Here is a 496,208-nt window from a genome sequence, read left to right on the forward strand (position 1 = left end):
ATCCCTAAGAGTCGCAAGTTGCTAGCACATGGGCCATAGCTGTGTGTGTGTGTGTGGGGGGGGGTTCTTTGACCTCCATGGTGTGTGAGAATGTGAATGGCCTTTGGTGGGGCCCTCAAGCAGGAGGCCACTGTCCCGGCTGCTGCTTCTGCTTCCTACTTAAAGAAAACAACTTAAAAAAATCAGTGCCAGGCATGGTGGCACATATTTGTAATCCCAGCATTCAGGAGGCTGAGACAGGAGGATCATGGTTCACAGACAGCCTCAGCTACTTAGTGAATCATGGTTCACTCAGCTACTTAGTGAAGTCCTTTGCAATTCAGTGAGACCCTGTTTCAAGATAAAAGAATAAATATAGGGCTGGGGATGTAGCTCAGAGATAGAATGCCCCTGGGTTACATCCCCAGTACCAGAAAAAAAAAAAGTCAAGCTGTGCTGCACATTTCTAATACCAGCCTGGAAGCAGAAGTTATCAGGATCCTCACATTTGTGATGTGAGGCCATATCTTGCTTTGAGGAGAAAGAATAGAACTTGAAGTCACAATGACCAGCTGGGTGCAGTGGCATGCACTTGTAATCCCAGATATTCAGGAGGCTGAGGCAGGAAGGTTACAAGTTCTAGTCCACACTGGGCAAGTTAGTGAGACCCTGTCTCAGTAAAATAAAAAGGCCTGGGGATGGGGCTCAGTAGTAGAGTGCTTGCCTCGCATGTGTGAAGCCTTGGGTTCTATCCCCCAATACCACAAAAACCAAACCAAAACTCCCACAATGACTTTAAATCAAATAATTGACTCACCAACAATTGCTATTCTGTGATTTATTTTTTATTATTTATATATTTTTTGCAGTACTGGAGATGAAACCCAGGGGCGTTCTACCTCTGAGCTATTCCTCCAGCTCTATTTTTTATTCTTTATTTTGAAACAGGGTCTCACTGAGTTGCAAAGGGCCTCGCTAAGTAGTAGCTCAAGGTGTCCGCCACCCGCAACCCTCCCGTCTCAGCCTCCCAAATGCTGGTGGGATTAAAAGCATGCACTACCATGCCCGGCTATGTGACTTTTTAAAATTAAACACTCACCATCTATTGGGCTATTTCACACGTATTTTCTCATTTACTATTTCTAGCAATTTTATAAAATAGAGATCCCAAACCTTATTCACCAAGAGGAAACTGAGGCCTCAAGAAATTAACTGCCCAAGGTATACAGCTATACAGGTGGTCAGAAAGGACTCAGCTCAGCTGGGCGTAGTGGCGCATGCTGGTAATCCCCAAGCTTGAGAGGCAGAGACGGGAGGATCACGCAGGTTTGAAGCCAGCCTCAGCTACTTAGTGAGGCTCTCAGCAACTTAGTGAGATCCTGTTTCCAAATAAAGTATAAAATAGGTCTGGGAGTGTAGCTTGGAGGTAGAAAGCCTCTGGGTTCCACCCTCAGTCCCACCAAAAAAAAAAAAAAAGACTCAGCTCCCCCTTCATTTCTCTCTGTACTTGGTCATCTGTAAAATAGGAATAATCATCCCTCCTCTGCCCAAAGGAAGACTGGACGAGATGGTGCATCCACTTGTGCCCAGTGCTTATGATACTCGCTATCATGATACTCGCTATCAACATCCATCAGAAGGGCACAGTGCATGTCAGAACAAGAGCGTATTTCGAGCCTAGTGTGGTGGTGCACGCCTGTAATCCCAGGACTTGGGAGGCTGAGACAGGAGCTGCACAGGTTCACAGTCAGCTTCAGCAACTAAGCAAAGACCCTGCTTCAAAAAGCTGGGGTGTAGTTCAGACGCAGAACATCCTGGGTTCAGTTCCCAGTACCACACACACACAAACACACACACACACACACACACACACACACACACACACACACACACAGGAGTGTATTTAGAAGGGCTCCATGTAGCTTCCTTGTGAGTCTTTACCGCAATCTTTGGTCTTTTTTATATTATATTCACCATAGAACTCTTCCTGCTCTTCTGCATTTTCTTTATTCCTGAGCCATCCCCTTTTCTTTTACACACTATAGATAGTTGGTCCTCCAGGTTTACCAAGAACCTGCATCCCATCAGTAATGTGTTCCCTCAGCCCCGCTGCTGTCTCTCCTCCCACCACATTAGAGGGAGGCACGGCCCTGCTGACCACACCCAAGGTCAGAGGGGTGACCCTGCCCTGGTAGAAGTTCATATTAGTCTCCTCAAAACCTGGGGTTTCAGCTTGAATGTAGCCCCTAAAATAATGCTCAAATGTGTATGTTGGTGGCATTGGAGGTGGGGCCTCTGGGATTAGATGAAGTCATGAGGGTAGAGCCCCTGTGATCATATTTATAAGAACAAGGCCTATTATGTTGGGGAATTTCAAAAGGAAAGCCTAAAATTTCTAGTGGTGTGTGTGTGTGTGTGTGTGTGTGTGTGTGTGTGTATGCGCGCGCGTGCACGCGCATGTGTGTGTGCATACACGCACATGCACAGGAATTGAACTTAGAGGCTCACTACCACTGAGCTGTATCCCCAGCCCTTTTTATTTTGAAACAAGGTCTCACTAAATTACCCCAGTTACCTTTGAACTTGCAATCCTTCTGCCTTAGCTTCCCAAGTCCTAGGATTATAGCCACATGCTACTGTACCTGTCAGGAATTTTTATTCTTTATTAATGCCAAAGTAAATAAGTAACAAACAAAATAGAAATCAGGAGAACAGGGGCTATGCAGGGCTCTGGGTTTAATTCCCAACACACACACTCATACCCAAAGGAGGAAGAAAAGGAGAAAGAGGAGAGAGAGAGAGAGAGAGAGAGAGAGAGAGAGAGAGAGAGAGAGAGGGAGAGAGAGGAGAGAGAGAGAAGGAGAAAGAGGAGAGAGAGAGAGAGAGAGAGAGAGAGAGAGAGAGAGAGAGAGAGAGAGAGAGAGAGAGAAGAGAGAGAAGGAGAAAGAGGAGAGAGAGAGAGAGAGATATGGAGAGATATTAAATTAGAAGACTACCCAACTCAAATGAATTACTTGAAAGAATCAAATAGAAGTTCTGGAGTTGAAAAGTATAAAAATAAAAATAAAAATTTCACTAGAGGCTGAGCATGGTGGCACATGCTTGTAATCCCCGTGCTTGGGAGGCTGAGACAGGAGGATCACACAGGTTCTCGTAGTCAGCCTCAGCTACTTAGTGAGGCTCTCAACAACTTAGTGAGACCCAGTTTTCAAATAAAATATAAAAAATAGGTCTGGGAGTATAGCCTGGAGGTAGAAAGCCTCTGGGTTCCACCCCTAGTACCACCAAAAAAAAAAAAGTTTTTTTTTTTTTTTTCACTAGAGGAGTTCCATAGCAGATTTTAATGGGCAGAATAAAGAATGAGTTAGCCAATTGAGATTATCTACATGGAGACAAAAAATAAAAAATAAAAAATAAAAAGAATGAAGAAAAATGAACAGGGCCTAAGAGACTTGTCAGACACCATCAAGCAAACCAACATATGTGATTGGATTGGCGAGGGCTCTGACCTCATTGATAGGTTCATATGTGATTGGATGGCGAGGGCTCTGACCTCATTGATAGGTTCATCATCCATCCACGGCTGAATGGACTACCCCAATTCAATAGGTGCCCACTGTCTTGGCTGATACCGATTCCCCCTGCCTTTAGCCAGCTTCTCTTTGTTCACCTCTGAGAAAATCCCATTCATATTTCAAAATTTTGCTCAAAGGCTATCATGACTCTCAGTTCCCACAGCAACTGTTGTGGTTCTTTAAAATGTTTATAGTCTGGGACCTAGTTGTAGGCAGTAGGTCACTGGGGGTGTGTCTTGGAAGGGCTTCTCTCTTTTCCGGCCCCCTCCTCTCTCTCTGCTTCCCAGCTGCCATGAGCTCTCCCCCACCATGTCCTGCCTAGCCTCACCCCCAGAGCAATGGAGTCTGCTGACCACAGTCTGGGAGGTCAGAAACTGTGGCCAAAATAAACTTCTCCTCTTCCTAAAGCACTTGTTCTTGTCAAGTACTTTAGTCACGGCCATGCAAAGTTGACTAGCACAATATTCACAATGAGAGTTCCTGAAAGAGATGAAGAACGGGATTATGGCACTCACATAGATTGGTGATTGCCCTTTTTGAAGGTGTACGGGCAGAGGTGCCATCTGGAGTGATAAAAATGTTCTGGAATTAGTAGTGATGTTTATACAACATTGTGAATATGAACTAAAATCCACTTAATTATACACTTTAAGATGGCTAAAATAGTGATTTTTTTGTTATGGGAATTTCACCTCAATAAAAAATAATAATCATCTAAGTTCCTTCTTTTCTCTCTCATTATACCTTCTCATCCCATGCCACACTGGATGCAATTCACGAGCACCCCAACCCATGAGGCGCCCACTGTCTTTGCTGATACCAGTTCCCCTGCCTTTAGCCTCAGCTTCTCTGAGTTCACCTCTATCTGAGAAAATTCCATTCATATTTCAAACTTTTGCTCAAAGGCTATCATGATTCTCAGTTCCCATAGCAACTGTTATGGTTCTTAAATTTTTTTGTAGTCTGGAAAATATAGTCACATTATTGTGAAATAACCAAACATCATTGAAACCTTGCTTAGTGAAGACTTCCCTGGCCTCTAAATTGAAATCAATTACTTCTTCCGCTCTCGTCCTGTAGCATTTTGGGGACACGCTCATGCTAGCGTTGACCACATTTCCTTCTGCTAAGCTCGGGCATCTGTCCTGTCGCTAATGTGTGGGTTCCCTGAGGACAGGGACTAGTTCACCTCTGAATGGCCAATGGCCAATGAAATGTGACACTAAATGCTCAGGAAGAAAGAATGATGGGGTAGAATAACAGGCAGAGCCCCCCAGCATTGTAGAACGGGAGACACGGAGGGAGGGAGGCAGAGGGCGACTCGTCACCATTCCAGGGTCCCCTAGTTCTTGCAAATGGGCCAACACCTTGCCTCAGTTCTGGAGAACAGCAGAGCTGAGGGGTTACTCCGTGAATCCTGGGTTCTTAGCTCTTGGCCTCAAGGAAAATCCTGTTTCTAGAACAGTGTCATCCATGTCTAAGTCTTATGGCAGCCCAAATTGCCATCGTCCAAAGGTACTATCTGTGTATAAAGACTCAGTCTCTTTCTAGATCCCAACTTCCCTAGAATTTAGGACCATACAAGATGCCCTGAACAGCTCCCGACCCTGCACGGCCAACACATGAGAAGGAGCCACGTGGCTGAGTCACTTCTTGGTTGCCAAGACAGTACTTCTCCAGGGAGGGGGTTAAAAAGCACTTTGCTTATTTCCCCAGCCCCTCTCCTGTTGCCCTCCTTGGTGTCTCCAGAGTTCCAGCGCTGTATGGCTTTGGAACCAGAGGCTGCATATAGCAAAGAGGTATCTGGGAGGATTTTTGGCTTTTGCTAAAAGCTCAGAGAAATGGCCAAAAAAAAAAAGGGAACAAAAATGAAACTTTATTATTATCCACGTTTTCAATTAATCCTGCTTCCCATTAAAGGCTCATGAGTTGGCTGCTTGACTCTTTCCCTGTGAGATGAATCTCCAGTTGCCAGATGGCTGGGCACGAACCACATGGCCTGGCATTTAATTTCTTCCTGTCCAATAAAACAGGGAAATTTAAACCAGACACAAAAATGCCCTTTCCTTTTATTAAAAATCCTTCTTAATTGCGTAGCTGGGTAACCTGGGAGTGGACTTTAATATTTCTGAGCTTTTGAATGCTAAAAACAAGGATAAAAATGTCAATTACGTGATGTGACCTAAACTAATGGTTCTCCACCCTGGCTGCCCATTAGGTACAACTGGGAGCTGTAAACCAGAGAGTGCCTGCCCACTGACCCCTTCCTGCCTGAATGAGACTCTAGCATCAGCTTTAAAACCAAAGCAAAGGCCAGGCGTGGTGGCACACACCTGAAATCCCAGCCACTCGGGAGGCTGAAGCAGGAGGATCAAAAATTTGAGGCCAGCCAGGTTAACTTAGTAAGGCCCTATCTCAAAATAAAATAAAAAGGGCTGGTGGTAGAGGTCTCGCTTAGCGTGTGTGACACTCCGTTCTACCTCCAGCACTGAAAAAAAAAAAAAAAAAAAGCAAAGCAAAACAAAAACCCTTCTGCCTGATGAAAGTATGCACTCTGGGCTGGGAAATCACCATTCTGAGTAAAAGAGGCCATTGGTCTTTGGAATAAGCACCTTATTCTGGAAGATATTATTTTGTGTTGTCCTTGGGACGAAGGCACAAATTCAGGTAACTGGAGTCATGTAGAGTTATTTCTAAACTGATCCTATAGCTGTCTGTTGCCTGTAATTAATCACCACAGACTCAACTCGATGGCTTCCAGCAATGCCTAGGCATTACCCCACTGCTGCTCTGGGTCAGGATGTAGGCATGGTTCAGTGGGGTCCTCTGCTCCTCCATCACCTGCTGCAGACGGGACCCACCTAAAGGCCCAACTGGAAGGCTCCATTACGAAGCTCACACAGTCGCTGGTAGGATCTGTTTCTTGCAGGCTGTTGACCTGAAGCCCTGGGTTCCTGGCTTGCTGCTGGATGCCCTCAGATTCTTGCCAGGTGGGCCTGTCCAACATAGCTGCTTAATCCATCAACTTGCAAGCCAAGAGGGCAAGAAAGTCTCCGAGCAAGATGGAAGTTAGGGTCTTATGTAACCTCAGCAAGGAAGTGACCTTCTCAGCCATGCATCATGCTGTTGGTTAGGAGCAAGTCATGAATCCTGCAGCCCCCTAAAGGGAAGCTCATGCACAGAACACAGACACCAGCAGTTGGGAGCCCAGGGAACCTTAGAGTTAGCCTGGCGCTGCTGGGCTTTACTAGCTCAATATAATACTACAAAAGTATGCCCTGGGGGATGATGTCACAACCCCATTCCCATATCACCACTGCTATGACCTTGCTGTCTTAATGAGGGACCCTGGAGGGAGGTAAAAATCACAGGAACCAGTAAGTCACCCATTGTCTCCTTGATATTGTTCAATATTGAATGAAAAGCTGTAACTCTCAACTGAAAACACAGAGAAAGCTAGGAAAAAAGGAGCTCTAAAGCTTTCCATTGGTCAACTTCAATCCATACTCAAATCCCCTCCTCCTCCTCCTCCTGCTCCTCCTCTTCCGCCTCTTCCCCTTCCTCCTCCTCCTCCTCCTCCTCCTCCTCTTCTTCTTCTTCTTCTTCTTATTATTATTATCATCATCATCATCATCATCATCATCATCATCATCACTAGCATCATTACTCTTTTGGTACTGAGAATTGAACCCAGGGACATTCTATCTCTGAGCTATAGCTCCTGTCCTTTTTTCTTTTATTATTTTTTGTGTGTGTGTATGGTACGGAGGATGGAACCTAGGGGCATTCTAGTTCTGAGCTACACCCTCAGCCCTATTTTTTATTCTTTATTTTGAAACAGGGTCTCACTGATTTGCAAATGGCCTAAGTAGCTGAGGCTATCTGCAAACTATGATCCTTCTGTCTCAGCTTCCAAATACTGGGATTACAAACATGCACAACCATGCCCAGCAGCCCTTGCCCTTTTAAAATTTTATTTTGTTTTTATTTTGAAACAAGATCTTACTAAGTTCTTGAGACTGACCTGGAACCTGAGATCCTCCTGTCTCAGCCTCCCAAGTACTGGAATTATAAGCATGCGCCCCTTCACCTGGCTTCAAATCCCTTCTTTAAAGAGCTCTTTGTCTTCGACTGAACTGTTGTAACAGGTGCCATAGACTAGGCAGCACCAACAACATTTATTTCTGACAGTCCTGAGGGCTAGAGGTCTAGCTCAAGGCGCTGGCAGTTTTGGAGGCTGGTGAGAGATGCCTTGTGGTTCACAGACACCATCTTTTCATTGTACCCTCACATGATGCAGAGCAGAGAGACAAGCAACAGTCGCTCCTGTGTTTCTTCTTATAAAGGCACTAACCCAAAGTGGGGGCTCCACCCTCATGGCCTAATTATCTCCCAAAGGCCCCCTCCAGGTACCATCACACCTGGGATTAGGGCTTCAATATAGGCATATGGAGGGGTAGGACATGACCACATGCCCCACAGCCCCTTCTCTCTACCGGCTGTCCAAACTCCAGGAAGAAATTTCCAGTGACTGAAAGAATCCCACACAGGCAGAAGGCCATCCCATGAGAGCTCCAACACAGTGCTGAGTTTTTTTCCCGTTCGCAGGGTGTTCTTTTCTCTATAATGCCTCGGACACAATTTAGTTTCTCTGTCCTGGCTTTTCCATCAGTAAATTTAAAATCAATCATCTAGCCAATCATTCTTCTATCTATACTATATTCAACATGACCCTTGAAAATACATCAGATGGACTGATTCTCCGTGCTTGCACCGATCTTTTCCAAAGAGAAGCTTTCCCTAACACCCTCGTTGACCTTCACAAACTGCATTTAAAGTTGGTGTTCTTTGCAAGCTTGACTCTGTATTGGATTCCTCCAGGCAGTTGCTTTACTTGAAGTTAATAACTCAGGCCCAAGTGTGTAGTTTGGCAGAGGAGGGCGGCTGCGATCTTTGGGCTACCCAGTTGAAGGTCTAGGGGAAAGTTTCTCTAAGCATGGGCTGGAGGGAGGGGCCAGGCCGGTCCTTCCCTGGCTCTCACCCAGGTAACCCCATCAGTGTCCCAGAGGCGCAAGCTCTCAGATCCACCCAGCCAGCCTGCTTGCCAAGAACCATACACCTCATGGAACTTCACAGAGGGAACAACACATCGACTTGAGGCAATTCTTAAAATTGTTTTCATCTTTTTCTTTTCTTGTTTTCATCATAAGCATCAGTCACAATGAGTAGAAAGTTCATCCTGCCATCTACACATAATCTTCTGCCCATCCATCCTCCACCCCAGCCATGACTCTGGGGCTCAGCACCCCTCCCTCCAGTCTACACTGGCACTCACAGCACCCCATGGCATGCGGCAGGGTCCCTGGTGGTGGATCAGGAAACCACCCCTGGCTTTCAGCTCAGGAAGACTATAAAAGAACAGAGGATACGGTTACTTCTGTAGCTTTAACACCCCAGGGCATTCTACCACCAAGCTCCTCCCCAGCCCTTTTACTTTTATTTATTCTTTTGTTTTTGAAATGGGGTCTCACTAGGTTGCTGCAAGCATTGCTAAGTTGCTGAGACTGGTCTTGAACCTGTGATCCTCCTGTCTCAGCCTCTCTAGTACTAGGAGTACAGGCAGGCACTACCAGCCCAACTAACAAGAGAATTTTTTTCTGCTTTAAAAATCCGGTGTCAGCCAGGCATGGTGGTACACGCTTGTAATCCCTGCCCTTGGGAGGCTGAGACAGGAGGATTGTGCAGGTTCAAAGTGAGCCTCAGCTACATAGTGAGGCTCTCAGCAACTAAACGAGACCCTGTTTCCAAATAAAATATAAAATAGGTCTGGGAGTGTAACCCGGAGGTAGAAGGCCTCTGGATTCCATCCCCAGTACCACCAAAAAAAAAAAAAAGCCGGTGTCAGCTGTGGCTGGCTCTACAATTTCAGACTTTCACTTTAAAGATGGTATTATTTGCTGGGCGTGGTGGCGCACGCTTGTAATCCCCGCGCTTGGGAGGCAGAGACAGGAGGATCGAGCAGGTTCGAAGCCAGATACACGCGCTGGCTTAGGAGACCCTGTTTCCAAATAAAAATGTAAAAATAGGTCTGGGAGTGTAGCCCGGAGGTAGAAGGGCTTCCAGGAACCCCAGTACCACCAAAATAAATAAATAAATAAATAAATAAATAAATAAATAAACAAATATAAAATAAAGATGGTATTATTGTCTTTTATTTTGGAGGTGGTGGTGATGGTGGTTAAAAGGAGCATGATAACCCCCAGAGTACACAAAGAGCACTTCCTAAATCTCCAAGGAATTCTCAATTCTTCTCTCTTCTCTCCTTTCTTCTCTCTCTCTCTCTCTCTCTCTCTCTCTCTCTCTCTCTCTCTCGTGCTGGAGATTGAACCCAGGGACATTTTACCTCTGGGCTACACTCCCAGTCCTCTTTTATTTTTTACTTTTAAACAGGGTTTTGCAAAGTTGAGGAGGGCCTTGCTAAGTTGCTGAGGTTGGACCTCCCAAGTCCTGGGGGTTACAAGCACCACCGTGCTTGGCTAGCAACTCATTTTGAAGATTTTGCTGCCAGTGGTCTGTACATATCATTTTATGGCTCTCAAATAATCAAATACTGGTGAGGTTTGGGGCGATAGGTATCACCAACCCCTTTTTCCTGGAAACTTGGTCTAGAAACAACCCCTCTCCTTTCTGCTCCTTTGTCCCAAAAAAAAAACCCCAAACTATAATTGATACACCCAGATGTTTCTGGCACTTCATCACACTGGCTGTATAGTGACAGAGTGAGAGATTTTTAATCTCATCAAGAAGAGGCATAAACAGTATTTCAAATGAGAAAAAAATTCTAGTATCTCCTGTTTACCTCATGATTTCCCTCAACCCAGGAACCCTGACCTCTGCTGGCGTGATGGAAAGGTTTCCTCTTTGCCTTCCTGCCTCCCTGGTGATTAATTCACACACATAATCGATTCTCAGAAAAGGAGGCTTTTACTTCAAGTTAACAAACAGCACCATTGCATCTTCCCCTTGGAATCTTTCTATCACCTTATTGTTCAATTTCTCAGCCAGACCCGCTGGATCCCTTCTCTCTCTTGATAGATTTGCAGGATAGATGACTTTCTCTCTCTTGATAGCTTTGCAGGATAGACTTTTCTGAGAGCGAGCCCTGTGTGATATTTTTGGCTTCCTCCTTAGCAGGAGAGCGAGCGCCCGGCTTCTCATTCCAGCCTCTCTGATGGAAGTTGGAAACGGCTGCCCATTCCCAGAACTCTCCAGTGGAACATAAAAATAGCCTTCTCCCCTGCAGGGGACGGATTCTGATTAGAATTCTTAAGTTCTTTCTCAATTTCATTTTCCGCAGAAGGGACCGGATTTCAAACCAGGCAGTTGGCAAATAGCCACATGAGTTTTTTTGGCTTGCTGGCCATGACATCTCATGAGAGCGACTCGAACTGCTTACAAAATTCTCCCGTTTCAGGAGCTTAGCAGGAGGTTGGAGTGGATCCATCGCCTCTGACCCATGATCCCGTTAACAAGGCTGCATATGTTATGCGCTCAGCCACTCATGCCAATGGCACCCAGCGTCCAGCAGGGCTTGCAAACTTGCCATGTCGTTTGCCTGATAGATGTCCCCATGTTATCTTCATCTTCTATTTCTTTATTTCTTGGCAGGGCTGGGGGTTGAACCCCGGGGTCTCCCGCAGTCTAGGCAAGAGCTCTACCATTAAGACACTTCCAGAGCCCCCACTATGACATCTTTACTTCTTTTTTCTTCTTAATCTTACCTATTTACCTACTTTAAAATGACAATTGTGTATATTTAGGGTACAGCAGGACTTTTTTGTTTTTACGGTGCTGGGGATTGAATCTGGGGTCTTGTACGTGCTAGGCAAGAACTGGATCTCTGAGCTGCACCCCTAGCCCACAATGTGACATTTTCATCTGTGTGTACCTTGTAGAGCTACTAATTAACCTAGCTTACTAACGGCCACCACCTCATCAACTTAGAATTAGACTTGACAAATCAAGTTCTTCATGTGTTCTTTTTCTTGTGCGTATGGTACTGGGGGTGGAACCCGGGGGGTGCTCTACCACTAAGTATACTCCTAACTAGCCTTTTTAATTGTTCATTTTAAAACAGGATCTCCTTAAGTTGTAGAGGCTGGCCTTGAACCTGCAATCATCCTGTATCAGATTACAAGCCTGTGCCACCACGCCTGGCCATTATCTGCATTTTATAGATTAAAAAAAACTAGAGTCTGAGAGACCCAGAAAGGAAATATTTTAATCAAAATCACACAATTAATATACAGTGGGGTGGGATTCAGACCCAAATAGTCTTCCTCTAGGTCCTGTCCTTTTTTTTTTCTTTTTTAATAGAAAGTTTTAAATTTTCTTAAAATAGCTTTTATTTTGAGATGGGCAAAACTGAATTCTAGTACTTAGGAAGTTGAGACAGGAAAATCAGAGGTTCAAGGCCAGCCTCAGCAATTTAGCAAGGCTCCCAGCAACTTAATGAGACCCCATTTTAAAAATAAACAATAAAATAGGGCTGGGCTTGCAGCTCAGGGGTAGAATGCCCCAGGGCTCAATCCCTAGCACCACAAATAGCATTTAAAATTTTGGGTTATATAGTACATGTGGCAAAAATATGTTCATTAAAAGTACATAGTTCAGTGTGTTTTGGAAAATGTATACCCATGTAACTACCATTGAGTTATAAAACAAGACACAGAATATTTCCATCACCCTAAGAGGCGTCCTCTGCCCCTCTGTGTCCATGCCTGTCACCGTGACTCCAGGAAACCACTGGTTATTTTTTCACTAATGCTTGTCCTTCCCCCGCCTCCAGATGCCATAACAAAATACTACATACTATGTGGCTCTTTTGGGTGATCAAGCCCAGGTCCTTATGCTAGGCAAGTGTCCTGCCAGCGAGCCGCATCCTTGAGCAACAGAAATTCGTTTTTAGGAGGTTGGCAGTCCCAAACTGTGGTGCTGGCAGAGTCTTTGTTGGCGAGGGTGCTCTCTCCGGCTGTAGATGGCCAGGTGTTCACCATGTCTTCACCTGGTGTTTCTTCTGTGCATGTTCAGAGTGAGAGATCTCTGTTGTCTCCTCTTCTTTTTATAAAAGCACTCATTTGTAAACCTCGTTTAATCCTAATTACCTGCTAAAGCACCCATTGCAGAATACCGCTGCATTATGGGGGTAGAGCTGCAACTTATACATTTTAGGGAAGGGACACAGCTCAGTCCATAAGCTACTATGAGCACAAGAGCACACACGAGTACATTTCAAATTAAGATTCACCCTCAGGTCTTGCTCATTTCTTTTCTTTTCTTTCTTTCTTTTTTTTTTTTTTTTGGTGGTACTGGGGTTCCTGGAAGCCCTTCTACCTCCGGGCTACACTCCCAGACCTATTTTATGTTTTTATTTGGAAACAGGGTCTCTTAAGCCAGTGTGCGGCTGGCTTCGAACCTGCGTGATCCTCCTGTCTCCGCCTCCCAAGCGCAGGGATTACAAGCGTGCGCCACCACGCCCGGCAAGTCTTGCTCATTTCATTGCCCTAGTTTTCCTTGATGTTTACAAAGCCATCAGAATGATATAAACAGAGATGATGGGAAGATGTGTATTCTTTCTTTGCAGAAGTGATGACTTTCCTCATAGCCCCACCTTGTGTTTTCTCATCTCATTTCTAGAGGAGAGGAGAGGTCGACTAGAGCAATAGCAAGACTGAGACTTTGGGGTCCAATAGCCCTTGTATTAGTCAGCTTTCCAATACTATAACATAATCCCTGAGATCATGAACTTAAAAAGATGAAAGGTCTATTTTGGCTGATGGACTTGGAGTCTTGATCTTGGAGTTCATGAGCAATAGTTTTCGGCCTCCGGCAAGGCAGCGCAGTATGGCAGAAGTGGGTGGCAGAGCAAACCACTTATCATCCAGGAAGCAAAGAAAGGAGCAGGAAGGGACTGAGATCTCATGATGCCCTTTGAGGGCCTGCCACTGATGACCTGAGGAACTCCCACTTGACCAACCTCCAAATAGCACTACCGTGGGGACAAATCCTTTAATATGTGGACCTTTGGGGGACACCAATCCAAACCATAGCAACCCCGGGATGGAATTTATGAGATGGGAATAATGACAGCTGCCTGTGGTATTGCTTCAGGGCCTTGGGGTCCTGCAAGGAAAGGGCGCCCAGGAGCCCCCTCTTTAGTAGGCATGTGGCCCATGGTGCCTGCCATCACTCGACATGGGGACCCTCCCAGTGAGGATCAGATCACTCAGCTCTCATCCGCTGACTCCAGAGCCACCCAGGATTGTTCTTTTTCTCCTCTCATGCCTCTTCATTGGTCTTCATGTGTAACTATTTCTACAAGGTAATTCCAAGGAATCAGGATGAACAGAAGCTTCTGAATCAGAGAACATCCCCTAAGAACCACAACCCAATGTCCTTTATGGGTTTGATTATCCTTGAAGGAAAGACCATATAGCAGAAGTGGAAAGAGCGCACCCTTGAGATCCCATTTCCTCTTTCTCAGGAGATGTGGTCCCCTCGAGAGAACTGAGCTCTACATCCCAGGGAGGAATGTTATCATGAAGAGAAAATATAAGCTGGGCGTGGTGGCAGATGCTTGTAATCCCAGTACTTGGGGGCTAAGACAGGAGGATCACAGGTCTGTGGCCAGCCTCAGCTACTTAGTGAGGCCCTCTACAACTTAGTGAAACACTCTTTCAAACTAAAGACTAAAAAATGGGGCTGGGGATGTAGCTCAGAGGTAGAATGCCCCCTGGGTTCAATCCCTAGTACCACAAAGAGAGAGAGAGAGAAAGAGAGATAGCGACAGAGATAGAGAAATAGAGATAGATAGAGATAGTAACTCTATTTTCTAGGAAGCCCCTTTGTACACTTAAGACAGTGCCTCGATTTCAATAATGAAAAAATCATGCAACGCATGAGTGCTCTTGGGAGACATTTGGTCCTTTTTAAACTAGAACTAAATTAAAAGTTTAGAATCTTAATTTAGGGCAGCTGGCCTGTTTGATACTGCCAAGTAGATCTTTCCTTAAAAGGTACTGTGAATGGAGCAAGTGCAAGCTAGAATAAGAAAAGCATGGTTATAATCGCCAGATTTTTAAAAAGATGTTCAGCCTGGGCTCAGTGGTACATGCCTTAACCCCAGCTTCTCAGGAGGACGGCAAGTTTGAAGCCACTCTGGGCAATTTAGCGAGACCCTGTCTTCAAAAAAAATTTAAAAAGGGGATGGGGACACAGCTCAGTGGTAGAGTGTTTGCCTAGTATGTGCAAGGCCCTCAGTTCAACTCTCCAAATATCTACCATGATACAGAACCCCAGAATCTGTCCTTCTACTCCAGTCTGAGCGGTGAAGATTTCTGCCTGAACCTTTGGTTTGGCCATCGATGTTCACTCCCACTCCATGGTACATTGAGGCCGGATCATACTGGCTTGTGATAGCTGACTGCACACGTCAGCTCCCAACTCCATGCCCGGTGACTTCATGCTGGCTGCTTGAAATCAGCCACAGAGGAAATATCTACACCACAGAAGTCAGCAAACGCATCAAATCATGCTTATTTTTCTTGTGGGGAGCTGGCCTGACAGTGCACAATGGTTTCTGATACATTACTCACTGTGGTGGTGAGTTTTCTATGTCAATTGGACTGGCTCAGAGGGTTCCCAGAGACTTGGTTAAATGTTATTTCCTGGGTGTGTCTGTAAGAGTATTTCTAGAAGAGACTAGGACTTGAATTGATGAATTGGGTAAAGCAGATGGCGTTTCCAACATGGGTAGGAATCGTCTAATCCATTGAGGGTTTCAACAAAACAAAAAGCAGAGGAAGGAGGAATTTGCTCTCTGCCTGAATGCTTTTGCTGCTTCTTTGATTTTCTGCCCGCTGTGCTCCTGGTTCTCAGACCTTCAGACTTGGTCTAGGATCAGGTCTTAGGATTTCAAACGATATCACTGACTTCCTGGGCTTCCAGCTCATGACAGCAGATCATGGAACTCCTCAGCTTCCATCACTGCATGAGTCAATACTTTATACTAAATCTCTGCGTAGGATACTGTGTGTGTGTGTGTGTGTGTGTGTGTGTGTGTGTGTGTGTGTATGTACATGCCTCCTATTTGTTCTATTTCTTTGGTGAACCCTGACTAATACATTCATAAAACCTACAATGCCCACTTGCGAGTCATCCTCACCTCCCAGGGGGAACCATAATGCTAAGTTAATAAAAACAAGAATTTGGTTTAAGTAAAATCTAAAAGAAAAATTTGAGAGACAGAGAGAAAGAAAAGAAAGCCAAACTCTTAGGTTCATGACCTAAGTCTGAGTCACTCCTCAACTCTACAAAAGTCTGGCCACAGACTGCCTTCCCCTGGAATCACTTCTTTATAAATTAAACAGGGTTTCTCCCCAGACACAGACTTCTGCCTCAGCTTCCCCAGTGCCTCACCAGCCTGATTCCGTGGGCTCAGCTTTGGGGCTCCCTTTAATTGCACCATTTACACTGAGCAGCATGGCTGTGTTCCACTGCAAAGCTGATCAGATGCTTAGTTCCTCTGAGTAAACAGAGTTCCAGCTGGGGCTGCCAAGAGCACCAAGCACAAGCCAAGTTTGGCAGACATTCAGGGTTTGGGGTTCTTCTCCACATTGTCAGCTCCAAGCTGGCTGTGAACTCTCTCTTCTCCTCATAGCACACCAGGCTCTCAACCATTTCTGCCATGCGCCACCTTCCCCATGGCCTCCTTGCACTGGGATACCCTGTTTGGAGCCAGGGCATTTGGACCAGGCTTCCAGGTGGGACCTGCTTCCTTCTTATTGCTCCAATAGAAAGGCCACGATTCCCCAGTTCAGTTAGTGGAACCAGTGGCAGATTTTGAGGGAAAGGACCAACGTCAAGAAACACCGATGGATGCTTTTTATGTCCCAGAATTCTCCAGTGAAAAGTCAAATCCGAAAAAAAGAAAACCTCTGCTAAGTGTGCCTCATATTACAGATAGAAACCCATGGTTAGGTGCCATGAATCGGGATAAGCACTCTTCCATAGTCACCCAGGAAGAGCTTCTCTCTGGCCCAGCAGTTGTCCATGTAGAAGCCCAGCTGGAAAATAGAAATGCTAGTCTTTCTTTCTTACTGCTCCCCAGGGCCAGGATGCAGCTCGGTGGCAAAGAACTTGCCTTGCGTGAGCAACGCCCTGGGTTTGAGCCCAGTACCGAAAAGACCCCCCGCCCAAATCAAGCTTACTGCACTCCAGTCTTTACCACTGACAGAGGGAAGGCCCCTCTCTTCACCCCTATAGACAGTCATCCACCAAGGACATTCCATTTCCCATAAAGTTGACCATAACCATAATCTGTTCTCTAGACGGGTCTCTTTCGATGGGGATAAGGTTAGGGTGAAGGGTATAATGGCCTCAAAGCCTCAGCGTGGAGGGCTTTCTGTGCTAATGCCCTATAGAAGGTGAGGACACTTACGCAGAGCCTCTTGCTTGAACTTTGGGCCTTGGCTAAAAAATAGAAACATCCTACCAGGCATTACATACATCCAGTGACCGCAGAACAGCAAGGGGCTAAGTTATAGTTAAGATAGTGGCTCTTCACCTTCTCTCCCTGGTCCCAAAGGCCTTCTCCTACACCAGTCCTGCCCCTCTGCATGAGGGGCCTGTTGCCCTGTTCTTTTACTTATATCTCTCCCAAACTGTCCTTTTTCCCACTGTCCTATGTCTCATCCTCCCAGTGCATTTTAAAATATCTGGCACTGAGGTGTTGCTAGGGTTTCACTATCTAAATTAAGGTATATGTATTTTAACAGAAAGGATAACCTTGAAAGAAAGAATTTTAGCTGTATTAACAGGTTAAAGGACAGATATATCTGTAGATAAATGGGTCTTTGGGTGCCTTCCTGATGAGACAGGGTGCAGGATATTCACAGCCCAGGGCAAACCCATTTCTCACTTTCACCAGCCAACCAGGAGGGAAACATAAAGCTTCATACATTATCATTGGCTTCTATCCTGCAGCATCTAATTCTCATGGAGTCCCTCTGTAGATGGCCGCTTGTGGAGCAAGGCTCTCTCCTACCACTGGAAGAATTTTTCAGTGATGATTCGTATATAACTCAATTTCTGTGTTTGACTCCTGTCATGGATCAGGCTTTGAATAGTATCAAAGGCATATGCAGTAGGTTTGAGGATTCTTATGAAAATGAGAGCCAAAGTCTCTTCTTTTTTTTTTTTTTTTTTTGCAGGAGTAGAACTTGAACTCCATTCTCAGATTGATGTCCATGCGCTCCTGTCCCCTGGGGGGGGGGCAAGAGGCTCTGGTTGGAGGCTTCTCTGGAGCATGTGGGCTGGGGGCACCCCCCACCCCGTCTCTGTTTGTTCTTGGGGGTTGGTGGGTGTGTTCTTTTCTGAGAGCTGCCATACAAATAAATGATCACGAACTGGGTGGCTTAAAACATAAAACATTATTCTTTCACAATTCTGATGACTGGAAGTGTAAAATCCAAGCACCGGCAGGGCCAGGTTCCCTTGGAGGGCTCTGGGGAGGAAGCTGCATTGCCTCTTCCTGGCTTCTGGGACTCTGGCAATTCCCAGCATTCCCTGGTTTATAGCCTCCAGGCTGCCTCTGTCTTCTCATGGTGTGTGTGTGTGTGTGTGTGCGTGCGCGTGTGTGTGTGTGCGTGCGCGCGTGTGCACGCGCACGTGTGCGAGAGTTTATTTATTTATTTATTTTTTTCATATTTATTTTTAATTGATGCACTGTATTCATACATCATAGTGGGATACATACTTTTGTAGACATACATGCACACATTGCCCAGTCAGCCCCCACCCGATCCCCACCCCGTTCTCTCCCTATCCCCCCCTCCTATGCTTGGCTTAGTAGTTGACATCTAGTATTATAGCAATTTATCCAAAATTAAAAATGATAATCTCACATAACAGTTTCATTTGTCTGATACCAAGCTTTTGATGACTTAAAGATAACATTTCAATATTTCTTTCTGCTTTCTTTCTTACCAGAGAATCTATTTTTTCTATTTTTTAGGTGAAACTATCATATATTTATATATTTATTTTTCAGAAAAAAAAATCTATCCTAATATGGAATATGGACTCTAGGTACCCACAACGATCTTGAAAAAGAACAAAGCTAGAAGATATATATTTTCTGATTTCAAACCATATAAAGCTACAATAATTGAAACAGTGTAGTACTATTCTAAAGGCAGATATATAAACTATTGGAGTTAAATAAAAGCCTAGAGCTAAATTCTTCCCTATATTGTCAAGTTATTTTTGACAAGGTTTCCACGAACATTTGGTGGTAGAAATAATAATCTTTTAACTAAATATTGTTGAAAAATAATAATTACATGGAAAAGAATAAAATTGGACCCTTACCTAATCCCATATACAAATATTAACTCAAAATAGATAAAAGACCTAAATATAAATCTTAAGACTATGAACTTTTAGGAGAAAATCTGGGTCATAAAACCTCACAACATTGAAATTGGCAGTGATTTCTTGGTTATGATTTCAATGGCACAGGCAACAGAAGAGTATACAAACTCCCTAAAAAATAAAAAACATATTGTATATCCAAAGACAATGTAAACAGAGTTAACAGTTACTAATAGAATGGGATAAAATATTTCCAAATGCTATATCTGAAGGTATATTAATATTCCAACTAGAAATCCTAAAAATTAACAACAATAAAGGCAAACAATACCCTTTAGAGATAGGTAACAGACTAACATAAATAATGAATCTCCACAGATAACCAACCTTAGTTGTCTGTTGGATGGAAAATCTTGTTTCTCTAGTTCTGATGTGTGTTACCTATTTCTTCTTTGTAGTTAATCTCTTTGAGTATTTTCTCTAGTGCTGGTTTTGAAGACATAAATTCCTTCAGTTTCTGTTTGTCATGGAAGCTTATTTCTCCATCTAATTTGATAGAAAGTTTTGCTGGGTAGGAAATTTTTGGCTGGAAGTTGTTTTCTTTCAGAATTGGGAATATGTTACTCCAAGCCCTTCTGGCTCTCATAACTTGGTTTGGGAAGTCTGGAGTGATTCTAATTGGTTTGCCTCTGAATGTCACTTGGCCCTTTGCTTTTGTTGCCTTTAAGATTCTCTGCTTGGCTTCCACATTGGTCATTTTGACAATGATGTGGCGTGGGGATCCTCTTCTCCGATCCTGTCTAAAGGGAGTTCTATAAGTTTCCTGGACCTGCGTATCGACCTCTTGCTCTATGTCTGGAAAATTTTCTGCTATTACTTCCTTGAAGAGATTGTTGATCCCTTTGGTTTCACTTTCTTTTCCCTCCTCTATTCCAATTATTCTTAGGTTAGCTCTCTTAAAATGGGCCCATATTTCTTCAATATCAGATTCCTGCTGTCGGATATTTTTTCCTAGATTAGAAACTATGCATTCATTTTTGGAATGATCATCTTCTAAGAGCGAGATTCTGTTCTCCATGTGTTCCAATCAGTTGTTTGTGCTTTGAATTGAGGCCCTTACTTCATTAATTGCATCCTTTATCTCTTTTTGGCTCTCTCTGAGTTCTTTTCGAAGCACCTCTATTATTTCTACAGTTATTTTCCTGATTTGATCTTCTAGAAATCTCTGATTTTCTGTTTTATCGGGTTCTGATATTGTGGGGTTGTGAGCATTCATTGCTCCAGTATTATTCCTCTTTCCCATGATTTCGGAAGTTTGTGCCTTCTCTGGGTTCTTCCCTTAGGTCACTATGACTTCACTTAAGGTGTTCTGGATCTCGAGTCAGTAGTATCTCAGACCCCACTACTCCTTTACTGGGTTTTATCACAGAGTCTCCGACCCAGAGAGTCGATAGAGGCTGCTTTAAACTATGGGGGGGTGCCAGGTTGCACATTCTCCTATGGTGTGATATCACTGCCACCGCCCCTCTCCCACTGGGTCAAGTCCCAGTGAGTACAGTACTGGGATTTCTCCGCTGTGGCCCGCAATTTGACTCACTGTTCTTGAGTACGCAGATGTAGCTGTAGTGAATTCGGTGCTGCTGCCGCCGGTGGCAATATGGCGCCGCTGCTACGCCCTCGGCTGTTGGGCTGGCGTTTTTTTTTTCTTGTTTTTGATTTCCACTTTGAATCCCTGCAGCGTGTGCTGAGCTCAGACACTGGGAGCTTTAGATGTCCTCTGCGCCGAGATATACTGCCTGGCTGTTCCGCAGCGGCTCCCCTCGGCTTGCTGTGGCCGTCCCGTGAATTCGCCGGTGCCGCCGGCAGTATGGCGCTGCTGCCGCGTCTGCCGCGTCCTCAGGCATGAGGATCTCCTCTGTGGCTCTGTTCTCAGTCCGCTTTCTCTCTGTAGCCTGGTGATTTTTTTTGTTTCTCTGGTGATGTTGTTTTCTGGCTTTGAAAGGCGCTGATTTTGTGGTAATGGATATTTGTTGTTAGCGGGGCTCTTAAGCCCCGCTTTTCTCGGTCGCCATCTTCCCGGAAGTCCCCAAAGTCTCTTCTTAATTGGGGTTATAACTGGGAGAAGAGACGTGGGGAAGAGTTGAGCCCTGACCTTTTGGGAGTCAAGTGGCTATAAGGAGTATGCTTTCAGGATGACAGAGGAAAAAGTAAGAAGGAACAAAGTCGTAGAGGCCAAAGGTGAGATGATTTTTTGGCGTTAGCATCAGTGAAATGGGATAGGCAGATGGCATGGAAGTGACCAATGAAAACACTCAAACTATCAAGGAGACAAAAGCTGTTGGTGGACGTGGGCTCCACAGATGATTCCTCTTCCCATTTGCTAATTGCTACACCAAAGACGGCTGTCTTGTGTATGATTTTTTACTTTATAAAATTGTTTCCTTTAAAATTGGTGTCTGTCTCAGCCCCGTGTGGTGGTACATGCCTGTAATCCTAGTACTTGGGAGGCTGAGATGGGAGGATTGCAGATTTGTGGCCGGCCCCAGCAACTTAGTGAGACCCTATTTAGAAATAAAAATGGGGCTGAGGATGTGGTTTGGAGGTAGAATGCCCCTACGTTCAATCACCACACACACACACACACACACACACACACACACACACACACACACTTGGTGTCTGCAGCTAAGCAATTTTTTGAATGTGGTTTTTATTCTTCTGATGCACAAATTTGTAATTTGGATGTCTCTAAGTCCTCTGTAGATAGTCTTTCATGAAATAATATTATAAATTTCCCTCTTTCAGGAACCTCCCAGAAGGAAAAATTCTGTTGATATTCATGAGTTGATCCCCATTTTCCTGCGAACTCTAGGAGAAGATTGTGTCCTCTGGTGGCCCTCGCCTTCTGCACCCTTGGAGGTGTTGAGGAAGCTCCGTGACGTTCCTGCAGATGGCTCAGGCTCTCTGCTTCATATCATTCCGTACTGCCAACCCAAGGCCCTCTCCTTTGTCACACAGGTCAGAGGTGAGGCGGGATGGTGATCTATGTCTCCTTTACTACTCTCTCTTCCATGTGCCCTGGCCCCAGCCCTTTCCACCATGGGGAAGTGTCTTTCAGCACAATAGTGCCTGAAAATGTGCTTCATTAAAGAAGCCATCGTACAGGTAAGAGGTCTGGGTCTTGCGGGTGCTCCTGATGGAGCCAGTCATGGCTCTTCTAAGATAAAGCCAGGGATACACGGTCCAGACTTGGACCCAAGAGCAAAGGCAAATTAGGTGTAAGATCAGTTACAAGGATGTAGAGTAAGAAGAGAGAAGCTGAGGAAGAAGTGGTTCCCTGGAGTGCCTCCAAGTGGACACAACACGTCTCTGTGTGTCCTCTGAACTCCCTGACAACCCACTTTCTCCTCCTCCTCCTCCTCATTTTCCTCTTCCTGTCATTTTTTTAATTGGTCACTGTAGTCACACGTCATGATTAGTGATAGAGACAGAGGAATAGAGACATCATGCACGCAGGACTCGGTGAGCCCCCCAGCTCCCACCCCTTTATCTTCCCTGCACCCAATATTAAAAATGACATTGATAATTTTGTGTATATATATGTGCATCGTGTCAATTAAAGTGCTTCATTCACCAAATATTCCTCCTCCCCCTGCCTCCCTCTCCTGGACCCCCTCCATCAAGCCACAGGGGTTTCTCCTCTTTTGTCTGGAGTCCCCTTTGTAGCCTAATTTATTCCATATAGGAGGAAAAATATATGATCCTTCATTTTTGTGACTAGATGGTTTCACTTAGCATAATAATCTTTAGTTCATCCATTTTCCTGTAAATGTCATAATTTGCTCTTCTTTATAGCAAAGTAGGATTCCATTTTGTGTATATCCCAAAATCTTATAATCTAATCATCCACTAAAGGACTCCTCGGCTGGTTCCATAACTTGGCTGTTGTGAACTGTGCTGCTATAAATATAGAAATGGGTGTATTACAATAATATTCAGGTTTCAATTCCTTTGGAAAAATACCCAGAAGGGGTGTAGTCGGATTATGTAGTAGTTCTACAGCCAGTCTTTTTAGGAAATTCCACACTGATCTCCAAAGTGGCTGCACCAATTTGCAATCCTACCAGCAATGCATTAGAGTTGCTATTTGTTATTGTTTATATTTTTGGTGATTGCCTTTCTAATTAGGTGTAACCTCAGTGCAGTTTTGATTTGCACTCTGGTTGCTAACAATGTTAAACATTTCTGATAGGACTTTAGCTGCTGGGTCTCAGCTATTAGCTCAAACCAGAGAGCTCTAGAGTAGCAACTTTCTGCCCTTCACAACAACACGAGCATGTAGGAGAGGTGACTTAGAAATAGGCACTGCTCCAGACCACTCCCAGATCCCCCAGAGTGCCAGCCCCTGTTCTCCTTATGCCCTCCCTTCCTTCCCTTCCTGTTGGCAACAGTACTAGGCTATGAGATATGGCCCTGGGGACATGGGAGCCACACCAAAAGAGGAAGCCAGGACAGATGTAGCAAATGAAATAGGAATCACATTTACTGCTGTACTTTTATTTTAATTTCCCAGGCTGACTGATTTCACAGGATTCTGGTTTCTCATATCCTAAATGATCTTCAGTGGGTATAAACACTGAGATAAGCCCCCTAGGGCTAGGCAACACAGGTTGAGCTGCCAGGGTTGAGGTACAGTCGCTGATGGGGTATAATGGCCCTTGTCAGCTGATAACATGTACAATTGGGTTTGTAAAATGTAGGTATGTTTCCCCTACAAGTTCCACCTTGAAGCTCCTTGGGTGGTTCTAATGCAGAGAACCAATGTCTATGCCTTCTCTAGCAGTTGAGCCAACGCTGTTCTCCCCTCTCTCTTTATTTTCCTAGTCCAAAACACAAATGTCAAGAAAATGAAAACACTCAGCTTACGGCTAAGGACTGAGGTCACAATGATGGGCCAGAATCTGCCTCAAGAGGATGCTCTGGTCTCCGTGGTTCCTCCACAAGGCAAATGCTAGTAGACCTGGGAGGAGTGGGAAGAACCAACTCCAGCTGTCTTCTTCCTTATCCTCTCCCCCTCCTTCCCTTCATTATTTTGCCTTATCTGTTAAAGTATAGTTAAAAATAAAAATTCTGAAGGCCTTCGGGGTAGCTGAACCTGAGGAGGTAAGAGAGCTTCAAAGAAGGGGAGAAGAAACCTTAGGGGAAGCGAGACCAGAGAGAGGCAGGTGAAGTCTTAGCCCACTTCCCTGGTGACGTCTGAATGCTGTCACCAGGCAGCTTGGATGATGATTCAGGGAAGACTATTAGTTTGAGTTTTAGCCACCCTCCAACCATGTAAAGACTACAATTCCCAGCCTTCCTTGTAACTAGGGGTGGCCACATGTCAATGGTCTGTCCAATGGGGTGAGTGCAGGTGTTTCCTGCAGTTCTGGTTGGGCACTTACATGGGTGCTCCTTGTCCATCACTTCTTTTCCCTCCTCACTAGCTAGAAGTGATGGTGATGGCATCCAGCTCTTCCTGCCCAAGCAGGAAGAGTAAGCATTAGTAGGATGCAAAACTTTATGAAATGGAGCTGATTTATCATTTTGGACTCCTTAGCAGCTTAGATTTTCACATGAGAGAGGAATAAATTTCCATCTAATTTAAACCACTACTGTTTTCATTTCTAAGAAGAAAAGAACAGCCAAATTAAAGCCCCAACAAATACAGGATCAGAACACAATATTTGTTCTCAAAGAAAAAAAATCCTGCCAGGCGTGGTGGTGCACGATTGTAATCCCCGCACTTGGGAGGCAGAGACAGGAGGATCGAGCTGATTTGGAGCCAGCCTCCCTGGCTTAAGAGACCCTGTTTCCAAATAAAAAAATATAAAATAGGTCTGGGAGGGTAGCCCGGAGGTAGAAGGACTTCCAGGAACCCCAGTACCACCAAAAAAAAAAAAAAAAAAAAAAAAAGAGAAGAAAAAGAAAAAAATCCTGAGAAATATAAAAAAAAAACCATGATAACAGAAACAGTGTCTTGTCCTTGTTTCTGCAAGAATTTGCTATGCTTAGAGTTCGACTAAGAGAAGTTTGGAGCCTGACATGGTGGCACATACCTATAATCCCAGTGCTTGGAAGATCACAGATTATAGGGAAGCCCCAGCAACATAGCGAGACTCTCAAAAGCCGAGCAAAACACTGTTTCAGAACAAAATATAAAATCAGGCTGGAGGTGTAGTGTGCGTGTGAGCACACACGTGTGCGCGCGCGCATACACACACAGAGTCTGGAGCCAGCAACTTGTTAGGCTGATTGTGGGACAGACCAGAGTAAGTAGTTAGCTGACCTAGCTGGAGTAGCAAAATCATTCTGGCAACAGGGACACTACCCTCTGCTGAGAGTTCTGCATGGGAGAGAAACTGGTGAGGAGGGGCTTCCATGCCTGGACCCCAGATGTCCCCTCTCTCCTCTTTTCCTTTTTTCCAGGAGACTAGACAGGCTCCTCTTCACTCCTGACTTACTGCTCAGGAAATAATAAAATGTAATATGGTCCTCTGTACCCTTTATTTACTATAAGTTGGTATTTGGAGTTAAAGGCTTGATCAGACTCATCCTTTCAGACAATTTCTTTCTAGGCATTTGTGTTTCCATAAAGAGAGATGTAATAGCTGGCTATCTCCTTTTCTGTGATTAGCAGCCATTGATAACAATTTCTCAGATCTGTAACTTAATTAGGGTTTCAAATATTGACATGCTAATTCTGGAATACTCCCATGAAAAACCACCCTCTTCCTCTTCAATTATTTAGTTATCCTGGGGTAATTTGACTCTGTGTGTCCTTTGATACAACCCGAGCAGTCCTTGATAACATCTATGCCTTCTGCTACAAGATGTTCCAGGAACTTTTTGAATAATTCTTGCTACATACCTGGAATCAACAGTTTTTCTAAGATACTCTGAATTTTTATATCCAGAAATGCATTTATATCCCATTGTCTGCATTCTGGAAATATTAACTACTACAAATGAGTTCACTGTTTACACGCTTGTTCAGTGGAAAGAGTAGAAAATACACAAATACTTTTTAAAAAACTAAAATTCCTTATAAATTCATATTGATACTGTTGCCCAGTTTCAGACTACGTTGTACTTAACCTCTTTGATTCTTTTCCTACTGGAAATCTTAGTCCCAGAGACAGCAACCTAAATATTTATTTGCTTTTTCTCAATACATATGCAACCCTCTCCGACTAACAATTTCAGTACCATCATCAACAGTGTAATCATTGAACATGGTCAAGATTCACGTTGCAATATTTTGGTTCTTTATATTCTGCGGTTGTATCGCAATTGATTCAACCAATCCTCTGTGCATGGCTATTTGGGTTATTTCCAGTTCTTTGCTTTAACAAGCAGTGCCGCCAGGTCAAGATTACAAGTCATCTTACTAGTGGTTGCTAAATTCCCCTTCATAAAGTTGGACGGTTTTGCACTCCTGCTCACAATAAATAAGGGTGTCTTTTTCTCTCATAGCTTTGTCAAGAGAGTGTGTAGTCAAAGTGAATTTTTTGTCTAGCCTGGTAAATGAAAAATAGTACCTCAGTGTGTGTGTGTGTGTGTGTGTGTGTGTGTGTGTGTGTGTGTGTGTTTTATCTTTTTATGTCTGCTGAGAAAACACACTGTGCCCCGGAGGTACTGAAACACCAGGGCAATGTGTGGTGTGGACAGAGCAAAACCTTTTTCATCTCCCTGGTCTAAAAATCCACTTACTGTACTGTCCTCAAGTAGACGATGCATCAGATATCAAACTGATAAGAACAGTTACTACTCTTGATCTGAGCCAAAAGGCTAAGTGGTTTAGAGTAGTTTTGTTTTTCTGTTATGATTATCAAGGTTGATTAGTTCTTTAAAGACATCCTAAGCCAGGCATCATGGCTCACACTTATAATCCTAGTACTTGGGAGATTGAGACAGGAGGATCGCAGGTTTGTGGCTGGCCTCAGGTACTGAGTAAGGCCCTCCACAACTTAGTGAGACCCTGTTTCAATTTAATAAAGAATAAAAAATAGGGCTGGGGGTGTATCTCAGATCTAGAATGCCTCTGGGTTTAATCCCCAGTACCGCTAAAAAAAAAAATTCTAAAATTTCTGGTATTTACTTTTTTCATAATACTTTTGGGATTCTTCAGTATTTGCTGTGTGTTTTCCTTTTATCTAAAAGTTACCTAAAAAAGGATTAAAAATTTGGGGGTAGAAAGGCATTGTGAGTGAAGAATTTTGTTTGTAGTATCTTTTCTGCTTCACGAGTGTTTTATTTTGGGATCGGGATCTTCAGCTAAAAACTTTGGCTTTTTTTATTTTTTTTTACAGTTTTGTGTGGATCTTACCAAGCTCTTTTGTTCCTTTTACAAGTGTTTTACGGAGGAGGATAAAATGATCAAGTATCATAGATGAAAAGCATCCTCTTCTACAGACACAGTGAAGTGCGGTTTCATTATTAATAAGTGGAACCTTTAAGGAAGAGGTGAGTCTTTTGATTGGATGATAATGTTTTACTTCCTTCTTTCCCTTTACCATGAACCTTTAATGAGACTTCAGCACATGTAGAAAGTTGCTGAGGATTGTGTCTACTGGAGCATTGTGTTGAGTTGTAGAAAGATTCTAGAATCTACAAGAATGTACTATATCAGACAGTAGACACTTGAACGGTTACTACACTTGATCTGACCAAAAGGCTAAGTGGTTCAGAGTAGTTTTCTTTTTCTGTTATGATTATCAAGATTGATTAGTTCTTTAAAGACATTCTAAGCTGGGCATGGATAGAGTGAGATCAAGACATTTAAAGGTGTGTGTGTGTGTGTGTGTGTGTGTGTGTGTGTGTGTAGGAGAGAGAGAGAGAGAGAGAGAGAGAGAGAGAGAGAGAGAGAGAGAGAGAGAATGAGAATGAATAAAGGATCACATATATAACCCAAGAGAATTTTCTTTCTTTTCTCCCTGGCTCTTTGCATCTAGAGAAATGGAAAGAATCTCTATACTTCATCTTTAAATTACAGCCCAGGAAAAGAGAAATGAAGTAAGAGGGTTAAAAGGAGGGTCAGACAAAATTCATGCATGTACAAATGTACCCACGTTGACTTTTTGTTACGAGCATAGCAGTTATACTGCCATACTTCAGAGAAGAGATAAGAAAGAAACAGAAATTTATAGCATTAGATGCTTATATTAGAATATCCAGAACATAGTAGGGCGTGGTGTTGCACATTTGTAATCCCAGTACTTGGGAGGCTGAGACAGGAGGATTGCAGGTTCGTGGCCATCATCAGCAAGTTAGTGAGGCCATCTGCAACTTAGTGAAACAGTGCAACCTGTTTCAAAAAGAAAAAAAAAAAAAAAAGAATAAAACAGGGCTAAGGGTATACTTTGGAAGTAGAATGCCCTGGGTTCCATCCCCAGTACTGCACACATACACAAAGGACATCCAGAATAAAGGACCTTGAAAAATATGTGAGAAAAAGCTAGTTTAAAAATAAGCAAACTATGCCAGGCGCGGTGGCGCACACTTGTAATCCCCGCGCTTGGGAGGCGGAGACAGGAGATCCACACAGGTTTGAAGCCAGCCTCTCTGGCTTAAGAGATCCTGTTTCCAAATTAAAAACAAAAGTATAAAATACGTAGCCCAGAGGTAGAAGGGCTTCCAGGAACCCCAGTACTACAACAACAAAAAAAAAAAATCAGCAAACTTTTTATACAAGAAAAATTCAAATGGACCAAACAACAAAAGGAAAAGTGCTCTACCGCTTTGGCAATTAGGAAAATGTAACTTAGAGACATAGCATATAAGTACCTACTAGTCTGGCAAAAGTTTAGAAGTCTGACAATATCAAGGAGTGTAATAGGAATAATCAGAATAATAGGGATTCTCAAAGCTGTGAGGGGGCTATAAAATTGAGAAAATTATTTGACACTCTCAGCTAAAATGGGATAAATGCATATTAATTCATGCGATCCAGCATTTTTACTCCTGAACTATATACTCTGTCTCTTAGAAATGGAAGCACGTTCTAACAGTACACTTGGAAGAGAATTTTCATTGGCAAAAATCTGTAAATAAACCAAATGTCCGTGACCACAGAATGAATGAATGCATGATAGTCTACTCATTGGCATGCTGGCCGGTGTTGAACAACAGGAAGGAAAAGCTCTGATGATCTCTAGCATTTGGCAACTTTCACATTGCAAATCTTCCCATCCTGCCCAATTTTAAGCTTCTACTATGACATCAACTAGCTTATACAATCCGTGAATGTTCGACAGTCACAAGCCCGGACCAGCTGGCTCCAGTACAACACTGAGTGTATTCCCGCATTGTAATACTATACAGCAATAAAAATCAATGAACTATAGTTACAAGCAACAGCATGGATGAATCTCACAAACATAATGTGGAGAAAATACAAAAGAATGTACAGAACATGATTCCATTCTTATGAGTTCAGGAGGCTGGATGAAACCCTAATGTTTAGGGATACATATTCATGTAGTCAAAGTCTAAAAAATGGTAGGAAAGAGTTCATTCTGAATGTGAAAATCATGGTGAACTCTAATGAAGAAGAAGGAGAGTATAAGTGGAAATGGGAAATGCAATGGACTTCTGGGGTACAGATAATGTTCTATTTCTTGACTATTTCATGAGATTATATGGATGTTCTCTTTGTATGTATTTGTTAAACTATACGTATAGTGGTGTACATCTTTTTGCACATAGGTTAAAATCAGTGGTGTGCTGGATTCTGCTGGAACAGGCTCAAACCATCTCATGAGAACCAGCTGTGTCTATCTCTTCCAAACTCTGCATTCAGTGATGGTATGTTGGTAGCTTTGTTTGTAGCCATTACATCATAGAAATTGGCAAACACACAAAAAAATCAGGACTTTTTCATTTTTTATGGAGCATAGGTTTAGCAATCCATTTGACAATATATTTAAAACATACATATATTGATAGTTTCCTTTGCTTTACAAAAAACCCATGATTTTTCAAGGTTGAAGGACCTCAGCAGTTGCAAAGCAAAACTAAATTTTTAAAAATCTAAGTGTCAAGATCCATGAAATGAGAAAAACTTGACATTTGTGAAAGAGAATTGGTTGTTAGAAGTGTGAAGACTTGGGAATTGTCCATTGTTTGATGAATAAAAATTATTACTTTGATGGTAAAACTAAGGACTCTATCTAGTCATCTACCCTTAAAGAAAATGTTCTTGGTGAATATTTTGCAAGACGGTACAAGATTGAGTGAATCAGAAGCCTTTGGGTCTGTCTTTCAACCTACTGACTCAGTCCCACCATAAAGTGACTCCAAATGTCATACTACACAAATTCACTGGCAGTCTTCTGAGCAGCTCTCCTCAGTAATTACCTATTGTAACTTGCGTGTCAGTCAAAAGACACTGTTGTTTTATGTATACACTAACATAAATCTATGTTGTCAAAATTTAGAGACCCTAACATCGAGTTATATGATTTTTTTTCATTTAGGCTTTCCTGATGGCAAGTGCTTCAAAATGTTATTTTGTATTAAAATAATCCTGGATCTATTAAAATATTGAAGTTTTAATATTGCATCCTTTTTCGAGGGAAACACAAGCCCATAGAGCAACTTGGGGCTGTGCGTGGCTTCTTTAGATGCTGCTTCAGGTCTCCAGGAGGGGGGGCCATTACCACTTCCTACATCTTTAGGGCTGTTTGTGTAGAAAGGCTTCCACCGTTGGAAAAGGAATCTGGTATTAAAAATGTAATCGTAAAGTATTATCATTTCAGTTGAAACATGAAAATAGCAGATTTAGGGACCAGAAGTTCATATCCTCCTATAAAATCCTGTCATGTGGAAACTTGTCTTATAAATACTGTTTGTGGCCAGGAGTGGTGACACATGCCTGTAAACCCAATGCTTGGAAGGCTGAGATGGGAGTTATCACAAGTTCGAGGCCAGCCTCTTACATTGTTTCCAGATAAATAGAAAATACAAGATAGAGTTGGGAGTAGAGCTCAAAGGTAGAATAGGCCTGGCTTCAATTTCTAGTACTATTTGTATAATAAAAGATAGAGCTGGGAGTGTAGCTCGTGTGTGTGTGTGTGTGTGTGTGTGTGTGTGTGTGTGTGTGTGTGTGATAGAGCTAGGAGTGGAGCTCAAAGATATATATATATATATATATATATATATATATATATATATATATATATATGTTTTCAATATATGCATTTATATTTTCCATTTGGGCAGAGAATGAAGAGTAGGGATGGGGATGGAAGAGATCTCTTTTTGAATAATTTCAACCCCTTTGTTTTAAGAACTAAGATTTGGGACATCAGAGTCTAAACATGATAGACTTAGAGCTTTGTTATTTTCCCACAGGTTTTTGAAATGAGAGTTTGAGTTCACAGGAAGATGGGAGGGATGAGGAGACAAGAAAGTTATAGTTGCTGATAATCAGAACGCTGAAACACATTCAGAGTTGGCAGGTGAGATTCCCCCTACAGGGGAGTGAGAGCTCCGGGTTTGGTCCTCTGCCGTCTCTAAGTTCTTGCCCTTACTTTCTACCAATGTGGCAAACCCAGGAGTTCATCTCATTGCTTTTTCTTCCTTTTGCTTCCCAGATCCCAATTCTTTTTGACATTGTGGGGCAGGATTTGATTTATTAGTTTTAACATGACATAAACAGAACATTCATCCATCACCATATTTAATACCCATGTCGCCACTGGCAGTTCCACCCAAGATATCATGGGGATGAATGTCACAGAATGTCGAAAAAGAACCGTGAGTTCCTCAAGCTGTCGGAACCAAACCTAAGTCATCCTAAGAGGGGGTCATCTCCCTTAATTAAGGAATCTCCTTTTCTGAAAGTCTCCTCTTGTGCTTGCCCCAAAGTACTTGTAAATATGAAACTAAAACTGGTTAGTGGCATGCATCTTTTGGTTGGCTGATATTCCTACTAAATTATTTTTCACACAGTTGTGGTACACCACGGTATGAGGATGTGCTGAAATCAAACCACAAGCATCGTTGCTGCACACTAAGATGCGGCATTCCAGCAATTGGAGGGAATTCTTTTAGAACAATTTTCAATTGAAGGTTTGTGGAAAGCAGAGACCAGTTGTGGAGAGCAGGTTGTGTCCCCCTCTGAGTTACTCCACAATGTATATAATACCAGTTTTCAGGTTGTGCCCAATCCTGAGACAATAATTTGCCACGAAGCTAGTCGTGGCGGTGCACACCTGAAATCCCAGTAGGTAGGAGGCTGAAACAGGAGGATTGCGGGTTCACGGACAGCATCAGCAACTTAGCAAAACTCTCAGCAATACAGCAAGACCCTATTTTGAACTAAAAAAATAATTTAAGAAAAAGACTGAGAATATAGCTCAAAGGTAGAGTGACCCTGGGTTCAATCCCCAGTACCAAAACAAAAGAAATAGTTTGCCGTGAGTTACTTCATGTTGAGTTCAAGTGCTAAGGTAGAAAGACTCTACACGTTGTACTAGTAAACAGCTACCACTGGCACAAGCCTAAGGCACAGATTAATAAACAACTTATTAGTGCCAACTTTATTAAACTATAATTGGAACACCTGGACATGTGGACGTCTCAAATCACATGCACACCAGACGTGGGAGCCCATCAACCTTATCAGACATAACCCCACTTGAGACCTATGGGAGGAGGTGTACCCCAAGAATGGGCACAGTGAAACACCAACCTCATCATCTGGTCACTCGTCACAGGCCTTGCCCTGGAAAACCGCCACACTGATGAGCCTCTGATTTTCTATCCCTGGGCTCAGAGACTGCTCAGTGAGGTCTCTCCTGCCCACGATGACCAGAAAGACCCACTCCAAGCGGCACTACCATCTGACACTGAGCTGATACACTGAAACTGCCTGTGGACCCTTGACAACTCTGCTAGACTGGTTTCCTAAAACTCTTATCTGACCACCCGCAGTGACTTTGCATCTGCTTCTGCTCTCTGCCTTGGCTCCAGTTTAGCCTCCTGGACCCCTGTACCATGTTAACCCTTTCTGTAACTTACATATGTCGTGTGTAAAGTGTGAGGTGTGATATGAGCATTTTAGGCATTAGAAATTAAAATTGAAATAGAAGACTGGGCATGGTGGTGCACGCCTATAATCTTTGTACTTGGGAGGCTGAGACAGGAGGATTGCCGTTTAAAGCCAGACCTGGCAACTTAGTGAGTTCCTCTTTCCAAATTAAAAAAAAAAAAAAAAAGAAGTGTGGTGTGTAACTCAGAGGTAGAACGTCCCTGGGTTCAATCCCAGTATCATAATAAAAAATTATAATAAAAGGGTTTTCAATTGCCTAGGTCATGATAGCAAGCAAACCAGGAGTATTTTCAGTGAATTGCCAATGGTGAAAGTGGTGTAGCTTGTGAATTTACTGTTAGTAAATTCTGACATTGTGGACGGATATAAACGTGTGTGGTCTATGTTAATTGCACAGCTCACCCATGGCAGCAGTTTATCAGAATTATTTGTGAAGTTCTTAAAAAACAAAAATATAAACCATAGCAGCTTAGCAAGACCCCTAGCAAGATCCTATTAGAATAAAAAATAAATAAAAAGAGCTGGGGGTGTAGCTCAGAGGTAGAATGCCCCCAGGGGTTCAATCCTCAGTACCACGAACCAAACAACAAAACAAAAACAACAAAATATACATCCAATTCCATTCCTTCATCTCAACAATTTCTTTCTCCTCCTCCTTATCCTTCTCCTGTTTGAAGCCAGCAGCATCCTGCCTCCAAGCTACACTCCACTCCCAGCCCTTTTGCTTTTTATTTTGAAACATGGTCTCATTAGGTTGCTTCATAGCTGAGGCTGGTCTTGAACTTGCAATCCTCCTGTCTCAGCCTCACAAAATACTGAGATTCCAGGAGTTCACCATCATGCCCGGCCATCTCAATCTTCTTAATCAGGATGTCTTGAAGCACAGAATAAGCAATCTTGTTAAGGAAAACTTGAATCTGATCCACACGCCCTGATTTAAAGGTATGTAAAATACAGATGGTGACTTATAGTAACCAGGGATGAGAGGATAATGGAGATTTCTTCCTTATCTCTCCAGGACCCTAAAACATTCAACAAAGCCCTATGGGCGCCCTGCAGAGCAGAAGACAGAATCCCTGCCTTAAAGAGACTTGTGCTTTCGTGGAACAATCTAAGACTCATACATGAGACACATGAACAGAAATTTCCCAGCACAAAGTAGATGTAGAAAGTGCTGTGGATCAGGCCTTTGACCCTCAGGAGCACAACTGGCCTTCCATCCACAGGGCAGGAGAACACAAGGTGTCATCTTGGTGAGGCCACCAGGGCTCAGTGGGGCCAAGAGTACTGTGCATGAGCCACTCAGGCCTTAGGGACTGGTGTCCTTACCCCATAGTGGACCAAGAGTTTTCCCAACTAGAGGGTTGCACAGAGCTGGAGGAAAGATGTGTCCTCTAAGGACAGCACAGGACTGCAGCCCCCAAACGACACACAGAAGACCCCCATCTCTCCTGCATGCAGAAGACCTTGCTGGCAGGCAGAGGCCCAGGCAAGCAGCTCTGCTGCTGGAAGTAGGACAGGGCAACCAAGCAGGTCCTTGAAGAGTCGCCCTGATCGCACATCTCTAACTTAGATTCCCCTGCCTCAGGCAGCATCTTTGGGATGAGCAAGAAGGACATTTCCTCCTCCTCTGTAGGATGCAGTAGATGTGTTTGCTTAAAAGCCTTTCCCTAGAAGATCAGCCTGGTCTGTTATGATGTTGGTCAGTCCACATGATTTGTGTGTGAAGGTCATACCCTTGGGCGTGTGATGTAACCCGACCCAGAGAACAGTCAGGCACAGTGTCAGTAGGTTCTGAATCCCTGGATGCAACCCACTTAGCAATAGAAACACACACACATTCTCATTCTCTCTCTCTCTCTCTCTCTCTCTCTCTCTCTCTGTCACGCACGCACGCATGCACACACACACACACACACACACACACACACACACACTGATAATAGCTAGGTTCTTTAAATAAAAATACAGGCTACCTGGTTACATTTGAATAAGTTCTTAGTATAAGTATATCCCAAATATTGCAGGGTATATACAAATGCTAATAAAATTTATTGATTACCTGAAATTCAAATTTAACTGGGGAAATATTTAACTAAATATTAAATGTATTTTATTTGGCAACATTACCTGGGATATATAATTTGTGTCACCAGTGTTTTTCAATTCTATGCTCAGAAAGAAAGAGAACTGGCCGGGCGTGGTGGCACATGCTTGTAATCCCCGCGCTTGGGAGGCAGAGACAGGAGGATCGCGCTGGTTCGGAGCCGGCCTTGCTGGCTAAAGAGACCCTGTTTCTACATAAAAAAGTTAAAAAATAGGTCTGGGAGTGTAGCCCGTGAGAGTATATCCCGGAGGTAGAAGGGCTTCCAGGAACCCCAGTACCACCAAAGAAAGAAAGAAAGAAAGAAAGAAAGAAAGAAAGAAAGAAAGAAAGAAAGAAAGAGGGAGGGAGGAAGGAAGGAAGAGAACTGTCCACTGGTGGATTTGTCCTTAAAAACCATGAAGAAGCAGTCTCACTAACATGATGGGGATGGACAAAGGAGAAGGGGGCTCGCATATACACAAGGAAATATACCAATGTTGTGTGCATATATGTTTGTGTCACTTTGAATCTCATTGTGATGTATAATTACATTGAGCTAATAAAAGTATAAAATGGAGGAAAAACAAGTTTCTACTGAGTAGAGGCATCCCAATCAAATCTTTCCAAGCCAGCCCTGCTTTGTGTAAATCAGGCGAGGGAGGTAAGGCGCTCAGGAGTCAGGCTATTCAATCCTCATCAGATACATCGATCTGGCCAGGGGTTCCCAATTTTGCTGCACTTTGGAAATCACCTGCGGGAGCCTTCAAGCATTCCAATGCCCAGGGCACACCCCAGTCCGATTCAGCCAGAACTAGTTAAGACTTGCATTAGAGATTTTAATATTTAGCCACGGAATCCCTTAAGATTCAGCCAAGTTGTTAAAGTTAAAATAAGAATGAGAAGTGTCCCTCGCTATCAGGAACCAGCAAACCATCCCCAGAAGGGCATTAGGCAATGGGCGCCTGCCAGCCTGGTGGACCACCTTGCTGGCTCCCCCACATTTGGCTGGCAGGTGCTTGGGCCATGGATGGGAAGCCGGCACAGGGCCTTCCTGGCTCACCAGGGCAGGTGCCAGAATAAGAAAAAAGCATCTGGCATGAGAGAATGCTGGATTCCCGCCTGCAGCGCAGCTTGGCTCGCGTACCAGAGCAAAGATGAATTCTCCTTGGGAAGCTTGGGGCGGGAGAGGGGCTGGGCAAGGCAGGGAAGCAGTGTGCACCAGATGGGTTTCCAGGATAACCAGGAACAGCCTCTTTACTGCTCTCACCTCAGGCCTCAGGGGCCTGCCAGAGCATAAACCTACTGGATCCAGGTTCGGATTCATGGCTTTGCATTCCAGTACCTCATTCTGAGAATCAGAAGGGAAGACCTTTCTCCAAGACTCCAGATCATAATCAAGGCCCAGGGGTAGAGCTGGGGGAGTGGTTCCCCAACCCCAGTGTTCTGACCCCCCTACACACACAACCTCTGCCCCAGTGTACCCTCCTCTGAAGGAGAAACCCTACCTATTCTTGATTAGGTCCCCAAAGCTTCTGGCACTCTGCAAGCCAGCCAAGATGTATCAGACACACACAGCTGCTGGCTGAAAGGAAACATCTGGAATGGTCTCTGATTAAACCACTTTGGCTGGCTGCCCCATAAAGCTATCATGAAGGCTGCTAGTGGTCCAGGCATGTCTAAAGCCAAATCCTGGGGGAACATTCTTCCTGGAGATCAGTGGGTCTCACCGACGCTCAGGCAAGGCCCAGGACGGGCTGGCAGACTCCCATTCTAAGTGGGTTCTAGCCATTCATCAGAAACCCTTGCAACTCTTAAATGCTAGCCTGGGATGCTCAGCTCTACACCAACACTTTTTGTTGTTGTTGTGGTGGTGGTACTGGGGATGGAACCCAGGGCATTCTACCTCCAAGCTACACCCCAGCCCTATTTTTATTCTTTATTTTGAAACAGGTCTCACTGAGTTGCAAAGGGCCTCACTAAGTAGCTGAGTCTGGCCGCGAACCACAATCCTCCTGTCTCAGCCTCCAAAGTACTGGGATGGCAAGTGTGCACAACCACGCCCGGTTTTGCACCAATACTTTTACAAGTATAAACACCTTGGATGATTGGCCAGAGGGAGAGCAAAGGTTGAACAAAGAGGGGCTTGAGCAGAGACAGCCTGTGCCCAAATGCACTCAGTAATTCATTGATCCGTTTGCCAGTAATTTCATGCTCACCAGGGCCCTGGGAACATGGCAGAGTCATGGTCTTCTACGCAGGCTCCTTCTAGCGCTCTCCACTCTTTAGATTTGTAACAGAAGAGCTGGGGAGTAGGAGGAAGCGAGGGAGCCCTGCTGCTCATCCTGAACAGGGAAATTAACCCAGAAGCCTCCTAAAGTGATTCCCCAGCAAGTCTGCTCCTAGTGTGAGTCGTGGGCGGACGCTTGGAAGCACAATAAGCAAACCCAGACACTTTAGGGAAATTTTCAAAGTCATTTCTTTTCCCTTGGGGGAAAAAAAGGGAATGTGCCCATTTATCTCAGGGGTGTAGGGGCACCTTGTTCTTTTTTGCCTGATTTTATCACCCATAATTTTTCTCACTGCTATAGAGGGGAACATGCCAAATGGGGACTCTGCTAGAGAACAACTTTTTAAAAATCTCTTGTCTAGTGCTGGGCGTGGTGGCGCACGCTTGTAATCCCAGCGCCTGGGAGGCTGAGACAGGAGGATCGTGCAGGTTCGAAGCCAGCCTCAGCTGGCTGAAGAGACCCTGTTTCCAAATAAAATATAAAATAGGTCTGGGAGTGTAGCCCAGAGGTAGAAGGCCCCTGGGTTCCATCCCCAGTACCACCAAAAAAAAAAAAAAAAAAAAAAAAAAAAAAATCTCTCTTGTCTAATTGCCAGTTACTTTCACCTACTTTACAGGGGTCATGAGATCAAACAACAGCTGTCCCCCGTGGCTCTAAATTCTTACCTTCTGAGTCTTGCTAAGCACTCCTGAGCCACTCCTTCCTGGTAGAGGTAGAACAGGCCACAGAGGCCGTATGTCCTGTCCGCAAAGAGCCACAGTAGAAAGCTGTTGGTCAACAGCCCAAGCTAAGGGGCTGCTTCCCTTCACATCTTGGGCCAAAGAGACTCAGCTGCCCCTCTTCCCTCAAGAGCGCAGGTCTGTCCTGTAGCTTCCTCCTGCCAGCGGGGGGCGCTGTGGCAGCCATGAGCACTGCTCCTCCCCTGGACTGCTTTACCGGCTGGCGGGCACAGGAATTGAAAGAGTCAAAGATGCTATCCTATTAGGTTGAAAGCAACACAGAGGAGTTGGCAGTTGCTGGGGCAGCCAGCCTCTGGGATAATTAGCTACTCCCCATAATTCCTGTGCTTTATACCTAGCTCGCCAATACCAGCCACTCCCTGAATTCTACATCTGTTGACTGTTGTCAGCAAACAGACCCAAGAAAGAATGGAATCCTTGTTGAGGACGCACATATGTTAGGGCTCGTTACTCGGGGTATAGTAACAGCCCCTGGCGCTCCTGGGGATCTGCTGAAGTACAGAACTCGGATTGCCTGTAACAATCTGCGTTTTTAACAAGATGTCTCCGTGGTTCGTATGCATGTTCAAGTTCCAGAAGCACTGTACAAGGAGATGCCGGTGCGCCTCGGTTATACCGCAGATGATTCTCTTTCTGGCCAAGCATTTTATCTGCATCTCTCTCCGTTACCTCTCTTCATTTTATTTTCTGTCCCACAGGTCACAATTATCAATTCGTACACAAAATGGAACTGGAAAAGGACTCTTAACTTCACAATGCCTGCTTTACATGAAGCCCATTGGTTAGGATAACACTCATCACCATCTTAGAGGCTTGGGTTTCCAACTATTGGTTATGGTCTTGGGCTACAGACTGGTTGTAAGGGTGGCCCATTTCCTCAGTATTCCACGCCTTGATGAAATATGTCTCATACATGTGCAACCACAACTCAGTTATTACAGTGACAGGGATGCCACTTTGAATGATACGAATTCATTTTTAGAGAGTTTTTTCTCTGTCTTTTCTTAGTTGATTCTGCCCACGTGTAGGCTGAGCCTTATGAAAAAGGCCACACTTTCCAAGAGTTTTTCTAGTTGTCTGAAGTTCCAACCTCCCAGAAGTGCCTTAACCAAAAGAATGATACTGGCCTATATTTTCCATTCAGTTGTGAGTTTTCAGAAGATTTGTCTTAGGCCAGGCATGGTGGAGCATGCTTGTGATCCCAGCATTTGGGAGGCTGAGACCAGAGAATTGCGGTTCGTGGACAGCCTCAGCTACTTAGCGAGACCCTTTGCAAACTCAGTAAGGCCCTGTTTCAAAAATGAAAAGACTAAAAAAATAGGGCTGGGGGTGTAGCTCAAAGATACAATGCCCCTGGGTTCCATCCCCAGAACATACACACAAAAAAGATTTATCTTTATTGAGTTAAATATAAACCTTTTATTAACCTTAACATTAAACTATTGTTTTTCATAGAAATAAGGTCCTTAGAAGAACAGTTTGTACCTGGATTATAATTGTGTGTTCATGTGGCATGATTTAGAGGGATACAAAAAGTCCTTGGTAGAAAGGAGATGGGAAAGACCTATGTTTCTGCCCTCATTCTTAGAAATTTCTAGTTTGCATTTGGCCATGTCCCTAATTACAAGCACCTCCAACAATATACTTCTTCCATTTAGACCTATGTCCCTTTTTGTTGGTTGGTTGGCTTGGGAACTAAGGATTGAACCCAGAGGCATTTTACCTTTGAACTAGAACCCTAGCCCTATTTTTTTGAAACAGGATCTCTCTAATTTTTTTTTTTTTTTTTTTTTTTTTTTTTTTTTGGTGGTACTGGGGTTCCTGGAAGCCCTTCTACCTCCGGGCTACACTCCCAGACCTATTTTTTTTTTTTTTTACATTTTTATTTTTGGAAACAGGGTCTCCTAAGCCAGCACGTGCGGCTGGCTTCGAAACTGCATGATCCTCCTGTCTCTGCCTCCCAAGCGCGGGGATTACAAGCGTGCGCCACCACACCCGGCGATCTCTCTAAATTTTGAGGCTGGCTTTTGAACCTGCCATTCTCCTGTCTCAGCCTCCCAAATATTGGAATAACGGGCAAGTATCACCATGCTGGGATATATCCATCCCTGGTAGAGCAATATATGGAACCCAGGGCCATTCTACCTCCGATCTACACCCCCAGCCCTATTTTTTGGCTTTTTATTTTTGTTTTTTTTTGTTTGTTTGTTTTTGTTTTTTTATTAATTTATTTTTTAAATTGGTGCATTGTAGTCATATATCAATCACATTGGAGTACAAGACTTGAGAGGATATACAAGCACACATCATCCTATTAGCCCTCCTCCAGCCCCCATCCTATTCCCTCCCCCTCCCTCCATCCCAGCTTCTTTGGTGATTTACTTTGATACATTTGTTTATGTACCTCCTGAATTTTAAAGAGGCTCCGTCCTCCAGTATTGCATACCCTCTGATTGGTCACATTAGTTGCTTCACTATAGAACCCTTTCTATAGCTCAACCTCTTCCTGTTGCCCTTTTCCTCCTAGTTATTGCTGATTAAGAGAAGCGTCTGATTTATATTTTCTGCAATCTTTCTCTGTGCATGCTGCGTTGCAAGTACCGATCCCACTCTTGATGGTCCCAGTAGTGGCCTGGCTACTCAGTGGACTGATCCAGACCTCGCTGGCTCAAGCAGCGGCCTTGCCTCATGGGAGGCCCCAGTTCTGGTCTCGCTGGCCCCTGCACCGGTCTAACCCCTAAGCTGGCTTTGGTCCCGGCCTTGGAGGCCGCAGGGGTGAACTTGCCTCACGCCAGGCTCCGATGCTGGCCATTGGCCCCTGCAATGGCCTAACCCCTTGGCAGGATTCCAATCCCGGCCTCGGAGGCCCCAGCACCGGCCAAGCCTCACGGCAGGCTCCAATGCCGGCCTCGTTGGCCCCAGCACCGGCCTAACCCCTTGGCAGGTTCCGTTCCCGGCCTAGGAGGCCCCAGCACTGGCCATGTCTCACGGCAGGCTCCGATGCTGGCCTCGCCTCACGGCAGGCTCCGATGCCGGCCTCGCTGGCCCCAGCACCGGTCTAGCCCTTCGGCAGGTTGTTATCCCGGCCTCGGAGGCCCCAGTACCGGCCTTGCCTCACGGCAGGCTCCGATGCCGGCCTCACTGGCCCCAGCACCGGCCTAACCCCTCAGCAGGCTCTTATCCCGGCCTCAGAGGTCCCAGTACCGGCCTTGCCTCATGGCAGGCTCCGATGCCGGCCTTGCTGGCCCCAGTACCGGCCTAACCCCTCGGCAGGCTCTTATCCTGGCCTCGGAGGCCCCAGTACCGGCCTTGCCTCAAGGCAGGCTCCAATCCCGGCCTCGGAGGCCTCAGCACCGGCCTTGACTCATGGCAGGCTCCAATGCCGGCCTCGCTGGCCCCAGCATCACCCTCACACCTCGGCAGGCTCCAATCCCGGCCCTGGAGGCCCCAGTACCGGCCTTGCCTCATGGCAGGCTCTGATGCCGGCCTCGCTGGCCCCAGAACTGGCCTAACCCCTCAGCAGGCTCTTATCCTGGCCTCGGAGGCCCCAGTACCGGCCTTGCCTCAAGGCGGACTCCAATCCCGGCCTCGGAGGCCCCAGTACCGGCCTTGCCTCATGGCAGGCTCCGATCCTGGCCTCGGAGGCCCCAGCACCGGCCTTGCCTCATGACAGGCTCCAATGCCGGCCTCACTGGCCCCAGCACCGGCCTAACCCTTCGGCAGGCTCTTATCCTGGCCTCGGAGGCCCCAGTACCGGCCTTGCCTCAGGGCAGGCTCCGATCCTGGCCTAGGAGGCCCCAGTACCGGCCTTGCCTCAAGGCAGGCTCCAATGCCGGCCTCACTGGCCCCAGCACCGGCCTAACCCTTCGGCAGGCTCTTATCCCGGCCTCGGAGGCCCCAGTACCGGCCTTGCCTCAAGGCAGGCTCCGATCCTGGCCTAGGAGGCCCCAGTACCGGCCTTGCCTCAAGGCAGGCTCCGATGCCGGCCTTGCTGGCCCCAGCACCGGCCTAACCCCTCGGCAGGCTCTTATCCCGGCCTCGGAGGCCCCAGTACCGGCCTTGCCTCATGGCAGGCTCCGATGCCGGCCTCGCTGGCCCCAGCACCGGCCTAACACCTCGGCAGGCTCTTATCCCGGCCTCGGAGGCCCCAGCACCGACCTTGCCTCACAGCAGGCTCCGATGCCGGCCTCGCTGGCCTCACCACCGGCCTATCCCTCGGCAGGCTCTTATCCCAGCCTCGGAAGCCCCAGTACCGGCCTTGCCTCATGGCAGGCTCCGATGCTGGCCTCACTGGCCCCAGCACTGGCCTAACCCCTTGGCAGGCTCTTATCCTGACCTCGGAGGCCCCAGTACCGGCCTTGCCTCATGGCAGGCTCTGATGCCGGCCTCGCTGGCCCCAGCACCAGCCTAACCCCTCAGCAGGCTCCGGTCCCATCCTCGAAGGCCCCAGCCCCGGCCTTGCCTCACGGCAGGCTCCGATGCCGGCCTCGCTGACCCCAGCACCGGCCTAACCCCTCGGCAGGCTCTTATCCTGGCCTCGGAGGCCCCAATACCGGCCTTGCCTCAAGGCAGGCTCCAATGCCAACCTCGCTGGCCCCAGCACCGGCCTAACCCCTCAGCAGGTTCCGGACCCGACCTCGGAGGCCCCAGCACAAGCCTTGCCTCATGGCAGGCTCCAATGCCAGCCTCGCTGGCCCCAGCATCGCTCAAACCCCTCGGCAGGTTCCAATCCCGGCCACGGAGGCCTTAGTAGTGGCCTTGCCTCACAGCAGCTCCGATGTCGGCCACTGGCCCCGGTGCCCGCCTAACCCCTCAGCAGGTTCCAATCACTGTCTCTGTGGTTATTATTTCAAAGTTTCAGGTGTAATGTATCAGATCTCTGCCTCCCCTGAGTATTGGCCACTGGCATTGCCACTGCCTCCACTGTTTCAAATCCTTCCCAGGCTCTTTTTCCACTCTGAATGTTGTCCAGTGTTCCTAAGCATGCGTGATGGTAGCATTCGACATTTGGTGTAATTTCTCCAAAAAAATAAGGTTGGTAGGATCCGGTTTCTGCTTCTCCTGAATACAAGTCTCCACCACCATTGCGGAGAACTCTTTCAACACTGCCTTTCTCCTTGGTCTCCGCTAAACTCTCCTTACAGGTGATGTCCGAGAGATTCTTAACAATATAGAGAAATAGCAGTCCTCTTTCATGGGAAATTTTTCCATAAGTTTCAGTGCATTTAGATAAGTTTTGTCTGCATCTCCAGTGTCCTGGCATCCATAACGGCTTTCTTACCTCCTCTCCGATATTTTTCTTTATCTTTTTCTGTTCTGGGCCCGGTTTCTCCAGGGGTCTGGCATGCTATTCGCAGTTCGGCCCGGGGCCCAGAGTCCAGCGACCCGGGCCCAGGCTGGTGTGCGCCGCGCGCGACCCCCGCCCAGAACCCAGCGTCTTACTGGGCCCAGTTTCTCCAGGGGTCTGGCGTGCTACTCGCAGTTCGGCCCGGGGCCCACGGCTTTTTATTTTTGAAACAGGGTCTCACTGAGTTGCAAAAGGCCTCGCTAATTAGCTGAGGCTGTCTGAGAACAGTGATCCTCAGTTCTCTGCCTCTCAAATGCTGGGATTACAAGTGTGAGCCACCACGCCTGGCCTAGATCTATATAATTTGCATTATAACTTTGTCAGTTTCAACAAGACTTAAAAAACAAACAATTTAGATACACTAGACTTGAAAGCAGGTTTTCAAATTGCTGTGTTACACACTCTTAAATCACCAGAGCACATTAATGTAACAAAAATAAAAACTTGTTCCCTGGAAGAGAGTTTCTTTTATCTTGATCTTATCTCTTTAATTTTGCTTCATTGGGTATGTTTTACATGTTCATAAGCAGGCACAGTGCTACAAGTTTATAATTTTCAAATATATAAATACGTTAGGAACATGCTCAAGAACTTTCTTTCATCAGGATGCACAATTGAAATTGTTTAGAGCTCACTGGACTAGATTAACGATCTCTTGCTGTCTTTTGTCAACAAATGGACCAGAAAAGTCCTCTTACTGCCATTATTTACCCCTGTGTCATGCTCCCCACGCTCTCTGAGGGTGAGTCATCCTTGGGAAGGTTCACAGTGGAGCTCGTTAATTTAGCAGACTTGGGAAGAAGTAGCGGGCAATGTGCATTTCATGACTTCTAGCACAATCTTACCTCCTCTTCCCCACTCTGGGCTGGGATCCAAGTCTGAAAAAAACCCTAAAATTCTCAGGTTCACCTAAGATGTTTTTCCCGTGTGGTCACCTGACTTGGCACACCCTTTTGTAGGCAGAGCGCAAGATCCCAGAGGCTGCTGGACCCCAATGCTATTGTAACATGGCGCGTGGGCTACGGCTGAGTGCCAGAGAGTTTAAAAGAGTTAAAAGATACCTAGAGGTCTTCTTGTCAGACCCGTCATTGTATAAATAGGAAACAGAAAGGGAAAGACTCGAAAGAACCACTCAAGATCACATTGCTCATTAGAGGTACGTCCAGGCCCAGGACTAAGTTTCTGGATTCCCCCTGGGCTAAAGACCCTTCCTCAGTGGTTGACGTGCAGGAGGATGCTATAGAAGAAATATGGAGAGCTTTGGCTGAGGATGAGACAGGACTAGATAATGTCTGGCTTTCAATGATCCAGACAGTGTTTTAATAGAAATCTCCCGCGCACGCTGACCTGGAGCGTCTGTGTGGGGTCTGTTGTGAGAGATTCCTGGAGTCACTCATCTGGGGAAAATCATTTCGTGCAACCCTGAGTGAAGGGGGGATGGGAACAGGCTGTGTTATTCTCTGCTCTCTCCTCAGGGCCTGGCATGTAGGAGGTGCTCAGGACATTTTTGTTGAATGAAAAGTCTCTCACCTGAGGAAGGGGAGGAGGGACAAGTGGGGAGGACCAAGGCTGTGTGTGTGTGTGTGTGTGTGTGTGTGTGTGTGTTACTGGGGATTGAACCCAGGGTATTCTACCTGTGAGCTACACCCCGAGCCCTTTTTATTATTCGTTTTTATTTTAAAATAGGGTCCCTCTAGGTTGCCAAGAGTCTCACTAAGTTGTTGAGGCTGGCCCTGAACCTATGATCCTCTTGTCTCAGCCCTCCAAGGACTAGGATAACACGTGTGCGGCTGTTTGAGGTCAGTTTGTGTTTGGCGTTTTGCCGCACGACTGATAGACAACTAAAACAGATGGAAAGAAAAGGGAAGTAGAAATGGTATAGATGAAGAAAGGAAAGGGAGAGAGAAAGAGAAAAGGGAGTGAACGAGGAGAGACAAAGAGAAGGCAAGTCTGAGGAAGGCGGACGTAGCCAGCAATAGCCATGGCACAGTAGGGGCTCGTGCTGTGGCATGTTGGCTGGGTCTGGACCCCCGGGCCCGCCGATGTGTCAGTCGGCCAGGGCTGCCGCACCCAGGCGCCACAGCCGGTGAGGATTAAATGACCACCTGGCGGCGAGTAGCTCACACTCTGGACGAGGCGACCCACGTCCAGGTGTCTGCGGACCTAGCTGCTTCTGATTCAACGAGAATCCATTGCACACCGTGTGCGTGTGCTTTTGGGCGACATTGTGTGTCTCTTGCCTCGTTGGCCTCTGTCTTCAACTTCATATCCAGCACCTTCTATGCATATGTCTGTGTTCAAGTCCTTTTACAAACAAAGACAGCTCACATATTGAATTAAAGGCACCCGAAAGACCCTATTTCCAAATAAGGTCAGTTCTGAGGGATTAGGTGTTAGCACTGGTGAGTGGAGGGGAACACTTTAACCCACGATCGCCCCTTGCTGGTGGTGTGGCTGGGGCAGGTCATTTAATCTCACAGTGCCTCAGTTCCCTTTTCTATAAAACTGAATATAACAGAACTAATAATAGTCTATAACAGAATAGAATATACTAGACTCTGTTCTATTACGTCATGGTAGAGCCTTAATAGGGTTGTTTGAAGAAAGGGGCTAGTTTTGGGAGAGCATTTGAAACTGTGGCTGGGACATAGCTACATAGCGCTGTGCTTGTTGAATTAATTGTTGCTCTGATGCACCTGCCCCCAGGAATCTAACACACCACAGTGGACGTCAGCCGGGGCTGGGGGCTGATGAGTCTACAGCTACAGGGAGCTCCTCAGTGGCCGGGTCTCTGGGTCCCCTCTGCTTTTGGGGAAAATCTCTCTGTCTCTCCGTCTTCAAGGAGCTTCTGCTGATGAGGGTCCGCTAACTGCAGAAGCAGAGTGGGAGGGCTCAGGAAATTTAGAATGGGCAGGAGATTCATTCAGACCATCTGCTGGTTGAAGCGAGTCCCGAGGCTTGGGCTCGAATCCACCCTGGACCCTCGTGGAGGAAGGCTGCTTATCATTTACAGCTATGGTCCAGATATGCTTAGTTGGGAGCTCTGTAGTTTTCTGGCAGCTGCTCAATCTCTCTGCTCAAGGTGGCAAGAGGACGCGCCTACCTTGGCTCCACCCACACCTGCCCGCACTTGGGAATCACCAGAGGGCCCCATTCTATTGGCTTGGGTCTCAGTAGTTTTTGTTGTTGTGGTGGTACTGGGGGATGGAACCCAGGGACATTTTACCTCTGAGCTACACCCCTAGTCCTATTTTTTATTCTTTATTTTGAAATAGGGTCTCACTGAGTTGCAAAGGGCCTCACTAAGTAGCTGAGGCTGTCAGAGAACCATGAACCTCCTGTCCCAGCCTCCCCAATGCTGGGATTACAAGCGTGCGCCACCATGCCCAGCTGGGTCTCAGTAGTTTCTGACTGCTCCCAGGGTGATCTGAATATCAGGTGCGGAGTGAGAACCCACAGAATAGACTCCCTGAGGAGTCCCTTGCCGCTACTCAAAGCAGCAAGTCTAGGGACCAAAGCAGAGGCTTCCCTTGGGAGCATGGCAGACACGCAGAAGTCCTGGCCCCATTCGAGCTGCTGAGTTGGAATCTAAAGTGCAGACCGATCCCAGGAGGTGAGCATGGGCTGTCGTTCTGGGGAGCACCACGAGGAGGAAGGGAGCTCTCCCACTTGCCTGACCCTTTGAGCCTCTCTCCCCCCAGGAGTGCCACATGCGAACACCTTGTGCCGGGGAAGTCAAAGCTCAGCTGTCTTCCCATGTCCATGCTGGGAACAGCTGGGACTCATTACAGGGGCCATCACTGCGTTCATTCACATAATTAAAGCCAGGCCAGCCTGGCGTGCAGTGTCGTGTGCCTCTGCTCGTGTGCTGCTAAGAATGGGCTGACTCTGCAAGGGACAGAAGGGTCTCGATGCCACAGCTCAAGAAAGCACGTGCAATACTGCGGCGACAGGATTGGTATAGGGAGGGGAGGAAGCAGGTGGGCAGAGCCAAAGGGTTGAACTGTTGACCACGCGCTGCCGCTTCCTGGCCACGGTCCTTCTGGAGACGGTCAGGGCTGTCGGCTCGTGCTCAGCCCAGCTCCTCTCGGGGGAGGCTGGAAGAACACAAGAGATTTTAGACACTTCCTTAAAATAAATCAGGAGCTTTGAGGGCAACATGTGGGATAAAAGCAGGTGCCAGGGCAGCCTAGATTCCATGCAGCCTGTATTGGTGGCACACGCCTATAATCTTGGTAATGAGAGGCTGAGACAGGAGGATTACAGGTTCGAGGACAGCCTTGGAAACTTAGTGAGACCCTCATCATCTTAGTGAAACCCCATTTCATATGAATAAATGACAAATAATAAATAAATAAATAACAAATAAAATAATAGGGCTGGGGGTGTAGTTCAGTGATAAAACACTCCTGGGTTCAACCTCCAGTACCACAAAAACAAGCCAAAATCTTCATGTACATGGACAGAACTTTCTGGAGTTATTAATCAGAGCAAGAAAATAGATTGGAAAAATCGATTTAAAAACCTTCAGCAGTGTGATCATTATTGTCTGCATCTCTGATTCTAGATCAAATCCAGCACCTATGACATTACTCTTGAGAAATAGATCTGAAGAGCGAAAACATATGGGCTGAATACACAGTAATGATTATGCTCTCTCCGCAGGCCCTCATTTATTAGACTACACGTAAGGCCAGACTGAGCTCTTAGAGAAGATAAATTTCTCTTGGCGGTAGAGAATGGACTCTAATAGTGGTGATGTTTCAAAACATTAACTGATTTGATCATGCCTATCCCTCTTCAACTCAATAATTCTCAATGGCTCCCAGGTGCCTGCTAAATGAAGTCCAAATGTCATAGTTTGGAATTCAATGACTGCCCCAAATCATGAGTGGCAAGACAGCAGCATGGCTTTTGGTGTTACTGTGAGCTGAGTTTGAAACTCTGCCCATGGGCGCAGCTGACCCTGGCTTGACTCGCTGAACTGCCCTGAGCTCATTCAGATGATCAGATAGAGGGCAACGCAACACAGAATGCCATGCTCTTGGCGCAGTGAAAGTTCAGCAGGTGACATGAGTCACAGTGCCGTCGCGGAGGACGGCGAGGCTCCTCTGGTCCACCCGACTCCTTAATGTTTGCGAATCTCTGCTACGTCCACAACTGTCATCAGCCTTCACTGGATCACTCTGCTCTTGCTGAATTCTCCCCGCCCACACTCTGCCCTTCCGTTCAGGCTTGAGTGCCCCCCATTTTGTGTAGACTTTAAGGGTAGGATTCATTACTTTGATTTTCTCAGAGTGAAATAAAAGCCTGAAAATAGCAGTAGATGCTTGAAAGCTGTTGAATGCATGAATGCACACGGCTTGTATCTGGGTTTGCCCACAAGGCAGTGAGGGGACTCTGTAGGGCAGATACGCCAGGGATGACCGTGGCTTTTGAGGGCCCCTGGGTCTAATCTCACCGCTGCCAGTGGACCTCAGTGACAGGCAAGTCCCTGGGTTTGTTTCCAGTGAAGCGAGACAAGGGCAGCCAACCCATTTTCCAAGTGTGAAGCCTCGTGAGGTCTGTGAAGTGCTTTTCTGTGTACCAAGCCCTTGGTGACAGACCCTTGAGGGCTAGTGCACTCCTCAACTCTCAAGTCCTTGCACAGTGGAGGCCAGAGGAGCCCCGTCTGCAGCCTGGGCCTTGCCTGAGCTCCTGCCTGCAGCTCTCTCCAGCCTTGCAAACCTGACCAAAGTGCCTACTGGCTCACAGCCCACAGCCTAATGCTCCAAGATCCGTTGAGCCCACCCGGGCCAGCAGGTACCCCAAAAGTACCGCTGTATGGAATGAATGGAAAAACAATCAGCTGTGCCCTGAGCCAGAGTGCAGTGCTTGGCAGGTTGGAAATGAGCCCCATCACTTCCCTTAGCTGGAAGCCCTTGCATGGCACATGTGCGTGCACACACAAGCACGTGCACGCACACACACACGTGCACGCACACACACACGCACACACACACACACACACACACACACTGGTATGGAGTATGTAATTGGGGTGCTCTTTGGAGGCTGCATAATCTTGGGGCTCAACATAGGTTTTGCCACTGAGAAAAACAGGTCTGGGCACAGTTCCTCTGGCTGGATCTTTTTTGCGCTGGACAGCCCCAGGCCAGACCAAGTACATATATACCCGAAGGCCACCGCAGCCCAGTGAAATGATTCGATGTGGGAATTTAAGGCCTTTTGTTTTGGAGCCTTTCTCTGTGGAACCAAGCATTTATGTTATAGGCACACTCCTTGGGGACAGAGAAAACCAAGAGGATTTGGGAACACTCAATTCATACCCCTTCTGCGAAGTGCTTTTCTGTGTACCAAGCCCTCGGTGACAGACCCTTGAGGGCTAGTGCACTCTTCAACTCTCGTGGCCTTGCCCAGCGGAGGCCACAGGAAGACCGGCGTGGCTTTTTCCTGGGTGGATAAAGTGTTAGAAGGCATTTACTTGCTGCTTATGCTCATTTGAAAAATCTTGTCCTAATCATGTTCTGGTTAACAGAAAAGCAAAGTTCAACTGAAAAAAAATATAGGAAACTTGGCATAAAGTCCAGTGAAGCTAAATAGTTTGGGGGTTACCAGGAGCTTGCACCTGAAGGACAGATGTGCTGGTCCATGTGACTGAAGCCACCCCCCCACCGAAGAAAAAGTTTGACCTTAAAACATTTCAACTCCAGCCAGGCAAGGTGGTGCACACCTGTAATCTCAGTACTTAGGAGGCTGAGACAGGAGGATCGCAAATTCAAGGCCGGTCTCAGCAATTCAGTGAGACCCTCAGCCAACTTAGGGAGGCCTCTGTAGCTTAGTAAAACCCTGTTTCAAAATAAAAAATACAATAGGGCTGGGGTATAGCTCAGAAGTAGAATACCTATGGGTTCAATCCTCAGGACCCTAAAAATTAAAAATTAAAAATAGGGCTGGTATGGTATCTAACTCACAAGCCATCCCTACTCACAGAATGCCCCCGAGTTCAATTCCCAGTACAAACAACAACAACAACAACAACAACAACAACAACAACAAAAACATTTTAATCCCAAGGCCCTAATAAATACCAGTTGTCTATGAAGGTCAATTTTATACTTCTGTGCATTTTTAGTCAGTGTTGGCTGGCCAGCTCTATCTTTCATAGTTCTCATTTTCACTAAAGCTATCAAAATTCTTTAGTCCCATAAAATTTTCATTAACGATATGACCTATTCACGCACTGTATTGATACACCTCTTCATGAGGGCCTGGGGCAAGGGAAAAAAGACTCCATTTGAGAAGGAATAGCTATCAGAGAGCGTGCCCTCTACTTCTGGGCTCTCAGCCTTGTCTTCACTAAGACCGGTGCTGTTTCATGTGACGCTGGCTATATGGGGCAATTTTAATTCTACGCTTCTCAAATGCTTGCTCAATTCATTTTTCCCTCCCTATGCCACTGCTTATTATTCAGATTTGAGAAATTATCTGGCCACCCAATCCTATCACCACAATGTATCTGATGAGTTAGAACTATAATTCCTCTCCCTCAACTCCCCTTAGGAAAACAAAGAAGATGAAAAGACAGAAGCCAGCCTTCTGTTTGGAAAAGAATCTTCCTTTGAGGACTGGTCACTGCAGGCTGTGCTGAGACACGGAGGGATGGGAGTATGGGGTGTGCCCGCCTGGGGCCATCGAGCCATCCCTACTCACAGGTGCTGACCAGAGAATAGGCACTGGCTTTTCCTCCAAACACCTTATGAGTATCTAGTTAGTGTGATCTAGTTTTAAGGCTCATTCTCCACCATCTTCTGCAGCTGCAAGAAAAACAGAAGCTTTCCTGCCCGGTGGACACTGAACCCGGGCACCCGCACATCCCTGAAGCCAAGACAGGCCCCCTCCCGATCACTTCCTGTTCATTGCTCATTGGGCAGATGATAGGAAATTTGCAGGGGGACCTCAGGAGTTTCCAGAGTTTCAAGCCAGACTCCTTCCTTCAACCCCAAACTTCGGACAGGGGAGGAAACATGGAGATGTTGAGACACCACATCCTGCTCATTGTGGAAGAAACAGATCACGTACATTTGAAGGTGATTAATTGTCTTTATTGGAGGAAAACAAGAAGTCATCAATCCCATTATCATTATGATAGAAATCTTGATATGTATACATGATTGTCAAGGCAGAGAATCATTTGCTACATAGACCCATGGACAGTTTTTGCAGTGCCGCAAACCTATGGGGTTAAACTTCTTGCAGTTTATTACATGCATGGAATAAATGCACAGCTTCCCTTCTTTTGGACAAGCATGTTTTGATGGAAAAATTGAAACCAATTGCAAGCCTGGTAGTAGTAGACCTGGGGGCGTTCCTGGGTTCGACATTGTAAGCTTTTGGAGAACATGCTCACTGCTGGGAGGAGCCGAAAGGGCGATTACATCATGTGTAGCCACAAAAGCCAATTTGGACAGAGCTCCAATGTTTATTCTGGGCAAGAATGGACCTTGGATGTGTTCTCACCAGAACATGGGACTACGATCAATGTTCTCTGAAACATGCCGCCCTATCTTTCAAAATGAGGACCCCGTGGTCGTGCTATAGCTTGCCAGTTGACATTTGGACAGCAGCTCACGTCACCCTGAAGTGGCCAAGTGTCCTGGGAGGAGGAGGGCGGGCTTCAGAGGCGGAGGGCACACCTCTGAGCTGATGTTTTCCTTCCTCTGTGGCCCCTTTGCGGGCCGGCTGCCCAGCCTGTCACAGAGCCCTGTGCTCCGCCAAGCAGGGCTTCCAGGAGGAGTAGGAATCCTCCCTAGTCTGTCCAAACTCAGATTTGCCTTTGAGAAGCACGTTCACTAGGGTTTGGGGCCCCCAGTAATGTCTCCTCTGTATGACTAAAGCCTCATAAAGCCTCAAACACTCCTCTTGCCCTTTTCTTCTCCTGTCCATAAGAAAAGGAAATCATCTGTAAGTAAAATAATACAGCAAATCAGAAGACATAATGATCATATGAGAAGTTCCCCAAAGACCAAGAAAAAACAAAAGGGTTAAAAAACGGGGACGGCGAATGCAGAAGCGGCCTCAGTACAGAGGTGAACATGATGGTGTGTCCATTTGGTGTAGAAAGATATAGATGCCAGAAGCCATTCCACAGTTGGCTTGGTTCTTAGAACCAGACTCGGCAGCCGCATGCTGGACGAATGCACAGCTTTTGGGTTTGCAAAAGTGGAGCCCTCAGAGCCACCAGCTGAGCTGTGCCTGCTGGAGGCGGCATGGAAGTCCAGAGGGGTTAACCCCTCCAGCTGACCTCTGGGGGGGGCAGGAGGCAGGCCAGGCCCTGGGCCAGCATGCAGGGCCGACTCATGGCGGGGAGGGCTGCTGTGTGCACGCTCACCCAGGCTGTGGCCCACAGATGCACTGGGACCACCGGGGAGGGATCTGGTGCACCTGGAGGTGTGGGCTCTTATCTCCTCGTTCTCCTCTTCCTTAGACCTGCCTGCTACCCAGAGCTGAAGTTTTCAGCAAACTCATCTGCACACATATTTTCTTGGAGTCATCTGGAAATAGCCCCAGTTTCAAAAAGAAGCTGTCCTTCTAACCTCAACATTTTCAATTCTGTGAATCGAAAGGAGTATCTTTTGCAAAGACCTAGCACACTTGCAGCCCCAGCTTAGGACTGGGTACCCCGCAAAGGGGCAGTGAATTACATACAAGTATATACATGTTTTTTTCTTTTGGAAATAAACTGAACAGTGTGTTGGTCTGGAATGTGTTTAAGGAAAAGGCCAACTCTGCAAAGTGTGAGGACATGAACTGGAAAAAACCGTTTCCGTGGGTCCTGCCACAGCGCTGCGCGTGGACGAATGGGAGGGTTTCGCTCAGGGACAGGGAGGGTGATGCAGACCTGGGAAGGGGCACATCTTATTTCTGCTTATGAAAAACAGGAGGAGCTGTCTTTGCTGGTCCTCACCGTCCCTTCTCATTTCCAAAGGGAACCCAGCAGCATGCTGGTGGGAATCGCAGGGCGGAGAGAGCACTGTGGGCTGGAGCACTGTGGGCTGGAGCACTGTGGGCTGAAGTGACAGTTTACACGTGATTTCCACAGTGCAAAGACTCTCAGTGTCCATGCTCGGGGTGAGGGCACGGTGCCTGGAGCTCTAAAACACTGAGTCCGTCTCCACTAGGGTATTGCTTTTCTGTTTAAATCTGCTCATAAGGTGTCAAAAGCCAGGAGAATAAAAAGGACGTCATTCCAGGAGAGAGTCAACCCTCTTTCAAGAGAGGACCCGGGGCTCCCTTCCCTGTGTTTAGGATGCTTTTGGCTTTGCTCTAAAACAAAGTACCCTCTCACATTCACAATTCATCTGTACTGGGAAGGTCAAGTGAGTCCAGGGACCCCTGTACCTTTATCAGATGGCTAATGTTTTCTAAGAGCCAAAACCCTTTGCCTGGTCAGCTGGGGTGTGTCTGGAGGCTGGACTGCCAAATTCCCTGGGCACTACTTTGGGAGTTAAGTGAGTGTGTGTGTGTGTGTGTGTGTGTGTGTGTGTCCTCTCTAAATTCCTGCAACCAGAGAGGCTACTCCCTGTCCTTGAGATTTTAGAAGTGACTAGAAGCAGGCATACCTGCTTTTTTTTTTTTTTTTCGGCATGCTTTGAGCAGTTTTTTCTTTCAAAAGGAAATATGAAGGGGGAGATTGTATTTTCTATTCTCACACGGAGCCAAAAGCAGCAGGAAGAGGTGAAAACCAGCCCCTGCCTATTGCAAAGGCCATGAGCAGCTCCGGCCACAGGCTGTTTCTAACATGGCAACCTCACCTTTCCCCAAGGGTTTTGTGGTCAGTACCTTTCACCCAGAAGTGCTCCGCCCCTCTCAGCTCTAACTGCCTCTGCCCACCCCAATCTGGGGCTCTAGACTCCAGTGTTCCCATGGAAAGCAGAGCTGCAGGGAGTAGAGGGCAGCTCAGAAACCAGGGGTGCCCTGGTTCAGAGCAACAAGGGTCTACATCCTGACTCACCGTGGCTCCAGATAAATGCAGCTGCTCTACTGCCTCGCCTATGAGATGAAGATGGGATGGATGGGGAGAGTGGACAGGCAGCAGAGGGAGATATTAGTCTAGGGTCCTCTTCCAAAATGTAATATCCAAGTGAGAAATACAAAATCCATTTGCTTTGAGAAGGTAGAGAGATCAAATGAAGGGCTTGGGCTTGGAAAGGGTGTGTGTGTATGTATAACATAGCTAATAGTGGAATTTACCCCACTTTTCAGGTCTTAAGGCCCATCTGCATTCTTTTCTCATTTTGGAAAAAAAACTTAAATGAAGCCAAATGCAGTTGGAAGAGAAACTTTATCCTCTTACCTTGAAGGCACTCTCAAAAGGACAAGCTCTCTCACATGGTACTCCTTTTCCCCTCGTCCTAAAACAGTGGGTTAATAACCTAAGTCTGGTGGCATCAGGATAGTATAGACTGGCTCGTGCCACATTCAGCAGAGTCTACCACTGGGGTGAAGCCGGTCACCACTTCCCCAGTGTGTCCTTGAGAACTGATGTGCCCTGGGGAAGCGTGGCCGAGAGCTGCCCCGGCAGGGAGGAGGGCACCGCACCAGGGCTCACCTGCTGCCTCTTCTCTACCTCTCAGGAACCAGATTCCTTGAAATAAATCATGCATAACATGAACCTCATATATCAGCTGCAGAAAAAATTTTGCATTATCAATAATAGAATCTGGCTTCTAATCTGCTTCAAAATGCAAATGACTGGGGCATCCAGCACAAAGAGCCAGCCCCTACTCAGGTGCACAACACAGGTGCCAAGCTCGGGTAGCTGACTGCTCCGTGACCTCTTAACTTTCTTCTATACTGCATGAACTTCAGTGTGTCTAGGACATTTATTGTAAGCATCCTAGAGAAACTCCTTAGTTCTCTCAACAGTGATTTATAACTCCTATGTCACTGTCTTTCTGAGGGGGTAGAGGCTGATGTGTCTCCAAATCAGGTGATGCTTGCTCCTCAGTGGGGCCTGATGTCATCTCATGGACTTGTGGAGGACCTGCGGAGTGGTGACATGCATTTTCATCCTGGCTGCCTGTGTGCAGGACTCCCGCCTTGCAGTGGCGCATCTGTGATGCACACGCGGACGGGTAGACCAGCTGTCTGTCTGGTTACTCTTATACATCCTGCACGGGTGTCCTTGGGAAGGTAGACAGTGGCTGCTGGGCAATAACACTGTGTGTATGTGTGTGCTGGGGAGGGTCAGGGGACAGCGCTAAACATAGTCAAAGGTGTGGAAGTGACAGAGATGGCCTGGCCAACAGGACCTTCCATGACTGGCCTTCTGTAGGAGAGGGAATGGACACAACAGCCAGGATGGTCACTGGACCACCAGGCGGACCGGCCAGGACACCGGGAGGGGTAGAGGCAGACTGCAGAACTGAGCCGCGGGACTCTGGACAGGCGCAAGTGCTGAGGGAGGGTTTCTGCCAAGCTGGCGCTGGCAGCCGCCTGCCTGGTCTACCAGAGTGTCTCCTTGGAGAGTGCTTGCCTGAGGCTTTGTCCTGCACTCTCTCCTGCACACCCATCCACCGCAGCTTGAAACACATGGCCTAGTTTGCCTGGGATATTCCAGGTTTTAGCACTAGAAGTTCCCCATTCTGGGAAGTGCTTCAGTTCCAGGCAAACTGGGGCACTCATGACCTTCCCATCACAGTCTTTGATTTCAGACTTCTCTGATGGCTGGGGTGGATTCCCGTGGCCCGGCAGGGGCGTCTCTAGCCATTTCTATGGTCACTGGACTCCTGCTTACTCGGTGGGTCTTTACCACCTTTTACCACCCTGGATAAATGGCTTCTTCAAGACCCATTTTCTTCCCCTCTCCTGGGTCACATTCATAAAAAACAGGGTAAAAAAGGTAGAGAAACAGCTTGTGTGTGTTGGAGGCCATTTAAGTGTAAGATTAGAAATGCATTAAAAAAACAGAAAGAGATTAATTTTAAAACTGCATAGCTGAGATCAGAGTTCCATCCGTCATCCCTCATGAGAAATGAGGGTTGTGTGTGGGTTTGCTTTTAACAACACAGCAGCTCATCCTTTTTGAAAGGAGGCTCCTAAATCTTGGTATCCTGAGCCATCTCATTCACTGCAAGGTCAGCCTGCCAAGTTGAGCCTTGGTCTCGGGGAGCAGGCATCTTCATTCTGCTGTGGGAGGTGGGGCATTTGCTGGAGGAGCTGCTTGCAAAGTTTTCTGCAGGTTCCTCTCCAACGCCCCTGGGAAGAAGACAGCCCTGCCGAGCTACTGCGGCTTTTGTGGAGAGCTGCCCCTCCCCAGGAAGTGGAGAGGAAAAGAATTGAAGTCAAGTACACTCTTAATCTTGGAGACAGATTCTCCATCCTCTTTTCAGAAGTTTAAAAAATACCTTTAAATTCCCCCTTGGAGGAAAAAAAGAATCTCTTAAAGGTTAACGTAAGATTACTATTGAAGAGCTAACAATATAGGTCATGTAACTGAGGGGTACAGGTCAAGAAGACATATTTCTGAAAAGAAAAAAAAAGCCCTAATGCACAATATTTACTAATATTTAAATAATCCAGTTGAAACCAATTTTTTTTCCATGAAAAAATACACCTTAGACAGTTGCCTACGCTGAGAAGAGTGGAGACCATGGGCTGGGGGAGAGGACTGAGAAGGTCCGTTCAGTTAGAGCCTTGCGAGATTCCTATGTACAGCACCAGGTCCTATGAATTCAGCTCCCCTCCAGTCAGTAGAGTTTGTGAGAAATGAACACTTCAGAATTGCAGTATAAAATATGGCCATAAAAAACTTTGTCTTCCAGTCCTAAGTAGAAAGGTGTACCATGCAGGGTGGGTCTCGCGGGGCGGCTCCGCCCGCTGCGGGCTCCCCTCCCCATCCCACCACCAGGGCAGTCACTTGCTGCCTGTGTGGCCTGTTGTCACAGTGGTGGGCCTGGGTCTCCGCTCCGTTCCAACTCCTGAGACCCCCGACGAAGACGAAACGAAGCTACACAGCGTGGAAGGCTCCAGACCTGCGGGCGAAGAGGGGACGCCGGGTTCAGAGCTTCAGAAGCAAATCTGTGTCCCCCCTTCTCACCACGAGAGTCACATGGGCTGGGGTCACGGGGACTGAAAATTTACCTCCTGGACTCTGTTTTTTATTTTAAAAATTTCCAGTGCTGGGGATCAAACCCACGGCCTTACTCATGCTAGCCATGGGCTCTACCACTGGGCTTCATTCCCAGCCCAGACTCTGTCCATAGGAAAACCTTTGCCAAGTGTTCAAAAGGCTGTATTTGTAGACCCAGTTCTCCTCTCCTTCTAAATTTTAATTAACTGCCTTGCATTTGGAAGTGCCATGGGTTAGCCCCCATGGTACACGAGGGTCCATTTGTTAAGCACTTATATACTGTCATCCTAGAATAGTTCTTTTTTTTTTTTTTTTTTTTTTTTTTACAACAGCTCCATAGAGTAGGTATTTTAAGGATGGAAAGAAAGCCTGAAACTCTTTTCTGGCTTCTAGTTGGTGTGTTGTACTCTTGGCTCAGGACAATTTTGTGATACAAGGCCAGAAATGGGGATGCTCACCTGTTCCTTGTGAACTTGGAAGCCCCTGGACCTTAAAAAATAAACTCCTGGTTACACCAAGACCCTCCCCAGACAGCTGTGCTGGCCTTGAGGCCCCTGGTGTGGGATGTATCAGCCTGAGCAAGGCATGTGCTCAGAGAGCTCTGTGCACTCAGACGCAGGCACAGCCATTAAATTACTTATTAGGCCCAGAGAGCTCTGTACATGTAGACACGGGGACAGCCATAACATGACTTATCAAGATGAGTCACTGTGCAACTCTCAAAAAATGACTGGTGGTGGGGTTCCCTTTGGGCAGGGTGGAAAGGACCTTTGTTAACATGTGACTGGGGTCCACAGATTCACGTAGCCATGCCAGGGAAGCTCCTGGGTGTGTCTTGGGAAAACTTAAGGGCTGGATGAGAGGAGATGACTCTTTAGAGTGGGAGGGAACTGTCTGCTGAGCCGAATGGGAAGGAGCATGATGCCTGAGGTGGGGGCCCAGCTGAAGGGCTGCTCGGTGGTTAGGGGGAGGAGAGCCGGGGGAGATGACCAGGGCGATGGCTCTGAAGTGGAGAGGAGGCACTGGATAGCCTCGTATGAGATTGCTCATGCAGTGGGAGGAGTGGAGAAGAGAAATATGAAAAACACAAGTATGCCCAAAGGATGCCACATTCCATGCAATGAACAGGAATAATGAGACACTATCTCTGTTACTTTTACTACATAGCCAGTGTGCTTCACATTCATGAGCTCAAATTAGCATCATCCTCACCAAAGATTATGCTTAGAAGTCAGCAAGATTAGCTGTCAGGCGTCTCTGTTAGGTGAGAGACAGATGTCCTCAGATCTGATGTAATTATGTCATGAGCGCTGTAATTTTACCAATGGATAAATCCATTATAGAGGATTTATCAGGTGGTAACCTAGGCTAGTGGGGTGTGGCCAGAGAAAGTGGGTCCCTGAGGGTGTCCCAGGGACACAGTCCCCCAGGGACTGTGCCTCTGTCTTTCAATCCCCTTGCTTGTCTGCTCTCTCTTGCTTCCAGCCTTCTTGATGTGAGAGCAGAGCCCCTGCACTCTCCCTCTCTCGGCTTCCTGCTGCCAAGCTCTGAGCTCCACAGACCCAGCCTGACGTGGACTGGACCTCCAAATCTCCAAAGAATGTGAGCGAATACGTCTTCCTTCCTCTAAGTCATGTGGTCAGTTGTTTTGTATTAGAGAAGTGGGAATGTTGACCGAGACACTCTACATCTCAAGGCAAGACGGCCAGCTCTTTACCCAAGATAATTAAAACACAAAATTTAGGAAATCAATAGACAATCACAAAACCCCTATTATTTGAATAAATCATAGAAAAAATTGTGGCTGCACAGCGTGAGAAGCAGCCTGGAAGGGAGGAAGGGAGACCAAGGAGTGTCTGCGCCTGGATGTGTGGGCCTCGAGCCACGGCTTTCTCAGGGATAAATGAAAATAATAATACAATATTACCCAGTGTCTGAGTATAAAATGATTATTTAAATGATGTCCTCTAGTGGTTGTGAGCATGACAAGGGATGAAGGAGCAAAGGGGCCTGGCAGACAGCAGGTGCTCAGCGAGGACGGCCCCTCGCTCGGCCCCAGACTCAGCTCCTTGGCCCGCTGAAGAATTCTAGCTTCGCTACATACGCACAATCTTTTCGGCTGGCCAGACTGAGGCTGCTCGAGACACTTGCATTTGAACTGTCCAGGCTGCTGCCGAGATGGAGCCTTCTCATGTGCCTCACGACGGCTGTGGCATTGAAAGCTTGCTGAAATGTTAAGAAAAGACAAAATATTCCTGTTAGTTAGAAAAGTCTCCAGCTGCTTTCTTTGATTTATCTGGTTATTCTAAGTACTTCTTAAAGTATAAAGAATGTAAATATAAAGATATATAAAGATATAAAATATAAAGAAAATTTATATTGCCCCTTTTACTGACATTATACAAATTTATTATTTCCCCATCAAATATATTTTTGAGTTGAAAAAATAGCTTTCTTCTTTTATCATACACATACACAACAACTACAAAACAATTTTCTCCACAATTTAAGAGAAGTGACTTTTGGAATTAAAGACATAATAGTAAACTATCTTAAAATATGATTTTAAAATGGTACTTATTGTCCTATAATTGGTACTTTTATCCCAAGTAATGACATTTCTTCTGAATAAAACAAGTCAGTGGAATTAATTATCTTCTTTCCTTTATGTGTGGGTGGGGTACTCTACCACTGAGTTATATTCCCAATCCTTTTAAAATTTTTTTATTTATTATTCTTATTATTCTTATTATTATTATTTTTGGTGGTACTAGGGGTGGAACCCAGGGGCTTTATACCTCCAGGCTATACTCCCAGACCTATTTTTATATTTTATTTGGAAACAGGGTCTAACTAAGTTGCCGAGAGCCTCACTAAGTAGTTGAGCCTGGCTTTAAACCTGTGGGATCCTTGTAACCCCCAAACGTGGGGATTACAAGTGTGCGCCACTACTCCTGGCATTTTTAAAAATTATTTTGAGACAGCATCTCACTGTGTTGCCCAGGCTGGACTTGAACTTTCAATCTTCCTGTCTCAGCCTTGTGAATAACTGGGATTACAAGTATTGTGCCACTGTGCCTAACTTAATTTTCTTTCTGTACAGTATCTTACTGTTGGCTCTCAAGCCAGCTCTCTACCCAAGCTTATTAAAACACAAAATTTAGGGAATCAGTAGATGATTACAAAACTTCTATGATTTGAATAAAAAAATTTTTTTACCAGACAATGAAGTCAACTTAGATTTTCTGCTTTTTATCCCCCTTTATATCTCTCTAATAGAAGGTGATTATTCAAAATTCTAGCAAAGTGAAGAGAGATGAAAAGGGTTACCTTGCTTAAACAGCAAATGAGTAAGACTTGGCATGATCAGTGTCTGAATCACAGAGGGAAAGTGTTTAATCACACATTTCTTTTTTTGAGTGTGGTAGTGGGTATTGAACCTAAAGACATTTTACCTCTGAGCTACCTCCCAAGCTCTATTTTAGTTTTTGGAAATAGAATCTCTCTAAGTTGCAGAGGGCCTCACAAAATTTCTGGGGCTGTCCTCGAACCGTTAATCTTCCCTTCTCAGCCTAAGTACTGCGATTACAAGGGTGCACCACCACACGCAGGTTAAAGGCACATTTCATCCCTCCTGTTCTATGATACGCCTACCATGTCTTCAACATTGCCAGTTAAAATTAACAAATTTAGTTGGGTGAGGTTCTGGGAATGTCCATCCAAACTCGGGTGTCAGCAGGCTTTGGAAGCCAGACATGTTCACAAGCTAGAGCAAGGTTCACGAGAACAGCTGGAGTCTCGGGGTGTCAGGAATGCCAGACTTACTCTCCATTTGCTTTTTGCAAAGTTCTTCCGGATCTGGGCGCTGACGGACTCATGGATGTTTTTGTTGAGGGCTGTGTCGCCAGCGATCCTAAAATAGAGGCAAAGATGCTTCTTCAAAAGGGCTTCCCTGGGCCCCAGGTGTCTCCTCCTGGCTCTTGAGAGGGTAACTGTGTTCCCGAACCCACATCCATGACCGCTGTCACCCCAAATCCCCTTCTGTGCCCTCGCACCCTTAGGATCCACCGACAGGCTCCTGGTCAGCCCACTCTTGGCCTCTCGCTTTTCCTTCTCTCTTTTTAAACTGTAATTATACATCATCATGGGGTTCAGTGCCTTAGAAACATCCATGTACACCACACTTGTTATGTGTGTCCCTTCGGGTCCCACCTGCTCCCTCCCCTCGGTACTGATAACTTCATATATGAACACTGGATTGTTTGAACTGTTTCTTAAATCACATTTCCCTTTTCACCTCCATTCCTGCACCATAAAAATGCACAATGACAGGGGATCTGAATTTGCTTCCTCCCGCCCCCTCTCTAATCCTCTCTCCTGCACTCCAGCTTTCAACCCAAACACTTGATCTCTGAGCTCACATAACTGTTCCCCGCTGGCCTGACCACCAGAACCCTCCCCTGGGCCCAGCTTCCAGCTTCCCTGGAGCCAAGCCCTCCCACTCCCCGTCCTCCCGGGACCTGCTCCTCTCCCAGTGCTCACACCTCCCTTCAGGCTCCAATCCTAGCTGAGCCAGGCTCTGCAATGACATTCTAGGCGGAGATACCTACCCTGCCCCGGCCCTGCGCCCCTCGGCTTCTCCACACTCTGTGAGAGGGTGGGGAGCATCGGCTCAGCCCTGCTCTGTGCATCCAATAGCCTGGCTTTTCCCAGGAAGTCCTCAGAACTGCAAGGGCCATATCCACTCTACATTCAGCTGGGCCTGGGTGATCTTGGGACTTCTCATTTGTAGTTATTGACAGTTCCTGAGCCTTTTTCCATCAGCAGGAAAGAACTCAGGTGTGCCCATTACCTCCTATAGGAGTCTCCCTCATCCTACTTGGTCCTCCCTCTGCTATGCATGCTCTCTCCCTCTCTCCCTCTACTCTTCCTCCTTTTTCCTCTCTCTTCCTCCCTCCCTCCTTCCCTTCTTATAATCAGCCTACAGTATCCAGTCTTAGGAATTACCTGGAGGTCATTCAAACCCTCTTCTTCTCTCCTGCACCTGTACGCCCTTCTTGACCACAGCATCGTAGTCTTCTCTACCCCCAGCCACTTAGCCTGCCCCCTGCAGCCAAAGGAGGTTATGTTGCTCACCGTCTTTCCTGGGCACAGCCCCCTCGGACTGCAGGGACAAGCTAAGTGGCTGAGGTAGGGGGAAGGTGACAGGTCTTCCCATCTTCCTTTTCCACTTTAATACAAAACTATGAAATTTTAGGTTGGTATCTGGTGCCTAGAATTTATTGGATCTTGGAGGCGAAGGGGCTGGTGCTGGAGCCGGTGACTGCCCTTGCTGGCTGGAAGGCCGTGAGTACCGGAGGAAAGCGCTCCTCACCTCCCACCCTTCCTGGCCACAGATCAGCCCAGAGACCTCTGACTATCGCTCCTGCTGCTTTGGGAAAGGGCAGAACAAGCTCAGGGCTTCTTTGGTCGGGAAGTCGCCGCCAGCTTGCCCTTCACTTGAGAGCTGCAAACATGGTCCAGGGACTAGACATGGAGTGTGCGCCGGCTGGCCCACGCTTAGAATCCAGGGTGAGATCCCAGCTCACAGCATCTCCCCACACACATGCTCCTCTCTGCCCAGCAGGACTAAAACCACACGGCCAAGAGGACTCTCCGAAAGTAACCCAAGCGAATCAAGTTTCCATTTCCGACAACTGCCAATTGCCCCCTTTCCCCAGACACAGTTCAGCGAGACAGAAATAGCTTATCTAAATGGAATCCAAGCCCAGAGGAACCAGCAGGGTTGGGGAGCTGCAGACATCTTTATCTAGCCTCCTCTTCTACAGCCCATGGGCATGCTCCCTCGGACCATTTTTTTTTTTTTAACTTGCACCTTCAGAACAGGATGCCAGTTTCCAATGTGCTGAAAGCCAGCTCTCTCTTGGAAATAGCTGGGCCAAAGTGATATTCCGCAGGCCGAGCATTGCTGCAGGCCAGGACCCCGCTCCAGACTCAAAACCCTGGGGTGGGAGGATGTCAGGGAGACTCGGGCCCACAGGTTCCACCTGCTTGGCAGTGGAGTGGCTGCCGCGCTTCAGGCCGGGCCTGCTGCTGTGCCCTGCTCGCCCTCCTCGGGGTGGGATCACTGTGAACCCAGATGCAAATTCAGTGGAGCATCATCCAGGAACGGTCCTTGCCCAGGCCTAGGCGCTGCTGTCCCTGGTGAGAGTCGTGTCAGGCTGCAGGTGGCACGGAGGCTGTGAGGAGCTGAGGATGGGTCAGCGTGGGCCACACCCGCACCACACAGCCCTCGAACGGCCTGGGATGGAAACGGTCGCTGCCGTTCATGCTCAGTGAGGAGGCTCAGGGTCACAGCGCAGGCCTCTTGGATGCTCAGCGATACTAATACAGCATTGTCCCTCGGAAGACGGGAAGCATGGGGTTTTTCTTCAGACTGAAGGGATCTTAGTGGCCCCCAGACTGTCTAGGGATTGACGGATGCTGCCTCCCCGCCTTCTTTTTTATGGAACTGGGTATTGAACCTAGGGGCAGCCTACCTCCAAGCTACACCTGAACCATTTTTACTTTTTGTCTTTGAAACAGGATCTCGCCATGAGTCCAGCCAAGTTGCTGCGATTGGCCTCAATCCTGTGATCCTCCTGTCTCAGCCTCCCAAGTACTGAGTTTATAGGCATGTGTCACCATACCTGGCTGTCCAAAGCTTCTGATTCAGAAGGATTTCTTTATCAATCTGCAAGCACACACAGATTTGCAAAGCTAGGGTTGCACAAACACGCGCATGTCTCGCTTGCTCCCTGGTTTTAGCCCCTACATGCACCACGTAGACAGCATGTATGTAATCACACCTGCTGCGGCCTGTCTGCTACAATGCTCTCCACTCACAGGGCATCAGGCCCCTTTCCCCACCTTGGGTGTCTTGAGTTTCCAGTCCCCCTCCATGGCTTGGATCTGAATCTTTCTAGCCACTCGCTCAAGTTGGGCCTGGCGGCACCTGTCATCTACCCAAACAGCTCTGCCAGACACGTGGGCTGCTCTGTGGTTCCTGTGACCAGTCAGAGTGGGCGTGGACAATTTTCTGTGTCGACTTGACTAGGACACAGTGTCTGGATATCTGGCCTAAATGCTGCTGTGAAAGTACTTTGCAGATGAGCTGAACATTTCAACCGGTAGACTTTTCATAGAGTAGGTTTCTGTAGGTGGTCCTCATCCAATCAGTTGAACACTTTGAGGGAAAAGAAGAGGATGAAGAAATTCTGCCTTTCGACTGTCCTCAGAGTCGGGCTGCAACATTGCCTCTGGCCTGGGTTGGACGCGCCCTGCCTATTTCGAATTTATCCAAACCCACAATCATATGAGCCAACGCCTTGATCCCTTAACATGAATTAATCTTTCTCGAATCCATTACTTTAGTTTGCTTGTCAGTGACACTGGAGACGGATGCTCAGAGCAGTCTTCGGGATCAATGAGCTCCAGCATGTGGCGGGGGCGCTCCCATCCTGCTGCCTGCCCCGCCCAGCTCTTTGGTCACCAGTTACCAGGCACCGCCAAGAGAAAGGCCAAGCTCAGGTATCAGGGGCTTGGAAACTTCTGGCAAGAAGTACTGGTTGACTCCTGCAAGCAGTGCCTTGTGCAGAGCCCTCTTCTGTCTGGAATGGTCTGTTCTGAGGCTAAGGGAAGGCCCTGAGTAGCTTGGATGGAGCGGGAGGGCAAGTGCGGAACGACACAGGATGCTCTGGTGCAAGGATGTGCCGGGGCCACAGCTGCCAGAGCTGCTGCACAAAGTCATCACTCCACTAAACCCACGGTCTCCTTTTCCAGGGCACCTTGACATCACTGAGACAAGCATGTCCTGGTGCAGGCAGGAGAGGTCTCTGGGACACGTGCTCCAAATGCACGTGCTGGTTCCCTTTCCAGTGCCTAGAGTTTTGAAATGCACAGTAAAATGCCAAGCGCATTCCCCTTGAATCAGGAGGCCCCGGTGAGCCGGCTCTTGGGCTAATGCAGCTCGGGCTGTGGGCTGGCAACTCTGAGGTCTTCGTCCCTCACTGGACTTCTCCCCTGAGCTCCACGCTCCTTCAGTGCTTGCCATGGCTCCCAGCTCCTCCTCCAGACACGATCATCTTCCCAGGCCCTTAACCTGAGTTTCAGGAGTGATATCAGGTCCCACAGTGCTCTGCCTACTGCCTGGCACTTCCCCGCCTTCTGTCTCTCACAGCCCCCATCCCTGTCAAGCTGTGTGGGCAGGTCACTTCTCCTCCGGGGCTGCACACTTCTGCCCTGTCCCATACCCCATCTCCTACTACCCATCTCCTACCCCACAGCCAGATGGGGCTGCCTGAAACCAAAACTGATCATCCTGCTCACACCCATCAAGACCCCACTGCCCAAAGGAAAAAGTACACATTCCCCAGGAAAAGATTAAAATAACGGCAACTCGTGTATATCAGAGAGGTACAGGTGCCAGGTATTCTTCTTGGTGGCATATATTCTATTGTTAAACCCCTTCAAATGCCCTCCAGGACACGCATTATGATTTGCGACCTGGATTCTACAGGGGAAGCCCAAAGAGTTCAGGATTTCACCCCCGCTTTCTAGCCTCCTCTCCAACCGCCGCCTCTGTCCCCTCTCAGGCTAACCAAGTGCTCATGCACAGTGAACGCATGCGCAAGGCTCCACCCTGTCCACGGTCCAGGGTGCTCACTGTGCTTGAACTGGCTCCCCTCTTGCAGCTGGGGTGGTGGAGGGCTTCTCCTGGGCAGATTCTGCTGACCCACCTGGTCTCCCCCAGCCCCCTCAGAGAAACTTCAGTTTTCAAAAATACTGGTGAGAGCCGGGCGTGGTGGCGCATGCTTGTCATCCCAGCATTCGGGAGGCTGAGACAGGACAATTGCGGTTCGGGGACAGCCTCAGCTACTTAGTGAGGCCCTTTGCAACACAGTGAGACCCTGTCTCACAATAAAGAATAAAAAATAGGGCTGAGAGCCAGGCATGGTGGCGCACACTTGTAATCCCCGTGCTTGGGAGGCAGAGACAGGAGGATCACACAAGTTCAAAGCCAGCCTCGCTGTTTAAGAGACCCTGTTTCCAAATTAAAAAAATATACATACAATAGGTTTGGGAGTGTAGCCTGGAGGTAGAAGGGTTCCATCCCCAGTACCACCAAAAAAAAAGGGGGGGGGAGCTAGGGGTGTAGCTCAGAGGTAGAATGCCCCTGGGTTCTATCCCCAGTATAAATAAATAAATAAATAAATAATAAATAAATAAATAAATAAATAAATAAATAAATAAATAAATAAAGTTGGTGAAAGAGGGAGCAGTTTGAGCCGGCCTTCCTCCCGGCCTTCTGCGGAGCAGGCTGGATTAGTGAACAAGCTCTCAGAGGCAAATCGTTTCCCTTTCTTCTGAGGCCCCTTTCCTCCTCTATCCTCTCAAAAGTCTCACAGCTTTAGAGGCCTATTAACTATCGTCCAAAGCGACTTAGTAAAAAAAAATCGAGACAGACACTGAAACTATCCATTTTCAGAAAATTATTTTCTTCCCTCTTTACTTTCCTTCCTTTCCCCCCTTTCTTCTCCTTTAAGCCTGACAATAAAGAGCATTCATTTTGAAGTCAGACAGTTCTGGCTGGACTCCTGACTTTGCTATTAGCTAGCTGTGTTGCCTTGGCTCAGTTACTTTATCTTCAGTTCACCTGATCTTAGCCAGTTTCCATGTCCTTATCTCTGAAATGAAGATAAAACCTGCCTCATGGGGTTAGTATTAAAAAAAAAGGGGGACAGCCCTTTAAAGCAACCAGCACAGTGCCTGGAACATAGTAGAAACACAAGCATCGGGTGTTAAAGTACTGTGGACCTGGGCCATGACGTCCCCTCTGCACAGGCCTCTGGCTGCTGGCTGACAGCTTGGGCGACCCTGGAGGAAATGCTACAGGAGATGGTGGGCTAAACCTGGGACACTTTTCTATATTGCTCCATGTGGGGGTCTCCTCAACCCAAAGTCTTCTCCATTTATTTCCATTTTCTCCCTCTCTCTTTACAGCTCTTTGGATGGAACCCAGGACCTTGCACAAGCTAGGCAAGGCTCCTGCCACTGTGCTACACATTCAGCCCCATGTTCATTATATGTTTGGGCCTTAAATGCTGCCCGAAGGCCCCGGCTTAGAGAAGTCGGGAGGTGGGAGAAGCCTCTAGGAGGCGGGGCCTCTGGGAGGTCATAGGTGACTAAGGCTGTGTCCCAAGGGGATTGTTGAACACCTGCTTCTTTCTCTTTCTCTCCCTTTTGGCCACCATGCTTTAATACCACATGCTCTCATAACAGTGTGAATGTCTCACCTCAGGCTCAGAAGCAACCAAGAGGCCAGCTGACCATGGGCTGAAACCTCTAAAACCATGAAGCAAAATAAACCTTTCCTCTTTTTAAGTTGATTATCTCAGGTCTTTTGTTACCTAAAAGAGAAAGCTAAGAAAATTGGGTATTTTACTGCTCTTGGTGGTTTGTTTAAAAATGGATGCTTGTGGGCTTTAATAAAAAAAGTTACAATTAACTAAGTGTTTGCTCTGCACTGGATATTGTATTAACCCCTCTGCACGCATTATCTTCATTATTTCTTAAGACAACTCCATAAATTAGGAAATACTACTCTCATTTAACCATGAGAAAATGGAAGCTCAGAAAAGCCAAGCATAAACCCAAAGCCACAGCTCGTTGACAGCAGAGCTGGCTTCCAACTTAATGAGTGTCATGAACACAACGTAGCCCCAAGCACGCTGCAGAAAATGTGTAGCACCCCACGAAGCATCAACTAGTCCTTCCAGAGTGCAAGAAACAGTAATTGGAAAAGCACCTGAAAAGGGAAAATAGATATAACTTCACGTTGTTTAACTACCGAGTAATAAGCTCAAGGAATAAAACTCCAATCTTAATGCCCTCATTGGGCATTATCTTTAATAAAAATGATCCTTCACAACTTTTCGTAAACTGAAAAGCTACAGCTATCTCTTGCACACTTAACTTCTCACGAGCACATTCAGAAGATGGTGTCCCGAGGGCACCAAATGGCTCCAGCACCGGCTTGGGGCAAGGAGGAAAGCCCCTGGCCAGACTGAGATGAAATTAACACCCACGTGGACAGCATAAATGAGAATGGCCGACGGGAAGTTTGCGGGTGGGTGGGGGGCACTCCAAGACGTGGTTCTCAGAGTGGGGGTTTTCTTACCATGGGTGCCGAGCTGCCTGCTCACAGGTGTATCTTTTGGTTGGATCTTTCTCCATCAGATTCCGAATAAAGTCTTTTGCTGTTCAAAGAGAAGGCACAGTGAAAGAATCCTTCTGTGGTTCCGGGTGTCATCAGCGGGCACCACCACACTTCCAGGAGTGCCCTGCACAGCATGAACTATGTAGGACCAGCGCTCCATGGACCCCACATGGACACAGAAGGTGCCAGAACCTGCACCACAGCAGAGCCACAGCTTGGGCTCCAAGGGTGACCCTGGGAGCCAGGAGGTGGCAGAGCCAAGCCGGGACCCTGACTTCAGCGCCAAGTCCCCCGTCCCTATGGACGTCTGGTTCAGAGAGGAGAGGCGATGACTTTGTAATCAAGTGCCTCTCTTCAGTCCACTCTTCCTCCTAGGACTTTTGGTGGTACCCTCGCCACATGTTAGCCATGGCTGGTTCAACTAAACCGCTAAGGGCCCCCAGAACTGCCAGGTCCTAGGCCAGGCAGGGAGGAATCCATTCCCTAGGCACTCCATTCACAGCCTGCTCAGTCCATTAGGAACCAGTGAGCAGGAAGCTATGGTGCAGGGAGTGCTCCCTAGAGAAGTGGAGTGTGCTCAGCAGCCTGGGAGGTCGAGGACAAGACAGACAGGGTGACAGAACCAGAAGATGACAGTGTCCTGGCCTGGAGCCTGTTGCTTTGCAGAGTGAGGCAGCACTGCCACAGGACTGAGCTTCCAGAGGACGTTGTGCCCTCTGAGCTCAGAGCAGAGCACTCCCCATGGGGCCCTTTTCTGGAAGCCTTGCACAACTATATTCTGGGTTTCTGAAGACTGAGGGAGAAGGGAAGGTGTTTCTGCTTATGAGTATATAATGTAATGATAAAACTCAGTTCAGCAGGATGGCACAGTGCCGTCCCTGTCGCCCCTCGTTTCCCCTCTGTTCTCTCTCTGGGAGCTGAGTGTTATTCCTCCCTGAGGAAACTGAGGCCCGGAGACATTTTGTCACTTTACTTAGGCATGGTTTTACTCTTTATCCCTCGGATAAAGATGGTAGACTTTTCTGGGGACATTTTCGTGTGGCACTGTGGCTAAAAAGTGGGCTGTAGAGTGAGAGCGGCTTATTGGCTGTGAGATTCTGGTCGTGGTACCTCACCGTGGGGGCTTCCATTTGATGGGGATGGTCAGAAAGCCCATCTGAAGGATCATCTCGAGGACTGAGCGAGTCAGCACGCATGCAGGGCTTCCAGCGTTCTGCACGGTCAGCGCTCGGTAAACCACTAGCGAATCAACCATGCTGCGTGCTCAGTAAACACTAGCTAATCATGCTGCATGCCCGGAGCACCCAGGCCAGGGCACCGGTTGTGGAGGTGGACCAGTGGGCCCTGGCCCTTGGCTGCACTCAGGTAGGATGCCCCAGGCCTGTACTCCAAGGTGAGCCCTAATACGTGGCTCATAAAGCTTCCTGGGGAGCAGTCATGGGCTGAATGTTTGTGGCACCCCATAATTCATGTGTGGAACCCTAGTCCCCAAGATGATGGTGTTAGGATGGCACTTCTGAGAGGTGATTAGGCCATGAGGGTGAAGGTCTTAGGAAAGAGATTAGGGACCTTATAAAAGAGGCCCCAGAGCGCTCTCTCCCTCTTCTGCCATGTGGGGATACAGCAAGAAGACAGCCATCCATGAGCCAGCAAGCAGGCCCTTGCCAGGCGCCGGACGTGCAGAGTTTTGAGCCTGCCCCAGAACCCTAGCTGTGGTTTAGGCCACCCGGGCTGTGGTATTTTTGTTACAGCAGCCCCAGTGGATGAAGACACGGGCTGCAGGGCCATTCTGGGTCCCCAGGGGGCCGGCAGCTCGGGTATAAGCATTGTGGGGGCAGAGCAGCGCGTGGGTGACCTACCAGAGTCGGAGATGTCGTCCCAGTAGGGTGAGTCGAACTCATATTCTGCCTTGAGGATCTGTTCGAAGAGCTTGGAGTCATTTTCGTCATAAAAAGGAGGGTAGCCGCAGAGCCTGGGAGACAAGAGGGAGTGAGGTCTGAGTGTCTGCACTCAGGGTGGAGGGCTTGCGCTTTGCTCGGGAGGAAGAGACTTTAGCAGTCAGGTCAAGAAAGCCTGCCCTGTGTGCGCTGCGAATGTCATCTAAGCAGAGGGTCCACACATCCTGTTGGTGTAGGTGACATAGAAGTAAACATCAGGATTCAATAAGGAGCAAAAAGTGTTGACTCTGTTAATGACCAGAGGGGAATACCAACAATTCAAACCCACTTTAACTCCTTAATATTATTAACCTGAGACTCACACACCCTGGAATCCCAGCCGAGGGCCTTCTGTCCACGACCATTATGGGTCTTAGTGCCTGTAATACTGTCCCTAATAGACGATGGGATGGTGGAAGGAATGAACAAAGCATTTTATGTTTAATATGCATTTGGGGCCCCTCTAGGTTCATTTTATTTAAGAAATAGGAAGGAAAAGAAACTTTACAACCTGGGTACCAGTTTGCCATGGGTCACCTCATGTGCCCATCACTCTGCTGCCTGCATTGGGTCTGTGGGAGGTCACAATTCTGCCTAGTAACAGGCAGTGAGCTCAGCAGGAGGTGTTGCGACACGGCCAGCGCCTTCTCAGGGGACCATTTCCAGGTTTTGATATTGAAGAGGTCTGTTAGAATGCTGGTGCAAGGAACTTAGAGCTCCGGAGGGACCGAGGGCTATCTATCTTAGAAATGTAACAGGAATTAAAATTCTAATTAAACTATACCAACTACATTTCCTCCCCATAAAGTTAGCAGTGCAGGCTTGCATGTGTGAAGTCCTGGGTTTCATCCTCAGCATCCCCCCCAAATTAATTAATTAATCTTAAAAACAATGGCTTCTCCTAGCTCTGCTCTCTGCATTCAGTTCTGATGCTACCTTTACCACCAGGAGGCCACTGACACATCGCTGGGACTACAATTTCCTCATCTCAGAATGCAGGTGGTGAGACTAAAAAAATTCCTAATATTCTTTCTGGATTTAAGCCACTTTATGACTCCCCTCTCCCAGTTTGTCTGATTGGCTTTTTAGGAAAAGACCAGAACTTGCCCTGGCTGGCTCTGCATGGCCGGGAAGAGGTGGGAGGGATGGAGGGTGCGGCTGTAAGTGACCACAAGGCAGCGGATGGCAGGGCTGGTGCAGGAGAGCTAGGTGCAGGCTGGATGGGGAGAGTCGGCTCCTGGGGCCAGGAAATGGCCGTTATGGTGCAAACCCTGAATCTTCCCCATAACTCAAGACTGTTCCAAACTCAGCTACAGCCTAGAGACCACCAGTTTAAAGAGAATAAATTAAAAGGAAACAGCAGACTGCCGGCCTCTGAGGAATTAGGCTGTCAGCACATAAGAAATGTAGTTAAGATGAAAACAGCCTTGTACCGCCATCCTTCAGCCCCTCCTGCTATGAGAGCCTCAGTGCCCGCAGGCTGCCCAGGGGACGGGTGACGACATTTTCCAAGGCTGGAGACATTCCGCAGGCCGATAAGACCCACAGTCATCTGTCCCCAATAGGCTGCGATAGGAGCTGAATGCCTGGAAAATTTCATTTTAAGGATTTACTGCTTTTGGCAAAATGAGCCACAGCCAGGGCTTCCGAAACCACCGGGCACATACTTCACTGTGCAAGGAAACCCTGGGGCCCGGGAGCTGGCTATGTAAATTTTCCCCATAATGCGGATTTGGGCTCAGTGAAATGTGCATATTAGAAAAAGCAGACAGAGCAAAATATTAGCTTGTCTTGGAAAAACCCCTAAATTTTAGATATGTGAGGCTTTTATTAACAACTGATTATGTTTCCTTTATGGTTTGGTTTTATTTTCAAGGAAAAAAGTCTCTTAAAAATGCCAATAAAGATTTATTATCCTAGTACTAATTTCCTGAAGGTATACTCCAATTTCTTTTCATCTTGTTTTTGTTGTTGTTGTTGTTGTTGTTTGGTATAGAATAGGGTGCTCATGTGGGTACAGTGAAGGCAGAAGGAAGGGAAATGCATCTAGCTGGAGCCTGAGTGAGTTCAAATTAAGAAAAGGGATGTTGAAATAAGGACTGTGAAAAACAAAACAAACTAGCATGCAGAAGGGCAAAAGTAGTTTGTGAAATGTTCCCGAGATCTAGAAATGTAGAAATGTAGAGCGCCCCCTAGGGGCTGCTTCAACAGCAGGTTCCTCTAGAGGTGGCAGGAAGAAAAGGCGACTACTCTGGGCCCTTCACCTTCAAACACAGAACGGCTGAGGTCTTGGGGCTGCCTGTTGGTGCTGTCATCCTGTGCTCTAAGCTAGTATTTCTTCTTTATGCATTGAACCTTTTAAGTAACCTGCAAGTTATGCATCAACATGGGTACTCAAGAATGATAACACTTTTCTTGATTTTCCAGGCCTAGAAGTTTATGGTTGAGCATAACATTGAAATTTCCCACTGAAATTTCTGTATGATGACTACTTCATAAGGGGAATCTGTCTTTTCAGGCTGCCTCCCTCCCGCCTTGGAACTGTCCTCCAGGAGAGGCAGCATCCCATCACAGGGCTCTTTTAGCAGATGAAGCGGTGGGGATGAAGCAAGAGACCTGCACCGAGAATCCCAAGCCAGGCCGCAGCAGCAGGTTCGATTCTCAGGTCTCCTCTTCAGTGAGTAAGTGCAACGGTGAACACAGACCTGGAACCGGATGGAATGGGCTGGAGCCCAGGATCTGCTGTGTTGCTAGTTTCTCGACTTTAAAACGTGAATGGTAGCTGGGCGTGGTGGCACATACTTGTAATACCTGCGCTTGGGAGGTGGAGACAGGAGGATTACGCAGGTTCGAAGCCAGCCTCGCTGGCTTAAGAGAAACTGTTTCCAAATAAAATATACAATAAGTCTGGGAGTGTAACCTGGAGGTAGAAGGGTTCCATCCCCAGTGCCACCACAAAACAAAACAAAACAAAAACCAACCAACCAAACAAAAAACCGAGGATGGTAGGCCCAGAGAGTGGTAGAGTGCTTGCACCTAGCATGTGTGAAGCCTCGGGTTCAATCTCCAGCAATATAAAAATATAAAAATGAAAATAAAATGAGGACAGCACTGGAGCTGCACCCAAAGGTGTGGTGTGAGGGAATCACAGGAGCCTTATAGTCACCTGGATCCAAGGGAATGGGGGCTCCAACCCATCACACACTCCCTGGGTTGTTTACCAGGAGGTTTAGCACTAGCTCCCTGCACGCAGGATGCTTGATTCTGCCCCCAGGTAAAGGGTGTTACCTGGGCTGCCCTTTGCCTCCCATTTACCCCATTCTGCACACCCACGACAGCTAGCTGGAGTGCTACAGGGAAGATGTGGCCTCTCTGCCAGCTGGGACAGATGTCCCACACCGTGTCCCCACTGTAGTGAGCAGGGCCCCTAGGCGCCCGCCTCTTCTTACACTGCTCGCAGCCCGGCCTGTCCACGAGCTCCCCAGCAGGACCACGTCTTACCTCCACCTTTGGGATCTTAGTGCCTATGGTTGAATAAATAGACACGCTCTTAGAGAAGAGACTGCATTGCTGGCCACTGAGCCCGGCTAGGAGGGTAAGATTTGGATGCAGCCCAGGGAGATCTCAAAGCTCCCACTCAACCAGATGCCCCCTTTGCCCGTTCCCCCTATGGGAGGAGGTGGCAACGCCAACACTCCATGCGCTCAGGCATTGCAGACGAACCTGGTGTGCGGCCCGGCTCTGCGGGCAAACTGGCCTGCCTTTGTGGAGAGAGTACAGCGTGGTTTGGGTTACCCCAAACAGCAGTCCTGGACAGAGACCCACAGCACAGAGGAGAAGGCTTTCCACAGAGGAAGCTCTTAACGCCATATGAACGTGGAACTCAGCAACGGCCGACTGTGGATGAACGTGGAACTCAGCAACGGCCGACTGTGGATGAACGTGGAACTCAGCAACGGCCGACTGTGGATGAACGTGGAACTCAGCAACGGCCGACTGTAGCTGACTGGGCAGAAAGCAGTTTTTCTTGGAAACCGCAATGCTAGTAGCAGAAGAGCTCCTGTGGAGAGGCCACGGGCATTCGCCATGGTCGTCATCAGCCTTCTTTAGGAGATATTCTTCTGCTTTTTGCCTTTGGCCTTGGACTGCATTCCCCAAAAAAGGGATGTGCTGAGGGATGCCCAGATAATGACCAGCTGCTGCCCCTCTGTCCTTCCTGGCCCTCGGTCTCCACAGTCCACTCAGCCCCCCGTGCTCTTGCATATCTCCTGTCCCCTCGAGTTACATACTTAAGGTTCTGTTTCCCCACAGCTTTCGATACCAGAGATGGTAAAGAAAGCGCCATCATGCCTGACAGCAGGCATTGACTTTCTTTTAATTATAAAATCAAATTAGTCTTATTGTACTTGACTTTTTTGTGATAAGACCACTTAAGATGAGATCGGCCCTCTTAGCAAATACTGGAGTGTGTGAATTGTTGTTGGCCTTAGCAACAATGCTGCACAGCAGATCCCTGGGGCCGCTTCATCTGCTTAACTGAAATTTTATGCCCTCTTCCCTCACAGTCCTTTCCCTCTCCCTGGGCCCTGGCAACTTGTTATGGTAGATACAGGATGCCCCCTGAAGAGCTCATGTATTAATGCTCATGGCTGATGCAGTCATGGGGGCTGTAATCCCATGACAATGGGATTATCTGGGTGGCGACTTGGGTCAGCAGGGTGTGGAGGGAGAAGGGGGTCTTTGGGGTGAGGCCTTGGGGCCTGCGTGTGTCCCGAGTCCCCTCACTTGCTGGCTCACGCTTCCTTCTGTCCTCTGTGAAACGAGGAGCAGAGCCTTCCCTCTCTGTCTGCTTCCTGCTGCCATGCCTGAGCTTCAGACCCTGGCCTCACACAGACTGAACCCAGAATCTCCAGAAAACTGCGAGCAAATAAATCTTCCTTCCTCTGAGATGTGTGGTAAGGTTTTTATTTTTTTTTTTTTTTGAGGCACTGAGGATGGAACCCAGGGGCATTCTACCTCCAAGCTACACCCCCAGCCCTATTTTTTATTCTTTATTTTGAAACCAGGTCTCAATAAGTTGTGAAGGGCCTCATTAAATAGCTGAGGCTGGCTGCGAACCCAGACTCTCCTGTTACTCCCAAGTACTGGGATTACAAGCGTCGTGGTCAGTCCTTTGAATTAGAGAAGTGTGAATGCTGACTGAGACATGAGCCCTCTTTGATGTTTTCAGTCTGACTTTTAGATACCTTATAGAAGTAGAATTATGAAGTATTTGTCTTTCTGTAGATGATTTATTTCACTTAGCATAATGTCCTGTAAAGTTGGCCCCTGTGGTAGCTGAATTTCCTTCTTTTTTGAGGTTGAATATCATTCCATGATACCTACATACTATTTTTTTTTTTTTTTTTGCGGGTCTGGGGATGGAACCCAGGGGCATTTGACCTCCGAGCTACACCCCCTGCCCTATTTTTTATTCTTTATTTTGAAACCGGGTCTCACTGAGTTGCAGAAGGCCTCACTAAGTAGCTGAGGCTGTCCGCGAACCGTGATCCTCCAGGTCTCAGCCTCCCGAATGCTGGGATTACAAGCGTGCGCCACCACGCCCAGCTCCTACATACTATTTTTTATTCATTCATCCATTCATCTGCTGATAGACCTTTAGCTAGTTTCCACCTGTTGGCTGTTGTGAATAATGCTCCTCTGAGCATAGACGCTCTCATTTGTCCAGTCCCAACACCCCTCTTTGAGCATCAGCTTCCATCTCTGCAGCTCACCTACCAACAGCTGCCTGTGTGCAGCCTGGGGCCTCATACCAGAGGCAGAGAGTATCCCTGAAAACTACTTTGTACAGGAGGGGCATTTTCAGTGTCATGGAGTTTTTTCTGGAGCCTTTAAATCATCACCTGGTCCAATCTCTCATTTAGTAAGGACACTGGGAAAGAGAAAAAAAGAGATGGTGTCAGGGCCAAGTCTATGGATGGGCATCTGTGTGGTTTTCTGTCCTAGGAGAACAAAGACCACTCCAGCCCAATTCTACAGCTATTTATAGAGCCCCGGTGAGGTATGAAATGCTGACCACACAGCAGTGGATGAGGCCAACATGGGTCTTACCCCTTAGAGTTCCGGAGTCCAGTCTTATTTAAGTGAGATGGGTACAACGTCTTCTGGAGCAAAGTAACTAATTATGCTGAGTGAGTTCCATAGAAGTTGATACCAACAGTCACCATTTACTGAGCTCTTATTTTATGCCGGGCACTGGACTACATGATACATGTGGTCTCATTTCATGCATACTTAGGACATAAGCTTTTCAAAACCTGAAGTTTCGCCGGGCGTAGTGGCACATGCTTGGGAGGTGGAGACAGGAGGATCACGCAGGTTCAAAGCCAGCCACTCTGGCTTAAGAGACCCTGTTTCCAAATGAAAAAGTATAAAATAGGTCTGGGAGAGTAGCCCGGAGGTAGAAGGGCTTCCATGAACCCCAATACCACCAAAAAAAATTTAAAATCTTCAGTTTCTAGATAAGGAAACAAATGAATGAGAGGTCAGGAAATTTGTTCCTATTTAAAGGGTAGGATAGAATTGTTAGCTTTCTTTGTGCAACTCCTGATCCAAGACATATTAACCTTTAGATTTCCAGCCAGATGTGTCACCGCACTGATGGGATCACACCACACATGTTCTCTTCCCAAACCTGCCTCTGAAGTCCCTGTCATGATTTTTGTCTATTATATGTTTGAAAACAAAGCCGGAGACAAGGCCAGACGACCTGCAAAGAACAGCTCAGACTGTCTGCAGTTATAAAATCAATGCCTCGTGCTCTATCCAGTCTGTCTTCCTGAATGACAGATAGGAGGGAAATGGCAGGGGCCATTATGGTCTTGTCTATGGGAGCGAGGGATCAGAGAAAAATGAGCCTGCATCTATATTGAACCAAATTCCAATATGATTGTGTCCAGTTGTCTGTGCTCAGTGCCACGCTGTCACGCAGAGCCACGAGGGGAAAGAATGGAGAAAAAGTCCCCTTTCAATAAAACCTGTAGAATTCTACGGAGTGGAGCAGCAGTTTGGGCCTGTCTTACTGCCCTGGGCAACAGAGAAATAAAGTTAGATATATTAGCAAAAATTCCAAGTACGTGTGAAATGTGCTTCTGAAGTACAGGAACTTATTTTATATTTTTTTCATAAAAATATTTAAATGCCAGAGTCCACACTGACAAGGGAGCGGCATCCTAGAATCCTCTGCTTTCGTCTAACGGGGTGGAGGGTTCTCAAGGAGAACAAGCAATTTTCAAGGGCAGGTTTCTGCTGCTTGCTGAGGGCTGACTCCAGCTTTGTCTCTGAGTGTTCTGGTGCTAGAGCTTGGATGTTGAGTGTTCCTAGTGGTCTCTGTGTTAAAAGACTTGGAGGTGCCATCGGGAGGTGGTGGGATTTTTAGGGATGGGACCTGCTGGGAGGTCTTGAGGTCATTAGAGGTGGGAGCTTGAGAGGCATGGTGGGAGCCCATCTCTTCTTCTTCCCTTTGTACCTGGCTGGAGGTGAGCAATTGGTTCTGCGATGTGTTCCCCACTGTTGTCAACCCCACAAGGCACCCAAAACAATGGCTCTGTCCAATCTTGGGAATTTCCAAAACTGTAAGCCAAAATAAACCTTTTCTATATTTATTATTTATTTATTTATTTATTTATTTATTATTTCTTTTTATGGTACTGGGGATGGAACGGAGGGGCATTCTACCTCCAAGCTACACCTCCAGCCCTATTTTTATTCTTTATTTTGAAACAGGGTCTCATTGAGTTGCAGAGGGCCTCACTAAGTACCTGAGGCTGTCTGCAAAATGCCATCCTCTGGTCTCAGCCTCCCAAATGCTGGGATTACAAGCATGCGCCACTATACCCGGCTACCTTTTCTCTTTTAGTTAATTATCTCAGTTATTTTGTGATAGTGGCAGAAAGCTGACCAAAGCACAAGGTTTAGAGGAGAGGAGGCACTGACTCTCCCAAGTACTGGTTGTGTGACATCGGGGAGATCATGCATCCTCTCCAAGTTTTAGTTTATTTTGTGATTTGAGACAAAATGCTGACTACAAATAGTATATACAATTCCTACTGTATATAGTGTTATATATGCTATATCCAATGCCTACTATATATGTAGTATAGAATACTATATACAGTATGTGCACTATATCCAATGCCTGGTGGATATCCTATACATAATGTAGAATACTATATATAGTATATATATTACACACAATGACTACTATATCTAAGTATATATAAAATGCCTACTATATATCTATAGTATAGAATACACTAATATATATAATAATGGCATATATTCACTATATACTAATACATAGGTCGTATAAAATACACAGATAGGCAGACAGGTGTGTGTATATATATATGGACGTATAGACAGGTGGGTAGACGCATGGATAGAGAGTAGAGATATAACACATGAAAGCGCCAGTCACGCAGCCGTCCTTAAATACCAGTTTCCACCCTCTTATCTCTCTCTTCTCTCTCCCTTTCCACCAATTCCATCTCATCCCTTTCAAGTTCCTTCAGCTAAAATATTCTGAAGTGTGTGTCGGGGGGAGGGGCTGGTCTTCAGGAAGAACATGGTGAGAGGGAGAGGAGCAGATGAGTCCCAAGAGACACAACCCAGGGCCCCACACTCTGATCATGAACAAGAAGCAACATGGGTTTAAATTTTGTACAAAGCCTCAGAACTATCCACCACCAACTGACCACTCTGACCCAAGAGTCTCCACTGCTGTAGAAGAGAGGTTGAGAGACACTGCCTGGCCCTGATTGCCGTGCCCTGTGCTATGGCTGATGGTAGAATACACCTGACCTGCTCTTGAACTTTGATCCCTGTGTGCCCATACTTCTGGGCATTCAGCCAAGGAGCTCACAGTCTCAAGGGTGGCTGAAGTCTCCCTGAGAACACGCGCTCAAAGGCCCGTGTGCGAAGGAGGAGAGCTTGTGTGTGATTAGACCGAGGTGCCCAGAAATGACTGAAACAGAACAGCCCACGTACGCTGCAAACTAGAGAAGCTGCACGAGTCAACCCAGGCCTCATGGGGCTCTGAAAGGCACTAGCAAAACCCACCAGATCTAGGCATCCTTCCTTTGGACACTGAGTCCAGTGGATGCGCAGGGGCCACCGGGAGGCCATTGTTTGTTCCTCTGTCTTGGCACTTGGTAGGAATTCTTGGTACTTGCTTACTGAATGAATGTCTAAGACTTGTGAGTTCTATCCATCTTACTCTGGATAATATGATAATTTTTTTAAAATCATAAAGCCAAGCTTTTAGAGCTGATAAATCTGCTGTACTTATGCACAAGGCCCAGTTAGTAGCTAAACAAGTTTCAGCACATTATTCATGGACTAGAATAACCAATGAGACCTGAATCGTTACAAAAAAGCTATGCAATTATTTTGGCAGTTGTCTAATTGATTATGTGTGTTTCCAGAACTTTCTTAGTGCCAACTTGGGAGAGAGCAGGCTGGAGAAGGCAGGGGCTCCGCAGACCGTGCAGGGTGAGACCAGCAATGTGCTGCTGCTGAAAACACAAAGGATAAAGGCCTGCACCATTCTCTGATCTCTGGATAACACCCTGGACACCAAGGACAGGTGCACGGGTTAGGCAAAGGTTAGAGGAGAGAGGGAGGGACTACTGCTATAAGGAAGTATATTCCTATAGCTTATGTACAACTGGAATTGAAGACTGGGACCTTGATGATAAGGAGGGAAGAAAGAGAAATGGCTTCCTGCTATGAGAGGTGAGCAGCTGGCTCCACCTGGAGGCAAGGTTTTGATTCTTGCATTAGCCAAACAGACACCACCTCCAGGAAGTCCAGGGCACTAGAAGAGGGTCCTGGAGCCTCCTGCAGGGCCCCCACACCATTCAGCCCATGCTCACCTTGAAACTGGGGGCACAAGGCAGACCAGGAGGAGTGAGACCTTCCCGCAGGCAGGAACTACACCTGAGGCTTTCAGTAGTGACAGTTAGTTCTCATGGCATTGAACTTCAGGCCAGAGCACAGAGGGGTCAACCAGAGGTGATCACCCCCAAGCACACCGGCCATGATTCAGTGGGAGGACTTCCAAATGAGACTTCTGCACCTGGACTTTGCCTTCTCTGTGATTAGGTGTTTTCTCCCTCCCTGGCTTCCTTCTTCCTTCATGTCTTCCTTCTTCTCACTCTCTTTCCTACCTTCCTTTGAGTCCTGATAGAGAGGCAGTCAGGCATCTGTTCTAGCAATTCCATCAGGAGGTGCTGGGGCCCGCATCCCACTGCCTGCTTCCCACCACCTGCATCCCACCGCCTGCTTCCCACCGCCTGCATCTCACCGCCTGCTTCCCACCACCTGCATCCCACTGCCTGCTTCCCCCCACCTGCATCCCACCGCCTGCTTCCCACCACCTGCATCCCACTGCTCCGGCATCTTGCTGCCTCCCCACTGTCCTCCACCTCCTTCACGACTGCACTCAGTACTTCAGAGGCCACTGGGTCACGGGCCCTAGAATGTTCCAGGAGGAGAGGAGAAGCCAGAAAGGACGCCCTGGGCACTGTGTGTGTTATTTGGAATCGCACCATGGGCTCCCTCCTCCAGAGTTTCCCCAAGGGCTGCAGTGAGCTGGGCTCTGCCCCTTCCCACCTCCACCTCCACTACCCTGAATCACAAACCTTGCTCAGCCTGCGCTCGTTACCGTGCCCCTCACAGCTAGTGGCCCTTTTCCTTTCTGTGTGCTTGTTTTGCTATTTTCTGTCTGTGCACTGTCTCCTGCCGTTGCTGTTCATTCCCAATAGAAAACATTTAAAAAACTATGAAAATCTCTTTTGATTCTCCATGTGCTCAGTGCGGTGCTAAGGAAATTAGAAATCCTGGTAAATTGAGATTAAATTTTTCCCATCCTCAAGTTTTAGATATCACTGCTTTGAAGCAACATCAACTCCTTGAAGCCATATTTTAAAAATTATGCTTCCATTTGAACAGCACATCTTTTCTCATACACAGGAAGCACATTATATCCTCAGGTAATTGGGTCTAGAGGGAAAAGCCATCAATCTGTGTAATGGTCTTGTAGGGACTATTTGGGGACTGAGGTTTCCTTGGCTTCGACTGGCGCCCTCCTGGCAGATGCCTACCTGTCCTTCTAACCCAGACGCCTGCCACCTGTCTTGGGAAGGCTTCCTCAGGCCTCGGGCAGTGCCTGGCGCTGTCCCAGTTGCTGCCACAGTGCTTCCCTCCCCTCTCATGACAGCTGGCAGGACTAGATGGCAATTTCTGTGTTTGCTGCCTGTCGCCTCCAGCCGACAGTAAGCACCTCCAAGGCCGGGCGGTGATGGATCCATCTCTGCACCGCCGTCATGTTGCCTGACACATATTAGGCTTGATAAATGTTAGTTAAGTGCATGCGTGTCAATCCCTTAGCCTTCCCTTCTCCGGGCACAATATCCTGAAGCATTTAGCTGCTCCGTAAATGACAGTTTCCAGGAGATGATGCTGAGATGAAAACAAGAAAGCAGAGGAAGTAAAACGCTTTTCCGCCTGCCTGAAGCTACGCTATTTAAGGTGCGAAAGTGATGTATGCAAGCCGCTCCTCCATCCCCCCGTGGCCCTCTCTCTTCCACCATGGAAAAATGAGAGAAATAACATCTCTGGGCTTCTGCAGAACACCACCACCACACTGGTGGCTACGCCCTGCTTGACGTCACCACAGGATGCTGGTCCCACCACCGTCTGAGATGCACACTCCCAGCGGCACCACTGCAGTGCCCCTCACCCTTCGGACCATGTCCTGCACTGCTCTCTGAAACGAGAGGATTCTGAGGGGATGGCGGTGACCCAGCTGGCACAGAGAGCAGCTCAAGCCCTTCCCTGAAGCAGTGAAGAGCTCATGGGCCCACAAACAAAGCAGATATATGAGCGAGCAGAAGGTGCATCTGAGACTAAAGCTATAGCAACTCTGCCCACAGATGTCATTTAGTACACAGGGTCTACTTCGCACAGAACACAGAGGGAGCTGGGGAGCCTTTCTGAAAATTCTTGTGATGAACTCCAGCCAGGAAACCTGGAAACTAGAGTAAAGAACCTATGCCTGCTGAGCTCAAAAGGCTGCTGCTAGAATGACAACAGAGAAAGGAAGGTTGGTGGCTGGTCTTCAAAGCAGGAGAAAGGAGTCGGGAGTGGTGGTGCATGCCTGTATCTCAGTACTTGGAGGCAAAAACAGGAGGATTGCAAGTTCATGGCCAGTGTCAGCAACTTAGCAAGGTCCTCAGCAACTTAGTGAGACCCTGTTTTAAAATAAAGAATAAAATATGGCTGGGGGTGTAGCTCAGACAGAATGCCCCTGGGTTCCATCCTCAGTAACACACACACATGCATGCACACACACACGCATGCACACGCACATGGTAGGAGAAGGAAACCGTGGGGAAGAACTGGTTGGCACTGGCTGTTTGGACCAGATAAGAGGAAGGCCTGTGCTGCTAACAAATTTCTTTTGGCCAAGAAGGGCACCCTGGAAATGAATCCAGGCCTTATGCGCACCTCCAAGGCCATGGCTCACTGCCCCCATTACTGTGTCTGAAGAAAACTGGCTTTACTTTACTTTGCCTCTCCTGGGGCATCCCCGGGGGACTGGAGAGCACGCTGCTTGTTGACATGCATATCCAGGTCCACGTGCGACGCCCATCTCGTTGTGATTTGGTAAATGGACATTCCAGTCATTATGTTTTAAATCTTTTGAGTCTGTTTGATGTGACCCCTTAGACAGAGGTCACCTGGGCAAGATGAAGAAACAGATCTAATTTAGCTTCTCAATATCTAATGCCAAAAATGAGATCAGGGGCTCAGGGTGTCCTGAACAAGGTGACGTGCTTTACCTTGGGTGCTGGCTGCTGGCAGTGCCAGTGACCCATTGTCACAAATGTTCACGCTTCTGGTACTCACAGGAGGGACGGCCACTGCGATGCTCCAGGCTCAGGGAAGGCCCGGCACTGGCAATGCATTCTCTTCCATGAATGCTCGGTTTCATATTCCCTCCCTGGAACTTGTATGTTCCATTACGAGCCAGCTGCGGAGTGTTCAAAGGGATGTGGACTGCCTTGGAAGGGATCGTCCTCTGTCTCAGAAAAGGGACCCAGCACGTGGGTTAGGCATCCCTAGCTCCACTTACAGAGCTAACTAAACGATCTCCATGGGTAAATCAACACCCATAGGATTAAAGTTGAACTGAGCAATGTAAGAGGCCCTTGAGAGTCAGGTGGTCACCATGACGATTTGGCCTGGAGCTTCTTCTAGGTTGGAGATCACAGTCATGTCCACCAGAGCCCGCCCAGCTCTCCTGCCTGCTGCAGTCGGGAGTGGGAACCTACTTAGAATCTTTCTCAGTTTTTTCACATCAGCAAAAGGTCACTGCTCATCTCTGAGGCATGTGGCAGCCCTGAGCATAGTTTAGAGAAATGGTCATTAAATCATCTCCCTGGATTTGTGAGAAGAAAGGCTCGTTATCACAAAACCGAATCTGGTACATGAGAGACGGATTTGCTTTTTGAGAGGGGCTATTATTTCTTTGGAACTTGTGGTGTCTTAGCTGAGCCAAGACCATCACACTGGACACCAACATGTTCCGTCCATCCTCTAGCTTTCCTTAGCTTAAGCTATGTGGGAAAGGACAGATTTTGCAATTCCCAATTCACAGAGGAAGATTCCTGGCAGGATAAGTACCCATCAACTACATTTTTTTAAAAAATGTGTATCTCTGATAGGAAAAATGATTTTTCCTTCCAAATGATGGATAACAGAGAGGTGTTTGGACACCAAGAGAGAGCTGATTTAGCCAGTGTCTGTGTTGGCAAAATGAGAAATGTTTGCATGGTGTGTAAAAGGGAGAAAATTTGGTGCCGTGGCCTATCCCAGCACCTCGACTGCAGTCTGTTATCTTAGGATAATAGCCTAGGAAATAAAAATAATAGTGCTGCATGCCAAAAATTTGTAGAGGTCAACCTCTTTTCCATTCCAGTTGATAGGAAGGAGGAGGAGCTCGGTGCAAGGCCTTGGGATGGATGGCTTATCTGTTGCTGTTGCTCTGCTCAGTGGTGCGGCTTGCGTAGCCTTCAGACAACAGATGAGAGTGTGAAACCAGGCAAAGGGATGGAGGGAAAGAAGCAAGAGCCTGAGACCCCCAACTTCTGCATTTTGACACTGGTTCAACCTGGTGCCAACTCTGTGCAGAGTCAACCAACTCCAGCCTTGGGACTTTCACAGAGAGTTTCCTTTCTTTCTTTCTTTCTTTCTTTCTTTCTTTCTTTCTTTCTTTCTTTCTTTCTCTTTCTTTCTTTCTTTCTTTCTTTCTTTCTTTCTTTCTTTCTTTCTTTCTTTCTTTCTTTCTTTCTTTTTTACGGGTCTGGGGATGGAACCCGGGGACATTTGACCTCTAAGCTACACCTCCTGCCCTACTTTTTATTCTTTATTTTGAAATAGGGTCTCACTAAGTTACAGAGGGCCTAAGTAGTTGAGGCTGTCCACAAACCACGATCTTCTGGTCTCAGCCTCCCAAATGCTGGGATTACAAGCGTGTGCTAGGATCACGCCGGCTTTTACAGAGAATCTTTATGGGCCCTGTGAATGCCACAGGACCCCGCCGCTGTGCCTGCAGGACCCCGCCACTGGGCCTGCACCTCTCTCCTGCTTGGAAGCTCTGTCTCTCCTCTCTGCTGATCTTATGTCTTGGCCAACATGTAGACAAAACTTGAGTGGTGCCCGCCCTTCCTGAATACCACATCCTCAATGACCTCGTCATTCGAGGAGTCCCTGGGCATGTCAGCTTTTCTAGAGTACTTTCTTTACTTCAGACACTGTGCTAGGTGCTAATGATAGAAAGATGGCCAAGACTCGGGGCTGTTCGTCAGAGTAGCAACAATATATATGTATAGTCAGACAAATTAGACCCTACGTGAGATAATTTACTAATAATGTTGAATTCAAGGTTGTTTGTTCTTCACGTATAACCATGTTATGTAGTGGATTATGTCAAGAACTTGGCCTGTCACTCACAGGGGTCTGAGCATCTGGTAGGATATAGCTAAGATGCCCAAAGCTTACTCCTTCTCAGTTTGGGGCTCTCAGAGCTCTGGAAAGTATGTCTTTGCTTAATATTATACTTGAACCCTGGGAAATACTGCACTGTGTGCTATAAGTATAAGTGTCTGAAAGGACCACTGTTCAAGTCATACCCATATCTCTACAGCAGACCTCTGTTAACACCGCAGGCGCATGCGCTAGCCAACGGATGCTCCAACCACGCTGGCCTTCCTTCCAACATTTTACTACTTATGGGCCATGGCAGACACAGCTAAGTGCCTACTACCAATCCATTCCCATTCTCAAAAGAATCTGTAACCCACTTCCCCCACAATGGATGAAACTAATGAAGAAGATGGCCAGCATATTTTGAAAGAGAAGTGCCGTGTTAGTGTAATATCTTAATTTTAGAACTCAAAGGAGTCTCCCCTTTGCCCATTTCCATAAAGAAGCCCTATGGACCAAGTATATCATAATGGATCAAATTCTTCTGCGCTAATGGCAAGAATCTGCAGGAGCTGTCACCCAAATCCACACGAAACTACAAAAGCTGCCAGCTGAATGTTGCTGTAGAAAGACTGTTTGCTTTCCAGATAATGAGGCAAGGCCAACTCATGGGGGTTGTTTCTATCACTCCAAGAGAACAAGATGCCACATGCTGTCAGAACGTAGTCCAATCATGATCTCCTATCATCTTTCTCTGTATGAAGGGGCTCTGTTTGCTAGAAAACCTTGGGGATGAGGAAGAGAACTAGTTTCCTAGCAATTATAGGAACTAGTCGGCCTAAGCCCATCCTAAAAGTGTCACATAATGAGCACTTGAAAGTACAACTGCAAAAAGAAATTGTAATTAAAAATAGCTTTAGAGTAGATTTAAGCAAAACAACCCAATTAGAAATAAAGCTGGAGATCCTTAAATAATTGCAGCCAGCCTATGACCTCAAACTCCATTTCCTGGGCATGGAGATGAGCCTCTGAGAAGAGATGAGGAGTCCAAAGGCAAAGCTCTGACTTTCATCATGTTTTCCCCCAATTGTGATTTCTTTGGGGGATGTTTTAATATTTTCATAGTGGCTTATATCCCCTTAAAACTAGCATGGCACAGGAGAAGATTCTAAAAATTATTAGCTATTAGAGAAATAAAAAACACAAATGAAATACCAGTGCCCACCCACCAGGATGGCTAGTATCAGAAAAACAAAGAAAAATACAAATATTGGCATGGATATAAAAAAACAGGGACCCTGTACATTTCTGCTGGGAATGCAAAATGAGGCCGTGATTATAGAAACTGTTAGTGGTTTCATTAAAAGACAGAATTATCACATGACCCAGCAATTCTATTTCTAAATTTATATTTACCCTACAGAACTGAAAGCAGGGATTCAAACAGATATTTGTACATCCATGTTCACAGCTGTGTTATTTCCCAATACCCAAAAGGTGGAAGCAACTCGCATGTCATTGATGGATGAGCGCTTCACCCAAGTGTGGGATAGTGTACAATGGGTTCTGATGCGCTAGATCATGGGTGAACCTGGAGGGCGTGTGCTAAGTGACGTCAGCCAGTCACAAAAGAACAGAGACTGCCCGAGCCCACTTGTATGAGATCCCTAGAATAATCAGACTCATTGAGACCCCCTGTTGCCAGGGGCTGTGGAAAGGAGAGACACTTGCTGTTTGACAGGTAACAGAGTTGAAGTTTGAGATCATGAAAAGGGTTTGAAAATGAATAATAGTGATGATTATGCAACATAGAAAATATACTTTATGCCACTGAATAGCGCCCTTCAACATAGCTGGAACGCTAACTTTTATTATCTATCCATTGTTATATACATGATAACAAGCCAAGGTGGCAAGTGATACTTACAAGATATAGGCAATCACCCCGATGGACCAGCAGTCAACGGCTTTGCTGTACGGTTTCTGGGCAAGAACTTCAGGAGCTGTGGGATGACAAAGAAGAGACACAGCCTGACATTTTAGATGCCTGAGACTGAAGACATTTACCAGGGCTTTTCTCTTGGTTTCCCCCTGGAGGCCATTTGGATTGAACAGTGTGTGAGTCTACCCGCTGAGTGGAAGGTGGGGGTGTGGCTCAGTGGTAGGGCAGGTACCTAGCATATGCAGCGTCTTAGGTTCGATGCCCATCAGAAGCAGCAACAACAGAAGATAATAAAAATAAAAATGAGTAGAAAGATATTACCCGTTTATTTGTTGGCTTTTTTCCTAGAAAAAAAATGAAGGTGTGTGTGTGTGTGTGTGTGTGTGTGTGTGTGTGTGTGTATTCCTAGAGATTATCATTAATACATGGCTATTTTATGGCCACACCATGCTAAGTACTGTATGTAGCTCAGCATAGACTGAGATAAAAAGTTCGCCCTCAGTTTGGGGGCTGGAGGGTGTGACAAGACCTCACATGGAGCCCAGGCAGCTTTCTGGCCCCGGTGTGAGGTCTGGGGACACAGGGCAAAGCTTCCTCTCCCTGGTCTGTGGCGCTTACGCTGCGGCGGAGCAGCGCTCAACCCCACCCCAGGAATCCTGTTTCTGCTGATCTTGGTTGCCTCTGAGGCTTGGGGTGAGCTACTCATCAGCACTCTAGTTTCATCTGAGAAGCAGGAAAGTTGACATGAATGCCATTTTCCTGGTCCTAAGCCACCATCCATCAAGAGTCATCTTTCCCGGGGTTTTGGTTCATCTTGCCCTCCTCCCGTCTGGCCGGTTCTTGGCCTTGTGCGACAGCCGCCACCTGTGTGTGTCTGTGAGCAGCCAAGTCACGGCTCTTAATGCACAGTTGTCCCAAGTGAGCACACATGAGACAGTCAGTCATTGACAAGTAGAAACCTCCTTCTCTCCAAACACATCTCTTTGAGGTATGCGCTTCCCAGAACAACTCAAAGGCAGAGAAAATCAAAACAGAACAGCTGCTAAGGCCCTTGGCACACGCTGAGCTGTGTGTTCTCTGGGTCTTGGACGCATTAACTCACCTACCCCAGGATCTTTATTCCCAGTTTGCAGGCGAGGCACAGAGGCACTGAGAGGTCTGATAACGTGGCCCAGTGAGCTGGCTGGGAAGTGGCCCGTACCTGCTTCCTCTCAGAAGGGACCTTGGCGCCCACCATCAGCCAAGGCGTGTATTTCCCATTCATAAACATTATCTCCTCTAATCTAACAACTATCATGGTCTGTACCCAAGAGACAAGGCAAATGAGCCTCAGAGAGGTTAAGTAACTTGTCCCACATTGCACAGCTAGAAGCCAGGTTGTCCGAGCCACATCCTGGTTCTTTCTACTAGAACCCAGTTTGCTAAGGGGAGAGCTTCTTCAGTCTGCAAGATAAATCCTCTTGACCAAAACAAAAGAGAAGCAAACAACAACAAACCCCCCAAAGACAAGAAAACTAACACGCAAATCTTCTCTTTCATCCTGTTAAAGGTCAGTATCTTCCCAAGCAAGATAGAAAAGCAGAGAAAAACTGTTCACTGTCTCTACTCAGGAGAGTGACAAATACCATCCCCAGATCATACCCAAATCAAATTTTAGATTTCAGCCCTAAATTCCTTCAGACCTCTTATAAGAACTTTTTATTTTTCTTTTTTTCTGGCACTGGGGATTGAACTCATGGGCACTCTGCCTCTGGGCTATACCCCCATCCCTATTTTATTGTGAAACAGGGTCTCACTAAGTTGTGGAGGGCCTCACTAAGTAGCTGAGCCTGGCAGTGAACCGATGGTCCTCCTGTCTCAGCCTCCCAAGTATTAGATTTACAAGTATGAGTCACCACGCCTGGCTTATCAGAACTTAAAAAAAAAAAAAAGGAAACAAGAAATATAGTTGTGTATCCTTTCTTTGCTACACTCTCCCCAAAAGTAGTATATATATTAAAAAAAAAAACTCTAAAGCAAGACAGCCATTGATAGAGAAGCTAGAAGTGGATACACTGATACATTCCAACTGCTAGGAACATAGTTTTTCAAACTCTTCTATTATAAAAACTGACAAAGGGGAGCCATTTACTGAAGGGAATGTCTGCCTGATTTAGAAGGTTTGCTTTCTCCCTGGGCTAGCACTCTGGTCCAAGCGGCCATACCGGCACAGATGGTACAGGAAGTGACTGCATCCACATAGACTCTCCAGGGCCATCCGTGTGGCCTGATGGAATGCTGCTAACAGGCAGAGAAGGTGCTCAGGGCGCCGGTTGGCCAGCTTCACCTCCCACAGAGCTGATGCAGGCGTCAGGAGTACAGAGCCATGCTGCTGGAGTAGCGGCCCCGAGCGCCTTGCGGTATCTATGGGGCTCTTTTGCAAGATGGCCAACCAGCCTGGGCTGGCTGCTCCACTGGACCAGGTGTCAATGGCACAGAGCACTGGGAGCCAGCACAAGATGGAGGGCACAAACATTGACACATGCCAGGGGCACACAGAAAGGTGAGCAAAGAAGCAAGCTGTGGCCCTTCTGACAGGTGCTGTCACATTGGATGAGCAGAGGTCACCTGAGAGGAGTATGAAGAGAGAATACAAGACTGCAGGCCCAGAACACGCTCATGCTGTTCTTGGTTTTCCAGCACCATAGCCAGTGGGAGAAAGGAGTTCTTGAAAGAACATCTTCCTCCTCTGTCACACCCAACACACACACTTCACTTCCCCTTCTATCTGGCAAATGCACCAACTTGTTGGGCGGCTGTACACGGCCCTACAGAGACCCAAAAAGCACGGGGCTCACTTTTAGCAGCTCAGAGACTGGAGGGTCCTTGAAATGTTTAGGTTCTTGAACCCACAGACTGCCTACACTTTAAATAAGTTTTAAATTGTGAGATTTGGCTCGTATGATGCAGTTTATACATCAAATATATAGTTAAGAGCAGATTCCTTCTTGGGGCAGTAACATGGATATTAGGGGAAAAGTTCCAAATTATTACTAAGTAAATATCAGGGTAACACTATCTTGGGTAGAAATTTATGTATTTTTGCCAAACTTTTCTTGTTCTGGGTTTGTGTCTGGGTTACGCAGAGAACAAGACACAAATATTTTTTTAACCAACTGGCAGTGGGCACAACTGATGAGGTTCTTAACTGCACTTGTAAACAAATTCTAGAATAAAGATAGAAGTATAATGTAATGGTAAAAGACAATGCAAACTGCTTTGGAAATAACATTTCCATCAATTTCAAATATCCTAAGAAATTATATAATGGCCCATATACCAGAAGCCTAAATTCTAATTTCACTTGAAATGTGATTGCTGGAACCAGGGTCCTTGGAATATTGCTTGGGGAAGCCTACTTAGATTACTTCAAATAGCTTCTTTTCACCTCACAGAAATTCTTGAAAAAAAATCTTTTGACAATATTAAAAATCCTGGCAATTGAACTTGGCAGCCAAATCCAGGTGAACTGCTAACTCTCAGAAGGGTATTTCCTCCCCTGCTTTACTCCCGATCTGTTGTGCTCTCCTGGCCTTCGGGGGCCTGCTTCTCCCATTTTTAAAATTCCCTTCCCCTGTGTTGTAGCGTATGGTCCTGGAGAATCCACTTCTCATCCTGATCTTTTTAGAGGTCAGTTTTCATGCTGAGAACCAAACTCCTTAGTATTGTGTGGTGAGTCTCATGCCACTCAGTAAGAATTCTGCTCTAATTCTAAAAACTTACAGTAAGCATCCCATTTACAGACTTTCAGAAGACAAATGCATTCTGGACTGAGGAGCTGCAGAGCAGGTCCAGCCAGGACCCGGGAGCATGGCGAGGCTCTGAGCCACACCACCAGTCCCATGGTCTCCACAGTGCAGCCTGAAGATGCTGAAGAACTTCTTCATCGAGGATAAGCACTGTTCTCTCTGTGTGCAGTAGAGTCCCGGTGTACGGGGAGGTGCTGAGGCTCAGTGGCACCTTCAAAAAGGGGAGGCTTTCAGTCCAAGAGTTCAACTTAATTGGAGCTCTTGTGTAGATAACAAGACCAAGTCCTTGGGGGCTGTTAGCAGCTGTAGAGAGACCTGCCCATTTAGAGTTGTTGAAAAGTAGACAGTGGGTCTAACGTTCTAAGCATCCCTTAGGCTTGGCCAAAGTCAGCCTTTTAGATTTAGAGAGTGGGGCTGGGGTAAAGAACATGACAACTGGGTCCCAGGTCCACTCGCCCAAATCCTGCAACACACTAGCCACCTGTGAGTCCTGCCTGCCTTGCACACCCCTTTACAGCCGTGTGGGTCACAATGACGAGCAGCAGAGTACAGAGCTATGAGTCTACTCTCCGAATGCTCAGGCCAGGCAAGTTCTTGTGGTCAACCCATGATTACTGAGTCGAGCCCAATCCTGACATCATACATACCATTATTTTCATGGGAAGGTGTTTTTCAAATTTCATACAACTGAGCTACCAACAAGCTTAGCTGTGTCAAATATTTTTGATGAGTAGGTACAAGGAAAAAAGAGATAGGTAATTGATTTTGAAATGTCAGCAGCTGTTTATTGGAAAGTACTGTGTTAGGTAAAATAAGGTCAATCACTAAATATTTTCCATAAACAAACTATTTCTAATAGGAATTCTGAGGATGAAACAGACAGAATTGGTACTAATTCTCTGCATCCAAGTAACTTAACTGGAGCTCTTCACAAAGACAGCCATCATTAAAAAGGCCTGATTTGTCACTTGGACTACTCTTTTGAAAGCCTCAAAGGCATTTCAGAATGAGTAGGTTTAAGACTAACAGGCAGAAAGATACTCTGTTACATGACTGCTCAGAAACTTCTTGCTGGCCAGATCTTGGGTGCTATTGATCCAGCTGTTCTTGTTCTTCCTGTTGGAAACTTAGTTTACATCAGTAAATTAAAGTTCATCTCCTTGCGAATCACACAGCCTCAGCAGAGCATTTCACACGCCATCAGAGATCTCTGTGGACAGAGACCATCTCCCTCGGTGCCCAGGCCTAACTCGGGCTCTTTAAAGAACCAGTAGGTTTAGAATTTAAAATAAATGGATTTACTAATGTCAGGCTCACTACCAACCCACATATGGAAAATTCCACTTTGTGGGCAATGTCTGCTATAAACCAAGCTATGTTGTATTGATTTACAGCAAGTATTCCTGGTAAAGGGAAGGACTCCAGAAATTTGGGGAAAGAAAAAAAGAATTTTAGGAATCTTTCATCTTGTTTTAAAAACAATTTAATTGCCAATTTTCCTTACTGAAAGAAGAAAGAGGGAGAGAAGGAAAAGGCTTATCCTAGTGGAACTGAAGACTAAGGGAGAAGCTGTCTTGAAGGGGTAGGGCACTGTAATAAATCTTTATGCCTTTATAAAGTAGAAAAAGAATTTTCCTTTTACCCCAGTGCTCAATGATGTGCCAAAGAGCAGTGGTGCAGTGGGCATGGAAAATCTCAAGTGTCGGCAATTCAGGATTCTTCGTAGGTGAAGTAAATGAGTCAGGGCTCCAACCTTATCAGTGGATGAACCCCTGTGGGTTAATCAAGTGCATGGACTTGTTGGGCTCTGAGCATGGACTGTAGGAAGGTAGGTTTTGGCAGGAGGAGGGAGGTCACTGGAGGCGCGGCCTTGGTGCCTCCATCTGTCCTGGTCCTTTGTCCCTGCCCTTCTGCTTTATGGCGCCATGATGCTTCTGCCTTGGAGTTGGCTGACTGTGGACTGAGCCTCAGAAACCATGAGCCAAATAAACCTTTCCTCCTCTCAGTTGTTGCTGTCAGGAATTTTGGTCAGGACAACATAAAGCTAACTAAAACAAGCAAGTCCTCGTGGGAGGGTGGAGGGAACTGAGAAGACCTCCTCCGGTTACTAAGTTCACGTTGGAGGAGATCTGTTCTGTTTATTCTCTCCTTCACGCTAGCATTTCAAGGATGGCCTCCTGCAGTGGGTGAAGGACAGCGGCACCCTCAGGAGGGAGCAGCATCCCACCAGGGGGAGGAAGCCGGTGGTCCAGAACCAGGACCTGGGCAGCATCTCTCCCTTCATCCAGGCAGTTAGTGGATAGTTACTGAAGTGCTTCCCCTAGGCTGGGCCTCATGGCAGGCCCTGAACAGATGCTGGGCTCTGTGACAGGACAGCTTAGAGAATCTGTTATCTGTCCAGGCCTCAGTTTTCTGTTTCTAAGGGCATCACCATTTTGCCCTAGAGTGAGTGATGCCTTTGTGGGAAAGAATCTGAGCCCAGTTAAAGTGCTGCACACGATTCCTCATTGTAAGGAATACCACAGGCATGCGTTGACAGCGAGGTGAGCAGACCGCAGGCAGTCTTCCAGAACTTTAGGAAGAAGTGAGAAAAAACAACAACAAAACAAAACAAAAAAACAGCTCCAAGACGGGTGTGTTGGTGCATGCCTGTAACCCTCGCTACGCTACTCGGGAGGCCGAGGCAGGAGGATTGCAAGTGCTAGATCAGCCTGGGAAGCATAGTGAGATCCTGGCTCAAAATTTAAAAAAAGAAAGAAAAGGAATGCTACAAAGAAAAGAAGTCTCTGACTGGTAAGTGAGAGAAAATGGTTCAAATCAAACTGCAGGAGGGCTTCAAAGAGTTGGTGCACTGTGTATCAGAGAGGCAAAAAATGAGATTTCTTCAAACAGTGGGAGAGAAAGAGGCCTGCGGTGGCCTGCTTGGGGCGGTAAATAAAAATTCCCGAGACCAAGGAGAACAGAATTCCGCATTTGTCTTGTCAGAACCTCAGGCATGCGGTTCAGGGGAGCACTTGGCCTCTACAAGCTTCGTCACCCCAGAAGGTGACGTTGGCTGTGCCCTGTCAGGTCCGTTTCCTGGCAGTGGAATTTTCAGCAGCAAAGATTTTAGAAAAGAAAAAAAAAGTCACATAACGAGGAGCTTTCCTGTTGACACCTTAATACCCAGTTATGATTTCATCTGCACTCAAAGTATCACAGTCTGGATCGTGGGCAGATTAGAAAGAGCTGGAGCACAGACTCACGCTTCCCTGGTCTGTCTTCTACCCAGAGCCTCAGAGGAGGAGTGGAAGGTTCTCGGGACAGCGCTGGTCTCTTTCCACCCCTGCAGATCCTGCTACTGTTTGTTATTCTCCACTCAGGGCTGTGGTTGACTAAAATGTATGGCCGAGGAGCAGCCAGCTCGGATTTTCCTAGGAGCCTCTTGAGTTTTACCACAGGCATGAAAAGTCCCCATTAAAGGCCTATCTGGGGTTATAATTACCATTCTGAGCTGAGCTGGGATCACTGTTCAAATGCTACTGGGTGGAAGAGTGAGCTAAGGAGCAGGAGGGGGTGGGATGCTGGGGAGAGCGGGGGCTCTGGAATGTGGGAGAGACTTGGAATCCAGACGGGTGAGGAAGTGAGATGCCCGAGTAAGGCATTTCAGAGCTATGTGGTAACGGATAACCGCTACCCAATCCTCATGGCTCCTCGGGTATTTAGCCTATCTGGTTTGTGAGCATGACTTGATGGCTTCTCTGGACTTAAACCAATCCTTTCTTCTGAATTCTAATAAGAAGTGACATTTCAGAATTAAGATTTCTATAGCCAAGTGTGGTGGCACGTGCCTATAATCCCAGTACTTGGGAGGCTGAGACATGAGGATCACAGGTTCGAGGGCAGACTCACCAACTTAGTAAGATTCTGTTTCAAAATAAAAATAAAAAGTAAGGTAGGGCTGGGGTAGAATGCCCCTGGGTTCAATCCCCAGCATTCTCCTCTTCTCACTCCCCCCAAAAAAGAAAAAAGAAAGGAAACAAGAGGGTTGCTATAGTTGAGCATGAGGGCGCATGCCTGTGATCACAGTGCTCGGGACGCTGAGGCAGGATCGCAGGTTCAGGGCCAGCCCGAGCAACTTAGCAAGACCCTGCTTCAAAATAAAAAATAAAATAGGGCTGGGGGTCTACTTTAGAGGTAGAATGCTCCTGGGTTTACTCCCTAGTACCACATGAAGAAGAAGAAGAAGAAGAAGAAGAAGAAGAAGAAGAAGAAGAAGAAGAAGAAGAAGAAGAGAGGAGGAGAGAGAGGAGGAGGAGGAGGAGGAGGAGGAGGAGGCTACAAAATGCTCTGTCATCCACCACCACCACAACAACAAAAAAATATGGTAACAATTCACAAACTATAAACTCCATCCCCACATCAAGTATTTGGAGAAGAGTTACTAAGAAATTCCAGAAGGATGTAAAGCTCTTTAAAATCACTGAATTCAGAGTGATGTAGGGGGCAAACAAGAAAGAGTGATTCAGTGCTAGAGTGCTGGACTATCTCCACCCCCAAAAAAAGAGTATTTAGTGTGATTGTCCATGTGGAGTGGGGGCTCCTCAAAGGCAAGGTTCATTCTAATAGTAAACCTTTTGTCCCTGTCCATCCACATTCACTCATGTCAAAAATAATAAAAGGAAGAGACCCTACGAGTTGTGTCCTCCCTAACAAGCAGGGCCTGGGAGTAGCGGGTGGTGTGGGAGGTGCCGTGGAAAGCCCGTGAGCTGTCCTGGAGTGACTGCTGAGAAAGAAGGCAAGAGAAAATTGTTATCTGGATCCTCTGCCTACTCCTCTGCCCTGTATGACAATTTATCAGTTACATAAAACCCTATTCAACACTAACGGTCTGGGAGGATGGAACAGTGATGTAATGCTTCCAGTCAGGCACTAAAATATGGTACTTCAGTGAGAAACAAATATAAAGCAAGCTCTGGCCAGGGCAGGGGCACCGCCACGTAGAAGAGCGAGGTTTAAAGAATTGGGAACAGAACAGCGATGAGGAACAACGAAAAGAATTCTGGTTACTCAGAATGTTGAAATGGACCGAGTTCCTGACATCAACATAATTCAGTTTCATCTCGTCTGTTCTGAGTGAAGAGAAAAAAAATGGCAGCCCATTCTCTTGACATACGGATATTTACATAGTTAGAAGTTGCGTATCTAGAGCAACACACAATGTTAGAAAAAAAAATCATGGGGATATTTAGTCTAGAATGTACATTTTACATACGGGGACTTAGAAACTCAGGGGGTTAAGGGCTTCGGCCTCTCTCATACTGAACCGATGGCAGCTAAATGCAGGATATTTGCATTCTGGTCCCTTTGTTACTATCAATAATTCTAGGCTGGGTGGCCTTCGGGACAGAGGCCCCATCCCAGTGCTGTGCTGGTTGGAAACTTTGGTTTATAATGAGCTCATCCTAATCTCAAGTCTCATATCATGTTCTAAAAATGCGGTGATCCATGAATTAAGGGCATTTCTCTAACTGGGCGAAAAAACATTCTGAGAATATTGGCTAACTGTTCATCTCCACTTAGAAAAGAGCAAGACCAAGAGGGTTTATTTTAGGTAAATCAAGTCAAAGCAAACTGAAGCTGTCTGCCACGGCTGTGAAGGTAACCGTGCACCTAATTCTTGTAAGGAGACCAGAATGACTCCTTCCCCAAGCTCCAGTAACTTAACAATCAGACGCCATCTAAACAACGGAGGTTTAGTTCTCTTATAACCAGAACAATGAAGCAGATACCACTGCTCCTTCCTATTTTGGAGCAATGGCCAGTTTTGAGATAGCTGCTGCATGCTCCAAATGAAATCCTGCATAGTGATCAATCATTTCTCAGCAAGACTTGATGAAAACAATTTTACTTTCCTCAGAACATCACAGAGCGGTTGAAGCCTCCACCACCAGCCCCCTTTCCCTCTGGCAATATGGCGTCCTTCTTATATATATATATATATTTTGTGATGGTACTAGGGTCCTGGAAACCCTCATACCTCCGTGCTACACTCCCAGACCTATTTTTATATATTTATTATTTTGAAACAGAGTCTCTTAAGCCAGCAAGGCTGGCTTCAAACTTGCACGATCCTCCTGTCTCCGCCTCCCAAGCGCGGGGATTACAAGCGTGCGCCACCATGCCCGGCCATGGCGTCCTTCTAATGGGTCACTCAGCCCCCGGATCTAGAGACACAGGCTTGAAGTTCTTCTTAAAATAATCTAGTTTTCTCTCTGAAATGAGGAGAACTAATTGTGGTCATAAAGTCTGAGCAATCACATCTATGTGCGAAATGGCAACATTAAGAAAAAACCCAATAGGCTCTTCTTTACCAAATAGAAATGTGTGCCGCCTTTGGTCTTATCAATTACATGATTGAAATGGGTGCTTTATGCCACTTACTGTTGAGGTTCAGTGACTCAAGAGAATCCATTTGGATAGTTTAATTAATGCAAGTGAGCAGGTGATATAAATAATCTACTACATTTCTTAGCTCTGACTTTCGCCTCTTATTGGTGTCAAGAGGCAAATGTTATTCTTGACTCAATTAAATGGATTCCAAATCCCGGTCAGGATCGTACTGACAGTCACCGTGTTGCCCTGGGGAGCTAATTTCCACCAGATGGCCCATCACTTCTCCTAAGGTATCCGTGATACTTATTCGCGCCGGCCTTCTCTCTAAGTGAGTCTGTTCATTTCTCCCAAATCCTACGAGTAGCAGATTGTGACTCGGGGCCCCTGTTCCTGGCCTGTGTCCCATCTCTATCTAACTCTCCTGTCACTGCCTGAGCTCTGCCCTCCTTTCAAATTCTACTTTCTTCATGAATGTTCCTCTGGTCATTCCAACCTTTGGAATACGTGCATTGTCAAGTTGCTTTTGAAATACATTAGTTATGTTCTACTCAGAGCACGGTGCTGCAGATGCCTCCCACCTGCCACCTCCTACTGGGAACCTCTTGGCGTTGAAAGAGCCAGCCCCAGACACTCAGTGACATGGATGGAGAGGCGTCTGTAATCCTCTCAGTCACAGGGCACTCTCCGCACGCCGTGGCTCCTTAGAGGCAGTGTTTAAAATCTGGGCAGCGGCCACAGGTAAAAGGGTGAAGTTCAAAGTGCTTAGATTCCTGTCACCTTCTCCTAAGACATCGGAGCCTGGGAAAACTTGGGAGAAGCAGCTTCTTTCCGCTGTTTCTTCATTATTGGAGAGCTCATTTAAATAGAAGTCGTAGCTTGACGTTGGTAGAATTAACTCTTCAGCAGAACTGTCATTTAGATAATAACACTAAAACAACTGTTCACAAATTGAAACGAACACTTCTAACCATAAAGAATCTGAAGAAAAGCTGGGAAGTTGTAGACTGTCATGGGGGAAAGGAAGGCTTTCCTCATTCCACGTCCACACATTTATTTCTAAATCTGAAGACAGCCTGGGAGGTTGTCTTCAAAAAGCAGAGCAGAGCGCTGCCTGGCATTTCTAAGCACAAGAAGGCTGCAGCTGCCCTGTGGAGAAAATGTACTACTCGATAAACTTAGTTCAGGCTTGAGTTGCAGAGCCTTTGCCTGTGTGTTCAGTGTTCATGCATCAACACTAAGTATTTTTAAAATGCACATAAAACAAGGTTCTGCACTAAGATGGTGAAAATGTGGCCAGAATGTTGCGCCCCAGCAGCTTTAAGAATCAAAACCAAATTCCCTGTCTGCACACTTCTGCCCCCTGCCCATTTCACAGGCTCCCCACCTCAATGAAAGACCAGAAACCCTTGCAGTTATCCTGGACTTGTCTCTTTCTTCCCAGCCCTACTTTCAATCTCTCAAGAAATCTTTTTAAAAATTTTTTTGGGGGTGCTGGGATTAAACCCAAGGGCATTCTATGTCCAAACTACACCCTCAATCTTTTTAGAACTATTTATTTATTCATTTATTTTGGCAATACTGGGGACTGAACCCAGGAGCATTCTACCTTCGAGGTACACCCCCCCAGCCCTATTTTTTATTCTCTATTTTGAAACAGGGTCTCACTAAGTTGCAGAGGGCCTCACTAAGTAGCTGAGGCTGGCTGCAAACCCTGATCCTCCTGCCTCAGCCTCCCAAGTACTGGGATTATAAGTGTGTGCCATCATGCCCAGCTAAAATTTTAAACTTTTTATTTTAAAACCAGTCTCACAGCTGGGCGTGGTGGCACATGCTTGTAATCCCTGCACTTGGGAGGCGGAGACAGGAGGATCGCGCTGGTTTGGAGCCAGCCTCACTGGCTTAAGAAACCCTGTTTCTAAATAAAAATATAAAAATAGGTCTGGGAGTGTAGCCCGGAGGTAGAAGGGCTTCCAGAAACCCCAGTACCACCAACCAACTAACCAACCAACCAAACAACAAACAAACAAAAAACAAACAAAACCAGTCTCACTAAGTTGCTCAAGGCCTTGCTAAGTTGCTGAGGCTGGCTTTGAACCTGTGATTCTCCTATCTCAGCCTCCCAAATACTGGAAATACAGGAGTGTGCTACCATGCCCAGCTCAATTTCTCCGAAAGTGTTGATGATGACGTTGCCTCAAAATGTACTTGGGATCTGAAGGCATCTCGCCGCTTCGATGCCACCAGCCGGTGCAGTCCACGCTGGTTCAGTCTGATTGATGCTGGGCTCCTCCAGCTCATCTCGCTTCTCCCACCCTGACCGCTGCCTACTACCACCCATCTGATCCAGTCTGAAAGGAGGCCAGGTCCTCCCTTAAGTCAGAAGCCTGAGTAAAGGCTAAAATATTGGCAACAATTTCTAAGTCCTGGTCTGCACACTCCAAGCACACCACTTATCTGGCTTTATCTTCTGTTCCTCACCTTTCGTCCATGCTATTTCTTGCTGTTTGTCACATACTCCTGCCTTAGGACCTCTGTGCTGTACGTGGCCTGTGCTCGGTCCAAATGACAGCAAGGCCAGCGCCTTGCCTTCTGTCAATCGCCACCTGGTGCTGCCCTCTTGGTAAGGGTGCGCGCTCTCTCTCTCTCTCTCTCTCTCTCTCTCTCTCTCTCTCTCTCTCTCTCACACACACACACACACACACACACACACACACACACACACACACCTTCCTTCTCTTTACTGCTTCAGTTCTCTCCATAGTCCCTCCTGCCATCTAGCACACAAACCAGTTTCCCTAGCGATCTGCTTGTAGTCTGTCTCTCAACTCAACTCAAATGTAGGGTCATGAAGGTAAAGATTTTTGTCATTATTTAAATCTCTACCAATGCATATGCAATGTCTCAGACAGAAGGTAGGCGCTAAATGAATAATTCTTGCGCTGATGAATAATATAACATGCACTGTACATTATTAAATGTGCCTTTTGCCTCTCCCGACACTGGGCATTTTGAGGGCAACGAGTGCCATATTCATATCTGCACCTGAACACCAGACGCTGTGCACAGCGTCCACCAGGAATTTAGCAGATGAATATGGAACGAATGAAGGAGGAAGAGAAAAATAAAATAATTGCTGATATTTATGAAGCTTGTACTTTTATTTGACTCACCAGCATACGAACAAAGAAAAGTAAGATACAGTCCCTGCTTGAGAAGAAGCCCGAGTACAGTGGGGAGAGACGCAGGTAACCGTGGCCCTGAGGGTCGTGAGTGGAGCCATCCCACTGGACAAAGGGCCACGGGGAAGGAGAAGAAGGAGAAGACGTGGTGTGAGGAGAGAGGCTGAAAGAAGTAGCGTCTACGCTGGGCTTGGATGGCTGGAGAGGAACGTGCCACAAAGACTGCAGCTGGAAAAGGCCACAGCTCAGCCGTAACTGTCCGGGACGTCCATGAGGACATGGGCTCTTTCCTGTGGTCTCTTCTCTGCTCTGAAGCTGTGTCCCCCTCCACAGGCTCTCTCCAGGGGCAGACTCTGTGAGAATTCTCACTGCTCAGCAAATACAAATAGAGTAGCCATATTCCTGTAGCCCTCCTCTCTTCCACCTCCTCAAAGAACACTTGATATCTGACCGCAGAATTACCCAGTGGCTCAACCAGCTGCCCTCTGGAGCAGGAGCCACTTCTGAACGCAGTTCCCGGATGTACCAGCCCTGGTCACAGCCGCAAACAGAGCTGGACTCTTGGAAGACGGCCACTTAGAAACCCATGGAAACTGCCATTCTGTGGGATCTGCCGACATGCAGAGGAGCAAAAACCAATCTAGAAAGCGCCAGAGCTTTTCACCACCAGGGCCCAAACTGTCAATGAGATGCATATGTAAATATGGGCATTCAGTGTCCAGGCATTTAAGTCACAGCTGAAGAGTCGATTTCCTGTCTAGAAAAGTTGGTTTGGATCCCAGAGACTTGGCTGAACAGAACAAAACCTTCCTGACCAGGAGATAAGGCCCCAGAGCAGGACCCAGCAGGCCTTTTCTAATGTCTGTGATTCATTGTAATGGGAACAGGGCCCCTGCTCCTGTCTTTTAAAGACACCTGAGGATAAGCTTGTCTCATCCACCATTCACTGGGCTTGCCTTTTGCATTCAGACTGCCATGGAGAAACTCCCCATGAACCCCATGCACCCCTGCATTTCTGCCCCTGTCCCCAGCCCCCACATACATGTTCACAAGTATGCTTCACAGCCCAAACTCCAGGTCCTGCAGATGGGGGCCAGGCCATCCCTGCAGCTCTCAGGATTACTTGGAACAGAACACCGCGGTAATTCCTGTCCCTCAAGCCTGCACCTGCCCGTTAAAAACTGAGCTGCCCTGGGCTCCGAGGTGCACACCTTTGATCCTCCCTGTTCAGGAGGTTGAAGTAAGCAAGTTCAAGGTCAGTGTGGACAACTTATCAGAACTGTGACTCAGAATTAAAAGATCTGGGGATGCACCCCTGGGTTCAATCTTCACCACTGCAACAACAACAGCAACAATAAAACAGAAAACAGAGCGCCTCTTCCTCTCCATCCTGTGCACAATCACCACCCAGGGATGTCAACCCACCTGCAACAGCCAGGCCATGGCGTCTCTTTCCTGCCGTGCCTCCACCATGAGTACCCGCCCTCTAAACCTGTTACTCCCTCCCTCTTCCCTCAGCTTACTCCCCTCAGCTGTCTCTTTTCTTCCTTCCCTTGAATTATTTTGAAAATGAAACAATTGTGACATGCCCCTTCACCATGACATCACAACTCTACAAGAACCTGAAGGGCCATGAAGCTCTCTAAGGTCACTGGGAATTTCCCACAGTGCTCCAGTGCCTCTGGACCTTTGAGTTTGAGGCTGGCTCTCCTCACCCTGCCCGGGGAAGGTTACAGGGTTGTGCCCAAGATATTGGGGAGGGATGCTAGCCACGGAAGGCAACTTCCTGTCCTCCTGGGTGGGCTCCCACACAGTTCTCATGGCTTGCATGACAGTAATTTAGCCTTGGTCTTTATTTTCCAACCTCACTTCCCATGCTCCCAGACATCTCCAGCTCCACTGTCTCCCTGCTTCACACAGCGGGTCCTCTGCCTGGACGCTGCCCTCCTCTGACTCACCTGTGGCCAGTCTTTCCCATCACCCAGATGAGTATCCGAGTCTCCTCTTGGTCCTTTAGGCCCTGTCCTCGTTTTCCATCCCCCTTGTTACTCTTTCTCATGTCCTTGTTTTTATTTTCCTCATAGTACTCATGAGCTGAAATGGCCCTGTTCACTGATTTATTAGTAGTCTGTTGTTCTAACTAAAATTCCACAAGGGCAGGCACTGTACCCATCTCATTCACTACTTTGCCCCTGGGGTCCAGAGCAGTGTTGGGTGCATAGCGGGCCCTGGGCCACGTGAATGGACACACCGGTGTGAGCAGAGGTCTCAAGTATTTGCCAACAGTTCCTCCTATGCTTTCATTCAGTGTTACCCAAAGGCCCACGTGCCAAAGGCTTGGTCCCCACCCCGAGGAGCTAATGGGAGATGAGCTACTATCTACTCACTCAAGAACATCCTTGACTGTTACACACGGGAGGTGCACTAATTAAAGCAGCTTATAGTAAACACTGTAGAGGGGCCTGTGCAGAAGGGTGGAGCGCTAGCAGCTCAGTGGTAGAACACTTACGAGCTGGGCCTCCTAGGAGGTCTTCTGGTCTCTGAGGTGTGCTCCTGAAGGGCCAGTAGGATTCCAGCCCCTTTCTCTTTCTCATTCTAGTCCTGAAGTGAATGGTCTGCCACACACTCCCACCGTGATGTCCTGCCTTGCTACGGGCTCTAAAGCAAAAATCATGACCAACCATGACAGAAACCTCCAAAATTCTGACCAATCATGGACAGAAACCTCCAAAACTGAGCCAAAATAAACCTTTTTTTAAGAAGTTGATTATCTTAGGTATTTATTTGCAGTAGTAATGAGAAGCTGAGCAACACAGTCCCGTGGTCTTTCTCCAGGCCCCCAGAAGACAGAAGATGACCCTCAGGTATCCAAGCAGTCAGATCTGCCAGCGCCGTCTCTGCATTTGGTGTGCAGCACGAAGAGCCTGGGGTTCTGAGTTGAGGAATAACTAATAATTCTTGGCTTTGCCAGTGAGGAGCAGGACTGGCTGACTCAAGAGAACGACTTTATCACTGTTGGACCCAATTCCCTACATCTATGTTTCTCCCTGCCTGCATTTATCCCAGCATTTTAAATGTTTTATTGTGTCTGCGCCTTATTGGAATCTGAATGTCTTACTGTAAATCACTCAAAAACAGAAATAGGCAATATTTCTCGTATTTGAACCTGGGGATTCATTCAAATTAACTCCAGCTCTCCAAATCAAACAGAGTTTCTACCTGGCTGTTAAAATGTTTCAGGGGAAATCACTTCTCTGCTAACTTGTTCCAGAGTCCCTCCGCATTCTTAAATCTTGCCTCTAGAGAAATGAAGGCAGCTGTGATCAGGGCCAGGCTCACATGCGTAAGAAGCCGGTGAAGTTGGCCAGGGGACACATGATAGGCGCACACGCACGGGCTGTCCTTACCGACGTAGCCTGGGGTCCCACAGGCCGTGGACATCACGTCTCCTTTGCCCTCCATTTTTGACAATCCAAAGTCACTGATCATTATTTTGGACTCTTCGTCTTGACTGTAGTACAAAAGATTTTCAGGCTTAAAGAAAAGACAAAATATTTACAAGTTGTGCTTAAAGCTGGGTTAATTATGACAGACAAACCAAACTGCAAAAAAGATTTACTTTTAAGAGCATCCTTGACCATTAGACACAATAGGTGCATCATTAAAGCAGTGTTTGAGCAACACGGTGCAGAGGACCCTGTACAGAACCTGGAGCAGATAGGTCTTCAATCAATGGTAGTCCCTTTCCTTTTTTTTTTTTTTATATTTTGACCACTTAAAAAGATTAACCAGGTTTTGAGGCTATCTAAAAAGCTAAAGCCTCTAGGACTGACTGATAACAGTTCTTGGTAATGGAAGGGGACTCCCAGGAAATAAGAGCACTTTTTCAGGTGTTTATCTGTTTCTTTTTTATTAGCAACCCCTGCCAGCTACTTTTCTCTAGTGCCAGGTCTCTGTCCCTACTCTCTGAAACACTCCTGGCGATTTGGAGTTTTGGCAGATGGTTGCGCCTGGCGCCTTGCTGAGACCATCAGACACCTGCTCGCCCGCTCCCACTCTGGGAAGCAGAAGGATGGGATCTCAGAATGAATCGGGAGTTGGAAGCTGCGGCTCTTCCTAGCCACGTGTCCATAAGAACTGAGAGGTTCTGTGTGTCTTCCTGTAAAGCGCAGCCGCGATGGCTTCGTGTGTGCTCCTCTCAACAGAGTGAGACAGAGCTCAGACAGCAGGAGCACACGGCCAAGGTCTTTCCATAGTCCTTAGACTTCCTATGTCTTTTCTTCACTGCAGTTCCGTGATGTCAGTGGTGCCTGCAGCGTGTGTATAGGAGGGACCAAAATGAGGCAGGCTGGGCGACAGGGAGACTATGAGGTACCATTTGTGCGATGTTTTCTGTAAATCAGGGAACCTCTCTGTTACCAAGGGATGGTGTGGGGCTCATGAGACTGAGCTGCACCACACTCCACGCTTTCCTTGCCCCGCTGAACTGAGAACATGAATGCAGAAGAGACATCTGCAGCATTATTATTATTATTATTATTATTATTATTATTATTATTTTGGAAAGAGGGACTTCAGCTGATGATACTGTCCCTGAGAAAGATAACACCAAGGACCGTCAGCTCTGCTGCTGTCCAGGAACATCCACTGACCAGGACAATTCTGAAGACCGGCAGAGAAAATAAGTAATCGTGCTTTTTGTTTATCAAATCTTAAAGGAAATGCAGCACAAAGGTTCTGACGTGGAGACTCATTTTCCCAGACCACTTCCCATCCAGCTTTCTTCCCCTTCCTTGGGTTAGAGGGGGGCAATGATTTTTCTTGCCAGGGGTTTGTAGTGAATCTTTGGTTCTCATGGATTGAATCTTAGGAGCTACCCTATTGCTTAGAAGAGCGGTTCTTGGCAGTGTCGTGAGGCAGAACACCTGCATGGGTGTTCAGTGGCAGGAGACATGGTCCTTTGGTACATCTGAGCTGGGGCCAGGCATCTGGATTTCAGAGCTCTGTGTGGTAGTTGGAGGGATTCTTGTGATGTGAACAATTTTTGTAAACTGGTCCAGTTTCTGTCCTTGACCAAACTTGAACTCTCTTATCAACAAGGCCTTGATCTTGGACTCTCAGGTGCCTCCTGCCCCTGCCAGACCTGCAGGGCCCAGGCTCAGCAAGAATCTGACACTAAGTAAGTTTAGGGAGAATCCCCCATCTCTGAAATTGGATCTAGTTTTTTGTCATATATATATATATATATATATATACACATACATTGGTGGTACTGGGGTTCCTGGAAACCCTTCTACCTCCGGGCTACACTCCCAGACAACTATTTTTTATATTTTTATTTGGAAACAGGGTCTCTTAAACCAGCGAGGCTGGCTTCGAACCTGCACCATCCTCCTGTCTCCACCTCCCAAGCGCGGGGATTACAAGTGTGCGTAACCACGCCCGGCTTTTTCCTTTATTTTTTATGTTAAAGAGAGAAACTATTCAGATACTTGTTAAGGGCAGTAAGCACTGGTGTGTGTGGGGGGGGGTACTGGGGACTGAACCTAGGAACATTCTACATTTGAGCTACACTCCCAGTTCTATTTAATTTTTTATTTTGAAACAGAGTCTAAGTTGCGGAGGGCCTTACTAGGTGGCTGAGCCTGGCTTTGAACCTACACTCTTTCTGTCTCAGCCTCCCAAGTACTGGGATTACAAGCATGTGCCACCATGCCCAACTCACAAGAAGCACTTTTTATCACTATATTGGGGTTTTGAAGTAGAGGAAGAGATTAGATTTAACTCCAAATAATACAAGGATAGTGGAGAGTGATAGCCAAGGAGCTGAGAGGGGTCAATGGATGGAAAATTGCCATGAAGAAACACGAGGAGTAAGGGGGGTTCTGGCTAAACTAAGTCAACAGGGTTCTGCAAAAGGCAGGTGACATGCTGTGGGTGGGGGCTGAGGACACAGTCAGATATCAAGGGGGGGGGGGTTGCTAAATGGACTCAGGAGAGTTCTTGCTAGAACTGAGGTGAAGAGAGCCACGATGCTCAGGCCAGCGCCCAGGGCCAGGACCTGCTCAGAAAGAGGACCCAGAGGAACCTGGATCACATTGGGTCAAAGTAGAGTTTGGTCAAGAAGAATCTCTTTAAATTCTCATATTTTATTTACAGAAATGGTTGGACATCAGAATACTGAGGAGATAGAAAGGAAATAGGCAGGTAGGGAAAAGGCCTTGGTAGAAAAAAAGTTAATTTCCTCAGTTTCCTGAGGGGCAACAAATATCTGAAATTCCAAAGGCTCAGAGATACGAAGGATCAGAACTTCACAAAAGCCGTCTGATTTACTAATCAATAAACCCACCGAACAAGTCTGACACTTCACTGAAAGGAGACCCTTCAAAGGACTTGCAAATACCCTATGCAAATTCTGAGAGCTACTTTGCAGAATTCTCCTTGAAATCCCAAAGTCACCACAACCAAAAGAGGATCCGCAGGCACTGACAAAGCCTTAGTCCCCCCAGCAGGATGGTTACCCACTCTGGAAACCCCTCCCCTTTTGGGGAGCTGTTCTCTCTCGCAGGTCAGGTCATGTTGGCCCTGAGAGAAGGCAGAGTGCATCTGAGGGCACGTGGCTTGGGCGACTCTCGAGTAGTGACCTGAAGGTCTCTGCTGGACATCAAGGCTGGCCAGGCCCCTAGGGGTGACCTGCACCTCTTTTCTGGCAGATCGCGTGGACTCTGGGAGAAAGTAGTTTGCAACTGACTCGGGTGACACTCGAGTAGTGACCCTGAAGGCATCTACTGGACCCCAGAGTTCCGACTGCCCCTTTGGGGTGTTCGGCCACTTTTCTCTATTCCCTTCTGGCAGATCCTGTGGACTCTGGAAGAAAGCAGCCTGCACCTGAAGGCAATTCGGCTTGGGCTACTCTCAAGTATTGTCCTGAAGGCAGCTGCTGGACCCAGAGTTCCAGCCTCTTTGGGGGTGTTCAGCCACCCTTCCCCCCATTCCCCGCTGCTTCCAATAAACCTTTTACTCCCCTTCCTGAGGTCTGTGGGTGTCATTCTTCGCTCACCATAGACAAGAACCCAGTAAGGAAATGTCGAGTTCCTTCTTAGGAAACTCCGTTTCATCTCAAGGAAGTGCCGGGTTTCCTCTCAAGAAACCCCCGTTTCAATACCATTCACTCACTACCTGGGAGCTCGAAAATCCAGATGCATGGGTCTATCTCAGATCTAAAATCCAGATGCCTGAACCCATCTCAGACCTAAACTCTGGATGTCTGGGCCCATTTCAGATCTAAAATGTGTATGCATGGGCCCACCTTAGATCTAAAATCTGGATGTCTTGGCCCATCTCAGATTTAAAATATAGATGCCTGGGCCCATCTCAGACCTAAAATACAGGTGCCTGGGCCCATCTCTGAGCCTCTGCCCATGTCTGAGTCTTCAGCTTGCCTTTAACAAAAATCTTGTTTCTTTCGTCCTTTCTGCAAGAACTGAACCTACCTCTGATGTCTTCTGTTAGTAAATTTTTCATCCATCGACTATCCCTCTCCTACTGCTCCTTGACTTAAATCTCCTTGTCATTCAGGGTTGAGCTCAATCTCTTTACACTACAGAAATAGTCTCAGGTAAATGCTGCCTTACCATTCTAACAAGTGTCAACATACTTTGGTTCCAAAGAAAAAATACTCTCCGCCACCCACAGTAATTACGATGCACATAAAAGAATGGGATTTGATAGTCACAGTGACCACTGTGTGAATGACACATGAGATTAGATCAAGTGCGCACTGAAGGATGATTTGAAATGAGTTTTAAAAGAAAATGGGTCTAATCAAGAGTTGAAACAGGAACAATACTTGAGAAATAGAGGGAAATACTGTCATCATAAAAGTGCCTGTGGTTCGTGTTTTTCTCAACACAGAATCGGGGATTATCCTTTGATAAAGCACAAGGCTCCAATCCCAGGTGCACAGGGAGGACCTTTTCTCTCTCTGATTTTTCATCGTCTTTGCCCCAGGACTTCTGCAGCTGTAGAGGCAAGTGAGGAGGTGTGGAAGCTAAAGATCTCATGATCTAACAAGGCGTACAGCAGGCAAAGGGCTGCCAAAGGGCCCCAAGACTCTCCCCTATAGAAGATGCACCTGGGTCATGAAGAACAATCACCACTCAGGAGGGTTCATTAAATCAGCCGTTTGGCTTAGGTTGGCTCAAGTCTTTTCCTGCAGGTTGGGGTAGGACAGCAGGGACAGAGGTGGATGCAGAACAGGCTGCCCCACAGTAGGACGAGAGGCACCAGGGGGGCTGGGGCCACGGGAAGAGGAGCTTGCCAAGCTGCTGTACTGCAGTTCTACCCAGGAAGAGCCTGGACTCACTTGAAAATTATTTTCTTGCATGTTATGGCAACATTACAAGACGACTGGAGGCAAATGCCTGAGTTAGAATATCAGTTGTTGTCATCGTTATACTAATTTCCATAGCAATCTTTAAAAAGACCTGAATTAGTCAGGTATGGTGGCACGCCCTTGTCATCCCAGTACTTGGGAGGCTGAGACTAGAGGACTGCAGGTTGCTGGCCAGCCTCAGCAACTTAGTGAGGCCCAGTTTCAAAATAAAGGATAAAAACTAGGGCTGGGAATGTAGCTTAGAGGTAGAATTGCCCTGGGTTCCATCCCTAGTACCAACACACACACACACACACACACACACACACACACCTGAATTAATACACTTTGGTAAAGTTAGTTGTTCTACATAATCATGTTCCTAATCCACTGATTCTCAACTGGGGGCAATTTTGCTTTCCAGGGGACATTTTTAGGCAATGCCTGGAGACATTTTTAGTTATCAGGACTCCAGGAGTGGTATCTATCTAGTAGAAGTCAGGAATGCTGCTAAAGATCCCACGGGCCCCAGGACACAGAAGATGGCCCAGCTCCAAAAGCCAACAACGCAGAAAACCAATCCTGATCCAAGGTGCAGCACCAGGCACTGCCTGGCGCAGTCTCTTCATTTTGATAAAGAACAGTTGACTGGTAGCTTCTGGGGGCAAAAAGATGTAAGAAGGAGAAGGAAGTGCCCTAGTGTGTAGGGTGATGTCCCAGGCTGTGCACTGGGGCACTGATGAACACTATCACGCTCTTTACTGCTCTGGCCTGGACTATTCTGTGCTTATAATTTCCTTAGATGTTTATGAAAATTTAATATTGCAGTCTCAACTTCCTCCACATAGATCAAAGTCACTTGTGCCTCTGAAAGGAGATCACAAAAGAGTCCTAAAAGGCCTGTGTTCTTTCCACAACGACACGCCAGGTGTTTCTGAAGCTCCACAGGCTGGGAGCGTAAGGACTTCTCCAAAAGCATTACGTGGGAGTGAAACAGCGATTCCCAGACGGCCAATCTGCTACTCTCAGGGGGAAATAAACATGGCTCCTCCTAGTTATGGCTGATCTGTTTAGAAATTATTTTTCTAGCAAGTACAGAAAACCAGCCCCTCATGCCACATCTCTGCCTCAGCGGCTCACTGTGTTACCGGAGCCCAGAGTTGGCCCTTGGTGGGGGTGCAAGAGAGCAGAAAGGCCACACTGCCAAGGCATGGAGGCACTGGACCAGCTACCTCGCCCTTCTCTGGTTCTCTGCAGAGCCCCTGAGCCCTGAAGATGAGTTCTTTATGCTCATAGCCCATTGCACCTGCCAAGAAGTCTGCAGAGGGCTATGGCTTGAAGGACTCAACTGGCACCCCAGATCCCTGGTACAGAGATTCTTTAAAAGGGGCTCATAGACTGGCAGAACTGGGTTGTCAGGGCTCCAGCAGCGGTACTTGCATGAACATATTAGAAATGCAAGTTCTTGGGCCCCCCAAAGACTTACAGAATTAGAACCTCTGGGCAAGGCCAGAGAGTAATTCTGTAAGTCCTGTAGCCAGGCATGGTGGGGCACACTTATAATCCCAGTGTTACGGTTTTAACTGTTATGGTTTGGGGGAGACTGTTCCTGGGGGACCCTTTTAGGCTCCGAGAAACTGTTTCCATAGGAGCAGGTTCTTGTTCAGAAGTAGGAGTATATATACCACTAGTCTGAACTCTTGCTGAAAACTTAAATGAGTGTATTATTACAAAGATAGAAATATAGGAGATAGTTTACAGCCCTACACTATCCCGGGATTGTATAGGGGGTGGTTTGAAAATAGGTCACCGACAATTTCTGGATACAGAGTATTTTATAACCTATCTTCTGACCCAACTAGATCCGCCCCTCTGGGGCCAGTCTTTTGATGTGGGAATTCCTTCCTGTAGGTCTGTCCTGTCTCTGGTACATACCCCAAGCCTTTTGTTATACCCCAAAATGTGTTAATTGATCATCGAATTCTGGTGTCTCTTGAAGGCTTATGGCATCCTCCCATAATTATCGAAGTCTGGAATCTCTTGAAGATTTATGGCTTCCTCCCACATCCTTGGAAAATCTTATCTTTACAATGAAAAAGACCCTGGGACTTTCTCTGTTGTCTGCTAATCACCCTTGGTGCCTGGAATTCTGTAGCTATTTAGCCCTGAAGCTCCTGGCTTTTTTCTTTTTTCTTTTTCTTTCTTTCTTTTTTTTTTTTTTTACTACCGAAGATATATTTTGAAAATTGAAAATATTTCCCAATATTAGTACATTAATACATTTTGACACCTCTTTCCAACATTGGTTCACCAATACTTGGGAGGCTGAGACAGGAAGACTGCAGGTTTGAGAACAGCCTCATCAGGTAGTAAGATTCTCATCAACCTAGCAAGAACCTGTTTCAAAAATAAAGGCATACACTTATAATCCCAGTACTTGGGAGGCTGAGACAAGAGGATTGTGGCTCTGGATAGCCTCAGCTACTTAGTGAGGCCCTCTGCAACTTAGTGAGACCTTGTTGCAAAATGAATCAAAAATAGGGCTGGGGGTGTAGCTTGGAGGTAGAATGCCCCTGGGTTTCATCCCCAGTATTGCAAATAAATAAATAAATAAATAAATAAATAAATAAATTTTACACAAAGGGCTGGGGATAGAATGCCCCTTGGTTTAATCCCCAGTCGAGAGAGAGAGAGAGAGAGAGAGAGAGAGAGAGAAGAAGAAGAGGAGAGGAGAGGAGAGGAGAGGAGAGGAGAGAGAGGCCCTCTAGACAATTCTGATGCATGCTACCATCTGAGAATCTGAGAAGAGATGACAAAAAGATCATTTTAGATCACTAATATGACCTATGACCTTTGGAAAGAAAAAAATAGAGAAAAAATGATACTTGGAAAGAAGAGAAGAAAACTTGACGGTGAGTCTTATTTTTTATTTTTTTTAGTGCCGGGTTTGCATATGCTAGGCGAGCCCTACAACACTGAGCTTCACGGAAAAGCTATACCAATTTATCTCTTCACACCCATTAACTGATAATGGACAGGTGCTGAAGTTTTATTTCAACGAATGTTCTGATTGATTCTTTAGATGGATTTTGGTTTCCCGCAGCGCGAGCGTGGCTTTGGCACAGCACAACCCTGTGCTTTTGTCTGAGCAGTGAGGATGGCGCTGGGCGGGCCTCTCTCTGCACTGGTGCCATCCGCTCCGGGCTGCCGGCCCTGACGGTAGTAGCAGGAAGCCACACCACAAAGCCTGGGGTCGGCAGCGCCGATTTTCACTGTTTCTAAGTTCGCATGCCTGACATCCATCCTTCATTATCCACATAGACTGGGGTGGGGAATGGGAGGCAAAGGTGCCTACAATAAGGCCCAGATACTTCAATGGATGAAGGTTGATATGCCAAAACCTCATCGAGAAAAGATAAGGAAACCTTCTTGGAAGAGGGCTGCAAATGACATGCGGCTCATTTGATGGAACTTTCTGTTTCCTTCCGTCTCCTTTCTCTCCTCTCATGCTGCTGACTGCTGTCTCCTTTCCTTCTTGGTGTATGTTGTGCTGAAAAGGGGCTAGGACAAAGGGGTTTTCTGGCCTTTATGTCTTTAACAGAATGGGCTTAATAAAGCCACACACAACCTACCTCTGTGCCGTTTGGCTGCATAATGGTTATAAGTTCTCCCAAACAATGGCTGCCATGTCGATCTTTATGTTTTCCTAAGCTATGTTTGGGGCTCAAAGGCACTAACAACTAAAAGTACAAAATGGCCCGTAGCCTCCTCGACCTATCTCTACTTAAAGCAGCTTCACCCCTCCCTCTCAGACAGGTGCATTGTGGGTGGCAGAGTGGCCAGAGGGTGTTGCTAAGCAACGGACTCACCTTGAGGTCCCTGTGGACGATGCCCATTCTGTGGAGATAGTACACGGCATCTAAGACCTGGCGGATCAGAGTGCTGGCGTCTTTCTCGGTGTAAAATCCCTTCTCCACTATCCGATCAAACAGCTCCCCACCAGATACGCTATTGCAGAAAAGGAAAAATCACAAGTTTGAGAAATCTGTTGGATTATGCAGGGAAAATCATCAGTAAGAGCTTTCAAAGTGATATATATATTTTTTGTGTGTGTGTGGTACTGGGGTTCCAGGAAACTCTTCTACCTCCAGGCTACACTCGCAGACACTTATTTTTTATATTTTTATTTGGAAACAGGGTCACTTAAGCCAGCGCGGCTGGCTTCAAACCTGTGCGATCCTCCTGTCTCTGCCTCCCATGTGCGGGAATTACAAGCGTGCGCCACCATGCCTGGCAACCCAAATTTTATTTTTTATAAAATGAATCAATTTCCAAGTTTGGATTTGGCCCCACCTCTTCCCCAGACTCTGTCCCCAGGAAGTATCCCTATGTCAAGGCAGTGGAAATAAATGTTCAGAATGCGATGGAGCCCACCCAGCACCCATGCGCTGGCCGGGCCTACGTAGTCCCCCTCAACCGCAGCCTCTGCTCTGCGGCGACAATGTGAAGTGAACATGCCCTTCCGGAGAATCAGCATCATCAGATACAGGGAGGAGACCAACCTGACCAGATGTGCTTCCTGTTACGGTTTTAAGAGATGTTACGGTTTTGGAAACTGTCCCTGGGACCCCTGTTAGGCTCCCGGACACAATTTCCCACCAGACACAAAAAAAGCACAAAAACACAAAAAACAAAAAGTGCGGGTTCTTTGTCCTGAGCTAAGGATAGATATGCAATAGCCCGGACTCTTGCTGAAGATTTAAAGAAATTTATTAAAAAGGTAGAAATACAGAAGACAGTTACAGCCTCATGGGGGGGGGGTGCTTTGAATGAAATCGCCAAAGTACAAAACACAGAACAGCCTTCTTATAGACATGACACCCTCTTGTTTCACGTAATTCTGACGTAGTAAAAACTCCCTGTAAAGCTCCTCCTCTTACTTGCCAAGGTGTCTCCTTTCCGACGCCCTCCTCCCATCCTAGCTAGATTATCAATTATTATGTAAACCTGTCTTTAGAACATGGATGAGGAAGTCCTAGCTCCCCTCTCCTATGGACTTGCTAATTACTTTTAGCCAAGTCAATCTAAGTTTCAGTGGCTGTTTGCTTCCTGACTGAAACCAAAACCAAGTCTTTCCCCAGGTCTGCCATTTTTACACAATTATCTTTGAAATATATCTATTAATAATCAGAGCTTGTGCCAGGCGTGGTGGCGCACGCTTGTAATCCCCGCGCTTGAGAGGCAGAGACAGGAGGATTGTGCAGGTTCGAAGTCAGCCGCGCGCTGGCTTAGGAGACCCTGTTTCCAAATAAAAATATAAAAACATAGGCCGGAGGTAGAAGGGCTTCCAGGAACCCCAGTATCACCAAAATAAATGAATAAATAAATGAATAAATAAATGAATAAATAAATAAATAAATAAAATAATCAGAGCTTTCTCAAATCTTCCTAGGCCATTCCCAATACTGGTACACTTCCCATGAGACCAGGGCTCACACGAAGGAGAAATGCCATGGACACAGCCCTGGCCTCCCAGCAGCACCTCTGGATTCTTGACCATTGTTCCCAATAGATGAGGTACATGAGCTCTCCTTGAATCCTTGTTCCTCGATATTTTCATCTCTAAAGTGAGGAATTAAGCTGGGCATGGTGGCGCATGCTTGTAATCCCAGTACTTGGGAGGCTGAAATGGGAGGATCTCAGTTCATGCCAGCCTCAACTGCTTAGTGAGGGCATCTGCAACTTAGTGAGACTCTGTTTCAAAATAAAAAGAATAAAAAATAGGGCCGGGGTGTGGCTTGTAGAATGTCCCTGGGTTCAACCTTTGATCCGCAAAAAAAAAAAATAAATAAATAAAAAATAAGAGAGAGCGAGAGCGCGCACATTAATGTAGTTAGCCATTTTTAACGATGAGAAGACTCAGGCCCTTGGTAGTATCAGAACCGCAAAGTCGTCTGTAATTAGCAAAAAATAAAAATAAATACATCATCATGTTGTTTTCTTTTGTCTCAGCGAGGGGCAAGACGTGGTAGGAAAGCTTCGCAGCACCTTTCACCTCTGATATTTTATGTTGCTCTGAGTCCAACAAAATAATGGAACTATACAGTTCAGAACAGAAACCCTAACTACCTTCAAATGTTTTGAGTATATGCTTCTACAAGAAAAATGGTGGCTCATTCAAATAACCACGCCATCTTGGAAATAAACTTCAGGGGCATATTAACACTATTAAAAAAATAAAATTTTCAAAAATGACGTGAAATAGATTTATTTGAAATATTAAAATCACGAGCCAGTTTTAAAACAGCATTTTCAGCTTTAATAAATTTCCTAGCAGTGATACGCATACACACATACAAAGATATTCATTTTCTGCAACTCACGGCAGTTAATGTGCAATAACTGATCCACCGAAACCCTCGCTGTAAAAAACTAATAAAGAGAAAACCCAGCTGCAGCTATAAAAGGCCTGTGTGTCCTTTTTTCCCATCACCTAGTCCTATTCCCAGCAACATTGTGCTTGGATAATGTTTTATTTCCAAAGCAAACTGACAACCTAGATAAGAAATGAAAGGCGCTCGGGAGAAACAAAAAGCAGTTCAAAGAATGAAGAGGAATGGGAGCAACAGAAAAGATGTCACTTTTTGACAGTCACGTTGTCTACGTGATCCACCCTTAGGTAAGCCCCAAACCCCAAGACGTCGCCTCGTGACAGCTAGTATCAAGTTCTCTTCGTTCGTTGCGTTTCTAGAACCTTTCCTTGAAGGGTTTCAGAGATTCAACTTTGCAGAATCTGAGCATATCTACAGGAGTCAGTATGTACTTACTGCTGGGGAAAGGTGAGCCGCATGCCTGGAGGCGTTCGCTTAATTATTTATTCTTTAATACTGGGTGCCATTACCTGCCAGCACTATTTGGTGGCAATTATGGCATCATTGGGGAAATTAACTGCAAAGGAGAAAAAGTCTATTTTGTTTGTGACCTTCCATGTTGTCTTCCATTTGTTCACCCTCCAATGGTGACATCCCTGATGGGTATTCCAGGACTTTCTCTCCACTGGCCTCTCTGCTACCACCTCCTGTGCAGTTACTGGTGGCCCCCAGGCAAGAATGCTCACCCTTCTCAGAAACCTCATCTCCTCCCCTGAGAATTACACAAGCCAAACCTTGCTCAGTCTGCCCACCTCCCTCAAAGCTCACCTGCCGGCTTCCGCTCTCTCAGGAGCCTTTTCTGCTACAGGATAGATAAGGTATTGGTGATTTTTTTTTTTTCGGGTCTGGGGATAGAACCCAGGGGCATTCAACCTCCAAGCTACACCCCCTGCCCTAGTTTTTATTCTTTATTTTAAAACAGGGGCTCACTGAGTTGCAGAGGACCTCACTAAGTAGCTGAGGCTGGCCACTAACCGTGATCCTCCTGTCTCAGCCTCCCAAATGCTGGGATTGCAGGCGTGCGCCACCAGCCCAGCGGTACTGGTGAATTCTGTTAAATAAAACTATGAGCACTGCCAGGGGGCAGTGATTCAGTGAAAGCTGAAGTGTCAGTATCACAGGGTGGTAGGAGCTGTCACAGGGCCTCAGTGGTCTCTGCATTTAGTATTCTGCTTCTTAAATTGCAAACTGTGCCCCACTCTCTTTTTCTGAACATTATTCGGGAATAATTTGGTTGCCTTAGAAACCAAGGCACAAGAGAAATGTTTAGGGCCTTGACAATAAAAATAACAATATTAATAAAAGTACTATATTTGAAAATCATTTTATACTTTTCAACAATCTCATTAAGCATGCATTTTATTTTATTTTATTTTATTATTATTTTTTTTTTGGTGTTACTGGAGTTCCTGGAAACCCTTCTATCTCTGGGCTACACTCCCAGACCTATTTTATATATATATTTTTTTATTTGGAAACAGGGTCTCTTAAGCCAGTGCGGCTGGCTTCGAACCTGCGCGAACCTCCTGTCTCCGCCTCCCAAGTGCGGGGATTACAAGCGTACGCCACCATGCCGGGCTAAGCATGCATTTTAAAAGTCTGCTGTTAGGAAATGAATGTCCCCCATCAAGTTCCTAGTTGAAACCCTAAGTATGATATCATGACACCTGGAGGAGCAGCTTTGGGACGTCATGAGGGTGGGGCCCCCATGCTGAAATTAGGGCCCTGTTCAGAAGAGGAAAGGAGACAGGAACTCTTCCCTCTGCCATCTGAGGTCATGGTGAGAAGGTAGCCATCAATACCCTGATCAAAACATCTGATCCTCTGGCACCCTGAGGTCACACTTCCAACCTCCAGAAGCAGAAGAAAAAGAATCTCCCAGTCTGTGCCTTGTCCTGCAGCCTGAGCTGACTACAGTCCCATTGGTTCCCACAGCCACTGCGAGGCCGAGGCCGGCGGGGCTGGCATACTGTGGAGAATGGCCCGAGGAACAGTGCTAGGGCGCGGGCCTCATCCTCAGGCCGGCTGGCCAGGCCGCGCGGGTGACAGTTGATAGCCAGGTTGTTCTCTTGATTAACGGCCATTGATCAGAAGTATCCCATGCTCGTGGTCTAAAGTTCCACATTAAAAAAGGAACTCTGCAAGCACGGCATGGAATGCACAATACGAAGGACTAGGAGAGTTTTTCGGAATAGAGGATCCTTTTGGTTTATGCCCCTGGTCCAAGGTGGAGGGGCTGTATCGGCGATGGCCTCCTCGCTGGCTGAGTCACGAATATGCAGGTCGCCATGTGAGCCAGGCAGGCTGGCCCTTAGCGCAGACCCCCTCTCCAGAGCCGTGGACCCACTGGTTGGCTCATCAGCCCCATGAATGGGTCAGCCCCTAATGAGGGCAGAGCCCAGATCACCTCTTAACAGTCCCACCGGGCCCAGCTCTTATTATCTCATACTGAGCATAAAATTGCAACATGAGTTACAGGAAGAAATAAACGTTTCCAAACCCTAGCAGGGACTGGCTTGAGGGATCAGATGCCCAGATGAACTGGCTACCAAAGTTATGGAAGCAGCTGACAGAAGATACAGTTGAAAGTTCTCTGCTCTTCTGAATTCTGACTTTGAGGTTTATTTAGAACAACCTGTCTCAGCCTGGCTTTGTTCAGTCTCTGAAGGTCCTTTCCTATTACCATACACTGCTATTATATTGTGCATGAATTTTAAATATGCCAATGTGAAATAGTGTGACCTAATAATCGCAGTTTATTTGCAAATTTTTAATTAATGCAAATCCCTTCAAATGGAAATAAACAACTGTCAGGAAACATAACATCACTTCAAACTTTCCGGATTGAGTGCAGCCTGAGGTCTGATTGCAAGATGAGGTACCCTGTGACACAGGCGAACTTGTCAGTCCACTGTGTATCCTTTGATTGTGCTGGACACACCAAGCTTTGGTTCACATGCCCGTGAACTTCACCTGATTTTAGGAGATATTGCCCTTTTATCTTAAAATTTACCGATAATTACATGTCTTATAATGTGTCTTACAACAGTTTGAACTACACATTTATTAGGAGGTACTGGGGTTAATACTGGGAAGTGGGTGCCATCAATTCCTCCAGGATGGAAGTTAGAGACAATAAAATAACGCAAGGAAGGCTGAGCAGGAGAGGGGTAAGCAGCGTGCTGGGGCGGTCAAGGGCGGGCACAGCACGTGCACCTCTGCGTTCACAGGCCGTCCTCCGAGTAGGCCGGGACAGTGGGAGGCTCAGGTGCCAAGAGGCCACAGCGCCGTGGTCTTAACGTGCCCCACAGCTAGGCTGGTGCTAGTGTGTGTTTTTGAGAAACATCTGCCTTCTTCACATTTAGTCCTAAGGGGAATTTAGGGGAAGGAATTCTTGAAATATGCAGGTTGTGATTAAGAGAAACTACAAACAGAGCATTTTTTTTGGGGGGGGGTGTACTGGGGTTCCTGGAAACCATTCTACCTCCAGGCTACACTCGCAGACCTACTATATATATATATATATATATATATATATATATATATATATATATATATATATATTTTTTTTTTAAACAGGGTCTCCTGCATGATCCTCCTGTCTCCGCCTCCCTCCTGTCTCCGCCTCCCAGGCGTGAGCCACCACACCTGGCTGAACAAAGCATTTTTCAGCTGAGAAATTCTAAGGCCCAGAAGGCAGGTAGATACAATTTTTAAGGAGATTTCCCCGCCAGGAGTAGTGTAATCTTGTAATCCCCGTGCTTAGGAGGCAGAGACAGGAGGATCGTGCTGGTTTGAAGCCAGACTTGCTGGCTTAAGAGACCCTGTTTCCAAATAAAAAATATATAAAATAGGTCTGAGAGTGTAGTCCGGAGGTAGAAGGGTTTCCAGGAACCCCAGTACCACAAAAAAAAAAAAAAAAAAAAAAAAAAAAAAAAAAGATTTCCCTTCTCTCTCTTTCCCTCAATCAAGTCCCCACCTGGCAGGCTGGGATTTCCCTCCTCCAGGCAGGGCAGCCCCATCATCCAGGCTTTGGCTCCTGCATGCCCTGCTCCCGGGGACTCCTCGCCCTCTCCAGGGACCCCGAGTTCATCCCACTCAACCTCTGCCCTCAATATTGTCCCCTTTCAACAAATCCTACCTTAGTGATTTTAAAAAACACCTTATTCTTAAAAATCCATTTCACAGCATCTGCCAGGCCTCTCAATCTGCTCAGAAATTAAAAAGTACAAACACATGCCTCTCCATCTAATAGATCAAGTGGATTTAACCCCTTGTGTTTCATTGCACTCTGATTCTGGCCATTTTGCCTTCACAGGATGTGGGTTTAATGGACTTAATTTTGACCTCCTAAAATCCATACATTGAGCCGGGTGTGGTGGCACATGCTTGTAATCCCAGAACTTGAGAGACTGAGACAGGAGGATCACAGGTTTGCCGTCAGCCTCAACTACTTTAGTGAGGCATCTTCAACTTAGTGAGACCCTGTTTCAAAATAAAAAGAATTAAAAAATCAGGCTGGGGCTGTAGCTCAGAGATAGAACGCCCCTGGGTTCAATCCCCAGCATCTCACACACACACACACACAAAATCCATATATTGAAATCTTAATTTTCAGTAGACCCACCTCCATATGTGGTTATAACTGGAGATATGGTCTTTGCGGAGATAATTAAGGTTAAATGAAGTCACACAGGTGAGCTCCAATTCAACTGGTCAGAAGAGGGGATAGGAGTATAGCTTAGTGGTAGAGCTGGTGCTTAGCACTGCTATCCCCAGAACCCCAACAAGAAAAAGAACAGACACCAGATTTGCTGTGCACACAGGAAAGGCCTCATGAGGATGTGCAAAGGTGGCCATCCATAAGACAAGGGGAGAGGCCCCAGGCAACACCAAACCCGCTGGCATGCTGACGTTAGACTTCCAGCTTCTAGAAAAAAGAGAAGGTAAAGCCGGGCTTGGTGGTACACACTTGTAATCCCAACATTTGGAAGGCTGAGACAGGAGGATCACAGGTTCAAGGCTACTCAGTGAGGCCCCTGCAACTTAGTGAGACCCTGTTTCAAAATAAAGAGTAAAAAATAAGGCTGGGGCTGGAGCTTGGAGGTAGAATGCCCTGGGTTCACTCTCCAGTATTGCCAAAAAAAAAAAAAAAGAAGAAGAAGAAGAAGAAGGTAAAATCCTGCCATTTAAGCTGCTGTTAGAGCAGCCTTGGTAATCAAGCACCACAGAGAAGGGGCCATATTCACGCAGTATATCTTTAAGAATCATCTGCATATTTCTCCAACACGTGTATTATATCTTTGAATGTAGTGTGTGTGTGTGCGTGTGTGTGTGTGTGTGTGCGTGTGTGTGTGTGTTCTTAGTGGGAAAGCTTCACTAGTTTTGCTACCTTATTTGGATTGTATGTTTTGTTTTATTCACCAAATCACCAATCTTTTGCCAATGGGGGAGACTGTCACGCACAGTCAAATGAAACACAGCATCTTGAATATGTGTGTATGTGTGTGTGTGTGTGTGTGTGTGTGTGTGTGTGTGTGTGTGTTACTGGGAATAGAACCCAGGGGTATTCTACCTCCAAGCTACACCCCCCATTTTATTTTTATTTTGAAACAGGGTCTCGTTGATGGGGGGTCTCACTACTCATTGAGGCTGTCCTCAAACCTATGATCCTCCTGTCTCAGCTTTCCAAGTACTAGGATCACAGGTGAGCACCGCCATGCCTGACTCCCACATCAATGATTTTGATGAAAGGGGGAGGGGAGAACTGAAAGGCAGCAAAGAGCCCATAAAAATCAGGTAGAAGAGTGAGCCTGTCTTAAGAACCAAGAAGGGCACGGGTCTGGAGGTATCTGAGGACCCCCAAACAGAGATCAGGTGGCTGGAGCAGGGTGGAGAACGAGGAGATGTTTCCAAAAGAAAGGAAGAGAGGAAGGCCCAGACCACACAGGCCACATAAACTGGGGCTCAAGCAGGTGAGCTTATTCTACATTTGATGAGACGTCACTAGGCATTTTCAGCCAAGGAGCAGGCAAAGTGGCGCATACTCTGTAAGGCTCACTCGGACGGTCCTGGAGACAGGTCATAGAGGTCACCTAGGCAGGTCAGCTGGGCAGCAGGTGGAGCAGGTGGTGGCACACGGGAGTCAGTCAGAGAGCACTGGACAGAGAGTGGGACATGTAGATGAGAATCATGGCTGAAGTTGTTATGGGGCACTCTCGAAGGAGAGGATTCCAGATTTCTGACTGGAATGGGTAGATGGTGATGCCATTATTTGATATGGGGGCCTTGATGGTTAATTTTATGTGTTAACTTGACTGGGTCACGGGGTGCCCAGATTACTTGGCTATCCATAGTTCTGGGGGTGTCTGTAAGGGTGTTTGGGATGAGATTTCCATTTGAATCAGTGGGCTCAGTAGAGTAGGCAAGTCCCCAGGGTGAGTGGGCATCACCCACTCTGTTGGGGGCCCCACTAGGACAAGAGGAGAGGAGGGAGAACCTTGCTCCTTTTTTCCTGGAGCCTGACTCTTCCAGCAGAGACATCAGTCTTTTCCTAACCTTTGAACTGGGATTTATACCACTGGCTCCTTTGGGTCTTGGGTCTCTGGACACAGACTGAGCTATACCACTGGCTCTTGGGGGCCTTCAGGTTGTAGAGGGACAACGGTGGGACTTCTCAGCCTCTACAGACACCAGAACCCATTTCAATCACTCAGTCCAGTATCTCTTATTGGGTTTGTTTTTCTAGTTATCACTAATACTGAGGTCCTACTGAAAGAACATATTTATTTATTTATTTATTTATTTATTTATTTATGTTTGCAGGTCTGGTGATGGAACCCAGGGGCATTCTACCTCCGAGCTACACCCCTCCCTATTTTTGTGAAAGAACATATTTAGAAGAATAGAAATATCTAGGGCGGCCTTGACCAACAGAATTTCCTATGATGCTGGAAACGTTTTGTCAGCGGGGTCCAATTTGGTAGCCACTGGGCACACGTGACTTTTGTGTATCTGAAATGTGGCTAGTACAGCTGAGAAATTGAGTTCCAGGTTTTATTAAGCTGTAACTAATGTAAACAGTCATATGGCACTAGCAGCTACCATAGAGGACAATACAAATCTAGGCAGGGTATTTGGGGTTGGAGATGCCTGTGGATGGAGATGCCTTTGGATGGAGAGGTCAAACAGTATCTACTTGAAGTTGAGAGGAGCAGTCAGAGTTAGAGGCTCAGCGAGTTGCTGCCAGGGCAGGATGGCCATCCAGGGGCTGCTGGTTCTCCAGGTCAGGGGAGCCCCGCTTTGCTTCCTGTTTCCCAAAGACAAGACGGGTTTGTCTTTTTTTAAACATATCCAAGCACTTGATTAGGATAAAAGTTGTAAAAATTTCTGCTTGCTATAAAATCTCACAATTGGGTTCTGTGAATTCTACACCGATTCCATATCTTTCTTCAACTTTATAAAATGAGGGTTTGCAGGGAAGGGTAAGAAGGCTTGGACCCAGTGTGCCCTGTTCCCTGAGATGTCCTCGGCTAATGAAGTGCTCATTAACCCCAGATGGCAACCTTCTGGCGGAGCTCAGGCAGTATGAGCTTTGTGTCAACAGCTGTTGCTGAATGTATTAAATGTAAGATGGGGAAAATATTCATAATTAGCTCTTTGACTATTGCATGCTGGCCTTTCTGCAATTAGTTCCAATTAGGAAGATTTTACTTGGCAGCAAAATTATCTTTCTATTATGCTTTTTCTAGCATGAAAGCCATTCTGCATTCCTCGAGTAGATAACAACAGAAAGAGACTGGAGATGGGTCTGGAATGACTAGGGATACAACTTGATTACAGATCGTCCACAGAACTGACCATTCCCACGTGGGGAACTGTCAGTTGGTTGCAAGCACTTCTTGGCCTGTCTTGGGTATGTGACGTTATTCAAAACTGGAGGACACAATTATGCAACTTCACATCTACTCAGAGATTCAGAATCTGAAGACAACTGATAGGACCCAATTTTGTACTAAGCCTAAACAGTGCATTTCAGTTTCATTAGTCAGCCTCAGTGGGGGCTTACTGTATGTTCCTATATTTGTTTGTTTCTTAGCCAACATAGATCTTCACTGAAAATCTTCTAGCATCTGTGTGGGAGAGCCACACCTTTAGGTAATCCAAGCAGGATTTAGGATGGCCTTTGAAAGAACAAGGCCAAGAGCCCAGCTCCCTGTCTGCGGCTAGCCTTGCAGGTTGCCCAGGATGCTGGCTGAGTCTCGGTGGGTCTCGAGTCCACTTTCTAGCAATAGCACTGACAGCAATGCAAGTTCCCAGGTACCCGCCATGCTGTCACTGCTGGGTCCCAGAGCCCTTCTGCCTGGGGAACCTTCACACATTTCCACCTTTCTACTCTTGCCCAGTGTTTAAAATCCTGCCCCGAATGCCGCTACTTCAGAAGAGCCTTTCCTGACGCCCCCCCCCCAAGCCAAATCAGGTCCCTATTCCATTTTCTCTTAGCACCCTGTATTTCTGCACAGTCCATACCAGTTATCATCAATTAGTAGCATATTTCTGTACAGAAGGCGTGTCCTCCAGGCCACCCCAGCCCATCCCAGGCTGTGAACTCCATGAAGGCAGGGCCATGTTTCTCTCATTCACTGGTACAGAGAAAAAGCAGACTAAATGTCCACCAAATAAAGACATTTGTAGCAGAGAACTGCAAAATGAGAGGGGCCTGGGTCCAGCAGGCATGCACCTTATACAGCCTGCAGATCCTCCGAGGATGTGCGTGGGGCCTGTGACGCAGCCTACCTCCCCTAGCTGGCCGGAGGCTAGCCTCTCTCTGCATTCATTCGTTGGTTCATCCATTCATTCTTGACTTTCAAGCCACCCAAACTTGCTACTGGTTTGCATATTATAATTTGTCCCACTAACCATCTCTTCCCTTTGCCTATTCTGCTCTGGATTTTGCCTTTTTGCTTGGAGTAGGCACCTCACACTCTGAAGAATGCTCCAGAGCCCCTGGACCACTCACTAAGTGGCTGTCCCACCTGGTCTAGTCCTGAATTTGCAAAGGAAACTGGTGCATAAATGTCTTTGTGACTTTCCCCTGCAACAGAAGATCACTTCTTAAAGCACTCAAACAGTAGAACACTTCAGCTTATTTTGGTAATCATCGCATTTGAAAATCATGCAAATAAACCATTTGAAATGCTCTGCTAAAGGGTGGGTTAGTAATAGAGAGCAGCATGTGTAGACAGGGTGACCCCTGAGGTGTGGGAGACTGGCTGGAGACATCACGGTCCAGTCCACGCCCCATGAACAGGATGGGCGATAAAACAGACGAGATCAGGGCGCAGAGCAAACGCAGCCGAGCCAGGGCCATTTCTCATCGTTTGAGTATTTTGACAGGTAACTGTTGAAAGCCTTCCCTTTAGTTGCAGAAATATGCATTATGCACTGAATGTCTTTAATTAATGTGCTCTTTTAGAATTAGCCCAGAAAACAGACCAGGTGCCAGGTAAGCTGCCCTCGGTTACTCCTCACTGAGCTCAAATGGCTGCAGGCTGAGAACAGAAAACATACATTCTCTCTCTCTCTCTCTCTCTCTCTCTCTCTCTCTCTCTCTCTCTCTCTCTCTCTCCTCCCAGCTGAGGTGCAGGCGGCTTGGAAAATGTGACCTATGTGCGCTAGTACTTGTACTGAGCAAAAGGAGTTCTTGGTGATGGATTCCACTTATTTTCTTTTCAGCACCCACATGTTCATCCTTCACACTTAGTGTAGAGGGAAGAAACAACATGATTTCATTTTGTTTTGTTTTGTTTTCAGTACAGGGGCACTAGGAGAACCTAGGGGCGTTTTACCTCCAAGCTACACCACTAGCCCTAGTTTTTTTTTTTTTTAATTCTTTATTTTGAAATAGGGTCTCACTGATTTGCAAGGGGCTTCACTAAGTAGCTGGGGCTGTCTTGTGAACCGCGATCCTCCTGGCTCAGTCTCTTGAATGCTGGGATTACAAGCGTGCGGCCACCACGCCTGGCTGAGACAACATGATTTTGAATGAGACTACTACATGTTCAAAAACAACCCACAACTGCTCAGCTACTTAGTGAGGCCCTCTGCAACTCAGTGAGACCTGGTTTCAAAATAAAGAATAAAAAAATAGGGCAGGGGGTGTATCTCAGAGGTCAAATGCCCCTGGGTTCTATCACCAACCCCCCCACACACACACACACACAAACCCACAAGACCATATTATCTTTCCACCTTAATGTTACAAAAATGACAAGGATTGCTTCTCAGTATGTCTAAGGTCTACTAAAGATAGATGCCACTGATCTCAAAGCATGAACAACAACTGTGCAAAAATCCTTGCCTTGAGATTTGGGTAATAATTTGGAATTAATAGCTCCCATACATCATGCCTGAAATTTAGGCGCTGCCTTCTGGGAAGGACTGCCAGTCAAGGTACAAAGCACTGGTCAGAACTCTTCATGCTCTTCCACTTGGAATTATCTCTCTATAAGGACAGATTGTTTATTAAAATAACTGCGAGCTGGGTATGGTGGCATGCACCTACAAGTCCAATTCACCTGAGACAGGTGAATTGCAGGTTGGAGGCCAGCCTCAGAAACTTAGACTATCAGTAATTTAGCAAGGCCATGTTTTCAAAATAAAAAATAAATAAACAGGCCTGGGGGAGTGGCTTGTAGATAGAATGCCCTTTGGTTAGTACAATACATACATACATACATACATACATACATACATACATACGAGAGAGAAGGAAAGAAGAAATTGCAGAAATGCTCTCAGTTACAATAAAAATTAACGGAGAAACAGAAATCACAGAAAATATTAGTAGTCTCTTTGACCCATCTTTTGCTCTATTATGGATCACTACTGATTGATCAATTACCACTGACTGATAAACATTTCAGGCCATCCACGGCCAGTAGGCATTTACCAGGCATGGAACAGTAAAACATATCTTCTGGTGGGCTGTGGACTAGCCAATGGAGGAGTCACCCTGGTCACCAAGACTCCCAAACCCAGAGCTTGCAGCAATTGTAGGATGCTCAGGGGTCTGCCTGTGAGAGACGGTGGGACTTCCTCTCTGTTTCGCCTGCCTGCCCTGTACGTGGGCTTGGATTGGACTACGATGTTGCCAGCGAGCCTTCCACACCCTGGGGCCATCTTCCCCACACGTTGCTATCACTAACTCACCCTTTAGCAGAACATTCCAAATAGTTTAGCTGCATGATTTTTAAATGTGACGGTTATCAAAATATGCTGAAAGGGTCTGTTGTTTGAATGCTTTAAAAAGTGACCACGTTGCAGGAGAAAGTCACAAAGACTTTTATGCTCAGGTCTCTGGTGCGATATGTAGTTGCTATACGCTCTGAGTTGACAATAATTGAGAAGGGCAGTGGTTAGTTCCACAAGCTTACAGCAGTCTGGGTTTTCAGATTCCAAAAGGGATCCTCTTTCCAGGAATCCTTTACTTCTTCGGGTTTTAAAAGTGTCCTAAAGGAAAACTCTTAGTCACATACAAGTCCTCCTACCCTAAATCTCAGACTCCTCCAGACTCTCAACACCCCCTAGTCAGAACCTCAGTGGGCTCAAGGGTGCAACCACAGGGGCTTCCGGCATTCTTCCCCTCTTTGGTTTTCAATTTCTTAGTACATAATGGCTTCTCGCCATTGCAGTTTTATGAGACCACTGACAAAATTACTTCTTACAAAACACAGCAACAACAATCAAAAAGAAAGAAGGAAGGAAGGAAGGAAGGAAGGAAGGAAGGAAGGAAGGAAGGAAGGAAGGAAAAGTTTGCAATGAATAAGACCTGAAAATTGAAAACTCATCCATTGATCATGGAAATAAATAGAATCCACTCTGGAAAACACCTTAGCAGTTTCTTAAAAGTTAAAATACAGAGTTATAAGAAGGTCTAACAATTTCAGTTCTTAGTATATGATAAGTAGAATTAAAAACATGTTCATATGAACACATGTATCAATGTTCAGAGCAGAATTATTCTTTAGAGCAAAAACAAACAAAAAATGGAGACTACCTATTATCAACTAATAGATAAATAAAATGTGGCCTAGCTACAGAATCTATATATAGAATATTATTTATCCATAAAAAGGAATTCAGTATTAATACATGCCACATTATAAGTACATGAAAGATGTTGCTAAGGGAAGGAACCAGACACAGAAGGCCACATACTGTAGGACTCCGTTCACATGAGATGCCCGGACAGGCCAGCTCCACACACAGGAAGTAGGTTAGAGCTGGCGCAGGCCTGGAGGAAGGGGAACGGAATGCGACTGCTGACAGGTAGAGTTTAATTTCTGAGTCCTGTAAATATTCTGGAATTAGTGGCGATGGCTGTACAACTGGTGAACACACTAAAACTCACTGAATTGTACTTCAATCATCTTTGTTAAAAAGTACTTTTTCTAGCCGGGCGTGGTGGCGCACGCTTGTAATCCCCACGCTTGGGAGGCGGAGACAGGAGGATCACGCAGGTTCAAAGCCAGCCGCTCTGGCGTAAGAGACCCTGTTTCCCAAAAATAAAATAGGTCTGGGAGTGTAGCCCGGAGGTAGAAGGGCTTCCAGGAACCCCACTACCACGCACACACACAAAGTACTTTCTCTAGACACATCATTTCATCAAGAGGATAACAAATAGGCCTCCTGAGGGCATATTCTTCTGCTCACATTTTTTGTTTTTGTGTTTTTAAATGTTGGCTGTTTCATAGTTTCCCCCATCCTGTTTCTCAATCCACCCTCTGGATCTGTTCTTTTTCTCCTTTCTGGAGCTCCTTTCTCCTTCCTCTGCTACTGCCTGCCGCCTGCGCCCACCTGCATGTACTTAGCTAGCTCCCCTCCCTGCCTCTGACGCGTGGGCTCTTATCTTGAGGAATAAAATAGGAGCAGTGTACAGCAGAGCCTCTGCCAGATGTGGTGTTCTTGGACGGCCTCTGGGGATAGAGCGCAGCAAAGGGAGTGGGGGCATTTCTGTGGAAATGTCGCTACTTACCTCTCCTGACCTCAGGTGACTGCCAGGGCGCGCTTCGCTCAGTGGCATTGTTCCTATCTATAGATCTTTCAGCTCAGAGCTTAATTGCACTAAAATCTCGCTAATGTAATTTACTTTAAAATATACAAGGCAAAGTTTTTGAGAAAGAATATGCTATTGATGTTATAAAAAAACGTTCTAAAACTGGATTAGGGCGATGGCCTCACAACTTGGTAAGCTTAGTAAAAACCTCGGAATTCTGCGCTCCAAGTGAGTGGATTTTAGCCAGGTATGGTGGTGCATGCCTGGCATCCCAGTACCTGGGAGGCTGAGAGAAGAGGATCACATTCGTGGCCAGCCTCAGCAACTGAGCGAGGTCCCCCCAACTTAGCTAGGCCTGGTGGTACATGCATGCAATTCCAGTAACTGGGAGGCTGAGACAGGAGGATTGCAGATTTGAGGACAGCCTTAGCAATGTAGTGAGACTCTCAGTAACCTAGGTGTACTGGTATTGGGAAGAGGGTTCAAAATGTATTAATGTACCAGTATTGGGAAAGATTGCCAATTTTGAAAATATATCGTTTGTACTAAAGAAAGCCAGGATTGTCAGGAAGAAGGGCCTTTTTTACATTTCTAAAGAGAAGTAAAGAAAGCCAGGAGCCAGGGAAAAGGGCTCTTTACATTTCTAAAGAGAGACCAACTGCCTCAAGGATGGGAGGAAATCCCAGATCCTGGAGAAGCAACTTAACACATCTTGGGAGGGTAACAAGGTGTGGAGGTCTGTGCCCAAGGTCAGGGCCCCCCCCCCCAGGGGCAGATCCAGCTGGGATGGAGACAGCAGAAAGCTGGTCTAGAGGTAGGGCAACATATCTACATATCAAAGAACCTGCCAGACTTGGTCAGGATAAGAACACTCAGCATGGGGGGGGGGTGGGGGGGGTGGGGGTGGGGGGCTGTTTCTTGGTGTATTCACAGGAGTCGCCCCCCCCATGCCAGAATAGGACTTAACTGTCTTCTGTATTTCTATCTTTTTAAAAAACTTCTTTAAATCTTCAGCAACGTCCGAGCTATGTATATTTATCCTTAGCTCAGGACCAGAACCCGCGGTTTTTCTGTTTGTGCGGTTGTGTTGAGGGAATTATTTCTCCCCTCACACACCGAATATATTTCACCGTAACACTAGGGAGACCCTGTTTCAGAAAGAAAACATGAAGAAGGGCTGGGGGTGTAGCTCAAAAGTAGATGCCCCTGGGTTCAATCCTCAGGAAGAAGAAAAAGAAGGAGAAGAAGAAGGAGGAGGAGGAGGAGAAGGAGGAGAAGAAGAAGGAGAAGGAGAGGAAGAAGAAGAAGAAGGAAAAGAAAAAGAGGAGTGTTACGGTTTGGGCTGTTATAGTTTGGGAGAGCTGTCCCTAGGGACCTTTGTTAGACCCCCCCGGAAACAATCCCCCTCAAATAAAAACAAAAAAACAAAAAAACGCAGGTTTTTGTCCTGAGCTAAGGATAGATATGCAATAGCCTGGACTCTTGCTGAAGATTTAAAGGATTTTATTAAAAAGACGGAAATACAGAAGACATTCAGGAGTGGCACGGGGCGGGGGAGGGTTAGAATGAATTCACTGAAGATTCCTGGCACAGAGTATTCTTATAGCCAGTCTCCTGACCCAACCAGATCCGCCCCCTCTAGGGCCAGTCTTTTGATGTGGGGGATTCCCTCCTGCCGGTCTGTCCTGTTTCTGGTACAGACCCCAAGCCTCTTGTTACACCTCAAAATGTGTTATTTGATCATCAGATTCTGATACTCTTGAAGGCTCAGGGCATCCTCCCATGATTATCGAAGTCTGGGATCTCCTGATGGTTCATGGCATCCTTCCACTTCCTTGGGAAATCTTATCTTTACACTGAAAAAGGCCCTGAAGCTATCTCTGTTGTCCTGCTAATCGCCCTTGGTGCCTGGAATCCTGCAGCCCCTTTCTCTGAAGCTCCTGGTTTCTTTACTACCAAAGATAGATTTGAAAAATTGAAAATCTTTCCCAATACCGGTACATTAATATATTTTGAAGCCTCTTCCTAATACTGGTACAAGAAGGAAATAAATTGGATGGCATATAAATTTTATATCTTGATAAAATTGTTAAGAAACAAAAATAAGATAGAAACCAGGAGCTGGGCGTGGTGGCGCTCTCTTGTAATCCCTGGACCTGAGAGGCTGAGACAGGAGGATCACACTTTCGCCACCAGCCTCAGCTGCTTAGTGAGGCCCTGAGCAAATTAGTGAGACCCTGTTTTGAAATAAAGACTAAATAATAGGACTGGGGGTGTAGCGCAGAGATAGAATGCCCCTGGGTTCAATAACCAGTTCTGAAAAAGAAAAAAAAAAGAATAAATAAACTAGTGGGTTTTGAGGGGGAGAAGCGGGTGGTGTGAGCAGAGAGAAAGTGAGCTGGGCGACCGTCAAAAAAGGAGGAGCTGGTCAGCATCGTGCTATGTGTGCTGCTGAGCTCACCCCTTCAGAACATTCTAGATGGGAGGAGGACTGGTTCATGATGGTTCTTAGCTGGGCCCCTCTGAAGGCATTTCCTCAAGGTGTGGCCCTTTTGGGGCAGTCCACATGTGGATAACAGAGGATGCATTTGTATGTCTGCCCCTGCCCTGCCACTGTGCCAAGGCAGGAGGAATGCCAGCTGAGGCCTGTGTTGAGAGTCCAGCAGCCCAGCTCCTCCGCAACTCCATCCTGCTCGCTGATCCCGCCAACGCTGCAGAAAATCACCTGCATCCGACCCCTGCTGCAGAGGGTGTTCCTGGGGAAACAGACCTCAGACACAGGGGCGTGGCAGAATCTCTCTACATTTGCAAACGTTGAACATTTTCACCATCAGAAGAAAAGGAAAAAGTTCCCTAAACAGCACTGCCACAAACTCTAGGGGAAAAATGGGTCCGATGTTTCACAGACTATAGAAAATAAGTTTGTTGTTCTAAGGCAGAAAGACAGAATAAGGTAGGCCACGGGGAAACCCTGTCTTTTCCCTAACCTAGGTGTCCGTATCCGGCCTTAGCACTATGACCAGTGCTTGCGAGGCCTTGTTCTAAGGACTGTGAGATGTATTTACCTAGCGATCTGCACTAGTTCCAAGAGCTCACGGTCTCTGCTGAGCACAAAGAAAGGAATTCAAGGAAAACAGAGTCTACTGAGATTCTCAGAAAGGCAATGAGAGGCCGGCAGGTCGATACCCACTCCTGCATTTAGAGTGCCTTGGTGTCCATGCTTAATACAACTGCACCGTCTACCAGAAAGCCTGCAGGCTGGAGGATGCTTAGGTTTCGGTGACGCTGCTGTTTAAAATCAACCGGGTGGGAGTACTGTAGAAGCCACTCCGCATGTTTGAAGGGAGGAGCTGGAGAAACTTCTTCTTTGGGGAGTCCAGGCGCCACTAATACCTGGAACTCTCTTGCTTTAAGAAATCTCCAATCTTATTAGACGTCTCCAGTTCCCTGACCACCGCAAACTCCCAGAGCCCACTAGTTGAGCGCTGGTGCTCTTCCTCGAAGGCCCCAGCCCTGACTGATTTTTGTTACGCCAGGTCCAACTCAGTGCCCAAGAGTATGGAATGTGTTGCCTTATGCAAACAAAACAAAACAAAAACAAAGAAACAAACCAAAAAATGGATCATTCCAAAAGAGATGCTGCCTTCTGACTGCCTGGAATTTGCTCCAGAACTGCCTTGGGTCCCCGGCTTGCCCCTTGGTCAGCCCCTCAGCTTCTCCCGCTTCAAGCTTGCTTGGCGTCATCAGTCCACGCTGTCTGCCCTTCAGGCTCTATCTCCTGGCCTCTGACTCCGTCTCTCCCCTTCACGGGACCTTCAGGCAGCAACTCAGTAGAGTCGGCACCTGCACCTGATGGGGCGCCGTCCTCTGATTCAACCACCTTGGGCTGAAAATATTGGAAAACAAAAGCCGCCTCTGTACTGAACCTGTACAGACGTTGTGGGTCATTATTCCCTAAATAATACAGCACAACAGCTACTTACATAGCATTCACACAGCGTTAGGCATCATAAATAATGCAGAGATGATTCGAAGCACACACATGCACAGGTTATATGCAAATACTATAACATTTTACATAAGGGACTTGAGCATCTGCACACTGGGGTCTTGGAACCCATCCCCCACCAATACCAAAGAGCGACTGTACTAAAAACACGAGGTCCACTTCTACCTGCAAATTTTCCTCGTAGGATAGCCTCTTTGTGTCTTCCCCTACCACCCAAAACAGGGTGTCAGGGAGTGTTGCCCAAATGTAGGGCAGAGGAGGGCATGGGGTGTTGTTGGATACATACAGAAAACTGTACAGAAGGGAGTGGGAAAATTATACCCCCAATGATGGGATGAAATGGCACGAAGGGCTGCTGTTACCACCCCAGTTATCATATAATGTTTTTACAAATTAGGAAACACATTTGTCATAAATAATAGCACCTTTCAGCCCATCACTCTTGTAAATCTTTCACTTTTCAAAGACATGTGTGCAACTGTATGGATTTCATTGGCCGTGTTGTAAGGATAAGGTAACCAGGCTCCAGAAAGGATGACTGGTCTGGTTGGTGAGAGACTGAGATGAAATGAACAGTCTGAGAAACGAGTACCTCATATGAGAGGCCTTTTATGTTTCCTAATTTCAAATAGTAAATTCTCAGTATGGACAATATAGAATGTACATAAAGCACACAAATACAGAAATCACCCCAAACTCCACTACCCAAGGGGACCCACCTTTCTTCTCTCAATCTTTTTTCTTTATATAGAGATCAAATAATTGAGCTTTTCAGGCAATGTTGTATTACAAAGATTCCCAACATTCATAAAGACACCTCATAAAGTACTTTCGAAGTTTGTATAATAGTGATCATAATTTATTCTAACTTATTCATAGTAGATGTTTTTGTTTTAAATAACAACGAATGAAACAACCTGGTGTGAATATCATTGTTTACATTTGAATTACACTCCTGGGTTCCATTCCTAGAGAAAGAATTATAACACTGAACAAAATCTTTACAGGTAGAAAATATTCACTTTCATTCCCACCAAAAGTGTAATAGAGAATGTCTGCTCCCTCCACCTTTAGCAGGATTGGTTTTATTTTATTTTATTCATTTTGCAGGTTGCACTCATAATCCTTAATTTGTATTTAATAATGACTTTGAACATTTTAAGTCTTTGTTACCACTTCTAATTCATTTATACCACTCCTTATGTGAAATTGATTTTCCTTTGCATTTTCTATGCATTTATTGCTGGGTTCTGTATTGAAATATTTGTCAAAGTTGTAAAATACAGATTCTTATTTAGAAAGTACCAGAAAACTTATAATGATAGAAGTTGCTTTGTGTCTCTGAAAATACATTGCTTCAGAACCAGTAAATTGCCAGTGTTACCTTTAAAACAACGTGATAGTTATATGAATAAGAAAATGCACCCAGCTTAACACAACCAGGGCATTCATCTCTTCGGAGGCTAGAGGCCTGCGTCTCTTGGTCAGGGACACTTGCAAGTCTTGCTCTCCTGACTCCCCCTCATCAGGGACTCAGAGGACCAAGAGCAGCAGAAGGGGCAGGAGACACGGCCTGGCCTCTAACGAAGGGAGGAGAAGGGGCCGGAAGAAAGAGGGCGCATGGTCTTCCTCACAGGGGAACAGCTCATGGGCTGCTGGAGCAAGAGGCTCCATGGAAGCCCTGGCATTTGGCACCATGCTGGGACTCTCTAGATAAAAAGAGGGGCTGTCCTTCACATCAGCTCCCAACCAGTGCCAGTCTCAGCAAGAGAACCCATAGATTCACTGCTCAGCGCTGCTGTACCGTAAGAGTCCTCCAGGTGCCTACAGTGGAATTTTAATCAAAACCAGCTTATCCTTGTCTTTCCCTTGGATTCTGAGCATTCTGCCAGCTATCTCTAAACCCCACAGCAAGTGGGGATCTAGAGGGTGGGAAGGTGATATTGAGGGGTGCAGCTTTTAATTTTTTAAAAAAAGAATGCTGACTGTGCTGCTCCATAACCAGCCTCACGGCTGTTTTCTGTTTCCTGTTCCGGTCATAGCAGGCCATTGGAGTTCGGCAACAGGGACCAAATGGTATAGGGAGAGGGCTGGTGGCACCAGAGGGCTGAGGACAGCTGGGTCTGGCCACGGAGGCAGGCCTCTGCCAGCGCTGTCAGTGGATGGCCCAATGCAGGGTAAGGGTGAAGATTCCTCTACTTCCTGCTCCCTGAATCTGAAGAACATACTTTCTTTTCTGCAACTCATATTCATAAAACTGGTATATTAATTGCCCATATCTCCCAGGGTCATTAAGAGGAGTAAATATATGAAAAACAATTAGACACAGAGCAAGCACATGGCAGATGCTACCCATTATTACTAGCGTTATTAGTATAATGTTATTCTAAGGCACCTCAAGCTAGGCAAATGCTTGTGATCTTATCTCCATTTCACAGCTGGGACTGAGCAAACGTTTACTCAGTTGACAAATGTTCTGAATGCTTGTTTTGTGGCAGGCACCCTGCTAGGTGTGCGGAGAGACCTACCCAAAAGCCCAAATCCACCCATTAAAAACGTTTTATGCTGAACCCTGTTCTAAACAGACAGCTTGAAGGGATGCAGACGACACGGAAAGATGAAGCATAGTAAGAATAGTAAGAAAACTCAGGTAAGGACAGGAATGGGGTCTAAGATGGGGAGGGACACGCGTATCTAGGCCATGAAGTTCTCTGTGCTTGGCGGAAGCAGGTAACAAGTGTGGCTCTAAGATGTTTCCCGGATGTTTCCAGGAGCTAAATGACTCAAGGAAACACAACACACATGGTCTCTAGGAACAAGCAAGTTGAGTTGGGGCAGGGAGTCTAGCATAAATGATACTTATAAGCAAAGAGCCCCTGGTTGGCGCTTTAATTCTGATGTTTCTAGAACACTAGCTGGTGTCATAATTCTTCTGTGTCTGAAGACATTATGGGATGGTTGGTTAGCTCCGAATGTCACTGAGATTCATGATTTGGGCTCATGACTTGATTATTAACAAGACTGATGGAAATCCAATCAAGGAGGCAGCTCTCTGCCATGATGTGTTAGCAGAGTCCTGTGCTTCTGACTCCTCTGCTGGCCACCAGAGCCAGAATCACCTATGGGTCCCACCCAACATTAATTTAGCTTTCACATTTTGCTAATTTTTGCTCATAAATATTTCCACTCTCTTCTCTCATCTTCATCTCCATCACTCCCCAGTAGAATGGCCTCGCCTCTCGGCAAATGGAATGGCTTTCTAGCTGTGCTCCTGATGGACCAGCCCCTATCAACCCACTCTCCACGCTACTGTGGGGAAAAAGCTCAAATGAACCTTCCTACGCAACAGCTGCTGCCTTATAAGAGTAGAAAGGAAGGAAGACTGCCACCCTGTTCCAAACTGGAGGCACAGGGTCCTGCAGGAAGACCTGGAGCAAGGGGGTGACATCGTGGTTACTATACGCTGGCAACTATGCTTGACATTTCATGTGCATTATCTTACTGAGCCCTCTGAACTGCCCAGGTATGTAGGATCATCAGCTCATTTGACAGGTGAGGACACTGAGAACGCAAGGGGTTAGACTCATCAGAGCTAGGTGATAGAGCTCGGGTCTGAAATGGGGTCCATTTTGGTGCCACCCCCTGTGCTGTCAATTACAAGATCTAGAGGACCCTGCCAGATGCTAGCACCACTCTTCCTCATTGGTGCTGTCCCAGCTCCTCACTCATGCCTACTTGGCAACACATTCCTGTCTTAACACCTAGTGATTTCAACATGCCTGGAGATGTTCCTGCCCACCTCAGGTCTATGAATGGAGGTCTCCTCAGATGCTCTAGTGGCTCTGCCCTCCATCCCTGATGCTCCAGTGGCTCTGCCCTCCATCCCTGATGCTCCAGTGGCTCTGCCCTCCATCCCTCAGATGCTCCAGTGGCTCTGCCCTCCATCCCTCAGATGCTCCAGTGGCTCTGCCCTCCATCCCTCAGATGCTCCAGTGGCTCTGCCATCCATCCCTGATGCTCCAGTGGCTCTGCCCTCCATCCCTGATGCTCCAGTGGCTCTGCCCTCCATCCCTGATGCTCCAGTGGCTCTGCCCTCCATTCCTGATGCTCCAGTGGCTCTGCCCTCCATCCTCCCTTATCATCCATGCTGCAGCATGAAAAAGGTGGGGCGGGGGAGTGGGAAGAGCTTAGAGGGCAGAGAGAGAAACCAATTGTGCTCATGTGATGCTGCTGCCCAAAGCACAGAGACAAGAAGCGAAGTCTCTGACTTGGTCTTATGATCACACCAATAATGCAGTATTGGAACACTTCTTCCAATATGCCGTAACTCATAGCTACCATTGGATCATGTCAGACCACTTAAAACACTGCCCTCTGAGGCCAATTCAGTTGCAGGCTATATCAGCCCTGTATGGCTAATCAACCTCTGACTAGGGCTCTGCTAATGGATTAAAATTATCAAGAAATTCAAAAGCTTGTACAGGCTGGACTAGTCTTGCCTGAGGATCTACACATGCAACCAACTGGCGTTCCCAAGCAGCCAGGGCTGTCCCTCCAAGTTTTAGCACCACATCGTAGCTCAGAAGACAAGGAGTGTTTCCTTAAATCTTTACACAAAAATGCAAGTGTGCCATATTTCTGGAGAAACCTAGTGCTGTGTCTGACTGCCTCCATTGCACGTGGCAAGCCCAAAATTGCAGCTCAGTGGGCTGGAGAAGCATCTCTGTCTCACTCTCAGGGAGGTCCCTGCCACAGCTTTCAGGTTAAGTGGCTGGGAGCCATTTCAAAATACACTACATTTGAAAACCCTCTGGTTCTCTGCTGCAGCCTGTGATACATAATTAGACCCCACATCCTGACTTCATCCCTCACCAAGTAAGAAAAGGCCTTGCTGTCCTGACATCAGTAGCTGTGCTTAGGGCTGTGAGGGATGTCTGTGGACCACGGTGATATGGAGGATGGTGCCCCAAAGACACTCATATCAGTCAGGAGATAACATGACCCTGAATGTCTTACCATCCAGACAATTAGGTTTGTGCTATACAACGTAATATCTAGGGGTGTTGGTGCAGACCTATAATCCCAGTACTTGGGAGGCTGAGATTGAAGGATCACAGGTTCTCAGCAGCTTAGAGAGACATTGTTTACAAGCAATAAATAGGACTGAAGAATTTAGCTCAGAAGTAGAATGCCCCTGGGTTCAATTCCCAATATCACAAAAAAAAAAAAAAACATAACAAGGACACATTGCACACACTCCCAGGACAAATGTCAACGCAAAGCATTGAGGTACGCATGAACTTGCTGGCAAATGTGCTCCTGTAAGCCAGCTCTTAGGAAGTACTGTCTGCGGGCACAGGCCAGGGCTGCCTGCCGTGCCCTCCCCAGGCTTCCCCTCAGAGCACAACGACATTTGATGGTTTGAATCAGAACCTTTCTTGCATTTCTGTGCTTGATAGGGATTGTTTAAAAAAACAAAACAAAACAAAACAAAAACAACAACAACAACAACCCACCAAGTCTTCAGAGAGCATTTAAGTGGTAGCCTAGCGTCATCCAATGAGCCTTGTTCGAGTAATGAGCTTTTATAAACCCCAGGGGCTGGCCATTTGGCCCCACAACCCACACACTCCGTCAGCATGATCTGTGCCTACAGGGCACTGGGCAGAGAACCCGATGTCGAAGTGAGCCTGGAAGGTCGTCACAGGCACAGCTTGTCACAGACATGGACTCACTACAAGTACTCACCACCCTGGTGCTGGATGGCTGTGAGCCCTGTGCAGAAGGAAGTGGGTTCAAGTGAACTCTTACTGGGCTCACAAACAAGAACAGATCAGTATGGAGGCTCCTCAGGAGACGAGACGGAACCACCAGATGACCCAGCCACCCTGCTCCTCCACTCCTTATCTTTGCAAAGGGACAGAAGTCAGAATACCACAGTGAGGCGTGTGAACCCACACTTATAGCAGCACAATTCACAGTAGTCAAATTATGGAGCCGACCTAGGTATCCATCAACAGATGAACAGACAAAGGAAATGCAGTCTATTTACACAATGGAATTTCACTCAGCCTTAAAGAAGAACAAAATTATGTCATTTCCAGGAGAATGGATGGAACTGGAGAACATCACGCTGAGTGAGATCGGCCAGTCTCAGAAATTCAAAGTTATGTTTTATCTCCTGGGTAAAAGAACAAAAACAGGAAGCAAAAGAGAAGGACAAAAATACAAAGTCAAATGAGGAGAGGAAACGATAGGTCGGTGAAGGGGGGAGATGGGGAGAAGCCTGAGGGAGGGGACGGTGCAAACACTGCTCTGTCCAGAGTGAACCATCACTGCCCTGCTCACTAGCACGTGGAGGGAGGGAGAGGGGAGCGGCAGCGGGGAGGCCTGTGGAGGGAAATTCACCAAATGCTGTGTGTGCAAACTTGTACCGCTTTGAATCTCACTATGATGGGTAATTACATTGCACCAATGAAAATATAAAAAATAAAAATAGGTTTTCAGAAATAATAGTATTTTTTGAATGAGTTATTCTGGCAGAAATGAAAGCCTGCCTGTGTTTGAAGACCACCATCACAGCAGGTGGGGTCCTGAGCTTGGGAATCTGGGCGATCTGAGGGCTAATCCGAGCTCTCTAGCCTAGGAATCTTGCTTAAGTTTCTTCAACCATCACAGAACTGGTGTGGAAATTCAGTGAATAATACAGATTGCTCAGCATAGCTCTGCACCATATGCATACGTCATAAAAACAATAACATGGAGAACATTATATTAAGTGAGATTAGCCAATCAGAGTGAGTAAAGGGCCTTATGTTTTCTCTAAGATGTGCAGGATAGGGAGTAACTGGGATACAAGAGAGACTTCAGATAATGGAGGAGAAAATCTCTGTGGAGCCAGGGAGGAGCCCGAAGTATAGAGAAGGAGGAAGACTGAGGTTCATTAGTGGAAATACTATCACTGACTATGTGAACACATGGGAATATACCAATGTCAATCTGGGCACTCTGTACTGGGAGGGAGTCAGGAAAGGGGGCACCAAGTGCTGTGTGCATGTATGTCACTATCAACATGATTTACATTATGATGTAAGATGATAATGCACCAAAAAGGACACACACACACACATACACACACACAATGACCAATAACAACGATAACGGGTCCTGGTGGTGGCTTCTGTAGAATTATTTCCAGAGATACATCTTAATTCTGCTGCAGAAATGGATCTAATTAAAGTCGAAACTGTGAAAGTTTGTTTTCTTCATGACCACCATATTCCCTTTATATCATTAAAATATCATCAATTCTACTTTATAGGCAAAGTAAAAGCCCTGACGAACTATTTATTAGTTAGCAAAAAGCACAAGGGACGTGCATAAGAATGAAACATCAAGATGTTCCTGCAGAAGGGTCCCTTTGCAGTGGGTTCATAATGTGTGGGCAGGTAGATAAATTAGTGTTTATTCTTTGTTTTGAAATTTTTAAGTTCTGCTTATAAGAAATTCATTATGTAAACAACAGATTTAATGAAATACATTCTCAGTCAGGGGAGCACCAATTTTAAATATATGCACATCTAACACCCAAATTTGATTTAGTTATTGCCCAAAATATGGAACAAAATTGGAAATCCTCATAGCTTTGGGGGAGTGCATCTTTAGTACTAAAAGTAAGCAAAATGTGTTAAACATTTTTGACCTTGGGTATATGAGAATTAAAAAGAGAAATAGTCCATACGATTAAAACACATGTCATTCAGTAGTGTGAACTCCTTTGCCTTCCTTCTCTTTAGAAACAGGTGCAGATATGACTCCTGGTCTTACTCCTACCTGCTGGATTCCAGGATGAGAAGTGTATGTTGAGAAAACCAACATATTCATTGACGTGTACTTAGGAGTGTGCGTGGGGGGGGGGTGCTGGGGATTGAACATTCTACCACCGAGCAAACCCTAGCCCTATCTTATTTTTTATTTGGTCTTGCTAAGTTGACAGCCCCACTAAGTTGCAGAGGCTGGCTTTGAACCTATGATCCTCCGGTCTCAGCCCCTCAAGTACTAGGATTACAGGCACACACCACCATGCCTGGCTGGACTTACAACTTTTTAATGAGCTGTTAAAGGTTATCTGATTATTAATTGCTCTGGCTAAATATTTCTTTAAGAATATTTAAAAAAACATGCTTGCATTAATGTATCTAAGATGAGGTTACATTTTACTCTATCTTTAAAATTATTACTTGCTCAGCCGGGCGTGGTGGCCCACGCTTGTAATCCCCGCGCTTGGGAGGCTGAGACAGGAGGATCATGCAGGTTCGAAGCCAGCCACGCTGGCATAAGAGACCCTGTTTCAAAAATATATATATATAAAAAAATAGGTCTGGGAGTGTAGCCCGGAGGTAGAAGGGCTTCCAGGAACCCCAGTACCACCAAAAAAAAAAAAAAATTATTACTTGCTGATTCTATTTGCTTAGAGACAAAGCCCCCTATTTTTGAGTCCAATGTAAACGGGCTACAAACACATTTGCACATAGCAAACATATGAATGCCTTCTATCAGTGAGGTTTTCCATAGACAGTGTACTTTTGCTGGCATTTTGTAGTTGAATCCTATAGCTCTCCGGCAGAGAGCCAGAATGGGGATCTGCAAGGTAATTTCACAGACAGAGGGCACAGACACAAGGGCCTTTGCAACCGCCCAGGCCGTGAGGCTACAGAGAAAATGATGAACCTGGCTTCTACTGCCAAACACTGGACACATGTGCCTCGCTACTATTTATAAAACTTTAGTTGTTCAAAAAGTGGTGGTGGAAAGAAATGCACCATGATTTCTCCCATGAGTACATCAAATATCTGAGGGGGACAGAAGCTGGGAGGCAGACCCAATGTGTTAGACCTTACGGAGACTGAGGACGCGGGTCAGAGCCCGGGGCAGGTTTAGAGTCAGCACAGACCAAACCCTTCCCCACCCCTCAGGCTCAGGCAGCAGGCTGCCTGGCTCAAGCTCTTTCATGGATTAATACTTCCCCAAATAGCCTTTTAAATGCGAGGACTTCTTGGAGTCTGCCGCGCAGGAATGCATTCACTCGCTTTCTTTCAAGTGGATTTTCAAGGGTTTATTTTTGTCCAGCAATCACATTCCATTCTTACTCTAAAAGATGCTGAGTTATAGCTGTAATAAATCTAAAGCAGATGAGCATGTCCTGGAAGCAAAAACTACTCTCAGTGAAGCAACTGCTGGTCTGAGCTAGTCCAGAACCCGCGGGCTCACTGACAGCCCAGGACACGGAGCCTCGACTCCAGCTCCCGGCTCCAGACGCCGATGCTGCTTAGAATTTTACAGTGTAAAGAAGCAAAGGTAAAAGATACAAACTCAGAACTGCGTTTAAAAAAATAACGTGGTGGCGCATGCCTATTATTCCAGTGCTTGGGAGTTACTTTGAGATAGAAGGATCACAGGTTCGAGGCCAGCTTCAGAAACTTAGCTAGACCTGCAGCTCAGACCCAGTTTCAAGATAAAAAATAAAATAGAGCTGAGAGTGTAGTTGGGAGGTAAGATGCCCCTGGTTTCAATCCCCAGACAGACAGACAGAAACACACACACACACACACACACACACACGCGCGCGCGGATGGAAGGACACTTACTTAGTATGTGCAAAGCCCTGTACTACCAAAACGTTTTTGTTAACAAAAACAAAACCTGCTAATGGAGTTTAAAACTATTGTGAGGACATGAATATGGTAATTCATGGTACATTTTAACAGGGAAAAGTTCCTTCTGATTTGCATAGTTAACTCTTCTGTCGCAGGAGGTCTTGCTTTCATTAATAAACATGCTGATTAATGAAGAGCCCGAAACAGCAGCGAGCCGTGCATGCTCGGCTGAGCCCTGCTCCTCGCTGCGGGCTTCTGTGGGTTTTTAACAGTTTGTTCCCTTAACCTTCTCCTACTTTCTGAGAAAAGATGAGATGCCCTGAAGTAGATCCGGGGAAATGAAGTCTGTGCCATTGGAGTCCGTCATTAACCAGCTTGTGACAGCAGGGAAGATTCCCAGCCCCTATGGGCCAAGCACCTTCTCTGCATAGCCAGGTGGGATGCCTTTCCCTTCCAGAGCAACAGTGCTAAATTCTCTTGTTTAGAAACGATCGGATCACAGGTGTGAGGACAGCCTCAGCAATTTAGTTCGTGTCCTCTCTCTGACTCTGTCTCTGTCTCTGTCTTCCCCTCTCCCTCCCTCCTTCCCTCCCTCTTTTTTTTTTTTTTCTCTTTCTCTCTTGTGGCACTGGGAATTGAACCCAGTGGCATTCTACCTCGGAGCTACACCCCCAGCCCAATTTTTTTTTTTTTTTTTTTTTTTTTTTGTGGTACTGGAGATGGAACCCTTCTACCTCCGGACTATACTCCCAGACCTATTTTTTATATTATATTTGGAAACAGGGTCTCTTAAGCCAGCGAGGCTGGCTTCGAGCCTGTGCGATCCTCCTGTCTCCACCTCCCAAGTGTGGGGATTACAAGCGTGTGTAACCACGCCCGGCCCCAGCCCTACTATTTTTTATCTTTTATTTTGTAACAGGGTCTCACTGAGTTGCGAAGGCCTTACTAAGTAGCTGAGGCTGGCCACAAACCTGCGATCCTCCTGGTGGACTCTGTTTTAAAAGAGAATATAAAATAGGGCTGGGAGGTATAGCTCAGAGGTAACATGCCCCTGGGTTCAATTCTCAGTATTCTGCCCCAAAAAAGATAAAACAAAAGCTAAATAAAGCCCTGGACTCCGGTCTTCATCTCCGCCCTTGCTGCGCTCAGCAGCTGCCCCAAGTCCTCCTTCCTACCTTCCTCCCATCCCCACTCAAGTCTCAGCTCCTGCAGGCTCCCACCTGCTCGAGAGCACTACCGCACTGCCATTCTCTGACACTCTGATACTCTGCCATTCCTTATCAAATAATTCTAACATCTGCCTGCTCTTTTTCTACTTTCCCACTCGCATTCTAAGTAGCCCTTAACAGGGCGAGCTTGAGCTTTTCAATGACGAGGGCCACGTGTGACATTTCTTTTGCGTCTGCCGTGACACTGGCGACTCAGGAAGGTGGAAGTCTTACAGTTCAATCAGGTTAAAGCGGCAGAGCCCTTTGGGCTCACCGGGTCCATGCCCCTCTGCAGGCTGTGAGGAGGAGGCTGGCTGTGGACAAGTGATTCTCATGTGCCAAGTGCTTGACTAAGTACTGCCCACAGTGCCTCTGTGAAGTATCATTTTCTCCATCCCCCCGGCGAGGATACTGAAAGGCATACTGTTACTTCTAGGAGAGGATTGTACAATTAATTTGTGCTTATTCGAACCTCTTTGGATAGTTTTTTGTCCCAGTACTGGGGTTAAATTCAGGGGCATTTTACCTCCGAGCTACACCCCCAGTCCTATGTTTTAGTCTTTATTTCGAACCAGGGGCCAGGATCTCACTAAGTTGCAGGGGGCCTCATTAAGTAGCTGAGGCTGGTCTCAAACCTGCGATCCTCTGGTCTCAGCCTCCTGAATGCTGGGATTACAAGTGTGCGCCACCATGCCCGGCTCAGTGCACTTATTTTATTTTATTTATTTATTTACTTATTTTGCAGTACTGGGGGTGGAACCCAGGGGCATTCTACCTCCAAGCTACACATCCGGCCCTATTTTTTATTCTTTATTTTGAAACAGAATCTCGCTGAGTTGCAAAGGACCTCACTAAGTAATAGCTGAGGCTGTCCGCGAACCAAGAGCCTCCTGTCTCAGCCTCCCGAATGCTGGGATTGCAGGTGTGCGCCACCATGCCCGGCTCAGTGTCCTTATTTTAAAAAGAGGCCCCAGAACTACCTCCCATCCCTTCATCTGCAGCCAGTGAGAAGATGGCCACCTACAAATCAGAAAGCGGGCCTCACCTGAGAGACTGTCTCCGCCAGAGCTGGATGTCGGAGTCCAGCCGGGAGAACTGTGAGCAGTGGATCCTGTTGTTCTGGGCTGCACCGCCTGTCAGCGCAGCCTGAGTGGACCAGGACACAGAACAATCCAGAAGTCAGCTGTTCCTGCGGATCTCAGCTCCAGGGAGCCCTGCCTCGGACTTGGCTGTGCCTAACCCAGACTGGACACTGAACTCAGACCTTCTTTAAGCTCACCAGAAAGAATCCGGCCACAGAAAGGCATGATTGGGCACTGCAAATGCGGTTGTTAAGGAAACACGAGGAGGGTGCTCACCCCTCGCTCTGTCCAGAAAACCACATAGAAGCAGATGTTGGCAAGTGGCTCTGCTGGCCCTCTGAAGCCCTTCCCCTCTGCAGGGGTCACCAGAGGCCTCTGCTCTCAGCCCCTCCCGGGCTCCCATCTTCTCTCCAGCACCTCTCCCATTCCTCACCATCTTCTGAAGGGAACCAGCCAGACTACCCTGCAGCTCCAGCCATTCAAATTCCCTAAAGCATCCCTGAGATCAGGACGCCAGGGGCCTTCTGGTTACAGAGCTCACTGTAATCCCAGCCACTTAGAGGCTGAGGCAGGAGACTCACAAGTCAGAGGCCAGCCTGGGCAACTTAGATGCTGCTTCAAAATTAAAAAAAAATTAAAATGGCTGGGGTGTAGCTGAGTGATAAAGCAGCCCTGGGTTCAATTCTCAGTAACACACACACACACACACACACACACACACACACACACACACACACGGGTGGGGGTGGGTAGGAGAGAGAAGGGAAGCAGCTCTTGAAACCTGCTATAAATGTAAATTAATGCCCCTTTTCCTACCCAGAATATGGATCTCAGATTTCAATCTGCCATCAACAGTGCAAACTTGAGTGCTCAAAGTGTTCGATGAATTAAGTTCTTATTTCAGAACCCCCCCACCCCTTGAGCTAAGTTTTCTGAGAGGCCCTGGTCTGACCAGTTAAGCTACCATCCCCCTCTACCGCACCTGGTCACTTACTGGGAGACCTGCCCCCTCCTGGTGCCCTTGGCCAATCAGTGAAAGGGACATTCCCCACTGACCCCGAGCCAATTACCTGGCTGCACGACCCCCTTCCATGGGACTCTAGCCAATTAGTTCAAAGGGCATTTCTCCTAGCCTATTGGCCCCCAATCTGTTACCCACTGATCCCAGCACATGCTCCCTCTCTTCCTGGATTCTTCTTTCTCTCTCTCCCCCTCTGTCTCCCCCCCCCCCCCATCTCTTCCTTTCATACTGGCCCTCCAATAAATCTCTTGGCTACAAGGTGGTCTCTGGTGTGGTCAGACTTTGTCCTTTCACAAAGACCTCCCAATGTTTAAATCCCATTCTCCCCAGTATTACAAGGGTTCCAGAAAGGTGTTTCCACAGGCTGGATGTGGAAGGAATGAGAAGCAGATAAACTGCCAGCTCTTGTCAAGGACATTCATTCTATGAGAAACTGCATCAAGAACAGTGTCAGATTACAGACTGGTTACAATGTGCTGGAAACCAGGGCAAGCGATGGGGTCTGTTCCCGTTGAGTTTCCAAAGGCCACGCTATCCCACATGCCCGAGCTTGTCCAGACACCAGTGCTCTGGCCTCGCAGATCCTGGTTACACCGGCAAGTTCACCCTCTTTCTTCCAGGGGTGCTCAACAGCGTCTTGCCCACCGCACCAGCCCCTGTATCACTGACGCCTTGCAGGCCTGTGGGGATGGCTGGGTCTGTCATCGTGGCCTGACTTGACCAGCCTGTAATCGTGGGTGTACCTACATCTAAATCCCGTTAGCATCTCAGAGCCTCATCAAAGGTCTCTGCTGAGTGAAGGAATCGGTTCCCGGAGACAGGAGCCCTGGTAGCTTTTCGGAACTACTCACAGGGTCCTGTTCCTGCCTGTCTGGGCCTGCAGTTAATTCTAAGGCTGGAAAAACTAAAAAGACGATAGCACACACAATAGGCTTCTCAGTGTAGCCTGTCAAGAGCAAGCACCTTTCTGAGGAGCTGAAAAGCCATGGGTAGGAATCCTTGTTGATTCCTGAAGGCCATTATATATAAAAAAAAAAACTTAACTGTAGCAGCTTCATCCTCAAAAAAGCCTTGAAAGGCTCCTGTTTCCCTGTCAAACTTCTGTCAAGACAAGCAGAGCTTTGTGCCAGCCACTAGCTTGGGAGAAGGGAACCGGTGTTTGAGTTGAGATTGGAGAATCTGTCAACAGTCTTATCTGAGATGTCACCTCTGGGTCTCATTAGCCTTCAGCAATGGTTGGGTTGAAAGAAAGATTAGTGAGAATGCCTGGAAAGGACTTGTTGGGCGGACGGGGTTCAGGCTCCCCAGCTCTCAGTCCCTCCACTCGGGGTTCAGCCTCCCCAGCTCTCAGTCCCTCCACTCGGGGTTCAGGCTCCCCAGCTCTCAGCTACTCCACTCGGGGTTCAGGCTCCCCAGCTCTCAGCCACTCCACTCGGGGTTCAGGCTCCCCAGCTCTCAGCCACTCCACTCGGGGTTCAGGCTCCCCAGCTCTCAGTCCCTCCACTCGGGGTTCAGGCTCCCCAGCTCTCAGCCACTCCACTCGCGGTTCAGGCTCCCCAGTTCTCAGCCACTCCACTCGTCCCTCCTGTGCGCTACCCCTACCCCAGGCGTCAGTTCTTCTGGGTCGTAAATGGTCCAGGTCATGATGCTTCTCTCAACTGTCACCCTCTAGACAGACATGGAGACAAAGAACCTGGAGGGCAAGCTCTGCGTGGTGCTGACGTCCACTCCCGTTCTCCCACGGGTGCTGTAAGAGTTATGTCTTGCTAGGATTCTACAGGTAACCCAGGCTGAGTTCTTCATCCTGACTGAAGCCTTGGGTCACAAGTCACATAAAATCGTGTGCAGTTCGGATGGCAAATGGGCTGACATGCCATCACTGTTGCTCACCTACAAAGGCGTTCCTCCTCAGAGGAGACAGCAGGGGAGCATCAGAAGCATGTTCTCGAAGGGCTGCACTGCCTCACCGATATGCCCTGGATCTGCAGCACCAACATCATCTGGGAGCCGGTAAAAATGCAAATTCATGGTTCCTCTCTTGCCTAGAACTATCGATCAAAGTCTAGGCAGGTGGGCCTGGTGTCTGCTTCAGCAAGATCGTCCAGGTGCTAAAATGTGATATCTGCTCTAAAGCCCGCCCCTCTTCCCAGAGGACCAGAATCTAACAGCTGGAACAAGCAATTATTGCCTGGCCCCTACAACTGTTAGGTTTTGCCCTAGGATAACTGCAGAACAGACCTGTGAGATAAGAAGTGTTCACAGCAGCAGGAGGAGTAAGATGGGCAGGTGCACAGTTTGGGGAAAGGTCAGTACAACGTGGCTCTAACCCTAAAAAGCAACAAGGATTATTGATGCAGGCGCACACGCGGCTGCGCACCTGGGTGACCAGAGGGAAACCGGGTGAATTCCTCCTTGAAGATGTCTACGCCCCATGACTCTGTGCAGGAGACCCAGCATTACAGTTTTGAGGTGAGGGGATTCTCAACAGTGCCAACCTTCAGTGAGAAAATGAAGTGTGAGCTCCCGACACGGTCTTAGCGGGGAGAGGCCCAGTCCTGAGACTCCTCAGCTAACAGAGTATTCAGTAGAGGAATGCCAGAAGGAAGGAAAGGAAATCAAGAGGGAAGGCATCTCAGATTTGAAAAAACAAATAAAAATAAAGGCTAACAAAGCCCTGATGTGCGCAATAAAACCATCTTGAGGCCCTTTTATCTTCGAACAAAGAGGCAAACCTTCCAACTGACAGCTCTCAACCTATTAGTCCAGCCTGAAACAGGAAGACTTGTTCACATCACGACTTTAGGGCATCCTTCCAAATCACTCAAGGAATTTTTTTTAGGGAAAGACAATTTATTTCCCCCAAGTACAGATTTAAAAACCTAAGAGAGCCATCTGGTGGTTTAAGTGTCTACTAATTAAAACCCTTCTCTGGGGCACAAGAGTCACGCCCTGTGAGCATCACTGCAGCAAGTGGCAAAAGACAAAACGGTGCTGGAGACAGCAATATGCCGTATCAAAATCAAATCCTAAAAAGTCAAGTCATCAGAACACAATTAAATCAAAATGAAGAGTGAGTCCACAGAAGAGTAATTCTATTATTTTTCCTACTTCTCTGAAACAAAAAAATAACCAAACCATGCCTATGCGTAATAAAAGGTTGTATTTTGAACTCGATTTTAAGACCATGTTTCACATACAATAGGAAACAATTAATTCAATACTTACAAAACTAGAAATCAAACCAAAAGACTGGAACCTGTGGCCCACTGAAATGATTCAGAGGTTTGGTTAACTGTGAATCCTGCTTTGCAGGAGCGTTGGTAGAGCAGCGTGGGAAGGTAAGCTCCTACTCTGAAAAAGAAAATTTCAACCCCTGAACGTTGTTCTTAAAAATAATTTGGTTAAATTCACCTTTTCTTTCAGTTCTACAATCTTGCACTGTAATTGTTAATGGTTTCCTATGGATAGTGCCTATGTCTTCAAATGTTGACATTTCGTTCTCTGTAATAGATCTTTTCTTATCTCATGGAAAAAAAATGTACACATCCTTCTCTCACCAGGGAAAAAGAGGAAAGATTACCCCAGGCCTTCAGCTGGTTGCCTTGAGTAAGGAGCTGTTTTTCTGCTAACAATAAATTCCATAAACTTTGCTTCTAATGTCTCTATTACCCCAATCTGCCCGGCACCAACTGTATTCCTGGGAATGGCAATATATATATATTTTTTTTTATGGGGAAAACCCAGTTCCTTTCATGAAAGCCTAATTATACCAATTTCACTGGCAACCACAAAGAACAAGCAGTTAAGAGCTCCTCATTATCTCCTTTATAGTTCACTGTTAAAGTGTGACTTGGCTGTAAAAATGTGTCAGAAAGTTGGCAAAAGTGTTGAAAATCAAAATGTAATTTTTTCAAATTACTTATAAAACCAATACAAAGACTACTTTTTCAAAATGACATTATATCCCCTAGAGTTTAGACCAAATCTAACAGAACGAGACTCTGAAAGGTACGTCGTCACGGGGCTATTTCTAAATTAGCGGCACTCTGTTCGTAACGTCAGCCAATACTGTTATAGTGGGAGAAGACGGCCCTGTGTCCTCAGTTGATCCCCACCCTGCCTCGCATCTGGCTCCTTCCTTTGTCCTTGCCCCCCTCCTTGCTCTGGCGAGAGTCCCCAGAGCTGGTGTGGCTGCTGGTGGCGGCCGGTCTCTGACCTCAGGACATGGTAGTGCACTGAGTGTGCACCGCGCAGAGATACCAGTTCAGATCTCAAAATTTAGTTAAAAAACCCCACTAGGCAACTCCCCAGGCCCAGTGCCTGCACGAGCCACTGCTGGTTTATTGAACTGTTCTGCTGGATGGTATAGCCACAGCCTTCGTCTAGTGAGACGGCCACAGGCAGAGGGGACAGAGGGTGCCTAGAGTGCTACATGTGTGTGTGTGACGACTTCTGGAGAAATAAAGTGCATTTGTTTTGCCTTTTTTAAAATTTTGGTAGTGGAGGCTGAACTCGGGGACATTCTACCTGAGCCGCACCCCCAGCTCCTTTCTATTTTTTGTTTTGGGCACAGGGTCTCGCTAGGTCTCTGAGAGTCTTTCTGTGTTGCTCAGGCTGTGTTTGAACCCGTGACCCTCCCAAGTGACATGCATTTATTGGCTGTGAACTGAGAGTAGCTCTTGTATTTCCCTGCACAGCTTGAAGGCTCTGGGAACAAACTGGCTCAAAATAAAACACTCAGCTGACGTAAGCAGGACCACTGCTCGTTCATCTAGCAAATTCAAGAAATTTGACGGGTCTAGTGCAATGGTTTTCAACTAGGGGTGATCTCGCCTGTTTCCCAGGGGATATGTGGCCACGTCTGGGGACATTTTTTAAAAAAAATAATTGTAAGTCTATTGGGCTCTTTTGGCATCTATGGGTAGAAACTATGGATGTGCAGAACATCCTGTAATTTGAAGGACAGCCCTCTACAGCAAAAAATCAGCCAGCCCAGTTGTCAACAGTACAAAGGCTAAAAGTCCCTACTCTACAGGGACTTGAAAATTACTTCAGAAGGATGATTTGTAAGTGCACATGAGGGCAAGAAAGAGGTATTCTTCTCCTCTGTCTGATCTCCACTTAGAACTTGGAAATAGATGCTCAGTGCAGTGCCTGACACATAAACAGGCATTCAACAACTATTACTGAATTTATTTAAATAAGGTCAATGTCATCCCAGCCCAGGTCCAAGAATAATCTTATTGAGGCATAAACACCTTGACCTTTGTACCTCTGAGTTTTAAAAACCCAGCATACTATGGAAGATCACATGACCATGTACCTTTCATATGCTGAAATAAGATTTTCACATGCGTGATTTGAGCTCAGTATTGTGGTGATGTCTTCTCAGCCACAAATTTGTGTAGAGTTACTGTATTTGTCTGCAGAGTGGTGTTTTCTCAATTGTTTGACATAGGGGGCATTTTCCTGGTATCGTTTAAGAAGCAAATGAGGATCTCGGGATAACAACACAACTAAGGTGAGGCACAGACAGAATTCACCAGACTCGATCTAGGCAACTGTTAGGATTTAGATGTAAAAAGAACAAAAATCAAAGAACTATACGGTATGCTGGGAATGTACCATTAACAACTGCAACAAGCTGGGTGTGGTGGCGCACACCTGTAATTCTAGTACTTGGGAGGCTGAGACAGGAAGATCACAGGTTTGAGGACAATCTCAGCAACTTTGTAAGACTCTCAACAATCCATAGAGACCCTGTTTCAAAGAAAAAAAATAAAAAAGGGCTGGGGGTATAGCTCGGAGGTAGAATGGCCCTAGGTTCAAAACCCAATTCCAGAAAACAAAAACTAATTAGGGGCTTTATAACTATTTTATATGATTATTAATGGGTCTCACAGACATCAGCAATTACAGGACCAGCCGAGGATGGTCTAACCGTCCTTTATTCCTTTCTCCTTACTCAGATTTCTGCAAACACTAATCAGAATCTGCATTTCCTTCCTGGTTTTGCTGTGTGTGTGTGTGTGTGTGTGTGTGTGTGTGTGTGTGTGTGTGTGTGTGTTGCCAGGTATGGAACACAGGGGCATTCTACCTCCAAGCTACACTCCCAGCCCTATTTTATTTTTATTCTGAAACAGGGTCTTGCTAGATTGATGAAAGTGTCACTATTTGCTAAGGCTGTCTTCTAACTGGGATTACAGCGATGAGCCACCACGCCTGGCTTTCTGGTTTTGCATTTTACCCATCCAGTAGCAGGTCCAGCACAAGCATTCAGGCCTCCACTGTCCTTGCTGTAGCAAGACAGCAATGGCACTCCTGGAATTCTCAGGAGCCAATATCCAGACAAGACTCACGGTCGGTGTAAGTGTCCTCCACAAGCCTCCTGCCCGTTCATTTCTTAAAAGAGCCGCCACTTGCAGAAGCCCTGGGGAGATCTGAAATAGGCACAATGCCTCCAGGAGCAGCTGAAGCAGCCTTTCCCAAAGGAAAGTGCACCTGCCCACACTATTAGGTTTTTCTCTTTTCAAATGGTCCCTGAGACTCCCCGGGTTTCAGAATGACAGCAAGGCCTGCCACAGCTGTGTTAGTCTGCTCATCAGTAAGTGTGTGTGTGTGTGTGTGTGTGTGTGTGTGTGTATGTGTGTGTATAAGAGAATATTAGTTCCTAATTCTCGCACCCAATATGAGATATCAGACCCTACTTCTCCCATCCTGCAGCTGGACCTTCCCTCTCTTATGGACTGAATGCCTTCATCCTCCAGCATAACATTGGGAGACAGGTCCTTTGGGAGATGCTCAGGGTTAGATGACCCTGAGCATCTCCCAAAGGACCTACGAGGGGACTAGTGCCCTTATAAGAGAGACACCAGAGCCCTCTTCCTGCCTGCCATGTGAGGACGCAGCAAGAAGTCAGTCTGCAAACCAGCTTATCATCTGTAAAGCCGCTACACTGACCCTGGTGGCCGGATGCATCTAGAAATGACAGTTTCTCGCGGCTCTGAGGAGCTCTGGCTGAAAGAGAGAGGGGTTGTCCTTAGGCGGACTCTTGAGGTTCTTAGTAAAAATTCTGAAAAGCATCTTCAGCGTCTGCCGTGTTCTTTGTACCTGCACAGTAGCGGATGCTTCACAAACAGGAACTAATGAAGTCTGAAAATCAGCAAGGAAACTTGTCTTCGACCCCTCAAAAGCAGCAATAAACAAAGCTAAAGACGAACACACAACATTTGCAAAAACACACATTCCACACAAAAACTTGGGGGGCACACTGAGTACTTGAAGATAGGTCTGCCCAAGAGAAAGTGTCACCTTCACGGGAAACATACAAACAGAATTGTGGTGGAAATTATTTTGGACCAAGTTATTTTTCATGGTATATTGAAAAACTAACATTTCCTCATCTTTCTGCTAATGTTTCCTTAATTCCAGACTGGCCCTGGCTTTTCTGCAGGAGTAGGTGGGTTCATGGAGGACAGCTACTTAGATCTAGAGAGGACAGAGACCAGAGCAGCATGGGGACTCCAGCTCTGGCCGCGTCCTGCCCTCTTCACACGAACACGAGCACAGCAGCCTCTGCTTCCTCCTGAGGAAGAAAAAAATACTGTGCCCAGCACTGCTTTCTGTACAAACCTCATCTGGCAGTACCAACGACCACCGACTACCCTGGGACGATCTCCACACTAAAAACAAGAAAGCTATAAATGAAATGCGGTGTAAAATATCCTGAACACTCCAAAAGACAGGCAGGAAGGGAATTTGCCAGCGCTCTTGCAATGATGTGTTCTCATGCATATTTTAGAAGGGAGCTTGCCGAGTTCTTTGCTTCCCTATCACGTAGGAACTGAGTTTCTCTTCTCTTTAAACGCCTGTCCTGTGAGGCAAGGTTTTAGTCTCAGAGTGCGTCTCTCCCTCCTCCCTGCAGGTGGCGCCCCTGTCCCAGTCCTCGAAGACCACCCGCAGTAAATAGCTAGATTTGGATTCCCCAGAATTCCTATCACCTTCTGTGACCAAATCAGGCAGTTTCTGTTGTGCTCTTAGCCAGAGAACAACTGTTCCTGGAATCCCAGGGCTGGAAGACTTTATTAAGCTGAAACTAGTACAAGGGGGAGGGGTCTTTAATGATTAGAGTCCCATCCAACTGAATTACATGGGAGATGGATTCTGTCATGATAAGACAGACCAACAGTGAGAATAAAAGTGTAGTCTACCAAATAATATCCATTTTACAATCCGAACAAGGTGGTAAGGTATTGTGACTGACCAAAAGCCAGACACAACAGCAATCTTGAGGGCCTTGGTGTGGCACGAGATGTCCTTCCAAGGCGGGGCTGTGTTGCCACAGGTGTCTTTGTATACTGGACACATCGCGGTGAGGTTATCTCCTCCTCTCAGTGAACTGCAGTGTCGTTCTTGACAAGCTCTTCCTCTGCCTGGGTCCTGGCTTCCAGAGCCCTGCACTTCACTGGGGAAGGCTGGGCACGCCTGGGCAGTGCAGGTGAGTTAGTCCAAGCACTGCTGGCCACAGATCATTCCAGCCCACCCCACAGCTTGCAGGACCTGGGCCCTGGAGAAGCCTGTGCCCCTTGTCTCCTTCCAAGTTGCTGTCTAGAGAGCTGACAACTTTCCAGAGTTAAGAGCTGTCACATTGCATCAAAATATTTTTTGCCTTCGTCTCCCCCAAATCTGTGAGCTCTTTATTTTTTGATTTTTGGTCTGTCTTACACAGCTGCTATAGTTTCTGGCACATAAGAGATGTCCCATAAGCATGAGTGAGGTGAATGATAGGTTACAGCTCAACTACAGAAAGTGGTCAGCAGACTGTCCTAAATATTCCTGTGGAGGCGGCATAACTTGGTTATTTACAGCATAAACCACTGCCATTCCATCTGGTGCCAGCTATTGTTCTTATCTGCAGAAATATACCTTGGGTTCTGAGCAGGGAAACTGAAGAAGAATGAGCTTCTTTGAATCGGCTAGTTATAAATGATAATAGCTAGATTTCTTTTGAAAAATTGTGTGATATATCATATATATGTGATATGTGTGTATATGCACACACACACACATATATAGTTTAATCCTCACAACAATCTGTGAGTGTAAGTACTATTATCTCACTCTAGGGAGAGGAAACTGAGGCACAGAGAAGTCCAGGGATTGCTCAGAGCCCCACAGTGAGTCGCAGAGGAAGGATGTAGCCCTGTGCGGTGTGATTCCGGCGCTGCCATGCTGGTTCGCAGGACTGCTCCCCCTCCCTGTGGGTGTCTCTGTTCTCTTACCTGCGAGCTTTAAGCAGCACCCACACTAACACCTCTTGTGAGAGGTAGGGGCAGGAAGGTCTGTGCAAATCTGCCCTTGCTCAAACTTATCAACAGCTGATCACCAATGATGGTCCAGCCCATGAATAACTGCCCACCAAGGGAAACTCTGAGCCCTTTGGTTGAGGGTTGAGAATTTATATTGCTTATGAAATTTTAAGGTCTTTTTTTGTGTGTGGTACTGGGGATCAATCCAAAGGGTGATCTACCTCCAAGATGCACACCTAGCCGTATTTTTTATTCTTTATTTTGGAACAGGGTCTCATAAAGTTATGGAGGGCCTCAAAAAGTAGCTGAGGAGCCGGGCGTGGTGGTGCACGCTTGTAATCCCAGCATTCAGGAGGCTGAGATCGGGAGGATCACAGTTCGCAGACAGCCTCAGCTACTTAGTGAGGCCCTTGCAACTCAGTGAAACCCTGTTTCAAAAATCAAAAGACTGAAAAGTAGGGCTGGGGTGTAACTCGGAGGTACAATGACCCTGGGTTCAATCCTAGTACCAAAAAAAAAAAAAAAAAAAAAAAAAAAAAGGTATCTGGCCACAAATCTGTGATTCTCCTGTCTCAGCCTCCCAAGTACTGGGATTCTAAGCATGTGCCACCAAGTCCGGCTAAGGTGCTTCTTAAACTCCCTGTCCTGTAATTATAATGCAATTACTTCTAACAGACTTTTAATGGAGTCCATCGCAGTGGTGACGTACACGCACACAGTACTTGCTGGGCTTTCCTCTGGTTCCTCCCCACTGCCCACCTTCCCCATACATGGAATTGGGATGGGCACCGGTGTCTCACACATGTGCATAGCATCGCTGGAAGTGTTTCCCTCATTAATTCTGCCTCTGCCCCTCCTCTCCCCTAGACTAGCTCCTCACGCCACTGGGGGTTCTCTTCCTTCAGCTAAAGTCTCTCCTGTATCTCAGTTACTCCCCAACCTCCCCGTATGACAGCAAACATCTGAGCCTTCACTGTGTGTGACCAGCTGATCTCACTTGACATAATGTTCTTCAGCCCATCCATTTTCCTGCAAATGACATCATTTTTTTTTATTGCTGAGTAAAATTTCATTGAATATATAGTCCATAATTTAGTAATCCATTCTTCTGTTGATGGATACCTACGTTGCTTCTATAATTTGGCTATTGTGAAGGATGCTGCTATAGACATGTGTGTGTATGTATCACTGTGATGTTCTGATTTCAGTCCCTTTGGAAAGATACCCAGAAGTGGTATAGCTGAATTACATGGTGGATCCACTTATGATACAATTATGATGACAATCTAATTTCAGTTTCTCCCCTTTCGGGTTATCAGAAGGCCCAGAAGGCCTACAATGCCGCTGCATGAACAGGTTTTTATCTCTAGCTCCGCCCATGGTGGCTGGCAGAGGTGGAAGAAAGGGAAAGCAGAGGGAGCGGAGGGGAGAGGCTGCCATTCTGCAGCACCATCTGAATACGCTTATAGCCATGCTGGGTTTCCCCAAGATAGTGCAGGCAGATGCAGGGCTACCCATGGGCAAAGCGAACCTGAGCCCAAGCCCTACCAAAGAAGGTGGCCTCACTCAGGAACTTGAGACCTGGGGTGGGACACTTGTCTTTGCTAAACAGCCAAAGAGGGGGTGGCTCTGAATAATTTATATTTCTTCTGGGGCTGATTTTCAGGGTTTAAAAGTGATAATAGTACTTCCTGGCTATCTCATGAGGAGGGAGGCAGAGGGGCAGGAGAGGGGGGGAAGCTGGGGATCATTAGATGAGGGTCACACGGGATAAGCAGCTTGGGACCCTAAAAGGACTCTTCAAATGCAAAATGCTCACATACATTCAACATGTAGAAGACGTTGTGCTGCCTATTACATTTTCATTTCCAAAATGCACTGTCTTGTGTTTTCCAAGTTTTGTTACACTAAGCAGCAACAATATCTGCTTTTGCATTCGGGATGAGATTGCAGGGACAGCCTCCACCACAGCCCTAGGGGACGGGTCCCCAGAGTGGGGGCAAGGACCAATCCAGAAAATAAAAAATCCCAGCCACCACCCATGTATCCATCATGTGTGTATTCAAAATGATCAATGAATGAGTGGCCTCAAAAAACCACGGTGTCCACTGATTCACATTGAGGTGTTTCCTTAACACCTTTCATTTTTTTTTTTTGAAGTGCCCTAAGTTGTTCCTATGTAAGCATGGTGAGCTTATAAACAGATTTGAATACAAATACAACAGAAGCTGGGCTCAGCGGTGCGCGCCTGTTGATACCAGCAACTTGAGAGGCTGAGGCAGAAGGCTCCCAAGTCCAAAGTCAGCCTGGGCAACTTAGCAAGACCCTGTCTAAAACTAATAAAGTATAAAGGGCCCTGGATGGAGTTCATTGGTAGAGCACTTCTGGGTTCAAACCACAGTACCATAAAACAAAACAAAACAACAAACAAATAAATGCAAAAAAAGGGGAAAAAACCCACCACTACAAACAACAACACAACCAGCGAAGTTGGGACCAGACCTCGAGCTAGAAGTAATACGCATCCTGTGTGCTTTTCTTATTTCCTTCCTGCTAGCTCAAGTAACCTTTTCTTAGCGATCTTTCCTGCTAAATATGCCTACAGGCCGCCAGCCACCAAACAACAGGACAATTTATATGATGCGACACAGCTCTGCAGAAATATTTTGAAGCTGATTAAATCCTAAATTCTAATGTCTTCCCAAAGCATTAGGCACAGAGCTATGACCATGGGTACTGCTATACAGCAGAAACGGAATCACCCAGCCTTCCTCCCAACTGTCTCCTGGTAGATTAAGCCACAAGGCCCCTCCTGGGCCCCTCTTTGCACATCTCAAGAGCTGTTCTTTCTATTCTTATGCAAATGCTCCTTGCTATTTCTGAGTTAGCAGACTCTTAGCTTTGGGCTATGCATCTCCATTCTAGATATTTTTGTTCCTCTAAGATTTAAGAATGCAGTCAATTCTTTATATTCCTCTTATTTTTGTTTCCTTCCCCCAAACTCTTTATTGCATCGCAGAGTCTTCTATTTGTACCTTTGTTTCAACAATGTGAAGGGGGTGGGGACAACTGGTCCCTTCTGCAGCCAGGGCCTCTTGGTATCCTCCCTTTTCCAAGAAAAAAAATATCCTCCACCAACTGCCTTAGCACTCCCCACATTTCCTCAGCCAAGAATTTTCTCAGCTACAATGTATTCCATCTCTACAAACCCTCAGCATCTTTTTGTTGTTGTTTTTGTAACTTTCCATTTATATAATTGTGGAGGCTCCAGGGTTGGGGTGGGCTTTCCCAGAGCCTCCACAATCTGGTTCTCACCGCCTCCAGATAGCGTGACTCAGCCGGGCAAGGTCTGTGGATCAGCAGAGGAGAGATGCCTGGGGCTGGGGCTGGGGCTGCCACCTTCTCCCAGCAGATCCACGCCTCCCTTCTCCATGACAGTTCAGGCCCAGAGCATCTGAGCCTGCTCTCCTGGCGAGCACTCTAACCTGGATGATGCCAGGAGATGCCCCCCTCGCCCCATGTTTATCCCACCAAATAGGTCAGCTTCTGCACCATCCCTCCGCAGTGCCTCTTTAGACCCGGCATAAAGTCCTCTGTGGCTCCTTCGGGCTCTCACAACTTGTGCGTGTGTGTACACGTGTGTGTGTGAATATGTGCATGTGATGCTGAGGACTGAACCCAAGGGTGCTGTACCTCTGAGCTACACCTCCAGCCCTTTTCTAAATTTTAAAACAGAATCTCCCTAAGTTACCATGCACTGACCTGGAACCTGCGATCCTCCCGTCTCAGCCTCCTAGGTACTGAGATTACAGGTGCCTGCCACCATGCCTGGCCTGGCTCTTAGAGCTTTTGATGATACACTGATGATTAAAACTGGATTTGAAGCCTGCTTCAGTTCAAAGCTCTGGGGTGAGTAGGCAGTAAATATTGCCCCTTGCATGGTACACTGAATTAGGCACCGTGACGACACAGTACACCTCAGTCCCGGCTGCATGTCAGCTCCACAGCCTCTGCCACCTCCTCTTCATACTGTTTTATTGCTTGTCCACAGGAGGCTGTCAGCATCTGAGGATGTGAGGTGCCAGGGGTGCAGTTTGACACGCGAAGCGCATTCAGTTCACTTCTATTACTTAACTCTGGTTCCTCTGACGTATGAGCAGGCCAGGCAGGTGCTAACCTCTCCTGTAGAGGTGGAAACTTACACTGTAGGCCCAGAAACTGACTCAAGGGGCCAGTGCTGGTAAAAACAGAAGAGTTATTGCACTTCTAAAGTTCAGTCTTCTACTGCCTAGGGTTTAGGGCCATTGCTACAAAATTGTAGGATTCCAAATTATTCATGGAACAGGGTTTCTCATTTTTTACCATATTTGTAAATGGCAACAAAGGGAATGCCCCGCATTAGCCCAGGAGGTGACTTGGGGCCCAGGGCTTTGGTTTGTGAAGCTGGGCCCTGGAGAGGCTCTGTCCAGGGTGGGCCTTCTAAGGTTTTTATGTTGTTGTTGTTGTTGTGGGCAGTCTATCCCTGAGCTATACCCCCAGCCCTATTTCTTATTCTTTATTTTGAAACAGGGTCTCACTGAGTTGCAGAGGGCCTCACTAAGTAACTGAGGCTGTCTGCAAATCGTGATCGTCCCGTCTCAGCCTCCCGAATGCTGGGATCACAAGCGCGCTCCACCACACCCGGCTCTTCGTAAGGGTTTTGCTGTAATGTTTTGGACTGACTATGTGATAGAAGTTGTTCCTCACCATCTGCCTGTGAGGAGTGCTCAGTTTGCCCCAGGATGTAAGGTGTGGGGAGGAACTTGCTCCAAGAATTTTATAAAATTTGACCAGGAGAGCGTGGCCCGGGACTTATCCCGATGCCACTGAATCAACCTGTCTCACGGCCGGCATCCTCACTGGACAGTAAGTCTCCAGACACTTCAGTTTATAATATAAACCGTTGAAAGAATTTGTATCTGTAGATGGAGTGTAGATACCTGTGCAATGCAACATATTTCCAAGTAAATGTAAGGAGGATTAATACTGCATAAGAAATTTCCACAGGGTTGAAAGGGGACAGGAGAAGAGTAACTTTGAAGAGTGGAGTGTCCATTCCAGCTCAGCTTTTTACTGTATGACCTGAGAACTTCAAGACCTTAACATACAGTTGGGGTCACTTCAAACAAGCTCCGCTATATCCCAAAAGTCATCCATACTTAAAATCCAATAGCCGGGCGCTTGGGAGGCGGAGGCAGGAGGATCGCACAGATTCCAAGCCAGCCTCAGCTACTTAGTGAGGCTCTCAGCAACTTAGTGAGACCCTGTTTGCAAATAAAATATAAAATAGGTCTGTCTGGGAGTATAGCCCGGAGGTAGAAAAGCCCCTGGGTTCCACCCCCAGTGCCAGAAAAAATAAATAAATAAAAAATAAAACCTGATAGCATCCTAGATTAGGGGCTTCACACTTCCCTTAAAGTCACTGTTCAGCCATCTCAATATGAAAAGCAGTAAACAGCCCAGGCAGCTACAGGGCTGAGATGCTCACACTGTCTTGGATGTTAATATTTGCAAAATGATTCTAGGAAATTGGTGCTATTAGAGAGAACAGGGACACACACATTACATCAAATTATAGGCAAAGAAAAAAAATCAACTCTTGCTAAGATTATTTACTCAGGAGGCTGAGGCAAGAGGATGACAAGTCTGAGGCTGGCCTCAACAACTTAAGGGACAGTGTTTCAAAAATAAAATCAAAGGGCTGGGGGTGTAGCTCAGACTTGCCCAGCATGTAAAAGGTCCTGGGTTCAACCAAATTTAAATAAATAAATAAACAAACAAACGAACAAATGAATATTACAGAGTTGAAAAAACAAATTGCATTTATGCTCTTTGAGTATACTTTCCTTATTTGGAATTGAGATCCAACGAGGATCAGCTGCTAGGTAGGAGGAAGGGAAGTAGGTCCACAGCACACACTTGTTACCCTTTCTCTGCTTCTCGGACCATCAGACTGTGTTAGGTTGCTTTGCCCCTACTTCTTATCTCTCTATCCCCATTACCACTCAGAGTCTACCTCCTTCACAGAAGATGTAAACATATTTAATTGCTACTAGGACTCTAAGACCCTCTGAGTATAGGCCAGGAACTCACCCCCAGCCTGGGGTGTTAGTCCTATATTGCAGTGGCAGAATCCAAGTTGCACAGACACCAGGCTGAAACGGCTGCACTATTTGTGTGGCACTGAGATTTACTGCATTGCAGGAATGTATTCTGACTTTTAGAGAGAGGGTCCAACTAAATACAACATGCAGCCGCTGCAACAAGAACACAGCCCCAGTGGCCACTAGTCAGAGAGCAACGCAGGAGTAGATATGGGTCAAGTAGATCCCACTTACTGAGTATTTCCTTTGGACCAGACTCTGTGCTAAGCACATGCAAATCTTTAGGAATCCCAACCAAAAATGAAAAGGAGGAGGAGGAGGAGGAGAAGGAAGGAAGAGGAAAAGGAGGGAGAGAAGGAAGAGGAGGGAGAGGAGGAAGAGGAGGAGGAAGAGGACGGAGAGGAGAAAGAGGAGGGAGAGGAGGAGAGGAGGAAGAGGAGGGAGAAGAGGAGGGAGAGGAGGGAGAGGAGGGAGAAGAGGAGGGAGAGGATGGAGAGGAGGGAGAGGAGGGAGAAGGGGAGGAGGCAGCCGCCTGAAGGCAGCATGTGCAGGGCTGATTTTATAGCTAAAGGTGAGGCTTGAAGATGCTCTTGCCCGATATTCACACAGCCATGAAAGCCTGGCCTCAGTTTGGGTCTATACGGCCCAGGTTCTTGCTGCGCCAAGCTTCCTCAAAACCAGTCCTCATCATCCTCAAAGCATGGCAAATCTAAGAGAGGCAAGAGACAGAAAACTGTGCAGAAAAAAACCATCCTGACTTCTGCCTGGCCTTTGTTCTGGAATTCTCCAAGGTGGGCCAGGCCATCCCTCCAGTTTGTTTCAACTTCCAGGAGGCGTGCCCACCCTCCCTCCGCAGCTCTGGCCACCTGCCCTGCCACAGATGCTTCTTGTGACTCTCTCTTCTCCTTTTAAATAAGCACTTCAAGTTCTCGTGGGAAAGAGGATATGGGATGCCAAATTGAATTAGTAATTGGAACTCAAAACTAAAATTACACAGATCAAGTTCTACCCTAGCCCAAACAAACAAAAAACCTCTCAATATTGAGACAATGCCACATTATTATAATGCTGCTTTCTGATATACACAAGTTATAGAGAAACCTTGATTAGCCAGGCCTCCTTAATTGGTTAACTGGATAACTAATTATTTTTTTCTATTTTATATTTAAGCAAAAGAAGCAATTGACACTTCAAGAACATTAAAAGCTGAATGAATAAAGCAAATTCCAGACTATGTTCTGGAGCTGGGGTAGGTATCTACCCCTCTCTAACCCTTCTCCTTCTCCAGCTAGAAAACTCTTATTTGCCTGTCAAGCTTTATTTCAAATGTCTTTATGATGGATAATCAAACTTCCACTAAAATCCAGGTAAGCTGGGCGTGGTAGTGCATGCCCGGAGTTCCCAGTACTTGGGAGGCTGAGACCAGAAGGATCACAGGTTTGTGGCCAGCCTCAGCAACTTAGTGAGGCCCTCTGGAATTTAGTGAGACCCTGTTTCAAAAATTAAAAAATAAAATAGGGCTGGGGGTATAGCTCAGAAGTAGAATGAGCCCTGGGTTCAATCTCCAGTACCACTGATGGAGGACATGGAAGAAACCTGAGGAACGAAAGGTTCCGAAAGAGTTAAGGCAGTTTGGCGAAAGGTCAAGCTTTCCGAGACTCTGGGTGACTTCTGAATTTCTCACCCGCAACCCACCAGTGAGAGCGGGAACTGGCTGCAATCATGCTCTTAATAATCTTTAACCAGGCCTCTTTGTTTCTTCTTGTTTTTTAATTTTCCCTCCATGATTGTATTCTGCAAGCATATGACGTATGTTCTACATCAATCATTCTGCATTGTGTTTGAGATTGTACTTTGATGTTTTTCTTTCTGTTGAAGTTGTGGTTTTGGTGCAGGGGAAAAAAGTATAAAAACTTAGTTCTAGAGAATAAAGTTGTCAGTGGTCCAAGAGACTACTGTCCATGTCTTCATTTCAGGTCTCTCCCTCCCAAGTCCCGGGGAGGAATCCCCACACATGGCGCCCGCAATCAGGGACTTGAAGGAGCCCCAAAGAGAAGAGGGAGGAGGCCGCTGCAGAAAGAGGTAAGCAGCTATGAAAAATCAAGTAAGTAAGAATTCTTTTATAAAAATAGTATATCATTTTTAAAGCAATATAAGAGAAAGATAACATATAAGAAGCTACCAGCTTTTTATAATCTAGCAGCAAAATATAATCTTTGATTTCCCGATGAAGGAACTTTAGATAAAGAAATATGGAATAAAGTTCAAAAAATATGACAGCCTATTGGCAAGAGGAGAAAAACCTCCCTCAGTGGTGGGTCACTTAGTCTTTAATTAAAATGATCATTCAACCAATTGACAGCAAGGCTTTTAGATTTAGAAAGTAAAACCAAAAAAGTCATCCCAGGTATATAAATTGTCAGAAAGATTTAGTACATGTAAAACAAAACAAAACAAAACAAAACAGAAGAAAATAATGTTTGCCTCAAAAAGCCCAGGTAAAGAAGTGGGAGTGAGCGCCCTGGTACCAGCACTCACTACCCCTTCAGCCCCTGTGGCAAAAATTATATATCCTTTAGAACACAGGACGGATTCAGTTCTGCCCACACCTATGCTTTTACTATCATGCGTATTTAGCTTTTACCTTCCCTGTTACTTTTAATGCTGGTTCATTGCGACAACTGTTTGGAGAGGGCTTAAATTTGATAATACATACATATGTATATATATATATATATATATATATATATATATATATATATATATCTTCTTTTTAAAAAGCATGCATGCTACATGGGCTTGTTTCTAATTTATTATATTAAATTCTTGCACTCTTGGGCTGAGAACTGAATCCCTTATGATTTCTATACAGTAACAAAAATGATCCTTACCAAACAACAATATTTACTATGACAAACGTGGCTTAGTGAAAAGGCAAAACAAATTACATAATCAAACAGTTCAAAAAAATTAACCCAGTTGTAATACAATTCCTTCGTCGGGAAACTACAGGATTCTATTTTTAAAAAAACTATAAAAAATGCAAAATTGTAAAAAATGCTGATCAAGCAACTAGCTTTTGATAATGCTAATAAAGACTGTCAGGCCGCTATCCAGCCCATTAGAGAGGTTGGGAATGTTTTAGAGTATATGAAGACATGTCAAAATATAGGAACAGTGAAACATAAGGCACCAATAGCAGCAATTGAAACTAAGAGAATACAGGATATAGATAAGCGAAAGTGTTTTAATTGTGAAAGACCCGGACATATAAAGAAAGAATGTAGAATCCCCTTACAAACAAATAACAATAGACAAAAGGGGGAGAAATCAACACTCCCCGGAATATGTCCTAGATGCAAGAAGGGGAGACATTGAAAAAGTAAATGTAAATCTAAATTTGATAAGGATGGAAATGAGTTACAGAAAAATCAGGAAAACTAATAAGGGGGTGTTCTCTCAGCCCCAAACAAAATGAGGGACAATTTTCTGAACAAAAACTCAAAAAATTAAAAGGACTTTTGAAAAATATGACAATTAAGGACAAGACCGTTCCTATAACTTTACAAAATGCAATGACTCTTGCTACAGTCACTCAAGGAAGTGCTGCTATGTATTTACCAGCCCCTCATTCTCAATGATTCTTGGTTGTTAATAATCCTCATAAAATAGATTTTGAATATGTGGGCCCTATTCCAAAGAATACTGTGGGGTTACTTCTTGGTCTCAGTGATAATATTTTGAAGGGCCTTCTGGTACATACTGATGTAATTAATAAGAATTATACGGGGGTAATTTCCATCTTGATCCATGTCTCGGATAATGTGTAGATAAGGAAAGGAGAATATCTTGCTCAATTGTTAATCCTTCCCTATTTTAAGTGTAACACTAAAAATAAGGGACAGGCGGAAGGGTAAAAAAATATTGATATCATAGGGTTAACTGCTTTTTTACAAAAAAAATAATAAACCTATTCTTACTATTACTATTAAGGGGCAGCCTTTCACAGGCATGCTAGATACTGGAGCAGACATATCTATTATAAAAACAGTTGAATGGCCAAAAGGATGGCCTAAACAAAAACCCCCTACTACTTTAGTAGGTTTGGGGGCACAAGATAGTGTATATCAAAGTAAGAAAATTTTATCTATTGAGACTGCTGACGGAACTAACATTTTGCTCCAGCCTTGTATTGTGGATTTAAATTCAAACAATGCCTCCTGATGACTATTTAGGTTATGTGGTGCAAAAACAAACAGTAAAACCCAAAGTTGCCCGCAGAAACAATCCGGCCAATTGTACTTTAAATAATATGCAAAAACTGTTAGGAGACATTAATTGGGTTCTACCCACTCTTGGAATTCCAAATTATGCCTTGCAACATCTTTTTGCCACCTTAGAAGGGGATCCTTCCTTAAATAGTCCACGGGTGCTTACTGCCCAGGCAAAACAAGAGCTAAAATTAATAAAACAAAAAATTTCCAAGGCATTTGTTCAACGATATCAACCTGGCAAAAAATAGGATTATTAATCATGAAAACTCCTAATACACCTATGGGAATTGTAGTCCAAAAAGACAAACCATTAGAATGGATGTATACCCACCATAAGAGGTCAAAAAAAATCACCCCTTATATTGAACATGTGTCTATGTTGTTTTAGGTAAAAAAAAAAAAAAGGATTATTTCTCTTTCTGAATATGATGCTAAATTTATTACTGTGCCGTTTAACAAAGAAACCTTTCATAGTCTTCTTAATCTTTATACTTCATTACAAATTGCTTTGGCTGATTTTGTTGGTGATATTACTTTTCATTATCCTCAAGGAAAGTTATGGAATGTCCTCACTAGATGTGATTGGGTTATTAATTCTGTTGTTGTCTCACAACACATTTCTAAAGTTCCAACTTATTATATCAATGCTACTAAACAACATAAGGCTGCCATTTATGGTCCTAATTTAAAATTACAACTCCCAAACCCTTATCAATCTACACAAAAAAATGAATTGTTTGCTCTGATTGCATTGTTAGAAAGATGTTCTTGTGCTTTAAATGTGGTATCTGATTCAGCTTATGTAGTTAATTTATTTCCTGGTATTAAAACCGCATATATCCCTGATGGCCCTGCACCTATTACACAACTTTTTCTCAGGCTCCAATGTTTAATCAGACGCCGATCTGAGCCTTTTTATGTTACCCATATTAGATCACACTCCAATCTCCCTGGCCCGTTAACACAAAGAAATACTGGTGCTAATGCTCTTTTGGCAGCAGTTTTCTCCTCACCTCAGGAGGAACATACGTTTTTTCATTCAAATGCCAACACGTTACATGTAACATATAAAATTCCTTTTTATCAAACAAAACAAATTACACGAAATTGCCCTATATGCCGACCTTTTCATTTAACTGAACAATCTACAGATGTTAACCCTAGGGGCCTAAAACCTAATGATAGCTGACAGGTAAACTTTACTCATATTTCTTTACCTCTTTATTCCTTAGCCTTGATAATTATAGATACTTATTCTTCTTTTATATGGGCAGTACCTACTAAAAGTAAAACTTCCAAGGCAACAAGACTGGCATTAGTAAACACTTTTGTGGTTATGGGAATGCCTCTACAAATAAAAACAGATAATGGACCTGCTTTTACCTCTAAAGCATTTAAACAGTTTCTTACTAAATGGAATATTTCCCATGTTCCTGGCGTCCCCTACACCCCCAAGGTCAAGCCTTGGTTGAATGTGCTAAGCTTCTTCTTTCTAAACAAAAGAGGGGGAGTATGGACCCCAGAGAAGTTTTATATACAACTCTTTATACTTTAAACTATTTAAATTTTAAAAATTCTTCTGATATTACCAGAGCAGAGAAGCATTTCCATACAAAGAAGAAGCCATTATTACATCAGGCAGTTTGGGTTAAGGACCATAATAATAAATGGAAGCCAGGAAAATTATATTTCCTAGGAAGAGGTTATGCTCTTGTCTCCACAGAAAATGGCGAGCAATTCTGGATCCCCGAACAAAAACTCCGGTGGAGAAAAAAAAAAAATGAAAAGCTTATGGTTCCACCTTCACCAGACGCAGATATTGAAAAAGAAACCCTACCTGACATGGGTACAAATAAAGAATCTAAGTAAGAAGGCAAAGACTATAGTTTAAAAAGCTGGAGGACCGGTAACACCAGACAAGATGTTTTTTTTTAGCAATAATTGCCATATTGTCCTGTGCTTCAGGGGTGAGTGATGACAGCTACACATATTGGACTTAAAGCCTGTTGACTGGACAGATAATGCACCACTAGTGCTCACCAGCCATTCAGGAATAATGCCACCCCTTGGCCCTGGAAGAAAATGCCAGTAAGCCATCCAAATGAAGAAGAAGAATTGATAAACTTCACATTGGAATATGAGATTTACCTATTTGTTTTGGGGGAATTGACCTATGTCTTCCAATATTTCCCCAATGGTGGGGATACAATGTTAACAATGGGACTGGATTACACCTTAAATTTTTGCTGCTTTTTCTTTTTACTTAATGCTACTGATTTGATGGCTCCTCATCATATGAGTAATTACACCATTACTTTCTTAGCCCCCTTAGATTTGCCATGTAAAACAGTTTCTTAAAAAAAATCAATTAAAATTATGCTCTGTTATATTAAAATACATGTAAAGCAAAATTGGCCCAGATTGCTACTCATAAAAATTTCACTTTTGTAAATTGGGGGCCATACGGGTATTTTACTGATTGTGATGAAGAACATAATGATAATGTTTATTAGAATAAGAATATTGTATACTAAAATATTACTAAATCTAAATATCAAAATAATGTTTCTTTCTGACAACAAACTAAAGTAGAACAGCAGTTGTTAGACAAGGTGAATGAGTTTGGAGAAGCTCTACAATGGATAGGGAATCAATTAGTAGAGACACAGTCGATTATCCTTGAGATGTCATTGAAACATTAATCAGTTTTGTGTCACTAATCTAGAATACAACCATACAAAATATAAATGGGACTCTATTCGTCAGCATTTAGCCAGCATCTCTAGTAACAGCTCTTTGGATATTGATGCCTTAAAAAGAGAAATTAAGGAGACATTTGCTCATACACTTTTCTCTGAATATGATGATAATTTTTTTAATGCTTTGGACAATATTATAAATAATAATCCTTTGTCAAACTTGATAAAAAAAACACCAGCTGGAATATTGCAATTGTTGCTTATAGGATTATGTTTCATGCTTGTAATTTTAGGATTCGGATGGGTCTGGAGAGCCTTGTCTGAATCATAGGCCTCTAACCTTGCTCTCACTGCAGCTGCCGTTCAACTTAATAAAAAGGGGGGAAATGATGGAGGACATGGAAGAAACCTGAGGAACGAAAGGTTCCGAAAGAGTTAAGGCAGTTTGGCGAAAGGTCAAGCTTTCCGAGACTCTGGGTGACTTCTGGTCTTCCCAGAATTTCTCACCCCCAACCCACCGGTGAGAGCGGGAACTGGCTGCAATCATGCTCTTAATAATCTTTAACCAGGCCTCTTTGTTTCTTCTTGTTTTTTAATTTTCCCTCCATGATTGTATTCTGCAAGCATATGATGTATGTTCTACATCAATCATTCTGCATTGTGTTTGAGATTGTACTTTGATGTTTTTCTTTCTGTTGAAGTTGTGGTTTTGGTGCAGGGGAAAAAAGTATAAAAACTTAGTTCTAGAGAATAAAGTTGTCAGTGGTCCAAGAGACTACTGTCCATGTCTTCATTTCAGGTCTCTCCCTCCCAAGTCCCGGGGAGGAATCCCCACATACCACTAAATAAATAAATAAATAAATAAATAAATAAATAAATAAATAAATAAATAAATAAATCTCAGGTAACTATCCCTATGTCTGTCTGTCTGTCTGTCTGTCTATCTATCTATCTATCTATCTATCTATCTATCTATCTATCTATCATCTAACTATCTGTTCTCACCCTAGTTTGGAAAGGTGAATGCCTGGATTGTCTGGATGCTAAACACCTCCTAAAGGCCCACGTGTTAAAGGCTGGGTCCCCAGGATGGAGCCTTTCGGGTGGGGCCTATTTGGAGGTCCTTAGGTCGTTGAGGTGTGCTCCCAAAGGGGACTGTGTGCGACGCCAGCCCCTTCCTCTTCTGCTTCATGGCCCAGAGGTGAGAAGTCTGTTGTACCACCTGCTTTCTGCCATTGCCCACTGGCACTCCCACCAGACACCTGAGAGCAATGGATCCATCCAATCACGGAGCACTCTCTAATACTGGGATCCAAAATGAACCTTTTATCTTTATAATTATCTCAAGTATTCAGTAATGGTGATGGGAAGCTGGCCAACACAGACTCCAAATAGCCATCAGGTAGGTATCTACAGGTCTGTTTCTGCCTTTGGACCAAGGGCCCAGCCATCATCTTTGTGTTTCAAGAGACACCATGGAGGAGTGCTCAAAAATGGCTTATCTTAAACAGCAATGAAATAATTAATGGAAACCATCTTTTCTATGTTCTACATCTGCACTGCTGTGCCATCATTCTTAATTTCAGAACAATACCACAATTTCTTAAATTGATGAAGATGAAATGCTTGTAAGTATAATGAGGTGCTAAATAAGGATGCTATAGTATTATAATGCATTTCACAAAGATGTTCAACTACTGCTAAATCATGAAGCCACAAGTTTCTACTTAGCAATACTTTTAGCTAATTTGTATATGTAATTAATAAAAGCATTACTATCCCCTAGCATGCCAGCTAAGTGAGATACTGCCTATTTTTAGAGTAGCACAGATCAAACATTCTATTTTTGATGAGACTGAAAGAATGACTGTATCTTTGCAAGGATGCTGAAGGACTAAGCTCTGGTCTGAATCCTGGCTGCACACAATGTATGTTATTCTTGGTTCCATTTATCTTGAACAGAAGTAGCTGTCAGCACAGACAAACATACAGTATACACACACATATGTTCATGTAACAAATATTGTGTAAGATGGTATTTTTTTATCTTTACTATGTGTGGTACATTATTTTCTATTCTTCTATATTTTTTCTTATTTTTAAAAGCAGTCATTGCCCATCGAACTGATTTTAAGTGTTCAAAAATAGGTCAAGACCTGGGTATGAGGAACCCTAGCAAATAGTTCAAATCTCACTAAAATACTGGCCCAGGAAAGACGGCACACCTCCTGTCTCTGCAGTTTGCTTCTGCCCAACAACTTCTGCTAGAATTTAGTCATGTTCCTAGAACCAATCTTCCTACCAACACTACCACTGCCAGAGAATAATTGATTAGAGAAGAAAAATGAGTTATATTTAGCTCACATTACATAACAGAAAACAGACTTCATGGAAAAGCCTATGAGTGTTCCCAAACACGAGGAACGCTGTGAGCAACGATGTTCACCATGCGAAGAGCTCAGCGCACCTCCCCACCCTTCACTCCGTGGGCTTTTTTAGAACTCCTTTTATCTCCAGTTGTCATGTTATCAAATTGTCAATCATCCAGGCTACACCCTTCACTTGAGTTTCAGTACTTGATGAATCATTCCTGGAAAATCTCTCTTCCTTCTGAGGGTTATCATTTCAATACAGAAAATACGGGGCTCTTGGAAATGTGGCATCTTCTGGGAGGGGTGGCTATGGTGGATGTCGCTGGCCATTTTCACACAATGTCTCATAAAAATTAAGGCAATGACCACAGTGGTTACGATGAGCTCGTACTTACAGTTCAGCAATGCTGGGGGCTGCTGACTGCTACAAGCTCCACGTACATTGAATGCTGAAAACAGTAAAGGGCTTTACATAAATAATGCACTTTTAACCCTAACCCAATGAGGATTCTTCTTAAAATTATATTTAAAAGGGTGAAGAGGAGAGGATGATGTAGCAAGTCTGAGGAAATACCTGCCCTGAGTTAATAATTCCACTAGCTGGAGGGCGAGTGGAATAACTCATCCCTGCACATCTGCATGCACATCTGTCAGAGATGAGCACTCAGAAACCTGGGACAATATTTGAGGTGAGTAGGACAGAAGAAATAAAAATGCAGAGAGAAAGGAGACATACAAGAAGGGCAAGGAAATATAATTTTAATTAAGTTCCACACACTTTTCCAGGCCTGTCACTCCCGAAGCTGGTCTGTCTCCCAAATTTCTGGGAAATCTGTAGATCTGCCCGATGCAGTTAATTAGCATGCCAATAAATAGTTATGCAAGAAAAGATATGTTATTTTGAGAAAGGTATAATCTAGGGGACTTTCCAGAACTATCTACTGATCAGATAATGGAGAACTTTTCAATCTGAGAGTCCTGAGATCTCCTTAAACCATCTTGAGATCACAGGACTGATCTCATCCCTACAAGTCTTCCTGTATCTAGCCCTTGCGAGTTTCCTTTAACAGAGGGGCAAGGAGCCCCCCCAAACCCGTCTGTCTCTCCCGCTTGAAATGGCCCCCATTCTCCCTCGAATGCACATCCCTTGCTTTACTAAGTAAATCTCCCGTGCCTCTAAGGACATGTGCTGGAATTCTTCCCATCACGATGCCAAGGGGCCCCAAGGACCCTGCTGGTCTTGAGCCGAGCTCCGTCTTCTCTCTGGGAACTCCTTGGACCCTATTCTGGAGATATCTCTTCTCCCATGAGAAAAAGAACAACACTGGCTTATTTCTGGCTCACCACTAAGAGTGAATCAAGTATCATGCCCTGGATGATTCATCTATGAGATTTAGGCCTCTGAATAAACAGGAGAGTTTACTTTGTGACGGTGTACGCTTCACTCTCAGGGAACTCAGATTTGTCTCTCAAAGTATGTGGGCAGCACATGGGAGCTGCTGTTGGACAAAGCCATGACCTGTGTATCACTTCCAGGTGGACTGTGTGGAAGGGCTTTTCGTACAATGCTATGGTTGTCTTAACCCACCCGTAGCCAAGACAACTCTAGAAAGAGACTCCCTCAGTCTGTCATCTGGGGGCTTCCAGAACATTCTGGACTCTGCCAACAGAGCCCCCTTGGCTCTTGTGAAACATCAGATCTCATAGTCAAATCTTACAGTTGATTTGATTCTGGGGCTGAGACTGTAGTTCCAACAAGGCCTATACCATATTTGTGTTAAGTTTTGAAGAGACTGTTGTACTGAGAGTGACTAAAATTGTGTGTGTACAGCTACTTGAAAAATGACAGATTTATTTTTATAAATTCTAAGTTTCAGGAAAATCTCAGGTTTACTTGACAAGTATTTATCTTCTTCATGGTGCTGGTGACTGATCAGAAGGGATCCATGAAGTCAGGTAAGCTTTTTCAGAAACAACTCTGACCCACTATGCAACCTCAGGAAGGCCACTTACTTACTGAACCTCACATTCTCTCTCTTCTCTGTCTCTCTCTGTCTCTCTCTGTAAAATGGGTGTATAAGTTGTCCACTGGCCCCTGTTTCTGGCATCACGGTCTGAAAGGAGCACTGCTCTCTGGCAATTGTCTAAGGTAACCACAGTCCTGATGCCCTCCAGCCACTGCAAGGAGGCACACAGGAAGTGCCAAATGGGACAGTATGTCACCCTGGACCCAGTGCTACCCTCTTGGTCCTAGCTCTGCTGCTCAGGAGCACTGAGATGAGAGCAAGGGACGTGCTACTGTGCCCAGTTCCCTTACCTATAAAGCGGGGATAATGATAATAGAACCTACCTGGAAACGGGGGTTTCAAGTGAGGTAACATATAAAGTGGTCACCGGGGTCCAGTCCCGCCACCTCCTGAGACCCCCCCCCTGCTGTCTAGGACACTGGCATTGTGGCACTGCTGTTTGTTCAAGTCACACTTTCAGGGTGTCTGTGCTGTGCAAGGCACAGATGGAGCCTGTCTTCATGTAGTGTTTACGAGTGTCAGGAACAGATGCCCAAAGGGCTGGGGGTGTATTTCCCTGGTAGAGCACTTGCCTGGCATGTGTGAGGCCCTGGGCTCGATCTCCAGCATCGCATACAAAAAAAGAAGCTGACACCCATGCTTTGCGCTCTAGGTACTGGTCCCTCCAAAGCTCCTATGCCTCTGAGATGTGGATTGTTTAGTAAACAGCACCAATAATTTGGGGAAAACATATATCTGTAAGACATTTTGATAGAGAACAAATTCTAGATGTACCTAAAATATTGCTGTAAAATAACAGGATATAAAAATACAAAAGATTATGCTTAGAGTTCTTAAGCTCAGGAAGACTGTGATGTGCCTTATGGAAAAAATATGATTGCTACCCAACTGTTCAGGTATAAATTATAATGCTGTTAGCAGTGAGTTAAATGTTAACAAATCAATAATATGTATTAGATGGAGTCTACATAAAACAAGGCAATGCATTGACATACATAAAAACAAAGTTATGATAATCTTGTGACAACAGGTTGAAGAAGCCTGCCCCTGCATTCACCCCAGAACAACAGTTCAGTATTTGCTAAAAAATAGTGTATATGGTGACTTTCTACACCTAATAATTTCAGTGGAATAGGCGGGTCATATGGTGATTCTCTTCCTGGTCTTTTGAGAAATCTCCATACTAATTTTCATAGTGGCTGTACTAATTTATAGGCCCACCAACACGAGTGTAAGAGTTCCTGTTTTCCCCTTATCTTTTCCAGAGTTTGTTATTGTTTGTATTCTTGGTGACTGCCATTCTAACTAGGGTTAGAACAATCTCAGTGTAGTTTTGATTTGTACTTTCCTGATTGCTAATGATGATGAACATTTTTTCATATATTTGTTGGCCATTTGTAATGGATGTATCACTTTGAATCTCACTATGGTATGCAAGCATATTGCACAAATAAAATTCTAGAAAAAAATTTCAGTGGCTAAGACTTAAATTTTTTTTATGTTTTATTTGGAAACAGGGTCTCTTAAGCCAGCTAACACTGGCTTTGAACCTGCGCGATCCTCCTGTCTCTGCCTCCCAAGCATGGGGAGGCACGCCTGGCTTAAATAGTATTTTTGTTTGTTTGTTTGTTGTTGTTTTTTTGATGTCATGTTTTTTGGGGAGGAGGTAACTGGGAATTGCACCCAAGGGCATTTTTTTTCTCTAAGATACACCCCCAGTCCTTTTCTCTTATCCCAAGCACTGGGTAGGCTTACTCCCAGACCTATTTTATACTTTATTTGGAAACAGGGTCTCACTACATTGCTGAGGTTGGCTTCGAACCTGTGCGATCCTCCTGTCTCAGCCTCTCAAGTGCTGGGATTACAAGCGTGTGCCACCATGCCCGGCTTTAAGACCTAAAATTTTACAAGTAACTATTATATACTAAACATTGAGCTAAACTCTAACACAAGCATTTACATTTCTGCAATTTAGAAAGACTTAAAAGCTACCAAGTCTGACAATAGTATTCATAAAGTCACAATTTTAGAAAACTTGGCTCGACTTGTATCACTAGCCACTCCAAGGCCAAACAAGCTTCCCTGTCAAAGAAATAATTCTTTGACAGTAATTTCTGCCAAGTAAATTGAATGAACTTTGTGAGATTAGCAGCCCACTACTGCAAACTGAGGAAGCCATTCCTGTAGAAGGCACCCTTCATAAAAAGGCCCACTGACCTTTCATGCCACTGGCCACAAAAATGGGCAGAGCTCATGACCTCTGCTCCATGCCCTGTGTCATGCTTGGCCAAATTCCAGACCAGAGGCAGAGGTCACACACATTAGTAGAAACAAGAAGAGCACAGTGCCCCGGGGCTTCCGGTCCGGTCACTGGTTTCACAAAACATCTTTGCATTCTCAGAACACTTAGTGACACTGTTGATGTTCAACCCAGTTTCCTATTCTTATTCTTGGTTGTTTTATATTTAACTAACCCCTATATTTTCTAACCCCAGTGTATATGGTGACTTTATACATTAGTAATTTCAGTGTAACAGCCGGGTCACATGGTGGTTCTCTTCCTGGTCTTTTGAGGATCCTTCATACTGATTTTCATAGTGGCTGTATTATTTATAGGCCCACAAAATAATAAACCATGGATTAAAAGTAGACAATGAAATGTGGGTGAGGATGTGGGGAAATAGGAACTCTCATACACTGTTGGTGGAGTTGTAAATTAGTACAACCACTACGGAGATCAGTTTGGAGGTTCCTCAAAAAACTAAGAACGGAATCACCATAGAACCTAGTATCAACTCCTTGGTATCTTTCCCAAAGAGTTAAAGTCAAAATACTATAGAATACATGTATCCTCATGTTTATGGCAGCACAATTCACAAAAATCAAATTATGGAACCAACCCAGGTATCCATCAACAGATGAATGGATACAGAACATGTGGTATATCACTCAATGGAATGCTACTCAGCTATAAAGAAGGACAAAATCATGGCATTCGTAGGAAAATGGATGGAACTGAAAAATATTACGCTGGGATTATCAGTCTCAGAAAGTCAAGGGTGGTGTGCTTTTTCTCATATGTGGAAGCTAGAGACGGAATTGTAAACATAAGGGACTTGAAATAACACAGAGAGAGAACTCAGAGTAGCTGGAGTATATTAGGGGAGGGAATTAATTAGGGAGGATTGAAGAATAAAGTAGTTAAAATAATACCACGGCAATATATGCAGGCGTTGCTACCATCTCAGTAGCTCATGTGGGGAGGGGAAGGTAGGATGAGAAGGGAAATAATAAAGAGCTGTGTGTCCACATGCTCCCATCACACCGCACCTCACTGGGAGGCACAACTGCAATGCACTGATACCACGTTTTTTAAGTAGAAAAACAATTTCTGTTCTTAGAGAATCCCTAGACAAAGACTAGACTGGTTCGGGAACATGTGGAAGGTAGGATCATTTTAAGAAATTTGAGGTCAAGCATTCCTAATTTGAAAACCAAAAAGCTATAATCCAGCCTTTTTGAGTACTGACATGAAGCCACAGGTGGGGAATTCAATGCCAGCTTCATGTGACAGGTTGTGTGACCAAAACCCAGACACACTAAAAACAGTGTGTAGATGACTGTCAGGCTATGCGTACAGGGGGTACACAAACATGTGTATAGGGTGTACACCAAATATAAATGAACTTTGTGTTTATACTTGGGTCCCATCCCCAAGATCTCTCATGAAATGCATAAGCAAATATTTCAAAATCTGAAAAAAATTCAAACTCAGGAACACTTCTAGATCCAAGTATTTTGGATACGGTATTTAACTCAGCTTTGATTCCACAATTTCTTCTAAATTCTGGATGAACCCTCGTATTATAAATATACCCTTTTTCCCCCTGTATACTACACTGCTCCTAAAGTAGACTGGATATTTGATATAAACTATATTGAATTCTGTATCATTTTTCTACATTCAGGGAAAAGTAACAGAAATATAGTAGCAAACAAAGTGCTTAGCTATGAACTCTCTGATCCACTTTGAAAGGATCCAGGCATGTGTGTATATATACGCCCTAACCCCAACTGATTTGTAGAAATGTATGCATGTACATATATGTATTTTATGTATATGTATACTATTAAACAGGACTGCCAAGATGGAGAGCTAACCCTAAACTACACTATATGTATCTCTAGAAAATTTCATAAGCTATTTTCTTTGAAGGTTCCACTTTCCTGTCAAAGGGAAAACTTACTAGAACTACTTGTTCTACTGAGCAGAAGATTCTTAGGTTTCCAAATACATGTAGAACATCAAGAATTACAAGTAGAATTCAGGCGGCAAACGATAAGCTTTTAGAGAGTGACATTTTCATCCATTAAGACATTTACTGTTGAGCATGAACATGAATATATAACTCAAGTAGACGGATGTATCTTCTGGCCTTTGGATTCCTAGGACAAACTCAGAGCAGCAAATTAACACTCAAGCCCTACATGACGCTTTTATAAGTCAATTCCAAAAGGATAAAATAGTCCATTGTTTTTAGTTGACTATTTTTGAATTGATTAGTGTTGAGCCATTTTGATGGGGTTGATCACAGAACTGTGGAATTCTGGAATCGGGCATGACTTTGGTTAGGAGTAATCTGAACGCAGCTCTAAGTGACAGAAAGGAACAGTACAAGCCAGGCACTGAGATGCACACCTGCAATCCTAGTACTTTGGAGGTTGTGATAGGAAGATCACAGGTTTGAGGACAGCCTCAGCAACTTAGAGGGATTCTGGGCAACCTCATGAGACCCTACTTCAAGACAGAAAAGGGGGGCTATGGATATAAGCGGGAGGTAGACATGCCTCTAGGTCCAATCCTCAGTACCACAAAAAGAGGGGAACTGTACACAGAACCCCTCAGGTGGGCAATAGCCCTTTTACATAACATGTCCCATCGTAGCTAAAGTGGTGCACCCCATACTTATGTAGAGTATCACTTAAAATAATTAAGACTGTTGGGCACTATCTCATGTTATAATTTGGTAGCCACAGGGCCAACGAGGACAGGGAAGGAGGCTGGGCCTGGTGTGGCTGAAGCCCAAGGAGCCAGGTTGGGAAGAGCAGGCCCTGAGCACAGAAGCTGAGCCGGACAGAACAGCAGCTTCCCAAAGATGTCCCGGGCACTGCCCTGAAACCTGTGGCTCGGTCAGGACCCGAGGCCAAAGGGACTTTGCAGATGGCTAAAGTTCAGGACCTTGAGATGAAGATATGAGTCTGGGTCACCCAGGTGTTCCCAGGTAACCGCAAAGGCCCCTAAAAGTGCCAAGAAGGAGACGAGGTGACCACAGCAGAAAGGGGTGGAGGACAGAGGGAGAGGGTCGAAGACATCCCACCGCTGGGCCCAGGAAAGTGGGCTGCCTCTAGAAGGCAGAACCGGCAAGGATCTCTCCAGAGCCTCCAGGAGGCGCACTGCGCTGAGGACACCTGGATGCAAAACGTCTTACCTCTGCAACTGTAAGATAGTGTGTGTTGTCTCAAGCCACTGATTTTATGATAATCTAGTACATCAAGGTAATATACGGGCCAACAGTCTTGGGGTTGGATGAGGCTGTAGTCCGCACCGATGGGTCCAGTCTAGTTAGCTGGGAGCCCATCCCTCTGGGAAGAGAACCCTGGGTGGAGCCTGGGGGAGGATCTGTGGCAGAGCCTTCGGGAAGAGGGTTCGGGAAGGTGGGGCAGCTGGAGCCACAGTCCTGGACCCATCAAGGACACCACAGAACCATGTCTAAAACATACCTTCACAGCGCCCCAAACACGTGTGTGGATGCATCTAACACGTGTGCGTGCAACTGGATGGACAGGGGCTATTTCTGAACTCTCTTCTCTGTCCCTTACTTGTCTTGCATCTATAACACATGTTACATAATATTCTGAATACCCGTAGTGACAGCCTCTCTCCTTCTCATCAGAAGAAACTGGTGACATCCTATTGCCAAATTATTTAAGAGGCTGGTTTTGCTGCTGAACTGAATAGCTGTATCAAAATAGAGAGATTGCTTTGAAGGCAAAATAAAGTGGCCGGTTATGTGAAAGCAAACAGGTGCTTTGCTGATAAGAGCCCTTTGTGATAGAGGAAAACAGCTTGACCATTTCGTTTAAAGAACTTTATATTATTTATTTATTTATTTATTTATTTATTTATTTATTTATTTGTGGTACTGGGGTTCCTGGAAGCCCTTCTACCTCCGGGCTACACTCCCAGACCTATTTTATACTTTTTATTTGGAAACAGGGTCTCTTAAGCCAGCGTGGCTGGCTTCAAACCAGCGTGATCCTCCTGTCTCCGCCTCCCAAGTGTGGGGATTACAAGCGTGTGCCACCACGCCTGGTGAACTTTATATTTTAAAAAACTAAACTCAAAGTAGAGGCTGCCAGGTTTGGATTCTGTCCCCTCTTTCTCTCTCCCTTCTTCCTAGCCACCTCAAGGTGAGCAGCGTCCTCTACTGGAAGCTCCTGCCATGGGATGTTCTACCTTTCCGCAGGTCCAGGGCAACGGAGCCGGCATGGCGCCTTTGAAACTGTGTGCTGAAATAACCTTCCCCCTCTCTGTGACTTTCTCAAGGGCTTTGTCACAATGGCAGGAAGCTGACCGACAGAGGGTCACCTGTATGTTAATATCTTGTTTACTTTGTATAGACTTTTGGATCAGATGGTGAACCCTGAGTCAGAATGAACCATAAAAAATAAACTCACCAAAGGCAAACCATGTTTTCTTTTCTATTTAATAATAAATGGAATATGAAGCCATTTTAAATTACCAATTACAGCCTCAATCAAATCAATTCTTAATATCTATTCTTCTGTGGGGAGAAATCCAGTCTATGCTTTAAGAGGAGTTATCTGTTCAAACGTAATTTCGATTTTGGTGAGGGATTTTGGAGAAGCACAAACACCTTACGAAGCAGGATGTCCAATTGCCACGAGGAGAAACAGGGCATTAGAGTACACCTTGTTTAGTGAATGAGTACACTTGACCGATTAATAGAGAATAAGCTTTGCTTGAAAGGGGAAGGGGTGGGTAGGTGGAGAGAATTAAGGCTGGTTGCTGGGAAACCGCCAGCGTCAACAAATACAGTCGCCCCCAGGTGACTATAATGGTCCTAATCTGTCTCTCAGTTTAGTCCAAACTGCAGGAACACAGTGGGGGTGGAATGTGCCCCTCTTCCAAGCTATGGAGAAGGGCATTTGATGCGTCCTTTCTCCAAAGCGTAAACAGCCTTCTGAAGAATCTCACAGAACTCTGTATCACAGAGACATCTGAGGGTAGGTGAAACCGTAGAACACTGGAAATTCAAGGGATGCGTACTCCCGCGGGTCTGTGCAAGCGCTCCGCCACCTCTGTGGAGCTGAGACCTCAAGAGGAGTCTCTCCCCAGATCAGGCAGGGAAAGGCTGCTAACATTAAGGCCCCCGATTCTATTGAGCTGTTGGTTATTTTTAATCCTTTTATTTACGCATCTTCTTTCAGAAGGTAGTTAGAGGCTGGTTTGTATTTGCTCTTATTTCAATGAACAACTTTTTAATTTTGAATATTTTTAGGATGAAAGCAGAAATGTGTTCCAGAGCTAGGTGCTCAGAGCAAGTGTGGCTTTGCGACAGGCCTAACCACAGCCACACGTTCACCTGGTGGCCAGGAGAGATGCAGGTCAAGGAAGAGCTGAACAGTCCCTTAAAGGCTAGTCTGCAAAATGCAATGACACATGTCAAGATAATATTCCCTCAACTTACCAGACAAAATGAAAGCACAAAAACACTTTGTAAGCAGAGCCTGAAATGAACCGATGTTTCACTCACTTTTGATTCCCTATTGTCTCGTCCATCTCTCGAGAGCAGGGATTATTTGTTCCCAACCAATTGTAATACTTAGATCAGAGACCTGCACATATAGTCCTTAATCAGTTCTATTTATGGCTGTTCTCAAAGTCTGTCAATCACAGACACCAAAACACACTGTTCTAGGGCTTATGAGCTGAGCAGTTCCTGGGAAGCTGAGAAGGAAGAACCTGCGTCTACTACAAAGAAGGTACGATATGTGAAAGCTGCAAAGTTCACCTGGGGGTGGGGGAACCTTCTGATAGGGCAGCCCTTCACGGACACTAACCTCAGTATTCTCTCATTTTTATTTATCTTCAGAGTTGAGAGAAAGAGCCTTTTACTCCAGTCACTAGCTCCCTGGTTTGCAGAATGCCAAATGATGCTTCCTGACTTAACACAATGCCTGTGCCCTTCTGTTTGGGCACTCCTGAGCTGGCATGCACATATGCCTCGTACTTCATTTAGTGACCAGATTTTGATGAGATAAGAAAATTGAGCCAAGATTTAGGAATCTATCTACAACCACCCATCAACCACTTCACGTTACAACAAAATTAGGAGCTAAAGAACTCACAAAGATTCTATGATCCTATGTTAAAGTCACAAAGAGAATTAAACAGCATATTTTTTGTGGTAGTAGGGATTGAACTCAGGGGCATTCTACCTGAACTACACCCTCAACCCTATTTTTTTTTTTATTTTGAAACAGGGCCTCACTAAGTTTCTAAGGCTGGTTACCAACCTGTGCTCCTCCTGTCTCCGCCTCCCAAGTACTAGGAATGACAGGCGTGTGCCACCATGCCCGGCTCCCAAGCATCTTTAATCTACTGCAAAAGTAAAACCCAACAGAGAAAGATGTAAACATTTCTGGCACAAGACTTTTGGGGCAAAACCCAGTTAGCACTGTGTTAAAAGGCAATTTGTCAAAACATACTGTGTAATTTTTTTTTTCTGAGCAGAGAATCAATAAATCCACGAGAATGGCTCATCTTCAATCAACATAAATTGCTCAGAGAGATAATTGAAGACCCAAGTCATTAAGGGCTCAGTACGAAGGCTGATATTAAAGATGATTCTGTTCTGAAAATGTTCTACATCAGGTCTCTTTCTATTTAGAGTATGATATCACACATCAACACAACCACCTCCCCTCTCAATGGCATCCTTACAGAAGAAGACCCAGTGAGGTTCTGATTATGCCAGCAAAATGGATTTTTTTGGTCACAATAATAATTGATTCTCACTGCCCTAAAAACTATTGGTGGTAGTGAAATAATTACTATTGGAGGTTGGTAGTGACAGATCCTGACTGCTGGAGAGAAGCAAAGGTCCTTATAGATTTGGGAAATGGTTTTTACCCTGCAGACCAAAAACCTTATGAATATGCACAAATGGGGCCTCTTTAAAAATTAATATAGCAAAAAGGAGAGATATACAAGTAGCAAAATTTAAATATAGTAAATATATATATAAATATATATGTTTTTTCCCATTCTAAATGCCCAATCTTTCCTCCAAGAATCACCGCTTAGCAGTTTTGTATATGCACTTCCCGCACATTTTAACTTATGTGTGTACATGTAACTTTGCTTAAAAACATAAATGAGAGCACGCAGTACAATGTCATGCTGGGTGTTTATTCGTTACCATTGTATCTTTGCAATCAGCCCCTCATAGTATATGCGAAGGAACCTCACTCAGTTATATTTCCAAGTATGTGCATTAGAATGACTTTCAACATGTAGATGATATTAACTTTGAGATGGGGCAGTGAGCATCAAGAAGCCTTAGAGACAAGCGGTGCCCGTGGGAGCCACCGCTCCAATCTGCAGCTGCGCACGCCAAGGTTCCGGCTGTTGTCACTGGGACCCAAACCCAGAAAACTCAAGTCCTTTAGGTGAATAGAGAAGGCATCTGCACCCTGGCCGTAAACAGAAGGGCAGCTATCGTTTGGAGGTGATGGAACAAAATAAAAGGTGCACTTGAAGGGCAGAAGCAGGCCAGGCCGAGCCCCCTAATCCTCCTCATCTCCTGCAAAAGCTCCTGAAGAGTTTAAATTTCCCATTACTGTCCACTCATCTGTTCCGGAAAGTGAGAGTCAATCTGTCTCGGAGTGGCCGCCAGGTCCTTCATCTCCTATGACTTGGTTTCCACTCGAAAATGCCATCTACTCTCTCCATCAAGCCCAGATGATTGAGAACAGGGAAGAGAGTGAATCACCCACTGAGGAGGCCTGGGGTGACTTTTCTGAATAAAAATATGCATAATTCAGTGGCTGGAGAACTATTCTTGGAAACAGTGACGAGACTCTTTGTAAGGGCCGCGCTCAACTTACTTTCACTCAAACAAGCTGTACTTCCTGGGGAAGCAGATATTTGACAAAACTTAATAGAGCAACTTTATTGGGTTCTTGGTGGCTCTTCCCAAGGTGAGAAAGACAGTCACTTAGCACTGAGTCCTTCTATAAGATGCTAGCTGGGCATGGTGGCACACATCTGTAACCTTAGTACTCAGGAAGCTAAGAACAGGAGGATCACAGGTTTGAGGCCAGCCTCAGCAACTCAGCAAGATCCTGTTTCAAATTAAAAAATAAAATAAAATAGGGCTGGGGTTATAGCTCCTTTATAGGTAGAATGCCCCTGAATCAACCCTCAGTATCCCTCAATCCCAACCCCAACCCCACCAAAGATGCGAAAACTCAGGCATGCCTGGTATTTCCCAAATAATCCTAGCACGTAGTCATGTAGAGGTTACACTCCTAGCACAGTGGAGTTGGTAGTGGCTTCTGTTATATCCCATTCAGGAAGCAAGGCTGAACTCCTAAGGAGCCTTTAGAGAAACATTATTCGGTTACAGATCTTACTGAATCTCAGGAGGAGGCTATTGGCTCCCATTTCGATCTGGAGTATTCCATAATAACTACCAGAGAGAAATGCCTGCCTGCTTTACATAGCAAAAGGTGCCTATTCCCGGTAAACTGTATTTCCAGAATTTAGAGATCTTAACATTAAGTAAGTAAATAAATTAGTGTAATGATTAAAAAAATTGACTCAACCCTGAATGTCTTCTAAATATATTCTCTGAGGTTTTTTTATTATAAGGATTATAAATGGAGATGTATAATATCTATTTACATGAGAACCTGACAAATCATATCATATATACACTGTGGCTAGAGTAATTTGCTTAATGAACACAGGTATATAATTTTAAAACAATGAGTACTTTCTTAAAACTCATTTCAGAACCATCTCATTACTTGCATGCTTTGCAGTGTTTAGAACACATAAACCAACACTTTTCTACTCCAACTAGGAATATCATTTAAAAACTTAGCTACCCCCTTTGGTGACCCTCATGGTATAAAAGAACAAGAGCTCTTTCTTCCAAAAAAAGTGACACAAATAAGCAGGAAGCATCTTAGTTTGGATAATTTCTGGGATGCTCTCTAATGTCTGACCAGACACATCTGGCTACAGATGCTATCAGATGTCACCGGTCCACCAAACACCTCTGCCAGCTCAATGTGCACCACTCTTCCAGGAAAAATGATGGCTTCTTGTACTAAGACGTTGGGCAATACGCCCGTTGGCACCAAGGCCTCGCGCACAGGCCTCCCTGACTTGTCCCAGGCAGCACAAAGTGGTCCATGGGCTCAGTCTGCACATCACTGCCGCAAAGGCAAAATTACCCATCCTTAATCATTTCTGTATCTTGTGGCTTAATTTGTTTGTTGCAAAAGCATTAAATATCACATCTATATTCAATGCAATCTCATCACTTTTAGAGTGCACTTATGCATCCATTAAGAGTGAAAATACCATGTCTGGTTGTCCTTAAATGTTTTCAGTATAATTTTCTTAGTCACTAGGGGCCCGAATAGATGTTTATTGAAAGGGAGGATGGAAGGGAAGGTATAGTGGAGTGAGCATGGTGATACACACCCATGATCTCAGTTAATGGGGAGGCTGAGGCAGGAGGACTGCAAATCAGGTCAGCCTGGTTAATTTAGCCAGACGCTATCTCAAAATAAAATAGAAAGGGCTGTTGACGCATTTCCTGCTTGACCAGTTGTGTATGACCTGGGTGCAATCCCTAGTATGAAGGGAGGAAGGGAGGGAAAAGAAAGGAGAAATTCTAAATGGTAAAGTTTAAATCAAAATCTTAGTTCAAATGAACTATTCTATAGGTACTGTTATTTTGCTACTTTTCTTTGACAAGTCCTTCCTTTTTTTGATAAGCACTTCAAAAAGATAAACCTTGTAAAATAAATTGTCCCTAATAATGATTTTTAATGCTTCCCCCACATTGGATCGTGCAATAAAATCAGACTTCTCAATTTCTTTCCCTCGCCATACAGATATAAAATTGCCCAATTAAAAATAGGAGCACCATCCACCAAGACACTTTCCACAGACTGAATTATTTCAAAGCACAATTAAGGATTCTTAAAAACTCTTAGACACTATTTGAGCTTTCATCACTTAATTTGCTCAGTTTCTTTTGTAGGGATTTGTTTCAAGATTTATTTTCAATGACTGCAACTGCCTGCAAACTTCAAACACTATTGTTTGGGATACTTAGTATGTTGAGACATTGATTACAGATCTCAAATTGTCTTAATTATCCAATGCAGCCAGAACAAAAGAAAGGTTTACAAAAAAAGTCTGATACCAGTTTAGTCTATTTGATTTCCAAAGTACTCCCTTCGAAGGCTGTGGAGCAGGTAGCTTAGGAATAACAAGAAATGTCTAGAATAAATGGAATACAGGAGGACAGAAGGCTCCAACGAGAATCACAGAAAGTTCAGAGTGGAGCTGAGGACTGGGCTGAGACTGGAAACCATCTCATTCTCAGCAGTCCTTACTCTCTCAACTACATGCTGTCCTGCAGGGGACCCAGCAACCCGGACACAGATGCAGACAATGCAGGCGGCCAGCTGCATTGATGTGTTCTGTATCTGCAAGGCGTGCTCGGGCAAAGCAGGAAGGGTGCTGCCAGCAGAGGGGCCCTGGAGACATCTGAAGGCGGGAGTCTGAATAGGGACGCGCAGGGGAGTCACTGGAGGATCCTCAGCAAGGCCAGAGAGAGCTGTGGCCGCTCTGGGGAGCGGGCTTCTAGAACGTGGCCATGGGGCCCTGTGGCCTCGCTCAGAGCTGTAAGACAGGAGCTGGTCAAGGAGCACAGGGGCTCATGTTGGGGGTTGTCCACAGAGACACTGGAGGTGCCACGCTGCTCATCCTGGGCACAGAAGTTGAGGGAGGGGTAGAAACCTACAGGTCAGTCCCCAGAGCCATCCCTGCGTGAAAGAGCGTGGCCAGGATCAGGTGCTGGCACAAACACGGAGTCTCAAGCCTCTGGCTGGGCAGGAGCTTAAAAACCCCAACCACAGAGAAGCAAGGATTTTTTTTTTTAAATTTCAAGATGTAAAATTAATCACTCTAGTACAGCAGAGGGGATCTAATGGAATTTTAAACACCTGCTTCCATGCTGGAACCAGAGATTCACAATAACCACCGTGTACATTCCCTGCCCCGAGGAGAAACTCCCCTTCCCCGACAGTCCCTACGGCCTGTGGGGCTGCCACACCTGCAGCGTCACCAACGTGTGCTATTCATAACACTCTGCAAACTCAAGACGAGAATCAGGTTTAGAAATACCACCTCAGGCCAGGCGTGGTGGCGCATGCTTGTAATCCCAGCATTTGGGAGGCAGAGACTGGAGGATCGCGGTTTCCAGACAGTCTCAACTACTTAGTGAGGCCCTTTGCAACTTGCGAGACCCTGTTTCAAAAAATAAAAATACTTAAAAAATAGGGCTGTGCCCTGGGTTCTACTGGTTTTGCCAGTACAACGACAAAAAAAAAAAAAAAGAGAGAGAGAGAAAGAAATAAAGAAAGGGAAAGGAAGGGAAGGGAAGGGAAGGGAAGGGAAGGGAAGGGAAGGGAAGGGAAGGGAAGGAAGGAAGGAAAAAGAAATACCACCTCAGGAGCTGGAAAGGCTTCACTAGAAAATGCAGAAAATCTGACGATTGGATTTCTAACATCCGAAGGATTGATGCTGAGAATATGGGGACTGCAAAAGACACGTGAGACCATGGCATTTTAAACCTGAGATCCAACAATGACGACGATGACGAAAGCAGGCCAGGTCCAAGCTATCAGCAAACTCATCAAAGGGGAAGGGAGCCCGGAGTCTGTGGCACCCGCCCTACCTCTGCTCAGCACTCCTTCCACACGGGGCATTCCAAAATTAATACCTTAAATAAACCTTGTGAGGCATCCCCCAAATCTCATTCTGGAGAAAAGTTCCCAAATGAGAACACGTGGATGCTAACACCTCCACTTTCCCCAGGAAATAATCGCTGAAAAAACCACTCAAGTTTCCTTGATTCCTACAAAGGGGCAGTGGCTTCCTCAAAAAGACGCTAATGCTTCAAGCTCACCCCAGGCAACTGTCCTGCTTCAACCGTCCCGGCCCTGTAGGAACTCAAACCCAAATGGGCAAGGCAGCACACAGCCTCTGGAAACACTGCACATGGCAAGCATGCTTTGGAGAGTTCTGGGGCCCCTTCCTCACCCCCTGCTGCCCCTGTGGCTCTTGGACAGTCAGAAGCCTGGGCCCTGTGGCCCCCTGGGGACCCTCAGCTGCACCCTCCAACCTGCTCACTGGCTCCTTCCAGCCAAACAGATTCTTTTTTTCATAAATAAACAGCACATCTTTTCTCAGGACCCTGTGCCTAAGGGTCCTCTGCAGGATGCTCTGGGACTCACAGCTGCAAGCAGGGAAGGCCACATGATTTGAAGGGTCCAGTGCAAAATAAAAAAATAAATACCTAGGTGCCCACTGACGGATGAATGGGTGAAGAAAACGCAGTGTATACACACGATGGAGCACCATTTAGTCATTAAAAAGAATAAAGTCCTGTCATTTGTGCTAAGGGGATGAACCTGGAGGACATTATGTCAAGGAAGGTTAGGCATGTCCTCACTTACATGCAGAGGCTGAAGAGGTTGGTCTTACAGAAGTAGAGAGCAGAATAGCGCTTGCCAGAGTCTGGGAAGAGGGGGACAGAGGGGCAAGGTGGAGAGGGGATGGCTAGTGGGTACAGGGAAACAGCTTCTTACATTAAACCGCACAGGCAGGTAGCTATGATTGACGACAATTAATTGCATATTTCAAAATAACTAGCAAGTAGGATTTTTGAGTGTTCACATCACAAAGAAGTAACAAATGTTTGAGCTGATGGATATGCCAGTTACCTGAACTGTGATCATTACATATATTGAAATGTCACACCAGACCCCATATGCATGCATAATTATTGCCAATTAAAATGTAAAATAAGTAAATATGTTTTTTGCAGCACTGGGGATGGAACGCAGGGGTATTCTACCTCTGAGCTACACCCTCAGCCTTATTGTTTTTATTCTTTATTTTGAAACTGGGTCTCACTAAGTTGCAAAGAGCCTCATTAAGTAGTAGCTGAGGCTGTACATGAACCCATGATTCTCCTGTCTCAGCCTCCCAAATGCTGGGATTACAAGCATGTGCCACCATGCCCGGCTCTAAAATAAATAAATATATTAAGATAGTCTTTTTTAAAATAAAAATACAAGCTGGATGTGGTGGCGCTTGCTTGTAATCCCAGCACTTGGGAGGTGGAGACAGGAGGATTGCGCTGGTTCGAAGCCAGCCACGCTGGCTTAAGAGACCCTGTTTCCAAATAAAAATATAAAATAGGTCTGGGAGTATAGCTGGGAGGTAGAAGGGTTTCCAGGAATCCCAGTACCACCAAATATATATATATATTTCTTGTTCACAGAGCATGTTTACCATGGTTCTTAGGTGATGTGGTACTCTTCCGTGCAGCAAGCACAGACCCCCGCATAGATCTGGCGCCAGCCCCCACTGGCATCCTGGGCGCCATCTGACCCACGCCCTCCTCACACCTGGGCCCAAGGCCACCTTTGGCACAAGCCCTGCTGTCCCTACCAACTTTACTTATAAAACACGCATTCAAAGACAAGATGATTGTCATTAGAAATTTCCAGACGGCAAGCACAAAGCCTTACAACCCAGGTGCGGGGCAGGTGATCCTGGGCCCAGGAGGCCAGGCCTGGCCAGGTGGCTTTCCACCTCACCTCTGCCCGGTCTTTGCTCAGAGGTCGCCTTGCCAGTCAGCACTGAAAAGCCAACACCCACCGCCTTCCAGCTCTCCCAGTCTCCTCACCTTCTCTTATTTTTTCCCCAACCTGCCTTGCAGACACCAGATCTCTCGGCATCTGCATGAAAACCACTCATGCAGCCATAGGCAAGATCTCAACGCGAGAAATAAGCCCCGAGAGAAGGTGTGGTCTCTGGCCAAAAGTACTCTCCACTTTTAGATATTCTTTCATAACTATTATTCTTTTGGTAATGATTCTTTTAACTCTCCACACGAATTGCTCCGGTGGTGTAAGATCAGGACTGTGAGAGAAACTGAGTCCGTGGAAAATAAAGTTTCTGGTAATTTGTCCAAACCTCTAAATGTCCTCGGCTTTGTTCAAATGGTAATAAAATCTAGTTAGAATTTAGATGCAGTGGCAGCATTCCAGTCAGTAATTACAAACGCAGATTTCCCCTCAATCTCTGACCTTCAACCTAATCACTAACTTACAACAAAAAAGGCCCTAGAGGGGGAGGCGACTCTATGCCTCTATTTACCCCTCTCTTTGTGATCCTGCCCAGATACGGGAAGACAAACGTTGGGTGTAACATCAAAGCAACCTAGTTTATGAGCAACTAATACTGCCCAATACAATGGAGCTGAAGGCTAGGAAGATTCTTGACCTTTACACCCAGTATGAGCCCTGCCCGAGATGGGAGGGGCGCCACGTGGCCCAGGAAAGGATATTGCAAAGGGTCTGGGACAGGAATATGGATTATTTATAAGGTGAATAGGTTTCTAATAGGCCTATCGTTTGAGGAAAAGTGTTTCACAGCTAAGGAAGTATATCTGACAACTAAATCTAAAAACTACATGGTATTTTTGGTGTTTGTCTGCCAAACTGTGTTGTGAGTTTGCTTAAGCTTTCAGATTTTAGAAGGCAAGGCGAGCGAGACCTGAGAAAACTCTATCACATCCACCTGGATCACCACATCTCCCCATGCCTGCCATACGGACTGAGCCCTAAGGATGGAAAGTTCCAAAAAAGTTAAAGAAGATTCCCTGAGTGCCCTCCAAGCCTTGGGCGTGCCCGTTTCTTCTGGAAGATTGCCTTTTGGAACTGCCTGTCTGGGAGAAGATCCGGAGTTAATCTCTTGAAAGCCGAAAGCCGGACTAATTTTTTTTACCTTTGTTTACATATTATTCACTATTGTTTTGCAGTGATTGCATTCACCTCTTTTTCTCTTATTATTAACATTACTGGTGAAGGGTATAAATTTTTCGGGGTTCTTGTAATAAAGTGTCATTAGCTCAAGAAGCTCTTGTCCATATCAGATTCTTTCCAGAAGCACCGCGAGTAGGAACTTAAAGAAATTTATTTCCTAGAAGGGAAAGAATCACTGCAGATAAGAGGCTGCAGTACGTCACCCTATCCTCCCCCATCTTTTCTGAGATTTTCGATCGTGAGTGGGATCACCCCAGTCCCAACTGAGCCGGTTTGCGGCACTGCCTGGCATATTCGCTTGTTTATTGAGTTAGCTGTCTGCCTGATGTCTGTCTCCTATGGTCACATAAGCTTTACTGCTTTGAGAGCTCAATGAATTCACTGCTATTCGGGCCCCTGGCTAGTGACGCCAGACACATGGCGGGGTCTCCATGCTCCATAGATGACTTGTTGAGTGGACGAATGACCGATCAGGATGATACTAATGAGCAGTACAGATAAGAAACATCACAGAATTTCAGGAAAGAGAAAATCCCCATGACCCAGCCTCCGGGAGCAGAGAGGATGCGCAGCTCATGGGGGAGGAGAGGGGCAGCTGGTGGTTGCAGTGATGGTTTTCCTTGAGGATGGTGTGGCATGCTCTGGGGCCCAGGGAGAGCCCTGTGGGGGACACACCTTGAGTGAAGGAGAGTGAAGAGATGGCCAGGTGGAGATGCCGGGGTGCAGGGTGGCCTGAGCTCCCTGCAGAAGGCCATTAGGAGTCCAGGTGGACTATGGAGGATTTGGCCTGGTGCAATGCTCTAACATGAAACAGAGGCTCTGGATGCCTAAGAGGAGTCAGGGCATTACAGAAATTTGGAAGATATGAGAAATGTAAATATCACATACAGAGGGAATATATGAGGTAACTGATTTGATTGGAGTAGAGTGCTTTTTTATGAAGTCAACAAATAGAATTTCAGTTTGGAAACATATCAAGCTATAATGTCTAATGTGATATATTTTGAAATTTATTACTTTGTGGTTGCTCTTTTCATAAGCTCCCAGTTTTTTAATCTACTAGGGAAAAGGAAGCAACAAAATCTGTGGGGAAACTAAATTTTTTTATTTAAAAAGTCTGAGCTTGCCAACTCTCAAGTATTGGATTAATCCTTAAATCAAGTAAATATCTATGCGCTTCATAGTGAAGAAAGAGAGAATTTCTGAAATTGATGCTTTATATTCTAAGCCTGAGTCTTCTCCTATGTACTTTCATGGATTCTCAAAATCAAGTATTAATGACCAGATGCTATTTTTAAAAACATATGCAATTGTTTCTATAATGCATGTGATTTGGGCCTGAAGTATAACATGGAGGTAGACTGTTTGCCTAGCATTGTGAGTCATGGGTTCAATCCCCAGCATTATATATATAATTATTATGTGCAATTTAAGAACTCACTAGATGTTTAATGAAAGGAGGACAACATATACCCATGAAAGGGTTAATTCACCCTGAAGATATCACAATAATAATAATAATAATAATAATAATAATAATAATATAAAACATATAAGCAACAACCATGAGAGTTCCAAAATATGAAACAAACATATAAAGAGATAAAGAGTTCTATGATAATAGTAGGAGACATCAATATACCACTTTTAATAATAGAAGAACATAATAAAAGTTCAAAAAGAAACAGAGGACACGGACAAGGCTACGGACCAAGTGGACCTACTAGATATGGACAGAACACTCCAGCCAGCAACAGCAGAAACATATTTTCCTCAAGTTCACATGGGACACACTCCAGGAGATACCATATGTTATGCCACAAAATAAGTCTTAATGAATTTTAAAAGACTGAATTATACAAATATCTTTTCTAATCACAATGGAAGAAAACCAGAATCAACAGCAGAGGGAAAACTAGAAAATTCACAAATATGCGAAAATGAGAGAAAATGCTCACACAACCAATTGACCAAGGAAGAAATCACAAGGAAAACTGGTGAGTATCTTAAGACCAATGAAAATAAAAACACAACATACCAGAACTATGGGTGCAGCAAAAGCGGTATCAAGAGGAAATTTATAGCTGTGAATGCTTGCATTAAAAAGATGAAAGATCTCAAAAAGTATGACTACCTACTAGTAATTTCAAATAGTCGATCCTAGCAAGATCAGTTCATGATTATATTGGGCCTTGTTTTTTCTTGCTTTTTTTTTTCTTTAGCATTAGCTTTGGACCTTGGTTTTTCTTTTTCTTTTTTAATTTTAATTAAGCTTCTTGCGCTCTTTATATCTCTGTAGGATTTCCAGTGGCAGAAAATAAATAAGTAAATAATAAAGTGTATTTGCTATTTAGCCTGAAGGGTGACAAAGCAATAACATATACCAAGGTACTGAGCTGGCCTCTGCCAGTGCCTGCAGATGTACCTCCTACCAAGATGCCAGGCAGCTCTGCCAGCCCAGGCAAACTGAAGCCTGAAAGGATGAAAGCCCTCCTCATGGATAAAACCCCTCACAGACTGAGCCCTACACAGACCGAGCCCTCACAAACAGAGCCCTTCAGAGGCAGAGCACCTCATGGATGGAACCCCTCAGGCTGAGCCCCGCACAGATGGAGCATCAGATGGCGCGTCTTACAGGCGAGGCTCCTCACAGACTGGCCTCCGTCCCACCCAGGCTCCTTAACGCCTCTTTCTGCACCGGCCCCTGTGCCAGGAGCACAGCCCCCACTGTACTCCCGTACATCCATCTGGCTAACTCTTAATCAGCCTCGCTTTAGGACGTCTCTTCTCAGAGCAGCCTTCACAACGCTCAAAGAAAGCAGTGTTGTGGGTTAGTCTCTCCTCCACGAAGAGCTACAAAGGATGTGCTGTGCTGTGCCCCAAACTCCTCCCCAGCCGCCCACTACCGACCAGAAGCCACAGGCCTGCTAGGCTCCCAGTTAGTGTCTGTGGTGGTCAAAGATAAGATTTTGGTAATTTATATGTAAATAAGTTAAGGTATTATATTCACAAACACTTTTTCTTCATTATCATGCATGGCTACTTACAGAAGGCTTTCTATTGAGAGTAATAATTTGTGTTCTAATTAAAAATGTTTCTGGGAACACAGTGTGTAAATTATGAATACAATATCCCCATGGAAGCTAACACTGCTGACCCCCCAAATGGGGGACTATTCAAACAGCTTCATGCACAAGCCAACACAGGACATAAACCATATTTTCTCTTGGAAGCTGCATGAATTTTCATGTCCTGGGCTACTCAGGAACCAATTAATATTCTTTAAAGAATGGGTGTTTGGCCTGTAGTTTTTCAAGCTCAGCATGTAGCTGGTTGTATATATTTGAATGTAAAAGAAATATTAGAAATATTTGTACCTCACGTGGAATGAGCGCGATCCAGTAAAGCATTAATACTGGTCAAATGTTCGCATCCATTGAAAAACCATTTAAGGAAAAACATGGTGAGTTTTATGAATGGAATGAGAGTCCTAGGAAACCTCTGCACTATTATTACAAAAACATATTTTTCCCTCACAAACCACCATAAGCTACAGGATATTTTTTTAGCTAGCTCTACTTTTAGAATACATACTGAATTGCAACTAATAAAATTTTCCAGGTAAATTGAATTATTCATATTAAGAATATCTAAAAGATTTTTTCTTAGAAGAATTTATCTACATCTTATATTATACTGGTCAAACGTACACACTGAGTACACAGACGTGGTGGTGCACGCCTGCAGTCCCAGTACTCAGGAGGCTAAAACAGGAGTGTCACAGGTTCACAGCAAGCCTCAGCAACTTGGCAACTCCCTTTGCAACTTAGTGAGACCCTGTTTCAAAATTAAAAATATAAAATGGGCTGAGGGATGTAGCTCAGAGGTAGACACCCCTGGGTTCAATCCCCAGTAAGGTGCACATATACAAACACACACACACACACACACACACACACACACACACAGGGTGGGGGAGGGAGAAAGGGAGGGAGGGAGGGAGGGAGAGAGAGAGAGAGAGAGAGAGAGAGAGAGAGAGAGAGAGAGAGAGAGAGAAAGAATATATGAGAATGATGCCACTGGGTGGCTAATTTGTTTTTGTTTTTTGTTTTGTGGTACTGGGGTTCCTGGAAACCCTTCTACCTCCATGCTACACTCCCAGACCTATTTTATATTTTTATTTGGAAACAGGGTCTCTTAAGCCAGAGAGGCTGGCTTCAACCTACGTGATCCTCCCGTCTCCGCTTGTGTGCACCACCACGCCCGGCTTGTGGGTGGCTAATTTGGCTTAAGCAGATGATCCAACCACACTCTGGTCAACTTCTTCATGTACAATTGGTATATTCCTAAGTTTATTGTCAAGATTCCATGAGAAAATGAATGTGTGTCAGCCATTACTGTTTTCTATGTGATGTGAACTGAGCCAGTAGTTACTGAGTGCCTCTCATGAGGTGCAGGCAGTGTTCCAGCAGCCCACAAAGCAGGAGTAACTTTTCTGATGGCGATCGGTGCTACAGAGAGAAATCCAACTGGGGAGGGGCACAGGGAACGAACGTATTTGTGGCAGGAGTTAGTGGAGAGAATTGCTATTTTATCTGCAGGAGACTCAGGGAAGTAGCTCAGTGAAGGGTGACATGGGAAAAACATCTGAGTATTTTCCTTCAGTGTGCATTCTAGGCAGGGGGAAGGTGGGAACAAAGGTGCGGTGGCGGCTGCCGCTGAGTGAAAGAGGGAACTGAGACAGGAGGTCAGGTGTTTCTGGGGCCAGATGCAGCCCTGGAGGCCACTGTAAGGTCTTTGTCTTGACTCTGAGACAGAAAGCCCAATAGGTTCAACAAAGGCATAACAAGGTCTGGCTGACACGTTGAGCGTCGGTGGGGGAGCAAGGCTGGGGCAAGGGCCAGGTTTTCTATAGAATGATGCTTGGCCAGGACGGTGCTGTGGAAATGATAAGCAATGGATTTGCTGTATATGGCCATGACCAATGGATTTGCCAGTGGGCGGGTTTATTGGGCTAAGAGAAAAGGATGAGTCAGGAATTGACTCTAGGTTTTTGGCCCAGGCAACTGGAGGAACAGAATTGTCATTTGCTAAGATGAGACAGACATCAGGAGGAGCAGATTTTGTAAAAAATTGGGATTTATTTTGGATCTGGTAAGTGAGCGATGATAATCACACAGCCAAGTGGTACTGTTGAGAAGACAGTTGGATATACCAGCCTGGAGTTCCGGGGAGGGGTCCAGGCTAGAGATAGAGATTCAGGAGTTACCCACATATGCAAGTTTAAAAACATTTTTAAAAGTTGAGAACATGATATGATTCAAGGATAATATCTATTTCTCTTTCTTAAAGTATTTCTGATGTTTCCTTTTGAATTGTTTCAGCCTGAAGTCTATGGCAGTAAGGTACCTTATCGTCTCCAAATGCATGGGCTGCTATTCCACAAGCAAAGTTGAAAATGAAATAAACTCAAAACAAACTGTTTATAGTGTATCTCTCAATGCCATACTAACATCCCGCTTTATAAAGGAGAACATTCCAAAAATTAATATTTTAAAGAAAGGTTTTTGTCCAAAAACCCCAAAATTTAAATATAGAGCTCTCTAAACAGTCAAGTCTCTTTTCTGCAGAAGCATGGCAACAAATACACTATAATAGCCAGAATCAAAATAGTGATCTGAAAAGTAATAAAATCAGGTGCCATGCATCCTTTAATTTATTTGCTCTTCCATGCTCAACATGAGGTTTCCTAGGAAACTGGAAACCTACCAGGCAGGACTCCTATGAAATAACAGCCCCCTATAAAGTGTTGATTTCTAAGTATTTAGAAATCAAGGACTTTCTAAGTTTTTCTAAAACAAAAGCAAACACAAACAAACCAAAAAAAAAAGAACAAAATAAAACCACTTTTCACTGACTCAGACAAAAATAAATATGAGTTCTTAAGAACAAAAACTATGGAGCTTTGTTAAACAAAAACCAAAATACAATCACAAAAATACAGCCCACCTACAAAATCCTCAAACCAAACCAAAGGCTTTCCTAATCTTATTTTTAAAAAGGTTCAGTTATTGCTTCTTTTTACTTTTCTTCTTCTTCTTTGGTTATTACTTTCTTTAAAACTCTGTAATTTAGTAATTAATGGATGAAAAAGGTGTTAATTGGACTTCTAAACCATCTGACAAAATATTTTAAAGTTATAATTATGAAATTAAGATATACTTAATACTTAAAACTAAACTCAACGTTTTACCAAAAAATTTTTGTGGACCAAGTAATATTAATGCCAATTGCAGATGATATGATTGTTTTGATAAAAATACTAAGAAATACACAAAACAACTACTAGAGTGAGTGAATTTAGCATAAAAGTCAATTTTTTATATAACAGCAGTAAACAACTAGAAAAATGAAATGAAATCCATTCACAGTTGGGTCCATAAAACAAAATACTTCAGAATAAACTGAACAAACATGTGGAAGGCCTACATGCTGAAAACTATAAAACATGATTGAGGGTGACAAAAGACCTAAACAAATGGAAAGATTGATCCTGCTTATGAATTGAAAAGCTCAATTTTTTTCAGTTGTCAATGATCTAAAATTGATATACAGATTCGATGCAATCCTAAGCTAAATTCCTGCAAGCATTTTCAAAAGCTGATTGTAAAGTTTTATGAATGTGAACAGTCTATTTTAAGAATCCCAGAGATATTTTAAGAAAGAGCAATGAAATTAGAAAACTGTGATGCCTAATTTCAAGACTTACTGTAGAGCTACACCAGATCTTAGTCAAAAGACTGAGAAGTGGTAATACAAAGCCACAATAAACAAGACAGTATGGTATTACAAAAGGGACTGATATATAGAGTAATGGACCAGAAAAATGAACACAGAAATTAACCCAGCCACATAGAATCAACTGATTTTTGACAACCAGACAATTAACTGGGAAAAATAAAAGTCTTTGCAACAAATGGCTCTGAAATAACCCTTTGGAAAATACAAATACTGTCTGTACCTCACTCCATACGTTAAAACTAACCAGAAATCGATCTCAAAATATACCTAAGTAGAACAGCTCAATCTATAACATTTCTAGAAGAAAAAAATTGCAAACTTAGATTAGGTGAAGACCTCATACAGACAAAATCAAACAAAAACAAAAAATCCCCAGAACACACCAAATCATTAGAAAAATCAAATTGAACTTTATCTCCATTAATATTTTCCCAATTCAAAGGTATCATCAAGAATTAGGTGATAATTTCTTAGGTATGATACCAAAAATATATGCAGAAAGAGAAAAAATAAAGTAGATGGTATAAAAATTAAAAAAAAAACTTTTGTGCTGCAAATTATATAATCAAAATAAAAAGATTGGCCAGGCGTGGTGGCACATGCTTGTAATCCCTGCACTTGGGAGGTGAAGACAGGGGGATTACGCAGGTTCGAAGCCAGCCTTGCTGGCTTAAGAGACCCTGTTTCCAAATAAAAATATAAAAAATAGGTTTCTGGGAGTGTAGCCCGGAGATAGAAGGGTTTTTCCAGGAACCCCAGTACCACCAAAAAATTAAAATTAAAAATAAAATAAAATAAAAAAGATTGAATTATCTGTAGCACAAAAGAAGAGAATCATTGTAAACCATGTGCCTGATAAAGGTCTTCTATAGAAAATACATGAGGGATTATGATTCAACAGTAAAAGACAAGCTACTCGATTTAAAAATAGAAAGAGAAGGGTTAGGGGTTAGGTAGGGGCTGAGTGGGTGATGTGTGCATCCATATCTTCACAAAATTTTTTCCCCATTGAGATGTATGACTACAATGCACTAATAAAAATTTATTTTAAAAAATAAAATAAAAATAGAAAAATGATTTGGATATTTCTCCAAAAAAGATACACGAGTGGCCAATAAACACATATAAAAATATTTGTCATCAAGGAAATAAAAATCCAACTGAGAGATACCAGTTCATACCCACAGGAGGACTATCATCAAAAAGGCAGACAATAACAAGTGTTGGTAAGGATGTAGAGAAGTTGGAATCCTCATCCGATGCACAAGGGGTTGTAAAATGATACAGTCATTTTGAAAAACATTTGGTAACTTTTTAAAATTTAAACACAAGCTAAGTGTGATGGTGCACAACTATAATTCCCAGTTCTTGGGAGGCTGAGACAGGAGGATCACAGGTTCGAGACCAGGCTCAGCAACTTCGTGAAATGCTCAGTAACCTAGTGAGACCCTGTTTCAAAATAATATAGAAAGGTCAGGGGATGTAATGTGGAGGTTTGTAAAATGCCCCTGGGTCCAATCCCTAGTACAAGGATAGGAAGGAAGGAAGGAAGGAAGGAGAGAAAGAAGGAAAGAAAGAAAGAGAGGGAGGGAGGGAGGGAGGGAGAGAGAGAGAGAGAGAGAGAGAGAGAGAGAGAGAGAGAGAGAGAGGGAGAGAGAAAGGAAGGAAGGTAAAATTTAAATCTAGTAGGACTTTATTTCATAAAATTAAAGACCATCTGCAGAAACATCCTAAAGAAATAATGCAGCTATCCATAAAGAAACCAGCATACACCAAGAACCTGTTTTAGTGACATTTTTTCATACATTTTCACATTCATTACAATGTAAATAATATTTTATCTCCATTTCTTCCCATTATGGAAACTGGTACTCTAAGAGGCCTAGTTATTTGCCCCAATTTACCAATAGTGAGAAGTAAATTTGTGATTTATATATTTGGGGCACTTTAACTGGTGAATCCAATATATTTTCATACACACAAAAATAAAGCAAGCGTACATATGTAACTCTGGATTAAAGCATTAGTACTTTCTGCATTACCAATAAAAAGTCACCCAGCTTAAAACATATAGTTGATATTTATGGGACTTGTGCTTATCATTAAAATATTATATTCTTCTTACGAGGTGTTCAGTATTTGAAAGCGAGTCATCAAATCTTTTTTTAAGGTGCTGGGAATTAAATCCAGGAGGATTTTTACCATGAACTATGCCCTAGGCCTTTTATATTCTGTTTTTTTTTTTTTTAAAGACATGGTCTCTTTGCAGGGCGTGGTGGCGCATGCTTGTAATCCCCGCACTTGGGAGGCAGAGACAGGAGGATCGCGCAGGTTCGAAGCCAGACGCGCTGGCTTAGGAGACCTTGTTTCCAAAAATTAAAAAAAGTATAAAATAGGTCTGGGAGTGTAGCCCGGAGGTAGAATGGCTTCCGGGAACCCCAGTACCACCAAAAAAAAAAAAAAAAAGACATGATCTTGCTATATTGCCCACACTGCCCTCTAACTTACAATCCTCCTGCCTCAACCTCCTGAATCACTAGAATCACAGATGTGTGCCATCATACCTGGTCAACTAAATCTTTAAAGAGTAGGCTCTATAATAAAGTCACATGAGCTCCCAATATGTGTCCCCGAATTGGGGGGAAATTATTGTAAATTACTGTGTAGAAAAAAAACTAGCAATGCAGCAAATTATAAAATCAACAAAAAGAGCAAGAAACTAGGAAAGATTGTAGCTAGGTCATGGAAGAATTAATGCTCAACCAATCAGTTAACTGTTTAAACTGACTTAATGTCCATCTCAGTGAAAAATCAGATGCCTTCAAGTTGAGCATTCTAAAAATATTTACACAAAGATGCCATAACCTTCTAAAATATTTTAAATATAATGAAAAGTTAAATAAATGTCATGATGAGCTGGGCATGATGGTACACCCTTGTAATTCCAACTAGCCAGGAGGCTGTGGCAGGAAGACCAAAAGTTTGTGGCCAACTTGGGCAAGTTAGTGGGACCTTCTCTCAAAATAAAAAATATAAAATAAAATAAAAAGAATTGGAGATGGAGCTCAGTGGCAAAGTGTTTGTCCAGCATGTGCAAGGCTCTGGATTCAATCCCCAGTACTTAGAAAACAAACAGAACAGTGCAGACATGAGTGCTTATTTGTATCCTAACATGATCCCAAGATAATGTATTGCTTAAAAATTTATAAAGAAGAGAATACATTAAAAATAAATCGTAAGCTTAACCATCATTCTTCTGCATACCTTCAGCGATTCAAAGACTGAAAGTCATTAATAATTAATGAAATTAAATATGTGTTTCTATCTTCAACAAAAATCCTCTGCAGTCATAAAACTGAAGCATGTGGTATTCCAGAATTTATTTCCTCAGGTTACGGCTAAAACACAACATTCTGGAGCAGTTTCCATCACGGAATTCTAGGAAGCGTCCTTGGATGCTCCCAGGAATCATAACACTGAAACACTTAAGCAAGTGAGGAGGCTAATTTCAGCTTACATTTTAAAAAAAACAACGTTCAAGGAAAGCTTCTACCTGAATTTTCTTTTTTTTTTTTTTGATGGTACTGGGGTTCCTGGAAGCCCTTCTATCTCCGGACTACACTCCCAGACCTATTTTTACATTTTTATTTGGAAACAGGGTCTCCTAAGCCAGTGCGCGCGCGGCTGGCTTCGAACCTGCGCAATCCTCCTGTCTCTGCCTCCCAAGCGCGGGGATTACAAGCGTGCGCCACCACGCCCAGCCTACCTGAATTTTCTATTACTGTTTCTTCTCTCTCCTGGAACGCAGAGGTCACTAACATGAGCGCCTTGTGGTCTGACTCCAATCACACGGTAGTTCTCATTCCTGGGATGAATTCCCCCTTCCAATCTCTGGTGCAACGTACCCACCAGAGTCAGAGGAGAGGGGAAGGGACACAGCACCCAGCTGCCATCTGCTTCCCTACTACACAGTGCCTGGAAATGAAGACAAGGGTGGGACCTTCTCCTAGAGTCAGGAGCAAAGTGCCCTTGGCAGTGGGCCCACTGAAGTGTATTCAGGCCCTGGCACAGCAGAAAGCTGTTGAGACACCCAGCATTAGTAGCGTGCGGTCTCACTCTTGGGATGTCCAGGCTAGCCTAGCAGCTGCAGACTCATCCCAGGGAGGCCCGTAGACCCCTGCATGTAGCGCTCAGCATCCAGAGGGCTGCAGGCTTCCCTGCGGCCCACAGACCTCGCCACTCCGTCTTGTCTTACCCAACCCAGCATTGGTACTTACAGCTGCATGACCAGGTACAAGTGATTTGGGCTCTCATAGATGTCTTCCAGGGCAACGATGTTTTCATGCTTAATCCTAAAAGAAAACATACAATGGTAAGTAAACTAGAATGGAACGTGTTTAAAAACACATGTCCTTATGGCAAAGAGTTATAACAGAGTCCAACCTCCTTCATAAGACATTTAAGACTTCAAGATCTTGTCCCCAAACCTTTTCCAGACTCATTTCTCAATACCCCTCCTTAATCTCTGCACCTTTGCATTCCTAAGGCTCTATACTCTAAAATTTAGCCATAATGGTTTAACTGTTACGGCTTCAAGTGTGTCCCACAGGCCACATCTCTCCACACCCCATGCTCAGGCAGGCTACTCCAGTGGCTGAGGCCCTGGCTGGCATCCACCTGCTCCCTCTCCTGCTGTGTCACCATGCCAGCGCAGACTGGTCGCAACAATTAATGGTACACACATCCATCTCCCATACGAACAGTTTCATGGTCGTGTTCATGGATTCAGTGTAAGCAAAAGAAAACCAGCCTGACCCGCTCAGTGGGGCTTGTTTACCCCACATCGAGTGTCGATTCAGTGGCCCATGCACCGAGTCCAGTGCCCCTCACAGTGCGGGTCTGCACAGACAGTCCCGGCATCTCCTGGGAGCTTGGTAGAAATGCGGATTCTCAGGCCTACTCGGCTGATACAGAATCAGAGTCTCCGAGGGAATGGGCCCAGGAATCTGTGTTCTCCCAAGAGCCTCAGACAATCTGTACCCACAAAACTGAGCCTCAGTGCTTCTCCAACTTCAGTGTGCAAATGAATCCCCCGGGGACAGGATTACAGGAAGGCTCTGGTTCAGTGGGTCTGGGGTACGGGCTGAGCTCAAGAATTTCTCCCCGGCTCCCCTGAGACGCAGATGCTGCTGGGCTGGGGACCACACTCTGAATAGCGGATCCTGACTGAAGCAGCCGGGAGAAGGAAACAGCCTCATCCTAGCTCCTAGAACTCTCTGTCAAGAGCAGCGTTCTGCGCCAAACATAAGGTGCGGTATTTATTTAATGCATTTGAGAGAAGAATCATTTCATTACTCAGCGAGCTAATTAGCTCACAGCACAGGCCTTTCACTGAAATGACTCCTGAACCATTTAAAATCAAGCATGTAACTTGCAGTGTCTCGTGAACCCTTGAAAGCAGAGACTACATTATCCATTATGTTTTCCCAAGGCACCTCGCACAGACCTGCTCAATAAATATTTACCGAATGAATGAATGAATGGATGAATGAATGAATGACATTTAAAGGCTGTTGCTGCTCAGTAGCAGGGAGCAACATTATATATTTCACTCAGGAAAATGGAGGCAGTTTTCCCAAGTGTGAGATGTCTTCCTCTTAAAAGGAAGGTGGAAGAAATAAAACATATTCTCTTGCCTTGGAGTTAAGAGATAAGATAATTAAAAGTGACAACGCTTTGCTTTGATTCCGACAGCTCTTATTAATTAATGCAGTTGTTTTGTCAGGCCTGAAATAATTACACTTAAAGTCACATTTTTCCTGGTTCCCACACAGAGCACTTACTTGTTAGAGGTGGTTACCAAGCCACCAAAGCCAAATAGTATCAGCAAAAAATTATATCATTCTATCAAGTAAACCACACTACCAAAAAAACCAAGAGTGCTTAACTATAGGGCCCGACAAGCCCCTTGAAATTCAAGGTATTATCATTATTTGATATACCTGAAAGAATATGGCCACACAAAAAATGTTCACATTATGTGAGTATTTTTTGAAATTAAAAAAATTGCCATAAGATCATTTATGTGGGCACAAATACTTTCATTCAGTCAAGTTAATTTGGGAGCTAATTAAGAACCTAGATTTATCGGAGATTGAGAGAAATGAGATTATATGCAGGGTTTCTGGATAAAATACAGAGAACGTGGTTATATTTGAATTATGAATAAAAATACCTAAAATATAAGTATGTCTCAAATATTTCATTGTTAATCTGAAATTCAAGTGTACCTGGGCACCCCATATTTTCGTGTTGAATCTGATAACCCCTAGTTACATGAATCATTCAATAAGCCTCTAAACTGGGCTTAGAGGTTGGCACCTACAGTCTTAGGTGAGGTTGAGCCAAGAAGGCTCTTTGGGTCCTAGAGTTCAGTATTTAATAATTAATTCACATTCAACTATATACAAAGAATTAACCCTGTACAAAGCACTTGCCTAGCCAAAATGGCAGATGCTCACAAAGTAAGACCATAATCCCCTCCTAGGATGCATGGGATAAGAAGATAATGCTTATTAATAGCACTCTGCCATATCTTACATGAATGCTAACTCGAAATCAATTTTCATCCACAGGAGCATTCCAGAGAGGAGTTGCAGGTGGCAGAGATAACTGCAAGTGACCATCTTACAATGGTCAAAAGGACCATCCAACCATTCCCTCTCTCCTCTCTCCTCTCCTCTCCTCTCCTCTCCTCTCCTCTCCTCTCCTCTCCTCTCCTCTCCTCTCCTCTCCTCTCCCCTCCCCTCTCCTCCTCCTCCTCCTCCTCCTCCTCCTCCTCCTCCTCCTCCTCCTCTTCTTCTTCTTCTTCTTCTTCTTCTTCTTCTTCTTCTTCTTCTTCTTCTTCTTCTCTCTCTCTCTCTCTCTCTCTCTCTCTCTCTCTCTCTCTCTCTCTCTCTCTCTCTCTCCTGGGGATAGAACCCAGGGGCATTCTACCTCTGAGCTATACCCCTGGCCCTATTTTTATATCTTTTTTATTTTTTGAAATAGGGTCTCACTGAGTTACAAAGGGCCTCGCTAAGTAGCTGAGACTCTCCGCAAATCGTGATCCTCCGATCTCTGCCTCCTGAATGCTGGGATTACAAGCGTGCACCTCCACGCCCTGCCCAATCTCTCTTAATGAATATGTCAACTAATTAAATAATCAAGCAATTACTATCCACTAAGGTTTTGCTATATGTCTGGAGGAATACAAGAAAACTATAAAATAAGATTTTGTCTTCCAAATGCTCAACATCTAGATAGAGAAAAAAATATTAGCAAATAACAAAGTGCTGGGCTCTGCAGAATTATCTTTAAGGTCAGATCAAGCAGAGTTCTTTGTGGGTCCGAAATATGGAGAGGGTGCCAGGAATATGGCAGGGGTAGAGCTAAGACGGGTCGTGTTTAAATAAGCATACTTGAGAAATTTCAAATAAATGTAACACGGCCTCTTAAATGTCTCTTAAGAAAAGTGGCTTAATTACTGTGGAGGTGTTGGAACATGGTAAAAGAAAACATTCTGGCCTCCCACATCTGTTTTCAGTGACTTTATTCCACCCTCAGACCCCTTATGATATACAAAAACGGCACTTAAAATTTCTAATTTATTTTAGTACAGAGATTATCTTCATAAAAGGCCATCCACCCATTTCTAGGTCTCAGGCAGATTTTAACCCACACAAATGCTCAGCACACGCTGAATTCCCCCTTTTCATTATTCATTCATCAAACCCTTGTTGGATGCCCACCAGGTGCCAGCACAGTCCTGGGCGTTATGAATTTAGCGGTGGACAAGACATGAGAGTAACACTTCGGCCTCCCTCAGCTCATACTTCCTAGGAAGCCTGCCTCCTATTCACCAGAAATGGCTTCCTGGTAATTAAATAGCTACTCTTGGAGGCAACAAGGAGTTTGCACTGTTCCCTGAAAACACGCGAGTGTCACGCTGCCTTCTCGTCCCGCTTCTTAACCTCGGCCCTTTGTCCTGCAGCATCCCTGCCACCGCGGTCCTCACACTGTCACTCACTTGTCCAGCCTGTGCTGTTTGCAGCTGAAAGTAATGACCCCAGTGTAAAGCATGTTAAATTTAAAGCATGCTAAATAATAGAGTAAAACTATTACGCATCAGGGGCTGAATAGTATACTTTTGCAAACGAAGCCCAGCATTAGGTTTTATTTTGTATTGTCTGATTTACTTGAGAAAAGGCTTCCCTAAGTTGCCCATGCTGGCCTTGAACTTGAGACGCATCACAGTGCTTGGTAGTCCTTCTTTCTTTCCTTCCTCCCTTCCTTCTTCTCTCCCTCTCTCCTCCTCCTCCTGCACCACCACCTCTTCCTCTTCCCTCTTCTTTTTAAAACAGTTGGATAACATAAGAAACTATGCTCCATGTAGGGAAGGATTTCTTGCTATTTTGGTCTAAGGCCAAAAATTAGGCATGGCAGATAATGTATTTGATATATTTGTTGAATGAATGAATTATATTAAACTCAGAGTCAATTAAATCACCAGATCATGATTTTTTTTTTCTTCTTAAACATTTTTTTCCCTTTTTTGCAGTACTGGGGATGGAACCCAGGGGCATTCGACCTCCGAGTTACACCCCCAACCCTATGTTTTCATTCTTTATTTTGAAACAGGGTCTCACTGAGTAGTTGCAAAGGGCCTCACTAAGTAGCTGAGGCTGGCCACGAACTGCGATCCTCCTGTCTCAGCCTCCCTGATACTGGGATGACAAGCGTGCGCCACCACATCTGGCTTTCTTCTTCAGCTTCTACAAAGCCAGGTTTCCTTTCTTATACAGGCTGGATCTTTAGCGCTTAACATCTTCATGTTTAGCATTGTTAAATTCAATCTTTCAAAGTTCCGTTCAGCACTTTGGATGACCAAAGGCAGCTATTGTCTTTATTTTCCCTTCCAACTTTAGTCCACCTCGATACTTGGTACAGATGTCTTCCTTCAGATTCCTAATTAAAATTTTAAGTGGGAAGATTACATGACAGAGCTCCACAACATTCCACCAGAGATCCTCCCGGCCCCCCACGAAGATAACTGACACTACGCAGCTGAATTTGATTGCTGTCTAGCTGCAGATCCAATAAAACTATCATCTAGCACACACTTCACCATCCTATCCATCAGGAGACAATTAGATGCTTTGTTGAAATGGCATTTCTCAGCTCTACACCCCACATAAGACTATTTAAAAGAAAAATGGGATGTTTGGAAAGATTTGTTCTTAGTAAACCCGTGTTAGCTCCTAGCAACCACTACAGTCTTTACTAAATGATCACAAACCATCTGCTTAATTTTCTATTCCAGAATTTTACTGTGCATTGAAGTCAAGCTTCTCAGTCTACAGCTCCCATATTCTACCATTTTTGTGTTTGGAAAATTTGACAACTCCGATATTGTTTTCTCAAGCATCTTAACTCTGACTCTTGCAGTAAATGCAATTTCCTCAGTCCCCTGAGGAAACACATCTACACCTAGTGATGAGCAAATTATATAACTTTCTTTAGACCCCGCTTACTTGGCTGTTTTATATATACTATTTACATACTGTTAATTATATGTTAAAACTGTACCAAGATTTTTTTTTATTGTTACTGAAGACTAAACCTAGGAGGGAGAAGGGAGGCCAAGATCCCTGGAGATTATGTAAATATTCCAGGGTCATATAAGCCATAAATGAAACTGCTGAGAATTGAACTGCTGTCAGTCTATTCAGACTCTCAAGTCCTTGTTTAAGCTATCACACTATAATTTGTTATAGTGATTTATTATAACTAAGTTATAATGAGAACTTCCAAGAGTTTATATAAATTCAGTTATTTATGTAAAATCACAACACCTAAGACCAAAGTAATAACTTTACCACTAACAATGCAATATCCATGTTATGGAGGTGCAGAGATTTGTTGAACTCTTCTGAATTTAGTGGATGCTCTCAGGATACTTGGTTGTAAACATCTTGACAGGAGAGAGCTCTGTGGAGCAAAGTGAGCTGGAAAGGGATGATCAGAAGCAGAGGAAATGGTTAAAAGTCCAGAATTAACACCGGGCGCGGTGGCGCACACTTGTAATCCCCGCACTTGGGAGGCGGAGACAGGAGGATCTCGCTGGCTTAAGAGACCCTGTTTCCACATTAAAAAAAGTAAAAAATAGGTCTGGGAGTGTAGCCCGTGGGAGTGTATCCCAGAGACAGAAGGGCTTCCAGGAACCCCAGTACCACCAAAAAAAAAAAAAGTCCAGAATTAATAATTAGAAAGAGCTTCTCATCATCCCATACCTGCCTAGACTCAGCAAATGGAGAAAAACTAGTCAGAGAAGTGGAGACATGAGGGACAGGTAAATGGAAGACAGAGGTTCTGTCAACTTGCATAGCATAATCCTTATAAATCAATATTCAAGCCGGGTGCAGACCGGAGGATCGTGGTTGGCAGACAGCCTCAGATACTTAGCGAGGCCCTTTGAATTCAATGAGACCCTATTTCAAAATAAAGAATAAAAACTAGAGCTGGGGCTATAGCTTGGAGGTAGAACGCCCCTGGGTTCCACCCCCAGTACCACAAAAAAAAAAAAAAAAAAAAAAAAAAATCAACAGTCTTTCCGAAGCATGGCCAAGAGGACCTTCATACATGAATAATGTTCACCTGCAAACAGAAAACCCTTCTAAAAAGGGCACAATTTAAGGTGATAATAATGTCACTGAAAGCAACTTCGGGTGTTAAAAAGAACCTTATTTAATTTTAGTCACTTATCATCTACTAGGCCCCAAGTAAAAACAAGACAACACATCTACAGGCACAGAGTAATGGTTTCTATGGCAATCTACACTACAGCCTCTGAATTCCCCAATAATGGACAGAAGAGGTGGGTAGAGGGAAGTGGGGTCAGGCAAAGAGAAAAACTGAATGGGAAGCCGCACATGGGCACTGAACCAGATGCCTGCCTGCATGGTAACTGACAGCCAAGCAAGAAAACCCCAGAAAGAGCCAGGGAAACATTTTAAAATTAATTCGTGCAGAAAGGGAAAAAAAAATCAGTGCTAAATGCAAGTAGGCCCCACTCCAAAGCCCCTAGGCTGTAGGGAACGTCAGGACCCAGAGGATGGGCAAGCTATTGGACACACATGCTCTACGAACTGAGAGCGACCGCATCTTCGCCTCCAGCCTAATTTTCTACAGTTCAAGGATTCACTAAATTTGAACTCTATGTCAAATGAGGGGGAAAATGCACAGAAGAGGAAGAAAGGGAAGTGAAAGTTCAGCATTTCTTGTTCTGTTTCTTTATTTCCCTCCTCATCCCATCATGGCTCATTATCTGAGGGGAGGGGGTTGTGGAAGCAATGCCGAGGTATTCAGAGGAAGAAAAGGGCAAGAACAGTTCATTTCTGGTACCCTGATTCTTTGGAAATGGGAACCCATCTAGCTCAGGTTCAAGAAGCCATGTGATGACAAGAAATGGAAAGAAACAATCAGAAGCCTTAGACGCTGCAAGTATACCATTAGGCAGGAGGGGCCACGCCCAGACTCTGCAGCGATGCAGGGGTGCAGGTCTCCGGGCGGAAGTTACGTCAACGATCCTAGACCAGCTTCCGGTCCTCCTCTCTCAGCCACTTCCGGGCTCCCAGCGTAGTCTGGGAAAGGCCTCTCCCAGGGAAAAAGCCTATCTATCTTAGGCAAATATTACACGTAATTTTTCACGGTCTACCACTCTTGCTTTTTCTAAGCAGCCCAGAAAGTTTAAATTTTATTCACATAGGCACACACAAATAAGCTGTAATTCCCTGGCATGTAACTGCCTCAAAAACAGTTGAATATTCTGATGTCTTGACAAACACTCCTGTTTGTTTAAGAGTGAATATACAGCCTCCCAAACTAAAATATATAGATTTCCTTCTTTCTTGGGACAGGTTATTTTTCCCTGAATGTATACACAGCATAAGAAATAATGCTGAGAAAATTGGGATACTGTCAGTCGCAAGAGAAAGTGATAACGTTGAAGTGTGTGCCAGATGGTATTAAAAATAATACTTTCATTTTTATAACTTGGGCACATTCACAGATGTTATCTCGTTCCACTCTCACGACAGACAGCCTTAAACTGTAGGCATTATTTTTCCTATCTCTTCACAATCACGCCCAATTCAAATCCATTTCATTGTTCTCCCTTCCTCTGTTCTCTCTCTCCTCCTCACCCTTCTCCCTGCTGTCTCCTGAGCTCATGCTCCAAATCCAGAATTGATCAAAATTCTTGGCTTGAACTCTGGCACTGACTCCCTGCAGCCCAGAAGAAGGTTCCAACAACTGGTGCCATTTAGAAGTCACTAGTTACTTGGCTTTCACGTGACCCATCTCATCCTCCACTTCTACCCCACACCAAATGTTCCTGGATGAGGGCAGGGAGTGCTCACACATCCTGCTCTCCCCAGCTGTGCATCCCTTTTAACTGGGAGGGCTCATCCTTCTTGTATCTTCTTAATACACTACTCATCCTTTAAGGCTCAGTTGTACATCATCTTCACCAAGAACTTTTTGTAATTTCTTGTAGCTCACAGTTCTTTTCTCATCTTGTTACATATATATTGCATTGTGTCTCTCAAGTATGTGTATGCAGGGGTGTGTACATATTTAAATGGTGTGTGTGGGGGGGGGCACCAGGGATTGAACCCAGGAGCATTCTGCCTCCAAGCTACATCTCCAGCCTATTTTTCTGTATTCTTTATTTTGAAACTCACTAAGTTGCTAAGGCTGACCATGAATCTGCAATTCTCCTGTCTCAGTCTCCCAAGTACTGGGATTAAAAGCCTGCACCACCATGCCCGGCTCTTTAAATGATTTTATATGCAGAGAAGAACATCTAGAGGGATACTTACCAACCAGTAACTAATTACCTTGGGGAAAGATAGAGTGGGAAGTGATTTTCACATTCCAGTTTTTCCTTACCTGGGGTTCTTAACCTGAACCACAGAACCCAGAACAATGACTTAGTTGGCTATTTTTCAAATCTCCTAGGGATGGTACCATTCTAATTACAAACAAGAAAATGTTATTTGTGGGGAGCCATTAAGGTTTTCCCCTTTAAGAATACTTCAGACTGTCTTTTGTCCAGAGCCAATAAGGTTTGGAGTCATGGAAAGTTCAAGGTCTAAGAGAAGCTCAGGTGGAATTGATTGATTTGACCTTTACGCACACAGGTGGTGACGGCACGAGGGTTGATTGACCTGGAGCTGTATAAATAGGACGAGAGTGATAAACCCAGATTGGTCAATAGAGATATTGACCCAGGAGTGTACTGGCGATCCTTCCATGACAGAATTAAGTATTCTATGAATAAAATTCTTAGAACTGAATTCTTTTCATCCTCACTCCTCTCTTCGGAACCTGTACTTTTGCCAGCTGGCTCCAGCAGTTATTCAGTACATACAATGAATTCCATAGATGTCAGGGCCTCATTCCCTGACTGAATCCAAGAAATGATAGGTTACTGTACTGTTGTATTGCTCAAATTCTACAAAGGTGCTTTTTAAAAAGTTCTTGATCAAGTCACTAACATCTGTTTTGCAAAAATATGTTCATAATGCTTCACCCAAGGAATCACATACTGATGAGTCAAACTGCACAAGCAATCGGGACATTAGTGTGGGTCTCAGCTCTGACTCATCTAACTGCAAAATCTACATCATAGTACAATTTGTACTATGGTGCAATGCAGTTGCAATGCAATTGGTACAAAGCAATTGGAAATCAAGGCTCAAAGTGCACGCACCCATCACTTGGTGAATTTCCCTCAAAGGATACAGTTCATAAATGCAAAAATTTTTTAACAACTATTCAATATTATTTCTAACTTGATTTCTTCATTTGTTAAATGTACATTAAAATATATGATCTCTTTACCTATCTATACATACACATGTGTGTAGATATAAAACGTGTATATTTTATATGTAGAGATGATGTATCATATAGAGATCTATTAAGAATATAGGCCACTCTAGGAACCACCAGAATTCAAAATCTACTGCTCCAAACTATCTCTCTTTGCTGCCAGCAGATGGAGCTATAATCAATGGGAGACTAAGGAGCGAAGACTATGGTAGCTACATCCAATAATATCCTAAACCCAAAAACAACAAAACCCTTCTGCATAGATGACCATATATTCTTAAGAGCATCCCAGGCATCTTTACAATGGAGGGTCTGCAAGGTGAGGGACAGCTACCCAGTGCTTTTATGTAAGTAGGTACCACCCACTGGAACCTGTAATGGGCCCTCTGGGAGGAGTACTGACATGCTCGCTCGCTCTCAATTTGGCTACCTTTTGTTCACATCACTTTCCAGGGTCTTCCTTATCTAGAAATTATCCAGCTAGACAGGCTATTACTCTCCAATTCTACCAATTAATGAATCTGAAATTATATTGAGGCAGAATACTTTATCTGAGACCCATAAGGCTCAATTTCAAGCCTGTATTTGGAGTCCCCTGAACATTCCTTGCTACACAGAAGAATGATCTTCTCCTACATGGGTGATTTGTCAGCTAGACATGGAATAGAATTTCCTGAGATGCAAAGTCACTACATAAAAAACACTGGCTTTTCTTCTTCTCATAATCAGCCTCCACAAATTCCCAGGACTGATCAAGAAATTCCCAAGTGCCAGGCATGGGGGCTCACATTTGTAATCCCAGCATTCAGGAGGCTGAGACTGGAGGATTGTGGTTGGTGGACAGCCTCAGCTACTCAGTGAGGCCCTCTGCAATTTAGTGAGACCCAGTTTCAAAATAAAGAATAAAAAATGGGGCAGGGGGTGTATCTCGGAGGTCAAATGCCCCTGGGTTCCATCCTTAGAGCCTTAAAAAAAAAGAAAGAAAGAAAGAAAGAAAGAAAGAAAGAAAGAAAGAAAGAAAGAAAAAAGAAATGACCAAGTGATTTTCTCAGATCTCGAATAGCTCTTGAAGGCCTAACTGGGACCTATTTTCTTTAGTCCAAAAGAGAAATAGGTCCAATTCAGTGAGAAAAATATGGGGTCTGGCACATACTTCCCAATATTTGTGGAAGAATGAATGAATAAATTGAACAATTAATTCGGCTTTCCTAAACTCTTACAGATTAATCATGCTCAAAGCTGATTAACTAAAAAAAGTTACACTATATGACTGTATATGCCAACTGGTTACCTGTAACATAAACTTGTGATATTTCTTAGTAAGGCCTGGAAATGCTGCTGTTTCCATCTTTGGGCTTTTGGAGGAGCTTTGTTGAAGGGGAATACATATGCTCTGGATGTTTTCAACATGAGACTAGGCACTTGGAATTTTGGAGAATAGTAAAGAGTTTACAAACCCTTTCCAAAGGAGACCAACTCTTGCAGCTTGCATCGACTAGCTTCCCTAAGTGAAAACACAGCAGCCACACACACCTTAGAAGGGGAAATCTCAGAAAAGTTTGGGGTTCACTGTGGATGCTTAAAATGCGAAGCAGAAGTCATTCCTGTGTGAAGTACTGTTGATGGCACATAACTGGGGCGCACTGCCTGGCTGCACCTGCAGCTTTACCACATCTGATCTGTGCCCTGCAATGAACACTCTGGGCTTGAGTTCACCACGTTCCTTTGAGCTTCCAGCACTGGACACTCATGGTTACATTGAGCTCAAGTGCAAAGGGTCAGGACAATGTCAGGCAGTCTTGGGGAGGGGTACCATCTCCCTTTTCTTGTGCTTCCTCTGCGCTCACACCCATGCTGAGGGTCCTAAGAATCACAACTCCAGGAGTGTGCTGGGCCAGGAGGTGGCCTGAGGGCAGACTCCACTGCACAGCCTGGCATGCCCCGGGCCCACTGGGAAAGGACGGCCTCCGCTCACTCTAGAGAAAGCATCTTGGGAAGAGGCAACTATGATCCTGGGCATGTAACAGAAGCTGAGGATCTGGTGACATTTATTTAGAAAAGAGGAAGGGAATTGTAAACGCAAAAGATGGGGTGAAAAATAGAGAGGGAGGGAAGTCTGCTTTGAACAGCTGTCCAGCATCGGCTCCTTCTCAGACTGAGGGGGTTTGAACGCAACACGGGAAAACGGTCCTCAGTGCTCTAGGAAAGCACCGGCCCTCAGCGCCAGCGCGGAGTCGAGCGTTTCTTTCATTTTTGCACTTCAGTAATTAATGTTGCCACCGTCTGTTTAGGTCAGACCAGACTTCAGAAAATCAGGCACAATTCAAAGGGAAGAGAAGATCTTTTCAAGTACTTACAAGTTGGGAATTCGTGAGGGTGTGTGTGGTTAGCCGTACGTGTGTTTTTTATTACCGTATCTTATTTTCTGATTATCTTCATTGGTGTGAATAATAAGGGCATCTCTATTCTTTTTCCCGAGAAAATAAGAGCCAGTTTCTTCATAACTGAGATTAGAGCTGTGATTAGGAAGAACCGCCTATTTTGCTTTGTTGATGATTTTTTAAAAGGAGAAGCGTGTTATATATAATACCTCTCCAAATCGCAGTTTTTATGGAAGATGGGTGTTTTGTCAATACAGTTCTGAGTTAGAGCTTTGTGAAGTCCTGCTAATAAAAGATTATGATAACCCAAGGGATGTGAACTCTAGAAACTTCTAAGGGCGAGCCCCAGGGCTATTTGCAAACTTCTCAGGACATTATAAATAGGTTGTAGCTAATCAACTAGCTACTATTCACCTAAGGAAAGGAACAAAGCCAGGTATGGCGGTGCATGCTTGTCATCATAGTACTTGGGAGGCTGAGAGAGGAGGATCACAGGTTCACAGCCAGCCTCAGCAACGGAGTGAAACCCTCCACAACCGAGTGAGACCTTGTTTCAAAATAAAATTAATAACGTAGGCCTGGGGTGTAGGTCAGGGGTAGAATGCCCCTGGGTTCAATCCCCAGTATCCCTCCCACACACAAAAGGAGTGAACAACTGTAATTGTGCCCCAAGGGATCAGGGTTGGAGAGCTATGTAGAATGTTGCTGACAATGTCGCCGTGGGAGCCAGGGACCTGGAGCAGGGCTGCCGCTGTTCTCCTGTTCAGCAGAGCAGCTGATGGGTCCAGGTGGTGGCCACAGTCTGCAAACCAAACAGCAGGGAGGGCTGGGCCAGGCCGAGGTCAGGGGCCGGCCACTGGGTGTATTTCAGGTAACGCCGCCTTTTCGGAGCCGGGCATAAAGATGTTCTCCTTGCAGCATCAGTGCATATTGGTTCCATGGCTAGATTCGATGAAGGTCACTTCCAATTAATGCTTTCAGCCTGGTTGTCCCCAAATCCTCTGGTTTCTCAAACATCTTAGATAACGCAAACAAGTTTAACCCGCACGGGCCCACTGCTCCAGATTCCAACTCTGAACACTGTGGAGACTCCCAACGTGCTCATTTGTGCTTTTGCTGACAGCAGATCAGTGTTATACCACTGAAATCGTGGGTTCATGTTGACAAAAACCCTCCTTTTCCTTCCTGTTATGTACCCAGCTTCTGCCTAACAATTCTTTTAAAATCTGGTTCCTAGGACTCAGGGTATACTTTAGTGGTGGAGCACGTGCCTAGCAGGTGGGATCCCCAGCACTGCAAGCAATAATAACAATAAATGACTCTGCTACTAAGAAAATGAAGAAAAGACAAAGAATACGCGACCAAACAGGACTGGGGGCACAGCTCAGGGGTAGAGTGCTTGTCTAGCACGCATGACACTTGAGGTGGTGATGGTAGGGGAACCAGTAGCCAGTACAACAGATAGCTTGGAAGTAGAATAAAAAGGTTTCTTCCCCATTCTACCTAGTAAGGACTATGATTAATGACTGTGTGTGTGTGTGTGTGTGTGTGTGTGTGTGTGTGTGTGTGTGTTGGGGATTGAACTCAGGCATCCTACCATCGAGCTCTACCCTGGTCCTATTTTACTTTTTATTTAATTAATTAATTTTTTATTGGTGCATTGTGGTCATAAATCTTAATGAGGTACAAGTTGGTGGAGGCATCCATGCACACATCACCCAATTAGCCCTCATTCAATTCCCGCCCCTTACTTTTTATTTTGAAACAGGGTCTCCTCTCACTAAGTTGCTGAGAGCCTCACTAAGTTCCTGAGACTGGCCTCAGACCTGTAATCCTCCTGTCTCAGCCTCCCAAGTACTGGAATTACAGGTGTGCACCACCACATCTGGCCTTCTTAAATCTTATCCCTCTTTTGAGTTTCTCTCAAAAAACAAAACCACATCTGGCCTCCTTAAATCTTTTTCCTCTTTAGAGTTTCTCTCAAAAAAAAAAAATACACCAACAAAAATATTAAAGTTAAAAAACAAAAACTAAACTAAAAACAAACAAACAAACAAAAACAGTAATATTAACATCAAGAAGAAGCCGGGCCTGGAGCAATGGCCGCAGTGCAGGGGTACACACACACACACACACACACACACACACACACGGATACAGTTTTGTTTGTTTGTTTTTTTCCCCACTTAAGCCCGGTCTAAAGTCACCCAGTTGCTGGAGCCATGGAGCTGCAGCTGCAGGTGCAGGGAGTCTGGGAGCCTGAGTGGTGCTGAATCCACTCTGCAGGCGGAGAACCTGGCGGGATGACTGATTCCAGAGGAAGGATGCCAAGGACACTGGGGGAGCGAGAAACCTGAACTGTGCGTGGGGCAGGAGCCACGCGTGGGGCCTCCCGAAAGGCCCCTCATCAGAGGGTGGCAGAAGCCCCCTGAGGAGGCACAGTGGTGACATCGGGGAGACTTCGGGGGAACCCATCTGGGGAGGAAGGACGGGCAGCTGTGGGATCCTCAGTGAGGGCGTGGAGTTGGATGACCCATCTGGTGTTTGTGGGTTTTTTTCCCTGTTTATCTCTCTTTTTATCCTGGGGGAACAGGGCTGGTGCTGCTGGTGGGCTTAGCATCTGGAGATCAAATGTTTATTGACGACAAATAAATACATACAAGTTGTGCTGAATCAGCTAGCGCTCAGATCCCCGAGGGGAGCGGGACACTGCTTGGGGAGGCCGTGGCTGCCCTGCGGGCCGGAGCAGGTGAAGAGGGAGCAGCCTGTACTCTCGCTGCCTTCCTTTCTCCAAGTTCCCTGCGTGGAGCGGCAGCATGGCGTGTTATCTGCAGAGAGCTTACATAAAACGTATAGACGCAGCCTTCCTAAAACATCAAGAGAGTACCTCGGAGTGCCAGGCACACAGCTAGGCAGGGGAGGTGGAGAAATAAATAAAACACGGTCCCTGAAGCCAGGTGGCCCCCAGGCCAGTGTGGGGAGACAGATGTGTATGCAAATACCACAGTACAGCTGGCCAGTCCCGCCAGAGAGGAAGACACGGACGACCAAGCACGGCCCTGCAATGCTGGAGTCTGCACCCAGGGGCGAGCTGTGCTCTGGGCATGGACAAGTGAGCCAGGCACAGAGAGAGAAGGGGGAGAGCTGGCCAGGTAGAGGGGACACCAGGCGCAAAGATGCCAAAGAGCAAGACAAGCCCTGGCTGGGCCAGAGGAAGTCCCGGCGGAGGCAGCTCAGTCCACTTAGGTCAGGGAGCATTGTAAGGGGCTTCCTTGCCAAGTTCACTTTTGGGTTTTTTGCCAAAGAAACAGAGAAGCAATCTGCAGGTGTAAAAATCCAGCTAGAAGAGAGGAGGAGGAGGAGGAGGAGGAGGAGGAGGAGGAGAAGGAAGAGGAGGAGGAGGAGAGGAATAAAAAACTAAAGCTAATATTTTGTGTTGCAGGGATAGTTAATTGTGTATGGCAAAGTAGTTCCCTATAAACAGAGCTCGGCGTCCTAACCCTCTCTCTCCCACTAATGGTGTGACTTTGAGCATAGAAGCATAGAATTTCCCTTTACTCCACTCTTTTTTTTTTTTTTTTTTTTTGGTACTGGGGTTTCTGGAAGCCCTTCTACCTCCGGGCTACACTCCCAGACCTATTTTATATTATTATTTTAATTTGGAAACAGGGTCTCTTAAGCCAGCGCGGCTGGCTTCGAACCTGCATGATCCTCCTGCTTCTGCCTCCCAAGCGCAGGGATTACAAGCGTGGCCACCACGCCCGGCTTTACTCCACTTTTAATTTCCCAAAAGGACAGTCCATTTACACATTTCTCTTTCATCATGAAGAAGTGCGGAAAGTCCATTTGACTGGAGTGTAAATATCAAGATTTCCCTGGAGAACGAGGCAGGCGCAGGCGCTCCCGATAGGCGAGGGTGGGGAAACCGGAGTCCTGCAAAGGGTCAAGTCCATGATTCTTCCCACAGTGTTGTTTTTTTCCTCTAAAGGAAAGGGGGATTGTGAGAAAGAAAATATCAACTCTCACGATCTGAGGTTTCTTTATTCAGAATTTTCCTACATCTCCAGAATCAGAATATCGTTTGACTGAATGTTTTCTATTGTCTGAAAATATACTATAGAGATTCACCAACAAACACTTTGAGTGCAAAAGTGCCACCTACTCCAGGGAGCTTTGGGTGATGCTGGGATGTACTCAGCTCACCAAAGCCACCAAGGGATACAGCCTCTGGCCATTTATCAGCTGGGCTCTCCTTCCTCCCAGAGACACCTCTATCTTCTCTCTCTCTCTCTCTCTCTCTTTCTCTCTTAACATTTACTTAAACTTGGAACCTAACCTAACACAGTATCAAAGTCAAGACATGACTCTGCAGTAGTGTGCACTGCACTCAGACTTGGCAAAGCCCAGAGCTTGAGAAACACCTACCATCTCCTGATGAACACTAGCTTCTCTTCTCCAGATATACTGGAAGAGTTTTGTGGTGCTGGTGATGGGACCCAGGGCCTTGTGCATGCTGGGCAAGTGCTCTGAGCTCTATAACCCCGACTCCAAGAAAAAAATAAAATTAGGTGAGAAAGGAAACAGTTCAAATAAATAAAGTTATATACATGTCTGAAGTTGCCATCTCACTAGCACATACAGGGAGGGAGAAAGAGGTAACGGGTGGGATCTTGAGGGAAATTTACCAAGTGATGTATACCTCTCTATCACTTTGGATCTCATTGTGATGTATAATTACAATGCAACAATTATATACATACATATATACATATACATATATGCATATAATGTACATATACATATACATGCATATATACATATACATATACATTTACATATACATATACATGTATATGCATAGTGATGCATTCCTGTAATCCCAGTACTTAGGAGGCTGAGACAGGAGGATCACAGGTTTGAGGTCACCCTCAGAAAGTAGTGAAACTCTACATAAGTAGTGATACAACTCGGACTCAGTCCTACAACCATTTCCTTCCTACACACAATTCTACTACATCAACTGCCTCTGAAATGAAAGGATAGGTATATTTCTCCATGTCTCTTTGCCACAGGTAAATGTTTTCTGGCGAGAGAGATGTTTTGCTCTTCTTGTAACATTCTAATAATTATCAGTTATGTAACAATTTTTTTAAATTTACATTTTATTTTTAATTGTGGCCACGGAGGCTTCTTTGGAGCCACAAGTCAGATAGAGAAACTGAAAAATTAAAATGGAAAAAAATATTTAAATGCTCATGGTATTTTAGAAAATTACTATTATAATATAATTTTTGGAGGGAAATATCTCTTAAGATCCTACAAAAAAAAGTTTTGCTTTAGAAATCACCTCCTATCCTAAGACTTGAGTTTTCATCCAATTTCTACATAAGGATTAACAGATTTTTTTAAAGAAGTCATTCTCCCCATGGAAATTCACTTTCTTTTTAGTGGAAGGTATTAAGCAGAAACCTCTACTTTTAATATTTCAATTACTGTACAAAAAAGTAGGCAATTACTGAAATTCTTCAAATAGTCTGAAAAGTCTTTACATAAAGTCAGAAAACTTTATGATGAAAATGGACACATTTATTTTAGCACTTACTTGGGAACCTTTACATCACTGGTAGCATTTCAATATTAACTGCTCCTACGTTATTTAAAAAACTAAATAAACTCAGATGGGCCAGGCGTAGTCCCGTACTAGGCGTAATCCTGGTACCTGGGCAGCTGAAACAGGAGAACTGAAAAGTTGAGGCCAACCTCAGCAACTTAGTGAGATCTTTAGCAATTTGGCAAGATCCTGTTTCAAAATAACAAATTAAAAAATGGCTGGGGATAGAGCTGAGAGGTAGAATACCCCTGGGTTCAATCCCCAGTACCACCAAAGAAAAAAGCAACCCTGAAATAGTATGATGAACATAGGATTGCCTTCCAAAGCCATGACCTCCCTGTCTTTAGAAAGTTCATGAGTTTTTCACTTGATACACCACATCACAGTCACATGACTTGCGCTCTGTGGAGAGCTAACTCCACCTCTGGCAGTAAATCTAAGGTGCTGAGTGCAGGTCTTGAACAAGGAAGCAGTCATTGAAGCAGTCACTGGCAGCCATCTTTAACCACACAAAGAAACAGGGTGCAGAATGAAGCTATGGAGAAGAGAGTGAAGGGAAGAACAGAAACCCAGGTGTGGAAGCTCATCACTGTTTTACTGGATCGAACCAAATGCAAGCCCTCCAGCCTCAGCCAACAAGTCCTACGTATTGTTGAAGCCAAATGGAGCTTGGTCTTCTGTTGCAGACCATCAATTGCATCCTAATTCATACAGACGGCTCAACGAGCGAAGAAGTTCATCTGCTTCTTAGTTGTTCAGTAAGTATAAACAAAACCATATCTGGATTTAGAAAAAAAATTGAAAGGGGTAGTACAATAACAAACGTCATTATTACTAATCTTGACCAAAAATACAAGATGGCACATGGCTGTTCCTGTCGAACAGAAGGTGTGGGGGGAAATGTTAATGGCACCCCGCACGGTCCATGAAAACATCCAACCACTCGCAAGTGTGAAAAGAACAAGGAAAATAGAGGAGGCTATGAACTTGGAAGTGATTCTAAAAAATCCGAGGCAAATGGTGAGGATTACGAGATGCTGAGAAAATTACAGCTTTGCAGAAGAAGAGGTAATGATTCGAGCCATTTGCGAAGGGTATCTAACCGTCCAGTGATTCCACCTGGGCTTCTGCATATTAGAAATCTATTCCTAACACAGGAAATGCCTATGTGAGAAATTTGACACAAAGTTCCATCTTCTTCAGAGATAAAGAAGAGATCCTTTTGCTGCAGCCCTACAGTGCTATTAATGTGAAATGAATATTAACTTGTAATGACTTATGCAAGAATAATGTCGAAAGTCTTTCTCTTTGTGGAGCTGTATCAGATATGAATCGGAGCTTGCATTGCTGGGGAAGAGAATGTATAACTTAATAGAAAAGGCTGGGAGTCCCTTCAGGAAGGAAGTAAAGTCTCCATTCAGTAAGAAGGCTACTGACAATCTAGGGGCAGCGCCACAGCCCAGAGTCACTAAGAAGCGGGGCCCTGAAGCTCAGTGGGAGCCCTGAGGACAAAAGGTGACCCAGAAAAACCTACTTCTGAGGGGGAAAAAACCCATCATGGAAAGTGTCCATTTGTTTGGGTCCAATGCTTAGGGGAAAGAAATATTAATTTGATGGCGCATTAAGATGCCAAATTGTTTGATATGTCATAGAAACGAAAGGAAATGAATTTTGGTGTCAAAGGTTTAGTCATTTTGGCACCACCCTTGGGTTTGGTCTTTTTTTTTGGGGGGGGGATAGGGAACTCAACTAATAAAAAAAGAGGTATTTATTTTTGTTGGGGAAAAACATCTGAGGCATTCAAAGAAGTAAGTGGCCTGTCTTACTCAGGAGGTCCCACAGGGAAGGGCAACGGTGTAGGAAAGCTGCGGGCTCCTATAACTGAAAGCCTGGAAGCTCACACTACGTGCGTGGCAGGAATGTGTAGTTTGGGTAGAAGAATAAAAGAGTTGACACTGGCTTCATAGTCATTTAAGAAAAAAAAAAGTTATGTAAGTCACACTCCAAGATTACATTTGACTCACCTTTTTTTTTTTATATGTATTTCTCCTCGAATATACGGGGGCGGGGGGGGGGAAATCTTAAGGTTTGTCTTTTTTCACTGAATATTCCCCTACACTGATGGGAATGACTCCAGAACATTCTTTTACCCTGTCAAGATCCAATCAAAACTAGAAACCCTAAAATAAACTAAAGAGGGTGGGTGACAAAATTAAATTAAAACACAAAAATAAGATGATTTAATGTATTATGTCATTTATTATTGGTAGAATTATTTTTGGATCTAGCTTCTGGCCATATGCAAATTTAATAAGCAGGCCTTCCGTGTCTTCATCCCAGCTACTTTCTTTCACTATTGGAAAGAATACGTTCTGAGCCAGCCTTCAAGAAAATCCTTAGAAATGTCCTTTCCGGTTTCTACTGAGCCATCATTCAGCAGCTTCTGAGAGTAGCTGCTTAGCCATTAAGTATAATTTAACTCATTTCCCCCCCCCATTTCATCCATAGGGATATTCATTAACTCATTCTACAGTCATTTACTGGACACTTCCCATATGGCCTCTAAGTGCTAGAATGAGCCCTGGATTCAAAGAACTCACAGTCCAAGCCCCTAGCCAATAAATAATTACAATTCAATGTAACAGGTAGCTTTCTTTGCAGAGCCCACGACATTTTACCTCTGTCAAAATTTTGCTCAAAGCCCACTATAATGACATGTATATTACTTTTTCTCATTTGGCCATCCAATTTGCTTGTTTTTGAAAAAAAAAAAGCCAAATAAAATATGGGCACAGTGGCACAGGCCTGTAATCCCAGTACTTGAGAGGCTGAGACAAGAGGATCACAGGTTCGAAGCCAGCCCCAGCAATTTAGTGAGGCTCTCAATAACTCAGTAAGACCCTGTTTCCAATTAAAACATAAAATTGGGCTAGGAAGAAGAATGCTTCTGGGTTTAATCCCCAGTCTTTCCCCCTCCTCAAAAAAGTGCTAAAAAACAGTGCAGTGGCCTGTAATCCCAGCTACTCAGGAGGATCACAAGTTTGAGGACAGTCTAGGCAAGGAAGACCTTTTTTCAAAATAAAATTTTAAAAAGAGTTGGGGATAGCAGCAAGGCGGTATGTGTCTGTAATCCCAGTACTTGGTAGGCTGAGAAAGGAGGATCACAGTTTTGAGGACAGTCTTGGCAAGAAGGGAGACTTTCATCAACCTAGTGAGACCTTGTTTCAAAATAAAACATAAAATAGGTCTGGGGGTATAGTTTGGAGGTAGGATGACCCTGGGCCCAATCCCCAATTCTACAAAAATGGGGGTTGGGAATGTAGTTTAGTGATAGAACAATGGCCTGGCACAATTTAATCCCCAGGACCAGGCAGCATAACACCGGGCATAACTTTGGTCAGGAATATTTGCTGAAAATATATAAAATGCCTAAGATATTCTTTTTTTTTTTTTACCAAGTATGGGGAGATATAAATGCTACTCTGATTATAGCTTACAAAAGTAAAAAAAAAAAAATTATCTGCTTACCCACTTCCCTTAAGGCTACCACAGAGAAAATAAAATAGTGCTCGCTTCTGAAATGTGGCTGTTGTTTAACAGGCTTAGGAATAAGAAGATCCCCAAGTGAGCTTCGTTCCCCCCAACGACATATATTGGGTACCTAATAGGTTGGAAGCGCTGTGCCTGCCCAGGGAGAGTCTGCTTGTGAGGCAGACATCACAATCCCTATTCTGCGGCACGGTGGCTCGGAGCAGCGAGGCCCAAAAGCTTGCTGAATACCACGGAGCTCGGGTTCTCCTCTTATTGTTTACCATCCCTGCTCACAAAACCTGTAACTCAGACAAGGCTCTAACCGCAAAGGGTGGGGGCAGGTTGACAGCGCACACAATCAGAAATTTGGAGAGACATTCTCACGAGCAGAGCAAATGAAAGGAGTTCTCCAGGAGTAGGAACCGCTGGGCCTAGGAATACAGATTCTTCTCCATGAGGGGAAGGAGCCGTTTTGTAGAATAAAAATAAGGGCGTCTGTCGATTTCTACCATCCACAAAGGGAAATCCGTAAAACATTATGTTAGAGCTTTCTCCGCCTCTCATTATAGCTGCAGAGCTTAAGCTTGCAATGTTTTCGCAAATCATCAGCTGTACAAGTAGATCCATGAGAGAGCTTCCATGTAGAATTTCAGGTGCATAGAAAGTCTCCAGACAGTCTATCTGTAACTGCTGAGTTACGGGTAGAATCCCCAAACAAGGAGTCTAGATCCACCAGTTCTTTGATGGGTAAATAAAAGCTCTGTTCCAGGAACACCGGAACAGAGAAATACCTAAGGGCTCAAATTATCTGGCAATTAACACAATCATATGCAAATCAGTGTAACTAAACAAATGATAAACAGATGGACACTGAAAAACAAAACAAAATGCTAATTATACAGTAAATAAACGTCAGGTCTACTGGAGACAAGTTCCCCATGCTGGTGTCCTAGAGGAAATGCAGAGGCACCTTCCCCAAGGGTGGGCTGGGAGAACTTAAAGTCCTTCTTGGCTCTGATCTCTGATTCTCGGTATCTCCTGAGAAGTCTTTTCTCCATATTTGCCAGACAGAGATGAGAGAGAGACAACTTTCCCTTCCTGATGTTGAAAGTCCTGTTTATTGTTGCCAGCTGAAGTAATTCATTTTTACCTTCAACAAATAGATGCTGAGCACTTTCTACATCCCAGCAATTAGCCAAGTATTAGAGCTAAATAGGCAAACAGAGAAAGGAGGCCCCCAATCCCTGGAAAGACGGCATTCCAGAGACAACCGCCAGGCATAGACATTTCAGGTTGTAATGAACACCAGGAGGAGCGTGGGGGGGAGAGTAGCGGAGAGGCCGAGGTGGGTGGACAACTTTCCACCCTATCAGAGGACAGGCAGCCAGCCTCTCCTCCCTGCCTCCCACTCTCCTTCCACATTTATAGATTTGATGATACTAAAAGAGGGTAGGCAGGGAAGAATGCGCTGAAAATGTTGGGGGAATCACCCATTCCTTCGGCAATCCCTACTGGGCTCTGAGGCTATGATTCCATGGAAACCTTTAGGACGTGGGACACCAGCTTATTCTGTGTCTACATCAAATGCTATGACTGGGGTTTGAAGGAGGGAGCCCAACCAGGGTCGGGAGCTCAGGGAAGCCTTTTCTGACAGAAAGAGTTAAGATTTCTCCTAGTAAAGGGGGTGGAATGGACGATGAAGGGGATGGAGTCCTCCAGGCTGACAGCACAGCCTTTGCAAAGGCCAGATGCAGCAGAAAGCCCAGTGCATTGGGAATAGCCATAGCCGGGGATTTAGAGTGGTTGGATTATAATAGGATTGGGGAGAGAGGAGGCTGGGTGGACGTGGAGGGATGGAGCCAAGATGAAAAGCTGAGAAGCGACAAGGCCAGGGCTATAGATGGTGTCTATACACCATCCATGGCAACAGGGAGATGCTAAGAGTATCTGAGGAAGGGCAGGAGATGGAAGCTCTGGATCTACACAGGAAAAAATGGAACCGGCTGCCTGGAGCTTGGCCTTTCCTGTTCCCAAGCCCTCTGCTCTGTACTTCTGTCCAGTGAGTGAGTCGCTGTGAGTCAAGTGGGAAGCGAGAAGGTGGGGAGAGGAACTCTTTCCCCCCCCCAGGGCCCCTCCCCTCCTACCACTCTGCTGCCTCTGGGGGTTGGAGGCCCAGGTTGTGGGGACCAGAGAGGCTGCCAGGCGGGCGGCCTTCCTCTCCTCTAAGATTAGAAGCAGCTTGTGTCTTTGCAGTGTTTTCCCTCTAATTTGCATGTCAGACTAGAGAAAGAACAGGTCTCCTTCCCCCTTCCGCCATATGGCTGGTGTTCCCAGCACAGGGATACGCCTTTATATAGTCCCCACGGTCTCACAAAGGGCAAAGAATTCCTCGCCATGTTCTTTAACCGCCTGTGTCTTCCAAAGTGGCCACTGACACGTGGGTAACCCAGTGCAGTTCACTCGCCTCCCCTGGGCAGATGGAGAAGCACCAAAGACTGGACCCCTCCTTTAGACCTTTGAAAATACTGACATTTCCACACACCAGGCCCAGCCAAAGATGAGGCTAAGAAGGAAGCCATGTCATATGCCCGTGTGCCTGCATCTAAGAAGGACTCAGATTCCATCTGTGCTGGGCAGGAAGGAAAGTATAATGGTGAACTGATTCACTTCCTCCTATTAGATCTAGAGGGGGACATACAGAAATCCCATGGTAGGGATATAGGCCTCCAGATTCTCCCCTAAAACAAAGTACGTGGCTAGGGTGTCACATAGGGGCAGAACACTTACCCAGTGTGTGTGCAACCCTGGTTTCCATTTCCAGTATCAAAAAGGAACACAGAAAGGATGGTTTTAATGCTCAGCTGCTTTTATAATACCTGTTCTGTTGGCGCTCAGTGGCTCCTCATATTTACTAAGCAAGAAAAATTGAACCACAGAAAAAGAATGCCCAGAATGCTCAGAAAATAGAACACTATTCTAATCTGTGCTGAAGACAGTTACCCAACAGAAGGCAAGATGCCAGAATCAACATTTCTAACAGAAAATCGCCAAGGAGCAAGAGAAAAAGCCTCTGTTTTTTTTTTTTTTTCTGGATTCAAATTCCACTCCAATACCTGTTGGCTGTATAACTTGAAATGACCCATCTCAGTCTCTTTTTTCATTGGTAAAAACTAGGTATATAATATGCCCTTCATAGGGTTCTGGGGAGAATTCAACCAGAAACCATTTGTAAAATACTTGGTATAGGGCCTCAGCCAAGTAAAATATATCTATTTGCAAGAGAAGCTGTAAAACCTCCAAAGATTATTTGCAAGATTATTTGCAAGATAAGCCAGTCCTGTGGCTGGATGGTGGTGACAATCGCTAGACAATGTGAATGTAATGTACTGTCACTAAACTGAGACCTTAAGAATGGTTAACATGGTACATTTTATGCTATGGGTATTTGATCACAAGAGGAAAAAAGGTCTCCAAGGACTATTTGGAAAATGTTTAAAATATCTGGGTGGGGAAACTTGCATAGTAATCAAGAGGGAGATTTCTTCTACTTTAAAGAGGGAGGTTTTCTTTCGAGTCTGGTGAATTGCTTCTCATTACAGGCATATGCATTTCAAGCAGTGAATTGTTACTAATAAAACATTCAATGGGGTATTATTTAAGTACACATAATGAAACACTGGGTTTTATCAGGAAGCACATATTTTAGAAGGGGAAGGAAGAAAAGAATTATTCATTATAAGATAAAAGCCCCCCTCCAGTTCCACAGATCACTGCTCCTATTCTTAACTTAGGCTTCACATTTACAAATAAAATCAGCTTTGCCACATTCAAAGGCGGAGGCCTCGTTTCTTTACTGACCATTGACACTTGAAAGACCATGATATCAAGAGATGCACAAGAGACACAGACCCCTGCCCTTTCTAGGAAGGTGTCCTGGGGCCCTCCCCACTGTTAAGGTGTGCTCACCCCACCACCTGCCCCAGATTGCAGCTCTAGTCTCCTGCCTATGGGCTGGGAAGGTGCTCCACAAATACCTGTGGAGGGAATAAGACTTTAATCTATTCCCAGTGGTGAATGGTTAGTTTTACACTAAAGCTCGCTGCTTCATTACTTACACTTATTAAAATAAACACTGCATATCCATGTGTAGCGTAATTCACAATAGCCTAACTACGAAACTAGACTAGGTGTCCATCAGCAGATGAATAGATTACAAAACTATGGTATATACACACACAAAGAAATTTTAGCCAGCCTTAAAGAAGAACAAAATTAGGTCATTTATAGGAAAATGGATGGAACTAGAGAATATTATCTTAAATGAGATTAGCCAGTCCCAGAAAGTGAAGGGTCATATGCTTTCTCTCATATGTGAACACCAGAGAGAACTAGAGAAGCAAAAGGGATTTCAGATAAATGAGAGGAGATACTAAAATAGTGAAGGGGGCTTGGGGAGGGAGATGAGGAGGCAGAAGGGGAGACCTGATGATGGATACATTCCACACCATGCTATGTTCATGTATGAAGTCACCAATACCAATACTTATGGGGCGGGAGGGAGACGGGTGGGACCCAGAGGGAAAAACACCAAGTCTGAGCGCATGGGTGCTCCTATCACTCTGAGCCTCCTTACGACACATAACTAAGATGCATCAATCAAAGTATGCTGAAAACAAATACACAAATAACAATTTGTTAACAATTGAAAGGGGTGCTGAGTTTCCCGAGACAGGTGGACAATGGGCTTTGAGCCCAGCTCAAAGGAGATGACTGTTCTCTGTGGTGCTGCCCTCTACAACCAGGTTTTGGGCCAGGCCTCCACGCCCATGAAGCTGGTACTTCCTGGCTCCCGCTCTACAATCCACAGAGAGGCCAGCCCCCAAACCCTCCTCCTCCATCGCGCCCACCCACAGCATTCTATCTGATGTCTTCCATGTCTCACATCAGCTCCTATCAGTTTCTGAAATTATCTTGCTTATTGTCCACATCCAGACCCCTCCACCCTCCAGTGGAAATCCCATCAAACTAGAGATTTATGAGTCTTGGTCACTATCAGATCCTCTTTCCCAGCACAGGACTGGGCACCTGCCACATGAATGAGTGGAAAAACAAATGAATTAACCAGAAAGTAGACAAAATAAATCCTTGTATCCTGCTTGTGCCTTCACTCAAGTTCCATGGGATCTGGCCAGAACCAGGACCTTGAGATGCTCGTACAATGGTGAAGTCTTCCCTCAGAGGAACCCTGAGAACCCTCACTCTCATGGGCAGAGAAACATGCAGGTTGACAGGCAGTGGGAAGAGGAGCTGCACTGGACTCTGGTAGCCAGCACAGGAGATACCGGCCTGGTGAAAGTCCAGAGTCACCGTGACAGCCTGTGAGTGGGGGAGGTCCACCCGAGTGCGCTACAGGGCTGGCCAACTGGTCTACCAAATGGATGGAATCTGATGAAAGAAAAGATTCCAGCTGGTCAGGGAATAAGAGTTCCTGACGCTAAGCAATGCAGTGAGCTGAGAGACCTCATGCCCTGTGCTCTGTCTCCCCTGAACAACTGCTTAAAGGACGACTGGGAGGACCATGGGATGGTCACTTAGGGACTTTGTGTGGCTGAAAACAGCTGCCAAAGGGCGATGGGGCATCTGTCTGTTTGGAGGTGTCTCCTGATAAAGCAGATGGGTTTATTTATTTATTTTTTATTTCTCTCCCAAATGAACCATCACACGTTTCATTCTGTGCAGCTTGAGAAAGGAGAAGTGCAAGTGAGGAAGGACACGAGGACCTGCAAAGGAATTTCTTGGCAACATGGAAAGCAACTCCTTCCACCCAGGACCGGGCTGAAAGTGTTCTTGAAAAAACAGAAAGCCCAGTGTGGTGGATTACATTTGTAATCCCAGTACTTGGGAGGCTGAGACAGAAGTATTGCAGGTTTGTAGCCATTCTCAGCTACTTAGTGAGGCTCTCTGCAACTTAGTGAGACACTGTTTCAAAATAAAGAATAAAAATAGTCTGAGGGTATAGGTCAGAGGCAGAATGCCCCTGGGTTCAACCCCCAGTATCACCAAAAAAGAAAAGAAGAAAGAAAGAAAAGAAACAGAACGCCCTGGGAGTAGATAGCAGTGCACTCTTGAACGTCACCAGCATGCCCCAAGCCCCTCTTCCCACTCACCCATATCACCCCTGAAAGGCCCAGGGAGGCCCAGGAGGAGACATCTGGTTAAAAGTAAGTTGTGTCAAATTCAAGAAGAGCATCTATGGGCTTCACATGTACCTGGACCATGGCCTCAGGGAGCCAAATGATCACATGAGGTCAGCGCATCCCTGATGAAAGTCCTTGCCTAACATTTTAAGGAGAAAACCTTTGCCAAGAGTGGTGGTGCACGCCTGTAATCCCAGTATTGGGGAGGCAAATACAAGAGGAGCACAGGTTTGAGGCTAGCCTCAGCAACCTAACAAGACTTTCAGTAACCTCGTAACCCCATTTCTAAACAGAAGAATAAAAAAGGGCTGGGGGTATGGCTTGGAGGGTACAATAGGGACTTCAGGAAAGGAGACTCAGAGGTAGTGAGGCCATTGGGAAAGAGGAAGCTTCATGGGTAAGATTAAGAAAGTAAACCTCACCGGGTAGAATTTGGGTAAGAAAAGAAAAAAAGTCATGGTGTTTGAATAAGTGAGGAGGAGATGGCGGGGAGGCAAGAGTAAATAAATGTAAGAGAGAAGCTCCAAGGGTAGAAAGAAGCTCATCAGGGAAGAGGCGTTGGGAAGAAGAAAGGGCATTAAAATTGGGTCCAAGTAAGTAACCGAGCTATAAATGGCTTCAAGTATCAAGGTGAAGAATTTGGGCTGAATTTTTAATGTCCTATATCTTTAAGGTTGGAAAGAGCTATAGACGGCATCGAATTCAAACTATACCCAAAGGCAAGTTGGAAGGCCTGTGGGGGGGGGGGGGGATCGGAGTCCTTCTGTCCTGCAGCCCCTTGCCCTCTCTCTGGAGCCGCCCATCACTCAGAGGGATACAGTCTTGCTTCTGCCCACAGGTTTCTGCTTTCTACATCACTGGCCACTGGGCTCATCACTGTCTCCTTTGCTGTTCATTCACAGCAAAGAGAGGCATCAATAGAAATAACCAAAGAGATTCACACGTGCAGGACCAACTCCCGCCCTCGGTGGAGGCACCCCTCCCTCTCTACTTGGAGCCCCGAGCTTTCTTTTTAGTGTTTTGTGGTATTGGGAATGGAACCCAGACATGTTCTACTCTCAACACTTTTTGTCCTTCTTTTTATTCTTAGACAGGGTCTCACTAAGTTTCCAGGCCACCCTCACACTGCAATCCTCCTGCCTCAGCCTCCTCTGGGATTACAGATTTGCACCAACATGCCCACTTAGCCTCTCACTTAATAAAAGATTGAAATCATACTTGCTACATTGCTGAGGCTGGCCTCCAACTCACAATCCTCTCAAGTACGGGGACTGTAGCTTAGCTCTCACTCTTGGTGATGCTACCAATAAATACTGGCTTGAACCCAGAAAAATGAAAACAGTACAAGGAAATTTGGGATGAACATATGCATACCCATGTTCATAGCAGCACAATTCATAATAGACAAAATATGGAACCAACACAGGTCCCCATCAACAGATGAGTGGATTGCAAAGTTATGGGAAATACACACAATGGAATTCTACTCAGCAATAAAGAACAAAATCATGTCATTCGCAAGAAGATGGAAAGACCTGGAGAACATTATGTTAAGTGAGATCAGCCAAGCACAGAAAGAGAAGGGATACATGTTCTCTCTAATATACCCAAACTAGGGAGTATTGGGGATACCAGAGGGACTCCAGACAATGGAGGGGAAACCTCAGCAAAGCTAGAAAGGAAGGGTAGTAGAGGAAGAAGGTTGAGGTTGCTTAATGGAGGAGCTACATTCAAATCTGTATAGAAGTGTGAATGTAGCATGGTCGACCAGGACACTCAGTGTTGGGAGAGGGAAAGGGGAAGCTAGCCGGGAAGAGGGGGTGAGAGGGCACCAAACACTGTGTGAATGTATGCCATTTTCAATACAATCTACATAAAAATAAATAAATAAATACATATATAAAAATGTGAAAAAATAGCAGCAAGTCGGACATGGTAGGGCACACTTGTAATCCCAGTACTTGGGAAGTTGAGACAAGGAGGATCCCAGGTTCAAGGCCAGCCTCAGCTACTTAGTGATGCCCTCGGCAACTCAGTGAGACCCTGTTTCAAAATAAAAAAATAAAATAGGGCTTGGGTGTAGCTTGGAAGTAGAATGCCTCTGGGTTCCAAACCCAGCACCAAAGGAAGTGTGAGAATTACTGTGTGACACGTTTCTGCAAGATATTGTGGAGGTGGAAATGAAACCAGAAGTAGGTAACGTGTCCTCATCTATAATGGCTGTAATCAGGACCTGCCCACACAGCCAGCTCTGAAGAGCCGCCCTGCGGCCTCCCGCTGGCCACCTCCAGGGGAATGCGCGGGAGCCTAGAGGAGAGGACGCGCTTCCCTCTGCCGCCCCCTTGCTTTACTTTATATTTACAGGTAAGTATTTTCATTGTCACCGTGGGCTCTCAACACCTTGGAACAAGATGTTTTCACTGTCTTGAGTACAAAGTTTATTCCAGAGTTATATACAGAGTTAGAAAACGCGGCAACATTAATTCCCTGGTCCATTTTTGTTTTTTCATTTTTAATTAGGAAACCCCAACTCTAATAGAAATGTCCCCTTCCTCTTCAGTGTAGACCGTTACTTCTCTATCGTTCTTTTTGCTTCAGAGATCCACAGCGCTTTACGGAATAAAGTGACTGCCAGGGATTACAGGTCCAGGGAAGTTTGCTGCACTCTTAAATATCATGTTTTAACATTTTACCTTTTTCCCACAGTAAGCTGCACTTCAACAAGCAATATCCTAATACCAGAAGTAAGTAAAGAGCTTTGATGCCAGGTGTGGTGACACACACCTGTAATCCTAATACTTGGGAGGATTGCAGATTCAAGGCCAGCCTCAGCAGCTTGTCAAGACCCTCAGCAACTCAGTGAGACCCTGTTTCAAAATTTAAAAAGGGGAAGGGACTGGAGTGTGGTTCAGAGGTAGAATGCCTCTAGGTTCAATATCCAGTTCCTTCATTTGTTCTCTCTCTCTCTCTCTCTCTCTCTCTCTCTCTCTCTCTCTCTCTCACACACACACACACACACACACACACACACACACACACACACACAACAGCTTTCCAAATACAAATCCCAGGACCCCGTCCCAGAAATCATGAGTCAGAATCTCTGAAAGGAAGCCCATGGTTTTTCCTCAGTAACACCCATGTTTAAGAATGAACACTTAAAACATCAATTTCTTCTCTTTCTTCCTTTCTGTGAGACAGGCTCTCACTAGCGTCCCGGTTGAGTAACTTCTGGGCTCAAGTGATCCTTCTGCTTCAGTCTCTTGAGTAGCTGTGACGACAGGCACGGGCCTGGCTTAAAGAAATTATTTTTAACTGTGAATTTTGACCTTCAGTAAGCTATACCAAAAAAATACAAGATGCGAAAAAATTATTTCTAGTATTTCTGGGGAAAAAAAACTAAGCATAGGTTTTCACATAGAAATTCTCTTTTTCAGAACAGAAGAGCAACATCCATTTGCTGCAAAGAGAGAAAAGGATACAGACTCAGAATGAGGAGGGAGACGGGGACAGGACCTTCCACAAGCAGAGAGATGAGCCCACACACACCGAAGCCAGACCGGGTTCACTCCGCGACCTCCAGCAGAAGCTGCCCTGGGCTTGAGCCTGAGCGCGGCCCTCAGCGTCAGCTGGCAAGAACATCCTCATTACATCCTGAATCATCTGTGTGCGTCCCCTAAATCAAACCAGAGGCATGCCCAGCTGCCAGACCCCACAGGTCGTCAGTGCTGAAGGGACAGAAAAGTGCCAAAGGGCTGGGAGTTAAGGCTTAAATCATGGGCAGTGATTCCTGGAAATGAGGCCGGATAAAATCAGGGACCAATTCCAAAGGGCCCTGAAGGCCAGGGCAGAGGAGCATCTTTCTCTTCACAAACACATAGGTACCAAATGTTTTTTGACTGACAGGGAGCGGTAAAACACTATCAAGAGCAGAGACTACAGCCGGACCGCGTGGATACGAATCCCAGTTCTACCAGCTCCATCCGTGGGCTCTCAGGCAAGGGACCGCCCCTCCTGGGCCTCAATTTTCTCACCTATGGAAGGAGAGATAATAATGGCACCTACCCCCCTGGGCTGTACTGAGGATTGCGTGAGTTTGTTGGTAGGGAGAACTTAAGGCATAGTATGTGTTTGTCACCGTAGTAAGTTACTGAGGTGGTGGATTTAAAGGGGAAAGTGCTGGCTGGAGAACCCGAGGGCACGGGCAGCAGCGACAGCCCGCCTGAACACATCTGTTTCTGAGCACACTGGAGCGTTGGCTGGCAAAGCACCAATCTACTCCTCTAAGGAAAAGTTCTCGGAGGGGCCACGGCGATCTCATGACATGGATCTCAGGACACCGAAGGACATGGGGACAGAACTGGCCAGGAGAGTGAACGGCGTGATCACGCACAAAGGGGACGACGAACCGGGCGCCTGATCCAGCCACAGGGGCTTGAGCCTCAGCCGAGAGGTCGAGGTTCTTTGGGCAAATTATCTCATCTAAGTCACACTCTTCTCAACTGTGAAATGAGTTAATGCTTGGAACAGACTCATAAAGCTGCTGCTGAAGAGGGTCAAATAAGCCAATGTCTAATGGGGCAACATTATAATTCTATAGTGATATAATATGTTACTGCTCCGTCTTTAACAAATGTCCCCAAAGCCCCATCTGTTAAAGGCCTCTCCATAGGCCCAAAGGCAACAGGACCAACATCCATGGACCGAGACCTCTAAAACCATGAGCCGAAATAGACCTTTCCTCCTTATTAGTTGATTATCTCAGGCATTTTGTTACAGTAACAGGAAGCTGACTGACACAAGGATGCATGATAAGTATAAAAATTTAAAGTACTTTCTGGCACACAGTGCACAGGAACAAGGAGGTCATAGCTATTATTATGAAAAGTCAGATGCCTATAAAAGCAGAGGTGAAAGGAAGCTAGCTATCTGCACGTGCATTTGCTCCCTCGTCCCCTGGTGAGCACTGTGGAAGGTGCCAGCCACACAGGGTGCACAAGGAGACCTGGTCTTCACCCGCATGGACACAAGCACCATTCCAGGAGTCACGCCCAGGAGGTGGATGTTGAACTGGAAAGGAGCCGCAGAGGGAGCTGGAGGGAGAACGTGCACCACAGCCCTGTCCTAGCAGACGGGTTCACTGTCGCAAGTGTGAGGCTCCGACCTACAGCCTGGTGCCAGCACAGCCAAGATGTCACCACCCAGGACTCCAGACGAGACACCCTATGTGGGACGGGGTGGGAGATCTGAGCTGGGCCTTGAGCCCAGGTCTTCCAACTGGTACACCTGCTCTTCCTCCCTCCCTACTGGACCCAGAGCCTCCCTCTCTGCTCCACCTGCCCCTCCGAGATCCATCTCTAGGCAGCCATGATCGTCCACCCGGGAGAAGTCACCACACAGGTCCCTGGCTGGAAGGTAAATCCACGTGGGCCCCACTCAGCACAGGGCAGGAGCTCCTACAGTCTGTGATGTGGACTTCTTCCTAGTGGAAAGTTAACAATCAGATAATAATAATTTAAAAAACACCATGGAGATGGGTTGCAGTGCTTCATAAAAGCCATTTTGGCACCGTTCACTGTGATCCAGAGACTGATCACTCTGAGTCTCAAAGGGCACCAAGTACAGAACATTTTGTTTCTGAAAGAAAAAAATATATCTCTGACCACTCAGGTACACAACCCCTTTTCTGCAGCGCAAATGAGCAGTTTCCCTACCCGAGACCCTGCAGGCACACGTGGATGTCTGCCTCCTTTTGCTGAGAAAATAATTGCTTCTGTTTCGAGGAGAAGGAGTTCTGAGGTTTTTCTGTATGAACTCCAATCAGAGCTATGGCTGCCGCATCAGAAAGCAGATAGGAAATGTTCCTTTGCCGGCCTCAAGAGTCTGTGGTTGAATTTCTGTTTTTCATCTTACTTTAAAAACAATCCAGCCTCATTTATCAAAATGTACCAGTGAAAAAGTAATCACCTAATAGTAAATACATTGCTTAAAATAAAACAACAGGCTCAGCCTCCCGGGATCCTCCTTTTCTCACTTAGAAAATGAAAAGGTTCCCAGCATTTTGTTGGAGTATAAATTGCAACGATCTTTTGGAAAATTAACCTAACATTAAAATGTAAAACATACACACCTTTGATCCTACAATCTCACTTATGAGAATCTGTTGATAGGAATGTTAAAAGCCAGTATGAAAGAATACATGTGGGGAAATGTCTTATTCCAGCATTATATGTAGAGATAAAAATAAATAAGTCTGCAGAAACAACCTGAAAGATTATCAACAGGGAAATGGGTGAGTAAATCATGTTATCTTCATATCATAGTACACCATGATGGGAACAATTTTAAAGGATGAATCAGGGGCCTTTCATTAAACACAGAAGAAGGGACACAAAGAGCAGGAGGAGAAATGACTGTTACCAAGACAGGCAGATGAAACCATGCAAGCAGAAAAGTGGATGGAGACACTGTAAATGAGTAGAAAGCCCAGGGAGTCTCAAGTCTGAGCCCCCAGGGTAGGTCAGAGGAGAGGAGGCCAAAACAAGCTGGTGGGCATCCAGAGCCAGAAGGCTCTGGAACCAGCTTACCAGATACCACTGAAGGCTGGCTAAAACCAAGAGGGCTGGGGTCAGCCTCCACAAGGACTTTTTAGGTGCCCAGAAGCTGCTCCTACCCTGCAGCAAGCCTGGGGGGAAAAAGAGGTCTCTCTCTGGAGAGACGAATTGGCAGGCTACAGCACAGCTCAGGGGAGACGGAAGCACTTCAGGGAAAACTGGGAGCTGAGCCAAACTCCCAGCCTTAGCTCATCCTCTGTCCCACCAAACTCAAGAATGGTGACTTAATTCATGATTGCCTAGAGCTGGAAGCAACCAAGATGTCTTCCAACATATGAAACAAACCGTGGCACATTCACACGGTGGAATATTATTCAGCGCTGAAAAGAAGTGAGCTATCAAGCCACAAAAAGACCTGGAAGAAACTTAACTGCTATTACTAAGTAAAAGAAGCCACTTTTAAAGGATTTCTTACTGCTTGATTCAAACTATATGGCATTGTGGAAAAGACAAAATGTGGAGAAAATGGAAAAATATTTGTTGTAGCTGAGCATGGTTGGTGCACTCTTATAATCCCAGCTACTTCAGAGGCTGAGGCAGAAAGGTTGCAAGTTTGAGGCCAGCCTAGGCAACTTAGCAAGACCCTGTCTCAAAATAAAATAAAAAGTGCTAGGGGTATAGAGCTCAGTAGTAGAGCAGTGGCCTAGAATGTGTGAGGCCTTGGGTTAATAATAATAATAAGCCAGGCATGGTGGTACACGCTTGTAATCCCTGCATTTGGGAGGCTGAGACAGGAGGATTGTGGTTCAAGGACAGCCTCAGCAACTTAGTGAGGCCCTTTGCAAATCAGTGAGATCCTGTTTCAAAATGAAGAATAAAAAATAGGGCTGGGAGTATAGCTCAGAGGTAGAATGCCCCTGGGTTCCATCCCCAATACTGCAAAATAATAATAATAATAATAATAATAATAATAATAATAATAAAGCAAAAATAATAATAATCTAATCATTATTTTGTTGATAAAATTAGATCCATAGTTTCTTGGGACAGGGGGTAATGTGAATAACTTTTTTCATATTCATTTCTGAATCATCTGATTTATTATGACTAATATAAATGTTCCTATTTAAAATCAACAGAAAGAACACAAATGGAATATAGTAAATTTTCTCTGCAGGTCTAATATTGTACATATGCAAGACTTCTGACTAATCTCTCCACAAAAAGTCCATACTCCAATGATTTGCTCTAATTTGACATTTATCCAAGACAAGTCCAAATATAATCTTCACAAATCGTTTAAAACCTCAAGTAAAGACATTTCTGGATTCTAGTATAATTTTGCTGCGCACACAAGCATTAAAAGAGCAAGCCCTTCAAAGATATTCGTGAATGTAGCTAAACCATGGCACGGAGGGAAGCCATGCACCAGTACACGGTGAGACGTGTCAGCGAACACCCACCAATCAGGAAACCTGGGCACCCATCACGTGTGTGACATTTCACTCTCACCACTACAAAAAAGGTCTGATGAAGAAATAAAGGCTTAAATGCTTGCCAGATAAACAGAAGCAACCATCTCTGTCACTCTCTCTTCTAAGCGGCATTCAGCTCTCAGATAAATTGACCCCACCTGGATCAAGAAGGGACTCATGTCTTAAAACAAGGTAGACTCCCCAGTATAAAGACAGGGTGGATATTCACAATAGCAGAAAGGTGTTAGTAACCTAAATGTCCATTGGCAGATGAGTGTATAAGAAACTTCCTCAGTATGTGACTACCTGGATAAACTCTGAGGACATGCTCAGTGAAATAAGCCAGGCACAGGAAGATGAATACCGCATGATTCCACTTGTATTTTAAGTTATCTAAAATCATCAAAGTCATTGAGTCAAAGGAGGATGCAGTGTTGGTTTCCAGGGGCTGGAGGGGGCATATGGATTCACTTAAGCAAGATGAATCAGTTCTAGAGATCTACTGAAGAACATGGTACCAAGAGTCATGAAAATAAATTGTTGACTTAAACTTGGTTCTAAGGGTAGATCTCAAGTGTTTGCAATAAAATAGAACAGAATATATTAACTTTACCAAAATGTACACATGCTGAGAATGAACTTGGTACAATCGTACATGCCTGTAATCTCAGGTACTTAGGAGGCTTGAGGCAGGAAGATTAAAAATTTGAGGTCGGCTTGGTAACTTAGCAAGACCCTGTCAAAATAAAATTAATGAAAGGGAGGGCTAGAGATGTTGCTCAAAGTAGAACATTCCTGAAGAAAATCCCCAGTACTGCAAACAAAACCCTAAGAATGATTTTTTCTAAGAAGTTGGATTATGGTTTGCAATTTAAAGAGATTTTTGAGTAACATTTACTAATTTTGCTGCATATGATGCTATTTTGGGAAAAAGGAGTATAAAAAATGTACATAACTCATCCTAAGTTAGCAGAAAAGGCCCAAATTGTCAATGATAGAGTCGACCTTTCAACTCTTTGGTTTACCATGCAGTTTCCCAAAGTTTATTCCTCAGAAAATTATTTATTATTCCATAAAAACATTTATTATTCCATGAAAAAATACTTTGTGTTCCAATAAATTTGGAAAATAGTTTTTTTTTTTTAAGGAGAAAGGGAGAGTGGGAGGGAAGACAGGTTCATGTGGGCTACACTACCTAGGGCTTCTCCTTCCTAAAGCAGAAGCTTCCCAGCCTGGTGGAGACTTGGTGCTGGCTCCCCACAAAAGCTCTATGTGTTGTGGGCCAGGTTCTTTCCTGCTCTTTCAAGTATATGGCCCCCACCTTGGCTCAGCAAGGAAAATTTCCTTCTTACTTAGCTTTGCAAAACCTGCTAAATTTTCTTGTTCTACTTACTTCACAAGGGTCTCTCTGACCACTCCAGCCCACATTTCTCTGTCCTTTTAGGGGACCCAGAGCAGATGGGTTAAGTACAAGGATTCAGGTGCTAAACTATTGGGGTTCAAATTCCAGTTCTCTATCTCCACTTTCAAAGAGAAAGAGTAAATGTGCTTTCTCCCATTTCTCCTGCTCAGTCCAACTAAAAACTCTGGGCCTAATGTATAAAGCAAACATAGGAAGCCACTGCAAGGTGGAAAGAAAGGACCAGGGGCCTTGGGATTCAAAGAACCATATGGCAGCAAATCTCCTGCATTTTCTTTCTTCATAAATCTGTATCACAGATTTAGAGATAAAAAAAAGTATAGATCCTAAAACACAAAGGAGTGCAAATCAAAAAATCCCTGACACAAACCTGTTTTCTCTCTAGTTAGAGGTCTAGGGCAGGGCAGCCTAGAAAAAAAAAAGTTTCAGACAAGAGCCACCTAAATAACCAGCTAAGCATCATCATCAAAAAAAAAAAAAAAAAATGTGGTCCACTGTCTTCTGCATCAGCAAAAACTAGGTGGAGAGCCCAGACTTCCATCTCACAAGATTGTACCAGGTTGCCCCAACAACCCCACCACAGAGGCCAAAAAGGGAGCTGAGCCTTTCATCTCTGAAGGCTCATCACAAAGTCAGGCCCTCCCGACCCCTCAGCTCTCTGCTCCTCAGTTAAAGACAGCCATCCACCAGGTGTCAACAGAAGCTCTGAGGGAAACCTGGCCATTACCTTCATTTGGCAGTGACAAGGAGGTACCCTCCCTTTTCTTCTCTTGAAGCAGTGTCAATAAAAGCCATAAAAAATGGAGGGTTTCCATAAGATCTAGAGTCTCATAATTTAAAAACTTTCTAGTAACCCACACACACATACATACATACAAACTTTTATAACTTAAGTGACATCACAGAATACAAAATGAACCTAGAAAACTCAGCTGAAGTTCTCTCTGCTTGCAGTTAGCATGTGAATACCAATACTTAAAGTATAATATAATTTAAAATATAAATCTAGCAAACCATGTACAGGGCTTCTATAATGAAAACCACACAATGCTGATTAAAAAAACAAAGAAGATCTATAAAAATGAAAAGATGTACTATGTTCATGGATTGAAACAATCAACATAGTAATGGTGATAATTCTCTCCAAATCAACAAATAGATTTAAAACAATGACTATCAAAACCCCAGAAATATTTTTTGGCAATACCAACAATATTATTCTGAAATTTATATAAAAGGCAAAGAAATTAGAATATGGCTAAACAAAAATAATACAGGGGATTTTAGAAATAACAAACTTTAAGACCTATTGGAATCAAAATCATGTATGCAGGACATACATGCAGATCAGTGGAATGGAGAAGAGAATGCAGAAATACACACACTTACCAATGCCCAACTGATTTTCAACAAAGATACAAAATCAATTTAGTTGAGAAAAATAGACCCTTATATACATGGTGCCAGAGCACCTAGTGTAATAGGTGAGAAAAGTGAGGCTTGAATCATGTCTCACACAATATACAAAAAATTTAATTCAAAATGGATCTTAAAGTTAAATGCAAAATTAAAATTATAAAACTTTAGGGAAAAAAATCAAGAGAATCTAAGGTTAAGCAAAGTCCTCTTTTTTTTTTTTTTTTTTGGTGGTACTGGGGTTCCTGGAATCCCTTCTACCTCCGGATTACACTCCTGGCACCTATTTGTATAGTTTTTTTTATTTGGAAACAGGGTCTCTCTTTTTTTTTTTTTTTGGTGGTACTGGGGTTTCTGGAAGCCCTTCTACCTCCGGGCTACACTCCCAGACCTATTTTTACATTTTTATTTGGAAACAGGGTCTCCTAAGCCAGCACGCGCGGCTGGCTTCGAACCTGCGCGATCCTCCTGTCTCTGCCTCCCAAGCGCAGGGATTACAAGCGTGCGCCACCACGCCCGGCTGGAAACAGGGTCTCTTAAGCCACCCTGGCTAGCTTCGAACCTGCGTGATCCTCCTGTCTCCGCCTCCCAAGGGGGATTACAAGCGTGCGCCACCACACCCGGCCAAAGTCCTCTTAAACTTGACCAAAAAAAAAAGGCACGGTGCATGAAAACCAAAAGATAATTAAGCTTCATTAAAATTAAAAAACATTTGTTCTGTGAAAGACAAGCAACAGAATGGGAGGGAATGTTTACAAACTGCATTTCCCACAAAGGATTAGTATTTGGACTATATAAGGAACGTCCAAGACTCCACAGTAAGAACAAAACAAAAATAAAAAGCAAACAACCCAAATAGAACATGAACAAAAGACAAGAAATGTTTCACCAAAGAAGAGGGCAGATAAGCACAGGAAAAAATGTTGAATATTATTGGTAATTAGAGAAATATAAAATAAAAATACACTACGATACCATGGTACACCAATGAAAATGGCTTAAATAATAAAATGGTGGTAACATCCAATGCTAGCAAGGATACAGGGAAATGACCGCCCACCATTGCTTCTTAGAATGCAGAATGGTACAGCTAGTCAGTGCTGAACATTCTGGAAGTTTCTTTAAAAGCTAAACATACAACAACTATACAAACTAGCAACCAAACTCCTGGGAATGTATCCCAGAGATTTAAAATTTATGTTCACTCAAAAAACCTCCACACAAAGGTTCACAGTAGCTTTATTTTTAACACCTCTAAACTCAAAACAATGCAAATGTCCAAACTGTGGTACATCCATTCCATGGGCTACGTTTACACGGTGAATAGAATACACTGATACACATGGCTGGATCACTCTCCAGAGAATGTTGGATGAAAAAGAAATCCCAAAAGGTTACATACTATTTAATTCATTTCCATGACATTCTTGAAATGACAACCATAGAAATGGAGAAAGGAGGGTATGTAAGAATAGGAACAGGAAGGAGGTGGATATGCTGCCAAAGGGAAACACACAAAATACTGGGAAGCTAACAGATTAGACAGATAGATAGGTAGGTAGGTAGGTTGATAGATGATAGATAATATATTAGATAGATAGATAGATATATAGACAGACAGACAGACATTGGGGAATTAACCCAGGGGTGTTCTACTTCTCTTTCATTTTCTTTCTTTTTTCTTCCTTCTTTCTTTCCTTCTTTCTTTCTTTCTTTCTTTCTTTCTTTCTTTCTTTCTTTCTTTCTTTTTGTGTGTGTGGCACTGGGGTTCCTGGAAGCCCTTCTACCTCCGGGCTACACTCCCAGACCTATTTTATATTTTTATTTAGAAACAGGGTCTCCTAAGCCAGCGTGTGTGGCTGGCTTCGAACCTGCGCGATCCTCCTGTCTCCGCCTCCCAAGTGCGGGGATTACAAATGTGCACCACCACACCCAGCTTCATTTTTATTTTGAAACAGAGCCTCACTAAGTTGCTGAGGCTGGCCTTGAGCCTTAAATCCTCCTGTCTCAGCCTCCAAAGTACTGACATTACAGCACACACCACAGCTCCCAGCTGGAAGATTCTATATTTTGATTTTGTGTCAATGTCAATATATGGTCATGCTACGTACTGTACTACAGTTTTGTAAGATGTTACCATTACAGGAAACTTGGTAAGGGTTTCGTGGTATCTCTCTGCATTATTTTTTACAACTTTATATGAACTGCAAATAATCTCAACATCAAATTCTTGAATTTAAAAATCCAGCTTTGCGTGCATTGGGCTAAATTATTCACCTGTGTATATGTTTAGTTTTCTTAGGAACAAAGAAGAGAAAATAATACCAACCTCGTAAGATTATCATGAGATTTAACAGCATACTTGATATAAAGTCCCTAAATAGAGCTTAGCAGATAATGCTTAAAAAATCTTAACCATGACAGGCGTCGTGGCGCACGCTTGTAATTCCAGCGCTTGGGAGGCTGAGACAGGAGGATCGCACAGATTCGAAGCCAGCCTCAGCTACTTAGTGAGGCTCTCAGCAACTTAGTGAGACCCTGTTTCCAAATAAAATATAAAATAGGTCTGGGAGTATAGCCCAGAGGTAGAAAGCCTCTGGGTTCCATCCCCAGTACCACTAAACAAACAAACAAACAAACAAAGACACCCCTGCCCTTTTTTTAAAAAAAAATTTAACCATTATTATTTCAATCAATGATCCAAAAGTATTCACTGAGTAGCTGCTATATGCCAAGATTTGATGACTTCTTTAAAAACAGACATCTTGTATTGGGAAACAGTCTGTCATTAACAGAGTACAGACTTCAGAGTAAGATATCCAGGTTCAAACCTCAGCACTGCCACTGTTACTGCGCATCCTTGGGCAATGGACTTGGCACTCTGAACTGCCTTTTCTGTAACAGTCAATGGAATTAATGACACACCTTCACAAGGTTATGCTATGGTTTTGCCGACTGTCCCCCAAAGCCCCATGTGTTAAAGCGTTGGCCCCAGGATGGCACTATTGAGAGGTGGTGACACTTTTAGAGATGAGGCCTAGTGGGATGTCCTTGGGTTGTTAGGGGTGTGCCCTCAAAGAGGACTGCGGGACCCTCAAACTTGCTCTGCCATGTATTTCTACCATGGTCTGCTGCCTGGTCAGACTCCCAAAGCAATGGAGCCAAATCTAAAAAGCTCTGAGCCAAAATAAACCTTTTCTCTTCGTAAATTCATGATCTGTTATTTCATTAGAGTAAAAAACTGCCTAATGCAGGATTCAGATGATACTTGTAAGTGGCCAGCCCATAGCAAATGATCAATAAGTGATAATATTACTATTGTTACTACTACCTACATAATCTCCTTATTATCACTTTCTTCCCATGTGGACTTTAAACTTGAGAAGAGTCTCTGGCTTTTTCTCATGAATCTCTCTAAACACCCAGTATCATGTGACATGTGCTTTATATATAATTGCTAAAATATAAAGCTGTCTGGCAGCACTTAATGGAACTGAATATATGTAGGACTGCGTCTGAATCTACAGCCCCAGGAAACTCCCCGCGGCCCACGAAGGGCGCGCGTACAAGGACGTCGCCAGGACTCTCTGAGGAGGCTGGAGAGAAGGTAGGTAAGCCAGACACGCACCGCGGGGAGATGGAGGAAAACGGGCTAGAAGCAGCTAGATCAAATGAACTAGAATGAAATTTAGAAACGTGGCCAGATGTCAGCAAACTGTGAATAGAATATGGCAAGACTCAGAACGGGATCTCTAGAATATCATTTGTGTAAATTAAAAACACAAATGCATAGCTAACTAGAATGTGCTGCACATTTCAAAAAGCGAGAAGAGGGACTGGGCAGGGGGCAGGAGAGGTCAGTGGTAGAGCACTTGCCCAGAATGCACCTGGCCTTGCGCTGCAAAAGAAAACACCCAGAGGAAAAGGTCTTGAATGTGTTCACCATAAAGAAATGAAAAATGCTAGAATAGACAGATGTTTAACCTGATTTAAACATTCCACATATATCAAAACATCAGATGATATCTCATAAATATGTGCAATTTTATGTGTTAACTAAAAATAAGTTTAATTTAATTTTTAAACAATCTAGGCATGATGGCACATGCCTGTAATACTGGCACTTGGGAGGCTGAGACAGGAGGATCCAGGGTTAAGGTCAGCCTCAGCGAATTAGTGAGGCCCTGTTTCAAAATAAAAAATAAAGCCGGGCGTGATGGCGTACGCTTGTAATCCCAGCATTTGGGAGGCTGAGAATGGAGGATCATGGTTCATGGACAGCCTCAGCTACTTAGTGAGGCCCTCTGCAACTCAGTGAGACCCGGTTTCAAAATAAAGAATAAAAAATAGGGCAGGGGCTGTAGCTTGGAAGTTGAATGCCCCTGGGTTCCACCCCCAGACCTGCAAAAAAAATAAAATAATAAAATAAAATAAAATAATAAAATAAAGCCGGGCATGGTGGCTCCCACTTGTAACCCCAGCTCTTGGGAGGCTGAGACAGGAGGAACTCACAGGTTCGAAGCCAGCCGCAGGTACTTAGTGAGGCTCTCAGCAACTTAGTGAGACCCTGTTTCCAAATAAAATATAAAATAGGTCTGGGAGTATAGCCTGGAGGTAGAAAGCCTCCGGTTTCCACCCTCAGTACCACCAAAAATAAAAAAAATAATAAAATAAATAAAAAATAAAAAGGGCTGGGGGTGTAGCTTGGAGATAAAATGCCCTGGGTTCAATTCCTAGCACTCAAAAACAAAAACAAAAATAAAAAAGCAATGAAAAAGACCTCCCAAAATAAAGAAACAAACCTTTTACCTGAATCAGGACCCTGGGTCTGCTCTCACAGATCGCCTGGTCTTGACTCAACTGTTCAGAGCCACATGGGGGCTTTAGCAATGCGCTCTCCACACATCCAGATGCCCAGGCAGCCAGACTGCCAGGGCAAGTCCAGGCCCCGGATAAAGGTCTCCGTCGGCGGCACGGTGGCACAGGCCTTGATTAGTACTTGGGAAGCTGACGTAGAAGGATAGCAGATTCGAGGCCAGTCCCAACAACTTAGCAAGACACTGTTTAAAATAAAAATCAAATAATAAAGACAAAAAAGGCTTCGGAGGTGCGGTAGCTCAAAGGTTGAATGCCCTTGGATTCAATCCCCAGTACCTCCAAAAATGTCCAGGTCACCTCTTGATGTGTAAGCACCTAGAGATTTGGTTTTAGAAACAAAAGTTTAATGAGTTTAACAGCTGAGAGAGAAATATGTGGTTTTCATTCCTTGGAACAGAAACTGAAGATTCAACTCTGCACTCAATATTCTTAATTACTGTTTTATAAATGTGAAACATTGGCTCATTTGATGGGTTTCTTTGGGGAATTTTCTATAATTCTAATAAACTATGGAGAAATTACATCAACCTTAAAAACCCTAAAATGGAGCCGGGCGTGTTGGCACATGTTTGTAATCCCAGTACTTGGGAGGCTGAGACAGGAGGATTGTGTAGGTTCAAAGCCAGCCTCAGGTACTTAGTGAGGCTCTCAGCAACTTAGTGAGACCCTGTTTCCAAATAAAATATAAAATAGGTCTGGGAGTGTAGCCTAGACATAGAAAAGCCCCTGGGTTCCACCCCCAGTACCACAAAAAAAATACATACATACAGCTGCCCTCCCAGCCCAGGGCCTGGTGGCTATAATTAAGTCACCTCGCCATACCTGGCTGCCAAACCAGGAAGGATTAATACAAATAAATCAACAATTGTGTCTACAGTGACGGCATTCTATCCTGGGCCTCGTGGATAAAGTAGACATTTAAAAAGAGATTGTGTTAGTGAGGCCCTCTGCAACTCAATGAGACCCTGTTTCAAAATAAAGAATAAAAAAAAAGAAAGAAAATTGGGCAGGGGGGGTAGCTCAGAGGTCAGATGCCTCTGGGTTCCATCCCTAGACCCACACACAAGAAATAAAAAGAGATTGCGAATTGGCATTTCAGTATAAGTATAGATACATTGCTCTCATCCAATTACTGACATATAAAAATTTAATGGTCTGAAAACATATTGCTTCTTGAAGTTTCACTTTGAAAAGGTGCTGTCGGGATTTCAAACATCTCATCAGCGGAAAAAAGAGTATTTCAGCACGTGTACTTTCTCTCATCTCTGTCTTTTGGGGCTGGTCAATATTTGTATCGCTGGTGAATTGGAAACACTGTCTAGAGGGAAAAAAATAACCTGCAGGGATCAGAGCGACTAAACAGCTGATGTAAGGGTATGCGTGCCACTCAGGTGTCGACCTTGGTCCTGGGGTGGAAAACAGGTACAGTGGAATAGAAAATGATGTGTTTCCTTGCAGTTAATAAACAGTGCTCCCAGGAGCAGAAAACGCAAACTTCTGAGCTGTGGGTTCCTAGTTTCCTGGTCGTGGCATCATTCACATATCTGTCTTCACAGAGAGGCTCATTCTTCTGATCCAATGAAAAGCTAAAGCTAATTCTTATATTCTGGGCACACACACACAAAAAAGGTGAAGGGGACACAGACACAGACACACACACACACACACACACACACACACACACACACACACACATACAAAATTGTAGAACTGGGGATTGAAGCCAGGGGCATTCTACCCCTGAACTACACCCTTGGCCCTATTTTATTTTTATTTTTGAGACAGGGTCTCGCTAGGTGGCTGAGGGCCTCACTACATTGCCAAGGTTGCCCATGAACTCTGTGATCCTCCTGTCTCGGTCTCCCAAGGACTGGGATTACAGGCATGCACCACAACGCTCAGTTGAAGGGTCTAATATTAAATATAAATGAGGCCAAAAATTAGATTCAGGAATTTCCGAATGGTGGGATTTTGAGTGTTTCACCCACTTTGTTTATGCATTTTTCCTCATTTGTCTTCTATGATCAAACATTGTTTTGGTTGTTGTGAAAAAATGTTTTAATAAAATATAAATGCCTTGTTAATGTTAGAAACCTTAAGACTCATACTTTCTTTGGTGCAGTAGTAATTTCACTGCAAAGCTTTAACACATTTTCTTTTTTCTTTCTTTCTCTTTGTTTATTTTTGTTGTGCTGCTGCTTGCTGTCATTGTGCTGAGGATGGAACGCAAGGCATTCTATTTCTGAACTATATCCCCAGTCCTATTTTTCATTTTGAAATGGGGTATCACTAAGTTGCTTAGGACCTTGCTAAACTGCTGAGATTCACCTTGAACCCGCAATCAATCCTCTCGTCTCAGCCTCCCAAGTACTAAGATTATAGGTGTGTGCCACCACAACGGGCTTTCAATATATTTTCAGCCAACTTTATTCCAGGTCTTCTAGGCTGTGGGTGTCCTTGAGGGAAAAGATCTACCACTTGTCTTGCTTATGAGAAGCTCACAGTGAATTTCTCAGTTGATTTCAACAGGCCTTGAACACAGGTGACCAAACAGGGACAAAGACTGAGAAAGCAATCCCAAGGCTAGACCTTTGCTGCCACCTCCTCCACTCCTCCCCTCAGCAAGCAACCTATTTGTTTAACAAATGCTTCTGAAGTGGGTGCATACAACTCAGTCCTCTCCTGAGCTACTCAGAGACAGAGCGCCCGGGTTCCTACCCGGCTCCTCCACTCCATAGCTGTAGAGATGATATTTGACCTCTGTCCTTTGGATTCTTCTGTTGAAGGGTAGGTAAAAATAGCAGCTACTTGACAGGAGATTTGTGGATTAAATGAGCTAATCACACAAAGGCGTTAGAACACAATCTGCAGCCTTGGTGAGTATTAGCTACCACAATTACGGATCAAGATAATTCCAGGTTTTCTTTTTATCAGTTTTGAAACATTATATAAGAAATATGTTTGCCCATTCTTCCCAAATAGGAAAACTAATTTCATTTCTTTTTATTTCCTTACCAACATTTCTTTCTTTATGTATGTATGTATGTATGTATGTATGTATTTATTCATTTTTTTGTAGTATTGGGGGGGAATTGAACCCAAGGGCATTCTACCTCTGAGCTATACCCCCAGCCCTGTTTATTTATTTATTTATTTATTTATTTATTTATTTATTTATTCATTCATTCATTCATTCATTGGGGGTACTAGGAATGGAACCCAGGAGCATTCTACCTCCAAGCTACACCTCCAGCCCTATTTTTTTATTCTTCATTTTGAAACAGGCTCTCACTGAGTTGCAGAGGGCCTCACTAAGTAGCAGAGGCTCTCTGCGAACCGCGATCCTCCTGTCTCAGCCTCCCAAATGCTGGGATTACAAGCGTGTGCCACGCCCAGCTGTTTTTTAATTTTTATTTTGAAAAAGGGTCTAAGTTGCAGAGGGCCTCACTAAGTAGCTGAGGCTGGCCAAAACCCTGCTCTCCTGTCTCAGCCTCCCAGTATTGAGATTACAAGTGTGTACCACCACACCCGGCTCCCTTACCAACTTTGAACCGTATCTCAGACATGTACATCTACTCATGCATAAATACACTCACACTCATACACACATGCCTTTCCCCTGTTTATTTTACTTTGTTACATTTCCAAAGAGGGGCAAATAACTTGAATAATTTCTCTCTAGAAGCTATACTTTATGGAATTAGTTACTCAAATGTATTTCTATATCTAGGCTGAAATGGAATATAAAATATGGAGAATCTCAGCCAAGAATCAAAAACGGTTTCTTCTACTAAAAGCTACTAATGGCTTCCAAACACCTCGACCATGAGGCCCCGCACTCTACCTTCTCCCTCTCCCTCGTTCACCCTAACACTCTTCAGGCCCGCGGGCTTCTTCATCCTCCATTTCCTGAGCATCCCGTCACTTGGTACAGCCCACTAACCCAATTCTTCCCTGAGAACCCTCGGCTCTGGGCACCTGAGAATGGATGAGGAGTGGCTGATGTGCTGGCCTCCACGTGACAAGCTGAGTCTGTCTGAACACACCTTTCTCTGAAGGGTGGAGACTTCTGTCTGACCCTTCTAGTGGTTTCTAAGGGTAGCTGGTGTGGCTGTCGCTGCTCGGAGAATCAAAGCACATAAGCCACAATCTGTCTCTTGCATGACAAAAGCTAGAAGCCCTAAAGCATTGTCTTGTGGGTTTCTTCCAGGTTAACGAGTGAGGCGGGTTGTAGGGGAGCCCATGGGGGCAACTGGTCACCCTGGGGAGGTGACTAGTGTGATGGGGGTCCCAGTGCTTTAAAACGAACCTCTCAACATGAATTCAGCCAATATTTAAAAGGAGACTAGGTTACAAAGTTAGCAAGGAGGACAAAAATTACCACCAAGCAAAACTCTTGAAAAAAATTTCCCCTTCTTTTTTTCTTCCTTTCCTTCCTTCCTTGGAACCCAGGACCTCACACATTCTAAGCAAGCACTGGACCACTTTAAATTGCTTATAAAGTATGGTATGCATATTTTCTTTGTATTCAAACCAATAAAGGAATACGTATTTAGAGTTTTGTAATATGTAAAACTATGGATATTACAAAGTAGAGAACACATGCCAAATAAAACTTTTTTCCACTGGTGGTACTGGGAATTGAATCCAGGGTCACTCTACCTCTGAGCTACACCCCCCAGCCCTTTTATTTTTATTTTAAAACGGTCTTGCTAAGCTGTTGAGGGTCTAAGTTGGCGAGGCTCTACTGGAACCTGTGATCCTCCTCTCTCGGTCTCCCAAGTACCAAGGTTACAGGAATGACACCACTTCCAACTTAACATTCTTTTAAGTTACACGAAAAAAATGTATATACTTGAATATGCCTCAGTAAAGTGTGTATCTACTATAAACCCATGGTTTAATATTTTTGTCAGTTAACTGGATTCAATTTACATGTAGCAATAATAATAATATTTCTTGAACATTTGCCAGGCTGTGCTCTAAGTGCTTAAAAGCACTAATTTAATTTTCATAATCCAGTGAAGTAAGTACTATTATCATGCTTCAAATCATGCAAAATATAGATGAGGAAACTGAGACAGTGGTCGGGCAGGCTGCTCGAGGTGGGGTGGTGACTCAGTGGAGGAGCTGGATGGGAACCCACAGAGTCAGGTTCCTCTTAACAACTCCCTGCACTGGCTCTCTTAGGCTAAAAAATAAGAAATGAGAAATGATAGATTCATTAGTGATAAATCATAAAAATGATAATTCTGCTGAAAAGTATGAGATGGAGATGCTATAAATTAACGGTGATTCTGTGTGTGTGAGGGTCAAATCCTGGTAGATATTGGCTGAGAAAAAAAGCTCAACAGTGGGATGGCAAAAAAAAAAAAAAAAAAAAATGTTATGTGGCTGCCAAAAAGTAAAAAGCATTTGTGATCCTTAGACCACTTTAACACTTCGCTTTGCCCAGAACTAGCCTGGAAAAGGTCCCATTGCACATCTGTTGGGAAAGTCAGCTCCCTTGTAAGGTACTGGGAATTAGCTCCACTAATGTTATACAACCGAAAATGTTAGAAAAGACAGCCGAGGTGTGGCGTGAAGGTTGGGCAGGGCAAAATGAGAGGGGACAGAACTCAGAGGGATGCCCAGGCCTCTGGAGTCCGACTCCCTCACTCAGTGGCCTGTTACATACCTCTCCGCCTGTTTTTCTCTGCGTAAAATTAGAATCTTACTGCTTACCTTGAAAAATTCTTGCAAAGATTAGATGAGGTGCTACATTAAGCCCTAAGCACAGTACTTAGGCCACAGTAAGCCTAAGTACTTAAAAAGTTAGTATAAAGTACTAAAAAGCACTAAGAAGCATTATTAAAAGGAATTAAGTGCTAAAAAGTACTTAATAAAATTATCTATTGCCATTATCATTCTTGCAAAGCACTAAGGGGGAAAACTTAGTGATAGAATCGAGCACAAGGATGAATTATCTAACAGTTAACTTGTCCTTTTATGACAGCAACCTGTCCATTCTTGACAGTCCCATCAGGGAGGCCAACACATAATATTCCTACGTTGTGTTCCTCCAGATAGTCTAGGATCCTTTATCTGATGTTACATTCATCTGACGTTTTAATGAGCAAATGATTCCAAGACATTGCATGTAGCAATGTATATACAAACCCCAAATAGAAAAAACAGAGATATAAACTAAGTTAAATTTATACATTAGGTTTCAGTTTAGTTCAGGCAAAGTATCCCTAACGCTTGCCAGGCCTTTTAATGGTTTTTTGTTTGTTTGTTTTATTCACTCTTTCGTCTACTCAAAAAATCGTCAAGTCAAAGTGGGTCAATTTAGAAGAGTTTGGCAAACGATAACAACAAAAAAAAATGTTCCCTGATCCTCAGGGACGATATAATCAAAGTCAAATGGGTCCCCAAGTTTCAAGGCTGTTTCACATGTTATATGATAAAAATGCAATAAGAATTTTCGGTAACACTGCCCTGTTTTTTCCCCTCTTAATGACTCTCATAGTCTGGAATGGTGGCAGCTATGATCTTACCAATACTAGGGTGTTGCCCCAAGAACTACGTACCTGCCCAAATTCAGAGCCACCAATTATACTTAGATGCTGATTAGAAACTGGCAATTCTGGATGTGAATTCCCCAACTTGTGTTTGTTTTGAAGTTTTCTGGCACCTTAAAGTTGATAGAGGAAGAGCTTAAGGATGCTGTAAATTATGTCCTTGGAGAAAATAGGGGTTAGTTAGTCCCCAATTGTAGGTGAATCTTCAGATTCACCTGCCTTTAGTGCTACCTGAGATCAAAGGACAGAGGTGCCTGCCCCAAACCCTATTCCAGTCAGATCTAGGAACAGAGAAAGCATACTAATTCTATGGACAATCATATTCCCTAAAGATAAATCTAAATCGAGTCATGTCTTTGCCTTACAGAATAATAAAATACCTGAAGGGGTATTTTATTTTTTGCAGTACTGGGGATTGAAGCCAGGGGTATTCTACCTTTGAGGTACACCCCTAGTCCTGTGTTTTATTCTTTATTTTGAAACAGGGTCTCACTAACTTGTGGAGGGCCACAGTAAGTGCCTGAGGCTGGCCGAGAACCTGTGGTCCTCCCATCTCAGCTTCCCAAGTGGCAAGTATGTGCCACCACGCCCAGCTAAATGTTAATGGTGAAAAGATTATAGTTATCCAGATGCAACTCAGTTTAGATGATCCCAGTTTTGCTGGTGACATCCAAAGCACCCAGTCAGGAGCCAGTGGAACAGGAGCCTCCTTCTTTCCTCTTCCACTAGAGATCGGTGTGTCTGGATTGATCAGGGTGTTGATGCTGGCTGCATCAGTGCCACAGAACTTCTTCACAGCCTGGTGGCTGGTGGCCTGGTGCCTGTGAGCCTCGACATCCACAAGGAACACAAGTGTGTTGTCCTCTGTCTTCCTCAGGGCAGACTCTTGTGGTCTGGGGGACTTGACAATGGCCCGTGGTCAATCTTGTTTTTGGGGGGGTATTTGGGCTGCCCTTAGAGGAACCAGGTCTTGAGGTGTCAGGAGATGGGTAACGTGGGGATCTCGTTGGGGCTATGGATGCCTTTCAACATTGCTTTCTTGGGTTCTGAAAATTTGCTTTGGCTTCAGCTATGTTGGTGGGGGGGGCAGGTTGGGCAGAAGCTTCCTTCTTTGCTTGTGGCACCATTTTGGTGAAAAAGGATAAATGTGGGGTTGTTTTTTTTTTCAATGCAACAATATTAACAACCCAAAGTTGCTATAGACTTTTATGCTGTCCACAAAACTGAAAATTTTAGGTCTCTAAGTCTTTTAGAAATCACGAAGTTTTAGCCTTTATTAATGCAGATGATTAAACACACGCTCAAAGAAGCAGACCAACCTGATACACCCAGAAAGGAATGTACAGCTGGTAGGACCACAGGAGCTTCCTTTCTCCCTGAAAATGTCTTTTTCTTCCTCCACTAGGGAGAATAGGGGAAATCCATCAGTCTCTTGTCCTGATCCAATACGTTTCCTGGTATTAAACCTACAGAGTTAAACTTGACCTGAGACAATAGATTTGTTAGCCATCTTTCTCATTGCTATGGTAAAAATAACTGACCAGAACAACTTAGGGGATGAAAAGTGTATTTGGCTCATGGTTTTAGAGGTGCAGTCCATGGTCGCCCGGCTCCAAGGCAGAACCATCATGGCAGCAGGTAGAGGACAGCAGCTGAGGGAAGCCAGAAGCAGAAAGGGAGCAGCAGGAAGCAACCAATGACAGAGCCAGTCCTCAAGGCCACACCCCCAGCGACTCACCACCCCTAGCCACCCCAGGACCTAACACATGAGCTTTGGGGGATTCCATGTCCAAGCCATATAAACCGGCATGTGAACATGACAGAGGATGCCAACCCTTCCCTCTGCCCTGGAAGGCATCTCTGGTTTTCAGTGAGGCCCTCCATACCCCCTGGAGGTCCTTGCTCCTTTTTTTCCAGCCCAGAGTTTAAAGGAGAAGCTCCTAACAGCAGTTCACAGAGGTGTCCCCTGGAGGCCTACGGAGGAGGCCATGTGGTGAGTCAAAAATCTAGTCTGTCTTCAAGCACTCAAGAAACAATCTGGAGAGGAAGCGCTTTTTATTTCTACTGCTTTTCTAGCAAGTTTCTGTTTTATGAGCCCATTAGCAGTCTGGCCTCTGAAATGAAGCACCCAGTGAGATGGAGCAATGAAACCGTATCAGTAGAACCTAGAGCGAAGGAAAACTCCAATGACAAGAAGTGCCCAGTGAACTGGAGGCGCAGGGAAGATAGGACTATTTTGCTGAGCAGCCAGTTTCTCTATATAATAGCTTATCCCAGTCAGAAGTGGTTTTCAGGCCTGAGCTGAGTTTCATCACCAGCAAGCAAATATCTGGTGCCAGAATAAGTGCAGATCAGTTCCCCGAAACCAAAGAAACCAGGGGAGGGCAGGAACCCTGCAGGGGTGACATCGTTAGAACCTCTATGTAGGAAGGAGGCTCTTAATAACCCCAGATGGTCTCACTTGCATCTTCCAGGATGGGCAGGGCACCAGGGTTGGTAATTTGGGTTGAGTCTTCTAGGTTCGATGTACTTGACTGGGTCCAAGAAATCCAGGGTCTAATTCTCACCTGTAAAATTCACCAGTTGGGAACCAGACTTGTGAACCAAACACACCTGGGAACCAAATGCCCACAGACAAATACTGGCTCCAAGGCTTATCTGTTGTGTGACACTGGTAAACCACTAAGTATCTCTGTGCCGCCATTTCTTCATCATTAAAATGGAGACGCGAGAGTTTGCTGTTTGGACTAATAGGTGCAGCACTTAAAATATGGCCTTGTATATCTTGAGTGCCAGTTAGTGTTAGTTGTTTTTACCATTTCCCTCAGGGTTCTCAAGTCCTGAATCCTATTAACCAAACTCACAGAAAGAAAATGCATTATCCAGAAAGTCAATGCATAATTTTAGATGGAGGCCTAGTGCCAGCAAGTAGATGGGGAAAAGTCAGGTTAATTGGATAGTGTTGATACTATATATATATTGGGTTTCATTCACAGTTTCTGGCTTATAACTTCTTTTCCAAGAAAGGACACAGAAACTAAAATTTCTCTCTCCAAGTAAGGTGGGTCATGAAAATTGTAATCTTCTCCCACCTTCCTGTTTATGAAGGTAGCCAATAAGAAATTCTCTGACCTGCCTTGTCTGATAGCAGAACATAAGACCCTTCTCATTTCTGAGGAACCTTATTATTAGATTACCCCAGAGGAAAGAATCCTGCTCAGAGAGGCCAAAAAGAATCTGAACAGGCCCGCCTCTTAACGTTTCCACCACCTTACAATAGAACCAAACCGAGGATTAAGCCTTTAACACATGGGCCTTTGGGGACACTTAAGATTCAAATTACAGTGGCAACCTCACACTGGTGGCTTCGAGTCAGTCATATTGGGAATATTCCCAATATGGAAATGGATAAAGGCTACATATCAAATCACAACTTCTTCCTTCTCCTTACCCCTCCCCCAAGAGCCAGTTGTTAAACTTTTACAAGCCCACCACTAGGCTACATCAACACCACCTGACTAAAGTGATCCTCATGGAGGCACAAATGATTTCTCCATCACCATACCCAATGGACACTTTCTGGTCTCTTTGACTTGACCTCTCCAGAGTGTCTGAAGGTTGATCATTTCCTTCCTCTTGAGTTTGCATTCATGCATCTTGGACTCTGCACATTCCTTCTGTTTCTAGAACATGTCCTCTGGGTCTTCAACCTCCTCTTCCCCCATGTGGCCCTGAAATGTGGTGTTCTTCATGGTCCTTTCTTTGTCATAGGTCTAAGAAACAGCAAGGTCATAGCTTCCTCCATGGCATCTCTGGCCATCACTGCAACATGCCTGTCTTCATCTGCATCAGCGACCAATGTGGGTTTCCTTGCACAGCCCCTCTGCTAGAGGATAAGGACCTGGCAGACCAGGACTTAGAATTACGGCACAATAAGAAAAGCAATAATGACAAACAGCTGCTGCTGGCACTTATATCTGCCAGGCACAGTCCCAAGTGCTTTACATAGATTGTTCCATTTTCTCCTTACACCAACCCTATGATTTCACCCACAAGACACCTGACACTAGCAGAACTGACACAATTTGCCCAAGTCTACACAAACGGGTATGACCACAAAGGGCCAGTGCACTGAGCCGCTGTCCTGCAGTGCCTTTCTTAGTTTGTGTATCCCGAGAATTCCATCCCATATATGTATGAGGAAAGAAGAAAGAAAAAGGCAGAACTGCCTTGCGTTCAATCCCTAGCACCTAAATCAAGTCAAATAACAAGATCTTTCCAATTTGCAATGGGAGTTCTTTATGGATGCCATTTTTCAGGCCCACGGGACTGGACTCTGCATCATAAAACAGCCTGTGGGTCCCTCTCATCACTGCGAGACAAATACTAATGCATCGTGGAAGAAGAAAAACTGCTCCTTAAAACCCAAGGCGCAGTCGGGCATGGTGGCGCACGCTTGTAATCCCCGCACTTGGGAGGCGGAGACAGGAGGATCATGCTGGTTCGGAGCCAGCCTCGCTGGCTTAAGAGACCCTGTTTCCACATAAAGTTTAAAAAAAATAGGTCTGGGAGTGTAGCCCGGAGGTAGAAGGGCTTCCAGGAACCCCAGTACCACCAAAAAAAAAAAAAAAAAAACCCAAGGCGCTTACACCTCTCCACACTCACACAATGTGAGTCTGTTACTGGCTCTCTTTGTTTCTAGATATTTTTTCTTTGGTGGATCTGATTTGTTTTGCAGCGGAATCTCACTTTCTGAAAAATATGAAAATAAGTTTTGCACTCTTGGTAGGTTTTGAAAGCAAAAGTCTCTTCAAGTCTGAGTAGGAAAGTTGCACGATAGATACATTGGGATATCTTCAAAGTGTTTTCCTCAGGGCAATTCAAGGATATTTGGTACTTGCTGGAAGGCTGAGGCTTCTGCACCTGCAGCCAATGTCGGGCCTTCTCAGGGATACTTGAGGGAATGTGGATGATACAGAGAGATGTTCCTGTGAAATTAACATCCCACTAAATATACTAGGAAGTTTGCAGCATCCTTCTCATTACAAAACCCACCACATCTCTCAAGAGCACTTGACCCTTTACGGCAATGCTGTGAGACGGTTTACTACAAGGTTCTTATAACCATCAATGTGCTTCCTCCTTGATGATAGGGGCAATAAAACATGAGATAATAACTTTTTACTTGACGTTAAAGCCCAGAAAGGGAAAGAGAGAGGGAAGTAGGGAGGATGAACATAGTTTGAAACATCTATTCTACCTGAAGACCTTCCCAAACAAGCACTGAACTGGAAAAGCCCAGGATAGGGTCCCTGAAATGACTCCAAAATAACTCACTAGGATTTGACGCTACACCTTCCCCTATGAAAAGAAAGACTACATGCACATTTTCTCATTTCACAGCACTGTGCTTTGAAAAAGCAAAGTCATCCACCATATTTCCTGGTCCCCTAGCTAATTAGTAAGACTCAGCTCACAGGCTTGTCAGATTTCCTGCATTATGTAGATGAGGAATATTGAGCCTCAGATGTCATGTCTGTGACACGTTCGAGGATATGTCTGCTGCGATGGTCGATCTAAGAATCAGATTCGCTGCTCCCAAGTTCACTCTTCCATGAAATGCTATGAGCCCGTTTGACATCACCACCCCTTGCCTCTCCCACCCCGTGGACATGTGAGAAGCTGTCTTAGTGTGCTTCGTGTTGCTATGACCAAAATACCTGACATCAACAACTTTAAGGAGGAACGATTATCTTGGGTCTCGGCATATCATGGCAAAAGGGTATGACAGAGGAAAGTTGCTCAGCTCGAGGCCGCTGGGAAGCAGAGAGCATGCTTGAGAGGAAAGGGCTAGGAACAAGATATAGTTCCCAATGGCACTCCCCAAGGACTCCCTCCCCTGAACTAGGTCCCACTTCCTATAATTTCTATCACCTCCCAGTAGTCCACTCAAATCACAAATCCCATAATTAATTAATCCATCAAGATGGATTATCACCTCCCAGGAGTCCCACCTCTAATCCAACCACCTCCCAGGAGTCCCATCCCTAAATACTGCTGCACTGGGGACCAAGCCCTCAACACATGAGCCTTGGAGGCCATTCCAGGTTCAAACCATAACAGAGGGACTCTAGGCCAAGCACCATTGGATTTTAAGGGGATTAGCACATGAAGTTTCTTTCTTCTGCTAAGGTTAGAAAAATGAGACAGAGAGAATGCATGTAGAAGATGAAGATGGAAACGGGGACCCTATTTCTAGTAAGCCCAGTGGTGGACCTGTGGGTGAGGAAATAATGACCTATGGATTAGGACACACAGCCCCTAGGTTGGTCCCCATGAAGAGAGATCAGAATGTGCTTTCCCCTCACAGGCAGAGCTTCCTCTAAGGAAACTAGAGCCCCCTGAGGGCTGAGCTGTTTGTGCCTGGCCCTTCTCCCATGCTCCCCTCTGCCTGAGAGGCCAGCTCCTCCTACACGGGGAAGGGGGAGGTGGAGAGGTTCCAGCCCACACCTCTGGAGGAGACCCCCCGCCCAGGACAGGCACATTTTAGTTTATAGGAAATTTCTCATTTCATCCTCACAACAACGCCACAAGGTAGAAGGTTCCACATCTCCATTTTTACTACAGATGGAAAAGGATGGCACAGAGAGGAGAGGGACAATTGTCCAAGGTCACCCAAGCAAGACTCACCCCAAAGCCTGAGCCTCAGCACTGCTCAGAGGCAAAATCCAGGCTGAGGGAAGTGCCTGATTGGGCCAAAATCCACACATTGCTAGTGGGAAGCAAAGACTAAACACAGCACTAAAAAAGATCACCCACACAGATCTTTTTGTTAGTGTAAATAAATTCAATTCTCCAACTTGGTATCCTCCAAGGAGAAAAACAAGCCTTGATCATACCATTAAAAATTTCACCTCCAAAGTGATTTTGCCAACATGAAAACTCAATCCATAGAACTACTGATGGCCTCGGTAAATGTCCTCTGTAGGAGGTCAGAGGTTAGAGCTGGCTGCACCAACTGGCCACAGCAGAGGGGCAGCACTCCACAGGACCAGTCACTACCACAGAACTCGAGCTGTCCTTGTTGTAACACCCCGTCCTCCCTAAAGACCAGAAACTCTCACAATTACATACACTCAAGTATTTTTGTAATCTCAGAAGATAGGAATCCTTCCTTCTTTTCTTTTCTATTCCTTTCTTTCCTTTCTCTTTCCTTTTTTCCTTTTATTTCCTCTTTTCTTTTTTGTACTGGAGATTGAACCTAGAGGCACTATACCACTGAGCTACAACCACCAACCCTTTTTATTTTTTATTGTGAGACAGCCCAGTCTGGCCTCAAATTTGTAATCCTCTTGCTAGTGATTTTGTAGAGCTTTTTGGAGAAGCATTTGAGGGTCATAACAGAGTAGGAAAAAAACCCCACAAAATAAAAAAATGCACAGAAAACCTCAACTAATACAAATAGGTACCATTTATCAAACATGAACCAATGGCCAAGCACTGTTCTTGGTGTTTAATGAGTATTTATTTATTCTCACACCAACCTCTAAGATAAACACTTACACTAGTCCTTTTGTATAAAAGGAGAGACTGCGGCAGGGACAAGCGAAGGAATCTGCCCAGGCGTGCACCTGGCGGGCCTTGGCACATCCCCTGGCCACCAGGCTCCGGCACTGACCCCCGAGTATGGATGCTGCACCAGCCTGCAAAGGCATAACTCATTCTCCTCCTTCCCCCTCTTTCCCCCACTCCTTCAGGGGAAGAGAGGAAATCAAATATAAATCCATCTCCTCTAGGCAAGGAGAGAGCAGAGGTCAGGACATCATACCAAGGTGCTTCAGAATTGCTGGATTTTAGATATTTCTCCTCCCCTTGTTGATCTGAGGTCAGCTGGATCAGCAAGGGCTGGCCCACCCTAAGAGTGAATGGGTGCTCACTCTACCAGGAGGTGGGGACAGGTGTCTAGAGAGAGAGTCAGGCTTCAACTGTGCCATATCCTTGCCGGAGGACCACAGGCAAGATGTGTCTCAGGTTTCTTTTGGTTTTTTTTTTTCTTTTTTTTTTTTTTTTTTGTTGTTGTTTGGTGGTACTGGGGTTCCTGGAAGCCCTTCTACCTTCGGGCTACACTCCCAGACCTATTTTTATATTTTTTATTTGGAAACAGGGTCTCCTAAGCCAGCGCGCGCGGCTGGCTTCGAACCTGCGCAATTCCTCCTGTCTCTGCCTCCCAAGCGCGGGGATTACAAGCGTGCGCCACCACGCCCGGCTTCTTTTGTTTTTTTTAATATTTTTATTGTTGCATTGTAGTCATACATCTTAATGGAGTACAAGATGGTGGAGGCACACATACACACATCGCTCGTTTAGCCCTTCCCCAATTCCCACCCCAATCCCTCCCCCTCCCTCCTTCCCATGTTTGGCGTAGTGATTGACTTTGATGTTTGTGAATGTGCCTCATGCACACTAGGGAATTTCCTCTTCTTCCCTCCAATCCCCCTTCTTGTCCGTCTAGAGTTCCTCCTATGATGCTTTTCCTCCCTAACTTCCGCATATTAGAGAATATCTGATTTTTCACTTTTTGTGACTGACTAATCTCACTTAGCATAATGTTCTCAGGTTCCTCCTCTATAAGATGTGTATAGTAATACCATATGCTAATACTCCCTCCCAGCATCCTTTAAGCCATTGAAAGAGCTCATGGAGACTGAGCGCTCAGCTCATGATTGACAGGCTGTGGGAATCAATACATGGGGATCAATACCTGGCAGGAGTAAATTAGAAGCCTGTGTGTCCTCAGCTGAGCTCAGATTCTGGAAGAGCCTTGTCAAGAGAGAATGCAGCCTACAGTCAGAATCGTCGGGAAGGCAGGCGTTGAGCCCCACGTGGAGGACAGTCCATGGCTCCCAGAGCCATCAGGCAGACCTGAAAGCCCTAGCCTTATCTACTTACTTTTTGTCTTAAAAAACCCAGTTTAGCCAGGCGTGGTGGGGCATGCTTATAATCTCAGTACTTGGGAGGCTGAGACAGGAGGATCACACAGGTTTGAAGCCAGCCTCAGCTACTTAGTGAGGCTCTCAGCAACTTAGTGAGACCCTGTTTCTGAATAAATATAAAAATTAGGACTGAGAGTGTAGTCCGAAGGTAAAAAGCCCCTGGGTTCCATCCCCAGGAAAACACACACACACACACACACACACACACACACACCAGTTAAAGTTCAACCAAGTATGTAAGGGAGGGGCATCGGGCAGGGTAGGGCTGTGCTGAAAATGGGTGTGGCCTCTTTTCCAGGATGTCTCTGGCATCCTCATCTGTCTGGCACTTAGACATGAGGCTGGGCGGGAGGCCCTGGAGTCTCTCCCCTTGCTTGCTCACAGCCTCTGCTCCGTGGGTTAGGGTTGCTTTCAGTCCTAAGCGGTGGGGCTGTGAAGCAAACCTGAACAAGAGGGTTGGATTTTTCTCCAGCCTCAATCTGACAACATGTCCCTGGACATCAGAATTCCAGTTACCTTTGTGATGTCGCTCTCGCTGCCAGGTGGCGCCCAGCCCCCTGGTCCCCAGAAAGGCCCACGGACTGTCAAAGCAGCCACTTGAACCAGCCACTTCAGTCCCAGGCAGGAGCCTGCCAGGCCCTGGTGGAAGGCCAGGCTGTTTACTTTTGGTTTCCCTGTAACTCCCGTTTCCAAGAGCTCCTTGCCAGAAAAAGAGGGAGGGAAGCAAGCGGCCTCCACCAGCCCGCCGCAGGGCAGGCGCAGCTGAGGCGGACCTGCGGGCTCCGATGGCTGGCGATGGCACATCTGCCCCGAGGGCAGCGCACACACACCTCACTGTCATGGGGTCACTCCTAAGAATGTCCATTCTTGGGTTCATTATTCTGAAGACAGTGGACAAGAATTGTGCTGCACATGTTCTGTCTGAGTCACAGAAGAGAGGCTGGAGAAGAGCCACTGTGGGTCAGAGTGGACCCCCGAGGTGCTGGGAAGAGGCAGATGAGCAGCCCTGGATGCGAACTCCAAGGCCAGCTCTTACTGAGGGGTGTGTGTGTGTGTGTGTGTGTGTGTGTGTGTGTCACACACAACTGTCTATCATGCACACACTTGTACTTTCAGGGCTCACAGGGAGGAGCCGTGACCCAGTAGCTAGGAGATTTGGGTTCGCCTCAGCTTTATCACATCCTAGTTCCATAGTCTTCATCTGCCCAGGCCTCTGCAGAGTTCTCTGTGAAATAAAGACATTATACTGGACCAGCATTTCCCAAAATGTGGTTTATGGCGCACTGCTCTCCAAAATACGAGTTCTTGACCCACTAAGTTTGGAGATGCCCCAGACAATGCAGTCACGCCCTTCTTCCACTGTTGGAGAAGCCCAGCAGCTATAGGAATAAGTCTCTTCATTTTTCCCACACACCCAGGCACTTATCACATGATCGACACACACGTTCTATACAGCTCGCTGGAATCGGGAACCTTTAAGCCATCCCTAGAAATACTCAAAATACCCTTGCAAGCAATATGTGATAAATGACAAATAGTCTCTGGAATGAAGATTAGAGATAATACAAGTGGCCTTCAAGTTCCTGAAGCTCTCTGAATAGCTTTGAATAAGCACTTCTGGAAATTTCCCCAGAGAAGCTAAGTACAGTGCTGATGACTTGCGAGGCAGAAGCTTAGGTTCCCATGGGCCAACCCAGCCAACGACTTCTGCTAACCAGTCAAAGATGCGCTGTAATCGTGAACATCGTGTGTGATGGTTACCGCCTGCCATCCTCAAAGATGCTGATGCTTGTCCTAGATCCCATGCCTGAGACCAATCATCCTTGGCATTTTTACCTGAGTTCTTTGCACCACACCCATCTCACCACGCTGCCTTGCGATATTCATCCACCCTGGGAACTGATCCTGCGCCAGACACTGGCTTGGCTGGGTGCTAAGGATGCAAAATAACAAAAGAAAGAATCCTGGGCCTCAGGAGGCTCCCATTCTACCAGAGATGGCAGACAGGAAGGTATGTATATATGACGGCAAGTGATAAAAACCACAGTCCTTGACAGAGACACTGGCACTGCAAGAATCCAGGGAAAGAGTGGCTTGCCCTGCCTGAGATTTGGGGCTAGCTGCACCCAACAGCTGCCAGTCACTGTGGGAAAGCTAGAAGGAAGCGATGGGAAGATTTTGCACAGTCCCCGAGACCTCCAGGTGTAGAGTGTCTCCGGGGAATAGTTGAGTCATTTTTGTAAGTCACAGCTGGGCGGTGTCTCGGGGCCAAACAGGAGTAAAAGATGCGGCTGGAAAGACAGTCAGGGCCACATTTTGACCAGTTTGTGTCTCCTGGTCTGCCCTGGAGAGGGAATAAGCAAAGATTCGTGTACCGGGAGAGGTGCCAACCACCTGTGTTTGAGGAAAGGATCAAGTAGGAAGGACAGGACGATGACCTCAGCCAGGTGCTGACCCCGCCGGTGGCTCACTGCCCTGTTCCCGTCTCCAGGGCTGCCCTGGATCTGTGCTCTGGCCCAGCAGGCTCCCCTCAGAAGCAAAATTGAAGGGTGTATTGGAAGAAGGGGGAGGGATCAGTTAAAGGACCGATTTCAACAGTCCAAGTAAAAGACGATGACAGGAACAGATTAGAGAGTTGATGACACATTCCAACACATTCCAGAAGCTGCAGCAAGATGGTCTAATGATTACTAAAGGAGTGGACGGATCGGGGCACCCAGGCGACTTTTTCCCATGAAAGGAATCCCGGGTTTCTGGCTCCCACCAATGTACAACAAGTGTCCCCACTAACCAAGACACGGACACGGCAGGAAAAGCCAGTTTGGGTGGGAACAAGGAATTTGGAACATGGACACGTTGAGTCAAAGGTAAATGCAGGAAACGTGGTGGAAAATATCAAGCAAGGACTTACATGAGTGTGACTTTCACAGGTGAGATTGGAACATGGGTACATCGCTGATCTGAGCTCAAATGTCCTCAACCCCCCTCCAATTCCTGCACACTCAGAGAATGAGCCCGGGTACAGCAGCCTCTGGGCATCTCTGTCCCTGTCCAGGGTCCAGTGCCTGTTACAGAACCTGACACACAGACATTCCACAAGTAAATGTTTACTTAGGGTTGTTTCCTTAGGGTTAAAGAAAGTACCCACTGAGCCAGGCACGGTGGTGCACACCTGTAGTTATGGCGACTACCCTGTTTCAAAATACAGAAATTAAAAGGGCTCATGGAGTAGCTCAGTGGTAGAGTATGCCCTGGGTTCAATCTCCAGTATCACTTCTTGTATTTTAGGGCTGGAGTTGGGGCGAGGATGTGGCTCAAAGCACTTGCCTCGTACGAGCACAGCCCTGGGTTTAATCCCTAGTTCCAAAGAAGACCCAGTCAACAAAGAGCTGCAGTTACGGCTCAGTGACAAAGCACTTGCCTAGCATGTGTGAATCCCCGTGTTTGATTCCCAGTATTGAAAAAATAAAAATAAAAGGTGACGGGCATTTTTTTAAACATATACTTAAATAGAAGCGTTTGAGGTGTTCCAGGAACTCTTAGCAGATAAAATGGACCTACTGACACCCACTCACCTCTCCTAGCTCAGAATGCGTGTCTTGTGCTCCGTTAGAAACGTCACCACTTTCATAACGCAGTTCCTGTCCCCGGGAACCTTTCTCTCCTGGGGGCGATTGTTCACACCATTTGGGGCTAAAGGCGATTGGCTTGAGGGATTTCCTGACACCTGTGAATCTGAGGGAAGAGCGTGTGGATGGGATGCCCGTGACCTCGGCCTCAGCTTCCCTGCGTTATTCTACTGTGACTGGCTTTGCTTTGGAGAGGCTAAGCACTGATCACATAAAACAGGAGTTCTCTGGGGAGAAGGGGAGGCAGATAGAACCACCAGGGCGGGGGTTTTGCATCACAAAACAGGCCTTCTCCTAGTTCCGGAGGATTCTGATGAATCCTTCCTCCTATGACAGCAGAATGGAGCCCTTGCCATGGATCTCAGTGGATCTCTTGGGACAGAAAAAACAGCCCGAGGATTCTCCATGGTCTCCCCAGCAGTGACCACGCTGTCCCGTGCGCCCATGCACACTGAGCGAGCCAACAGGCTCTGACTAGGCCAGGCTGGCTCTGCAGGTGGGAGGAAAGCCAGCTGCGGCCCCAAAGCTGTGTTTACAACCTGTCTCTTTGAGAACAGGATTGTGAATTCCAGGTAAGACGCTCTATCATGGCGGGCATGGCGGCACACACCTATAGTCCCAGTACTTGGGAGGCTGAGACAGGAGGATCACAGGTCCAAGGGCAGCCTCAGCAAGTAGTGAGACTCTCGGCAACCTAGTGAGACCCTGTTGTAAAATAAAAAAATTAAAAAATAGGGCTGAGGGTGTAGCTCAGAGGTACAGTGCCCCGGGGTTCCATCCCCAGTACCAATAAATAAATAAATAAATAAATAAATAAATAAATAAATAAATAAATAAATAAATGTAGAAAATGTCTGGGGATGTAGCCCAGAGGTACAATGCCCCTGGGTTCCATCCCCAGTACCACTAAATAAATAAATAAATAAATAAATAAATAAATAAATAATAAAAAGTAAAAAATGTCTGGGTTCAGTCACCATTAAAACACACACACGCCCACACGCACACACTATATCTTGCCACTCACCTGCCAGGTCACGGGACCTTTGAGAGCTAGAGTGCTCAGACCACGTGCTTTCCTGACCTGCCCGTGGGGACTCGGATAGGACATGGGCAAAGCTGAATGAACTGAATCTTGTCACAAAGCAAAAAGCCGCTCACACTATCCACAGGACACGGAATGCTTCCGGTCACAAGTTCACACCCCAGAAGACTGATAAACCACTCAAAGATCTCTGAACCGCCTGTGTGAGAAAATTAAGGAGAGAATTCTTTCATTACTGAGCGTTTTGGTGGCCAAAAGAAAAAAATAACAGTATTTCACTAGATCAACATTAGCTAATGAAAGAAGCCGGAATGCCCTTGGAATCTAAATGCCTGTTCACTGACCCCCTCTGTATTTGACTAAAACCAACAAAATGGGGCCAGCGATGGAGCAGGGATTTCCTAGGTTTTGCCCGGCAATGCTGAGCCCTGGGAACCTGCACCTGGGTCCAGACACTTTCTCCCTTCAGGCCCTGGTTGCCTATTCTATGATGCCAAGTACACACAACAGTGAGGGTGCTGGATCCCCCCCAGGACCCCTTCCTGTGTCTCTTCCAGGCTCCGAGGGACCACACCACGAAGTGGGAACCCAGGGAGCAGCGTCTCGCCCCCCGAGCTGACCGAGTGTCTCCTGTCAGTTCTCACCAGCAGCTTGGGGTGTGGGGTCACTTCGGATTTTAACACTCAGCCCTAAACCTTGGTCATAAAGAAAAGAGAGTGAGTGAACCAGACGTGGTGGCACATGCCTGTGATCCTACTACTTGGGAGGCTGAGACAGGAGGATCACAGGAGTGAGGCCAGCCTCAGCAAGAAGCTCAGGAATTCAGGCCCTGTTTCAAACTTTCAAAAAAAAATATATATATATATATTTCAAATATATATTTAAGGGCTGAACATGTAGATCAGAGGTAGAATGCCACTAGGTTCAATCCACAGTACCAAGTGGGGTGAGAGAGAAGAAAGGAGAGAAGAAGGAGGAAGAGGAGGAGAAGGAAAAGAAAGAAAACAGGAGTCCAAGTAATTAAAAAAAATACGAAGTCATCTTTATTGCTCCTTAAATAATGATGATAAACAGTCTGGCTATAGCTGGATTGACCCAGACAATCCCCAGAAACATCTCTTGCCTTACTGAATTTATGGAGAAGATCACATCCCCTTTCTCAATCCTATGAGCATCTGAGCATATTTTTTGCATCATTAAACAGTAAATGTGTGTTTTTGCTGATTCTAAAGTAGTTGTCTTCTCTATGTTTTCTTATTCTACTCCCACCCCAAATGCAGAGATTACATCACATCACACATATTGAGGTATTTTGGTCCATGTAGTCCCAATAAAAATAGATTTGCTATATCCAGGCATCGCACATAGAACCAATAGCATGTCTCTTACAAGCCACTTGTTAGGAGCTTAATCAACCTGGGTTTAATTTTTCGACAACCTGTGTTGGTAAAGGAGGTTGCAGGAGCCCAATAGAGCAGACCCTGTCTCCTCCCTTAAGATGCTCGTTCGTCCTACATCCCAGACAGTCGTACAAAGACCATTTGCCTTGGGCATCGCTCCATGTCAAGCATTTTGTCTGTGGCAAATTCAGAAAGAACACCCAGAGATTGAATCTCCCGGCAGGGCGTTCTGAATCTGCAAGAGATAGAGTGGCCCAAGGCATATCCCAATTCTTTTGAAAATGAGATTGCTTCCGAGATGTGTAAAAAGGTGCCTTGTATAGAGTAAGTACTCAATAAATATTCAACTACTCTGGATATAGCACTAACAGATGTGTCTTGAGAGCCCTTTATGGGCAAAATATCTGCACCATTCAAATTTTATCACGCAGGAGAACAGCTGTCGGGAATGAAACAGGTCCAGGCCGAGGCGGAGCCCACATGTAATCACAGGCTTAGAGCGGATGTGCCACCATGGACGTCCCACCACGGAGGCCCATGAATAATGGAAGAGCATTGGAATATCCTCAAGTATTTTCATTTTCACAGCAGGGATGCAGGCTCGGCTCTTGCTTTCGTGTGGTGATCCTGAAAATCAAGGCACTTGCAAGGTATTTCTGTAGGTATTACATGATTATCCTTCAAGGAAATGTGGCTAGAGCTGTGGTATACCAAGACATCAGTAACTTACAGAGCTTGCACACACCTCCTAGCTCTGCTGATCTTCACATCAGCTTTATAAAGACAAGACTGTGTGTGTGTGCGTGTGTGTGTGTGTGTGCGTGTGTGTGTGTGTGTGTGTGTGTGTGTGTGTATTCCACAAGGCCTACCTAGCAGTGTCACGCAAACACTTGGTGCTAATGAATGCTTGCTGCTGCTTGATAGTGATGCCAGCACCAACACATTATGTCCAGGTAACTGCCCAGGTATTCTGAGAGTTGAGTAGATTCTCCAAAGACCTGATAACAATGAAAAGCCACCTTGCCCAGTGCACATCAGCAAAAGCAGAAGCCCCTTCATCTTTGGATCGATGGTGAACAGGGGATGGTAGAGAGAGAAAAGGTCCTCAGGGTGGCTCAGGAGACCTGGCGATTTGGCAGAGAAGGCTGGCCAGGGATCTAGGGTTGGAATGGCCTGGACCACAGGAGCCAGCTCCCTCCAGACTCCCTCGATTACAGAACACCTGGGCCTCAGGTGGACGAGGACCGGCGCCTGTGTCTGCTTCAGCTTAGATCTCAGCTGTCCCTCTCTATGGCAGGTACCTCACAGCCGCCCCTCATTTACTGAGGTCCCTCCCAGGAAGGGACATGCTCCTTCCTCCAGATGGAAAATGCATCTGTGGGAGGAGACTGTCAGCCCCGAAGGCCAACGACCAACAGAGGGTTAGCTGAGCCATCAGCTAGAGGAAGCTGCCTGGAGAATGTCCTGGCCTCAGTTCCTGAATGCAAAGCCAAGTCTCCAGAGCAGGAACATCGCAGCTGAGGTCGGACCTCAAGGGGATGCTGGGCGTTTCTCCAGCCACAGAGGGAATCACGGCGTGTTAGCACTAAGCATTTGTTAGCTCCAAGTGCTTGCATGACCCTGCTAGGTAGGCCTTGTGGAACACATACACACGTGCGCGCACACACACACGTATTCAGAAAGCCGGGAAGCATTTACTTTCAAACATACATGTGACCCCAACTTCTTGACCCTGGTAAATAGTACTAAGATCTTCCGGGAGGCTCAAGGGCCTGCGGGACAGAAGCCATGAACGTAAAGCACACTGGCTGCAGAGATGGGCACACGTAGGGGCTCAGGATGTATCAAATGAGTTAGAAAAGGCACGGATTACAGCCTCATCTTAGGGAAGGGAACACGTGCCTCTGAGTCTCTTCACCAATGGGGAAGTTAATGACACACAGGACAACCCCAAGAAAAGCTCAGAAAAGCACAAAGAAATGACCAGGTCTCAAAAAATGCGGGTGGTACAGGCGGCCTGGAAGGCTGGGAGGACAGGAGGCCAGAGACTGGTCAGACACTGAGCGAAGTCTGGGACTCTATAGAGCCCTTGATTTCAATGCTGGACCTCACCATGGGATTTCAGCTTAGAAGGTAAGAATCTAGGGCTGCTTCCCAATCTGAGCATCTCCAGTCCACAGGCTGCAAATAAAGCTGTACCTAGCAATAGGTACCTAGGGGTAGCTTAAACTGTTAGCTGGGATGGGGGTGTGGTCAAAATAGGCCCTCTACCTTCTTCTCTTGCTCTTAATTAACTTTAAAAACTCCCTAATTTTATAGGTCACACAACTGGGCAATATGTTATCAGTCTTTGCCTAGCTTTGCTGTAGATCACATCTCTGAAGTGTGGGATATGATGCTAACAGTTGCCTGGGTTACTCCTCAGGGACCTAAAACCCTCTCTTCCCGTGGGCCTGCGGATGCCTCGTGGGTGGCAGGAACGAGATGGTCTGGCTTGGTCTCTCTTCATATCCTGTCTCTGCCCTTGCCTGTCCTAACCTTTAGGTGAGATTCTAGTCAGCTCCACAGGTGCGAATGTTCAACACTTAAGCTTGTATCCAAGCTGGGCATGGTGGTGCATGCCTGCAATCCCAGTACTTGGGAGGCTGAGACAGGAGGATCGCAGGTTTGAGGACAGCCCAAGTAGGGAGACGCTCATCAACCTAGTGAGACCCTGGGGTGTAGCTTGGAGGTAGAATGCCCTTGGGTTCAATTTTCAGTACAAAAAAATAAATGTGTTCAGAACTCTAATACAGGATTGACCTAGACTTGCCCAGTCTCTCTCTCAATGCTTTAAGGTTATAGACATTTATCAGCCACCATGACCAGAAACACAAGACGATAAAAGAAGTGAAGAAGTGGCACCTGAGGTCCTGGAAGATGCTTTTCCCAACATATTCTTCCTCTTTATTAGTCTGTCTCTGTCTCTGTCTCTCTTTCTCTCTTCTCCCTCCCTCCATCCCTCTCTCTCTATTCCTGTCCTGCATCCGTACCCTTCAAGGCCCTGGAGCTGCAAAGCCCATCTGTGAACAAGGCTCCCTCTTTTCCATCTTCTGACTACTGAATAAAATCTCTTTCTCCCTAACACTCATCTCTTAGATATTGGTCTTTCAAAAGATTGAGCTTCCTAACCTAGATTTGGTAACCAAACCAGGAGCTTAGAGGCATTAAAAAAAATAAAGATTTAATTGGGAGACCAGTAGGCTGAGATGACTCAACTGTACAGGGTCCCAACCTATGCAATTGAAGCCCAATATCAATAGTAAAATGAAACTTAAGCATCACCCATCAAAAACCACCAACTAAACTCTTCCTGGGGCTTTCACTAGACCATATCCCATATAAAGGAAATGCCTGGCTGTAGCCAATCAAGTAATTCCCTTTACTTGCTTGGGTCAGCCTATGAAATCTCACTGTCCATGCTGCTGTAGTTGAGTTTTGTGATCTTCTAGTGTTGGGTGCTTCCTGATTTATGAGTACTTTAATGCTCAAATAAACTCTCTTAACAGGGAGAGTAGAGTAGTATGACCCCTCCCCCAACTCTCCACCAGGCTCCTAGATCGATCCCTGCCTCCCCCATCCTGGACTAGCTCCATTTTAAGGCTGATGAGCCCCTCCTCTCCCTCTACCCTATAGTAGGGGGTCTCACTGCCAGCCAGAGGACAGAATCCTAAAGGCTCCCCAGATCAGAGTTGCATGTGTACCCTCTTCTCCTTCAAGCAGAGAGTTAGTCCTTTGACCTCAGAGAAGCCAGGGTGGGCAGAGGCTGCCACCTTGGTCACAGAGCTACAAGATATGTCCAGGGCCCCTATGTAAAATATAAAATGCACTGGACCTTGTTCAAAACACAGGGGGAGAAAACGTTCCCCTTTTCTCCACTGTCTCAACCTGTCATGACATTTTTTTTTGTTATTTAATGTCACGCTCCCTTAGGTGTCAGCAGTCACTGGCAGTGACAGGGGAGAGGGTGGTTGAGAGTCCACCCTGGAAAGGCAGTCGGGTCATGGTGTGGAAACTCCTATAAACAGAGGTACCACCTCCCCAAAGCACGCTCATCACACTTGACTTACAAAAGAGCCGCAAAGAGAAAATCTGGAATTTCAAGACGGCCCTGGATGCATTACCCAGCAAGGCCACAAAGGTCCCTGGGGAGCTGGGGGGGTGCCGGCCCTAGTTCCTAAGCCTGGAATTAGAAGAAGGGTTTATTCCATAAGCTGCAAAATCTTAGTGGCTCCCCAGATTGCGATAATCCCCCATGTTCCTGAACCTTCACCCTCCTCCTTGACCTTATGAAAGGTGAATCTACCTGGAATCATTTTGAGACTCATTGCTGAAGGCTCAACTCAGGGCCTGCCCCTCCAGCCCTCCATTACGTGTCAGCACCTGACACAGTAAACGCCCTCGGAGCAAACCAACTCCCTGCCACGCTGGACCCTGACCAGTATCCAGTCTCTCTAGCCCAGAGAGCTAGAGAGACAGTTGCCCCACCTACATCAAACACTTCCAGGGCCCAGACACCAGGCAGACAAGAAGCACAGGTTCAGTCTTCTGGAAATAGTGTTTGTTTCGTTTTGTCTTGTTTTTCAACAGGAGAGGACATGCCTAAAATTGCCTATTTCCCAAGCAAACTGCTGGGAACCCAATTGGCCTTTAACTTCCCAATCAGGTGAAACAGTGACAGAAATGCCCAAGTCTACTGATGCCGTGGAAACTGAGAGCAGAAAAACACACAGGTGTGCCCCTGGTGTGGTGGGGAGTCCGCATGCTGTGGAGGCCAGGGGTGTTGAGTCTCCACTGCATTCACGAGACCAGAAAAAGTCACCTCGGAGCAGCACATCCCAGAATGTCACTTCGAAATTAGTTGCCTATGAAAATAAAGATCCTACCTACGGATGTGAGTATGGCTCAGCAAAACAAACTGGTCTGGTCTAAAAGAAACCACTCTGTCTGGAGATGCTTGGGGTAGGTTGCTAGGTGGTGCTTAGTTTCTTTGTTTTATATGGCTTTTTTTTCTTTTTTCTTCCACCAAATCACATTAACGCCAACTTGACATGCCCCAGTGTTCCTCCCTGTAATCAAGATCATCACGCTCAACTTGAGCTCATCTCTTATAATGACACTGAGAACTTGGCCCCACATTTCTTTTGGTTGTGGCTTGGTATTTTTGGGGAGCGTTCATTTTGTTTTGTTGTTTGTTTTGTTTTTATTTTGTAGTGCTGGGGATCGAACCCAGAGATACTAGACAAGTGATCTAACAACCAAGCTACACCCCCGGCCCTTTGTATTTTATTTGGGGACAGAGTCTTGCTAAGTTGCCCAGGCGGGCCTTGAACTTGTGATCCTCCTGCCTCTGCTTCCGGAGTCATGACATAAACCGCGCATCTCTCCCATGTTTTAATTAGATGGAAAGAAGCTTAAAATTTCTAAATGGACCAAAAACTGCCTAAGGGCAGACGTTGCCAATCAGATGGCCAGAGCTTAAAAAGACAGAAGAGTCCAGAGAAATTAGGTTTGAGGGTGGGGAGAGAGGAATAAAGCCTGAAGATAACTGAGGGATTTATCGTAAAGAAATATCCTAAATTAGAAGATAAAGAAAATGTTTGGCAAAGAGACTGACAGTGGTATATTCTTAAGGTTCGAAACATAAAGTAGACCTCACCTCAGTACCTCTCCGCCTCATCTGTTCATTTATTAGATACTTATTAAGTGCTAGCTGCCCAGCACTATGCTTGTCCTGTAGATGCAGAAATAGATAAACAGATTTGCTTCTTGTCTTTAACAAGATTTAGACCAGAGGACAGAAATAATAAACAACAAATCATCATATAATCATACCATGCAAAAATCAAAAGTTCAGAGTGCTCTAAAACTAGGCTTGGTAAATGATAATCAGCCACCCACTGCTTGCTTTTGCAAATAAAGTTTTATTGACACTCAGCCCATGCATTAATTTATATATTGTCCATGGCTACATTTTTACTATGATGTCAGAACTGAGTAGTTGACTGCAGGACCTGCAAAGTCTAAAATATGTATTATTGATAAAACAAATAAGTAGAAATTATTATTATTGGACCCTTTATGGAAAATGTTTACTGACCCCTAGTCTAAAAGAATAAAATAGGAGGCCTAATTTGGGCTGGAGTTTAGGAAGAAAGTGATATTTAAAAGACTTCTGACAGATGAGGATAAGCCAGGCAAATAGGAGAGGAACTTAAAGCAGAGGGAATTGAGCCAGGGAAGGCTAGTATCTGACATGTGCAAGGATTATAGAGGGCAGGTAAACAAGATTAAGAGATAGTAGCAGCCCCAAGGTTTCTATTGTACACTAGTATTAGTAGCCACGAGTCACAGTAGCAGAGAGCAGGCAATGTGGGACAGCCATGAACCAGTCTCTGTTCCATACACTGGACATATGTTGGCTCTTTTATTTCTTATAGGGCCTTATTTATGGTTTCAATATGTTCGGAAATGGGAGGTCTGAAACTTCATTTGTATCAACTCCCCATAATATTGAGAAAGTATTAATGGTTTCATCAGAGAATTGGTTGGGCTGACAGGCACCCGGGACGCCTACATCCCTGTCCTCCCCCTCAAGCAGCACCTTGACCATTGCTCTGAGAAACTGACACAAGAGAGGCTGCACCACAAGACAATGCCATCATTCTAATTAAGTTAACTATGGACATCCAGAAGAAAAATAGCCCTGCCAGGTAAATTTTGAATCTTATTTGTGATTTTAGACCCATATTGAGAAATACTAGAAAATAAGAAGATTGTTCATTTTCTAAATAAGAGGGAAGGGCGGATTACAAAACAAAAAAGGATAGATGGTGCCTGATGACAACCTGCTTGGGGAATTCTAGAGCAGTTATTAAGTGGGAGTTTCATGAGCACTGAGAAATCAATTGCCGGGTGTGGTGGCGCACGCTTGTAATCCCCACGCTTGGGAGGCAGAGACAGGAGGATCGAGCAGGTTCGAAGCCAGCCTCGCTGGCTTAAGAGACCCTGTTTCCAAATAAAAATATAAAAAATAGGTGTCTGGAAGTGTAGCCCGAAGGTAGAAGGGTTTCCAGAAACCCCCCAAAAAACCCAAAAAAAAAACCAAAAAGAAAGAAAGAAAGAAAGAAAGAAAGAAAGAAAGAAAGAAAGAAATCAAAGAGGCACCGACCTCCTTTCTTGCTTTGGCAGTGACCAGGCTGCCAGGGCAGGAGATTGCCACGGAGGATGGATCACACGGTAAATGCCCCTTCCTCCTTGAGCTCCACTCTTGGGGTTCCATTTACTCACAGCCAGCCACGTGCCAAGAATATTACATGGGAAAATGCCAAAAAGAGATGAGAAATCAGTTTTATTTTTTTTATTTTTGAAGATTTAAAGAAGTTTATTAGAAAGATAGAAATATAGAAAATAGAAATACAGCTCCATACCAGACTGGCGTGGAGGGGTGACTCGAAATGAATACACCCGAGAAATCATTTTAAACTGTGTGCCATTCTGAGGAGCATCATGAAATATTTTGCCATTCCACCTGGAATGCTAAGCATTTCTTATTCCAGTGTATCTACCATATATATGCCACCTGCCTATTAGTCTCTTACTAGACAATTCAATTATCAGAACGACTGTTCTAAATCTCTAATTCTCTTATATAGAGTTTGGTACTATCCATGGTTTCTGGCAGCCACTGGGGTCTTGGAACATATACACGCTAAAGGTAGGGGAGAATTACCATATGTTAATTTCAGCCAAGCAATTGAACAAGATTTGTTCATACATACCTATCAAAAAGAAAGAGACTTTTCAAAATGTCTCTTTTCAAAAGGAAATGGAACTTAAAATATCTATTGCACACATACGGAGCTGGCTGTAGAATCAGAACCAGGGAGAACACTGAAGGAGGCTGGACTGGGCTTCTTCCTGGGTCTCCCTCCATATAGAAATAAGCACAGCCCACCCAAATGAGAAACGCAAAGGCTATTTATACAGTACTCGCTATAATAGGGGAGTCACCCTCTGTCGCTTGCACTTGGCAGAGGCTCAGAGTTAGGCAGAGAGGTGGAAGCTTTACAGTAAAAAGAAGAGAAGCCTCAGATATGTCCTACGTAGGGGCTGTTGGCGCAGAGGTGCCGCAGGCCGACTAACAGAAGTGGGGCCTCCCGTGTGATTGGTGAAGGCAGCGAACTGGCTCTCTCAGTTTGGTTCCAAGTTCAAAATAAGGACAAGAATGAGAGCAGCTGCCAGTTACTGATGAAGTCCTGGCCACGTGGAGCCAACTGCTACAGGACGTATCGTTAGACTTCCTGGACTGGGTGCTACGGACTGGAGGTGGGAATTTACTTTTCTATACCATCTGGCTGTTGTCCACTGGTATAATCATCTCCCTCCCACCACCCCTCTGGGTCTTATCATGGGCAGAACAGACGGTTCAGGTCAGTTTACTTGAAAATGGCAGGAATAAGCTGGGTATGGTGGCTCAAGCCTATAATCCCAGTACGTAGAAGGCTGTGATAGGAGGATCACAGGTTCAAGACCAGCCTCAGCAATTTAGCAAGCTCTCAGAGATTTAGCAATACCCTCTTTCAAAATAAAAAATAAAAATGGCTAGGGGTGTAGCTTGGAGGTAGAATGCCCCTGGGTTCAATCCCCAGTACCCAAGAAAGGAAGAAAGAGAGAGAGGGAGATTGGGAAGGAAGAAGGGAAGGAAGAGAGAGAGAAAGAAAATGACATGAATTTTCAAAAGTGGACAAAGAATACAAAGAAATTAATTAGCCCCAAATTCAGATAAGATAAACTTAAAAATCAATTAACTATCTTCCCCAAGGAAAATCGGGGGCATAAAGAGGAATGAAATTTAAATGTATGAGTATAGGCAGCTAAAACAGTTGTCAGCAACCTCATCTTCTAAGCAGCCAATCAGTGTGTAACTAAAATGGACAGCTGGCTCATCTGCCCTGGCCAGTTCACCCTGGGCCACTTACATCTTCTCTATGAGCAAAAATAAATAGGCTGAATTAAAGTTTCTCAGGTTCTTTATGGTTCTAAAATGTTATGGTCCCATGATTCTAATCACCTGGATGGCTCTTTTATTTTACATGCCATAACTTTATGTCTGCCCAACTAGATTATATAATTCATTAGGAGCTGAATTTGAAAAACAAAAGGAATCACACCCTGTTTTGTTCAAGTGCATTCAGTGAACAATAATTATGGACCAGTTACCATGAATAAAGTACTCTCCTAGGTGCAGGGACAAAACAAAACAAAACAACAACAAAAAAAAAAAACCTGAGAGTCGGCACTAGAGAACTATAATTGAGAAGTAAAGATATGCACATAATTAACTCCGAAGCAAGAAATACGCTATTTGGCACCCTAAAATGATACAGAAAGTGCTAGAGAAAATGACAGCCTGTATGTGCTGAATAGCCTCTCTAAAAGTTCTAAAGAGAATGATGAGCCTCACATTGTATTTTTTTAGCATAGTATAACTTGTAAATAAAAAAGAATTGTAGTTTGCTTTAAGTATAATTTGCTCCTCTTTCTTTTCCTCTTAGCTTTAGGGTTTGGCAAATCAGGGGTCTACAGGCAGATCTCTACTGCAGTGGGCATTTAGGAGAGGATTTATACCAGACACTGGCAACTCTACATTAGACAGGATGTTTTAGCCAGAGAAGCCCCGGTCTCAGAAATTACTAAATAACTGCAATGAAGGGGACAAATGTTTCCAAGATGCTGCTTTTCTTTAAAGTCTCTGTTCCCAGAAAGTGATAAATGCTGAAAATGGCGATTTCTTCCCCATCCCCATCTGAAGCTACTCTGGTGTTGGAGGAGCTGATGTGTAAAACATGCGGTTTCTGAACACACGCATGACTTAGGTTGACACTGGCAGGAAGCAAGTAGGGAAGATATTTCATGTGCTCCGTCCTGGTCATCAGGCCTATTCTTCAATGCACCGGGCTCTAATGCTACCATTTGAAACTGCTTTAATTTTCTCCAATTGAAGAGAAACACACGCAGATCACAAAAAAGCGAGTGCCCATGGCCAGGGCAACAAAGCCACTGCCTACAGGATTTTCACACTGCCTCTAGCAGGTCAGCCTCCTTGCACACCACACAATTCTGGGGAATACTGCGTACATTTTGCACACTCTGCTTCTTATTTTTGTAAAATCACCCCCCCCCCAAAAAAAAAGAGATACCTTAAATTGAGGCAACCCTCTTAAGTTTGATGCACAGCCCAAGTTACTTCTTGAACAGAAATTGAGAATAACAATTTGCTGGTTTGTTTGTTTTTGTTTTTGCTTTGTTTTGAGATTCTGAGTCAGTGGGAAAACCTTCTTCCTCTATTTCTCTCCAGGGTATAAGACAGATTGAGCAGGTGCACAAGGCAGGGACCTGCAGAATACACACAGGGCTTGGAGACCAGCATCTCGTGTGTGTGTGTGTGTGTGTGTGTGTGTGTGTGTGTGTGTGTGTGTGTGTAGGGGTGGGAGAATTACCCGAATATTGACTCATTTACTAAATCTGATGATGAGGGATTTGCAGGTCCCACCTGATATTTACCCTATTTGCGACAGAGCCCCAAACAATTAGCAGGCATTTTTGGGAGTAGAGTTTCCCTTTGTTTTCCTGCAAACTCTCAGGGGTGTGCCTCCTATTTAAATTCTGTGACTAAAAGCCCTTGGGGAGGAAGCGCCTTTTCAAACCAGGCTAAGTAGGCAGTCAGCAAATATGCAGGCTGCCTCATCATTATTCTCCACAAATTCACCATCTTCCTGTGACCAAGCCACTAAGGGATTCTCCCCACCCAGGCGCTGGCAGAGCGCAATGTTTTGCAGGTTGTCACCCTTATATGGGACACAACAGGACAAAGAGCAGCTAGGGTCCCCAGATTCCCAGCTGATTCCCATAAGGACTGAACCATCCAGTGTATTTCATCCCCACTCCCTTTAGAAATTCATACTTTAGCGGGGCGTGGTGGCGCACACTTGTCATCCCCGCACTTGGGAGGCGGAGATAGGAGGATCGCGCTGGTTCGGAGCCAGCCGCACTGGCTTAAGAGACCCTGTTTCCAAATTTTAAAAAAAAGTATAAAAATAGGTCTGGGGGTGTAGCCCGGAGGTAAAAGGACTTCCAGGAACCCCAGTACCACCAAAAAAAAAAAAAAAAAAAAGAAATTCACTTACTTTATATTGATTCACAATCTACTAACTCATTTCAACACAAGGAAGATGAGAAGTACTTTTCTTGAGATGCATGTGTTCCTGCAAAACGGCATGTAAATGGATCTTAAAAAAATTACAAAGAAAGCCACTGTTTAAAAGATCTTGAAGGCGAAATCTTTAATCAGTCAATCTTTTCAACAGCACAGCCTAATTTATCTACAGTGATGCCAAGGAAAATCCAAATATTCTCTTTTGAACAACAAATAAGAGAAGGGTAAATATATTTTCTAGATGGCATATAAGCATGAATTATGTCATTAGAAGAAGGAAAACAACTCCGCTCAGCCTGCACAGGGCCCTCAACCTCTGCATTCCCAGGAAGCCCTGGCTTTCTTTACCCTTTCAAGCAGGGTTGTTGAGTCTGCTCCAGAGTCTCAGCTCAGGCCATGCATTAGAGCCACCTAGGGAGGTTGTTGTTGTTTTGTTGTTGTTGTTGTTGTTGTTGTTGTTGTTGTTGTTAATGCTCAGGTTTGGACCTCAGTCCCAGAGATTTTGATTCATTTCATCTGGAATAAACCCAGGTAACTTTAATGTATGACCACCTTCTAGAACCACAGGGGATAATCAAAGCCAAAGATGTCACTGTGAATCCATTGCCGACCCCTAATAAATGTAGACAGCTGGAAAGTCAGTGTGTTCTTAGTTCCAAATCTCCTCAAGTATTGCATCCAAGATATTATTAGAGGGGTTCCAAACTGTTGTTTGTGCCTATTTTGGGAATCAGAGCATATTTTAGGAAAGTGATTATGGGCTGGCTACTCCTTGGACATTGCTTATTAATTTTAGGTTATTTACCATCACAACCTTTCAGTGCTGCAGAGAAGTGTGTTTTCCCTTAAAATGGAAAGGAAACCATAAAAACCAGAGCATGGACCTCTCTACTGTACACTTTCTTAGATCAGAGGCAGCTCTAACATAGAGAAGGCAGGTCTCTAGCCCTGAGAACAGTTGCCTGGTAGTGGGAGGCAGGTGAAACTTAACGCTCTACCAGGAGAGAGCAGCGAGGGAGCCATCTGGAGCCCTGGGTCCTTCTGCAGTCACTCCAAGTCACAGCACCAAAGAAGCATGGTCAGACCAAGCTCAGGAGAAAATGGCAGCAGGAGGGTGTTCAGCCTCACAATCGCCACATGTTTACACGCATATTTCCTTGGATTCAGAACTGTCTGAGCACTGCAGAGAGGGTTAGATCTCTCTCGCTAGAAGTCAATCAACAGGATGTTCTGCAACTTTCAGGGCTGAGCTGTACCTTCTCGCATGATAACTGATAAGGTAATGGGGAGCAGAGAATTTAAGGCGATGTGGGACACCTCTGGTAGGCCTCTGCTCTGGTTGTAGAAACGTTCCCCTTCAGAGAGACCAACTATACTTTCAGTTCAAGAGTGGACACATGGAGAAAACTCATGGTCGGGGGCTAGGTTCACAAGGATGGTCCCCATTTCTGAACACAGCTCCTTGGACACCAAAGTGGGCCCCCACAGCCATATTTACACACAGAAGCCTGACCATGTCTGACGGATCCAAGGATAGTTCTTGACATAAGTGAGGTCTATGCCATCCCAGGAATATAGAACTTGGGAAAGGGAAAGAAGGGAGATGATGGGACTGTCTATTACTCTAGCAGTTATTAGCTGGGCATGGTAATGCACACTTTTAATTTCAGGGCTTGGGAGGCTGAGACAGGAGGATCACAGGTTTGAGGGCAGTCTCAGCCACTTAGCGAGACTCTTTCAAAATAAAAATTAAATTAAGCTGGGTGTCTATCTTAGGGGTAGAATGACCCTGCGCTCAATCCCTAGTACCAAACAACAACAAAACAAATAAAAAAAGATAACTAATTTGAAAAGAGGGAAGATTTATTTCAGCATACAGTGTGGGAGGCTTCAGGTACATGGTTGGTTGTTTACACTGGTACTTTGGACAAGCCTGTGGTGAGGTGATATGTCATGGTGGGAATGCATGGGAGAGGAAATCCTGGCCAGAAGCCCAAGAGGAGAAGAGGAAGAGGCTGGGGTCCTAATATCCCCTTCATGGGCACACCACAAAGATCCAAGACCTCCCATTAGGCTCCTCCTCTTAAAGGATCCACACCTCCCAGTGTCACCACAGGGTGGAGACCAAACCATACATGGGCCTTTGGGAGGCATTTATCTAAACCAAAGCAGGGGGGAGTGAGGCTTGAAACTGAGTCACAGGAAAGGCTAAACCCTAGAAAAAAGATCATGAATTCCTAAGATAGCATCCAGGAATAGACATGGTTGCCTCTTTAGGAAAATCTTGGTTGTCCATTTTCCCTCTGAAATAGCTAAGATAGACCCGTGTTCTCCCAATAAATGTCTTCGGCTTGAGTGGACTGAAGTTGGTCTTTTTTAGCTAAAACAGAAATGCTATATGTTTTTGTGAGGCCGCTGTTAAAAAAAAAAAAACAGAGTAGAAACAATATAAAAGATATTTAAAATATTTTTCAGATGTTTTGGGAAAACTTCCTCCAGGTTTGTCGGAAGAAAGCCATTCCAGAATTAATTCACAGAGGGCCTTCCACACATGTGTGAATGCATGGATATTCGCAAGCACCTATGCTCTGAAGTGCAATCCATACCACCCCTGGTCACAGCAGCGCCCCTGGGCCAGGATGCTACAAAGCACTCCATTCACTGCGAGAAGGAAACAGAGTGTGGCCAGGACAGACACTTTTGTGCAGAAGCCTCCACTGGGCGTCAGAACGACTTAGCCGGCATTCCCCTGAAGGCTGGCTTTGGTAGTTTGAGCTGACCTCCAGGGACCTCACAGGATCTGCACTTGGTCTTCCTTTTGGAGAACAACTGCAAAGTCCAAAGGAAGACCTGTAGGACCAGTATCACTGGGGTCAGAAATGCTGATCCCCAGGCCCCAGATGTGGAGATGGGGCCCAGCAATTGGTGTCTTCACAGTCCCTGCAGGTGATTCCTAAGCCTTGGAATGCAGAGAGCAATCAGTTTAAATATCTAATTAGTTCCAAGAAAGCCTGTCTGAGTTGTGAAGAATCTCTCAGCAAGGGCTTGTCCTCAATTGCTCTCTCTGTAGGAAGAGCCATGCATCTGCCCTGAGTCTCGGTGCCCAGCCTAATGACGATTACAATCAGGACAAAATCAACTGTCCTTGGCTCCCAAAAAGATTTTTTTTCAAGCTTTATGTGATTTCCTTTCTTTCAGTAAGTTTTTTTAAATTCAGATATTATATTATATTATAATATATAAATATATATATTTAAATAAAATCAATATACCTAGAACAATATATATTATAATATATAAATATAAATATTATATTTATATTATAAAACATGTTTGTATGAGGAGGCAACACAAACAATAAAAGGCTTAGGTTTGATCCCAGTTTTGACACGCTACTTTTGTTATGGTTTGGATTTAGAATGCTCCCCTAAAGTTCACGTGTTGAAAGTATGCTCCCCAATTACAAAGTCCCAGGGTGGGGCTTTCAGGCAATGATTGGACCTTGCAGCCCTGAGCTCATCAGGAGGTTAATCTATGGATCGCTGAATGGACTCCTGGGACCAAATTTTGGGAAATGGGTCAGCGGGGGCAAACCCCAGAAGGCTTTCTCTTCCCCCTTTCTCTTCTCTCTCCTCTCTCCGCTGCTATGAGCTGAGCAACTCCCCTCTGCCCCGCCCTCCATCCTGATATTCTGCCTCACCTCAGCCACAGCAGGGGAGCCGGTCAGTCACAGTCTGCGGCCTCTGAAACTATGAACCAAATAACCTTTTTCTCTTCCCAGTTGCTCTTGTCGGGTATTTGGTCACAACCACACAAGGGTGACTAATACACACCATTGTACTTGTGAGTCTCAGATTTCTCATCTGTAAAATGGAGACGCCATGCCTGCCCTCCTGGTGTTGTTATAAAGTCTGAATGGGAGTGTGTGTGCTCAGCAAATTAGTACATGCTACCATCACCAACACTGCCATTGCGCTCCCATGCCACTGTACAGTATAGCCTTCCTCTTGGACGATGGTTCTATGGCTTTGGTAAAGGAAATTCAATTCTTTTCTTCCGGGAAAATCACATTTTACTTATCCTTAATTATCATATAAGATTCATTGGTACTTTTCCAAATAAAAATCAATATACCTAGAACAAACCTCTTACTTTTGTTAGCTTTGAAGTTACTAATAGAAATCTTACGGTTCCAGCACTGTTTTAAGGATTTGCACTTTAGTAACCAGAAACCATGATACTCAAATCTGCCTTCTTATTCCACAAGTATACAAAGGCAAAAGGGAAAAAAAAAGTATTCCCAGAATACAGAGATTGTTAAACACTTAAAAACTGTGCCTGAGTCTGGCATGGTGGCACACACTTGCAATCTCAGTACTTGGGAGGCTGAGACGGGAGAATCACAGGTTGAAGTCCAGCCTCAGCTACTTAGTGAGGCCTCCGCAACTTAGTGAGACCCTGTTTCAAAATAAAGAGGTAAAGGCACCAAACACAGTCTGAGTGTATGGCATCTTCAATATGATCCACATAAAAAAATAAAGAATAAAAAATAGGACTGGAAGTGTAGCTCAGAGGTAGAATGCCCCTAGGTTCAATCCCCAGTACTACACACACACAAAAAAGAAATGTGCCTGAGTGCTGAGTGCTAACAGCCACTTTGCCCTCATCATTTCTGATTAATCATAAACCTAATTAGTAACAATCACACTCATTCAGTCCTCAAAAAAGTTTTTAAAAACATCAGAGTGGTAAGGATGCCGGGTACAGTGGCACACGCTTGTAATTCCAATGCTCAGGAGGCTGAGACAGGAGGATCACAGGTTCTCAGCCAGCCCTGGCTACTTAGTGAGGCCCTCCACAACTTAGTGAGATCCTGTTTCAAAATAAAGAATAAAAATAGGACTGGGGTATAGCTCAGTAACAGAATGTGCCTGAGTTCAACTCCCAGTACTGGGGGGGGGGGGAGTGGTAAGGCTGCCTGAATGGGACAGGCCAAAGCAGAGATGGTGGTGGGTACATGGAGGTGCCCACACTGACCCACTGGTTGAGAAAGTAAGCTAAAGCCAAAGGGGTTTACCTAGCAGGAAAACAGCATTGTCTTTGCTGTTTATCTTATCTGACAGGAAATGGGATAAGCTATTTTCACAATGGCGAGAATACATTTGCCAGAATAATCCCATTTATATTACATGCCAAGGAAAAACTAGCATGTATAATTGGAACCATCACATTGGAAGAGCCACTGAGGAGTCAGCTTGTCCGCTGCCCTCTCTGGGCAGAGAGAGAACCGTTCCAGTGCAGATGGGTGTCCTAAGTTCGCCAGATAAGACATCACAGTTCCTCATTCCAGTAATAGATAATCTTTCCCCAATAAGAAATTGTTTTGTAGTCGATATAAATTTTATCTATGATTTCTGTGGCTTTGAGCTCATGTTCTGACCTCAGCCCAGCCAACGGCAAATGGTGAATTGTGGTTATTTTCTCTCCTCACAAACGTGTTATCTCCACTATAAAGAACATGGATTATGATGTCTACATATTATGATTCTAATTCTTCAAGGGCTTAAAAAAATCCACTTTTGCCCCCCACAGAATGCTGGCCAAATACAATAAAAATATAATAATAAATGTATGTTAACAAATGCTGGCTATCGATTCTCCCAGGTGAAATAGCTCCAGTCACTTCTGGCTCTTTTCCCAGGAGCCAGTGTCCAGCCCTTTCCTGTAGAACCTTCTCCAAGCCCTCCAGCCTCCTCAGCCTGGTTCCCAAAAGAACAGGACGTGGTTACTCTATAACTTTTGCCTTACTTTCTATTAGAACTAGAAGGATACAGTCCTTTATGATTTATACTCTATTTCCCAGGCTCAAGTGAAATTTGCTCTGGTTAACAATTCCTGTTTGAACAGTAAGACTTCTGCATATAAAATATAATTGCCAGTGATACCTGAGACCAAGCCATCAAGGGAGTTTATCTGTAGCTCATTCAACTCTGTCAGTCACTGGCTCAGTAAACCAAATACTGTGGCCCAGGAGACAAGCTGGGCACACTGGCAGGCTCCAGTCTACCATGGAAGCCATATTTTAGGAAAGAAAAAATGCATATTTTAATCTGACTGCATCAGCCTAGATGTCCAACTCAGGAGCATCTGTTCATTTAAATTACTTAAAGATCATGTTGACAAGCAAACTGTAGTCTTAAGAATGATCTATAGTCAGGAGAGGTCGGACTCAGGCAGCCGGGTTTAGGTGTTGGAACCCTTTGGATGCTGGAACCCTCAGGAAATCTCCCCATGGGGAATTGTGGCTCTGCCCAAAACACTATGAGGATCCACGTGGCAATGTTTTTCTCCAAAGAGGAGATGAAATCACTGCGTTTTCTGCTGAAGAAAACATGCCCAAACGCCGGGCGTGGTGGCGCACGCTTGTAATCCCCACGCTTGGGAGGCAGAGACAGGAGGATCGCGCAGGTTCAAAGCCAGCCGCAAGCGCTGGCTTAGGAGACCCTGTTTCCAAATAAAAATGTAAAAATAGGTCTGGGAGTGTAGCCCGGAGGTAGAAGGGCTTCCAGGAACCCCAGTACCACCAAAAAAGAAAAAAGAAAAAAAGAAAACATGCCCAAAGGAAGCACAAAGAAAGAAAGGTAAATCAGGCATCTTTTCAAATGATTTCGCCTGAACAAGGGCACCCTCTGGACCTCTGACTTACCTGGCGGGGACCATGGGGTGCATTTGGAGGAGAGGACCTAGCATCTACGTATAACAAGGGTGGACGATGACAGAGGTGACCCAGCCCAAGGCCCCCCGAGCTGGCAGCAACACCAAGAGAATAGAGAAAAGATTCTGGCTGGCCAGGTCAGGAAAACTCCATGTTTGAGCAATACCAGAGGTAGTTGGAAAGATGGCCAAGATCTTTGGTAGGTAGAGAGAAAAGAGTACAAGGAAGCAGAATATACTGAGAGAAGAGAAAAACTGTTTTATTTGTTCCAGTGGAAGGAGACAGAAGTATCCTTGTTGCCATTCAGTGGATAGGGTTCCTCTGCCAACACACTCCTGCCATGACGTTCTCCTTGCCACAGGCCCCGGGGCAACGTGGGCAAGAGACCATGGACTGAATCCTCTGAAACCATGAGACAAAATAAACCTTCCCTCCTTTAGTCTGATTTTTCTCAGGTATTTTGTCACAGAGAGAGAAAGCTGACTAACGCAGAAAGTGAGCAGAAGCTGTGGTCATTATCCACGTAGATGACTGTGAGGGCCAGAAGCAGGAGCACATGGAAAACCAGCAAGGAGTCCTGTACACGTGTGCGGCCACTGCCCTGGGCTGTTCTGGCCTGTGTTTATGTGTCAGGTGCCATGGAATGGGAGGGTGCACAGCAGGATGGCTTCATGGCACAGAATTAGGATGGTCATCACCTCCTTCAAGTAACAGGGAGTGACAATGGCCTTCTCAGTCTACTCTGTGAGAAACCAAAATGCATGTGAACGTGTCCTTGGGCTGGTTCTATGGCCTCTCTCTATCTCTTCACCCCAGGCTGGGTTTGGGGACTCTCTGTGTCACTGGCAAAAATATGGTTTCTTTTCTACTGGTCCCTCTAGTTCTACATTCTGAGAGATATAGCATGTGGGTATGCTGAATGCCTGAAATTCACAGGATCCAGACAAATATTTTCATGCCTGTGTCTACAAAGCTTAGAAATTCAGGCTCAAGCAATGGTCCCCATATTATATTACTTATGTACCCCTTTAGCATAAACCCTTTGGGTGCAAAAACCCCAATGTAGGTACATTTATTTATAAATTATAACAGATATAATGCTATACTAGTGTATTCCGTACATTTAAAACTTACCCAACGTTAAGACTTTATGTTAAAGAAACAATTGAAATGAATTTGATTTTATCTAGTACCAATACAAATAACACATTTGCTTATTAATGCTAGTGTTTGAAGTGGGATAATGAAATCGCATCTGCCGTCCATTGATTTATCTTTATGACATGGCCAATTCAAGAACTGGGAGGAGGAGAAGTCAACTCCCCCCTTTCACTTCAAGCTATGGTTTCAGGAATCTTTCTAAATTCTTTGTCTCTTTTGTAAAGAGTAGTTTAGGTAAAACTAGGTAACATCATCCACAAATCCACTGAACAGGTGACATGCATGCTGCCTCCATCTTCTCAGACCTAGGGCAGGTGAGCAACGGTATCTCTGTGTCTACTTCTCCCTCAGGATGACTCACAGGCCCATGGCTGTCTGCCTGACAAATGAGCTGTCATTCTAAAATGGTATTTGTGGTTCTTAATTTCTTTCTTACACTTCTTCTACGTGAAAGTTCTAACATTTTTCTTTCTGCAGCCCTCTGAGCCATCTTGTCTACCCTCTTTGGAGACCACTGCTTTAAAGAGACATCAGGGCTGGAGGTACAGCCTTAGAAATTCTCCATGAGAATGAGATAAAATGAGGAAATCTCCACAGATGGGCATGTGGAAGGCAAAGCAGACTGGGTGTCAGATTTTGAAAAATGTCCCCAGCTGGGAAGCAGAAGGAAGGAGGAGTCAGGAAAGAAAAACGAGCCCCCAGAAAACAGGAAGCCAATGGACTCCATGTCATAATAAGGATCTGGGTGTTTCCAGAAGTGTACTGGTCAAGTGGTAGTCAACAGGGCTAATGTTCCAGAAAGCTCAAGGGGACTTGAGACTAGGAAAAGGGTATGATGTCGGGTGACTCAAAATGAACTGGCAATCTCTGAGAAAGCAATTTCAGTAGCATGGTTGCACAGAAGTCACATTGTAAAGGGGTTGGCGAGTGGACTGGTGCGTGAGGAAGTATAGCCGTAGATGTAGAAATACAATTTGAAGAAGTTGAGTAGAAAGAGAAGGCAAAAGGAAGGAAATAAGACAAGGAAAAGAAGGAAGGAGAAAACCAAGGGCATTCTGAAATCATAGTGCTCTACAGGGTGAAAACCATTGTTCTAGAAGTCAGGACGTCAGAGGATAAATCCTTCCACTTTGCACCACCAACAACAGGAAGTTTGTTTCACTTGGTCCACACTAAAAATCTATGATTCTGACCAAGGATGGACTTCTGTCCTCATGACTAGACCACATCTCTGCAGTGATGGCTGTAACACACCATCATAACAGTCCATCTCACATGTGTCTATGAGACGGTCCTGCCTGATGATAAGATCAATCATTTCCAGCATGCCCTCTCTCCTCTTCTGCTCGATGTCCCCCACTCCAGGACAGCCAACACCCACAGACATCACTGACCAGGTTCAGCATCAGGGCAGCAGGCTCTGCTTTCCATTACAGGACTGCAGCCTTGTGGCCTGATTGCTTTGAGGCTCATTTCCCCCAGGTCTATGCCATATTAATTAATCCCATCATTAGATATCCAGTAGAAAGGAAAGAAAAATGGCCAAGTGAACGGCACATGTTCTGCTTTTTTCTTCTTCTATAGTTCTTTAAGTGGTGTCAGCATCTTCTCAACCACTCACCCTTAGAAACTTGCTTTCCAGTCGGGCGTGGTAGCACACACTTGTAATCCCAGTGCTTGGGAGGCTGAGACAGGAGTATCGTAGGTTCTCAGCCAGCCTCAGCTACTTAGTAAAGCCCTCCACAACTTAGCAAGACCCTGTTTTAAAATAAAAACAAAAAAAATAATAAGGCTGGGGATGTAGCTTGGAGGTAGAATGCCCCTAGGTTCAATCCTCAGTCCGGCAAAAAACAAAAAACAAAACAAAACAAAAAACAAAAACACTTTCCTCATTCCACATATCCCATCTCTTGCAGAATCCACTGATTCCTCCTCAATGTCTCAAACAAGATCAGTAAGTCTGATGAAGAACACCACTCGCCAGTCACAACTCTCAGGTGGCCAATAGGTCTCTGACACCATCCTAATCCACTCCCAGCCTGCACTCCACCTCATCCCTAGACTTCCCAACGTGCCTTCCCAATCCTCCTCCAGTTACCTCCATTGTCCAGCAAGTGAAGAATGAGCCCTGTAGGCTCACTGTAGGTAGCTCTGGGCTCTTGCTCCAGCCACCTCCTCCTTCTCACCTGTACCTTCTCAGACACGCCAGCCATCTTCCAAAAACACTGCACACTTTTCTTCTCTGTGTGGACCCGTTCTGGCTGTTCCATCCACTGCTTCCTCTGCCTCCACCCGGGCCCACCCATCCCTCAAGGTCACTCCAGTGCCACCTTCTGACTCACCAAGCAGTGGTGATGGGTTCCTCTTCTGAGCGCCTCTGACAGGACCCTCAGGCTGCGTTGGTGTGCAGTTATTGGCTATCTTGAACCATCCCATCTCAGCTCCCTGAGGTGTGGATGGGGTTCAATCCATTTTTTAAAATGTGTGAGTTGTTAATAAGTTATGAAATACATGCATCTGGCTTAAAGCCATGTCAGCGTCTTCCCAGAAGGTGGTTTACTCATTGAAACTTTGGAGACATTAATAGTGACTCTGTATTTAAATATCCGGAGAAAGTGTAATCTATAGAAACAAATCACAACCAGCAGTCATCTATCTGTCCCTGGTTGTCACTCACACATCTCACTCTTGGTCAAAATTTTAGAAGTGAGTACTCTCTGCCCTACCCTAGAAGAATCAACAACAAAAATGGAAATTCTGGGTCAATTCTGCCAGAGATCTTTTTTGTAATGTGTCACTGAGCATTGAACACGCTAAGCACATATTTTACTACTAAGCCTCACCTCCAGCCTCTCCTGCCAGAAACTTAACACATTTTGTCCAAACTTTTGTTTTCTGCTTATTTGTTATGCTGATTTCCATATTTTAAATGAATACACATTTACTACTCTCAAAGCATTTTTGTTAAGGCACATGTTTGTATTTTCAAAATACTTGACAAATTTATGTCTGAAGAGAAATGAAGCCTTTTGATGTTTTAGAGGGAAAGGAGGATGCTTTCCTCCTCAGTCTTCCTTCTGGTGGACTGGTCCAGTTCAATTCAACTCACCAAAAACATGCTGAGCACCTACTCTGTAGCAAGGACTTTGCCAGGTACAAGAAACACATTTGGACCACAGGTGTAGCATCTCCACCCTCAAGAGACTTTAGATCTGGTGGGGAAGACAAGCAAATAAACTCTTTATGGTGCAGGTAGCACATAAAAGAAACTATCAGGTGCTGTTGGAGCATAAAGTGGGCAGCTCAACCACCCTGGGGTGCTGGAGGACAGTGTCTTAAATGATCTGGAAGCACTAGATCAGTGCTTTTTACAGGTAAATAAGGAAATAAATTCCCCCACCCAGGGATCTGGCTACAAGCAGAAGGGGCTGGCTCAGGGGCTCAGGGGTTGGGCTCGAGCACCTGCATTTCTCATGAGTTACCAGGGGATACAGATGCTGCTGGGCTGAGGGCTGCATGGCCCAGAATGCTAGATGATAGCACCGAGGCTATATTTGGAGAAGAGCATTTCAGAAAGAGGAAATGATGTAAGAAGAGCCAGTGGGGTGTCCATGACACTATCTACTTCTGTCCTGATGAACTCAAAGAGGTAAATGAAGAGGGGGATAAAAGAGGAAGAATTGAAGGGAGCCTTGGAAGTGTTATGTGTTCTTTTTTGGTCTGTTCAGGCTCCTATAACAAACTACCAGGCACTAGGTGGTTATAAGCATCAAACATATATTTCCCACAGTTCTAGATGCTGGGAAGCCCAAGATCGTGATGCTCGGGAGGACCCACCCACTTTCTTGTTCCTAGCTGGTACCTTCAGGCTGAGTCCTCATCGGGCAGAAGAGGCCAGCTAGCTTCCTGGAGCCTCTTCTACAAGGTCCCTAACCCCATTCAAGAGGGTGGGGGCCCCATGACCTAATCAGCTTCTGGAGGCCCCAACCTGCTATCACGACCACCCTGGGGATTAGGATTCAACAGAGGCACTGGGGTGAAGAGAGCAGTACCTTCCTAAGAGGTTTTAACAGTTTTCTAGTTCAGTATAGTTAAAAGAAGACAAAGTCTGAGCTATAAAATATTTTTAAAGACTGTTGAGTTATCTCAAAGACGTGTAGCCTCTTGAACCTTTGACTCCCGGGGTAGCTGTTACATCCACAAGAGTGAAAAGGCAATTATTGACATTTACTAGTTTCAAGAAAGTATAGTTCTTTTTCTAGGTGAGTTTTATAAGTACTTTTTATTCTACCATATGTATACCAGACCATTTTTAAAAGTAGTAGAAAAGATGGACTTCAAGTAGATTTATATCCTGAGTAAACAAAGCTCAAAGTAAGATTTTCTGGAATCCGTATACAGGATACATTCCAAAAAATACTAGGAGATTTTTTTCTAGAGCATGCTGATACTACAGGTTATTGTATTTAAAATAATTATAGTTTGTTCAAATAAATGTACTTTGCAGCTGAATAAAAGAAATGAAATGCACACGTACTAATTGAAGTCTTGAGTGCAGAGAATACAAGCATCTAAAATCTGTACTCTGAGAAGTCTCACTGCCATGCAGACCATCTGCTCCTCTGAGTCAGCAGCAATGCTGTGAGAACACCGCCGCTGCTTCTTGAGGAAGCCATTCCTTTAGGATAAGGCTTCCTCCATTCAGAAGTGTGTACTCTTCTGATAGACACTGTGGCCTTCAGAAAGAGCTAAACCGCGATTTCAAAATTTCTCTTTAAAAGAGGCATATTATCTTTTTGAAAGGTGTTTACTGATTGAATATTAGTCAAAATGAACATAATAATTTAACAATGATTGCTCCCCAAATTGCCTAAATGAGCTAACCCACCCTAATTTGCATATGGAACTATGTCTCTTAGATGACGTTGTTGTTGTTGTTGTTGTTGTTGTTGTTGTTGTTGTTGTTTGCAGGTTTAGGGATGGAACCCAGGGGCATTTGACTTCCAAGCTACACCCCTGCCCTATTTTTTATTTTGTATTTTGAAACAGGGTCTCACTACGTTGTGGAGAGCCTCACTAAGTAGCTGAGGCTGACTACAAACCTCAATCCTCCAGTCTCAGCCTCCCAAATGCTGGGATTACGAGTGTGTGCCACCACGCCCAGCTAGATGACTATTTTTGAAAATAGAAATTGCTGGCTGTACACTCAGGAAATGCATTCAAGGAGCAACTTGCTTATGGATAGTGCTGATGGGTCAAATTTAGCTTCCCAACCAGTTTTTACAATCTTCTATTAGGTTTTAAGAAACAAATCTGGAAAAAAGGAAGAGAAGGGAAGGAGGAAGTGGAGAAAGAATGGAAAGAAGAAGGGAAGGGAAGGGAAGGGAAGGGAAAGAAAAGGAGGAAAAGAACTCACGATGGCTCCCAGAACAATCAATCAAAGCTTCAACCATTTCATTAGCATCTCTAAAGAAGAACTCCATAAGAGTGTCACCCACCCTCAAAGTGCCATGTTCTGAATCCCACAGAACACGGGGCCAACCAAAAATAGGACCGTAGGGGGCTAAGCTCAGTGGTAGATCATGACGTAGCTTGCACAGGTCCCTGGGTGTACCCAATGCCAAATAAATATTTAAAATGGGGCTTTAATACAGATAAACAGAAGGAGGAGAAGGCAAACAGATTTGCCTCCCAAATCTGAAGGCAATAAAAGATGCCTAACATTCTAATTCCGCCCCAAGACTGGAGGCACTGCATTCAATGTGTACTCTGTCATTCATCAGAGTTCCCCTTGCAGTTGCTGTACCATGTGTCCAAGGGAAGGGCCCACCTGGATTAAACAAACAACAGCCATTACCACCACCCAGGTGTCCACAGCCAGGGAGCCAGGTCTGCATTTGTGGAAACGCAATTCAAACCAACATACTTTGACCCAAAGATGCATGTGTTTTAAATAATGGGCTGCAGAGGTACACTGCCCCAGAATTCAATCCCCCCAGCATCAAAAGAAAACAAGAAATAGCTGCCTGACCCCTCCACTCTAAAACCCAACGAGGAGATTCAGTAGAAGGGGTAGCTAATGTTGGAGTAGAACTTCTTTCTGTGGGTTTGCTTTTATAATTAGAAAGATCTGCATATTCATTTAGACAATTCCATGGCCCACTGAACAGGCTGGACTATCCCCCAAAACATGAGGCACCCACTGGCAGCCCCTTCCCTGCCTCGCCTACTCTGCGTGGTCCCTCAGCATGACCCGCTGTCCCCCAATCACTCTGGTGTCCGTGACCGTCCATGAGAGGCCAGCTCTCCCTCTGGAGCTTCCAGATCATCCCATAATCTGTAGCAGGCTTCTTCCTACAGCATTTCTGAGAAGGACTGCCTTTTTTCTATTGGCAAGAAACCAGCATAGAGCTCAGTGATTATCACACACCCCTGAAATGGAGACAGAGCCCTGGACTTCTTTCTAGTGCGTTTTGGAGAGCTCGAGGCAACTTGGAGCAGAACACCAGAGCAATCTAGGCAGCCTTCAGCCACACTGCATCGCCGCTAAGGAGGGAGTCAGAAAGAAGAACGTGTAATTGAAATCACCAGGGGAATGTCTGAAACCAGATTCAATATCCCATCCTGGACTCGGGCCAAGCTACTGGAGAAGATTCTGCAGTCCTTGCCAAGCATGCCATGGGCTTTTAAAGGAGAAGGAGAATCATTTTCTTGCATTCTCCTGCAGGATGTTCTACAAGAGAGGCAAGGTGGTTAGGCAGAAACTGTTCTGAATGAGGAGGGCAGAAAGCATCCATCTGGCCCTACATCTGCCTCAGTCAGCTCTGTGACCTGGGGCGAATCACGCCACCTCCCTGGACCTGTTTCTTTGTCTGGGAGTCAGAGAAATGAACCAAGGTCCCTAAATTCTGTTTCCAGTCCTAACATGCTATGACTAAGGTCAAAACAGAAAATTAGAGAGTTCTTCATAGTTTATTTGGCCAGAAAAACTGTAAAGTCGATGTATTCTTGCCAACTCTGCCTCTATTGAGTCCATCACCGGGGCACTCTCTCCTCTGGAGAGTGGACAGCTACCTTATCACTGCCGGTCCTGATCACTACGTCACTGGGGCACCCCTGGGCCCCAACAGGGACCCTGGCATGGATACAGTACTGTGTGCAGGAAAGGCACCTTCTCCATAGTCCCACTGTCTAGTGAGACGCCCCTGCGTGTAATAATAACACACAGGAAACATTTGGAGTGCTGTTCTCCATGCCAGGCACCGTTCTTGGGCCTTCCATGTGCTGACTCTTTAATACCAATAGCATCTACCCAAGGCAAGTGCTAATATCATCGCCACGTCTTGGCAACAGATGTCTAAGGTTGAGATAACTTCCCTAAGGCCAGGCAGCTTCTAAAATGGTGCAGGTGGATGCAAACGTAGGCCGGTTGGCTCCCAGGCTCTGTCAAGTTATGGTCAGAGATGTGTTCTTTCATCCTCAGTGAGCCCTCCTCTGTGAAAGGGTCACTGTGTGCGTTGAAAACGTGCGGCCCTTTGAGAAGGGAGGACACGAAGGCATGAAATGGATCCAATTGTAATGGACACATACGGAAGACTTGGGTTTGACTTCCTGCTTCACCTATTACTAGCTATGTTGAATACGTCCAAGTTCCTCATCTGTAAACCGTGGATAGCAATATCCATTTCATGGCCTTTTCTGTGAGGATTAAGTAAAACAGCGCTTTCAGAAAGGCCTAGCTAGTTTCCAAATAACAAAGGGAGAATACCTGGACTTAAAGTCAGGTACAATCCCTAGTTCCACTAAATAAATATATGTAAAATATAAACAAAATCTCAAGGGATACAGATATATTGCTCTGGGTTTTGGTAGAAATTTTTTATTATGATTTAAAAGTTATCAGTCAATTAATTTAATGAACTAACACCTGTTTCTTACAGTTGTTGGGAGTCATAACTTTGGTTTCCTATTAGTTGCTTCTAGAATGCCCACAGGACAGCAGTGATTTCCTGATAGACAGGTGGAGAACAGCCCCACAGGCCAGTCCTCAGCCCTCCCTGGTGCCCTCGCTCCGTGCCCTGCACCTACGCTGCTCTTTCTATACAATGGACACGCGAGCTCCTGCTCCTCGCACCCTCAGAGACCTTCTGAGTTCTTCCAATAGTATAAAGAGAGCGGGAATACCTAATTTCACGAACTACCTAACATTTGAAGGTATTTAAAATTCAAGAAGGCTTTTCACGTGCTTACTATTTTCTTTACATATCCTAAACAGCAGAGGACAGGGGAAGGAGGTGAGGAAGGGGAGATTTGATGGAGGAAACAGGACAAACAGCCCTAGCACATTTGCAAAGCTCCCAACACCATCAATGCTATGAAGGAGGAGGGGGAGGAAAACACACTGGTGCTGTGTGCACGTAGACCTGCAGTGCACTAATAAGAGATTATTTAAAAATATTTAAGTGAAACTTAAAAAGGCTTTCTTTTTCAAGTATTTTATTATGGACCCTAAACAGCAGATATTTGACAATCTTGAGGGTGCACTTACTAAGTGAAGTGAAAGAATGTTTTACTCTTAAAAAAAAAAAAAAGATACGATACAGCTGAGCATGGTGGCGCACACTTGTAATCCCAGCATTTGAGAGGCTGACACAGTAGATTTGTAGTTCACGGACAGCCTCAGCTACTTAGTGAGGCCCTCTGCAACTCAGTGAGACCCTGTTTCAAAATAAAGAATAAAAAATTGGGCAGGAGTGTGACTTGGAGGTCAAATGGATTCCATCCCCAGACAGGCAAAAAATAAAATAAAATAAAATAAAATAAAATAAAATAAAATATTTTTAAAAAGATATGAAAGCTGAGCATGGTGGTGCACACTTGTGATCCCAGCACTTGGGAGGCTGAGAGGAGGATCACGGGCTCATGGCCAGCCTCAGCTACTTAGTGAGGCCCTCTGCAATTCAGTGAGACCCTGTTTCAAATTAAAGAATAAAAAATTGGGCAGGGGGTGTAGCTTGGAGGTCAAATGGATTCCATCCCCAGACACGCAAAAAATAAAATAAAATAAGATAAAATTAAATTAAATTTAAAAAACTTTTAAAGGTATGAAAGCTGGGCGTGGTGGCGCACGCTTGTGATCCCAGCACTTGGGAGGCTGAAACAGGAAGATCGCACAGGTTCGAAGCCAGCCTCAGCTACTTAGTGAAATTCTCTGCAACTTAGTGAGACCCTCTTTCCGAATAAGGTATAAAATAGGTCTGGGAGTATAGTCCAGAGGTAGAAAAGCCCCTGGGTTCCACCTCCAGTGACACAAAAAATAATACAAATAACTGAAATGTAGTTAACACATATATTCTTATTTGTATACTTATATACATGCATATATTTACATAGGCATCTATACATGCATACATATATATGTGCGTATTTAGTCCATCTGTTTCTTATCTTTCAACAAGAATTCAAATACATTTATTACAGCAAATGTATTTGTTTAACTTGCATGTACTTGGATTCCAAAATGATACATATAATTTGTCTGTATCATGGAGTCAAGACTATTTTTAAATATTTATGAAGGAAAAATGCAAATGACTAAAAATTATATTAAATTCTATTTATCAAGTTCCATGCAACTATTATTTTAGAAAAAGTTCTTCAATTGTATATTTTCTAAAACCTGATTTTGGCCAGTCATTGAACCCTCTGACCTTGATATTAAGCTTTGAGAAAAAGAGCTCATTATAAAGCTTTAAAGTGAGCTGGGTAAGTGGTTCAGGCCTGCGATCCGAGTACTTGGGAGGCTTGATAGGAGGAGGATCGTAGGCTCAAGAACAAGTTAAACTCTCAGTGACCTAAGGAGACCCTGTTTAAAAAAAAAACAACAACAAATTTAGGGTTGGGGTGTAGCGTGGAGGTAGAATGTCCCTGGGTTCAATCCTCAATACCAAATAAAGCTTTAAAATAGTTGTTTAAAAACAACTATTAAAATGGTGAGTAATTATTTAAATCACCTAATAACCCTGGATTTCTAATATGCAAAATGAAGGGCATTTAAAAAATTATGTATAATTTCAATAGTGAGTCATATATAACGTTTCACTAAAATTATTTACCCATACGCCAAAAACAGATAGAAGACAGAATGAACCCAACCTAAAATTAAACATAAAAGTAACAGCAAGCTTCCATGACAAACAGAAACTGAAGGAATTTATGTCTTCAAAACCAGCGCTAGAGAAAATACTCAAAGAGATTAACTACAAAGAAGAAATAGGTAATACACACCAGAACCAGAGAAACAAGATTTTCCATCCAGCAGACAACTAAACAAAGAAGAATATATTCGTGTGTTTATTGGTTAAAATCTTTGGAGATTCATTATTTATTTTAGTCTTTTACCTATTTCTAAATTGTATTGTTTGCTTTTATTGTTGCTAATTTTTAGGATTTCTATGTGGAATATTAATATACCTTCAGATATAGCATTTGGAAATATTTTATCCCATTCTATCAGTAACTTTTAACTCTGTTTGCATTGTCTTTGGATGTACAATTTTTTTTATTTTTTAGGAAGTTTGTTTGTTTATTCTTTTGTCGCCTGCGCCTTTGAAATCATATCCAAGAAATCACTGCCAGTTTCAATGTTGTGAAGTGTTATGACCCAGGTTTTCTTCTAAAAGTTTATAGTCTTAAGATTTACACTTAGGTCTTTTATCTTTTTTTTTTTTTTTGGTGGTACTTGGGTTCCTGGAAGCCCTTCTACCTCCAGGCTACACTCCCAGACCTATTTTTACATTTTTATTTGGAAACAGGGTCTCCTAAGCCAGCGCGTGCTGCTGGTTTTGAACCTGCGCGATCCTCCTGTCTCTGCCTCCCAAGCGCGGGGATTACAAGCATGTGCCACCACGCCCGGCGAGGTCTTTTATCTATTTTGAGTTAATATTTGTATATGGTGTTAGGTAAGGGTCCAATTTTATTCTTTTTCATGTAATTATTATTTTTCAACAATATTTTGTAAAAAGATTATTTCCTTCACCAAATGTTCTTGGAAACCTTGTCAAAAATAACTTGACCATATATGGAAGAATTTATTTCTAGGCTTTTTATTTTACTCCACTGGTTTATATATCTGCCTTTATAGCAGTACTATACTGTTTCAATTAATGTAGCTTTATAAGGTTTGAAATCAGAAAATGTAAATCTTCTAGCTTTGTTCTTTTTTGAGATTCTTTTGGGTACTTAGAGTTCATATTTCATGTTAGGATGGATTTTTTTCTGAAAAAAAAAATGTATGATAGTTTCACCTTAAAAAAAAAAAGGAAAAAAATATCCTCTGGTAAGAAAGAAAGCAAAAAGAAATATTGAAATGTTATCTCTAAGTGATCAAAAGTTTTATATCAGACAAATTAATCTGTTATGTGAGATTATCATTGCTAATTTTGAATAAATTGCTACAGTATTAGATGTCAACCACTAAGCCAAGCAAGGGAAGGAGGGATGGGGAGGGAATGGGGTGGGGATTGGGTGGGGGCTAACTGGGCTATGTGTGCATGACATCTACACAAGTTTTTTATCCCATTATGATGTATGAATACAGTGCACTAATAAAAAAAAATTTTTTAAGAGAAAAAAAAGTAACAGCAAACCTTTGGCGTATATTTGTTTTATCTTCTGTATTTGCCATCGTCATCTCTCTCAGGGCTCCTGGGACTTAATCTTTCATGTGGTGTGATTTTCCAGTCTAAGTTACTCTGACTCTTTTAGGAATACGAGGATAAAACACACACACACACACACACACACACACACACACACACAGACACACACACTGTTTTAGTCAGTCTATCACTATGAAGAAAAAGCTTCCTTTTAGAGGAAGAAAGGTTTGAGGCTTATAGTTGCAGAGGTCAGTTCATGTTTGGCCATCTCCAAGGCACAACAGCTCAGGGGCAGGATATGGCAGAGGAAAAGTCACTTTCACCTCATGGTGGTCAGGAATGAGAGAGAGAGAGAGAGAGAGAGATTGTTGACTGGATCAGGACCCACCTCCCCCAATCATGTCCTCACTTCTGAACCTGGCTGTACTATCTAACACATGAGCTTTCCCAGAGGATATTTTATATCAAAGCCAGAATAAACACACATACGCATAAGTGCGCGCATGCACACACACACACACACACACGCACACACACACACACACGTTTTTCTTGGAATCATTTAAGTGACATTTGTATAAGTCATTAAAACTAAGTTTAGAGAAGAAGATATCTGCCGTGAGGAATTTTACTGTCATCTAGTCCTGGGACCTCTGAACTTCCTAAGGAAACACCCAAGGAAACACCTGGAAACACCTGGGGGCAGGGAGTTGGCACAAAGAAATGAACATGTGAACAATTGACACTGTTCCACAAAGTGTATTAAAAACCCTTCCTTCCTTCCTTCCTTCCTTCCTTCCTTCCTTCCTTCCTTCCAGTACTGGGGATGGAACTTGCATTGTTTCTCCATTACTCTAAACACTTACAGAGTGATATATATATATATATATATATATATATATATATCATATATATATATATATATATATATATATCATATATATATATATCATATATATATATGATATATATATATATATATATGATATATATATATATCATATATGATATATATATGATATATATATATATGATATATATATATATATATTGATATATATATATATAATATATATATATATATATATATATGATATATATATATATGATATATATATATATATGATATATATATATATGATATATATATATATGATATATATATATATATATATATCATATATATATATATATATATATATATATATATATATATATATATATAGTACAAAAGGTGGCAGGAACAGCCAGACCTGATGTCAGAGCATTCTGTTGCCATAGGAGAAGCATCTCCGCCTCTGCGCTGAGTCCTCTGCTCAAAACTCCCTGCAGAGGTTGAGGGACCTGCCTGCCCCTGGGCCCCCGTGATGGTTCACTTTATGTGTCGGTCTGCCTGGGCCCGAGCTGGCAAGGCATCATGGTGTGTCAGTGAGGATGTTTCTGGAAGATACTAGAATTTGAGTCAACAGGCTGGGTACAGAAGGTCACTCTCAACAACCCAGGTGGGAAACACTTGATGCCTCAGGACTAGAGGGGAAACAGGCAAAGGAAGGCAGCAGGTCCTCTCTGCTCTACCAGGACAGCCATCTTTTGCCCTCAGATATTGGCACGCCTGGTCCTCAGGCCTTTGACTCAGACTCAGACTGGGACTCACACCATGACTCCCCTGGCTCCCAGATCTCTGGGCTTGGGCTTGACCACACCTGCTATCTTTCCTGGGTCACCAGCTTGCAAATGGCTGAGGGTGGCACTTCCCCAAAACCACACGAGCCAATCCTTCATACTAACTTGTTCTATCTACATGCACGCGCTGGTTCTCTTTCTCTGGAGAACCCTGGCGGCTAGTAGCACCGTCAAAGCCAGAGAGAGCTGAAGTCAGTGCAGACATCATAAGTCAGAACAAAGTAGACCGTGGCACTGGGAAATCTCAGAGGGAAGGGCCAACCAGACCAGGACAATGGAATAGAGCAGCTCGGAGGTGGTGTCAGCCACGCTGAAGCTGGAAAGGGGGCAGAGGCATCATCTGATCCCTTCAAAGGGACTAGATGACACCGGGGAGTAGGAATGGGGAGGTAACACTAGAGACGCATGTGAGGTGCTGGCTTCCAAAGGTGTCTGGAGTCAGTCAAAAGCAAATGGCTCTCTGGAATAAAGGTGGGAGGGCCAATGCATGTAAACACTTGTTGGCCAAGTGTTAGACGTGAGAAAAAGAGACTGACTGGCTGTTCCGTGAGAGCTGTGCTCACTGCAGTGTTTGGGAAACAGAACCCAGAGGCGGGGGGGGGGGGGTCACTGGAAAGATAAACCAACAGGTCGCCCAGGCTCCTTTGAATATCCCATCTTGTACTTGTAGACATGGTCGATTCTGTTTCCCTTCAACTCAAGGGGTGCTGTATGCAATGTCTAAGAAATCAGCAGGATAAAAATGCAGTGATTCTGGATCTCACATCAAACTAGAAAGTGGCCTTTGATTACTTGCCATGCAAAGCATCATGAGGCGGCCACCTGGATGCACCCAGAGGCATCAGGCCAATGTCTTTCCTTCTTATAGACACGCCCAGTTGGGACAAATTAAACAACGACCCCATGTGGTGGCCGAGTTTACTGTCCAACCTGGCAGGGGAGCCACCTCAGGAGAAAGTCAGCAGGGCGGAAGAACAAAAAGGGAAAAGAAGCCAGGCATGGTGGTGCACACTCGTAATCTCAGTACTTGGGAGGCTGAGACAGGAGGATCCCTGGCTGAGGCCATCCTCAACTGCTTAGTGAGGTTCTCTGCAACTTAGCGAGACCCTGTTTCAAAATAAAAAGAATAAAAAATAAGACTGGGTGTGTAGCTCGGAGGTAGAATGCCCCTGGGTTCCATCCCCAATATCACACACACAAAAAGAAAGAAAGAAAGAAAGAAAGAAAGAAAGAAAGAAAGAAAGAAAGAAAGAAAGAAAGAAAGAAAGAAAGAAAGAAAGGAAGCACAGCAAAGAAGGAACTCCATTGAGTCCTGGGCACGGCCGGGAAGAAGGCAGTCGACAATCTCTCCGCTCTCTATCTGGATGGGCCATTAGCTTCCGGTTGGCCTAGGGTTGTTCGGTAGATAGGCTCACACATGCCTACCCAGAGCTTGGCACGGTTGTGACTTTAACCACACAACCAAAGAGCTCACCATATCCTTCAAGCGTGTGTGTGTGTGTGTGTGTGTGTGTGTGTGTGTGTGTGTGTGGTAAACCAAGGGAACTTTTAAGTAAGGGTTCCCAGAATAACCAAGGGCTCCGGGCTCATGGGGATGCTCCTACCTCGCTGTTTATAATCACGTGGCAGTTAGCCAGTGCTCTGACACTTTCTGTCTTCACCCACCATCCCAAAACTCCAAACTCAAGAGATTTTTGGAATCCCCTTCTAAGCAGATCAGACAGACCCTGAAAAGGCTTTACTGGTACATGAGAAATTCAAGTATCAGCTTTATCAGAACTCAATCATTTCAGTCACTGGAAAATTGGTTTTGTTCACCCCCAATCAATATATTTCTGTTGACGTGTATGTGTCTCTGGCACACGATACATTGGCACTCAGCAGTGACTTAAGCCAGTGGAGGTGACCTTCCATTGGAACAGGCTGCAGAGTGGGAACCAGTTGGGCCTCACCACGTGTACCTTCTATGGAGACTCCTCCTTAGTCCCGAAGTAGTGTTTAAATCTTGGGGCACAGAAACTGCCTTTCTTCTCGTTCGGCACTGTCTGGCCTAAGGGAACTGGAGGAGAAGCCACTGTCCAAGTTTCTGAGTGCCCCGCACCAAGCTGCTGACTCACTCTGCCTCCCACAGCCCAGGCCCAGCGTACTTCCTGCCAGCCACTCTACCCTCAGGCCACAGGGCCTTCAGGGGTTGAAGCCCGGCATCCCTGGTTCTGGCATCTGTTGCCTTTAACAACCATCATTCATTTCTGATAATGTATTCGGTGCTGCATCCTGCTGCCCACACGGGCCCCGATACCAACCAACCTTCCTAGGGTACCACCATGACCGCAGCAACTTCTTGGATGACCAGAGGGTGAGACTGTCCCCCGTGAATCTAGCCAGTGGCTGCGGCCTGCTTCCCACTGATGGGGTAACGAACTGAAGTCAATTCAAGTCTCTTATGTGAACTCCAGCTCTTCCAAAAGGATGCGCTACAATGTGCCTCTTGCTTAAAGGAAATGTGGTCTAGGTTTCTGCATGCGGATGTATCTGGACACATCTGCCCTTGCTCCTGTGCAAAACGGAGCAGCTTGAGCCCCTGGAAGGTGATACCAAGGGCAGGGCCCAAGAGCAGTTGTTTTCCACGCCAAGATGGTTGAGTGTTAGAATCTCCAGGTTGGGGTTGCCAGAGATTAAATATCCCAACACCCTCCCGAGCCTCCCATTCTGACTTGATCAGCCTAGGACCAACCCTGGCATCAGTATGTTCTTAAAAGCTTCCTCTATGACTCTAATATGAAGCCAGAGGTGAGAACCACTGCTTTAGAGAAAGAGCAAGGGACATCAGCAGAGACTCCCCAGTGCGCCCAGATAGAAACGAGAGGGCACAATTTCAAAGCAGTTCTTTCTCAGGCTCCTTCCCTAAGGAAGACAACCTCTGCAGCCTATAAAGTAATCATTTGAACAACATGTCGAATCCTGGTGCCGTATTTCATTCAGACAGCACTTCTTTAACCAGTCGGAGCCTCAGTATCCCCAATGACTAGCAAAAGAGCTTTTCTAGATACCTGTTTTGCTTCTCCTGCCCCTTACTTTGTGGCTTCATGCATTCCATTCTCTCTTCACCTCTCGTTTAAATGCAGACTGATTATACATTTACCTTTCTACCCTCGCAAAAGTGATTTATGTATTGCTTGGAAATTAGAATGGAGCCGCGCTTGGCCTCAAAATAATACCACAGAAACCATAAGCTATAATCCAACCAAAGTGTGTAACAACAATGATGTCGTTATAGTCCTTAGTGCATAACACACGCCATTCGTGGGACTGCAGCTCACTAACTGGCTGTCTAGAGAAGCTTGTGATGAATCATATAGATCCACCCCCTGAATGCCAAGCCGGGCCAGCAGCTCTCAGTGCTGCATAGCAACAGCCTTACACGGTGCTTATCAGGTTTTCTCCCCTCTGAGCTTGGTTTGATACCTACTTATCAATTAGAAATTTCATTTTGGAACTATTTTCAGAGCAATACAAAGATGCCTACAAGGAGATATTAACTACATTATTCTTTTATTTTTTTCGGGTCTGAGGATGGAACCCGGGGCATTTGACCTACAAGCTACACCCCCTGCCCTATTTTTTATTCTTTATTTTGACACAGAGTCTCACTAAGTTGAGGAGGGCCTCACTAAGTAGCTGAGGCTGTCCGTGAACCATGATCCTCCAGTCTCAGCCTCTCGAATGCTGGGACTACAAGCGTGCGTCACCACGCCCGGCTAACTACATTATTCTTACACAATAAAATAATGAAATCTCTCGCCCAACAATAAACTCATCACCTAGGAGGGCAAGTGGCCTCTCAAATGGCTCTACTTGGATGAAAAACAGTATGGAGATATACAAATGACTAGGGGACATGACAGAATTCAGAAAAAAACAGGTCTACCTGGGACCCTCACCTGCAATGACTAAAGTACCCAAAGAATTTCTTTCAATTTGTTTCAATTTCTTTCAAATTGAAAGGTCAACAAGCCCAGATCACAGGTGAGTTACAGTCCTGGACAGAGAAGTATTCCTCTCCACTTGAGGCCCCCAGGGCCCACAAATTCACTATGTCGAAGTCAAACATATCACCTGCCCTTCTGCTTTTGAATTTTTTATTTCAGTTCATGAGGTCACTAGCCACCCAGTCGAAAACCCCGTAGTTAACTTGGAATTCTATCTCTCCCTCAATATCCTACTTCTTCCAAATCTCTAAGATGTCTAGAGACATCACTGTGCCTATTCCTACATCTCTGTCTCTCCCATCCCAACCCTAGGGCTCCTGTTTCAATTCACTGCTTCTTCATTTCCCTGCCTGTTTCTCCCAGTGACCTCCTAACTAGTATCCCTCCATGTACTAAGTTCTGTCTCCTCCAATCTAACTTTTTAAATTCTGCCATAATCATCTTGTGAAAAAATCCTGATCACGTTGTTCCTTTAATTAAACTTCCCAGTGTCTATAGCATGAAGCTTAAAGTAGATTTGGTATGGTTTAGATATAGAATGTCCCCTAAAAGATCCCGTGTATTGATAGTAAGAGTTGATATGATTTTATTATGTGGTTCTAATCTCATCAGTTGATGGCCCAGGGTATGGACTTATTGAATGGTAATCAAGGCAGGCTGGATGTGGCCAGAGGACGTGGGTCATTGGGAGTGTGGCCTTAGAGACGGTGCTTGTGTCCTTTAATCCCCTCCGTGAGAGAAGAGCCCTTGCACTCTCTCCCTCTATTCCCCATGCCATGTCCTAAGCTCCACCAAGGTAACCTGGTCTAACATGGACTGAACCCCTGAAACCTCCAGAACTGAAATCTTTCTTCCTGTAAGTTGTGGTGGTCAGGTGTTTTGGATTACATCAGTGAGAACGCTCACGGAAACAATAATATACAAAGCCCTCAACAATCCTACCTCTCCAATTTTAGGTCTCTCCATGGCTCACTGTGAACCCTTTTCCTTGATCACATGAGCTGAACTGCTTAGAGTTCTCCAGTTCACCAGTCTGTCTCTTCTGGCTAACCTCTGTTTGGGCTGCTACTTCTGGTTATAATGTCCCACTGCTTTTCTGCCCCAGCATAATATATTTATCACCTAGATGTCCCTCCTCTAATGCAACCTGTCCTCAACCCCACAAAGAAAGAATTGGGCAAGCCACCTCTTGGGCCCCTGGTAATGTTTATATCACATAACTTTATTGTACTAATTAGTAACAAAAATGTGAGATCTTAGAGGGTAAGAATTGCATCTTAAACTTGGTGTCTACAAAGTGCTGCCTGATGTATGCTGGGAATTTGAAAAATATTTGTTAAATGTGTGAATGTCTCCATGACAGCTATTCTAAGAGTGGTTCCAAACAGTTTTCTTTCTTTTGGATTCTTATGATGTGGAACTGCCTCTTATTCTACTTGTAAATCATTAAAAAAAAAAGCAGTACAACAGATGAATCACCTCTCCTCCCTTGAGAAATCATTGCTTTGTTCTTCACTCCTGAAAGAAGAGTCATGCTTCAAGGCACTCCAACAATGGTTGGTGAGAAACTATCAAAAACAAGTTAGTCCAAATCCCCGGCCCTCCCTGGCTTTAAATGCCCTCACCCCGGAAGTGATTATCTGAGTAGAGGCACAGGGTAGAGACTCGTTAAAGCAGAGCATCTGTGGCATAAATCAGGCCTGGCTTATAAAGCCGACATCCATGCCTCCTGCCCATGTGGACGGAAAATAACACAAAGAAAACAAGTTGACTTCCTCAGCATTTTGACTTCTAATCCCATAAGGGAGCCCCATAAAAATAAAGGCGACACCCTCTCAGTTCAGCAGCAGACAGCCTCCGTGTGCAGAGCCAATCCTGTGAAAGGCTCTGGGCCCACCCAGAATTCCACGTAAAATGCCAAATATCTGTAATGTCTGTAACTTCATGTCACCAGCGAATCACTTGTTCTCTGAGCACGGATTTCATATTGGAAAATGGGCCATTTAAATAAATGTTTCATTAACATAGTGTTTTCCTGCTTGATGCTAATGTTCTTAATTTGTTTTCCCAGACTCTCTAACATAGAATCATTTCCTGAAATCCTCCTCAGGACAATCTGAAACACTCTGGGTCCCTAATAGACAATCCAGAGAACCTAGAAACCAACCAAACAAGCGAGCAAATAACCAAAAACGCTCACAACGCTAAAAGCTGCTGAGAGCGGTTCATTCTGAAGCACATATCACAAATGCTGTGGGTCCCTCTTGGATCACACAAAGGTCAGAACAGGATAGACTCTGCTGACCACTTCGGGGCGCTGAGTGTGGACAGATGGTAGAAGAGCTATCACCAAATTCAGTGGGACAACGTTGGTCCCAGAGACGGGAGAGAGGGCTTATGCAGGAAGAATGTAGACTGTGTGACATTTTGTTTCGAGGCCCTAGAAGGCTTGTTCCCATTCCACTTTGTTTATCTGCACCAGGATTCTTGCTGTGTGCTGATTCCAAACCCCAACAATTTCAAGGATATTTCGAACATCTTTTATTAATAGCAACTCAAAAATTTCCACAGCACAGTGTTCAGATAAATACCAAACTAGCAAAAGCAGGTACCATATAAGGGTCCAATTCCCCCAAACTTTGTGAGATATGATACAAGAGCTTCATCCTGCTGGTATGAGGAACATGGCCAGACACAACACTAAAAGATCATCCTTGGGGTAGATCCAGCCACCTTGGAATGGTTTGTGTGCACCGTTATTTTGGATCAGGGGATAAGATTTTGATTTGGTTCTATTTGACATGGAGAGCAAAAATAAAACTCAAAGTGAAGTGCCTCTACCGCAAACTCTGGAATATTCTGAGTGCACAGTACCACGTCTATGGCAGAGAGTGGGATAAAGAAAACGTCCAAAGTGTAGGTCCCATATTTGAGGGGTTGGTTTTCGAGGCTTTGCAACATTTGACATGCACAAATTGAGGCTTTGGACAAGGGACTTGACTTTGTGTGCTTTACCTCCTTGTGTAACGTAAAGCTAAAACAGTAACAGTGACAACAGGACTCGGAGCAGGAATGACCACAACTCCCCTGTCCAGCACTGCACAGTAAGCACTGAACAAAAACCTGGCAAGTACCATCTTGCTTAGTCCTCGCAACGCCCTGCCATGCTGATGATGGGAACTCCACCTCACAGGGGCGGCTCTGCGCTTATTCAGGGACTGACCCAAGACCTCTCAAACATGGGGAATGGCGGGGTCTCACTCAGCCCAAAGCCAGTCCTGCCCGACAGCTATGCTCTTTGGAAGTAACAACTCCCTCCAGGGATGGCACTGAATGTCATAAGAGGCCCCAGGTCGCATGGAAAGTGCTCAGAAAGCACTACGTGAATGCCAGCCACGCACGCACGCACAGCCCTCTTTCTCTGGGCCTCCGGGAAACCGGCTGGTTCCTCAGGAAGCCGTGGGCACTTACTTTCTCAGGACGGCAATCTCGTTCTCTATGCTGCTCTCTTTGCCCTTGAGCGCCTTCTTGGGGATACACTTCACTGCAAACAGTTTTCCTGTTGCCTTCTCTTCAGCCAACACCACTTCAGAGAAGGCCCCGCTGCAAACAGAGGAGGAGAAGAAGACTTAGAACCAGGGAATCAGGTTTCACGATGGCTTCTTTAACCCTACTTTGAAGTTTGAGGAACAACGGCAATGCTATTTTTTTTTTTTCTGTTTCTATTTGTAGTGCTGGGGATTGAATCCAGGGGCTTTCTACCTCTAAGTGACATCTCCATCCCTTTTTATTTTATATTTAGAAACAGGGTCTCCCTAAGTTTCTGAGAACCTTGCTAAGATGCTGAGGCTGGCCACGAACCTGCGATCCTCCTGTCCCGACCTCTCAAGTACTAGGATTACAGGTGTGTGCCACCATGCCTGGCTCACCACCACTTTTTAGCCCAGCATGGATCCTTTCCAAACACCCTAATGCAAAGAAAACCCACAGAAAAGTGTGTCCGTATGCAAAGGGACAGTGGATGTCCACATGGGCTTGTCCCAAAGAGACAGTGGAGGAGGACATGGGCAGGCGCCTTCAGTGACATCTGCCACCCCACTGTACAATATGGCAGTGCCCTTTGGAGACAGTGGAGACAGGAGGTTCCTCCCACAGAGAAAGACAGGATCCGTCTGAGTTGGTCAAGCTCCCTCCCTGCCACATAGACTAGAAAGTCACCCTACAATTCCCAGATTCCCACAGGCCCTTTCATCTGAAAAAGGTTTCGGAGTGATTCCCAAACTTCGAATTAATTCTCGCAGATAGGTAAGGATGTAATTACTGCATGAGCTGTGGGGACACGTGGCATTGACACAGGTTAATTAATTGGTAGGAGTAGGCAAGTTTTCATTAAGCAGCGTATTTCCTCTTCAAGCCAAACAAACAAATAAGGACCACGCAGTGCAGAAGACTCGCCTTCCTGAAAATATCAATTTAGTGCGGTGGCGGCAGAATAACACACTGAAAGCAGGACATTTGGGGGCAGAGAGCCAAGCTCTCCCGAGTGGAGCCACGCTCAGCCTGTGGCCAAACTCCCTGGATTCCGAGGTATGGAGACAGGCTCCTCCACTGTCTCTAGACCCTGTGGGCCAAGGAGACACCATGGCCTGCGGCTGTGCTCTGTCCCCAGACTTCCGGAGCAGCTCTGGTTTCCTCAGGGGGACCCCAAAAATGGCTTCCACACAGCTGTGATTATAGACAAGCTCTCCCATGTCAACAGAAACCACTAGAAGCACCACTGTCGCCCCAACGCCAGGCCTCGGGCCCACATTCTTCAGTCATGAGCAGAGAGGTGCCCAGCAAGGAAACTTGCTCCCCTCTCCCTCACTTTCCCCATCTGTCAGGGCCAGAGGAAGACAAATACATGTATTTTGAGATACTTTCCAATGAGAGGAATTCTACTCCTACTAGAGCAACTCTCAGGTGGTAAGTCCACCTGCCTGGTAGGTCTAAATCTAATTACACAAAACTGAGAGGCAGGAGACATCATTCCAAAAAATACCCACAAAGAAAATGTCAGAACAAGGACCTTCAGCCCAAATCCATGAACTTCTAGCAGGTAAGATTCACCCCTCAGAAGATTATATGCTGAACCTTCTAGAACCAGCCAGAGCAGTGGCCATTAAACATAAATACATAAAATAACACAACAGACTTATCAGAGTGTTATACAGAGTCAGACCCTCCCAATTACACCTGGTCACAGCTCCTGGCTTTGGTCCAAGGAAACCAGTTCTGAACAACTTTGGAGACTGCCCCAAGCCTGTGACCCGTGCCTGTCCTCTCACCTCTGACCCAGAAACAACAGACAAAGTGGATCACCTCCCAGAGGCTGCTGAGATGGAGGAATACTCCAAGGATGCTCCCTGCCGCCATCCCCCAGCAGTAGAGCGAGGACTGTATTCGAGATTAAGAAAAGTCCGTGGGGAAGGCCAGGACTCAAGCACTGCGGGTGATACCCCACTCACTCGCCTTCCGCCTCCACTTGAGTCCCTAATGCTGTGCCACAACGGGTTTTCTCCGGAGTCTGTGGGCTCTGCTAAGTTCCCCTTAGCAGCAGCAAACACCTGCCGGGGCTTGGATCAAGAGCTGACGCCCTGCCCTGCTCGCAGCCACCTAGGTTGCTCCTTTAGGGAGTCTTATTGACAGTAAGACACAATGGCCAGCAGAGAAGACAGCCTGCTTAAAGAGGAGCCTCATCTGAAGGCATCAGACACCCTCAAGGGAAAATGCTTCTTGCTCTGTGGATCTGACTCTTCTGAGAAGCCGGTGGTGGCACCAATCGGGCCCTGGAGGCGAGGCAGGCTGGGGAGGGGCCGAGAGGTCTCCAGACATAACAGCACAGGGCCACTGCAGAGAGCAGAAACAAAGCAAGACAGAGGCGTGCTGCCCCCAGGCTTTCTCTGCCTTTGTCCCTATCTATAGGAAGGATGGACTCTATGTGACTCTATAGGAAGGCAGAACATCAGGCCACAGATATGCACAAGGCTTCAGGAGCCCAGTAGACCCCCAGCTTGATAAGCAGGACCCAGCCACAAGGCACCCGTGGAAGGACACAGGGAAGGCCCCAGGCAGACACAGGATCCCCAGCAACAGTTACTGAGTCAAGTCACTAAGCCAAGGGAAAATCCCCATTCCCTCCGAATGGATGTCAGCCCGCCTCTCGCCCCTAGGTGTACTCCTCAAAGAAGAAAAAGCAGGGACTCAAATAGAGATTTGTACACCCAGGTTCCAGTATTATTCAAAGCAGCCAAAAGGTAGAAATGATCCAGGCGCCCGCTGATGGATGAACGGATAAACAAAATGCGACCTATACGGACAGTGGAATATTATTCATCCTTAAAAAGGAAGGAAATCCTGACACGTGCTAAAATATGGATGAGCCTTGCAGACACGCCTGGGTGAAATAAGCCAGCCACAAAAAGACAAATGTGGCATGGTTCCATTTATATGAAGTCCCTAGAGTAGAAATATCCATAGAGACAGAAAGTAGAACAGTGGTTGCCAGGGGCTGGGGGAGGGGATGCAGAGTTATTGTGACATGGGAACAGAGTTCTACAAAGTGAAAAGACTCCGGGGGCAGAAAGCGGGGATGGCTGCACACAATGGGAATGTACCCAGGGCCGTGGAATTGTACCCTTAAAAATGGTGAAAAGGCAAGTTTATAGTCGGTTTATCTTACAATAAAAGACGAAGATAGAAAGCCTGCCTGCTGTTTTCTACTCAATAGTATTGTTTAATGCCGGGCGTGGTGGGCGCGCTTGTCATCCCCGCGCTCGGGAGGCGGAGACAGGAGGATCGCGCAGGTTCGAAGCCAGCCTCTCTGGCTTAAGAGACCCTGTTTCCAAATAAAAATATAAAATAGGTCTGGGAGTGTACCTCGGAGGTAGAAGGGCTTCCAGGAACCCCAGTACCCCCCCCCACACACACACACACAAATAGCATTGTTTGAGAATGGACATGGTGGAAAAGCTCAGTAAGCCGGTAGACCTCTCCACTCATCACCGCCTAAAGGAGAAAAGGATGCTGAGTAATCCCAGGGGCCGGGCGGTGCATGCCGCTTGATATTTGCACAGAGCTCCGGCTTCTCCGCGCTCCTCCAGTCCTTAGGCACCCGAGTTGAGCGAGAAGTTCCTGCCACTTAGGTTTAGAGCACAGTCACAGAGGCAGTAATGAGCAAGAGATAAAACTTACATTCCTAGTGCCTCCGAGGTCCTGGTCACAGGCCACTGACCCTGCCACCAGGGAGCCTGCTGGGACCCAGAGGCTCAGCCCTGCGCCCTGAGCTGCCCTCCTCCCGAGCTACAAACCCACCGCTCTATCACTTAGCCAGACAATGCGCAATTATCCTCTTCAAGCTTTCCACAGACAGAGCTCTGGTCCTCTTAGACGATATAAAAGTAGCATAAATTGGTATTGTTCCTACAAGAACAAAAAATCACTAGAAGCCACTTCCCCTGTTCAAGAAAGCTAATCAAAAACATCAAATCCAAATTCACGAGTGAACAGTTTGGGCCCCTTCACTGTAATTACACAATACAGTGGTGTGTGTGTGTGTGTGTGTGTGTGTGTGTGTGTGTGTGTGTGAGAGAGAGAGAGAGAGAGAGAGAGACAGACAGACAGACAGACAGACAGACAGACCCGGTGGCAGGAAGGCTAACAGCAGAGATGGCCCTGAGCCAAGAAATAAAATCCAAGGAACAAAAAGTGACGTTTTAGAAGCACAGCGAAGGCTGCTGTCGATCCACTGTAAAACACAAGCAACCTTAAAACCGAGCGGCAGGGTGTTCCAGCCGCAATCCCACTTGCATCTGGAGAACACAGTCCACGGACAGTGGGCGCCCGGCCCAGCCGCACAGAGGGCGCCAGCTCTGCTCTCTGCAATCTGATGCTTCTCCGGGACCAACTGACCGGTATCAGGCAACCTGGGCCTCTGGGTCTCCTAATTCCTCTGCCCAGTGCTGTCTGGTCTGATGGCCTCTACCCCTGCACTAAAGCTGTCTCTTAGTTTGTTTCTATGACACTTGACCTGGTCCTCTCCTCCCCTCTGTAGATCCATTTCTCTCTCCATCTGTACCTGCTCCTCCTCCCCACTTCAAACATCAGCGATGCCCAGGGTCTCATCCGCACAGCCCTTCCTTCTGCCGACTCTCTGCTCCCCCCTGGAAAACCCTAACTATTTCTCTAATTTCAGCCCCCACCCACCTGCTGATGGCCCCTCCCCTGGGTCTACAGGCTTCTTGTGCAAGCCTCTTCTTCTCAAGGCTCTCCAGAGCCCTCTGGTCCAGGCCAACTGCCTGGCATGGCCCTGAGCACTCTCTCACGAGTGCTACAACCAAAGAGAAAAATGGTCTTCATCCTCAAACTTCTCTCCTTTCCACTGACCCAGTGACCCAGCTAGAAACTTGTCTACTTTCTTTTTTTCTGTTTCATTTCCATCAGAAAGTGCGTTCAAATCTTCCATTAAAACGACTTTCAAACCAGGCATGGTGGTGGCACACCTACATATAATCCCAGTACTTGGGAGGCTGAGACAGGAGGATCACAGGTTTGAGGCCAGCCTCAGCAACTTAGCAAATCCCTCAGTAATTTAGCAGGACTTTGTTTCAAATTTAAAAACAGGGCTGGAGGTGTAGCTCAGAGGTAGAACGCATCTGGGTTCAGTTCCCAGATCAACAAAACAAAATAAAAAAAGACTCTCAAAAGCCGTCCCTCCACCACTGCCCTGGGTCAGGTCTCACTAGTTCATTTCTGGGAACACGTGCCTGACACCCTCGCGGTCTGTCTGTCCCCAGCAAACCTACCTCCTACCTTCTATTTCCCATCTGCTCCTAGAATCACTTTCTAAAACAAAAAACCAGTAAAGTCATCCCCCTACTTTACTCTTTTGAGGTTCCACGGCTCCAGGGTCAGGTTCAAGGTCCTCTGTGAGTTGGCCAGGCACTCAAAGCCCATGTAGCCAGGACAGCACCTTGGGGGGCTCCCCTTTCACCTCCCTCTCCCCACCCATGCCTCATCTCCACCCGGCCGCGTCCTCCACCGTTTCCCAACCTCACCCTCCGCCTTTCACACCGAGGCCTGTGTTCAGGGTCAGCCCACCTCCCCCTCCTTGAAAGCCATTTCTCCATCTGCTTGACAAAAGCCCATTTATTTTTTCTGAAGGGCCCAGTTAAGGTTACTTCCTCCTCTTTAAGTTTTCTCCATTGCCTCTCACCTGGACGGAACGACCGTGGCTCATACCAACATTGCCCCCAGATGCGTGCCACTGCGGGCCTTACCTAAGAGTACCTGGTACCCAACGGCATCCGAGACATTCTGTTTATACTTTCATTGGTGCAACAGAGTTGCATCATAGCGAGATTCAAAGTGATACAACACGTGGGGTGGTTCCTGTTTCCCGATGCTCGGCACTATTTGTAGTTCTCCTTTGATTGCTACCTGGCTTTCCACGCTTTCCCGTGCTGTAGATCCACAAAATAGATAATACTCTCTAATGATAGGCCACTCGATGTTGAGAACAATGGTATTATTTCTTTTCTCCTCCTCCTCTACCCCCCAAAATCTCTCTGCAACCCTAAGCAAAAAGACACTCCAAATCTTTCCTGGTGTATTTTAAAAACCCTCACATACCATTATGATGTATGAATACATTGCACCAATAAAAAATTAAATAAATTAAAAAAAATTAAAAACCCTCACTTAGGCGCCTGAATGCTAACATAAAACTCTATGTCAACATTCTGTTTCAGCGTTGACTAACCCTGAGATCACCCTTGGTCTTGACTGGTAAAAATATTAAATGTATGAAGTTATTATATTTCTCCTCATAAACCTCATATCCTGGTAAGATAAGTAGTATTTGGTAATAAAGAAAAGAGGGCAGTTTTTTTTACATAGATGAAGACATTGGAGACTGTATAATCATCAGAGAAATAAAAAAAATTCACTGTTCTGAAAATTGCATTTTTTTCAACTTGTGACAAAACATTTATTCGAATTACAAAGAAAGCCATTATTCTATTAAAAAAAAAAACAAGTTTCTATTGAAATTAAATCTCCATGGCAAATCATCAGAGAGGTCAGACAAAAAGCTATTCTTGAAATGCTAAATATTTTCTGCACCTGGATATAAGCTATACAAATTGCAAAAGTGGAATCCTTCCTTCTTTTCTTCCACATTTCAAAGAAAATAAAATCATCACCTGGAGGCAGCTTCTTCTGATGGCAAGCCCAGCACTCAGGAGAAAAACAATCTTTTGAGAGCTGAATTTCCCAGACTAAAGGGAAATGTCAAGTTTCTGATACTAACTAAAGAGTTCTAAACAAGTGCTGTGTTTTAACTTCATACATGACGGCTCTGAGGAAGGCTGGTTCGTTTCGCTTTATTTCGTCAGTTCTATTCAAGGCTGAATCTATGGGTAGACGACCTGCCAGCCATGAGGCCCTCTGTGGGCTCTGCACCCGGGCTCTCTGGGCACAATGGCCTGTGGTCCAGGTGACCAACGGGAGGGCTAAGCAACAACAGGAACCGAGCTCTGGAAACGCCTCATCTTCTCGAGGTCCCTGAAAAAGCAGCACAAGCCCATGCCCTGAGGTTACCTTGTCTGAAAACAGACATTTAAGGGCCTTATGAACTACATATAGACATGGACCTGTCAAAAAAATTCGTAGAGCTGCTCAGAGCATCTGAACCCCAGACGCGTACCGTTCTACTGAGACCTGAACTCGGAGGTAAGCCAAGCCCAGAGACAAGCTGGCAAGCCCACCGACTCACTACCAATCACCATTATAAAAAAGGACACGCCGGGTCTGGTGGCGTGTCCCTCTAGTCCCAGCTACTCAGGAGGTTGAGACAGGAGAATCTCTTAAGCCCAGGAAATCAGAGACAGCCTGGGAAATATAGCAAGAGCCTGTTTTATAAAACAACAACAACAAAAATAATCTCTGGCTTCTGCTCTCCAATTTTTAATCATCTTTAACCTTAAGTTGTTAGTAGCAGACAGCATCTTAAAAGAGTCATGCACCAGCCGGCTTGCCCTGACTGTGCATCACTTAAAAAAATAATTTGTTTTATAATATAAGAACCACTTAATCACAAAATGGATACAATTTTCGCCGCCAAACAATCTATTGTGACTTGCACATTTCAGATGTTCCACGATGCTAGTCAAATTGAATGGGTGAAAAGACCTTAAAAAGACTCCTCTGAGTTCCAAGAAGAATCAGAGATTCTGGAGCTAGATGTCTCTTTTGATTCATGACAGTACACTAAACCAAACCATTTGGTAAAATTGCATCCATCTCAAATTAGGCCAAGAAATAATCAGATGGTGCTGAAATGATCTGCCCTATTAGCTTGGAGTCAGCTATTCTTGGCCCATTGCCTCCTCCCGCTTCCCAGTCATTCCCCATATGAATCAGATTGATTACGTTATTAACTTTATTAACGGCATCGCCCCCAGCCTACTGCCATCATTGTACCCTGCAACTGGGGCCCACAGACATTACTCCCAGGCCTCCAACCATAAATCAAAATGTTCTTTTCCACTAAGCATACTATTTTCTCCAGTGTCAGGCCAGGACAATGTGAAAGGCTGTATTTTTTTATGGGGAAAAAAATCTACACGGCCAAACAAAAAACAAAGTTAGTGATATTTGACTTGAGACCATCAAGGAAGTAGACAGGTGCCGTATAGACCTACTGATCCTGAACAGTATCAATTTTTAAAATGGAAAATCCTGTCCACTTACCCTGGCGATGGTCTTACTGACCCCAGAGAATCTGAATGAACAGTAAGTAACAGCAGTGGAGTCAGGCAGTCTGGACATCTAAGCAACTCTTCATCCAGGAACCAGGCAACTTCAGAAGAGATCATTCTCTCTGCTAGAATCTTCAGCTAAAAATCTTCACTAATTCGCATACCATTAACGACACTTTAGCGTGCTAATACAGCACACTGACCAAAAGAAAATTATCTCCAACCTAAAAACTAAAGGCCTGCCAAGCAAACACAGCAAAAAGGAAAAAGCATATGTGCATAAAAATTGGTATCCAATTTAGATAACAACATCTATTCATTTTAGTATATCTTCTAAAACCCCCGACTTGGCAATTATATAGTAAGCCATATGCTAGTTTATGTGAATGCTTCAGCTAAAAGCATTACAATTTTATTTCCTGAAAAGTAATCTATAATTCAGGCTCTTATTAATTTGGAACAGTGCCTCACCAGCCAGTTCAAATTAGAGCCAGGTCCTTAACTTTAGTGGAAATGCTGAGGAACACAGAGATCCCTGCTCAAAATGGTTATTTTTTTTTCCACTGAGGAAAAACATCCCATCTTCCCCTTCACCTAGTAAATCCCACAATAACAGGTAACCTTCCATGATGGCTTCAAGAACCATGACGAGACATTCTTAAATATTCATACGATTAGCGTGGCTTTCACCTAGATGGATTCTCATTCTGAGGACATCGTGCGTCCAGAGCCGCTGAAGCAGCTCTAGGTTATGACAATGCTTGTCACGGGGGAAGGCATCAAAATGCTGGCACCGTCATGGCCTGTGACATCTTTGGTTCCTGCAGGGTTTTCAGTGACACTAAATCTTTGCTGCTAATAGATTCATTCATTCAAATGCGGCAGACACATGAGTTCCAAATGGACACGCACTGCCATGCTTTGAAGAATACGCTTCATTTAATAGTTCAACTTTCCCCCCCTTTGCGTCTCTGACAGGCTCCCGGACGTTATCTCTGCTGTCCTGGCGTTACCTGTCAAAGGTTGGCAAGGAACCAGAGTGAGCCAGTCATTTTCTTATCACACCAACAGGGAGCATTCGGGAAACCCTGGTTTGGGGGACGGGATAAAGGATTCAGTACTTCTGGGATTCTGGAGTCTCGTGAAGCCACAGCTTAAAAGGCCAGAAACTCGCAAAGGCCCATAAAGCGTCCATTTGGGCCACAGGTGCACCTGCTGCGAGGGTATGTTCTACTCAATGGAATAGACTCCGAGGGTTCTCCACCTTCCGCCACTGCTCAGGCCTCCTTGAGACACTGCTTCTCATAGCAGTCGTCCCAGCTCTCCCGCTTGAGGAAGGTTTCTCCTTACAGAGTGTCCCCTCTCTCGCTCCCCTGGAAAGGGCTCCAGGCCAGGGACACAACAGTGCCCTCGTTGTCTTTGACTGCTACAAAGACCCGTCATCCTCTTAATGCCAAATGAACATTGATAGGGACCAGTGGGTGTCATCTTCAAACCAAGGACACAAACCTAACTCCCAAGCTAGAACGGGTCTGGACATTCCTGAGTAACCCCAGCCCTCCGTGCCTCACAGGCCACATGCGCTCGCTGGGACCTCCTGATGCTAAGCACCCTTGGACAGCTTATTTTCATTCTTGTTCAGGGCAGATGTTTCAGCAAGAAGCTTAAAAGGAAAGCCTTTTAAGCGCCCTGCTTACCAAATACAATTTTCTAAGCTCCCTTATGAAAAACCAGAGTCCTCACAGTTACCTTAATAACTGCACTAAAGAGGCGCTTGGCTATGTTTACATAAAGGAAACATGACCAACACTCACTCACACACACACACACACACACACACACACACACACACAAATAAATAAATAAATAAATAAAAGTTTTCAACAGCAAACAAAATGTTGCAAAAATCCATCACGAGGGAACTGGCTAAGTAAATGACAAGCTAAGAGTTCTTGCAGACATTTAAAATGATTAAGTAGATCCGTGTGCGTTAATGTAGCACTATCTATCTCCCAGATGCATCGGGTGGGGAGCAAAAAAGGTGCAGAGAATTAAGTGCATTATGCTCCCATGTTGGGTAAAACACACATGCACGTGTGCACACACATGCTTACACACACACACTCACGTGCACGCACAATCTCAGGAAAGGTAGACAATAAACAAGCAACGCTGCTGCCTCCGGGGAGGGACCTGAGGGTGAGTCTCACGAGGAGAATTACTTTTACCCATTTATTATGTACACACACTCTTTCCATTATAAGTTAATGAAGTAGAGAACATCTGGGGGGGGGAGAATAATCAATAATAATCTATGCAAAATGAGTATCTGGCTAATTAAAGCCATGTACTAGGCATTATAATTGGATTAATCAACTAGCTCTGTCACACTGACAAGATGTCAGGAAAGACCCTAACTCCACAGCCAAGCTCACCCTTTGTGCTGTACAAATAACCCGCCTACGTAGGGCTGCTGTGAACCGGTGGTGTAGACCTCTAAACAGGGGTCAAAGTTAGGCTGATACCTTCACTGGTGATGAGATTCAGGAGCTGTTTGAAGAAAAGCTTTTCTTCAGAGCAATCATTCATACATAGCACCAGGGAGCATGAGTAGCACTAGAGAGCTCATTCATGGGGAAGAAGAGACTTGAAATGGGTCTTGAAGGATAAGTATGTTCCAATGGGCAAAAATACCATGTAAGATAGAAGGCAGGCAAGAAAGGCGATTGTAACTTGTTCTTCAGGGCCAGGGGGCCTTGTCTGAAAACTCTCGGGAGGGGAAGAGAGGACTAATAGTTTCTAGTGCAAAGCACCACGCTCAGAACATATGGGGTCCATTTCATGACATGTATTTTCACAACACTGCAGAATCTTGTAGTAGATAGAATAATGGTCCAGCAAAGGCCTCCAAGTCATAATCCCCAGACCTGTAAGGACGTCACCTTAACACAGCAAAAAGGACTCTACAGATGTGGTTGTGATTTACTCAAGAACCTTAACATGGGGACAGTATCTGGATTTTCCCAAGTAAATGTAATAATCACAAGCCAGGCATGGCAGCACATGGCACATGCTTGTAATCCTAGCACTTGGGAGGCTGAGACAGGAAGATCACAATTTCACAGCCAGCCTCAGCAACTTAGTGAGGCCCTCTGCAACTTAATAAGATCCTGTTTAAAATTTTGAAAGGGGGGGGGGGCGTGGAAGTATAGCTCAGAGGCAGAATGCCCCAGGGTTTAATCTTCAGTAACTAATACACACACACACACACACACACACACACACACACACACACACCACAGAGATCCTTAATAAAAGAAAGACAGGAGAGTCAGAGTCAGAGAAGGTGATCCCCAGAAGCTGAAAACAGCAAGGAATGGAATCTCCCCTGGAGCTTCCAAAAGGGATGTGCCCCACCCACGTCTTGATTTTAGCCCTGCGAGGCTCAGTTTTGGACTTTTGACCAGAACTGAAAGATAATAAATTTGTATTGCTTTAAACCACTAAATTTCACTAATTTGTTAGAGCAGCAACAGGAAACTAATACAAATAATTATTTATTATTATTATTATTATTATTATTATTATTATTCACCACTCTGCAGAAACTGGACTTATGGATATTTTAAATCCCAAATCCAAAGCTCAAGTGTGATGGGTTGATGTAGTGTGCCCTGGGCGGAGCCTGGGACCACACAGTGGACGTTCCGCACACAGAGTGTGTGCTTGATTTACCAGGCGGTGAGGAGGCGTGAGACCATCAACAAATGGGAGAATGAACGGAACTGATTAAAATGCAATATTCTCGATCCAACCAAATGTGCTTTAGATCATCTTAGGGCATTCTTAAACCTCTTTTTGAACAGGAACAGGTAAATGTCCTCCCTGTGAAAGTAATACAACTTTGACATGTAGGCAGTTCATTTATGGCCAAATTTTTCCCTCTTTATTCTACTAAGTGACATAAAAAATACTTTCTGTTTTTACCTAGAAAATTCAATCTTTCTTCCTACTTTGGCAAGCGATTGATTCATAACTGGTTGAATCTCCCTTCACCAACCAAATAAAACACCCTGTATATCTTTGGATCACTGAGCCGTGCATGGTGCAATTTCCTAAAAAAGGTTGTAAACAGGACATGACCCAGATGCCTGATAGTCCAGTCTTCCTTGAAATACAGGGTCGATGCAGAGAAAACAAGTTATTGTGCCCAAAACGAAGCTTATCTAATCGAGGTTCTCATTATTACCATCATCATCTCCACCACCATCAAAACCACCTTTGCCAATAACCCTGTATGGTGACATTGTTGTGACCATTTTACAGCAGGGAAAACTGTGGTTCCAAGAGGTTACCATTCTTGTCACTAACGTGACAAATTGAATTCTAATCCTGGCTTAAGGTCAGCCAAGCTCTGTCATTTTGAAACCATGTCACTTTCCTGGTGACAATCAATCTTGCAATTCAGAAAGAGTAAGACGAGTGGAACACAGAGAAATTTTTCACTGAATTCTCCCCTCGCCCAATAAAACCGACCAAATTCTGGCATTGGGGCTATGATGAGTACATTCACTGACATTTTTCTAACCTTTCCACTTCAATCCTGAGAAATGAAGGCATGAAGTAGGTCCCTCCTACTCCCATGAACCTACACTCTCTATTACAGGAGATAGCAGAATTTTTAATTCGGACTTTCTGTTCTGTTCCCAAGCCACTCCTCCTCATGTTAAGGTTCCTGCCTTATTGTCTTGAGGCTCAAAATTCTGCATCATAATTTTCATTCTTCTCAAAGGTACAAACACTCAATAGATGCAAAATTGACCCTCCCATTGCCCTGCATGCTAATTCTTTCTCTAAACTGCCCGCACATCTCATTATTCACTTCCAGATTAATAGAGCCAACAATCTTCAAGTGCCATTGATGGGCCCTCCCATTTTCTATAACATAATCTCATGAACGTTATTACAGCTGAAAGGAAAGTTCAGACCTCACAGACTTTGCTGTGGTGGTGAAATGGCTTTATTCATTCTTCAGCCACACGCATGGACTATTAATCAATTTGTTCTGAGGTGCTGATTATGGACACAATTTCTGGCACACAAAAAAAAGAGTAAGTCTGCCTTGTGGCTACCCACAAAAACACAAAAAGATGGTTCCCTGAGATCTTACCCTGCAGAAGAAATGAAGGCCAGAGCACCCCCAAAAAATGAGGTTCCTCAAGCAGGGCGATTTGAGGGGCTCCAATAGAGAGGACTGCCTAAAGTGTCTCCCCAAACTAGCCTATTATTAGGGTGCTTGAGACCCCGGCAGCAAGACGCTTCCTCAGGTTCAGAGACCTTTACAGGCCTTCCCTCTGAAAACCCAGCGTATTGCTGGGCATGTACCAGAATGCCACACGAGGCCATTAGCGCTCTCTGCAGAGTCCCTCACAAAACTGAGGCTATCTATAGTTTCAGCAGATGTTATCTCTGGCCCTGGGAAGATGAACTGCTCTCTCGAGGAAATCTGCACTACAAGTTGCCGCTGAACCCTGAACAGCAGGGAGGCTTTGCACGCTTCCTGAGGTGGTGAGGGACGGGCAAATAGCCTCTGAGCTGGCAGAGGATAAAGAGCTCTGGCCATCTGGTCAGCGATCATGAACTAGGCAGTATTATACACTGAGTCCTCAAGAGGCAGAGGTGAAGGGAACAAGGTTTCTGGCCCAGGAAGCTCCCAAACCAGAGGGAAGGGAGACAGTGCAAACAAATAGATAATGTATATGGCTGGCAACCGTAGGGAGCTAGAAATATCTGTTCATCCGTCCATCCATCTGCCTACCATTTGTGATTATGGATGGGGACAACCAATATAGATGGATACCATTATAGATGGGTATAGATGTACATGCAGTTTTGGATGGGTGGGCAGGGCAGGTATCTTTGCTGAGAATCGAATGGGACAGGAGAGAGCCATCGGTGTCCATGGAAGACTTCCAAACAAAAGGCCCAGGCCTGGCAAGGGCCCTGGCTGGTGGTCAGAGCAGGGGGCCAGTTTCTAGGCAGTCTCTGGAGAGGGAAGAAAAAGGATCCAAGAAATCTAAACAGGGTCTGAGCGCATATGGCCATGGCAAGGTTTTTCAAGAGATGGACAAATCCACTGGTTTAATTAAGACATGATTTTGCTTTTGTACAAGAGCTGTAAGGTTAAAAAAAAAAAAAAAGAATGTGGGTCAGTAGTAGTCAGCCTTGGCTCCCCAAGTAACCATAATTCTAGCAAATTGACTAATGCCCCTGATAAAGAGTCTCTGCTTGGCTAAACACTGTTAGGCTCTTGTACCTTCTTCTGGGCCCATCCGTGCCCTCCTGGTAAAGCCCAGTTTGCACAAGAACTCCCCATCCCGGATCTCCTATTACCCACTGTATCTCCTCGGGGCCTCCACCACCCCCCAGGTAGTCTGACCACCTGGCCTGCCTTCAGCCAGAATCCTGACAGAGTCAGCCAGAATAGCCTTTCCTTGGAGGCTTCCTCTCTAGTTTCCACCCAAGACCTCACCCAGTTGAGCCCAACCTCTCTCCCTCTGCAGACTGCCACACCCAACACAAGAGTCTGAGCACAGCCTTTCTTGCCATGCCCCTGGAATCCATCTCCAGCTCTAATTTTTATTCTTTATTTTGAAACAGGGTCTCACTGAGTCCCAAAGGGCCTCACTAAGTAGCTGAGGCTGGCCGTGAACCGCAATCCTCCTGTCTCAGCCTCCCAAATGCTGGGATTCCAAGGTGAACCACCACCTTCTCTGCACTGTGAAAAGGGCCTTATTCTTGAATTCTCCATGGAGCTCCCTGGATGTCTCTCTCTTTTGCCTCAGTTTTGCCACCTGGAAGATGGCCCTGGTGCTCCACCGCCTCTCCCTCCAGATGTGCCCTCAGACTCATCCTACTGGGGGAAAGCCTTGAGCTCCAGTCCCCACACGCCCCTGCACACTTCTCTTCTGCCACAGGGGTGCACGGAGGGATAACCTTACTACTCTGCACGAATCACCGTCTGCAGAATGGATGCCTAGCAACTGGCCTGCACCCCTCAGGCTCTTCTTGGAACTAGCACTCCATCCACACAGAGGCACAGGTCACCAGCTATCAACAAAGGAAGGTGCTGGAAATGTGTCTAAAACACACGCACACACACACACCAAAATCTAATATTGCTATGGTTTCATTTTTTTCCCTTTGCTATTTACTTCAGTGCTTCTGAAAAACATGCTTAAAAATATACCGAGGATACACAAAATGTTTTTGTCATTAAATCAGATATACCTCACAGCCAAAAGAGCTTGCTTTCTCTATGCAGTGCTCCTTTCAGGAACAAATCACTACATCTCAACCCTCCAGAATGCTAGGATTATAATACCAAAGCAATCGCCCGTCAGTCTCCTGCAATCTGAGGTCCTGGCATCTTTTCTAAGGCTAAATAAATATCAAGGAGGACTATAATAGTCCTGTTTGTTTACTTGATTTTTTTTTTCAGTGCTGGGGATGGAACCCAAGGGCATTCATCCTCCCAGCTACACACTCAGCCCTATTTTTTATTCTTTATTTTGAAACAGGGTCTCACTGAATTGCAAAGGGCCTCACTAAGTAGTAGCTGAGGCTGTCTGCAAACCTCAATCCTCCTCCCTCAGCCTCCCAAATGCTGGTATCACAAGTGTGCACCACCACACCCAGCTTCCTTACTTGATTTTGTGTGGGGGGGGTTGGGGATGGAACCCAGGGGCAATTGAACTCCAAGCTACACCCCCTGCCCTATTTTGTATTCTTTATTTTGAAACAGGATCTCACTAAGTTGCAAAGGGCCTCACTAAGTAGTAGCTGAGGCTGTCCATGAACCACAATCTTCCTTTCTCAGCCTCCCAAATGCTGGGATTACAAGCGTGCGCCACCACACCCAGCTTTCCTTACTTGATTTTTAAACAAAAATATCAGATTGGCATAACTAACCCGAGTGACCTGCAGGTCTCCCCTCCCTGTGGGTGCAGCCACTGACTGGCTGGGCCTTTCTTTCCCCATCAGTTTCACAGTATTTAAATGGAGAAGAGCAAAGTGTGAATTTTTAAAATGGAGAAGACAAGAACAAAGGTCGGGCCATTATTTGTTGGGAGGACATTTGATATTGCATCCAAATAAGTGATATCTAAGAAATGAGTTCCCATGCCTCAGTCACACTACCATCACATACAAAAAATAAATAAATAAATGGGGTCCTTTAAAGATTTCATTACATTTATAAATTTAAAAATATAAGGAAAATGGAAGCATTTTAGGAGAAAAGAATTATAAGATATATGTAAGTTAATCTTCTTAAGTAAGATGTGAAACCACAAAATCTAATTGGGAAAGAGAAAATATTCAAGTCCTACAAAATATGGGCAAAAGGGTTAGGATACTTCTCATACCACCAGCTCTCCAGGGAGCCATGTGCTCGACATGTGCAGGAACTGTGCCCAGAGAGATGTTCTGGCCGGCAAAGCCAGGCAGGCAAGTACACAAACGCACAGTCCACAGAACGGCCGGTGAACGTATTCACCGGTGCTCAAAACTCCCTAGTAATCCCCCCCAGAAAATGCTCATTAAAACCTCCACGAGACAGCTTTATTCTCAGCAGGTTGGAAAAGGTAAATTTATGTGGGAAAGTTGCTGAGCGTAAATTGCTTCAACGTTTTTGGAAAGTAATCTGGTAATACTCATTAAACTGCATTTTCAAAAAAATCTCTCCTATAGAAACAAAGACATTGTAAAAAGATATATGTGTAAACCTGCTTACTGAAGGTCTATAAAAAGTAAAAAATTATAAAAAAAAAAAGACTTCTTTATCCTGGGGATTGAACCCAAGGGCACTCTACCTCTAAGCTATATCCCCCTACCCCTATTTTTTTTCAATTTTTTTGGTGGTACTGGGGTTCCTGGAAACCCTTATACCTCCGGGCTACACTCCCAGACCTATTATATACTTTTTTAAAATTTGGAAACAGGGTCTCTTAAGCCAGTGAGGCTGGCTTCGAACCAGCGCGATCCTCCTATCTCCGCCTCCCAAGCACGGGGATTACAAGTGTGTGCCACCGCACCCGGCTTATTTTTTATTTTGAAACAAAATCTCACTAAATTGCTGAGAGTGGCCTCCAATCTGCCATTCCCCTGTCTCAGCCTCCCAAGGACTCGGATGGCAGGTGAGCACCACCATATCCAGCTAAAAATATAATTTTTTGCTAAGATTAGAATGGTACATCCCTACCATGGAATATGATACGACCAAAAATAGCATGTAACATGTTTTATAACGTGGCACAGCTATATATATTTACCTAGATGGATGTAAATATCTCAGTATATCTAAGGAAAGGTAAACATGCCAGATAAACAAATCCCAAATCAGAACAATATGCTATGGTATAGTCATTCAGTAGACTACGGCAATTAAATTAAATGATAAGATCTATGTGTGTTAGCAGGCACAAACTTTGAAAACATAATGAGCGAGAAAACCAGGGTACCAAAACATACCTACACTATAAAGCGTATACACCCATAACACCAAGCCCCATGGCATTTAGGCAGACGGCAAACCCATATACAGCGAGAGTACAGGGACACACAGGACGCTCACGAGCTTCACACAAAGGTCGTCCCGAGAGGGAAGAGGGCTCAGGATGGTGTAAGAGACACGCTGGCGTGTGACTGTTTTCGTAGCTTTTGTGGGTTTTTTGAGAAATCTGCAGCAAACTGACAAAATGTCAATTCACATTTGCTCAATCTGGGTGGTGGGTACACGATAGTCTGTTCTCTTCGTTTTGGCTACTTTTTGGGGTAGATTGGAAATATTTCAGGATATTTTAAAAAATTAACCGAAGGCGTAACAGATGAGAATGTCTTAAGGCAACTGTAGCCAGGGCCACATAAGGAAGGGGCCCCAGACCCTGCCTTCCTCAGGATCTGCCCCAGCCCGGTGCGTGCACACCTCCTAGGTTAAACTGAACGGCCGACTTTCACTCTCCACGGGGAAAAGGCTGGGCTTGTGCCTGAGCCGCCCAGCTCCGAGCCCGCATCCTCCTCTGTAGGGTGGGCATGACAGCACAGACCTTGCGGGGTTATGGAGAAGTTAAAGGGGAAATTACACAGTCGGTACTTAGTGTAATCAGCTACTATGGGCTACTTTAATGAGGTGTAAGCCCTACCAAAAATCAGTCACAAAACATTGCAAAGACTCCAGGAAAGACAACAAAACTTTGGCCAAATGGGAGCACTGAACCCTCGTGAAGTGGGCATCTTTTAGGAGTGGGAATCCTTTCTCTTTTTTTCCTATACACACACACTTTTGTTGGCACGTTGGAATTTTTTAGAGTAAACTATGACCCCTAGGGACAAGAGCCTTGCCCGTGTTGGTAGAGTACATGACCGAGAGTGTCAGAACAGGACCAGGGCCCAGCGGTCCTCCAAGTGGCCTCTGGACGTCGGCCAGACAGTTTTAATATCTTAGCTACTTAGCTCCAGGCCTCATTATTTCTCTGAATTGATCTCATGGACGACTCATTGACTGTTTCCCCAAGAAGAAGGAAAACACTTAATGGGCAAAGTTAACCATAATGACGATGGGGAAAGGGAATAAAGGGCCCCTGCGCTCATGTGTTTAGACCCAGGAGACGCCAAACAAGCCCCTGCAGAACGAGGCGCGAGCGCTGGCGATGTGACAGGAAGTTCAAGAATGGAGAAAACGGGCAGGGCTGGTGCCCGGCAGCCCCGGCAGACACAGGGCACCGCCTGGTGGGGGCACAAGTGCGGACAGCCCTGCAGGTGAGTGGATTCCCACAGGAAAAGCTGTAGCAGTTACTGGTGTCCTGTGTCTTTGCTTATCATAACCTCTTTCTGACTAATCAAAATTTGATGTTACTGGGCAGCAACGTGCCCAGCAGCTAGCTGTGCACCCACCTGCTTCCTTTCCGTCCCAGCATAGACATAGGCCCTGGTTCTCAGCCTTGCAGGCCACGTGACTGGGCCCTGCCAATGGAGTATAAGTGAATGCCACAGCCACCTTCTGCTGGCCCACACACAGCATCTCTCCCACCTGACATTTCATTCTGGTTCACCACTTGCCACTAAATGCAAAGGACTCTAAGGTCCTACAGGCAAGCAAGTCTCTTAGTTTCCACATGTAAAAACTAATTGCCAACAAGGATCCTGGACTCTGATAAGAGAAAAAAATAAATAACTATTATGTTAAGCCACTGAAATTTAGAGAATTTTTAGGTGTATTTGTTATAACACCTAACATTATCCTAATACATCAAGCTGTAAGACTACACTTCCCAAATCTGTCCCTTCTGAAAGCTAAACGTGGCCTATGAGATGAAAGCCAAAGTTATCTTGTGATGCTCATGGCAAAGCTCTTTCAAGGGGAGTTGATTCAGGCTACCAGGCAATTCTTTTGTCCCTTGCCCTTTTGCTTATTCTGGAATAAGAAGATGATGGCTGGATCTCTAGTAATCACTTTGTGACCTTGAGGACAGAAGTTTCTTTCTAATGGTGCCAGAACAGAAAACTGGAAAGAACAAGTTCCTTATGTGAGCACTGAGCATCCTTGCTAAACCAGATTCCCTATTTTTAAAATCTTCTTACATAAGATAATTAACCCACAGTCTATTTATGCCCTATCAGTAGGAACTCTGTTACTATCCCCCAAATATACCGTAAAGACTACCTACATGGACCGAAAGGGTTGTCATGGGAGGTGGGTGGAACGTGACTGTACTACAGAGCCATTAAATTATGGCAACAAAGACTGAAAAAATCATGGAAAACTTTACTGAAAACTATTTCTTAAAGCAAAAACAATTAATGTCCATACTGTGATGGCAGAGTAAACATAAATAAGGAATTTATGGCTAAAAATCTGGCTTAAGAGACGCTGTTTCTACATAAAAAAGTATAAAATAGGTCTGGGAGTGTAGCCCAAAGGTAGAAGGGTTTCCAGAAACCCCAGAACCACCAAAAAAAAAAAAAAAAAAAAAAGAAAGAAAAGAAACACGACTCTTGGGGCCAAGTAATGTATCTGCTGAATATGAGAGGAGAACAGACACAAAGAGAGGAAAAGCTGCTCCACAAAATGAAGAAAAGGAAACTCAATTATGATTGGACAAAATTAAGATTTTTTTATTACAGAAGTGATTAAATTGTTCAATAACTTCTTGAGGGGGGAGGGCTGTCAAGGAGGAATGATAACCAGGCCTGGCCAGGGCTCCCCACTGTGCATTATTTAGAATAATCTTTTACTGGGAAGAGGTGGATAAGGGATCCACTAAAAATTAACTATGAGAGGCTTTTCAGACTCCTGGATTATAAATCTTTATAATTAGAGATGGAAGCCTCCTTTGTGTTTATTATCAACTCCCTAGCCTCATCATTTAACAGTTATTATCAACCACATCAACCACCCCTTGAGAAAAGCCGGCGAGAGCAATTTTTCAGTCTGAGACCCACCCAGAGAGAATATTATGAGGCCATTATTGCTAGGAAACAAAGAAAAGCAAAGTCAAGTTGGGGAGAGCAATTTTAGGTCTTGTTCCTTGGCTATAATTAGTGTGCATTCTGTACTTTGTATCAGCACACGGAAGACCCCGGGCCTGGAAGGAACGCCACGCCACACTGTTCTGAGCAAAGTGGGCGGTTTGGTTTGGTTCTGCTCGATTTTGAAGACTCCCCAGGGTCTCCCTGCTTCATGGTGGTTCACCCTGGTAGACGCTGTGATCGTTATGTTCCTCATTAGAAATCTGGTTCCAAGTCATTGGACTTTGCCGACAGACAGTATGTTTAAGCAAATGCGATGCGTATAGATGACTGAAGTCCTGGCAGTAGGGATCCTCTGATGTCGGTGATTTCTTCATGTCCCTGGACATCATTATCTCCTTTCAGTACAAGGCAGAAGGGGAATGAATGCACTCTGGGCGCGCTCTTGGTCAGAGCCTTGATTTTTGCCCAATTATGTCCCTAAGATAAGAGTCAGCCTTCTGTTTCACAGGTTCTTCATTCCTGAACCCAACCAACTCCAGCTCGAAAACATTCAGGGAAAGTAATGATTGTGCCGAACACATACAGATTTTTTTCTTCTTATTATTATTTTCCTGAACATTACGACATAACAACCATTTACATTGAATTGGGTATTATTAAGTAATCTAGAGATGAAGTCTATGGGAGGATGTGAATAGGTAACAGGCACTATCACCCTTTTTGTATAAAGAACTCGAGCATTCACAGAGTTGGGTATCCGCAGGGGTTCTGGAAATGAACCCCCATGATACCAAGGTCAAATATATGCTACATATTTCTGAAGGAAAGAAAAAGTATTGGCATGTCATTGTTAAACTATCACTCTCTCTTCACTGATAGTAAAACAAAAATACTGGTGCTAGTGGAAACTTCACATAGCCCCCCATCCCCTGTTTTATTTTCTACAGACAAAGCTGCACATTTGGGGTCCTTGAAGCCCATGCTCAAGTTGTTTCTTCCTGGACAATATCAGACTTCTGATCATATCAGTCTCCAGCTTTAATGATGGAACGGAAAGGGAGGAAGCTGGTAACTGTAACGTCGAAAGAAGGATGTGGTCCAAGAGAGAGTAATATGCAAAAACAGTTGCTGGCAGCATGCACATGGAAAAAAACTGCCTCCCCCGAGCCCCAAGGTCGGGAAGACTCTCCTGGAAGCCCTGTAAATTCTCCTAGGCCCCATAAAAATCCCAACACGACTTGGTGCCTCTCCACTTATTAAGCCACAGAAGCCAAAACTATTACCGGAATCGCATTTTCCCATTAGAATGTCTCCCCTACTGCGGAGGGACATCAAGAGCTGTTAGACCTGGATGAGCCAGAGAGACCACCCAGCTCCACCTCCTCGTCTCCCAGGAAGATGGTGAGATCCAGCTGCTTACAACCCTGAGATGATGGAGCCAGTGCCTTCCATAAACAAGAGGCTCTTGTTCACCTGGGAGTTCAGCCTCCTGAGGCCCCCGCTCCCAGCACAGAGAGAGTCGCTTTGCTGTTCTTGTGCTGATGCAAATAGCCTCCCAGGCTGCTGGAGAGCAGTGCTTAGCAGTACACGGCCTTTGGAGCCAGACTTTGATCTAAATCCCAATACCAGTGCTAATGAGCTGTGCAAGTTAAGGGAAATGACCACCCTGCACTTCACTTTCCCCACTGGAGAATGGGGACTGTCCGTTTTCTTATTATTAACATGCTGATACACGTCATAGACACATCGGCCAGCCTGCTATATGATAGCCAGCTGGCCCGGTATCTTTTTCAGAAGTATTATTTTAGCCCATGTTCTGTAGCCACAATGGAAGATCTGAGACTGGAAATTTAAAAACTCTAGAAGTTTACTTGGCTCCTGGGTCTGGGGGCTGGAAAGTCTAAAGGATGCGGTGACAATGGTTATACCTCATGGCAGCAAAGTGGAGCTCTACGACTTGTCATGATATATAATTACAATGCTCCAATAAAAGTAAGTATATTTAAAAAGAAGAGCTTGCTTTTAAAACAGAGCCCCTCCCATGAGAAGGCACCTAGTTGTGGGAGAACTAAGCCACCCTCCTCCAAGTGGCCGTGTTCCACTCACAAGGGCGCCTCTGAGACCCACTGGCCTCTGAAGGCCCCACCACCTCTCAGTACCATTGCACTGGGAATTGAGCTCTTAGGGGAACGTCCAAACCTCGGCAAATCCATAGCAGGGAATTCACATTTAAGTTATTTCCACTTCCAAAGCCTCAGCTCCATTAGCACCTGACAAGGGATCTTCATTCATCTCAGTGGAGCACAGGAAAGAGGTACCTAATTAATTCATGGCCACATTTAATCATATCCCTCCTGAAAGGATCATGAGTATCCAGCCCTAGATAAAAACTTTTGCAATATATATGAGCTTAAGGGCTTTCCTCATAACTTTGTGTGACATTCATATTTTAAAATCATATTTGCTTAAAGGATGGCATTCCCTTCTCAGCAACAACGCAGAACACTTGGATGTGACCTCTGCCCTTCAAGTGAAAGACCTATTACTATTTTCTAAAGTCCAATGACTTTAGAAAATAGACTAAAAGACCCACTAGTGAACACTCACATAGGCTGGCCACCTTTAGCGTTTTGTATATTCTAAATCAGACAAACTAATAGCACACATAGATCATGTGATTTGGAAATACAGGCTCATAGGCAGCCGTATATGTGTGCTATGTCTTCTCTAGAAAAGACGACAGTCCCTGAAAAGATTGCTTGTCTGCACTGCAGAATACTATTGCCGCCTCTTTGGCAAGTCTTCTGGTTTTCCTCAGATTTCCTACAAACAGAATGAGTATCATTCTTACCTTACAACAGTAACTGTAATGTGCTAACAAGACACTTCATTTTGAAGGTGATTTGCACTTTTATCACTGGAGCAATATTCATCACCAAAAGATGTTCTCTAAAATAAAGGCTAAAGGAAGTTTCTTCAGTTTGAAGAAAAATTATACCAAAGGAAAATATTAGAACTTTAAAAATAAAGGGAATGCTAAGCCGGGCGTGGTGGCACACGCTTGTAATCCCTGCGCTTGGGAGGCGGAGACAGGAGGATCGCACTGGTTCAAAGCCAGCCTTGCTGGCTTAAGAGACCCTGTTTCCAAATAAAATATAAAATAGATCTGGGAGTGTAGCCCGGAGGTAGAAGGGTTTCCAGGAACCCCAGTACCAAAAATAAATAAATAAATAAATAAATAAATAAATAAAGCTAAATAAATAATATCTAGATAAATATGACAGGTTATTTGTCTTTGCTCATGTTTTTAATAATTAGAATGACAACTGAAATAATAATTTAAATGCAAATTTAATGTATGAAGATAAAATACATAGAACAATTATAATTATAAAGAGAAAATAAAGAAATTGATTTTGTTGTAAACCTTTTAAATTGTATTCAAGCTATAAAGAACTATCTCAAAGTGGACTGTGAAAATGTAAGTATGTATATTGTACTCCCTAGAAACACATACATCAAGGAGGGAAAAGAACAAAAGTCAACAAATAAGTGTAAATGTAACATTAAAAATAACAGATAATCCAAATGCAGGTATGACAGGAAAAGGGAAACAGTAACAAAACCCAGAAGAAACAAACAGAAAGCAAGTCATAAAATAATACACCTAGACCTAACTAGACCAGTAAAGCAAGTCATAAAATACACCTAAATCCAACTACGCCAACAATTAGTGGTCCAAACATACCAATTAAAAGAGATTTTCAGATTGGATTTAAAAAGACAAGATCCAATTATATGCTGTCTATTAAAAATTCCCTACCAATCTGATATAGATAAGGTCATTAGAAAGGTGATACAGGGCGTATTCATTTCGAGTCACCCCTCCTTGCCAGTCTGGTATGGAGCTGTATCTCTATTTTCTGTATTTCTTTCTAATAAACTTCTTTAAATATTCAAAAAAAAAAAGGTGATACAAACACTAAGGAGAGCTCGATACAAATATCAAAGTAGGACACCCAGAAACAAAGAGGGTCGCCATAAAATGATAAAAGAAATATAATGCACCTATAAAAAATTTTTAAAAAATGATAAAAGAATAAATTCACCAAAAAGGAATTACAATATTAAATGTGTATTTACCTAAAAAAACAAGACTTCAAAACACATGAGGAGCTGATAGAACCAAAAGGAAAAATAGCACAAATTCAACATATGTGAGGGGAGAGAACATTCATCTCCTAATAGATAGAAAAAATAGAATTGGAAAAAACATAAAAGTCCTAAATCATTATTAAATATTTTTACATAATTGATCATTAAAGAAAATCCTACCCACCAACAGCAGAACACACAGCCTTTCCAAATGCACACGGAGCCTTCAGCAAGATAAATAACATCAGGATCACGAAGCAAATCCTAATGTTTTTAAAGACTCGAAATTTCACAAAGTATACTAACTGACGGTTATGGAACTAAATCAGATATCAACATCGGATCATCTGGAATACTCTGAAATATTTAGAAAATAAACAATAGACTTCTAAATAACCCATGAGTAGAAAAGCAGCAAATTAGAAAATACCTTGAATTAACTGAGCTTAAAACACAACATATCAAAAATTTGTCGAATACAGCTGAAGGAGAAATATATGGGATTCAATGCTTGTATTAGAAAGAAGGAAAATATATAATCAACCATCTAAAATTTCACTTTAAAGAAAAAAAAAGGGGGAAACCCAAATTTAGTAGAAGAAAGAAAATACCAAGGATTGATTCAATTTAAAGCATTAAGGTCAGCCGGACATGGTGGCGCACGCTTGTAATCCCAGCATTTGGGAGGCTGAGACCGGAGGATCGCGGTTCGCGGACAGCCTCAGCTACTTAGTGAGGCCCTTTGCAACTCAGTGAGACCCGGTTTCAAAATAAAGAATAAAAAATTGGGCTAGGGGTGTAGCTTGGAGGTTGAATGCCTCTGGATTCCATCCCCAGACCCACAAAAAAAGAAGATAAAATCTAGAAGAAAAAAATCTACAAGAGAAAAACTGTAAGAAAAGGTTGCCAGGAATTTGTCTACACAGGGACCACACAGGGAATCTGTGGAATTTATAGAAATGTTCTGTACTTCACTGTGGTTGTGGTCACAGGAGTCCATGCATGTATCAAAACTTACAGAACAACCTGGGCGTGGTGGCGCACGCTTGTAATCCCAGCATTCGGGAGGCTGAGACAGGAGGATTATGGTTCACAGACAGCCTCAGCGACTTAATGAGGCCGTTTTCAACTCAGTGAGACCCTGTTTCAAACTAAAGAATAAAAAATAGGGCTGGGGCTGTAGCTTGGAGGTAGAATGCCCCCGGGTTCCATCCCCAGTACTGGAAAAAAAAAAAAAAAAAAAAAAACCTCATTGACTGGTATACCAAGTAATTACTATATAGAAACCTAAATACATTTCTTAAAAAGAAAAGCTGGGGGAAGCCAGGCGTGGTGGTGCACACTTGTAATCCCAGCATTCGGGAGGCTGAGACAGGAGGATCACAGTTCGCGGCCAGCCTCAGCTACTTAGTGAGGCCCTCTGCGACTCAGTGAGACCCTGTTTCAAAATAAAGAATTAAAAATAGGGCTGGGGGTGTCGCTCGGAGGTAGGATGCCCCCGAGTTCCATCCTCAGTACGGCAAAAAATAAAAAAAAGAGGAGCTGTAAACATACACAGATAAATACATGGCCTATATGCTGGGCACTCTTCTTTTTTCTGTACTAAGGATTGAACCTAGGACCTTGTGACTGCTAGGCAAGTGCTCTAGCGCTGAGCTACATGCCCTGCCCAGGTGCTTCTTAGCGAATGGGAAAAGTAAATAATACAGTTTCTTCCCTCAACTTGCAAGAGAGCTTTGACTTAAGCCTGTATTAGCCTAGTCCTCTAAGATCCACATCAGAGAAACAACTGAACTTATTGGTTCCTGAGACATGCTTCCTAGAAATACAGACTTTGAGGCAAGGCTGCCCTATGAATTGGAATACCGCCTGGCCAAAGCCTTCTTTGGTACTGATAACTTCAGTTTCCTTATCTGTAAAAAGGAAATAAACACTCCTGCCCGTGGGAATTAAATTAGGCCGCATCCAGCACTGTGACTATGACAGAGGGGCACAAATATTGTGTTTATCGTTGGAGCTGCACAGTGCTGGGAGTTACCTAGTAAATTCTTGTCTACTTTGAAGCAATCACTTAAGAGTGTGATCCAGGGAAGCCCTAAACTGTTGCATTATATCTGCATTATAATAGCTAGTATACTAAGTGTAAGCATTATATGCCTGTGCAGGGTTACCCTGGTGGCTAATAATCCATGCTGTGTGAGGTTGAGATCACCGTCCTGCCTCATAGTGAGATGGAGCTCATGGTCATCAGGGTTAGCATCAATACATCCTAACATTTCCATCCTGTTTTCCAGCTGGGACGCACTTCCAGATCCTTCCTGTCATTCGCTCATCATAGCAAGTAGGGGAACCATTCTCTGGAGGACAGCACAGTGGTAAATGCTTATATCAGGAGGCAGCACCTAGGGTACTGACGCAAAGCCCAGCATGGCTGTCAGGGAGACGCAGAGATTCACAAATGACTCGTGTGAACCCAGAAGACAAGTGTGCGGCTCCAACCCCACCCATCATTTGAGCTTCCGCTTCTTGGAATTCCCGATTCCCTCTAAATTTAGGAGGATGGACCGTGAATTAAGCAAACATTGATTAAGCAGGTGTGTGTGTGTGTGTGTGTGTGTGTGTGTGTGTGTGTGTGTGTGCACGCATGCCCGTGTGCACACTAGGGATAGAACCCAGGGCCTTATGCATGGTAGGCAAACACTCTATCACTGAGCTACACCCCCAATCCAATTAAACACTTTTTATGGAAAAATCAAGGTTTCTGCTCTCAAGAAGCTCAATATTCACAACATCCGTACCACGTGGGCAGCTGCACGCCGAATCCCTCGGCTAGCTCGAGGTTTAGCACCCAAGGCAGGAAGACCCACACACTTATGCTGATGCTGTTTGGTTCTGCAAGGATCCACGATGTCTATCCACTCCTGAGAATGCAAAAGCCTGCCTCACCAAGGTCTCCTTAGTCTACGTGATGTCCTAGCATCTTGTAGAGAGCTTAGGAAGCCCTTTGGTTGATCAGAAAGTGGAAAAATAAAAGGCTAACAATAAACCTGGCAAAAAAAATAGGATGCTGCAGCAAGAAATATGAGACTGGGGGAACCTGACAGAGACGAGCCCACATCAGAGGGTCCTCTCGGGGCTGGCCTAGGCAGTCCATGCAAGCTTTTGATGCTCATAACGGGAGACAACACAATCCTAAGGTGTGTGTGGTCGGTTCTGTCCAGAAAAAGAAAAACAAACAAGGCAAAGTTAAAAGAGTACCTGCCTTGGTCCATCAGGCGTGGGAACTGTCAATATTAGCCGCTCATGGATTGCTTGTTTTCCCCATGCGCTCTTGGAACACCCTGAAATCACCTGCACCAGGAAACTTTTTTCCCTGGGAAATAAGCAAACGCTCATGTGAGCGCAAATGAGCCTTTTCGAGCACACCCTTTCTCTGTGGCCGAACAAAACACACAGATGGTCTGTTCTCAGGGTCACGCCCATTTGCAGACTAAAAGTCACCCACAAACGGGCAACTGGAAAGCAGGAAGACGGCCCCACATGCACAACCGAAGGGTCAAAGTCCTGGAAGCCCAAGGGAAGCCTTTCTATGAACAGAGGACTATAGAGCAGGCGGACACGGGGCTCTCAGTCTCCCCAGCAGCAGGTGCAGAGAAAGGGCTTTTGTTGCTGGTGGAGACGCCACTGTGGCCCAAAACCAGAGGAAGCTAGAAGCAGTATCTTTTTGTGCCTTGATTCATCCCAGCGGAATCACAAAGGTATCCAGTTCCACTCCTCCATCTCTCTCTTGGAAAGGGCCTTGGCAATATTTTAATGAACTGATATGTTGATACTAATTTGTGCATCCATCTCTGCCTTTGGACAGAATAACAACACTCTGGGCTTTTCATTATATCTAACTATATCACTGTACGCCAGAGCTTCCTTTACATAAAGCTTTTATTTTCCAGTTTGCTTTGGCATACACGTACAATTTTATTCGCACCTAATAGCCTTGTGGGGAGCACGGGACAGGGATCAGTGTCCCCAATCCAGAGGCGGAGACTGAGAATAAAAAGACATACATACTGAGTGAACTCCTACGGCTTGTCAATAGCCAGGAACCGGGCCCCTCTCCACTCACAGGTCAGCTGTACTGTCCCACTGGCCTAGAGATGCCGTGGGCAGACGCTCATGTAACAAGCAGAGATCCTTGTGCGTAGCCCTTGGTTCTCTATATCATTGCATGCTGGAATACTCCAATAATTCGATCTAAATAAAATATCAATGTCTGGCCGGGCGTGGTGGCGCACGCTTGTAATCCCCGCGCTTGGGAGGCAGAGACAGGAGGATCGCGCAGGTTCGAAGCCAGCCGCGCGCGCTGGCTTAGGAGACCCTGTTTCCAAATAAAAAAAGTATAAAAAATAGGTCTGGGAGTGTAGCCCGGAGGTAGAAGGGCTTCCAGGAACCCCAGTACCACCAAAAAAAAAAAAAAAAAAAAAAAATTAATGTCTGAACAATCCCCAGAGAGACTAACCCAACTGGATTAGGAGAGGGTATATGTTTTGAAAAGGTGTGCGCACACACACACACACACTTATATATATTTTGTGTGTGTGTGTGGTACTGAGGATTGAACTCAGGAGCATTCTACCCCCAAGCTACAGCCCTAGTCCTATCTTTTTATTTTAAAACAGGGTCTCACTAAGTTGCAGAGGGACTCACTAAGGAGCTGAGGCTGGCCACGAACCTGCGAGCCTCCTGTCTCAGCCTCCCAAGTACTGGAATTAGAAGCGTGCGCCACCACGCCTGGCTGTGTGTAAATTTTTTAAGTGTTCCCACATGATTCTAATGAAAACCTCTCTCTAGCCTGACTAGGTGATATAAATAACTGAGCTGAAAAGAGCATTTGCGTGATAATCCATAAAGGCGGGGAAGGGAGATGTTCCGGTCCCAAAACCCAGGTTCCCTGCCCCCTATTGGGTACCAACATGGAGGGCCAGGGCAGGTGCCAGCAGAGGAAAGCTCTATGTATTTATAGTAAAGTGGACCACTGAACGCAAACTCAAATTCCACATAAGAGGCTGAAGGGATGAAAAACGGAAATCAAACCATCCTGCTCCAGAATCAGGGGCTTCGGCAAAACCTAACTGTGCCAAACCCTTTCCCTCCACCGACCTCCATTTCTTATTGCAGGGCAGAGCTGCCTTTAAGGAAAGAGAAATCAATTGTGTGCGTGCAAGCTGCTGAATTAAGGCTTTCTCGCTGCTACTCAGGACTGCCGGTCTGCATTCATTTGCATTCATTTGCACGTCTTCTCTGCAGAAGGAAGGCACAGGAATCCAGACAATGCCTAGCTTATCCCTCTGCTGCTTCCTTCAGGGGCTACTCCTCCCATTCTTTGTTCAGGGGCGGCCAGAATGAATCTCTGGTCGGGAGGCTTAGGGAAGCACTGAACAGCTGAGGTGTCCTGTGGCAGCAGCAGGAGTGCCTGTCCCACTGGCAAATGGTCCAGTTCTGCTTCACTGTGTGTTACCACGCGCTGTGCTTGGGATCTGACTGTCCACCAAAGGCCGATGGGTTGAAGGCCTGGTCCCCCAGGGCAGGGCTATTTGGAGGGTGGGAACCTAGTGGTCATTAGGAATCTAGTGGTCACACTCTCAGAGGGGAAAACGGGACCCCAGTCCCTTCATCTTCCCTGGTCTTTCTGGTCATGAGGTCATGGGTTTCCTCTGCCCATCACAATGACTTATCACAGTCCCAACACAATTCAACCAATCAACCACAGGCTTCAACTTCCAAAACCATGAGCCAAATAACCCTTTTCTCTTTATAACTTAATTACCTCCAGTGTTCTGTTACAGTAAAAGAAAGCCGACTAACTCACCATGGTAGTGAACATACATCGAAGTTTTAGATGTACTTGTCCAGAAAGGACTGCTTTTGTGGTGGGTAAAAGGAATAAATAAATGATATCTTGAGACAGCTTTGAAAATATCTTCAAAAAGCTCATACCACTTCCCAAGCCATCTTAAACTGCGTGGTGAGGTATTTGGGTAAACTCATGATTGCTGTTTTAAAGCCAAAGGGCATTTCCTCCCTATAACAATAAAAGCAAGCAGCACCGCAGAACTTATTTCCAAAGATCCCAGCAAGGAGACAGGAAATACACACCCACCAGGGAGCCTAGTGAGACACTCACGCCTTCCTGAAATTTACCAGGTGCCACCTGGCTGCTCTGGAACCACATCACTCGAAGTCCTGAATGAACAGAGAAAAAAACCTAGGATGTATTCAACGTAACAGCAGGACTTTGCTAGAGCCTGCTTTTAGGCAAGGGTCACATAGAAGTTGCAACGGGGGGGGGGGGGGTAACAGGAGGTGGGGGATTGAACCTAGGGGTGTTCTACCTCTGAGCTACGCCCCCAACCCTTATGTTTTAAATTTTAAATAGGGTCTCACTTAAGTTGCTGGGGCAGGCCTCAAACCTGCAATCCTCCTGTCTCAGCCTCCCAAGTACTAAGATTACAAAGTGCACCACTACGCCCAGTTTACAATTCACATTCTAAAACTTGAAGTTCTAGAAGGAAAGTGTGCCCCTGCCCCATCTGTCGAGACGAACGAATTCACATCTAAGGAAACTGACACTGCAGACCAGCCCATGTCACAGCGTCGCTCCGGCCAAGTGCTGGTCTCTAAGGTGCTGGTCTCTAATGGCCTTTTAGCTGAGAGCACTGGTCTGGAGAGGACAGTGTTATGTGCCTGGATCAGGGAGACAAGCAGCACACACAGCAAGAGCAGGTTACCATGGCCGTCTCTTGCTACGGCACCTGCCCATTACAGCTGCCAAATGGACAGGAGAATCGATTGTGCGCACACTATTTGAATTTGAGAGAGCAAAGGCCCTCGCCGGCCTCTGGGTTTGGGCGTATACAACTTCCTCCTCTGATTTGCCTTCATGCATCTTTACAAAACAAACTTCAGTAAGATATGAATGGTCATAGCCCCCGTCCCCATACCCCTTTCTCAAAGATGGTTCTCCCTGCCAGACCTCCCAACCTGGGCCTCAGTCTGTCCTACAAAGGAGGAAGAGTGGGTCTGGCCAGCAAGGCTAAGAGAACCCCATACTAGAAGGAGAAAAGACAGAAGAGGTAAGGGCTTGTCCAGAAGTATAACTGTTGCTTAAAATTCAGTTTCCTTTAGTTCTCTTAAAGAGTTTAGGGAGAAAAAAAAGACTTCCTACTTTTATCACTTTAGGCTGAAAGTCAGAAACCAAGTCAAGCGCCCCCAAAGCCTCCGCAGCCTGATCAGGGTGACAGTAACTGAACAGGGATCTCAGGACGAGGGGTTCAGTTGGGGCAGCAGAGGAGGATGGGTAGGCCAATGTTCAATGCATTAAAAATTGTGATAGCTACTTGGGAGGTTTAGACAGGAGGATCGCAAGTTCGAGGCCAGCCTCAGCAACTTAATGAGACTCAGTTTCAAAATTTAAAAAATCAAAAGGCCTGGAGGTGTATCTCAGAGGCAGAACTCACCTGGGTTCAATCCCCAGTACCACAAAAACAGTGATAAAATACATATAACAAAATCAATCATGTTAACCAAGCACTCGTCCACATGGCTATGCAACCATCAGTCCCACCCATTTCCAGAACTTTCCACCTTCCCAAATGGAAACCTTGAACCTATTAAACAGTAACTCCCCACTTCCCATTCCCCCAGCCCCTGGTGACCATCTTGCTACTTTTTAATGACCCCATCTATTCTCAGTACCTCATATGAGTGGAACCATTCAACATTAGTCCTTTCCTGTCTGGCTTAGTTCACTTAGCATAACTGTTCAAGGTTTACCCATGCGATAGCACGTGTCAGGATTGCTCTCCTTTGAAGGCTGAATAATATCTCACTTATTCATCTATCACGTTCTGTTTATTCTTTCATCCATCAGCAGGGCTTGGGCTAGCATGAATAATGATGTGTTTATTCATGGGAGGATTAGTCTGGGATTAGTCTAAGATGCCAGAGAAATACACAACACAGAGTTGGAAATGGGGGTTTCTCACTGAAGAACTATCTTCCTAGAGCCATTCTTTCAATGTCTTAGGATACTTTAAAAATTGTCCCTGTCTTCATCCTACCCCGACCTAGTGAATCAGACCAGCTGGCCCGGCACTCTGGACCAGGACTCTGTATTTTACCAACTCTCTGGAAGACCCCGATGTTTATGGATGATTTGGTATGTTGAGGCTTGGAGAGTGGAGATGACCAAGGCGGCAGTATAGAGAAAAGAGGGTTCACTGTATCCCACACCCTCAGGAGCAGCTACATCCACAGGGCAGAGGGGTCAAAATGGCCACCACAAGAGGCAGAGCAAGACAAACGGATTGTGTGGGAACTCAGCAGGCAATTGGCATGAAATAAAAGGGTCCAAGTCAGGGCCCAGCAGACGGTGAGCTGCAGCAGTCGGTGGGACCTGGTGGTGGTTTTCTAGACACAGAAACCTCAGAGAGCCACGAGCCTCGCTGCAGTACCATTGTGAAAATGTGGAGAAGCCCTTTCCTTGGGGTGCCTCCAGTCTGAAGTCTACACAAACTGAAACAGCTGCTGGGCATAAATCAGTTGGCTAGATCACCTACTTACCCACTGTTGTTCTTGGAAAAGAAATAATAGGATTTCCTGATTTTAGTGGGGAAGCCAGGAGTTGGGATCCCTCTTAGGCACAATGTAATACAATCTCAACCTTAAGACTTTCCCATCTAATTAACAGAAATTTAAAACACAGGAAATAGCGCCTAGCTATTGCTAGGCCATCACTGGGCCATCCTTTTCTAAGGATGTAACAGTCTCTTTCCTATCTGGGAAACCATTTTCCATCAGGCCTAATTCTTCCAGGGCTTTTCAGCCTCTGTGTGTTTTTCCTCTGGGTTTATTAGATTGCGGAATATATTTTTCATCTTACCCATCAGAACAAAGAATGATGAGGAAATAGTGTTGCAAGAAAAGTCCAGGTCACAGACCAAAGAACTGTGTTCAAACAGTAGCTGCCAAGTGTTCAAAACCATTCAGAAATTCATCCCTGGCCCATCCTTAAAACTCTTAATGAGGTGTTCAGCATCCTAACAAACAACCCAATAAATCATTTCTTCTATCAATTAGATGGTTAATTTGAAAAATGTTCCCAGTTCTGTATTTATATGGAGAATATTAAAAGATCATTTTCCTGCTCCCTTTCATTAATTCCAAATGCATGCATTGAGCAGTGTGCCAGAAACTAAGGACACACTAGAGCGCAAGAGACAGGAGCCTGCCCGGTGCTCTGTGGTACCATGTGTCGGATGTGCATGAAACAGGGAGCCGGGATCCTTCCAGCAACCCTGCTCAATGTGCAGAGCAGCCTGGAGTCCCCAGGCCCTCTTGCGCATGTTATCTTTTCTGATTCTTGCAACAATCCCAGGCAGCAAGCTAGATGTAAAAATAAAAGCTTGAGAAGTTAACTGACTGGCCAGACCCGGTCTGCAGTGGAGCCTGGAACTCACCTAGATTCTCTTTTCTTCCTATCTATGACTCGTATACAAAAGAACGAATTTTAAAGTGCTCCTTGGCAGGCAGCAGATTTCCGTGTACCTATAATATACAGAGGGTCAAACAGGGGAGAAGGAGGAGGAAAGTTGAGAAGGAAGAGGAGGAGATGGTCTATGGGATCAACCAGTCTCCTTTCTATTTCATTAGTAGTGGGTACAAGCTACACCATATAGTCCTGGCTTTGATAAAGACCAAACAGTGATAAAGGCACAAAGGAGAGACCCAACCTTGTCACAAGAAGCATCATTAAATCCTCACAAGCCAGACTTCAGTGCTGGTCCATTTGCTTCCAATATTCATTGTTCTGAGTTGTGCAAGCAAGAAAGAAAGAACAGATGTTGCTCGTGGAAAACAGCCTAAGCTTGTCCTGTGGGCCTGGAAGGAGGCTGGATGGAGCACTGCACCAGGAAGTCCTCTATGGTAGGAAAGACCTGTCTCACACTCAGAAGTCACGGGGACACGGGTAACCTTGGGAAGGTTCTGGTCTACAGGTGCAAAGCTTCCTGTGCCACAGCATCATTGCTTTTGAAATTAGAAGCTGAGCATGGTGGCACACACCTGTAATTCCAGCACTTGAGAGGCCGAGATAGGAGGATCACAAGTTTCAGGATAGCCTCAGCAACTCAGGGAGACTTTCAGCAACCTGGTAAGAACTTATTTTAAATATATATATATATATATATATATATATATATATATATATATATATATATATATGGCTGAGACAGGAGGATCAAGGCCAGCCTCAGCTACTTAGTGAGGCCCTCTGCAACCCTGTTTCAAAATAAAGCATAAAAAATGGGCTGGGGTTAGAGTTTGGCGGTAGAATGCCGCTGGGCTCAATCCCCATTTCTGCAAAAAAAAAAAAAAATTTATATATATATATATATATATATATATAATAAAAATGGCTAGGGGTGTAGCTCAGAGGTAGAAAGTCTCTTGGTTCAATCCCCAGTACCATAAAAAATAAAATTATTGAGCAGGCATAATGATCTCCATATTTCTAGACAACACAGGGTTTTGCAGAAAAATGCTCATTCCCTTGGCCCCCAAGGCCCTCAACCTACAAGCATGCGCAGTTCACGAAGACTCTGGGGGGCCATCTTTTCTTACATCCACGTGGCCAGCCTTGCCGTCAGTTGGCCCCAGCTCCAGGACAACCAGACACCTCTTTGCACTAACACTTCCCACTCTCACTACTATTACACTTCTCAGGACATGCTGGGGTTAACAATCATTACACAACACCTTGGAAGTCAATAGCAATGAGGAGGGAAGGATGCCAAAGTCTAAGAATCAAGACAAACGTGCTGGACCATGAGTCAGAAGCAGGAAGCGGGAACACCTGGCGCTGAGCCCAGCGCTCCCTGCTATCAGTGAACACTCTCCCGGCTGCAGAGTCCCAACTACTGCGGCGTCTGGCCCTGTCGGCAAGATGGATTTGGGCTGAAACCTCAGGAGAACAGCGAAGGAGACAAGAAATCAGACTCCAGGTCAAGGACCGCCAGGCTGTGCATTGTAGGACTTGGAGAAGAAGTCTGAGAGAAGCCACCTCCTGGCTGGTATCAAGAGTGACACAAGGTGACCTCAGGATCTTTGGGGGACATGGTCTTGGCGGATCTCCAATCCAGCCTTTCCATGTTGGGTACCATGGTGGTCAATTTGGTGTTGACTTGACTGTGCTAAAGGGTGCCCAGGCAGCGGCTCAAGCATTTTGGGGGGGGAGGAGTGTTTAAGAAAGTGTTTCCAGAAGAGAACAGCATTCACACTGATAGATGAATAAGAAGATCTGCCCTCACCAATGTGGGCAGATGCCATCCAGTCCTCTGAGGGCCAAACAGAACAAAAGTGTAGAGGAACGGGGTGAAGTCACGCTCTCCACGAGCTGGGCTGCCCATATTCTCCTGCCCCCAGACATTGGTGCTCCTGGTTCTTGGGCCCTTGGACTCCAGGACTGACCTGGGCAGCCACCACCCCACCACCAGCTTTCTTGGTTCTCCAGCTTGCAACATGGTAGGTCTGGGGATTTGGCCTTTGCAATCATATTGGAACCAATTCTCACAATTAATTAATTGATGGATGGAATGTACATGGAACGTGGCACATTTGGAAACGTCTGGTGGGCGTTTTAAAAAATATATGTATATATGTATACGTAATCTTATTGGTTCTGAAGATTAATACAAGCATGTAATTCTTTTGTTAACAGATTCAAGGTCTCCACTAGGGAGAAACTTACCTCTGGAGGGAGAGGGTGCAGAAAAGCAAGAGCTTTGTAAGATTTCTTTATGTCTGTCATCCAGTAGATGCCCTCAGATAGGAATTCTACATCTCCTTGAATAAAATCCACTCTCCTAGGTCTGCATTCTCCCTGCCTAAGAACTTTTCATCTTCAGGATGCTAAGAGAAAATATCTCGATATGAGTTTCCGTCCTATACCCGATCCTTCAGGGGCCTGCCTAATTCTGCAAGGTTGGCCCAACAGCAATGAGGGAATAACTGTTTTCTTAGGAAACACAAAAATATCAGCAAAGGCATCGCTCTCGGTTAATCTTACATCAAATGCATTGATTTGCAAAGGGTGGCGTCAACTGAGCAGGTGTGTGTCTCAGGATAGCAATGTTCCCGCCCATCTCCCGCCAGCGCCCGCTGCTAACACCCCTCCTCTCTCGCCTGCGCCCCTTCTCTACTTCTTCCTGGCCTCCTCTCCTCACTCACTCTCCTCCCTTGTTAAAAGTAGCCCAGGCTGCCAGACGCTGTGACACACGCCGACAGCGGACCTGCTACTCAGCTGTAAACCCAGCTCCCCGGAGTTGTTTTTGGTTCACGCAGCTCCTTGAATGTATTTAAATACATTATGTGCAGGCCCCTGGCTGCATGAAACAAGAAGAGAAGCAAGAGTTCCTCTTGCAACCCCAAGTAGCATATGCACACACACACACACACACACGCACACACATACACACACACATATACATATGCACATATGCACATATACTCTCATAATATATGCACCTATTGGGACATACATATACACACATGGACATATACACACGTGCACGCATACAGAAACCCACCCACACAGTAACACACTGAATGGACAACAGAGCAGAACAGATTAAACCTGTGCCAAGGGAGAAAATGCAGAGATGGTAAAATGATTAAGTAAGCCCTGGGCGGGCAAAGCCAGTGCCCCCCGCTGTAACGATGGGCTCCAAAGGAAAAGCAATGAAACGCGAGTGAAGGGACCTTCCAGCACCTCAGACACCCGCAGATTCCTGGCTTCACGCAGGTGTGAGTCTGAGACAAGCCTCCGTTTCGGTGCCCTTGGAATCTCCTTTCTTTTCCTACCCACTGCCAGCCCGGGGCGGCCCATGGCCTCACACCCCGAGCAAGAGCTGCCATGGGTCAGAGGCAGGCGCCCTGGCATAACCGCCCTCCCAGGCTGAAGCCCAGCTCTGCTTCCCCACTACAGACCTGCGCAGGTTATGGTGCCTCCAGCCTCCGCTGCATCAAGTACCTGGCCCATGGGGCTAATGAGAAGACAGCCTCGATTCCCACGCACCTGCTCCATCAAGGCCATCTCCTGCCCCCGGGCTCTGCCTACACCGTGGCTACGCCCAGAGCCAAGGCCCTTCGTCCCGCACGCAACCTCCACCCTGGGGAATTGAGGAGGGCTCAGAGACCTCCAGCACTTCTGTCCAGTGCCCGCGCTGTACCAGGGTCTGATTTTCCATCTGTAACAAGCCCCCTCGGCCTGTCTGGAGGCTCCTTAGATCAGATCAGCCTCCCTCCAACCAGCCTCCTACCACCACTGTGGACAAAGCTTCCTGAAGCACTGTGTCTGGCATGGCCTTCCTCCACCCCAGAGTCAGCCATGCACCCCATGCCCTTACAGCGCAGACCCCACTCCTCTGGACACCAGCCGCGGAGCTTCCTCCCACTCACTCCTAACGCTGCGCTCCCGCCTGCTCTTGGTTGTCATGTCTGCCCTTGCTCGTGGTCGGGCTGATCTCCCCTCAACTCTTCCCAGGGGCTGCAGCTCCAAGAGTTTTCACTCACCCACTAGCGCCGCACCATGAGAGTCACTGGTACCGCTCGCCTCAGCAATGGCTGCACGGGTCCCAACAGCATCAGATGGCTTTGGGGTCCCCTTGGGACATAGCAGAGTTTTTCAACATCTTCACCACTGACATTTGGGTTGGGTAATACTGGGAGGGGGGCTATCCTGTGAACTGTAGGATGGTCGGGCATCCCTGATCTCTCTCTACCCACAGACACAGTAGCAGCACACACAACCCCCAAATGTCTCCAGATGTAACCATATGTTCTGGGGCGGGGAATAACTTTTAGTGGAGAATTTCTAAGATACACTTATCTTTTCAAACAAACCATAAATCCTGGACAACAGATTTCTGTGTTTTTCATTTTCTGTACTAGGGCTTGAACCTCCAGGCATTCTACTTCTGAGCTACCCCCCCCATCCCATCTTTGTTTTTGAAACAAGGCCTTGCTAAATTGCTGAGTCTGGTCTCCATCCGAGGTCTTCCTGTCTCAGCCTCCCAAGTGCTAAGATTACCATATTTACCATACCTAGCAATTTTTTTTTTTTTACTCTGAGCACATAATACAGAGCTGGCACACGTCACTCTGAACACTAGAGACGCATGGACACTTGAATAAACACGATAGGGTGACTGGGTGCAGGATGTGACGGTGAGGCAGAGCCGCAGTGACCACGGCAGCTGTGCCCCCAGGTAGACGCAGGCTCAAACATACGTAAAAGCCCTCATGTCCCTTACAATACTCTAAACAAGAACCAGAATTTGTGAATCATGGCCCCGCTTGGGGGATTTGAGCCAATGCACAGTGCTTTGACTATAGTAGGACTCAGTAAAAACTTAGAGAATGAGTAATTTCTGTCCCAGGGCACTATTTATAGAAAAAAAAATCATAGCTAAAATAAACAGGAATTGCTACTACGCACATGGGCTGGGACTGCCATGTCTCCATCTCCTCCCTGCTTTTTTTCTTGGCTTCATGAGCCAAGCAATTTTGCATTGAGAGACCACGTGGCGTGCAGGAAAGGGCGGAGAATCGAGCCCACTTGAATCTTTTGGGGTTTTTTTGCTACAGGGAACTGAACCAAGGGGCATTCTAGCTCCAAGCTACACCCCCAGTCATTTCTATTTTGACACAAGTTCTCACTAAGTTGCTGAAGGTCTTGCTAAGTTACTGAGGCTGGCCCTGAACTTGGCGATTGATCCTCCTGTCTCAGTACTGGGAAGGCGGGTGTGAGCCACCGCGCCCGACTGAACGTGAATCTTGATACCAGAGATATGTGTGCTGAACCCAGAGAACTATCCCACCAGCCACAGAGGGTGCTTAGGGCTTCAGTGAGATGACCCAGGTGAACATGTTTACACAGCGAGCCATGGATGGCCGTACAACTTCCTCTTCTCTGTGCTAACCGGAGAATCTGATAATGTCATTTCTAATCAGCAAAGTAAGAGATGCAGGAAGTAATTCTGCACATAACTGGTAAACCCCACATTTAAAAAAAAATCCAGACTTTGGTGTTTTCTAACGGGAAGATCGATTCGATGACAAACTGGCAGAACGCCCAAGCCTCTTTAGACAGATAACCCTATCTAAACAGAGGTCTGAAGAGGTTAAGCGATTTGCCCAAAGTCACAAAGCAAAAGGTAAATCTGGTGTTTCCCACTGTATTCCTAAATACTGTACTGTTCACATAAACTCCGAAATCACTAAAAAGGGAGGCCGCCCCACAGCGCCGCCTCCAAGCTCAGGGCAAAGCCTGTGCTGGTCGCCAGTGTCCGGCCTTGCTGGGGTCTCAGGAAAGCTGAGCCCCAGCCTGGACAGGCCCACAGCCCAGGAAGAAGCCAGCAGCTTTCCTCTGCTCTCCTGCTGGCTCCTTGCAGAGCCCAAGGCCCGCCCTCTGCCCCAAGCTGGCTTGGCCATGGTCTTACTGAACGGCCCATGGGGAATTCTTCTTTCCGTAATTCCGTCTCCTCAAATAGACTGCGGACAGGAGCTCTCTGTCCAGAGCAGATGGTAAGGTTCCAGAACGGTACTCCAAGGTCTTGGCAGAGACACGCCATTAGGTGATGGGCTGCTGACTCCAACCAGTCCTGATTCCATGAGACTTTCCTCAAATTCACCAGCTCAGTGGCAGCTAGCCCACCAATGACTTCATGCGCGTCTCTTCTGGGTCGGCTCAAAGGTGAAAATCCCCTTCTTGCAAACTCATTTGTTGATGAAGAGTGAGAAAATAGACCTCCTCTTTGTTCTTCCTGCCAAATCCTATCCTAACACCCCAAGTGTGCCCCTAATACCTCGCAGGCACCGAGCTCCCTGAAAGGGATCCGGTTTTTTTTTTTTTTTTTTTTGGGGGGGGGGGTTGCGGGGGGTGATCAATCTCAACGCCTCAGGGCCAGATACATCAAAGTGTTTCTTTCTGCTCCCAGCTCTGACTTGTCTTTTTTCATTTTACTTTATTTTTTTCAGAAGCAACTGAAAGGTAAGAAAAATCATGAAAAATGCATGTGGATATGGATTGCGGGCAGCAAAGATAAAGCAGTGCGGTTCTTATCAGAATGAGAAAAGAGGTGTAGGCTCCTGGCAGTTAAATAAGACCCAGGATCAACCAGCCACGTCTCAGCCAAGGTTATTGGTCACCCTAAATGACTTTATCAGTTCAGTCTCTGAGGCCTGAGATTGATAAATATATACGAATATATGGAAGAACCACCTAGGAAGCCCTTATTTACCTGATCCTTTTTCTGTTCCTTTTGCATGTAGTTCATAAATCAGCAAGTGATATAAGTGATTTTTAAATAACTAACCTTATATGAATGAAAAAAAAAATCATTCTGGATGCCAAGTGGGTATGATTCAAGTGAAGTCACTCTCAATCTATGCCTTAACATATACACTGCCAACAGTGTGCATATCTGCTACCAAAATTCTATTGTGAGATTGACATATATCCTTAGATGACATTCATGGAAAAAAGGCTCAAAGGACAATGTGAGGCGATGTAAGCACAGCTTCTCCTTACCAACTCTTCGGACCTAGAAAGGACTGCATCACACCCCAACATGCTCGCGTGTAAAGACAGACAGTGTTCAGTCGCAACCAAGGTGCTGGTTGCCTGGATGCTGCCTTGGGGCCTCCAGATGTGAAGCCTGGCTAGTCTTCCACCTTCTCACAGTGTTGGAGGTCTTTTGCCCACCATCCTTTTCCCTCTAGAAGCCAGAGTCTCTTTCCTGTTTCACCCCCACTCTGTGAGCAGCTGTGGTCTAGACTTTCTCTGAAGATATCTATTGATGGGAACTGACTCAACACTTGTTGAAGTATCATTCTCTTTCCTTGGTAACAGGTGTTACCCAAGTTGAAAGTGACCATATCATAGCTCAGATATATCTTAGCCAGAGTCCCTGGATACCTCTGTTACCAAAACCCATCTAATTCCTGACCCAAGGCCTTCTCTCTGTGGATAATCCAGAGGCCTCTCTTCCATTTAAGATCCTGTTCACAGGCCAGATGGGTTCCATGAGTCTGGCTCAGATGGTAAAGTAGAACTCCCAGGTCTAGGATTCCTAGTCACCCCAAGTTCTCCATTGCTCTGACTTCTACAGCCTTACAACCTTGTCTTGGCCCTGTTTCTCTCTTTCTTTCTATCCTTGTCTGCCCTGTTTAAATATATTCTTACAACACCCTCCAACTACTGTTCTCAGCCTAGATACTTTTGTGTGTGTGTGGTACTGGGGATGGAACCCGGGGCATTCTACTTCCGAGCTACACCCCCGGCCCTATTATTTTATTCTTTATTTTGAAACAGGGTCTCACTGAATTGCAAAGGGCCTCACTAAGTAGATGACTGAGGCTGTCCATAAACTGCTATCTTCTTGTCTCAGCCTTCCAAATGCTAGAATTATAAGCATGCACCACCACACCCAGCTGCTTAGATATTTTTTAATTTAGTCACCTAATTTGTATTTTCCTGCCACTTCCTAGGCTTAAGTATAGTAAATAAATCAGGCTTTTGGCTTTTGGAAAATTATGCACTTTTCAACACAAACTAATCATTTGGGGTACAGACCAAAAATTTAAATAAAATCTATGAGTTTGGATAATTTCATTTCATATTTTTAACAAGTAATGTTTACTTCAGCTACTAACTGGAGGCATACAAAATCTTAATTCTAATATATATTAAGGCACTAACAGCCTTAAAAGTATTTAACTAGTTTTTATTGTCATCAATGAATTGTTTATTAATGGATTATTCTATTATATTTATAGCTAATGTTTGTTCTTGTCATGAAGCAGTAGAGAGTCTCTGGATCTTCTGCCTTCTATGAGATAAATCCCTTGTTTCAGACAGGACTCAGAATGGAGGCCATACTTCCCATCCTCCCTTGCAGTTGGGCATGGCTAGAAGGCTCTAACTCGCTCATGGTGGCCCTCCGTCCCTTCGTCCTTTCCTCTACAGAAACACATGCTCATTTTAATGGATGCTCCCATTTGGGGCCATGAGATCCTGCCACACAAGACAGAATGAGATGGAAGGAGCCTAGATCCCCAGCACCATGCAAAACCACAGTGGCTCTAGACCACCTACCTTGTGCAAGAGAAATGCCTCCCACTCCACTCAGCCATAGGGATTTATAGTTTTCTATCACTTACAGCCATCCTCATCTTACCAGACGCAGTCTTTAAAGTTTAAGGGTCTAAGTTTGTCTGTTTGGCTACTGGAGCTTGAACCCAGGGGCATGCTACCTCTGAGCAACAACCCCAGCCCTTCTTAATCTTTTGTTTTTGAAACAGGGTCTCGCTAAGTTTCTGAGACCGTCCTGGAACCTGTTATCCTGTTTCAACCTCTCAAGTACTGGGGTTACAGGCATGCACACCACATCTGCCTAAGGGTACAGTTTTAAAGCTGACACATAAAACTTCATGTAGTCATTAACAATCAAGGTAATTTAACTGAGAATACATTTGTATGCATCTCTTAAAGAACAGAAAAACATTTCCGAAATTCACACACAAAAAGGGATATTTAAGGGGAAGAGACATTGTTCTACAGTAGATAAAAATGTATTTACAGTTCTTTAATCTTTTACCTCAATAAATTCTTGACAGACCGCAATAAATTTTCTTGAACATTCTTCCTTTTATATCCTGCTAGTGTGAAAAATTGGAGTATTTTCATCCTTTCAGAATTGCCAAAATGTTTATTCCTCAGTTTTTCCAAAGCACATCAATATTAGATTAACAATATACCCCTGTATTGTTCTGGAATTCCTCACTTTTTTAGAGAGCTATCCCATTTTGCCCCATTGGCTAGAAACAGTCTTTTATTTTTAAAATCAGTAGAAGTTTTTTTAAAAAAAAAAAACTTCAAAGAACTGAATCATTAAAAGGAAAGTGACTTAGATAATTGAAAAAGAGATATCATTGTTTGAACTAGTCAGAAATATTTCCTAATAACATTTAGCTCTTTCTAAAGAATTGCCAAAATTGATATCATTATGTCCTGGGTTATGATAAGGCCATTTGTACATATGATAGAAGAAACAGTTATTTGCCTGCATCTCAGAATTTTTAAGGAAATAAATAAGTGGAAGGCATTTTCGTTCTTCATAAAAGAGATCCTGCAAGTCACAAGAATCAAAAGATGTACACGATTGGAGATTCTCTCAGGAATAACCAGAATCTAAGTTTATAGCCCATAAGTTCACAGTTTAAATTTCCCTTGAACTAAAAATTGTTGATAGTGATCTGTTTTGCTCTTAAATGAGCAGGTTTTCCATGAGACAAACTTCCATGTTGAAGCTAGTCCTAGCCCACCAATCTCTAACTTATCCTTAGGATTCTCTTTGGGGCAGGTGCAGTAGTACACAGTTATAATCATAGCTACTCAGGAGACTGAAGCAGGAAAATCCCAAGTTCAAGTCTAGTCTGGGCAATTTAGTATCATTTCAGTATCAAAAATAGAAGTGGCTGTGAATGTAGCTCAATGGTAGAGTGCTCCTAGGTTAAATCCCCAGTACCACTAAATAAGTAAATAAATAATCAATTTCATTACTAGATCTCAAATTCCCAACAAGGTACTCAGCTCTTAGCCAACCAAAGCAACAAAGAAGAAGAACCTAAAAAATCCAAGGCAAAAGCCAACAGGGAATGAATCCCAAAACACCTGGATTTGTGATACACAGGACAGGACAGTGAAGAGGAGTGCAGGCCATTTCTCTGCCTTCCTACCTGAGGTTTTCTCATATAATGTGTGGATTGGTATAATAGTAACGTTAAAAATTAGTATGCATTCCCAAAGCACACACCAGCTGACAAGGAAAAATGGCTCAAAAACAAGCCGCGTGCCAAAAATATACAGAGAAGCTAGCCTGGGATTCAACATTTTCCATAGATAATCCGCCACAGATAATCTGGTTCTGTAACTAAATTTAAGCTTCTTCTAGTATTTATCTCCAGCTGATGTACTGTACTATAAATGGCTGAGATTTTGTCTCGCCAAGAACAACATGACACCTGTCAAGCCCAAGACACTCAACCGGGCTGGGCTCATCCCGCCCTTGCAGACCACGGCAGGGCTGTCTTTCTACCTCCGTGAGCCCTGCACGGAAGAGATGCTTATTAAATCACTCCGAGTGCAGAGTCCCAGGATCAATGCCCTGTGATATAGTCCTTCAATCATTCTCAGCACATTATTTCCTCACCTTCCCCAAAGTGCGATTGCCACATTTAATAGCAACATGCCACTTGTCCTTCTAAAGCTCAGATAAACAGAGAGGAGGCTACTAGTAGATACCAACTGTAGCCTGGCTGTTGTAGCCCAGCCGCCATCTGTTTGATTCCACCCCACATACAAGGGGTAACTTAAAACAGATTCGATCAACAGCACTGCAAAAATAGAAAACGATCCCAGATTCATCACCATTTGCTGGGAATGCAGCTCAGTGGCAGAGTGCCTCCACGGCATGGTGAGCGTGGAGTTCAATTCCCAGCACTGCAAAAATATAGAAATAACAATTAAAATGATGCACAAACAGGCTGATGTCATAGGTGCTATTCTAGGCTAAAAACCAGGATTATTCTCTTCTCCATGAAAAAGTGAATGTGTTTCAGAAGTCCTCATCTGTTTGTCTTGGTGGTGGTGTCTTTAATTTGCATCTGCATTCAGTGCTTCTGAACTAGTGTGATTTTTTTTTTCCCACTGCCAAAGAAGCATAATCAGCTCCGCTCATAAAATGTAACTGCAATGGAATGCTTGTTCTCAATGACCACAAGACCACTAAGATTGGGTCTGGTAAGTTAGACATTTAAGAGACAGAGATATGGGCCTCTTCCCAAACCCTGCCCCACTGCCTTCAACACGGACTTCATAGCCACCCCAGGGAAGCTGAGCCCACAAGTTCCCAAGACGTCGTACTGGCTCAGACAGGTGCTTGGCACACTCACCAGGTGCGCCCATAAAATAAAATTTCCTCCAGTGTTCCAAAAATGTGTCTTGTCACTTTTCACAGAAAATGTACATAACAGAGCCTCAATAAACCAGATGGGACGGATGTGGGCTATGAAGCTGTCTCTTTCAGCCAGTCAGGAAATGCCTTTTCTTATGAGTTGAACTATGACAACCTCCAAAATTCATACACGGAAGCCCCAAACATCAGCGCCCAGATGTGACCTCAGCTAGAGACAAGGTCTTAATGAATGTGGTCAAGTTCAAGGGAGGTCATTAGGCTGGGCCCCGCTTCACCTTGATTAGCATCCTCATAAAAGGGGGATATTTGGGCAAAAAATATAAAAAGTATAGAGGGAACGGTATGAAAATTCAGAGAGGATGGCCCTCGACAAGCCCGGGAGAGAGGCGTGGAGCGGGTCCTCCCCTCCCACCCCCTGGATGGAGCCAGCCATGCCGACAGCTCCATCTTGAACTCCAGAACCATGATACAAGAAACCCCATTGCTGAAGCTACCCAGTCTGTGGCGCTTTGTTACGCAGCAGCCCTGGCAAACGGACACACCTCCTGCTCCCTCCTGTCCCTTCCCTGCGCATAGCCCCTCCATCCCAACGACAGCTGACAAGTGGGAACACTGAGCGAGGCGGGCCAGCTGAGTCCCTGCAGCCCACAGTCAGGTCACAAACTCCCCTTCCCGCTTTGCCTTCCCAGAATTGACTTTAAGTCCAGATGTCGGAATGGGGGTGCAGGCCAAGGGATAGAGGCACGTAGGGCTTTCCTCTACTTAGCTGGGAAAACGAGGAGATGAATGATCTACATTGAGATACAATGAGGTGATAGTCGTTTCCACGTAAATGTTGCTAGGAAGAGCAGTTCAGCAGACAGGCGGTGTAGGCTTGTGGAAGGAGCACTGGATGAAGAGTCCAGGCCAGTTCAGGGGCTTCTTGCCTTGGCCGTACCTTGCTCTGGTAGGTGGATGGGAACAGTCCCGCCATAACCTTTTCAGCAGTAAGGGCATAGCAGGCATCCAGGCGATACCAGATTCACTGTTTTTCATCATGGTCCTATAAATCTATTTCAGGCAGTCACTGAACTCCAGGAATTGTTCACAAAACCGTAGGTACATGAATATGAGTGGTTTTTATCATGAGAACATGCAGTTTGCATTATATGTTTTAGGCAATGTAAAAGGGCAAGAACACACACCTTCCTGCCGCAGCACCCCATAAGGTTGGGGAGGCTTGTGGTGTCACTTTGAATGGGGTGTGGATGCACTCGCTTGTAATCCCAGTACTTGGGAGGCTGAGACAAGAGGATCCCAGTTTCGTGGCCAGCCTCAGGTACTTAGTGAGGACCTCCACAACTTAGTGAAATCCAATTCAAAATAAAAAAACAAAGCAGGCCTGGGGGTGTAGCTCAGAGGTAGAATGTCCCTGGGTCCCATTCCCAGTACCACAAAAGTAAATATATACATACATACATACATACATACATACATACATACATACGTAACCTTAGCCCAAGAGGCTAATTTTTAAAAAAGTTAATAAAGGGATCGCACAGGTTCAAAGCCAGCTTCAGCTACTTAGTGAGGTTCTCGGCAACTTAGTGAGACCCTGATTCCAAATAAAATATAAAATGGGTCTGGGAGTATAGCCTGGAGGTAGAAGAGCCCCTGGGTTCCACCCCCAGTACCACCAAAAAAATAAATAAATAAAGAGCTAATAAAGAACATAGATGTTTTCATAGTAAAGCAGCATCACCTGGCTTCACCTCTGTTCTGGATTTGGTGATATCCTCCTCCATCCTGATTGGCTCCATTAATCCCCATCATTTATGTGCCAGAACAGTGCAGCCAAATGTCCCCAGATATCTTCCATAAATCCCTGACTCTTGTCTTCAGACACCTTTGCACACGCGCCCATCCCCTCCAGTGACCCACAGTTGCCACCAACTATGCCCAGGGCCGGAGGGCTCCACCAAAGATACAGAAACGGGCCCGGAAACCTGACTGCACTGGACCCAGTCGGCATTGCTCACACCCGGCATCCACAGGGCACGAGTCACCTTTTCGTTATGGAGCCAACGGAGCCGTCCTGCAACCCTGTTCAATACCTGTTCCTCCCTCTGTGGCAATACCTCTTGTTTTCCCATCTTTGCACTAAGCTGGGGAAGGGTCCCTAATTCCCCAGGGGTAGAGAAATCTAGCAAGGAGACACAGCGGCCCCCTACAAGCAGCTAGCTTTGATGACGACTCCTTGGGCGATCCTGCTGCCCCACACCTCATCACATGCCAGTGGATTACAACGCCGTGTCTCTCGGCCCTTGGCCTCTGTGCACCAGGCAGGAAGGGGATGACCCTCAAGTGGCTACTATGTCCAATTCAGGCACAAAGGCAGAATTACAAGGGGACATCTGCTTTCACTCAGCAGTCATCAAAGATTTCACCCAGAAAAACTGTCCCAACTACAATCCCTGGAGACACGCAGACGCGGCACCGGTCTACCTTGACAAGTGCTGGCCAAGGTGTCACCAACACCTTTAGTGCCTGGATGTGCAAGTGTGGCTGCCCCACTCACAGAGGACCCACACGCTCTCGGGCCGGGGAACGTCACGTCCAACAGCACATTCCTCTTGGGCCGAATGCTGAGCACATTCAGCTCAGAGGTGTCTGAGCTCCTGGCAGCAGCAGGAACATCAACACATGTTCCCTGCAGAGCCAGCTTCCCCTTTAAACAACTACTGATGATGATGACTGACCTCCTGCAAACATGTGGAGCTCAAGACCAGAGTTGGGAAATGATGGGGCATGGGATGACAGAGTAGAAAGAGCCTGGCGCAGATACACTGTGGTAACAACCACAGTGGGGGCCATCCCGATAACCTACGTCAGGTAGACAGCCTGCATTCAAAGGTCTACTTTGAGCCAGGCGTGGTGGCGCACGCTTGTAATCCCAATGCTTGGGAGGCTGAGACAGGAAGATCACACAGGTTCAAAGCCAGCCTCAGCTACTGAGTGAGGCTCTCAGCAACTTAGTGAGACCCTGTTTCCAAATAAAGTATAAAGTAGGTCTGGACTCCCAGCTGGAGGAAGAAAAAGCCTCTGGGTTCCACCCCCAGTATCACCAAAAAAAAAAAAAAAAAAATTAAAAAGTCTACTTTGGCACCTGTTATGGTTTGGGTCTGGAATATCCCCCTCGAAAGCTCATGTGTTCAAAGCACAGCCCCCAGTGCAGCAAGGTGCAGAGGTGATGTGATTGGATTGTGAGGGCTTTGCCTCCACAGGGCATTAATCCTTTTGATGCATTAGTAATTTGAGTGGATTGCTGGGTGGTAGCCATTGGTGGGCGGGGCATGGCCTTGGAGACTGTTTCTGTCTCTGGTCCCTTTCTCCTCCCTCTTTCCTCACTCTCCTCTCCTCTGATCTTTTTCTCCTCCTCCTCCTCTTCTTCTTCTCTCTTCTCCCCTCTTCCCTCTCCCTTCTCCCCTCCTCTCTCTCCCCTCTCCTCTCTTTCTCTCCTCTCTCTCTTCTCTCTGTACCCTCTCCCCTCTCTTCCTCCTCCTCCTCCTCCTTCTTCTTCTTCCTTCTCCTCTCCTCTTCTCTCTCTGTCTCTCTTTCTCTGTCTCTCTGTCTCTCTCTGTCTCTGTCTCTCTGTCTCTCTCTGTCTCTCTGTCTCTGTCTCTCTCTCTTTCTCTGCATCTCTCCCTGTCTCTCTCTCTGTGTCTCTCTCTGTCTCTCTCTCTCTCCCCTCCCAGTTGCCATGAGCTGAGCAGCTCCCCTCCACCACATCCTTCCACCATAACATCCTGCCTCATCTCAGGCCCAGACTAATGGAGTCTCCACACCATAGCCTGAATACTCTTTAACTGCACCAAAATAAACCTTTCCCCTCTAAGTTGTTCTTGGCGAGTATTTGGTCCCAGGGTCAATGCTGACTGACACAGTCCCTGTACTGCCTGGAGTCACTGGACACTGATGTAGTGTGGTAAGTTACCTCAGTCTCTCATCTTGGGCTCTGTAGAAGATTCTAAAGTTGAGGTCATTGTACTGTACTCATCCAGTGCAGACAGGAGAATCACTGGATGTATGTAACCACCATTGCCTATGTGGTTTGCACACCCCAAGCTGTGATTTGGGGGAGCTTGGAAAGCTTCCATCCTCAGGGGAAAAAAAATCATCATCTACTAAAGAATCGCCACTGGAAACTTTTACCCCAGGCTTGCAACTCTGTGAAATGTAACATTAAGTGGTTATCAGTTACTTGCACCTTGAAGTAATGGTGTCAGAATTAGAGTGCGCAATGCCTGGTAAGGGGTGGAGCTTGGGAAAGAGGCCTCCTGAGCCTTGGGAGAGGTATTCCCCAGGAGAGCGCTCTGCTGCAGAATCCGCCCTGCTGAGATCCCAAAATGCCTACCTTCTTTCAACAAAAATAGAGGGGTCATGCATCTAGACACTTTCCTTATGATTAAGTAAGCATAAATAAAAAAGATATCTTTATATTACAGTTAATTTACTGACCCAGATCAACGCTTTCCATTTCAGGTAAAACTGATGCTTGCTGAATACCAAACAAGGGTCAGTGCAGAAGCAGCAATCTGCTGTTAGAACAGACGGAGACCGCCATTCCCCTTGAATCCTCAGCACTACTTTGAGTCTGACAGCATCTTTCTGAGGATGTGAGTCCCTGGCAGGACCCATCAGAACTGATTCCAGCTACCTGGTGCCTTCCTTCTGGGATGTTTATCATTATAGTGCCATGCTGGGGCTCGCTGCAGGAGTTCAGCAATTACAAAAGGACTGAGAAGAACTTTAGAGTCAATCCAATAAAACCCAACTCAAGCACATGAAGAAAGCACAAAGCAGCTCAAGTTCTCCCCGCCACAGGGCAACTCCCAGGTCCACGCTGGCTGTCAGAGAATGAGCCATGGAGTAAGTCGTCAAATTATAGGCCGGGTCCTTTGATCAATATGGCCAGTCAATTGTACTCATTAGAGGCTGGTAATAGGAAAAGTAGTTCATTTGAAATCATCCATATGTTCCTGGAAGAGTTCATATAAATCAAAAATTTCTAAATAGGGCACTTGTTCATTAACAGGACCTTGAAAATAGTTTTGTTTTAATGGTGGGGGCAAAGCTACTAAATCAGTTCTTTTGCAGAAGTTTGCTTTTCTTTCCCTTTTTCTTTTTTCTTTCTTTCGGTACTAGGGATGAAACTCAGGGCCCCATGCACGCTAGGCAAGCTCTCTACCACTGAGCTATTTCCCCAGTGCAAGTTTAAACTTTTACACAAGAAATTTTGTAAAGGTAGGGCTTTCGTGGCTGTCTCTGACCCATGGCCAGTTACGCAAGGACTAAACCACCAGAGCCCCCAAATATTAAAATATTAGTGTTACTCATTTTCTTTTTATCAAATTATATAATAAAAAAGGTAGAGCTCTGCTGGCCCCAAAATATGAGTTCATTTAACAAGTAGTTATATCAGTCACAGTTCTTCAGAGAAACAGAACTAAATTGTGTGTGTGTGTGTGTGTGTGTGTGTGTGTGTGTGTGTGTGTGATTTATTATAAGGAATTGGCTGATATGGTTATAATAGGCTCCCAGGTCCCTGGATCTACAGAATGAATGTCCAAGCTTCAAACCCAGGAAGAGCTGGTGTCTTAGCTCAGTCAGTGTCCTGGGTCAAAGTCATCAGGCAGACAGGCCTGCAACTAATGAGATGAGGCCCTCCACACTAGTGGGGGCAGCCTTCTGTATTCAGTCTATGATTCAAAAACACCTTCACACACATTCCGAATGTTTGACCAAATATCTGGTCATCAGTGGCTCAGCCAAGTTGACATACGAAATTAACCATCACTCTGGCAATGGTGGCTTGCCCCCAGGATGAATGTGGGAGCCGATGTCAGGAACCCACACAGAGCTGAGAGCCAAGGAGTGTGTTTGGATGGCTTAGACACCAGCCACAGGGCTGGGGTCCAGCCTGCCTTGGAGTCAGCCCTCTGAACAATCCAGACACCAAGGGTGCTTTAAAACCCATCTGCTGTGAAGAGCACCATTACAAGAGGCAGGCACTCGCTCGTTGCTATGAAGCTCTCAACCCTAGTTCATCTGCAGGGGGAACATATTACATCTTGTTATTTTTTAGCAATTTCCTTCGGAAAGTTCAAACCCTCCTTTATCTGCGACCTTGTTTGGACTCAAGGCTCCCTAGGAGAGTAATAACACTCTCTATTCTGAGATAACATCCTAGAGTTTGCTGCAGTTTGAGGCCAGGGCACCAGGACCTGGAAGTCTCAATCTGCGTCTCCTTCCCTGCAAGAGGTCCCAGAGTGCTTTACGGCCCCAGCAGCCGGAGCTCGGACGTCCTGCAGATGTATGGGCTCAGCCATCCCAGGCCTCTGCTCTGCTCCCTCTAGGACAGGTGGGTGGTGGGAGTCACATGTACACTGCAGGGGCCGGCAGGGGCCGGGGAATGCTCGGCTCTCCCCAGCAGCCTAGCATCCCCAGAACCTGGGCACCCCAGGAGCCAGACACTAGCCACCTGCCTCGACCCCTTGGGGCTGTACCCTCGCCTGTCTCCAACTCACTGCAACAAAATGTTTTAGCCATATTTGCTAAAAATACACTCTGCTTCTCTATTACGCTTACAAATACGGTCTATTTCGGGCCTGTTTGCATTCTTGCTTAGAAATGCCCGTATGGGGAACATTGGAAACGTAGACATTCTACCCGCATCTCCCTGGGAGAGGCTCCTCTGCCTGCCGCGCATCCCACAGGCAAATCTCTCCCAAGTGCAAATCTCTCCCAACTTGGATGGTAATTGGAGACAGAAAAGAAAAAGTCAAGAGCCTCAAGAGCCGGAGGGGAAAAGAAGAGGCCAATCAGGAAGTTGTTCTCAGCTGGGCGCACGAGGGGATCCCCAGGCTTCCTCCTCCTCTCCCCGGCCCCCCGTGGGCACAGCCAGCCTGGGCCACTGTGACCACAATGACAACGGCAGAATGGCCTCTCCGCATGATGTGTTAGAAACCGGGAGACCATCAAAAGAGAGCCACAGGCGAGGCGGGACTGCACCAGCCACCCCCATCCCAGGAGATGCTTCCCACATGGAAGCCAGAGGCATCAGCATCTGGGCTGCACAGTGCCGCCCAGAGAGCTCCCCACACCCGAGCTAATTTCCCTGCCTGGCTTCTACCAGCCGCTTGGAAGAGCAAGTGAGCCCAGCTGCCAGCAGCTTCCTGACTTTGCTGGCTTTTCCAAGAACTCTGGCTCCCTCCTATAATTACGCGGAGGGTAATGACAGCGCTCCATCTCCGATCTTCGCCTTCCCACAGGGAAGGAGGTAAGACAGTGATTGTAGGACCAATTTATACATCCTCAATCTGTGCGTCCTCCTCCCTCTTTTATCCCGGGATCTGTGTTAAGTGGCCTTCCTGCCTCCTAACCAACGGCTCATGCATTTCCCACTGTTTGGAGGTAAAACACGAAGGGAGGCAGTGACTAGGTCTTTCTGGCTGCAGTAAGGTGCAGGAGGGCGCCGCAGTGGGAACCGCAGTGCTGGGGCCGGAAGCCAGGAGGAGGTTTGGCATTGTGGTGAAGCCAGGGCTCAGAGCCCAGCTGGTGCAATAGTTACGTCTTTCTTCCTCGTTGCAAAGCTCACGGGTGACAGACGCACAGATGAGCACAGCGTGACGCATCTGGAACGCCAACTCGGGCCTGACTTCTGCAGGTCTCGGGACCTTGGCTGGATGGAACGCTCTGACATCCACACGGGGCCACTGATCAACAGCTATGCAATCAGCCCATTTTAAAAAAATCAAATAAACAAAAAATATAGGACACCAAGCAATGGCCTTCCACAAGGATAGAGTCTCCCAAACACTGGGGGCTCCGCCCAGTGGCACACACCCAGGAATGAGGCTGAGCGGTAAGTAGTTCGTGGAAGGAATCAGAAAGCTAATCCAGCTGGACGCTGCAAAGGGCACAGGAAGGGAAGGCTGAGTCGCTCTCTGACTGTACTCTCCCTCTTTTGCACCTTTAACCAGCTCCATGAAATGGGCAGGGAAATGATTAACAGCCCTGAAAGAAGATCTGAGCAACTGCAACTGCTCCGAGTGGTAACCAAAGCCGCGGTATGGTGCAAGAATGGAGCATTCTGCTCTTAGTAACAGACAGCCTGCAACCCCTGGCATCGTTAAGCAAGGTCGCTGCAGAGTTCAGACGTTAAGCAAGGTCGCTGCAGAGTTCAGACAACCAAACTGACCTTACGGACTCACAGCACATCCTCGGGTTCTGCCAGTGAGGTGGATACAGAAACCAATGAAGGACAGTCATGGCCAGCAGGCCTGGGTGCAAATAAGTGCATGGGAAGAGCCCGGGGGCACCCAGGAAGCTTCCCAAACCTCTCCCTGTTTCATTCTGTTGCTCCCCTGATACCCCAGCTGCAAAGACAGAAGAGCTGGCTGCTTCAGAGGGGGAAAACAAATTCTGTATGGACAACTTGCTTTCCTGGAGGAGTCAAAGAGTCTGGGAAGGTTCCTCGGCAGAAGGCAAGGACTCTCCACGGAGCCATCAGGTCTCCTAAGACTCCGGGGACGGAGAGAACTGACAGGAGCCCCCCGCCTGCCGCCCTGAACTTCCACCTGGCTCAGAAAGGGGACTTGCAGGAAACACCTGACTCTCACTGGAGCCCCCACCTCCCATTCCCACTGCGCTGCTGGGCCAGGGCTGAGGTGGAGAAAGGAGAGGGGGCAAGATCTGGCTTTCATAGCCCTGCTCAGAGATGCTAAGAGGATTAAAGGGATAATTGTTGCTTCTGGAACTCTTGGACTATAAGATGCGCTATAAATACTGATAACCACCCCTTGAGGGAAGACACATTTCATTACAGTGGAGGTTAAAGCTGCATCAGCCCACAAGAACTATGGGAGGTGTAATGGGGGGATGCTCTGTCGTCCCAAGTGGACCAGCACCGACTAGCTGCTGAGTATCGCAAATGACCCACACAGTGCCCAGCTCTGGCCAGAGACCCAAGCTCCCTGGACTACTTTCATCTAATATGCCGAGTGATGTTGGTGGGTTTTAACTAACCAACGTTCACTTATTAAGCACCAACTCTCTACCTGACAGACAACAGAGCCATAGTTAGGGTCCCGGGATCCTGGCTCTGCCCAACCCCCAGCTGTGTGACCTTGGGAGCAAGTCAGGACCCTGTGAGGACTTCCCTGTCCTCATCTGTCACGTGCGGAGAACAGAAACCACCTCTTGAGTCATCTGTGTGGACATGGCAGGCCCTGCCTGATATGGCAGGTACTGGAGAAGGTACTGCTAGTAAATGTACCTTCAGAGTATGCAGATCTATGCCATCTTTTCTGTTCCTTGAGTATTTAAAATTAGGTTACTCTGGCATTAAAATCTAGAGAAGAAAGGATTGCCAGTTAGGTGCGGAGAGAGTAATGGCCCAGTGCCCAGATGTGCGTGGAAAAGACAAGAAGTAGATGCTTGGAAGTGAGCTTACCAGGGCCCCAGCAAAGAAGGGGTAGTCTGGCTCTTCAGCTGCCAGGCAGCAGCATTTGAGGGAAGCAGAGAAAAGAATACTTATCATGGACATTGTTGAGAACAGCTGGCACAGAGTATGCATGCAGAGCAGAGGAGAGCGAGTGGATTCTATTGTTGTCTTGAGTTCTCTGCAGACACTGCATGCCTTAGCTCCTTCTCAACCATGCCCTTTGCCTCAGTATACCTGTGCACACAGGATCTGACCAGAAGAGGAAAGAGTGCTAATGTGAACCTTACGAGCAGCCGTTGGTCCGTCCTGGGTGGGAAGCAGGCTTCCCTCCCTGGGGGTTCTGAGCACACCTGTGGAATCAGGTAAGCCCAGGTGTGAGTCTCTGCCGTGCCCCACCACTAAGAGGCTGAGTACAGGGTCGTCCCTGGACCACTGGCAAAAGCACCCAGGAATTTGATAGAAATGCAATTTCTCAGCTTCATCACAGATGTGCTGGGATCCGAAGCCTTGTGGCAGGGCCTAACAGCCCTCCAGGGGATTCAATTGCATGCTCACACTGGAGAGTTACTAGCTTCAAAGAGTTCCCCTAGCTGGGTGTAGTGGCGCACGCTTGTAATCCCAGCATTCAGGAGACTAAGACCGGAGGATCACGGTTCGCGGACAGCCTCAGCTACTTAGTGAGGCCCTCTGCAACTCAATGAGACCTGGTTTCAAAATAAAGAATAAAAAATAGCAGGGGGGGGTGTAGCTCGGAGGTCGAATGTCCCTGGGTTTCATCCCCAGACCCGCAAAAAAAAAAAAAAAAAAAAGAGTTCCCTTAAGCTGGGCCTGGTGGTACACGCCTGTAATATCAGTATTTGGGCAGTTGAGACAGGAGGATCACAGGTTCAAGGCCAGCCTTAGCAACTTAGCAAGGCCTTCCGCAACTTAGTGAGACCCTGTTTCAAAACAAAATAATAAAATAGAGCTGGGAATGTATCTCAAAGGTAGAAAGCCCCAAAGCGCGCGCACGCGCGCGCGCACACACACACACACACACACACACACACACAAACACACACAAAGACTGCTTAAATATTTCTAAGTCATAGCTCTCTCATTCATAAAAGGGAGTTAACATCACTCTTAAGGCTATTGTAAGAATTAAGTGAGACAATCTATGCCAAACACTTCCTGCAGAGCCACAGACACAGTAGACACTCAATATACTATAGCTATTATTAACATTATCACAAATGTGAGTGGTGATAACACTTGCAAAACAATGGTAACTCAGAAATAGCTCAGGAAGGCCGGCGTGGTGGCGCCCGCTTGTCATCCCAGCATTTGAGAGGCTGAGACAGGAGGATCATGGTTCGCGGACAGCCTCAGCTACTTAGTGAGGCCCTTTGCAACTCAGTGAGACCGTGTTTTCAAGATAAAGAATAAAAAATAGGGCTGGGGGTGTAGCTTGGAGGTAGGATGCCCCTGAGTTCCATCCCCAGTACAAGAAAGAAAGAAAGAAGGGAGGAAGGAAGGAAAAGGGGAAGGGAAGAGAGGAAGGAAAGAAGGAAAAGAAATAGCTCAGAAAGCCCTAACTGGGGGTTTGAAAGACAATCTGGGAGAGAAGCTGAGAGCAGCGGGTTGATCCCTCCTGGGGGGATCTGGAGCCCACAGTACCTAGGATTCTGGGGCAGCCAATCCATGCTGCCAGTGATTCAGGATTCAAGATCCAAGGAAGTGTCCACAAATTAAGAAAATTTCCACAAATTCTAACTCTTCAGGAATCTTGGGAGTTTGCAATCCCAGAAAATAAATGTATACCCATTTTATTGTTAAAATTAAGGGAACAGGAGTTTTGAGAAAATGCCTCCAAAGAGAAGCCTGGAGGGATCTGAGCACATCCTGGCTTTTAAATGAACATCCAGCCAGACCTGGTGGCGCACGCTTGTAATCCCAGCACTGGGGAGGCTGAGACCAGAGGATCGCGGTTCGCGGACAGCCTCAGTGAATTAGTGAGGCCCTCCCCAACTCAGTGAGACCCTGTTTCAAAATAAAGAATAAAAAATTGGGCAGGGGTGTATCTCAGAGATCGAATGCCTCTGGGTTCCATCCCCAGACCTGCAATAAATAAATAAATAAATAAATATGAAATCCATAATTCCAGTGGACATCTTTAGAATGCATCCTAAATTGCTGAAGGGAAATTTTAGTTTAAAAAAAATGTGACATAAGGGAGGCATAATATCCAGATAGATAAATGTCTGGAATTTATAAGATAGGGAGAGAGCTCATTGGAAGAATTCCATCTTGGATTCCACACCACTGTTAGCCAAAAATCTCCAACAAGAGTCATGAGATTCTCCCAGCAGACAAGGCAACAGACATCTACCCATCATGTTGTCCTCTCTAGCACCTAACAGAGGACCCCTCCTACCTCCCTCAACTCCCTACCCCTGGATTCCAACATACCAACTGCTAACGGTTTGGACCTAAAGTGCTCCCCAAGGGTCCACGTAGGAAAGGTTGGTCCTCAGGCCTCACTGTTGGAAGATAAGAGAACCTTTAAGAGGTAGGGCCTCGTGGGAGGCCTTGGAGCCATTGGGGCATGGCCTTGGGAGACTGTGGGACCCCAGCCTCTTCCTCTTCCTGTCTTCTTGCTTCAGAACCTGTGGCCAGTTCTGCTTGGCCACAAACTCTCTGCACAGCCACCTAACATCCCCACCAGAGGCCTAGAAGAAATGGGCCATCCTGATCATAGACTGGAATCTTTAAAACCAGGAGCCAAAATAAGCCTTTTCTCTTCATAAGTCAATTATCTCGTGTGTTTGTTATAGTAACAGAAAGCTGACTGATAGAGAATTTGTCCTAATTCTCATGTTAGCACTCTGCCTCCTCAGCCACCTTTGTTAGCTCCTCTTCCCTGGCCCATGTGGCTGCCACACACGATCCTGTCTCCTCCAGCCTGTCTACCAAGACTCCAGAAACCTTCTGCTCTGAGGTGAGGCCTGCTGCTCTGTGTGTGAAGATGGTGGCAGAGGACCAAGCTCCAGGTCAACCACTGCCTAACGCTGGCCTTATCATGTACTCTGTCACCTAGCATGAACACAGGGCAGTCAAAGCAAAGGACAGTCTTCTATCTTTTCTTTCTCTTCTGGTACCTCGTGCTCTTCCTGGCAACCCCACATTCCTGAGCATAAGGGATGACCGTGCCTCCTCTTGTCAGCCCAGGCCAATCGTGAGCATTATGCCTCTATATCTGACCACCTGCTTACCTCCCGCCTGCACCTGGAGATCAAGGTGTCTGAGAGGAAGTCCTGGCCACCATACCCATTCCTCTGCTGTGCTTTAACCTTCAGTACAAGGGCCTGACACTGAGAAAGCAGAGACCAAGACCTGCTCTGGCATGAGGAGCTGCGTTCTGTTGGGGAGGAGACTGTGAGGCCAGACCACGAGGGCTGGTAAGAGAAAGCGACAGAACTTGATCAGGTTCTAGGTAGGGCACAAAAGTAGGGAGCGACACTTACAGCAGTTACTACCCAATTATTCTACTTTCATCTGTCACCTTGAAACAAACCAAGAAAATATTAACCTCTAGTACAGAGTCCCCAGATAAAGAATCCTAACACGATAAGAAGAATTTTTGTAAAGGGATATAACCACCATCTCTGAATATGAATTGCAATTCACACTGACTACACAGTCTCTTGAGTCCGTTTTCTAGCTCCATTCTATAGTTCCGTTATAATTATCCTTATCCTGCAGCTCATCAGTCAGGCCCAAGGAAACTCCTCCTCTCCGGCTCTGGAGAAATGAGCAATGCTCAGTGGTATCCAAGCACCGTCCCCACCTGCCAGGGATCCTGGGTCATGGTCACCTGCTCACCAGGCTGGAAACACGGGCTTCACTCTAGACTCTTATCGCTCCCTCTCAGACCACCACGAAGTTCGTATTCAAAACTCCCCCTGCTCTCTGCCCTCTCCATGGTGTGAATCAGCAACGCCCTCCCTGTGCCTCCGACTCCCTCACCCCTCCAGCAGCACCACAGCTCACAGGAGCTGTCGCCTCCCGCGTGGCACTGTCCGCTGTCGCCTCCATGAGACACGAGTTGGGCAGAGAACTTATTGTAACACACACTCCCCTTGAAATCCACTTCCAAGATAATACTCCATGATTCATCTGGTGTAGTAGACAAGGAAGGGGGAGACAAGAGGCAACGTCTACACTCAGGAACAAACTAATTATAGTTCCCAAACTCGGTCCAGGAGAAGCCCACACTTCCAGCAACACCCAGAAGAACTAGAAAGAAGGGACTCAGATATCTGTGCACTCCTGTTCACGGCCAAGCTTTTCCTAATAGTCAAAACGTGGAAGCAAACCCGAGTGTGATGGACAGGTGGATGGATAGTCGAAATTCGGGACAGACATACAATGGAATACTACTTAGCCTTGAAGTAGGAGGAAATTCTGACATCCGTCACAGCCCAGATCAACCTTGGGGACTTTAGGCTTAGTCACAAAAAGACAAATATTTATACAAGATCCCTACAGTAGGCAAACCCGCAGAGACAGAAAGTAGACAGGTTTCCAGAGGTTAGGGAGATGAAGAATAGAGAGTTGTTGTTTACTGGGTACAAAGCTTCGGTTTTGCAAGATGAAGTTTGAGAGGTGGATGGGATGGTGAAGAAAGTTGCACAAGGACATCAGAGTGACCTGCATGCTTAGAATGGTGACGTTTATGTTATGTATATTTTACCATAATGAAAACAGGGTTTGGAGCCAGGCATGGAGGTGCACACCTGCAATCCCAATACTTGGGAGGCTGAGGCAGGAGGATAGCAGGTTGGAGACCTAGCCTCGGAAACTTGGCGAGGCTCTCAGGAACTTAGTGAGACCCTGTTTCCAAATAAAGTGTAAAATAGGTCTGAGGGTGTAGCCCGGAGGTAGAAAAGCCCCTGGGTTCCAACCCCAGTACCACACATACACACACACACACACAAAAAAAAAAAAAAAAAACAGGTTCCAGGGCAGGAGGGGTAGCTCAGGGTGGAGCACTTGCCTAAAATGTGCCAGGCCCTGGGTTCCAGCCCGACGCTGCATAGCAACCAAGGGTTCCAGAGTTGCATGTATAATTCTGAGAAAGCGATTCTAAAAAGAAGGTTCTACCAGGCTGCTCAACAAAAATAGCAAGGCACTTCTAAGCAGTCATTCTGGTTCAAGTCCCCATCTGTCTTTAAAGATGAAAAATTTCCTTGATCCATCTCAGAGCCTTTCCCCAGGACTTCACACCCTGCCCGGCCCCGCAGGCAGCAGGATGAAGCCCAGAGGGACAGGAAGAGGCAGTGGGCAGGTGCTGGGCAGGGCCACCTCGGCCCCTACTCCCCCAGAGGAGGCCTCTTGCTGGAGGCTCGCCCCACCCACTGCTGCCGGGGGGGCCTCCTGCACACCCAGCCATGCTGGCCTCGGATTTTTCATCTGTGAAATGGAGACAACAACGGTTCCTACCACTTAAGAGTTGTTACGGGTATTAAGAAAGTGAACATCTATACAAAGCGGTGTCTCCCACAGAACAAGGGCCATGCTAATGATGACGATTGCTATTATCCTGACATACAACACTAAAGTAGATACCGGGCACCTCATATGACATCTATGACCCTAAGAACACCCAAGCCAGAAACGGTGGGGTCGGCAATGAACTGCAATAACAACATCCAGCCATGTACTAAATACAGTTTTAAATACCAGGCTTCAAGTAGGATATCTGCAGTCCTGATAATCCCAGTAGCGTAGATGGAGAGGCCAAAGGTATATAAAATACATAGTTCCAAATGAGAGTAATGATATGGTTCACTATGAAAAACGAACAGGAGAAAGGAGGGTAAACAAAGGTTTAGAATATTCGAAAAGAAAAATGGTACCATTTGAAGGCCCTAAAGGAAAAAAAAGAGAAAGAAAAAGAAAAATAAATAAGGGAAACAAAATAAAAAGAGAGGGGGGAGAGAGAGAGACAGACAGACAGATAGACGGGAATCTGGCTACTAGAGGGAGAAGAATGGAGAGAAGTCATGATGAGAGAAACAGAAACAAACTCTAAGAATACAAAACAACCCACCACAACACTTAGCTCCAAAATAGAGCTAAGTAACAAAAGGATGATAAAAGAAAAAGCAATCTGTGTATATGCCTCTATATGAGCCCAGTCAGTGTCTGACACACAGGATCTTCATGGGGGTGGCCACAGCCTGCTTCTTCCCAGGGCCATGTCTGCCTCTTGACCCCGCCTGGCACCCGAGAGGGCTTCCCGTCGCCAACAGCCGTACCGCGCATGCCCTCAGCCTCTGCCAGGGCCGGTCCTTCCACCCGGCCCATGCTGAGCAGGCATGCTCTGTGATGTCAGGGCATCAGCTCTCCGCTGGCTGACGGCCTCTCTCCTCTGGGCTTCCACTGACCCAGCCCACTGTGGATGCGCTTCAGGTTTCCTGGTTGCCTAGGTGGAGGGCAGTGGGCTCCTGGAAGGCCCGAATGCTGCTGCCCACGCCTGCACACTCGCCTCAAGCAAAGGGCCCCCTCGCACGTAGAAGAGGTTCAGTAAAAGTGGATGGATGAATGCATGAATGAATGAATGAACAAATGAATGCTTACTATCAAGGGGAAGAATAAGAAACAGTCCAAGGCTTGAGGCAGGCTGGAACAAGCCTGCAGGAGGCCTCGCCTGTGAAGGGAGAAAGGCCCTGTGGAGGGAGGGAAGCAGGGCCAGGTTTCACTCATGGGAAGGAAAGAATGGCAAGGCACAAGAAAGAAACCTGGTACCCATTCTACAGATGGGGAGATGGGTGGAGAAGGGCGCTGGGTCCCGCCTTTCTTGACGCTCAGAATGTATGAGCTAAAGGCACCGTGGTGGCCGGGGTGGCTCCGGGCCTGTTACTCCTCGGGCTTCGGCGGCAGATCTAGTGGAAAGACCCAGGACATGTTTCACACCGTCACCTAATACACAAAGCCGCCGCAGCCTGGCCACTAAAGAATAGGTCCACAGTCTTCAATGAGATGTGCTGTTCACAACTGAGATGCTGATGCAGAGAACATGAAGGTCTCACGCCCAGAAGCCAAGAGAACCAGAAGGAGCCAGTACGTCTCCCATCTGCACCTAGTCACACACGAATCCAGACCAGGAGCGAATTCCCTCTTCCCGAGCAAGCCTGCGTCCTGTAGCCTGGACAACACGTGTGTAGAGGGGGAGAATCAGTAACCAATGAGTGCCGCTCAGGCCCAAGCTACTGATTGATTGATTCTGGCAAATGAGAAAGAACTAAAAATAAACATGAATAAAAATAATGCAGGACAAACACACGTGGGGAAGAAGGAAGAGAGAGAAAGGGAGAAAAATGGTACTCTAATAAAAGGAGGTGAGCCAGCCAAGCCCTCGGGAGCACAGCCTTGGCCCACACACTGCAGTACCGTGGCACTGTTGAAGACACGGGTGGCGGGGCCTTCGGCCATGAGGCACACCTCAAGCTAGGGCTTCTTGTGGTTCAAAAGACACAGACAATATTTTCTGGAAAGGTTTACAATATGAGGAAGCACCCAACATAAATCATTTTATGGTAAATGTAAGAAACAATATACACCAAAAAAGTGATTGAGTCAACTATGCATGTGCGGAAAAGGCATGGGAAATACATCAAAAAATTAACAGCACGCCGGGCGTGGTGGCGCACGCTTGTAATCCCCGTGCTTGGGAGGCGGAGACAGGAGGATGGCGCAGGTTTGAAGCCAGCCGCGAGCGCTGGCTTAGGAGACCCTGTTTCCAAATATAAAATGTAAAAATAGGTCTGGGAGTGTAGCCTGGAGATAGAAGGGCTCCCAGGAACCCCAGTACCACCAAAAAAAAAAAAAAAAAAATTAACAGCAGCTTTTTCTGAATTAGTGGGATTAGAGCCTATTTTTGTAATCTTCAAGTCTTTATATATTATATAAACAAGAAAATGGCACAATTTCCTGGATTCAAAAAGGTAAGCCTAAACCAGGTGTCATGAAGCACACTTATAATCCCAGTACTTGGGAGGCTTAGACCGGAAGCTCACAGATTCACAGCCAGCCTCAACTACTTAGTGAGGCCCTTTGCAATTCAGTGAGATCCTATTTCAAAATAAAGAATATAAAATAGGGCTGGGGTGTAGCTCGGAGGTAGAATACCCCTGGTTTCAATTCCCAGTACTGCAAAAATTTTTTTTAAAAAGGTAAGCCTAGCTGGGGGGGGAGGGGGTGGTACACACCTGTAATTCCAGTACTTGGGAGGCTAAGGCAGGAGCATCACAGGTTCAAGGCCAGCCTCGGCAATTTAGTGAGACCCTGTTTCAAACTAAAAAAAAATTTTTTTAAAGGCTGGGGGCATAGTTCAGAGGTAGAATGCCCTGGGCTAAATCTCCAGTCACACACACACACACACACACACACACACACACACACACAAAACCTATACTATAAGTATCACAGAGAAACATAGAAAGCCAAAGTTTTTGGAAGCATTATAGAAAAATCATTATGAAACCCAGGAGGCAAGTGTCGACCGCAAGGCTGGCTATGTTTATATAATTATGGACATTCTTATAAACCTAATTATCTGGTTGTTTACTAATATGTGAACATTTGGAATCACTTAGACATTATCTTCGAGTCCAAGAAAAACCTAAAACAAGCAAAACCTCGCCCTTTTTTCTGGCATTTACCCATTATATAAGTATCAGAATAGGCTCTAGAGAAAATGTTCAGTACTCGAGAAGATGAATAACCTAGTAAACCAAAAAATCAACAACAAAATAAGTCAAAAGAGGCTCTCCAGGAATAACAAAGTCCTAAAAGAAGTGATTATACAGAACGACTTAAAAGAACAATTTAACTCATACATTTTCCTAATCCCTTGAAAGGGTCATTTAACCAAATTGTTCTCCAAGTAACAATATAACATTATTTTCTCCAGACGGTGCAAACTTTAAAAGTAGATCTTTGAAGCCTTGTGAAATATTATAGCATAAACACTTTTGCAAAGCTTCTTATTCTATTAACTTTTCCTGGAAATAAATTCTCAGTGTTTCCACACAGCAGGCTGTTGTTATGCAGTTGTGTGTTTATGAATTAGTAGTTCCTGGATGGGAAAGGCGTGTCTTTTAGTGTCCATGTTGGTGGAAGAGGGCGGTCAACCGGGCAGGGAATCCAATACAAACGTTGCCTTTCCCAGTTGCGATAAATTTATGGCTGCCTGTGCATCCCAAATGGGAGGCCTAGCTCCTAGGAAAGAGTTAAAGCCACAAGTTACTTGTACAGGCTGAACTCCAGGTTATTTTTTTAAGTCTACATGAAAAGGAGAAGATGGGGAACCGCTACCTTCTAACCTAGAACACGGGATTTAATTTGGGAGTGTAAAAATGCTGGGTGGTTTTTCTGTCCCTAAATAGAAACAAGGCCATGTTCCCATTCCGAAGGGCCCCTTTAGGCTCAGCAGGCAGTCGACTTCAAGAGCCCCAGAATGCAAGCACCCTGCCCTAGACAGCTCCCCACCCTCCTCTCTTCACCCCGCTTCCTCTTCACCAGGGGAACTGAAGGTCCTCATTCCCTTGCAATTTCTCCCTGTGGAGAAATCCACTTCATTGCTATGGGTGTTAATTGCCAACCCTTCCCAGCTCAGCTCTGCTATGCTAGGTAGGCTGCTGGGCAGATGAGATTTGGGACTGGCAAGAGGCTGCTAAATAATGAACAAGAGCAGCGCCACCAGCCCTCCAACACCCAATTATCTGCTTGCCTGGATCCAATAAGAAAAACAACCCCATGAAAAGAAAGCATGACAACAACGGAGACTAATCCTTCTCAACCCTTCTGGAAATTCTGGTTCAGAAGGGGGAGGGTGTGGCCTGGGATTTGGATGCAGAAGCCCAAACTGCTCCACAGCAGCCCAGCACCAGGGCTGGAGACAGGGTGGAGTGGGAAGCTGAGGGGGGGGCATGAGCAGGAAGGGCATCGACCCCACCAGAGGGCTGGCCAGCCCTGGCAGTGCAGGCAGGACTCCTCCTCTCTAAGCCCTCCTCCCCGTGGGGTCTCTCTGGATCATTTCAAACCCACCCCTGCTCTGCAGCTGGGAACCAGCCTCACCCCAACGGAGGCCCAGAGGCTCGGGTCCTACCACTATCCCAGAAACCCACAACTGGCGTCTATCTTCCCCAATCACACTTCCCCATCTTTCAATCATTTTTAAAAAACTGAATTTGAAGAAAATCAACGCATCAGAGGAACAGCATGAGTGGACTATGTCAACGTCGATGTCCTGGTTGCAAGTTCATACAAGATGTCGCCTTTGGGGGAACCAGGTGAAGGGTGCATGGGGCCTCTCTGTCTCATTCCTTACAACTTCACAGGAGCCTATAATGATCTCAATAAAAACTGCCACTAAGGAAAATCCCCAAAGAACATACTGGATAAGCTTCATGTGAACACGGACCAGGCAAGACGTAGCCTGCTCAGGGCCAGTTACCCAAACTGGGTCTGGTATCTCGGGATACTGTTGCAGTTCACTTGTTCAACAGATGTGTATGTCACCCCTGCCCTGGCTAAGCCAGGCACTACAAAGCCTATCTATGATGTTCTCAGAAAATAGACAGAGAGGAGAGAAAACCTTCAGGCAGACCCTATGTAAAGGACAGTTTCACTTTTTAACAGTGGTGAAAATTTTTAGAGACGCGCTAAGTGCGCTAAAGAGACTGGGACGTGGTTCTGATGATTCATCAGCTGAGTCCCAACTGTCAGGGAGACATGAGGATGGACACCCAGCCACCAACTCTTCATATCTCTTCCACATTTAAAGGCAACAGCATCTCCCCATTCCTTCTGCTCCCCACGTGGTGAAGAGCAAGTTTCTCGAGTGGGTGAACAAGTCAACGTTTCGCCCGGAAGCGCACGGCAATGTCACGGTACTGGGTTTACTTCCAAATGAGTTCTCAACCCACTTAGGCTTTTTAGCTAGGAAATTCCAGAGATCTTAAACAAGCAGACGTGTTCCCAGCCATGATAATCCCTAGAACATGTTTCTTTGTTCAGCAGCTCTTCCTTATCTGGGCCAGGGGTAGTTCTCAGCTAATATAAACTGCCCCTTGTAACTACCATGGTGACCTCCCTAACACAAAGACCAATGGCACATTCTCCATGCACAGAGCCTTCCCAAAGGACGCGGGCTTAAAAGAGGGACAGTCTGTGGCATATTTATTGCTGGTTAGATTTATCAGTATATTTTAATCCATTATCTCATCAACTCACAATATTCCCCCATAGACCAACTTATCAGCCTTGTTTTTTAAGCAAGAAACTAAGGTTAAACCCTTGCATATCTGTTAATTCTCAACTACTCGAGGTGATTAATTCAAGATTATTGCAGCCCTTTTCTGACCTCCTCGTATCTTCTTCCAGTGAGCAAGCAGCAAGTTAAAAAAAAAAAAAAAAAAAAAAAGAAAGAGAGAAAGAAACTATGGGTCTTAAGTCAGAGGGGTGAAGTTGCAACCTAGTTCTATGACTTAGGAGTCATCATACATTTAACCTCTCTGAACCTCTGTCTCTTTATCTGTACCATGGGGGTAACATCACATTGTGGGCCAAAGGGTTTATTAAATGTGGTGGCCTGAATAAAAACCCGGCCATTGTTTAAAATGTTACCTACAGCCCCCAACTTCTCTCTCTCCTATCAAAAAAGATATTCCAGCTTCAATCACCTGAACCCCCTTCTTTGAGTTTTAATTTTGTATGATTCCTATGCATGTTAATAAATCTGTTATTCTTTTTTTAAAGTTAATCTCTTTTCAGATTGTTAAAAGTTGTCTTTAAAATAAGATTGGCTCAGTAGAATTAAGAACTAATAGCCAAAGTGATATTTGGAGGTTTTCAGAAAAGTTTCATTACCTGCAAAATCCCTGAAGGCATGTGTTTGGAGATAGATGGTTTATAACCAGTGGGCTGCTGCAGAAATGCCTGTATGAGCAGGATTTTTCATTTTTGTTTCCCTGAGCTGCCACATTATCTTTTCCTTCAATTGGAAACCCACCATTAAGCCTCCGCACGTAACTGAAATCCACAGGACTCTGAGTACTTTATGGGTGATGGATAAACCCAAGCTCATACTCAGCGTCCTCCTCAGACCTCCACATCATACAAATGCGGAATTTAGGGCTGATTACATTTCCCTGCCTGAAATCCAAACTAGCTAGGGAATGCGTGTGAAGTTGAATCTAATGCTCTGCTTTAGAAAATTGCCTAATGAACCATAAGTGGTTTCTAAGTGGTCAAACTCAAAGAATCTGAGCTACAACAAATTGTACTGGGAGGAACGTCTGACATTAGCCACTAATACTAAACTTCTCGAACCACAGTACGTGTGCTAGAGGTAGATAAAGCCACAAGGTCAATGGTGCGCCTTCCTGGGGCCTCCGACTTCATCAACAGACTATCCGACGTCCAGAGATGCCCAAGTTCACTGTTTTCTACTCCACATGCTTGGAAATAGTCTCTGGAAGGTTGAAAAGCCCTACCAAGGGTGAAGGGAAATACTGATTTATAGAACCCCCATCTACCAAGACCTGTGCTAGGTACACATAAAGTGTCTTACTTAATTTCTTCCTTAGTCACCCGACGATCACAAGGGTGAACAGCCTGCAACAAACATTTTATTATTTTTTTCTTATTAGTGGGAGGGTACTTGGGATTGAATCCAAGGGCATTCTACCCTGAGCTACATCCCCAGCCTTGCTTTACTTCTTATTTTGAGACACTAAGCTGCTGACAGCCTCGCTAAATTGCTGAGGCTGCCCTTCAATCCATAATCCTCCTGTCTCAGTTCTCATGTACTGGGATTGCAGGAAGGCACCAACACACCCACCTTCTTATTGTTTTGAGGGATATTTTAAGTAGATTCTCAGACCCTAGCTAAGCATTGTATCGTCTTGAGGTGAGAAGAACGCACCAGGTTTGCCTGGCTGTGTACTGCTGAAAGCCAAGGAAACCTCTTCCTGCAAGGATGTCACTCAGCTGATGGAATATGAATAGCACACACCGTGGACCGGCCCCAGTAACTCCCCAACCGGGCCCAGAGATGAGGCCCGACCACTAGCTTCTGCAACCACCTTTTCGTGCATTTCTGAGGGTTTACTATCACTGTGAACTTGGGGCCTTTTCTTACTATAGAATGGAATTTACAGGTTATAAAATAAGGGCATATGTTATTGTGCATTTTTAACCCCTTGAAACAATTCTGATTTCTGGTGCTTTCTCAACTAAATCGCGAATCTAGAAATGCTATAGTTTGGAGCAGTCATCAAGAAAATCCCAGACCCCCCAAGTCAGCCCATCCGATCTGTGTTGTTCCTTGAACAAAACGTAGCCATTGCTATTGTAGACATGGAAGGCACTTCAACCACTGCCCTTTCCAACAGCTTTGACCTTTGTTTCTCACAAGGTCCCAAATTTTACCAAAATCTAGTTGAACCCAAAGAGGCAGAGAAAAATCTCTCTTTAAAAATATAATTTCAAGCCTGGCGTGGTGGCGCACGCTTGTAATCCCCGCGCTTGGGAGGTGGAGACAGGAGGATCGCGCAGGCTCGAAGCCAGCCGCGCTGGCTTAAGAGACCCTGTTTCCAAATAAAAAATATTAAAATAGCTCTGGGAGTGTAGCCCAGAGGTAGAAGTGTTTCCAGGAACCCCAGTACCACAAAAAAAAAAAAAGAAGAAGAAGAAAAAAGGTAATTTTAAGTCAGGTGCAGTGGCACATGCTTGTAATCCCAGTACTTGGAAGGATAAGACAGGATCCTAGGTTTGTGGCCAGCCTTAGCTACTTAATGAGGTCCTCTGCAATTTAGTGAGACCCTGTTTCAAAATAAAGAATAAAATATAAGGCTGGGGGTATAGCTCAGAGGTAGAATGCCCCTGGGTTCAATGGCCAGTACTACAAAAAAAAAAACAATAATAATAAATAAATAAAATTAAAATGTTAATTTCATTGTAGAAACTTTTGAAAACAAGCCTACAGTTCTTTCAATTGACTCAGAAACTCTGAAAGAGAAATCTCTAAATACAAGGCCAGAATAAGCCAGGCGTAGTGGCACATACCTGTAATTCCAGTACTTGGGAGGCTGAAACAGGAGAATCTCGGGTTCAAAGCCAGCCTCTGCAGCTCAGTGAGGCTCTCAGCAACTTAGCAAGACCCTGTTTCTAAATAAGCAATAAAAAGGGACAGGGGTGTAGCTTGGAAGTAGACGGCCACTGGGTTCCATTTCTGGTGCTACCAAAAGAAAAAAGAAGCCAGAATAAGAAAAAAGTGAGAAAACATAGGAGAAATGTATTTCAAATATCTGCATTACCTGTGGGAATAGTTCCATGGTATTTTAAAAAAAAATGATTGTCTTGAAGATATACGGAATGTGAGGGCTATAGTGGGCTTTGGGGGTTTCCATTTTCTGTAGCTAATAAATCGTAGTAAAGAGAAATATAAATTGTAAAATTTTCCCCGATTCCTTCCCTGAATGAAAAAAAATTAATAGATCTGCCATAGTAGCAAATCTATCTATAACCTGTGGTTACAGCCACACATTATATAGAACATTATCCCCAAATATCCCCAACGTTGTGGAAGCCAACTATGACAAGCACATCATCTTTTTATTTCACTAAATTCTAGTCTCTTGCCAACAAAGGAGCAGCAATGTGGAGTACAGTGACCAGCCATACTGTGTTTTTCCCCTTGATTTGAAACTTATCTGAAGTGATAATGATATTATGGTAAAATGTAATCCAGACTGCAATAGCAAAAGATGAAATGTGAGACTCTCTACTTCTTTATTATTCTATGTGCAACACTATCATTCAAAGATGCATCGCAGATACCTAGGAGAAGATACCAGCGATTAGCCCTCACCTCTCTCTCCTGGCTCCAACCACTAGGTTACTCTGTTTGCCCCTTCAAGAATGCTGGCTCCAAAAAAATTTGGACCTCACTGTCCCCCTTGACAGCAACTAAAATAGCACTTGGCACGCACACGGGAGGGGCTCAATCAGCGTTTGTTGATTGAATGATTGGGCACACCTACTTGGCCGCTGAGAAAAGAAACCGAGTGGGTGGCCTCACCCTTCACTTTGCATTCAGCCGCCTGGCTCCCCCACCTGCTCGTGACCTAGGCCTGCCCTGGCAGAGTCACTTCTGCTGGTGGGGTGGAGGCTTTCTGCATGATTCAAAGGTCAACACAATATATAAAGATCCTGGCAGAGCAATCAGTACCACACCTATTCTTCATCTCTCCCTTGCCCGGTGCCTCCTATGCATAAGCATTTTTATGAATTTCTTGTTTATCTTTCCAGTGTTTCTTGATGCAAATGCAAGTCACCTACTTTCATATCCCATCTTTTGTTCTTGGTGGTACTGGGGTTCCTGGAAACCCTTCTACCTCTGGGTCACACTCCCAGACCTATTTTATATTTTTTTTTAATTTGGAAACAGGGTCTCTTAAGCCAGCGAGGCTGGCTCCGAACCAGCCTCCTGTCTCCGCCTCCCAAGCGCGGGGATTACAAGCGTGCGCCACCACGCCCGGCCATATCCCATCTTTTTTATACAAACACTGTTCTTCACCTTCTTGTTGTTTTAGACAGCAATGTACCTGGAGATCTTTCCATATCAGAACATGGATTTTCATCCTTCTTTTAGGAACTACATAGCATTTCACTGTAGAAATATATCATGAACCCTTTAATCAGCCTCCTATTGACTGATGGACACTCGGTAGCTTTAATACTCTGATGCTACACACAGCACAACGATATCCTTGTGCAAATGTCATTTAGTTACATGTGCAGGTGCAGCTGAAGGATGCCCAGAACCAGGATTGCCAGGCCAAAGGGTAAATGCTAGGTAACACTGATCACCTGACAGATCCCCTCCCATGGGGTTGTTCGAAAATTTGGATCAGGCGCTATAAAAAGATAGTGATACCTTAAACGTATGTATGAGTCCCCAGGATTTTTTTTACACTTTTGTCAAAAGGACTGCTAAGTACTTCTTTACATCCATAAATGCAGACTCTTTCAAAATTTAAATCAACCAAGCATCCCCCAATGGTGGGCTAAGCTCACTCCCCTATTCTCCTTGGATCCATCCATTCCCTTAGGTTAACAGGCTCTCCTCCTAGCAAGCCAGAAGGAGAAAACTGTACTATGAAAAGCCCTCTAGATAGTATGGGTGAAATTAAATTTTTATGAGTATTCAGAATTCGAGGTTAGCAGCAAATATTGTTTTCATTACAATACCCAAAATGACATAAAAACCCAGCATAGAAATGATTATTTAAAAACCTCAGCCATTCCAACTCAGGAGATTCCCCCAAAACTAGTTTATATTCTCGGAGTTTTTAGTAATTCATGCCTTCTTTTTCACAGTGAGGATCTATAATTAGAAAATGATGCCTGTTTGCAAGATTAACAGAAAGGTTCTTTTCCACCCCTTCTTGGAGCAGGCATAAAGAAACAACTTCCTTTCACGTGAGAATCTCGGCTTTCAGGAAACTGAACCTCTGGCTGGAAATGTTTATTGTTGCTAGCAGGGGGTGCAGAAGCTGTGGTCTGCTCTCTATCAGCATGGACTTGCCAGATGCAAGGCTTCCTAAGCTAAATGCATTTCTTGTTCGATTTGGTTCTGTGCACCACTTCAATTTACCTTAGACTCACCAGGCAAGGACAATATTATAACCTCCACTTGCTGGTTAACGTCAACTTCAATTCTGGGGACAGTTACTGTAATCGATACCTCAAACGCAATCCACCAAAAACATGGACAAGAATATTTTGGACAAGAATGGGTATCCAAACTTCATATAATGGAATACTACACAGGCCTGGAAACAAAGAAACCTGCCTTGCAACGTGAGTGAATCTCACAGTACCGGCGTGTGCCTCTCTGTCTATGGAATTCGAAGCAGGTAAACTAACCTATGCTGATCAGGATGAAAATGATTACATTTGGAGATATTAAAGAGTTTCAGGGAGCCTTCCATGGGTGCTGAAAATGTTCTATATCTTGATCTAGGGGGTAGTTTTATGGGCAGAGAGAGAGATTAAGTCATGAGCTTTACTATAGCAGCTTATGATCCTGAGTTGGTCAACCAGCATTCCAACCCAGAAGTTCCTATTGCAGAGTGGCCATTAGAAATAGTTCTTCTGTTGGCCGGGCGTGGTGGCGCACGCTTGTAATCCCCGCGCTTGGGAGGCGGAGACAGGAGAATCGCGCAGGTTCGAAGCCAGCCGCGCTGGCGTAAGAGACCCTGTTTCAAAAATATAAAATAGGTCTGGGAGTGTAGCCCGGAGGTAGAGGGCTTCCAGGAACCCCAGTACCACCAAAAATAAAATAAAAAAATAAGAAATAGTTCTTCTGTTTATATTCTAGTGACACCAGGCCCTCTGCTAATTAGCAGAGAATATCAGAAACATTTTTTTTATGAACATGATTAATGTTAAGAATAAAGTCAACATTTTTTCAAGGCTACGGCAGAGAGAAGTGCCCCCGAGGAGGAGGAGACCCACAAAGTGCATCATGATACAAGACTCACCCCCTGGGGCACTGTGTCTCAACAGACGGTAGCCGTAAAGGGGGAAGAGTTAGCCCCCACTTCCAAGGTCCCTGTCGTTATGGCTGAATCTCTGTGCCTTCTTCCTGCTCTTCCTCACCCCTCAGGGCTAAAGGGGGACTGAATTGGCTGGCTGGGTGGGCTGGAGGGGTGCAAAGCCAATACCTTCACTCTCCCTTCTCAGGGGCCTCCTGGAAGCCCACAAACTGTCTCTCCTCTATAACCGGAAAGGAGCCTACGGGAAACCAGAAGACCAGTCTGATCTTGAGGTTCAGGATTAGAAAGCCCTTCCCAAGCTGCTTGCAGTGGCACAGGCTTGTGAGTGATCCTGGTACTTGGTAGGACTGCCGTTCACAGACAGCCTCAGCTATTTAGTGGGGCCCTTTGAAACTCAGTAAGACCCTGTTTCAAAATCCCAGCATTTCGGGGCCTCCGAGGCCAGGAGAGGAGTCTGCCTAGGGGTTAGGCTGGTGCCAGGGCCAGCAAGGCCGGGATCTGAGCCTGCCTTGAGGCTAGGCCAGTGCTGGGGCTACCGAGGCCGGGATCAGAGCCAGCCGAGGGGTTAGGCTGGTGTCGGGGCCAGCGAGACCAGAATCGGGGCCTCCCATGAGGCAAGGCCGCTGCTTGAGCCAGCGAGGTCTGGATCGGTCCACCAGGTAGCCAGGCCACTACTGGGGCCGTCAAGAGTGGGATCAGTACTTGCAACGCGGCATGCACAGAGAAATATCGCAGAAAATAAAAACCAGATGCTTCCCCTAATCAGCAATAACTAGGAGGAAAGGGGCAACCGGAAGAGGTCGAGCTATAGAAAGGGCCCTATAGTGAAGCAACTAAGGTGACCAATCAGAGGGTATGGAATAGGGGAGGATGGAGCCTCTTTAAAACACAGGAGGTAAGTAAACAAATGTATCAAAGTTAATCACCAAACAAGCATGGGATTGAAGGAGGGGGAGGGAATGAGATGGGGACTGAATGAGGGCTAATTGGATGATGTGTGCTTGTATATCCTCTCAAGTCTTGTATTCCAATGTGATATATGATTACAATGCACCAATAAAAATAAATTTAAAAAAATCCCAGCATTTCGGAGGCTGAGACAGGAGGATTGCGGTTCACGGACAGCCTCAGCTACTTAGTGAGGCCCTTTGCAACTCGGTGAGACCCTGTTTCAAAATAAAGAATAAAGAATAGGGATGGGGCTGGCAGCTCTGGGTTCCATCCTCAGTACTGAAAAAAAAAAAAAAAAAGGTTATAAACTGGTCTGTACCTGACTGGCCTCTGCATTTTGATTGGTTCATGTGGGAAAGCACATGTTCTAATCAGGCACCGTGTGCCTGAGTCCTGCTTCCTGACTGGTTGAGAGCACAACTGGGAAAGCATGTGCTCGAATTGGGTGCTTCATACTTGGGTCCTGCTTTCTGATTGGTACAGAGCTCACATGGGAAGATGTGTGCTCTAATAAGGTGCCTCGTGCCTCAGTCCTGCTTCTAGGTTGGTTGAGAGCTCAAGCAGGAAAACCCATGTTCCAGTCTAGGGCCCCTCACTTCCTCCTCCTTGGCCTGGGCAAGTTTGGGCAGGTGCCCTCTGGGGAACCGCACTATGCTGAGGATGCGAACCAGGCCAGTGATGACCTCCGGGCCCCACAGCACCTGATATCTGCCAGGCAGTCAAAGCATGACCCTCTATTCTTTTATTCGGGAATAATGGGAGTTTCCTGAGATGCGTAATCTGATAGACCCAGCTGAATCTCCTTGAAGAAAACCTCAGGGTCTCAGATGGCACAGCAAAACTAACTCTAAAGGTCTGCCAAAGGCCTGCCGTAATTCTAGACGGCATTAGGATCATTTATGAAGACTGTAGAACGCAAGCCCCAAACCTGCTGAGCCCCAAACGAATACAACCCAATTCACCCTCTCCCCCAAGTGGAAACCCTAGGTCTGCCCATTCTGCAAGTGTGGACTGGTGTGAGAGGCTGCCGACCTGGCCCATTTGGGTCCATGAGCCAAACAACTTCCATTTCATCTTGCTATAGAGTCTCAAAAGGTTGGATCCTCCTTCTTTAAGAACAAGGATAAAGCCAAGCACAGTGGTGCACGCCTGTAATCCCAGTACTTGGGAGGCTGGGACCAGAAGATCACAGGTTCAATCCAGTCTCAACAACTTAGCAAGGCTCTCAGCAACCCAGCAAAATCCTGTTTCAAAACAAAAAGTTTTTAAAAAGGGTTTTGGGTATACCTTGGAGGTAGAATGTCTCTAGGTGCAGTCCCCAGTAACACACACACACACACACACACACACACACACACACACACACACGAATAAATGAACAAAATCAAAGCAGCACCTATAAAGTTATAAGACATGAAAGTTGATGTGTGGGGGGACACTGAGAACTAAACCCGATTTTATTTCTTATTTGAAAACAGGGTCTCACTAAGTTGTGGAGGGCCTACATTGTTGAGGCTGCCCTCTAATCTGCAATCCTCCTGTCTCAGCCTCCCAAGTACTAGGATTAAAAGAATGTACCGACAGGTCCAGCTTAAGCATTCTTCATCCGATATGAACCTTCAAGATTACTGAGTTAGTTCTACTGTTCAATCTTTAGACAAAGCACCTGTGGGGCTGTAAATGCAGGTGTGACCCAAACACAGCTGGAGAGAACTGAATACAAACTGAGTAATAAAGGAGTTAAGAAACTATTACTCTTGCTACTTGTGATAATGTTACTTTGGATTCAGGGAACCACTCCCTCCATCCCTTCCTCTCTCCCTCCTCTTTTTCTTTTTCTTCTTGGCAGTGAGGGCAGAAATCTAGACTATTATTATCAGAGATGGAAGATCAAGATGTCTTTGACTTACTTTTTCTATCTATATTTTGGGGGTTGTTTTTTTCAGTTCTATTAAGGTATGATTGACAAAAATTGTGTATGTTTAGGGTGTACGATGTCGTGATATATTAATATATGTATGCGCTGTGAAATAACTACATCAAACTGATGTATTCATGTATTGCCTGACATAGCTACTCATAAGCAGGCATATGTGATCAATGCTTGAGATGTGCTCACTTAAAAAATACCTAAACATTCTGTTTAAGTGGAGTGAGTTAGCCAGGCGTGGTGGCGCACGCTTGTCATCCCCGCGCTTGGGAGGCGGAGACAGGAGGATCGCGCAGGTTCGAAGCCAGCTGCGCTGACTTAAGAGACCCTGTTTCCAAAAATTAAAAAAAAAAGTATAAAAAATAGGTGTCTGGGAGTGTAGACCGGAGGTAGAAGGGTTTCCAGGAACCCCAGTACCACCATAAAAAAATAATAATAAATGGAATGAGTTTATCAAGTAAATACATAGCTGAACTGATCCACAAGACCAACAGCTGGGTTAGGGGTTGAGTCAGAAAACAGCCAGCGCCGCCCCTCTGGAGGTTGTTTCCAATGTTTTGTACTCTCAGCGTGGGAGCAGTGATTCAAGATGACCGACAGCCCCTCAGACGGCCACTCGGGCTCTGCCCTCGGCTCTGGAGGGGCTCCAGATGAGAATGGCAGGCTGAGATTTGATTTTAAAAAAACCAGTAAGTTGCCAAGTTGGCCTGTTCCTCTGATTTTTGTCCCTCCTCAGTGCTGGGGATTGAACCCAGGACCTTGAACACAGAAGACAAAACTCTCCCAGTAGCTACATCCCCGGCCCATCTCTGATCTTAATACTCAGGTTCTCATTTGACATTGGCCTGGATGGACATTCATTCCCAGTTTCAAAGGAGAAAGCAGTGCAGCAGCAAGAAATTAGAATCTTCCATGACGCACAAACATAATAGAATGAGGCATACGATAATAATCCTGAGCTACGCCTGTGTACCAGGTACTATGCTAAGTGTTTTACAAAAGTGATCTAAGTTCATCAGCATGACATCCGATGACAGTGCTGCTTCCACAGCACCCATGAGGTAATGACAGCACAGAGAGCTGAAGCACCTGCCAAGCCTACAGAGCGCCCATAGGCCCTCCTCTTTATGGGCACACTCTGTTTCCAGATAGTTACATCCAAGGTTTTTCACTGGGAAAAACTGTCCAGGGATCATTCTTTTTCATCCTAGTCTTTAAACATAAGAAAACCAAATTGCTAAAAGAGAAAAATAAATCAGTCCCATAATGCCACAATAAAATGTCTGATGTCCACATTTTAAAAAATAGAAACTTTCACTTCTATTTTCTCAAAATAAAATTTGAAAAGTTAAACATTATTCAAGGGCTGCTTAACTGTCTTCTTCAAAGACACCTGGGCGGGGAGTCCAGACAGTTTCTGCTCCAGAGAACTACCTGCAGGCTGCCCATCCCCCTTGTTCCCACAGGTGTGAATCAATCCAAGGGACGTTTTCTGCAGAAAAAGTCACCCGGGAGCCAGAGGAGGATGTGGTCATCCTTCCAATATCTTCGCTACCTTTCCTGGTACAGACCATGAATTCATCCTTATAACCTAGTTACTCCTTTAAAGTCATGCTTTCCGAGCTAAAATGAGACAGACCAAAAAGTCAGATCCAAACAGCTGATCCCAGAAAAGACAAGGTGTCTTAGGAGAACTGCAGAGGCCCACAGTCAGAATATGTCCCCGCCCTGTCCCACGGCCTCTTCCCTACATGCAGTCCAGATATTCCCAACCCAAATTAGTTAAGTTAATCTGAAACACAGCACGGAGGGAAGAGGGGACTAAAGACCACATCGAGATGGTTGTGGTGGCTCATACCGCTAACCCCAGTACTTGGTAGGCTGAGACAGAAGGATCACAAGTTTGAGGCCAGCCTCAGCAATTTAGCAAGATCCTCAACAACACCCTATTCCAAAAGAAAAAATTTTAAAAGGGCTGGGGGTCTAGCTTGGAGGTGAAATACCCCTGAGTTCAATCCCCATAACCCCCCCCCAAAAAAAAAAGAATCAGTACAATTTTCTAAGTCCAAAAGGCTTGGGAATTAGTGGCACCAACATTGCTGCAAAGGCTCCGATTACAAGAACAGAAAGGATTTATCCCAGGGCTGCCATTCCTTCTCCAAAGACCTAATCTTCCTCAAATATTAATGGGCTAAATGATGCAGGTAATAGTTGAGGCAAAGAGGCTACAATTCTTATCTGCAGGAGAAATAAACAGTGGTGTCTACAAGTAACCAGAACCTCTTCCACAGAATACCTTCCTCTTACCAGTTGGGAACTTCTTGTTCCTTTTAGAAATTTATTATTGTTAAAATTAGTCTTTGGCATTCACAAAACACCAACAACACGTCTATATCTGCTATTATGACTATATCACTCATTCACCTCTGAACTGACTTTCAAAGCCTTGCTAACTTCATCCCAGCACACAAGAGCCAGGCCTGGAGATAAGGAAGGCAATTAAAAGTTATACTAACAATAAAAATAAATTAGTAATATAATTCTCCAGGGTTGTCAAGGCATGGTTTATGACTCTTACATTAGCGAGACTGGGAATGGTTTTTCCTTTTTATTACTGCAGACAGCCCCAAAGCAGTGATTTTAATGGCTAAAGGCAGGTTGGAAAAGAAAAGGCCTTGGGAAAGTTTCCAGTCTAAAAATGCCCGTTAAGGACACTGCACGGTGGTATTTCAAATACCCAAAGGGAAGTCCGGCTACCCGACGGCCTGGTCGTGTTTCCATCTTTCCTGCAGTGTATCTCACTCTGATGGTGGCGGTAACGGAGGCCAGTCAAGGGCAAAAGGCAGCAGGACTGAGGCCCATCACATGCCAAAGGAAACCGAAACAAAATGGCAGAAGTAAAGCTAAGTCAAATTAACCACGAGCCATGCTTAAGGGCTTCATTTCAGAATTCTCACATGAACTAATCAGCACATTCTCCTCCTCAAAGTTCCAGAGACCAGGGAAATAAAGGTTTCCATGACTGGTCTTATGTCTGTCTGTGGGAGCAGGAGGCATGACCCATGCTTCCAGGAAGGTAGTTACAACATGACAGTGTAACTACTGGTTTCTATGTTTGTTTGTGTCTTCTCCCATCACCATGGTGATGGGATCCATCATATAGTTGGAGGATGGGATCCAGAGCCGCATTATTTATCCATCTGCTTGTCTGACCTCAGCATTTGACACACAGTGGGAACCCATCTTATCTGGTCAACCAATAGTAAGTTTAATCAATAGACAATCCCTAAGGAGACTTCCTGCTCATAAACGTCTTTCCTACTCAAGCCAGAATTGGACCATGGGTGGTTAATTTCTTTGGATCTGTTTCCCAAAGTACTTAGCAAAAAAAAAAATAATAATAATACCTCTGAGAGTGGGGGACTGCTGTCTGTACTGCTGTGATCTAATATGTAGACAGAGTAAAAAGAAATGGCTTGAAATTGAAGGGAAATGTTAGACTGGAAAGAAAGAGTGAGGAAGGATAAGCAGAAAAATTAAGAAATAAGGAGAAAAGTTAAGATGGGAAATGAGCAAAAGAAAAAAGACTTCTACCTGAAATCTGCCATCATGCCACATCCTCCCGAGGGCTGAATTTGGGGCATTTTCTAGTGTATTAAGATCTAATATGCTTCTCCTTAAACATGAAATAGATGAAGTGTTGTCTTCACTATCCTCAAATGTTCAAAAATAGGTGAAGTTCTTTTTTGATCTTTTCCTTGTTAGGAAAGAAAACAAAACTAAAGAGAAGAAAAATGTTCCACACACAATCTTTCAGAAGCTAAAACGCATCATTAGGAAGATCCCAGGCAGGAGAACTCTGAATGAAGTGGGACCTCAAGGTTTGGAGCGACAGCTAAATACCGGCTGTGGATGGAAGAGCTTTGCCAGCCTATCTGAAAGAAAACAGGAGTGGAAGAAAATTCCATTTTTGTATAATGTTTAAGGGAAATCAAAGTAGAAAGAAAAAATTAACCAAACCAGGTGTGGTGACTCATGCCTGTAATCCCAGTACTTATGAGGCTGACACAGGGTGATCACAGGTTTGAGGACAACCTCAGCAACCTAGCAAGACTCTTTCACAAAACAAAAACAAACAAGCCAGAGTCATGGCACATACCTAGAAAAAAAGTACTTGGGAGGGTGACACGGGAGGATCGCAGGTTTAAAGGCAGATTCCTCAGCAATTTAATGAGACCTTGATTTAAAATAAAAATAAAAAGGGCTAAAGGTATACCTCAAAGGCGGACTGCCCCTAGGTTCGATCTTCAATACAAAAAATAAGCAAAAAATAAATAAATTTGGGCTGAACATGTAGCTTGGAGGCAGAATGCCCCTGGGTTCCATCCCCAGTCCCAAAAAAGAAGAAAGAAAAAAAAAATAGAAGAAAGAAAGAGAAAATTAGTAATATAAAGACTTCTTGAATAACTCTTTGACTCTTTGAGCCTGTGGTTTATATTTTATTGAGTTTGGTCTATTCTAATGCTTTAATTAGACTTGAAGAATTATCACTGATGCATTTTATGCCATCAAAGGGAATCTCATTCATAAATTTAAAAATAAATTGCAAAGCTGTACACTTTGTGCACGAAACATTCCTTTTAGGCAGTTTCCAATCCATTCCACCTCTTGGAGACTTCACTGAAACCACTATTCAGTGCTTCTTGGTTAATTGGGGGGATTCAGTTGCCATCGTTGAGTACGGGACAGAATATATACAAAAAAAGCTAAGACTGAAGGAGAAAAAAACTTTTTGACTTTTGTCACACTAAGTTAAAAGAAAAACAGCAGCCGAAAGGACTAACATATAGTAAGAACAGCAGGAGAAAGCCCTACTGCTTCAGAGTTAGTACATAATTAAACTGTGACTTTTATGGGGAGTTGTAAAGAATGAATTTCCAGCCAGGAGCCCATGTCTACCTCTCTCTAGATTTAAAGAGAATACGCGGGGCTATAATGTAGCTCAGTGAAAGAGTTTGCCTGGCTTGTGCAAGGCCCTGGGTTTGATTTTCAGCACTGCAATAAATAAATAAATAAATAAATAAATAAATAAACAAACAAACAAACAAAGAGAATTTGATCCTAGAAGACAGGTCAGGTCACTAAGTTCTTTCCCATTTTGTTTACAAAAACACAATCCCCCTCCCTCCGCCCAAGATGTCCTGTATCAAAGACAGCAGAAGCACCAAGCCAGTCAGGACCGCAGAGAAGGTTATAACTGGGAGCCACCCAGAAGGGCAGCTCTGCCGCGCGGTCCATTCTGAAGGCTTCACACCAGTGACACCAAATAAGGTGAGAAGCAAAAAGATATGAGCGAAATCCACAGTGGCCGTCACAATTGTTCCCCAAATGCAGGCAATAAAGAAGACCTCAGTAATGTCAACTCGGACACTGAACGGCGATAATGCTCCTGCAACTATATAAGGGTGAACACGCACAGAGTGAGTTTGCAAACCTCTGGCGCCCGGTCAATAAAGGCACCATAGGACCACAGCTTTCAATAAATATCAAACCACAACAAACAACCACGCGCAGCTCTGAGACACACACAGCCTTTCACACACAGAGTGCACCTGTCCAGAATGATTTCAAAGATAAATCGAGGAAAAGAAAAATAGTTTTAGCCTGTGGGACATAAAAGCCATGTTATCAGGCAACCTGGGTGCTGGGATTTGGAATAATAGCTCCCGGCAGATGCAGACTATAGTATCTGACGTCCGTCCTTGCCTGGCTAGTTTCCCACCTCTGCGGGGTGTATGACTCTGGGTTAATAACCAGGAAGGGGAGATGGGAGAAAACCCTGCACCTGGGGATTGAGGTCTTAGGAAAAATCAGAGGAAAGCTGAAATCAAATAGAACTATTATGCCTTTCTAAAAAGTTACGTAGTGTTCTCTAAGGGTGCCCAATTTTTTGAACATCCAAAGTCAAGTTGCTTTCTTTGCTGTTGTTTCACTACAGTCAGAACTATTAACTATGTAATATATAATGCAGCAAAACAGAAAAGCAAGACAAGGACTTCCTCTAAGGAGAACAAATTTATCCCATCTCCAATGCAGTTCTCAATTCCATCAAGAATTCTAAGTCTCAATATTAATCACTCCTAGCACAATACCAAAGTGAACAAACACAGCTCCTGGGTAAGAGGTCAGTAATAACTAGCAAAATTTCATAAAAGTACTTAGCAAATGCAAAAATGATCATAATGTGACTCCCAGAAAAAGATGTGCCCAGGAATCTCAACCGATTGATGGACTAGCCAGGGCTTCAAACAAGGGGTTTTCTTAGAAGCTTCTTAAGAAAGAAATTGAATGGTTGTCCTGGGGAATTATGCCTTGTAATCCTTCTAATGCAGAGAACAGACATATGCATAATTCCCCCAGGACAGAGGGAGAATGAGGTCGCCTGGCTAATATGAAGCAAAGGGACCGGCACTTCTTTAAGGCGGACCTGGCTTCAGTGGTCAAAACTGAGGAGGATGGGGACCGATGCTCTGGGCTGGAAGTCCAGTGACTTCCAGCCACCTGTCACTCTCTAAGAAGCCTGACAGTTAGTGGGGTGTGCAGAAAAGAGTCCACAGAGCAGGCCTGACCACTGTCCTTTGAAAGTTCTGCTTACAAGATTATCCCTTGCCCGGCATCTGAGAACTTGGATTTTGGTATAGTTCCCACTAGCTGAAAAGAGTGACTCATTGTACCTAAACTGTTTATGCAAATTGTGTGGCTTATTCCCAACACCTGCTTTCTTTCAGGGAGTCTGGGATGCAAGTACATTCAGACAGAGTGTGCCTATGTGACAGGCTCTCAAATAAAAACCAAGAAATACGAGGAGCCAGTCTGGAAGGGTGACATGCTGTGTCCTTCCAACATTCTGAAAAAGGAGAAACTAGAGGTAAGCAGAAGATGAGTGGTTACTGGTAGTGAAAACACCCTGTCTGATGCCATCCTGAGGAGACACGTCAGTGTCCTTGCGTCCAAAGCCGTGGAGTCTGGGCCACCAAGAGTGAACCCAGTGGAACTGTGGGCTCTGGGAGAGGGTGACGTGGCTCCCTGCAGGTTCATGACCATAAAAATGTATCCCTCTCATGGGGGATGTTGATAGTAAGGGGGACTGTGTATGAGTGGGGATGGGGTATATGAGAACCCTCCGGACTGTCTGCTCTCTGCTCAATTTTGCTGTGAACTAAAAGATGTTCTTAAAAGTAAAGTCTACCCCCACATATGTATTGAGAGAGAGAGAACCAGGCATTGTGTCCCTGTAACCACAGTACTTGTGAGGCTGAGACAGGAGGATCACAGGTTTGAGGCCAGCCCCAGAAACTTAACAAGACTCCTAGCAACCTAGCGAGACCCTGTTTCAAAATAAAAAATAAAATAGGGCTGGGGGTATAGCTTGTCATATCTTCTCTCGGTGGAACCGAAGGACTAAGCACATTCTGCTGAGCCTTCCCTAGGAAAGGACTCTTGGAGGCTTGCTTCTGGTCTCCTCTGGACTTTGCCCATGATCCTTTTCTTTTCGCTGATTTTTCTCTGTATCTTTTCACAGTCTAAATTTTAGTTGCAAATATGTCAATAAGCCAAGGTCTTTGAATCCTCTTGGGGTTTTGAGGACCAACACATAAGGCTTCACATTCATTTTGTGACTGTTCAAAGCTTTGATAAAATCCTGAAGAGACCCAAGCATGGTCTCCAGGATGCTATTTCAAGTCCTGATGCCAGCACGCCACGTTGAAGTCCCCGATGCTCTGCTGCCAGGAGACAAGCTTCCTCCAGGAGGGTCTGAGATGGGCCGGTGGCAGCTCATGAGCTCATGAGATAGGAAGCTGGGGGCATCCCCTTCCCACCCCGGGGGACACACAGGCTCCCAACGGCTCCGCTGCCACCTCCCCTCTCCCAGCGAGCACAAACCTCACATAAGTCAAAAGTTGCTTTCTAGCTAGTGGTGACACACATTTGTAATCCCAGCATTTGGGAGGCTGAGACAGGAGGATCCAGGTTCACAGCCCTTTGCAACTCAGTGAGACCCTGCTTCAAGATAAAGAATAAAAAATAGGGCTGGGGTGCAGCTCAGAGGTAGAATGCCCCTGGATTCCATCCCCAGAACTGCAAAAAAAAAAAAATTCTTTTAAAAACAAGTTGGCAGCCGGGCGTGGTGGCACACGCTTGTAATCCCCGCGATTGGGAAGCTGAGACAGGAGGATCGCACGGGTTTGAAGCCAGCCTCAGCTACTTAGTGAGGCTTTCAGCAACTTAGTGAGACCCTGTTTCCAAATAAAATATAAAAAAGGTCTGGGAGTATAGCCTGGAGGTAGAAAGCCTCTGAGTTCCACCCCCCATACCACCAAAAGATAAATAAATAAAATAAAATAACAAGTTGGCAAGCCTCAGAACAACCCAGGATACTCTGTCTCCAACCAGCCTCCCAGGCACTCCCTGGAGGCCACTGCCCTATGCTCACAGGACAGGCTGTTGTCTAATGAGGGCCTGAGAAAGAGCCTGCAGCTTCCTGTGGATGTGAGGAAGAGACATTCAGCCATCTCTCTCTCTCTCTCTCTCTCTCTCTCTCTCTCTCTCTCTCTCTCTCTCTCTCACACACACACACACACACACACACACACACACACACACACCCCTGAGGGGACAGAATGGCTTTCAGGCCAGGGACAGGGGAGAGTCCTGACAGCCCGCGGTGCTCATGGTCTGAAGCCTGCCTTCCTGGGTGGCCAACAAGAGACAACAACCCTCTCACTAGTAGTTCACCTGCAAGCAATCAAGGCGGGGCAGCTCGAGGGCCTAAGACTCGGGCATTTTAGGCTGGAGTCCCAACAGCATCGCCCCATCTCCTTCTCCCCACCGATGAATAAGGACAAGAACTTAGCGAGCTTCAACATGGCCACGTTACTCTTTCAAAGGAGCATGCACAGCTGTGTCCACGCATTTACTTAACAAACAAAGGACAGGCCAAGATGTATCAGGAGACGCGGACAATGAGTGGGGTTCTGCCAGCATTCAAGGAGCTCACCCTTCCCTGGCACCTGTGAAAATACCCCCCAGCCACTGGTGACCTGCATCCCTCATCCAGTCAGAAATGCAAACAAGAGAAGCCTTGATCCAGTTGGGATCCCTGCAGGCAGGAAACCGTAGAAGGCAGAGGAAGGGCTAGAGATGACCCCGAGATTCATGACAGAGCTGGCTGGCCGCAGAGCATGGCGGACCTCCTACCTCAGCTGCCAAGAGACAGACTGCTTGAGGAACCGGGAAGACAAGCAGAGCCGCCAGTTACCTCCAGGTGGGTTGTCTGGAGGTAACAGGACTGATTGCAGAAAGATGAGCGGCCATGTCATCAATGGAGAGGAAGATCCATCAAAGGTGCTGAGCAGGTGCTGGGAATGGTGACACATGCCTGTAATCTTAGTACTTGGGAGGCTGAGACAGGAGGATTTTAAGTTTAAGGCCAGCCTCAGCAACTCAGCAAGACTGTGTTTCAAAATAAAATAAATAAAATAGGGGCTGGGGGTGGATCTCGGAGGTAGAATTCCCCTGGGTTAAATCCTCAATGCCAAAAAATAAAAATAAAAAATAAAAATAAGGTGCTAAGCAGGTGAAGCAAGAAAACCAAGAAAGAGGGGAGGTCCGCTGGTGCAGCTGGGCACACGGAAATCAGCCGAGGGCTTACTCATCAGCATCAACAGAGCCTCTTTCTGGGGGCCTGCAACCAGTTCCTGGGCTGTCCCCCCAGATGTCCCCTGGGTCACAAGATCCAGCCCTGTACAGGAAGCTTGCGGTTCCCAGGCCAACCTTGGCTAGACTGACCACCAGCACCCTTCAAATCTCAGACCCCCCAGGGCACAGGCTGCAGGTCAAGGTGCCTGGTCCAACGCCGAGCATTCAGGGAACATAACCTGGTGAACACAATATATATTCCACTGTTCCAAATGTCACTTAATAGATTTGAAAATCAAGGATTTTTTTAACTTTTCAGTTATGGATGGAGATTTGCTAATATGGTTCTTTAAACCTCTGGAATCTTCGAGCAGTCACCTGCTGGGTGCTGTTATCCCTAAAGCTACCAGCTAATTCTGCGTCAGTAATGAGAGATCATAACGGACAGGAAGAATAGCCGGAAGTGTGTAAGCCAGAACCCAGCCCACGGCACAGTGACAAGTGAATTCCGTCCTGCTCTTGCCTCCTGACCCTTACATGGCCATGACCCAGGCTCCACGCTGGTCCTCCAGGCACATTAGCGAGAAACCACAGACTCTGAAGAGGAGATGGCAAAACACCCGAACAACCTGCCAGAGCTCAATCAAGTAGGGGTCCGACTCCAAATCCCACTCTATACCAGCATCCTGTGGCCAGTAACAATTTAAGAAATGTAACAACTTTTTGTGTGTGGCACTGGGGATGGAACCCAGGGGCATTCTACCTCCAAGCTACACCCTAATCCCTGTGAGTGTGTGTGTGTGTGTGTGTGTGTGTGTGTGTGTGTGTGTGTGCGCGCGCGCGCGCGCAGGTCTAGAGATGGAACCCAGGAGCATTTAACCTCCGAGCTACACCCCCTGCCCTATATTTTATTCTTTATTTTGAAACCGGGTCTCACTGAGTTGCAGAGGGCCTCACTAAGTACCTGCAGCTGTCTGCGAACCGTGATCCTCCTGTCTCAGCCTCCGAATGCTGGGATTATAAGCGTGGGCCACCACAACCAGCTACAACTATTTTTTTAAAAGTACTTGGAAGAGAATACTCAATTCATTCATAAGAAAGGAACAGAAAAGTAAGGGTACTTTTATTTGATGACATGTATAAAAATAGGATTATTCTAGGCCTTTGGAGATAGTAATGATAGTAATGATTCTCTCAGAATGGCCTTGGCCCAGAGATAGTCCATCCTTCTCTCTTGTATGTTGGGATCCTGAGCACCACCATTTCATGGCGAAGGTTTGCCACATGCTAGCACCTCGAAAGACGTAGAGCTGAGAGCTGCTGGGAGGCAGGGGCTCAAGCTGGTGGCTGCTGAGCAGGTTCACCGGTATGTAACTGCAGAAATATTCTCAACACATGGCTCTTCCCTCTTTCTTTGTGGTCTTCATCAGCAAATCTACACCAAGTGCCAGCTCTCTGGAGAATCACATGCAAGGCATTTTGGGAAGACACCAACAATACGTTCCCCTTCCCTTTCAAACCGTGCAAATTCTGAACTGCTCCAAAATTCCATGCTTTATCAGATTTTGCTTTCCTGGACCTAATTTTATCTTTCTTTTATGGACTAAATAACCAAGCAAAATGGGGGAGGAGGGGCTCTAAGAAAACCTCAGCTATTTTATTTGAAAAAGCAAATCAAAAAATCAAACCCTTTGGTCTGAAAAAAATAAAATAAAATTACCACGTACCTGCAACAGGAAATGATAGCAGAAGGAAAACTATCCACCCCCGGTAATCAAGTACAGAGTCCTGCAGAGGAGCACCTGATGGTGATGAGATTAATCAGGACTCTCCAGGGAAATGGTAGATATAAAGGCAGCTGAGGCAGGAAGGGTCTGGGGCTGGGAGACAGGGGGTCCGTGCTCCTCTAACCTCCAGAAGAACAGCATGAGGAGGGTGAGTGTGAGCCGTCTCACATGAAACCCAGCCTAGCACCTGGTGTGCGGTTTATCAGTTTTTCGGGGGCGATATTATGTAATTCTCGTACCACCTGCGTCTGGGCACTGTCTGTGGTTCTTTTCGGTTCCCAGGGAGCTAGCACAGGCGCTGGTAAATCTCTCCATAGCATCTGCATTTCCTCTCCTTCCACGCGGGTGCCCTGTGCAGGACTCTCCAGGGGTCTCCCCTGCTGTGCACAGCTGGCACCCTTTGCCATCTTGGGGTCACTGGGCTGAATCTGGGCTCTGAGGTGCCAAAGTGTGGGCAGACCAATGAGGACAGAGCACCGTGGCGAGTAATCATGAAGTTGGGCAATGGAGAGCGAGCACGGCAAGTGCTGGCACCCCGATGGCATCCATTCATTCATTCACTCATTCATTAATTCCCACTATAGAGGAAAAGCAAGAGGCTGCAATGTCAAGCCAAGCCCCACAGACACTAACTTCAGATAAATGAGCCCGGTGCTCACCCACAATTGCCTGCGCACTACAGTGGAGCTGGGGGAGGAGAACTCTGGACCCCCACCATCATAAGCAGGTTCTGATCCAGGGCCGCAGAGCAAACGGCTCCTGCTAGCCCGGTCACCAATGCCCAGGCTCCCAGAGAAGCGTCGCCCAGTGTCTCCAAAGAGCCTCTAGAAGCGACAAATCACCATTCCTCAGATTCACCCATCCTTCCTCCAAGTGTATAATCCAAAGGTTCGCCCCAGCGACCTCCGCTCAAGGCAACACAGCCAGGCCTTGGTGTGGTTCCCCGAGCGTGACCTGACTCCGGATGTCGGATGCCGAAAGGAAGGTCACGGCTGGAGGCACAATGACGTCAGGGAAAAACAGACGAGAGCCTGCGGAGACGGCCAGAGTGCCCTCAACCCTCCACGCAAGTGGGTAGTTGCGAAGCTTAAACTGTAACCCAGGCGACTTGGCCCACAGCCGGCACTTCTCGCTGCCCAAGGAATCCCTGGGGTAAGGAGAAAAACAGAGAAAAGGTCAGACGTGGTCACCCAGGCAAGACGAGAGGCCTTATTAAAGGAGACGACGCGTGTCCCCAGTCACCCCCCCACCCCGAGACGGAGAGAATGGCTCACCCAGCCAACTGCGCCCCAGGGCCTCTCTTGGGCAGGCAGGCTGAGGGATCGCACTGGGTTTTATTATTAGTCAGTAGACCTTGAAGGAAGTGAGGGGCCACTTCTTGTCCCTGGGTGGTATATATGTTTACCTGATTCTCCTGGAAGAGAGTGAAGAATCGATCTCTCTCGGCCAGGCATGGTGGCACACGCCTGAAGTCCCAGTACTGGGGAGGCTGAGACAGGAAGAGCGCAGGTTTGAAGCCAGCCTCAGCAATTTAGCAAGGCTGTCAATAACTTAGCAAGACCCTGTTTCCAAATAAAAAATAAGGCTGGAGGAGTGGCTCAGAGGCAGAATACTCCTGGATTCAATCTCCAGAAACACACACACACACACACACACACACACACACTCGCCGGTCCCTCTCGCCTGCCACCCAGTCTCTGTTTTTTCTTCATCGTCTCTCACCTGAGAATCTGAGAGATCCCAGCCTCCAACTCACCCCCACCCAGCTGTGTGCCCAGCCCCTCCTAGCCACAGAGCCACCCTGTACCAGGGAAGTAAGGTACAGGGTAAGGCTGCCCTCTGCCCGCAGTAAGTGGGCTCCCGGGGCACGTGTAGAGGTGGCATGCATGTCGGAGTCACGTTCCACGAGGCTGCCTCTAACATCTTGGTTTATTGCTTTAATTTGTCCTTCCTTTCCCTACTGCAATAAGAAGACAATAAGAACCAGGTGGAGGACACATAAATTTTTTCTAAATAAGAAAATGAGGCCAATCTAATTTATTGTGAAAAAAACAATCATAGCATTGAAAACTATTAATCACATGTATGCACCAAAGCTCCCAGTAGGAAAAGCTGCAGCCACTTCAGAGATGTCACACACGGCCCAGCTCTGCTGCGCCTGGGGAGAGGTATGCAGCAGTCCTGTCTGGGCGACTCTTGTGCCTCAGTCTCTTTGAAAAATCAACAATGCATGCTGGGAGGAGGGTGCACGCCTGTGATTCCAGTACTTGGGAGGCTGAGCCAGGAGGACCACAGGTTTGAAGCCAGCCTCTGCCACTTACTGAGACCTTGTTTCAAAATAAATTTTTTAAAAAAGTAAAAAGGGCTGGGAGTGTAGCTTGGAGGTGAAAGACCCTGTTAAAATAAAAAATAAAATAAAAAGGGTTTAGGATATAGCTCAGAGGTAGAATGTCCCTGGGTTCAATCCGTAGTATCAAAAAAGAATCATCAGTGTATTTTCCTATTCTCAGACCCACAAGTGGGGCAAGGAAAACACAGTGTCATTAGTTCAAATAATTTCGGCTTACAGTTCATCTGGTTGGGTTCAAGCTGTAGATACTCTGAAAGACACTGATCTCCTACAAGTTTATCAGAAACAAGACCACATGGCCACAGGTGACAGCAGCACTAAGGACCTGTTCCACGTGAGCCCACCTACAAACAGCAGTGGCAAGTGTCCCAGGGAGGGCAGAGGGTGCTGTCCCGGGGACTTAACTGATCGTACAATGACCCGTCCCTGTTTTATGGAGAAAGCAAAGGTCAGATGGGACCTCTGACTCGGGCCCATCCAAATGCGCACGGTCCCCAAGGAGTCCCCTGGAGTAATCAAGGCTTTCTACAATTGCACCAGCTACTGACTTCAAGAGAGCAGCGGGAGAGAGAAGAGGCACACGTGCGCTTTCCTCAGTGTGCAGCAGCAGGAACAAGGCGGAGGAAGTCAGAAGCTGGAAGGAAAAGGAGAGGAGAAAGCCACCCCGGACATTTCTCCAGAAGTGTAGTGTGTGAACGCAAAGGGAGGGGACAGAACCTGCCCCTCAAGAATATCTGTGGAAGGACAGAGCCGGGGTGCCGGTCAGTCTCTGCTCCTACCTCTCCCTTTCTCCCTGTCCTGGGATGCTGAGCTTGGAAGATGGAGTCACCCGGCTCCCTAATCCTATGGCTAAGACCCAGTCAACGGTAGACACTGAGGAGCGGAGGGCAAGAAAAAGAGGGACTGTTTTCTATATTCTCTCCTTGCTTTGGTCCAGGGCTCCAGCAATGGCTGCACCCACACCAGCTCCCCCCGGGAGGCCTTTCTGCCTCAGCACCAGGGCTCACAGGGCTCCCTTTGCCTAGAGGTGGTACTGGTCTTTGGGTCTCTGAATAGCTACTGCTGGTTCCCTTAACCCCACCCACACTTCTGCAACCAGCCCTTTTGTCGGTATCTCTTCATTTGACCCATCTGGAATGAGTGTCCTTTCCTGCCTGTCGCCCTCTACAAGTCCAGATATTCTCAATTGTCCTGGAAAAAAAAAAAAAAAAAAAGAACTCTATACCAAAAGCCCAGCAACCTAAGCAAGAGCATCCCGGACGAGGGGATTGCCTTCTTGGTACCAGGGGCTAACTCCATGTCAGGCCTAACTGTACCATAGCTCAAAGCTGGCTCATTAAGGGAAATAGTTGTATTGTTCAAAACAACAGCTTATCATCAACAGTACCCTAAGGAGGAAACTGTAAAATAATACCAGGACTAGCTGAAGTTAGCTAAAGAGGTGACATATTCCAGGAACGGGCTGTTTGCCAGTACAATCACGGTGAGCCTGAATTATTTAATAGCGGATGAGAGTTCTGTAGTCTGTATTCTCAGTTCTTTCACGAGTGCACTAAAAAAAATGTTCCTCGTATAGGACTTTCAAGTCTTTCTGTCATTGTATAAGAACCAGGATAGCTGATAAGTAAGAGTTTATTGGGGGAAAATCCTACTTTTTCTCGCCCATTTATTCACTTGTTCAACAAATGCTCATGAGTGCCTCTGGTGTGGCCGGCACTGAGCTAACTTGGCAAGCGGTGACCAAGATGTAGTCTTTGCCCTTCTCACTGGAAACTAGTTGAGTGGGGGATAAACAAGCAAGCTATTCTAACACACAGCGACAAGTGGTACACAGAGCTAGGTTCGGGTGTGGAGGAGCGAGAGAGAGTGTGGTCCCTCATCCAGTGCAGGGGAGAGAATGCAAAAGGTTTCCTGGACAGGATGAAACCAAGGATGTGCAGGGGCCAGCCAGAGAGAGGAGGTGGAGGAGCAGGCTGGGACGGAGGACTCAGGTGGAAAGGACACAGAATGGTCCAGTGCTTCAACGAGGCTGAAGCAGGATGGAACAGGGAGGGTGAAGGCGGGGACACGGCTTGAGCATCCCTTATCAGAAATGCTTGTGACCGGAAGCGTTTCAGATTTGGGAAGATTTGCATATACATAATGTTGGGGATGGGAGCCAAGTCTAAACGCGGACTTCATCTATGTGTCATGTGTAACTTATGCGCAGAGCCTGAAGATCATTCTACACAATAATTTTAGCTCACCTGCGTTCTGACAGCCACACTTCACAGGTCAGGCGTGGAATTTTCCACTTGCGGCATCGGGTCAGAGCTCCCAAAGTTTTGCATTTCAAAGCATTTTGCATTTGGGATTTTCAGATCTAGGGACACTCGACCTGTAATTAAGTGCCCAAAGCAGCACAGGTTGAAGAGTGACATATTCACAGGAGGGAAAGAGACATAAACCAGGACAATCCCATGGGGAACCCAAAATACAGTCCATCTCCTGGATGACATCGGAGGTACCTGGAGCTCTATGGAGACTAAGAAGTCCCAGATGGGTTCTAACAAGCCAAAGAAGAACATGGTAACATGTGGGCTTTTTAAAATCACCTTGGGAGGAGAAACAGCGGGAAGTAGGAGGAAGACTTGAAGAGAGAAACACTTCAATGGACATGATGCGTATACACAAATTTATCAGTGCCAATCATAACGTCGTGCGTGGGAAGGTGGGGTGCGGGAGTGGGTGGGAACTGGGGGCGGGCTCTGTGAGTGCTGTGGACATGTATGCCCCATCACTTTGAACTTCATCAGAATGTAGGATTATAATGCACCAATAACAAAATAATAATAATAATAATAGCCTTGGGCCCATCAGGAAAAACAAACCCAAGAGGGGCAGAAATGGAAGGAAGGAAGACCAGCACAGATACTGTTGGAAAAATTCAGGGAAGGGATGGGGAGGGCTTACAGAGTGGGAGTATACACGGGGCTGTCAATGGATAAATGCAAGAGATTTAAATACATATTTAAATACAGGCGTGGAGGCGCACGCTTGTAATCCCAGCACTTGGGAGGCTGACACAGGAGGATCGTGGTTCGCAGACAGCCTCAGCTACTTAGTGAGGCCCTCTGCAACTTAGTGAGACCGTTTCAAAATAAAGAGTAAAAAATAGAGCAGGGAGTGTAGCTCAGAGGTCAAATGCCCCCTGGATTCTACCCCCAAACCCGCCAAAAAAAAAAATATATATATATATATTTAAGAAGCAGCACCTATCAGGTTTGGGGTAGTGCTTAGAAACCAGAAGAGAGAGAAGAGATACAGAGAGGGCCACAGGTGTAACTGGACTTCTAAAGTAACAGCAAGAGGAGCCGGTCAGGACCGTGCATAGACAAAGGGCTGGCAGAGGCTTGAGAGGGCAGGTGCTGACGAAGGGCCTACTTTTGGGGCATGTCGGCCTCGATTACCCGGATGTCCAGGGAGCAGCTGGGCAGAAGGCTGTGGCTCAGGAAGGACACCCAGACTGGAAATGGGGTGTGGGAATGATCCCATACGTGTGATAGTGGATGGGCCCCTTGGTTGGGACGGTGGGTGCCTCTGTAGCAGGAAGCTCCTGTGGAGAGCTGGGCTGCACAGGCTGCAGTGAATGGAGAAGAAGCAAAGATGGAGAGACGTCTGTCCTTGAAGTATGTAACCAGACAAGGCTGAGAGGCAGGAAACGAGACAAAAGAGACATCGCCTTGTGAGGGAAGGCGCTGGGCGAAGCTGAATGGAGACACACTGAATGATCCGGGCAACAGAAGAGGCTCTTCTAATGTCAAACACCCACCATTCAGGGTCTTTTTCTTGATTTTGGCCCTGAGGAAACCAAACTTTAAGATAAACAAATTAAGCTAGGCTTGGTGGTGCACACCTGTAATTCTAGTACTTGGGAGGCTGAGAAAGGAGGATCACAGGTTCGAGGACAGTCTCAGCAACTTAACAACAACTCAGCCATCCAGTGAGACCCGGTTTCAAAAAATAAAATAAGAGCCGGGCGTGGTGGAGCACACTTGTAATTCCAGCATTTGGGAGGCTGAGACAGGAGGATCGCAGTTCGCAGATAGTCTCAGCTACTTAGCAAGGCCCTTTGCAACTCAGTGAGACCCTGTTTCAAAAATAAAAAGACTGAAAAGTAGGATTGGGGGTGTAACTCGGAGGTAGACTGCCCCTGGGTTCCATCTCCAGTACCACAAAATAAATAAATAAATAAATAATAAATAAATAAAATAAAATGGGCTGGGGGTGTAGCTCAGAATTAGAGTGCCCCTGAATTCAATCCCCCAGTACCAAAGGAAAAGAACCAAATTAGTTAGGCTAAAGCATTTATTGCTATCTGCACAACCTTGGAGAGAAATAGGACTTAGATGGAAATCTGAAGCATCCAGGCTATCATGCCCAGATGGCTTCCACCTGTGCAGATAAAGAAGACTGAACTGCCACCACTGATAACTTTCAGACAGAGGTGCTGCGTGCCTAGAGATTCTGAATACTCGTCCACAACTCACAGCCTGCCCAGAGGCAATAGGATTTATCTGTCGTGGGCAGAATGTAAAGGGCTTTTCCTTATGATACATTTAAGGGGTCATTCATAACACGAGATTAGATCCAGGGATAGTCCAAGAGCAAATCCCTCAGATCCGAGACGTTCGGGAAAGCAGCACAGATACGCCCCTTCCGTCCATTATTCTGTGCCACAAAAACATTATGCACTTTCCAGATATATACACAAGCTCCATGTACATATGCAACCCAAACGAATAAGTAATATCATGTCGATCTTTACAAATAAAATCTATTGCATACCCACAGGTTTCCTAAAGAGAGCTCAGACAAGTGAAACATTTCCATTTCTCTGAAGGTCTTTGGGGGTCAGGATGGGGAAGCTCTGTGGGCGTCTTCCCTTCTCTGTAAGTGTGCCGGTGGCAGGCTACAACTTGAACCCGGCAGTTACTCACATTCAGGGACTCGAATCCCGAGGTCCTACCTGTTATTATGTGGTGATGCGCATGGACCTGGAGCATCTTCAATCAGAGCTACTGAGTTATTTTCCAACACTTGTGTAATTATCCCATTACCAACGCACGCTGCAAATCAAGAATAACCAGAAGAAGGACACACTCCATTCTGCCTCTCCTGTTAAACACAGCTGAAGTCCTTCCTAAGATTCTCACCAACACGTGCACGCATGCCCCCAGCACCGATTGGCAGCCACACAGGTAAATCTGCATAGGCTATAACCACCCCATCCCAATAAACTCCAGGAAATGGGGTAAAACTGCAAGGGTATGGTTGGAAACTCAAAAAGAACCCAAGAGCCAAGAGTGATGGCACACACCTGTAATCCTAGTGCTTGGGAGGCTGAAACAGAAAGTTTTCAGCTTCATAGCCAGCCTCAGAAACTTATCAAAGCCCTTCAGAACTTAGAGCCTGTTACCAAATAAAAATTAAAAATGGGGCTGAGGTTGTATCTCAGAGGCAGAATATCCCTGCAGTCAGTCCCCAGTACCACCACACACACAAGAAAAAAAGAAAGAAAGAAAAGAGACAGAGAGAGAGAGAGAGAGAGAGAGAGAGAGAGAGAGAGAAAGAGAGAGAGAAAGAGAGAGAGAGAGAGAGGAGACCTTCTAGAAGCCTGAGGTTGTAATTCGGTGGTATGGCATATGCTTAGTAGGCATGAGGCCCTGGGTTCCATTCCCAGCACCAAGAGTAAAAGGGGGGGATAAAAGTCCAGATAAAATGGCCTGGCATTAATAAGGAAATGCTGAAATAAGACACAAGGCAAACTGAGGCAGGAAGTTATGGTTTGGTCAGACTGATTATGCTTGGTTCTGCTGCTGGCTATGAACACCTGGGTTTTAGGCTCCATCAGCTCTGGACAGAAAGCACCCTGGACATGCTCTGCCCATGAATGCCTCAGTACTCCTTGTGGCACAATGTAGATGCTTTATTAATAGGATTTGCCAACCAGACGTGGTGATACACACCTATAATCCTAGTACTTAGGAAGGTAAGAGAAGAGGATCGCAGGTTCGAGACCAGCTTCAGCAATTTAGCAAGGCCCTCAGCAATTTAGTGAGATCCTATTTCAAAATTTAAAAAAGAGCTTGGGGTATAGCTTAGAGGTAAAACACCCATAGGTTCGATCCCCAATACCACTTGCCTCCTTGCACTGAAGCTCTCAGAGCAAAACACATAGGCTGATTCAAGCTCGAGAGAAAGTTCTTCCTGCCTTGGGATGTAAACAAGGGAGAGAAGACCAGGCCAGGCACCTGAAGCATCCTTGCCTGGTCTAAGAGCTCCTTGTGAATTCTGGAGGTGGGCTCCACCTGAAACCACAAACTTATTCAGCCCCTTCTGCTTCGTAAGGTGTAGAAGCCCGAGGATTATATACTACAACCAGCAGGGCCCCGAGTGGGCCATTTAGACCAGCCACAAGGGCTTCTCTGGGTGAGGGACAGTGGCACGTCCACCTCAACCTGGCGGTGGTGGGAGGCGAGGCTTTGGGACACCCGCCGCAGTGGGGCCGCCAGCTGCGCCAACCACCCCCCTACTCATCTGACGGCCAGAGTACTGGACACTGCAGTTGTCACAGGTACCAGAGTGAGCCCAGAGGAGAGCTGACAACCCTCTGCAAATGCAGGAAATGACATCTGACCCTTTACAGGAGAACACTGCAGTCATTCCCAGGCAGGTTAGTGAGTTGGTATTTGCCACAATCATACTGTTTCAATAACACACTTGGTTTCCTCTTGAAACCATCTATCTTCTCAGATTACAGGACAAGACAGAGGCTGTTAGGATAACCAGAAACTCCAAGCAGTCTGACATTTTTCTAAACAAACAGAAACTTAAAAAAAACTCCCAACCAAAAAAAAAAATTGATTATGATTTCTACCCAAAAGGTTTTAGACAAAGGATTAAACTAGTAAACCTTGACCACCTCAAGATTAACTATTTTAGAAAATCCACTGCCCAACAAAGTCTTGCTGGAGATAGAAAAACAAATATTATAACTCATAAAATATTATAAACATTCATTCATTTGAAGTGGGCCATCAAGATATAATCCGTAAAGGTTATTATGCCATGCCTCCCTGACCTCTATCATTAAAATGTCATATTTTAGCTACACGTGATGGCACATACCTGTAATCCTAGTACTTAAGAAGCTGAGACAGGAGGATCACAAGTTCAAAAGTAACCTCAGCAATTTAATGAGGCTATCACCAACTTAGTGAGACCCTGTTTCAAAATAAAAATTGGAATAGGGCTTGGGGTGTGTCTCAGAGGTAGAGGCCTCTGGGTTCATCCCTAGCACAGATAAATAAATAAATTAGAGCTGGGCATGGTGGCACACACTTGTAATCCCAGTCCTTGAGAGGCTGAGATAGGAGGATTGTGAGTTTGCAGCCAACCTCAGCTACTTAGTGAGGCCCACTGCAACTTAGTGAGACCCTGCTTCAAAATAAAGAATAAAATGCCGGGCCAGTACCACAAAAATAAAAATAAAAAATATTTAAAAATAAAGAATAAAAATAGGGCTGGGGGTGTAGCTCAGAAATAGAATCCCCCTGGGTTCAATCCCCAGTATTGCAAAAATAAATAAATAAATTAGTTAATTAAATAAGAAAAACATTTTTGAGGTACTGGGAATGGAACTCAGGGACATTCTACTTCTGAGCTATACCTCCACCCCTAATTTTTATTCTTTAATTTGAAACAGAGTCTCACTAAGTAGCAGAGGGCCTCACTAAGTAGCTGAGGCTGTCCCAAGCCTCCTTTCTCAGCCTCCCAAGTACTGGGATTATAAGCATGTGCCATCATGCCCGGCTAAAGTGTTATATTTTAAAAAGTTACATACAGGCCGGGCATAGTGGCGCACGCTTGTAATCCCCGTGCTTGGGAGGCAGAGACAGGAGGATCGCGCAGGTTCGAAGCCAGCCGTGCTGGCTTAAGAGAACCTGTTTCCAAATAAAAAAGTATAAAAATAGGTCTAGGACTGTAGCCTGGAAGTAGAAGGGCTTCCAGGAACCCCTGTACCACCAAAAAAAGTTATATAGATATGATTTTTCACAAAAGCTTAAAAAAAAGAAGTTTGTCCAATTCTTCATTGCTCACCAAAAAATTTTTAAAGCCCAATTCAGTCAATGAAGTCGCTCTAGAAGCAGGAGCCACCCAGAGTGGTGCTCCTGATCAAACAGCTATGGTGTTCACTATTCATTCACAAAAGAAAACTTTATAAGAAACCCCAGTACAAAAAGTGAAATTTCTAATAGGTTAAAGAATCAGTTTTTCCAATCTCAGTGTTTTCTGTAACTAAGAAATAACGGGAACTCTATTTTTGCTTTTGGGGGGTGTGTGTGTGTGTGTGTGTGTGTGTGTGTGTGTGTGTGTGTGTGTTTTCTCTTTTGATCTAAGGAGACTGAATCACTTCTGGCTTCATTCAGAATGCACTGAGGCCCGATGGGGAGTGAGCGGTTTGTGCAGATCCTCCTGACCTAGGAAAGCCATGGGTCTGACTCACTGCTAATGTGTGCCCTGCGTGTTGTCAATAAATTGCTGTCGAAAAGTCAGGAAACAGGACTTGGCTCTGGTTATCTAGTGGATTTTCCCATTTTTCACAGTAACTTGGAAAATGTTGCCACCCAACATAGGAAAATGTGACTGCCCCGAATCAGTAGGTGTGGGGACAACCCAGTTCTATTCTTGGGCCTTGCAGTAATACAAAGAGAGCATTGGCATCTTTGGGTAACCTGGGCAGCCCCGTGGAAAGGGAGGGAACCCGTGGAACTGTAGCCCCAGCCTGCTGACCGCTACTCCCCCACAAACGCCCCAATGAGGCAGCCCGAACTGCGCATGCACAGTGGCAGGAGCCTGCCACTCACTTGAGATGAGAAAGCTTCAAATGCATGGCTTCCCAGGGACCTTGCTTTTTTTTTTTTTTTTTTTTCTTCCTGCGGTTCTGGAGATGGAACCCAGGGGCATTCTACCTCCGAGCGACACCCCCAGCCCTATTTTTTATTTCCTCATTTTGAAATAGGGTCTCACTGAGTTGCAAAGGGCCTCAGTAAGTAGTAGCTGAGGCTGTCTGCAAACCGCAATCCTCCTGCCTCAGCCTCCCAAATGCTGGGGTTACAAGCGTGCACCACCATGCCTGGGTCGGTACCTTGCTTTTTGACTCAGGTCAAAAAGAGACAGAGTTTACCATCTTGTGCCCCATTAAGATGTAGGACAACGCACCAATTAGAGAGAGAGAGAGAGAGAGAGAGAGAGAGAGAGAGAGAGAGAGAGAGAGAGTGAAGCTGAGCGTGGTGTCACACACTTGTAATCCCAGTACTGGAGAGGCTGAGACAGGAGGATCGCAGTCGAGGACAGCTGCAGCTACTTAATGAGGCCCTCCACAACTTAGTGAGACCCTGTTTCAAAATAAAGAATAAAAAATGCGGCTGGGGGTGTAGCTCAGATGTAGAATTCCCCTGGGTTCAATCCCAAGCACCACAAAGAGAGAGAGAGGAGAGAGGAGAGAGGAGAGAGGAGAGAGGAGAGGGAGAGAGAGAGAGAGAGAGAGAGAGAGAGAGAGAGAAATATCATTTAATCAGGAAAGTCAAGCAAAGTGTAGCAGACAGCTGTTTCATCTGAGCAATGTTCCAAGCACACCACACCCTGGGTGGAAGCCTTTCACCTCCAATACCTCTGTGGGGCAGTTCTTAGTAGGTGGAGTTCATCTCTCACCACCTGGGTGTCTGAAATTTCTGGACCAAATGCAATACTGGGGGCTCAGCTGAATTATCAAGGGACTTTTAACACCACTTTAATTAATTCTAATAAATTTTAAAAGTTCTAGCCAGGCATGGTGGCGCACGCTTGTAATCCCCGCGCTTGGGAGGCGGAGACAGGAGGACCAGGCAGGTTCGAAGCCAGCCTCGCTGGCTTAGGAGACCCTATTTCCAAATTTAAAAAGTATAAAGATAGGTCTGAGGATGTAGCCCAGAGGTAGAAGGGCTTCCAGGAACCCCAGTACCACCAAAAAAAAAAATAGTTCTATCTTGTATCATGTTAGAAAAATACACTAATTATTGGCAAGGGAATGGCAGGATATACATGTCCATATGCTACTGGTAGGAGTGAAAATTAATAAATAGCTTTCTGAGAGCTGATTATGGCATAAGAATCCTTAAGACATATGTATATCCTGTAACTTAATCCTTTTCTCAGAATCTATCATAAAATATAATCAGTATTATGGCAAGACCTATGCACAAAGATGTTTACTACGCATATTCTCTTTTTATGAATGATATGTCTATTTTTAATAAACTTGAATTGATGCATTATAACCACACATTATATTGAGGGTTTTTTTGGTGGTACTGGGGTTTCTGGAAGCCCTTCTACCTCCGGGCTACACTCCCAGACCTATTCTTACATTTTTATTTGGAAACAGGGTCTCCTAAGCCAGCGTGCATGGCTGGCTCCGAACCTGCGCGATCCTCCTGTCTCTGCCTCCCAAGCGCGGGGATTACAAGCGTGCGCCACCACGCCCGGGTATATTGAGGTTTAGTAGGCTGAAAACATACATGTACACAGCACCTGGTACATTTCCAACCGGGTCTCGTACACATGTTATTTGTAATAGTAAATAAATATGTGAAAATAAGTCCAATATTGAATAACGGGGGAATCAACAATGAAGGCACAAACAGACAATGAAATATTATGATGTCACTGAAAAGCGTATTTGCAAATAGCCATATAATCCATGTCGAATTAGGTACAATGTTGGAAGAAAAAAATCAAGTGTAAAATTATCTAGACCATAATACCTACTCAGTGAAGTGCAATTTAGCCAAAGAGAACAGTCATCTCGGATGAGTCAGCAGTAACACAGGTCCCTCTTGAGAAATAAAGTGGGTCCGTCTCCCTCTGTCAACGGCTGGCCCTCCTCCCGTCCCTATGTCATGTTTCTTTACTGACGAGTCACCTCCCTTATCAGGCCTCCAGGGCGGAGGGTCACTGCAAGCAAGGACTGGGCTAAGCATCACTCTGGACACCGCACAATTTATTCAGCTCTAACACCCTGGGAATGTTGGTTTGTTCTTACTGAAGTCCTCTGTCAGTCAGCCTGGAAAGGCCAGGCGGTAGTTAGAGGCCTCCTTAGGGAGAATATTCACAAGCCTGCTGTCCCTTACGGTTCCACCTTAGCGTGACCATGGTCCAGGCTCCTCGCCAGTCCTCACTCGCCCACCAGGATGGCCAGCTGCGGCCACCCAGCCCTCATGTCAGAAGGACCCAGGAGGCAGAGGGGAACGCCAGGATGCTGGGCATTCCCTGCGGCTGAACTCTGGCTCCCCGGGGTGGCAGCCCCCACAAGGCTGTCCTTCCCCCAGTCTGGGCCCCAGAGGCCATCCTGTGTGCAGCCAGGAGCAAACCTGGGCTGAGTGCCATCCTAAACAAGGCACAGCCACAGCCTGCTCCGCGAGGGAGCCCACCTCTGTTTGCCTTCTCTACAACCTGTTTGCTCTGGCACCTTGACACCCCCCGAAATTCCTGGCTCCCTTCAAAGGCAAGGCACTGAAACTCTATTCAAACATCCCCTGCAGCCCACACACCCATTGTACTACTCTCTTTAAGCTGAACCCTAAGAAGAAGGAGAGGGAGAGAGGGAGGGAGGAAGGAAGAGAGAGAGAGAAGGAGAAGAAGGCGGAAGAGGAGGAGGGAAAGGAGGAGGAGGAAGAGAAAACACACATAAACAGAACAGTAGAATATTCAGAAAGTCATATGGTCCATAGCTCTGTGTTTAGGGAAGGAAGAGGATGGAGGAGAAGGAGAAGGAAGAGGAGGAGGAGGAGGAGGAGGAGGAGGAGGAGGAGGAGGAGGAGGAGGAGGAGGAGGAGGAGGAAGAGGAGAACTAACGTTTCTCAAAAAACTTATTGTATTACAAGGTCTTTCCACGGACTTCCCCACAGACAAGTACTGTTACTATCCCATTTGACAGATGCGGAAAGAGGCTTCAAGAGCTTAGGGAATTTTTCCAAAGTCCCACCAGTAAACAAGAACGCAGACACAAGCGATGTGATTCCAAAGCCCCACTGCACTAATGACACTGGCAGGCCTCATCATCCTATGGCGTCTCTGGCGCCAGAAGACTTTAAGAGAGTCCACCACCAAGTCCCTCAAACACACGCAGGGGGAGGCCCAGCTCTGGGGAAGCCGGTAGCGATAGAGAAGTCCTGAGGCGGGGTCTGATGAACTAATAGGGAAAGCAAAGCCTGGCACAGGCCTGGAGTCCCAGCACTTGGGAGGCTGAGACAGGATGATCGCAAGCAAAGGGCCACAGAATTCACCCGCCAAACGGAACTTCACGCACGCTGGAAAGATCCTGGCACAGAATGTGGCAGAGTTTCCAGCGCTCCCCACAGTCTAGTACCAATGACAGCCTTCCTAGCTCCAAACCCAGCGGGATACCTGCCTCGCGGTAACTCCCCTCTGCAAAAGGAGCTTTCCCCAGGCGGGCTCCCCCAGTGCAGTCTGTGGGATCATACCACAGCCACACGCCCTGTGTGGATGAGTATTTTCATGTCCCGTTCAGGCGGTTTATAAGTGAAGGCCTCCAGCCAGGCAGCTGGCGCGAGCAGAAGCGGGGTGGGGGTCTTCAGGCACACTACACCGACCTCCCTGAGCTACGCTCTTTTTCCTTTTCTGAATTTTATGTGCAACCGGCAATCGAGACAGGAAAACAAGCAGCTTTACGTACTGACAAACTGCTGATCTGTCTATTCTATTAATATAAGGCCTCAGCAAACGCAAACGGCATTACATGAATAATTTCCACAGAAAGTAAACTAAGAACTAAAAAGGTTTCCATCTGAATTGCCATTTCCAGAGATCTCGCCATTAATGTGGCTAATACTGGTTTTTCAAACAGGAATCGCCCTTTTGTAGGGACTTGTCCTGTTTTTCCTAAAGGAAAATGATGTGGACATTTAAAAACTAACAAATATAATATTAAACTGCATTATAAATACTGTCTTTTGTTCTACTGTACTGCACAAGTCTTAGCACTAGAATAGCCCTGTTCGCATGTTTATAAATATTTTTGGTTTCTTTTCTAATGGGGGTTAAACCCGGAGGCATTCTATCTCTGAGCTACACCCCCCAGTCCCTTTTTAAATTTTTATTTTGAAACAGGGTCTCACTAAGTTGCTGAGGCTGGCCTCAAATCTGAGATCTTCCTGTCTCAGCTCCCCAAGTATGGGATTACAGGCATGTGCCACCATGCCCAGCCTGCCTATCCTTTTAAAAGACAAAATAGCCATGAGTTTAACCTGCTTCAAATGCTTGCTTTCTTAGCCCTGACTTTAATGAGGCAAAATGTATAAAAGTAAGACTCCGAAAAATAGTCACAGACATGTCACATATGGAAGAAATAATTCTTAGAAGATATATATACAGACATAAATGTCTATCACCACCATGTGCTCCAAGATCCTACAGGAAATGGCTAGGTGGTATGTTAAGTCACTTTGGTTTTAGAAAGAAAAATCACTCACATTTCAGGCAATATTAATAGACTAGAACAGTTCTGGAAGAATGTGGCATCAATCTTCAAGAAAGGGGAAGGGAATATCCTAACAAAGGTGGTTGTGGCAGTCAGCATCCCATTACGGTAATAAATACCTGAGATAGTCAGCTTAGGAAGAGGAAAGGTTCATTTAGACTCATAGTTTTGGTGTTATCAGTCCATGGTTGGTTGGCCTTATGTTTGGGGGCAGGAAGTGTGCAGTACAATAAACTTTACCTCACTGCCAGGAAACAAAAGAGAAAAGGAAGGAGGGGCGGAGTCCCACAATCCCCTTTGGGATATGCCCTTAAGACCAGAGTCCCACAATCCCCTTTGGGGTATGCCCTCAGGACCAGAGTCCCACAATCCCCTTTGGGGCATGCCCTCAGGACCAGAGTCCCACAATCCCCTTTGGGGCATGCCCTTAGGACCAGAGTCCCACAATCCCCTTTGGGGCATGCCCTCAGGACCAGAAGACCTTCCAGTAGGCTCCACCTCTTAAAGTGTCTGCTACCTCCCAACAGGGTCAAGTTGGGGACGGAGTCTTTAACATGTGGCATTTGGAGCACATTTAAGATCCAAACTATAACAGTGGTTCTGTAATAATGGACAGATAAAAATATAAGGGGGAAATATAGGAGCTGAGAGTGTAGCTCAGTGGTAGAGCTTTTGCCTAGGGAACATGAGGCTCTGGGTTCTATTCCTAGCACCAAAGAAAAAGAGGAAAAATAAATAGAGGGGGAAACTATAAACATGGGAAGGTAATAAAAGCAAGTGGGGAAAAAAGACAGACTTTTAAGGTAAAATAAAAGAGGGCTAACTAGATCTTTTTTCTGTATAAATTCCAAATAAATGTTCAACAGAACCTTTTGAGCGTGGAAGAGAAATTGACTCTCCATAATTTATTTCCTCAATTGGAACTGAACCTGGCCATCAAATACGATCTGAAAAAAACTTCAAATAAAAACTATGCCTACACAGGCAAAGCCAAAAGGAGAATTAAGACAATCATCTAACTGATGAAGACAAAAGTCTGGGGCATTATGACGAGAAGGATTTTTCAAGAGACCCATACAGATTCAAATTAATGGAGAATCATTGCTACATTTTCTTCAAGACTTTGCTTAAAATATTCCAAAACAGCGATGGAAGCTCATCAGAACACTTCCAGAGAGGTGCTGGCAAGTGGGCATTAGTGTTACATTTATTTGAAGAGCAAGACTTGAGAATATTGCAAAAAGTTCAAAAAAGGCAAAATATTTGTACAAGACACATCTCCTATTAAATACGAGAGGGAGACATAAGAGACAACATGTCAGAGCAAAAGCTCAAGCCAGGATCCTCGTGGCCAACCGCTCTCCCCAGCTACTTCTGAAACCACAGAGGAGAAAGATGATTTCAGAGATAAAATGCGCAGCGACTGATAGACCAGCTGCGCACAGGCTGCAGGCTTCTTTGCACTGCAAGTTCACCTCACAAGACAGAGGGTTTGTGCAAAACAGAGTTTACCGCAATTGTCATCAGAAAATAAGCTAGCTAAGACACAGCCAACCTAATAGACACGTCCCTCCTCTTTCGCCTCCGCCATTTCCCCATCGCTTGTTTAAAGGGAGAGAAACATATTGAAGTTAAAGAACCAAACTAAGCGGGGAGGGGCACCAAGTATGTGTACATGTGTGTCATTGTCAACATGACTTACATTATGGTGTGAGACCACAATGCACCAATAAAGCACAAAAATAATACAAGAACTAACCTATGCTTTTATTAGATTATGGTTCTCTGACTCTCAGATTTCAGAAAGCTGCAAGACTTTCCCCCAAATCAGGGGACTGGATTATAGTTGCCACCTCTTGGATTGCTAACGTAAGGTCAATACCTCCAAAATGAGCGTATTATCACAATCATCTCATGAAAGGATGTTTTATCATCAGAAAATGGAATAGATATAATGTCAAGGGGAAAACGATAATCCCTTCCACAGAGTACATCTGGATTTCTACAAAACTCTAACACTTTTTATTAATTTTATTGAATGCCATTGAAAATTTTGTCATGGGTATGGGCCAGCACCAATAAAAAATGCTTCAGGGCAGCGGTGGTTCTCAAAGTGTGGGCTTCAGCCCATCAGCGTCAGCATTACCTGGAAACTCGTTAGAAATACAAATTCTCAAGCCCCAGATAACTCTGGAGCTAAAGCTTAGAAACTTATTTTTCAATGGTACTGGGGATTGAGCCCAGGGGAATTCTACCTCTGAGCTGCACCCCAGCCTTATTTTATTTTTATTTTTGAAACAGAGCCTCGCTAGGTTGATGAGAGTCTCACTGCTTACTAAGTCTGGCCTCGAACTTGAGGTCCTCCTTGCCTCAGCCTCCCAAGTACTGAGAGTAAAAGTGTACACTACCGCACCCAGCTGGGATAAGTTTGAAAAGAACTAGTATAGCCGGGCGTGGTGGCACACGCTTGTAATCCCTGCGCTTGGGAGGCGGAAACAGGAGGATCAGGCAGATTCGAATCCAGCCTGGCTGGTTTAAGACACCCTGTTTCCAAATAAAAAGTATAAGATAGGTCTGGGAGTGCAGCCTGGAGGTAGAAGAGTTTCCAGGAACCCCAGTACCACAAAAAAGAAAAGAAAAGAAAAGAAAAGAAAAGAAAAGAAAAGAAAAGAAAAAGAAAAGAGCTAGTATAAAACATATGATTTCAGAATTCAGAAAATAAAGAAAACTTGATTTATGGCAGGTAATCCTGGCTTCTTAACTCTAAACTCTGTGAAAATAAAGTAACATACTTTTTGCCAAACAAAAAATAGTACACTTTTATCTGAAATATATGATCATGACAGTGTAAGAGAACCTTTGAAGTCAGAGCTATCCTGAATTCAAGAATTCAATATACAGCAAATGACCAGCACTTTCTCCTTCAAATACACATTTCCGTCCTTCTATACTAGGGCTCATTATCATCACCGTGATCATCATCACCACCACCATCAACATCATCACATCATTAGCCATTACATCATCATCATCATCAGTGGTACCACCAACATCATCACCATCATCTTCATAATCATCAAATGTCCCCATCACCATCATTGCCATCACCATCATCGCCATCACCAGCAGCATCACCATCATCATTATTGCTATAATCACCATTATCCCCATTACAGAATCATCATCAACAGTATCACCATCACCAGCATCATCATCAACAGGACCATCATTCGCATCACCACCATCACTACCACCATCACCATCACTGTGATTGCCAGCATCATCATCACCACCAGCATCATCATCAGCACCATCATATCGATCATCACCATGATGACCACCATCATTGCCATCATCAACATTATCATCAACCCCATCATTTTCAAACACATCACCACCCTCATCCTACACTGCTCCAGACAGGGAAAAAGGCCTGACTTCTCTAGAATGCTCCTTTATGTCCAGACCCACACTCAGGCCCCCAAAACCAGCCCTTATAAACACAACCCAGTGTGGGCAAGGATTAGCTGCATCATGAGTCGGGTATAGAAAAGGGCAGTTGGAAGATGCTCACGAACTCTTCCCAGGGACAGAAAAAAACTCGAGAGGGCCAAGCACTGATGAGCAAATGATGCATCGAAGAGGAGGGGAGGGGGAGGTGCTGGAAAATCCAGTGCCAACACCCCCACTTCACCACAGCTTGTTTTTGTTAGATTCACCCTAGGCATCTGCTACAACTTATGATTGGTTTCATTTTTAATAGATACCCATTCCACTTTCTTCTTCTAGTGTCTCTAAAGAGGCAGGACAGGCTGGCTGGGGGAAAGCAGACAGGTGCTGGCTTCCCCTGTGCTCACCCCATCCACAGCCAATGGCACCAACTCACACAACAGGTGGGGTCCCAGGAAACACCAGGAGATGAGGACTGAGCTTGAAAGGAAAGGCCCCTTTGTTGTAAACAAATGGAAAAGACCACATGGGTGTTGTCGGAGCCCTGGTCTTCAGTCTTCTGCTCTCCTGACCAGTTGTTACCTGAGACACCAGCCCACCCTGATAGACTCAAACTGCAAGCAAGGCTGATCAAAAGACATCAGCAACCTTCTCTTCTTTTTTAAAATCATTATTTTGATCCTTGTCTTTGTAACTATTACAACAATATGGGCATAAGAGGCCAGGTAGAATATCACTATAAATTAAAATGCTCTTACATATATCCTTACTGAAAATCCCACAATGGGTGATACAGTGGGATCTCATTAAGGCCCTCACAGAGCGCTCCTGCCATCTCCAACCTCTGCTCCGTGAGCCGCCCAAACCCAAAGCTGGTCGCCCTATGCAGGAGCCTGCATAGCAAGCAGAGAGCTACTTCTGAAGGGCTGCGACAGACAGGAATTGCGACATGAATTTGCAATCATGTAAGCACAGTTGAACTCTAAGGTGAAATCTCAATTCTTTTTAAACCAAAGACAGAAACTTCTGAGGTCAGGTTCTTGGCCTTCTGCCAATGCTCAAATATGCCAATAGAATAAAAACACAAGACGGCCAGGGAGTCGGGTGTTACTCGGCAGGAGAAAGTGAGCTTAGCATGCACAAGCCCTAGGTTGGATACCCAGCACCAGAAGAAAAAAAAGCATAAAAATGTAAAAAACATGGAAAGCCAGCCAAAGTCATCCTGTCTCACAAGGGATCGCTTAACACCAAAATTAGCCCAGATATTCCATGAGCCAACATTTAGGGAAGCGATGGAAGAGGATTCCTAAGTTGGGCTCACAGCTCAATAAATCAATGGATTTGAGGGCACATTTCAATACACGACAGAATCTGCAAAGATGGGAACGTGTGGGTTCATCAGGCACATTCTAAAAGTGTCATAGACTTGCAGAGGCTCCCACAATTCATAACACCCCCCTGCCTTGGCGATTAGTACAAATTCAAGAAGACCAAGGACCCTGAAAATAAATCTCCAAAGGTTGGCCAAATATAATCAATAAAAAAGGACGGAATGAAGAATATCTTTCAAGATAAACCAAAGCTCAACATAGCCAGGCATGGTGGCCCACACCTGTAATCCCAGTACTTGGGAGGCTGAGACAGGAGGATCGCAGGTTCAAGACAGGAGGATCAAAGACAGCCTCAGCAATGTAGTGAGACTCTCAGTAACCTAAAAAACCTAGAAGAAAGAAAGAAAGATAAATATAAAAAGGGAAGGAAAGGATGGAGGGAAGGAGGGAAAGAAGGAAGGGAGGGAGGGAGGAAGGAAGGTCGGTCCAAGTGTGTAGGTCAGACGTAGAATTCCTGGGTTTAATCTTGAGTACCACCAAAAAAAAAGGAAAGGAAAAAAATTTGAAGTAGCCCAAGGGGGACTTCCTGGCTGCCCCATCAAAAGCAACATCTCCCTATTCTCTATCTCAGCACTGACCACACGGTGTAGCTAGTTTACTCGTAGATGAATTCTCAACCCAGCACCCAGCACCCATTCGCCCTCCTACCCTGGAGAGCAGGTGCCACAGTCATGGAGACAGAGACCATGGATCTTTCTCACCTAACTCCCCAGCAATCTAGCTGGGGGAGGTATTGAATAATCACTTCTAGAAGAAGTAATTATTAGACCTGTTAGACCTGTGCCTCCTCCCTTTTCTACTGGACAAAAGTAAGTAAGAGACAAAAATCATAAGAGAAAGACGACACCAGCATTCCCTGAAAAGGATGAGCCCAGGAAAACCCCAAGGAATGAGGACGTCCCCAGACCACCTACGGCATGGGACGGCTGAGTTAAGACAGGGAGCTGCTCACATCTCTGAGCTCTGGGGTCAAAGAACTACCCAGACTGCCACACACCATACGCTGCACCAACCATGCCCTGAATCCCATAAGCCATTCCCAGGAAAAAGAGCTGAGAATACACCTATCTTTCATTTCAGTATCTTCATGAGCAAAAAGAGATGACTGTTAGCCAGGCGTGGTGGCACACACTTGTGATCCCAGCACTTGGGAGGCTGAGACAGGAGGATCGCAGGTTTGAGGACAGCCTCAGCAAGTAGTAAGACTCTCATCAACCTAGGGAGACCCTGTTTCAAAATAAAAATAAAAATAGGGCTGGGGGTGTCACTTGGAGGTAGAATGCCCCTAGGTTGAATCCCTAGTACCACAAAAATATAATAATAAAAAAATAAAGTCTACTGTGCCACATATGCATCTGAAATCATGGTAGCAGTGCCTCAAATACAGCATTTGTGAACTAGAGTCAGCAAACTGTGCCCCTGTGAGACAAACCCAGTTTTATTTTATCCAAACATTTTTTTTGGAGGGGGGAGGGAAAAGACTTAGACCATGAGCCATTGAAAAATGTTCAAGCAAATCACCTATTCAGATGATGCCGGTCAACAGCAGAGAATGGTAAATCAAATCTCCTCCCAGATTTAATATCAATCATCCAGCTCTTCCTTCACCAGCCCGTCAAAGGCCACCTATGTGACAAAAACCAGAAAAGCCAAAGCGCTCTCCTCCCTGCTCCGAGGCCTCGGGGAACCTTCCAGAAGAGGGGGTTACCATGAAATCATGCAAAAGAGAGCCGGGAGTGGTGGCGCACGCTTGTAATCCCAGCATTCAGGAGGCGGTTCGCGGACAGCCTCAGCTACTTAGAGAGGCCCTTCGCAACTCAGTGAGACCCTGTTTCAAAAAATAAAAACACTAAAAAAATAGGGCTGGGGGTGTAGCTCGGAGGTACAATGGCCCTGGGTTCCATCCCCTGTACCTCAAGAAAGAAAGAAAGAAAGAAAGAAAGAAAGAAAGAAAGAAAGAAAGAAAGAAAGAAAGAAAGAAAGAAAGAAAGAAAGAGGGAGGGAGGGGGGAGGAGGGAGGGGGAAGGGAGGGAGGGAGGGAGGGAGGGGGAGGGAGGAAGGAAGGAAAGAAGGAAGGAAGATGTCAAACAGCAAAGCAGATGGGGTGGGGGAGATGGGGATGGTGGCTGACAGTGGGGAATGGAGCCCCACCCGAGTTGGGGGGCTGAAATTTGAGGGGTGGGGACAGTGAGAAAAGAAAGCAGGGAGGAGAAGCAGGGTCTGGGGTGATGTGCTGGGGCTCTCTTTCCGGGGGTGGTGGCCTTCTGAGGGATTCTAAGCTGGGGCGTGGGGGTGTGCTCTTACCAGCATGTTAGACCTGGCCCTTATCCCTCGCCCCCCAGGTGACTCTTCTCTCTCTGGTCCATGTTACGACCCCCATTTTCCTTAGCAGGCTCAGGGTGGTCTCACGGGCTGGATTCCACCCTGATCTGTGGAGCCCAGGACCCAGCCCATTTTTACCAGGCTGAGGAAGCTGTTGAGGCTGGACCAGGGACACGAGGGGCAAGGGCCGCGAGGCAGGCAGACGGTGCGCAGAACTGAGGGGCTTCTGAGAAGGAGTATCAGCAGCAGGGGTGTAACTCAGAGTTAGAATGCCCCTGGAATAATAATAATAATAATAATAATAATAATAATAATAATATCATTTGCCTGATAATTTGTGTTTTCTTCTACTTATTACTTCCTTTTTATAGTGTGTGTGTGTGTGTGTGTGTGTGTGTGTGTGTGTGTGTGTGTTTTCTGGGTCTGGGGATGGGACCCAGAGGCATTCTACCTCCAAGCTACACTCCGAGCCCTATTTTTTATTCTTTATTTTGAAATAGAGTCTCACTGAGTTACAGAGGGCCTCACTAAGTAGCGGAGGCTGTCCGCAAACCACGATCCTCCTGTCTCAGCCTCCCAAATGCTGGGATTACAGGCGCGCGCCACCACGCCCAGATTTTATGTGTGTGTTTTACTGGAGATTGAACCCAGAGACATCCTACCTCTGAGCTACAACCCCAATACTTTTTACTTTTTTTATTTTGAAATAGAGTGTTGCTACGTTGCTATGGCTGTGATCAAACCTGCGATCCTCCTGTCTCAGCCTCCCAAGCACTGGCATGACAGGCACGCACCACCAGCCCTGGCTCTATGTTTAGCTGTTTAGTGTCTGGAATTTCCTTAGGTTTTAGTGAGATGTGATGGGTCCTAACTAGGAATGAAACTGACCCTCCAATGGGTGTCTGGAAGCAGGTGGGGGCTTCATGGCTTGTCACATTGGGCCAAGCACATCTGGGGTTTGGTGGTGGGACTCAGGTCCAGACAAGCACGGGCAGATTTGAGCAAGAAAGAGTCCTCAGGGCCACAGTGCCAATTGGCTCTAAATTGCTGAGGCAGGTCTTGAACCTGTGATCCTCCTGTCTCAGCCTCCCAAGTACTGGAACTACACACATGCACCATTATGACTGGCACAGATGGCTGTGTTTTGTTTTGTTTTGTTTTGTTTTGTTTCTCAGCTAGCTAACTCCTAATCCCAGGCTCATCTGAAATTCTCACATCTTCAATTATACATTTGATAAAGAAGACCTGAGAGCAGCCTCCACGCCAGGCACTCACACCCTAGCGCTTGCCCTGTGCTCTGAAGACCAAAACGCTTATAGAGAAATGCGGTTAAAGGCTTCAAAACTCATAAGCAATTTTAAAGGGCTGGCACATTATGCTAAGTAGGAGTCTTGTTGGTTCTGATAAGAATTACTTGTAATAAGCTCTTGACTACACATACAAATATCAAGGCTGAGTGTTTGTTCTTGTAAGATGGTTCAACAATATGACCACATCATGTAGATACATGAGAAGTTAGCAAACTCCTGTCTCACAGACTTCTCCAACAAACTTCAGCCTCCCCTTGCTGACGATCACTAGACATTCCAGATTTATGGGGTCTCTATGAATGAGGCTTTGCTGGGGCTTCTGATACTCAGGCACTTACAGAGAAAGACGACTACAGGTGTTAACTGGTCCACATTTAAACCGGACAGACTGTGACTGATTTTTTAAGATAGCTGGTTAGAGCTAGGGACACACAAGTCAATACAGACACTCCAGGCAAATAGTGGCGTTTGGTTGCTAATTCACTGCCTGCCTCTGGGCTGAATATAAATTGTGCTAATATTACGGCCACATTGTGGTGTTTTCTACAGAGAACATGACACCCAGGTCGCTGTACTGGGGACAAGGTACCACCTTAAGAGTCCCTCCACCTCTGACCATGGGCAGGTGACCTCAATTCTTTTGGTCTACATAATGAACTGGCTAGGCTGAAGCTGGTGGTGGGTTTCCCCAGGAGGAGCACTGGGAGCACCTATTTTGAGTATTTCAAAAGACTACATAGCTGCTGGTCACAATGTAGGCATGTAATTCCCATACTTGGGAGGCTGAGACAGGAGGATCACAGGTTCAAGACCCGCCTTGGCAACTTAGAGAGCCTCTCAGCGACCTAGTGAGACCCTATTTTAAAAAAAAAAAAAAAGGAGGGAGAGAGAGAATGCCTCTGGGGTCAACAATGAAAAGAAAGAAAGAAAAGAGTGGGAGGGAGATGGAGGAAGGAAGGAAGGAAGGAAGGAAGGAAGGAAGGAAGGAAGGAAATAGTTATCCATGATAAAAATACACAGGCTAAAACACATTCGCTTTAGATTAGAAATATGCCAGGCTAAAAGCATGTGAGCAGTGACCACGATGGCGCCCCCAGGACACAAGCCCTCGGTGGCAGCTAGTTCTGTTCTCTACCCATGAAAATATAAAGGAAATGAATCAAAGTTCAGAAATAATTTTCTTGGTTACTATAATTAAAAAGTTGATCTCTAAGATCCCTTCTACTCCGAAACCTCACAATTCTAACTTTCACAGGGGGTTGATAGTAAGGACCACCCAGGGGCTGGCAGTGTAGCTCAGTAGTAGAGGGCTTGCCTAGCACGTGTGAGGCCCTGGGTTCCATCCCCAGCACTGTAAGCAGGGCGTGGTGGCGCACACTTGTAATCCCAATATTTGGGAAGCTGAGACAGGAGGATCATGGTTCGCGGACAGCCTCAGCTACTTAGTGAGGCCCTTTGCAACCAGTGAGACCCTGTTTCCAAATAAGGAATAAAAAATTGGGCTGAGGGTGTAGCTCAGAGGTAGAATGCCCCTGGGTTCCATCCCCAGTACCACACACACACACACACACAAAAAAAAAAGGGTAACCCAATCTTAGTGTGGCCCTGTGCAATCCCTAATTAGAAATAACATTTTTCTCTCTTAGATTTCCTACACTTACTTAAAACTTGAAACTAATTAAAGATGTATCTGTTTGTAAGGTGTGTCTTATTCAAAAAGACTTATATGCACCTGTACATTCTCTGAAGCTATTAACCCATTATATCCTATCATATATATATATATATATATATATATATATATATATATATAACATGTATATAGGTGTATATATAGTGACATATAACACAAATTAAATATTTTAGGCATCGTATAAAACTTTAGTCTTTTATAGCTGTCCTCCATATAGGACAGTGGGACATAACGGGCTAAGAAAGATTAACTTTTGTTCAATTAGTAGTTTCTTCCTCAATTTCTTGCTCTTCAAAAGCTCAAATAACACTAATTTTTTTCTTGTAAAAAAATTCTTCTTTTTTCAAAAGCAAAAGAAACGGTTTCAGCTGGCTCGTCATCACTGCCAGGAGACGCCGCAGCGGGAGCCAGGAACCCGGGTGACGTGGGTGAGCCTCAGGTCCTCGTTAGTAACACCAGGGCCCTGTCAGCCTGACCGAGGCCTAGCGGGGGGAGCAGTTGAGGTGTTGAAGGGGAAAAAAATCTTAAAAGTTCGAGAAAGTATATAACGTAGTTATTACAATACAGATTACTATAACTACAGACTATGATTTTAAAGTTTTTGATTTTTTACAAACCAGCTTGTATTGCTGTTGTTTTTTGCTGGGAATAAAGTCCATGGCCTCACATTTATCCACAGCTCCAGCCCATTTAAATGTTTTTAAATGAACAATACGAAGGGTTTTTTTTTTTTTTCCATTTTGTTTGATACTGGGGATTGAACATACTACTTCCAAGCGACACCTCCAGCCCTATTTAATTTTTATTTTGAAACAGGGACTTGCTAGGTGATGAGAATCTCACTACTTGCTGAGGCTGCCCTGGAACCTGCAATCATCCTGTCTCAGCCTCCCAAGTACTAGGACTACAGACAATAGGAAGATTTGTAATCCCCATTTTCCACAGAAATGCTATAATGTGCCTTTTCATAAATGAAAAACAAATTTCTTAGAAGACCAATTCCAATTCCCAGATGTATGTTTGGCTATAAATGTACAGCCTTTATATAGATCTATTCATGCACTTACATTAAGAGACAAGTGTTTTGAGTACCAGCTATGCCAAGAACTGGGCTAAGAAACACCTCCTATCTAGCCCTCACACAGAGGGACCTGTTATCACCACTGTACGAGAAAAACGTGTCAACACCGAGTACAGCTGTGTAGACGCTGAGTGTGGACATGCCCAAGGTCCTGTGCCCATGAGGAGCTAAAGGAGATCCTGCTGAACCCAGAATCCATGTTCTCGGCCTCTGAGCACTCCACGGTCCCAACATCCCCCGGGACACAGGATGGCAAATGGCAAAGGCTGATCACAGGCACTTTGGACCACTACCCAGAGCCACTACCACTGTGCCTGGCTCCCAGGGCCCACAGAACCCAGCCCGCACCACTGGGCTTCAGCGCCCTCCTGGGCTTTCTCCTTTCCTTTCTATTCATCTACCCCCATGTTCCCTTGCTGCTAAAATACCAACATAAATTGCTTAAGTAAATAATGCAGGCAAAAATAAGTAAATGAGACAAAAAAAAACCAACCTTTGCTTCCTGTCTTTTTGCCCAAATGATAAGCCTATTCACCTGATGTATCTGTTCCCCAGGGCACCAGGCTGGAGTCTCACAGTTCCTGCAAATCTAGGCCTCAGAACCCATCACCATTCTCCTACAAAAGCCTGTTTCTCGGGGCATTCTCAGTGGAAGTATCTTTTACCTGACTGTCCAAGCATAAAACCTCTTAGCCTGTCTGTCTCGCTAGAACTGATGCTCCTAAATCCCAAACAACCCCAAAGAAGTAGGCTTGACCACCTTAATAATGTACGTTTGTCGGTCCCATCTCCACTCCACTTGGACGCTCCTCTCTCCCATGATTCCCCCTTCCATGACTCCCTCCCATGATTCCCCCTTCCATGACTCCAAGAGCAACCTAACTCGTCTCCCTGACAGGTTTTACTCTTCCCACAGTAGCTTCCAGGGGATCCTTCAAACACATACACCTCATGACATTTCTCACCTTCGATTCCCCAGGCACAGGATAAAATCCCAACTACTAAAAAGTTGGGCATAAAAAGTGCTTGACAACAAACGTCCCTTTCCAGCTCCTCCTCACACCACTCCCGGAATTCTTGCCTGAACCCCCAAACTCCCCCTCCTCTTGATCTCTGTGTCTGAGGTCCAAAGCTGGCCCACCTGCCTAGAAGCCCTGTCTCCCTCATTCAGCTGATAAATTCCTTCCCACCCCTCAACCAGCCCCAGGGCTCCGCACTGGCTGTCTCTGCACCCCCAGCACCTAGCGCCTGCCAGGCACAAAGTAGGGACTCAGACAGATTCAAACACCATGGATGAGGACGACAGGTAAGAGAAGGAAAGAACATTGTTGGCTTTATAATTTATCGAGGAGGGGAAATCTGCCTCGGAATCCAATTTGAGCTTATAAAACCTACCATGAAGCAGAGAAATGAGAACAGGAAAGGTGTTCCTAGGTTAAATATGGCGCACTTATTTCTTGAATGTCTACGTCATACTCTAGGAGGAGGGAGGTGAGCCCCTGTCCTCGATAATACAAAGCCCACAGTGAGGGTCCAGGGCCACAAGGCACATCTCAAAAGCACCACTTCTCCAAACAGAAATGCCTCCACACCGTGACGTTTTCGTTTTAATACTCTTTAGGAGGGATTAGTGTTGTTGGACCAGCGGCTATTAAGAAAAGGTTGAAGCCGCGTGAAATTGGAGAATAAAAATTACTCTGAATGTAAATTAAGAGGTCCCTGCAGCTCCCAAACCCCACGTTTCTCATCTGGAGCCTTTGATCTTCTGGCGAGACAAGCTTTAGTTGAACATTAAAAGAGTAACTCAGACACAGTCCTTTCCTGACCTCCACCCGACTGCTGGACTCCAAGTTAAGTCCCCGGTGAGGTTGAAATGACGGAGGCGGAGCAGGTGCTGAGCATGAATGAGGCCCTGGCTTGGATCCCCAGCACTAGCCAAATAATAAAAATAAATGGCAGAAATGGCAATGGCATTTTTCATTACTAAACACTACTCTTTAAGATGAACTTGAAAAACTTATAAATAGATGCCATTCTTAGGAAACTGCTTTCAAAGACTGTCTTGTAAAAACAAAGTACTTTCCATTCCCAATTCATTCCTGGGGGGTGGGGATTGAACCTAGGAATGTTCTACCTCTATGCTATATTCCAGCCCTATTTTATTTCTGTTTCAAAACAGGGTCTCACTAAGTTTCTGAGTGCCTTGTTAAGTTGCTAAGACCAGCCTAGAACCTGTAATCCTCCTGTTTCAGCCTCCCGAGTACTGGGATTACAAACATGCACCATCACGTCTGGTTTCTCTTTCTCTCTCTCTTTTTTTTGGGGGGTGGCAGGTCTGGGGATGGAACCCAGGGGCATTCGACCTCTGAGCTACACTCTGCCCTATTTTTTATTCTTTATTTTGAAACAGGGTCTCACTAAGTTGCGGAGGGCCTCTTGTCTCAGCCTCCTGAATGCATGATCCTCTTGTCTCAGCCTCCTGAATGCTGGGATCACAAGCGTGCGCCACCACACCCGGCTTCTCACTCCCAATTCTGAGGGAAAACCTGCCTGTCTACACATTACCCTAAAATTATTTAAATTTCTAAAATCATAAGATCCATATAGAAATTATAAACAGCCACATTTCATTATTTGCTTTAGTTTTATTTTATCAGCTGGTGGCCAAGACTGAATCAGCTAATTCTAAACCACTATTTCTAGGGGAAATACCGGGCAAGGTTCCTACAAGCCTCGGAGCACATCAACTCATCAGTATATGAGCTTGAATTAGATGTGCTTCTGTTTAAAGATACCTCCTTGATAATACACTGTTCATTTATTAACACTGAACTCACATATGACCTTGTTTTAAATGTGTTTCCAGTTGTTATACATTGTTCATTCATTAATACTGAACTCATATATAGCCTTGGTTTACATGGTTTTATATTTAAAGACACCTCATTGATATACATTGTTCATTCACTAACATTGGACTCGTGCCTGACCAAACAAAGTAACAGGAATTTTCTCCCTAAGACACTCTCAGGAACACTTGGAGGCACCTCAACCTTGCAAACAAGTAATCCTTCAGCTTCAATGAGGCTCCATCCTAAGAAATCCATTATAATTTAAAAATGTATTCAAAAAGAGCTGAGAATGGTGGCACACGCCTGTGATCCAAGTATTAGGAAGACTGAGACAGGAGGCTTACAGGTTTGAGGCCAGTCTCGGCAATTTAGTGATGCCCTCAGCAACTTTGCGAGACCCTGTTTCAAAATAATAAAATAGGATGTAGAATTCTCCTGGATTCAATCTCCAGTACCACAAAAAATAAGTGCTGAATACGCTTAATCCGTCAAACGTCAGAGCTCAGCTACAGAGCGCGCTGTGCAGTGCCCGGCTTCCTCGGGACTGCAGGAGGCGCTGACAGGGACCACAGCCACCTGCCACTGCCCAGCACCAGGAGATGGCATCTCCCTCCTACTGCCAGCCCCCTACTGCAGCCCAGGAAGAGATCAAAGTCCAAGATCCGAAGTACGGTTTCTACGGAATGCATATGGCTCTCAAACCATCACGAAGTTGTCAAATCCCAAATCGATCATCCTAAGATGGGGACGGCTTGTACACATGGAGAAATTGAAACGACAAAATTGCTGACCAGAAGCACAAAGACGCGGCACTAAAATACTGCAGGAAAAGCACCTGCTTACTGTCCGAGCGAGCTGGAACAAGAAGGTAGGGCATCGGCACCTGTCTTACCGACCGCAGTGGAACGTGCATGCCCCCCTCCTGTGCTCCTACCCACCGAGGACTGCAGAAGCACCTCCAGCTTGTGGGGGTGACAAGGAGATTTAGTGGGTAGCTGAACTCACAAATACAGAATCTGCAGAAACCGAGGGAGGTAGTTTGGTTTACATTGAAAACATGACTTAATGTGGGCCACTGTGTTCGTCCCAGCGGGGGTCCCAGGAGAACTGATTCCATGGTCCAAAGACCCCCACCTTTTATCTTTCTGCACACACCTGGGGGCTACCTTGTACCACCCTCATGCCACTCAGCTCCCAAGAGAGCTGGTTTGTGAGTCCCCCCAGAACACCCCAATGCAGCCTCCAATACGCCTCCCAGCGGGACGTCCCGCCACTCAGAACCACCTGATGGAAAGGAAGAGGCCAGCAGCAGCAGCTAGGAAGCAGGCCGAGTAAATAACTGGCATTTAACTCAGGAAGAGCTCAAGGACCGCGGCTGCTCTGACACCAGGCCCGGCCCTGCCTCTTGTTTGGCTGTACAGGGCTCCTTTGCCCTGGTATCTATGAGACACAAAAGTAGGAAGAGAATTAATGCCAAATCTTTTTGTCCCAGCAATAAGGACTATTCATCCATGGGCAGAGAAAACTAATTAGAGAGAGAGAGAGAGAGAGAGAGAGAGAGAGAGAGAGAGAGAGAGAGAGAGATATCTCGTGCATGGCATTAGGCAACATATTTCCAATTCTACTTCTGCCTTTTAATATATTTTAAAAATGTATCCTATGTTTTATTCAAATGTATAATAATCATTAGAGCAATGATAACTCAATACAAGAAACCTTAAGAATACTAAATCCTTAGGGCCACAGGAAAGTTAATTTGAATGTACATACATATCTTTACAAGGACAAGAGTAATGCCCAAGGAAAAAATCCTGCGAGACTAGAATATGAGTTCAAAAATAGAAGCAAAGAAAAAAAAAAGAGGTAGAAATTCCGAGGGCCAAAGAAGAGCTTACTCTAGTACTTTTAAATTGGATAATGACGGGCATCAAATCTCTGTGGCATTTGGATTCCACCAGTTACAGTTAAAAGAGTGATATCACTGTTTTAAGTAAAGATGCCAATATTTACAATAAGCTGGAAATAGTATCCTTTGCCACTTTTAAGTTATGGTTAAAAAAAAAAACTTGAGCTATCTACTTGAAGCAATGTGAGGGGTATTTCCCAACACTATTATGCCTGTAATCTCAGTACTTGGGAAACAGAGACAGTAGGATTTAAGGTTTGAGGCTCAGCAACTTAGCAAAACCCCATTCCAAAATAAAAGAGCAAAGTAAGGATGGGAGTAGAGCTCAGAGGTAGAACACCCCTAGCTTCCATCCCCAGTACCCTCCCCCAAATATATATGTTTTATATAGATGTCGGACATCTGGATTTCCTCTGTAGAATTTACCTGACTTTTTTATATGCCGGTTCAGAAACACACCCACAGGCCAACACCTCTTTCTACCCTGGCTCTGAGGGACACTCTCTGCCAACTCTTCCACATGCATGAACGAGAGCCCCTCACTAAGCACTCCCTGTATACCAGGCACTATCCCAGGCCCTGGGGACACAGGGGTGATTGAAACAGGACATTCAGGAGATCCACAAGCAGACAAAAGTTAGCAGTACAAATAGTCAAAGTCATTGCTGCAGTCAGGCCCCAGATACAGTGACCACAGGACCTTTGCTTGGATAAATCAGGAATCAATGGAGCTATCTGTAAAACCTTGGGAGCAAAGAGAAGGCAGGACGGAGAGGAGGAAGGCTGATTATCAGCACGGCTACCTTGGGAAGGCTCAGTGAGCAATATCTGTCTGCCAGCAGCGCAGATGGGAGCCAAGACCATGGCTATCCTTGGATGTTTGAAAGAAAAGAAAACTCGCAGTAAGATAAAAAACCAGCCCCGCTCCTCATTTTCAGTTCTTATGTTAAAAACAGGCACATGCTGGAAATAAACCATTGAATCGAGATCCAAAAATAATCTTCACTGGGCACCAAAGCTCATATAAAAATTCTCATTTTAATCACTTCTGTAAGACAGCTGAAAGGTACAGACACCAGGCTCAGCTTGTGAAGCAATCAACTTAATCTGCTTCTTTGAAAGATTAATTAGAACGGAGATTACGGAGGGCTGCAGGTGAGCCGGGTCCACTGACGGGGCACAGTTGAGATGAGAGAGAAACTGTCTTAAAATCACACAAACACAGCTGCAGGCCAAATGCGTAGCTGTTGCACCAAATCTGTTTGTTCCATGCCCCAGAATTCAATTCCTAGGGAGGATGCTTGTGTTCACAGCCCAAAGCTTGGGAACAGAATGAGGGGAGACTTCAGTATAGGGCCAGACAACAGGCACAAGGGAGCCTTTGTGACCCGACCTATGAAGCTGAGCCTGAAACCTGCATAAAGAGAAAGCACAGAGAGGCGGTGGCACACACCTGTCATCCTAGTACTCAGGAGGCTGAGACAGGAGACATGCAGGTTCAAGACCAGCCTCAGCCATTTAGTGAGAACTTGTTAAAAAAAAAACTAATAATAAAATAGGAATGGGGTATAGCTCAAAGTTAGAACTCCTCTAGGTTCGAACCCCAGTACCACAAAAAGAAACAAAGACAGGAAGGGAAGGAGGGAGTGTATGGTGGTTCACATCTGTAATCCCAGCATTTGGGAGGCTAAGACAGGAAGATCAAGGCTAGATTCAGCAACTTAGCAAGACTCTCACAGCCTAGCAAGACTCCATTTCTAAAGCAAATAAAACTTTTTAAAAGTTCTGGGGGTGTAGCTCAGAGGAAGAATGCCCCTGGGTTCAATCTCCAGTACCACAAAATAAAAAATAAAATAAAATGAGAGGGAGAAGGAGAGGGAGTGAGACAGAAAGAAAAAAAGAAAGAAAGAGAGAAGAAAGAAACCCCAGTGCCTGAAGGAAGCGCTCAACACACCTGATTTTAAACAAGACTGTAAGCACTTGTGTACGGTATCACAAGGATCTACTCAGCCAAGGTCGGAAGTAGAGATAATAAGAAACAACAAAAAAGATCTAATAGCATCTTTGCAGCCTCTTCTCCACAGGGTTCTGGAAGAAGAAGCAGGGGGGAGGGCTGCTCTGTCTCTGCCCCAGAGACATCAAAAAGGACACTGGGCTGAGCCCAGTAGCTCATGTCTATAATCCCAGTACCTGGGCGGCTGAGACAGGAGGATCGCAGATTCATGGCCAGCCTCAGCTACTTAGCAAACTCCTCCACAATTTAGTGAGAACCTGTTTCAAAATAAAAAATAAAATAGGGCTGGGCGGGTAGCTCCGAGGTAGAATGCTCCTGGGTACCACCAAAAAGGAGAGAGAGAGAGAAAGAGAGAGGGGAGGCAGGGAGGGAGAGGGAGAGAGAATTAAGTCAGAATCCCTTAGGAAAATCCTTGCTGGACGACCCAGAATTGGGACACACTGTCCAGGATAGCTCTGAGTGAAAGAACAATGGCACCCAGCAGCAGAAGAGTATGATGCTGTCAACAGCATCCAGAGTCCTCGATCCCTCGAGAGGGAAGGCAGCAGACGACAATAGAAGGCTTGAGTGGGGCCACCTACAAAAGGCAACCATGGACCCCCATTTTAGGAGCCCTGGGTTGAGGGCACTGAATACTTGAAAACCAACTATTCTATGGTAAGGTGTCCCCAGAAGCTAACAGAGCATTCCTGGCTGTGAGAAGCCCAGTCTCCCAGTCCTGTGGAGGTGGCACCTGGAAGCCCCCTGCATCTCTCTCTCCCTGCCAATGCTGGAGGAGGTTGGACCAAAATTTAGCAGCAGGGAATCCCTCGGAGCCTTCCCTTCCCAATGCATTCTCATTTTCCTGGTTGGATAATTTCAGTCAAAATTATGTAAAGCCTGCTCATGCCTAGTGTGGTGGTACATGCCTATAATCCCAGTACTTGGAAGGCTGAGACAGCAGGATCGCAGGTTCAAGACCAGCCTCAGCTACTTAGTGAGGCCCTCCACAACTTAAGGAGACTCTGTTTCAAATTTTTTAAAAATTGGGTTGGGGTGTAGCTCTTAACCCTGGGTTCAGCTGGCTTCCTTACATACCCTTCAGGCCCAGCTGCCTGATCGCCCCCCACCTTTTATGTCTCCCCTACCATCTCCCAGGGGTGATGTAATAAAATACATAATCAGAAGTGTATCTTTGGCCTTTGGCCCTGGCTCCTGGCACAGGGCTCCTAAAACCCTTGGAATTTGCTGATTGAGACAGGTGAGTGGGCATCTTTGGCAGTTTGTCATAAGCCCTCTGAGCCATGCCTGGGTTTAGGCCAACCCTGAACTCATGGAAGGTGGAGTGCCTTGACAGAGAACCAATCGTAAGACTGGAAGGCCTGCAGGCAGAAGGAGGTCTGGGGATACGGCCCATCACCACTGGTCAAGAAGTTAGTCAATCATGCCTATGTAGTGGGAACTCCATAAAAACCATAGGTGAGCGGGTCTGAAGGGTTTCCAAGGTGGTAAGCACACCTGGAGGTGCTAGGAGGGTGGCGAGCCCAGAGGGGGCACAGAAGCCCTGTCCCCCACCCTAAACCGTCTTATGTGGTCCTCCCATTTGGTTGCTCCCAAGGTGTGCGCTTTATAATGAACCATTAACCCAGGAAAAGTGTTTTTCGGAGTTTCCTCACAGCAAACGATCGCAATTGGAGGAGGCGTGAGAACCTCCGCACCCACACGGCCGGTCGGTCAGACACACAGGTCAAGCCTGGGTCTCATGGCTGTGTCTGAGGCAGGCACAGTCTTGTGTCACCGGCCCCTCACCTGTGGGGTCTGAGTCCACTCACAGAGTGCCGGAACCGAACCGTGTGCACCCGACTGGTGTCCGGAGGGTTGAGGACTGCTAGAGGTGACGGGAAAAGCCACACAGGTGTCAGAAGCAGAGTGCGAATGGGAAAAACAAAGCTTTGCCCTCTACTCCCACCCTTGCTGTCAACCCCAGCATCTCCCATGGGGGCCTGGCCGGGTGTGCGCCCCACCCATCCAGAGCTGGACTCCTCTGTCGTCTAAGACTTGGCTCAGGCCCTCACACTTCCAACCCTGCCCCGGGTAGAATGAAGGTCTCCACCCCCGAAATGGAGTAGTATGAACTCTGCTTGCAGAAGGAGGGAGGTTCTTCTCAGAGCTGGGCCTGAGTCTCAACTTGGTCACCTTGACTCTCTGAACCCATCTCAATGGGGTCTTGAGGACAACAAGCAATGTGCATGTATGTGTGCATGTATGTGTGCATGTGTATGCATGTATGTGCATGTATGTGTATGCATGTATGTGTGTGCATGTGTGTATGTGTGTGTGCATGTATGTGTGCATGTGTGTTGCATGTTTGTACATGTGTGTGCATGTGTGTGTGCATGTGTGTACATAATGCTACATACAAAATGCTTGCCGTTGTTTCGTTTGGCTTTACTCTCTGTCTCATAGAATTCATTACTGTTCAAAATTTTATTAAACTTCTTGAGACTTAAAAGTTTTCTTCCCTTCTAACACTATGAGTGCCTTGAGTGAAATATTTTTGTTTACTCATAAGGCCTAGCATAATGGGTTACAGTTAGAAAGAGCTAAAAGAGAATGTGCTCCTTAAAAAGGAATAAATTGCCCTAAAAGAAAAATGGTGGTTACTAAAGGCTGGGGGGAAAGGGCTGGCAAGGTGTCGGTCAAAGGCTACAAAATTCCAGTTAGAAGCAGTAAGTTCAGAAGCTCAATTATACAACATAGTCCCTACAGCTAACAGCTAACAATATTCTTGAAAATGCTGAAAGTAGTTTTAATATTACACACACACACATATGTAAAGTAACAGATATATTAATTGGCTCGATTACATAATATATATTTCAAACAACATGTTGTACATAATTTTAAAAAATAAAAATAATGATAGGTGTGATGGCACACACCTGTAATCCCACTACTTGGAAGACTGAGATAGGAGGATTACAAGTTCAAGTCCAGTCTCAGTAGCCTAGCAAGACCCTCACCAACTTAGGTCCTGTTTCCAAGTTTTAAAAAATAAAATAAAATGGGCTAAGGATATAGCTCAGAGGTAAAATGTGCATAGATTCAACCCCTAGTATCAAAAAAGCAACAATGAATTAATGCAAAGGGAGGCAAATCTGATACATGCCACATCTTGGGTGAACCTGGAGGGCATTAGGGAATGAAGGCGGCCAGCCACAAAGGACGACGGGATTCTACTTATATCCGGTCCCTTCAGTAGTCAAATTCATAGAGACAAAGTAGAAAGGGGTTTCCAGGGGCTGAAGGGAAAGGGACATGGGGAATCCATGTTTATGGCTACAGAGTCTCTAGGAAAATGGTAACATTCTGGCAGGGATCTGTAGTGTATACAGTGACCCAACAATGTGACTTTACTCAAGGCCCCGCACTGTGCACGTAAGATGGTTAAGATGGTGAATTTTATGACCTATATATTTTACCACAAGGAAAACATAAAATGTACGAAATGAACAAATGAATTGATTATTTCATATTCACTACTCAAATCATTTCACCACTCTAACTTATATTGTTAATGACAGTAGCTATCCCATAAATTTAATATAGCTATCCCAGATCTCTCTGAGGGAGAAACTCTATTTCAAGTCTTGGATGATTCGGTTCTAGTCATCCACACTTATTTATGTTTGTACCTGACAGTCTAGGAAAGAGAGAATGCCTATTCTCAAAGTCACCTGCGGGTAGTGGTAGTGGAAGGATCCTAAATTTAACCAACTGAGATGTTTTGTTTTTCTTTAGGAAGTGTTTGAAAATCATTGTCCTGAAAAGGAATACGTTTTTCAGGCCAGTTTAAGTAGTGACAGGAAAATATTCAGTACTCAAAATGGAATAAAAAAAAAAAAAAAAAAAAAAAAACCACGGTCAGCATGAATTTCCAACGGCATCTGGAAAATTGGCAAAAGAATTAAAAATGTGAAAAGCAACCAGTAACCCCAGCTGGGGTGAAATGCCCTCGCTGTGGAAATCCAGAGTGGAGGATAAGCTTCTATGAGCGACGCACAGAGAGAAATGCACACAGCATTTTCTCTGTTCCTGGTGTCAACCTGAGAGCACTTTAGGCATTCCCAAAGACGGTCCGCTAGAAAGCTCATTTACACAGTGATTCCGATTTATTCAAAGAAAGGTATACCTACAGCTCGTCCCCAGGGCCTCAAAGTGGCTTGAGTTAAAATATTTCATTTTGTATTAAAAATAAGAAGAATCCAGGCAAAAATTCTGACTTAAAATAGAAGCTAAATCTTTCCTCTTTACCCTCTTAGGGACCAAAGATGCTGATACCAGCATCCATGATAAGAGGCTGTCCTCACTCTTGACAGAGACGGTGGGGGCTCACTCAACACAGCGGCTCTCGAGTTGGCCAGAGCCGAGCTCGACCCACCAGCTCACGTCCCGACAGTCACTGACCACACTGAGTTATCCCATAATTGGCTTTTTCTTGTTGTTGTGCTGCGTATTGAACCCAGAAGCAGTCTACCTCCAAGCTATAACCCCAGCCTTTTTATTTTTTGCTTTGAAACAGGATCCCATGAGGTGGTTGTGAGTCCTCCCCAAATATTGTTGAGGCTGGTCTTGAACCTGCGATCAGCCTCCAAGGTGCTCATCACCACGCCCAGCCTATTGAGTTGCTTCTTAAGGTCAAGACAATGTTCAGCATCCTATATGCACATGCATTGAGCCAAGAATGTTCTGATGATCTGACTGCCATGGATGGCTCGACCTGCACTGCAGACTGTGTGACCTTGGGCTCCTCGCTCCCCCTCCCCAGAGGTCATGTCCACATTAGACCCGTTGCTTCTGCTCTCACTGAACAGACCCAGGAGACTCCTGCAATCTCGGAATTTCTGAAGCTCACAACCCACCTGGACCTGTGCTCTTCTTTGGATTTTGCCCTGACACACTGAGCCCTAATGTTTTTTATTTATTTATTTATTTATTTTATTTTGAACTGAAATTGAACCCAGAGGCTTCTACCTCTGACCTATACCTCAGCCCTTTTTATTTTTTTATTTTGAAATGAGGTCTTGCTAAATTGCTGAGGCTGAACTCAGACCTGCAAGTCTCTTTTTTCCCTTTCTTTCTTTCTTTCTTTCCTTTTCCTTTTCTTTTTCTTTCTTTTCTTTTCTTTTTTTATTTATTTTTTTGGTACTGGGGGTTGAATCCTGGGCATTCTACCTCTGAGCTACATTCCTAGCCCGATTTTATTTTTTATCTTGAAACAGAATCTCACTAATTTGCAGAGAGCCTTGCTAAATTGCTGAGGCTGGCTTTGAACCTGTGATCTTAAAGGGATAACAGGTGTGCGCCACCACGCCTCGCTTGACCATTCTCTTTCAGCCTCCCAAATAGTGGGATTACAGGTGTGCACCAACATACCCAGCCACACCGAGCTCTATTCTATCCCTAACTAATTTTGTAATCCCAGTAACACACTTAAGGTTCTGCGCCTGTTTCTCTATAAAACCAGGGAATAAAGATACACAGATAGATGGAGACATGTATATATATATATATTACAAAGTCCCTTTCAGCGCTAGAATTCTACCAGTAAGAGAAATCTCATCTACTTTGAGTAAAATACAGAGATTGAACCACTTTAGGGTCATTCAGCCACTTGATGCTAATCAAAACCAGCCTGAAAATTCTCCATCAGGCTTGAACAGGGGCACTCCATGAAGTGTTAGTGCTTTATAAAAGGCCAAGCACAGTGTTCACGTTACCAATTCATTTCTCCAGAGCGATTTACTGGCTGCACATGTAACCCACACTGAACTCCCACCCGGCCACCAGCCACCTCGCAAAGTTAAGCTGGCCTTGCACAGTAGAGTTGAGATCGCACTGGCAGTGCTCAGTGATCCACAAGAAAAGTGGCCGTCTCACCGGGCGCGGTGACGCACGTTTGTAATCCTCGCGCTTGGGAGGCAGAGACAGGAGGATTGCGCAGGTTCGAAGCCAGCCGCTCTGGCTTAAGAGACCCTGTTTCCAAATAAAAATGTAAAAATAGGTCTGGGAGTGTAGCCCGGAAGTAGAAGGGCTTCCAGGAACCCCTGTACCACCAAAAAAAAAAAAAAAAAAAAAAGTGGCTTCTCTCTGAAGCTAAAGGAGAGCTTCTACTACCAGGGCATATGCCAGATTCACTCCCTCCCTTGACCTAAACCCAGATGGAAGGCATAAAAAAAAATAAAATAAAATAAATCAGAGGATCACAGGTGACAATCAAAGCCGCGGATTTTGTAACCACTTTCCTCTATCCTCTTCCCCAAAAAGGAAGCAACTTCAGACAGATACTACTTGACAAGGACACAGTGTCAAAAGAGAGCGTTTCCTTATAAATAAAACTCTCAAACCCACGGCCATTAACACTCACCCAAAATAACTGGATGAGGGCCAACCAGGAAAGGGCAAGTTACTAAAAGTGGCCCTCCAGCCTCCAAGAGGCTCGGCGGAATTCTTGCTGTGAGCAGGGGAGGAAGCTAGCCTGGTCACCCTGCCAATGTACTCAGAGGCACAAGAACTAGGTCACGTTCTCACTCGGGCCTGGGAGAAGCCACCAGCTGCTCCAGGCCAGTGTCCCTGCACCCCGCGAAGGTTGAGTCTCGTCACACGGAGTGCCTCTCCTTGAATTCTGCAGAAGGCTCTCTGACCACATACCCCCAAGGGGTACAGTGTCAGGATGTCCCCAGAGTCCTTGGTATCCCAAAGAGCCCATCCCTGGAGCAGCGGGGAATACTATTAACCTGGGTCTCAGCACAGACTCAGGAATGAACAAAGAACGTGGCCAACAACCTCCTAACCAAACCCCTCAACTCACTCCATACGCGGTTTAAGTAGAAGCCAACGGCAAGTGCTGATGGCGCCCTCGTGTGCAGAGCTCCCCACTCCGGAGCTGGCCATGAACTCTGCCTGAAACTTGCATCATTATGCCCTTCTCTAGCAGATGCTAATGAACACACAGAGAAAGCCGAACTTGCCTCCTGCTCCGGCTCCTGCAGAATGAAGGACCTCCCAAGGCCCGCGGTAGTAGTGTGATCGCAACCCAGGATGTGGCTCTGCTGACTTCAAAGCGTGCTTCACAATCGCAAGCCCCACCTCTGTCCAAGACTTAAGGAGCACGGTTCCTCCAGCCACAGGCTTTACAGAACCGAGGAAAGTGGCTCCAGGAGGGCGTGGTAACAAAATCACATTCAGGCTACATCTCGTGACTTCCTAAATGAGATGATGTTTTCAGAGCAGACAAACCTGGATGCCGCCACAGAGTTTATCTGAAAATTGCTGGCACCTCTAACCCTAGGCAATCAGAGAGCTGTCTAGGACCACCTCAGAAGACTCTGCGTTTTTTAGCAATTTATTAATTTAAAAGGTATGCTAGATGGGAGTGTGTGTGTGGTTTGGGGTTTTTTTTTGTTTGTTTGTTTTGTTCCTGGTTTTTGCTTTTAACCTCTGCAATTAGCAGAGGGGTAACTCTCCTTGTGCCTCTTAAAGCCTCCGACAGAGATGATAAACACTCATGCTGCCAAAAAGGCTTCCTAGGGGAGGAAGGCACTCCAGCACAGTCCAAGGGTTATTTATTTATTTATTTTATTTATTTATTTTTTGCCTGCTTCTAACCAGTTCTATTTGATACCATTACAAGCAAACAGAGAAGCTGGAGTCTAGTGGAAAACAGCGAACGTGAGAAAACTTCCAAGCTTCCAAGCTGACGCGGTGTAGAAGTGTACACTAACAAGCACCCGGCTTCTCCTCCCCTAGAGGAGCGGTGGAAACGTCCTAGCGCCGTGCTCTGTGGATTGGTCCTAGCGCCGTGCTCTGTGGATTGGCTGTGGTTTTCGCGTATCGCCCAAGGGTTCCTGTACTGGGAGCCTGGACTCCAGTGTGGAGAGGTGGTGGCACCTTGAAGAGGTGAGACCCACTGGTCGTGAGAACACCCCTCATTCTCACTCCCTGTCTCCTATGTGATCTGGTCCTCCCTGACAAGCTTCGGCCACGGGGATGCTATCCAGGAGTCCCTCAGCAGAGCTCGACTGCTGAGCCACACCCCCAGCCCTCATCCTCTTTTCTTTTAATGCCCACCCTCATATTATTTCATCACAGTAACAAAAACAGACTGATGCAGAACGGTCTCCCCAACTATCGGTGAAGGAGCACTTGGATGAAGGTATTCAGTAGCGACATTTCTGGGGACGACACAGGACATCTCCTGAGAACTGCAGCTCCAGGAATTGCCTAGAGCCACACGCAGAACAAGCAACGATGCTGAGCCTGGCAGGATGCCTCCAGAGGGAGAGAGCGCAGCAGGGAGAGACCAGTGTTTTCTTCTCTCCCATGATAGGCTCCAGGTCCTCACCTATGGACCAGTGCAGCTCGGAGTGGGAAGGGGCAGGCAGGAGTGAAAAAGTGAGGCCCTAGCCCAATATTTTTTGCGGGTCTGGGGATGGAACCCGGGAGCATTCTACTGCCAAGCGACACCCCCAGCCTTATTTTTATTCTTTATTTTGAAACAGGATCTCACTAAGTTGCGGAGGGCCTCACTAAGTAGCTGAAGCTGTCCACGAACTGAGATCTCCCTACCTCAGCCTCCCAAATGCTGGGATTACAAGGGTGCACCACCAGGCCTGACTCCAGCACCCAATTATCTTAAATAAATTAAAGCCGGGCGTGGTGGTGCACACTTAAAATCTCCACGCTTGGGAGGCGGAGACAGGAGGATTGCACAGGTTCGAAGCCAGCCTTGCTGGCTTAAGAGACCCTGTTTCCAAATAAAAATATAAAAAAATAGGTCTGGGAGTGTAGCCCGAAGGAAGAAGGGTTTTCAGGAACCCCAGTACCACCAAAATTTTTTTAAATAATTAATTAATTAATTAATTAAAAAATTTAAAATTACATTCTAATAGAGAAGAGCTGGCATTTATGGAGCAATTGTTATGATATAATCATATACACCTATATATAATAATTTTTACTGAGTGTAGCGTGTCTATGTACATTATATGTTTTTACAAGCTCTCAATAAAAGTTAACTCATATATGTGTGTGTGTGTGTGTGTGTGTGTGTGTGTGTGTGTGTGTGTGTAAAATGTGTATGTATATGTCACAGCATGGAAGATGGCACTATTTGGAGAATAGTAACAGTTGTAAAATGAAATATGTAAGGATGGTTATCTCTTTAGTTCTACCTAATTATTACCTTATAAAACTATGAAAACAAGGCTGGAGATGTGGCTCAGTGATACATATTATACTTATATATAAAATATCCCCTAAAGAGCTTATTTACTAGTATTCAGGGCTGATAGAATTGAGTCATGAGGGTTATAATCCCAGAAGTGGACAGATCTACTGTAATGGATTTACTGAGTGGTAGCTGGTGGGCAGGTAGGGTGTGGCCGGAGGAGATAGTCCCTGGGTGCAGCCTTGAAGATGACATATGTAGTTTCTCCGTCCCTGGTTGGCTCTCTTGCTTCAGGCCCCCAGAGTGTGAGGAGCGCAGCCCATGTGCTCTCCCTCTCTCTACCTCCCCCAGCCATGCCCTGAGATCCACGGTCCCTGACCTCACATGGACTGAACCCCAAACCGTAAGAAAGCAAATGTTCTTTCCTCTAAGTTACTAGGTCAGTTTTTTAGATTCTAGCTGCAAGAATGCTGACAGATACAGCACAGCTCTTGCCTTCATGTACAAGGCTCTGGGTTTGATCCCCAGCACCAAAAAAGAGTATTAAAACATTCCGGTGTATGCAAATGTTACTAAAAATCTATTTTTCTGATAACTAACACGTGGTTATTATAGGAAATCTAGGCAAGAAGGAGAAAATTAAAGTCATCTGTCACTACGGTCATCCTCATGGGTGTGAAGAGAGAGCTCACTGTGGTTTGATTTGTATTCCTGATGGCTAATGACAGAGACCATCTTTTCATGTGCTGATTGTCACTTGTATATCTTCTTTAGAGAAATGTCTATGCAGATATCCTTTGCCCACCTTTAACTGAGTTGTCTGTTAATTATTGAGTTATATGAGTTTTTTACATATTTTAGATACAAGTCCTTTATCATATTTTCCAGAAAGCATTTCCTATTCTATGGACTGATATTGTAATGGCATTCTTTGAAGCATAAAATTACTTTATTTTAGCCAGGCGTGGTGGCACGCACTTGGAATCCCCGCGCTTGGGAGGCTGAGACAGGAGGATCACACAGGTTCGAAGCCAGCCTCAGCTACTTAGTGAGGCTCTCAGCAACTTAGTGAGACCCTGTTACCAAATAAAGTATAGAATAGGTCTGGGAGTGTAGCCCAGAGGTAGAAAGCCCCTGGGTTCTACCCCCACTACCACAAAAAATATATATACTTTATTCTGATGGAATACAATTTATGTATTTACTGACGGTGCTTACAAGGCATGAAGGTCTGTACTTACGTTTTCTTCTAAGAGGTTTATAGTTTTATCTCTTATATTTATCTCTTATATTTATGTCACTGATCCATTTTGTGTTAATTTTTGTACACACTAAGAAATTATCTAAATTCATTATTTTGCATGTAGATATCTAGTTGTCCCAGCACCCTCTGTTGAAAACACAGTCCTTTTCACATTTAATTATGCTAGCACCCAAGTCAAAAATCAATAGATAAAAACTATGCGAGTGTATTTCTAGACTCTCGATTCTTTTCCATTTACCTATGTCTGTCTTTACACCAGTACCACCCTTTCTCGATACTGTCCCTTTGTTATAAGTTGAAATCGTGACGCATGAGTTTTCCAACTTTGGTTGGCTATTTCACGTCCCTTATATTCCCACATGAATTTTAGGATCAGCTTATTATTTTGCAAAAAAGGCAGCCAGAATTTTGATAGATATTATATTGAACCTGTAGTGCAATCTGAGGAGTTTGCTATCTTAATAATATTTGGGAGCCAGGCATGGCGGCCCGTGCCTATAACCCCATATACTTGGGAGTCTGAGGCAGGAGGATCATGAGTTCAAGTTCAATCCCAGACTGGACAACATAGCAAGACCCTATCTCAAAATGTTCAGTCTCCCAAGCCAAGGAAGCAGTGTTTCTATCCATCGATGTAGGCCTGCCTTCGTGCTTTTGCTATACTGTTCTGTAATTTACAGTATAAAAGTCCTGCACTTACTTGGTTAAACTTACTCCTAAGTATTTTATTCTTGTTGTTGCTGCTATTGTAAATGGAATTCCTTTTTTAATTTCACATTTGTAATGTTCATTGGTAGTGGTAGTGAATATATATATATATATATATATATATATATATATATATATATAAATTGGGTTTTGTTTTTGTTTTTTTTTGGTGGTACTGGGGTTCCTGGAAACCCTTCTACTTCCGGGCTACACTCCCAGACCTATTTTATATTTTATTTGGAAACAGGGTCTCTTAAGCCAGCTGAGGCTGGCTTTGAACCTGCATGATCCTCCTGTCTCAGCCTCCCAAGTGCGGGAATTACAAGTGTGCGCCACCACGCCCGGCATAATTGTTGTTTTAATTTCTTATTGGCGCATTGTAGCCATACATCTTAGTGGAGTACAAGATGGTGGAGGCATACATGCACACATCACCCAATTAGCCCTTCCCCAATTCCCACATTATTCCCTCCCCCTCCCTCCTTCTCATGTTTGGGTTAGTGTAATTCATTTTTATATACTTATTTTATACCTTATAGCCTTGATCTAATAGTAATCTAGTAGATTCCTGATGATTTTATCTTTACAGGATCATGTCGTCTGCAAGTAAAGATAGTTCTACTTCTTCCTCTAAAATCCGATGCCTTTTCCTCCGTTTTCTACCTGCCCTGGCTAGACCTCTAGGACAACGTTCAGTGGAAGGGGAAGAACAGACATCCTTGTCGTGTTCCCAATCTCAGGGGAAACTGTTCTCCCACCATGAGTATAATGTTGACTCTGCAATTAGAATATCTATTTTAAAGGATTTTGTTTTATTTATTTATTTATTTAATTTTGGTGGTACTGGGGTGGAATCCAGAGGCTTTCTACCTCCGGGCTATACTCCCAGACCCATTTTATATTTTATTTAGAAACAGGGTCTCACTAAGTTGCTGAGAGCCTCACTAAGTAGCTGAGGCTGGCTTCGAACCTGCGTGATCCTCCTGTCTCAGCCTCCTAAGGGTGGGGATTACAAGCGTGCGCCACCATGCCCAGCCTTTTTAAAGGCTTTTAAAAGGCTATTTCAAGCCAGGCAAGGTGGTACATGCTTGTAATCCTAGTATTTGGGAAGCTGAGAAAAAATAATCAGGAGGTTCATTGCCAGTCTCAGCAACTTAGTGAGGCCTTGCGCAACTTAGTAAGGCTTTATTTCAAAATAAAAAGTAAGACAGGGTAGGGGTGTAGCTCAGGGGTAGAATGCCCCTGGGTTCAATCCCTAGTATCAGCAAAGAAAAAAGAAAAAGAAAAGCCCATTTCAGAGTAACATCCATTCATAAGAGATTGTGCATATGCCGGCTGCACAGCGTACAATTCCTCTCTAAGAGGCTTTCAAGCATGTTCTATGCACTGGGTAGGAAGGAGACAATAACATGTTAGAAGCTGGGTGTGGTGGCACACGCAGTACCTGGGAGGCTGAGACAGGAGGATCACAGATTCGTGGCCAGCCTCAGCTCCTTAGTAAGGCCCTCCCCAACTTAGTGAGACCCTGTTTCAAAACAAAGAATAAAAAATCAGGCTCAAAAGTAAAACGCCCCAAGGTTCCATCCCCAGTGCCATAAAAAAATTTTTTTTCATGTATTCTGAAATTCAGGACAATCTGAAATGAACATATTTCATAAAGGCCAATACCTCTGTCTGATGAAGTATCACCTAATATAAAGTCCAAGCGCTGTAGTAAAGTCCGCGTGACGTTTCCCTCCATTGCCCCCCACTGGAGCCCCCACTGAGGGGAAGGCAGGATTCGGGGCATGTTCTGAAATTTCCTGCCAAGTTTCCTTGCTCCGATGTTTCCTGAGTTTTCATTCTACTGCTCACCAAAATTAGTTTCACCACAAAAGCTCTTTAAAACAACTTTTAGAAATTGAAAGGATCTATTCTAATTGAGGTATTTCATAGTTACCTAATTTGGTTATTTAGTCAAATCAAACATTTCAGTTAAAAAAAAAAAAAAAAACCAACTATGTCCTGGAACCTGGATCATACAGTTTGAGTCTCTAAATAAAATGTATCACAGTATATCTTGATTAGGTGGGATACATACACAGGAAACCTTCTGAACCTGGTTTCAAATTCCAGTTCTTGCAGGGATGGTGGTGCACACCTATAATCCACGCTACTTGGGGGAGCTGAGGCAGGAGGATCACAAGTTTAAGGCCAGTCTGACAACTTAGCAAAACTGTCCCCCCAAAAAAATAGAAAGGCTTAAGAATGTTGTTCAGTGTTGGAGTATCTCTAGGTTCAACCCCCGATCTTTGTATTATTAACTTTGCATCTTGGACAAGTTTCTTACCTTTTAGGTGTCAATTTTTTTTTAAGTACCGGGGATAGATCCCAGGGGCATTCTACCTCCAAGCTACACCCACAGTTCTAATTTTTTATTCTTTATTTTGGAACAGGGGCTCACTGAGTTTCAAAGGGCCTCACTAAGTAGCCGAGGCTGTCTGCGAACCTCGATCCTCCTGTCTCAACCTCCCAAACGCTGGGATTACAAGCATGCGCCACCACGCCCGGCTTATGCACCAATTTTAAAACAAAAAATAAAAACTAGTACCTTGCAGGAACAGTGTGAAGTGTATTCACACAGTATTCATAAAGTGCCTGGAACGCAGTCGATGCTATTATTTTTTGTAAAAGTAGTAGTGATTTTTAACCAAATTGTTAAGGAAATTGAGCACTCCAGGCCATTTAAATCTCTGGTTTTCCAACTTTTGTGGTTACAAATCTTTTTAGGCCTGCAGTATAGCTCCAAGATAGAGTAGTTACCTAGCAAACTCATGGTTCTGGGTTTAATCCCCAGCACTATAGAACATGAAAAATAAATCTTTCTAAACAATATTAGTTCTTTTGTGGGTCTTGAATGTTACAGTAAACAGAAAACCATATGTCACATTTAATTTCTAAGCATTTCATATGCAAGATCTTCTGTAACTTACCAAAAGTATCCACAAGAAATGTATAATATAGTATAAATAAATGTGATGCATACCATGAGGACTTTACATTGTAGGGAGTAAAAGAAAATTCCCCGTCCACCCTCTGAAGGTTTACTGGAATAAACTAACAACAATAAAATGGGAGGCAATGTTCCTGATGTCTCGGATAACCCCTGGTCCTGGGATGGGGGCAACCAACCAACCAGGCTCGGCCACCTGTCCCAACGTACCAGTTCAAGAGATGAACAGTGGTCAAGGGTGGGAGAGGAGCTCTATCAGCATGGCCACACCGGGAAAAACATACAGGGTACAGTGGCCCAAGATCAGCCTCCAGGGGCTGACAGCAACTTTGAGGTCTTATAGAAGAGGGGGACAAAGGCCTGGGTTGTGGGTTCACAAGGTTGGGGTCGTGGCTGGCAGCGCAGGTCATCCTGGTCAGCCATGTCTGTTTCGTTACTCTCTCTGCTCTGATTCTGGTAAACTTGGGGAAGGTCATCAAACCTGGAGGGGTGATTTGCCTCCCATCCTGAGATGACCGCTCCTGCTTAGGGGGAGCAGCCTCCATTCTGACACGGGGTAAGTGCTCCCTCATAGGGGAGCAATTTCCTCATGGGCTGAGCTGTTGTGAGAGGCTCACTGTTGCTCAGGGGCGGTTTCAGTCCCTTGTTATATAGATACTTATCCTTAAGATGTAGTGCGCATGCCTGTGATCCCCATACTTGGGAGGATCGCAGGTTTTAGGCCAGCCTTGGCAACTTGGTGACACCCTGTTTCCAAATAAAAAATAAAATAGGGCTTGCTGTGTAGCTCAGAGGTAGAATGCCCTGGGTTCAATCCCCAGTACCAAAAATTAAAAGTAAATAAAGATGTTTATCAACCAGGCTTGTGGTTTCTAGAATCCAAGGACTGAAGAATGGCTCAAAAGGGGGGGAGGGGGAGTTTAAAAGTAAAATGGAAACAGAGAGAGACTAAACAAGGCTGACCGTGTTGGTCAGGTCAGCAATCAGGGCCTCCTTCAAAAAGGCATACAAATTATTTGCTAATTTGCATATACACATATTAGTAAATATTTGCATATTTCCTAATCCGCAAAAGCAGAAAACCACAACAGGGAGGGGAAAAAATCACAAATGTGTTGCCCACCTTCTTAACATTATCACAAATCTCTGTGCCCTCTGGATTTCCGTAGTGGAGGGGAGAATGAGGGATGTGACTGGTTTTGCGGGCTTGTAAGTGATTGTTATGGAAAGAAGACAATCTCTTTGAGTCTGAATGAGCCCAAGAGACAGACATCATCTCTACATGGAAACCCAGAGTGTGCGAGTTACATCCCTCAGTCTTCTTTTCTGAGATAGATCTTGGGATTGGCAGGTGGAGGGGAGGTGAGGGGGAGCAAGCTTCCTCTCTCAGTCTAGACTTGGTGCATGGAAGGAGAATTCCATAGTCTTTCCCTTTATTTCAAATTGTTCAGCGTGCCAAAAGGCACCATATTTGAGGGGTGTGGTACGGTTCTGAGTCCCAGCAGCGTGCATTATCCTTACACAATGAAAGGTAGAGCGATAGAGGCATCGACGGAGCAGGTTGGGCTGAGTATATCTGGAGCGATTTGGCACATTTTCTAAACGTGGTTTTCATTAATAAATCCCAAGTGTTAGCTTAGGCAGTTATTGTCGGCCGTTTTCCTTAACAGGGTAGCATAACGCCAAGGAACTGAAAGTAGGATGTGATAAGAAATAGATTTTTTTTAATCTCTGTCACCAGTTCCTGGCTCAGAGCTTCAAAACCCTTTGTAACACCCAGAGTGCCAGGGGGTGAGAGATACCTCTTTTTGTTCTAGTATCCCCAACTCTTGGCATTAAGAGCTTCTAAGGTCCTTAGAATCTCAAGAATGCTAGGAGTGTCTTTATGCATGCTAATGAAATGACAGGTAGGCTGGGGGCGGGGCTGACAGCTGGATGGGGCCAGGTGTCAGGGAAAACAACCACCGGATGAGAGGGCTGGCACTTTCCTCCTATCCTCCAGTGTCCAGGGAGAGAGAGGGGCTCAAGTTAATTACCAAAGGCTTCTGTAATGAGATCTTCATAAAATCCCTAAATGATGGGTTTCAGAGTTGTGGGGTTGGAGAATATGCCTGCATGCTTTCAGGGGATGGACCCCAAGCCCCTGCTCTCAGTACCCTCTCAGAACTTGCCCCGTAGGTCTCTTCATCTGGACGGTCATCTGTATCCTGTGCAAGATCCCTTATCATAAACTGGTAACTGTAAGCAGGTGCTTCTCGAGTTCTGTAAGCCTCCCCAGCAAATCACACGATCTCAGGAGGGGTCATGGGAACTCCTAATACAAAGCCAGTTGGTCAAAGCACAGGTCACAACCTAAGCAGTGGTGAGCCTCTTAGAAGAGACCAGCCCAAAGCTGAGCACAGTGGTGCACGCTTGTAATCCCAGCATTCAGGAGGCTGAGACAGGAAGGTCACGGTTCGCAGACAGCCTCAGCTACTTAGTGAGGCAGTGAGACCCTGTTTCAAAGTAAAAAATAAAAAATAGGGCTGGGGGTGTCACTCAGAGGTAGAATGCCCCTGGGTTCAATTCCCGGTACCACACACGCGCGCGCGCACACACACACACACACACACACACACACACAAAGACCAGCCCACAGTGAGATTGTTCCCTTATGTGGGAGCGGTTACCATGTCAGAACCCAGGCTACCCAATCATCTCACCATGGGAACCACATCGCCCCATCAGTCCTAGATCCAGTGCTGAGATCATGGACAATCAGACAATGGCCTAAGCAGGATGACCAGCTCTTCCAATGTGCAAACCCTGCGAGTCCCCAACTCGGTCCTTTGTTCCCTTTGTCTGTAAGACCTGAGATTTGTCAGCCCGTTGAAGGTAAACCTTTGGTCACTACCCCCTAAGTGCCTTTCTTCCCCTTTGCCATCACTTGAGTCTTTGATTGGCATATTGGGATGGGTGGCTGAGCCTGGTATGTTGGGACCCCCAAGCAATGTATCAATAACTCTAATAAAAAAAAAAAACCTACATCAGAGATGTCAGAAGTGTGAATGTATACAAAATTAGTTTTTTTTTCTTTTAAAAAATTTTATTGCCGGGCGTGGTGGCGCACGCTTGTAATCCCCATGCTTGGGAGGCAGAGATAGGAAAATCACGCAGTTTCGAAGCCAGCCACGTGCTGGCTTAAGAGACCCTGTTTCCAAAAATGAAAAAGCATAAAATAGGTCTGGGAGTGTAGCCCAGAGGTAGAAGGGCTTCCAGGAACCCAAGTACCACCAAAAAAAAAAAAAGTTTTATTATTGTTTTCTATTCCTGTTACCTAAAAGGTCATGCCTACACCCTAAAACTGACCAAGCAACAGCGCTACTGAACTCATCATTTCCACCCATGAAACATGCTCCTGGCACCAGCTAACTAGCGCATCTGAAGTTGTCCAATGAGCAAGACAGAAAATCTGACCAGACTTCAAAGGGGAACTTGGACTGCTTCTGAAAGCCATACACCCTGCAGAAAACCCAGCCTATCTGATCGGGTCCGAAAAGTACATGTTTGTATTAGTTGGCTTTTTGTTACCGTAACCAAAATATCTACCAAGAACAACTTAGAAGAAAAAAGTTTTACTTGGCTCACAGTTTCAGAGGTTCCATCCATGGTTGGCCAGTGGCTCCCAGGCAGAAATGTCATGGTAGACGGGCAGGCGGGAAGAAAGCTGCTCGGCTCATGGCAGCCAGGAAGCAGAGAGAGAGAAAGAGAGTGCAAGCAAAGAGCCAGGGACAGATACAGTCCAAGGCCTCACTCCCAGGAACACGCCTCCCCTAGCTATACCCCATCTGCCTACAGCTACCGCCCAGTAAAACCGTCAGATTGCTTATCCATCAAATGGGTCGTCCACTGATGAGGCCCTCAGGATCCAGCTGTTTCGCCTCTGAACATCGCCACATTGCCTAACATGTGGGCTTTGCAGGGGTTGGGGGAGCAATTCCATTTCCAAATCACAATAGGTTGTTTTCTACTAAAACTGGAGAATGAGTCAAAAGGCAATATATTTTCCTGGCTGTGAAAATTACAGGCACCGCACAGAAGTTCCTGTCTCCAAAAGATTAGCACCATATTGGCAGATGGGGGGGGGGGTGAATGAAGGAACAGAGCTGTGTCCACTTCATAGCAGCTATTACAAGAACTAAATCCAGAATCCCAACACGCGCCCCTTCTGTAATCACAGCCCAGCAGTCTCCTGTGGTCCCGGCGCTGGGCTTTGCTGAGCCACAAGCTGGCTAACAAACAAATTAAACTATATAAAATGTCTCTTGTCTGCAAGTAGGGTCCGGGCGCAACAGGGCTCTCTTTAATGTCATCCCCAAGAGACCACTAATCAACAACTAAAAATCATTTAGCAGCAATAAAAATAAACCAATAATAATTTAACAAAAAGGAGATCTCCTCCTGTACTGAGCCCAGAGAGAAAATCAAAATCAGTCCTTCAAAGCAGAAAATCTAGGAACAGAGGCAAATGCAGCCATCAAGCACCTAAAACAGTGCCCGCCCCACATCAGGCAGGTCCTGACAGCAGCAGCTCATGAAGATGAAACACTCGGGCCGAGGCAGGCGAGTGCCAAGAATTTCACATCTGCTGGTTCATTTTGTTACCCCAGCAGTGGCACAGGGCCCCCGCCACTGCGCTATCCGATCTCCCCGAACAGGCTGTTGGTAAGCGCCGTAATTACAAGAAGCAACACCGAAGCCACTTTGTTGGTGAAAAATAAATATCCATGTAATTTTGTCCCTTCCAGTTTAGGATCTGAAATTGCAATGCAGTAACAGAAAGGGCCCTGCACACAAAAACTTGGAGAATTTGAACTGAATCTGCCGCCTGCTTGCTGTGAGGCCCTGAGGCACCCGGCTGACCCAGGCCTGTGTTTTCTCAACCTCATCAAAGAACAAGATGGTCACAAGACCCGCTCCAGATTCAACACTCTGAAATGTGAAAGTCCAAAAGGTCCCTACATCTGCCGAGCCAAGCAGGGACCATATGATATCTCCCCCCTGCCAAGCCTGGTTGTCTGAGGAATGTCATGCCTGACATCATACAATAGAAAATGATGTTTTTCTAGCTCTTCCTACTTTGGGAAGCATTTTCTAGCATTCCTACCTTTAATAGCACTTTAAGAAATGTCACCCAAAGCCAGGCATATGTCGGTAATCCCAGTATTTTGGAGGCTGAGACAGGAGAATCACAGGTTGGTTGGTTTGTTGGGTTTTGGTGGTACTGGGGGTGGAACCCAGGAGCTTTCTACCTCCGGGCTACACTCCCAGACCTATTTTATACTTTATGTGGTAACAGGGTCTCACTAAGTTGCTGAGAGCCTCACTCAGTAGCTGAGGCTGGCTTCGAACCTGTGCGATCCTCCTGTCTCAGCCTCCCAAGCAGTGGGATTCCAAGTGTGTGCCACCACGCCTGGCTAAAATAAAGTAATTTTATGCTTCAAAGAATACCATTACAATATCAGTCCATAGAATAGGAAATGCTTTCTGGAAAGTATCACCACCACTCCCGGCCAGAATCACAGGTTTGACGCCAAGCCTCAGCAGCTTAGTGAGGCTCTCAGCAACTAAGCAGGACTGTTTCCAAATTAAAAATAAAATAGGGCTGGGGGTGTGTAGCCTAGGAATAGAATGGCCCTGGATTCTATCCCCAGCAACACACACACACACACACACACACACACACACGCACACAAAGAAATGCTATCCAAGAGTTCTCTTCGTGGGATTCATATTTCATCCCAAAGGCCAGTCCAGCTGGGACCACACCAAGAAGAGGCAGCGTTCATCCTGTGAATGTCTGGGGCGCTGAGTCTACTGTTAAGACTCGGTGTTTGTACAAAACCGACCTTCTTTCGCTATTGTTGTTGAGGCACCGATGGGTCTTCTTTTCACTTTGACATCCCTTTTATTTCTAAGTCTAAAGGGAAAAGGAAGTCTTTCAACTAAACCAAAACGGGAGAGATTTCTAAAACGCCCTAGCTGCTTCACACAGGCATAGACTTCTTTGTTTTCGTCTGAACCTCAAACTATTCATTTTAACCAGATAAATGACCAAACAGCTAATTATATCACTAGTGAACAACGTGAGACTTAAATTAGATGAGAAATGCCTTTAAACATATATTGATTAGCATGGTGCCCTAGTTTAAAAAAAAAAAAAAAGCCATTCCCTTTTATAAGGGCAGCAAGCACATGAAAAGCAGAGGTGTCATTATGATATTGCCTGATAAAGGGAAGAATGTTTTTGGCCTTTTTTTCTGCTGTGAAACTGAATAATTATGACATAAAAAGGCTTCAAGAGAGACTGATTCCTCGAAGCATCACAAACCTCCGCTCTCGCATTTAGAGCCATTGATCTTCTTAACTGGAAGCGGCAACACTATCACCGTAATTGCTCTGCTAGATTCAGACCCGAAGAAAAAAGGGTTTCACCTGATGTCAATCCTAGATGCCTTCCTACCCGGTTCCCATCCCACCCCGCCCACAGTTTCCTGGAGGAACACCCACAGAGCTGTCACGTACACCCCTCCATCCCTGCGATGAGAGCCCCAAGACGCTGCAGGTGCTACAGGCACACGCCCAAGAACTGAAACCATCAGAGAAGGAAACAGCTGAGCCAACACCTCTCTCTTCCCCAGCCCTCCTGGACCGTGCAGAAAATACCCCGGAAGAGCTAGGCACCATGGCGCTCACTGTAATCCCAGGACTTAGAGGCTGAGACAGGAGGAGCACTGCGATCCCGCCAGCCTCCTGGGCAACTTAGCAAGACCCTGTTTCCAAATAAAAAAGTCAAATAGGGCTGGGCGTGTAACTCAGGGGTAGAACACCCCTAGGTTCAACCCTGGTATGAAGGAAGGAAAGGAGGGAGAGAGGAAAGAAGAGAAGAAGGGTAAAGAAAAGGGAAGGAGAAGGGGAAGGGGAAGGGGAAAGGGAAGGAAAGAAGGAAAGAAACAAGGAGAAGGAAGAAAAGAGGGTGGAAAGGAAAAGAAACGAAACGGAAGGGTCCTTTCCATGCTCCTGAAGAAAGAGTCATAGGATCTGTGATATAGTAGGTAGATGTGAGTGTGTGTGTGTGTGTGTGTGTGTGTGTGTTCACCTCTTTTCAACTTGACACAACCGAATATTCAATGTTTTGGGTTACACTCTAATTTATAGATGCTGAAAGTCAGCAGTACCACCCTGGGGAGGAGGGGGGATGCTGGGACAGTGCAGGGTGGTGGTACCTGTGTACAGCTAGAGACAGGGAGCACTGACTAAAAAGAGAGGGTGGAGCGGGTGTGGTGTCACCTCCTAAGATTCTAGTACTTCAGAGGCTGAGACAGGAGAAGAAACAAGTTCATGGCCGGCCTCAGCAACTTAGCGAGGCCCTCTGCAATGTAAGGAAACCCTATTTCAAAATACAAAAGAAACGCCAGGCGTGGTGGCGCACACTTGTAATCCCCGCGCTGGGGAGGCGGAGACAGAAAGATCGCGCAGGTTCGAAGTCAGCCTCGCTGGATTAAGAGACCCTGTTTCCAAATTAAAAAATACAAAATAGGTCTGGGAGTGTAGCACGAAGGTAGAAGCATTTCCAGGAACCCCAATACCACCCAAATAAGTAAATAAATAAAAATAAAAAATAAAAATAAATAAAATATGTCTATGGCTATACCTCAGAGGTAGGACTCCTTGGTACTACAATAAATAAATAAATAAATAAATAAATAAATAAATAAATAAAGGCACTGAGTCATTTTTTTCTCAAAAGAAGGCAATAAGCCAGGAAGTTTGGGAATCTATACTCCATCAATTTCCAGATTTAGTGACCCCTGCCCTTCACACACAGAACAGTATGACACCGCCCCCCGTTTTTATTGGCGGTACTGGGGATGGAACCCCAGGGGCATTCTACCTCCAAGCAACATTCCCAGATCTATTTTATTCTTTGTTCTGAAACCGGGTCTCACTGAGTTGCAGAGGGCCTCACTAAGTAGCTGAGGCTGTCCGCGAACCACATCCTCCTATCTCAGCCTCCCACATGCTGGGATTACAAGCGTGCGCCACCACGCCCGGCTATCTCCCTCCTTTTTAAAAACTCATCCCAAAGGATTTACACTGACACATCCTCTTTTTACACACACACACACACACACACACACACACACACACACACGTCTTTCTAGTTCCTCTAGCTAGGAGTTGGAGGTATCACATTTATTTGGTCATGAATCTGAGTGGCAAAAACAAAAACTAGCCCCAAAAGAAGTGATTTGTGCTAACATTTACTGAGCATTAAGCAAACAAACAAATCTGATGGGATTTGCCTCATCAAAACCTCACCACAGTTCTATGCCACGTACACTATTATGGCGTTCATCTTATAGATTATAAATGGGGGCTCACAATTAATATACATGGATGCATGGCAGGTACCAGAGCTGAGAATCAGGCTCAACAGCATGGCATCCATCCAGAGACCACCTACTCAAAAGAGCCACTGGCCACAGGATTCTAAAACCATCTGAAATAATTTTGAATAGTACAAAGGAGATTTTATACACTAAATATACGTATGATCCTATCTGTGTAGAGACCTCATAAGAAAAGACATTTTCAAGTATCAGTGATCTCAAGTGTTTCATAAATGTTTTATAAACACTCACCCTAAGAGAATGATAGTCAATCACTAAAATGCTTTTGATATTAAGTTAAAAAGAGCAAAAGGGAAAACTCTATAGTTCAAGGGGGTCAGGGACAGCTCAGTGGTTTGTGGGGGCCCCAGCAAACTGTAAATGAGAATCACTGGTCAAAAAGTATGACACACTTTGCCGGGCGTGGCGGCGCACGCTTGTAATCCCCGCGCTTGGGAGGCGGAGACAGGAGGATCACGCAGGTGCAAAGCCAGCCTCGCTGGCTTAAGAGACCCTGTTTCCAAATAAAAATATAAAATAGGTCTGGGAGTGTAGCCCGGCGGTATAAGGGTTTCCAGGAACCCCAGTACTGCCAAAAAAAAAAAAAAAGTATGACAAATTTCAAGGTAGAGAGAGACACTCAATGAAGCACGAGGTCCTTTGCACACAGGGTCTCAGACGCCCAGGGAGGTGCTGTAGCTATGATATTGGCCCCAGAAGGGATCCGTGTCTCGGAATTCAGAAGTCATACTGAATTCCAGAGGAATGAGGCCCACGGCCATGGGCTCAGATGCAAATCTTGGATCCTTTCCGCAGGATAACCACACTGGAAATTGGAGTCTCGGGCTGGACCGTTACACATCTTGGTTCCTGATATCTCTGAATGTTAACTCATCACAAGATACATTTTTAATGGTTTTTTTTATTGTTGATAAGTTGCCTGTGCCAACAAGAAAGGTCACCTTCCACGTAAATCATTACAGGAACAAATATTTCAAGACATATCATATATAAAAACAATGAACAACACCACCTATCACACCGCTAGACCTTTCTTAATAGAGTGGGTGTTCACCATGTTTAACTTTCCTGTGGACTATCTCCTGGGGTTTTCCAATTATTGGAAATATAAAGAAACCACTCGAGGTACATAAAGAAACCACCACTATGATGAGTCCTTTGTTACATAAACTACTAATGACTCTTTAAAATTAATAAGCCCTGAGAAAAAGCAAGGTCCAGTCTAATAAACTTTTGAGTAATGTTCACTATCCACCGTAACAAGCACAGGAAAATAATTATTTTGGGGTGAGCAGAATAACAAGGAAGACAAGGAACTTTGGGTGAGAGAGAAAAGAACCGAGAGTGGAGTCACAGGACACCCGCGCTGGCCGCTCGGTCACCAGGAGGGAGCAGCGGGACGGTAGCCCACGCACGAGGGACGAGGACAGAAATCCTGCTCCCAGACATGGTTTAGCCATTGGAGAAACATGCCAGACTGTTGTGGATTTCTGGACACCTGACTGCATTTTCCATGACCTTTGCCAATGGATACCTAAGCTAGAAATGATGTGCGTTTTTCCAAGTTCCAAAGAATACTATATTCTATTTGCCAGAAATCTGGGAGAAGCTAGTTGTTGGTTTTTTCTGGAGTGTGTGTGTGTGTGTGTGTGTGTGTGTGTGTGTGTGTGTGTGTTCACTGGGGATTGAACTCAGGAGCATTCTTCCTCCAACCTACACCTACAACCCTATTTTGTTTTTAGTTTTTGAAAACAGGGTCTCACTAGGTTGTTGAGATTGTCTCCACTTGCTGAGGCTGTCCTTGAACCTGCAATCCTCCTATCTCAGTCCCTCCACCCCAAGTACTGGGATTACAGGTGTGCACCACCACATCTGGCTTCTCTGTATGTTTTTAAAAATGATCTTCTATCTTTCACCAGGCTAGAAATGTTATTGCATTGCTAGAATAACAAAATGTATTCCTGACCTACAGAGTAATTATTAAGCCCATTCCTCTCTCAGCACAGAGACTTCTGCCAGGCGAGAGCCAGGCCGAAGATTCTAGCCCCCAGCACACTCTCTCCTGTAGACTGAGCCTAATCCAACTTCCTGCTCCAGGCTCAAAGGCAAGGCCTTCCTGGGAAGGACCACCTCAGTCAGCCATGAGCTGCTCACTGAAGTCTTCCAGAAGCTTCTTCAGACAGATCTAGTTTCAAATCCCTACGCTATGACTTATTCTTATCAGTCATGTAACCCGAGGCCAGTCAGTTGCCCTCTCTTCTTAATCCACAGAATGGGTGACAGATTAAGTGACCCGCATGGTGGCCCACGCCTGTAATCCCATTATTTGGGAGGTTGAGACAGGAGGAGCTCAGGTTTGAGGTCAGCCTCAGCAACTTAAGATGACTGTGTTTGAAAATAAAAAAGTGAAATCAGACTGAAGCTCAGGAATAGAAAGCCCCTGGGTTCAACCCCTAGTAGAGAAGGAAGAGGAAGAGGGAAAGGAGGAAGAGGAGGAGGAAGAAGAAGAGGAGGAGGAGGAGGAGGAGGAGGAGGAGGAGGAGGAGGAGGTGGTCAAGTGTCTAGAGAAATACTGGTACCTAGAACATACTCAAATACTGGTAAAACACCTTATTCTTTATCAAACCACCTCTATACCTCCACTAACACCAGCTCTTGCAACCTCAGAAAGCCAAGTATGAACAAAAAAATTGATGCTGGCAATGGAAAAATAGATGTTGGCAATAGGAAACTACTACTACTACTACTACTACTACTACTACTACTACTACTACTATTATTATTGCTGTTATTATTATTATTCAGAAAGTTTGGAACAACTTTTACTTCAGAGTCAATGGATCTAGAACATGGAGACAAAACATTTATTAAACTTTGAAGGAAAGAAAATTAGAAGATACAATCTGTAAACGTCCAGAAATTTTTCATCCTATCTTCAGTTCCACAGACTTTGAATCTTCTGAGGAAAAAACAATGGTAACCAAGGTATTGTCCTCTGGCATTAGACAGACTGGAATGCAGAAAGAAATTCGTAAGCCGGGCGTGGTGGCGCACGCTTGTCATCCCAGCATTCGGGAGGCTGAGACAGGAGGATCGCGGTTCGCGGACAGCCTCAGCTACTTAGTGAGGCCCTCTGCAACTCAGTGAGACCCGGTTTCAAAATAAAGAATAAAAAATAGGGCAGGGGGTGTAGCTCGGAGGTCAAATGCCTCTGGGTCCCATCCCCAGAGAACATTCTATCTGTGAGCTACACTCTCAGGCCTATTTTATTTTTAATTATTTTTTTTAACATAGTGAAAAACCATATATTTTGAATTAGCCGGCTGGACTCTGTTTAGGTGATTCCGATTTTGTTGGCAACACCCAAAGCGTCATAATCAGGAGCCAGGCGAACACACGCCTTCTCCTCTCCTCACCTGATCAGGGCGTTGACCTTGGCAACGTCAATGTCATAGAGCTTCTTCACAGCCTGTTTGATCTGGTGCTTGTTGGCCTTAACACCCACAATAAACACAAGTGTGTGTTATCTTCCATCTCCTTCATGGCCGACTCAGTAGGGAACCTGATGATGGCACAGTGGTCCAGCTTGTTTCTCCTGGGGGCGCTCTTCCGGGCGTATTTGGGCTGTCTCCAGAGCCGCACTGTCTTGGGCCTCCGAATGGCTGGTGATGTGCAGATCTTCTTCTTTTTGTGGCTATGGAGACCTTTCAACACTGCCTTCTTGGTCTTCAAAGCCTTTGCCTTGGCTTCAGCTCTGGCAGGGGCAGGAGCTTCCTTCTTTGCCTTCGGCGCCATCTTGTTAAAAAGCTTTATTTTTTAATTTTGAAGTGGATCTCGGTAAGTTGCTAAGGGTCTCACTAAATTGCTGAGGCTGACCTCAAGCCTGAAATCTTCCCGTCTGAGCCTCCCAAATACTAGGCATATACCATCACCCCTGGTTCACATTCGAGAGGGGAACCCTGAGAGAGAAAATGATAGGATAATAGAATAGAGTAATAGTGTTGGACAGACACCCCAGGGCATGGCCAACCCTGACTACACAACTAATAGGAGAGTGTAGCCGGGCGTGGTGGGCACGCTTGTAACCCCAGCACTTGGGAGGCTGAGACAGGAGGATCGCAGGCTTGCGGCCAGCCTCCGCTACTTAGTGAAGCTCTCTGCAACTTAGTGAGACCCTGTCTCCAAATAAGAAATAAACTAGGGCTAAGGGTCTAGCTCAGAGGTAGATGCCCCTGGGTTCAATCCCCAGTACTGCGCAAAAAAAAAAAAAAAAAAAAAAAAAAAACTATTACACTAGAAGATGGTGTAATAAGACATGTCATGAATATTTATCTTCCATATTATTGAGGAAGGATCCTTTTCAAAGAAACAGCAACCTAAGTCTGCATCCTAAAGAGACTTCCCTTAGAGCGGCTCTGCTTCCGCTGGCAAAGTCCAGAGCCCGCCATTGGCCTTTGGAGAAAGAGTGTCTAAACAGACAAGGGAGAAAGGGAGGCAAAGCCCACGGATTAAAAATTGGCCACGGCTAATCTACACAGTGAGTAAGCCACGCGTGGAAAACGGGCAACGGTTCAAAACGGAATCCAGAAGAAGAAAATACAGGAGAGCATTCCCGAGACTTATGGGTAAGAAAAACACTTAGAGAAACCTGCTCCCTGGGTGACCACGGAGGCAGCCCGCTGCTCCGGACTTTTGACAGCAAAGCAGTCCTGTCCATCATGTGGCTTGGAGGCAATCGCCTGTAAGAAATGTCCCTGCTGGAGACACATGAGGTGCCTCACAGGGAGAAGCTCACACAGAAGAAAAAGAGAACTGACCCTGGCACTGTAGTTCCAAGACAGAAAGGAACAGGGCAGGGAAGGCCCGGGTCTGTGTGCACCTGGGGCCTCCAGGGAAGGGATGGGACAAGTTGGCCCCAGGGTGGAGCTGGGACGAGTGCGGGGTCATCTGCAGGACACTGCACTGTGATCACCAGGAAGGAGAGGCCGTCAACTCTCACCCGTCGCTGAGGATCCAGCCTTGGCCCGACGTCAGCCAAACCCGTCAAAAACCATTTGTGAAATGAACACATCAGTACCAAGAGGCCTGCTTGGGAAGCAGTCCCAGAAAACAGTTCTGTTGCCAACTCTCATGATTTCTGTCAAAAAGTACTTCCCTAGCCGGGCGTGGTGGCGCACACTTGTAATCCCCGCGCTTGGGAGGCGGAGACAGGAGGATCACACAGGTTCAAAGCCAGCCTCAGCTACTTAGTGAGGCTCTCAGCAACTTAGTGAGACCCTGTTTCCAAATAAAATATTTTTAAAAAGGTCTGGGAGTATAGCCCGGAGGTAGAAAGCCTCTGGGTTCCACCCCCTGTGCCACCAAAAAAAAAAAAAAGTACTTCCCTCCCCCGTGAACCCCTAAAACACTCCGTACCATTTGTATGACATGTTACCTTGCAATTGGATATAGGTGCGTGTTCGATTTTTTATTTTTTGGCTAAGAGTTCAAGGGCCAAAAGTTACCAACTTGTGCAGAAGAAAAACCCTCTTGGGTAATGGTTAGGAGCCTCCACTTTAACCTCAGACAGATGACTAAGGTTCAAATCCCAAAAAGATCACAGGTTCAGGGACAGCCTCACCAAGACTCCCAGCAACTTAGAAGACTCTTTCCAAATCAAAATGGGGCAAGAATTGGGTAAGGGCTAATTGGATGATGTGTGCATGTATACCATCTTATACTCCACTAAGATGTATGACTAAAATGCACCAATAAATTTTAAAAAAAAAAAAGGGCTGGTGGTGTAGCTCATAGGTAGAATGGCCTGGGTTTAATCCCTAGTACATGGGTAAAATAGAATAAAGTAAAATGTACATGTTCCTTTCTCTTACAGAAACCAGCCTTCACCAAGGAATGCCAAGTCGTTCCCCTTTCTGGCTTCTGAAATTTTTTTAGGCAATAGCCCAATTCACCATCCCCCAGCCCCCAATTCTGACAAGGAACCCCCTCTTCTAGGCCTTCACAGCTTGCTCTTCCCTGTTGCCAGACTGTCACACTTAACCAAAATCACATGTCTGTCTATAAATCTCCCTGAGGGCAAGAGCCATGCCCTGTTTACCCACACTTCCTGAGTCCCTGGGGCGGCAGAGATGCTCACCCTATAAAAATCAGGCCATTTTAAAGACAATATACAGTGACTCAGTCTCACAATTCTCTAAATCTCATCTGAAGTCTGACTAAGAGGAACAAACCAAAGCCCATTTCCAGGTGGCCCTGGCCAGACAGATCCACTGGGCCCCTGAACCAGGACTAGTCCGAGCATCTCCCATGCCCAGGCAGGCTGTGATTGCAAAGTGGGGCCTGGTCTGTCCAGCATTCCACAAACTAGGATTTTTCTTCAAGGGCTAGGGTATGTTTGGACCACAGCCCACTGCCCATGCAAAAGTCCACACAGCTGACCCCAAACTCCAAATCCCTGGAGAGCTTTTGAAGGACACCAGCTCTAGAGTAGAGACCCTTCAGGTGTTTTGGAGGTTCCTGCAACCAAGCGGGCCATTCCTACATTTCAAGAATGAGGCTGCACGCAGGGGATACACAGTAGAGAATCCCTACACAAGGGGACCACCACTGGAGATGGAAGTGGAGGGGGTCACAAGTCACAGGTCCTGAAAACTCAGAAGGAGTTCCACCTCCATACTGAAACCCTGCCTGGGAAGGGTCTCCCGAAGACAGCAGCCATGGCCCCCTCATCTGAACCACTGGAGGGAGGGTGGCCGCAGGATGGAGGCTCTCCATTCATTGCCTCTTCGTGGGGGCTTCTACCTAGGCCATCGGGATCACAAAGAGTATGGCCATCACAGGCCATGCAGACAGAACCCTCACAGAACTGCTCACCCAGCAGACATGCAGAAATTATGTGTAGGGTGACTGGATGGATGGATGGATGGATGGATGGATGGATGGATGGACGGCCCAACCTCCAGCCTCCTCTGTGACTTAATCAACGTTAGGGCCACCCCTTAATTCTCGCCCAGTCCCTTGTCATGCTCACGATTGATGTGTGCGTGTGTGCCTTATACTCCATTAACATGATGACTGCAATGGACCAATAAAAAATAAAAAGATTGCTTTCCTACCTTGTTCCCCAAGCTCACAAACATAAACCCTTTATGCTGATCTATACATGGCCATCAATGCCTAATTTCTTCAATTTAAGGAAAAATGCCTTAAGCCCAAGAAATGGATCTCATGGATCTCTTTCGTGTGTGTGTGTGTGTGTGTGTGTGTGTGTGTGTGTGTGTGTGTTATACTAGGGATCGAACCCAGGGGCATTCTACTTCTGAGTCCCCACCCCCAGCCCTATTTTATTTCTTATTTTGAAGCAGGGTCTCAGTAAGTTGCTGAATTACTGAGGCTGGACTTGAACCTGGGGTCCTCCTGTCTCAGCCTCCCAAGTACCAGGACTGCAGGTGTGCCTACCACATCCGGCTAGGAATGTATCTCTAAGAGTCTTCCTGAAGTCTTCAGACAGAAGTCCTTCCAATGGGGGGGGGGGGGGTCCAGCACCCATTTGCTTAAAAATTAAGTCAGTTCCCTTTCATTACACACCAGTAATATGTAGCGTGCTTTATATCCAATTTTTTGCAATAAAACCTTATAATAAGCTGGAAAGATAAGTACTGTTATCCTGACTTTAATGAGAAAGTAGAAACTCAGACGCTGTAACCAGTCCAAGGTCTCAACCCTTAGGTGGCCCAGGTAGGGTTTAAACTTTAGTAATTTAATCAAAGCTAGTGCTGCAGCTTTTCCACAGATATATTCACTTTCTCAACAGACTTTTTTGGGGGACAGGGGGTTACTGGGGATTGAACCCAGGGACATCCTACCTCTGAGCTACATCCTCATTCCTTTTTTTTTTTTTTTTTTGCGGTGCTGGAGATGAAACCCAGGGGTCAGTCTACCTCCAAGCTACCCCTAGCCCTATGTTTTTAGTCTTTATTTTGAAACAGGGTCTTGCTGAGTTGGAAGGACCTCACTGAGTAGCTGAGGCTGTCCGCGAACCGCGATCCTCTTGTCTCAACCTCCCAAATGCTGGGATTACAAGCTTGCACCAACACATCTGGCTCTCCTATCCTTAAAAACAGAAAAGATTTTTAAACAGGGTCTCACTAAGTTGAGGAGGCCGGCCTAAAATCTGCAATCCTCCTGTCTCAAGTACTGGGATTACCGCCGTGCACCACCACAACCAGCAAATGTTTCTTATTAAGCACATCGGTGTCCCACGTCAGACAGGTGCTGCCTATGTGTGAGGCCTGCTCCGCTGGGGCCTGGGAAGCGTCTACACAGCCCCCAGCCCACAATGATCCTGACTCAGGCCTTTGCTGGTGCAACCCTGCTGGGATCATGGGGCTTCTGTGTCCCTCACTGCAGCTCCCTCTCACTGACCTGGGAACCGGTAGCCGGTGAGCTACAGCGCAGCAGGAAGAAGGCAAGGAGAGGGAGCCGAGTCACCAAGCACTGGTTCTGGGTTCTCTCTGGAGCCCATGGCACACCCACACTGAGAAGGAGTCACAAAGGACACAGGACTCTAACCATCTCTACACCTGGCAAAGATGCGTCTTCGCACACACCACCACTACACTGATGCTGGGCAGGGTGTGCGCCAAAGTTCACTGTCAGCACCTCCCGGAGGACAGACCAGGAGGAGATCTGGCCCGAGCCCCAGGGGCCGGGCTTGGGGGAGCAACTGCAGGACCTCAGGCAGGTCACTGGGTCTCAAACACCTGGGCTGAAGGCACACACCAGGAGAGCGGCTCTAGCTGGTCTCCCCTGGAGTCAGAATGACCCCACGGCCACAAGACTGAGTGGACGCTGAAGCCTGTTCCAAGGGCAGGTTGGCTGGACTGCCTCGGGTGTCTGTGGTCTGGCAGAAGAAAGGGCCATGGGTGGAACAAGATGACTTTTTCACGAAATGTCTGAGAAGCCAGGTTCCCATGGCTTATCTGAACCAGAGACAGTCAGTCAGCCAGGCGTGGATATGAATATTTTTTATCTCCTTTTTCTCACGTGTATAATTAGCTCTCTGGAATTCTTTTGAGCAGGGTCTCATCTTGGCACGAGGTTGTCACAAGGCTGGCTCGAGGCACGTGGTTAGAGGTAGTGATGAAGATAGAGATGGTGACGGTGACGGTAACCTGAGCAACGGCATCATCCCTACCGCCAGCCCAACAGGAGATACTGACACACTTAATAAGGCAGATAGATACGCACGGCACCCAGCAAAGACTCCGCCTGTGTACGGAGCCTTGGCCACGCTCGTTGGTAAAATATGGAGATACCAGTAATACCAACTGGTAAATATCCACAGCCCCACTGCCCACAGGTCTACCTCCATCGTTGACTTTGGGGGCATCTTCTGGGATCACTCAACCCTCTGGTAGCACTGACTGCCCAGGAGCAAATAGGCCAGTCATTCTTACTGCCTTCTGTAGACCTGCCATGGTTTAAGGTCATTCCCCAGAATTCATCCGTGGAAACTTAATCCATGACATCACATGTTAATGGTATCTGGAGGTGGGGTCTTTGGCTGATGACTGGGATTAGATGAGCTCATCAGGGTGGGGCCCCCATGACTGCAATAGTGGCTTTATAAAACAAAATAAAGATCCCCTCTGTCTCGCCATCTGATACCCTGTGAGGCCTCGGGACTTCACAAAGGACCTGAACCAGCAAGAAGGTCCTCACCAGAGGCCAAGCACACACAAGTGCTATGGATTTCCAGAATGGTGGGCTACGTAACCTTTTTTCTTTATAAATCATCCAGTCTGTGCTATCCAATTATAGCAACAGAAAATAGACTAAGACGATATCCTTCCATACTTTTCAAATTCTCTACTAGGAGAGAGATTGCTTTTATAATTTCTTTAAGAAGTTCTCCTAAGGTACCAATCACTTCAACCGCGAGAAGGAAAAGAACATAACCCCTGAATAGAGTCAAATAAAATACACTATGACACTCCAGGGATTCTCTTGGCACCTATATATTCAGCCTCAACATATGACCCAACTTCTATAGGAAGTCTACCCAAAAGATGATTGCTGGGTTCCAAAATAATATCAATGAGAAAAGAGTTCTCCCAGTGCTGCGGGAAATCAAATCCAGGGCTTCGAGCATACTAGGCAAGCGTTCTACTACTGAGTAACATCCTCGGCCCCAAGAAAGGAATACTATTAAAGCTATAATCTTCATAAGATAATAATGCCTTCTGTTTGTATTAGGCCTCACTGTATACACCAAGCCTCACACATGCCTATCTCCTTAGGGACTTATAAAGAACCTGAAATGTGAGCAGGTATAATTCAGGTGTAATTATCTAAATTCGACAAACAAGGTAGTCAAGTCCCAGAGAGGAGAAGGCCAAGACTCTAGGCCTTAAGTGGAGGAGCTAGAACGAGGATTCGGAGCTCCTGGCTCTTCTTCCTTGAGTGGTATACCAGATCCCCTCCATCCGGCTCCTGAGAGCCCAACTCAGGGATTCTCCAAGCAGACTGTGAAGCCATGGGGAGCTTGAAATCCCACACCCAGGCCCCGAAGGTCAGTGGTGGGGACGTGTGGGGTATAGTAGGGTTGTGGATATTTACCATTTGGTATTATTGGTATCTCAATATTTTACTGCACCCATGGTAGAGTATTTCCACCATGGTAATCAGCAAGAAATATGGCTCAGAGTTTCCTTCCCACACACACCGACTCCAGTGGTCTCCCCTCCACGCCACAGAGCAACCACAGACAGGTGAGACTTGGGTCTTTGTTTTGTTTTGTTTTGTTTTGCCTATAATCAGTTCTCCCTTCCATCCACTCCACCTACCAGCTCGCTAGCAGTACGATACGGGGAGAGGGGGCACTTTATTAGAAGTCAGAAGACTCCTAAATTTCCACTTGCCACTTACCAACTTTTTTTTTTTTTTTTTTTGGTGGTATTTGGGATGGAACCTAGGGGCTTTCTACCTCCGGGCTATACTCCCAGACCTATTTAAATTTTATTTGGAAACAGGGTCTCACTAAGTTGCTGAAAGCCTCACTAAGTAGCTGAGGCTGGCTTTGAACCTGTGCAATCCTCCTGTCTCAGCCTCCCAAGCACTGGGATTACAAGCATGCGCCACCATGCCCAGCTCTTACCAACTTCTTAACCTGAGTCATTCAACCCTCCATTGTCTTATCTGTAAAACCACAGCTCCCTCACAGAGCTGTACAAAGAATCAGAAGGAATCTTGGATGGCCAGGTGAGGTGGCGCATGACTCGGGAGGCTGAGAAAGGAAAATTGAAGGTTCAAGGCCAGCCTCAGCAACTTAGCAAGGTCCTCAGCAACTTAGTGAAACCCTGTTTCAAAATAAAAAATGAAATAGGGATGAAATAGGTGTGGCTCAAAGGTTGAATGCCCCTGACTTCAATCCCCAGTACCACAAAAGGAAAGAAAATAGAGAACGGAAGAAGAGAGGGATGGAGGGAAGGAAAGACCACTTTGCAAGCTGAAAAATACTGTATAATTTTGGAAAACAATCCTCTAAATGCTAAACAAAACAACCATATGATCCAGCAATTGCTCAAAAAAATTTAAAACAGGGTCTTGAGGAGAGACTCGTACATCCCTGCTCATATCAGTACTATTCACAACAGCCAAGAGAGAGGTGGAAACAATTCATTGACAAATGAATGGATAAGCAAAATGTGTCTGCCCATACAATAGAATATTATTTGGCCTTGAAAATTTGGAAAATTCTGACCCCTGCTTACAAGATGGGTGAACCTTGAGGATGTGCTATGCAGAATAAAACAGACACAAAAGGGCAAATTTTGCATAATTTACTCTACATGAAGTACTCAGAGTAGGCAGATTCATACAAACAGAAAGTAGCATGGCGGTTGCCAAAGGGTTGGGGTAAGAAGAAAGAGAAAGTGATTGTTTAATGACTACAGAGGTTTGGTTTGGGAATAAGAAAAGTTCTGAAGATGGACATCGGTGATAGTCGCACAACAGGGTGAATATTCTTGATATCACTGAACAGTACACATAAAATGGTTAAGATGGAGAGTTTCATGCTATGTATTCGTGTGTGTATGTGTGTGGTACTAGAGATTGAGCTCAAGGGCGTTCTACCTTCAAGCGACACCTCCAGCCCTTTTCATTTTTTTTTTGTTTTGAAACAAGGTCTAAGTAGGTTTCAGAGGCTTTTCTAGAAATTGTGATCCTCCTGTCTCAGCTTCCCAAGTGCTGAGATTACAAATGTGTGCCACCACGCCCAGCTATGCTATGTACTATTTATTTATTTATTTATTTATTTATTTATTTATTTGTGGTACTGGGGGGTGGAACCTCTGGGCTATACTTCCAGACCTATTTTATACTTTATTTGGAAACAGGGTCTCACTAAGTAGCTGAGGCTGGCTTCACAACTGTGCGGTCCCCCCCCGCCCCCCCGTCTCAGCCTCCCAACTGCGGGGATTACAAGCATGCGCCACCACCTGTATTTTTAACCATAATCTTTAAAAAAGAAAATAACCTTCAAATGACTGTTATTAGAGCCCAGTTATCCAAGGGAATAAAAGATCCATAGAAATCTAACTTTTTAAAAATCATTACTTGAACCACAAACTCCATTTTTACAGACTATGCTAACAGGGGCAGAAGGAATCCAAGAGACACATTCAGGCAGCCCCCAACTTCTATAAAAGTCTATCCCAAAAGTTCATTTTAAGCTGTTCTGTTGTTATCGCCTCAAGTTTCCACAGTATGTCGGATGTGGCTCTGGCCTAGAGAAGCCCTGGAGTCCACGCTGTGGCTGAGCGGTGCTTTTAACGGTCCTGGCCTGAGCCTAAGACTGGCTGAGCCAGGAGAGGAGGGAGAGAAGGGAATCTCGGGGCGGCAACACAGGGCCCTCCCTTTCTGGGGTCCAGGCCAATCCTGGGCACCAAGTTCATACGCCTTTTGTGTGAATTGGTGTGGTTTTACAGGCCTGGGGTTCAAACCTAGCACCTAGTTAAAATGATGGATGTAAACGGGCTGGGGTCCTGCTCCCCGCGGCCCTGATATACTGTTCTCATTGTCACTCCTGGCTCTCAGCTCCCCAGTCTGCAGCCCATCGGCCTCTCCATCCCCTCGAAGCTCCAAGACTGGAATTAGTTATTTTCCCTCCCTTCCCAACCAAATGCTATTTCTTTTACATATTGGAGAAGAGTACTTTCCCTAAAATCACCTATGTAGTGAATGACTAGGATTCTCTGGCCTATTCCAAGGTATCTATGTAAAGTTTTTGTTTGTTTTTATGGTGCTGGGAATGGAACCTAGGGGCATTCTACCTATTTTACCTCCGAGCTACACCCCCAGCCCTATTTTTTATTTTTATTTTGAAACAGGGTTTCACTAAGTTGATGAGTGTCTCACTATTTGCTGAGGCTATCCTGGGACCTGCGATCCTCCTGCCTCAGCCTCCCACATAATAGGATTACAGGCGTGCACGGCCACATCTGGTGTACAAAGTTTTGTGGGGTGTTTTGTTTTTTTTTTTCTTGGTGGTTCTGGGGTTCCTGGAAGCCCTTCTTCCTCCGGGCTACACTCCCAGACCTATTTTATATTTTTGAAACAGGGTCTCTTACGCCAGCGCAGCTGGCTTCGAACCTGCGCAATCCTCCTGTCTCTACCTCCCAAGCGCGGGGATTACAAGCGTGCGCCACCACGCCTGGCTTATGTGTACAAAGTTTTAAAGCAGATTTCAAGAAATCATTTTGTTTTTAAAGTTAGGGAAGTTTGGGTCCATAAATGGACAGATATTTGGGGGCCAAAGACACTGTCTGGTAGCTCCCTCCATAAGACCTTCTGGCTCAGAGAAGAGACTTTCTTCCACCCCCCTATTTTCTAAGACTATAAAGATTTGGGGCTCAGGGTTTGTTTTCTGGTTTTGTTTTTTCCCATAACACCGTGGGCCCTGGTGGGAGGGGACACAGTCTTGAGGGGAGGCAGACAAGAGTGTCACCTGAAAATCAGGTTTTATTAACACAACACCTTCAGGACTCCGTTCAGAGCATCAAATCCAATTTATTATTTATTGTAAAACCAGTTCCAGTGATGTGTGCTGTGGTCATGGAAGACATAGGATTGTCCACCCAAAAAATAGAATATGACCCACGTTCGCTCTGAGGCACTGTCCTCCTGCTCAGTCCGTTACAGAGATTCAGGAAATCCTGACCCCAGGGACTGGCCACTGAAAGAGCCATCATGGAGTGGTCAACAAGAAAGACCAGCTGAGGGTGGTGGCGCACGCCGGCACTTCCAGTACTTGGGAGGCTGAGACAGGAGGATCGCAGGTCCAAGGTCAGCCTCAGCAACTCAGCCTCAGCATCTCAGCAACTTAGTGAGACCCTGATTCAAAATAAAAAGTAAAATAGGGCTGGGGGTATAGCTCAGAGGTAGAGTGTCCCTGGGGTTCAAACCCCAGTACCAAAAAAAAGAAACAAAGAAAGAAAGAAAGAAAGAGAGAAAGAAAGGAAGAAAGAGAGAGAGAGAGAGAGAGAGAGAAAGAAAGAAAGGAGGAAAGAAAAGGAAAAGAGAGATTAACGCTCAATGTGGAAATCAGCTCAAGCCTTATCTGTATACCCTGTGACCTGAGGAGTTAAAAGCTTTTAAGATCTTCTTCCTGCCTTTAATCTAAAAACCCCAGAAAGAGATTGGGGATGGAGCTCAGGACCTCACCCATGGCACTGTACTGAGATATTCCCCAGCCCCAGGAAAGGGTGTGTTTGTTTGCTTGTTTGGGGTTTTGTTTTGTCATTTTGGGTACTGGGGATGGGGAAGAACCCAGGAATGTTTGACCTCTGAGATACATTCCCCAGGGCCTCGCTAAGTTGCTGAGGCTGGCTTCAACTCTGTGATCCTCCTGTCTCAGCCTCCCAGAAAATGAGATTACAGATGTGCCCCACCATGCTCAGCCCCCCAGGAGAGTTGTAAGCAAATTGCTACATGTGCTTCTGTGGCACGGACGGACGTGCGCACTGCCATTCTAAAACACTCAAACATGGAAATACCTTCAGTACATGGAGACTTTTAAACTCCACAACTCCGTGACAGAAAGACACTGGGAGGGGCTGGAGCCATCAAATCAAAATATTATGGTCAAGAAGAAGGAAGAAAGAAATGCTGAACAATCCTGCAATAAAGAAAAGCAGGCTGGCGCTGAAGAAGGACCGTGGCTGCGGGACCTGCGTGAGCCAGCTGACGGCGAGGGCACGGGGCTTCCACACCCAGCTCAGGGACAGAGGCAAAGCCGCTGAGCTACCCAGAGGCAGGGATGAGCCTGTGATGTGTGGCAAAGTAGGTCACTCCAGCACACGAGCTGACCCAGAGGATGTTGCAGGCTGAGTCTCCATTAACGCTAACAGGACATGAATGGCCTCCTGCCGGGAGTGCATGTTGAATGGCTTCCGTACCCTCCAATCCGCAAACGCAGAGCAGGGACCAGACAGAGAGGGCTGGTGGTTACTGATCATGGCTCAGGCAACAGACACTGTTCTAAGAGGCTCTCGGGCACCCTTATCCCATCTCCACTGCAACCCTTATATTAGATCTGAGCATCGTCTGGTTACAGATGAGGCCATGGGGCTCAGAATGGTAAAATAACTGAACTGGGTGTGGTGGTAATCCCAGAATTTGGGAGGCTGAGGACAGGAGTTGCTTAGGTTCCCAGCCAGCCTCAGTCACTTAACAAGGCCCTTAGCAATTTAGTTTCAAAATTAAAAGTAAAATAGAGCTGGGGGTGTACCTGAGAAGGCAGAATGCTCCTGGGTTCAATCTCTAGCACTACACACACAAAAATTAAGAATCATAAAATAATTGACTCCAGCCACACAGCCAGGAAGCAGCGCGCCCAGCCCGCTCAGCACCTGCTGTGCAGAGGTTCTGAGCTCCGGGCTATACCGTGAAGAACACACAGCAATTGTTCTTCCCTGCCTGAGTGAAGACTTGTGTTTGGTGGTTTCAATCAATTTTTTGAGAGGTCAACTTTGCATCACCCTATATTTTTGCAACAAAAGCTTAAAAAAAATCAATTTCCAACAGATTCCGACATGTTCTACCCACCAGTGCCAAACCTGGACATTCTTGGGAGTCAACTACAGCTGGATGACAGTTACTGCTTATTCAATCCCAGCTAAGGGCTACGTAGCTCCTGTACGTCGCTAAACCCTCACAGCAACCCCGCGAGGCTGCAGCTTCTATCCCCATCTTAGCTCAGAAAGATTAAGGAGCCTATCCAGGGTACACAGCTATGAACAGCTGTGCCAGACCCAGCGGTCCATTCCCTCCCATTTCCTCCTACCTGGCCTAGTAAACAGACTGTCTTAAAGGCTTAGACTCAAGATTCGGTGTAGAACCAAGAGCAGCATCCTTGCGTTTCTGAGTCTTGCTACTATAGTACTAGGGAAAAAACAACAACAACACAAGACACGCAGCTAATAGCTGAAGACATGGAAGGCACATGGTCTGCCACAGAAAGGATTGCCTGTGTGTTCAACTGCAGGCTTCCCTGGGCCTCACTGGAGCCTCCCGAATGCTGGGATTACAAGCATGCACTGCCACGCCTGGCTGGTTATTTTTTTAAGGTCTGTCTTATAATATCTAGATCATTCAGGTGCATGCCTGCAATTGCAGTACTTGGGAGACAAAGACAAGAGACAAGAGATAGCAGGTTCAAGGCCAGTCTCAGCAACTTAGTGAGACCCTAAAGTAAAATATAAAGGGCTGAGGGTATAGCTGGGAGGTAGGATGCCCCTAGGCTCAATCCTCAGTACCAAAACAATAATGGTAACAATAATGGTGGTGGTGATGATGAAGATGATGATGTGGAATCTAATAAAAACTAGCCTGAAGAAAAAGTGATCTCCCACATCATGGAAAATCAAGGGGCTTTACCAACCCAGACTGGGGGAATATGGCACTGGCATGTCTCCCAAACTCCGCGTGTCCTCCTGGTTTAACTACATAAGCACTGGATTGGCATATTAAGTCAGAAAAGAAACCTGGGGCACGGAGGCACACACCTATAATCCTAATATTTGCAAGGCTCAGTCCAGGGGGTCACAGGTTCGAGGACAGCCTCAGCAGCTCAGCAAGACTCTCGGCAACTTACAGAGACCTTGTTTCAAAATAAAAAAAGTCAGAATGGTTGGGGGAATGCAGCTCAGAGGTAGAATGTCCCTGGATTCAATCTCCAGTACAAAAGAAAGAAAAAGTGAGAAAGAAACCAACAAACCAACCGACCTGGGTCGACTGACCGGGGTACCTGGCTTGTATTGGCGATCTCTAAAAAGATCTAAAGAAATGGGTCCCCAGTGGGCTCTCTGACGAGATTCCTGTGGAAGCTGAGATGCAGTGGGGATTGGAGACATGAGGTCCTGGGCCTGCTACATCCTTAGACAAGTTGACCAATAGCGTGACAATTCCCAGCTGGACCAGTGCCTAAGCCCTCCCCAGAGGAGAGAAGAGAAGCAGGAGGAGAGAGATTGAAGGGGATTTCAGGAGATTTATTTGGGGAGAGGAAAGATTAAAGGGATTTATGGAGACCCAGCCAAAGAAGAACTCAATTAACCCTCAAAATCCTCCCCTGAGAGAACACAACTGTTCCCTGGCACCAGAGATGGTCCACTCAGCTGTCCTGCCTGGACCAGAAGTTGGTGCTTGAAACCTAGGCAGGGCACGTTGGCTCTCCGGGAACTGGCTCAACCCTGAGTCCCATTTTCCAGACCCCACTGTGTTCATTAAGAAGGGCACAGCGGTTAATTAGCTTTTCCGAGTTAAGAAAAACATTTGGATCCGGGCGTAGTGGAGCACACCTTGTACTTAGGAGGCCAAAACAAGAGGATCACAGGTTCTTGGCCAGCGTCAGCAACTTAGTGAGGTCCTCCAGTATGTAATGAGACCCTGGTTCAAAATAAAAATAACAAATAGGGTTGGGAGTGTTGCTGGGTGGTAGAACACCCCTGGGTTCAATCCCTAATACCATCGCCACCAAAAAAAAAAAAAAAAAAAAAAAAGATAAACATGTAGCTTTTTCTCTCTAAATATAAAATATACTACCCAAGAGAAGGGCAGCAGGAGCTTCTGTCAAGTGGAGTTACAGGTCAGAGTCCTGCCTGTCAAAGTAATCTAGCTTCCCCTACTGATGTAATTTAAAAACACAAACTGGCATTTTCACACAAAGGTACAGATCTTCCTGCTGCTAAAATCCCCAACCTGTCACAGACTTCGCTGTGACACAGAGAAGGTACAGAAGTCCTTCCCACAACTGCACCTGAAAATGTGGGAGTCCAGCCAGGCGTGGTGGCGCACGCTTGTAATCCCCGCGCTTGGGAGGCTGAGACAGGAGGATCGCACAGGTTCGAAGCCAGCCTCAGCTACTTAGTGAGGCTCTCGGCAACTCAGTGAGACCCTGTTTCCAAATAAAATATAAAAAAAGGTCTGGGAGTATAGCCCGGAGGTAGAAAGCCTCTGGGTTCCACCCCCAGTACCACCCAAAAAAAAAAAAATATGGGAGTCCCTCTCCAGGGGACCCCAGAAGGCGCAAGGTGTGAGCTGGCCCTGGAGACTGCAGAGCTTCTCAGAGCACAGACAACCCCATTGTGCAGAGAGAGCGGGTGCTCAGAATATTCTTGGAACTAATGAACAAAACCACCATTGGGGGTCCTCCCAACCCCCAATCCTTGGGGAATCTCACCCTGTGACCAATCCACCAGAAACTCCCAATGGCTCTACCTGCAGCATCTGTCCAGCATCCAGGCATCCTCAACTGCTTCCAGCTCCTCCATCATCATCTCACGGCACTAGCCTCCAAACTGGTCCCCACTTCTGCCCCGAGCCCTGGCAGTCCGCCCTCAACACAGCAACACCAGGGATGACGGAAGACACAGGTCAAATCAAGTTATGCTTCTGCTCACACTCCTCCGTTGTTCCCCGTTTTCTTTTATTTTATATGTGGGTACTTTCATTTCTTTTATGTATTTAATATAAAATACAATATAAACCGGGTGTGGTAGCATACACCTGTAATCTCTTTTACCTGGAAGGCTGAGACTGGAGGAACGCAGGTTTGAGGCCAGCCTCAGCAACTTAGCAAGACCCAGTTTCCAAATAAAAAATAGGGCTGGGTATGTAGCTCAGAGGTATAACACCCCTGGGTTCAATCTTCAGCACCAGAAAATATTAATTATATAATATAAATTTAATATAAAATATGATTTTTTTGGAAACCAGGGGCATTCTACCTCTGAGCTACACTCCAAGCCCTATTTTTTATTCTTTATTTTGAAACAGGGTGTCAGTTCACAACTAAAGGGCCTCACTAAGTAGTAGCTGAGGCTGTCCTCGAACCATGTTCCTCCCATCTCAGCCTCCCAAATGCTGGGATTACAAATGTGCACCACCATGCCCGGTGTAAAATATATTTTAATATAATAAAATAGCTCATTTTACTTTTTTGGGGGGGTCTAGGATGAAACCCAGGGGCATTCGACCTCTGAGCTACACCCCCTGCCCTATTTTTTATTCTTTATTTTGAAACAGGGTCTCACTGAGTTGCAAAGAGCCTCAAAGAGTAGCAAAGTAGCTGAGGCTATCCAAGAACTGCGATCCTCCGGTCTCAGCCTCCCAAATGCTGGGATTACAAGCGTGTGCCACCATGCCTGGTTAGCTCATTTTATCATAGTGATATAGATGATAAAATAAATATTATTTAAAGATACGGGGGATTGAACCCAATGGCATTCTACCTCAGAGCTACACCCCTTAACCCATTTTTTTTTTTTAATTTTGAAACGGAGTCTTAGCTAAGTTACTGAGGCTGGCTTCAAACCTGCAATCCTCCCTTCTCAGCTTTCCAGATACTGGGATCACAGGCGCACACCACCACACCCGGCTCTGTTCCCTGTTTCTCTGGGAGCAAGAGACAAAGTGTTCACTGGAGCCCAAGGCCCTTCCTCAGATCTGCCCTCCTTCCTCCCCACCCCCTAGTCCAGCCCCCACTGCCCCCTCAGTTCCAGCCACGCTGGCCTTGAAGACCCCAGGCCTCAACAGTGCCAGGCAAGCCCCTGCCTCTGGCCACTGCACTCGCTATTTCCTCTGACTGGGACAGTCTAGGAATCCCCATGGGTCCTTCGGATCTTAATTCACATTATCAGCTTCTGGGCAAGGCCTTCCCGGTCTATCCCCCGACCATCCCCACCCTTGCCAACCTGCCTCCCCTGCCTGACTTGCCCCCTGGTGCCGACACTGGAAAATACACCATCCACTTCACTACCTCACGGGTTTTAATGTTGGGCTCTCTGCCAGAATGTGAGCCCCAGGAGAGGAGGCCTCCTTGCCCCTCTGTTCAAGGTAATATCCCCAGTGCCTAGGATACAACAGGTGTCCCAGAGACCGTGTCTAATGGATGAATTTATATGATGCCTCCAAACGAGAAGACTGAGAAATGTAATGAGAGAGAATGCTGCAGCTGGGTTACCCTTGGGTAGGAACCTAAGGCTTCCCAACCCTATTTTTCTCTTTGTAATATTCTTTCAAATGCTTCTTGCACGTGAAAAAAAAATTCTGAGCAATCTCAGAATAAATACTATTAAATCAGACAGCCAAATATAGCACCTCAAGGAGTTTCGCATTTCCTCCTTCTCCCCCTCCTCCTCTCCTCCCCCTCCTCCTCCTCCCCCTCCCCATCCTCCTCCTCCTCTTCCCCTCCTCCTCCCCCTCCCCATCCTCCTCCTCCTCTTCCCTCCTCCTCCCCCTCCTCCCCCTCCTCCTCCTCATCTTCACTCACAGGCATACACCCCAGAAAGGAAAAGTCGAGTGTTTCCCATCTGGGCTTTTGGAGAGTCCGTCATCTAGGTCCGACAGGTGTATTTATTGAGCAATTTCAAAACAAGTGGCGTGAGTATGAGACCAGTGGGAAAAAAGACTGTGCCTGCCCCGCAGGAGTGTCCACATAAGCTCTTCCTAAAGCAGCAGCCAGCAGACACTTATTTAATGAAAAAGGACCCGTTGCCATCGACACGATGCAAAATCAGGTAGCTGGTTGTGAGCTGTTTCACTCTGCTGCCCGCACTGTCATAAAAATGTCCCTCCGAACAGAAGCGCATGCACCTGGCCACACCAGGAAAGCCCCCCTCCCCCAGGAAACACTGACAAGGGCCTTCCTGGCACTGGTGAGCCACAACAATTTAGGATTGTCAGAGCACTTGAAAATCATCTAGTCTTCACCCTTTGATTTTAGAGATTTTGACACAGGGAGAAGGTAATATAGGTCAGTGGCCAACCAGCCCATAAGTGATACCACCCCTCAGTGGCCCAGGACCCAGGCCCAGATCCCCCACCATGCTGGCCCAGCCTGGACCTACGAACAGTAATGACTTCAATAGGTCAGTCTACATGAAAAGCACGAATCCCCAGCCTGCAGAGATGGAGGTTCATTTTCTAGGACAGGCCAGTTTCCATACTCCAGGGGAAAGGATGCACGTTGAGATACCGTACTGCTGTGCCCAGTGTGAAGGCTTTCTCTGCTCAAGGCATCTCACAGCCTGGCAATTGCAGAGTCGACTTCCAGGAGTCTGAGATACTTCCTAGACACCAGACCGAAGCTTTCTCCCAATCCACGCACGTCTCCAAATGGTACCTAGTAGGTTTCTGTTGTTTGGGAAGTCACTGAGATACCCACAGCAGAGATGGCCCCAACACAAACGTTCACGTTCCTAATTTACTGTTACACAACATTCATTTGCTCTCACAGTGTGCCAAGAATCTGAAAACATGTTGCTGATTAATAAACAGTAATTAAGTCTCACCACCTAATTCTGAAATACAGTTCCGGTCTGGGATTCCCTTTCAAAAGAAGCTAAAGTGGAGAGGCCCACGGGTTGAAAGGTTTCCCCCAGCCCCACAGGCTGACTCAGAGGTACAACGACAGCCCGGGCCCAAACCACAAAGTGCGCTCAACCCTGCACAGTCCTTTGCCTTGGCTTCCTCCATCTCTTTTTCCATCCGCAGAGCCAGACTTCAATCCCACTGGGCCCCACTCTCCTGCAACCCTCTAACCACACCGACTAAATGACCCTCAACGTCCAACAGTAAGTGTTCTTCCCAGGAAAGACACCTGGATGAGGCAGCCAAATATCAGATTACAGGTCTGCCAACGCGCGAGAGAGCATTCCTCTGGTTTGCAGTGCTTTATTTTAGGAGCTTTTTAACACTGGAAGCTGACAGCCTTGCTCCCTGCAGGGCTTCCCTGTCTTAGCATCTTAGAGACCCGGTAAGGGTGTGACAACCCCAAGGCTGGAACTGCAGAGGTCTTTGGGAAAAGGCTCCAGTTACGATGGTTGACACCTTTGACTCAAGCATAGATTACAAGAGAAAAGCCTGGACTCAAAACTCACCCTGAAGGGAGAGAATGTGACCTGCATGCTAAAACTCAGGCCAAGGTCCTTCAGCTTGGCCCAGAGTGAAACAGATATCCTGAACATCCTGAACTTGGACTGCTTCTAACAAGTCCAAAAAGACCATGATAATTCACATTCCAAAAGCTCTGAGATTCTTACATATTGAGAGAATAGGTTACACGATAACTATGTTTTATTTGCATTATTATTAAAATTAGCTTTCCAAACGCTAAAGTCAAGTGTATTTTTTTTTTTTTTCAGTTCTGGGGATCAATGCAGGACCTTGTGTATGCCAGGCAAGAGCTCTATCACTGAGCTATACATCCCCAGCCCAAGTTAAATTATCATTAAGGATCTGCATTCCCAAAATCTACCAAGCGGCTCAAACCCACGTAGAGAATCAAGAGTTTCTCTGCCTCATTTTTCAAATCAGCTACCCCGCGTAACAGCCAGCCGATGTCTGGCAGGTCACTTGACCTCTCCAAGGCCTTCTCCTCAAGATGGGCATAAGAGCAAACACCTCCATCAGAAGATTGCCATGACGTTTAAATGAGGTAAGACACATGAGGTGCTCAGAATAAATGCCTGGCACCTGGTATCATGTGACCTACGGCTATCATCACTATTGTGTCATTGAATAAAGAACATCTTGATCATTTTGTACCCCTCTTCTAGGACCCCTGCACTACAATGGAAAGTTCCTTGGCCAAAAATTAGTTCCAAGACAGAAGGTGACATTTAGGGACCTTAGAGGAAATCTACACCGAAAGCTCACCAGAAATGGGCCAGAGTTCAAGAAGATATTCTGCCTCAGCTGAGTCCAGCACCATAAAGCAAACTCCATCCTTCAGAGACAGAAGCCACCTGCAGTCACCCCCAAGCACCACCCTACAGCAGGAGCCGCTCCCAGGAGGCTTGCCAACGGAGCCTCAGCAGCCCGGCCACTGCAGAGGTGCAATGCATGTGTTGGAAGCGGAAGTCAATAGAAGACTGCATCAGCCTGCCAGGAGGCTGCAGGCAAAGGGGCCCATGGGGGTAAGAGTCATGTAAAGAGACATATACACACGCCATGAGACTCCACTCTCTCTCTCCCATCCTGTCTTCCTCGGCTCCATGGATCCCTGGATGCCGAGCAAAGGCACAATCTCTGCTTTTTGGTGACCGGCACATCTCAAGCATCACACCCCCAAGCCTGGATAAACCTCAATGCCAGTCTTCAAAAGTTCTGACCAAAAGGAACCCCTTAGCCGGGGTTATTTATTTAAAAAAAAATCTAAGTCCTTTCTGGTTTCACTTGACAAAGAGAGCAAGTCAGTGCCCACAGGTGCCCTCCCCAGAATCACAGGGGCCGCAGCCTAGAGAACCTATTCCAGTCCATCTCAGGCGTGATCTCTCAGGGATCCAAGCTTGCCTTGGGAAGCTGGCTGTTCACAGCTTCTCTCTGGGAAACCCACTGCAGATGAGGGCGTGGGGTGAGGGGCCATGACTCACAACTGTAGGAGACCCTGGGCATATGGCAGAAGACAACCTGGGTTTGAAAACGGGGTTCTGGAAAAGTAACCCACCACCCCCCCCAAAGAAAAACAGCAAGGGGATGAGGGAGGAAGGAAAGAAAGAGGAGCTGCAACAACGAACTGATTTCTCCATGGACCGCCTCCTCGTTTTCTTCCTGGTCCAAAGGCCAGGTCCCTGACCCTCTGCAGAAGGTTCATTTCATACAGAGCACAGGTGTGAACGCACAGACACCGGCAGATGCTCCGGAGCTGCCGCGATGGGGGAGGGGAAACCTGAACTTCAGACTCATTCAGCAGTTCCGATGTGCGCCTTTCACTACCAGCTCCTCCACCCATCTGAGGCGCTCCAAAACAAAACAAAAACCAACTCCTGACCAGGAAGAGAACCGCGGCCGAACTGAGCAGCGCGCACACACACACGCGCACACACACACACACACACACACACACACACACACACGCCGCCGCGAGCGCCCATAACACGGACTTCCGATTATTTCTGCTGTCTTGAGATGCAGCCACCAGCCTCGGGCTCCTGCCTTCCCGGGGAGAATCGCCTGCACGGCCACAGCACGAGCCCTCCCCCGGGGACACGCACCCCGCGCGAGCGGGCTGGGCCGGAGTGCGCTGTGCACACGCTCAGGTGAGGCTCTGCCCGCACGTGACCCCGCACACTGCGAAATTCGCCCGCTTCCATAACCGCGCGGCCATCCAAAGTCTTGCCCACAGCTGGTACGTGATGTCGACTTCACGCGAATGCATGATGGCAGGCAGGAACCGGGACAGGAGAAGGCTGGATTTTCTCGTGACCACGGCTCGCGTTGGACACGGCGCGCCCATACACCCGGTGAGTAAAAGCACACAGCCGGCCCACCGCGACACCCCCCGCGCTCGGCCCACCGTCACCGCCCGCCCGCGTGGGCCCCCGCCCCGCCCCGCCCCGCAGTGTGCCCCCCGGGGGGGCTCGGGCCCACGCGGCGGGGGCGCCCGGGGGGTCTGGGGGGCGGGAGCCTGACCAGGAGCCCGCGGGCGAGCGGGGACCCCGCCTCCGCGGCGGGGGCGATGGCAGCCGCCGCCTGTGCCCCCACCGCGGCCGCCTCCACCCGCGCCTCCCGGCGCCCACTTACGTGCCGAGGGTCTCCTTGAACTCGAAGATCTTCTTGATGTCTTCGGCTTGCTTTTTCCAGGAGGAGCTGCTCTCGCCGTTCTCCCGGGCCATGGCAGAGGGGCGCGGCGGGCGCGGCGGCGGGGGCGCGCTAGGGAGGGGGCGCCGGGGGCGCGGCGCGGGATGGAGGCGCGGGATGCGGGCGCGGGATGCGGGCGCGGGATGCGGGATGCGGGCGCGGGATGCGGGCGCGGGATGCGGGCGCCCGGCGGCCGCCGCAGAGCCTCCTCTCCTGCAGTTCCCTCCTTCGCCCTCGCGCCGCGGCCGCGGTGCCTCCCGGCTCCTCGGTGGGCTCGCCTGCTGGGCACAGACTTCCTGCCGCCGCGCTCGCCGCTGCTGCGCGCCGCCTGCCAGCCTCACTTTCTGCTACTTTCTTGCTCCCTGCTGCTCCCGCCCCCCGCCCGCCCCGCTCCCCGCCCCCGCCCCCGCCCGCGGCTCCCCGCCCTCCCCGCGCCCGCCGCCTCCCGCCTCCCGCGCGGCCGCCTTCGGGGATGTCCTGCTCCCCCCGGGATCGCCGCGTCGGGGTGCGGGGGCGCCGCGCGGGGCCGCGATGGCCGGCGGCCGTGCGCCCGGGACGGCTCGGGCAGGTGCGGGGAGCGGCAGGTGCGGGGCGACCGTGCGCGCGGGAGAGCCCTGGCCCTGGGGGAGCTTTATCGTGAGGTCGGAACCAGGGGCACCCGGGTTTTCTCTCCTCGGGCGGGAGGGGGCGCCCCTGCGTGGCGCTCGGAAGCGCCGGGGAGGTGGGGGTGCGCGGCGGCCGGATACGGGGCGCCCAGGGCGGGGCGCCCTCTCTGCGCGCTGGGGCCCGTGGCCCCGGCTGGCCCGGCGGGCCGGCGGGCGGGGGCCGGTTGTTATGGCGACGGGCGGCGGCCCCGGGGATGGAGACGGAGGTGGGCGTGGACCCAGGCCCAGGTGCCGGGCTCCCGGGGCCTGTCAGTCCCCTCCCAACTCGGAGGCTGGAGCTAATTCGCATTGCACCAAAATCGGCCTCACGTCAGTTTCGGAACCGCCTGGGAGAGAACCCGGGCACGCGCAGGACGCGCCAGACACTGCCTCCGGGTCCCTTTGGATGCAAACTCCTGGGGTTATTTGGCGGTGTGGCGAGTGGATGGGGGACAGCGCGGGCTGGCGGGTCCCCAGGCCGGAGCGGGTGGCCGGGCTCACACGTGGCCCCTCCTGCTTTCTGCCTCTCTCCTCCCGACGCTCTGGGGCCTCAGCCCAAAGCCAGAGACTCGGTAGAAAGTTGGCATCTGCCTCATACTCCCTTTGGAGAGGGCGGCATCTCCTTACCACCCCCACCGCCGCCCCTCAGCTGGCTTAGTGGGGACCCGGATGGCAGGGCAGGTCCTTTGAAACATCCTTTACTCCCGGCTGGAGAAACTAACCCAAAGAATTCCCTCGTTTCCCAACTTCCTACCAGATCCTGCTGTCCACCGGTCAGAGGGCAGCCCCCGTGCCCACTCCCTGGTTTCCGGGTCCCCAGTTGGCAGGGACAGCCTCTCTATCGGAAAATTTAGTCTCTTTGTATCAAGACTTCCCCTCCCTTAGGGCCCCTCTGCCAAGCTGAGTAAACAGCCGGCTCTTGATTGGGGACACCTGTCCCATTTTCCCAGGACTGTTCCAGTTTCATCTGTAAAAGGAAAAAAGAAATCTGCTTCTGCAACAGGAAACTTCAGCACCTTCTGCCCGGTTCTGACAGCTCTCCCTTCCGCCCCTCGTGTGACCCCCCACGAGCTCAGAAGACAAGCTGGCCTCCCCATCCCGGGCACCCCCTTGTTGCGCTCCATCTTTCAAGGACTGTGAGCCTAAGGCTGTCCAAGCTGAGGAGAGCAAATAAGGGGATTACAGCCAGGCGTGTCTTAGGACTGGGACTCGTTCTCAGAAACACATGGTTAGGTGACTGTGTGAACATCCTGGAGTGTCCTTACGCACGCCTAGATGGTAGAGCCTGATACCACCCGGGCTATCTAGTATATAGTGGCATGCGGCCTATTATTCCTGGGGGCATAATTAGCAAAACAGAAGATTAAATCAAGCATAAGGGAAAATGACGCATCAAGGGATATAAGCATGAGATATTGAGGCTACCACCAGCATAACCAGCATTGTTTAACAGCAAACATTTTTATAAATAAGAGTACATTATAAAATAATTCAAAAAATTCAATATAGTAAATGCATAAACCAGTACCATAGCGTCAAGTATTGTGTACTGAACATAATTGTGTGTGCCACACTTTTAAAAAAACTGGCAGCCCAGTAGTTTTGTTTACAGAACCGTCACCACAAACACGTGAGTAATAGGTTAATTACGCTATGATGTTTTGATGTCTACAAGGTCACAAGGCCATTAAAATCTTATGGGGCCACCCTCAGCACGGAGTTATGCGTGCATGACTGTACTTGCTGTTAGAACCACAGACTAAATCTACAAACTCAAGAGGGATGGTGAGACCTACTAAGGAAACGCCCTCAAAGATGAGGCCCAAAGTCTAAGGCAAACAGCTTCCCCCCAGTAAGAACTATAACAGTAAAATCTTTTATTGTGTCAAAGCCTGGATGACATGAACGGTGAAAACCAGAGCATAAGCCAATCAAGATTCCAGCTGGCACGTTCCCATGCCCCTCAATCAACAGCTTCTTGTCTTTTTATTATTTCTCTCCTTTCCTTCCTCTCACTCTATCTACTTCTCCTTCTGTCCTATTTTGTCCTGTTCCCCTTCCCTAAGGAACTACCTCCAAACCTCACAACAATAATTCGCAGTCTCAGATTTTGCCCCCAGAGGTAAAATGCTCGTCCCTAGCCCCCATCCATCCCTCTCTCCCTCCCTCTCTTTCTATCTTACAGAAACCATGCAGGTCAAGACAAGCTAACATGAACCTTGACATTTTACGTGGCTCTGAAGCCTGACTCCCTGAGGACCAGGAACATGGGGACGTTCTCACAACCGTATCCCTAGCACGTGGCAAGTAACTTACGCATGTTGACAGACCCACAAATGTGTGCTGGATAGTGAATGAAATAGAGCAGAGTTAAGACCAGTAGGGCACTGGTAGAGATGCTATAGGGAGCTGGCTTTCTTTTCCACACTTTGCGATGATGTTAATCTGGGCTGGGTGAGGTTCCAGAAAAAGGACACAAACTTTTAAGAAGCACTGGAGAAGGTAGGCCCAGAAGAATGGATCCCAGGCCCAAAGACTTGCAGGGAAATGCCAAAGACAAATTCAGTCTGCCTGTATTATGATCATTTCTCCCTTACCAGATGCCATGGAAAATAGAAGCTTTTGATCCTGGAAATTGCAATAAAAAAAAAAACTCTCCATTCCCTAAGACTGGTTAAACCCTGGCCTTGTAAATTGCCTGATTTTGTTTGCTTAAGGGCCATTGCTCCAGCCGTCCTTTCCAGGCAACTGGCCACTCCCTCCCACGGGCCATGTTTTTCTGGGAGAACAGGTGACGGTTACCAGTCTCTTTCTGCATCCCAGTTTTTAATTTCACCACCAATAATGCCCCTGTTAGTCAAAGCTGTCTATTTCCAAAATATTCTACTCCAAAAAGCTCTGCTGGATATTCTGGGCCATTACGCTTTGGGTTTTGCTATAGTTTAGATGTTAGGTGTCCCCCAAAAGTCTATGTGGTAAACAATTAGTCATTAATGTGGCACCATTAGGAGGTGGTGGAACCTTTAAGAGGCAGGGCTTAATGGGAGGTCTTCAGGTCATTGGGGGCGTGTCTCTGAAGGTGATTGTGAGACCCCAGTTTCTTCCTGTTCCTCAGGTTTGCTAACCAGCTAAGATGTGAGCAGCTGAGCTCCTTCCAAATGTCTCTGCCATGATGTGCTACCAGCCACAGGGCCAGAGCAACGGGGCCAATCAATGAGGAACTGACGTCTCCAAAACGGGCCAAAATAAACCTTTTGTCTCTGTCAGTTGGTCATCTCAGGTATTTGTGGTTTTGTTTCTGGGTTTGTCTCTCTCTCTCTCTCTCTCTCTCTCTCTCTCTCTCTCTCTCTCTGTTTTTGGTTGTTTTTGGTGCTGAGGATTACACCCAGTGTCCCTGCATGCTAAGCACATGCGCTATCACTGAGCTACACCCCGACGGTCAAGTATTCGCTATAGTGACAACAAGCTGACTAATATCGGTTCAAAGTCTACGTTTCCTTACAGCCCTTGAAATTTTGTAGTTAAAGAGCTGAAAGAAGAGGCACTTTTAATAACCCATCATTAAAGAGTTACAACATGTATACCCACCATGTGCTTCTCAAACCAGCCCTCTGCCAAATATGCCGTGCTCACGTGGCCCAGGTTAAGTACTGGGCAAATGGCCTGGTGGAAATAAATACTATCTAAAGCAAATGCACAGATTAAACTTGAAAATGTCTAAATTACTACTCTTCATCCTATCATACCTAAAGTAATAGGCCAGGAAGGCGAGCTGGGTGGTAGAAAGAACTAGAAGTCCAGAAACGAGGCTCCAGCCTTGCTCCTGTCTCTCACTTTGTGTGTAAAGCGCTCTACCAACCTGAACTGTAAAACTATAGTTTGTAGAAAATAGAATAGCACAAAAGCTAGATGATTTTCACGGTTCCTGAAACAGTGATTTTATCATATAATGAAAAGCCAATCCAGAATAATATTACTTTATCTCTGAAATTTTTAAGAACTCTTTAGTCCAAAATATGTATTGTTTAAAAATATGTTTATTTCTCTGAGTAATGTAGCTGGGTAGTAGAGCCTTGTCTAGCAAGGCTCTGGGCTTCATCCCCAGCACTACAAAAATAAATAAATAAATATATTAAGTGATCTACACCTGACATGAAAAAGTTGCTTAAATTTCAACAAAGAATATTGCAGGGAAAAGCACTTCCTTGGTGTCTCTCTAGGAGTGGTGCTACAACCTGTAATCCCAGTACTTGGGAGACTGAGACAGGAGGATTGAGGCCAGCCTCAGCAGCTTAGTGAGATCCTCTTTCAAAATAAAAAATAAAGTAAGGCTGGGGGTGTAGCTCAGAGGTAGAACAGCCCTGGGTTCAATTCCCAGTACCACAAAATTTAATTAAATAAATAATTAAAATAAGTGGGCTTTGACAACACTTTGAGGTGAAGGCCTTCTTCTCATAAAAACTACAAAATGGTTGGCATTTTAGCTGTATACTTAGTTCTTAGCAATAGTTAGAAAATAATTATCAGAGCTTGTTTCCAATATGTTGATGATTAACAGACGTTGTTGATGGTGCACACTTAGACTAACCCCAACGAGAAGCCAAAGTGCACGGACCATCACAGAAACCTTCGCAAACAGCAGCCTGTCTGTACGGCAACATGGAGAAGAGGTTCTCGGCACCACAGCTTGAGGTCCCTCGTGCAAGAGGTAAGGACAGAAAGGATCTTTCCTCACAAACATGAGTCATAAGAACCTAAGTGTGACCCACGGAGAAGCCTAGCCTGCCGGCAAACGCCAAGGCCCACTGCTTACACAAGCCTCTGTGCAAATGGCTGCACGTGAAAACTCATCTAGTTCAAAGAGGATGAGAAATCAAGGTGGGGCCAGCACAAAGCCTTTGCACAATTCTTCTAATTAAAAAACTGGGCCGGAGCCCAGCGTGGTGGCGCACACTTGGAATCCTAGCATTTGGGAGGCTGAGACAGGAGGATCACGGTTCGTGGACAGCCTCAGCTACTTAGCAAGGCCCTTTGCAACTTAGCGAGACCCTGTTTCATAAATTAAAAAATAGGGCTGGGGGTGTAGCTTGAAGGTACAATGCCCCTGGGTTCCATCCCCAGTACAAAACAAAAATCAAAAAAACAACAACCTGAGTCAGATGCAGAGGCTCAGCCTGTAATCCCAGCACTTGGGAGACTGAGAGAGGAGGACAGCAGCTTTAGCAACAAAGCAAGTCAGTGAGACCCTGCTTCCAAATAAAAGGTAAAATAAGGCTGGGGTATATCTCGGAGACAGAACGCCCTTGGGTTCAATCCCCAGCACCCCCACCAGCAGCAAAAAAGAAAAAAAAAGAAGAAAAAGAAAAGAAAAGGATAGAGCTCAGTGGTCGAGTGTTTGCCTAGAAAGAAAGAAAGAAAGAAAGAAAGAAAGAAAGAAAGAAAGAGAAAGAGAGAGAGAGAGAAAGAAAGAGGAAAGGAAAGGAAGAAGGGAAAGAATTAAGAGTGCCCTCATAAAACAAACTTTTCTCCAAAGAAATGACACTTGAGGTTTCCAAAAAAAAAAAAGAAAATCAAGCCAGGTGTGGTGGTGCATGCCTGTAATCCCAGTACTTGGGAGGCGGAGACAGGAGGATCACAGGTGTGAAGACAGCCTTAGCAAGACTCAGCAGGACTCTTAGCGAGACTCAGCAACCTAGCAAAATACTGTTTCAAAACAAAATAAATAAAAATAAAAATAAAAAGAGCTGTGGGCGTAGCTCAGAGGAAGAAACCCCCTAAATTCAATCCCTAGTAAAAAGAGGGGGAAAAAAGTCAAGTCACATGTATTTAAAAGCACATATATAAGCCTGTCATAGACTTTTCTATAGCCATAGCTGATGACAGAAGGCAATGTCTACCAAGGGAAGAATTTGTGATGTAAAAATTTCATAGTAATACCTAACACTTGTTGAAGTTACATCATGTATCAGGCCCTATTCTAAGAGTTTTTATTTATTAATCCTCACATTAATTGTGTAGTGTGTGTGTGTGTGTGTGTGTGTGTGTGTGTGTGTGTGTGTGTTACTAAAGACTAATCCCAGGGGTATCCTGCCTCTGAGCTATACCCCCAGCCCTACTTTAATTTTTATTTTTTTACTATGGATTGAATTTAGGGGTGTTCTACCTCCAAGCTACACCCTCAGCTCTTTATTTTTATTTTTTTGTTTTGAAACAGTATTTTGCTAGGTTGCTGAGTCTCGCTAAGAGTCCTGCTAAGTCTTGCTAAGGCTGTCTTCACACCTGCTGTCCTCCTGTCTCAGCCTCCCAAGTACTGGAATTACAGGTATGTGCCACCACGCCTGGCTCCTCACATTGATTCTGGGAGGTAGGTAATATTATTCCCATTCTACAGAGGAGAAGACTGAGATTTGGAAAAGTAACACATCCCAGGTCACATGGCATGACCCAAGAAGCCTGCTCCCGACCCATAGGTCCTCTGTTATTCAAATAAAAGCCACCAAAATGCTGAGAAGCTATGACTAGACCAAGGAGAAATGGATGGTGAGCAGGCAAACAGCACATATCCATCACAATGCAAAAGACATTTTTTAAATATTAAAAAGGAATAAAATCTATACAGTTGTTCAAAACCGAAATAACAGAATAAAACGACTACAAAACCTCCAAAGATATGTGTTGTTATGATCCATTTTTCCAGCTTCATTTTTTTCTTAAACCTCAAGGGACTTCGCCCCCTTGGGCTTTTCCAATTGAGGATATTAGCCTGGATCTGTCTGTCTTAGACCTGGAAAAAGTACAGACCTTTCCGGACTCTCTCCCAGATTTGCTACTTAGCTACTTCCACTACTGACACTGAAACACAGTCTTGTCAGTTCGTATTAGAATTAAAAGTCTATTCTTAACAACTCAATGAGATGCACTTGACAATATGCACAGAGGCGTTTTTGAAATTAAAGACAGGATAGCGGTCAATACGCTGCCTCTCAGGTGGGGAACGGAGCCCAAACGACAATGGGTTCTCCCCTGATTTTCTACCCTGAACTGAATTTCACTTTATCTACAACAGACACTGGGACAGAATCTTATCTGTTTATATCAGAACGTAATAGTATCTTCCCAACAGTTAAGGGAGATGTCATTGATGACATACACAAATGCATTTATAAAAGCTAAAGTCACTAAGCCAGGCACGGTGACGCGCGCCTGCAATCCCAGTACTTGGGAGGCAGAGACAGGAGGATCGCAGGTTCACAGTCTCGGCAACTTAGCGTGACCCCCAGCAATTTAGAGGGACCCTGTTTCAAAATAAAAATATAAAATAGGGCTGAGGGTACAGCTCAGAGGTAGAATTTACCCTGAGTTCAATCCCCAGTACCAAAAATAAAGGTACTAAATCAACAAATACACTTCCTCATATAAACAGATCCAGGCCTAGACAACTACAATTGCCTCATAAAAATTGTCTTTGAAATTTTTTCTCCAAAATTCCATCTCTCCCCCTATCTCTTTCCTCCCTCCCTCCAGCATTAAGGAGATAGAGACCAGAGGATCTGGGTTCTCTGACAGCTTCAGCTACTTAGCGAGACCCTTTGCAACTCAATGAGACCTTGAATCTAAGACCGAAAAAGACTAAAAAATAGGGCTGTGGTGTAGCTCAGAGGTACAATTCCCCCCGGGTTCCATCCCCAGTACCGCAAAAAAGCAAGGGGGATCTTCATTTTATGATTTTTTTCTGTTAAACTCTTTGAACTATATACAAGTAATGTGAAAACAAAGAAATAAGCCAATCTTATTCAATATCTTCCTGCATTTGATAAATTATCAGCTTTGGTATACCTGGGGACTTAGCGGCTATAAATTCTAGTACAGATGTGCTGACCTTACCTATGTCCTCCAACCTTTCTACTGCCTTATTGTTCTGAGCTGGTTCGTTGCTGAGCTGGTTCGTTGACATAATCGTTATGCATAGAAAAATAATAAAGCATAACTCCTGCCCTCAAGATGTTGAAAGTCTAAAAGAGGAAGACAGAAAGCCAGGCATGGTGACCAACAGGCAATTTAGAAAAGGTGGGATTCGGCTGGGAGCAGTGCTACATGCCAGTAATCCCAGTACTTGGGAGGCAGAGACAGGAGATCACAAGTGGGTCTGCAAGGATCTGTAAGAACCTGCCAAGTAGAGCAGGGAGGACGTGGATTCCAAGCAGAAGGGAAAGCGCATGCAAAGATGCGGAACCAAAGCATGGGGTAGCCATCAGAATAATCCCAAACCTCATCCCCAAACCTTAGCAGTTTATGATGGCTGTCGCAGCATGCAAGCTTAGTTGGGGGCCTGGGCGTGGCGCACACTTGCAATCCCAGCATTTGGGAGGCTGAGACCAAAGGATCACGGTTCGCTAACAGCTTCAGCTACTTAGTGAGGCGCTCCGCAACTTAGTGAGACCCTGTTTAAAAATAAAGGTGGCGCACGCTTGTAATCCCCGCGCTTGGGAGGCGCAGACAAGAGGATCGCGCAGGTTCGAAGCCAGCCGCACTGGCCTAAGAGACCCTGTTTCAGAAATATAAAATAGGTCTGGGAGTGTAGCCCGGAGGTAGAAGGGCTTCCAGGAACCCCAGTACCACCAAAAATAAAGAATAAAAAATAGGGCAGGGGGTAGCTCGGAGGTCGAATGCCCCTACCCGCAAAAAAAAAAAAAAAAAAAAAAAAGAATTTAGTTGGGGACCTGCTGGCAGAAAGTCCACCAGTATTAAGCTTTGCTAACTGCTGCAGCAGCGTGGACTCTGTTCAGGTCTTGTCCTGGCAACTAATTGCTCTCTCTTGGGGTGACCATATCACTCTGTTCACAAGTTTGTGGCAAGACTAGTGGCATAGCCACTAGATAGGACTGTGCCAGGGAGTGTGGCTCTATCATCCCAGAAGATGGAGAGGTAGAAACGCTGTCACTCATGGCATCCTGGAGGGATTAGGTCCAGAAGCCCTCCTCCTCCACCAAGTCCAAGAGCTGAGATGCCCAAGGTTTTTATATAAAATATAAAATGGCTCTTTGCATATAACATATGCACAACCTTCCAGTGTGTGTGTGCGTGTGTGTGTGTGTGTGTGTGTGTGTGTGTGCACTTTTTACTGGGAATTGAGCCCAGGGACACTCTACCTCCAAGCTACGCCCCCAGCCCCTTTTTTACTTTTTTATGTTTTGTTTTGAAGCAGGTTATTTTTTGTTTTGCTAGGTTGCCGAGAGTCTTGCTACTTGCTGAGGCTGTCCTCGAACCTGCAATCCTTCCATTTCAGCCTCCCAAGTACTGGAATTACAGGCATACACCACCATGCCTGGCCTTTTCACGTACTTTAAGTCATCTCTAAATTACTTATAATAATTGCCGGGCGTGGTGGCACACGCTTGTAATCCCCACGCTTGGGAGGCTGAGACAGGAGGATCGCGCAGGTTCCAAGCCAGCCTCAGCTACTTAGTGAGGCTCTCAGCAACTTAGCGAGACCCTGTTTCCAAATAAAATATAAATAGGTCTGGGAGTATAGCCCGGAGGTAGAAAGCCTCTGGGTTCCACCCCCAGTACCACCAAAAAAAAAAAAATTTACTTACAATACCTAATACTATGTAAATAGTTATCTTGTATTGTTTCAGGAATAATGACAAGAAAAACGCAGCCTCTGAATGTTCCACACAGATGCAATTTTTTCCTCATATTTTTGATCTGCAGTTGGCTGCATCTGCAGATGCTGAACTCTCAGACACAGTGGGATTACGGTGTTTGACAAGCAGCACTAATGACCGCCAGAAATGTGGCCCAGAAAGCTCTGTGTTCAGCAAGTGTACCCTGTGTTAGAGGGCAGGGAGACTGTCCCCTCCGGTCACGCAGGTGAGGCTGGAGACAGCTGGAAGGATCTGTGTGTGAAAGGCCCCATTTGGACCAAAAAAGAAAAAAAAAATGTCGAATGCTTGCAATGAGTGTGATAATCGGGGTTGAAAAGTAGCAACGTCGCACTGTCTATTCAGTGATGCCTCTCGCCCACAGGGAGAGTATGGGCCTGCGGTCGCCATGCTAATCCTGGCGGGGTACAGCTGTAACCTCAGACTGAATACCTCTGACGGAATTCAGACCGGTTACTTCAGAGAAAATTGCAGTGTTCCTTCCTACATTCCTACTGTGGATGTTAGTAATGGGTTTCAATTTCTAGTTATTAAGGAACCTTGACATCTGGGGTAAAGTCCTACGGATGTGCCAAAGAGGGTCTAATTAGCCAGGATTCTAAAATGCACTTGCCTATTGGGTGCCCGGACAGGCATGACAGTCTCCGCGATAGCCAGGGTCGGCTCATGAATCTTAACTGCAGCTCGATAGAGCTGTGCCCTGGAATCGTGTTATTGGTGAGTGGGTTGGTACACTGCGCAGAAGTGGCTTTGCAGACAGCCGGATACAGGAAACAAGCCAACGAGTAATTGGCTTTGTCAGCCAGTTGGCCTGGGAGAGCCGTTTGCCTGTTCTGGCTTTTGCCTTAGGGCTACAGCAAAACAACCCGAGTGGGTGCAACAGAGGTGGGTCTTGTTTGTTTTAATAAGACTTGGGTGAAAGCATCTTACTGTGTCCCCATGTGGGTGCACTAAATACAGGGTAAAAGCCAGAGCAAGGTGTCCCACAGAATAAAAGAGACAAGGTCTCATCCAACTTCAGACGTTTACCAGTTCTCTTCAGCTGGGAGAATGGAGATGGAGGAGATATATCTGCAGGTGCTTGGGACTTCTCGTGAGAACAGAAGCAGATAAACATAAGGTATTAATAGTATGCATCTTTTTTTGTGATACTGGGGTTCCTGGAAGCCCTTCTACCTCCGGGTGCATTCATATCAGATGGAAATAATCAGGTTCTCAAGCTGACTAAAACCTATCAATTAGCAAGATCCTGTTAATACAGTATTCCCAAAGAGAATAGGAATTAACTGTGTAGGCATTGAACCATATGTATGTATGTATGTATTTATGTATGTATGTATGTATGTTGTGCTGCTGAGAGTTGGACACATAGCATTCCTCAGCTAGGCAGGCCCTTTTACCACTGAGCTGCATTCCCAGATTTTTAAAATTTTATTTTGGACAGGGTCTTGCTAAGTTGCCCAGGTTAGCTTTAAACTCCCAACATTCCTGCTTCAGCCTCCCAAGTAGCTGGGATTACAGGCGTGCACCACTGTGCCTGGCAACATTAACTCTTTTATTTATGTGTGTGTGTGTGTGTGTGTGTGTGTGTGTGTGTGTGTGTGTGTGTGTACTGGGGATTAAACCCAGGGCCATTCTACTTCTCAGCTAGACTTCCAGCCCTATTTTATTTTTTACTCTGAAACAGAGTCTCGCTAAGTTGCTGAGGACCTCACTTAGTTGCTGAGGCTGGCCTCAAACCTGCCATCCTCCTGTCCCACCCTCCCAAGTACTGAAATTCTAGGCATGCGCCACAGCACACATCTTACATTAACTCTTTTAAACCCAAACTTTTAAACTCTATCATGGGAAACAAAGCAGTTTTCCGATTTCCGTATTTAAACCATTGACCTGTATGTGAAGACATATATTTTTCTAAAAGCAAATGACTTGTAGCTTTTTTATTAATTTTAAATTCTATTTATTTATCTTTGCAGTGTTGGGGATTAAACCTGGGGCCTCATGAATGCTATCCTTTTAATATAAAAAAGATATATATTACATATATATTATAAATAGTCTCCTAGTTGACTAAGTACCATAGTTGGCCTACTGTGGCTCTTCGACTTCTCCAAATACTTCTAAAAACAGAGAAGAAAGGTGAGGAGCAAATGACCCCCCCCCCGAAAATGTGTCAGGGTAACAATTCAGCTGTTTCTCAACATTCAGGATGAACTGCTTTTTCCAGGGCTCATAAATCAAGGCATCTGTGCAATTTACCCATCAGATGCACACAAACACAAACCAGTTTGTGGGATTATCTATGATAACTCCATCCGTGGCAGTGTTGGACCTCTACCTAACGCACCTGAGCCCTTAGGCTGACACGGTTAGAGCTGTGCATGGTGGCGCACAGCTGTAATCTCAGTGCTTGGGAGGCTGAGACAGGAGGATTCCAGGTTCTAGGTCAGCCTCAGCTACTGAGTGAAGTCCCTCAGCAACTTAGCACCTTGTGTTTTTGTTTTGTTTTGTTTTGTGTTTTTTGTTGTTGTTGCTGCTGTTGTTTGGTGGTACCTGGAAGCCCTTCTACCTCTGGGCTACAGTCCTAGATCTACTTTTTATATTTTTATTTGGAAACAGGGTCTCTTATGCCAGCGTGGCTGGCTTCAAACCTGTGCGATCCTCGCCACCATGCCTGGCCAAGACCTTGTTTTAAATTAAAAAGAAAAGCCGGGCGTGGTGGCACACGCCTGTAATCCCCGCGCTTGGGAGGCAGAGACAGAAGGATTGTGCAGGTTCGAAGCCAGCCACGTGCGCTGGTTTAAGAGACCCTGTTTCCAAATAAAAAAGTATAAAAATAGGTCTGGGAGGGTAGCCCGGAGGTAGAAGGGTTTCCAGGAACCCCAGTACCACCAAATAATAATAATAATAATAATAATAATAATAATAATAATATTGAAAAATTAGGCCGGGAATGTAGCTCAAAGGGAGAATGTCTCTGGGTTCAACCCCTGGTACCAATAGCAACAATAAAAAAAACAAATCCTGACACAGAACAGATGTTTAAATTGCCAGTCTCCACAAAAGCCTTTCTCCTAATCAGGTTTTACAAGGACTAAGCACAGGAGACAGTGAGGAGCGGGGCCCCAGTACTACGCAGCCCTTTAGCCTGCCTCAGGCCTCCCGAGAGCCCCGGGCTTGCACAGAAGCATCCCCAGCACCCTGAAGGTTGTTAGCAATGCCATTTCCCTACTGAACCCGCCCGAAACAACACTGGAAGTGGGTTTCTTTTTACCCCGGGCGTTGTCATCTGTCATTACTGAAAAGCTAAGAGACAGGTTTTGGCAGAATAGCCGATGGACTGTTCGAGATCTCCAAGCAGAATCTGGCCTTCCACCGGCCACTTTCATCTCTTTTGGAGTGGTCGCCTCTCGGCCACTGTCCCTCATTAGCAAAGAGCTTTGTATTCCAAACCAGACACCGTCTCTTTTGGTAGCGGTCTTGTGATGACGTCATCACGCAGCACTTTGACATCATAGGTTCTCTCAGGGAGAGGAATCTGGGCCCTTGGATGACAAGATATGTTAACCGAAGGAAGGGGGGGGGGGCAACACAGCTCCATATTTCTTTTTCTTTCTTTCTTTCTTTTTTTGGTGGTACTGGGGTTCCTGGAAGCCCTTCTACCTCAGGGCTACACTCCCAGACCTATTTTATATTTTTATTTGGAAACAGGGTCTCCTAAGCCAGCGCACGGCTGGCTTTGAACCTGCGCGATCCTCCTGTTTCTGCCTGCCAAGCGCGGGGATTACAAGCGTGCGCCACCACGCCCGGCTCCATATTTCTTACGTATTACTTCAGGACTTAACAGCAAAAACTTGCTTCCCTGAAGGGTAGTCTCTGTGGGTTTAAGAATGTTTCACTTCTCAAGGGTCTCTTTTTCCTGGTTTGCAAGACGGAAATTTTATTCCCTGCTGATTTGATGCTCTGGAACCATGAGAACTGGTGTGCGATGGAAGGCTGAGAGGAACCAGGTTCAACAAGAATGGGGGAGCGAGTTGTATTCCAACATCTGCAAGCAGGTGGGCTGATACCAAAAGTGGCGTCAGCACCGAAAGACAGGGGGAAAGTATTATTTATAGGGGAGGGGTGTGTGAGCCATACAAAGGATCTGCAAGTTTGTGAATTTCTCTCCCAGCCTGAATGAGCAGGGTGCTAGCTGCCGGGGTCTGAGCAGAAGGGAGTGATCATTTTGCATCTCAGAGGAGGAGGGAGCTGGCTTCTCAGATTCCAAAGGAGAAGGACCTGAACTCCTCACATTGACAGGGGAGGGAATAATCCTTAGCACAGCACAGTACAGCCTCTGTAACAGAATGGGAAAGAAACATTTTCAAGGGCAACTTCCCCGGGTGAGATTAAGTAGCACAGGGTTTTGCTCCAATACCCAGGACTCTCTCTTCCTACTATGTTACATGTATACGGTCTATCCTTGGTTTTCAGTCTTCTGTTCATGGACCTGTATATTTCTCTCTCTCTCTCTCTCTCTCTCTCTCTCTCTCTCTCTCTCTTCTGGCACTGAGGATTGAACCAAGGGGCATTTTACCTGCAACCTAAACCCTCAGCCCTGTTTTTTTGTTTGTTTTTGTTTTGTTTTGTTGTTTTTTTTTTTAATAGAATCTCACTAAGTTTCTGAGGCTGGCCTCAAACCTTTGATCCTCCTGCTCAGCCTCCCAAGTATTAGGTTTACAGGCCAGCACCACCACACCCAGGCCATCTCATTTTCCAGTCAAGCAAATTTGCTTGGGGCCTTTCAAAGCAAAACCAGAAGAGCTTCTAGCTGGTGACTCTGCCCACACTGCTCAGGCCCAGGCCGTGGCTCTCCTGTTTCCAACATTCTCAACTCCTTTCTATCTTCTTTTGATTTTTTTTCCTCCAAGCACCAAACTACTTCCCGCTCTTCTGAAACCCAGAAGATATTTCTTTCAGGGTGGCTACTGACTGATGAGGAAATTGAGACCCCACCCTGGATCACAAGGCCAGGCAAAAAAATAGAGAGCCTGCAATACGGTCCCATCTGAAAGCAGAGCCCAGGATGCCACACTGCTTCCCAGGAAGTCACCAACAGGAGGGCTGTGATGACCCTGATGGTCCCTGCTTGTCAGCCTGCCTGGGCCTCAGGGCGCCCAGCTTAAACCTGGTTTCTGGGTGTGACTGTGAGGGTGCTTAGATGAGATTAGCATCTGAATCTGTGGGCTTAGATTGCACTCCTGAGTCAGAGGATTCACTGAGGGACTGGACAGAATGAAAAGGCAGAGGAAAAGGAAATTGCCTTCTTTTACCTTCCTGCCTGATTGCTTGAGCTGGAACCTTGAATTTGTATTGCTTGTTTTCTTGGTTCTCCGGAACTTCAGTCTTGGGCTGGAATTGTGCCTGGTCCTCCTCACCTGTTCCTGGGTCTAGAAGACAGCAGATTATGGGACTTCTCAACCTCCATAATCACACGAGCCAATTCCTCATGGTAAATCTGTCTCTCATACACACACACACACACACACACACACACACACCACACACACACACACACGCTATTGCACTATTGGCCTGTTTCTTTGGGGGGGGGAGGGTTTTTTTATTTTTTTATTTTTATTTTTTTTGGTACTGAGGACTGAATCCAGGGGCATTCTAACTCCAGGCTACACTCCCAGCCCTTTCTTAATTATTGTTTTTGTTTTGAAACAGGGTCTCACTAAGTTGCTGAGTCTTGCTGAGTTGCTGAGGCTGATCTAGACAGAGCCTGTGATCCTCCTGTCTCAGCCTCCCAAGTATTAGGATTACAGGCATGCGCTACCACGCCCCAGTTCTGTTTCTCTGGAAACCAAATGGTAACCATCCAACCATCCATGACCTTTAGGATTAGTACATTACAAATTTCATCCCAAAATCCTCATAGCCAAATCTAGGCTTCTTGCGGGGATATATTTATTATATAAATAAGAACTAAAGTAGTAGCTGGGCATGGTGGCACATGTTTATAATTCCAGTATTTGGGAGGCTGAGACAGGAGGATTGCAGGTTCAAGGCCAGCCTCAGATATTCAAGTGAGGCCCTCTGCAACTTACTGAGACCCTGTTTTTTTGTTTTGTTTTGTTTTTGAAACAGGGTCTCCTAAACCAGTGCGGCTAGCCTTGAACCTGCGTGATCCTCCTGTCTCCTCCCAAGCGCGGGGATTACAAGCATGTGCCACCACGCCCAGAGACCCTGTTTTTAAATAAAGAACAAAAATAGGGCTGGGGGTATAGCTCAGAGGTAGAATGCCCCTGGATTCAATCCCTAGTATTGCAAAAAAAAAAAGAATGAAATGTGTATCACTGCCAGGGGCCAAGCAGAGGTGGGCTTATTCTGTTACTAGTAGGGGACTCAGCACTATTCATTGGTAACAGTGAGTCATTAAGCCTGTTGCATTCCTTCTCTAGAGAAACTAGAGAGAAACCAGAAAGGGGGTGGGGGGGCTTCTAGCTCTTCCTCGTGTGCTGACCCTCACACACCTGTCCTGACAGCATTACTCAAGTCAACCCCAAAGGATTTAAGTCACGGGCAATTAAAAGCCAAGACGCTGGGCGTGTGTTCTGATTTGCAATCCGGGCAGCCTTCTTTGCAACACCCAATTATAACACAGAGATCAGCCTGCTGCGGGATTTCAGAGGTGGCTGTAGTCTGCCACCTGCACTTCAAGCACAACGCTCCGGATTTTATCCTCATCACCCTCCAGCAGAGTTCACAGTAAGTAAACATTCTCCATGTTGGGATTCTAGCCCCCTCCTCCGGCTGCCAGCAGGTCAGTGGGGTTTTTCCTCTGGTGCTTGGCTGACTCAGATTCCTCCTCTCCCCACGGTTGCCTGGAGGAGGCCGCCGTTCCCGGTTTTCTGGTTTCAAAATAAATTGGCAGAAATCTGAAGCGATGCCAATACCGCCCTCCTGCCCGCAGGCAGCTGGGTCCCAGTGGGAGGTCTCTTAGCAACCAGGCTCAAATCAAATATTTGGGCGTCTGGACACACTCTGATTGGAATGAGATCATGAACAAAAACTTCTCTCTTTCCTTCAACCCAACTACCGAGGGTTTTGAAAAGATGCTGAGCCCCTGAGCCGCCTCCCTTGCACCGGAGAAGTTGGTGACTCACAGGGAATGTCCAATTAGAAGCAGTCCCCACCGCCAGGCAGCGCCGTCCCAGCCTGGCAGCCCAGAAATGCAACTGCTATTTAGGGCTTGATATGTAGCCTTGGACAAGACACTCTAACTTTTTTCTATGGCTGTGCCAACATAAAGCCCAACGTTCGAGTTTGATCGGGTCAGATCACAGCACTTTCTAGAAATCTGAGTGTTTACCGGAGCATGTGCTCCAGTTTGACTCAGGAGGAAGCAGGAGGAAGGAGGGCTTCGGTGCCTTCTCTCCTCCATCTGCCTCTAGTCCTCCCCCACCACCACCCCCAGCCACCTTTCCTGCAAGTGACAAAGGTGCGAGTGGGAGTACAGGGCAGATGGATGCTCACATCTCAAATTCTAGGTTCATCATTCCTGCAGATTCAGGGAAAACAAAATATATCATAGTTGCCTTTGCTTGCTGATCCCAATTAATACTTTTTTATGCGGATCATATTGAAAATGGCACACATTCAGACTGTGCTCGGTGCCCTCTTCCCTCCACGTCCCCTCCCCCTCCCAACACTGAGTGTCCAGGTCGACCATGCTGCATTCATACTTGTACACATGTTCGGATGTAGCTCCTCCATTAATCAACCTCAGCCTTCTTCCTCTCCTACCCTTCCATTTCAGCTTTGCTGAGGTTTCCCCTCCGTTGTCTGGAGTCCCTCTGGTATTCCTAATACTTCCTAGTTTGGGCATATTAGAGAAAACACATGTCCCTTCTCTTTCTGTGCTTGGCTGATCTCACTTAACATAATGTTCTCCAGGTCTTTCCATCTTCTGGCGAACAATATGATTTTGTTCTTTTTTATTGCTGAGTAGAATTCCATTGTGTGTATTTCCCATAATTTTGCAACCCATTCATCTGTTAATGGAGACCTAGGTTGGTCAATTAATGCTTATGTACGGAGGGTACATTCTTTCAGCTTTTGTGTCTATAAAATAGAGTTTGAAACCCTAGTCTCAGCTCACCCAGTGCTGGGTGCGTGCATGTCCGTATTACTCTGATGGCAGGTTACAATGCACCCATAAAAGTATATTTTAAGCTGGGTGAGGAGGCATACGCCTATAATTCCAATACTTGGAAGGCTGAAACTGGAGGATCACAGGTTGAGGACAGCTTCAGTAAGTAGTGAGAATCTCATCACCTTAGTGAGATCCTGTTTCAAAAATAAAAATAAAAATAGAGCTGAGAGTGTAGTTCAGGGATAGAAAGCTCCTGAATTCAATCCCCAGTACTACGAAAGAAAAGTACATTTATTTATTTATTTATTTATTTATTTATTTATTTATTTTGCAGTACTGGGGATGAAACCTAGGGGTGTTCTACCTCCGAGCTACACCTAAAGCCCTGTTTTTTATTCTTTATTTTGAAACAGGGTCTCACTGAGTTGCAAAGGGCCTCACTAGGTAGCTGAGGCTGTCTGCGAACATCAACACCCCCGTCTCAGCCTCCCAAATGCTGGGATTACAAGCATGTGCCATCACACCCGGCTAGAAAAGTATATTTTTCAAAAAGGGTTGGAAAAAGTAAAATAAACCCTAGACTCTTGACCTCATCAGAGAGCCCCCACCCCCAGCCCAGCCTGCCCATCGTGGTTCCTGGGCACGCCACTCCTTTTGTTACTGGGTTGCTAATTTCTCTGTGCACAGATGTCTGACCTCTAAAGCTCCAAAAGGCTAATAATGTGTCTTCTACCCCCTTGTCACCCAGGACACCTGTGCACAGCCCTGGAATGAGCATTGCTAGGGCCTCAGAAAACACTCAGAACACGTGGGATACCATCTTTTCTTTCAATGGTCATGAAAACCCAGAGAGCAGTAAGGCAGTGAATTGGGCGCCATTGGTTTGCCTCCACCCTGCTTTGTGGCTTCGGGTAGATAGCATAATCCCTCTCAATCTCAGTTTCTTTGCCTGGAAAGTGGAAACAAAAGCCGTCTCTGCTTTGCTGAAGTGTTTTAAGAAGATTGGGCAAGCGCCTCCCACGGACGCCCACGTGACAGCGAGCGCCTCCGTGGCTTTTTCGCTTCAGAAACTGAATCTTTTGATCATTTGATCTTTAAATAAACGCGTACTTGGGTTACTTAGTTGTTATGATTATAAAATTACTTTAATTCTTCATAAAGCTGTAGGAGATTATACAATGAGTCAGCACCCTGGCTTCTATGGCTAAAGACAAACCCACCTTTCCTTTCTTTTCTTTCTTTTTTCTTTTTTCTGTTTTGGTACTTGGGATTGAACCCAGGGTATCCTACTTCCCAGAGTCTTAGTAGGTTGTCAAAAATCTCACTATGTTACCAAGGCTGTCCTCGAACCTGCAATCCTCCTGTCTCAGCCTCCCAAGTACTGGGATAACAGGCATGTGGCACTGTTCCCAGATAAACCCCACCTTTTCTAAATCATCTCTTGGTTTAAAACACACACACACACACACACACACACACACACACACACACACGCACGCACACGCACACACGGCAGTGATTGACAGCATTTGTTGAATTAATTTCAGTCAAAAGCCAAGTGTGGGTAGGAGGGATGGGGAGGGAATGGGGTGGGGATTGGGGAGGGGCTAGCTGGGCGATGTGTGCATGTATTTCTACACAAGTTTCTCATCCCATTATAATGTATGGATACAATGCACCAATAAAAATTTTTAAAAAGAAATGCCCCAAATGACTAATTCAACAGTGACCCTGAATTGCTTGGTCTCTTTTGGAAGGAGCCTGTGCCATCTTGGGAAACACCAGGAGCAACTCTTGCTGTTTTGTTGAAATGATGGAGGAATCCAGCTTTCGGGCACGGGAAGACACACTTCCGATGTGAGCCTCCCATGGTGGCACGGCGTGACAACAGACACCTGTCACTCTCTTCACCGTCATCAGCAGATGACTTAGCTGCATTATCTAAAAGAGCCCATCCTGGAAATGGCCCTCGTACCCAACCGGTCAGGAGCACATTTTCACAAAGCAATGCAACTTGGACTCTCGCAGGAGGTGAAGAGTCTGTTCAAACTTAACATCGAGTGGCCGGGTGCGGTAGGACACACCTGAATTCCAGTTCTTGGGAGCTGAGTCAGGAGAATCAAAAGTTTGAGGCCAGCATCAGCAAATTAGCATGACTTGTTTCAAAATAAAAAATAAAGCCGGATGTGGTGGCACAGGCTTGTAGTCCCAGTACTTGGGAGGCTGAGACAGGAGAATTGCAGGTTCAAGGACAACCTCAGCAACTTAGCCAGTCTCTCAGCAAGTTAGTAAGATCCTGTTTCAAAATTTTTAAAAAATAGAATAGGGGTTGGAGGTGTAGTATGGAGATAGAAAGCCCCCGAGTTCAAACTCCAGGATATATATATATATATATATATATATATATATATATATATATATTTGTGTGTGTGTGTGTGTGTGTTTGTGTGTGTGTGTTATATGCTGGGATTACAAGTGTGTGCCACCATGCCTGGCTTTGCTATTTTTTAAATATATATATTTAAAATACACACAAACACATACACACACACACACACACACAACCTGCATATTTATTTTAGGAGTCTAATTCCCTGGGGAAC

The 496,208-nt window shown here is 45.6% G+C and overlaps 1 protein-coding gene and 1 pseudogene across 4 annotated transcripts; both read right to left on the minus strand.

Annotated features, from left to right (window-relative positions):
* Positions 1-57,459: 57,459 nt before the first annotated feature.
* CAMK1D (calcium/calmodulin dependent protein kinase ID) lies at positions 57,460-475,188 on the minus strand (the record flags this gene model as incomplete). 3 transcript variants are annotated; one of them, XM_080717054.1, is made up of 11 exons in its annotated part: positions 57,460-57,578; positions 59,785-59,902; positions 61,502-61,589; positions 68,895-68,973; positions 70,793-70,905; positions 87,849-87,924; positions 104,613-104,739; positions 113,449-113,587; positions 201,177-201,251; positions 305,864-305,995; positions 475,097-475,188. In XM_080717054.1, the coding sequence occupies 11 exons, from the start codon at positions 475,186-475,188 to the stop codon at positions 57,460-57,462; spliced, it is 1,158 nt and encodes a 385-aa protein (XP_080573180.1). The 3 variants fall into 3 exon arrangements, with proteins under 3 accessions (XP_080573180.1, XP_080573181.1, XP_080573182.1); XM_080717055.1 differs by having other exon boundaries at positions 57,486-57,578; positions 59,828-59,902; XM_080717056.1 differs by lacking the exon at positions 201,177-201,251 and having other exon boundaries at positions 57,486-57,578; positions 59,828-59,902.
* On the minus strand, positions 453,423-453,805 carry LOC308277690 (large ribosomal subunit protein uL23-like; annotated as a pseudogene). Its single transcript has one exon. The product of its transcript is annotated as a large ribosomal subunit protein uL23-like (transcript).
* Positions 475,189-496,208: the final 21,020 nt, after the last annotated feature.

This window comes from Muscardinus avellanarius (genome assembly GCF_963383645.1).
Source record: "Muscardinus avellanarius genome assembly, chromosome: 20".
Taxonomy (NCBI): domain Eukaryota; kingdom Metazoa; phylum Chordata; class Mammalia; order Rodentia; family Gliridae; genus Muscardinus; species Muscardinus avellanarius.